Below are 463,888 nucleotides of genomic sequence, written 5' to 3'. Positions count from 1 at the left end.
CCGCTTCTTGGGGCTTCCATTTCCTGCCGCACTTGATGAACTTGCTAGCGTGCTGGACTTTCCTATCCTTGGACAAAAGTAGAGTGCTGACTGCTCTTGCCTTGGTGACCTTATATTCTTCAGCTACTGATGAAACAGGCAAACAGAGTTTGGAGGTCTTGCTGTATAGGTTTACTGAGCTGAAGGAAGGGGGAACCCCCAGCCATTTCCGCACAAACTTGCTGCACATCCTCTCCATTGCTTCCACTTGTGTCATAGGAAAGTCATAAAGCAGGAAGGGCCACTGTAGTCTGGGTATAATCCCGTACTGAAAGCACCATACCTTGAACCTCCCCAACAACTGGCTGGTGTCAATTGCCTTAAGCCAGATGTTTAGTTGGACTTTGGTGTCTTTGAGGTTGCTGGTATCCTTCAGGGAGTAGTCATAGTTTTTCCCAAGGCATCGAATTCCTTGGTCTTGGATTGCTGGGATCTCTGAGCCTTGGATTCTGAAGGTGTTTCTGGTCAACTTTCCTTTGTGGATACTAAGGCTCCTGGATTTCTCTGGTTTAAATTGCATCCGTGCCCAAGTCGCCATCTTCTCAAGTGCACTCAGGATCCACTGTGTTCCCTGAACTGCCGGGGTCATCACAGTCACATCGTCCATAAAAGCCCGACAGGCAGGATGTCTTGTGCCGTCTTCTGCTCTAGGGCCTCTACACTGCGTTTCTCCTGCATTCAGAAGAAGATTCATAGCAGCCACGAACAGGACCACTGAGATAGTGCATCCTGCCATGATTCCCTTCTCCAGCCTTTGCCATTTGGTGGTAAAGTCTCCCACTGTAAACCTCATTTTTAGTGAGCCCATGTGTGGCATCACCAGCTTAACAACCTCTGTTGGTACTTGGTAGTGTTCCAAAGCCCCTTGTATCAGCTGATGAGGTACGCTTGGGTAGGCTTTAGCCAGATCTAGCCAGACAACAGCAAGTGTGTTTTTATTTCTCTTTGCTTCTTTGATGATCTGGCTGATCACTGCTGTATGTTCCAGGCATCCAGAGTATCCTGAAACTCCTCCTTTTTGGACACTAGGGTCGATGTACTCGTTGTTGAGCAGATACGATGTAAGCCTTTTAGCAACAATGGACCAGAATATTTTCCCCTCTACGTCCAATCGGGAGATCTCTCTAAATTCTTCGAGTCCTGTAGAGTTCTGTCCTTTAGGCACGAAGCAGCCCTCAGCGAGTGTCCAGAGCTTAGGTTCCTGCCTTTTTTTCCCGAGCGTTCGTAAGAGCTTGGCTAACCTCTTCAGTAGCAGTGGACAGTTTTTATAAATCTTATACGTTGTGCCCGATGGTCCTGGAGCGGATCCTGCACGAGCTTTTTTAACAACTGACCTCACTTCGTCCATAGTGAAGTCTGCCATACTAAATGGAAAGTGTGGTATGGGCCTTGACAGCTGGAACGGGCATTCCCCCAATGGGATGTCTCTACCGGGGTCGCTGTGTGCTGCCGCCACACTCTTCTCCACCTCCTCTTTGGAACACCTTAGCTGCCCATTCTTAGGCTTTCCTAGAATGTTAGATGTAAACTGGAAGGGGTTGTTAAAAAAAGCTTTCCTCTTACAACGCTTTTCTCTCTGCTTCTTCCGGAGTGATTCTGCTTTTCGGAGAAGAATTAAGTTTTTCCGCACTTCCACCTGTATCTGGTTCAGTGCTGTTTTTTCCTCATCATTTGCCTTCTGCCATCTTTTCTTGAGTACTCTCAGTTGTTCCCGTAATTCTTTAATCTGCTGCTGTCTCGTGTTTGGACCAGTTGGTGGTCTAATACCAGTGCCTGTCTTGTCGCCAAAGGTATCCAGACATGCGTGAAAGACAGTTTTTACCATGGTTTTGATTTTATGGGTTGCATCTCCCTTGAGGGTATTCTCCAAGGTGATGTCCAGATCTCTGTCCAGCTGTGCCCATCTGCAGTCTTTAGCTGATGGTAAATTTAATCGTGGTTTCCTCTCAACCTCCTCTAGCGTTTCAGATTCACCCCCTCTTCTTGTGCTATGAGCAGATTGAGCTGAGAGGTCCGGCGCACTGTGGTGTGCCTCCTGGCTCCAGTCCTCTTCCGACTGACAAGCGATTGGGAAATACTCTGAGATAGATCTCCAGGTATTACCGGGTGCTTCGCGTTGCTGCAGCTGCTTTTTGCACTTGGTCTTGCCTTGGTGAATTTTAACGCCACACTCGTTCTTGAATACTCTGCCACAGATGTTACATCTTCTGTTATCCTCATCCTTCTGTCTTACTGCATCCATTTCCGTAGTCCTTGTGCCATTGTCCGGGTCATTAACAGTTTGGTCCGTCCTTAATGGCAGATTATCCTCCCCCCCTCTTCGGTCTGCCTGGGGGTATTCTCTTTGTTTAGTTTAAAAATACTTTGCTGCCTTAAATTTTTTTGTTAAATCAATTCAATTTCAACTGTTTTCAGGAGCTGCTCCAAATTTTTCCCTGAACAGTATAAATTTGTGTCATCAGCAAACACTACCATTTTTTATTTTTTAGACACTTTACAAATATCATCTATATACAATACAAACAATTTGGGACCTAATATAAATATATTTACCTGTTGCACCAAATTTGTAGTATGAAGACAAGCGGATATGCTGAATAAGAGTAACAAACCAAAGCACACTGGTGGAATGGTGGGGATAATTTGAAAAAGTGCAGGGGACAGAATCAACTGTATGTTCAATTTTCAGTTTTTTTAACCATATTTTAGGCAAAAAAGGAAGACTTAATATGTGCAAGAACTGCTTTGTTTTTTCAATGCTTGTAGCTCTTTGACAAGAGTCATAAGTTTGAAGAAGGTTGGAACAACACTGAGTTTTGGTTTGCACTCTCAGAAAAAAGTACAAATGTTGTCACTGGGATGATAGCTTTCATGAAGGTAATAAAATAGCTACTTTACCAGTATAAGGTACAATGTAGCCCTTTTAGTTATGTGTACTTTTTGAAAAGGCACCTCAGTGACAACCTTTGTACCTTTTTTCTGAGAGTGTACATATTTATTTACTTTTTAGGAGTTGTTAATGCACGTTAATACGTCAATACAGCAGCCTATGGGTGATCGCAGGAACATATCTTTTTTCTCCATGGTTCCCCAAGTGTATTGTATGTGTATAGTGGTCAAAGAGCACAAATTTTTGATTCGCTTATGTTTTGGCTGAAATACATCTAATCTGTTTGGGATGTCTCCACATGACACAGTCATTTTAGTTTCACTCCCCTCTTTATAAACACTCCTAAATAACACTCCACAGTGAAACAGGCTGGAGTCCAGTTGGACCTTTTGTGAGGTATTTGCCAAAAACATTGTCAGCCTTGATATAAACAGTTACTCAGAAAAATGTAGTATTTAGCTTGGGTTGCAAACTATCCACCATCTCTTCTCCAAAAAACCACACATTCACAAAATTTTGCATCAGAGTCAAAAATGAATGAGAAGAATGAGGCCTTTTCTTATTCTTTGTTTGTAAATCTCTATATTAATAAACACCATTTTATAATCTCTGTCCGAGAACTGAAAGTGTATCAAAGATCTACAGATCTACGTGTGTTTCGGGCTCACTTTTTCCAAAGCTCTGTGTTACAATGCTCTGGTTTCCTTTCGCAGTATGTATGGTTTTGGCCATTTCCGTATAGTTCAAACACTCTGTCAAAACAAGAACGAGGAAGAAGCCATTCTTCTCTTCCTCTTGAATGAGGGTGCAAGGGATGTGACTCATGCTGTTGTCATGTACAGACTGTTACTTTGTACTTTATCTAAAAAGTGAGTTAAATGGAAAGAGATGTAAAGATGCTTCAAATGCTTCAAATACTTTAACATGACGTCTATTCTTGCTTATATACTTATTTATAACACAGCATCTAGTTCCCTGCATAAACATTTCATTATTAGCCTGACTACATTTTACAGTCACATTTATATTTAGGCATTTACCAGATGCTATTATCCTACATGTATAAAGAGAGACAGAAAATTCACTTGAAATTTGTCTTATTTATTGTGAGATTTCAGTTTAATTTAAATGCATCAATAAAAATAATTTACTTGGACAAAGCAGGAAATATGTCGCTAATCTAAAAACAGCATTAGAAAAGAATAGCTCGCATATCAATTGCAACCACACTTGTATGTTGTGAGTAATATAGTGAGTATATGATAAATGCAGGGGAGTGCAGGGCGTGTTTTTCCTTTTACACTCATATCACACAGTACTGCATTCATGCGTGGGGTGGTAGACTTTTCTCAAAGTATAAAACTACCAGACGGAGGCGTTGTGTGACACAAACAAAGGGGTAAGACTTAAAAAAATCCATAGCATAACTTCTGTAATAATAATAATATGTTTAAAACACGGACTTAAACCATCATTTTCTTTAATCGACTGGAACGCTTTGCTTTGTGTTTTTGGAGTTTTATGTTACGCGAGCGACGAAAACGCGCGCGCACACACACTCGTCATAGCACGCGAAAATAAACAACAACAACAGCTATTTTAAATAATAGTTTAAACGGTACTTTTACGGCATATAATTGTTTTAATGTTTAAACTAGTAGCTTGGTAAGGACTATGTTTTGTTTAGTCGTGAAGCGACAAAGAGTTTGTTGGCTAGCTAACGTTAGTGGAATAGAGTTACCTCACATTAGCTGCTAGCTTTACGAGGTTTCGTTTTCGTACAATGTCCTCGGCGGAAGCTGTGACTGGCCGATATGATCTCCAGTAATGTTTTTAACATTTTATAAACGTAAGCTGTTATGAGAAAGTGAGATTTGTAATTATTATGTTTTTAAAAAGTAAACTGACAACTTCGCTAATCACTAGCCACTTGGCTAACTAGTAAGAGGAAGCAGTGAGCCATCTTGCCTTTTCGATTACTAATGCATTATTTCTGATACTTACTGACAGTATTTCTCAACCTACAGGCGTATGTTTTGTTGGGCCACTACGATAGTTGCAAAAATAGGTGTAATCCAAAAAAAAGATGACTTCTGAACATTAACTTAAACCTGGAGTGGGTTTTGATGCTCTTTTCGCAGTTGGTAACAGTTACTGCTTGACAGATAATGCATCTAAAATGATTCATTATTTTACTTCTTTACACTAGCACTATGTGAACTATTTACAAATGTTGTAAAACACAGTTTTACAACAAAGTAGTAACAAAAAAGTAAATTCTGCCCTACTAGCTAAGTGTAATAATAACGAAGTCCTGATAAGAATTGTGTTAAATTTCATAAGATCAGCGTTAGTTTAACACCTCTGTCCATTTACATGTATTTCAGCTGGTGTGAAAACACATTTTAGTTAAAAAAAATGTTTTCTGGTTTGTTATCATGGTAAACTGTGTTATCTTTTTTTATATGGTACAGGGGAAGATGCACTATTACAGATATGAAAACGCAGAGGTCAGCTGTTGCTATAAATATCTCATGTTCAGCTACAACATCATTTTTTGGGTAAGCTAATGTTTGATGTAAGTTGATGAGACACTGTATACATACATGTGTAAACATGCACACAATCCTGTGATGGCATGCTTGACTCTATAAATCATGATTAAGTTGCCACCTAAAAGTTTTGAGGTAAGACACAACATAACCAACCACAGACCTTCACCAGTGTGGTATACCACTATCTGCCCTTGCTGTCTCTTTTGTCACATAATTGCACACTTATTTAATCCTTTGTAGTTTTGCAATGCATTCATAGATGTTCATACTCTGTTTTTTTAATTCTGGGTGGGTTATTGGAAAGTGAGTTAACAAAAAGTCAACTTGCTGTTAATGTCAGATGTCATGAAACAGACTTTACAGTAACATAGCCTGTGGTGCCTTTACTGTGGAAACGTGTGATAACTGACTTGAACCCGTTTTCCTGTTTTCAATGTTTCTGTTCTGCCAGATGGGTGTTGCTTTTATTCCCTAGTGTCTGGTTATACAAATATTTTATTTTAATGTTTAAATGCAAATTGTAAGTTTAACTCTCTTTTGACGTGTTTCTCCATATTTATACACAAAATGCTTGAAATGATGCTTTATTGATTGGATGCTTAGTCATATGTACGTCATCATGTAACCACATGCTCGGGGGTTTTGTAAGTCGGTTTGTCAGAAAATATTGCGATACATTCTGATAAAACATTACCTAATGTCTGTTTTCAGCTGGCTGGATCAGCATTTATTGCAATTGGCTTCTGGGCCTGGAGTGAAAAGGTAAGTTGTCCCTTGTATTTTTTATTATTATCTGCCTATAAGTTGTCCTTAAAGGACAAGTTCGGTATTTTACAGTTAAAGCCCTTTTTTCAGATTTTTTTATGATGAAATAGGACGGTTTTGACTGGAATTTGGGCATATGATGCTGGCCCGAGAATTTTCGGGTGTTTTCAGTATCACTCTTCACATCTACAATGGGTGTATAGGTGCACTGGAACAATCCTTCCTAAAATACATTAAACTTTCGTTTACAAAGGCGTGGAACTCACAGAGTGGTCAGGGGTGTTCACTGATATGCTCACACAAAAATCGCCGCAAAAGACGCCCTCCAACAGGTTTTATCGTAGTTTTTGTCCAACTCCATTGACTTGTATTAGATGTGCTGTGAGGTACGGTATTACTCCGCACCGGGAACCTTGTTTGTATTCTTGCAATTGGCAAAGGTGGATTATCGCCACCACCTGGGCTGGAGTGTCTATTATTCAAGCTCTCAATGGAAGAATATACAGGTGTGAGGCGTTTGGAAAAATAGGTCCACAAGTTTACAACGAATGCTAAAACACCTGTTGGAAAGCATCTTCTGCAGCGACTTTTGTGTGAGAATATCAGTGAACACCCCTGACCACTCGGTGAGTTTCAGGTCTTTGTAAATGAAAGTTTAATGCATTTTAGGAAGGATTGTTCCAGTGCACCTATACAGCCATTGTAGAGGTGGGGGCTGATACAACAGAAACTGAAAATTCTCGGGCCAGCATCATATGTCCAAATTTCAGTCACAACCGTTCTATTTCATCATAAACAATCTGAAAACAGGGCTTTAGTGTAAAATACCGAACTTGTCCTTTAACAAGCAACAAATTTAGGGGTCTAAATTACATAATTTACTAAAAGCTCAGTGAGTCTTTTGATTACAAAATGTTTCCATTTGACTCAGAAAAAAATAAACAAATTTGTAAGGTGTTTATTTCCTGTTTTTTTCTGCAGGGTGTGCTATCAGATCTGACGCAAGTAACAAGTCTACATGGTTTTGACCCTGTCTGGGGGGTTTTAGTTGTGGGCGCAGTCACTTTTATTTTGGGCTTTGCAGGGTGTGTTGGAGCACTTAGGGAGAACATATGCCTACTTAAATTTGTAAGTACACACCGATTCATTGTGATACCCCTTTGCACTGTTTAAGTAGCTGGGCAATGACATGCCCCTTGAAGTAATTTATATTTAACTAAAATGATTTCCATGTGACAAAATGTGATACTTTTGTCTTGCAGTTCTCTGGAGTCATTGGGTTTATCTTCTTCCTGGAGCTGACAGCAGCAGTGCTGGCATTTGTTTTCCAGGGACAAGTCAGGGAATGGATGAATGATTTCTTCATGGCCAATGTGAAGGCTTATAGGGATGACATTGATTTACAGAACCTGATCGACTCAATCCAGAGATTAGTAAGTTTGATTAATTTTTCTTTGATAAAATCTATTAACTGTTTTGTATTATGAGAATTGCTTATTCAACATTACCGCATGCATACATAATAGAGGTACAGCAGCACCTATAAAAAACAGTTTGTAATACATTTCTACACTGATTCATTTTACGTCTAATGATGCCTCTAATAAAACAAAAAATGGATAGGAATTAAGTCTGTTAATAAATATATAAATACATTTTTCTATCACTTGAAATGTACGGGTAAAGAAAAATAGTCAAGCCTATCTTAAGAATGCGTATTGCTAAACTGTTGTTGTGTTAACAGTTTCCTAGTTTTTTACAATAGTATTTGACTGTGGCATCGGATTCATTTTCCAATAAATGTTGACATTTCTGTTGGTTGTTGTTGATGTCAGTTTGCATTGCATATGGCTTAGTAGTTGTACAAATTTGGTAAAAGGGACTCTTTGAAAACAATATGATATGCATTGTGGTATTCGTAAATTACGAGGACTGTGACTGTGGCAGTATTGGCAGTATTTTACCCGGTGGTGTGGTGGTTCTAGAGTGTGTGTGTGGTGCGCATGCGTGTATGCACGCACGCACGCACGCATTGATGCATATAGGTCTTATACGCTCACCTAAAGGATTATTAGTAACACCTATTTAATTTCTCATTAATGCATTTATCTAATCAACCTGTCACATGGCAGTTGCTTCAATGCATTAGGGGTGTGGTCCTGGTCAAGACAATCTCCTGAACTCCAAACTGAACGTCAGAATGTAAAAGAAAGGTGATTTAAGCAATTTTGAGCATGGCATGGTTGTTGGTGCCAGACGGGCCGGTCTGAGTATTTCACAATCTGCTCAGTTACTGGGATTTTCACGCACAACCATTTCTAGGGTTTACAAAGAATGGTGTGAAACGGGTCGACTGATTCAAGCTAATAGAAGAGCAACTTTGACTGAAATAACCACTCGTTACAACCGAGGTATGCAGCAAAGCATTTGTGAACAAACAACACACACAACCTTGAGGCGGATGGGCTACAACAGCAGAAGACCCCACCGGGTACCACTCATCTCCACTACGAATAGGAAAAAGAGGCTACAATTTGCACAAGCTCACCAAAATTGGACAGTTGAAGACTGAAAAAATTTTGCCTGGTGTGATGAGTCTCAATTTCTGTTGAGACATTCAAATGGTAGAGTCAGAATTTGCAGTAAACAGAATAAGAACATGGATCCATCATGCCTTGTTACCACTGTGCAGGCTGGTGGTGGTGGTGTAATGGTTGTGGGGGATGTTTTCTTGCCACACTTTAGGCCCCTTAGTGCCAATTGGGCTCGAATCCTCTTAAATTGGTTTCTTGAACATGACAATGAGTTCACTGTACTAAAATGGCCCCCACAGTCACCAGATCTCAACCCAATAGAGCATCTTTGGGATGTGGTGGAACGGGAGCTTCATGCCCTGGATGTGCATCCCACAAATTTCCATCAACTGCAAGATGCTATCCTATTATTATGGGCAAACATTTCTAAAGGATGCTTTCAGCACCTTGTTGAATCAATGCCACGTAGAATTAAGGCAGTTCTGAAGCTCTGGAGCACCCACACGCTTTGAAAAGGAAGAAAGTGGCGCAGTCACGTTTTCCACATGGTTTTAGATGCGAAATGTGAAGCAAATGAGCATATGTGCGTTGCCATTTTGGTGCTAGAGCCCAGCCCCGGAGCACCCACGGGATCGGCGCCTATGGGCGTGCTGTAGCACTTCCATTTGTAAAACAACACTTGGTTTAAGTGAGAAATCTTTTTGGGGTTATAATGTTTCCAGCCATGCTTAAAAAAAGGGTTCTTATGGTGTACTGGTAGTGCAGATTGATACTTTTTCCCAACCTTGAGTGACTAAGAAAGGATATCTTATCTCATTGTTCCGCCCTCAAGCAGCGGGTCATCACTGATATCAATTGCCTCCCCTTCCAAATAGCACACTAACTCTGAGTCTGCTGGCTGTTTGCGTTCACACAAACTTGAAGACATCTTGCTGTGCGAGATTGTAATTTATATTTTTTCATTTTTTTGTGACGTGCACACCACCGCGGGTCCCACTTCACCACTGATACAGATTGAAACAGCCCTACAGATTACAGTGTTTATTGGTTATTGTGTTGACCTAAAATCTGCTGTTTTGTTTACAGAATTATTGTTGTGGAGCGAAAGAGCCCAACGACTGGAATCTTAATGTATATTTTAACTGCTCAAATGATAATCTCAGCAGAGAGAGATGCGGAGTGCCATTTTCCTGTTGTGTCAGTGATCCTGCTGTAAGTTCCTCACACTAAAAAATATGTTTTCAGCGACAGCGTTAAGATTCAGTTTTAAAATAATCTGCTGTGTTCCAAGCACTGTGCAGAGTGACTCTTTTCCAAGTCATTCTACATACAAAGCAGAACATCATTTTTTTCTATTTTGATTTGTAAAATTTCCAATGAAAAAGTATTTTGTCTTTCTTCACAGGATAACGTGGTGAATACTCAGTGTGGGTATGATGTTAGAAAAACTGGCTCAGCGGTAAGTGCCTAATGCACAGTTCCTCTTGAACTTTGTATATACTGACAAACGTTCTAATTCTGTAGACTTATGGTTGAATTGTGATGGTTGTCAGGCCCGGATTAACACAGTGAAGTGCCCCCCTCCCAAAAAAAATAAACATTAAATCTATTGAATCAATTGCCTATATAAATGTGCATTCATGCCATGTTATATTCATTTAGTTGACTAGTTGTACACACTAATAAAAAATATAAACGTTAATGTCATTAATCAAAACACTTACTTTGTGATATTAATAACACGTCATTGCTGCGGTTATACATGACGTTGTTGCTTAACGTTTTTCACAGCGATCAGCTGTAAAATGTTTTGGTCCTGCTCGATTTTCGTTGACTTTGAGTGAAATTATGGAAAGTTTTTCATAAGATCCCCTGGGGTCAATGTGTTATCATGACAGAAACTTGATGCTGTCGGCCCGGGCAAACAATAAGCACCCATCTCCGAGTGCCTCTTGCGTAAATTATTAGATGTTGATGGCTTACGTTTCTTTCCCGTCACAGAAAACCATCAAAGGTTTATCAATGCTATTAAAGTGTTATTTTGCTTTTGTTTGTTTGTTGATCACAAAGTACAAAGTAGATGAGGAAAACTAGATTCTGTGTACTCAACGGCCCGCCATTGTTTGTTTACATTGCGTGAATGGTGCGCTGTAATCTGTGGTGTGGATTTATGGCATTCTGCAGAAAAGGAGGAGTGGCGTTATTGCGTTTTGGGAAAAAATATATATAATATTGAACTCTAGTCATTCAGGGCTCCAGACTAACTTTTTGTTATTAGGAGCACTGTAGCCCCTGACTGAAAATTTTAGGAGTGCCAGCAGAAAATTTAGGGCACACCTTAAATCAGCCTGCAATGCAATTATTCAAATATTTTTCCAAAATAACTGCATTACTGAAAAATACTAAATAGACTTAACTCTATGCAGTTGCTGCACATGTCATTATGCACAATTGATGAAACTTTTAGAATAGGAACTTATGAACCAAATAATCGTACACTTCACTAGGCATAAGATACATACAATAAGTATAAGTTTTATGCAGATAGCATACTGGAATGAAATGATTGGCAGGGCAATCTACATACATGTATCATTTACACGTTTCTCATCTTTTATCTGGTTTTCTTTAACTGGGCACTGATGTCTGAAACCTTTATTCTCATCTATAATGTTGTTAGTGTTAATGTAGGCTAAAAGTTCTCCCGCTCTCTTTGTCTCACATCTCTGCAGTGTTTCATTTTAAATCCGCGCCAGCGCGTCTCCTCGCGGTTCTGAGAGAGATGTGACTTTACCCGGGCTGCGTAGACCCATCGGTACAATCAACTGAGCGCATAGTGACATAAAACTATATACACGTCATGGAAATGAGCGTTTAAAACCCGATCGCGCATTCCGTAGTTTTGTCACGCGTGCCGCACATACGCGAGTACTGGTACGTTAGGGTACCAGTCTGGAGCCCTTGGTACCCCCCATTGCCTGGTGCCCCAGGGCACTCGCCCAATCCCGTCTATGGATAATCCGGCCCTGATGGTTGTCCAAAGAGTTCCTGCTTCAGAGAGTGGGATGAATTTGTCAGCTACAATATTATTGGCATATGTGTGGATAAATTAGAAATCAAAGATATTTTATAATGTTAGGACTAGTTTGTCAGAAGCAGTGAAAGTCGCAAAGTATGATTATTGTAGATCTTTCATGCTGATCTGATTGTTGTTTCAGTATCTGTTCATCTTTTTATGTGGCATATTTATGAACAGGGTATGTGTATAGTTTCAGTCTTTTGCTCTTTACTCATCATTATTTTCCTATTTGTGCCATGTTGGCAGTAGGAAAAGGATATTTAAGGTCAGAGTACCACACAGAATGAACTTGTAAATGATAACGTGTTACTTGTTGCTCTGTTGTTAACATTTACATTTTCTATTTACAGTCCCAGTGGACCAACACCATTTATACTAAAGGATGCATCAAAGCTTTAGAGGAGTGGCTTCCAAGGAATCTGTACATTGTGGCAGGAGTCTTCATAGTCATATCACTTTTACAGGTATTCAATGTACTTGCACTGCACTGAAAAATAATACAGCATGTAAAATACCCTCAACACTTAATTTCACATAGCAGTCAAACATCTCAAATAATAATGCATGCCATGCAAATTGTGATTATAAATTCTACACTAATTCCAATATAAAATACATACTTCCCATCACGTCTTTAAAGAGCAACTATGGTCTGATTCTCGATTTTTAAGTGTGTATTAGTTCATGTTAAAGATATGCAAAAGGTACAAACCCCAAAGTAAACGATGACGCAAGTTATCATTTCCAACGTAAATCTCTTTTCTTGGAATACAACAAACACATGGATTGTAGGCAAGAGTTTACTTCATGGGCCTGTTGACGTGGACACGACTGTCATTATTATTATTCTTCCCGCTTTGACTCACAGCCTGTTACTGTAACTCCTGTTAGCATTGCATTGTGAGCGAATCTTTCAAACATGGTAAGGAGCGTCACATTTCCGGCTGACATCAGAGGTCACAACGTACAGATTAGCTGGCCAATCAGGGACACAGTGCTTTTAAAATCGATGAATTTTGTACAAAATCAGAGCATTTTAAGGAAGGTAGGATATCTGGAGCTACAAAAATTTATGGTATATGGAAAATAATGTATTTTTTAAAGCTCCACTGTGTACTTCTTTTAGTTAATTCTTAGCAAAAACCCATGTTTTCTTTCAAAAGTATGTGCTCATTCATGTGTAATTACTTCCACCCCACTAATCAAAGTATTCTCGTAAGTGTAGAATCTGCTATTTAAAATTCATACCGCCGTATCGCTCTCTGGCTGAATCCATGTTGTGCCTCCATCTTTGAAATCCATTCACCGACGAGGGACATTCCTGAAATTCAAGCTCCGCCTTTCGCGCTTTCAGACAAAACTCACGCTAGTTGCACGGAGGTTGCATGTGTAGGCGGTGTACGTCATCAAGACAGACTTATTTCAGAATATTAACAATTATAAAGCTGACAATTATTCTTAGTTAATTGTAAATTGATGTAATATGCTTATGACTTGCGAATGTAATGCTCAGTTAATTTAAATAAACCAGGCTTGATGACGTATGCAGCCTGCGACCTGCGTAGACTGAATCCTTCGGCCGCACGCTGTGATAAACCTGCGATCTAATGCTTTGATTTGAAAGCCTGTTGAAGACATATTCTCGAGGACATTAAAACAAGTCGCCAAGGAAGCGAAACGGGGATTTTAAACAACAACGCGACAGGAAAAACACCAAGACCAAAGTCAATATTGGAGTTAGTTTTCCAAGATTGGGCTTAATGGACACTGAAGTTGCTAAGTTACTTTATATCTTCACCACAGGTAATTCAGCATATTCGTTTACATCTATACAGTCTATGTTGTAAACTTGAAGTTTTATAGTTCTTTGACTAACTATAGCATGGTTATGCAGTTAGTGTAAACACGCATGTGGTTTTGTGTGCTCGAACCGCCACACGCTGTCTCTCCGCCCATTTATGTAATCTGAGGTAAGTTACTGAGATAAATGTTTTTCATATTTTCTGAACTCTAGCACAAACACACGGTGACAGCGCTATTTTTAGCCTTTCATTGATAAAACGCCGCTGATCTGCGCGTCGTTCGTTTCATTTTACAGGCGTCCTCAGTAATCTGGAAAGAAGCGGTCGAAAATGGACAAAAAGAGACGGATTTAAACACCAAGTGTAAACGTAATGTGTCTCTCTCGTCCACTTGTGGTCTGATCGACGAAAACACATCTAAATACCAAGTGTAACAGCCCCTGTTATATTTTTCCTCGCGTGGATGAAAAAGGAGTGTCTAAGCTACGTTTATGGTTGTTTTTTGTATGTGATTTTAAGCGGACATATCATGACCATCAGACTTTTTCCATGTTTAACATAAATCTGTGTGCTTTGACGGATCACACGATTGCAAATTGTTCATTTTTTTCATTGCTTTAGCTTTAGCTACTGGAAGCCATGTTAACCTTGACATGACAGGGCCACCGTACTAGTTAAAACGCGTTCCGAATGGTGGGGGCTAGAGCGTAATAATCAGTTGGTTGTCATATAGATTTTTACCGCTAGATGGGAGGAGATCCTACACAGTGGGGCTTTAACCATAAACCACGCAAACACAATGTATTATACCAAATACACAAAATAGCTTTGTTTTTAGCAATGAAGTAGGTGCTCTCTAAAACTTTGAGTCTGAATTGAATTTTGTGTATTGTTATGCAGATGGTGGGAATCTTCTTGGCAAGGACGCTGATCGGAGACATTGAAAAGGTCAAATTTAATTATTAGAGGTCGCCGCATGACTGTGAAAGATGCAGATCTCATTCCTCTGCATCTCCTTTGTGGTAATCCTGAATTTGTGTGGAGAAAAGGACTCTCTGGACCACATCTTTAACATTTCTGAAGACCATATAATGAATACACAGTGGCCTAGTTTGTTTGAATACAGTCACACATGTGCCTTGTATCTTCTGCAAGTTTACCTCCAGATTTACTTTTTTGTCGTTGATAAAGCACGTTTTGGATCCTTTTATAGGACAACTATAACCCAACCCTTCTAAAACCAAACTAAAACCAAGCATTATACATATACTGCTGACAAGTGATCTCACTTCAGTAGATACAGTCAATAGATGTAATCACTTACAAAATGCATCTGTAAGATCATTGCAGTAAACTAGACTGAATACATTTTTTTCCTAAGAGATTGTTTTCATATTAATAGTTATCATTAAATGTATAGTGTCTGCAATGTATGCAAACAGAAAATGCCTTTGGGTAGATATCAAACATCAGGTAGTTCATCTAACAGATTACAGATTTTATTCTAAGCAACTAGAATGACAGTGTTGTTTTTTTTGGTAAAGCATTTTGAATGGATCCTTTTACCTTTAGTATCTTGGAGCATGTTGGAACTGTAAAGACCAACATTGCCTTTGAGATGCCAACACTTTTTTCTATTTTTATACATAAATGCAGGTTGTGCCTTTTTTCTGACGTTGAAGATTTCTGAAAATGTATTTTGTTCCACTTGTTTTTTTGAATAGATTGAAACCAAGTTTTCAAGTCTTCAGATTTTAACCCTTACAGCCAATACATCTCAAACTCTTATTTACAACTTTACATAACTTTAACATATCCTCCTCAGGGGATCATGGGTAATGTGACACAATATGCATTCTGACCAAAATACATACAACTGCCTATCACCACCTGAACAGCAACCTTTACTGTTCTCTCTAACCCAAAGACTTGTAATGTCTGCATCTAGCTGTTTTTTTTACAGTTTTGTAGTAGAATCCTTTTATAATGACTTATTAAATGATCATTCAAAAATGAAAATATAAGAGTTTAGTTACTGTTCTTAATTCAGAATGCACTATTTTGTCCCAGATTTGTTATTTTTTTTGGTGTCTGTCTGTGTCAGTGTAGTGTAAAGATGCTTGATAGTATATTTACTCAAATGCAGTACAGTTTTTGTTACCTTAAAAAACGTTCTTTTCATGAAGGGATGTTTTTTGTGTGTAGATGCCGTTTGTTGTTAAAGTCATTTGTTGTGTGTTAACTTTGTAAATATTTTCATAATTCCTTCCATTACTTTTATATTCAATAAAAAATGAGTTTAAGGTTAGTTTTAACTTCATTGCGTTTGGTATTGTAATGGAAAGATGTTGACTTGTATGTATTGGTGTACTAATGATACCGTCAGATTTAAGGTTTCAAATTAACCTCAAACATGATATACATATTTAATTACATACATAACAATCTCTTTGGACTACCCAGTCTCACGGGGTTTCGTGATATAGTCACACATTTTTTGATTCTTTTTTCGTGCTATTATCACGAAATTTCGTGTTTTTTCGTGATCGTATAACAAATTCCTGTTTTCGTGTGATTATCACGTATTGGTTGCTCGACTGTTTTGTCCTATTTTTAAACCATTGTCGCTTTGGTTTAGGGTTAGATTTGGTGCTTGCATTAGAATGTCACTTTATATATTGATCTATACTATTTTTTCTGATTTATTTTTTTATATGTCGCCTGGCGTTAGGGTTAGAGTTGGGTTTGGTTAGGGATGCCATTTTATGTAAATCTAACCCTAAACCGAAGCGACAATGGTAAGAAAATAGGACAAAACAGTCGAGTGGCCAGTGCGTGATGGTCGCACGAGGGCAGGAATTCGTTATACGATCACTTCGTGATAATAGCACGAAAAAGGAATGAAAAAAGTGTGTGACTATATAGCGAAATTTCGTGAGACTGGGCTGCTTTGGAGGTATGCTAACAATGTTATTTTGTACCACAGGTGGTATTATAGAAAGTGGTATTAAAGTGGGTCAGAGATGAGACAAATTACTTATAGTATACCATTAAAGTGCTTTGTTGTTTTGGCACAGAGCTGGGTCGGTGTTGGACGGAGCACGCTGCTGGGTTTAGGTGGCCCAACTGTTGGGTTGTTTCAACGCATAGTTAAGTGGCAATGACCCGGCAGTTGGGTTGTTTGAACTCAGCGGTGTGTTCTTCTGTCCGATGCCGACCCGGTCCTGGGTTAAAACAACCCAACCCAGCACTTTTTAGTGTGTAGTGTGTTTGATAAAGTTTTATACAATTCATCTGTGCATGCTGTTTCAAAACAAATATTTTAGAAAAACAAAAACCTTATGGTCAACAAGTGAGTTGTGGGGTAATGTTTGCCTTCACCTTCATTTGCCTGCTTGCTGGTGGAATGATTTTCCAAACTCTGTTTGGTCAGCCGTATCCATCACAATCAGAATGTATTTTTTCCATGAATACTTGATGTTGAAACTTAAAGTAAGCTGAAGGTGTTTTTGTATAGCACTTCTCATATTGCCTCTCTAATACATATCATTTTGTTGTTTTTGTCACTTTTGTAAGTCTCTTTGGATAAAAGCATCCAATTTCTAAAAAAAATGTTGGGTTGTTTTTAACCCAGGGCTGGCTAACTATTGGACAGAACCAGGGGCGTTGCTAGACATAAAGCTCTACTGGGGCACAGGCCTCTCATTTATTCAGACTTTTTTTTGAAAGCCTGCTGTGTGCAACACATATACAATTTTCTTTGCTTAATCCACTATTCCTACACTGCAAAAAGTACTGGGAAACATAAACATGTATTAAAAATATTTAAGTAGGCTATCATCTTCTTATACTTAACATTATTAACACGTTTGGTGGCATGAAATGTTTGGAAATAATGGCAACAGAAAAAATATTTTCTTTTCAAATTTGCATTTTACATTATACAATGATAACAATGATTAATAACTTTTTACAAGAACATTTTTACATTTCAAGAAACAAGTCATTTTATGACTGCTACTAAAATAATCTCAGTCATAGTTACTGCTAACTGTTTATGTGTCCTAAAGCTAGTGAACTAAATATTAATTTCATTTCTGAAAATACAGAACGGTATATCACATACATGTGATTTTTTTCAGCAACAATGAAATTTAATAGACTTGACAGAAGGGTTTCCTGAGATTTTTCCTGTTTGAGACCTGACTGGGTGAGGATGTAGTCTTACCTCCCTTAAACTCATCATCTTTCCTTTCTGCTTCCCTTTCCTTGCTTTGCACAAAACATTCATGTCCATCTACAGGAGCCAATAGTAATTGAGTCAAAATAAGATTATCATTATTATATAAACTTACTTAAAGGCTCTCTAAGCGAATCTGCGAGACGTTAGTTATTGTTGACGTTTGAAACTGTTTTCAAACAGACGGAGCTAACTCCTCCCCCTCCCCCTCCCTTCCGTGCTTTCATGAACGCGCCCAACCCCCACCCCCAAATCCTTTTTGTCGTTTATTGGCTGGAATACTTTGTTTTGTTTTGTGATGCTAGGTTTGGCCATTTGTTGATATTGCCGTTTGTGAAGCCTGGGCTGTCTACAGAGATCGCGTTTTTTTACAGTTTGATCAGCGGACAGGCAGCAAGCAGATAGTGAGGAGATGTTTCCGGTATGTAACAAAAAATGTTTTATGGTCTAAAACGCTTCAATTCGCTTAGAGCGCCTTTAAGTTTTGTCATGTTTTTATAAGCCAACTCAATCGCGTGGTGCCACCTGGACTTTTTTATGCAACGCTTTTACTAACATAACTGCATAAAAAAACTACATTGCATTGTAACAAACATAACTACATTGCATATAGATCCATTTTTGCCACGATTATCTTTGTAAATGAATACACTAACTGCTAAAATTTAAACTGAGGCAAAAAAGATTTAGCGACGCCCCTCGACAGAACACATTTCTGGGTTCAGTTTTTACCCAACTGCTGGGTTATTGTTAATCAAGCATGTTAAAACAACCCATTATTTTGGTAATTTTAACCCAGAAATGTGGTCTGTCCAATAGTTACCCAGCCCTGGGTTAAAAACAACCCAATATTTTTTTAGAGTGAATGTAAAAACAGTAACACCTTATTTTGCCTGTTAAAATCTCATACATTTTAACTCCCGCATTGTGGACGTAGCAGATGGGACAATAAGTTCGAGTAGTTGTTATTAAAGGGCTATTTCACCCAAAAATGAAAATTCTGTCTTCATTTACTCGCTCTCATGTTGTTACAAACCTGTATACATTTATTTGTTCTGATGCACACAAATATATTTTGAGGAATGTTTGTAACCAAACCATTCAGAAGCCCCATTCACATCCACAGTATTATTTTTTCCTGCTATGAAAGTAAATGGGGCTTTTGATCAGCTTCAATTTATACAGGTTTTTCACAACATGAGAGTGAATAATAGAATTTTCATTTTTGGGTGAACTATCCATTTAAAGCACATCATCTTGGAGAAACCAGGGGTGTCTTCCTCAGTGGCGATAAAACAGGACTGTGATCTCAGAGACTTGTTGTTTTATCTTCACCTATACGTTAGATTAAAACCCACTCACAATTAGACTACGTTCACACTGCCATCAAAATACCATAAAAAGGCTCATGATTGGCAGCGTAAATAAATGGCGTGGGAACATTTTGTAAGAACGGAAATCCTTGAAAGTTTGTGAATCTGGGAAAAAAAATTCAAGGCCCTGGGAAGTTTTTGAAAATATCTTAGGCAATATTTCAAATAGCGATATACTTCATGGTTCTCGCGTCACCTTATCTTTGTCGTTAAGCTTCACTATTGGTTGAATTTGATATACACATTCAGACGCACTTACCCCTAGAGGTTTCCCCAAAGTGTCACCGCAGTGATGCAGCGTGAGTTCCCTCAAAAGGGAACTGTAACAATGTAACTTAAAATTGTAACCTTGCTCTCACTTGAAATGTGTCCCCACATTTAGTCCTTGAATTTGAGGATATGGACCTGGAAAGTCCTTGAAAGGTCCTTGAATTTGAAGTTAACTAAGGTGTGGGAACCCTGAAGAAAAAAATATATATACTTTATCCCTCTGTGACATAATGTCAAGGAGGTCAGCTATTTCTATGCCATAGAAAAATCTGGCACCATCCAAGCCCTTCTGGTGGCTATCCTGAGCTATGACATGAAAAGCAGCAGTCAGGAAAAAAAACATCCATTTCATGGTTTAAAAAGCAACAGTAGTCACTACATAACGTCTGATAATGGAATCAAATTTATGTGGTCGCACATGGCTTCTTTTAAATGATTTGTTTTGCCCCAGGCTTGTGCAATTTCAACATCTACCATCAGGGGCTAACTGCAAACTAGCTAAACATGACTATTGTGGAGATTGCACCTTTTTGTAAGGTCAGAGATGTTGAAAAATTCCCTCATTTTAAAACTCCTGTGGTACGGTACTAAGAGGAAGGAAACTGTTTTCCTAGTGTTGTTTAATCAGACCTTTCCCAGTCACAGTAGGGTGCTTTTGATACATTGTTTCATGGGTCACACTGGTCTTTATTTACACAGCAATATCAATTTGCAGCACATTCGCTTCTTAAAAACAGAAAACAATCATTCTTCTTAAGGTTGCATTACCATTTTGACTTCATTTTGATGCAATTATTAAAAAAAAATAACAGTAAATGTAGCACTAATGGATTCTCAGCTACAATGGAAAGATCCATTCAAACATGCAGTATGTATTTCCTTTATGAATTTAGTTTGTCTGCTTTTTTAATTGCAAGGATAAGGCATTGTGAACCACATCAGGCAGGACATTATGACTTGCCTTATTATATATAAGACTGGTCTTTCTTGTAACCATGTTCTTTAAAATGCAGCGAATCATATGATGAGTTATGAGAAAAGTCCTCCAAAGTCTGCAGAAGGTCCAGACCGCATACAAGCCTCCAACAGCAGCTCTTTTCCTGTTGTTGTGATGACGTCCTCCTAAAAACATTCATTTGTTAAAAAAGCACCTGCATTCATATGCTAACAATACGAGGGCTGCTTTTTCTGAATACACAGTGAAAGAGAAACATGCTAAAAAGAAATTGACAAGAAATGTGTTGCATCTATTTTACATATTTAGACATTCAGTCAAATCTGACTTAGAATAGTGGGGCCCGCTTTGTTACTCGCACTGTAGCATCTAAACCCAAACTGTTATATATTTATTTATCCATTTCTATTAAATTTGTTCTATCCGAGTTAAAACAGCATCTCTACAGCGTTAAAAAAATGTTTTACCATACTGCCAAGCCGTCAAGCATGGGCGCTTGTTGGCAGTTGTACAACGTAACAGGCATTTGCATTAAAGTAAAGTCAAAGATTTCACAGCTTGTGACTTTATATTTGACAGCTTTCCAGACAGTGAAATATGTATCTATGGTTACACAGACTATCCTGTAAAGATATGTCATGTATAGATGGCAGAGCTTCTGTAAGCTACCTTAGTGGAAACAGTATAACAGTGTTTAACATGGGTATCAGTTTGTCTTGTAACCTAAATTCTTTTATTATGAATATTTTAAGCCTTTAAAAACAATTTGACAGATAAAAGTGAATGAGGACAGAAAGTGATGGGAAAAAGATGCTGCACAAGAAACCGTCTGAAATCGCCTACTTCCATACTAGATATAGTAGGTGAAAATCAGTAGGCGAGGCGAGTAGTATGTCCGAATTCATTGTATTCGAACAGTATAGGTGAAAAGTACCCGGATGATCTACTACTACTTCAGGCAATATTTTGAAGTGTGCATTCAATAGAAATTCAACTATCTAGTGGAAGAAGGAGAGGCATCTTCCTATTTAAAATGTCAGAAAGTGGTAATGCGGCATTATTCAAACATATGCACATAAGGAAAACAGTTGTTCCTTGTTTAACATCATGGAATTAGTTAATGGCTCACTTGTTATGACAACGTGATGTATCAAGATGTAGGACGTCCAAATTTCATTCACACTACCCATAATCATACTACAAAGGACATATTGTTTGAACGCCCGATGAGTAAGTACTTCATCTGATTCAGTACAGACTGTCACAGTATGTTCAGATGTAGGGAAGGAATTACGCATCACCAGCATCAGCACTATAGCTCCAAACATGTTATAACAGTTTTGCAAAGTTTTTGTATATAACACAAATACACAGGAAAGATGATTGATTATTGAAGTGCTTATGACTATACAGTTGTTGCTTATTCTTTTATTTCAGTTTTATGTCTACTGTTCTAGTCACACACTAACGGTACATTCACACGGGGCGCTTCTCTTTTACTTTCAATGGGTGACATCATGCGTTGCCGAACTGTATTGTGGATCCGTCAACGTCGCTTCACTGCCATTGGTTTAACACAGAAGTTAAACATTTCTTAAGTTAAACTTTTTAAGCGCCAATGCGTGCGTCAGCCAATCAAATTGCCTAATGCAAATGACCTAGGCAGAGCCAGCCAATTACATTTATGCAAGACCGGAGAACAGAGTAGCATTTGTTGCAGCCACTGTGATTGGCTGCCTATTGGCCAGGCTTTAAACCCGCCCTCGGTCAAGCGTTAACACTTACACCACGTGCGAATGTATCGTAAGAGCCCATCCACACAGAGATGCGTTAAGCTGTATACCTAAAAAAATTTGTATTGTATCAACGCTTCGTCCAGACGGATCCTGCGTAGCCTGAAACCGCTATTTTTTGAAACTGGGTCTCTGAGTGGATAAATTTAAAAATGACCCCCTTGCGGTTTCATGTGTACAGCCTATGTGTATATTTTGTAAAACAATGATGTCATCACCCCATATCTTGACCAGTCAGACACTGCTATGCGTAGACTTTTTTTTAAAATGAGGATAAAAGATTGGCTAGTGACACCTCTGGCTTTGTGTGGATGTGGCCTAAAACCTTGGCTGCGTCCGAAATCGCATACTGTTCAGTACTGTATAGTATGAATCCTTGTAGTATGAATGAGATTTGGACATGCTACATCCGCCATGTTGATACATCATGTGACATACGTTGTCATCACGTCATGTTATACCAGCGTGAAAACGGCTGCATCGCTGCTTTCACCTTTCTTCTTCGTTGCATAACCTGGGGCATCATGGGATAGTGAAGTGTCCATCGTATGCATGCTTCAAAATCTAACCGGAAGTAGTAAGTCATCCGGGTACTTTTCGCATACTGTTTTTGGAAACTATGAATTCGGACATACTACTCGCCTCGCCTGCTGCTTTTCGCCTACTATATAGTATGGAAGTAAGCGGTTTCGGACGCAGCACTTCTGAAGTTATTACTTTCTTACCTTGTGGAAGTCGATGAGGTCAGCAAGGGTTGCATGACGGTTTTGGTCCACACCCAGAAAGCTGTAATAGTCCCCAGAAGCATCAATAAGGAAATGTTTGAAACCACTGGCAGTGCGATAGGACAGTGTGTAACCCCATATCCTTTCACTGACCCGCACCAGAAAAGAGCCTTCGGTAGCATTCATAAGTAGACCCTCAGAATCCTCTCGAGAAATGATGCCTTCAGATTAAAATCACCATGAACTGTTAGTGAAAAACTAAACTTCAATTTATAACATTATTTATGTTTATGTTGTATGTGTAACATCAAATTTAATATTTGTCCCATAATTTTTAGTTTGTTCCTGTGATCTAATTTAAACCGAGTGAGCAGTAAGCTTTAGAGGCCGATCACACCAAAAGCGTTCTCTTTTACTGCAAGCTTACAGGTTTGTTTTCAGTAGAGACTTTTATTCAAAGCAGCTTGCATTGCCTTTATGTTTATCAGTAAATATGATCCTTCAGAACCTACATGATTAGTAGAGGATGCATTTAAGATGCACTTTGTCGTAAAACAGTGACAAAGGTAAGTTGTCGCAGGCAGGGTCACAATTGTTTTAATTACAAATTCTTTTATCTACAAGATCAGGTAGAAAGCTGTATAGTATGTTTTTCCATAGCCTATCTGTAAATGTACACCAAATGCTGTGCGTGCGTGTGCGTGTGCGTGTGTGTGTGTGTGTGTGTGTGTGTGTGTGTGTGTGTGTGTGTATGTGTGTGTGTGTGTGTGTGTGTGTGTGTGTGTGTAAGGGTATGATCATATGTTGGTGCCCTTATCAAGATGCCATTATTCAGACCTTGACGGACATGTAGCCCATGTTCAGATGAAATTTCCAACACTCACAGACCTATTAATCTGCTCTCCTGTCATTTAACCAGCAGTCACACACTGTAACCCATTTTAACATGACAAAGCTGCAGGACCCATGCCAGCAATTAGCCAAAGCCTTTGAATTATTGACGACACCCCTGAATTTCTCTGTCCCGTCTCTGTCTGTGTACAAGAAGATGCACACGCACACACTAGTGCTCTCCATCTGTTGGTTGGCCAGGTCAGGTTTTTTTAATACAGTGACATTTTCCACACTCAATTTCTCTCTGCTTGTGTATGCGGGTGACGGTGTGCAAGAGGTTAAAAGGGTAAAGACCTGCTTGAGAGCAAATGTCTAAATGCTAACCATTTATGTTTCCCAGTTTTATGCTTACAGAACCCCATCCCTGAAATGAATGTCCACATTTGCAACCGATTTAACAGGTAATAATAGATTTATTGTGTTGTATGGGAATAATGCCAGAAGTTATCAGGAAAACTCACCGTGAAACCATGGGGCGATATCATTGGCATTCCTTTCATATCCAGCTTTTTTCGGTTTTTGCTCTTCAGTAAACCAAACTACAACCGATTCCTTGGAACTGGGTCGTGGTGCTCGTACCCATGCAGGGCTGATGGGAAGTAAAAGCACTAGTTTAGTAAGTCCTTGATATGGTGTACAATAGAATTATTACTTATTACCCACACCAAACTATTTATCTGACCAGCAACCAGGTGTCTCTTTTAGCACTCTGTGATAAATTTTTAGACAGATGATGAGGTAGGTTTATTATTAAAGGCGGAGTCCATGATGTATGAAAGCCAATGTTGATATTTGAAATCACCTAAACAAACACGCCCCTACCCCAATAGAATCTGGACCTTCTGTTGATAGACCCGCCCCACACATACGCAACCCGGCATTTGATTTGATTTGATTGGCTATAAGTGTGTTTTGGTAGTCGGCCCGTCTCCTTTCCAACGCGTTTTTCAAACATCGTGGACTCCGCCTTTAAGTGACCCTGGACTATAAAACGGCAAAAATATTGTAAACTTTGTTGGAGAAGCATTAATAAACGCAGTATCTTAAGCAGCGCAAACAGTCCTGTAGGTGTCCATTGTTGTTTTGGTTATAGACCGTTTCAGCAGTAACAACATAAACAAGGGCTTTCGTGGTCAACACGTAACTTCCGGTAAACTCTACTTTTCTACTTTTAACATAGTTTATTTATATAACAAGCTAAATAAACCACACGTAGATTACCTAGGAAACCAAAATATTTGTTACTTTCGACGAGGTATTTGTTCAAGAGTTCAGTTTTGCAACTAGTCAGACAATTAAAAAAACTGAAACCGGAAGTAAAGTTCGGACAAGACGCGTATCGCGTCACCGCACGTGCGTCTGATGAAACTGTCTATACTTGTGTATGCCTATAATACTGAATTAACACATGCACTTGACATCACCAGTATTTACATTTATGTAGTTTACAAAGAGACAACAAGGTGTTGATTTTAAAAACTTTGAAACTCTATTTCGGGCCCCCAAAACGGCGTTGTTGTGTAAACAGCCAAACCTAATAAAAATGTAAACGTTTGCTAAAGGAGCATACACACCAAATGAAAATTCAATGATTTGAACGAGTAGATTACATACAAAGTCAATGCGAAGATGCAAATAGACGCGAATTCACGTGGGCTGATGCGAATGACGCGAATCGGGCAGTGCTATTGCCGAGCACACATGCACTATTTTGCAAAGGTTGAAAATATTCAACTCAAGCAAAAAATGTGCATTGAAGTTAAATCCCGCAAAGAAAAGCGATGCTTTGGTGTGTACGCAGCATAAGAGTGTTTTGACCTATACGTCTTATTCAGCCTGCCACCATGTTTATTCCAAAATGAGGCTGTGAGGGATGGATGTCCAGAGCGTGCGCTTTAAACGTATTGCTTTGTACCGGGATGCTGGTCATTCAGTCATCAAAACACAGAAAATACATCATTTGACAAATTTCCACAGGACAAAGAACCTCAGAAATCATGGATTGTTAAAATAAGAAGGATTACCTATCCATTTGTGGTTGTAATGTTGTTGTACTATGTCTGCGACTTTGTCTGCGTCTGTACAAAGGAGGTTCTGCACGTTGAAGGCCAGGCTTTGGATGGACTTCATTGTTGGACACAGGACTTGTGGTGGGTTCAGTGAAAGTACTGTGCCTCTTATGGGGGTGTGCTTTATTCAGGTGGGTCTGTTTTTGAAACTGTACGCTCAGGCCAGCCACATGGCCTTTCTCTATGGCCCGTAGTGACTGACGATTATATTCATCTCTTGCCCAGCGGGCCTTCCTTGTCATCTCTTCATCAGCTTCTTTGGAGCGACGCACTGACGAGGAAGAGATGAATAGGTGAATGCATGAAGAAAAAGTGTCAGGAAATGATAGGTGAATAGGAAGCTAGATTAGATTTCAATCTTGGCCATTTTTGTGGGCAATACCCTTGCAAAAAACAACCATGTTTTTTAGTGTATTAAATACCATTGGTTTTACTACAAATACTACAGTTAAACTATGTTTACTGTGGTATGCATCAGACAGGTGAGTGAATGTTACATGAGTTCAAAGTTTTACACAACAGGCTGACGAGAAGCTGAAGAGATTTAAAGCAACACTATGTAGTTTTTTTACATTTAAATAATATCTCTAAAATTATTTCAGTGATAGGACAACTTTTAACTGGACAAATTGTACTGTTGCTGCAACCTGAGCAGCCTCCTAGCTGCTACAAGCACACTCTGAAAGTGGCGGTGGAGGGTAGAGCACACAGCCCCGCCCCTCCCCCTGCCTGCAGAAGAGTGTCTGATACCAGGCACTGTTGCGCTTTTCAACCACATGGGGGAGCTGTAAGTCATTTTTACATGGAAACTACATAGTGTTGCTTTAAATGCTATTGTGTTAATACAGCATAATATATAAAGAGAGATAATGATTCAGTTTTTCCTCACATTGCTCCTCCCACTCTCTATCACGCTGTTCAATTTTGCTTTGCTCCTGCTCCAGAGACATGTAAAGCTCCTTTGCTCTTTCTTCCTCTGCACGTCGTATCTCCTCCTCTTCCCTCTTCCTTTCCTCTTCCTCTTGTTTCTGAGCGAGAGACATAAAGAGAGAGAGAGAGAGCGAGAGTTCACAAAGCATCACATACGCATCAGTACACACTTAACATCAGTATGTTGTTGTGACTAATGTATCAGCAGCAGTGGTTCATTAGCTGTGCTGAAATGGAAATCGTTTGGTTGAATAATTAATCCTGAAGGATATAAGCACGTGGCTATATAGTTGTTTGAGACACTTAAGCCGTGTAATTATTGTCATAAGGTAATTACCAATGAGGTGTTATGTGGAAATGAACAGTCATTGACTCGACCACTAGAGTCATCAGGAGTGGTCAAAAACATGAGTGCAGCTGCAGTTTTGGCGGTTGCGATTATTGCGTGCTTTCAGTCTTGGGAGACTGGGAGTAGTTTTGATGACTAGTGAGGGTTGATTCATGGTAAAATAAGCAATAGATATCTTACTACAGCCTCGATTTGTAGCAAAGGGAATCACATTATCAGCTTTTTAATGGTACTGACAGCTAAGGTAATAGCATTTTTTTAGGCTGAAGCAACAATCATGCTATTTACCAAGTCATTTTTTAATACTGTATGTCTTTGCATTGAATTGTAGCACTTGCAGTGGTTTGTTACATTACTAGTGGGGTAAACAGTGGAAACAATTTTGTAAACTGTCAGAAAAAAGTAAAAAAAGGTCCCTAGCTATCACTGACACAGTTCATTTCAAATAGGACACCTTTGCAAATAAAGCAGGGGTCTCAAACCTTTTTGTGAGCAAGGGTTAACACAATGGATAAAACAATCTGGAGGGCTAGTTTTTTGATAAAGTCTACTCAAAACTTTTTTATTTTACTTGTTAATTTCATTTTATTTTACTTGTTGATATGGTATATCTTTTTTATTTTAAATGAAAGAAGCCAAGGTAATATAAAAAATATGTAATAAGTAAATATTAAAATTGAGGCTATTACTAGAATGTGCTTTGGCGGGCAACTCACAGACCCGCGGGCACCATGTTGGAGACCACTGACCTAAAGAATTCATAGTACCTCAGAAGAACAATTTGGTACCAACAAGTGCATATTAGTACCACAAAGGTACATATTAGGTACTAAATCATACCTTTTTGAAGAGTATTGGCCCAGTGACAGTTTGGTACCATTTTTGACCATTTTCACAGGTAACCAACAACAATTTCTAAATGTTGTTTAAGTATTGGAATGGGGCTTACACGAAAACCCTAAAAAAGCTGGTTTGGTTCAACATGGTTGGATAAAATGTGGACAAATCCAACTGTTGGGTAAAATTAACCCATACAGCATACGACTCTGGGCCGGATCCGCACCGAAGTCGGCAACATCGGTCCGGATCTGGCCCAGAGTCTGGAAACCTATAAAATGTCAATTTTTGACCCAATCGGCATTTGGGTTTAAAGGATTAGTCCATTCTCCATGCCATCCAAAATGTTTATGTCTTTTTTTGTTCAGTCGAGAAGAAATTATGTTTTTTGAGGAAAACATTCCAGGATTTTTCTCATTTAAATGGACTTTAATGCAGTTTAAAATTGCAGTTTTAACGGAATTTCAAAGGACTCTAAACAATCCCAAAACGAGGCATAAGAGTCTTAGCAAAACGATTGTCATTTTTGACAAGAAAAATAAAAAATATGCACTTTTAATCCACAACTTCTTGTCTATCTCCGGTCCTGTGGAACGCCAGTGTGACCTCACACAATACGTCATCACGTCAAGAGATCACTTGTGCGAAACTACGCCCCAGTGTTTACAAGTGCGGAGAAAGAGGACTGTTCCGACGTTGTTGTGTGTCGAATGATACTAATTAATGTCTTTGTGTCAGTTTATTGTTTAAAATGGTCTGCAAATGTGCATTTCATATATGTAACACGTGACCTTTCCACAGCGTTACGCAATTACGTGAGGTCACGCTGACGCGTCACAGGACCGGAGATAGACGAGAAGTTGTGGTTCAAAAGTGCATATTCTTTATTTTTCCTGTCAAAAATGACAATCGCTTTGCTAGATATGACCCGTATGCCTCGTTTGGGATCGTTTAGAGTCCTTTAAAACTGCAATTTTAAACTGCATTAAAACGGTTAAGTATTGGGGTCCATTAAAAATAAAAAAATCCTGGAATGTTTTCCTCAAAAAAACATATTTTCTTCTCGACTGAACAAAGAAAAACATAAACATTTTGAATGACATGGTGGTGAGCAAATAATCTGGATTTTTTTTTTAAGAAAATTGACTAATTCTTTAAAACAACCCAGCTAAGGTCTAATTTAAACCCAGCAAATGGCTTTGTCCATATTTTCCCAATCATGGTTTAAAAAACACCCTTTCACTTTTACAGAGCGTACTGTAAAATCAGAGAGTACAGAAGTCTTGCACATTACTCCAGCAAATCCAGCTATAAATGGCTAGACAAAGTCCTCTAATGTTTGAGAAAATCCTCTTCTTTTCTCTGTTCACCATACTCTATGCTTCTATAGTCTTTAAAGACTGTTGTGAAAGAAAACACTTCAGTTTAAAGACTCAGCACTTTCCAGTAGGGAGAATAATCTGTGGGCTTTGATAAATGAGCTCTTTAATATTTGACAAGTTTCTTAAAAAGGTCTCATTATCAGGCCGCAAATCATCTCTAACCATCAAGGCCTCTTTAGGGAATCTGCAGTTTGAATATTGAAAAACGGTCTTTCTGCCGCCCTCGCCAGCCCCAGCTCCTCCCACGTTTTACTATTTCTTTCTCTTTGAAAAGAAAATGCCATCAGTGTGGCTTATGAATAACTTATTATGCAGCAATGGAGATGAATTCAAGATCTAAACTCCTTTTTAAGATTAATTGACTTCTCCTCCCTTTTACAGCTGATCTCTCATCCATACTAAGTTGATTTTATTTGCCATTTGGTATTGGTATGAATTTAGATTTCACACTGTGCCTTAATTTTTCACGTTATTTGAGGCCAAAAACCGACACCAGATATGTGACCATATCTGTGAAATCCAGGTTGAAGTGTCATGATCTAATTATGAAATTAGGAGCATGGAAGTTTGATTTCATTCATTGATTTCGCTTTTATTTCAATGTTTGACATGACCTAACTCTGTCAATATTAAACATATAAAGGTTATATTTTAACATTATGTAGGATGATTTTGTGGAAAACAATAATCACAAAATGACAGTAGCTGGGTTTTCAGACTGGGTCACATATTTTTTCCAAATTTTGAAGTACATAAGATTGTCATCACAAAACAAAAGAACCTACAGCCATATATTGTTTCAAACTAGGATCCAGATCTGTCATCTCTAGTCTTCGTTGTTGAAACAGTAAATTGGTTTCAGATTAAGTATGGATTGCTTGGTTGTTTTCATCAATGTTCTTTGTCTCTCAAAGAAAGGCACTGTGAAAGAAGTACAGAATGACCGACTACCCCACTGAACAATCCAGCATAAGCTGGTGAGCTGGTTGGTCTGCCAGCTTGGTTTTAGCTGGTATTGCTGGTGTAGCAAGCTGGTCTAGCTGTGTTTTGGTCACCTTTTAAGCTGGTCTAGCTGGACTTGGCTGGTCAGTCTGGAAGAGCAGCTGACCCACCAGCTTTGCCATGCTGAAAAACCCAGCTTAGACCCGCTACTGCCACCTTAAACCAGCTAAAACCAGCTACCAGTTTATGGTCTTTGCTGGATTTTTCAGTATGGTTGTAGGCCTACATACACTCAAGGGGGTCGCACACCGGCCGTGCAGCTCAGCGGCGCGACACTGAGCTGCGTGGCCGGTGTCCGACCCCCTTTATACTCTACCATAAATACGGCACACACACTACTTTCAAATGGGTGATTGATACAACACTCGAGAAGGTAAATGTTAAATTTGGACAAAAAAGAAGGTCTATTAAAATTTATTCATTTTTAGGATTTTTGTGTAACTTTCACTGCTTGCTTGGTCCTGTATATGTTTCACCTTGAATCATTGGTAAAACTATTTTGGTTTTGTTAAAGTTGAGAAAATGCATTTTTTCCGTGCAGTATAGTTAGAAATTAGGAAGTGTGTTTTTCCAATCACCTTTAGCTTCTCTCGTATGCGTTCCTCTTCCTGTTTAGCTGCTTTCCTGTCCTCAGCTTCTTCCTTCCATTTTCCGGCAACTAAGCGTGCTTTCTCTTTTGTGATGGCATCTCTGAACTTCTGCTTTATCTCCTCTTCTTTCTTCCGCCTTGGAAAATTACAAAAATATGACAGTGGAAGTTTTAACTTTATGTAATTACATAACTTTTTGCCAGAGCAGTCCTTGGCCTTATTTAGAAGAGCAGAATTTCTGTATGAATAAAATAAACCTCATGTGTCCATGTGACTCCTCAAGACAATATTTCATCGCTGATCCTGTAACCTTGTTAAAATGTAATTCTTGTGCATGTCACAATACTCACCACAGCTCCTGGGCTTCTAGCTGAGCCTGACGCTTGGCTCTCTCCTCCATCAGCTCTTTGACTATCAATTCATGTGGTTTGTCTCCAGGTGCCTCTCCCATTATCCAAACCCACACTTCGCCATCACGTCCCTTCAGCCACTGAACACTCTTCCTGGTTTCTGGAGAAAGTTATAAAGACAGGGGTTGTTCTTGCAAATAAAGATCCCTAAAGAGTTCTTGTCAGGCTGTTGGGTTCCATAAAGAACGTTTAACATTTAGATTTTTATTGATACTAAATATTGAATAAATATTTATTTATAATAAACATTTCTGTCTTTGATTTGCTTTCTTAGCGAAGGATACATGTGATTAAAAAAAGGAAATAAATAAATGCATCAATTGAGTCTTCAATGCATTGAAATGCTGTCTCTTTAGGCAGCTTAATAGGTTGGAATTGTCATAATTTGCATTGCTGGACCCACCATCTCTATTCTTCAGTACCCGGCTCTTTTCCCAGCTTCCCTCCTGTTGGCTGTCATGCTCTGTCCAGCGTCGCACCTGCTCCTGACGTATTTTGTAGAAAAGTATTTGCTTTTGCCCTTCATTCAATTCATCCAGAAGCTCTGGATCTACAAACATGTCTCTCAGAATCTGTTGCATCATCCTGGCTTGCCAGAATCTCCTCGCTATGAGCACACTGCAAGAACTGCCAAATAAATTTGGAGCAGAATGTTTCGCAGTCAATCAAATTGTCCAGAGTTAACTAACATTTTGAAACAGCCTGTAACAACAAATGCTTCTAGACAGTAACAAAGTCCGCACGTGATTCACATTGACATTTCTTTCATTTGTGTTAACCACAAACTGTTGGCTCTAGGTAGTGGCAAAACTAAACATGTGCCAATGACATTGTATTTTTTATATGCTCCGCCGATTGTAATTGATCGACAATATCAAAATACTACTTTTTACCTTTTTAATTTGTTATTAGTGGCGATTGGCGAATGAATAAGGAAACTATTTAAATAAATTAGTTTTAGACTAATTCACTCATAAAAGCAGATTCAGATTCATTGCAAAAAATATAAATCAACTTAAATATTTGCTAATTTCTACATACTGTCTAAGCAAATATTAGCTAATAAATATTTTATAGTACAGCATTAAAAAATTTTTTTCACTATAATTCCTCCATGACCTTTCCTTGACCCAGATAACAGCATTTTAAAATGATGTTTTCTGGACAACGGACAGCATTCATTAGAAGTCTGCTGTCTGTACTCCTACTATCTATGACTCCTACAGTAGCTTGTTTTTGTCTACATTATTTATCTTACTGACCCGCTTTGGCTGCTTCAGATCCCCGTGGGTCTCGTCACCATGGAGGTTTTCGCTGTGTCATTGAGGATATCAAAGGTGATTCGTGGTGAATATAGTGGCTCAGTATTCTGTTCCATTAAATCCATGATGTGTGTTTGTATGGTTCCCGGTATGTTGTGACTGTTCTGTTGTAATGCATACACCGAAGTTTCAAAGTGTCCCACAGGTGAGAGAGAGAGAGAGAGAGAGAGAGAGAGAGAGAGAGAGAGAGAGAGAGAGAGAGAGAGAGAGAGCAATGTAATTAGAAACCTCTGTTGAGCTATAGTGTTCATCTTGGTCCATTGCTCTATTCATTACATCTGTCATCCTGCTACACAGTGTAAATGCCTTTGGAAAGAAGTTTGAGTCATTGGGGCCGTACCTTTTCAAAAAGTACACTTTTATACCTAAAAGCAGTGTTGGGGAAAGTTACTTTTAAAAGTAATGCATTACAATATTAAGTTACTTCCAAAAAGTAACTTATTACATTACTTTTCATGGAAAGTAATTCTTACGTTTTTAGTTACTTTTGCGTTACTTTTTCTTGGCTGAGGCTTGATCTCTTTTAGGCCTTGCAGGGTTTTTTTACTGAAAAGTTCTGCATTCAGAAATTGCATATTTCATCACAAAAATTTCGACCTCTGGCCTGCAATCTTAGTTTCTGACTCAAACTGTTCCCGCAGGTGGGTATGCAAAATGTGACTATACGTTTAGTTAAACTCAGTACATATTTTTTTTTCAATCGAATTAATTAAACTGAAAAAGTAACTTGCATTACTTTTTAAAAAAAGTAACTAAAATATTAATGTGTACATTTAAAAAGTAATGTTACTTTACTCGTTACTTCAGAAAAGTAACATTATTACTTAATGCACGTTACTTGTAATGCGTTACCCCCAACACTGCCTAAAAGGGGCTTATTGGTACCTAAAATTTACACATTGGCACCTTAGAGTTACATACTATTATAGATTTTTTTAACTCTTTCCCCGCCATTGATGAGTTATCTCATCAATTAAGAAAAAACATTTGCATAAATAAACGTGTTTCTGATTAACTTTTATGTTAATCTGCAACCAATTTATGAAAAAACTGAAGCCAAAATGTTAATAAGTTTAAACTCTGTGTATGTTTTGATAAACATTCGTAATCTGATCTCTAACAAAAATTTTCTTCACAAAAATGCAATTATTTCAGTTTTTTGCTAAAAATTGTATTTTTAAAGAAAAAAACCCATATTTTAAGAGTTTATAAGCAGAGACAAAAATATATAGATAGGATTAAATGTTTTTCCCGTTTGGTTTGTTTGTTTATTGTTTGTTTGAAAGCAGAGGGTCTGGTCTTTCATTTGATATATTTGTATGTTTATACATACATTATAAACATACATTATAAATCACAAAAAATGACTGGAGGGGAATGAGTTAAAAAAGGTACCATCCCAGTGACAACGGTTGTAGCGTTTTTTCAGAGCATAGACTAGAAGGACACAAAAAATACGATTTCACATGTGAGATTATGGACGTCAGCTCTAGACCACCACAACCACCATGATCAGTTTTAAGTAATTGTTATTACTTTGTTATTAGTGTGTGTCTATGTCTGAAAATAAGTTTGAGTGTTTTGCAGTAGGTTACTCAATTTAAATATTGTCTTAGTATTCAGTTTACTTGCATCGAAAACATTATGATCTCAGCGGGGTACTTCAAACACCCACAGGGAGCTTAATTTTCTCTCTTGCATGTTATGTTATCTTCATCTGTCAAAATTGTTAAAGTTATTTCTCACAAAGTTTAGCCTTGGTGAATGTTTTAAAGATTTGTGCTGTCTTTTTAAATATCTATTCATAATTTTAGATAATATGTACGATTGAATTGTTTAAGTATATCTGTACTGCTTGTTTATCTTTATGAATGCTATAAAGTACAAAACAATAGATGCTATCAAGCAAACTGAAACTTTTGACCAACACACTCCAGCATTTCTCTTCAGTACTTAGGAGTCCATTTATCTCCCAACAAGCTTAAGCTGAAGGCATCAAGACAGATGGTTTTACTTCTTTGCTCAGCTGTAATGACACATGAGATATAGACTAGCACAATTGAACGTGTGGGTGTGTGAGTGTGTTACACCATCTGTATTTTATGTGTATGTGAGTGTGTGGGTGCGTATTACCAGATGTAAGTCTAGATCGATCAAGTGGTAGACTTGTGGCCCATCAGCACCAGAAGTTCTTAATTTAAAGAACTTAAAGTAAGACCCCTTGGTCTCAGAGATTTATATCTAAACTTCATTCCATCTCCTTTAGAGGATTTATAAAATTCCCATTATTAGCTTATCTGACTTGAGCAAAGACGGATGGGTAAGATTGTTTTTTAATAGGTGGCCTGTGTTTAGTAATATATTTCAAATACAATTATGCATTATTCCCATTGGACCTTTGCTCTATTATCTTTTATCTTTATTTTTGTTCCTTTGAATAATTCATTCTCAGCTCACTCACTACAGCTATTTGTGGTACAACAGGCAGGGGGCAGTGTTGTGCTAAAGTTTAGCAAGCCATTAGAGATTAGTTGGACTCTCAACACATCACTAATCAAGAACAAGGCTTTCAAACAGGAAGGACCAATCACAGCCAAGGCTGCCACAGACTGCTTGGCACTGCTTTACCTGTCGGTCACAGTCTGCTGTCAGGCTTCGACTAATGGTGTCTGCCAGTGCCTTATTCACACTTGCTCAGTCTGTCTGTCTGTCTGTCCATGTTTCCTTGGCTTTATTATTTCGCCCTTTATGTTTTATCAGCTTCTCCAGTGACTCGTGACCATTTCTCTCAAAAATTCGTTCTGAAGATGAGGAAAAATCAACCTGATATTCCAACGTTAAGTACATTTTTTATGTTATTATGATGACCCAAAGTAGACAGTGCATGTGACAGTTTTTTGTGTGTAGCAGAAATATATCCTGCATGTTTAGACCCAGCCCACCTACAATGCCCACACTGCCTTGGGCTATGCGCAGCAGCACATAAATTGATATAAAAAACCACCACAATAAGAATCTTCAATGCACAATAATTGCATCTGTTCCACACAAGGCAGAGAGAGATGAAGGCTGTGTGGATTAGAGATGACACGTACAGGGAATTACAGGACTGGATCAAACACACACAGTGGGAGAGGCAGAGAGTGTGGCACAAGATGGCAATCAATCTGCCTGTTTGAGACACCAAGCTTCCTTTATTGGTACAGATAGATTTGTTGGGGTTATGGCAGGCGTCCCTGCTGTGTGGTCTCTTTATCATTTTTCCACTCTTTTAACTCCGTTGTAGAAGCTTAAGTGTACGTGTGAAGACATGCAAGTGGACATTCAGATTTGTGTTCGTGTCAAAGAGATCCATTGCTTTTAGTGAGGTGCTAAAACATTTGTCTCGCTAAGAACACAAAGTGATGCATCATTAAATTTCATCCATTTGTATTTACACACACTTTTTATGTGTATTGATTTTTCAGCATTTATTTATTCATGATGTTCACAAATCGTAGCCCCAACCTATCAAGAAAATCAACAGGGATGCCTGTAATTTGAGCATAAGTAACATTGTTAGACTAAAGCTATTACTGGAGGTTTGTGTTTTTGAATTGTGCATCATATGTCATCATAAATCTTTAAAGAAGATAATTTTTCTGTAAGGCATAAATCTAAAACTGGGTGGAAAAAAAAACAAAACCGTTGACGGGGAAAGAGTTAAGCATGCTTCCACGCATATTTGATCATCACTTGTACAGTTGCATGATATAAATGTTAAACATACTAAATGTAACATATTTTGAAGAGCAGTCACCAGCCACCGGTAGTGGAAGCTTTCCCCTGAACAATATATGATTATATTTGGATGATTAATTTATTGTAGTCCATTTGAGATATTGTATTACTTTTTGCTTGATGGTTATGAGTTGAAAAAGGTATAAATGTAAAAAATGAAACCAATATGAATAAAATAATTTTTATTTCCAAGTTGTCACTTCTGTTTTAGATTTTCCCATTTATGTATATATTCCTGAGAAAAATGATGAAGGAAGATCAAACCATTACTATATGTGAAAGTCTGCACAGTAAATAGAATTGGGGATAACATGAGGGCTTTCAAAAAGTATGCTATAAGATCTCTTTGTCACTCTAACAACACACAATTTTGCTGTATCCCCAACATTTCCTCTTCAATAGCAATACAGTACACTCCAGAGATTTGATATGCTTCTAATGGTGTAAATCAGCCAATCAGACTTCGTTATTTGAAGTCTCACCTCATTCTGTACACATCACAAACTGCCAATGAAACTAGAGGGGTGCTCCAATTCTGCACATGAATGCTTTTAATACTGAACAACATTTTTTTAAACCTTCACGTGCTGCGCAAAGCCTGTTTTTTGTACTTAGGCACCAAGAAGCAGACACTTTAAGGGGAGAACCAAACCCATGTCTATCTGGAGTTCACTACGTCCAAATACAAACATTCAAATAATTATTAGTCACAGATTATTTTTAAAAAAATGGCTGGGTTATTTTTTAACCCATATCAGTTAAATATTGGAAAACGCATTGTTGGGTTGTTGTTTTGCAACCATGGGTTATAATAACCCAGCAGTTGGGTTAAAACAATCCAGCATTGGGTCAATTTTAACCCAGCGGTGTGTTCTGTCCAGTATTTACCCAACATGAGTCAAAAATAACCCAGACATTTTTAGAGTGCATAGTAAGCTGAATGCAAGCTTTTATCTTGACAATATGCTCAGTACAAACGTTATTTTTTCTTAGGAAAAGGTTGTGTCCTGCAAGTTTGATCTCTCGCTCTTAAAACTGACTTACACAGCATTTGAATAAGAGGCCATTGCTCAAACATTAAAACTGACCTCTATGTTTTCATGCAGGTTTGATGTTCCACATTCTCTTGCCTGCTAATTATTCAAACAAAATGCTTGTGGGTGGATTGTTACATCGCAGCATGTAAAAAGCATATAAGAAATTCTGATTGTGGTGTACCCTGCATTGCCAGTGGTAAAAGATCTAAAAATAATCTTGCAGATATTATACTGCCCATCACTATAAATGATTATATCGAGACTTTGAGGCTATTCCTAAAAGTGTGAATATGTGAGATTATTCAGGGGTGGATTGTAGTCCTGCAAGGCCCCTGGGCCATAGGCCCTTGAAAGTCTGAGGCTATGGGACCATGAGTTGATGATATATGTGTGGATAAATCAGACAGAGGACATGACACATCCCTGTGGTGTAGACACTGCGAAGCATGCAGATCAGGGGGTCAGTATATAGTGCCCACAAAATGCTTTTGGGCTTTTAAACCACCAAAAAAGTAAATAAATGTCATTACATTCATAACAAAATATCAGTGATATCTGCAAAACTTGTAACCAGCGTAATTGTTAGTTGATATATAAATTCATTTCCACATCACATTAAAGGAATATTCCATTTTCTTAAAAGAAAAATCCAGATAATTTACTCACCACCATGTCATCAAAAATGTTGATGTCTTTCTTTGTTCAGTCCAGAAGAAATTATGTTTTTTGAGGAAAACATTGCAGGATTTTTCTCATTTTAATGGACTTTAATAGAGCCCAACATTTAATACTTAACTCAACACTTAACAGTTTTTTTCAACGGAGTTTCAAAGGACTATAAACAATCCCAAATCAGGCATAAGTGTCTTATCTAGCGAAACGATTGTCATTTTTGACAAGAAAAATAAAAATATCCACTTTTAAACCACAACTTCTCGTCTAGATCCGTCATTACGTCAAGAGGTCACAGAGGACGAACGCGAAACTCCGCCCCAGTGTTAACAAGTGTTGAGAAAGAGGACCGTTCCTACGTTGTTGTATGTCAACTGATACTAATTAATGCCTTTGTGGCAGTTTATTGTTTACAATGGTCCGCAAATGTGCGTTTCATATATGTAACACGTGACCTCCCTCACTACGCATTTATGTTAGGTCGCGCTGGACCGGACCTAGACGAAAAGTTGTGATTTAAAAGAGCATATTTTTTATTTTTCTTGTCAAAAATGACAATCGTTTCGCTAGATAAGACCCTTATGCCTCGTTTGGGATTGTTTATAGTCCTTTGAAACTCCGTTGAAAAAAACTGTTACGTGTTAAATATTAAATGTTGGGCTCTATTAAAGTCCATTAAAATGAGAAAAATCCTGCAATGTTTTCCTCAAAAAACATAATTTCTTCTCGACTGAACAAAGAAAGACATCAACATTTTGGATGACATGGTGGTGAGTAAATTATCTGGATTTTTATTTTAAGAAAATGGACTATTCCTTTAACTATAGAAAGTGTTAACAGTGTCGATTGTTTTTATCAACCTAAAAGCTTTTGTTAAATTACTTGAACTTATTGTTAAAAATAAAAATAAATTTGGTTAAAATAATTTTTTATCTACTGGAAACAGAATTCAAACATTGCGAAGAGTGGCTTAAGTGTCTTTATTACTTCTTGAGCTCACGGTATGAACCCATTCATTAAAGTCCTTAGACAATTTCCTGATATCTCTCACTTTGACAGGCAATTGAACATAATCCTCAGGGAGTTTCTTTACCATTAAAACAGACAGAAATTATGTAGGGCAGAAAATTACAGAAAGGTGATCCTGCCTCCTACTCAAACTCAGAGACACTCAGGCCTATAACATTGATTCAGCAAAATAATGATATAAATATGATACTATCACTTGCTCATTCTTTGACTGATTTTTACAGGATGTTTTATCCTCTGATGAGTGACATGAGCAGAGGGAGTCGAAGACAGGTTTGAAAGATTGCTGCTTTAATAGGGTCACTCTCGGGGCTACTGTCCCTTTAAAGATCCAGTGTGTAAATTAAATCTCTTGACAAAAATGTAATATAATATCCATAACTATATTTTCAGTGGTGTATAAAAACCTTACATAATAAACTGCTGTGTTTAGATACCTTAGAATGAGCCATTTCTAGATACATCTACATATAATGCAGGTTCCCTTAGATGGAAGTCGCCATTTTGCACAGCCAAAACTGCTCTACAGAGCGTTTTTCATCACTACGTTATCTCAGAAGACATCTTGTTTTTTCTGTGGCAGCTACCGTAACTCTATTTGTGTTTCGAAAAGAAGGGGTGACGGGTGAACTAAGCCATTGGTTGCAATTCACAATCTCACCACTAGACGCCGCTAAAATCTACACACAGTACCTTTAAATGCACTAACTGCGCATCCTTATTCTGCCTCACTACAACAGACACTTTAATATTCTGCTCATAATGGTGCTCATTTATTCTGAATCTCACCTGCATGTACATTTTCACACTGCAGATCTCTTAAAGCTCACAACACAAGCTGTTTCTGCATTTCTGATGTTAATCTGGAGTACCTATATTACATCCTTTATATCTCTGAAGAGTCTTTAGTTTAATTAGATTTATAAAAGAAAGATTAGCTTTCCCAAATCTTTCCGATAACATACGAAAAATGAAGAAGGAGGAGTTACTACCGCGAGAGGAGTGAGTACGAGTCATGCAACACTATACAACACTGTTTAACTTATGATTCACTACAAATTCGTGTCATTTATATAATATGCACGCGACTATTTCCAACATAAGACAGAAGTCTTACTTACAGCATGCAACTCATGACCCAGTTGGGGCTTTTCAATGAAATCCAGCGTATCAAACACACGCAAAACTCCGCTGCTACCCCGGATAATAAACTATATCTATTGTTTCCATAAGACATTCTTCTTCTTACATCCAAAAACACACTTCTTCTTTCGTGCCATTGTTGAGTTTTAAAATTAAACAAAGAGGGGTCGCGTGATGTGATGTTTGTAAGTTCCAGCGTCTCCCGCTGATGACGGGTGGGCGGGGTTTTCCAGGGGACGTGCCCATAAAAAGAAGTGATACATGTACAAACCCCTGAAACGTCAGCTTGACCCGTAATAAAAAAAAACTTTCCGAAACTTGTACGAACCCTGACGAAGTGCATTCGGCACAGAAATACTCATAACATGTAACATGTCCAACTGCTTTTTTGACACTTTGCCTACGTTTAGCATGAGGAAACAATGCTACAACTGTGTTAATAAGTCAGAATGCATGAAATACCATTGAACCACCCCTTTAAAGTATTGGATTTATAGAGGGATTATAGAAATGCGTGTCTGAAGTACTGCCCTACAAAGGCAAAAGACCTTAACTCGCTAGAGTGTAAAACTGAGAAAAATGACTTTAAAGTTTAGATTTTTAGTGACTTTAGTTGTCAGTTATTTTCTTCTTGATTTTTATTTTCTCGAAAAAACAACAAAATGTATTTAAGATACTTATCCACATGGTAAAGAAGGTCTTGAATGTCCCAAAAATATCAATAACTAATTTTTGACCAAAAATGAAGTTACTGCCTTTTGCCTTTGTAGGGCAGTATATAGTGTAGTGCTGGCTTTTCCAAGGCAGCATTAACTACATAAGCGGTATGCTTATTTTGTTAACACACCAGTCTGGTCTGATATTTTACTTTTGTCATAGAAAATATTATTGTTCCTTCCCAAGCTTTTGTGTAAAGTTTGCTTTTTTTAATGTCTTGTTACCTTATTGTTGAAATCTCTACACAGGTACAAAAGCAGTCACTGGGACGGTACCCTTTAAAGCGGTCATAGAGTGAAAATCTTTTTTTTTATGTTTAATTGGGTCACCAGTGCTTCTATAAACTTAGAAAATGTGAAAAAGAACAACCCAGTAACTTAGTTTTGGTAAACAATTCTCTGCAAGCATGTGACAAAATAGGTCATTGAAATCTGGCTCCCCTTGTGATGTCAAAAGGGGATCATATTATAATAATACCACCTCTTAATTTGCACTATCCAACCATGGCACCACCATTTAGTGCAGAGAGAGTGAGAGAGAAAAAAACTAACAGCACAATTGAGTTTCAATTTTAACAAACAACCATTATGGCGATCAGTGTTTGCATTTCATCAGCTCATTTGCATTTAGAACAACACACCCAAAAATGGCACATTTTTGCTCACACCTACAAAGTGGCAATTTTAGCATGTTATAATAAATTATCTGTGAGGTATTTTGAGCTAAAACTTTACACGCCAAAGATTTATTTCACGTCTCAAAAAAGTTTAGTGAAATGTCCCCTTTAAGAAGGTCCTAATATGTATTATTTATGTATCTTTGAGGTACAAATATATACCTCTGAGCTACGAGTATATACTATTGAATTTAAGATTGATGCACCTTTTAGGTACAAAGGTGTACATTCCAATGGGTACCTCTCCAGTGACAGCTTTTGTACCTTTATTTCCGATACTGTACTAAATCTGCGATAGCACTTAAAGAGCACCTATTGTCAGATTCACGATTTTACATTTCCAATTGGTGTTTAAGTGTGTATTGGTACATGTTAATGATATGCAAAATGTACATACCACAAAGTTACCGATGACGCGATTTATTGTCTCCAACGTAAATCTCTTTTCTTGGACTACAACAAACATACAGATTGTAGGCAACAGTTTTTTTCCTGGGATTGGTGATGTAGACAACACCAACATTATCATAATACCTCCCGCATTGGACTCACAGCTTGTAAATTAACTCCTGTTAGCAACCAAATCTTTCAAACATGGTAAGGAGCGTCACATTTCCGGCTGACGTCAGAGTTATTCAGGCCAATCACAACATACAGATTAGCTGGCCAATTATGGACACAGAGCTTTTCAAATCTGGGTGTTTCAGGAAGAGAGTGAAATCTGGAGCTACAAAAATGCACGGTATGTGAAAAATAATGTGTTTTAACCCACGCAAACACATTGTATTATACCAAATACACAAAATAACATTGTTTTTTAGCAATGAAAAAGGTGCTCTTTAATTTGTTAACTTATCTGTTATTTGTGTTATTAATCTTTTATTAAACACTCTGCACTTCTCATAATCTTCTAACAACAATCTGTTTTAATAATTCCAGATAGTTTGCTATGGACAGAGAACTTCCTATGAAGAAATCACTGTGGTTACGTGGCTTCACAGACTTTGAGCTGGGAGATGTTAGTTGGGCAATTCATACCAAAATGAAGAGTGAATGACTGTTGTAACCGGAGTTCATACTGGCATAATCTTTTATGCTTTTTTGAGGTATTAAATGCATTTTGGATTTGTGCAGACTCGCACTATGTGGCAGACTGCCAGTGGGTGGACTACTTTCTGGACGAGATGTCTGGTGTGTAATTCAGCCAATAACTAAAACTGTAAGACAGAGACATAGAATATTAATTTAAATTGGCTGCCCCTTTGGTGGCTGACTAATAGGTGGGAGAAGTGAATATTGGAGAAGGGTAATAAAAGGATACATTTCTTCACATTCTGTTTAAGGCTTTTGAGCTAAAATCTTAAGTATGGGGGTGCTCGGCTTATACCAAAGTCCCGAAGCTCCCTGTGGACATCTGCCGGTGTTTGTTAATGTTTTAATTACGCATGAAATGATTTTAACACTTTATATCATTAATGAATACAATTATGTTTGTGGTTTATAGTTTTAATGACTCTTGAGTTACGCTAAATTAAATAGCCCAAATGGGCTGAATAGATTTTTAACACATCACATTTTCTTGTCTCTAGATATGTCTGTGATAAAAAGAACAGTTTTCAGATTGCTCTTTTAAAGGATAAAAGTAGTTCAGTGGTGTGTGATGAGAACACCTTTGTTTCTGTGGATTTCATTAATAAAACATCGCAAAACTTTTCAATCATGCTTTAAGGAAAACTACACTGTAATAAATTATATCAAATCAACATATATTTTTATGTTGCTTTAACTTAACAAATGAAGTTAAACGATATTAACTTGTTTTTTATAAGTTACACTAAAAAAATATTTATTCAATTTACTTACAAGGTAAGTGGTCGCAATCAATTTATTTAAGCTACATTTAAACAAAAAAATTAGAAAAACATAGCAAAACAAAAAAACTTTTGTTTAAATTTAACGTAAATAAAGTCGTTGCAACCACAAAAATTGAGTAAATTGAATGAATCATTTTTTCAGAGTATGTCAACTAATCACAAATCAAAACTTAACTTGGTTGTGCAAGTCAATTCAACCTACTGTTTTAACTTGCTGCGTTTTCTTTACAGTGCACATTGTAAAAAGTGAAAAGTTGGATTAACTTAAAAATAAACCTAAAAATTAAGTTGTTTCAGCTTAAAAATTCACTTAAACATATAAGTTGAAACAACTTAATTTTTTAGGTGTTAGCAATTGAAGTTTTTTTAACCCCTTCAGACCCTGCGTCCACTGGAATGGGCATCGCATGTTTTGTGGTTTAAACTAATAAAAATGCTGATCAACCAATCAAAATAAGGCACACCTGAAAAATCGTAAAAGGAATATTTCAGCCAAAAATAATATTAAACCTATGATTTACTCACCCCTAAGCTGTCTGAGATGCATATGTCCATCATTTTTCAGATGAAAACTAATTTTAGATATTTCAGTTTATAAAATGTAAGGGTATGGGGGCCACCTCCTTCAAGTCCAATAATGCGCATCTATTCTTCACAAAAGTAATCCAACCGGCTCCAGGAGGGTAAACAAAGGCCTTCTGAGGGTAATCCGTGCGGTTTTGTCTTTGAAATATCCATATTTAAAACTTTATAAACCAAAATAACTAGCTTCCGATAACGCCGCCATCTTAGCCACCTCCACATTCAGAAGAGAGTATCAGCGTAGTGTACGCACTTTTCTTAGCGACTTATGACAAATGTGAAGGGCAAAGGTACAGAGCAGCAGCAAGAACCCTCCACAAAGTACGTACACACTCATTTAAATGCGGAGGCGTCTAAGATGGTGGCGGGCGAGTAAATGGGTTTCATATAATTTTCGGCCAAACTATCCCTTTAAGTTGATGCAACTTTTCACTTTTTACAGTGCATACATATTTATGTTTCATTGTAATTGGCTTCATTTGACATACTAATTGTGTCAGCCTCGAATGAAATTTGAGTTGCGGCAGACAAAACAAAAACATTCACTGTTTTTTAAAGCCATGTGTTAAATAGACTTCTTCACTGGCTCTTGTTTGGTGTGTTGGTCGGCTGAAACTTTACAACACTAGAATACAACCAGCAGTTATGTTTTCAACAAGAGATGTGAAAACAAGTTCCACTTTCCCTCAGGAGAAAAAGCTTTGAGTCTTGGAACAGTGGGAGGAACATTGGCACTTCATCCCTTTATACAGGGCAGGCAGCAAGTTTTACAAACTGTTCCTCAGGCACCGGAGGTCATTTTTGATATATTGTCTCTTCTTCACAGTCACATGCTTTGTCTCACTGCTTCCTTTTGGCAGATTTTTGTATGGTAAAAACACTTGACCACTGTAAGACTTACTCATGCTGTTAGATGCATTCACAGTCTTACTTTACCAGCAAAATTTACCACCGCTGTTACTTCAGGATAAACACAAACGACAAAATGAAATGATGATTTTTGGCAATTGCTTATTTTTATATCATTTCGAGTATTTGTATGTTCACAACTAAACATAGAGGTAACAGCATAGAGATCAGCTCTGATAAAAGCCTCCTATGGTGACAGTGCCACAGAAAGAGCAGTCAGACAAGGGGATTCATCCCGAGGGTAATTGCAGTTTTCCAGTGACTAAACGGATCTTGACTACAATTACAACACAAATTGGCAGTCCTTCTCCAAGGCACGCTTTTAAAAATTGATGCAAAAAATGAAACCTCAATCATGGGCCCCATAATGGGCTTGACATATAACTTTTTGACTAAAAACCAAAGGCTTGTGTGGTAATTGTGACCTAGGGTAAGAGAGGTTCATAATACTTCAATGCCAGGGGAGTGTTAAAGGAAAAAAAGAAATTACTGATAATAATTTGAATTAAAAAAAAAAAGTTTTTGCACAATCCTTTGTCTCAAACCAAAGGTTTAAGGACTAATAGCACTATTATATTGCATGTGGTGTGATTTATAACTGTAGAAACTTTTATAATTTGGGAACAATTTAAAATCTGCAGGTATTCATTTGCTGAACTGTTCCAGATAATAAGATTAAAACCTTATCCTTGTTTTATATATCTGAAGGAGTCCAGATTTTTCCTTTTTCTCTACATTTTTCAATAATATTCTGGGTTTACAGTTTCTGTTCCTTTATTAGATGAGAGATTAGTGTCTTTGTCACTGCCTTTAATCATTTGCTGCTGTACCACTTATTATTGTTATATGAAGCCAGATTGTTCCATCTGCCGAAGTGCTAAAACTGGACACTACACTGTCAGAAACAAATTGTCAAAATAATGGTCCCTAGCTGTCTATATGTTGAGGTACTTATACTGTATACACTCTTTGGTACCAGTATGTACATCTGAGGTACTAATATGAACTCTAGATATAAAGGTTTACATGAATCCTTCATGCCTTGTTACCACTGTGCAGGCTGGTGGTGGTGGTGTAATGTTGTGGGGGATGTTTTCTTGGCACACTTTGGGCCCCTTAGTGCTAATTGGGCATTGTTTAAATGCCACGGCCTACCTGAGCACTGTTTCTGACCATGTCCATCCCTTTATGACCACCATAAACCCATCCTCTAATGGCTACTTCCAGCAGGATATTGCACTGTGTCACAAAGCTCAAATCATTTCAAATTGGTTTCTTGAACATGACAATGAGTTCACTGTACTAAAATGGCCCCCACAGTCACCAGATCTCAACCCAATAGAGCATCTTTGGGATGTGGTGGAACGGGAGCGTCGTGACCTGGATGTGCATCCCACAAAACTCCATCAACTGCAAGATGCTAACCTATCATTATGGGCCAACATTTCTAAAAAATGCTTTCAGCACCTTGTTAAATCAATGCTACGTAGAATTAAGGCAGTTCTGAAGGCAAAAGGGGGTCAATCACAGTCTTAGTATGGTGCTCCTAATAATCCTTTAGGTGAGTGTATTTCATCTTGTTATTAAGGTTTACCAAATATATATTAACATAAGAATTTTACGAAGATGGCACACTTGTAAACCAATCATGAGTTAACTGGATCATGCTACAACTAGCCAAACCAAGCCAATCTCCGTTAACACAATGCAGTGACAAAAAGATTTAGTCTCGTTTCTAACAGAGAAATGTCACATGACACATCCTTGATCATGCACTCACACATATAATACATTGGATGTAAGAAATGTTTGCAGTCATCTTCCAGGGGATGGTAGAAAGGGCCTGGGGCTCCTTTGAATAGAAAATTGAAAATCTTCCTTTTATAACATCTCAAACATTGCTTACAGCACTGTGGCAGATTGCTGAATGCTGCATTTGCCATTCCTGCAATAGCTGGCAAACATTCAGCATTGAAACTAACAGACTTCGATGTTAATAGCAGCAAGGACTTTAATTCAGCAGTATGTTTGCATCATAAAGTCCATTTGTTAGAGCCAACCAACTTCAGAACAGTGAATAGACATTTTGTGGATGTCAGGCGTTTATTAAGAGATGTAACTGATGATATGAAATGCAGCCTGTCCATGCGTTTAATGTTAACCATCAAATGTAAAGATACAACATAAACTTTAAGGTCAAGAAGTATCAGCTTCATTTACAAGGCCATTTCAATGCCTTCACTTGAGACATGCACTTGAAATGCTTTATATAAAACAAAAGTTGTATGAACTAAATTGAGTGAAATAATTGTTGGGGAAGATGGACATGAATATAACATTAACAACCAGGGATGCTTAATTTGTAAGATGCCTATAAATTTTATAGATAAAAATTTAATGTCACATTCAAAATATACCCATTCTGTAACAAATAACCTCCTGAAGTATACTGCATGGTCATAAATCAGATTTCTGTTTGGAAAGAAACAAATCCCATGATGCAAGGTGAAAATTTGATCTTATAATTGATAAAATTGGCATTTGGATAGCTTGCAGACACTGTATCTTTAGTGATTAAAGATATTATCCAATAATCACTGCAGTCTTGATGGACAAACTCAAAGAAGATGCTGTTTCACGGGTGTAATTCAAGGCATTTTTCACTAGAGGCCACTGTTTCATTGTTTTGTCTGGTTTATGTAGTGTTCCTATAGATAGTGTGTAATTCCGCCAATGCGTTTTTGCTTTAAAAAGGAGACAATTGTATATATTTATTAAAAATTGTAGCTTTCCTATTTGCCTACACAACACTGATGCATATAACTGAGCACACTGTGTCTGTGGAAGGTGTATTTCTGTCTGTCATACAGCACGGGTTGGGATGTAGAAACTCTCTCTCTCTCTCTCTCTCTCTCTCTCTCTCTCTCTCTCTCTCTCTCTCTCTCTCACTCACTCACTCCCCCACAACACTCACACACACACGCTGTTTTTCACTCACTCTGGTTTAAGTGGCAATGAATTTTCTGAGATGGTCCTCTGGGTTGAGTCCTTGGACAAGAAAGGACAGTTCTGTTAAGCAGAGCACTATCCTCTATTTTCCCCAACACAAAAACACCACCATTAATTAAACACAGAAGACTTATGGGTATATAATTCTTAAAAGACTAATGATTTCTTTACTGCCGACGTCTCTTTTTACAACCATTAGTGCCAGCTTACAGCTGTTGTTTAATTTCATCTTAACTAGCATCTCCACATAATGTGAAAAAGGATTGTTTTCAAATAGGTTTTAAAGGGGGCATATCATGTAAATATGACTTTTTCCATGATTAAGTGCTATAATTGGGTCCCCAGGGCTTGTATCAAGCTAAAAAATGTGAAAAATATCAAATTTTAGTTTTCATTTGTGTCTTTGCTGCGTCTGTGTTGCTTGAGAACTGCGCTCTGTTGCAGCCACACTTGATATAATTACAAATTTGTGTTTCATTTTATGAAATTCTGCTATGCATATGAAGTAACCGTTTTATCAAAGCAATAAGCCCCGCGAAGCAGTGGTGTTACAGTGCATTTTATAACAGCTAAGGGGTTTTTATATCCTAACAACACCCCTTAGCTGTTATAAAATGCACTGGTAACTGCTTCTTGGGGCTTATTGCTTTAATCTATATGGTATTTTAAGCTAGAACTTCACATATGTACTCTGAGGACACCAAAGATTTATCTGACATCTTAAAAAAGTCTTGTAAAATGTCCCCTTTAACCAATAGATAGCCTCACTCTCGCCTGACCAGACCTTAGACTGCATTAGTAGGATTTTTGCAGCTTTACAACAGCCCACCCCAAACACATGCCATTTGTTGAGCATGTTGTCTTGTTAGGCTGTCTGAACATATAGAATATTGTATGATAGCATCACTGAGCCTGTTTTGCACCTACAGGGAAATCAACATACAAATGCTTGCAAAGCAGTATGGCAAACAGGTTTGAATTTAAAATGTTTTATGTATTTTGATGTGTGTAAACTGCATTACCAAGCTGAACTGTGCAGTGTGACCCACATGTTAAAGCAGAATAGACCTGCTTGCTTTTGACCCACTAATAGATCCACTTCGTGCTGTCCCTATTGGTTATGCGGATAATTGGTCAGAGTTGAGTGGTACAGCTAAAAATCAGCAGGTTTCTTTGAGTTTAAGAACAGCTGAGTGAAAATTAGATCATAATTTAAATTGTAGATCATAGATGGATCATTTCAGTCATAATTTTGACTGTTTGTTACATTCCTTTTGCATCTGCGGTCTCATAATCCCAGACTTTTTAGAGTTACTATATCTTAGAGAATATTTCTATCTTTCAAATGAAGCACCATAGGAGAATTCATCTTAATTAAGTCAGCTTGACTGTTTATATTAAAGTGACACAAATGTCTGATAAAGAGTCTTTGCTAGTTTACGACTGATTGCATATTTTGTTCTACTCGACTTGCACAAGACACTTTCTTCATCCTTAACTGTCAGTAGTAATTTTATTGATGAACCCATCTGAGAGAAAAAGAGTAAAATCCATATGATGTGTTTAAAGGAGAGACATTTCAGTTAAAAGCATCAATTTTCGCTCAGCCATTCACAATACTCAAGAGTAACTTACTCTACTCCATTAAAAGCCATTATTATTTTTGTCAGAACAGTGACAAGCAAAACTCTGTTGTTACTTTCAAATGGACATGCGATCATTATTGCAAGTCCTGCTGGGCACAATTTCCGCTCAGACTTTCTTCTCATTGCTTGAGTGCTCCGAGTGCAGTTTACTTGTTTCATGTTCAGTGAGAATAACAGATTGAAATGATGACCTGGTCTGACAATATAATTGCCAATACATTCTGTTTTCTCCTTTATACCATTATCATGTAAAACCTAATACACATCCGTTTCAAAGAGGAAGACATTGCACATTGTTATTATGACCCAATGGAGTTTGCATAGTTTAAAGTTAATAGACACCTGCTGAATAATGGCTAATATTTGTATGAATTCCAAAAGTTCAATATAAGAAAAATAATCTATTTGATTATATTTTTACAGAATATCTTTAGCTGTGTTTCAGGCGGGGTCACATATTTTAAACTCTGACTGTTGAATTAGAAAAGTCATTTTGTACTGTACTTCATAAGGAATGAACATTCTTTGAAGCAAACATTGACTTTTAAAATGTACAAAATAATATTTTCAAGGTGTTTCAGATAAATATCTTTTCATTTGCAGTCTTTTAGAAATGTCCTTCCTTGACAAAGATTAAGAAAGCAGGAGATCTGGATGTATTAGAAAGAGCGAGGCTGAGTGCTCTTAGGGAATATTTAGGAGTTGTTAGTCATGGCTGAACACACAACTCCTATAGGATCATGCTTCATTAAGACAGGGTTGTCAGGTCAATATATTCTGCCTCATATTACTTGAGCACGAGCAGTACACTTGTTATCTAGAAATAAATTAAAGGATCATGCTATGTGGATATGCAGGTAATACCTAAACGAAGAAACATCATGCATAAAATAAACCACTGCAATAGTTAGAATAAATGGAAAAGTCAAAATTAAATGGCTGCACTTGTTATTTAGACGGCTTGGCCTAAAACAAATATAAAAATATTATGTTTGAAAATTACAGCTTGCCAAGTTATGGTGCAATTTAAATGTGTTTATGACCACAACCTTTTTAAATTTGTTTTGAGCTTAGATGTGAGGAAAAAATATAAAAATCTTGTGTTTGAGAATTACAGCTTGCCAAGTTATTGTGCAATTTAAATGTGTTTATATGAGCTTAGATGTGTGGAAAAATAACATATTTATAAAAATCATAGCCTTCTTTATGTCAGTATTTACTCTTGAAGCTCAATTCAATTCAATTCAATTCAATTTTATTTATATAGCGCTTTTCACAATGGTTAATTGTTTCAAAGCAGCTTTACATTAATAGAAGCAGTAAAAGCACAGAAAAACAACAGATAGCACAACATAATACACGATAGCATAAGCAGTCAAATATGCTGCGGCTATGACTCGACATTATAAGCGAGCGTATTACTAATGCAACGTCTAGAAGAGGAAGCTAAGTTAAGCCCAAGAAGGCTGCCTCCCCGGGGTAAAAAACCCCCCAGGAGAAAAAAACCCCTGGGCTGTTTAGCCGAGGAAATAAAAAAAAGTCCTAGGAGGGAAAAACCCTTGGCAGATATATATGTATATACACACATATGAACGGATAAGGAGATTAAGCGGAGATTAAGCGGGTTCTGCCGGTGATCGTTGGTCAGGCATCAGCTGGGCATCACGTTGAAGGACGACCAGTAGATCAGAGGTGTGCCGACTTTCACATCTACCGGAACTGGGTCTGTTTGTCCCATAGTCCTCGGGGTCGAGGACGAGACAGGGAGAGAAAAACAAAATCATATTAGCGTAGGGGCCGTTCACATGTAATGCAAGTGTCACACAGTGATGTGGTTTAATCAGCTTAGTTTCAGACAGACTAACTATTGGGGCGTAATTATATTATCCACAGTTGAGGATTTTGCAAATTGGGGGACCACTGCGACGGTATATATGGTAACTAAGGGTCACCTTCCGATCTTTAAGAGAAAATGAAACCTGTCGACCCGTTTGACTAAGGCCTGTAACCCCACTGTCGTCGTTAATGCAGGTTCAGTGGCAAACGGGTCTATACTGCATACTATTTACAAGACCACGAGAAAACGCCAACATCGCAACCTGACCATACGTGTCAACCCGTTTGACTAAGGTTGGAGGCCCCACTGTCGTCGTTAATGCAGGTTCAGTGGCAAACATGAAAGCGCCAAAATCGCAACCCGACCATACGTAACACTGTAATTAATATGTATACTCGATTCATTTATTTACATTAACTGCACTCCAAAAATGGCTGTGTTATTTTGGACCCATAATTGCTCAATATTGGACAGAACACACCGCTTGGTTAAAATTGACCCAATGTTGGTTGTTTTAACCCATGGCTGCATAACAACAACCCAACATTGGGTAATTTTTAACTCAGCATGTGTTCTGTCCAATATCGACCGATTATGGGTCAAAAATAACACAGCCATTTTTAGAGTTTGTAGTTTTTGGGTAGAGAGATTATAACTAATCTGCTGTATATTGCACTGGCCGAGAGTTGACCCCTTTTTTCACTTTATCTTGTGTTCAGTTTTATTGATCTTAGATCTGTGATATTGATCTTCCTGTAACATGCGTTTCTTGCAGAATAACTTATGTCTCTTTGATGTGTATATTATCAATGTTATGTGTATTGGTCATAGTGCCATTATAGACCATCTCTGAGGCTGAGGACCATTCAGGCTTCTTATAGCAGTTTGTTTCATGTTTTAGATGTTTAAATGATTTAATGTGTTTAATGTGATCTTTGATTTCCACTGGGACCTCATGCTTTATAAGAAAGCTCATATGATGAACTAGCATGTTATGAAAATAGATATTGTGAATATTGAACACAGATACAAAAAAGTAAGTGATGCTTTGTTGATAGATGCTACGTCCTGGTCTGTATTATTGATATATTAGAAATGTGCTAAGTAATTTCAGAACAAGACATAGTGTATGTGACTAAGTTAAAGGACTAGTTTACGCCCCCACCCTCATATTATTTTGCAGGTTTACTATTTTCTTTATTCTTTGCAACAAATACTACACTCTAAAAAAACAAACGGTTCTATATAGCACCAAAACTGCCGCCCCCAATCGCAACGACAGAAGAACCACCCAGTGCCACACAGCACCGGTGAAGAACCAGCGAAGCACCAGTGAAGAACCAGTGAAGCACCAGTGAAGCACCAGTGTAGAACCATAAAGGGGCCATATAGCACCACATATGGTTCTACATAGCACTATATGGTTCTACACAGGTGCTTCACTGGTGCTTCACTGGTTCTTCACTGGTGCTATATGGCACTAAAAATGGTTCTTCTATCGTTACGATCCAAAGCAACAGTTTTGGTGCTATATAGAACCTTTTTTTTTTTTAGAGTGTAGGCAGTAGTCTATACAATTTTTATATGGCAGCTTTGTGTAGGGATCACACTAAAATTTGTTTTTATTTTTCCTTTCGCTTTAGTTCCAGAAACAAATTTGCATTTGTGTAAGTCACAGTTATGAGATGCACTTAAGCCAAATTAGATTAGACCTCATGAGCCTTTAGGTGACTACCATAGATTTTACCACAACCCAGTGTAATGGCTGACTCCTTCAATACATGCTACACACCTTTAGTAGTGCAGTGCCCCAACGACTAAGGAGGACCCAATGGATCCAACCTCTCTTCATTATATTCAGCCATTACCTACCTAATGAAGCAGGGAATTAGACTCAATCATTAGTTCTCAGTCTATTATGTCATTACCATTTCTGCTGTTTGGCTAACTGTTTTAATCTACCTTCACGAGAAGTCAAAAATGACCCTACGTGCCAATTTGCTGCAAATGGACAAATGCATGATTGCATATAAAAATGAGCAACTGCGTAAAAATTGGATGGAAATATATAAAAGTAGCATTTGAGCATGTTACTGCTTGATTGCTCATAATTGTGCTAACTGCAATTATTGACAGCAAACATTTGTACTAAACTTACTTACTTTGACAAAGGATAACATTACAAGATAAAAATGTGTTGACATTAATCTGAGATAGTTAAATAAAATGAATACTAGATTGAGTTGGTAAACCTTTAAAAAATGTTATGTATCACACACACACACACACACACACACACACACACACACACACACACACACACACACACACACACACACACACACACACACACACACACACACACACACACCCGTGCACACACGCAAGTGTAAATTCAGCAAATGAAGTTTAGATAACATCAAGTATTGTAAATTGTCTTTGGTTTATAGCTAACACATTCAGAATCTCCTGTTTATTTGCATGTTTCTACAGAGAGTGCAAAAATGACTGTGTAACACATTTTCATTTAAAGGTTTGCTGAAATACTCGTGTAATTCAAATTCTGTCAACACAGGAAATGCTATGCAATAATTTTATATTGTTGTCTTTATCACTTAGCTCATTAACCATGCTAATAACATACAGTAATATATCATGCACATTACAGCACAGGTAAAACAGATTTGTAGTTTTGCTCAGGAATTATCATGCACAATATGACGAAAAAGTGAAGAATGTGAATGCCAAATAGCGAATTCTGCTTTTTGCTTACAAATTCTTCTGTACAATTTGACAAAAATGTGCAAAATTTTAATGTTTGACTGAGTTGGAAAGAATTAGTTAACATAAATAAGTGTTAAACATGAAGGTTTGTGACATGTTTGCGACTTTAACTTATTTTCACAGATCAACCAAGGGCATTTGAAATAAAAAGTCACTTTATTTTACTGAAAAAAAGCTTTGCTTTCACATGAAATGAATCAAGATATATCGGGTCAAAGAATGAAAATGCAGGAGCAGTGCAAATGGGTTTGAACACAAGAAACACATGCTGAAAATGCACTGTTAGTAACTTTGGATAAGAGCATCTGCCAAATACATATATGTACATATAGAAGGTAAAGTTAAACATGACCGAATGTATCCAGTATGATCTACAAATTACTTTTACACACAGTATATATTATGTTAGATCACATAAATGCAATATATAAATGTTATTTAAAGTAAGAAATAATTTACGACAGACCATTAAAATATTTGAAAATAATGCACACCCAAGGTGGTAATGTGGCACGACGCAAAGTCGTTACAACACCTGTGTGCATTATTTTCAATTAAAGGACAAGTTCGGTATTTTACACTTAAAGCCCTGTTTTCAGATTGTTTATGATAAAATAGAACGGTTTTGACTGAAATTTCGACATATCCGGCTGCCCCGAGAATTTTCGGGTGTTTATTGTTTCACCTCCCACCTCTACAATGGGTGTAGAGGGGCACTGGAACAATCCTTCCGAAAATGCATTAAACTTTCGTTTACAAAGACGTGAAACTCACCGAGTGGTCAGGGGTGTTCACTGATATGGTCACAAAAAAATCGCTGCAAAAGATGCTTTTAAAAGATGTTTAAGCCTTTCGTTGTAAACTTGTGGACCTATTTTTCCAAACGCCTCACACCCGTACATTCTTCCGCTGAGAGCTTGAATAATAGACACTCCAGCCCAGTTGGTGGCGATAATCCACCTTTCCCAATTGCAAAAATACAAACAACGTTCCCGGCGCGGAGTAATACCGTACCTCACAACACATCTAATACAAGACAATGGAGTTGGACAAAAACTAAGATAAAACCTGTTGGAATGTGTCTTTTGCAGCGATTTTTGTGTGAACATATCAGTGAACACCCCTGACCACTCGGTGAGTTTCACGTCTTTGTAAAAGAAAGTTTAATGCATTTTAGGAAGTTTTGTTCCAGACAGTGCACCTATAGAGCCATTGTAGAGGTCGGGGCTCATACAACAAACACCCGAAAATTCTCGGGCCAGCATCATATGTCCAAATTGCAGTCAAACCGTTCCATTTCATCATAAAGAATCCGATGAAACAGGGCTTCAAGTGTAAAATACCGAACTTGTCCTTTAAAAGGATTTGATGTAGTCAGCTACACTGAATATATAGGGGGTAGATTTTAAATATGTGTCTATCAGATATAATCTTATGGTGGCATTTTGACAAGGAGGGTCTCATGCAGTTACATGATATAAAATATAGATTTTGAACGAGCTGATTCCCATAAATAAAGCAGCCTTTCCACTAAGATATAGAGATATAGGACATCACAGCAGAGCTTGCACGGCTGTGAAGGTGCAAGTAAAATACAATGTGACAGCAAGACAGCGTTTTGTCACGCTATACCGCCACTCGCTAAAATTTGTGTCTTGTTGGTTGAAACGTGACACAATTCTGAAGTTAGAAGTGTCTGTGCATGTATGTGTAAGAGAGTCAGCATTGGGTGGGGTTTGTTGGTGCTTCTGGTTTAAAAAATGGAGCAAGCTATTTATGAAGAAACACCAGGAGGAGAATAGTGTAAAGATGTGTAAAGACACAAGCATTCATCTGTATTAAGAGTGCTTATTTAAAAGTTTGAATTTTTTTCTCGTTTTAGCTCAGAGCAGAATAGAAAAGAAAATGTACTTTAGAAAAGAATTGATTTGGTGGAATAAATGAAGCTAATGTGCTGTAATATTTATCTCTTCTTGATTAACGAGCCAGTTGGTGTGTAAACTTAATTGAATGCTACCTCAGACCTTTTTCTCTCTCTAAACCCTCTTTATCTTCAGGACACTGACTCTCTCTCTCTGTCTCTCTGCCTGTAAATGAGGGATGATGGTCCGATATAACTAACGTTGGCTTCGTGTTGGGCTAATGTGCATTTTAAGTGTCTGTTATTAACTGATCTGTCAACCATTAATCGGATCTCTCTCTCTTTCTCTCTCTCGCTCTTCTGGTTTTCACTCTATTGAGCCGTTCAATACACATGCAGTATTGAACAGCTTTCTATATAATGAATTTTTGTGTATTAAAATCTTCATTTTGTCCAGTGATCAACAACTTTTTTAATATTAGGTGTTTAACGGCCTTAATGGTAGCTTGCATTATATGGTGAATTATGAAGGCTTCATTGAACCAGTGTCAAGATGAATAGCATATATGGGATACATAACAGTTAGTCTCAATAAATGTATAATACTGTAAGTAGATACTTACTAACCACCTGCAATGCAGTTTATAGGCCTGTAAATGCTGTGCTATTTCGCTGCATGACAAGTATTTAGATTAAGATTTAGATTAAGTTATTGTTAGCAAAAAAGCGCCTCCCTTCTGTGTGAATTGGGTTTATTATAGATTGCGCTTTATTCACAAAAGTCACCACTAATTGCGCTATTACCACCCGTGGAAAGCAAGCGTAAACAGTATTTTTAGAGTTTGTGCACATTTCCTAGTAATCATGGCAGCAATAATTTATATAAAAAAAGAAATGATGATCAAATGATGGAGAGGAGCATTACAAACAGGAATATATAAAGACGCAGTGTAAATGCACATATATCTGCATAATAATGATAATCTGATTGAAGTGCTTGCACTGCTGTAGTGGGCCGATTTGTTTTTTTAAAGCATTCAGGCTATTGATTTGCATAAATATTGTAGTGAATAAGGTGCAAAACTTATTCCACTAAAACATTGCTTGCAGGCCCTTAACTTCTTTGTCATCATTAACATAAACTGGTCACATTTGTGATTTCTGCTTTTGTGTTTACAACCTCAGAGCTAATATAACCAGTGATTAACATGTCAAAAATTCCTCTTTATTTCATAGATTTTTTCAATTATTTCGGCTTTACAATAGCCTGGAGCCGAAATGGATTCAACATTGTGCTAACCAAACAGGACGTCTTTATTTATCCTGTTGTTGTGTGGAAACATATGCAGCGCTTGGAGAGAAGGCTATTATGTGCACATCAGTACAGGAAAAGCAGCGGGGTGTCTGAGCTGCATCCTATCCTACCTTCGTAATTAAAGGCAGAAAACGAGGCGACGGACGGGCTGGGAGGGCAGAGACCACCTACTTGCCACCGCAGGCGCTGTGCTTTAGCCATATCACATAATAATTCAGTTTTAGAGATCTTATAATTAGTCATCCGTGGAACCACAGAGGAAGATCACAAAATGATGGTAGTGGTTCTGCATATCAAACGTATGCTGTGACTCAAGATAATGAGCGTTATTAAATTACCTTCTGTAGAAACACAAACCAAGACACGCTTAGCAAACATTTAAGCCATGGGGAAACAGTTCACTGGAGAATATACCACTGTAGGTACATAATTAAAAATTTAGGCAATGGGAAAAATTACTATTACATATACAGTTTAGCTGTATTTCTAGGCGTCATATGCGACCTAAAGACAACCTACCTGGGAGCAGCTGTAGCAGGAGATTCATAGAAAGTGTTTAGAGTCAAACATACACAGTGTGTTGTGTATTTCACCCTGTTTTAGTATACAAACACAGTCCCTAGGTCTGAAATCACATACTGTGACAGTTGTACTGAATAAGATGAAGTACTCACCGACCGTTAAAACGTAAATATGGTTAAAATGAATATGGCAGTGTGAATGAAATTCGTACGTGCTACATCCGCCATGTTGAAACGTGATACATTTTTATGGCGACTTTTATGGCTGAATAAAAGAAGCAGAGTTATGTTGCTATAAACAATCAAATATCCAGTTCATTCAATCATTATATTTGGCTGCTTATCATATCATAATAACAATAATCAAATAATCAAAACACACACACACACACACACACACACACACACACACACACACACACACACACACACACACACACACACACACACACACACACACACACACACACACACACACACACACACACACACACACACACACACACACAAATGGCCACCTAGTAGTTCCACCATAAGTACAACAGAAACCTGAAAGATTACGAAGTGCATATACATTGACTCTGAAGAGTTGATTCATTGTCATCTTGTCTGAATATAATTTTAAGGGAAATTGATGAACATGCCTTGTTTTTTATGGTCATCAGGGTTCCAATCATAAATCTTTTGATTCCCTCAAGGTGAGATGTTGCCCAAAGGAAGTGGCTCTCATGGTTGAAAACTTTACAAATAAGGTAGGCAGACTGAAGCTTCTCCAGGTGTGAGTCACTAAGTGTCACTTTGTGATGATGATAAAAAGCTTTGGTTTATGTTTCATTCGAGTTCAGTGTTCTGAAACATCAAGGCAAATTCGTGTCCTTCATTTTTTCTCTCTGTCAAATAGCTGCTTTGGTTCTTTGAACTCAATCATACCACTCAACATTCAGTCTTTGAACTGAGTTCTGTTACCTCTGGCAGGAAGATGGAGCACCAATGATTGAAATCCTTTTGGTCAATTTTGTCAAAGTGTATTTGGCTCATCGAATGTGGTCAGAATAATTCTATATCCATTTTAGAACTTATGTAAAATGTCGGGGGTCTGTAGATCATAAAGCTCTGGGAGTCTAAATACCCTAGAACTGAAGACCTCAGAGCCCTGGGAGTTTGAGGTCCTTACGACTCTGTGAGTCTGAAGAATTTAAGGGCTCCTGGGGGTTCAGAATCCCAGAGATCTAGAGTCTGAAAACTGTGGAGCTCTAGGAGTCTGTAGACCTTACAGCGCTGGGAGTCTGAAGCCATTTGATCTCTGGGAGTCTCAAGACCTTAGACCCATGGGGTTCTAAATAACTTAAATCTCTGGGAGTCTAAAGACGTATACGCACTGGGAGTCTGAAGGGCTTTGAGCGGAGGGAGTATGTAGAGTTTAGAGCCCTGAAAGTCAAATGACATTAAAGCTCTGGGAGTCTGAACATTATGGAACCCTGGAAGTCTCAAAACCCTAGAGCCTAGGAGTCTGTAGACCGTATAGAGCTCTGTCTGAAGATTTAGATTTCTGGGAGTCTCAAGACCTTAGACCCTTGGGGTTTTAAGAATCTTAAAGTGAAGACCTGTGCACTTTGGGAATCTGAAGGGCTTAGAGCCCTGGAAGTCTTACAGCTCTAGCAGTTTGATTACCTTTAGGGCTCTGGGAGTCTGAAGACTTCAGAACTTTGTAGACAAAAGACCTTGGAGTCTGAAGAGCATAGAACACTCACGGTACATTCACACAAAGCGAAAGCGTTAACGCTTCTCATTTACTTTCAATAGGTGACTTCATGCGTTGCTGAACTGAATTGTGGATCCGTCAACGTGCGTCAATGAAGAAGTTAAACATTTGTCAACTTTTCAAGTGTCAACGCATGCGTCAGCCAATCAGATCACCATATGCAAATAACCTAGTGTGAGCAGCCAGCCAATTACGTTTATGCAAGACTGGACCATGTGTTGCGGGCATTATTGGCTGTTAGCCACGAACATTCTATCAAGCATTAACGCTTTCGCCCTGTGTGAATGTACTGTTAGACTATGTTCCCACGGTATAAGAATACGGTTATCACACCCGTATTTGAGTCCTTAAAACTATTGCGTTCACAGGTAGTTTGGTTATTTACAGGTGTGACAACTGCACTCTATAACCGACCTCACACCTGTAAATCTTCTTTTTTTTTTATTTATGGAGAAGCTGTGTGAATGGAAACGCACTGAACAACTTGTTTTCCGTTGTGTCATCTGTTGCTCTCTGTGGTTAGGTACAGTGCATGAAAATGTCTGCAAACTGCGCAGCAGGATTGCTCCATAAGGTTAATGCATTATTATATTCCCTTCATAGACGTCACAGACCATATTACAATATGTAAAGAATCGTGTAGTAAGTGAGATATATAGAGTTTTGCTTTGCAAAACCTTAAAAGTGGACAAGTAATATAATAAAAGGGATAGTTTACCCAAAAATAAAAAATGCTGTTTATATACTCACATTTTCTTTCTTCAGTAGAACAATAAAGAAGATATTTTGCAGTAACCCCCTCTTTGTTTCTTATAATGCAAGTCAACAGAGCCGCCACTTTGAGAGCTCAAAAAGCAAATTTATCCAATACAAAAGTAAACCCCATGACTCCTGGTGCTATATGGATGTTTTGTGAAGCAAATCGATACATTTTTGCAAGATATTAAACGTTATTTACAACATTATTAGCGTTATTGCAGAACCTCTGCAACGTATGAAGTGCACTTTATGCTCCCGCTCTATAGGTGGCGCTGGTTTGCCAAGAGAGGCTCTCAGTGCCACCTATAGAGCGGGAGCGTAAAGCGCACTTCCTATGTGGCAGAGGTTTTGCATCTATATTTACGTCTGTCACAGGCGCCGCGAATAGCATATGGGTCTGAGGTCAGTTGCTCATTTATTTAAACAGTGTTTTATTTGTGTCTGTAATTTGCCATGTGAACGGACCCTTAGAGTTAGAAGACCTTAAAGCTTTGGGAGTCTGAAGACTTTAGTTTTTAAAGCCCTATAAGTCTAAATTATAGTCAGTTGTACACTGTACTGTAAAATATTTCTGTAGAAATTACAGTATTTCTGGGTTTTACTGGGAACTAGCTGCCAGTAACTTACTGTAGATTTTACATTGCTGTTATTTACTTCCAAAAGTTTGTTCAAAGTTAAATGAACATGAAACATTTTCAGTCTTTATCTTCAGTAAGTAACTGGCAACCAGCTGCATAATTACAGCAAATGTTTTACAGTCTACAAATTAATTGCTTCAAGGTTATACATTTTTTAATTATCTTTCTGATTCTAATCTGGATTTAAATGTGGTGAAATGTTCTTTCATATCTTCTAACCAGAATTATCGGACCAAAAACTAAACCAAAATATACAGGTATTTTCCTGTCTTTGTTGACAGCACATTTTGGGATTTCCGTGGCTTTTTTTGGCTCTCTCTCTGTATTTTGGGTGCATTAGCCACTTTTTGGTCTCATGGGCTGAAATGCAGAAATAAGAAAAAAATGTCAAACTCTGATAAGAGCTTGTTTCTCACAAAACAGGTGACACCACAGAGCCATTGTTTGATGAGGCTGAGCTAATGGGATCCTATGATGTATAATAAGACAAATGAGTTTGCCTCTCGCTGGCTTATCTCTGCTAATTATAGATAGCCCAATATTAGCTTTAGTTTTTAATGTCCTCGTTCTACAGCAGTTACTCTCCATTAATGAATCACCATTTTGGATGGATACAGTATGACTGCTATGTTGAGTGTACACAAAATACATGTTATAGAGTTTGTTGTGGGTGGATGTTTTTGGTACAGCAGTTATATGTACTATTGTGGTGAGGCTATCTTAACTTTTCTTATATTATTGGTTCATGTAAACCCCCTTTTGCAATTTACAATGTAAAGACACATTAAGAAATATATGTGCATTCATTTAAATACAAAGAAGCAAATTCTGTTCACTCACATACTTCAGTGGTTTTCTTGGAAATGGCACAATTGCCTATTAGTGACAGCTGGAATGAAACAATTCATGCGCTCTTGTTTGCACAAATTCTGTTTGATGTCTGACAACAAACAGGGAATCTTTTTCTTTTAAACTTTTTTAGATTTATGATGAATAACATTACAGTGTGTCTGTGCTTGCTTGTTTATCTATATATACAATGCAAGGTCTGATTCACGAAGTCTAAGCCTGTTTTTCATTCATTTGATTTTTTTTGCCAACAATTCCTAGCTTTAAGCCATCTACTTGGTACTTTTTAAACATAACGTAATGTGTTTCTGATATATTTCTTGTTATTACTGCTTTAAGGCAGATTTTATGAAGAAGAAACAATTGAAGCATGAAATTAGCTCATGCCATCTACAAGAAAACGTCAATATAGACTCTAAAAATTAAAGTGGAGGATTGGTTTGGGTTGGCTGAGCAAGTGGAAGAAGCAAAATAACCCGATTCCGTTTAGGAACAATTTAAAGAGCATTGCTTTAGGAGTTAGGAGATTGCACACTTGTTTTCTTATCTTCTGCGCCAGGGCATTGGTCTTCACCAGAGCAGAGCAGAGCACAGGCAGCAAGGCACATTGAGATGCTAAGAGTCTCTTATTTGTTCTCACAAAGTTTATGAAAGTCTGAAAGTGCAATCCCTATCAGCATCACATTCAAAAATCTTTATAACTTTTAAGAAAAATTATAAGAAAAATATGTATCTTTTGAGAACCTTGAACGAATGGTTCTTTGGTCTAATCATTGAAAATAAAACTTTTTGTGAAAACTTCATTTTTAAGAGTTTGCCAGTTTCTTTATATTTTCCTTCCTAAGAAATCATCTTTATTTAACTAATTTATTTAAGTTATAAAAATGCATGAATATTAAAATATGTTCTGTTTAAAAGCAGATGCTTTTGTCCTTGACATCAGTCATGTTGTTTATTGAATATGTGAGTTTTTTTTGTAGTAGCTGTTTTTCTGTTTTGTCCTTGATTTTCAAACTTAAGTGTTTAAGTTATTTACATTCCTCTTATCTCTGTGTTAGACTGAAATAATTCAGTTTAAAGATTTTATCACATTCATAAAAAATAATTAGCTTAGTTGTATTCAAAAAAGCATTTATTAGGACATTGTTTGACCGCAGAGTGTTAGCAACTTGGCGAAATGTCAAGTAGCACTCTGCAACATTGCATGTTTAACTCAGCCAGAAAATGTGTATCGCAATTACAACTCATTGATTTTGTACTTAATTTATATACAAATGACTAAAGAGGCTTCTATAATTGCTTCTCCTACATTGTTCTGATCAATTCTAATTTCGCACTTCTCGGATATTGAAAAATAAGCATTGTAAGTCAAGAGCACTTGCCATATCTGGAGCCAAACAAAGTCCTGATAAAGGAATTATACAACAATTTTCCTTCACCAAGAAATGCTTCACAAAGCTGCCATCCCAAGCAGCCCCAAGTTATCTTCAGTAACCTTTTCTAGTAACACTTTAAAATAAATTTAATCTAAAAAAAAGTTGTATTTGTTTATGTTAGTTGTTACATGGGTCTGTTGAATGCTGTAGCCTATTCTGTTTGGCTGAGAAATGTCCCATGGTTGTTGATTATTTTTCTGTAAACCGCACACACCATAATGTCTTAAAAATAGGCACCGGAGCAATGTTTTGTGTGAGGAATAATTGACTCCGGTCCTTTGAATTATTAGAAAATAATGCACAAAATAATGAAAATAATTCGCGTCGTGCCGCATAACCAAAGTAGGTGAATTATTTTCGTATAATTCAATGGCTTGTCGTCAATTATTCCTTACTTAATGCATTGGCTAATGATTTATTGAAAAATAATTTTATAACATATACAGTAAAATGTTCAAACTTAATAATATACTCAGATGAAGACTCGTTTTAAAAAAACGAATTAATCAGAGAACTTCAAATTTTATTTTTTTATATAATTACCTAATAGCTGGCTACGGCCATGCTGATTCTATTTTTAATGAAATGTGGACCAAATACCGCCATCTGCTGTCTATGTACGTTTATAACTCTCATCTTCTGTTTCACATTATTTTATAATCTACTGGCTGAAAACATGTTTAGCACATTTACCTTGCTTTAGCGTTAATAGAACGGGTTTTATTGCAACCAGTTGACTTTATGTATAGTAATGAAAAACAAAATGTGAGACTCTGATTAAAAATATATATATTTGAAGAGTTTCGTTGCAAAACGAGATAACTCCGTTTTTTTAATTGTTCAGAAATCTTGTTTTTTGGTTGTGCATTCCAATTAATATTAGTTCAACTGCAGTTGGTTTGTTTTGATTTAAACATTCATAACTTGAAAAATACAGCTAAGTAGCACCATAAAACAAAATAATGACATGATAACATAATAATAAACATGTTTTGACAAAAATGTTAAAAAATGGATTTATCTCGTTTTGCAACGAAACTCTTAATTTTTTTAAGTTTATTAAAACTATGAGACAGTTTTTATTGTCACATTCATATTGCCAATCCCAGTGTTAATCTATTAACAATACATGTGTTTACATCCAGGGTACCATACCTAGTTGGATAACAACAACCCAGCACACGATTATTTATAACCCGACAGTTGGGTTTGTCCATATTTGCCCCAAATATGAGTTGAAACAACGTGTTGCCATTTCTACATTTGGATTTTAAGTATAATTATGAGGGTCTCAACTGATGCAGACATTGTTCATACAGTCAAAATATGGCATGCCTTAAGTTTGTGTTTGGAGAGGTACTAATTCTCACAGTGCTTAAATATTTGAGGGAACCTTGTTCTGAATACTGTTCTGATATGAACTTTGGTTTTTGGCATGAAAGGTTTGAGAACCTTTGGCTTAGAAATGGTACTTTTCAGCATAGTGGAAAGCTGGCAAACTTCAGCTACATCGATGAAGAGCAGATATTGTGGCAGGAATAAAAGCAAAAAGCCCATTCTGTGAGAATGAATCAAAGCTGAGACCCTGAGAGTGACTGTATCTCTATTACTCTGTCTACAGATCTGTCAAATGCCGTCTTGCTCTAGCTTTCTCTCTCTCTCTCTCTCTCTCTGTAGCTTGGACGGAGTATGCCAAAGTGTTTCCTGTCATTGCTTTTTCTTTCCATGTAACCCTGATCCCAGTTGACTCCTTTATTGACGTTTTATCTGAAATTCAGTTTAAAGCCCTCTGTGGGCAAACATTTTACCATGGCCCATTCAAAAATTGTTACAATTCAAGATACACGTTTCATTAATTAAATATGTCACATGTGCATCACTAACAGCACTAAACAGAACTGTATTGAACAAAAACTTAGGCGAACGCCCTAAGCCCCAAAATTTGTGTGACAGTTGAATAAAAATCTGATAAAATTTCATTGTGTGTTTGCAGAATAAAGCAACAAAAAATCTATTCGGAAAGAAACGGAAAACAGTTGGTATGCTGCTGATTCTATTTCCTGTTCAGTGTTGGAAATGAGAAATTGGTTTATTTGGATTGGAGATGAGGGGAGATTGTGCTAGCGTGAAAGTGAAACTGAAGCAGGGAGAATGAGCTCTTATTGTCAGAGACCGTCAGGCTCCTGCAGGGCTGAACACACAGTAACCTGCTGAGGGTAAATCAGCTCTGTATTTTTAGGGATAATATAGAGATCTTATAAAATATATGGGGCAAACCTTGCACATGCACTTGCTTGCGGGTCTGTTTTTTTAGAGACAATAATTCAGTTCATGTATGTAGCATGTGTATGAAATTATTGAACGGATTGCACTGGTAGCAATCAATTATTACTCCGTCCCCCAGTGACAGCAGCTGCAAAACAGTGTGTTTAAATGTAAACATATGCTAGCAAGGAAGTATGTGTATTGATTTGCATGTGTGTGTGTATGTTTGTGCACATGTATGCACTTGTGTGCACGCATGCATCAAGTATACTGATAATGGACAGAAAAATGCAAAGAGCAGCTAAACCACAGACCTCTATCGTGAATGCAGGCCAAACGCCCATTGCTATTTACATGCAAATTAGAAAACAGTTTTTATGAATATTTGCTTTTCATTTATAATACGACACACGAGCTTCAACACGCTTAATTAGCATTGCCCAGCACTTTTTCCCCTCATTTTTATTTACAACATTTATTGTGTCTGGAACCTATTCTCATTGATGCATAATGGACTCCACCAAAGTTTAATAATAAGCTTAATCATGGTTGAATTTTAAACAGCACCTTTCTATCACTGGCAACTATAACTATCAATGAAAATGCATGCAGGATTTTATTTGTAAGTTTCCATTTCATTCTTTCTTCTTTGCTGTTGTATTTTACAAGGACCTATCAAACCATTTTATTATTGTTATTTCAAATTTTTGAAAAAATATACGTAGATTTAGAAAGGACTCAAAAATATAGGGTGTATTCAGATTGATACTGTATCATGAATGACATGTATCATTTTAAACATTTAAAGCAATTTTGTTCCGACTCAATTTGCTTTGTGTGTGCTTGTTCAAGCCAATGAAATGACCCTTCATGGCTTGCACCTGAATGCCATTGGTTTGTGCCACATAAGAAATGTGAGAGTATGTTGTATGCTGTCCTTAAGAATCGGCTAAAAACTAGGGATGCACCGATAGGATTTTTTTGGGCCGATACCGATACCGATTTAAACAGACAACTTCTGGCCGATACCGATGCCGATACCGATATTAAACACTTTTATACAATACTATACAGTTGGTCTATTTGCTAGTTTATTTCTGCATCAAATTATTTTTACTGAACATGGATTGGATCTAATTAACATTCAACTGACCAACATAATAAGAGAGGCACAAATTAAGCTAAAACAAATATAATAAGACAGCATGACAACCTTCAAAGGTGGTTTTTGCTATTCAGCATTTATTTTATAAACATCATTAACCCATTTTTTTTTTTACATATAATGGATTTCTTTATGCAGTTAATTAATAAACAATCGGTATCGGCCTTTCTCATGCTATTGCCGATATGCCGATGGTTTCAAATTCATCAAAAATCGGCCGATAAACATCGGTGCATAACTACTAAAAACCCATCTCTTCCGCCATTTCCTCACTTCCTAATATAGGACTTTTTTTCTTTTTCTTTATCTCTATCTGTACATTCTTACTAACCAAAAATACTAACCAACCCGTGGCTATGTATACTGTGTTGGTCTCAATGAGACTATTTCCAGTGTATTGCTGTTCTTGTGTTGCTATAATTGCTTTTATTGTTTATTGTCGCTTTGGACAAATGCGTCTGCTAAATGAGTAAACTTAAATGTATGTGTGTATATATGTATGGTAAATGTAACACCAATATCTTTGTGCTTGCCTGTGAAATGAAGTTCAGGTTCAAGTTTGTTTTGATTGTAGTCTCACACAGGGTCTTGTTTTCCTTGGCAAAATTAATTGTGATATGCATCTGTCTGCTCTTCTTCTGTTTCTTCAAGACCTTAACTTTTCTGTACAGTTTATGAGATAAACTCCAACAAGCTGATGTCCCACCAGGTAGATTATTTTGTTACCTCTGTGTATGCATTTGACCTATGCAGAGATGCGCAGGCCGATCAGCATTTGCCATCAAAGTACCATGAAAGCAGACGACTTTGTATGCTTTCGGATTGCCCTTTAAAGTACTTTAATGTCACACACCGAAGTCAAAACACCTATTCAGTTGTGTGCATGCATCTGACCTCCTGAGTCTCCTAACAACACAGAGATTCTATTTCAGGGGTGCCCACACTCGGTCCTCGAGGGCCAGTGTCCTGCAGAGTTTACCTTCAACCCATAGACTGTAAAAAAATATGGACGTAATGTCCCTGACATCACCAATAGGTTTCTTTTTTCTTTTTTTTTTGCATTTGTCATGTTCTTTTTTTTATTTATTTTACAAACAGACAATTACAATATTTACAGATTAGAAGTGAAATGCAAAATACAAATACATAGATCCACAAAACATACATAACAACCAGTAAGATGTGTGTGTGTGTGTGTGTGTGTGTGTATAACTGTAAATGTAATTGGATTTAAGAGTGGAAAATTTTTGAATAAAGGAGCATAAGTACAACAGACATAATTAGATGTAAATAAATAAACAAAATGTATAAGAAGGGTGATTATAGCAATAATAATAATAATAATAATAGGACTATTATTAACAATAATAATAATAATAATGAATTATATTAATATGAAATGACAGATAGCAATAATAGTAATGATAAACAAATTAACAAAAATACTAATTTTATCAGGAAGAAGATTAGAAAAAATAAATCATATAAATAATAAGTAATAGTAGTAGTAATAGCAATAATAATATTAATTAAAATAATAATAATAATAATAATAGTAATACTGATAATGGTAATCTTAATATAATATCAATAAAATTAATGATAATAGTAGTTGTATAGGGATGATGAGTAGTAATAATATTAATATGATTGTATTGACAATGGTATTAATAATGGTATATTAATGATAATATTAATGCAGATATTAATAATTAGGTGTTATAAAACTGCCTCTGACCCCCTCATGGCCATGGCATAGGAAAGACCCCCGCCAATGTCATGTTCTAACAAACTATCTATGTTAGGTGCCGCGGGGCACAGGGCCCCAAAATCCATCCCCAGGCTGACCCACACACATACCCTCGCTTACCCTGTCTGTGTTGTTTTTTTCCTTTCATCATTATACTTAATCATTTGTTTGTGCCAACTAGTGCAATGCATTAAAAAAGCAGATAAAATGAATACACCAATAGGTTTCTGAAGATCGTTTTTTAAGCTTAAAGTAGGCGGTGCCTGCAGTCGCCATCTTGGCCGCGCGTCACTGTGCATCACTCGTGGATATCTGAAAATGGGTAAAAAGGAGGGACCTGGCGGGTGAAGCTGAGGTGACTGGTTTCTAAAACCACCTAGCTCGATTCTAGTGACAGCAGTGGCTGTTCAACCATCACTCAAACTTACAAACAATTTTGCCTCAGATTTTCTACAGACTACAGATTTTCACCATAGTTGTCATTATCATAAATTATTTTTTAAAATATTTGTCAGTGACACTGTTGTTGATGCAAATGATATAAATAAATTTGTCGATATAATCACTGTTTTATATATTTATACTTACATTTTCTTATGCATATAAATCCATTTGAAAGAAAAACATAATCCTAGTCTTTTCACATCCTATTAGTTATTCATCGAGTTTCAGTATATTTCAGTTAACTTTACCAAATGTTTCCCTAGTAAAAGTTTAATGTAGCACATTTAAAAAAAAAATGGTTCCAATTTTGTTCCATTTTATCCATCTCCATCCTCATTCTCCAGAAATTCAGAGTCCAACACGTCCCCTACAAGCTCACACGCAGGTAGCGCGGTGTCATGCTGCAGTCCTATCAAAATGGAAATGACATGCAGATGGGGTTCTCCCATGGCTATAGTCTCATTAATCTAAAGCAAGTTACAATGACTGAGGATCAATGACTGAGCCATACGGCCATTTTATCAATGTCTAGGCGTTTAGATACTGCAACATTTATAAAGCTTCTGACAGTCTGGTGCGTTTAAAGAAAGAGATAAAATCTCGGTATTGATGGGACTTCTCTAGCGAGTAGCTTATTCTCAGAAATACATGAATGAATAAATGATGCAAAATAAAACAGCTGGAGCCTGTGGCGTAGTGGGATAACAGATAACGGTGAAGAGCTCTGAGGTGGGGCGCATAGATTCACTTCAAAACGCTGATCAGAACAAAATGCTGTTTCAATTTATCTGGATTAATGTGGATGTTGTCTCTGTTTACATCTTTCTCTGGGGTTTAGATAAGTGAAATAGGCAGAATGTAAAGGGAAATACTTTCATTTAACTCTGAGTACACAGGACACATGTATCATTTGCTTATCTCATATGTCGTTTAATGAATAACAGCAAACTGATTCACAAAGGACACATTGTGCCGGTTGCATGAAAATGTCATAGAAACTGATATGAAACACAAAAGAATGGAAACACAGAACAAAGTTGGGTTGAATGCAAAGTGATTTTTTTAAATTATATGATTTTTGACTTACTGACTTACTAAATAGACTTAAATTTTCACTAGGGCAAGATAATCCTTAACATCATCAGATGTTTCGTAGGCCCTTTCACACCTGGTACTTAGATACGCTTTGTTTAGTCTCATCACAAGTGGACAAGAGAGACACATTCCCGTTAACACCTTGTATTTTAATCCGTCTCTTTTGTCCACTTTCGACTGATTCTGTCGTGACTTTTTGAGGGGATGTTCTATGGGCGAGTTGTTAAAGGGACCATAGCGTGAAAATCTGACTTTTTCCATGTTTAAGTGCTATAATTGGGTTCCCAGTTGTGAAAAATGTGAAAAAGATCAACCCAGTAATTTAGTTTTGGTAAACCATTCTCTGCAAGCACGTGAAAAATTAGGTCATTGAAATATGGCTCTCCTTATGATGTCATAATGAGATCTTATTAATAATACCGCCCCTTAATCTGCACTATCCAACCACAGCACAGCCATTTAGTTCAAGAGAGAGAGAAAAATAATTAACAGCACAATTGCAACAAACCACCATCATTGTGATTAGTGTTTGCATTTCATCAGCTCATTTTAAAGGACACGCCCAAAACGCCACATTTTTGCTAACACCTACAAAGTGTCAATCTATATGGTATTTTGAGCTAAAACTTCATATTTGTACTCTGGGGACACCAAAGATTTATTTTACATCTTTAAAAAGTCTTGTGACATGGCCCCTTTAAAACAAGAGCGGGAGAAATGACGGGTTAAAGTTGATATTGGTAATTGGTAAGTTGGCAATATTATTATGTCAGAGGTGTTGTTAGGAAACAAGCTGCACAAACTATAACTAAGGGCTTTCTTAGATATTTTAGAGCAATGGACGAAATAAGCTCTCACAACTTTCACACGTTTGCAAAATGAAACAAAAAACACTGAGATGAAAGGTGGGTGTAGAGAGGTGTAGAGCAGCTTATTTCATTGTAGCAAAAATTTCCCAAAGACCATGCAGAACACAATGGGTTCACGCTAAAAGCCAGGAGCAATGGAAAACATTGTCCTTGGTATATTATAAGATGGAAAAGAGCAACAAAGCATGGCATTTTATTTAAGTATATAGTCTCAGATGGAGTACTTGGTGCTACATGGAGTCATTTATTATCAAGTAATGTAATAAACAGTACTCCATTCCTGGCCATATTATGAATATGGTCTAGGATGGAGGACATGGAGGTATTAATTATTGTTAGTAGTGGAACAGTGTACTAATACTAAAATTCCAAACTATAAACTAGTATTAGCATATTTACTAAAGAAGTACTTGGGTTAAGATACTGTCACAAAAAAATCAAACAACAAGAGAAGTAACAAAATCGCTATAGAGTTAAGAATTAAACCATAGAGAAATTTTACTGTAATGTATAAATGAAAGTTCTAAATTAAACTATCAACAGCACCAGCAGTCTCCCAGGAAGGGAGCCTACAGGCAGGTGTGATCAGATTGACCAAAACATATCTTTATACCATTGAGTTTTTAGTAGAATGTGAAGGACTAATTGCAATTTATAAGTTTCACATGCAAATGCACAACACTCTGCCTTCTTGTGAGAGGGAACGCCTATTAAACGTGTGCACGAGAGAGAACATGCACAAGCCTCTTATCTTTGCTTTGTCTGTTTACAAGTTGCTGCCAGCATGGCTCATACATTGAGATGTTGTGTCTGCGCGGTTCGTGACTTGTGCCAGGGCTAGCATCGCTAATCATAGCTTAAGCCCGGTGCACACTGTGAAATTTCAGCCACGATTTAGCTGTCTGGTACAAATTTTGGAATCCTAAAAGATTTCTGGAATCCTAAGCTAAAATCTGCCGTCTTTGATCGCTAATTTGAAATGTTCACAGACAGTCGAATAATGACTGTTGCGATCAAAATTCAAGCAGCCTGGAGAGAAATCGCACTGGAAATACAAATGCCAGGTACTCGTCTCCTTTCTTTTTTCTTCTTTTTATGCTCTAGACAATTCACGATTAAAATGAACGGTAGATGTTGTTTCGGTTTGCTAGCCTTTGCTTTAGCGTGTGTTCGCCCAGCCATCGTCGATTGATGACGTTAAACTGCGGATGTGTTTGTTTGCGTGCGTCCGAAGTCTTTAAACTCGTACAGTCTGACATTGATGGAAACTGAGATTACACAGTGTGACATGGACTTAACTACGATCTTGATCGGACAGGACTATTTAAAATCACACAGTGTATACTGGGCTTTCAATTTTACTAGCAGTGATTTTAAATGGATTTCTCCAAATAGCATGACAAACTTTACATGTCGAGAAGAAACTTCATGACATCAGTGGGAAGCCCAACCTGTGCTTTTAGCGCACGCCAGCGTGTGAAATACTCTCCCAAAAACACTCTGGTCTTGTTTTTTTCAGAGGCCTTTCTGTTCTTGTCATGCAATTTGTAGACACTTTTTCTCTTGCGAACCTTTTGAAGAAACACAATGAAAACACGAGCTTCAATGAATGGCTGAAGCCGTAGCCCACCACACACCTTACGTCAACATATCATCAGATTGATAACTGGGATTACCAATAGTCTTGATGATCAACCCGGAAAAAGAAAATCTTCCGCTATATCTCACAAATTCAACTAGCCAACTTTCCTTTCAAGCATTGGTCAACTAGATTCTCAGTCTTCCTCCCAATTTGTCTTATCTTTTAAACTACTACATGTATCTCATTCTCTGTACTTTCAATGTAATATTGATCTTTTAGACCGACAGAGATTTTGGACTGTTTGGATAGGGATGAAACCCACAAGAGTAAACCTCAGTTGTTGTTTATTTTGAGTTGTGGTCTGCACTTTTAACTTCATATTATAGACTGGATGTGTATTATAGTAATAAATAATCTCTTTAGGGTATCTGAACTTGGTACTTGTCACATGTTGAGACAGTTTGACTGTGAGACTGGCATAAACCTGCTTTCATCTGACTACTATCGGTTCTAACAGGAACATATTTCTCCCCGTAGAGAAGTATTGATTTCTTTTCTAACTTCACTCTGCTTCAATATTGATTCAGTGGCTTAGCTTGAGGGTATTTCAATAGCAGTTTTATTGTGCCACCTTTGTCAAGAACATGTTTTATTTAGACCGAATTTCATACAATGCCAACAAATGCCACTTTAAATCCTAAACGCCTCTAAAAATACACCCTAGAGATGCAAATTTGAAAAGATGTTAGGCTTCTCATAGGAAACCTACTGAACAAAAACTAAACTTGTGTATGACTGTTCTGCATTGACTCTTGTCGTGTGGCGGTAAATGGGAAATACTGACTTCATTTTTAAAGTTCAATTGACGTTCCAGACAACCAAATATAGGACAGGAAACATAAAATATCTGTTATAAAACGGGCAGTTCTGGTTCTTCATTCTGATTGGTTGAAACACGTTCTAAGCCGTGATAAAATACACCGGTAACCTCACGGTTCAGACCACATTACATAAGTATCACTGCGCCACTGTTGCTGCGTACTGATTTATGAAAATACAGTCTTTGATCATATTTTTAATTTGTCTACGATTGCACAATTAATAGCGATATCCAGATAAATGTCAATAAATATTGTTGAGTCATCTCGTCGATAAAGAGAAAACGTTGTCTGAGGAGTTTATAACTCAAGTTCATACGTCCGCTATATCCACTGGGTGGCGATCTTACCCAATTTAAACACTGACGCATTTACTCAACAACACTGAAAACAGTGTGTTTTCATCAGGCTCTGAATCTGATCTCTTACAAAAGTTCTTCACAAAAATGGAATTATCTCCGCTTTTAGCTAAAAAATTTGAGAGGTGATAAGAGAACAAATGAAGGTAGGATGAAACGTTTTTTTGTTTGTTTTTGTTTGAAAGTGGATGGTCTGTTCTTTCATTTGATATTTTATGTTTATTTAAAGAAGATCATTTTTCTGTAAGGCATTAAACTAAAACTGGGTGGCAACTTAAAAAAAAAAAAACGCTGACGGGGGAAAGAGTTAAGCATGCTTCCAAGCATATTTGATCATCACTTCAACAGTTGCACAATATAAATGTTAATGTATAAATTAGATGAATGTTGATATATAAAATAAACACCACAGTCTTAAATCATATTTTCATTGTGTCTTTGCTGCATCTCTGTTGGTTGGGAACTGCGCTCTGTTTCAGTCACACTTGATTCTGAGGAACTACTTTGTTTGGCGGAAGAGTAATATTTGTACTAATATAATTACAACTTATTTGTGTTTTATTTTATAAAATCCCGCTTACGTTATGCATATGAAGTAATCGTTTTATAAATGCAATAACCCCCTCGAAGCGTTTGGTTACCAGTGCATTTTATAACAGCTAAGGGGGTTTTAGGCACTCCGCTTCGCGTTGTGCCTAACAACGCCCCTTAGCTGTTATAAAATGCACTGGTAACCCACTGTTTCTTGGGGTTTATTGCTTTATTTTCTATCATAATGGGGGAGTTTAGGTTTACTTCTGTTGTTTACTGTGTTAATGTTATTTTTATATCCTCTAAACCTCTGAACTTAACTCTCACAGAAACTTTTTTTGTGCATTTTTAAATTTTCATTAACAATTTATAAGAAAGGTCTCTCACCTACAGTACACACAGATACATTTAAATATATATGGGACAGAACCTCTAATAAACTGTCAAAATGTTGATATGATAAGATTTGCAGTAATACTATTTAACCACCATCAAAAGCCTTTCAAATAATGAGGCCACTGCAAATGCTTTGCTTATAAAATTTGTATTTATGGCAAACAAAGGAGAATTAACAGGACATTATGTTGGAAAGAAGCTGGGTTGAGGCTTATTTTACATTATGTTTAATTTAATTCATATATTTTTATATTAGCAAACAAGATTTTTTGTTGTGGTTTTTGGGCTATCAAGGGAAAATGATTCCAATTTATCCACATACAATTTATTTTAGCTTCAATTCAGTTTTGCGGCCCATTGACATTATGCATTAGTGCTTGATTTTGAATTAAACTTGATTGAAGATAGGCCGTGCCTTTCATCACCTCCTCAGGATCTGTCTCTTTATTTTATTCTCTCTGTCTCTTGTTCCCTCTCTCATTCACTTTAAAAACATGCAACCAATGGTGTGAGATTTACAGCAAGCCTCACCATCACCTCAGGCTACACTGCCTATGACATTTACCTCCACGTGAAGAGAAATAACTTTCAGATCCAAATCAAAATGCTGATCTGCACAAACATTGACAAAAAAATAAAAGAGTGGTAAAAAGACCAGAGACAGAAGCCAGTATGTTGATATAAATATATTTAGATAAATGTGTTTCCAAAATATGAATTGTGGTGTTGATAGTTATGCATACTCACTGATGTATAGTGCTATATTTATAAACTTGATGTGACTTGATAGACTTAATTGACTTTTATATTTGACATTATGAGCACTCTACATCTACAGTATGAGCACATTCTCAGACAATGAATGATCACATGGTAAGACATAAAATATATGAAAAGACATTTCTTCAAGAAAATGATAGTGCAGAAGACATCAACAGAGCTGTAAGAGGCGGTAGAGAGATACTACATTGGCCAAATTTGTTGTTGTTTTTAGTTACTTACATAGACGGATTGACCCATATTTTGACACAGTCTTTTTTGGTCCTGGAAATGACGGCATCAAGAGATATTTTTATTTACTCAGGAAACCTGCTACTGGCACACAGGAGTTGAAGGTATGACTAGACATTGATTCAAAAAGTTACATGGCACGTGGCTTTGTCACCTGGTGTCATTCACTCCAGTGGTTGTGAAAGTGCTGCCATTTTATTGTATCACGTTGTCTATTGTGCTCCTGTATAGCTCAGTGGTAGAGCATTGCATTAGCAGTGCAAAGGTTATGGGTTTGAACCCAGAAAACATACATGATGACTATAGAAATTGTTTACCTTGCACTGTAAGTCACTTTGGATTAAAGTGTCGGCCAAATGCATACATACAGTATAATGTTTAATTCAAGAGTTCTCATGTTAATAAATCGCATGGATAAAAGTGAAGGTAAATAGATGGTTTCAGCATTCAACAACACACACGTAACTTTCGGTAAACTCTGCAAAGAATCAATAACAACAAAGTCCTTTGAGAGTAGTTTATTTCTGATAACAAGCCAAAAACAACAACAAGTAGATTACTTTAGTTCAAATCATAAATAAAATGTATCAAAAACTACACTGAGCTAACGTTACTGTATAACATGAATGTATACAATGTTAACTATAAATCGGCTGCCAAACCTCCCTTTACATTGCGGTGATTCATTATCGCCGTCTCCCCTCGTCTTTAGGAAACCAAAACATTTGTTATTTTCGACAAGATATTTCTTCCATAGTTCAGTTTAGCCACCAGTGAGACTATTAAACAAACAGAGACCGAAAGTTAAGATCCTCTCAGACGTGTAACCACGACAATGCATGTGTGTCCAATGAAAGCGTCTATAGGCAAATGGCTTAATGAAGGGTAACGCTGTGTTCACACTGCCAGCAACTTTGTCGCTCTGTGTCACCCGTCTCTTTTAATAAGGTCATTAGGAGGTGTTCCTAATTCTGGTTGTCCTAGTAACAGTAATAAACAATGGATAACGTGAGTTCCACTGCTTTACTCTTATTTTAAGTCACTCCTGAAAGATGCTCATCATTTGCATCAAAGTTGCATAACTTTGTTGCGTCTCTGGAGACGCCCACTTCGTGTCACCAATAGGCTTCACTTGGACTCAACCGCAGAATGCACCGTGAGATCGCAAATCACGTCGAAGCACAATTCAACAGAAGAGACCAAAAGTTGCGGGACCATTCACCTTGCCTTTGTAAAAACCTTCTGATGCGCACAGCAGTGTTACATGAATGTCTGAGCTGCACACACGACAGATCAACTAAGCACCAAACAACCAAACAACTTAACGTTACGCTGGGTTCCAGTGTTAAAAGAGCGCTTTACTTCTTTTCTTAAAAACAATCGCATCCTAATGACGAAAGCGTGCCTGGGCTTGGATTGGTTAAAGCACAGTGTTAGTGCATGTTTCTGTGGGGGGATACGGACAATCACGCTCTGGCACGGTTCGGTTGGGTTAGGTATAATAGGAGCACGCCCTAAAACTGATAGCTTTGCATTATTCCTGAAATTGACAGCTGATTCAAACAAAACATCTCTACCTCAATTTGGCTTTGCTTGCAAGGAACCACAGACAATCAGAATAAGCCTGACATCAACTCCAAAAAAGAAATAAATAAATAAAAATCACACCTTCTTAGGTGAGACAGAGACCTGTGTTGCTATAGTAACATGTGGTCTATAGAGAGAAAGTAATAGAGGTGAGTTAAAAAACTTTCTGACTGGCATCCAAGCCAAACTGAAAACATTGGCTTGCAATTTGTTATCGGTTCAAATAAACAACACATTTAATCTCTGCCCTGCAGTGCACAGGCAAAAATGTAAAGTAATGATGGTGAAAGTGGAATATTTTTCCAATGGGTCAAACCTTTTGGGTTCTCTCATTTGCTTAGTCTTTGGTCAAGGTTGTTTTTCGGTGTATTATGCCTGAAATTGATTTTCACCCTGAAAGACTGTAGATATTTACTTTCCTAGCATTCATTATACTGTAATCTCTTTCAGACATACATTTCTCGCTTCGTCACAGATTTCTTTTCTCATAATCCCTGAGATAATCTTGATGTCTTTTCCAGATTTGTTTTAAATTAGTGACAGTTCACCCAGGGACTCAAAACCCCAAAAGAGTGAAATGAAATAATAGTGAAAGGCGGAGCTATATCTCAGAAGATGGTTACACTGAGAGAAGAGTGACTTTATGACAGGGAGAATGTGTGGAGTTTGATTGCATTGTTGACTGAGGAGCAGCTCACTGAACTCTCTGTGGATCAATGGCTCGGGCCTGTAAAAAATGAATAGGATATTTGCAGCAGTGAGAATATGTGAATGTTTTCTGCAAAGAGATCGCTCGCTCTTCCAAGATGGATGTGTTTATGAAGAATTTTTCATCAAGGATTTTTTTAATAGCTTGTTGTATGACTGACTGCCTCTCAATTCTATATGCACTTTCATACATATTAAAGTAAATTCTTGCATAGTATATAATAGTTAAATAATTTAATTGACTATATTTATTTCATATATAAATGTTTTATATCTGATTATTCAGTGTTGTTGTAGTCAGGGCCTAATTTGTGACAAAATAGGCCTATCATTGTAACAAATATATAGTATCGATTCTCCATATTTTACAGTCCTAAAAGAAGTTAGGCTTTGGCATGTGCCTACTGTATATTTAAAGCAACACTATGTAGTTTTTTTTAACCTTTAAATAATGTCTCTAAAATTATTTCAGTGATAGAACAACTTTTAACTGGACAAATTGTACTGTTGCTGCAATCTGAGCAGCCTCCTAGCTGCTACAAGCACAATCTGAAAGTGGCGGTGGAGAGTAGGAAACACAGCCCCGCCCCTCCCCCTGCCTGCAGAAGAGTGTCTGATATCAGGCACTGTTGCGCTTTTCAACCACATGGGGGAGCTGTAAGTCATTTTTACATGGAAACTACATAGTGTTGCTTTAATAAGAAATAAAATAAAATAAATGATTGCAATAATATCGTAAACATGTAAAGAGTTCAAATGCAAAAGCCTCAGGCTTTTTAATTGTTGAGCTGCAAGAGTTTTTAAGGGTTAAAGGTTTACCGAATATATTAGAATATTGACCACTTAGTGTTGTGCCGATAGATGATAGTATCATGTATGAAAGATCGTCAGACATATTGCCGATAGCAGGCTTTCATGACAATGGTTGGCAATAGTTATTATTGTTATCATCATAGTTTCACATTAATATATAGGCATTGCGTGCTTTTCCTAGCTTGAGAGGGTTTGAAACCTGTACTTTGCACGAGAGCGTTTGTAATGCTGCGTTTACACCAACCGTGGTAGAGGCGTGAAGTGATTTCAATGTTAAGTCAATGAAGACGACTTGACGCGCGTCTGGAGGTCCCGCGGCGCGGAAGAGGCGTTTGGCGTGGAAGACGCCGAATTGAGCGGTGTGCGCGGAACGCACGAATGGTGCTTTTGTGCATTTTGCGGTTCACGCGCATTTGCAGCTGACGCCCGAGTTGAAAAATGTGAACTTTGGCGGAATTTCGCACCGCGTTAACCAATCAGGAGCCTGCTTGCTGGTGCGTAATCACTCATTCAACCAACGCTTGATATTGTCTGAAAGCAGTCACCTGGAGCTATATGACACAAGTTCTTATTTCTATAGAAGAGACAGGTACGTTGTAATACACACTTCATTTTTGTGTCACGCTCCGTTTATCGACCCGCTCCGTTTATTTTCCTCCTATAGTAAGGTTACCAAATACAAACTGGTAACTCTCTCGATAAATGCACAATCAACATCAGTCATCTTGCAAACAGACAACCGCATACCACTTGCCCCTCCCACAAGAAGTGAAGTTTGCCTCTGACGCGTGTCAACTTCGCTCTACACGCGTGAATGCATTCAAACTGTTCAAGCGGCAAACTAGGCGCAGTTGACGCCTAAAACGCGGTTGGTGTAAACTCAGCATAACACGTGCAGGTTCCTCCACTGCACGCGGTCGGCGTGCGCGGACAACCATGGACCCTCCTGATGACGAAAATTCATCCATTCATGCTGGCGCCACTCAAACGTGGATGGCTTGTACCTTGGCCATTAGAAGCTTTTGCATCTAAACTCTCTGTAACACAGAGCAGCAATGCATTTTTGGTTAATCATCTGTGTACACTGTTTCAGCTTGTTGTGACACATAGGCTACACATACAAAAAAACAAGTTAGTTGTAAACAATAAATCAACGCACGTCGTACACCTGTTGAAATGCAATAAACCCAAATTGTTCCCACCATAATAAACAAAGCCTGCGGGCAGAGGAACATTAACTTTGTTGATTATAGTGGGAGCGATTAAGTTTCATTGTGTCACAACAGGTATAATATGTGCGTTGGTGTTAAACGTCCTTTTTATCTGCAACAGACAAAGCATGCAATCTTGAACTCTCATGGCAACCAAGCAGACTCATCTTTGAAAATCACTGAAAATAAGGTGACATTTTATTTTAAAGCTTTGACCTTTAGCTTTTTTACCAAAGATTTTAACCAATTCCCATTTAGTTAACAAAATGATCCAGGCAATTCAGCCTTTGATTGAATCTTTAAGCATCCATATCTCCATATAAAATTGCCACTTTTTCATCACGTTGGAACTGCAGCTGATGGGAAACAACTGCGTTTAGCCAACTTAAGTATAATCCACAGATGTCTTCACACCTATGTGGTGACCTGAGAGCATACCAAAGCTCATGGTCTGTCACACCCCATTACATCAACTACTTAGCGCTCCATATGGTTTAACAGGAGTTCTCCGTACCTTACACCCTAAGCTCAAATAGAAACAGAGGGGAGGGCAGGAAACAAGTCATGGGGGTTCTGGTCCACTGTGAGCGAGTGAACACAGTGACATTAAAGGACGTCCAAAAAAAAAAATCACATTTAGGGCACACTCACATTAGGGCTAACCCATCTAAACCCTGTCCCAGCGCAATTGCCCCCCCCTACTCCCGGCACGCTTTCCGGATGCGAATGTTTTGGAGAAAACATGAAGTTAAGCGCTCTCTTAACACTGGAGCCCATCGTATTGTGTTTTTTATTTTAAGTCGTTTGGTACAGAGTGATCACACTAGTCAAACGAACCAGGCTTTGGGGGGTTTGGTTTGGATAGTGTGAGTGCCCCCTTAAGCATTTTCCTGCATGGTGCATTTATTTGTAAATAATCATATTGTAGTCCGTATTTAGTCCACTGTTTGAAAATTGATATCCAAAGTAGGGTACATGTGTTTAATAATCTACTACAAGATTAGAATAACAAGATTCAAATCATTCTCAAATTACTTTTCTAAAACGAGGTCTTCATGTAAGTGTTGCATCACACTTGATTCTTGCTGAGGTCACCACTCCCAACAATCTCCTCTAAATGTCTATCTTGCTGTGATTTTCCCTGATTGTACTCCATTTAAACGCTTCTAGATGTTACCCAGGAAATCTTGCAAGACCTGCTGTGACTAATGCAGCAAGTGAAAGAGCTGTGCCTGTGGGAACTAATGGGGAAATAGAGGGGTTGGGTTTCTGTTCACTCCAACTTAAACTCTGTACTGGTGTGGCTCCGGTCAAAGAAATCATGATGAATGTTTACTGTGCTTAAATATGTCTGGATCTGAGCTCCCCCATGGCTGTTTCTGCTTTAGAAAGCCTAATGATATGTGAGATGTCCTGGCCTTCATGGTTTCACTCTTTCTGTTTATTTTCCGTGATCTAAAATCTCTTCTTGCAGTGTTGATGTAATTTTGCTGCAAATATAAGTATCGCAGATAAACAGTGAGCATTTTTGTAGATGTTATTCCTGACAAAGTCAACAGTGATTGCCAACCTTATAATAAGAAGAGACTCTTTTTTATTATAAAAACAATTCAATTGAAACTTAATTGTATAGCTGTTTTAAAACTTAAATGGTTGCTAAACGAACATAACCACTGACGACTTGCCAATCGAACCAGCTGCTCAGGATCTTGATATCAACACAAGCCCATTTACTATCCTAGAGATAAAGCGAGCAATTGAAGAACTGAGGAGTGGCAAATCAACTGGCTGCGATTATGCAATCACACCAGAGGCACTCAAATATGGAGGAGACTATGATGCCGATCTCAGTCCCGAGTTCAATCCCGCAATTGAACTCTTTGCCCAGGTTGAAAATATTCGAGCAAAAATTTGCATGACACAAAGTTAAATTCGGCAAATAATCTAGAGCGAGTAACGCAAACCCTCGCGTTTGGTGTGTACGTAGCATAACTGTGGGTTCACACCAGACGCAAGTTCAACGATTTGTGCGAGTAGATTACATGCAAAGTGAATGCAAAAACGCAATCAGACGCGTCCTCGCGTGGGGCGATGGAATGACGCAATATGGGCGGCGCGTTTGCAGCGAAAACATGCGCTATTCGCCTCAAACGCATCTTCGCCCAGGTTGAAAATATTCACCTCGAGCAAAAATTTGCATGACATGAAGTTAAATTCGGCAAATAATCTAGAGCGAGTAACGCGAAGCCTCGCGTTTGGTGTGTACATAGCATAATTGTGGGTTCACACCAGACGCGAGTTCAACGATTTGCGCGAGTAGATTAAATATAAAGTCAATGCAAAGATGCGATCAGACGCGTCCCCGCATGCGGCGATGCGAATGACACAGTATGGGCGGCGCATTTGCCGCGAAAACAGACGCTCTTTGCCTCAAACGCGTCTTTGCCCAAGTTGAAAATATTCAACTCCAGCAAAAAATTTGCATGACACAAAGTTAAATCCCACAAATAATCTAGAGCGAGTAACCCGAAGCCCTGCGTTTGGTGTGTACGTAGCATAACTGTGGGTTCACACCAGACGCAAGTTCAATGATTTGCGCGAGTAGATTACATACAAAGTCAATGCAAAGATGCGGTCAGATGCATCCTCGTGTGGGGCGATGCGAATGACGCCATATGGGCAGCCCGTTTGCAGCAAAAACACACGTTATTCGCCTCAAACACATCTTCGCCCAAGTTGAAAATAATCAATTTTCAAAATTAGCATGAAATGAAGTTAAATCCTGCGAGTAATATAGAGCGAGGTAACGCGATGGGGCATTTGGTGTGTACGAAGCATAAGATGTTTTAAAAATGCAGCTGCTTAATGGTGAAAGTAATGAAATGTTATAAATAACTGTAAGATTATTGCTTTTCATGAGTAGTGAACATATTTAGTAACATATGACTTAATAATTACTGAAGTAATGTGGCCCCACTGACCCGCCTATACCACTAACAGTTATAGTACAGTATGTTTTTAATGTATTGAAACATCCACCTCTCATAGAGAAACAAAGCATAGACTTAGAGATTTCATGCCACCCACGTTCTCTTTGTGCCATCTGCTTAAGGCCACCCACAGGATTTATATGTAATGAGAGCGGGCTGAGGTGGATAACTTTTGCTTGTTCTGTCACTATGGTGACAACTTGCATCACACAGCGATAGAAGGAGAGCTTAGATCCACTTCCATGGGGAATGAGGGGAAGAGGATGTTTTTAAATAAAAGACATTCTCAAGAGAGAAAGGTTTGTTCATTATAAGCAATGCCAGGGAAATAAAAGAAAAGACTTGGAACGAAGCAGAGCCAATGAAACAATGATGGTCATCATTTAAGTCCAATTAAGTTTAGCATGATTCCAGAATTTCAAAAATGTTTCAAAAATAATTGTTTCTTTTTTAGGTAAGTGTGCTTGCACCTACCTTTGATTACTTGATTTGAAAAAGCCATTAGTGTGCGTTAGGTTAATAATCGGGTGGCGGTGGTTCAGTGGTTCATGTAGGTTGTCTACAAATCGGAAGGTTGGTGGTTCAATCTCAGTCCCACCTGACCAATTGCGAGGTGTCCTTGAGCAAGACATCTAACACCAGCTGCATTCGAGGAGCTGGATGGTGCCTTGCATGGCTGATACTGCTGTCGGTGTATGAATATGTGGGTGAGTCAATATGTAAAGCACTTTGGATGGCCGTTGGTCTATGAAGGTGCTTTGTAAATGTAGTTCATTTACCATTTAATCCAGTAAGCATTCTTGTAAAAGACAGGCTGTTTTTAAACTTCTTCTGTGCGTCTTTGAATATAGATGACACGAATATATTTAAAATGTAATTATATTCCTCAATGTTATGCACGGATATGTAAGAGAATAATGACAGAGTTTTTCACAATGTATTGTTTAAAATTAAATCAGAGAGATGTTGGTTTTGCCGGTTGTTGATGGGTAACAGCTGTGAGTGATCACAACGCGCTTAAGCAGCCACGTGACAGAAAAATAAGTGAACATTGTCCCAATATCAAGTGAGCTAGGGTCCTTACCAGTGCCCGAACCTGTGTACACGATATATTGATTCACGACCTCGGGAGCTAGGGAACGAATTGAGACACAGGGATAATTTAGCATGATTTTTGAAACCGAGCCGACTTGAACCACTATAATGTGACACTTGCATTGCATGCGAACGGCCCCTACGCTAATAGAATTCTGTTTTTCTCTCCCTGTCTCGTCCTCAACCACGAGGACCATGAGACAAACAGACCCAGTTCCGGTTGCTGTGAAGATCATTGCATCACTGATCCACTGGCTGTCCTTCAACGTGATGACCAGCCGATGCCCGACCAACGACCACCGGCTAAACCAGTTTAATTCGCCTACCCGCCTCCTATCCCTACCGTTTCTATATATATATAAATATATATTAATTCCTCCCAAGGGTTTTTGTCCTTCTAGGACTTTTTCCCATTGGGTTTTTTTTCCTAGAGGGTTTTTAATCCCAGGGAGAGTCAGCCAACTTTGGCTTAACTTAGCACTTTTCAGTATACGTTACATTATTAATATGCTCGCTTGTACGGTTTAACCGCTTTCTCTACTTCTTATATTATCTATTGATTTTCTGTGTTCTCCTCTACATCTTCTCATGTAAAGCTGCTTTGCAACAATTAACACTTGTGAAAAGCGCTATATAAATAAAATTGAATTGAATTGAATTGAATTGAAATTGGCGTAATTTACCATGAAGTTAACATGATGTTAGCATGATTTACTATGACATTAACATAATGTTAACATAATTTAGCATGATATTAACATGATTCAACATGAAGGTTGTATGATTTTGCATGAAGTTAGCATGTATTAGCATGAAGCTAACATGATGTTACCATGATTTAACAAGATGTTAGCATGGCTTACTATAACGTTAATTTGATGCTAACATGATTTAGCATGAAGCTGTCAAAATTTAACATGAAAATAATGTAATGTTAGCATTATTTAACATGAATCTAACATGAAGTTTACATGATTTAACATGGAGCTTGTATAATTTTGCATGAAACTAGGATGATTAAGCATGAAGCTAACATGATTTTACATAAGGCTAGCTCCGCCCAGATTCCACCCTTGAGCCTGGCCCCGCCCTAGCTTCACCCAGGTTCTACCCTTAAACACATGCTTCGACCAGGCTCCGCCCATGGCCTGCCCAGACTGCCCCTGATTTCCATGCTCCGCCCATGCCCCGCCGTGGAATTACAGACTCCACCCAGGTTCCACCCCCTGATTTCCATGCCCCACCCATGCTCTATAGGTACATCATTTTGTGATACAGGGTTGCAGCATCACATAGGGTAATTCCCATTTTTCAAATTATGTATCCTTGTTTCCTTTCCTTGGTTCTTTTTAGGACGATCAAATGATTTTCTGGATAGGATGCTTTTTGTGTTCCCTGATCTATAGAATTTATGGCTAATACAATAAATATGATCCAATGAGTGCTCTCCATGGTCCTGAAGTCCTTTAAAGCAATACCAGATAATAATTATCAATGTTGTTGTATTACATGTTCTTTTTAAGTGGTCTTCCTAAACAGTACTTTTAGCTCTGAAATCCCTGTTTTAACATCTTGGCTATTTAGGATATATTTTCACAAGTACATCACTATTGCTGCCAGTTGGTTTCTTGCTGCTCCAAGCTAGTCATTAGCTTGTCCAAACTAAAAATCAGCTGATCCAAGCAGACCATCTTACAACAGCAAAACGTGTCCAGATGGCCAGCTGATATTTGGAACATGACCAGCTTAAGAAACTAGCTACCAGAATCCAAAACACAGATCAAACTGGATTTTGCATATACTGTCACTTATCTGTGTCATCAGACACTTAAACTGGAAGAGAGTCAACCATCACAAGTCACCACAAACAGTAAATACAACCACAAATCATTATCCTGGTCCTGATTCCCTACAATTAAAGAGCGTGTTTAGCCACAGGCATCATTATTCTGTGCTAAACAAACAGAAAGAGAGAGAGATGCAGAGCTGAGTTAATCTGAATAAATCATAGAGCAGTGCTGGAAAAATGCCTTTCATCTTTTCTTAATCCTTGTTTTTAGGTCCCTTGGGCACGGGGGCTGTAATAAGAAATGCCAATGGGTGGAAGTACAAATCACAAATGGAGAAACGTGTCTTTATGTTTGTGTGTGTGCATGAGAGAGAAAAGCACATCCTTTAATAGATCAATATTCACATTCACAGTAAAAGATCCACACTTGTTGTAGATTTAATTCTCATGAACGGAGTTATAACTGAGTAAAGCATATTTATTAAATCTTGTCAATTGCAAAATAGAATAAAATTAGGCTATATAAACATACGTATGTACTGTAAATTAGGTAAAATAGTTGCTGGAAAAGGACTTTGGATGCCTCAATGGGAGCAGGTACTTCTTTAGGAGTGCCACAGCTTGGCTGTAGATGTGGACTTACAGGGTGAGATAATCTTATACAGATTGCAGCATAAACCCTATAAAACCATAAAGTCTGGGTGGGCAATTTTGGAGGTGGAGGGTCAAAACAGCATGATTCTCTTTCTCAATTTTGTTGTGCTCTGGTGCAATAACATGTACTGGTGGAATAACATGCTGCCTGTCGGAGTGCTGAATGGTTTTATGAAGACTAAAAATTGAGTTTTAAAGAGGATTTAGATGGAAGACGATCCTTATCTTCTTACAGTATAGACTCGTGTCAGTAAAGACAGTACAAGTGTAATTGTTTTAAGCAAAGTTTACGTTTTCCTGCAATTAAAGTGTTCAGACAGTATTTAGTTTATTTATATTACAATAATGTTTAACCACTTTTATTCTGCTTTAGTAAATTTCTGCCCATGCTGATATTTAAAAGTACAGTTTATGAATCAGCTGGCTCATTTGCATCACATATGCTATGGTGGTTTGGTTTTATTTATGCCCTTAGAGCACCCACATGCATTAAGGCATCAGATAGGCAGTGGAGGGTTTAGAAGATAAGTGAAGTGTGATTATATGTTAGTTGAAATATGTTTGAACTTTGAACTATGTTTATAAATGCAGTTCTCTGCTCACTTACTGTATCAATGAAAATCTACACCGCCAGATTAAGGTCAGGGTGCATATACTCATTCGGCTGTTTTCGACATTGCAATACTATTAGTGCATCGAAACAATGAAGAGAAAAAATTAAATTAAAAAAAATATTAAAATGTGATATTTTGTGAAAGCCCTAGATTCTGTAAAGAAAATATGACACTATTGTGTAGCGCATCAAAAGAAATTTAATCACCCCCTGCCTTTCAATCCTATATAGTCACAAAAAATGATAACAAAAAATGCCTTTCACAGGCAGGGTCAGATGTAATTTTCTAGGCTCACAATTTGAATCTCAATCTTTAAAGGTGCTGTTTTTTTAAAGGTATACGGGACACAGCAAAAACTGTATTTAATAAGACCCATCAGAGCTAAATCACAACTCTCAGACACTGCAGGGTAATGTATGCATTAAGTCATAGGGAAACAAGTTGCACAAAGAGAAAATTGCAAGCACAGAAGCCAAATCCATCTTATTTTTTTCAATTATATTGTAAATATAGTGATAAACATGCTTAATAGACAGTACATTTCTTTAGCATTGTTCTGAAGAGAAAAAAGAAACACACACAAAAAAAAAACAGGAGCTGTAAGGCCTGTTCAATTTAAACATGAGAAGCTGCAGCTACACAATAAGCACAAAATATTGTGTTTGCTTGTCAAATGCAATTACATTTGTTTAAAGAGCATTATATTGTCGAGTTTGGCCCGAATCAAATTTTCAAGCTTAATTTAACAATTTTAATGATGAGACTTTAAACAGGACTAATATAATTTTATTATAAAGGGACAATCAGGCAATCCAAATGTAGGGTGCCATGTTCTTTTATTGTTCAGAATGTCTGCAGTAATAGATTACATTAAATAGCAGTAAAAAAGACAGGAAAACATTAATTTGTTCACAAGGACATTCATATCACTCTATGGGTTATTGCCACCATCCCACTATAATAAGCTGATGGATCTACATTTCAACATGTTGATAAAGTTAGCAGTTTATCCAAATCGCTAAACATATTTATAACAATTAAAGGTGCAGTGTGTAATTTTTAGAAGGATCTCTTGACAGAAATGCAAAATAATATACAAAACTATATTATCAGGGGTGTATAAAGAACCTTTTATAATGAATCGTTCTGTGTTTATAACCTTAGAATGAGATTTTTTTGTACATACACAGAGGGTCCCCTTACATGGAAGTCGCCATTTTGGGCCGCCATGTTTCTACAGAAGCCCTTAATGGACAAACTTTTTTTTACTAAGTTGTCTCCAACGATGACCTGTTTGTCCGGTGGTGGCTACAGTAGCTTTTCTATGTGTTTCAAAAGCCAGGGGTGAGCAGTGGACTGAGCCGTTGGTTGCAATTCACAACCTCACCACTAGATGCCGCTAAAATTTACACACTGCACCTTTAATATACAGATGCAAGCATTGTCACTCATGAACACAGCACATGTTCTCCTGGTGCATTTAGTCATGGTGCACATTTGTGTGATACAGGTTTGCATTTAGTCTGTTTTATTTATCACTCTGTTAGAGCATCTGTCAAAAAACAGAGAAAGGGGCAGGTAAGAAAGTTTGCCATTTAGTTACATCACATATTAAAGCTTTAGTTGTGAAAGGCAGTCGGGAAGCTTGATACTAAAGATGACCTGTATGTTTTCAGCAGGTGTGAGAAGTGCTTCTAAAGTTTTGTGACTTATTTTTAATGAGTTTTTTTTACACGCCCCCTCTTTTAATTGACAAAACACTCAGGAATTTTTTAGATATTCGACCAGGACCTTGGACAGCTCCCCAATGCCAAGCTCTTACAACAGGCATCTGAGTGTTAGTGGGAACTATTATTTACATTTAAAATTAAGGCATTTTGCAGATGCTCTTATATTCAGAGGCACAAAAATTGCTTTAGCTTCACATATGGGGCCATTTTAATGAACAGATGGCAGGCATGCAATTCAGACTGTTATCTACTTGAAAATAGGAAGATTGCTTCATGTTAAAACAGTAATGCTAACAAGCAGAGTGGTAGATTAGGTAGGAAAGCATTATCTTTTAGCATTTGCTTGGTGCATGCCTATATGGCGAAATGCAAGTTCTGGGCAGTTTTTGACCCAATCACATAAATAATGCCATGTGAGTATCTGCCAAAGGTAAAACATAAGATTTGGCTTATGGCACTACATCCTGAATTTTTAATGTGAATAAAAAAATATAAAATAAATATGTTCATTCCTTTAAGGAGTCCACCTTGATCCTTTAATTTGGATGCTGTATAGTTTCCTTGCATATAGTACACTGTTAGATGAATGCAAATGAATGACATCAAACAAATGATTGTTTACAGCATTATTTGCAGTGCTGCTTGTTGTTCCCCTTGAGTTAGGTTGATAACATAAAGTGCATCTCCTTCCTTCAATGTGTAGAGTAATTCTTGAGTCTTAAATTCATTATGTGTGGAATATTGAGGATGGGGCTGAAAAGCACATTGTTATCTTTTGCATTGCTAATTTAAAACATTGCTTATGCTGACATCTCATATATAGTGCTATTCTAAAAGCAAAAAGGACACTAAACTACTTCACTGTTGTGTGGCACAACTTGTACTGAGTGACCTACTGGATAAATGTTTTATTTATGCAACTCATCCAGATCATTGATCAATTTTGTTCAGTTGAGTAGCACATTTTTGTCCCATCTTTTAGCCCTTTACACAGAGTTTGTTACTACAGACTGCAGTGTTTTAATGTTAGAATACAAGTGTACACTACTGTTTAAATTCCCACAGGTTAAGGCTGTTCCCACAGCTCTCTCACTGACATCTGGACAATATGTTTTTAGTGAGACATACCTAACCCTTCCATCTGCAGATCATCACAGCTCTGTTAAACAGATATTTATCACCAAAATATGCATGTGAAATGTACATCATGCCAGTTACCAGCAGGTGGCGAATGAATCCAAAGTCTTTCTCTTCCCTGTTGTCTCTGGATTATGACCTCATTCGTAATGTGCTGAGATAGCAGTATGATGAGAAAGAGGAAGCAAGGGATAGATTGGTATGGTTCAGATTTTGTGTGCCCCCCCACTCAATTAAACTCATCTTACCAGAGAATGTGCCACCATGGTATAATGTGACACCATTTCTGGATCACAGTCAGGATTCATGCCAAAGGGGAGGTTGGAGACAGCAACAAGAAAAAACACCACAAATAAAAGCACTCTTTTAAAGCAGGACAGTGATTACAGGTTTCCAAAGAGCTAGAAGAAATGTATATTTTAAATAAGAGAAAATATGGGTAGCCAATATTATAATCACAGTATTTAGTTTCAATAAAACTGACAATTCTTAAAAAAAAAAACGAATTAAAATCTACAAAATAGCTCAAAACCACTTAAAGGTGCAGTGTGTAAATTTTAGCGGCATCTAGTGGTGAGGTTGTGAATTGCCACCAACGGCTTAGACCACGGCTCACCCCTCGCTTTTGAAGCTACGGTAGCCGCCACCAGACAAACATGTCATCGTCAGTGACAACTTAGTAAAAAAAGTGTCCTTTAAGGGCTTCTGTAGAAAAAATGGCGGCACAAAATGGCGACTTTCATGTAAGGGGACCCTCGGTGTATGTAAATAAAAAGGTCTCGTTCTAAGGTAATAAGCACATAACGGTTTATTATGAAAGGTCTTTATACACCCTTGATAATATAATTTTGTATATTATTTTTCATTTCTGTCAAAAGATCCTTCTAAAAATGACACACTGCACCTTTAAATGTAAGTGTAAATTTGATCTGTATTGTATCAATGGCTTTGTAGCTACATTGACATTTGGGAATAGAAAAATTCCAGACTGATCTCACGGAAAGTCGTGTTACAGTCTTATTACACGTGTTATTAATTTATTTTTTATTAAGATAACATGGCACGAAATTCAGCTTTATTTCGTGTCTTGAGCACTAACGTCTTTTTCATGTCACTCGCACGAATTTCTATAAATAGTTTTTTGCACAACTTTCTTTTTCATTTTGTTTCGTTTGATTTTATGTATTGTTTTCTAGTTTTTTCCTATTTTCTTACCACTGTCGCTTGGGGTTAGGATCATTTATGTTACATTTTTAGACATCGTAACCCAAACCCCAACTCCAATCGAGAAGAGTTTTAAAAGCGGAAGAAAAACATGCAGAAACCAATACATAAAAGTACATCCTAACCCAGACCCCAAATCAAACCCCAAGCCACAATGATTTAAAAATAGAAAAAAAATAAGGAAACAAAAGAAAAGTTGTGCAATGGACATGAAAAACTATTTATAGAAATTTGTGCGAGTGACACGATAAAGACATTTGTGCTGAATGCACAAAAAGCTGAATTTCGTGCCATGGACACGAATAAATTAATAACATTTTTTGTGATAATAACATGACTTTCCTTGAGATCATGTTGCAAAAAATAAATTGTTGTTTTTGGCTGACTACTATGTTATGATTTCATTAAAAACCCACAAAACACACAATCTTGCATTATTCAACACTGAAGATTCATCTTTATTGAAAAAATAAAAAAATGATTAAATGAAAACAATAAATCTTTGAACTGAAAGGGCAATAATGAAATTTCTCACATACAAGAATGAACAGAAATTTCATTTCTTGATTTTGTGATTGCACATTAAAGTTTATGTCAAGGGGCTGTTATGTGAAGAACCATGAAGATTCAGCTGTACTCGTGACAACTTTTTGCACAGTTGGCGATTGCGCAGCTGATGTTGCCTTCAATGCACTTGTCTTCAGTAATTATTTCATCAATTATTTAAGTCACATATACCTTACAGTCTGCAATAAGTCAAAATGACAGCATAAAGTACCATACATTGTAATTACTGTGCAAAAACATATTTCAATGCACTTAAGCACCAGTGTACAAAATATGGTCCAGCTCAAATGAAACAATTTTTTTAACATCTTTTCAATTTCAAACAAACACATTAGTAGCTGAAAAGAACAGTAGGACAATTTATATATTTGCTGCCGGTACCTGGATATAAATGAGTCTGAAGTTTATAGATCAGTTCAGTTTAATTGCTCCACCTATGAAGTTTTAATAAAAGTTAATGAACTTTAACCATATTCAAATCAATATAATTCATTATTATTTATATAGCGCTTTTCACAATTATTCATTATTCCAAAGGAGCTTTACATGAAATAAAAACAAAGAAAACTGAATAGCAAAAGAACAAATCTTCTTCGTCTTCCTTTATTTTAGCCATTCCAGCATCTACGGCTATATTTATGGCGAGAACCAGTTAATCCATACACAAGTTATTCAGACAAGTTGATCCATATTTGGGGGAGGTACAATTTGTCATCTCCAATTTGCCTAACTTGCATGTTTTTGGCCTGTGGGAGGAAACCGGAGTACCCAGAGTAAAGCAAAGAACAAATCATTGCAGTTTTTAGATACAGTTAAGAATGGAGTACATGATATTACAGAGTTATTAAAATATATTTCCTTATTTGGATAATGTAATAAGTAGTTCTCCATTCCAAACTATATTATGAACATAGTCTAGGACTGGGGTATCCAAACTTTGTGTGAGCAAGGGCTACCACAATGGATAAAACAATCTGGAGGGCTACTTTTTGATATTTATCTACTCAAAACGTTTTTGTTTACGTTTATGGTTTTGAAGTTTAAGCTCAAAATACCCCACAGATAATTAATTACAGCATGTTGGGGTGTGTCATTTAAAATGCAAATGAGCAGATGGAGTGCAAACACTGATTACAATGATGGTGGTTTGTTGCAATTGAAACTCAGTTGTGCTGTGAATAATTTTCTCTCTCTCTCTCTTTCTCTCTGCACTAAATGGCTGTGCCGTGGTTAGATAGTGCAGATAAAGGGGGCGGTATTATCCTATTCTGACATCACAATAGGAGCCAAATTACAATGACCTATTTTTTCACATGCTTGCAGAAACCAAAACTAAGTTACTGGGTTGATCTTTTTCACATTTTCTATGTTGATAGAAGCACTGGGGACACAATTATAGCACTTAAACATGGAAAAAGTCAGATTTTCATGATATGTCCCCTTTAAAAAGGTCCTAATATATATACCATTAGGTACAGATATGTTTACATTTGGTACCAATATATACCTATGAGATACTAATATGTAACTTTGAGAAACTAATAAGCTCTTTGGTACCAAAATGTACCTCTGAGGTACTAATATCAACACTTTAGGTGCAAAGCTGTACTCTTGAAAGGGTACAGTGACAGATGGGGTACATAGTTTGACATGTGTGCTGCAACCCATTCTCACCAAATGCGTTTTTTTTGGTTTCTCCTTTTTTTTTAACCATTTTCGCTTGGGTTTAGGGTTAGATTTGGGTTTTGCTTTAGGATGTAATTCAATATATAGCTTTCTCCATGTTTTGTCTATTTTTAAATCATGGTCGCTTGGAGTTGGGGTTAAAATCGGGGTTTGGATGTCATTTTATGTTACAAAAAGTTGCTCTAACCCAAAACCCAAGCGACAATGGTAAAAAACAGAAAACAAATGAAAAACCAATAAATAAAACGACACAAAAAGATGCGCCATATAAGTGAACGGGAAGGACTGGCATATCATATGCATGCAAAATCGGAATTTGGCGTGTCTATTGCATGATAATCACACTGCGTGTTATTTGTACGCATTTTGGTGAGAGTGGACTGGTTTTCTGACACTTATGACAAAAGGGATAAAAAAAATACAAATAAAACGTCAATGCAGCTCATTTTAAAGGAAAACTTCCACTCATATATTCTTCCCTGTGTTCTTTATACAAATTCAATCTTAATATTTAAATTTGTCCTGATAGATCAGGTCTCTTACCCTTTTACATGATCATTTTGTCATCACAACTCTTCATCTTTACTTTTACCCGCCTTGGGTTAGGACTGCTTGTGGACAGGAAGATGAAGGATGAATGCAAGATGCATTGGGGACAAATATAGATTTTTATGATGCCAAACTACTTAGTCTTAAAAATGTTAGATGAGGAAAAACACATAAAAAGATAGAAATGCAGGATAAACTTGACCACATCTTTGACCATACATCAAAAATTCTATTAAAACTGATCTATAAAACTTGGCAGACCATTCATTTTAAAGGTAATATACCAGGATTTGGGCTGAAATAAGCAGACACGTCAATTGTCACATCTTTTGCTCCATTTTCTCTTTTTGTGGCTTGTTTGTAGATCGTTATGGGCATACAACTGTGACAGATTCAGCAAATGTTGTTACAGTATCAAACCCGAGAATTTTCTGTCTTCATGGCTTGACTCTGCTTAGAATACCATCAACATGCACAACTGTGTTAAGTGAGGGGTCAGAAACAAAAACAAACAAACATTGGAAACAAACAAACAAACAAACAAACAATCATAGGTTCATTTGTTAATTCTTCTTTCTTAGCACATTTGGTTGTTAATTCACAGAAATAATACGTCCCGATCCGCAGGTAGAGTACTGACTCAATGTGACCGCTCCCCCACCTCCCTCCCATCCGAAAGCAGCAGTTCATTCCGTAAAAACAAAAGAAAAATCACAGAAGCTCCTTGTGTCGGTTGATCCTGACCCGACATCCGGCGCAGGACTCGCCTCTGTCCGTTCAGAGGGGCCGTTCATGATTTGTTTGTGCATCTCAGATGGTGTGTAACACGACATGCTCTGTTCACAGAGCTTATCTTTACACACATCCGAACCGAAATGAATTAAACCAGATTGAACGTCACTGAGGCACAGAACAGAAAAAGCAGATCGCTCCACAAACTGTCAGACATACCAATTTCTTCCCATGGAGGTCTCGGAGGCAGTGCTTAACTATCAGTTACCTCATGCCTGCACACAATGATTGTTTAGGAGTTTTGTCTGATTACAATCCATGATCTGCTTGCTGTGTTTTTAGGGCAGATGGAGCCATGTTCCTTGGCAGGGTAGAGGACAATGACTGGGATGGTGATAGTAAACACAGCTGCTGCAGGTGCAAAACACAAGATTGTGTGTTGGACAACATTAGCTTGGCTAAATATGTGGTGAGTGAAAAACAACTCCTTTTTGTTCGTTTTTTAAAATGCACTTTTTCTCACATAGAGTTTTTGAAACCGGAGGATCGATAAATAAAAAAAGAACCTTTCGTATTCCCATATTCCTTTTTTTTCTGAACTTGGTCACCAGTTTGAATTCATATATTTATATCCATTTATATATATTTATGTATATTTTATACAGTTAAAACACCATGGAGATGACAGACTATTTGGTTTCTTTTTCTAAGTAGAAGTTTCTCCTTAAATAAATGCATATAAATAAATTATCTTTTCACGTGTTCAAGACTGTCAGTCGCCCATACGCACAGCAGGTTCTCGGAAATCGAATGTTAGTTTTAGTGATTCATCCCGATTTGGCAGAGCACCCTGGTGCTTCGTGCCCAAGACGCAAGGGATGTTTGTGGCTAGTCCTGTCGGTCAAATGCTCTCATTGGCCAGGCTTTGTGGCATCTTTGTGCGTGTCTCTCGGGCCTACTAACTGAGTCTCTGTGGGGCCAAAAGAAGCCACTCCCCCGTGTCCCCCACCATTTGCTAAAAGGATGCACACAGTCTCTTTGGCCCCCTGAGGAATGGAGCCAACAGTGTCCTCCTGTTTCCTCTGGGCGTACGCTAGCGCTCTGAGCTGTTCCTGAGCCTCATCTAGCAGAGAGACCACTTCCTCCTGTCGACCAGCTGCTTTATTGGAAATCGTTACGGTGGGCCGCTGATTGACGGCAGAGCCATCCGCTGTGCTTTCTAGGGGAGCTGAAGTGCCATCGGTAGGTGCTGTTTGCATACAGGAGTCCTCGTCCTGGTAAGAGTGGACAGAGGGGATGATGGGTATGGAGCAGGGTCGGTAGGGAGCAGGGGTGCCTGATCTGAGGCTCCGGGTAGACCTGTAGTCTAAGTGGCTGCTCCATGATTTAGAGGACTGTGAGGCTTGCATATTGTAAAAGGAATCCTGATGTAGATCATTAGCTGGGCCCGAGGTGTTCCTGCAAAGAGAGGAAAATAAAATATGGAGTTTCTTGGCAATATGTAAGTGAAACTGAAATATAGATGCATTTTAGCCTGGCATCACAGCAAAAAGACAAAATTTGTACCTCTGTTATAATGTCTGAGCACAGTTTTTTTGTCATGTGTTGATATATTTCCAATTTAAACATATTAAAGAATAAATTTTTTGTTTTTAATAGCCAATAGGTTTAAAGGGATAGTTCGGCCAAAAATGATATTAAACCCATGATTTATTAACCCCCAAGCTGTCCGAAATGCATATGTCCATCATTTTTCAGACAAACACATTTTCATTTATTTTAGAAAATGTTTTAGATCTTTCAGTTAATCAATTGTAAAGTTACGGGGTCCACTCCTTCAAGTCCAAAAAATGTGCATCCATCCTTCACAAAATAAATCCAAATGGCTCCACGATGATAAACAAAGGCCTTCTGAGGGTAATCCACGCCGTTTTGTTGTAGAACTATTCACATTTAAAACTTTATAAACGAAAATAACTCTCTTCCGGTAACCCCGCCATCTTAGTCGCGTCCGCTTTCAAGATGAGAGCGTACGCAGTTTATGGAGGTTTCTGTGATGCTGTTCTGTGCCCCTGCCCGAATTTGTCATATGTCACTAAGAAAAGTGCGTATACTACGCTGATACTCCTCAGAAGGCCTTTGTTTATCATCGTGGAGCCGTTTGGATTTATTTTGTGGAGGATGGTTGCACAATTTTTGGACTTGAAGTAGTGGACCATGTAATTTACATTTGATTAACTGAAACATCTAAGACATGAAAAAAAAATTAGTCTGAAAAATGATGGACATGTGCATCTCGAACAGCTTGGGGGTGAGTGAATCGTGGGTTTAATATAATTTTTGGCCAAACTATCCCTTTAAGTTACATCACACCCAATGAACACACATTATTTGGTAGTAGGTAGCAGATTGACATTCTCATTTTACACTGCAAAAAATGACTTTCAAGAAAAATTTTACTTTGTATTTTTGTCTTGTTTTCAAGTAAAAATATCAAAAAATTTCTACAATTAAGATGCTTTTTCTAGATGGCCAAAATGACGCAAGAAAGTTTTTTTTCTAGTTTTTAGAGCAAAAATATCAAATATAAGTGATTTTGTGCATAAAACAAGCAAAAAATCTGCCAACGGGGTAAACGAACATTGAACCTTTGAATGAACATTTTTCTTAAACACTAAATTCAAGAAAAATGTGCTTACCCCATTGGCAGATTTTGCTTGTTTTATGCACAAAATCACTTAAATTTGATATTTTTGCTCTAAAAACTAAACTTATTTTCTTGGGTCGTTTTGCTCATCAAGAAAATCATCTTAATTTAAGAATTTTTAGATAATTTTACTAAAAACAAGTCAAAAATACTAATTTTTTTTTCTTGAAAATATTTTTTTGCAGTGCAGACAAATGTCATTGGAGATCTAATGGTTTTGGTCAGTTTAAAATAAAAAATAAATACATTTTGTCAAGAGTACATTAGGATACACGTGGCTTTACACATAACAGACTAAATAGCAACAAAACGTTTTGATTAGACAATTTGATTTTATGAATATTGCACTTCATATACATTACATTATGCAAGGTCTCTAAGTTTTTTAAGGTTTTTCCATAGTTAGGTACGTGCAGCCTTTATAATTGTCACACCAATAACGTTGTTTCCCATAAATGCACACCAGAAGAGCCGTCCCTTCTCCATTTGTTGGATATTATTGCTTGTGGTTTGTCCATTTTAATTTGCAAAATACCTACAAAACCTACATAAACTTGTCACATCCATACACTCTAAAAGGGTCAAAAGGTATGAGCCCAGCATGTAATTTAACCCATGCTGGGTTGTTTAAACCCATTGTTGGGTCAAATATAAAACAAAATTCTGGGTTAATTTCAACCCAGCTGCTGGGCCAGTCCCTTTTTGACCGAAAGTTGTGTTAAAAATAACCCAGCATTTTTTTTTGACTATCACATGTTTAGTTAGCTTATCTAAAATAGAGAACATGAGTATAGACTGATATTTTTCTGATGTCTGAACTCTATCATCAGGGGTTTAAACAGATTGTTTCATATATTAGTAATGAATACATTCTAAGAAATTAAATATTTTAATTTTGTCACATCGTTAAAGCTGTTGAAATGTTGAGGTTATTAAGTTTTAACTGAATCAATCAATTATGGTACATTATGTGTCTCATGTTATTATTGTAGATATTTATTTCTTCAGTTTATCTAAATCCCCAAAGGCTACTTTGTCTCATAATCATAATTTAGTTCAGCTGGGATTTAAATTCTACTTTTGCTACTCCTCACAGCAGTCATTCTTAAGTGAACGTTCAAAGATTTGCATGCCAAATACTTAAAAGGGATAAAAGCTGAATTTCCATCCAAACACGGCCTTTGGTAAACTAATCTCTTAATTTATGAGCAATCAGCAATGTTCCCTTGACTCATTATCTTTGTGTAATAATTCATAATCCCTGACAAAGAATGACTTTTTTCACGACATCAATATTTAACCAAGCACTGCTGTTTCTGATAATGAGAGTCAGAGTTAAGCCTCAATCATTATAAATTATGAAGGGAAATTGTCTGATTCAATTTTCTATACATCAAGACATACAACAAAAAACCTAGAGTGTTTCAGCAGGATACTGAAATATCAAGCCAAAAAGCAATATTTAAAGGTGGATAGATTTAGATTCATGTCATTTGCCTTTCAGCAATAAGACAGAGGTGATGTTATGTCATCTAATTAATATTCATGAGCCATGCTGATAAAGTTTCCAATATTTAGCCTTTCCATTTTTCCGAACTCTCAAAGAAATTTCAGCAGAAAACTGTAAACATTTTCTTGACCGCTCATGTCAGAGAACGGGGTTAGAAATGCCTTTGTTTTTAATGAACTCCCGCTGAGAATGTCTCGCTGTGACCCTTCCTTCATCTCCTCTGCTTATATAAGTGTAAGGAAGACACTCGCAATCTAAATCCCTGTAAAATAACAGAGATCAATTCCTGCCATTTAAATTGGAGTTGTGGATGCTGCAGTGAGGTCACCTGATAAGCTAAGTGATTGCTTGTTATAACGGGATGTAACAGAACATTTCATGTGTTGTGGGTTTGTCTATAGGAAGTGTCATAGTGTTATAGCAATCTGTGCAAATGATGATTTATAATGCTATTTCAATTCTCATAGTATCACATTGTGGTATCATAGATCTGCAGGGCTTTTTTTTTTTTTTAGAAATGATTAGGCTAAGAGGTGTAATGGTTAGTGCTGTGTTCAAAATATCGATACGACGATACATTGTCATGAACACCTGACGATGCGCGCATCCATACAGCACCTTCCGTATCTATTCGGATGCCCTTTTGAAAGTAGCGTGAAGAAATGCTGTTGATCTGTGATCCATATGGAAAGGACACATGTGACTCGTGGAGTACGTAGAGTGAAAAGTAGCGGGCACTTTTACCTTCCGTGTGCGTCTCGTGGGCGCACGCGTCTGCACAACTTGTGCGTGGCATTCTCTCTCTCTCACGCGTGTGCGTTTTTTTATTAGCCACTCTCTTATAAAACAGTACTAACACATCTGAGAAGAAACACGAAAAAGAGCTGCATGTGAAAAGTGTACGTCTAGAGAAGAGATAAAGAGCTGCTTCAAACTATAGCTGTCATATTAATAATCTGATTTCTATTAAATAGTATTAAGTCTGACTGAATGTTTATACTAGTGCTGGGAAAAGATTAATCGCGATTAATCGAATACAAAATAAAAGTGATTTTTAGCATAATATACAAGTGTGTGCTGTGTGTAATTATTATGTATATATAAATACACACACACGCACGCACGCGCGCACGCACACACACACACACACACACACACACACATTCATGTATGTATTTAAGAAACATTTACATATGTGTATATATATATATATATTTATATTTTTATATATTCTATATAAATTAAATATATAAATAAAAAATTTCTGAAATGTATATATGTATGTTTGTGTGTTTAAATATACACAATAATTACACACAGCACACACACATATATTATGCAAAAATAAACTTTTATTTTGTATGCGATTAATCGCGATTAATCTTTTCCCAGCACTAGATACTACATATATTCATAGATATAGAATAATTAAATGAGAGACAAATATAATGCCTAGAGTAAGGCACTAGGCTATCTTTGTAAAACTGCTTTGAAAAATCATAAGTGAAGTATTAACTTAATTTTAAATATTTCTACGAGTTACCCGAAAAACACAACTGTTACAACACTGCTTATTCAATGTACAATAAACAGATAATAATAATAATAATAATAATAATAATAATAATAATAATAATAATAATAATAATAATAATAATAATAATAATAATAATGTTACTAAATTCTGAACAAAAGTGTAATTCAAAATAGTATATCTTTATGTGCATCGTATCTTGGCCTTGTATCGGGATACGTATTGTATCAGGAAATTGTTGGCAATACACAGCCCTACTGATCTTCTTAAAACCATCTTACTGAAAACTCTTTTATAGGCAAATACTAGCTGCAAGAGAAGGATGCTGATAAGGTAAGGGTCCTGATAACCGGTAAAATAACCTTACAAATAGTCAGAAAGCAGAAAGGCTATAATCCAGACATTGGAGACGCAGTTTTTAGATGCAAATCCATTTAGTCGATCATAGTCTGAACAGCACATTTTCATGAAATCCGACATTAAACCATGCTTTAAATTCAATTAAGTTAGAATTTTGTTTGAAATGCGCCTCAGACAGTCAAATCAGATTTTAAGTAGTTTTGCGTTATTCGAGACCCGTCGTTACCGTAATGTCATACATAAAGTGCTGTAGCGTCTGCAGCTTAGTGTTAATGTTGAATGATCAAACAAGTAAGTGATTTTATATACAAGATGTGCAGTAATGTGCAAAATACAATAACGCTTCTGCGGCTTATGTGCTTTTTTCAAAAGAGTTCATGACAGATTTGATGGTTAAAACAAATTTCAAGAAATGCACATTTAAATCCTGCATTTACATGAGATTTTAAATTAGCATTTTTCCTTCAGATTTGATATCGCAAACTAAACAGACATGCGTGTGTAATATTGTGTATGTAAATACATTCAGTATGGACAGGCCTAAAGATTAGATCTGGAGAACAAATCAGACTTTAGAGCAGTGTAAACAAGCTTTAGAAAGCTCATTTTAAAAGCCCCCTTGAATGCGTTTACACAACAATGTGGCTTCAACAACCGCTATGAATATGCAATGGTGGATTTTGCCTATATAGCCTACTTTAAAAGCTCAACTAGAGGGAATGCAAAACAATCCAGAGGAGTTTGACAGGTTCCTGTGTCTAAAAATACTGGGAACTATAACAAAGTGCAAAATCTGTTCCCTGTGTAAGCCTTTTTAGTTAGATAACAGCATGCATTTCAGGTGACATACGAAATGAGAAGGCCTATATTTGTATTTTCTACTGTCATATGCAAAACAGTCTCGGTCTCTCCATCTATTTTTCTGTCATTCCTCTCCCGTCTCATCCCACTCTCTCCTTGTTCCTGTCCTGTATCCCAGTCCGTCTCTATGGTAACGGATGTTTCCCCGGCAGAGGAATATTCTTATGCAGCCTGCAAGGCTGGAAATAGGTCAGTACTGAGACCCCATTGAGGCTCTGCTAGAGATTTTAAGGCTCTTTCTGCACTATAAAGGTTTTCCTGTCTAGCAAACAAGCACTAACTGGCTCAGGATAAGCTTGTGGTTCGTGGTCTCATCCAGGACTGCCCATTCCATTGATATATCACTGGCTGTTTAATTGGCTATGACAGTATGGGTTTTATTAGCTGTGCTACTCCTGAAGAAGGCAGCACTCCCCAGTGCCATACTGTCTCTGTGAGTCATGCCTGCACACAGAACTTCAATAATAGAGCTCAGATCAGCTCGCATGTGGCTCCCACCGTCAGCATACAGACAAAGCCTACACACATAAACAGTCCACAAAAACTAGGGAGCAATTATAAAACAGGTTTTATGACATACAGAGCCATTAATTTTACCACAAGATAATCAAAGCCAACTTTGCCACTGGCACATTGCAAATCTCGGGAGTCTCCAGGGGAACAATAGGGAGATAGGGTGCCACCAAATAATAGTGTCATCCACAAGTGTTTGTATCGCGGTTGAATTAGTGTCGCTAGAGAAAGAGAGACAGTGATGTTATTTTGGGCGATTTACTGCTCTATTTTCTCTCGCTTTCCTTTGCAGGATAAAACATTTTGTTCATCTTTCCAGACTTCTCTTATTTACAAAGTGTGTACCCTTACTGTGTGCAGCTTTGTGTTGTATTGTGAAACGATTAGGAAACACCACATGACATAAATGAGTGCAAAGTATCACTGTTTTTAGTCTGCTGTGCATGCAAATCAAGTATCAATATATTTACATTTCTTTCCCACAATTGTGACTCCTGTGTAAATACTGTGCATTAAGGCCTCCTCTGTGTTTAATTAAAAACCTATGTAAACACTTGTAACGCAAGGGCACCTGCATAGGGTAAGGGTCAACCGCACACGCTGCTATTTTCCTTAAAAAAAAACAGCAGCTTAAAGGAGAAACAAAGAAATAAAGCTTTATCTATTCAAGATCGAGCTGGAAACTCTTAGGGCTCTATCATACACCCGGCGCAATGCGCGACGCAAGTGTCTTTTGCTAGTTTCAACATGGTGCAATTAACATTTTCACATTTAGCGCCACATTGTTTAGATAGCAAATGCATTTGCGCCCAATATTGCTCCCATGGGCGTTCTGGTCTGAAAACGAGGTGTTTTATTTTGAGACAATAGAGACTATTTTAAAATAGACACCATTGAACACAGAAACCTGGTCTAAAGTCTAAAGTCAATGGCGCAATAGTGTTTTTTTATTTATTTAAAGAGCGTGTTAGTAATATGCGCCTATAACGGGACGACAACGTGGGTTTGCTTATCACATACATGATTGCGCAGCAGCACAAAAACACTTTTAAGTACGAAAAATTAAAGGATTGAAATGTAAAAGATTATTATTGAGTCTCTTGGACATAAATAAGGACCAATTATGACACGTTCAAGGCGTTGCTTCACCTGTAGCCTGGTAAGTAAATAAATGCTTTGCTTTAAACAAATGCATATGTTTTTTTAAATGCTTCCTCACGATTTATTGTATATGATGACTCTGTACCTGTGGATATGATGAGATGAGAAACATTTTAAGTAACGCTTTTTAAAAATCCCATGGCGCTGCCCGAGTGCTGAAACGCTTCGGCTCTCCGCATGTTTGTAAAATCTTGATCTCTTGTTTGTATTTTTAGAGAACAAACCTTTTCTTGTATATTTGCAAATTACTTTATGAGATTACGATGATTACGTAGGATATCAATACATTTACAGCAATTAAAAGCCTGCTATTTGTACATATAAGGTTTTAATCCAAAAAAATAAAATTTTTTTTTAACATTATTCTTAAACTGGGGGTCTTCTTCCCCTGCTTAGTTTTTCAGTTTACAAAGTCCGTCATCTAAAAAGGGATTAGACATAGCGCCAGCTGTGGTATTTAACAAATTTCTTTCACTGCAAAACCCTCTAAGTGCATGCAAGCTTTTAGGTAAAAACCTCCACTTCTAAAAAATCCACTTCTTTGGAGAACAAATAGTAAAGAGTTGCCAAAATCACTAAAGATGCTAGACAAATCGCAAATGATGAGTCAAAATGTAAAAATTAAGAAACTGAACCACACATTAGAGGACGCTGTGATGCATTTGGCTGCCACATTTGGGTTGTTTTCAAGTCTGATTTGTCACAATGGACGCAAGTTTGAATGTGATCCACGGTGTTTCACTTCCATGCTTTTAGAGGACTTTGCTGATGTGGCGTTTAACGGATTCCACCAACAAACTCTTTTTTGTGAATGGCATTAGGTAGGGATAAAGCAGATTTGAAGCGAAAGTATTTAGTGAACATATAATATTTGCAGAGAGTATTTGCTTAAAATCTAATTTTTGTTTTTTAGCCGCTTTTGCATCTGAGCTCTTCAATTGTTGTTTAAAGACTGCAGGCTGACTTTTAAAGTGACAGTTCACCCAAAAATGACAATTCTGTTATAATTTACCCTCATGTTGTTCTAAACTTGTATTGTTTGTAAAAATTGCAAACTTTAAGTTTTTATTTTATTTTGATGAACACAAAAGAATATATTTTGATAAATGATGGTAAGCACACAGTTAACAGTACCCATTGGATTCCATATTACTTGTTTTTCCTACTATGGCAGTCAATGGTTACAATCAGCTGTGTGCTTACCATCATTTATCAAAATATTTTCTTTTGTGTTCATCAGAAAAAAGAAATTCATACAGGTTTACAACATTAGCATGAAAAATGATTTTTTGGGTGAACTATCCCTTTAAATCATAGGATAGAAGAACCAGACAAAGAGTTCCTGACAGAGGCAGACACCTGGTAGAACTGACTTGAATGGACACTGCTGTTCCTAAAAATAACACCTCTTTGCATATAACTGACATTATCTGAGTGCAGAAATGCATTAATGCAAAGTCGTAATCCATTACGTCCACAAAGTTTAATTCATTGAGGCAGAACATTACATTAAATTATTAGCATTTAGCTCATTGAGCCGGTGGCCTGTAATGTTTCTAACTAACCTTCTTACTGACTCTTTCTCTAAGCTGTCTACTTCCTTTAGATGTTGGTAGGCAGGACCAGAATCTCTCGATCCACCAATGGCATTCAGACATCCTCTAGTTATTGGCGGTGTTCTGCGCGGAGCAGACCGAAGAGCAGAGCGACTCTTTTGATCTGGATTGTGAGAAAGGGAACTGCTCCTATAAAAAATAAAATAAAATAATAAAAGTACCAGTCATGGTATTATTCAGTTTGTAGTTTTGTAAATACTTTTTAATTACGATTGTAAATACATGACACATGCTGTTTTAAAAGTACTAAATTATTACTAAAAATGTGCCAATAGAATTTTCACAAAAGGCAAAGTAAATGCCTAAAAATCACATTTAGTCTCTTTATAATTCCTTCAGTTAAGCCATAACAATATAATTATCATATAAAATGTTTAAAATGGCAGTTTCCAGACTCTTTGGTGTTCTTGTTCTGAAATTTGTGCAGGTACGTATATCAATATTCCATAAATGTTTTCTATGCATAGTGCTAGGAACACTGAGGTCATATATAAGAAAATATGCACTGTAGGTTGCTTTAGATACAATCTTTTATCAAATGTTTAAATGTAATGCCATTATCTTATAGCACATATGACTCTAAAAAATAATGTATTTTAGAGAGTGTTTGTTTTCAGAAGAAACTGACAAATAACAACACTCATGTTCTATGTTGTACATGCATACTCAGATAAACGTAGATATAGTTCTTCTATCATCAAGTAATAGAGCATATTATTAGCAATGAGTCACCTTGTTTCCTGATATTTATGTGATGATGCCTTGCAAACTACAGGGAAATGCTGTATATGCGTCACATTAACATAAGAGATTAATCAACCTATCAGAACACTGGCAGTTAGGAGCACATTTGACTATTTAGTAAAATAGCCCGAAGAGGAATTCACACTCGATTTTAGATGAGACTCCGACAGAGTGATAATTTGCTGCATATTTAAATGCTTCTTTATGTTGAGACAAGTGCAATCAGTTAGTCTGTGATGGTCTTTTGAAGACATGAGCAATGTGGGTGGGACATTGTTTGGAAACAAATTACAAGTCATCACAAAATAAAATGTGATTGCATGAGTGCACTGTCAAACCACAAACAAAAACAAAGGGTGGAATCAGGATTTAAGACTGATGTTTAGATTGAAGAAAGCATGAGGATTAGATAAGCTGAAAGGATTTGTGCCAACAAGGACCCCGCCCTGCGCCTAAACCCAAAACACATACAGACTCACATCCACACTCACATACTGTTGAGGATTTCTTTGTTAGTGGTCACAATTCAAAACAACAGACCAAAATTGCCTGTTAGCCAACCTTTTAGTGTATTTACGAATACAAACTTATTAAAAATAAAATAAAAAATAATGACTGCTAATATATTTGACCATTGTCTACTATACTGTCACAGTGATCTCTTTCTTCTCGCAAGATAAATCATTTCATAAATGTGCATTTATGTTCTTGTTAAGTAATAAGCACGATAATGCCCATCATCCATATTTATCTCCATTTACTGCTTCTCTGAATGTCTTTGCAATTACGAAACGCATTTTTATGTATGAGTAACTAATTGTAATTATAATAATTCTTTACAATTCAGAAAAATATTCATTGGGTGCACTGTATTGTGCCCAGTTTAATTGGTCGGATGTAATTTAATTTCTCCCATCACTGCTTTTTGACAGACTGATAAGAGGCATGTGTTCTTCATAGTGTATCATTACAATATCATTGTCATGCTATTAAATGGCTATGGAAAAAATATTATTTTAAATTAGGTAGGCTGTCCTTAGATGGACAAAAAAAATGTGTTTTGCAACTAAATTGGAAAAGACATTTTTAGCACAATTGTAGCTCATTGTTGTGGCAGTAACTAAGAGAGCACAAGACAAGATCAAGGCAAGTTTTTTTATTCCCTAGCATGCAAAAAGTGGTATACCTTAATAAATGTAATTGGTTGCATTTGCTGTGATGCTAGTCTTTATAATCTCTCCCATCCACCAAAATGATTTTTCAAATCAATGTCAATTAAACCATACCTGGGATGCTTTCCTGTTGATGTGCCCTGTGGACTGGTAGAGGCAGCGTTGCTTTGAGCAAAACGGGACTCGCATACTGCGCCCCCATGTGGTGGAGCAGACCTTGTTGATTTATAATACTGCAAAAACCAAAGACACAAAGAGAAATGTCATCAGTGACGATGCTCTAAATTTTAAGATTTTTTAAAATTTCCAGTAGGACAATGTATCTAGTTAGTAGGAAAAGCTCATTGAGGATTCTGCTATACTTTTTTTCTCGACAAAGAGTCACTTGCCGGTTGCACTGGTGTTCAGATAATCTAACAGACTTCTATGGATCCTGCAGACAAATCCAATTTAAATTTCACACCTTGAAAGACTTTCCTCATAAAACCCAATTGCCTCGGGCAGAATGCACAAAATGATCTGAATGTCAGAAAGATACTTAATCTCTCCACTATCCCACCTTCACTCCACAGTGTCGAGTGGAGCAGAATAGAGAGGCGGTGTGCAAAAAGAGACCCGATGGCTGATGGGGGATCAGTGAAGGACACTAGAGTCACCCTAATTGGATAATATAGTCATTTCAGAGCTACTGTATGTAAAACATGCACAAGTCCCAGAAGAACTCCCAGAACTGAAATTACTGTATGTAGGAACAATATGGGCAGTTCATATAAGACTTTCATAATTGGCCTTTTTAATCCAGATGAAAAGGATATGATATAGCATAGTCACAAGGAGGAACACTGACATAGAAATAGCATACACACTCAGAAAAAAAGGTACATGATTGTACAAAAGTTGTCACTGGGGCGCTACCTCTTAAAGTAAACTTTGTTCCCAAAAGGAACATATTGGTACCTCTGGTTTACAAACTGGGAGCCGGAAGATGGTACCAGGGGGGCCCCAGTTTTATGACATTTTATGAAATACATTCATTTATCATGAATTCTGTGTAATTAAACGTAAAAAAAATAAGGCAACTAACCAACAGCACTACTTTTTTGTATAATTTAATGCTTTTTTTATTAAAAAGTTTTAAAACTGTTTTTGTTACAAATTTTCTTTGGGGGGCTGCGAAGGAATGCACCGTACCCAAGGGGGGCCGCACGCTGAAAAAGTTTGGGAACCACTGCTCTCATACCTTATATCTGTAACTAAATTAGGACCTTTTAGTTACTGTCCTAGTGAAAAAAAGGTACATGAGTGTGCAGTGTATGGTATAAGCTTGATATGTGACCCTGCCTGTGAAAATCAAGCTAATGCTTTTTTCTACATAAAATCTTTAATGCAGGTTCTGTGGAAATATACAATAACACTGATATATTTAACATTGACTGAGTAGGTTCATGTAAAATCAAACTTTTTTGATCTTTATCTCATAAATAGATTATAAGCCTAGCCAGGATTTTACAAACAAGATCACGTGTTTTATGCTATGTCCAATTCTCAATGTTAATTTGGATTACATATTCACTGATTGTGATAGTAATGTGCTATTGAAAACATCAGGTGAGTAGGAGGTAGATAGAGGAACAATAAGATAGAGAAAGAATGAGTATAAAGGTGTAGGAGGAACTGGTGGCAAGACTTTCTGAGTAATAACAGATTTATTTAAATTCAGGAAGTAAAGCCAGAATTTTTAAAAAGACATCACACTCGTGATTCACTGGCCTGAATTGCAAAAATAGTCATTTTCACGCATATCTATTTAAACATAAAAATCAAATGAACATGTCGGATTACCTTTGGCGGGTAAGGGTATTTATTTAGAAACCCAAAGTCATGTTAGTACCCATCTTGGTTGACAAAAACAGAGTTATGACTCACAGTGCTATTTAATGTCTTTAAAAAAAATCATTTTCTGGAACAGGATTGAGGAAGATAGAAGCTGTCTGATTCATTCGCAGATTGAAATGGTCATTTCTGAATTTAAGGTCAACACTATTCAGCACAATGTGTCACATGGGCATTATAAAAGATGGAGGATGATCATTACTAAAGCAATCGATTTCTTTTTCAGTAAAACTGCACCTTGGCAAACTCAAACGAACCTGTTAAGACAATCAAAAAAGACTTCATACAAAATCTTTTGAAAGCGCATCTGTCTGATCTCTTCTTACTCAAAGTACAGCCACCTACAATTCCATCAAACATGTCTGAATAGACTACTAAACCTTTAACAAAGCCAAGGAAAAATTCAGATAAAATGTTTAAAAATGTGTTTTAAAACTGTACAAACAACATATTTTTTTTTGCTGTATATGTTTTCACTTAGTATGCATTGTATGCATGAATGAGACAGTTTAGAAATAAAATAATTTAAATAATATAACAACATATGACCGTGTCTGTAAAATCCAGGCTAAAGTCTCACAATCTAATAATATTAGGAGCATCAAAGTTTGATATCAATCATTGATTTCACATTTATTTCAATCTTTGACATTCCTTTACCAAATCTTTACTAAACTTAATATCTTCACATTAGGACAATTTTATGTAGCAAAACACACGCAAAAAACTATTTTAACTAGGTTTTTAAAGGCACATATTTGCCATATTTTTAATTAACCGGTTATAAGTTTCATTGTTTTTCAGGAGTATTTCCCAAAATGCACATAACACAAATAAACGTCAGTATATCTCCGAATAATTCAAGTATTTTAAACTAGCATTTTTTGGAAATGTCAGATACCATAATGGCAGATATAATAAATGTCTGATATTTACTGACATCAAAATGAAACATTTCACCTAGCATATCACACCATTTTTTTTTTTTTTGACTATAAGTCGCACTGGACTATACATCGTGTTTATTTAGAAAATGATTTCACAAAATCCAAGCCAAAGAACAGACATTTAATCTGGAAAGGCAAGTTATTCAACTAAACAATAGCACAGAACAGCAGGCTGAATAGGTGTCCGTATATGTTAAAGTAACATTAACAGTTATTTACACAATGGGCTAAATTAAAGTTCAAAAAGGTCCCGAAGTCATTCCACATCACTGAATCCATTGAATTACATAAATACAGGAGCAAAGCGGACTCTTGCGGCTATAGACGGTAATGATTTCTCTTGGTTCATATGAAATAATTTTGACGTAGAAGTCGCACCTGAACTTTAAGCAACACCAAAGAGTTTTTTTTACCTTAAAATAACGTTTCCAAAAAAGTTTCAGTCGTTCATCCACTCGAAACAGCACTAAAGAAGTACTCGGGTCGCGGTCCTGTAGTTCGACTACAAAAAGAAAACTACAAAAACTTGCTTTACGGCAGACCTAAAATCCAATCAGAGCCAGCTATGCTGCAGTATTTATGACAGTGGTAATGGACAATTACGCTTCTAACCTGTAGGGGGAGCAAAGAGCAAAAACTCTTTAGTGTTGCTTTAAGTTCCAGGACACGCCAAACTATGAAAAAAGTGTGACTTATAGTCCGGAAAATACGGTACTGTTTATTCAGCAGCTTTATGAACAAAAACAAACTCCAGCAAAATGAAAAGTAAGGATAATAGTTAGTTATAGTATTTGTTTTAAATGTGTATTACATAAAGCTTCATACTAAACATTCAGTCTGACCACAGATGCTGGTTCCTCAGAAAGAAATTAGACGGTAAAGAGGGAAACGTTAGTATAATATAAGTTTTCATTTAGCGAGAATAACAGCAGATTTAATCATCTGCATTATGTGCCTCAAGCCGTATTGTAATTGTTTTAAAAGCAACTGTGGAGTTTCTGTGGTAAATGTATTAGATGTGACAGGGTTGTGAATTGAGAGCTGTGAATGTCCTACTGACCCTCACGTTAGCTACACGTCAATGCAAAAATCTATACTGCTGTGGCCCATGCAACAGCAATGAAAGAAACAAATAATTCAAATTTACATGGACAAGTCTGAAATGTCAACCTAGACTAGACTGAATGTTACTTGTGTATTATTAAATGTTTATTTATAGGCCGTGGGCTGAACTTTCAGTGATCGCTTCACAGGAACACAAATGAAATATGCTTGGGGGTCTCCAAATATGTTTGACTTTGAAAATGTAATATTTATATAGTCATATCTTAGATCTATAACATAAAAGATTTATACAGTTTCACCGTTATTGATACTACTGGATTGTCTAATTTAGATACATGCCTTTTAACAGATTACAGTACAGTAAATTCCTAGTACTGAATGTTTGGTATGGTACACTGAAGTTTTTATTATTGTTAAAAAAAGAACTTGTCATTGAAAGGAAGACTATTGCCACCGGCATGTGTCAGAAGCTTGGCTATCCTTGTCACTGTTTTTGATTGCTTCTCTTGGCATTTGCATGTCCCCTGACAGTGTATGATTGCTGTAGTGATTAAACATCTCACTGGGTTTGAGTGACATTCAAATTACCACCTTGTTTACCATGTAAATAGCCTGTATCGGCTTATCTCTGATGGATCTGTTGACTGGAGCTATTGAGAAAGTAAGGCATATTAACAAAATCCCACAGTGGGATCAAGGATAAGTAATGCATTGTCTATGTTCTTCACTGGAACATGAGGCTCTGAGACAGAACAGCAGAGAAGCACATGCAGAAATCACAAACCCTTGATGATGGACTAGCTTGACTACCATTATTAGTGTGGCTGTCTTTAAAGATTTACACACCATGAAGAGCTTTGAAAGGTGTGTAGTGTCCACTGATCTGATCATGTGAATGCATGTCTTTAAGAACCTAAATACACTAATGCTGACATACGCTTTTCTTTGGTGACCACATTCAAAACAAAAATAGGGTTTTATGTTCAATATAAGCATTATATTATTAGTTTCCTGACTATTGGCCATTTAAAAAAGAAACATGACATTACACTGTAAAACAAGTTGGTTCAACTTAAAGTATGGGAGAGCGGGGCAGAAAGTACCAATTTTCAGAAAAACTTAATTTTTAAACATAATGTTTAGACAGAGATATATTTTTGCTGTGGTCAATAACTCACAAGTGTGGTTTATTAATAACAGGTGAAATTTTGTAAAAAATGTAAAACGACTTTAGTTTAATTTCACTTTAAACATAAGTAGTGACGAAAGTAACACACACGTGGGTCAAAAGTAACACAACACTTTTGTTTTTATTTAATATTAAATAACAAATGACTATGACCTTGTTAATATGGAACTGCAAGCATATTTTGTAATTTTCTTTGTAAAAAATAATTATATTACTTTTTTATTGTAAATTTCAGTTTTATCAAATGTTTCAAAAGCAATCAACAGTACCAACTTAAATAGTTGAGAATAAAACACATAGTTTGAACACTATGAAAATGAAATGAAATCAAATTAGAATAATATCAATTTTTAACGTTTTTAAAAGTATTAGCAGCGGGACAAAAGTAACTTTTTCCCGACAGGATCTCCTCACATTTAAACTTGATTTACTTTTATTTTGAAAAACTCAGAGTAGTCAAACTTCAGGATGTGTTAGGTCACTAAATAGTACTTTAACACATGAAATCAGAAACACAACGCGTTATATAAAAAAAAATGTCCGCTTTTGGAATTTACTTTTCATGTTTGAAAACACCTTTCTGTTTCTACAAGCTAAAAACGGTGAGTAAAGAACGCAATATTTGTCAAGGGTTTACGTGCTAAAGATGCTGTCATAGTTTGGGATGCAAATGTTATCAGGGCTCGGAGAAAATTGCTTTGTTACTTTCGTCCTGCGTTACTTTTGCCCGCATCTCCCCTTAAGATTGTGAGTTAACACAATTTTTTCATTTTGTTTTTGAGTTAATTCATATTTTTTTAAGTTGAATTAATTTACGCAGCAGGGAACTTTAAATTGAACCAACAAATCTTTTGTCACGCTCTCTAATGGAGAGATGGAACCCAGATGCAGGCTTACAGTGTACTCAAACAAGGTTTTATTCGGGGTGTAAAGAGATACAAAGCAAAGACCCATGAGGGGGTAAAACAAGGTAACCAATAAAGGACAGACTTAATAAACCAAAACACTTTACTATGAACATTTACTATGACTTACTAAACTTGAAACAGGCACAGAACAGCAAACACAAGGACATTAAATAAGGGAGCAAATCAACAGGAGAACAGGTGGCATGAATGAAACAATAATAGGAAGATTAACGAGGAAAAGATTGGGTGGGGTCAGGAGACGAGACAGAAAGCATGTGGCCTGAATAAACAAAGCAGGTGCTTTCACACAAAACACATTGGGCTGTCATGACCCTGTCACAAGGAGCTAAAAAACTGTGACATGAAGGATCATGACATCTTTTTTACAGTGCAGACATGCTTGGACTGAAAACACGGGAGATGCATTGCAGTTCAAGGTGTCAATCCAGCTTCAGTAAAGTATATTTAGGTACTATGCAGATACAAAACAAAGGTGCTTACCTTCTGCAGCTGCGGGCCTGACTGAGGCCTAAGGGTGGGCTTAGGGGCCAGGCTGGAAGAATTGAGGTTGTAGTTTTTCTGGCTGCGGCTTTCTTTCAAGTGGGCCTGAAGCTTTTCTCTTCGCCTCCTGTATAGACCATGACAATGCGATTGGTACAGTATATGATATCTGTGAGATCTTTATTTACATGCACACAAATCACGTCCCACATTTAAAAAAAATACTCTCCGATAGTCTGGACAGCCCATGAATACTTCATGGAAGAGAAAATAATTTTGGTTTCACAGACATGTCATCATTGTTTGGATTTTTTTCTATTGTCAAGCTGCTTTACAAATGTACTTTACAGTATTAGTGTTGCTTGGTCATTCTGCACAGCCTTTTCAATATGAAGCATTCTGACTTAAAGCCTGTCACAACCATAAACAGAAAGAAGAGGTCCCGGCAACTATATCGCATGTGTGTGCTGCTGTAGATAGTTAAGAGTTTGTAGCCTGTTTGACTAGATGGTGCTGTTTCATTCGAAAAGTTTTAAGTGATTATCATCTGGGTAATATCATGTAAACATGTGAATTTCTGGGGAACAATGAAAGCTGAAACTGCGGAGAGCCTCCATTAAAAAGGCAATGCAACAGACCTTGATATTAACAAGCAAGAGTTGATATTAACAGGGCATTTTAACATCTAAAGAGATTAAATACTGGTGCAGATATGGCTTTTATACTTTGAACAGGTGATGTATGTTAAAACATTTGGGTTTGTATTTAGTCAAAACAAATGTAGCAGATAAATTCCTTGTTCAGATGACTTTTTTAAATATATAACTTTTAGGAAGTACTTCTAACTGTCATGTTGATGTATAAGACATACAGAAAGTTACTCTGCAATTTTAGTTTCAAACAGAGATGGCGCTAGAGAGGCACAAATTACGAACTGCAGCTTTAATCATGCTGTAATCACTTTTCATAGCATATTGCTATCAAAACATACATTTCATCTTATATAATTGAGTCTTTGTGCAAATTTAGTTTTAATGTACATTAAAGATATGGACAATGTCAGATAGCAAGCGTGCTTGGAATATTGTGCATATGATAATTGTGAATAAACCCATTTCAATTAAATACAAGGCAGTGAAAGTTGAATAGCAGAAGCGCGAGCTGTGACACATTGAAAGTGAAGCATGCCATGGGCCAAAAATGTTTTAATTAATTTGAGAAATGTGGTCAGTGAACCTGCGCATGCTTTTATATGAAAGTACAGTATAAAGTAATTATGTCCCCTCCTCCAGTTATTACGTTTCTATGCTTCCATAGCGATAGTTTTTTCCTCTAGCTTGTTATAGTAGACCCTGTTTCAAATGATATGCCCTGGGGAAAAGCTCAAGCTTTGATTAATTCTGTGGTCCACTTACTTGTTCCGACAGTAGAGAGCCACACAAAGGGTGCCTAGAAAGCTGATCCCCATAGCAATACATGTGATAGACATCACTTGCCTTTTGTACACCTCCTTGCTCTCTGTTGGGACAAAACAAACAAACAGAAGAAAAAGAAGAATTGATGAGCAAAACATTCTCTGTTATACAAAACCAACATCGTAATGCATATCCAAATATGTTTACAGAGGCAACAAATGTGGTATATTAAATATTTCCTGTTGTAAACAGATAAGAAAACCAGGGATAAGAAAACACGTCTGTTTGCTCGAGTGAGTGCTTACTGTAAATATCAGAATTTGCTACTCTAAACAAAAACTATGAAACTGGCAGGAAGCAACTGTTTTCGCAAAAGCACTGTTGAATTGAATCGTTGAAAATAGGGGAGTAATAGATGCTTTTTCTTAGTGGGGATGGATAGCTCAGGACAAGTGTTAAGGCTTAAATGGCCGCTATTAAGAGTGAAAAATAGCAGCTGTCATTTCTCATATGAAAGAGTAAATCATGCTTGCCTTCACAAGTGTTAATAGGCAATCAATCAGATTATAGTAGTCAGACACAACAGACTTTACAAGCGGGTACCACAAACTTCACATTAGAATGATAATGAATGTGCTGTATGATGTGGCTATAGGTACAACGATGATACAAGCTTCACAAGGTCAGATTCAGAGGGATCATCATTGCAAGTATTATATGGTAAAAATCAATATATTCACATGCATAAACTAATTCTTTTTAATCACACCAAAAAATGTTATTCATCGTTTATTTATTCATTCATCATCATGATTTTTGTGTTTTACGAAGTGACTTATTATGCCATTATGTGTCCACCCTCACCATAATTAAAGTGAATAAAATCCATGCACACAAAAAAGAGAGAGAAAGATAGAGAGAGAGAGTAATACATGTAGTATAGCTCATAAGTCTCTTTACATTCTGTGCCCACTCCAGCGCATTACCTCATCCTCTTCCAGGTATCATTTCACATATCATTTCTCTTCCAGGTACTATCTCTCACAGAGAAGAGCGTGATGGGGTGCTTATGAGAGATGGTTTATGTTAATTTATTTTTTCTTTCATTCAAAGCCTGCGATTTTTCCCTGTACCATCACAGATATCATCAATCTTCTCAAAATATCTTTTTTGTGAGTGTGACAGGCTTCTGTACAGCATAAAAACAATTTATTTCTTTATAAAAGGGAGTATTCTAGTTTGTACTGTATGTATGCTGTCACAAAAACACACTCAAAGAGGCTACAGTTTTTGCTGTTAACTGATTTCTGACTTAAAGAGCAACTATGGTCCGATTCAGGTTTTTACATTTCATTTGGTGTGTAGGTGTGAATTGGTACATGTTAACGATATGCAAAAAGTACAAATCCAAAAGTAAATGATGACGTGAGTTATCGTCTCCAGCGTAAATTTCTTTTCTTGGACTACAACAAACACACGGATTGTAGGCAAGAGTTTACTTCCTGGGATTGGTGATGTAGACAAGACCGACATTATCATAATTCCTCCCGCTTTGACTCACAGCCTGGAATAACTCCTGTTAGCATTGCATTGTGACCGAATCTTTCAAACATGGTAAGGAACGTCACATTTCCATCTGACGTCAGAGGTATTCAGGCCAATCACAACGTACAGATTAGCTGGCCAATCAGGGACACAGAGCTTTTCAAATCCGTGTATTTCAGGAAGAGAGTGAAATCTGGAGCTACAAAAATGTACCGTATGTGGAAAATAATGTGGTTTTAACCAGAAACCACACTCTCAGAAATAAAGGTACAAAAGTTGTCACTGGTACTGTACCCTTTCAAAAACTACAACTTTATTCCTAAAAAAGTATATTAGTACCTCAAAGATACATATTTGTATCAAATGTATACATATCTGTACCTAAATGGTCCTCTTCAAAGGGTACCATCCAAATTACAGCTTTTGTACCTTTATTTCTGAGAGTGTATTGTTTACCTTTAAAGGTACAGTTAACTGTTTTGTACTCCTAAAATTTAACTGTACAAGATTTTTCCATAAGGTACACAATAATATTTTTCCTTTAATATTTTTGAGGTATATATTCAAATAAACCTATGAGGGTACAGCCCCAGTGACAGAAAAGGTATTATAATAGGTAAATGTGTCGTCCCTATACTAACACACCTTCTGTGTTATTATTCATTGTCAGAGGTGGAAAGTAACGAATTACATTTACTCACGTTACTGTAATTGAGTAGTTTTTTTGTGTATTTTTATTTTTTGAGTAGTTTTTAAAATCTGTACTTTTACTTTTACTTAAGTATGTTTTATTTAAAGAATTGTACTTCGCTACATTTTAAATCATATCCGTTACTGAGTAAAAAAATATTTTAAAAAGCAAGGTGATAAAGACGCGCAACGGATGTAAATGGGCGGGGCCCGGGGGAACGCGCAAAAAGAACCATGGAGACGGACGAGACAGGTGCGCGCTAATGCAGACCCGCCTCAGTTCAAATCTTATGAAAGAAACCTCTGGTCATATTTAAGCGACCACTTTCCACTGACGCAAAGCGAGTGTTTCATTTCTATGAAAGGTAGGATTCATGCTCTTAAGTAATTGCACGACGCGTTTTTAATACCATGCGCATTATCTTCCGAGGTCTAGCAGCTTCGCGTCAAGTCAAACACAACTTTAAAACGTCCTCGAGAATGCGCAGGTCATTAGACATTGCAGAGAGAGCGAGAGAGAGAGAGAGAGAGAGAGAGAGAGAGAGAGAGAGAGAGAGAGAGAGCGCGAGAGAGAGAGAGAGAGAGAGAGAAGAATAAAGGTCATCAGGTACCCAGGTCAGGGAAGTAAGAAGATAATAAACGTGTCAAATGTATATAGACATGGCACTCATCTCATTATATGCTCATTTAAACTATATATAGTTTAATAAAATAATGTATGTTACCAGCAATACATCAATTACAACCTTACTATAGTGATTGTATTTACAAGCTGCTGACCACCTTCAAAAGTGCATAACTCACATGTAAAAATCATGAAACAATTCCATAAATGTTTCTTACTTTAAAAAAGCTTTTTATTTTATTAACTTTTTGTTATTGCACTTTCATTGTAAAGATGTTCCTACAATTAAAAAAAACTAGTTTGAGATGTATATTCCCTTGTCGTTTTTTAGTCTAAGCCTCGTTATATTTTCGTTATCACACGATGACGATGACTGACATTTTGTCACATAAAACATCTCTCTCCAAACAGGCTTAATAATTTTATAAGCAACTGCTTTGCAACCATAGTAAGCTTAAGCTTACCTAAAACTAGGGAACTGTTGTTGACTTTAAGATCTTTTAAATAATAATTATTACGCTTGGTATTTCATGTTGTTGTGCAGTCATTTTATTGTAATTTTAGATTTCAGCATTTGCTTATTTACAGGGAACCATTTTCTTTTTTCTTTTTTTGATGGTATGAAATTTCCCGGTAGATTTTTGGGTCCCACTCCGCCCCTGAGTAAAACTATAAAATATTAGCCTCATGCAAAGCTTTCTGGGAAACAGAAATTCTCATCAACCCTTTTCAGTTTTTTTCCTTCAGATTTTGGTTCCCAGAATGCTTTGCATTAAGCTGTTATTTTTGTTTTATTCTGTAAAGACAAAGACTTGGTAATGTTAAATGTTCATTTAACTTAACTGTTGCCAGTAAATAAAATCAACTCAAATCTACAGTAAGTTACTGGCAAACAGCTGCTAGTAATACTGTAATTTCTACAGAAATTTTTAACAGTGTTGCAAAAGAGAGAATATTCATTCAATTCAATATGATTTAGTACTGTAAATGGACGGATAGCTTCAGAAAAGTACAATAAAGCATTCTGTACTGTACAGGTACTGTGTACAGCTTTAGGAGTGTGCACTCTAAAAAAATGCTGGGTTGAAAAAGGACAAATGCAGTCGTTGGTTAAATTAACCCAGAAGATGTTTATATTTGACCAAGCAATGGGTTAAAACAACCCAGCATAAGTTAAATTACAACCCAAGGGGTTGGGTTCATCCCTTTTTGACCCAATGCTGATCCTTTTATTTATGAATCCTCTGAGGCACTTTTGAAAATTAAATGTATGAAATTCAGATTTTATTGCATTTGAAATAAAGAAAAGATTAATTATGTTTAAATATGAAAATTAAATTAAGCTATAATAAGAGTGTAATTGACTAACTTTTATTAGCTATATATATGGATTTTATTTATTAATAAATTTGTCTTTAGTCTTTAAATGATTAATTATGATCTCTAAAGTTTTACATATACTGTATGTAAAATGGTTTATATTTCATTCTGTCTGTCATTTATAGTCTATTCATTTGTGTCAAACTAAAAATGTTTCTGGTAAATATGATCAATGAAGTATTTAATTAAGACAATTGTACCAATAGATTGGGAGCAACAGATAATTTATCTTAATAATATGGAATTTAGTGTAGGGCTACGTGAATACACCCACTGTGAATAATCGTATACTTGCATCCTATTGATTACAGTGCCCACATACAGAAAACATAACCAAAACTACAAGACTTGCAACCTACTAATACAACTGCACTCTGAACATTTGAGTTTTCATACACTTGCTCTTTACATTCTTGAAGTATGAGCCACATTTTTAGTTTCAGAATTCATACTGTACAGCTGTGAAAGCATTTGATGAAATTTAATTAAATTGTATCACTGTGAGATCAAATCACTTGTGAGAATATGTTAGAACAGAAAATTAATCCGCTTTGTTATTCATATGATAACAATGACAAAGGTCTTGTTAGTGTGATATATTAGTTAAAAGTGAGTGGCTGCTTTGACTTTTACACACTTTATTGACTTTATGTTCTGTACTGATTTTATTCTAGTACTGTACTATATTATTCAATGAGTGCATTAAGGTATAAAGATCGTTATCTTGTATCTGTTTGATAATTTTCCTATTTTAGGTTAATACTTCCTATTAATGACAACTACCTATTATTACATTAATACAACTAAAACAACTTATTTTTCTGACCCCAAAGATTTTAAGAGGAAACAGTCGTAGCAGAGATGGAGACTCGAGTTTGAGACTGGGACTCCAGTGCGACTTAAGTCGCACACACAGTGACTTCAGACTCGACTTGAGACTCGTACTCAATGACTTCAGACTTGACTCGGACTCGAGTCGCGTGACTCGTGAACAATGTTTATTTTTAGGAAACGTTTGATGAGCTCGCTGTTATTCCCCTCCCTCCGTTAGCTACAACCTGCCCACGACGTAACACGTGATGTATTTGCTTCGGGCGCGTGGCCGCGAACATACATGTCGACTGCACCAGCCGCTGCTGTGCCATTCATCTGAAGCTTTGGGTAGTGCTGTGATGGATCCGCGGATTAATATGCAATTTAAATAGGGTAAGTTTATCATTAACGTGTTTCTAAGGCTTGCAATTGTTTAAATGGTTAAACAATTTAACCACAAAAAGGCGCTCAAGTGAGCAGATTTCTGTACACACATATGGTTAAATGTGTCTGGTCCAGCTCCAGTCAGGTCCAGATATGCGCTACTGGGTCTCATATGTAGTCCATTAACATACATTTGCTGAATAGAGCAATGAAAAACAACGTAAAGTCTTCTTCCTGAAGCGCTGTTTGGAATTCGCCTCCGCCTGTGTGTGAGCATGCGTTTAAGTGCCCTCAGTAGTGCACATACAGAGAGAAGTGTTTCAAAAGTTAAGCCAACATAAAATCTTTCTTTTCTTGACACATACACACAAAATGATCTCACAGTATTCTTTTTCTAATAAAAACATTTGTTTATGTCTTAAGAAGTCAGAAACCAGTCTGGGCTTATTTGTTCTTAAAAAGACAGTAACCTTAATTAACCTGTCTGTGTCATTAATGTTAATCAAACAACCCAAGACAAACAGAAAATCACTATTGCGCTAATAATAATAATAATAATAATAATAATAATAATAATAATAATTAATTTGTACAATAAAGACAGTGTTATTATCCATTTAATTTAATTTCTGTACCTAATGCTAATTTTAGACCTAACAATGTGCAACTTTGTTCGTTTTTATAAATGTTTGTAATTTCTTTATTTGTTATTAGAGTTTTATTTGTTACAACGAGGCTTGAGACTTGACTTGGACTCGAGCTCAGAGACTTGTGAACATCTCTGAGTCATAGTTTATACAGCAAGATAGAGTTTATTAAAAACAATATTATGTCAGTTGTATTTTGAGTGTTGTTTAGTCATAAAGCAAATATTCTTACCAGAGGTGTAGCTAAACATTTCCAAATCAGTTTCCTACTCGTTTGTTTGATTTCAAATAACCCTTTTATTTCTTTATTTTCTCAGTCATTTTATCTAAAAGGAAAAGCAAGCTCAGTATGAGGTCTCACAGTAAAAGGCCTGCGGGAATCACTCAGCCCTCACTTACAGGAAGTGACACATTCTTCACAGGTTTTATTTTGAGCTCTGAATATGAACATGGCAGCTATCAAACCATCACATATAAAACAAATGTAAAAAACACAAAGGCTTAAACAAGCTGTCATGCTGTGAGCCACGGCGGTGTGAGAAGCAGGTTATGGCCATCCCTCAGCATCCACAATATTTCTTATTCAGACTCCGTCCCAAATGACACACTTAATGTGGTGTCCCATTTGTTTTTTACACTCATATAAAACAATGCAACTTCATTTACTTTTTGTGCCGAGAGCAATCAGTTAATATCATTGTTATTTTTTATGGAGGTGGTGTTTAGGGCCTCATATACTGTATACTGTATTTAGAGTTAAAACCGATCACAGCTTTTTATGATTTATAAAATTAAATCAACAGATCATTAATTTGTTTATTGTTTGTATATAAAAACATTCTTTGATGGGATTATTTGTATTGGCTTAAATGGAATAATGAAACTACTTATATTCAGTTTTACCTAATACTCTTGGGAAATGTTTACACTGATTGTGTTCATAAGCAAGCCTGTAAAATGAAACATTTGTTATATTTGTTATCTTTGTTTAAAGAGTATTTTTGAATTATTGACTCTAATAAAGTCTAATAAATTTTAAAAATATTTAAAAAAGGAAAAATGCTTCCCCTGACACTGCCATATTTTTGAAAGCTGCCTATATTTAAACAGCAATACTCTTTTGTTATCATAGTATTTATGCCTGAAGAGTGTTGCTGTTTAAAAATAGAATTCTTTAAAAGACTAATAACATTTGTCATTAATTGTGCTTTTCTTTTCGTAAAAACCAACATTTATTGCAATCCAATGCAGAACATCTTATCCATCAATTTTTGGAACCGCTTGTCCTCTTCAGGGTCGCTGTCGCAGCTTATTGGGCCACAGACGTGGGACCTCCTGGAGTGTGTTTCCTGTACAACAACATTATTCTCTGCTTAATTATCAGCGTAAAATGCATAGTTGACTCTAAAAACAAACGGTGCTAAATAGCATTAAAAGTGGTTCACTGGCTTGTTGTCATAGGAGAACTATTTTAAGTGCCATATAGCACCTGTGTAGAACCATATAGTGCTCTGTATAACAACAAGTGGTGCTAGTGATGTTAAATCACTCTGTATGGTTCCTCATAGGTGCTATATACACTCACCTAAAGGATTATTAGGAACACCGGTTCAATTTCTCATTAATGCAATTATCTTATCAACCAATTACATGGCAGTTGCTTCAATGCATTTAGGGGTGTGGTCCTGGTCAAGACAATCTCCTGAACTCCAAAGTGAATGCCAGAATGGGAAAGAAAGGTGATTTTAGCAATTTTGAGCGTGGCATGGTTGTTGATGCCAGATGGGCCGGTCTGCGTATTTCACAATCTGCTCAGTTACTGGGATTTTCATGCACAACCATTTCTAGTGTTTACAAAGAATGGTGTGAAAAGGGAAAAACATCCAGTATGCGACAGTCCTGTGGGCGAAACTTCCTTGTTGATGCTAGAGGTCAGAGGAGAATGGGCCGACTGATTCAAGCTGATAGAAGAGCAACTTTGACTGAAATAATCACTTGTTACAACTGAGGTATGCAGCAAAGCATTTGTGAAGCCACAACACGCACAACCTTGAGGCGGATGGGCTACAACAGCAAAATACCCCACCGGGTACCACTCATCTCCACTACAAATAGGATAAAGAGGTTACAATTTGCACAAGCTCACCAAAATTGGACAGTTGAAGACTGGAAAAATGTTGTCTGGTCTGATGAGTCTCGATTTCTGTTGAGACATTCAGATGGTAGAGTCAAAATATGGCATAAACAGAATGAGAACATGGATCCATCATGCCTTGTTCCCACTGTGCAGGCTGGTGGTGTAATGGTGTAGGGGATGTTTTCTTGGCACACTTTAGGCCCCTTAGTGGCAATTGGTCATCGTAGCTGAGCATTGTTTCTGACCATGTCCATCCCTTTATGACCACCATGTACCCATCCTCTGATGGCTACTTCCAGCAGGATAATGCACCATGTCACAAAGCTCAGATCATTTCAAATTGGTTTCTTGAACATGACAATGAGTTCACTGTACTAAAATGTCCCCCACAATCACCAGATCTCAACCCAATAGAGCATCTTTGGGATGTGGTGGAACGGGAGCTTCGTGCCCTGGATGTGCATCCCACAAATCTCCATCAACTGCAAGATGCTATCCTATCAATATAGGCCAACATTTCTAAAGAATGCTTTCAGCACCTTGTTGAATCAATGCCACGTAGAATTAAGGCAGTTCTGAAGGTGAAAGGGGGTCAAACACAGTATTAGTATGGTGTTCCTAATCATCCTTTAGGTGATTGTAGGTGCAATATAGCACTAAAAAGTGTTCCCTTATGATTACGAGCTTTTAGTGCTATTTCGCACCATTTTTTTCACGACTTTAACTTTGTTGCACATTCGGTGTTTGAATCACGTTTTTTCGACAACATAGTTGATGACGTCACATATATATTTGAGTAATAACGTATACTAATTAATCCGTTCAAGGTTGAATTAATGTCAGATTTCTGCTGTAAATAAGGAACATCTGAGCATCTAATGACTACTCCTATTTTTGTTCTTCGTTGTTTTGCTGATGTTTTATTCAATCGCTGTTCCTTCTTACATCACAAAATTTAAATTTGTATTTAAAATGCTACTCAAGTTTGTGATGCAGTTTGCGAATGTTTGATTGTGCAATGGTTTTGGGAAACACACAAAACACACACGGTTTTTGGGAAACACATCTCTGGATAGATGTTCATTCACAGACGCACACACTGGGCATTTTTATTTTTTATCTCCAGTTCATCTAGTCTGCATATCTTTGAAATGTGGGGAAAACAGTGTACCCAGAGGAGACCCACATTGACACAGGCAGAACTCTACAAAGAAAGCTTTGCTTGTTCGCTGAATCAAACATTTTTGCTTGTACTGTACAAATAAACTTGTGTCAAGAAGTGATGAAAAAAAAATCTAAACATTTTGTACACATTTTTGGGACTGATTCTGCTTTTTGTGCAGAAGTGTTTCTACTATCTTGGCAGAAGTGTGTGGCTGTGCATGTACACAGTGTAAAGGGGAACATTGCTGCTGTTTTAGGACTCAATTTTCTCAAAGTTCCCTTTGTCCTATTAATTGTATCCATCCACATGTGGAAGTTGTTCAGAAGGCCCATTGTTGGAAGTTGCCCCAGTTTATGCCTAACAGGCTAATGAGGTCCTAACCCTCATAATGTGCACTGTGTACAATATGACCAAGAACATGCATTACAAAAGTAAAGAGTCAATTTTAATTGGAAGTCTGTCCCAAATACATGCATTTATAACCCACACACCCACAGAGACTTGACTAGCACCACATACTGTAGGTACTGTATGTTCTGGCTTACATCACCAACGTGTGGAATTGGAGGAGAGCTATGGTACGAAGGTACGGTGGTTCATTTGAGACAAGGCTTAGTGCGGTATGCCAAAGTATTACAAAACTATTCTGACAACTGGAAATTTTCTTCTTTTCTTCAATTCCACAATTTGCACTTTGTTTTTCCATTAGTTCTGTTGTGAAGGTCCAGACTACTATAAAGATCTTCAACAAGGAATCAGATAAGTTGCTCAGGAGGGTGGCTGGTTCAAGTGCAATAAAAGTAGTGAGCCACAAGCTATCACCATTGAGCACGGTGAGATGCTTATATTAAAGACAACTTGTGCTGTCAATTGAAGACACTCATTTTGTGTGATTAATTATAAGAAAAATAAACTGAAAATTAATGCAATTAATCATGTCGCTCTCTGTAAGAGTGTGTGCTGTGAAGAGCTACCTCAGATAGATTAACAAACTGTGTTGCTGTGAGCTGTAGGCCAGTGATAACCTTATGTTTAATGATACAGAAATAAAACAACATATTGACTTCAAAAGCCAGTTTTGTAATGTCGAGTTAATGCGTTTGTCCACCAGAATAACGTCTTTAATCTCTTAAGCGTCACCGTCCCGTATACGGGACACCTAAGTTTACTTCAATATTGTTGAGGTAAATGTTAATCTATCACTACAAACTACACAGCAAAATCACTGGTGTTAAAATAACACCCACGGTGTCAAATTTAACACCGGCAAAGTGTGTATATGTGTCCACACTACACTGTGTTAATTTAGTCAAAAGTGTAGTGTTAATTTAACAGCACCCAGTATATGTTAATTTAACACTCAATATTGTTAAATTTTACACTTTGTTCAACACTATTCATTGTTGTTTCCATACTACACTGGTGTTGGCACAGAAATACAGTGTTAAAAATTAACACTCCTAATTTAAGGTCAACACCAGTGTAATGTGAATTCAACAATGTTAAGTGTTAAAATACTGAGTAATAGCCACTTTTGTTGCTAATGGGTTGTTTCTATAAAAGAAAAATGTCAAGAAATATTGCAAAACCTCTTTTTATTAAACTAAATCACATTTAATATTTACATTGATACACACAACACTTTGCATTTAACACTGCTTATTTAAATACCTCAGATACAATTAGAAACAGAATACAGTATGGAATAATGAAAGTTATCTTATACCACAGCGCAGTGACATGAAAACCACTTATTATAAAGGTCTTTAATAAATCAAATAAGAGTTAAAAAAATTAGCCACCCTACTCAAAACTTAAACATTAAAATACATGCAATTACCTTATCGGCAAGCAGAAATGCTTATCCTTCACAATACTAAAGATTTTTCCATAACAAAACAGACATTTCAATTCAAAAGACGTTTCATTTTTCTTAAACGCGTTCCAACCTGGTATTTATTTCTGTAGTTGTTTTACTCATGATGTAGTGGAAGGCTGCATCAGTGGTCTTCATCATGCAGGGAATGGCTTTTTGGTCCAGAACGATGTAAAAATTCTGGATGCAACTTTTGTTCCCAACGCAGAGCAGGCAGGGCTGTGCTGATTCATCCCCCTCAAAGCATGGATTGATGCTCATCACCTAAGTGTTTTAAAAGAGTGTATTTGATGTGTATTTATGAACTTGTATGCATTTACATGGGGTGAACAATGCAAGCAAACTAACTGCTGAATAAATAACTAGAACAAAATACAAAAAACTTACACAGCACAATCAGTAGCTTCAGTTGCACATTGACCCTCTCCAGTCTTTCCTCCTTTCACAAATGAAGGCAAGAGGTGAATGAGCCAGGGAAGAGCTGCCACATAACTGTCCCATCCTAGCAAAACACAATTTAAACACCATGAGTATACAGTTAAACTTTAAAACCGTAAAAGTAGCAAACCCATGTACACTTACCATATTTAAACTCCTGTTGACCAGACAGAGGGTCATCCATATCTTCATCAGGATATAGGCTGCAATTATCCTTTAATTGTTGTATGTTGGCTATTTTGCAATACATCACCTCAGCATATTTCTGCAGATTTTCAAAGACAAAAAGGGTCAAGAAAATACCAAAAAGGATGCAGTTTTAACCGTTATTTGAATCAAAATCATCTCAGTATAATAAATCATGTTAGAGACAGTGTACAGTACTAAAGTACTGTGTGTACTCAAATAGTTGGTAAGCTCTTATCCTCCAAACTGGGTTAAGGAATAACAGTTCCAGAATTCACGGGTATGCTGTATTCAAATATAGTCTGGTAGGGTCCTATCACAAAAAAATGACAATAAAGACTCTGAAAACTCAACATTCTTTTTATATTAAAAACAGCACTCAAGACAATATGAATCTTCAATTATACATTTTCAAAATAGTAATCAATTTGATTGCTATTTAATATGATATCAATAGCAAAACAATGTATGAGAAGATAATATATTTTTATTAAAGTTGGCAGCAGGTCATGTCACTTTCTTGCCTGATTAATAACCATAATATGTACAAAACTACATATAATAAAAAGATTGGTTAACTGTTCAGTTATGTCAAATAAAATGATTTATATGTATAAATGAAACTTACCTTCTGTAATGAATTTATATAAGTATTAGCAGTCGTTTCTCATTGGAAGTCATCCATGTCAGGTCTTCTTTAATAAACTGCCCTAAAAACAGCATCTCTTCTGAATGATTTGAAGCACTCAGTGTGTACTTTCACCAAACTAGCATCTATAATGACAGAAAAACAAATGTTCGCCATACACGTTTTACACTTTCGTATGTATTTGCTATTTGCATCTGTCTGACATCTAGCGCCACGAAAAGCTTACAACACACAATGCATCCAATCTGTGCATATTCTGAGGTAAAATGAATTGTTGGTTTGGCGATATTTTCCCTGTTTGCATACATCTAAAAAAAAAAACACACACATGACGATGCGGTTGCGGTTTTCTCCGTGTTTTTCAGTAATTTGAATAATTAACCGATATCCGTGCACTCACGTGCATGTAAACGACCTCGTTAACTCACGGTATCTAGCCTATATGATTACCTCATAACGAGCATCATATGGTGAATAAACGAGCTTTCATTTAACTTCATACCTTCAATTTGTAGTGCATGTCGCGTTTTATCATGGTTCAGTTTTTACATTCATTCATATCTCCTGTTAATATTATCCTTCTTGGTTAAAACTTTTAGCTAGCAGTTTAACTTTATACCAAACTAACAAGGGAACAACGTAACACACGGTAGCTCTGATTAAACTGAACCAAATAACGAACAAAGTGGAAATAAAATGGGAAAAATATCTTATTTAGGTTTTTTGGCAAATGGCTGCGTAGAGTCAGACAGAGAAATAACAGTTTAATTTAGCTAAACCAAGTTAATATTATGAGATTTACCTGCTCTCTTCAGTCCTCCTTTGAAAGAAAATGGCGGTAAAATCCCTGACAGGATATGTTTAGTGGAGGCGTGGCTTGATTTACACCGCTCAGTGTGAAATCTGGTAACACCCTTGTTTTACACTGACACTGTCGTGGATATAACACTGGCCTAGCAATGGCAGTGTTATTTTATTACCAGATAGTGTTAAAACAGCATCAACACTGTGTATTTAACACCATCCCTGAAAATTTAACACTGGTGATTTTGCTGTGTATATATTGTTGGAAAGGTCTAAGCCTCTAGAATACATATTTCAGCAGTGTTTTATAAAATAAATTATGTAGGGAGAGTAATTGATTCATTTATGAAGAGAGTGCGCCTCAAAACATTTATATCCTGATAAATGTCACTGTCTCGCCAGTGGGGCGCCTACGTTTATTTCAGTGTTTTCCACGTGAATTCTTATCCAATCCTGACAAACTATATATCGTTTGAAAGCTCTAAGGGTGTAGTTTCCATTTACCATCAGAATTTTGGGAAAGAAATTACATAGTGAGAGCCATTTTCTAAAATGCCACAGGTTCACAGGTGGGCCCATGTTGTTATTATATATTGGTAACACAAATACCCTATCTAAACCTAAAATATCTTGACAAACTATATATCATTGGAAAGCTCTAAGAGTGTAGTTCTCATATTTTATCACCATTTTGGAGAAATTATAACAGAGTAAGAGTCAGATTCAAAAATGTCACCGGGCCACAGGTGGACCCAGTTTGTTTTTACATATGTATAGCACTAATACCCTATTCCAAACCTAAACAATTTTGACAAACTATATATCATTGGAAAGCTCTAAGAGTGTAGTTATCATATATCTTTACCATTTTGAGAGAAAAATGACGTAGTGAAAGTCAGTTTCAAAAAGGTCACTGGCCCACATGTAGGCCCAATATGTTTTTACATTTTTTTAACACTAAACCCCCACCCTAAACCCCAAAAATCTTGATAAACTATATATCACTGGAAAGCTCTCAGAATGTAGTTTTCATATGTCAAAGTCATCTGATGATAGAAATAATTTAGTGACAGTTTTTTGTTACATGCCCCCCCTCCCATAGGAATGCATAATATTATTATTTATTCATAATGCCTATATCCTATTATAAATCTTCAAAAATGTTGACAAACTATATATCATTGGAAAGCTCTTAGAATGTAGTTTTCATATTTCAAAATGTTTTAGCAGTAATAATAATGCTGTGAAAGTAATTGATTCATTTATGACAAGAGTATGCAGCAAACCGTTGACACCTACTGGCCGTTGTTGGTAAAACCACTAAAACTGTAACACAAACTTCATTTTTTGTGATTTTAACTTGAAATTTGGATCACAACTGCTTGAGACATCTGGCTTCATGTTTACATTATTACTTTTTTTTAAAAATTACCTTTTTATAATTTTTTAAATAAAATTATAATGTCATTGGATTATTTTTATTTATTAAAATAAATGTAAACTGCTATAACAATTTTTCTGTTAAATATTTTCACCTGGTTACACTTCAGTCAAAAACTTCTTTAAAACAGGACAAAGATTAGGCTTCTAGACCAAAAAGTGTCAGAGTTATATTCATTTGAAGATGCACTTCAACTTTTCACCCCCCCACTCTAAAGGATAGGACGACGCTTAAGAGGTTAAATTAACTTCATTTGAAGGCTTTTCTCAGCAAATGCTTATATGTTTTGTTTTGTTTTTTTGGGGGGGGGGGCAGTTTCCCAGGCACGGTTTAGACTAAGCCATGACTAGGCCTTAGTCATATTAGGACATTTAAGTAAGTGTAAAAAACATTACAAAAACATTACTGGTGTGCATCTTGAGATAAAACAATGGCACTCATATATTTTAAGATATATCACTGCAAGATGTTTTCAGTTAAAAGAACAGTATGTAAGAAATTTATATAATTTAATCATAAAATGGTCCTGATATGTCACTAGACATTAAGAAATCATTTTCATTTCAAATACTTATATCACTCACAACAGTGATCTGGCCAAGATATTGTCATTTAAAAAGTGGAGTTGCAGCCCTCAACTGATGTTTATTTTGTAATTGTGTGTATTGGCCACCAGTTGTGTGATTGCAGTACCAGTTTTAGCCACAAGTTTTGTGATTGCAGTACCAGTTTTGGCCACAATCGTACATACTGTTCCTTTAAGTTAGCTCAAACAAGCATTTTAGACTAGACATAACCCCCTGTCCAGGAAACCACCATTGAGTTTAACTTGATTAATTAATCATCAGTATCATTAAGTTACCTCTATAAAATATTATATAAGCGCGGTTCAAGCGTCAGGAGCTCATTATTATTCGACTGAAGCGCGCAGCCGAATACACTCGCTGCGTAGACGTTTGTAGCACGGCAAGTGACGCAATGCTTCGTTCCCGTTATTTCAGGGAACCGGGGTTACGTGAGTAACCTAAGCGTTCCCTTTCAATACGGTTCACTTCGCATTGCGTCAGTTAGCTGACGCTATGGGGGAACGTAATCCCATCACGCCGTGCATACACAACGTACAGAAGTGGCTTACCGGAGAGACACTGCGTGTGGCCCTATACCCGGCATATTCACAGCTTTAAAGCAATGTGTAAGCACCATATAAAATGTTGACGCGCACACGGTGGGGTTTTAAACGCACCGGGGGCACATAACATAGCACAAGACGGCGAGATACCCAGATAAGTAAATTCAGAGTCACGTTGGTGAGCTCGCTGAGCGCACCGTGGTGTACACATAAAACGCATGAGCGTGCATGATTGAGCCGAGAGAACCTGCGCTCGTAGGGCAGGGACGTCTAAGCTGTACAATCTGACAACGTAGACGGCGAAGACCAGCCGGCCGTGTAGCAGATATCAAATTTAGATACCCCTGTAGACCAAGTCCATGAAAAAGCCAAACTCTCACAGAGTGGGCTCTATATAGGACATAGCTCATAGAGGGGCGTGAGCCAGTGCGATGGTTTCAACGATCCATCTAAATAACCACTGTAAGCAACAGACATACATAGTGAGTGATCTGCGAGGCTCACGAACGGCCGATCTGACTATAATATGTGGCAGAACGGTTCGTAGCGTGGGATTATACAGATACCACAATATTGTGAACCCAGGTGCGCCCTCGAGCGCATCGGGATGCATATAGGTAGTATTATAGTGCACAGATCGGTGAGCTGTCCAAGCGCGCCGTAAATGTGTATTGACTATAAATTGCACGGGCACAGGTGAACACTTGAATACATCGTGAATGCATATAGATGAATCAGAGTGTTATAATGCACAGGCCGGCAAGATTCTCAAGCGCGCCGTCATGTGTTCTGATAATAAGTTGTGCGCACACGGGTGAACCCTTCAGTGCACCGTGAATGCGTATAGATAAATCAATGCACAGAACGCGCCGTGAATGTGTACAGATATGATTGATGAACGTACGGTGGGCACTCAAAGCACCGTGAACGTACACAGATGAACAACAATGTATGTGTCACCGGGTGACTATGATAGGGCGGAACCAAAAGTGGCGGAGAAAGGTTCCGCCTGAAGACGGTTTCCGCCCGGGCCCGATTTTAAACTGCACCACTTTGCTTCCTGATCTCCCTAGCAACGCAGAGCAGGAGAAAATGAGCAACAGGTGGGGTGAATTAGGCTGGCTGTTCACGATTGGAGGAGGGAGTGAAGACAAGCACATAAAAAGGTCCAAGAAGCACAAAGGAGGGAAGTTATTTGCGGGTGAGAATCCCTTTTTGCCTTGGGCAAACTTTAACACACGCTCCGTCCCTGGAGGGGCCGAAGGGCGCCGTTGATCCGTGACTCACTTATAGTGGAAGGAAAGAGTGCGGCTGCCAAATGAGGCGAAAAGGACGGGGCTGTGGAAACAATTAAAGGGACACTACACCGGTGTGCTTGTGGTGTACTTTGTATACGCTGTGTTGCTGCTTTGCAGACGGACCACGCTGGCTGGATCGCTCTCCTGGGGAAGAGAGAAAGGGGCAGTTAGTTGACGAAGGAATATTGTGGAGTTTCATTTGAGAAAGAGCGTACACAGAGCCATCAAGAGTGCAGTTAATAGCTGTTGTTGACAACTAAGTGTGAGTAACAGCTGTGGTACTTATCTGTGAAATACTTGTACGAAGAGTTGTTTGGTGTGTTCCTTTGTGTTTTTGAGGTCCCTGGCCCCACTGGAGAGGGAAGCGTGGGCGAGCCGTGGTTTGACCGGAAGCACGGACGAAGCACTTGGTAGGAAGCATTGTTCACCAGTAAATCAGTGGCCCTGTGGGAAAAAGGAAGCGCAGGTGAGCCAGAGGAGTGATAATCTACACGCCGGGCCTGTGAACAACACACATCTCACTCTCATCAGTGGTCCAGCGATCGCCCAACCATCCTCTCGAGGTCGTCGTAGCCAGGTGGCAAGAGCAATCTAAAAACCACGTGAAGTTGTATAAGAGTGCTGTGGGTGAGTTTCACTGATTGATGGTGTTTACGCTTTACTTGCTGTGTGTATGCTGTGCTTGTAGCGTTCAAACTGCCTAGCCTCAGACGAGTCGCGAGACGACGACATCCGTTGTGGCCTGGGTCCTAAGGAGAGCGAGAAAATTGAGCCCTGTGCCCGGGGTGTGTCACCGAGAGCTTCGTTCATCCATAGAGCAGACAGTGGTGAAACCCAGTGAGTATTACCAAGAGTGTACCGTGCGGACTGTGGGTTGTAGCGGTGTGTGTACTGACCTCTCCAACAGAAGCTCGTGGTGAGCGGAGCCCCGACGAAAGTTCGCCCCAACTCGTGACCCCGGTCGTGGAAGAAGGAGGGGGAGTTTGGGAAGCGTTCGGCTCCGTGCCATCGGACCCACTAGTCCCTACGACGCCCGGACAGCCTGAGTGGATGGGCGAAGGAATGCGGTGCACCAACACTGTAGCGAAAATCCACTGTTTGCAAGTAAAGCTCTGTGTGAACGAAGATCCCCAGTGCTGTGAGTAACATAACCTGTGAAGTAAAACTGTTCTGTGCTTATAGCAATTACCTACCTGTGCAAGTGAAGCTCTGTGTGAGCGAAGATCCCCAGTGCTGTGAGTAACATAACCTGTGAAGTAAAACTGTTCTGTGCTTATAGCAATTACCTACCTGTGCAAGTGAAGCTCTGTGTGAGCGAAGATCCCCAGTGCTGCGAGCAACACAACCCGTGAAGTAAAACTGTTCTGTGCTTATAGCAATTACCTACCTGTGCAAGTGAAGCTCTGTGTGCATGAAGATCCCCAGTGCCGTGGGTAACATAACCTGTGAAGTGAAACTGTCTGTGCTTATAGCAATTACCTACCTGTGCAAGTGAAGGCTCCGTGTGAAGCGAAGGTCCCCAGTCCCTGTCCCAAGTGGCCCTGGAGGCGAGCAGAAGAACTATTAGTTTTAAATTGCCCATTCCCCTTTCCCCCTTTCCTTTTTAAATATTTAATAAAGTTTATTTTAAACGTAGTTTACTCGTCTGTCTGGTCATTGGGGTGGTCTTGGGAACCTTCTCGAGGTGGAAGAGTTGAGAGGGGCGTGACCTTTAGTCTATTCGGGTCCGCCCCCGGCCGTGACATATGTATGTGTCACAGCCGTGTATACAGATGAGCTTTTCCGAGCGCATCTTTAGTGTATACCGAAATGTTATAGCGTGCATATGTGAGCTTCTCTAAGCGCACGGTGGACGCATATAATTAAAACCCATATCGTGCATACAGGTGAGCTTACGCGGCGCACCTTTAATGCAACAAACCTCAGTAGTGCGCGAAGCAGGGATGTCGAAGCTGTAAACTGACAACGTGGACGGCGGGGACCAGCCGGCCGTGTCACAAATGTCAAATGAGAAACTTCTAAGACCATGCCCGAGGATCTAATCCATACATGGAGTAGACTTAATTGTCACGGGAGGTGATAACGTCAACGATCCATAAATAACCTGTATTGACAGGTGTGCTAGTGAGTGATCTGTGACGCCGATGAACAGCTGATCGTCTGATGTACGTCAGACGTATCTGTCATACAGGACCTTGGACAGTCCCAGAGCGCTGCGCCTCGGGCACCGTCCGCATCTGAGAAATGACAGACTTATGAATAAAGTGGATGGTCGGTCATAAAAGCGTGGTTCGCTGTTATCACCGCCACATATATATATACGCAGGGGGAGAAAGCCGCCGTGCACGAGCCTCTGTAGTGAGGAGAAAGCTGTTCCACCTACAATTCGCGGGGGGAAGACTCTCGCTGTCACTAGACAGAATAGATCAGACTTGCATAAGGACGCCTCGCGAAAGGGGTCCTAGCAGCTCGTGTCAACGTGTTATAAGGCACGTAATGTAGGTCGTGTCCCACGGATGCAATCTCTGCACGCCCATCGTAACGGGTTAATATGTCTGCATCTTGGTAGTTAAGCACGAGATGCGTATCACTCTGATTGAACATAGCTTTTTAAGCGATGCAATGAGTTTATAAAGGAGATGACTCGCCAGCTTGTACAGGGGGCGAGATCTCAGTCTGGTTCGGTAAATAATGAAACCACCGTAGTTTGCCCGACCGCATTATCACAATAACATGGTCGAGAGTGCTGCAGTGCTAAAATCATCCCCTTAATGGACCGTATTTACAGTACAAGGTGATTGATATGAGACAAACGGGCGTTCCACGCGCCGAAGGCTGATTGCCGTCGTAAAGCGTGTTCAACCCACAGCAGATGCTGGCGATCTCGTAATGGTAGCACTTCATGCAGCTGTGTGTAACTTAAGCATGAGCTTCCCGGCCGTCAGCTCGGGGCGGGACCTTTGCTTAGTCAAACTGAAGTGGACTTATGAACAGAATGCCACGATATTCAGTTTTCTGAGGCTCGTTAGAGGGGTACGTGAGCCCGTCTTAAACGAGATGCCGCGCGTCTGTCTGTGCGCGTGCTTTGAGTTTTGAAACTTATTGTGGCGGGTAGCAAGCTCACTTCAGGTTGATATTACCCTTAATATCTCCGAGTATTGGAGCAGAGCGGAGGGGTGAGCGTCTTCGGATCCGCTGATATAAACCAGCTGTATGGCCGAAAAACGTCATAAACCGCTTGGCTGTAAGCCTTTGAGTAGCCGTCCGGAGAGGGCGCGATTCAAATGCTTGGAGCCATGCAAAAGTCTGAGGCTGCCGTCTCTCTATGAAGAGAGAATGACAGCCGTAAGACCGTGCTCGTTTGCGCCGTCAGCATCGTAGCGGAGAAACTGAGGTGGGCTGCAAGCGAATTTGGCAGAAAGGTGTTAGAGACACCGTACAGCCGTGGGGTGTCAATACACAGTATATGGCCAAACCGGGTTTTTTTCGGCAAGCGTCGATAGAATTATGGACAGCGGGCCGTGTGTGCGTATTACTGATTGCTTGTCAGTAAGGCGAGAAAGTGTTTAGAGACACCGTACAACCGTGGGGTGTCAATACACAGTATAGTAAGCACGGAAATTACTCTTTTTAGAGGAATTCAATACCGTTCGCCACTATAGTGAGGTCGCATAACCAACAGTATTACACAGTATGTTTTGGATAAACAGCACACAGAAAACATTTCAGGGCAGTCCAGCCGAGGCGCGACTTAACCCCTCTTCCCCCAGACAGTTCTATGTCGACGCAGCTGTGCTGCGAAGACCAGAGCTCGGCCGTTCAGGTGCACGAGCCTCAGTAGTGACGGTGACCCGAACGGCTCACGGAGCAGAGCAGTATGTCTAGGTGGTTTAATGTCAGACTGAACCCACCGCAGAGAGGAAGTCTGCCGTGAGGCCCGCGGTTTTGCCGTTTATTAAAAAGGGCAGAAAAACCGGGTATATAAGAATGTACCAATATTCAGCGCACTGATATAGGACGGGACTGAATAAAGGGAGGTATTCGGGCCTCAGTATGTTAAACAAATTCGTTCTGCCTCTGATTCCGTCTAAACCAGAGAGAAATGACCGGGCAGACTAGTAGTGAGCTTTCCGAAGTGAGATAGACTCAGGCCGGTTAAGCTCTATAATAAGTGTTTTAGCGCTCAGATAGAGGCGTGTCCGCCTTATCGAGCAGACGAATGAGATTGCGCCGCTCCAGGGGGGAGGGGCATGAAGCTCTGTATAGACGAATAGTGAGCCGGTTAGCTCTTATAATGAGTGTTCTTGATGCTCCAATAGCGACGAATCCGCCCTATCGAGCAGACGAATGAGATCGCGCCGCTCGTTGAACACTAGACAGCTGCATTAGAGGCAGCGAGCCGTAAGACTGCGTGCTAACTACGCCGTTAAGAGACCTCACCACTGCGGGGAAAGGAGCGAGGGACTCCGCGAGCGTGGAGCACGAGTGGCTGTGCTATGACAGGGAACAGGGGCAGATCCGCCCGTGTTTGCTTGTCGTATGCATCTATCTAGTTTAACGGTTCCCCCGCTTGTTCATCTCAACAAGAGAGGAACGGCAGAGGGGAGCAGCAACACAGACAGAACAGCCATGCGTCATATAAACGGTATCACCCGATGCACTCGGGGGATTCATATATGTGTCAGAGATCTCGCCACTGAATGTGAGAGGAGCGAAGGGACTCTGTAAGCATGAACGGTTGCGATGTGACAGAACACAGGGGGGTTAGTCCGTGTGTGCAGGTCTATGCATCCATCTAGTCTCATGGCTCGCCGTGTGTTCATCCCGGGGAGAGAGGAACAGCAGGGGGAGCACGAAACATGGATAAGACAACCGAAGCATATAAGCGCGGTCCCGGCGTGGGAGGTGCCAGACCGGTGACGCGCTCGGGGAAATTCATAGCAGGGAGGCTCACTCAAGCCGCTGTGCTGGACGCTATTACAACAGCGCCTGCTCTTTTAGCTTACAGCTTTATATTAAAAATATTGATCTTACCAGGCGGCCGCAGGGGAGACCTCGTCAGGCATGTGTCCGCTGCACAGGGCTCGTACCACGGCAAGCGAAGGCTATCTTCGGTTCTCGGCCGGAAAGCGGCAGGGGAAGACGCTAGACCTGGATTCTGCTGTCTTCGGTTCTCAGCCGGTAAGGGCAGGGAAGACGCTAGGCCTGGACTCCGCTGCAGGGCTTTTGTCGACGGCGAGGTAAGGCTTCTTTTTCTTCGGAGCAGCGAGAGGTTCGCGCTGAAGGAGAAATTAATGAGCTCCTGACGCTTGAACCGCGCTTATATAAGGACGTGTACATCCCGCGCGCGGGTTCAAACGTCATTGGTCTGTACTTTGTACAGACGTTAACCAATAGGCTTCAGTCACGGAGTAAACAGGAGTTTCCCCCATAGCGTCAGCTAACTGACGCAATGCGAAGTGAACCGTATTGAAAGGGAACCACCATTTTTAAATATTTTACTATGTTCTTACCTCAACTTAGACAAATTAATACATAACTATCTATTTTCAATGCATGGAGGAAGAGCACTTAGTTTGCAGCATTTCGACCTCAGCGCACAGGAGTGATGATGTTACGGCGCATTCACACGGGGCGTCAGAATTAACGCTTCCCATTCACTTTTAATGGGTGACGTCATGCGTTGCCGAACTGAATTGTGGATCCGTCGGCGCCGCTTCAGTGCCGTTGCTCGCAGCAGAAGTTAAACATTTCTCAACTCTTCAAGCGGCAACGCGTGCGTCAGCCAATCAGATCGCCTTATGCAAATTACCTAGACAGAGCCAGCCAATTACGTTTATGGAAGAAGGGAGCATGTGTAGCGGCCACTGTGATTGGCTGTTGGCCACGCTTCAGACAAGCCTTCCGTTAAGCGTTAACGCTGACGCCCCGTGTGAATGCGCCGTTACTGTGCCAGAGGTTGAAGTGCTGCAAACTAAGTGCTCTTCCGCCATACAATATAGTTCTCATTTTTATTCACTTAAAAATTATGTTTTATTTTGTGCCACCATACTTACTCGTGTAACTACTCATGTAACAGTCTTTAAATAGGGAAAACATGGAAGTGTTGGGGAAAAATTTAGAAGCCACTAGTTTAGATCCTAAGGAATAAATGGGACTAGGCCAAATGCTAACACATTCATGACACGCTGTGCAAAGATGAAGTGCACATATTGAAAAAAGATAGGTATGTATTCATTCATCTAAGTTGAGGTAAGAACATAGTAAAATATTGAAAAACTGTGGTGTTTTCCTTTAAAGGCCTTTTCACACGTAACGCGGCAAGTGGTGGAATCAGCACACAGTTGCTGATTTCTTTTTAGCTTTGTGCAGTTGAAGTCTTGTTTACACTTTTGCAATTTGCATGGCTCTACTCTACGGCGTGAACCTGCTGAACCTGCAGGCTCTTCAGTGAACCTACAAGACTTTTATGCTTGACGTGCTCTCTGTTGTATAATTCTGTAAATGACATGCAGAGGGCGACTCGTGAGTAATTGTTCTCAAAACCATCAAAAAGCAGCGATGAGAGAAAGTAGTTTGCTGAATAATTTGTCAAACACTCGTCTCGTGAGAAGTAAATACGTGGATTTCTTCACATATAAACTGTTTAGGTTGTGGGTCGACAACACATAAAAAAGTTTTTATGATGTTTTATAAAACATCACTTTACTTAAATGGGTGTTCATAAGGCTGACATGACACATTCATTGTCATGACATGACACGTGTTATGAATATGAAGGAGATTTTATGGACAATTATGACAACTGTCATTAAGTGTCATTTGTTCAATTATGCTATTTTTATTGCAAAGATGACATTGTTTGAGATGTCTTTGTTATGGCAACTAGACATTAACCCATACATCATAACTTGTCATGACAACTTGACATTAACCAAGACAACATAACTGACCATTTTTTACCAGTGATACAAATTGAATTTGTCATTAAAATGTCATTAAGTGTTAATACTCTGTTAAATAGTTTTATAACAGCATCATGAATATTCTTCAGTTCGTAACGTTTATTTGACCGAGTATTAATAATATTTGACATAGTATTAACACTTAATGACATTTAAATCAGTTGAATGTAATGTTAACCCACAACGCTAGGTAGTTTCTTAAGTTTGCTAATTATTGTTTATGATTTATAACAAGTTGTGTTGTATTGGTTTATGTCAAGTTGTCATAAAAAGAGAAATCTCAAACAATGTCAACTTTGCATTAAAAATTACATAATTGAGTAAATGACACTTAATGGCAGTTGTCATAAATGTGCATAAAATGTTCATGACACATGTCATGTTATGATTATGAAAGTGTCATGTCAGTCTTATGCACACCCCTTCAAGTAAAGTGTTACCAAGTTTTTTTTCTAGTTTTTTATTTTTTACAGGGCAGGGGAAAGCAGGAGGTACGTAAAATAAAATGAAAGTTTCTAAGCAGTTGCACAAATCTAAATGCTTTTTGGCATTCAGAAATAGACCCAGATAGATTTCAGCCTAATAGGGATACTTGCACTGAATCACCAATTTCACATGTATTTTGTGTATTTTCAAAATACAAAATACTGTATTTGTATTTAAATACATTTTTCCTCACAGTATTTTGTATTTGTATTTAAATACATTTTTCGACACAGTATTTTGTATTTGTATTTGAAATACATTTCCATGTATTTATGCCCATCTCTGAGCTTAGCCTTATGCGCCATGGTCTTGTCATCTGTGTTTTGTTGTACAAGTTCCCAAACTCCCTTTTAGCAGTGAAAAACATCCCCCTGCTGAGATTCAAGAGCACCATTCCATCGATATGCTTCATTGCTCCTGTGTTGTGTGTTTGTCGCGTTTACGATGATGCCCTGGCAGCAAAGGTGGCATAACTACAACAATAAGTCTGCAGTCCCACCCTCTTTAACGCGGTACTAAACTGCAGTGGAAAGCAAACTGAGACAAAGTAAAGCGACTTTCTTACTTCGTATTTATTTTGTCTTGTTTTCAGTAGAAATATCTAAACATTCCTAAATCAGGATGCATTTTCTTGATGAGCAAAATGACCTAAGAAAATAAGTCTAGTTTTTAGACAAAAAAATAACTTAAGTGAATGTGTGCTTGAAACAAGCAAAAATATCTGCCAATGGGGTGAGAAACTTGAATTAAGTATTTAAGAAGAAAGATAACTTATTTCAAGATTTTTTTCTCACCCCATTGGCAGATATTTTGGCTTATTTTCTTAGGTCATTTTGCAAGAAAAAGCATCTTAATTTAAGAATTTTTAGATATTTGTACTGAAAACAAGACAAAATACTAAGAAAGTCATTTTTTTGCAGTGCATGCACTGGAAAAGCATGATGTATGCATTCTCCTTATTAGAAGTACTCACACTAAAGGGCTTTTCATACTGGAAATAGTTAACCCTGGGTTATTTTAAACACCAGGTTTTGGTGTTTCTAACCTGGCTTTTCATAATCTGACGTTTCACACTGTTCATTCCTAAACCCTAGGTCAGGTGTCTCCAACCCTGCACACCAATCCTACACACCTGTCTGTAATTATCAAGCAACCCTGAACAATTTGATTAACTGCTGCAGCTGGGTTTACTTGGGGTTATAACATTCTAAGCCTGCTTTGTTTCACACTGCATCCATTTGGCAACACCAGAGTATGGTTTCATAACCCATTTTTAAATAACAAGTGTGAAACGATCCTTATGATGTTTAAATCTACACCCTAAATAAGAAATAATCCAGTCATTGACTTGATGAAATGAGTCAAAGCAAGTGAAGAACCTGCTCTCTGGGAAAGCATGTTTCAGACCTTAGCAATGGAAATTGGAAATCAACGTGAACAAAACCCATCTTGCTGTTACCTACATTCGCCCATCGATCTACAGCCCTGGGAATCCTCCAAGTGCTATAATCAAAATACTGATAAAGGCACAAGATGATGTCACAATAATGTCAAACGCAATGCTCTATGCCTGATGATGCACTTAACAGACTACACACAAACATATTAAAGCATGAAACAACTGATGTACGCTTACCAAAATACTGTATGCACATACATCCCTATATATCTGGTTAACTCGATTTCTGTTTTACATAATTCAGGTCAAATGCACAGCGCAGTAGCTTTTATTAGACACTAATACCTGTGTTACTCACACTGAGACGGTTACATCTGAAACTGTGCCAACAATATAAATTCATCCTCACTGTCTCCTGACACTGTCCTCTCATCCCAGTGCCGTTTCCAAGGAGACCAAAGAGCATTAGAATTCTGCAACGCATTGCAGGCAAGTGATTGGAGGAGAGGGAAGTTAGAGAATAAAGGAAGAGCAATAAAATGATGCTATTTTCCCAACTGTACCGATCTACAATTTGATTTTCATTATTAAGTAATAACCAAATGAAATACTAAGTGCACAGGCAGGGTGGTTAAGTAAATTCAGGTTTACAGTGAAAGTTCACCTAAAAATTTTAATTCTGTCATCATTTACATACATTTAGATACGTTTTTGCACAGTTTGCTTTTGCCCATGTGATGCTGAGGTTAGGGCTGAAGTTTAATTTTTTTTCTAATAAACGTACAGAATGTATTTGTATGATTCACTTCAAATTCATATCAATGAGCCAACTAATATGTACAAAGATCAGGCTGAAAATATCCTGCCAGCACTGGTCCATATGAGGACTGTCAGGGTCCAAAATGACAAAAAGCCCCTTAGAAAAGGTCTATCCAAGTTAAGCACTACATTTTAACTTACAGTATCTAAATACATACAATAGCTGAATCCATACATTTTACCCACAACAATATTTTATCATATCTTTTTATTATACCATTATAATGTCATTTTGGGTCTTGACTAGGGATGCACGATATAGGCCGACATATCGTTATCAGCCGATAACTGCTTATTTTTAATATTATCGGTTATCGGTCTGATAGCAAAATTAGGCCGATAAATGAAAGCCGATAAATGATGGATTATTTTGGTTTGTTGAATCACTTCACTTGCTCATTGCTGGCCATGTGGAGTTTTGATTGGTGCTTTCTGTGACATAGCACGAAGATGACACGTGTTGCCCGCTTAAGAAGAGTATGCTAGTCTAGCGCAAAGACAAGATGTCCGCGGTCTGCGAGTTTTTCATTGTGAAAATAATATGAATATTTATCGGCCTATAGATATTGGTTATCGGCCCCCAAATATAAAGAGTTATCGCTTAACAGTATCGGCCAAAATTTCCATATCGGTGCATCCCTAGTCTTGACAACACAACTTTCCACTATTTTGAAAACAATGGCAAGCATATTCTTCAAAAAACTCCATGTTTGTGTGCCACAGAAGAAAGAAAGTCATAGAGAACTATTTTTATTCTCCGGTAGAAGGCAGAGGAACTTCAACACCAGTTAAAACTAAATAAAGCAGTCTTATCCTAAAATTATTACAAGTTTGTAAATATATGTTTGTTCTGGAAGACTCTGGGCTCTAAACATAGAAGCTATTTGTTGCGAAAAGTCAAGAAGGAAAAACATTTTAGCCCACATACAGTGCACAGTCGAAAGAGATAACAGCAATGTTCACATTCAAACACATGCAATGAAAAGACAGGCACAGCTGCACAAAGCAGATACACAGCCGCCTCGGCTCATGTAAACTCTGCAAGCGTGATTCATCGTTGTGCCAATAAGAAAAAGCTTTTTTCCTTACCCATGAACTCAATGCCCAAGTGATCCACTGCTCCAGCGAAGATAGGAGAGGGCAGCAGGATAGGAGGAAAGCAAAGGGAAAAGAGAAAAAAGATGTAAAAAAAATAACGTTCAACATTTGAATTCATTTCTCACAGCGAACACATTTATTGTGGGTTACTGTTTACGTAAGAGCTTTGTGTGCACAACTTGATCACAAACCAATGATGTGAGGCAACGTAATGGGTGCAACATAGAGTGAGTCTTTGCTTTATCGCTTCCAGATCAAACAAAGCCATAAACAGCTGCTGATTGTGGGCTGGATCTGTGGTCACTGGTCTGTGATTCATTCAATCAAATTAATGACATTCATAAAGTAATTGTTTGCTAACAGAAAACAGATCAGCAGTCCAACACTGCATTTCTAGGGCCTGATTTACTATGTACTGTATGTAGAACAAGGGTCTTCAACTTTGTTGAGGGCATTGGTGGAGGTAATACATTTAGGGCCAGATTTACAAACAGCTTGCGCCAATGCAAACTATAATTTTGGCCTTAAATAACGACTGTCGGGATTTACTAAAGACGCGCAGTGGATAATTAGCGCCGAAAAGGTGTGGTCTAGTAATTTTGCGACTGACCTTATTGCACATGCATTTCTAGGAGTTTCCTTTTCAGATGCAAAATTTATGAGAGGAGATTATTTAAATGATTCACGCAACACGATTTACAAATGTTTGTATGTGTGATGTCACTGGTATTTGCGCCATTTAACTCTGGGACCCTGTACCGGGTCCAGAATTATTTATTATTACTTAATATAAAATCTTACTTTAATTTATCATGGTCTGTCATGGACCCAGTACCACATATGAGATACTGTTTGAAAGCTTACCCCCCATTCAGACAGCCAGCGACCAGCAGTAGCAGAGAGACGCGATCTCATTCATTTCAATGGAAACTGGGCGACTTCCGGCGGTACGAGCGAAAGTGACCGTTGGCGACCGTATGGGCGTGTCCAGCGACGCGAGAAAGTTAAGAAAAGTTTAACTTTATGCAAACGTCGAGCGAATTTCGGGAGCGACTACCAATGAGAACGAAGCAGTGGAGTTCACGTCATCCTTCTCTCGTATTTGTGTATGACAAGCAGATTTAGAAATGCCTAATTGAAAGAGATGGGCGACACACAGCGATGATATCGCTGGCTGTCTGAATGCGGCGTTAGACACTCTACTTTCTGCAGATATGCATCACTTTGACATATCTTTTACTGTAAGAAAGTTATTTACAATTAATTTACACTATCACCCCCCCCCCATATTTTTTAATATAATTTAATATTCACATATTTCATATTTTTAAAGTATGACAAACATGGGCAAGCCTTATATCAAATGAAAGCTCTCACTCTCAGGAATAAGGCTATTTTTGTTCTATTTTCAACACATATCCAACAACCGTTGAATGAATAATGATGTAAAAAATTGACTTTTGTAAACGTATGTGAAAATTGAGCGTGAACTGCCTCAGATAGCACAGATAGCCACAAATGCTACACCATCTTTTCTCTTAGGTCCTACTCTAAAAAAATGAGTCCATTCACAGCATTTTCTTAGGTTGTGTGCATGAATAATCCCTTGCTATTTATTATATGTGCAAAACAAAAAAGTAATATTTATATAAAAAAAAAATATTTTCACACCCTTCAGTAAAATAAGAATAACTTTTGAATGCGACATGCTAAAGAGATCATTCTTTTTTGGGTTTTTACTGTCTGCTGCTGCTAACAACCAGAACTGTCTGCATTCTGCTAGCAGAGGTGGGTAGTAACTAATTACATTTACTTCGTTACATTTACTTGAGTACATTTTTTGGGTAACTAGTACTTTTAGAGTAAATTTAAGGATGGGTACTTTTTACTCTCACTCAAGTACATTTCTAGTGAAAAAACTGTACTTTTACTTCGCTACATTCGGCGGAGTTACTGCGCTACTGTCAAATGGTAATAATTAATGAATATATTTTTAAAAAAAAGTTTATAGGGCGTGTTCGAAAGTTTCGCGAAACAGGCTGCGTCACCCTTTAGCGCGCGACCGCGCGGTCATTAGCGTGCGCGACCGCACGTAGATGATAGGAGAAGCAGATGAGGGCGCGTGTGCATTCTGCGAGATATATCGGAGGCAGATCATGCGTGGCTTCAAGTTCGGTCTATGTTTTCACTCTAAGAGGTCAAAAAGAATAGTTTCATAATGCGATGCATGCTTTGTTCAATAAACGAGCTGACATCTCAGTGTACAGGAATTCAAGATCCAACCTGAAGTGTCACAGTATTGTCTATTTGAACACTATTAATGGTCATTTTACACACTGTCCGAGTTTTTTGCCATATGCACTCTTGTGCAAGCGATGACAAAACCTAGTGTAAGTTAAACCATACAAACAAGCACGTTCACATCTGCACATTTCCATATCATTTTCCCACAACTAAACAATCTGAACAGCATAATGTAATGACGTCTTGCATTTATACACAAATCCGGACACCTCACTAATGTGTAGAAAATACATTCAAATAAATACGGGATTGTATTTTATTTAAATCCTTCCTAAAGAATGAATAAATAAAAATAAAATAATTAAGATTGTTTTTAAAGAATCATGTATTATATATTATAATAAATGTAGAGTTGATTTGCAAAAACAGATAAGTTCCATATGAAATTCTAAAATGATCATTTTTATTAAGCTCCTGTTTATGTTCAGTAATTGCACTTTAATGGCAATGAAAATAACCTATTCATATAAAAACATGATAACAAACAGACACACACATTCTTTTTTGTTTACTGTTTGCATGTTTAATAGCAGATGCTGACAAGTTTGTGTTGTGAACATGAAAATAAATACAGAGTTAACCGTCAGAAAAACATCTGTGTGTGTGTTTGAGAATTTTTTTTAAATGACACGTTTTGTGATGTTTATGTATCCATTGCAGGACTGATATAGGCTGCTTTACTTGTATATAAGCAGAACAATGAGACTTTTAGGAAGAAGTTTGTGAAAACCCTCCAAGTAGTCTGAAATTCAGTGCTTTTGCGCTACTTCTCTATCAGATTGGAAGTAACGAGTAACTAACTACTTGAGTAATTTTTTCATCTAATACTTTTTTACTCTTACTCAAGTAAATAATTAGATTGATACTTTTACTTTTACTTGAGTACATTTTTGCATAAGTACTTGTACTTTTACTTGAGTACAGATTTTGTGTACTCTACCCACCTCTGTCTGCTAGAGCACACAGAACCAGAGTTATACACTATCATAGACAGTATTTACAACATAAAAAAAGAAAATTTGGTGTTTCATCATATGAAAAACACCCTAAATAACAATATTTGTCACAAACAGCAGCTTTTTCTGTAACTTCAAAAGGTTTTCTGCAAAATGATATAAAGATATTGCATTTATTCCACTGTATGTGGTTATGGGAGCACTTCAAATATTTTTAGGCAGAAATTAAATACAAAAAGGGTATTATTCCTCCCTTCAGTTGGAGTAAAATAACTTTTGCATAGATTATGATAGAGACAAAATTCCTTTTTCCTCTATAAGCTGACAATTGCTGGAATCAAACAAATCTGTCTGCAGGTTTCGTTACCACTCAGGGCCAGAGTTACTGTATACACTTTTAAATACAGACTTTAGAAAAAAAAACATCAAAAAGCGCCTATTTATTTTTGTGTTTATTAGAGGACTGACAACACATACAACCATGTTTAGCACTTTCAACAGTGTTTTATGAAATTTCAAAGGCTTTCCTGTAAAATTATACCAAACTTTTGTATGTACACCTCTGCATGTGGGTATGGGAAGCTTTTGAAATTGGGTAGGCCAAATCCAGGCGAAAATCCCCAAAATAGCCTCAGAGTGTAAGTCGTCAAATCAGATCATTTTTTGTGATTCATAAAATTGCCTTCCAGGAAAAATGTCTTAAAAAAAATACATAAACATACAAATATATCAAATGAAAGCACAGACACTCTGCTTTAAAAAAAAAAAAAAACTATAGACCATTTCAAAAGATGTAAACAACACTGGTCCAGAAACACTTCCTGTTACAGTTATTTCACATATATCATTATCTTTAAGATGTTTGTTTAACTTCAGTTAATTCAGTTTTATATGTTCTGTTGGTTTATTTTAACCCAACGCTTATCTAGTGTTAAAAAACTGAAACAGGAAGTTCTTCTGGACCAGTGTTGTTTACATCTTTTGAAATGGTCTATATATTATCTATATATGGGTATTTTTCTTAAAAAATAGAACATTTTTAGCAAAAAGCTGAAATAATTGCATTTTTGTTAATAAATTTTGTTAGAGATCAGATTCAGAATGATTATCAAAACATACACGGAGTGTAAAATTAGTAAATAATTTTTTCTGCTTCAGTTTTTTTATAAATTGGGTAAATCCCATCTAATGGATAATCGCAGTTTTACAGATTAACATAAAAATTTATCAGGAACACGTTTTTTTTTCATGCAAATGTTTTCTCTTAATTGACGAAATAACTCGTCAATGGCGGGGAAAGAGTTTATTTGCGCCTTTTTAGTAAATAACCCACAGATATTACCACTCCCATCTGCGCTTTTTTGGAATTATGCTCTCGCGCAAATTTGCCACGTTTAGTAAATCTGGCCCTTAAACTATTATGATGTGTATATTACAAAACCACCATTTTTATATGCTTGATGAAACATCTAGCTCAGTGTAGCTTTTGTTGAAGGTAGCATTCTATTTCTGTTAATCATATTTTAATTTACACAGAATTTTGATATCAAAAAGGGCTTTTTTGGAAATTATTTGATATACTAAGTTATAATTAAATCTAATGATTTCACGATGTTATTGCTTCCCCCAGGGCTATAAGATTTCACATATTCTAATGTCTTGAGTAAATCAGACCCTTCAAATATATTCATATTATCCGAAAATTCCCTGGAGCAGAGGAATCGGTAGCTGTGCTTCAGGTATGTGCTATGGCAGATTTAGGAATGCATGCCATTTGATTTATTTTTGCTTCTCTTTAATGCAGCGGAGTAAACAGGATGAACTGAGTAAAAGATTGTATCTCTCGAGGATCTGTAAATGCGTTGACAGCAGTCGGATATGAGCGATGCTTTTACACAAAGACAAATATAGATGCCATTTTTGCTTTCTTTAGTCAGCCTCAAAGATTTCGGTTCATTTTTCATTTATGAGAACTCTCTGTTTTCCTTGGCATGCAATCAAATTGAGGTAATTCGACTGTCTAAAAGTTTGGAAGGTTTAGGGTCAAAATGTCCCACCTACAACAAAACTCCTACAGATTTTAATCTAAATAAATTCGAAAGAAAATAAATTATATTGGGGACACTTACAGTGTACGTTTCTAAGTCACATTAATGCCCTATAGGGGGTGCCAGTGTTTGAAAATGCTAACAAGCTCTCTTTAAAAACATAAAGCATCAATGTACAACAAAACATATAAGCACAATGCATAATGTATGACTATCAATTTACATACACAAGCCTTCACCCCCCATTCAGGCAGCCAGCGACCAGCAGTAGCAGAGCGACGCAATCTCATTCATTTCAATGGAAACCGAGCGACTTCCGGCGGTACGAGCGAAAGTGACCGTTGGCGACCGTATGGGCGTGTCCAGCGACGCGAGAAATTTAAGAAAAGTTTAACCCCTCGTTCAGACAGCCAGCAACGTTATCGCTGTGTGTCGCTTGTCTCTTTCAATGAGGCGTTTCTAAATCTGCTTGTCATAAACAAATGAGTACCATCCACGCCAGTAACTGACGCCGGAAGGATGATGTGAACTCCACTGCTTTGTTCTCATTGGTAGTCGCTCCCGAAAGTCGCTCGACATTTGCATAAAGTTAAACTTTTCTTAACTTTCTGGCGTCGCTGGACACGCCCATACGGTCGCCAACGGTCACTTTCGCTCGTGTCGCCGGAAGTCGCCAGGTTTCCATTGAAATGAATAAGATTGCGTCGCTCTGCTACTGCTTGTCGTTGGCTGTCTGAATGGGGCGTAACTTTATGCAAATGTCGAGCGAATTTCGGGAGCGACTACCAATGAGAACGAAGCAGTGGAATTTACGTCATCCTTCTCTCGTCAGTTATTGGCGTGGATGGTACTCATTTGTGTATGACCCGCAGATTTAGAAACGCCTCATTGAAAGAGACGGCGACACATAGCGATAACATCGCTGGCTGTCTGAATGCGGCGTCACGTACCTCTGCCTACATCTTTGCATAACCTGAAATATGTTGCTCCTGGTACATATCGTTGCATATTTCGGTCGAAGTGTCAACTAGTTTTATTCTCCACTTTGATGTGTTCAAGGTTACAAAGCAGACAATACTGTACTGTTCCATTTAACATGTAACATTTTTGCAGTATATTCTTCATTTAACGATTGTGTGAAGGAAAACATCTGATGTGTTTATCGTCAGGGTTAATCATGTTCGGCTGAGGTATGTCAAGAACTTGTTTACAGGAATTACAGTTGTGACTTATAAAAGAGACAGTAATGAATGATCAAAATTCAACTTAATGTTTTAGATGGCTGTTTTTGATAATTAAATAAAAAAATTAAGCCACAAGGACAGCTTAAGTCACTTGGGCATGCCATGCATTTGCGTGCATATGACTATAAGCATCAAATGGCACAAATCTACTAAACAAAGTCAATCATGTTTTAATCTGTTTATGTATCTGCTTTAAAACTTTAAATAAACCAGTGTAAAAACAGAAGAAAACTTACGCCTATAGAAAAATGCAGCAACGTATTTTAGGTAATGCAGGAATGTAGGCAGAGGTACTTGGGTTGTAACATAGGAAATTATGCCTGCTGGGATGCTCTCCCATCTGTAACAAAGCAGGGCTTTCTTTGTCTCTATGCCAAGACCTCTGACCTAAGCAGGAAAAGTGAGGGAACAGTATGGCTGGTGAGGATGAAGGTGGTTGTACCTTGATGTCATAGTGCAAGGAGAGACAGAATGTGAGGCAGGTGCAGACTGTGGGGATTCAAGCCCATTCACTTCCCCTATTGAAACACCAATGCACCCATGCACAAAAACGCACGCACGCACACACACACAGCCAAAAATAATACATGATTGAGCCTTTAAGAGTATTTTTTCTTCAAAGCTGTGAGCCTTCAGGGACTTTTTCTCTTTATAAATGTTCTTTAAGCACCCAAGGACTGCACACCTTCTGTTAAAGGCTAATGTAAAGAATAAAACACACAGTCACTTTAGTAAACTCATAAGCTCATATATTACAGCTCACAATAACTGATTCTATCTGTATGAGATATATCTGTATGAGATCAGGTCTGTCCCTGAAAACATGAGAATGATGGACACTTACGCTTTTCATGTCATTCTTGAGAAAAACACTGACATTAAATTGCCTCAGTCACATGTTCACAAGGGATGTGACTCAAATTGTACTCATAGTCCCCTGAAGTGGACCCGGGATGAGGGCTAGCAATGAAACTGAGACGAAACATTAATCTACTGAATGAGGCTGTCTCAGGTATTTGTCTACTTTACCACAGAAAAGTTTACACAGACTTTCCAGACCTCGGCAGTATCTGTCACACTATCGAGAAGAAGTGGGGTGATTCTGCTCCCTTTCCTAAATGTAATTGTACCCAATGGCCTTGTAATGCTATTGTTGATTCATTGTAATTCCCGAGACTTAGTGCTATAAAACAGAAGAATAAAGACTGATATTGTATGTCTACTTCTGGTTTGTGAAATGAATATTGTCATTAATCGCTTCATGCATCAATAGCAATATTGCAACTAAACACAGTCAAGCACTTTAAATTGAAAACCGAATTGAAATTATTATGAAGAAATGCTAGACTGCATTATGACTGTTAAAAAAACTTTTCTTTTGGTTAGCAGACTGAACATTATTTTAGTTTGGCTGCTTTGTTCTAACTAAAGCTTTTTCTCCTCTCACACTTTCAACTCAGAAATGTCATAACAGATATTTAATCACGATAAAGGGTGCTCTTTCAAGGGCATGACCGTAGACTGGAAAAATCTGGACAACGCGTCTCCATAGACTTCAATTAATAAGCCAAAATATCTCAAAAATGGCCACTGACATTTTGCGCCAATGACGTCATCACATAGTGATTGTGAGGTGGAGCTGTGGTTTTAAGGCCCCGCCCATTTCCTCATTTAAAACACAAACACACAAAACAAGTCAACACACCCATTTTAATAGCATCTAACAACCAGCTTAAACAACAAACAAGAGTACATAAACATGATACGAAATAACTAAAATAATAAATAAATAAATAATAATAAAATAATGCAAATCATTGTTGGGATTTTTTTAAGTGTTTAAGCCAGCTACTAGGGGGCAATAGAAATGTTTCGGTTTCACTTTTCAGTATGTGTGTGTCATCCCTGTGTATGACAAGACATGAAGTTCCTATAATTCACTAATGCAAAAAAAAAAAAAAAAAAAAAAAAACACAAGTGCCCAATTTTTTGTTATCAACATGATATTATTAAAATAACTTTATTAAACATCAACAACAATAAAATCTGAAAAGAAATGGTTCTGCCAAGTACTATAGGTAACCACATCCCAGGTATTTATTTTAGCTCTATTAATGTAAAAATGTTTGGTCAAAGGTGCATTTTTCTCCTGTTGGCACATCCAATCAGAGATGGATCTATGTTTATCAGATGCATTTTATATCAACTGGTTAAGATCTCCAATAACAGAATCGAGTATGTCCATTAAATCTACATGAAGAGGACATGACCCACAATATTAAGGTCTGCTACAACTGATAAGAGGTTTGGTTGAAGAGGTTTGGTTAAAGAGATTGGAATAATCATGATAATATGGCTTTATCTCAGGGAGGAAAGCTTTTAAAGATGTTGGCTTTGTACCGGAGAAGTAGACATCTTATTAAAAATAAAATTAAACGTGGAGTTGGGGATGAAGGGGCATAGGGATGTTTTTCAGAGTTCTTGAACAACAGATAGTTTTGTCCTTGACCACGACCTTCTCCCATCATCACCAACCAAGCATACACACACACACACACACACACACACACACACACACACACACACACACACACACACACACACACACACACACACACACACACACACACACACACACACACACAAACTCACTATGTCTGAGTTTTGGTTTCTTTGCTGTTCATTTTTCTTCTGTCAGCAGACAGACACACCTCCACTGTCAGAAATAAGATAAATGCTATTTTACCTGTGGATTCTGTTTTGCCAGTCACAAATGCATTTTACATGCTGTCACTTTCAGATCTAAAAGACTTGACTTGAACATGTATATAAATAAATCATATTTTTCAAATGTTCTGGAGGATTCTACTGATGGCCACACCTTTAAATATGAATAATTTTTATGCAGTTATTTTTGAAGCATGGTTCAGTAAATAACACTGGGGGCCCTATTTTAACGATCTGAAACGCAAGTGCGAAGCGCAAAGCGCAAGTGACTTTGTGGGCGGATCTTGGGCGCTGTTGGTATTTTCCTGGCGGGAGAAATAACTCTTGCGCCAGGCGCAAATCAATAAGGGGTTGGTCTGAAGTAGGTTCATTATTCATAGGTGTGGTTTGGGCATAACGTCAAATAAACCAATCAGAACGCTATCCAACTTTCCCTTTAAATGCAAGGGCGCAACTTCCATGGCGGGTTGCTATTATTATGATGGATTTACCAGGCGCACTCCAGGAGCGGTTCACAGCCGAGGAGACCCACGTTCTTGTAAGAGCAGTCAAAGACAGAGAAGTTGTTTTGTATGGGGATGGGAGAAACCCGCCCAAATCAGCGTAGGTTAAACAGGCGTGAGAGGAAATAGCCACAATTGTCTCATCAGCTGGCATCCCCATCGTTGCGCCAAGCGCTACAATGATGTCAGGAGACGGGGGAATCCCAAGCTTGCCAGCATAAATCGGGCACGCCGGGCACACAGGAGGACATTGCTGCATCCACCCTCACCGATGAAAGGGTTTGGGGGCTTTGAAACAGGACCCAAGAAACGCAAACAAGGTCCAACCCCAAAGTACACTTACAAATCAAGTTCATATACATTAAGGTTTCTTATGAAAACATTTTAATTATTATTTACATAAAATAAACGTAATACAGCCACACAAAAAACGTATGAAAATATTTTAATCGTTATTTGCATGAGAATTTTTTAACGCAGCCACACAATAAATAAAAACTATCACCACAATGCTCACCACTATGATTTCCCTTATCTCATGTGTTAATATTTTTTATTGTAACAATTTATGATTTGCAAAAGAACTGTTGCATCTGTGTAGATTAGATAAGCAAAGTGTGTGCGCGTTGTGCACGCTATACATTATGGTCAAGCATGCGCCCTTAAAATAGCATAATGAACCACGCGCAACGCGTCACTGACTTTAGACTAGTTTTTTTTGTCAGTGGCGCAATTGTTTTTTGAAACTGCAAAATAGCATCAGGGATGGTTTGCGCCGGAACACGACTCCTTTTTTGTGCTGAACTGCCCAGGGAGCGCAAGTTCATTCCCTAGTTTGCCGACGTGCGTCTGTGGAGGGAAAAACCTGCTGTGCGCCGGTGCAAAATACGAATGATACATGCGTCACTGACAAAGTCAATTGCGCTGGGTGCAAGATAGGGCCCTGGGTCTCATTCACTAATAATTGCGTAAGTTTTTCATATTTATTTCGAACTTCTCCGAAAAATATCTGCCTAATTCACAACATTATGCACATTAATTTGTTTTTATACCTGTACTTGAGCGGCCACGTGCGCGAAGTTGGCAATTTGCATAAAACATGCCCAATCCTCCATATAAGGGCTTTCTTTGCGCAGGTTATTAATTCTATTTTAAAGGTCACGTTCTTTCTGATCCCTTTTTTAAACCCAAGTTAGTGTGTAATGTTGCTATATTAGCATAAATAATACCTACAAAATGATAAAGCTCAAAGTTCACTGCGAGGCGATATATTTTCTTTAACCAAATTCCCCTTTCAAAGCCTACAACGAACAGCCGGTTTGGACTACAGCCCTCTACTTCCTGCTTTAATGACATCAGTAAAACAGTTTTTTGCCTAAACTCTGCCCACAGGAATACGTCAGTCGCCAGCTACGCTAACGGCAAGCTAAGCTAACGGCAAGCTAAGCTGCTATTGAATCACAACACACTAAACAAACTACACAATCAGAACACGACACGTATTTCTGGAGGAGGGACTTCATAGAACAAGGAAGACATCAGCCTGTTTTTAGGACAGTGAAAACAGCGCTATAGAAGTAAATTTTGTGAAAAATACAGCGTTTTTTTACATGTGAAACATGAACACATGTTATATTGTGCACTGTAAACACAATCAAAGCTTCAATAACACAGAAAGAATGGGACCTTTAAAGTTTCATCGAATCAGTGCTTTGATTTGTGTGTTCTTTAAAGGATATCATTGTAAAAAAATTATGTAGAAATTACAGTATTACTGGCAGCTGTTTGCCTGTAGATTTAAATGTACGTTATTTACTGGCAACAGTTTGTTCAAAAGTTAAATGAACATTAAACATTAACAGGTCTTTATCTTTACAGAATAAAACATAATAACATAAAATAACAGCCTCATACAAAGCATTCTGAGAACCAAAATCTGAAGGAAAAAAACAGGAAAAGGTTGATGAGGATTTCTGGTTCCCGAAACTGATTAGCTGATAGCATGAGATATTTAACCAGTACTGTCACGGTAACCGCTTCACAATTTCACATTGTTTCAATCCGCCACTGGTGATTTTAGAACCATAGACTGTAAAAAAAGATGGACGACGCAAAGCCGCTTCCTTCCATTGTAATAAATTGAAGCCAAAAATGTCTGACTTATCACAAAAATTAACAATATCAAACAACGTGATAGCAACTTTCTTAAAGGACCAAAACCATCTTTCTAATAATTTTAAGTGTAACATTTTTTTTAATTAAAAGCCCCATTTGTTTGCATTGAGAGGGCGGGGCTTATGACTTGTACTGCAGATTTGAATATTATACATATATGTTCTCACATAAACTAATCTTACAACTAAGTTTTGTGATCCAAAAAACAGTAATATTGAGTAATATTTTGAAAGTAATATTGAGTTATGATGACATTCAAAACAAACAACTGAAAGAGTTAACCGTCATTCTGAGCTTCAACTCTGAGAAAGCAGTTCCTCACAAAAGAGGCTTTTAAAGACACTCCATTGTTGTTTTCTAGTTTTCTTTTTCAAAATTGTGTGGTCGAACTGTTGTATAAAAGCAATATCGCTCTCGGAGTCGTGTGGTATATCTAAACGCACACACACGCACTAAAGAACAGAACAAATTAGATCAGTCTTTTTCTGACTCTAAATCTGTTCTGGTTTAACTGGAAGGTTTATTTATTTGTAAGAGTGCAGCTGCTCAGACCGCACCAGGTGGCTACATTTGATCATGTTTTAATGTGAAAATCTACTAGAGAAAATCTACAGTACTTGCACAGATGTAACTACAAAAAAACACAATAATTCCAGTTTTAGAATTCAATATCTGTGTGGCCTGATGTTGTTGTTATTATTTTCAGCATACCCTAAGCTGGTTTTAGCTGGTCTCCCAGCTTGGCATTAGCTGGTTTTGCTGTTGTAGCAAGCTGGTCTAGCTGTGTTTTGGTCACTTTTTAAGATGGTCTAGCTGGACTGGCTTGTCAGGCTGGAAGATCAGCTGACCCACCAGCTTGACCAGGCTGGGAGGACCACCTTAAACCAGCTACCTATGGTGGTCATAGTTGGATTTATCAGTAGGGTAACCTATTCAGCACAAATGCTAACTAGCTCATTAAAACGTTTGGTGTGTCAGATAAAAACATGTTAAACACTGTTTATATGAAGATCTGAACAATGATTTAAAGTGGTCATGTGATGCGGTTTTCCTTTGTCTTTGGAGTGTTCAAAGCTATTTGTTCATATAAAAGATCTGTAAAGTTGCAAAAATTTAAGTCTCAATCCCAAAGAGATCATATTTCTAATAGGGAAGGCTCATCCACGCCTTCCTAAATTGTCTCATTCAAATATGTCCCCACATACAGTATCTACATCACTGTGTGGGAAAAATTGTATAACACCGCCTGGATGTACGTATACGCAAAGAAAGGCAGAACTTTTATTCCCGCTGTCCTATTGTTGCCCCGCCATGTTGTGGAAATGCTGTGCTTTGGGAGCTGATATTCCAAATATGGTAATGGACATAACATTTCAGAAAGGCGGAGCATATAGGAACAACAAAAATGTACTGTATGTGGATTTTTTTTTTAACTTTAAACCAGTAGTTCTCAAACTTTTTTAGCATGCGGCCCCCTTTGTGTACAGTGCATTCCTTCGCGGCCCCCCCCAAAGAAAATGTACGACAAATTTGTTCTAAAACGTAACATTTTAACTCTTTCCCCGCCATTGACGAGTTATCTCAATCTGCAATACCGCTATTATCCACCAGGTGGCGCATGGTGGCAACTTATAAAACCCGGAAGTATTGCCCTAGGGCAAACAGCTGTATGTCCGTGTATGTTTTAAAGATCGCTCTGCATCTGATCTCTATCAAAAGTCTTTCACAAAAATGGAATTATCTCAGTTTTTTGCTCAAAATTTGGTGTTTTTGATGAAACCTACACATATTTGAGAGGTGATAAAAACAGAACCCATATAGGTAGGATGAAACAGATTTTTTTGTTTGAAAGCAGAGGGTCTGTTCTTTTAAATCATATATTGTGTTTATATCTTTAAAAAGGAGCATTTTCTGGAAGGCATTAAACTTTTGTGAAAATCATGAAAAATGCTGGCGGTGAAAGAGTTAATTAAACAAAACATATTAAATTATACAAAGTAGTGCTGATGGTTATTAGCCTTATTTGTTTTAGGTTTAATTACACAGAATTCATAATAAATTAATGTATTTAAAAAATGTCATAAAACTGGGGCCCCCCGGGCACATCTCGCCCCCCACCCCCCCAGTTTGAGAACCACTGCTTTAAACAACGTAAATATATAGTATTACACCAAATACACACACACACCCACACAAATTATTTTTAGCAACATCATATGACCCTTTTAAATGGTTTAAAGCACATTTTAAGCATATCATCGCTGTCCGATGAAAACCACGTATGTCCATTTTGCCGATTTTTAGATTTTTCGACGCCAGACGTTCATTTAGGAGTGACAAAATTACAGTAGGACTGTGCAAACAATCTGTCTAGCATAGGTGTTATTTACACTGGGGACGCTGGGGACATCCCACCACTTTTTGAAAGCATTTGGTTATGTTCTGAAAAATCAAGCGATGCTTAAGACTGGTTTTGTGGTCCAGGGTCACATATGTTGCGTTGTATGCTTATGGTGTGTTTTCTTTTACATATGTAATGAAATTCATTGTAATCATTGACTAAACGCAATGCTGTTTTCTACAGTATGGTGCTTTGGGACTGTTCGGTTGAGCTGGTGTTGCAGGGACTGTTACATGTGTGCAGTCGACATTGTTGAGGGTTTTATGCTGAGTATTTTCTTTGCCCATTTTTGATGCTCCGTTATTCAATATTTTTCCTGTCCTGCAGTAATGTTTTTTATCTGATCTTTTGTCCCCACCACTTTTCAACACAAACTGCCGCCCCTGCTGTCTAGCATTACCATGTCAGTGTATTGATTCATTGTCCCTTCATAGTTTGCAAGAGACATTTAATAAATTTATAATTAATATTAAATAAACTAAGGGTATTTAATAAACTAAGACGTAGGCTATTTAATAAACTGAGCGTATTCATCTGTCAATATAAAACGCGACTTGGCCATTCTAATTAATGATCGGAAGAACGCGTATCGACCACCGTTACTGTAAAATATGCACGTATGTCCATTTAAACTTTGGTGAAATGTGGATTATATCATTACACTGGCAAGAATATGGTTACATGTAAAGATGCCATACCAAGTATGACTGAAAAGTAACCATTTTGGACATACATATGAGTTTCATCGAGCAGCGACGATATGTTATATGCCGCATTATAGAGTTAGGCCAGAATAAGCTATATTAAAATGCTTTTTGGAAAAGTAATGCGCAATGAGCAGATCACATAGCCTAAAAATGCTTCCGACCTACAGAGGCAGCTTACTAGGTTTTGGAACAGAGCCACTGCAAATGAAAAGACAACACCATTTTCTGTCTTTTCCAAATTGTCTTTCAAATGAAGAGAGGATGCTTGTCAGTAATGTTACATGAGAGCTACTGTATTGTGAGACACCTGCTATGACTGACACTGAAATTTGCCATCTCACACTCTCTCCAGCCACGTGTCATTCACAGACCTTAACAAAGTCAATATACAAAGTGGAAGAAAGATGCAAAGAACAGGGAAATGACTGAATGAATGATAAAGGGATTGCACTGTGAATGAGGAAAATGCAAAGCAGAAGAGAAAGAGGATACAGAACATTGCAGTATTTGTTTGGGTATCTGTAGATAGCGAGTTATGTTGGACGTGCTCTGTTTTGTCTCAGTTCCCTGGTGATGTGTTGTAAAATAGACGGTTTCCTCAGCCTCCCTCAGCTCTAACTACAAGGCCATGTAATACATGTGCTGCTCACTGTTATGGAAAAGGAGGAGGGTTGCTTGGATCTATGTTGAGTTTAGATCTATTTTGACATTTCCAGTTCAACTGAATGGGTTACTAATTCTGTTTTCATGGATGAACTGCACAACAGCTACTGTATATGGACTGTTTTATAACATAAAATTAGATAAAGTACAGGAGTAATGAGCTAATGACGACTGTGAACCCGTTTTTATAATCCTACATAATCGCACACATTGAAGGCAGGGTCCATGATTTCTGAAAGCCAATGTTGACATTTGAAATCACCTAAACAAACACACTCCTACCCCAATAAAATCTGGACCTTCTTTTGATAGACCCGCCCCACACATACGCAACCCAGGCAACGATGTCGTTTAGTAGACACGCACCTTACTGCTGATTGGATTTCCAAAGCGTTTTTTAGAAACCATGCACTCCGCCTTAAAGGTAGTTATATCTCTTGCACAAGCTTGTGCTGTATTTTCATTCACCAGGTAGACACTCAATTTGTGAGCTAAAAAATAGCTGAGGCATCTTCCTGTCTAGGATATCTCCCAGTGCAACATAGGTCATGAATTATAACATCGGATCTATAACAGAAAATACGAAATAATTTAAACCGTACTGATGGAAAGGTGTCCTCATTCCTAAAGTTAGAACTATGCAGCGGTTGTGGGAAAATGTAAGCTTATCTTTGAGCAATACAACTCAATGAGGTTTAATCAATCCCTATTGAATGACATTGTTGTTGTTCATTGTTTGTTCAATGTTATTGCTTTACCCCAATGCGAGGTGAGAGAGAGAGATTTTGATGTAGAACCTTTAAAACAAAACTAAACATATTTCTGCACTAGTGATCCAAAAAGAAAAATGTAAATGAACCCACAAGAGACCATAAACTCTCTAGCAGCCTTAGGCGATGAACGACCAACTGAACCCCATTTACCAACAACATCAGAGTCAACGCTTGGAAGAGTTTTGGATGCATATGTGCGCGTGAGTTTTCACATGTGAGTGGGTGGCTTTGAGATTGCCATGGTAATAGAATCAGTTTCAAAATCATTTTGCCAAGCCTCCTAAAATTGTTCTTAAAGCTGATCTTCAGTTTATACTCCAAACATACAAATGCAATATACAGTCAGATAAAAACAGTCCAAAAATGGTCCCAAGCTGTTCTTTAGAAAGTAACCTTTAGAAAGGTCCTTATATGTACCATTTAGTTATGATATGTATATATAGTCGGTACTAATATGTACATTTAAGGTACTGATATGCAATCTTTGGTATCAATATGTTCATCTGAGGCAATATTTACAAAGGTATATGAAAGGGTAATTTTTTTTTGATGGTGTCCAAAATCTTTAATTCATCTTTAATAAAATATTTTAACAAAATGCCAAGATGTCAGCTGTTGGAAATCACTTTTAACCACTACTGTATAAATGTCTGCTATATGTCTCATATACAGTGGGGCAGACAAAATCATCCCAGAAAAAACAAGAAGTATTTAAATATGACTGAGCATTGAAAGAGGCAGGATTACATTGTATAAAGGTCACAGACAAAAAGATAAATCCTGGATTTCCCTACGAAGCTGTTTGCTAAAGGAATGGCCAAGCAATGAAGTAAATCATCAGGCTTTAAAGACATTACGCTTGCTTCTCTCTCTCTCTCTGGCAAGACACACAGGTCACCCTTGATCTTTATCTGATCACTCTGTCCTACTCTCTCCTTCTTTGCGCAGTGGTGTATTAATGGAAAGTGTGATTGATATCTTCAAGGTGGTCTGTAAACTTCACAGTTCAAGTGAGCTCCAAAACAAGCAACATGCTCTTTTTTATGAGATCTGCCACTTTGGGGATGATCATAAACTACTATCACTCTGTCCAAAAGAAAATAAATAAAAACAAAGCCAAATCAAATATTGCCACTGCTTCTCTCTCATAAATGTTGGAAATCCAATATAATGTTATTTACTCATGATTCACTGTTTACCCCCCCTCCAAAATACAAACTGCTCTGTACAGCTTTCCATCACACCTTTGCCTAATACTTTTCCCAACATTAAATATCTGGAGTGCTGTGCACATTACATTTTCAAAATGACCAAGAACTTTCAGGCTGATCTTGTAAAAATTAGTTGTGTGTCTGATTGACCAGCAAGGCTTTTTTGATGATGGTTACCCAAAAATGGCTGGTCGGTAAGCAGATGGACAGCCTTGCTTTGGACACCATCACACCTGGGGCCAAAAAGGGACGAGTCCAGCCCAGGTTGTAATTTAACTTATGCTGGGTTGTTTCAACCCATTGTTGGGTCAAATATAAACATTGTATGGGTTAATTTAACCCAACGGCTGGGCTTGTCCCTTTTTGACGCAACAGTGAAATAAAAATAACCAAGCATTTTTTAGGGTGTGCATAAACAAAGCTGCTGTGTCTTAGGGTGCTTTCACACATACACTGTTTAGGTCAGCCCAAATGACGTGTCGGTCCGAGTACGGTTCATTTGGGTCAGTGTGAACACACTAAACGGCCGCTCCGAGACCACTCTCAACAGGTGGTCTCGGAGCGGCTGCCGAACTCTGGTGCGACCCATCTGTGGTGTGAACACTGCTTGACCTTGGGCTGAACCAAATAGAGGAAGTTCTCCACATGTTTGAGCCACTGGACTTCCGTCGTGGCGTGAGCCGGGTGTTATATTGTGGGTAAACAACAAATAAAGCCATCTTGGTCCATTAATACAATGTAATTTGGTGCGCTTTGAGGCCGCATCACAGTGCGCACCAACATGTGTGAAAACACCCTTAAGAACCATACTGACCAACTACCAATATATTATCTACCTTTTTAGGTAACTGACTTAAAATTTTACTTAAATTATGAGCAGTCTTGATGAAAAAAATTGTAAGAATACACTTACTGGGAAACAAACATTTGGCTGAAAATTAACTATGCTGGGTTGTTTCAACCCAAAATAAGGGACAAACCCAGCAGCTGGGTTAAATTAACCCAGACTTTTTTTATATTTGATCCAACAATAGGTTAAAATAACCCAGCATTTTGGGTTGAAACAACCCAGCATAGGTTAAATTATAACCCAATGGCTTCTTTCCCATTTGACCCAACGCCAAGCATTGTTTCAGAGTGTAGTCTCAGCAGTTTATGCAAACAGCCACAGCATTGCATTCTGGGAACAAGCTATCCAAAGTTTTTTTAGAAGATTATTCCAGCAGCACTGACTATGCTGAGAGCTCATGTAGTATCTTTCATTGCATTATTTAACCTTTTTTGCAATTTTTCAACTGTAGTCTCATGTATGAGGCATCTGGGACTGGCAATAAAATTAGCTTATTTCATCAAAAAATGTTGCTAATTAAATCACGGCTACAGTTTTACAATCAAAACCAGTTAACAAATTAAACACAGAAAAATGGTGCCTTCATATCCCCGCAACTGTAAACACTTTGTCATATATTTGCTCTATAATGTTTAAAAATTTCTTTATTGCCCTGTGATGTCTTAAATATGACAACACATCTGCATTTTACTGCCAAGCTGGTCTGACTGGTCCACAGCTGGGCAGCAAGTGTTTGTGCCACTCCAATTAAAAATCAAGTTAAACTCATATTAATATGTCACACTTGATTTGACTAAGAATGCCAAAAAATATCATATGTAGACCTTGTGCAACAAAATAATAAGCTGTGCAAGGTGAAAAAGTGGCAGAGAGAGCAAGACAGAGAAGGACTGAATGTCTATCTTAAAACATAAAAATTGACAAAGAAGGTTTCTTGCACCAGACGCACATGAATTCTGGTGAAATATTTTTAACCTCAAGGTACTGAATGCTATCACTGGTAAACTACTGCTGTGTCTAATCCTTAATAAATTTGCTGAAGCAAAAAAGTACCTGCAGTGTTAATGTCATATATAAATATGTCATTATTTTGTCTATATGGACATTCACAGCAGCGTCTAATAACTATAAAATTTGATGTTATATACTGACTATAGCGATGTCACATAACAGCCTGTTCTCTAGTATTTTCCTATTTAACTCAAAAAACGATGGACGAGTATGACAGGTGCATTATTCAACAGTGAAATCATGGTGCACATATTTCTGCCTCTTGTTTTTTAAAGAAGCTACAGTAGCGGACAAACATGTCGTCGTCTGAGACAACATAGGGACATTTAGGGCTACTGTACATGACAGCGACTTCCATGTTAGGGCACCCGGGTGTATGTAGATAAAAACTGCTCATTCTAAGGTAGTAAAAACATAACCATTCTTTATGTAAGGTCTTTATACACCACTGATAATATAGCTATACAGTATATTGCATTTCTGTTAAGAAATCCTCCCAAAAGTCCCACATTGCAAGGATTCACTGACACGCACACACACATTTTTGTGCGAAGGCTGGTTGAGGGTGACTCAACTGCCTAAGGCTAAAATCTGTCTTAAGGATATGTTCTCAACCATATGAGACAGTTTTATGACATACCAGTGGATGACAAATACAGGATAAAGGCAACGTCTAAATCGGACAACTGTATGGAATGAGAATAGACCACGAGCCATGGATTTTATTGTCATGAATTATAGCATTCATTCAGAAAAGAACAAGTGCAAAATTGTGTAGTCTCTCATGCTGTTTTTCTACTGGAACTGATGCTGGTGGCCAATCTGTGTCCAACACCATGTGTATTTCCACAAATAAAAGGGGAGGCCAATGATTTCAGGATGAAAGGCACTATTTTTTAAAAGCTTCATGAGATAGACTAAAAGGTACACATTAAAAGTTGTCATGTATGCTTGTAAAACTAATAACAGAGGTGGGACATTTGCTGTGCATGTGCCAAGTCTGTTTCCAACAAGCGATTCCAGTCACCAAGGGGTTCAGCTAGTTTCACCCTCTGGCTCCAGCACCAACCCCAGTGAAAAAGCAGGTAATGGCTCGTAGGTTATGTTATTCTAGATCTATACTAAACATGGTCAAATATAAAGGGTTTGTGGCGTTTTATCTTCAAATGGGATTATAGGAATCTAAAGAAAGTCTGTACTTTATTACTATACATGAGTATAATTTTGGGGAATTTGAATTGTACCAAACTTGTACCTTTACTTTCTTGTTACATTCCCCAGGCAAAATGAAAACATATTAAAGGGACACTCCACTTTTTTTTGAAAATATGCTCATTTTCCAGCTGCCCTAGAGGTAAACATTTGATTTTTGCTGTTTTGGGGTCCATTCGGCCGATCTCCGGGGCTGGCGCTGGCGCTTTTGGCATGGCTTGGCATGATTCATTGAATCTGATTGGACCATTAGCAACATGCTAAAAAATAACCGAAGAGTTTGGATATTTTTCCTATTTAAAACTTGACTCTTCTGTAGTTACATTGTGTACTAAAATTAAGTTGTGATTTTCTAGGCCGATATGGTTAGGAACTATACTCTCATTCTGGCATAATAATCAAGGACATTTCTGCCGTACCATGGTTGCAGGAGGCGCAATGATATTATGCAGTGACCGAAAATAGTCCCCTGCCATTGAAAGTTACTAAGGGGACTATTTTCGTGCGCTGCCTAAAAATATTGAAACTCTTTGGTTATTTTTAGCGTGATGCTAATGGTCTAATCAGATTAAATGAATTATGCTAAGCTATGCTAAAAGTGGCAGCGCCAGACCCGAAGATCAGCTACATGGATTCCAAATTGGTAAAAATCAAAATGTTTAACTCTATGGGAGCTGGAAAATGAGCATATATTTTTTTTAAAGTATTAAGAACCCAAAAGTACATATTTTATTGATAATTCTGACTCAGATTTGTCAATGTCTCAAACTTGCATTTGAAATTTTCTGATGAAATTAAGAATCAGAATCAATAAAAAAAGTTTGATAAGCCAACGTGACTATACATTTCTAAACTAAAACATTTCACCTGAAATTATAAAACGGAATTGAATTCAAAAGCAGCTGCCTGTATACGTTTAACTTTTGAGAATGGATTTTTATACTACAGACAGACAGTCTGTATTTTCATATTCAAGTTAAATTTATCCAACTTCAGCAGTGGTTATAATTAAAAGATGTTTTTCTTTAGGTCAAAGACCCTATTGTAGTGACAGAAAATACATATTTTCATGAAGAATGAAAGATGATAACTACAGTTTACACTGGAATTAACGGGATTAGAGTCTGACCAGAGTTATTTGATTGATTTGTAAGGTCAGCAAACGGAAACCAGAGAAAAGATTGATTTACTTTCACATAGTAAAACTCCCAAAAAATTTGCCATCAGAAAACAGTTACTGTATATTCAACAAACACATGCTGTCTAAGTTATACTCCAATGTGGGCAAACACAGCTAGAAACAAGTAGGCTATAGTTTGTTCAAACACAATATAATAATAGCACTGTATATCTATGAGAGAAGTGTTTCAGTGAGCATTTTAGACACACTCGGCATCCTGAAATGCGATAGAAAAGCCATTAAGTTATCCATTTTCAACACTCCACTACCATTAAAGCAATACAAGCATAACATCTCCAGCTGAATCACTACCATGACCTTTCAGCAATATCAACAGTTAAAGCAATAACAAAAATACGGTTGCCATAACACCTGCCATTACAAGTAAAATGGCCGGGTTCGTCCAGTATTTTGAGGTACAAATTATCATTCTTTTTTCTTTTTCATGTCTTTTTTATATGCCGAGACAGCAGTTAAAAGGCCCAGAAGAACCAATTACGCCTGAAACATTGGGCTAAAGTTGTATGGTCTAATTTTGAGATTCAAAGCATTAAAGTAGTAATAGTGTATGTCATTTGTGATAATTGCTGTAAATGACATATTAAAAACTAAGCCTTCAATATACTTGATACTTAAACTCTTATTTACGACATGAACTTTTACATATAAAATAGGGGAGAGCGGGGGCTAAAGTACCATTTTTCAGAAAAACTTAATTTTATACAATAGTATTAGCAGCAAGACAAAAAGTGTTACTTTCGTTCCGAAAGGATCTCCTCACATTTAAACCCGATTTACTTTCATTTGGAAAAACTCTGAGAAGTTAAACTTCAGGATGTGTTAGACACTAAATAACCTGTGGATTGATCAGCATTGTAACACATGAAACCAGAAACACAATGCGTTATAAGAAAAAAATTTTCATAGTTGAAAACACCTTTCTGGATCTACACGCAGAAAACAGTAAGTAAAGAACGCGATATTTGTCAGGTTTGTGTATCTATCTGTCATAGTCTGTAAATGTTATCAGGGTTCGGAGAAAAATCGCTTTGTTACTTTCGTCTCACGTTACTTTTGCCCTGGTTCTCCCCTACTGAAATTAAGGATTTTATTTATACTACGCTTTATTTTTATTCTGTGCAAAAACACCTGAACATGGGTTGCTAACACAGTGACTTGTCATTCAACACGCAACCTGATACAATGTTTTAATGTTTTTTTCTGCTTTTTAGAGATGTAGGTCATATAAAGACTTTTAGAATTTTCCTGAAAACGTCTGAAAACGGGAGAATCTTTCACGTATTATATTATACTTTCACGTATTATATGACACATAAAGAGTACATTATGGTTTAATTGTGACGCAGCATTAAATGTTGTTTTTAATTCGTAAATTCTCAAAAACATGATTTTCTGAGAATGAAATTCATCAAATAGTTGACATGGCCTTACCCAGTCAGTAATAAAGAAATCAAGGTGATATTTTCACCAAATGTTCTCTACTTATATAGAATGATTTTATGTAAAAATTTAAATGACCAAATAAAAACGACTTTAACAAGGTTTTTACAGACAAGGTCACAATTACATAACCAGTTCTTTTCTCGTTTACTTTCATATTCTATTCATCTTAAAAACACTTACAAAAGTCTTTATTGAACTGCCAGGCAGACACTAAGCTTCCCAATGTGAAGGATGATGTTGTACATATTCCTTGCAGGGCATTATAGGTAATAACTCTGAAGTGCTCATAAAGGTGAATAAAAGTATAGACGAATAGTGTACACAGTGGGATGACTCTGACTGACAGAATAAGGGACACTTGGGAGATAAAGAGGCTTATGGTAAATTAATAAAGGAGAACCTCATAATGTTTAGACACTAAGGAGGTCAATGAGCTGACAGCGGGCAGCACTATAAAATGAGAAGTGGTATGTTAGTGAAGACGAATATGAAAAGGTGAAAAAAGTGTCAGACACAAATAAAACTTGATTTAGCAAACTATTAAGAGCAGTACTTTGACCAAACTGTCATAAAGTGCCACAAGTGTTTCTGTAGTACAAGTTACAGTATTGCATATTGGCATTGCGTTAGCAATAGGGCCATGGCATTGATCCCAGGGTTCGCACATGGGTGACTGTATAATTGCAGGTATTTATATATATATATTTAAAGGAACATGCCCACATTTTGGGAATTTAACGTATTCACCGTATCCCCCAGTGTTAGATAAGTCCATGCATACCTTTCTCATCTCCGTGCGTGCTGTAACTCCGTGCGTGCTGTCACTTATTGGGAGCAGTATGCTAGCTGGAGCCATTCACTATCAGTCTCTGTGCTAAGCTAAGCTAGTGGGGGCTGCGTCAGACAGAGTTACAGAACGCACAGAGATGAAAAAGGTATGTATGGACTTAACCAACTCTGGGGGATAAGCTGAATAAGCAAAATTCCCAAAATGTGGGCTTGTTCCTTTAAACTTTAGTCATTCAGGCCTCCAGACTAACTGCACTGTACCCTGACTGAATATTTTAGGAAACGTTTTTCATCTTTTATTTTTGTCACGGGTGCCTGCACATGCGCGAGTACTTGTAAAAACACATTTTGGTCGCAGTCTGGAGCCCTTGGTGCCCCCCTATTGCCTGGTGCCCCAGGGAACTCGCCCAATCCCGTCTATGGATAATCCGGCCCTGACCTTTATAACAGAGTTTGACAGTAATAGAATTGACACTAATTTGTGATTTACAGCTATAAACACTAAGACACCTTTACAGACAATATTATATTGTAATGGCCTGTAACATCTTGTGATCCATGACAATGAGTACTAAATTATCAAAGTAATTAAAAATGACTTTAGACACCAAATGTACCTGCAATTATCACCCACACACTGATTAAAAGGGGTAGATTGATTTCACTGTGAGTCACGAGGATTAAAAATGTCTGACAAATGCATACATGTAAATGTAATGCAAATCTGTCTAGGATTTAATACCCGTGGTGAAAATTAGATAGACTCAATATAAAATCAGTTGCTTAGAGGAACACATACACATGGGATCTCACTATATAACCGAAACATTAAATTAACCCTTTAAATGAAAAGTTACAAGAGGCAAATTACACTGTCATCTAGGCAGAGAGCTAAAATGTGATGAGCAGCTCTTGTACCCAAAATCATTCGAATACAAGGAGCCCAAAGGCTTCGAGAGCCCACTTTAATCAGCAAGTCTGACAAATACTTTACCCCTTTCACCTGCTGCCACTTGCAAAGCTATAATCAGACAGACAGACAGCTAATAACCTCTGATTCACTTTTCACAAAACGCATCTTCAGATCAGTAGGGTACGTGGGTGACTGGAAAAGGGGAACTGCTCTTGTAACTCTTTGAAATCAGGAGGAGGTTCTCAAAATGACAATAACAAACAGATAACCATACAAATAAACAGCAGGTCCCCCCAGAGACACTCGCAATTGAGAGCTAATAGGTCACTGTCAATCAAACCGAATAGACGTGTGAGCAGCACAAAGTGGCGATGTGAATTAAACCTTGAGTGCATGAATCATGTTGTACACGATTGCTGTAAATCAGATGCATTGAGGACTCCTGACATGTGCCTGTATTGATGCCAGATGGAGGCTAAATTGAGTTATCATGTCAAAATAGATGTTAAAAAGGGAGTCGTGTCTTCTGGCAGGCATCTAATAGAGGTATACGTACACATCTAAAAATAAGTTTTGCTATAAATATTTCATTTTAAGCCATGATATGTAAATGAGAAAATAGCCTTTTTGTAACCCAGGCTACGTGGTTGCCAAGGAGACTGCAATGCAAGAAAACGCACTGACAATATGCACAAGAAATCAGCATATAATTCGCATATTCTTCATTATGAGGCAAGCTGACAAGATCTATATCACACTGTAAATGACCCATCCAAAAGCATTACCTCAAGACCTGAATAAATATTTTACAAGTGGGAACAGGCAGAATTGCGCAGGGCCTCGGCAGATGAATTGCAGCAATCAATATAAATTTCCGTTTACGCTTGTGTTATACTTTCCCACGCAGTGAAGTAAATTGACTGCAATCCATTAGGTCTGTTGCCCCAACCATGCTTCAGTTGCCTCTTGCGCAGACTGTTGTATAACAAAACTGCCACCTGAACAATGCACATGGCTTTTTGTAAAAAGGATATTGTAAATAATAAGATTTATTCCACACCTTTTTTTAAGCTGTGAGCTAACACACTAAAGCATTCATCAGAATGCCTTTTTAGTATTCACATAATTACCATGTTGTTTTATATTAGTTGTAAATCACAAAGATAGTGTTTTTTACAGCATAAGTTCAACTAATTGTTTTAAATGAGGGGTAATTACACATAAACAGAGAATCAGATTTCTTTTTTTTTAAAGGATAAAACAGAAACGTGTGTCCCCTGCACTTGTTCTCCTTTATTTCTCTTTATATCTTTAAACACACAATGAAAGCACCCACCTCCTTAATAAAGGATACAGTGCAATGTTTTCATTTGTGACAGACTGTCCATCAAAAGATTGAGGGTGGACTTAAACTGTGACTTCAATTCATCTATTTCAGAAAGAGATTTACATCTAAAAAGCTATTTTTGACCAATTATGCATTTAAGGTTCCTGTAAATCTACTTATTATTCACTTCATTATACACTTTTTACTTTACTTTTACTTTTACTTACTGTATTAAATAAGCATATACATTTTTATTGACCTAAGGTGTTCTTTCGAATATGTACGACAATTTGAGGGTTGTTATTTTCAACCCAGAGTTGGGTCAAAAATGGACGAATCCAGCAATAAGTAAAAACAACCCAGCATTTTTGGTTGAAACAACCCAACATAGGTTAAATTACAACCTAACTGGCTAGGTTCATTTCTTTTGACCCAACACTGAATTATAATTCATCTTTTTTTTTTTTTTTTGAGTGAATGCAGATGGTGAGGGTACCCTATTCCAAGTACCTATTTTATGTTGTAACATATAATTGAAGTGGTTTTGTACAAACACATCAATAAATAAATCAATGTTAGTAATACATGCATAATTTGTAAAGGTCAGTTTAGGTAGAAATAGTTCCAGTACAATTTTTCAGAAAAACGTAATTTTTAAAGATCAATAACTTACAAGTGTTGTCTATAAATACCAGGTGAAATTTTGTAAAAATGTAAAACGATTTCAGTATAATTTTACTTTAAACTTAAGTAGTGAATTGTTACTTTCAACCCCACCTCCAATGACGAAAGTAGCACAACAAAACAAGATTTTTGTGTTACATATGTTTTTATGAAATATACATGACTATGACCTTGTTAATATGTAAAACTGCAAACATATTTTGTACTTTATCTTTGTAACAAATAATGAAATTACATTTTTATTTTAAATTTCAGTTTTATCAAATGTTTTAAAAGCAACCAACAGTACAAACTTTAATTGTTGAGAATAAAAAAAATTTCAACAGTTTGGATACAATGAAAATGAAATTAAATGAAATTAGAATAATTAAAATTTTCAACATATACAACAGTATTAGCAGCGGGACAAGTAACAAGTGTTACTTTCGACCCGAAAGGATCTCCTCACATTAAAACCTGATTTACTTTTATTTTGAAAAACTCGGAGAAGGCAAACTTTAGGATGTGTTAGAGCACTAAATAACCTGTAGATTGATAAGTATTGTAACCACTGATCTATATATATGACTGGATTGCGCATAGAACGCTTATGTAACAGCGTGAGGTGAAGCCAGCGCAGAGTTCGCGCCGCCATCTTGGTATGCCCAACCGGCAGACGGCGTCATTGACTTCCATTCAAAATCATGTTTTAAATTCACCCGCTTTACAGCGTATCAGTCACGCAAGATTATTTTTAGGATATGTGTACGTAAATTAACTGTTAATTCTAGTGTTATTTGCAATGTTTATGCTTTAATCGGGCAGGAAAATGGATTTATAAAAAACCGTTAAGGTGAGTGTGTCTGCTGCGTTCTGTTAATGACACGGGTATAAATAAAGTTTTGTTTGACATTCAGCTACACGGTCAGCGTTATTTCTCTAAATAAGTTGAGGTAACTTGTAGGTTTAGATAACATAAAACCAGCAAATTATTGCATGCACATACGGTACAAAGTATGATTATTTATTTAAATTTCAGAATGAGCACATTTGTCATTAATACTAAATATGCTGCGGTCTGTCTGCTGATCTGATACTGTAATGAAGATGAATGTATAATAACTGATTAAAAACTAAAATGTACAACTTTCAGTAAATACTATGTACATGCTTAGGACGTTTGTGTTGTAATAATGTACAGGGTAACTTCAGATATAAAAACAAAGACTAGTAAAGTGATGTTTTATCATTAAAATCTGATCGCGTACATTGATTTAATAGAATGTTTGGGTATACCAACATGGCGGCGCGGTGGCTTCACAGTTGTGACGTCATGCGCAATCCAGTCATTTATATAGATCAGTGATTGTAACACATGAAACCAGAAACACAACGCGTTATAAGAACAAAATGACGCTTTAGAAATTTACTTATCATGGTTGAAAACACCTTTTTGGATCTACACGCGGAAAACGGTGAGTAAATAACGCACTGTTTGTCAGCTTGTCAGTTTGGGATGCAAATGTTATCAGGGCTCGGAGAAAATCGTTTTGTTACTTTCGTCCCACGTTACTTTTGCCCCGGTTCTCCCCTACATACCAGCCCACAGAGCAGAGCATGTTTGTGAGAAAAAGATAATCAGACATAATGGAAGAAAAGACAGAAAACAAGCGACAAAACAGACATGTGTGATGAAAGCTGTGTTCCTTAACTCAAGGACACAGTGACCCTGCGTGCCCATCTTCTCTGTGCATGTTGCTTTTAAGTACGGCAGCTCAGCTGAGACTTTGGCTATGTGTGTCTGTCCTGCCAGTGAACCCATTACTGGCATCTCAAACTTTAAACACTGAAAACCTGTCTACTTGTGTTCCTTTGCTCACGGAAAGCTTTGTAAATCTGGACAGGCAAGGGAAACATTTGAGGGCGCCTGGCCAGTGAGATTACAGGAAATAATAAGTGGAGATTCAAGAGCCACAAAACCTTCCTGCAAACGGTTAGTGACCCCACTGTACGTGAACTGTATGAATTAAATGATGTGTCGCATCGGGTTGCCTCACATAAAATATGTGCGCCGCTTTTACTTCACAATAGCCATTTGTCACAGGGCTACATTTTCCTTCAACAGAGCTATTATTGTCTGAATTGAGTGGTAAGCTCATTATTCACAATTTGCTGTTGTGACATGTCTGAAATTGGTTACTCTGCTGTGGTTAATTTCTATTTTTTCTAACCCACAATAGGTGGCCCACTGTCTCTGTGCCAAAAGAGATACAAAGTGGCTAAGACTTGGGCAAATCTGTGCCAAACTCCGTCAGGATGCCATTCGGAAGATTACAGTGTTTCTTTATTAACCTTCGAGTAAAGTAGAAGAAATAGAAATGGACTGCAAATACATTTTGAAACCAGATGCACAAATGTACTTGTATGTTTGTAATAAAGTGTGTAAATTCACATGCAACATAAAACTAGTTTAGGGGTCATTCTACAAAAAAGGTGGAAATGCTTGTCCCTTGCTTTTGCAGACCCCTTAATCGTTTAATTTGACCCAATAATGACTGTCCTTAACATGATGAGAGAGTTTATTTATGTAATTTTCTTTTTTTCCCTTTTTAAACTTTTTTGAAATGTCTGGTCCTGAAAATTGCCCTGTCCCTTTGATCATACATGGAAGTTGAACTGTGTACTTATTATTTAAAACCAGGTTTTTTATAAAACAAATCTAATTTACATTTACCTTTAACACTGTATGAATTTACTACAACACTGAAATGGTAAAAAATACACTACTAATATGAATAATATCAAATAAATATTTGTCCCCCAAATTTATGTCATTGGTGTTACCCTACCCAAAGTAGGCTTGCCGCGATAGTCGGTGAAACGGTGATAACCGGTGCTTCAGCCTCTCACCAGTTATATCACTTGCACACCGCTACACCGTCTTTCACTGTCGTTTTGATATTTTCGTGTAATTAAATCATTTAGTTTCGTTAGAGAGAGCAAACACTTACAACTGAATGTGTCTGTTGTCTGAATTCAGCGGGGCTGAACGCGAGTCACGTCACAGAGCAGCCGCAGGTGTCAGATTTCATTTATTTCTGTCAGAGTTTGCAAGGCGAGCTGACTGACCAGATGATGACAGAAGCCGCGTGCTTTGCTCGTTTTTGTTATAATATACATATATGATGTTTAATATAAGCGAGATCGTTTTGTTGTTGTGTTTTTCAACAAGAAAAATATTAAACCCATCATTCAAGCAGTGCTTTTATGGAGAAGTAGCCGGTTGCTCTGCTTGGGACTGGCGGGTTCTGTGAGAATTACCTGCGCACATTGACTCAAGCACTTAAGTAAACCAGCTGTTGCACTCACATTGCACGCAAATTCATAGGCGATTTAACGCAGCTTACGCAAGCGATGCATTTAAACAGTTGCGTAATTCAAAAGTGAAAGTAAAATGTGCACAGCCGTTTCTCAATATGCGTTCTTGTCTGTACTTGCGTTCTTGTGGACTTGTGGAACGTCATCAGTCGCGGCCCAAGTACTGTTCCAATTCAAAGTTCGCATCAAGCCCAAGTTCACATAAAATCCCCGGATGTGTTCTTGATCTGCCCATTTTATCGAGGATGCATCAGAGGAGACTTGTGTGGACTTATGACAGCGAAGTTTCCCAGAATGCATTCCGCGTCAGAAGTTCGTTCTTCCGAGTCTGAACTTGCAAGTCCGAACTAGGAAGGACACAAGTCCGAACTTGGCGTACTTGGTATTGAGAAACGGCTCACGTCTGCATGCGCATTTATAAGCCCCTCCCACTCGGTGATACCGGGATCACCGAGTTTGTGACGCGCTGATTAACCGGTGGGAAAATTACGTCACCGCGGCAACCCTAACCCAAAGCACCTTTATTTTGAAACAATGCATCAGATCTTTGAAGTTTTTCTTGGGGATAGAGGTCAGTGGAAGAAGCGCAGTGGAGGAAGGCAAAAGGTTTGTGAGATGTCTTACCTTATTTGTCTAAAATATCATGATATATTTAAAAATTTTGAGATAAGATTTTTTGGATATCATTAGTGTTATTCTTTTTTATAGCTGGGAGTGTCAAGATATTTACATAAAAATACATTATACTGAATAAGTATGTGATTGTTACATCTCTGATGAAATAGCACATGGCTAATGGCAGCCATTTTGTTAAAATGTTAGTTTTTTCTGTAAATTGTCATTAGTGTTACCATCATTGGTGTTGCCATCATTGGTGTTACCGTCTTCTCTAATGAGTACTTCCTTAGCACTATTCCTTTAACTGACCAACATAAAAGCATACAAACAAAACAAGATGGAATTTTTTTTAAGTTTATAAGTTTTATCATATCCATTATCTATTATTATATTCTCATTTTGCCAGGTATTGAAGATAAAACGTCATGGATTCTTTATTAAAATGTATTAAAAATTAAACATATATTAAGCTCCCCGTTTTGCGGATTTATAGATTTGACAAGTAAATTAATGCTATTGTAGAAGTTTTGGGTGTTTTGAAAGAAGTTCATTTAAGCAGATTTCCATCACCCGAATTCCACCTTTTCTGTAGAATGACCATTAGAGGTACTAAGAAATGACATAAAAACTGCGTTTTAGTGTTTTTGTTGACGTTGGATAACCAAAAGGATGTTCTTAGCACATCAACTCTCTACTGTACAGTACACTAGTTACCAGCTGTTCTAGTCTGTTTGGCATGACTGAAAATCTCGACTGGGTATAAAATGCTGACAGTTATCCAGTAAATAATCAGGACATGTGGTGTGTAAGTGAATGTGTGCTCAATAGAGGTCTGGCTTATGCATTTCTATTACTTAACACATATAGTACAGTATATCCTTGAGTGATTCATTTTGTTATCCTTCATGTAAACTGAGACTAATAGGTCAAAATGAGAAGGTCAACAAACAGAACCCCTTATAATAACATTCAATTTGTGACTCATCAAGTGAGCTGACTCACCTCACAACACAACACACGCTCAGTACCTGTTCATGCACAAACACATACGCAACCCCACAAACCCCACGTCTGCACCTTATTAAAAAAAATACTATACATAATTCAGGTTTGGTAACGGATGGCAAATATACTGTACAGCCATTAGTTGAGTAGGTGGTAAATCTAGAAATCTGTTCCTGTTAGGATGAAAATGTTATGACACTTTGGTAATGACACGGTTTCTATGACAACGGTATCTGTGAGGCTGCAGACTGCAAAGCTTGTTGTTATTGGCAAATGAATGCATAATGCATTATGGATCATTAGGGTTAAGCGTTCATTTGGGTTAGAAACCCAAACTTTTACTGCCATTTCTCTCTACTCACATCAGGGACCCTGTACGCTCATTTCAAACAATTGCAAAACGGTTGTATAAAACATTTACATGTGATATTTTCTATGGGTCAACAGATTTGGACCTACAGAATTGTGCAAGAGTAGAAAGTGCACGCGGTTGTATTTATTTGAATTACTGAAGCGAATAATAACATTACTCACTTGGGTCGGACAGAATGGAGTCAGTCTTGGGCAGAAACTGGTCACAGCGAATACCCTGGAAGCCCTCTTTACACCTGAATCGGAAAAAGGGAAAACATAATTAGGATGAGTTAATTTAGCCGATGCTTTTATCCAAAGTGATGTACAGTTCACTTATTACAGGAATGATCTCCCTGGAGGACCCCGGGAGGAAGGATCTAAATATTAATTAGTATTCCCAGATGATTTAAAGCTGAAAGGCAAATAAGTGGGCCTTGGTATGGTAGTATTACTGCTTGTCATTCACTGGCCTAAAGTGACCAATAAGCAAAGATTCTTCTGGGTCTTAAAATTGTCATTGTACACAATAGGCTGTAACTGTTTTAGATGATTTCTATTTACACATTTATAACCTCACAGTTGTAATGGTTCATACGACCCCAGTTAAAAGCACAAAGATGATAGCTCTTGTAGAGATCGAAGCAGCAACCTTCCAGTTATCAGCCCCCAGCTAAACCATTAAAAGCCACACACCCCCATAAACACACATTAAAGATCTCAGTAGTGTTGTGCATCTCATAGTGAACATGCATGAGCCAGTGAGAGTAAAAGACGTAAGATGGGCTTTCTGGCAATTCAGCCTTCCTGTCTCACACATCTGTGCAGATGGAAGCAGATTGATTTGAAAAACATGGCCACGGTGTATTCGCTGGTTTTCCGCCTCAGCGTGGCCCTGACTGCTCCAATAAGCCTTCCAGTCTTCACTAAATATGGAAATGAAATGCTTGTCTTTTAGATATGAAATATGTATGCCATGTCCCTCTCAGCGTAGCTTTTTGCTCTCTCGCGGTGTAGTTGCCCGTGTCTTTCTGCCTGTCTTGCTCTCTCTCCCATCATCACTTTATCCTCATTTCTCCCTCACTTCTTGACTTTTCAAAGACACTGGAGGCTAATCCTGCTTTCGGCTGGTTGAGTCAGGAGAGCAATGTGACAAAGAATAATGTCCCTGACTCTAAATGGCAGAGTACAAATAGAGCATATGCATACGCCATGCACACGAGCCTCGGCTGATAACATAAGCCGTAAGCTTCTGTGGGATATACACAACATTTTATCGCTTTTACAGAGGATCAGCACTCAATTTAATGCTGCATATTCTATTTATGGTCTGTTCGCAACAGAAATTGTACCTATTTTTAAGACAAACTCAGCACTGTTTCTGTGTTACAGATAAAACACAATACATAGGAATCTGGTTTGGCTCAGCAGCTTTTTAACAGCAGTTTTTAGTAGGCCCAGAAAGAGTTTCACAAATTTAGTGAAAGTATACGGTTTTAGTGAAAGTATATAGGTTTACATGTTGTAAAATGTGTTAAATTTAGCTCAGAATATGAAACTCTTTTGATCGTTAAGTGGAGCTTCATATTGCTCCCTGTGGATTTCTATGGACGCTGTTTCTGTGTCCGCCTGGTTATTAATAGTGACCGTATGATATCTGACTACATTTCCTCAGGTAAAAGGTTTTCTCTGCAACTGAAACAAATAGGGACAGATTTACTGAACAGGGCAAATTAGCTTGAGAGAGCAATTTCAATAAAGCACCGATTGGAGTGGAAATTTCTGCGGGTGAACTGACAAGGCGCACATAAAATACACAGGTGCAAAAATCTTATTTCCATAATGACCCACACATTGTACCAAGAGCAGCAAGCTTAGGGTTTAAGATTTGCTTTTTTAGGTGTTAACTAATGGAGCAAATACTAGTAAATTGACAAGCGAAAACGTTAGTAAATCACGTTATGTGATTTGAAATATCCTTCTACTGTAAATTTTGCGTCTGAAAGGGAAACTCCTATGCATTTCCATTAAGGTCAGTCGCCAAAAAAAAACCTTTTTAGTGCTAACTTTTCACTGCGTGTTCTTTTTTTAACAGCAAAAGAGGCGCAAGCTGTTAGTAAATCTGGCCCATAATATGTTGCAATGTTAAGGAAAGAAATTTCATAAATTGTATCACAAGAAAAACTGAGCCAAGCATATAGGGTGAGACAACCTGCTTGTGTCTTTCACAATGGAAAATCTCCAAACCCTTGCATATGAACCCTCAAAATGCCTAAATGTAAAAAAGAAAAAAATGTTTCTGTTAAAATCAACTCAGTGTCATGAAATTACGTACCTACAGTCACGTAAATTTGTGAGTCTTATGCGTGACACTGACACGGTTTTCCGCCTTTTTGCGTGAACATTTCACGTATTTCTGTTTGCGTGTCACTGTCATGTATTTGTTACTCAACTGTTTGGTCCTATTTTCTTATCAAACTGCTGCTACCCAGTCTCACGAAATGTGATTCTTTTTTAACTTTTTGATTATTTTTTTTCGTGATATTGTGACGAATTTCCAAATTTTTTTGTGATCGTATCACAATTTCTGTTTACGTGTAATTGTTACGTATTGGTTACTCAACTGCTTTTTCCTATTTTCAAACCATTGTCGCTTCGGTTTAGGGTTAGATTTGGTGTTTGCGTTAGGATGTCACTTTAAGTATTGGTTTATAAATTTTTTTCGTAATTTTTTTTTTATATTTTCAGATTTTTAAACCATTGTCGCCTGGCGTTAGGTTTAGAGTTGGGTTTGGGTAAGAAGCGACAACGGTAAGAAAGTAGGACAAAACAGTTGAGTAACCAATTCCTGACAATTACACAGAAACAGAAATTTGTGATACGATCACGAAAAATGCGGAAATTCGTGACAATATCAAAAAAAAAAAGAAAGTTACGTGACTATATCACAAATTTCGTGAGACTGGGCTGACCAATACTTAAAGTGACATCCTACATGTTTCGTCATCAGAAGGGTCCATGGACCGTCCGCGTGCAGCCCAAAATTTGAGACCGCGCGGACAGTGCGCTTACAGTGTGGGTAGAACAGTGCATGGGCGTGAAAGTATTTAGACAGGACACTCCACTACAAACAATTATACAAAGGAAATAGACAGCATTTGCACACACACTATTGTTTTTCTACTTTAATTTTTACTTCTTCCAAGAACAGAAGGCTGTGGAGCATGTTCGTTACCGTAATGTTTGATTCCTGTTCTTTGTTGTCTTGTTGTTTGATCTAAACTGTGTTTGCAGTGGTGGATCGGCTACTTTTCTTCACCTTTCCTAATGTTTTTATGTAATGTAAATGCCGCCAAATCAGTGCTGCCCTGACGGCCTGGTAAAGTAATAATTTGAATAAGAAATCATTTGTATTGCGTATATTGTCGAACGCGGCCATCCGCGTGTATCCGCGGGGAGTATACTTGGAAAGCTGCGCGGACGCGGAAAAAAGGTACAAGGACGCAGAAAAAAGGTATACCCCGGCCTTAACGCAAACACCAAATGCAAAGAAAGCTTCTGTTCCCCTCCCCGTATAGGGGGTAGAGCACTTACACATGTGCTTTAGACTACATCAAAATGTGTTTTTGTAAGGCGGAGTCTGTGAGCGGTTATGGTTGGGCCGTCATCAATGTGACATTACATTGATAGGGGATCCCCAACAGCCTGTTTTGTGTGCCTGTTGTGGTTTAAAGGAGATTACACAAAGATGAATAGATGGGTTTGTATATAATACCAGGATGTTTCTGCACACACACTGCCGACTCATAAAAGTGCATTAAAAGTGCATTTTCTAGGTTAGGGGGGCTTTAAAGACATATATACAAATACACATTATTATTATTACCCCTCAACATTTTCCCAAGATAGTAGGACTGTCATGTGTGTCTGTTACAATATTAAGACTTTATAATAATTGCACACAAGAAATTACAGATGGTTATCAAATCAGCAATTGGGTTAGCAAACGGGTGCCTGTGCTTGTCATAGCACATATTGTACGACAACTTGAGCCATAATAATCTTTGGTCAATTAATCTCCCAAATAACAAGCATGGAGCTGATAAAAATCTATGAGATAAGAAACTAGAGCAGCGCAAATTTACAGAGGAAGGACCATTAAAATAAAGATCAAGTGCTATGGCAACATTATGAGGAACACAGGCACACAGTGGCAATTAAAATGTAGAACGTGTATGAAGATATGTGGAGGTGTGTAACTTTGCCCAGGAGACAAACAGGGTTACACTATCAGCCGGCGTCTCCCCTTTTATCTCATCAATATTTTATGCATAAGCTTGATTTATGTGGAACTATGATACTGTACGTTTAATTTAATGGCCTGCTGCTTACAACAGAGATTTATCTTTCACACAGAGCCTTTCTTCTCTCTCTTTAATATCAAAGTGATTATTTCAACAAGGGATATTTGTATGCTTTTTGACCGAATGTGATGCAATCAAGGCAATGTTTGAGTGAATATATACACTTTTCATGTATCTATGTTCAATAAATACACTGTTCTTTATTCAATATTCATTAGTCTCTGGGACCTGCAAATGAAAATGTTAATATTTCTCAAGGACTCAGAATGTATTGAGTGTTGCCTGGCTTTTAATTAGAGCCACAGTCATTAATTAGCAGGAACAAATGGGGAGGGGGAGGCTGGAAGGAGGTGTGGATCATTCGAACTAACAGGCAGCTTTACAGGCACAGATAAATATAAATACCAAATCTCCAGCTGTCAGATTGTGTCAGAATGTGAGAAGAACATGCACAATTAGCTATGCATTGCTAATGATCAGATCTTAGCATGTTTATCACAAATAAAAACCCCATTATGAAGTATAGAATCACGTCATTTAAAACATAACAAACAACAGTACAGTACCAACATGCATAGTAAATACCAATTAAAGTAACCTGATAGTTTATCAAAATAATATAAAAAAAAAACCTTAAAATGAATACAACCTTGCATGCTTACGTGTGTTTTGCAATTTAGTAAACATAAGTTAAACACTGACATTATTTAAAGGGAAAGTTCACCCAAAAATGAAAATAATGTTATTAATGACTCACTCTCATGTCGTTCCAAACTCATAAGACCTCCGTTCATCTTCAGAACACAGTTTAAGATGTTTGATATTTAGTCTGAGAGCTTGTTGACCCTTCATTGATCAAATCTATGTACGGTATACCGTCCATATCCAGAAAGGTAATAAAAAACATAGTCCATGTGACATCAGTGGGTCAGTTAGAATGTGTTGAAGCATCGAAAATACATTTTGGTCCAAACATAACAAAAATTACGACTTTATTCAGCATTGTCTTCTCTTACTCGTCTGTTGTGAAGCGCATGCGCGAGACTAAAGTCACGTGACTGTAATGACGCGGATGACGTATTATTCCAGCCCAGTCTTATGAAATTTCGTTATATAGTCACGTATTTTTTATTCTTTTTTCGTGATACTATCACAAATTTCTGTTTTTGTGTAATTATCACGTATTGGTTACTCAACTGTTTTGTCCTATTTTCTTACCATTGACGCTGCGGTTTAGGGTTAGATTTACATAAAATTACATCCCTAACCAAACCGTACTCTAACCCTAACGCCAGGCGACATAATAAATATAATAAAATAAATCAGAAAACATAGTATAAACCAATATATAAAGTGACATTCTAATGCAAGCACCAAATATAACCCTAAACCGAAGTGACAATGTTTTAAAAAGAGGAAATAGCAGTAACAAATACGTGATAATCACACGAAAGCAGGAATTCGTTATGCGATCACGAAAAACGAGGACATTTGTGACAATATCACGAAAAAAGAATTTAAAAAATATGTTACTATATCACGAAACCTCGTGAGACTGGGTTGATTATCCTCAGACATGTTTGCTAAGTTTTTTTTTTCAAACTTGCAGCGTGCGTCTCCCTCAAACTGTAAACGAAGCCGGGACCCACAAAAAACAACAACAAAAAAACTGCTGGGGCGCACCAGATAACACGTCAGCCGCGTCGTACGTCATCCGCGTCACTGCAGTCACGTGACTTTAGTCTCGCACATGTGCTTCACAACAGACGTGGAAGAGAAGACAATGCTGAATAAAGTCGTAATTTTTGTTATTTTTAGACCAAAATGTATTTTCGATGCTTCAACACATTCTAACTGACCCACTGATGTCACATGGACTACTTTATGATGTTTTTATTACCTTTCTGGACATGGACTTTATACCAGTGGTTCTCAAACTGGGGTTCGGGGCCCCCAGAGGGTCCGCGAGATGGTGCCAGGGGGGCCCCAGTTTTATGACATTTTATAAAATACATTCATTTATCATGAATTCTGTGTAATTAAACCTTAAAAATTAAGGCTAATAACCAACAGCACTACTTTGTATAACTTAATATGTTTTGTTTAATTAAAATGTTAAATTTTAGAACAGTTTTTGTCATAAATTTTCTTTGGGGGGGGGGGGCGCGAAGGAATGCACCGTATACACGGAGGGCCGCACGCAGAAAAAGTTTGAGAACCACTGCTTTATACGATACTTAGATTTTCGATGAAGGGTCAACAAGCTCTCAGACTAAATCTAAAACATCTTTAACTGTGTTCTGAAGATGAACGGAGGTCTTACGAGTTTGGAACGACAGGAGGTTGAGTCAATGACATTATTTTCATTTTTATCCCTTTAATCATTTAATGCAGCATCTTTGGCTATATTCATTGTGAGAACCGGTTACTCTACACACGTATTGATCCATACACACGTTGGGGTATCTCAAATTGACCTAACCTGCATGTTTTTGGATGAAAATCGGTGTACCCAGAATAAACCCACGCTGACATAAGAACATGCAAACTCCACACAGAAAGACCTCCCGACCCAGTGTTTGTCTTGTCTTAACTGAACACTATTTGGGAGAGAAAAACTAACCCTAAATTTTACTTGAACAAACACTGAGACATTTGTTCAGAGAATGTTGCAGCTCATACACCAAAGTTTTAAAGCACTTGAAAAGCACTAATTCACACCCAACATTTGACATTTTTAGAAAGCCAATTTCCTGGCCCTCAAACAAAAGAGAAATTATGGATTTTACTCTTATAACCTCTGACCATTTTGTTCATATCTGCAGCCACTGTTAACATACAGCACAGAAAGATGCAGTGAGAATTGATTTTTTGTGAAAATGTGTTCAAAGTGCCAAGCCGTTTCCCGGGCCCCAAAATTTCATTCAAGCATAAAGAAACCCAACAGCCACCTGCTCTGTTTAAACTATCATTATCACTGATCCACACTGTATTATCCAATGAACTTGGTTGAGCACAGCTGAAGTATCTATTATTGTTAGCACAGAGGCTAGCGTTCACCTGCTATGATCTACTGAATCGTGTGAAGAGAGCTCTGAGAGGGTACAGATAGCGTGAAGTGCTCTCAAAGAGCCATTTTCTCTGCAGTATAGCACCCCTGGTCAACCTGGTAGTATGCTGGGAAATGTAGAGAAGAGTCCCACATGAGAGTTTGAAAACATCTCAGACTGGCATTGGGTTTCTGTGTATGACAATGTGTTTGACTGGGAAATTAATAGAAAGGATTTTTGTGCTTGCACAGTTTTTTTACAGTCTGTTATTTCAACAAAGAATTAAAGGGCACCTATTTGATTGCTAAAAACAATGTTGTTTTGTGTATTTGGTATAATACAATGTGTTTGCGTGGTTTATGGTTCAAAAACACATTATTATCCACATACCGTACATTTTTGTAGCTCCTGATATTCCTGTCTTCCTGAAACACACTGATTTTGTACAAATCTGAAAAGTCGACGTCCCTGATTGGCCAGCTAATCTGTACTGTATGTTGTCATATGGCGTTGGGGTTGGTTTGAAAGATTTGCTCACAATGCAATGCTGACAGGAGTAAACTTACAGGCTGTCCGAAGCGGGACGAATTATGATAATGTCGGTCTTGTTCACGTAAACAGGCCCAGGAATTAAACTGTTAGATAATGTATTCTCCAAAAGCACATAGACACCCATAATATTTCAGTCAACCTAGTTCTATAGATGCCCCCCTATTATGATACTGGTAGCACAGATTTCCTGGTTGCATCTCTAAAATATAAATTTTTTATATTTTACTGTGTGCTATCAGATTATGATTATCAGAGCAGTGAAAGAAAATTTCAGTGTAAATGGCAATAATATTTTATTGAAGAATGCAGTTATTATAATGCAATAGTAGCTCTTCAATGTCATTGTAAAATGATTATCACTCTCTGCAATATTCAGTCTTTTTCTTTCTTTTTCTTTTTGACCACATTGGTTCAGCAATAATCTTGTTTGGAACTGATCGAATAGCACTTATTATTACCGCCAAGAGAGGGTCTGATTTCACGTTGACTTTGGGAAAAAACTTCATTTCAGCAACTGTGATATGCACCAGTCTCCACTGATGAAAGTTAAGAAGATGATAAAAAGAAAATGAAAGTCCATCAAACTCATCAGTGTTTCTAGGAAATTCAGGCTACATTGTATAGTCCAGTGGGGTCTCAGAGTTCATCTAATATTCTAGACCACATTGCCAAAAGGTTACTATAAACCAACCATGTTATTCATAAAGAAAACATCATGATATCATACAGTACAGTAACATCCTCTGGTAGGACCGCATTGTATGCGTTTTTTTAAACAGAACTGACCTATTCTTATAATTCCAATAGTGTTTGATTATTTGAAGAATACATTTCCATATTTGACCGACATTTTTTTTTCAAAGCGACTTACAGTACAGTGCATTACAAGGTATACATTTTATGAGTATGCCTGCTGCCTCACTGGGATCGAACCCCCAAACTTTTCCATGGCTAATGCTCTACCAGTGTTAATTTCGTTGACGAAGACGATGACGAAAAATATTCGTCAACGAACCTTTTTCACGGACGAAAACTAAATAAAAACTAAATAAAAAGTCAGATATGATGACGAAGACTGTAATGAAATATAACTGACACTTTAGTCAACGAATTAAAATAAGACGAAAATGTTAGGGAGGGACGAATGGAGAAGAGATCCAATCAGAGCTACTCATTTTGTGGGACAAGTTGTGAAGAAATCCAATCAGAGCGAATCTTTGAGGGTAGGTTGATCCATGCAGGCAGCAGAGGCATTTTAAAAACCTGCGGCAAAGTTTGTTTTCACAACAGGTTGTTTACATTATATTTAGTTGTACAGTCTTAGTTATCTAGCTTTGGCTGATGTCAGTTGACTTCGCTCGTTAGCATCATCACGCAGCACGCTAACGTTTTGCGGTGCACCGGTCCGAAGACATGTCTCATTGACAACAAAAATGTCAGAGCTAACTTCTAATCTGGTCACACTTTACATATGACATCAAGACCGCCTGTAAAGACGACTCATTCAGAAATACATGTGAAGGTAAGCAAACACGCTGAGGTTATTTTATCAGATAAACCACCGTGTTTTCGCTAAACTTGGAATAACATAGAAACTGAAGGAATACATACACCTCTGAACTGTATTGATTGCATTGGATTGTCTGAATTAATACTGAGAATAAATGAAGAGTTTGGTTCCAAAACGCAATAAATCCATTTTGACAAATTTCGGTAAAAACGTGTTTTCTATACCAAGAAAGTGACAAGATGAAAACCAGTATTTTCTGTTACAAACTTTCACATAGCATCTTTAGGTTATAAAAACATAAAAAATTCAAATCCATAACTTGATTTTCAAAGATTTATTATAAAAACTAATTCTTTTTTCCACAAAATGCAATAAATCCATGACAGTTTTTTATTTCAAAATGCTATAAATCTATTAAATCAATGTATAAATGTGCATTCATCTTTACCATTTTATATTTATTTAGTTGACTAGTGGTATACAATGATTAAAAAATAAACATTAATGGCATTAACCAAAACACTTACTTTGTTATATTAAGAACACAATGTTTTAGCATGAGAAGCTTGATGCTGTCTGGAGAACAAGCAACCGAGTGCCTCTCGCGGAAATTATTAGCTGTTGATGGCTTACGTTTCTTTCCCGTCACAGAAAACCATCACAGGTTTGGCAATGCTATTAAAGTATTATTTTGTTTTGTTTGTTGATCACGAAGTACAAAGTAGATGAGGAAAATTAGGACTCCGTGTACTCAGCGCGCCGCCATGTTTGTTTACATTGCGTGAATGGTCCGCTGTAATATCAGAAATGGATTTATTGCATTCTGTAAAAAAGGAGCTGTGGCGTTTATCGCATTTTGGGAAAAAAGGGAGAAAAGATGACAGAATATCACGGCGGGTATTGGATTTTGCGTAAAATTAATTATTTACTTTTAACTACTGACCTGATATAATACTGACTTTGGCAGTAACTCATTTTTTTCAAAAATGGCGTTTATTGCCTTTTGGAACCAAACTCTTCAAATATTCCTCAGTGTCCTCAAATTGAATGAAATGTGTAACGTTACTATTATAGTAGATGTTGTGCTGTTACATGACTGGACAAAGTGTGTGTGTGCGTGTGTCTGTGTGTCTGTGTGTGTGTCTGTGTGTGTGTGTGTGTGTGTGTGTGTGTGTGTGTGTGTGTGTGTGTGTGTGTGTGTGTGTGTGTGTGTGTGTGTGTGTGTGTGTGTGTGTGTGCATGTCATTTAGGGAGAATCTATATCTTTTTCAGTGACCATGAATATTTTTTAGGTAGAGCAGGTTTTATGCTTATTTTATGTGAGATTATCTTTTGTGAAAAAGCCAAGGTCAGTCTTTTTGACATTAAGAATAAAATAAAATGCGTGTTTTCTATAACATCCATTAAATCTGTGTCTGTATTGCATATTCAAACCTTACCATTCCATAACAGACTGAGGATACTTCCAATGACTAAAAAACTTAAGACTAGACTAAAACTCTTATGATATTCGGCTAAAACTAGACTAAGACTAAAATATTTCAGATGACTAAAATAAGACTAAAACTAAATGGTGTGTTATTCAAAAGACTAAGACTAAATCAGAATTTGCTGCCAAAATTAACACTGTGCTCTACCAGTGAGCTACAGGAACATGAATAATCTCCTAATTGTTTTAATTAGGGCGGTGACATTAAAGTGCTTATTACAGTGTAATTACGTGTAATTACACATTCAGGCCCCTAGTAGACAGTTTCCACGCGTGTAACCCCCAATAGCAGTGCAACAGCTGAAGAAAAAGCAGCTTGGCCAGTAAACCCACAAAAGAAGAAGCAGCAGCAGCTTGTGTGAATGTTATTTGAGAAGACCAGCTGTGATAGAGGTAAATAGACAGCGACTATTGTTGCAGTTCGTTATCACTCCTCAACATCACCCCATCTTTGTTTTAACCTTCGTAAGCGGAAATTCGTATGAGAAAATGCGGCATAGACTTTTTTACTTGACGGGATGGGTTCTAGTGGACCAATCACAGCGCTTGTGGTTCGCTAAGTCAGATTTTTGCATAGGTGCATGTCAGGCTACGCAGACCTAGACATATGGTGTAGCTACACAATTGAACTTACACAGGATCATTAATTGCACATAAAGGGGACATATCATGAAAATCTTTTTCCATGTTTAAGTGCTATAATTGGGTCCTCAGTGCTTATCAACTTAGGAAATATAAAAAATAACCTAGTAACTTAGTTTTCGTAAATCATAGGTAATTACAATAGGTAATTGAAATGTGGCTCCCCTTGTGATGTCAGAAGGGGATAATATTCCACACCTCAATCTGCACTATCCAACCACTATGCCATTTAGTGCAGAGATCAACTAATTTGCATTTTAAAGGACACACCCCAGAACTACACATTTTTGCTCACACCTACAAAGTGGCAATTTTAACATGCTACTGTATAATAAATTATCTATATAGTATTGTGAGCTTAAACTTCACATTTACTTTAACTTCATACACTTAGGACACCAACTATTTATTTGACATCTTTAAAATGTCTTGTGAAATGTCCCCTTCAAGCCTCCATGGCTTCTGGAGTGTAATCTGTATACATGAATGCATGTAAACAACGGGACCTCTTTAACTCCTCCCTTTATTTTCTGACCTCCTCTCCTGCCCTTTCAAATGAAAGGGAATGTCTTAAATAATTTACGCTCTGCTGTTAGCAAACCTGAAAATTAACAATAGCTCAGCTTGTCTCATGCTACCTGTTCACCTTCGGCTGACCCTCTTGTTCTGAAACTCGTGAGGAGATGGATGGAAAACTAATTTGCTCCTTCCGTCCTGAAGGAGGGTAAAGCCTCTTCTACCAACTTGACTCAAGCTGTTCATGCACTTGTATTCATGTCAGCATCAACTTGAAGCATGCGACAGGTGTTCTTTTAAATTTTAACATGCAATTTCATCGGTTGCCAACATATGCGAGGAGAGGCGAATAAAATGAGATTATAATTTCACAACATAAATTGAAGACGCAACAGTGAAATCCAACTGAGATCATACTGTAGATTTGAAAACACACATCAGCAGCAGCTTAATCTACATTACAGCGCGAACACAAGTAAGTAAAACATTAAGACATTTTGACATAAAGTGACACATTTCCTTTTTGCTCCTCAGCTTTACCACTGTATGTGGAGGGAGTCAGCTTAAAGAAGATCAAAGTTCTCTACTGACATGAAACAGAATAGAGGCGCTACTTAGTTACATTACACCGGCCCTTAATTCCCTTCCTGTGATCCTTTCAGGATCCTCTTATTAATTTTAAGTCTTCATGGTATTGCATCACCACACCTTTGTAATAAGATCACCCAATTGCAATTTACTGGTTCTTACACATGAAAAGTGTTGAATCAGCTTTAGTTGGTAGTCCCAAGCTGTACAACCTCTTCCTAACAAACCTATGAGCTACTGACTCAATTAACACCTTTAAAAGCAGACTTGTTTACTGGGGCTTTTCTTAGGGGAAATCAATTCTTATCCCTCCTTACTTATTTTTGGTACTTTTTTCCAACCTGTAACAACTGACATGTTTTCTACCAGATCTCAGAAGCTTAAAATATCCATGTTAAACTCTCCTCTGTTTCACTTCAATGTGTTGTAGCATGTAAGTCCTGAAAGGAGAAAGCCAAGCTGCTGAAGTGTCTGAATGCGCACCCTGTTTATTTTCTTTATTTGACAAAAACACAAAGATTTGTTGTTATTGTGAATGTATACAAATTAAAGAAGACCCTTCACAGTTTCAAATGATGTCAAACACGTACTGTAAGTGTATGATTATTAATGATGGAGTATTTTAAGTTGATTCTGCTATGATAAGGAGAAAACATGTCAAAAAGCGGTGTTTGGTTCAGCTTTTAACAGAATAAAACAAAAAAGACAATGAAATCTTGATAAGGAAAGCATTAAATTTCCTGCTTATCACCCTCCCTCTTCTAAAGCATTCAAACACCCCTATAACCTAAATTCTTATCTCCTCATTTTAGTATTCCCAGCCACTGACATTATCAGATTTGATTTTTACCATTTATCTATTTTAAGTAGTACTTGCAAAATACCACTTCTATCTGTCAAGGGGAGGTCATCAATCTAGATTTAGTTTAATCTGATCTCCAGTGATGCTTTGGGAACTAATGCTTATAATCTTATGGAGTTTTGCATGGAGAGGATTTATGACACTTATCCTTGACCTGAGCGTAACCTTAATCTGCTTGTTTGATGGATTTGATTGGATCACATTTGACTTGAGCAGTCATACCAGGGAGAAAAACGAGGTTCAATGACTGGATAAGTTTCTTCCGAGGGGCAACCTTACGATTTCTCTTCTGAAGCCAATACGAAAGTGACGTAAACTGCAATTCATCGACTGGCCACTAGAGGCGGGCTCCAAAAGGGAGTCAATTTCCATAGACCCCATGTTAAAATGCTTAACTTTACAGTAGAAAATAATATGTTTACAGCCTGGAACAAAAAGTGTTTTTGATTTATATAGCTCATTTTGCCCTTCATGACAACTGTGAGGGAGGAGAACTGTTTTTGTAACTCATCCGTTTAAATTATATTAAGCCTTAAAGTTCTGCATTAATTAAGGGCGTGGCCACTTGAGTGACGGGTGAACTGCCACTGCTGTCACTAGAGTCGAGCTGGGTGGCATTGTTTCAGCTACCAGCCACCTCAGCGTCACCCACATCCCGCCTCTTTACCCATTTCTGTTTATCTGCGAGTGATGCGCGGCCAAGATTGCGACGGCAGGCACAGCCTACTAATGGCTACTATTTTTTACAGTCTGTGGTTTCATCTGATGATCCCAACAATACGGTCACATACAAGCCTCAATGATATAGCATGGATCAGCATCAGTCCATTTTCATGAAGAGTTAGCAAACTGACACATAAGAAGGATTAAATGGACTATAAACCAAAGTAAAAAAATAATCCCTTACACTGGTAAAATTTATTTAAATCCCCCCAAATATTTTTTTAAGTTACTGCAAGAAATTGAATGCTTGTCAAGAATTCCTTAAGTAACATCATGGGAACAGTTTTGAGGCAGATGAAATATATAGCCTATTGAAGCTGTATATCAATAAGACTGATCTGACACTCTTTTAGTTTGCTTAAAAGTTCTCCAGGGGTTTTTGACAAAGTGACATCTGAGGAACTGCAAATAGTGCCTTGAGAGTCTTGACATCATTAGATGAGCAACATTTAATAAACTTTGCAATGGTCTGAAAGTAAAACCACACAGGAACCTATTAGCAGAAACAGTTTCTTCTAAAACCGATGGTTGAAGGCATGGTAGGCGATTTTGTTATTATGGATGGAAATCTTTTCATATCCTAATAACAATCACTAAGTAAAGTGGTCAATATATGTTCTTTAGAAGGCACAGGACCATAAAATGTTCACCCAATCATTGATGTATTCGGTGAATGTAATGAATGTCCTACCTGCTTGTCAAACTATGTATTTGCTTACATCCTCACACGCTGCTCACACACACCTCCTTGGATCTATTTTCATTGTACTTTAATTATACATGCATACACAAATGCTATATGAGAATAAATATGTTTCAGTGAGTGCGTTTACATGCACAGTCTTACGCCGATTACGGTTAATAAACTGATAACGTTTATGAAAAATGCTTTCTTTTATCTGGGAAGCTTATAAGCGGTAAAAGTAAAATCTGATCGTCAAATTTTGTTTTTTGCTTATTAGCCTGGTTTAATGAAACATTTACTAGCTTTTTCGTAATTTTGGTTATGTGCACATTTTTGCATGTCTAACAAATAAACATGAAACGGAAGTAGCAAGTGTAAAGTAACGTATAAACGTCTGCTCTCGGCGCTTGCAGACCATCAAATTAACCATCAAATTAAAAATGTCATGTTACATTTACAGGTTCTGCAGACATGAGAAGAGGCTGTTTGAATGACTAGACATACTATAGGCGGTGACGTCACTGCCTGTAAAAATCCTGACAAATCTCCAAATCCCATGAAAACGCATTTTTTGCATAGCCGGTTTATTGATTTGAATGAAAACAGGTGTCTATAATAAATAGATTTTTGACAGTTATCCGCTTATGTTGTGCATGTAAACGCACATAGTGTCTCATGTCAACAGCTGTTAAATGAAGCCTCATCATGTTAAGTCTACTGTAGCAGTGTAGAGAGAAATGAGCTTAAAATGACATGTACAGTACATATCAAAAACGTGTGAAACATGTTTTAGTCAATGCTAATTATAGACCAAAGTGTGTGTGCTATAATTAGAAAGTTTTTAAACATGTTTAACGCAGCAGTTGCTGTAAACATCTGGAACTGTACATTAAAATCAAACATGGAATAATGCAAAACAGTTTACATAAACCAGTGTCAAAACACATCTCACAAAACATGAATCATTTATAAAAAATAAAAAAAAATGTATAAGCTACTTTTATTCATAATTTTATTCATTTAAAATATGCTGCTAAAATATAACCCTACTATACTTTTCATGAAGTGTACATGTACATTACAGTATATTGATAAATTTGACCGGTCATGCAGTGTTCCAAGAGTACTGATATTTACTATAACAGTATTTGGATGTTGTCACTGTTACTATCATTTACTGTAACTTGTATGTTTGTTATAAGTAGTGCAGAACGTGCATTGTTAAGTGATTTTATCTGGAGCAAAAATATTATTATTTTTGCAAAACGAAGTAGGACAGGGCAACTTTAGATGGTTACCTAAACTGGGTTACAAAAATATCAGGGTCGTAATGAATCCACTTTCAAAGCCACATTGTACTTACTTTATTAATTCCTGACCAGTAATAAGGTGCTTATAAAATAATAGTTTTTCAAAGTTTTAAATATGCAATTGTTTAATTATGCTTAAACAATTACTTTTAAACACATTTTGATGTGTTTAAATAATGTGGTAAAAAAAATAGTAAAACTTGTAGTAAGTAAAATAGTCAAATTAGCAGTAATATAATAAAATAGTAAAACTAGTAGTAATATAGTAAAATAGTAAAATTAGTAGTAATATAAAAAATAGTAAAACTAGTAGTAATGTAGTAAAATTAGCAGTAATATAATAAATAGTAAAATTAGTAGTAATATAGTAAAATAGTAAAATTAGTAGTAATTTAATAAAATAGTAAAACTAGTAATGTTGTAAAATTTTAAAATTGTCAGATAAGCCCGTACAGTTCTGGATTCAGCAGCTCTGGTGAAAAAGTTCATTTCCTGAACGGGCTCATTGGAATTACGTACTTCTGCCTACACCTCAAATATGTCGCTCCTGGTACACTGCATCTTTCAGTTGGAGTGTCCATTTAAGGCACTGGAAGCACTTGTTTTTTCAGAATTTTGATGAGGGTTCATTCAAGGTTACAAAGCAGATGATACTAAACATTATTGCCGTATATTTGTCAGTTCATGCTTGTGTGACTGGAGCAAATTATTTAAGGTTTTGCAAATAAGAGGAACGTACGATGAGTAAGCCTGGGTTGCTAGTTTCACATACTGTTCTTGAAAGTCTTCTTAAATTCATTTTAGCACGAGTAAAGAAACTTAGTTAGATGATAGTGCAAAGCAGAGAAGAGGAGGAAATAATTACAATATCAGGAGAAGAGAGATACAAAGCTGCTGTAGTCTTATACAGCGAAATTACACACTTCAACTCATACATACGCGTATATATAAACACACAAAATTGCATTTACTAGTCAAGAAACCCTGCAAATGGACAATGTTTAGGGTTTGAAACAAGAAAAGAAAAAAGATTCTTGAATAAAGAAACCAGCTTGAACTTAATAAGTCTCTCTGGTCCGACTAAACTGTTTATTGGTTTTAAAAAGGTTTTAGCCACTTTTTAGATTGTCAGGGGTGTGTTTCCCGAACAACGACGTAACTTGCTGCTGAACCAACATAGTACGATGTATAGTTGGAGAATTAAACTACCTTGTCACAACTGTTCCCCGAAAGCATAACTTTATTGCACATTCATCGTTTGAACCATGTTGGTTTAACAACATAGTTGATGATGTCACGTGGGAGGTGGAGTACTAATTAATCTGTTCAAATCGATTTAATGTCAGATTATTGCTGTAAATAGCATATATTGCATCAGAAGACTGATTTTGTCATTGTGATTTAGTCATCTGTTGTTTATTTTCAAAATATTCAATTCATGCGCAAGTTCCCTCTTACGTCACTCCTCCCAGGGATTCCCCAGGGTCTTAAAGCTCATATGATTGTGCACATGCGCAGTTTTCAAATGCAGCGCTTTAATTCTGTTTACAAACTTAAAGACGTAAAATAAAATGTTAATATATTTAGAATGATGGATATAGACTGTACTACATGTTTTTTGATAATTTTGTTCAAAAGCATGATCAACGCAAGTCTACATCTTACAATAACAAGGAACTATGCTTCTAACGACAGGTGAAGAGCTGTCGTTTCAACGACACAACTTTGCGATGCAGTTTGCGAATGTCCGCTGGAACAATGGTTTCGGGAAACATCAGCATCAGTGAATTATGCTGAAACGATGGAACTTGCGACCGTTATTGGCTTTCGGGAAACACACCCCAGGATGGAAGATCAAAACCAGTAAAAGAAAAACTGAAAGAAATGTCAAGGTACTTAAAGCTATCACACATCTTGTCCTTGTGCAAAGATCACCAAGGATCATTGTAGAATAAATGTAGATTTACAGAAGTGTCATCTGATTAAAGTAAATGCTGAACGGTTTAGGAAAGCTTTGCTTCATTGGACCCAAAAAAAATGAGCTAAGACAAAATCAAAAGTCCAGCTTCGCAACATGTTGGTTATCGTTACATCATGGTTGCTGGCTTAGTTCACGATTTTGCGTGATCTTGTATGATTTTCTGTGTTTGCAGGGGTCCTGGAAGTTCACACAAACCATTGAACTGTTCAGGGGTGCGGTAAAGAAACATTACAGATAAAGGAGCGGTGGGAAAAATGTGTGTGGGTGAAAAATATGTGTATGTGTGAGAAACAAAAAGAGAAAAAGAAGAGGGAGGCGAAATAAAATGCTTCAGTTCCCTGCATAGTGCCTGGTTGCCGGGTTGGCGGGTGCCAGACGAACACAGGCTCCATCTGGCCATGTTAGTACAGGGCTCTAAGGAGAGAACTCCACTGATGAGTCCCTGTTCATTCCAACACTGACAGATGCCTGTGGCTTAAAGAGAAGACAGAGATGGAGAAAGAGCGAGAAAGAAAAGGAGTATTTCTCACGACCGGGAACTTTCATAATACCTGTGCCAGGTTGTGTTTATATGTTTATAGATCTCCGAGAGAAAACTGGCGGGAAGAAGTCTTCTGTTAAAGGAAAATTGTGGATTTTATACCTGATGGCATACAGAGGCATTCACAGTGACAAGCATCTACCATAAATGCCCATCTGTTCATATATACACACGTATAGTGGAAGCCTGTCTCAGCAGTACAACACCTGTCACATGCTCGTTGGAATGCTTGATTCTGATTGGCCAGTGGCGACATTTGCAGGTTATTTCTAAATAATAACTAATAACACACGGTAACCTTGATGCTGCAAATCATTTTGACAGGAATATTTCAATACACAAAAATAAAATATAAATGTGTCTTTTAAAATACATTTTATTTACAAATGATTAAACCAAATAGTGTGTGCATGACATCTGGATGTCTTACCTCATCTTAAAACCAAAAAAGAAATGTGTTTTCCTTGTGGAAGGTCTAAGCAAATCAAATATTTCGAATCAATATTTAATGTTCTTTACCTTACTTATGCGGTAAATATCCATGTATTAAGAGGGATAATGCACAGAAATAAAATAAGCCCCTTCAGTGTCATGTTCATGCCTGTTCACACTGCCAGGGCTTATTTTTTGTGATACAACCGGCTGTCTATACATTATCCCTTATTTATCCTTATGAGTTAAATCAGGTGTTTTTTTTTTTATAAAGAAACATCTAAAACGTTAGGGGATGGGGATTTACTTCACCCTACTTTATTTTACCTTCTTTTAAAGTTTTAATCAGATATCGCTTATTTTACCTGGCCTGGGTGTCCCCTGTCGGTCGCCGTGATTTCACCAAGTAAGATGTGATCCTGGATCAACATTTTTTGATGATCCTGGATCAACGTTTTTAAAAAGATACCCCAACCTACCCTTAACTCAAACCCTAACCATATTTAAACCCTCAAATTAGTGTGAAATAATAGTTTGAGGAGTATTTCTAAAAAAACCCTAACCCAATCCTAAACCTAAATCTAACATACACACTAATCCTAATCCTGCAATCTGATTGGTTAATGAAAATGTTGATCCAGGACCGACAATGGTGTTGATCCAGGATCACATCCTACTTGGTAAAATCACGTTCACCATCCTGGTCCCTACCCACCCCACCCCTCTGCACTTCTGAGACCTTTGGCAGTGACAGAATGGCTGTAGATGATTGGCTTGGACCTCGATGTGATAAATCCAGCTGTGCGGGGGTTTGCTGCCTGGAATTGCTCCCCTTAAAATCTGCTGTGTCCTCAAGTGGGCGGTTTGCTGCTGGTAAACCACTCACGGTTTGTGCGGGCAGGAATCTCCCATTTTGGCAATACCGCGCTCATTATCTCAGCTCTAAAACAGCCGGTGAACATCTGGTACTGGTAATGCAATGAAATACATATCACACTTTTATTTACCACAGCTTGTGTTCTGACATGGAGGATGAGGACATGCTCAACGACCCATGAAAACATGAAAAGCCAGTTTATCCTTCTCTTTCATTTAACATTTCCTAAGCAGTGTACAGTGAGGACAACACTTCTGTACACACACTACATTTATTTATATAGCGTGTAGATGTGGATGCTGAAGATAAGCACTGATTATTGATAGGAGCTCTGTTATCTGGGACTAGGACGTAGTGTCTGTCTCTGGTGCTTTGAGCACCCAGTCCGTTTACCTGCTCTAAATCTGGTATGATTAAAAGGAGATCAGAGGACGTCACAGGCAAGAGAGGGAGAAAGAAAAAGTGAGGCAGACGCCAATTGATCCTGGCATCGCTCCTAGAATTGGGACGTAACAGTGGAATGGGAACCCTGCGTTTGCGTAAGGTGTCCCATTTGTTATTTTGGGTTTGCAACGTGTGCTCATGGGTGCCCCCTTTTCGGTCGATACAGTATGTAGCCTTGATGCACACTTTTAACTTGTGCGAGCTTCGCAGCAGACTTTGTAAACACTTGTAGGAAGACCCGAGGGTGCCATTTGGGACAGGGCCATCCTAAGAGGTGTGTCGTAGTGATAATGCGTGTGTTTAGCTATCGTTCAGCTATTTGACACAGGGGTTTTATAGGGGTGGCAATAAATCGGCTACGATTCTCATGCGCATCTTGCCAGTAAAGCCGGATCTGTGGTTAGTATTAAATACAGTAGCCATCACTTGCTGTCAGATTGACCGGCATTTACTACACAGAGCCGTACAGTACTTTACTGACAAGCTACGTAATATCGCCTTTATTGATTGCGATATTCCCTAGATTGTCAGTGAACTAGTGAAATCCATATTTGAGGGAAATTCTGTGCAAACTTATGAAAAAGTCTGTTATGCTTTCCAAAATATTTATACATAGCCTTGTGTATAAATATTTTGTGGAGGCAACGCAGCAAGCAAAAACCAAGACGTTGAAATGACGGCTAACTATAGACCCAATATAGACCGGCAATGAGTAACCCACTTCTACTTTAAATAGCCTTGAATTTGGTAACATGCCATTTTTGCCAAAATAACTTGAAGATGTATGATATTCCAATGTGTAGGCAAAGTCAACATGTGTTCTTTTCTTGGGGCTATGGTAGACGTCTATTAGACTTTCACTGACAGCCCAAATTTAGCCTGGTTTTAGCACAAATCGCTTTCTGGGAGAAGACTTTTTTACAAGTGCTTTCATGAAAGAGCCTGGTGCCACTTTTTGACATTAACTTACAGCCATGAGTACCACCATGTCTTTACAGGTACTCCAGATCACTAATCCAGCAACAGGCACGTAAAATACTGAATTTGAAGAGTGCATCAAATTCAGAAGTGTTTTCACCCCTTTTCCTGCACTTGCCATCAATTCCTTCACACTCAATTTCAAGATGCTAGACTTCTTTATATGTTCATATTTAAGCCGTTTAGGAGCTTTTTCAAATGTACCAAGGGTAATTTGCACTGCATGTCTGGGACTCATTGGCAATAAATATATTCCTTTTAGCGTTTTAGAAAATATTACAGCAGTAAACCTTGTTTGGAAGACGTGCCAGAAAATAAAAATAAAATGAAGTATTTAAAATAACTATTTAAAATTCTGGGGCTGCCCACTGCCACAAACATTTCTCTGTGTGTGTGTGTGTGTGTGTGTGTGTACCTGGTAATTATCATGTTGTGGGGAAATTTTTATAAAGCTTATAAATCAAACAGAACGATGTTTATTGAAAATCTGAGGTACACAAAAGTTTGCTGTGATGGTTGGGGTTAGGGTTTGGGTTAGGGGAAGGGAATAGAATATACAGTTTGTACAGTATAAAAACCATTACGTTTATTGAATGGCCCCACAAAACATTGAAACCAGAGTGTGGTTATTTACATAAGAGTAACAACTATAATTAAAGCTGAAACTGTATCAAAATAATATTTTTTCTAGAAATGTTAAAGTCTCCCTGTAATCAATCATTTTATCACTTAAAACTCAAATCTTTGAGCATCATAATATGTAAAAGTAATTTCTACATGCTTTACAACTGCTTGAATATAATTTCCTCATTTAGTGTACGCGGATCTATGAATATGTAAATTAGTAGCTGCCTCTACTCAATCGCACAGTTCGCAATATAGATATGAATATGCAAATAAGTCCACAACTTCACCATTTTGTTCGAATAAATAGATGCTAATTTCTATGGTTTCAGACACACGACTGCCAAGTCCGGTATCAAAATGCAAACGGGAACTTGCGTGTTTGCAGCACTTATTACCGCTAAACGTTTTTAGCGCTGATGTTAACAGGTTAGACAGTTACACACTGCACGTGAGTTCAGTATAAATGTGATGATGTAATTGGTTACGTGTGCATGACCAAGCAATTTCAAACTGCGGGAATTAGAGTCTTTGGAAAACTCAAATATTATGGACAAAATACTCAGCAGTGGTGTTGAATGATGAATTGGCTTGCCTTAAAGCATATAAAAAGCACCACATAGACATATAAACAACAATAAAAACTATTTTTACTACAGTAAGATCACACCAAGCTAACAACAACCCAGCATAGGTTTATGCATAGATTTATTTATAACTCAACATGTTTTCTGTCCAATGCCTGCTGAAAAAACAGAAAATTCTAATGGTTTTATTGGTTTTATTGGGAATTTTATTGGTTCTAATGGAATACGGCTCAAAACACACTACATTGTATTGTTTTTTGTTGGTCTCTAATGGTATGTATTGGTTCTATGTATTGGTTCTAATGGAATATGGCCCAAAACACACAACAGTGTAATGGTTTTTGTTGGTCTCTAATGGTATGTATTGGTTCTAATGGAATATGGCCCAAAACACACTACAGTGTAATGTTTTTTGTTGGTCTCTAATGGTATGTATTGGTTCTATGTATTGGTTCTAATGGAATATGGCCCAAAACACACTACAGTGTAATGGTTTTTGTTGGTCTCTAATGGTATGTATTGGTTCTATGTATTGGTTCTAATGGAATATGGCTCAAAACACACTACATTGTATTGTTTTTTGTTGGTCTCTAATGGTATGTATTGGTTCTATGTATTGGTTCTAATGGAATATGGCCCAAAACACACTACAGTGTATTGGTTTTTGTTGGTCACTAATGGTATGTATTGGTTCTATGTATTGGTTCTAATGAAATATGGCCCAAAACACACTACAGTGTATTGGTTTTTGTTGGTCTCTAGTGGTATGTATTGGTTCTATGTATTGGTTCTAATGGAATATGGCCCAAAACACACTACAGTGTAATGGTTTTTGTTGGTCTCTAATGGTATGTATTGGTTCTATGTATTGGTTCTAATAGAATATGGCCCAAAACACTACGGTTTAATGGTTTTTGTTGGTCTCTAATGGTATGTATTGGTTCTATGTATTGGTTCTAATGGAATATGGCCCCAAAAAACACACTACAGTGTTATGGTTTTTGTTGGTCTCTAATGGTATGTATTGGTTCTATGTATTGGTTCTAATGGAATATGGCCCCAAAACACACTACAGTGTTATAGTTTTTGTTGGTCTCTAATGGTATCTATTGGTTCTATGTATTGGTTCTAATGGAATATGCCAAAACACACTACAGTGTAATGGTTTTAATGGTTTCTATTGGTATTTTAATGGAAACCATTAGAATTTTCTGTAATGGTTTTATTGTTTTTTCAGCAAGGATATTTATCCAGCCTTGGGTTAAAAAAAACAACTTAGCATTTTTAAGAGTTTTATAGCCTATATGTAGTGAATGAAACACAATTATTCTTAATGAATTAAAATTGTGAGTTTGCAATTTTAGTTAATAATTCTTGTATTACGATTGCCACCAAACTGTCATCAACGTATGGCACAAAACCCAGCAAAATGTCAGATTAACGAAAGAACGCTGAGCATGCATACTGTACATGTACAGTAGATTTACATCAGAACAAAAAGAGATTTGATAGGAGTCTTCGGGAATTACGCTGAGATCTTTGAGAGGAAAACAAAACACTGCAATCTTCTAACAAATAAGCAAGGTTGAAAGAAATAAAAGCACATTCTTTGAAAATCGAACTGTCTAGTCAAAATACATTACTTTTAAAAGACAGATACTGCTGACTAATGTTTATCCTCCCTTTCAAGACAAAACTTCCCTTGGTAAGCAAAAGCCCCCACACAGCAACACATAAAGGCAATCTGTTGTTTTATTCACGTTCATTGCAAGTTTGCATGAAAAGAATGTAATACACTCATCTGCTGTAGTTCAGTGCTTACGTTACAGCTCTGCTCTATCCTTGGCCTTCTGCTTCCCGGCGGAGCTTCTTCTTTACTTGGTCTTTGAAACAACCTTCTGCCTAATGATCCGGCGTGACCTCAGTCAGGTATAATTAAATAATGAATGGACTGATCTCTTTCACTGGAGGCACAGAAGGATCTGTACAATCACACAAGAGCTTTGTACGCCCGTTTCTGCTTCCCAAACCAGCTGTTCAACAGACAGTGACTAACACAACATCTATAAATGCCTTTTATGAGCACAGCACAGCAGTTTTGTATTGATGTGGGTGGGTGAACTAATAAGGCTGGCCATTTTCTGCGATTGTAGATTTCAAAGCACGCGTTTATTGGTATCTGTGTCAAAATATGGTGCAAACTGTGGCGTAAAGGTTTGATGAAAAATACAATACAATGAAATTGCAATAGCAGTATCAAATGGTGGAGTAAAAGTTTTGACGAATGATACTGGCACAGCGAGCTGGGTCTCTATTTAATATTTTATGTGCGCGTTTGTGTGACCGTGAACGAGTGTTTGCGAGTGTCTTTCTGTCTGTTTATGGTGTGTTGTGAATCTTAAAATGCACATTCCGCACTTGAAGTAGCAGAAAGAGATTGGGTTTTTTTCTAAGCGGCTCAGAGTCTTATTACTGCCCCATAGCTGGTTTTCTAGCCTTTCTCAAATGTAATGGATGACTGAAGGCTTTAGACTTGCTTTCTCGTCCCTCAGACACACTCCGAAAGGCCAACAAATCCCAATTGAATGTCAGGGCAAATGTTTTAGGGCATACAGTAGTTTTAAAGACCCTCTGAGTGTTTTGTGCTCTTCAAAAATCTGAAGCTGAACTCGAAGGTTAAATATAAAATATTGTAGTACATATATCTCTAGACTAGTAACTTATAGCAAGCTTTAAATATTAGCATGTATTGATATCCAGCCATTACCTTTAGGCCAAAAACGATTTTAATACTGACACATCTATTAAATAGGAGGTTAATGTGATTTCTGAGGATAAATTGAATCTTATAAAAGCCCATTATAACAGTTGTTATCATTTTTGTTTTCCATTAACAACATTTTAAAAACAGAGTTATCGTTTACTATTTATAACCTAGTACTGTTTGTGTTCAGATTAACGGACAGAGAGAAGGTCTACTACTTGCTTAAAAGCACAAGTATTCACTTAAATGCGCATAAAATAAATAATATTTCATTCTTAATAAGCTTTAAAAACACCTAGGGTTTTGACCCTCTTAATATAAGCATTGATTCACCCCTTCCTAATTACCTTCTCAATCCATTTGGCTTTCATAAGTGGCAGACTTAATGACCTAATGTCTTTATTCTGTATGGCTTCATTAGCGTAGTGCTTTTCTGTGGTTCTAACAGGCCACTGGATTACAGCCATGCTGATTTTATCTGTGCTCTAGACACCTGGTTACCAAGGAAACAACCTCTGTACCATATGGTTGGTGCAGAATCGACAAATCAGCCTCAAGAAATGTGTCCACCATCTTGTTACTGTCTCTCTTTATCTGAAAAGTAGACGCTTCTACACAATTAATGATGTCAATGGTTTTAGAGCTCAGGGGTCACAGATCACTACACAGCCAATAATGTGCTTATCAGCATCTGCTAATCTGTCACATCAGCATATCTGTTGCTGTAAATGAAGACAACTTCTTTAAAGCAGACCAGTACATCCTAAATGAACAGTATGTACTGTAAATACATTGATTATGAGATACAAGTAAATCCATTGCACAATTAAATAAACTAAATTTTGGTTCAGATAAACATGCAGCTTCCTGTATTATACCAGACTGTTGATTTTTCTCTTTAAAAATTGGTCTCTTTTTCAAAATGCCAGTCAGTGCCTCAAAATAAGGGCAATTGAAGGATTCTGTGAAGCCTGAATTTGAAAAGCACAAAACAGCGAAATACATTAGCATCAAACTGAAATATGTTTTTTTGACCTCACTCTTATCCCTTATATATTCTAGAGATGATACAATTGTTTTGGTGGCAAAAACTTTCAAAAGCATCCTGCTTTCCTGCAACATTATGCTATGTTCCTGCAATATTAATTCTGTTTGCATAACATTCTCTGAATTTTTCTTAAAACATCTGACATCACTATCAATGTTACTGATTGCCAAAGTCTTGTGAAATACCTTTGCATCTTCAGACAGCTGTGTATATGCAGGCACAAAGCATAAATATCTATTTGCATGCAAATGGAGAGTGTAGAGATCTTCTCGGTATTTGATGTACAGAACAAAATGTCACAAAATGACAGGTTATTCAGATGACATCACTCTTCAATTTTGCTTCATTTCAAAGCAAACAGTTAAAGGAGAACCTTGAAGCCTTGAAAAACTCTGACTCGAGAAAGACGTGTAAAGAAAGGTCTATGACTGTACCTGGTTGACCTTGGCCAGGGTAAACAAACAAAAGGCTTTCGAAACTAAGGATGAAATGAAGCTGTAACCATTTACAGGTTAAAGCAGAACTAAGATTTGTTAGAACATTCCTGTAAAAGGCAAATATTGAAAAAGATAAATAGAAATTGCAGTCATTCGCTGTAAAATCTTAGAAAAAAATGGTACAAAGCTGTCATGGTCCTATTCCTGGTACAGATATGTACAGATTTGGTACCAATATGTACATTTGATGTGCTAATATGTACTTTTGGGGTACAAGGGTGTACTTTATAAAGGGGACATATCATGAAATTCTGACTTTTTCCATGTTAAAGTGCCATAATTGGGTCCCCACCCTACTGAAAAATCCAACTAAGACCAGCATAAGCTGGTCAGCTGGTTTTAGCTGGTCTCCCAGCTTGGTTTTAGCTGGTAATGCTGGTGTAGCAAGCTGGTCTAGCTGTGTTTTGGTCACTTTTTAAGCTGGTCTAGGTTTTTTAAAAGGGTACTGACCCAGTGACAATTTTTGTATCATTATTTCTGAGAGTGTATAAAGACAAGGCATGCAAAGTGTTTTGGTAGAGCGTTGCATTAGCATTGCAAAAGGTCATGAGTGTGATTCCAGGGAACAAACATACTGATAAATTGTAAAGCTTGAATGCACTTTAAAAGTAAAGATAAAATATAAAAGTGTCTGCCAAATGCGAAAATGTAAAATATAAATATTAAGCAAACAATCAGCATCCTCCAATGGCAGTTAGGTCTCTGGCTGTGGGAGGGGTTTGAAATGTTGCTTGAGTTTAGCTATTGGAGGACTTGTGATGATGTGCAGAGAGGCTCCATTGTTACAGTCGGGGCTGTTAATTACTAGGATTAATTGATGTTTTGATTTACTTGTAAATAGGGGAAGCTGTCAGTGCTCGACACCCAGGGAGAGATGGCATGAAAGTGGATTAGTGTTGTAGGAGCATCCAGGCTATCATTAAGCATGAGAATTCTGATGTATTGTAATAAGAAGGAGCTTAGGCAGGCTAATGCTCAGGCTAAAATATTAAGTCCTTTGTAGCATGCTAAAGTCATTACTGTTGCCATAGTTACAGTTGTAACCGCTACATAGTTGTAGAAGGTACAATGTGTTGTGTGCCCAAGGAGGCATACATAAAAAAATCACTGTCTGTTATTTGTTTTTGGGGCTTTTGCAGAGAGAGGGAAACAAAGAAGAGGAAGTAAGAGGGGTTGTGACATTTGTACCCTTAAGCACAACAACTCTTACGTTTTACAAGGCACGTGCACTACCCGCTACACCACGGTTCTGATGCCTCCAAGTAACGCTTTGAGATACTGTTACATTGCACAAACACTAAAAACATCTGTCTTTCAATGCCCGGCTGAACACTAACAAACAGCAGAACATAAAGGGATTGTGCTGAGAAAGGATTCTGCTTCAAGTATGCTAAAAGAGACAATGAAGTGTAATGAAGGGCAAAATTGAAAGATGATGGAATGCTTGCTGTGTTATCCCAATTGAACAAAGTAAAGACTTCAAATCAACCATAAACAATGATTTCCCCCAACAGACTTAGTTAATTGATTTGATAAATCCATAAATTTAACTATTCCAAAACGCTTAAACAGCTGTAGCTTGTTTAAAACACTGTTAAAGTGGTAACCTGCATTATTTACTTCTTAAAGGATAATTCCGGTATTTAACACTTTGAGTCTCATTTCTGGTTTGTTTTGGATGAACTACAGTGATGGACACAGAAATTTTGACAATGGGTCGTGTCTTGAGTTTTTGACTCGTTTAGAAGCGTCTCTTGACTGCTTCAGAATGGAAGTCAATGGCCATGCACAAACATGTCATTAAAACAACACTTAACGTTCATTTTCGGAGCTGTGCTGCTCACCGAGTGGTTCGTGGTGTTCGTTGATGATTAAAAACAAGTTGTGTAGCGAAATACAGTTTCTGTCGTGTTTTATTTGGCATTTTGTAAAATTACATTGACTTCAATTGGAAGACTCATTGCTTGCTGATATATCACTCCGCCGCCGGGAAACAGAAAAGGGTCGGTTTACATGTGGTTGTAGTTTTTTCGCTTGGTTTCTCTCCGAATAAATTTTTCCCATATTTGTAGGGCTGAACCAGAATATTTGAATATTCGTTCCGTGGGTTGACATTCGATTTTCAGTTTTGAGATTCGAATATATATATAAATATTTTTCAGCGTTAATGCAGAGCTTTTGCCAAGCAGGAAGTGCGCTTCACGCTCCCGCTCTATAGGTGGCGCAGAGAGACCAACATCCATAGCCAACAGCCACCAAACTTCACCAGTGCAAGAGATCGCCTCAAACGGAAAGCGCGCTTCCTGCTTTGGCATTCACACTAATAGTGTTGTAAATAACGTTCAGTTTCTTGCAAAAACTGATTGATTTGCTTCACAAGACGTTAATATGTCACACGGAGTTATGGGGGATTGCTGCTGTATTGGATATATATGCTTTAGCTCTTAAAGTGTGCGGATCTGTTGACTTGCATGACGGAGCACCGGGGTTTCTGCAAAATATCTTCTTTATTGTTCTGCCGATGAAAAAACATATTGGATGGTGTAAGTGTTACAAATAAACTTGATTTTGAAAGTATGCTACCGTTTTATTACAGTTTGTTGGACTACGTTCATTCATGCTTCAGACTCAAATATAGAGCGGAAGTATATACGCGGTTGTGAGGTATCTGAAAAAATAGTTCCACTATAGCAAATAACACGGATTGAAATCATACATTGCGCCAATATATTTGTTTTTAATCATCAACGAACACCACGAACCACTCGGTGAGTAGTACAGTTTTGAAAATGAACGTTAAGTGTTGTTTTAATGACATGTTTGTGCATGGCCATTGACTTCCATTCTGAAGCAGTCAAGAGACGCTTCTAAATGAGTCGAAAAGTCAAGACACGACCCATTGTCAACATTTCTGTGTCCATCACTGTAGTTCATCCAAAACAAACCAGAAATGAGACTCAAAGTGTTAAATACCGGAATTATCCTTTAAGTAAAAAATATAATCGAATCCTTACAATTTGTAGTGTAATCTAATCAGGTTGATTCAGTTATGTTAAATAATATTTCTAAATTAATAAATGTAACATTATTTAGTTACTTTGTGAAGCACAATTTTATAGGCCCTGGCTGCCCTCATACCCCCCACCAGGATTTTACTAGAAGTAAGACTGGGTCCTCTATTGTTTTTGGGAGGGGGCATCTCTGTATAATTCATATGTGATCATGAAACAACAAAGGATTTGTAATGACCCTTGTGCTTTATTAGAAACATGGCTGAGACGTGTGTGAAAGGTTTGCCTCACTGCTTGAGGCTTTTTGAATCCCACATGACTGGTCATATTATTATGGCAGAACAACAGCTTGCTCTTATTTTTTTTACAATACAATCAATACGAGTCACCTAGACACAATATTTTTGTCTGGTACTGATTGATCAGTATCAGCATCCGTTAACTCCGCCCCCTCCAACTGTCAGTCTGATGCCAGTTCCATTTCTGAACAAAACGCCTACTTTTCTATATCTATTCAAAACACAGCAGAAAACACAATTTTCCTCGCGTTTCATTCAGAAATAAGGAATTAGCCTTGATTGTGACTTTTGGCTCACAGGGACTTTAACTCATTCACCGCCATTGACGAGTTATCTCGTCATTTATGAGTTCATATTTAACTAATAAATATGCCTTTCTGGACGAATTTCAAAGTGAAAGTGTAATACCGCGTTTATCCACCAGATGGTGCCAAAACGAATTGATCAAAAATGGAAGTTAAAAAGATGTAATGATTTATTTTAACTGCCTTTATGTTTGATAGTCATTCTGAGTCTGATCTCTCACATACATTTCTTTACAAAAACACAATTTTTTAAGCTTTTTGCTCAAAATGTTGTATTTTTGAAGAGAAATATCCATATTTCAGTGGTTAAATTAAGTAGAAAAAGTAAATATATAATGAAACGTTTTTTCCCCATTTTGTTTGTTTGTTTGTTTGTTTATTGTTTGTTTGAAAGCAGAGGGTGTGTTCTTTAATTTGATATAATTTGTATGTTTATATATTTATAGAAAATAATTTTTCCTGCAAGGAATTTTGTGAAAATTTTGTTAAAATCACAAAAATGCAGGTGGGCAACTTTTCTCAAAAAGGCTGGTGGTGAATGAGTTAAGCATGATCCCTGACTAAAATGCATGTTTTTAACAGTCTTAACTAAAAACAACTTCCGCTAACATATCTTAAGACATATTACCAACATTGTTGATCTGTAATGTTTTTGTAAAGTTTGTTTATAAAAAACTACTTAGATGTCCTAGTCTTGGCTTAATTTTAATCTTCAGAAGAGCATTTCATTGTTTTAAAGGGCACCTATTTCATTGCTGAAAACAATGTTACCTCTGATGTCAGCAGGAAATGTGACGCTCCTTACCATGTTCGAAAGATTCGGTTGCTAACAGGAGTTAACTTATAGATTGTGAGTCCAAAGTGGGAGGAATTATGATAATGTCGGTCTTGTCTACATCACCAATCCCAGGAAGTAAACTCTTGCCTACAATCCGTGTGTTTGTTGTTGGTCCAAGAAAGAGATTTACGTTGGAGATGATAACTCGCATCATCGTTTACTTTGGGGTATGTCCCTTTTGCATATCGTTAACATGTACATGTACAAATACACACTTACACACCAAAGGAAATGTAAAAACGTGAATCGGATAATAGGTGCTCTTTAACATTTTTACAAACGGTAGTGCACATATATTTAATACTGTTAAAAACAATGCATCCTGCTTTTAAAACTACAAAAAAACATTATAAATAGCTTGAGCAGATTGAGAGATGCTGACTGGAGCTTCTGTTCCTCTCTAGAAGATTCATTTCCTGTTCTTGATGCTACCGTACTTCATCTCAAGACTTTAATTTCCAACAAACACCATCTCCAGTCGTGATAAAGTGGCAGGAGAGCTAAACAGAAGCTTTGAGCTCTCTTCACCCCGAGAGAGAAGCCAAATATGTCCTTAAAATTCGATATTGTTGGAGAGGCTCATATCAAGAAAAAATGTGATGCTCTGGTGTCAGCATATTTGTTTGTGATTGGGTGAGGAGCAGAAGGGTGCGAGAGAAGGAGGAGAAAACAATACAGGGATCTGCAGGTTTATATTTTTAAGATCTTAAGATTGATGTTAATGGCTGAGAGTGCTGTGACTTTATAGCAGGCTGCACCAAGCAAACAAGCCAGACATACTTCAGAGAGACGGAGAAATATAAAATCCCATTTCTGCGTAAAGGTATATTAGTCATGTTGTATATATTAGTGTCATATGTAGATTATTATATAACCCTATCAAACCTAATGAATTCTTAATTTCTGGATATCATGAGCTCATCTGTATCTCCGCTATATTAGTGATGTATTAGTTTGTTTACAGCCCAGTGTTTGTCTCTTTCACATTGAATAATTAAAACATTTACTGCAGTCATATTTGACTTAGCATGAAAAGTGATTTTAAATTAGGCGGTAATTGCCTCATTCAGTCTCAGCTTTTAGAAGAATCATAAAGCAAAATAAAAGTAATAATCTAAAATCTGATATGATTGCCACATTAACTCTAACTTTCATGCTGGCACTATGTTTAAGATGAAAGTTTATATTGTTTTGGTGCTGATCAAGATGGTGGACCAGCATCTTGTTCTCCAATAAAACATGCTAGCCAACCAGAATGGACTCTCTGATGAAGATAGATAAATCTGGTTGATCAAGAAAGCCCCGCAGTCTTGCAGGAAACCACCAACATCCCATGCTGGTGATTATCAATACTATTTTATAAAGGCAGTGCAGTGTGTGTTTTGGTGATTTAATAATGGTTTAGGGCGGTTTAGACTCTTGGTTTTGTCTGCTGACCCATAAACAAAGATACACAGATTGCTGTGATTGTTTATAGTTGTGATTTTACTTCATGATTTGGCCATTCAACAAATTCACCAAAGTTGTAGAGATTTTTCGTGTCTGTCACCATTTATCAACCTAAAGGTGTAGCTGTAATGATATTCAGACGCTATGAGACATTATTAACCCTAAACATGTGAATGTGGAGAGATAGTGTCACATCCTTTACTTAATAATTAACTGACTGACCTTTACTGAAGTCCAAAATAGAGAAGTCAACTTTATTTCCCTCAGTCGGCTTGAGTTTATCTTGAGGTCAGGGCTAGGTGGAGTATACAGTCCAAAAAAACATCACCAGAATAACATTACGCATTAGAAAACGTTCAAACTCTGAACGGGCAAATTTGACTTTGGCATGCTAGGGGCACTGCGGTAGATTGAGGTCATTTGATCTCTTTTATATTGTGTGTTTGTGAAGTGATCTATTATTCCACTTTGTATGGGAAACAAATCTTGCATGCCTTTTATCTGAGACTGAAGAATCCATTTGCCGCCTTAGAAAAATGTCCCACTGAGACAGCTGTTTAAAACCAAGTTGACAAACTTCTTAGATCAATAGTATAATATCTCCAGAAAGAGCCGGGATCATAAAATATTTAATACATTTTACACCCCCACATCCTGGCAAGGCCATATCTGTTTGGCTCTGATGAAAAGTGACACTACTGAACAAGTTTGTGGCATTGAAGCTTGGGTTTTCTTTCATTTGATTTTAATTGCATTTCTTTAAAAACTCATTGGCTATAACATTGGTATGTTAAATGGATGTACTGCTTGCAACAGCACAAATGAATGTGTCACAAAGAGCTTTCATTCGTTTAGAGACTCACTGATGTCATCATGTAAAAACAGCCGAAACTCCTCTCACACATGAATGCAATTTCACAGCAGTACCGCTAGCCAACAACAGGAGGAGGTGTGGAGATGGAGGAGAGCATAATGTACGTTACAGACCAGAGCTGTGAGGACCAAAGAGGAAATGAAAAGATGAAACAGTAAATGAAGGAACAAATTGCCAAAATTGAAGTCAAGATTGTACTTGTGACTACAGGAGAGGTCTGATTAAGAGCGAGAAAATGAGGAGGGCCAAAGAAGTTTCCTTGGAAATATTTCGAGAAACAGAAATAGCGTGTGAGAAGAATATAAAGCAAAAAAAAAAAAAAAACGAAAATGCAGATAAAGATAAAACGTTTTATAAAAGGTGGTGGAGATTAAATGAATATTAAATTAGCATTGCACATCGATCGTATGGCTGCTGCTAAAATGGCCACGCTGCATATCAGAGAGATTCAATTACAGTCACATAATCACCTTTAATTCCCTCTACACTCTGAGCAAGACAGACAGAGCAGCTTACCTGCACATCTCTCTCTCTCTTTTATTTTTGGCGTTGAAGAATTTATTCAGGAGCATCTGGATGTGTTGTTCACAAACATAAAAACATGTCCAGATGCTCCTGAATAAATTCTACACGGTATCAACGTGTAGAATAATGTCCTGGATGACTGAGAATCGTCATAGATATTCACTGCATAACCTCTCATCATCCCCCGTGGATCCACACCCCTCATACCTCCTTTCATTATGCCCTTCCTTTATCTCAGTTTGGTTTCACAGTGCTTTATCCACTATGATACGAAAGGCTCATGTTTATCACTGCGGCACCTGACACCATCACCTTCAGGTGTCTCTCAAGACTATCCCTCACTTTATTCCCAGGAACTGGCTACCTTTGACCACAATGAGTCGAGATGTGAACAGAATTTTCCATACCCCACATGATTAAAGAAATGTTTACTGATCTGCAATTCAGATAAGTACACCACATTAAAAAATAGTTAATTTTGACTAATTATGCTTATTTATTCACTGATATGTAGAAAATATTGTTACTAGATAATAATAATAATAATTATTATTATTATTATTTTGAAATGTTTGAACTATTTTAGGACTGTCCCTAGCAATTATTTTGCTAATTGAAAGGAAGTAATTCGATTTTTTTGTAATAAAAATAGACCCAAAATAGACCCATTATAAATTATAAAATAGACCCATAATAATAATAATAATTATTATTATTACATAATAATAATGATGCAATAATAATTGGTTCAAATAATCTATCAAAACAAGTAAACACATTACAGTAATATAGGTAGCCTTTGTAATAAAAGCATTATGTATTATAACAAATGCCTGCAGGGGGAGCTAAAGGACCCACTTCTTTTAGTTTCACTTTAGATGCTTATTTTTAGCCAAACAACGTTTAAATCATACACTGTAAAAAAAGATGGACTTAATGTCCATGACGTCACCCATAGGTTTGTGAAGATTGTTTCTGAAGCTTAAAGTCGCCATGAAACGGAAGTAGGGATTGCCTTATTTTCCTCGTGGTGACGTATATCCGAATGAAACGGCTTCTAAAATGAAATAAGGCAGGGCTGGATTTGAATTTGTCCATCGAGATCTGATTGGATCATTTGAAGTTTTGTCGTGTTGCTAATTGCTGCGATCTTCTCCCGGACCCCGCCCACCTGCCATACTATATGACCAGAAGTGAAGAGAGATCGTTTTGAGGAGGAGAGGAGATTTGCATTTTTGATGAAAGATTATGAGCACACACGAGTTTTTAAAATATAATGAAGCTCACAGATAAGTAATTTGTTAATAATACCACAATATTATTATATATATATATATATATATATATATATATATATATATATATATATATATATATATATATATATATATATATATATATATATATATATATATATATATATATATATATATATATATATATATATATATAGTTTTTCATTTCAATTTCATTGCGACTTTAAAGTATGCGTTGCCTGCCGTCGCCATCTTGGCCACGTCACCACGCATTACTTGCAGATATCCTAAAATGGAATAAAGAGGCGGAACGTGGGTAAAGCTGAGGTGTCTGGTTGCTGAAACCACGCCCACCTAGCTTGACTCTAGTGATAGCAGTGGCTGCTCAACCGTCACTCAATTGGCCACGCCCTTAATTATGCAGAAATTTAAGGCTTAATATAATTTAAACAGATGAGTTACAAAAAAATTCACCCCCCACAGTGGTCATGAACGGCAAAATTAGCTATACAGACCAAAACACTTTTTGTACCAGGCTGTAAACATATTTTTTTCTACTGTAAAGTTGGCCATATTAACATGGAGGTCTATGGGAATTGACTCCCTTTTGGAGCCTGCCTCTAGAGGCCAGTCGATGAATTGCAGTTTAAATCACTTCCGTATTGGCTTCATCAGAGAGATCGAAAGGTTGCCCCACGGCTTAAATCCATTTAAATCTTTCATATTTTTCCAATTCTTGAGCAAGAACATGCAGACATTAAATCATGTAAACGCCGAAAGAGGGTTTAATCTGCTGAGAAGCTTCACGTCTGACACTGATCAACAAACAATCGCAACGCGTCTTAGACGAACATTATTGGAAACCCGAACAAAAAAGCACACGCAGTAAAAGATATAATATAATGCATGCACATTGCAGTATAAAAGGTTTAGCCGGAAACTTAGCTCGTCACACGAGATCTCATCACAACCCTAGTAATCGTACATTTTTGTTTGATTTAGTTCGTACTAATTCATACGAATGAACTCGTAAAATACATACAAATTCCCGGAAGATCAGGCTGGTTTTACATATAATGTTAAGTTTGTTGTGTCTGTTGTGTGCGCAATAAAAAAATATTATTAAACTACTATTACAAAAGTTATATGAATTACTTTTCAAATTTCCATTCAGCTTTCTGTCTGTTGCTCTACAGGAAATAAACATTCCAAGTCATTGTTTGAAAATTGTCTTAAGAACATCTACACATCCTTGGCGGACATTTCAATGAAATAAAAAGCTCAGTTCAGATTATGTAACTGTGGAAAAGCAGAGTTGATTTTCATCTGTGGGATGTCTGTGGGTGCAATGTAAGAGATAAGAAGATTGAGATATAGTGAGATGAGAGGTATGTGTACATTTATATCAGGTACAGTATGTCAGGTAAAACTTTAATGCCTTCTTCAATAAAATCGTTATTCTTTCTTTATCAGTGACGCGATTGGGGCAATGATGTTCATTTATATGTCATCATTCATCTTGGTGGTGTGATAATAATGCATTTGTAGACGGTTTAATCCAAAGCAAATTAAATTATATTCAAGGAAGAGATTTTAATAGTTCACATATTATTTGGGCTTATTCAACACACCCATCCAGGATGTGGCACAGCGCAGAGCAGAAGAGCAAAGACAGGTAAAGCACACAGACTAGATTTGGTCTCTCCCTTAAAAAAAAAATCAAAACAAAAACAAACCGACCAATAACAAGCAATCTTTCTGAGTGTCCTTCATCATTCTCATCCAATTTCCTCTCATCATTTATTCATTAGCCATATTTATTTCGGCAGCAGCCCTCACCGGCCGATCAATGGCTTATTAACTGAGACGGGGGAATCTTGTGGACCACAGCTTCTTAAGGGCATTGCAAGCCAAAATTAACTACGCTCTAAAATGAAACCAATATCCCTAATGGATAAGGAATGAAGTTATTTGGTAGTCAGTGAGCAGATGACAGAAAAGGGCCAGAGGTGAGGAGATTGGACAGTTGTACACACAAACACACACTGTACAAAATCTTTGCTGCCTTAAATTTTTGTTGAATCTACTCAGATTTACAAGTCAAGTTACTATTATTGATCTTGACAATAGATGAGTTGCAACACTAGGGGTGTGCATTGGCACTGCCGTCACAATTCGATTCAATTACGATTCACCAGGTAACGATTCAATTAGATTCGATTCTACGATGGATTGCGATGCATCAGAATTCTACTGTACACAACAAGGCTAGTGCAACTATTCTCAACAAAAACGGAATCTTAGCAGCTTTAAGACAATGACAATTATATACCTGAGATGAGAATTTACACACAGCGTAAGTCTTGTCTAGTTTCCCATTAACTTCGTAGAATCCGAAATGTGCCCATATGTCCACTTTTTATGAAAAAGGGTGCGTTTTTATTTACCCGTCTATCACTGTCATCTCTCTCTGCCTCAGCCATCTTGATTGTTGTTGTTATGCCCCCGAAAGTAATTGAAACTTCACAACTTTATTGTCCACTCGAGGCCGAAAATAAACAGTGACATAATCGATTATGGCACTTTGCTGCATTGATGCTGAATCATGCATGCGCGCATTGCGATGCATTGCCGAATCAATTATTGTTGACATCCCTATGCAACACCTTATAAAATATAGGAAAAAAGTCAACTTCATTATATAAGTTATAACATCTCATCTGTAGTTATAACAACTCATCTCTAGCCAATTGAAATGACTTGTAAATCTGAGTTGATTCAACAAAAAAATGGGGACCGTCCTCCAAAAATAATGACCTCATAGGTCGTTTTTAAAAAGTTGTGACTGTTTTGTGTGCTGTGTTTATATCATATAATAAATGAATGGGTATGCCCTATGCAGTTTCAATTGAAAATCCTATCCCAGTGCATGTCGTCATAGCAAATTATACCCCAAAATATCATTTTATTATCTAATATATTAAGTTTCACCTGCTGTTGGTAGAGGCACTAATTTAGTAAATACATTTATTGGTCGTATTTGGTGAAACGGACAAACGACCAAAGCAGTTGTATGGGTTGGAGAATAGGTTGAAAAAATGAAGGCAGCAAATATTTTTTACAGCACACATATATTTTCTTTTCTTTTTGTTCAGTGTTTTTTGCTTAATACCATGCTTTTGACCAGCCGGGCATACACTGTAAAAAAATCCGTAGAAATTGCAGCTGGGTTGCCTGTAACTTACCGTAGATTTAAATTTATGTTATTTACTGGCAACATTTTGTTCAAAGTTAAATGAACATTTTTAACATTTACAAGTCTTTGTCTTTACAGAGTAAAACAAAAAAACAGCATCAAGCAAAACATTCTGGGAAACAAAATCTGAAGCAAAAAACAGAAAAAAGTTGATGATGATTTCTGGTTCCCAGAATGCTTTGCATGAGGATGTTATTGTATAGTTTTATTCTGTAAAGATAAAGACTTGTAAATATTTCAAATTTATTGAACTTTGAACAAACTCTTGCTAGTAAATAACACAAATTGAAATCTATGGTAAATTACCGGCAACCCAGCTGCAATAACATTGTAATTTTTTACGGAATTTTTTTACAATGTATAATGTTGTACGTTTTTGAAGCTTTGTTCTCCTATGTTCATGTGTTTGTTGAGTTGAATTACAGAGTAATTCAAAGTTGTTTTGCTAATGCACATTTGCTAATGCAAAAATAAACATTAAAATATATAAACACAGGTCTTCTCATTATATTTCCTATATATGGTACATTGTGCTAATTAACTATAAGTAAACAACTAGCCAATGTCCTGAAGAGAACTACATAAATGTTTAATAATCAAACTTCCTAACCCTGACTGTGATAACTGTATACATAATGTATACCATACTGTACTGTATCTATACTGCCCTACAAAGGCTAAGTGCATCAACTACGCAAACACTGAAACTGAGAGAAATGCCCCCTTAAAGTTTTTTACACCAGCAGGTTAAACATGTTACTGCAATTTTGGCACACATGTTTCTCTGAAATGGGACAACATTGAACCAGGAGACTTTGTCACAAGACACAACAGATCTTCAGAGAAGCCAATTTTGACCAAATGCGTAGTTACTGCGCTTTGGCTTTGTAGGGCAGTATAGGTCTTACTCTTTAATTAAGACCTATTTTTAGACATCTCCTGTATTTTATTTCTAATAAGCATTATTATTAGGGTGACCAGATGAGATTGGCTGAAATTCGGGACGGGGGGGGGGCAGACGTAACGGGGGGGGGGTTTCATCCAATAATAGTTTTATTTATTAATTTTATTTAATAATAAAAGACAATGAATTTCAAACTGAAACAATCATATTAATATAAGTACATATGCATATAAAGACATTTATATATACAGTATATATACTATATATAGTATTTTATACTTTATACAATAATAGTTCATACAATAATAGTTTTCTTTATTTTACTTAATAATAAAAATAAGGAATTTCAAACTGAAGTTACTGAACTAATCATATTTTTATTAATATAAGTACATATGCGTATAAATTTATATAATACGTATAGAAGTATTTTTAACAAAGTGCCTTGCCTGCCCTCGACCAATCTGACTCCTTCAGGAGACTGACTGTCACTGCCTGCACTTTCAACTGTCCTCGCGGCTGCTGCAACTTTTGCTCTCTTAGTCAACTCTATAAAACAAAAGGTCCTATTGTCTTTCTGCATATAGATGAATTAGATAAATTAATAGAAACAATACAACGTCAGCATATTTCGCGGAGGTTTTAACTGCTGCGAGCACAATGAGAGCCTACAGTATAAAAACAAGATGCTGCAGCCAATGAGCAGCCGGCGGCGGCTGGCTGCAGCCAATGAGCAGCCGGCGGCGGCTGGCTGCAGCCAATGAGCAGCCGGCGGCGGCAGGCTGCAGCCAATGAGCAGCCGGCGGGGGCTGGCTGCAGGATGACTTAACCTCCTCGCTCATGTTTTATCAGACAACTACTACTCAAGATTTTGCTTTAATTTTCGGGGAAATTAAAGCGGGATTCGGGATTAACATTTAGCTTCAGTATGATTTTCGGGACAATTAGAGCAGGATTTGGGATTCGGGACAGCAGCTTAGATTTCGGGACTGTCCCGAATTTTTCGGGACGTCTGGTCACCCTAATTATTATTTATAATGTCGGTCCTCTGACCATTTTAAAAAGCAGCGTTCATAAAAGTTATTACCTGAGGGTCATGAAACCCTCTGTCTTACTACTATAGGTGATAGATGATTATATGATATCCACTAAAGTTTAATTAAGAAAAAAGTACCTTCATCTTCTACTTGATGCTTGTATCGGCACAAAAGCTATGACAGCGGTTGCCAGGCAACTGACTGGAGCTGTTGTACCTTGAACAGCGGTGTCGAGAATCTCTGCAATAATTTAAAAGTTAAGACTTCAGGAACTTTATTCTGCGCATCTGGTTCAAAAGTTGTTATTCTCCTCCGGCATAGTGCTGCACTGCTCCTCATAGACCTGAAACCGAATACCATTCAGTGCACTTGAGCATGTAGTACAGCACTTACAAGCCCAATGGGCTACAGTACATGATGACGCTATACCACTATCGGCAATTTGCATTCTTATTTACATACTTTGTCATCGGGTCAAAAAGTGTTTCATTCTTACAGGTCAAAATCCTTTCGATTCCCCTTTACAACTGAAGACATTAAAATTAAAAATTAGATTATTCGCAAATTGTGGCTGATATTCGGCTTGATTGGTCCAGGGTCTTTTGACTCTTCAGAGCTTGAAAATAAAGATAGCACAAAGCAGTTCCACTCCTGTTCTGTATAGGACAGATAACAAGGTGTTTATAAGATGAATAAAGGAAATAGGGACTGAAGTAGAAAGAGAGAGTGTGCATGGAATATCAAACCCAGAGCTGAAAATCTGATCCTAGCAAACCACTGCACAATTTATCTTTTGATCAGTGCTGGAACATCAGGCAAAGTTGTAGAAAAGGAGAATATAGCAAATCTGATGTATCAAAGCAGTCAAAAGCAGAAACATGGAGTCAATCTTCTAGACTGAAATCTAGCTGTACGTTGCTACTCTATCTCACGGCCAGTCGTGTTATAGTCACAAAATATTTTATACATTTATTCGTGTTATTGACACGATTGTCCGCTGTTTTTCATGCCACTGGAGTACGAATGTCTTTTTCATGTCACAGCACGAGCAGGGCCGTTTGAAGGAATTTGGGGGCCCCAAGCAAAATGGACATGGAGGCCCCCCCACATGCACGCAAAGCCTACAGGAACCACAGCATAGCCACACAGTTTAAGGTTTACAGTTTAATGTTTATTTACACAGTTTGGTGGGAATTCAATAGTGATTTGCACTGTTTTTTTTTTTCTAACAATATGACAGCACACACTTATCAGTTTAAACTTTGGGCTGGGCATGATATCAGGTATAATTATAGAGCTTGTGGTACCTTGTGCTATAGAGGAAACATCAGCACTGAGAAGTGATGCATCTGTTGATGTTGAGGATGACGTTGATGGTGTAGCTGGGAAAATAATTGGAAAAAATTTTTGAAATTACCTGTTAAGTACATTTCACCATTTCACTGTTAGCATATTGAAAGAGGTCACTATAAACAGCTCAGCTCAGTGAGAGAAATTCACTCTACCTTCATCAGTGGATGTATCCTTAGGAGGAGCCTGCTCGCTGAGAAATTTAAGCAAAGCACCTTGAGAGAGAAAGAAAAGATGGTAACACTTTATAATAACAATCAGAAGATTGATAGTTAATTAATCTTTAATTGTCATTTAGCTGTTCTGCCCTCCAAAGGCTAAGTGCAGTATCTACGCAAACACTGAAACTGAGAAAAATGGCTTTAAAGTTTTTTACACCAGCCAGTCAAACATGTTACTGCAATTTTGGCACACACATTTCTCTGAAATGGGACAAAATTTAACCAGGAGACTTTGTCACAAGACACAACAGATCTCACAAAGCCCATTTTAACCCTTAACTCAATTTTGACCAAATGCGTAGTTACTGCGCTTTCGCTTTGTAGGGCAGTGTTAGCAAACAGTCTTTTTACTGTTAACAAACAATGAAATTATAATTAAATGACTAATTATTAGTAGTGTTGTAAATTAACAGTTTATTGTAACACACATATCTATCATATAATATATTAGGTATCGGGTAATGATTAAAAATGCTTGTAGATCTTTAAGAAACCATTTTTAAAACATCTATAAACATTACATAGATAGACGGACCAAATATTCCTAACACTTTGTTAAGGGTTACTAACTTAGTTGGTTTGTAAACTGTCTATAAACATAGACAAAGTTGCAACAAATGATGACTATAATACTTTGTTAAATAGTTAATAAACAGTACCAGTGAAACATGTGGGTTGTCCTGATACTGTACTTGTAACAGTGTAAACATTCCTACACAGAATAAAGTAACTGTTCAAAATCCATTGTAACTTATGTCATTTTCCATAAACTGTCACTACTGTATATCCTGACACTAGCACATTAAGATAAGCTATGAAAAAATAATGTTCCTTGTGGTAAATAACGTATAGATTGTTTACAAAGTATTTATTAAGTAAAACGATCGGTTTGCTAGCAGTTAAATGGCAATAACTGAAGATTAAATAACTAACAATTTACCATCTATTAATGATGGTTATTATAAAGTGTTACCGAAAAGATATGTTAGCAATAGCATTTCCAAATTTTGATATTTATAAGAGATACGTCTGCTTTCACAACCACCAATGCTTAAAAACTTCCCAAGCTATTGTTTGATGCACAGAATTTATCGTGTCGTTTTCCAAACCCCATTTGGTAGATACATTATTTTGTTAAATAGATTATCACGGTTTGGAATAGTTCGTTTCATTAGCACTTTCATTAAAACCTATTAGCTACAGCAACGTCATGGAATAAAACAGCGATTTTGAAACAGATCTGCGTCTTCCTTATCTCGTTAAAAACATATTACAGTATATGTAACCATATTCCGTTTGTTCGAAAAAAAAGTTGACTAACTGTTCGTTACAAGCAGCATTTGCCGTCAGGCAGGTATAGCTAACATAAACAGATTTTTGCTACTGCCTACCTGCTGCAAAATTACATCATTTGCACAAGACAAGTAGAGCTATTTCATCCAATGTAAATTATTACTTACCACTATCTTGTTTTTTTATACTCCTCTTCCTTTCTTTTCTTTCTTTTCTGGCTTCCAGAAGCATAAATCCGTTTCATGGTGACTGCCGAAGTTTTGTATTTTGCCGGCAGCAGAGATCACATGGTTGGCTGGCTGCCTGTTGTCAGCGACTAGTACTGAGAGGGGGCCCCCTTGAGGGGGATTCCGATAATAACAGTGTCATTGCACTTCACTGCATTGCATTGACTATCAAAGGGACACAGTTTGTCGTTGCATTTATTCTCAACTAGTCGTTGTCTTGGGGCCCCAGAAAATTCCGGGGCCCCAAGCAATTGCTTGGTTTGCTTGCCTTGTCGCGACGGGCCTGAGCACGAGTTTCTATAAATAGTTTTTGGTGTCTGTGGCATGACTTTCTTTATCGTGTCATTTTATAGTTTTTCTCATTGTTTTTTTCCTATTTTTAAATCATTGTTGCTTGGGGTTAGGGTTAGATATCGGGGTTTGCATTAAAGGTGCAGTGTGTAATTTTTAGAAGGATCTCTTGACAGAAATACAAAATAAAATACAAAACTATATTATCAGAGGTGTATAAAGACATTTCATAAAGAACTGTTATGTTTGTATTACCTTAGAATGAGACATTTTATCTACATACACAGAGGGTCCCCTTACATGGAAGTCGTAATTTTGTGCCACCATGTTTCTACAGAAGCCCTTAACGGACAAACTTTTTTACTAAGTTGTCTACGAAGATGACATGTTTGTCCAGTGGCAGCTACTGTAGCTTCTCTATGCGTTTCAAAACAGCAGTGGACTGAGCCATTGGTCGCAATTCGCAACCTCACCACTAGATACAGCTAAAATTTACACATTGCACTTTTTAAGATGTAATTTTATGCATTGGTTTCTAAATGTTTCTACAAGAATTCTCACTCAATTGTTAACCCAGCACGTGTTCTGTCCAATATTTACCCATTATGGGTCAAAAATAACCCAGCCATTTTTAGAGTGTAACCCTAAACCGAAGCGACGATGGTAAGAAAATAGGACAAAATATTTCATTAACAAATACGTGACAATGACACGTAAACAGAAATATGTGTCAGTGTCACGGAAAAGACTTACAATTTTACGTGACTATAGGTACGTAATTTCGTGATACTGTGTTGCACAGAAAGTGATTCTAACCCCAACCCCAAGCGATATGACAAAAATCTGAAAATAAAAAGAAACGACGAGAAAACAGAATATAAAATGACATGATAAAGACAGTCGTGCCACAGACACGAAAAACTATGTATAGAAATTTGTGCTGAGTGACAGCATAAAATTGTGTCAATAACATGAATAAATTAATCAAATATTTCGTGACTATAACACGAATTTCCGTGAGATTGGGTTGAACATTTTGAGTTAAAAATCTATTATTTCTACTATAGGTCAACAACATAAGAGTACTTGTGGGTAGTTTTCCTGTTTTTAATTGTACATATTGCAAAAAAACAAAAAAAACATGAATATACAGCCATGGAAAAAATAAGAGACCACTAGACCTTTGCCCTTAATCATCATTTGTAACCATTTCAGTTCAGTGTCTTTTAAATTCAAACGACAGCAAACCTCAGGAGTGACAGTCACCAAACAGCAATAAGATTGAGTGCATGCCAAGAAACTTACAAAAATGTGATTAAAAATCAGAGAATAATCCATAAAATCTGAGAATCTGAGATTTACAGCAAATAGTGATCTTAGTACACCTGGAATTTTGTTACTTTTTGAAATAAAGGTGAGTTTTGTATGCTATATCCCAATACATGTCATCATTGCAAAATTATACCCCAATATATAATTTCATAATATATTAATTTTTACCTGCTGCCATATCGCTAATATAGTTCATGCATCTTTGGATCGTCTGTATTTGGGAAGTTGACAAACAACCTAAAGAATAGTATAGGTTGGAGGATAGGTTGTGCAAATGTGTGAATTACTTATTGTCTAAACATTGTTGCAAACAAGCTTGAAATTAATGTAATATGATGCATTAGGTAAAAACTGCCTAGAGTCCTGAGGATATATCTATTACAAATGGTAGTTATATTGCCTTTGGTACAAAGACAACAGTACCTGGACCTGACAGGTACAGGAACAACACATAAGCTCACTGTTGTAGGGGCTAATACTGTTACTGTTGCTGTGAAAGCGTTCCCACAGATTGCACTTTATCATGACATTAATTCCATGCAAAATAACCCAGTGACACATACTATCAGGCTCACATAAGTCCCTGGAAAATTAGACACAAACAATAGTGCATAAATTGGTATATGAGGTCATAATTACACAGTGCTGTTTGTACAAGAATTAAATATCCTGAGAGGCGTTGAGCAAATTACATGAAGCCACACATCTTTCTAGAAGCCCGTGTTGTAGTAATTATCCCGACCGACATCTGTTGTGAAATAGGCTTTTATATTAAGCAATAAAGAATGTTTTCAACATCATGTATGTGACTATAAATACAGATACAGCATGGCAGTGCTGGACTCAAGAGCCTCACTATACAACAGAGTCATAGAAAGAGCAAGCGAGAGAAAGAGAAATAAGAAAAGTGTTTCAACTACGGTACTTTCATGTCATTTTGACTTATTGTATAATGTTCACGTTGAATTAAAAAACTTTTTACCATGTGTTCATCATTTTTGTTGACATCTTTTCAAATGCAGTATGCCAACTGTTTATTACATCAGAACCAGGAAATATAAAACATCTTAAAAATAAGAATTATATTTTCAAATCACTTAAAAAGTAAAAATTTATGCAAAAATGTAACCCAGGACCTTTGCATAGTAAAGATAGTGTTGTTGGTTAAAAGGAGACAAACGTGTCAGTAAGGGCATTATTGACATTTAATATTTGTAAATGACACGGGTAAATAATATTTGTGAATACTAAATTGCAATTGTGTGACAAATCCAAATCAAGATGTAATTGTGTCAAATTATTATGCAAAAAGTGAGGAAATGTAATTAGATTTAGGATATATGCAATTCTAGCAGTGATATTACCCATACAGCTCATACTCCCTGTACAGTACATATAATGAGTAAATCTATAGTCGGGTGATTCTCACGAAAACTTGGTTTTAAAAATGTCAAGCATGAAAATGTAAAAATTGCTTTAATTTACTTTTTTTTCCCACCAGACATTGAAAAACAAAGTCTGGAGTAAATGGGAACATTAATTTAAAAACTTTTACTTATCATTTAACACTTTTTGTAACATAATTTAAAAAATTAGTCCTAAAAAATCTCATTACCGCAACAGTCAGAAAACATCAACACTGACATATTTTCAAAATGACATGACAAACCTGAAAGAACATAATTTGGAGTTTCTGCACATGCATTTAAAATCAAAGTATTATGCTTCTATTAATTAAATTAACATTTAATAAGCATCTGTTGTGGTAATGATAATCAAAATGTCGTGTAAGCATTCTGACAAGACAATATTTCAAATTAACTGTAAAAAAATTATCTTACCTGGTAGCCATCTTGAAGTAACTGGTCCATGTGCTTGGTCACTCAAAATTAAACTTTATTAAAATTCTGTATGTGTGCTTAAACTCTTCTCAAAAAGTGTTGCGGAGGATGAGAACATCAGGCATGGACACATCATTTTCCTAATTTTTCTTTATTATTATTATACACGAATATTCAGTAAATATTTTTTCTGTCATCTAAAGTAGTCTAGCAAAACATCCATTTATTTTTTTTCTTAATATTTTTGTGTTGATCTGAATAAATTACAACATAACGCATGTTCAAATACAGCCGGACACATTGCGGTAATGAGAATTTCAGCAGAAAATGAGATAAAATTTACAATTATAAATTCTTATGTTGAAATCACACATTGTGCAAGGTAGAACACAGTATTGTGTTAATTCTGATGCTTTTTAATGTTACTATATTACACATTTTAAAGCTAAAATCATTAGTGTCGTGGTGTTTCAATGGTTTCGTGAGAATCACCCAGTCATTGGCGTTGAGACATAATTTAAGGCCTAAGGATGGTTGCAGTCCTATGTGATGTCCCTCAAAGACGTTCAGTCCACGCAGATTTATTAGGCTCACGCCAACACATTCACTTTACCTCACATTGCATTGATCTGCCTTTTACATCTCCATAAGCCTCCATGCTGTACACTAATAGGAAGTAATAAAGTTACTTTGTCACCACAGTAAAACACGTTCAGTCTTTGCTCTCCAATGTCTTAGACAATGAAAACAAACAAACCCCTCCTGACTGCTCTTTACAGCTTTCTAAGTGGACTTTTAAACTAGTAAAGCACTCAGGAAAACTTCAGAACATATAAACACTTAAAACGATGTTGTGGGTGCGCATTTTTTGTTTATCCTTAAGGGTGTTTGTTATACAAGGACACGGGCTACAAAATTGGGCAATATGTCTAGGATTTAGGCTACATTTTATTATTATTATTATTATTACAGTGACAAAAGAGTCCACACCCAAGTATCTACAGTAATATGTCCCTAGACATGGCTCTGGATCTAAGGGGCTGTTTATACCACATTCACGTTTAGACCTGGTATTAGTCTCCCATGCACTTTCGACTGCTTTTGTACTAATTACATTAAGGGGGTGGCATGTGGGCCTGTGAGTCCCTCTGCTAAAACTCATTTGGGAGAAATTGTGGGTTTAAATTGATGCAAACTAATATTAGTTCAGAATTGCTGCTTGCGTTGTTAGTAAACATACTGCACAATGTTTTATACATATATGTAAGAGCTTTCTCTGATATTTCAAGGCAATCGAGGAAATAAGTTCATGCAACTTTCACACACTCTGTGCTCAGTACGTCACATATAAATAGGTGGAGAGTAGGCGGTCTCTTGTGTCTACATCACAAAAACAATCCAGTTGAATGCGTTTTCGACCACCTTCGAATGTGTGCTCAAAACGTTTCACACCCCCTGTTTACACCTGTATTTAACATATTCCACTTGTGGACCGATCGACCAAAACGCATCTTAATACCAGGTGTTAACAGCCTCTAAGGGATTTTACATCTGTTTTATAGTCCAACCAATGTCCAGTTGTGCAGATTAGAAACAACGGACACATTTTCTCTCCACACAGTTTAAATAGTCATGTTTGTCTGTGTTCAGTACACTCTCAGAAATAAAGGTACAAAAGTTGTCACTGGGACAGTACCCTTTCAAAAAGGTAACCAAAGAGTGCATATTAGTACTTCAAAGGTACATATTGGCAGTTCAAAAATACATATTTGTACATAGATGGTACATATTAGGCCCTTTTTTTAAAGGGTACTGCCCCAGCGACAGCTTTGTACCTTTATTTTTGACAGTGTAGTCTATCTGGAACGGATTTTAATATTAAGAGGTTTGTTTAAACCCTCAACCAAAACCTCCACTCATGAGTAATAACTCAAGTCCGTTGAATGCTTAAATCTGATTGGCTAATGAATGTTCTGAGGTGTGCAATTATTTTCTGGGAAACGCATGGTAAACGTAGCTCCAGGCAGCTCTCTTGACCGTATTACAGTTCCATATCACTTCGCATAGTTAATTGGAATAACGGACTAACAAAAACAACATGACAGATGATTTTCCGAGGCAATAACAGCGCTGGTTAGAGAAGCACAGAGGTAGCCTCGTTCACACAATCTCTCTCTCTCTCACCTCGGGTGTGCATTAATTTCCTAATAATTCAACGGCCCATCGCCAATTATTCCTTACGTATATAATATGTATATACCTGGAACAAACAAAGCAGATTGAATTCATGATTAATTTATTTAGCATTTTGTTTGTTTGTTTGAATTCATGATTAATTTATTTAGCATTTTGTTTGTTTGTTTGTTTGTGTAAGAATAATTGAAATAAAATTCTGAAAAAAATGGATATGTGCAGGTGTGTTTAAGAAAATACTTAACTTAAATTTATTTACTAAAAAAAAAAATTGATCGGAACAAGAAGTTGTTACAGTGAAAGGTTTGTAAAAAATTTTGGTGCCACTTTACAATAAGATTAGTTAATATTAGACAATACATTATGGGCCCTATTTTAACAACGCAAGTTCACTTAGGGCGTGTCCAAATCCACTTTGCTAGTTTAACAACGATAAAAATGGTTTATGCACCTGGCACACAGTCTAAAAGGGTTGTTCCTATTCGCATAATGAGTAATGGGGTTGTTTTAGGTGTAACATGCAATAAACCAATGAGAGTCTCATCCCTCATCCCCTTTAAAAGCCAGTTGCGCTTGCTTACCCATATGCCCCCCCTTTTCAGCACCGGGAGTGCGCCCTGAAAAATATTACTTAAAAAAGGTTCTCAACATATCCAAAAGTCATCATATACAATAAATCCGTGGGGTAGCATTTAAAAAAATCAAAACAAATGCAATATTATATATTAGCATATTTAAAAAAAGCAAAAAAAAAAAATCTGCTTACGAGGCTACAGGTGAAGCAACTCTTCTGCCAGCTCATCTTAGCTTCACGCCTTCTAAAGTCCTATAAACTGTCCTCATTTATGTCCGTGACGCTGGACATAAAAATGATAATTGCGTGGGGCTCAAACTTGCAAAAAACACTTCCACCGTTCATTGCGCCGGTGTATTATAGGGCCCTAGGTATTAGGTGAACTTTTGTTGTTCTGATAATGACATGGTCCTTACAAGGAACCCGGTTAGAGTAAAAAATTAGGCAAGAGAAGTGTGTATTTGTGTATTACATTCAAAAATCTCACTTAAAGAAATAAACTCTGTTGAACTCTTTCAAAAGACTTTTTGAAGTGTATGAGGCCTCATGTCGTTAGAGCTGCATTCATTCAACACAGATCGTACGTCAACAGAAGCTGTGATGCAGAGATTTCATATAGCTGTTCTTTATTCTATTTAACTGATGTATTTTTAAAATCACAAACATACACTGTTTTTACTGTGACGCATTTCAGCTATTATTCTCCTTTAAGAGGAGAGTGGGTGAGAAAGAAACAGAGAGGCGTTATTAAGCACATTTTGGGATCTTAAATGTGAAGCTTATTTCAGTGGCACACCAAAAGAAAAAATTTGATGGTTTTCATTACTTTTAAAACTCACCTACAGTACCTTTAAAAGACACCACCTGTCTTTGGGGTCACACTGTAGACAAAGTTGTAACCGCATGCTTAACAGGCTGAGAAATCCATTGTGATGGGTCCATACGTGTCATGACTGAAGTGGAAAAGAATGTGATGATATGTCAAACCGAGGTGAGAAACCGTGTGTTTGTTTTTCAGCCGTGTCCGCAGGCTATCACGCCACCCTTTATGGGGTCTTCAAATCTCAGTTGATCCTTTTAGATTCGATTACGTTAGTCTGCTTGGCCTGCAGGTTTGTGGAAAATAACACAACCCAACCTGCCATGGGAACATGTGCAAGGTCACTAGTTTCAGCGGCTGTTCTTTTAAACCAAAAAGAGATTTGGCATCGAGTTTACCCTCCAGTGTTACTGGTCAAAATAATACAGTTTATTTTCTGTGCTTTCAGGAACCTTAATTGTTTTTTTGTTGCCTCTAGGAAATGTTTGAAACAATATTTTATTTGATGTTGTTTTGTGTGTATGTGTGTCCTGCAGACTGTTGTATTAAGTTATATACCTTGTATGAACATTCGGAGAAAAATGGTGGCCGTGAAGTCGATCCAAAAACATCAAGATCAACAGAAGCGCATGACCTCAAGACATAAAACATCTTGTTTTAAGTACTTGTACATTTTAAAGACATACAAAGTTTATTGCATGAAACAAACTGAAAGTTTAAAATAAACTTTTCACTCAAATTATGCTAATACATTATTTAAAGAAAAAGTTGAATGAGAAAATTCCCAGTTACAGATCTTTAGACCTATCTGTATGTGGAATCTTTGTTCTGCATTATTACTTTAACCTTACCATTGCTTAATGAAACAAATGTCTCTTTATGCGATTTTCTTTTACATTCCTTTCATTGCCATGGCAACAGGTCAATTGGATTTTAGCTGAAAAGGTTTTAAACTGCACCGCATTAGAAACAGGAGTCTAGAAGAAAGTTCGAGTTGGATGAATACAATTGGTGTTGGTTCAAACAGAGTGGTTCCTTGAATCAGAGTCATGAATAAGGTTGATGCCCTGTCGTGTTGGTGAATAGAGAGGTTTTGTGGTGTGCTTCAGTGATGGATGCCAAGGCTGGAGGCGTGACATCCTTGCCATTACTCACAAGCAATGAATTCCTGGGTTTGAGTTCAGACAGAAAGATCCTGGACTACATCAAAAGCTCTTCAGTGTGCAATAAAGCAGATGCCTCTCTAAAACAAAATGAAAAAGAATGGCACAATTGCACCCATGTCTCTATATAGAGATATTATGCTTCTGTTATGGCTTTTGCCAGCTTCAATTTTGCTGCTGTTTGATCAAGGCTCTGACTGCATTTCAGGTGAATTAAGTTTCAATAATCGCATGCAAACACTTTCAATTCACTGAGAAGTGAAAGGTGAATTCAATATACAGAACGCAGTAATGCATTCGTTTATATACCTACTGAAGCAATAGATGGGGCTATTGTGTTACAATGATTTCAGCTTTGCCAGGTGAATATGCTGGAAACGTATGCAAATTCGATCAAATTTTCGGTACAGATTTTTGGTTACAGCCATTACCTTTCTAGTCCCGCAAATTGCATGTGGTCTTTTTAATCAGCCTAGTTTTTTTTTTCACTTTGACGCTCCATTATTAGGTGAAACACGTACACAGTATCACATTTTGCAGATTTGCAAAGGGCAAGACTTTAATCATTAAAGTCATGAGGTGGAAAGCAATGAAACGTGATGTATTTCATTATAAAGGGCTTTGTACAATTAGAGTCATTTTGAATCCCTCAATGCCATACCTATTTTCTTCAAGTACAACATTTTAATTTATAAAAGCTCAATAATGCATCTTGCTGCACACTCATTGGTATAAAATGGTATTTGTTGTAGGCTGGATATAATGAGTGTAAGGTCAAGTGTCTTCATTCATTTTCCCATGCATTTATCTGTTCAAGAACTGCATGTTCCCGATTTATCTATATTAGATATATTAAGAAACATTGTTTTTGCGCCACAGCATTAATGCACATACAGCAGTGAAACCGCTGTAGGACATTACACATCAGGGCAGCAAAACAAAACTGACAACATTATTACGAACAGAAGATTTCAGGGTTGTTTTGCAAGACAACACATGAAATGTCTCGATTATCTGACAGATATCACAGAAACAGGTGTCCTGAGAAATCATGCCTGTGACAGCTCTAGGCTCTGTATACAGCGAAAAAGAGTCAGGGGAGCGACCCGTGCTTTTTATAGCCATTTAGAAAATTAGCCAATCAGAAATGCTCCCTGCCTGTCAATCACTTGTCCAATTGATTTGCTGACATGTCTTTGGAGGGTTTTGTAAGGTGGGGTGAAGATGAAGTTAGCAAAATGGCACATGTTAACAGCTGTAATCACTTTTAAAAAGCTAAAAAAAGATGCATATTGTTGATAAAATTAGCTTAGCTGGTAGAGTACTGGGTTAGTTACATAAATGTCATGGGTTTGATTCTCATGGAATACACAAAAAAATAGTTAAAGGACAAGTTCGGTATTTTACACTTAAAGCCCTGTTTTCAGATTGTTTATGATGAAATAGAACGGTTTTGACTGAAATTTCGACATATGCAGCTGCCCCGAGAATTTACGGGTGTTTGTGTTTCACCTCCCACCTCTAAAATGGGTTTAATGGTGCACTGGAACAATCCTTCGTAAAATGCATTAAACTTTCGTTTACAAAGTCGTAAAACGTAAAAAGATGCTTTCCAACAGGTGTTTTAGCATTCGTTGTTAACTTGTGGACCTATTTTTCCAAACGCCTCACACCCGTACATTCTTCCGCTGAGAGCTTGAATAATAGACACTCCAGCCCAGTTGGTGGCGCTTATCCGCCATTGCCAATTGCAGGAAATAGAAACAAAGTTCCCAGGGCGGAGTAATACCTCACAGCACATCTAATACAAGTCAATGGAGTTGGCAAAAACTAGGATAAAACCTGTTGGAATGCATAATTTGCAGCGATTTTTGTGTGAGCATACCAGTGAACACCCCTGACCACTCGGTGAGTTTCACGTCTTTGTAAACGAAAGTTTAATGCATTTTAGGAAGGATTGTTCCAGTGCACCATTAAACCCATTGTAGAGGTGGGAGGTGAAACACAAACACCCGAAAATTCTCAATTTCAGTCAAAACCGTTCTATTTCATCAAAAACAATCTGAAAACAGGGCTTTAAGTGTAAAATACCGAACTTCTACTAAATGCATAAATGCAATGTAATGTAAATGATGACTGGAGTTTTAAAAATGACTTAAGGGTACTGAAAAAGTTTTCAAAACTTATACAAAAGCATACTAGTATCACTATCAACCCCCCTTGGAGAACAAGTGTTGCTAAGTGTACCTGTACCAGCGTGAATGTCTGTGTATACTTGATCTCAACAAGCTAAATGATAGGTTCAGTGTAAAACGAGCAAATAAACAAACATCCCGGCATAAGATACCTTGATAGCAGCTCATTGAAACACTGAGAAATGTTGACACAATGAGAGGTGTTGAGGTAAAAGGCATTTTTTTAAACAATTTAATGGTTGAGCATTACTAAAGCAAAATAATTAATAATTAATTCTCCTATTAATTTTCTTGGGTCCCTACACTAACCATTAAACACATACAATGTTATTAATAAGGACATTCCTAAGAATATTCTGTGAAAGTTTAACCTTGATATATTTAATATTGACTGAGTAGGACCATGTCAAAGATTGAAATAAATATGAAATCAAAAAGTGAAATCAAAGGATGTTCCTATCTCATAATTAGATCACAAGATTTTAGCCTGGATTTCACAGGCAGGGTCACATAAAATAGTCTAAGAGCAAGATGAATACACCTTCCAGAGTAAAATGACTGGGTAGGTAGATGCTGAATGCCCTCTAGACTTTAAAAATCAATATCACTCCTGTGCTCTGAACTATAAATAGATTGACAGATAGATACAAGCAGAGACAGCCATGGCTCACTTTTCTTCACAACTCAAAATAATACATATTTGTATATTTGCTGAGAGGTTAAAATATCATGAAACCCCCCTGTTTCAGCAGTGTTTTTTCACACAAAACTGGGGCTGAAGTGGGAGGGCAGATTGTGGATAAAAGGTGGAGATTGCATAAAAGAGGGGAATGCATTTCCAATAAGCAAATAAATACTGCTAATTTGCACACAACAGTGTAAACACACCCATATATTAGTGATAGTTACTATTCAAAGTTTCTCTTGCATATCAACGATGACCCATTGTGACCCATTTATAATACTAAATTATAATACAAACTAAGCTATATGGCATCTATAAAATATGCACTCAACCCCAATTCGCTATGTCTCGGGTAAAAATGTTCATTACAAGCATATTTTCCGTGTGTTTGTAGGCCTTTCTCATGAATAATACTCAAAAACGACATTCATGCATATTTGGCAGCTAATGAATGATCAAAGAACGCGCATTACCCTCACATGTTACAGTATGACATGGCATCAACGTAACTTTTCAAACAGGAAGAAAGAAATGGCCCCAAAAAGCTCAAAAAAACCCAGCTTCCAGATTGTAATATAATTTGTGACAGCTCTTACTGTTTCAAGTCATGTGCAACATGTACTGTATAGACCAGGGGTCTTCAACTACTCTTCTTCGGGGGCCAGATTTTAAAATTGTAAATATGATGCGGGCCAAACTTTTACCCCTATTTTTACTTTTTATATATTTTTTAATTTTACAATGTATATATATATGTGTGTCTGTGTGTGTGTTGTTGTTTTTGTTACTTATGTTTAAGTATATAAAAAAACATATTAAAAACATGCATTTTAAAAAGCACACTTCTTGTATCCAGTGTGTTGCCTTATAATTACTGAAAACTCATATTTTCTTTATTAATATTTAAAAACAATTGCAGTTTAACATGTAAGAGCCAAATGTTAATAGTAAAAGATCAACACTTAAACATATTTTGTTTAACGGTTTAACTTTAATTAATTGTTAAATGTCAAGTATTCACAACATATAGCCAGTGTTCTCCTAATGACTAAAAATGCACTACATGTTTTCTTTTTTTAATATTTTATAGATATAAAGGCTAAACAGCTTTTCCATTGTACATTACATACAGATATAGCGGTCGGGAGTTCGCCCCCTAGTGGCAGTCGTAATGAAATTGCAGTTTAATAGTAAATCTGTCATGGGAGAGAAACTCAATCCAGCGCAAGAACATTTAATCTACGACTATATTTATAGTTAATAATTAACTTACCAGTAATAAATCGTTTTTAAAGTATTCAATTGTTACTGATAAAGTGAAACAAAAAATAATTTATAATTTTTACTTTTCACACCGTTTTGATTGGAACACAGTCAACACACTGAAATACATCACTTCCGGTCGGCGCGTCACATGCAGTGTAGTCGCATACGTTTATTTTCTTTAGTGCATCCAAAGCTCGAATTTGATCGGATAATTATGCACCTGCAGATGGTTGGCACCCCGTGCAGCCCCTTTCTGACTACCTTTTCGTTTTTTCGGCCGCCATTGGTCATACAGTGAAAAGGAAAAAGTAACCACGCTGAATTTAAATCAGACTATGGCCATTTCTCAATCCGAAGGCTGCAGCCTCCGGAGGTCGCATTTCCAGGATGCATACGTCTTTTAATTTTAACAATTATAAAGATGACTGTTATTCTTAGTTAATGGTAAATTGTTGTAATGTGCTTATGATTTGTGTAGTAATGCTCAGTTAACTTAAACTTGATGACATATATGCAGTCTGCATATGCGACCTCTAGAGGCTGCAGCCTTCCGATTAAGAAAGGGCCAAAGGTGACTAGCCCTGGTATAGACCATTTTGCAAGATGTAAACAAAACTGGTCCAGAAGCACTTCCTGTTTCAGTTTTTAACACTACATAAACGTTGGGATAAAATACAACCAATAAAGAACTGAATCAAAAACTTAAACAAACATCTTCAAGAAATATGTGAAATAAAGAAAACAGTTACAAGCATTTCTGGACCAGTGTTGTTTACATCTTGCAAAATGGTCTGTATATCAAAAAATGTGTTTTAGACCTTCATGACCTTCGCTTCTACAAATCGGCCATTACTTCACTTTCTCTCTTTTTTGCATTTCTGCATATCTGTAGACTGTTTTGAAATAAGTTTCGATGTGACACACATACTGTACACTTTTCTGCTAGCTTGCCCACATATATTTATAATTATCTTTTCATTTGCTCTGGTTTGGTTATTTATAGAAGAAAATCACTGTGCCTTCACATGGTTCTACATAAGCGTAATAAGAATTTTCGGCAAACCAAAGAAAGGTTCATTTGCATGCATTTGCATGGCATTAGCACATCAAACTTCTCCACTTTGCGTAGAAACTGCGGTTCTCTCTCCCGTATACACCAGCGGCTTTGAATGTATATTACTTTGCACATTAGCAGAGAGGTTTCTTGTGTTATTTGTGTGTAATACACTTTCCATCTCCTCTCATTTTGTCTCAGTTAAAGCAGACAGCGGTAAGACTGCATGTGATTAGAAGCCAACCATGCTTGTATGACGGATATGCTGAATCTTAGGTTTTAGTAAATGTCCTTGAAAGAATGTTATTATAGCTACTACTGTGTATAAATGTGAGTGTAGGTTAGCATCTCTTTTAGATTAAACCTTACACCTGTGGGGGTAAATTCGCTAGGAATGAATTGCGTTCAGTGATGGTGCTGTTGATTTGCACACACTGTCTGTGCTTATTTTTTAGAGCCAGACTCACTAAAGGAATTATGCAAATCAGGTAACGGTGTGAATGCTTCCACAAAATTAGTGCACACCGTCATTTGCACAGCACAATTACCCATCTTGGATGTTGATTTTAAGCTTTTGGTTGTGGAGGATGCAGAATACCACCCCAAACTGTCATAATATACTGCACTGTCAAAAAAGGTACCGAAGCTGTCACTGGGACGGTACCCTTTTAAAAGGTCCTAATATGTACTATTTACTTACAGATATACCTTTGAGATACAGTGTGTAGCTTTGAAGTACTAATATGCACCATTTAGTTGGTGTACACCCAATTGACAGTACCTTTTGCTGACCGTGGGTTCACACCAGCCATTTTTGAGGCGTCAAATTCGCGTCTAGTTTGCCGCTTGAACATTTTGAGTTTACTTGCTTCATTCGCACGTGAAAGCCGCAAGTGAAATTCTAGTCATCAAGAGAGATTCGCACAGAAATTTGCTTCATGGGAGGGGCTTCTGCAAGTCCGCTCGCTTTTTGTAATCACGTCACTACTAGAGCAAGCTCCTGATTGGTTACCGCAGCGCGTTTTTCCGCCAAAGTTCAAATTTTTCAACTCGCGCATTTGCTGCGGCAACGCTAAATTCGCGCCATTCACGCGCGAAAGAGACAGAATCGCGTCTGCCGAGCTAAACGCCACATTTGCGTTGCAAGACCTCCAGACATGCGTCAACGCATCTTTACATTGACTTAACATTGAAATCACTCGCGCTTGACGCCTCTACCGCGGCTGGTGTGAACGCAGCATGAGAGTGTGGGAATGTAGCACATCACTGTACTGTTGCGATCCAGGAACCTGAATAAACTCTTTAAAATGTTGAAGGTCACTCAGCTACACTGCAAAACCGGATATATGAAGTTATAATGCTCTTCTCCATAAGCATTTTACTGCTACCATGATCGATAGAAAATGTTTAACATCTCAAATAAAATGTATTTTGTGCAGTAACGCAACAATAACTGGCAAGTAAACAGCGCTATATCTACCATATCTATAATAAACCTCATTTACATGGAAAGGAGATGTGTTTGCTCTGGAAATGAATAAAATAAATGCTTCACAGAGACACAGTATTAAGGGTATTGGTAGGCTCACAAGCTTTGTGCATTTAGCATCCTATTTACAGCAAGAAAAAGCAGCCACATTCTGAACTGAAATGCATGCGTGATAATTGGAATTTTCTTGCTATTTATCAAGCACAGCAAGCTAATACAATTGCACAATTATCTTGTTGAGCCATATTAATTAGAAATAACAACGGAGTCAACACAAATCAATTGAAACTTCAAGAGGTGAGAAAATTGCATTGTGACTGAACTCTTGCCTTGGGTGAGAGTAAGGCTAGATTAACAGACTGATCTTAATCGCAACTTAATCAGAGAGAAATTATTCACTAAAGTGGGCTTCACAGAAGGACTGGTCACGATTAAAGCACCACATTGTCCATGGTTTCAGGGTAAGAGTTTAGTGAGTGCTTATAAATGTATAAAAAACTATAATAATTTCATATGATTGTGCATATGCATATACTGACATGTAAATCATTACACTGATTATTAAAAATGAGATAAATTATTGTGCAATTTTGCATGCCATTATCTCATTGGGAGGCAGTGTGCGTATGAAAGAGTCCTCAGGGCATGCTTGGATTACTGGCATGCTCTCATTTTGGGAGACAAAGTGTGCAAAGGTTCAGTACATAATGCTTTTCTCTCATTCTCTTACTCTTTATTTCTGCTTTATCTCATTTCCGTTGTCATTCGCTGTGTGGAACGCACAATCATAAGAGAAATTATGATTTATAGCTTGGCACAAAGCAGATTTTGCAGGAGATAAAAAACCTCAGATTTTTCATGATAAGTGTTTGCTATTAACTGGTTGTCCTTAAGGAAAATTAAGACCTTGAAAACAAGGCTTTATGGGACAAGGCTGTGTTCTTGCTGTTTTATTAGTTATTTTATCAGCACTGTATTGTGACTGGGGGGAAATAGAAATATTTAAACACAGATGAATAATGTTGCCTACAAAACATAAAGGGTAAAAAGACACTTGAATGGCTGATTTTTGACTAAATAAATTCATGAGGATAAAAGGATAGGAGAGAAAATTATTCAAATCAAGTTTTATGTCTGTCTGCTTTCTGGTATGCATAAATCCTAATGCATTGCCTGTTGATGCTGAAAATCAATGTTTTTTGTTTGTATGTTTTTCTGCTTGACTAAGGCTTCGGTGTGACATGTGACAAGCATTTGAAATGAATTGTGAAATTGAATTTACATTCTGATTCAACTGTGCATCCAGCCTCCTGTAAGAGTGATTGAAATTACAAGTGCCTTCAATTTCCAATAATTTCATCCGTGTTAGGATGCTCACCTGCAGGAGCGGCAAAATAAGCACTCTGCAAACAGAAGTGCTCGTTCAAGACGGCCTTATCTTTCACCCGCCTCTTTTTATCCTTTCTTTCCTTCACCTATCATTGCAAAACATCTCTTATCCACTCCTTCCTTTCAGTGCAATTTCAACACTCATGCATCTTGCTTCTTTGTCACCTCTTTATAACTTGCAGATATGCAGTTTTTCCACCAGAAATCTCAAAATATTTTTGGAAATATTTTTTATTAAATATATTTACTGTTGTTTTCAATAGGGCTGGTATTGTTAGGAATTTCACAATTCAATTAGATTGCAACTCTTGATAATTCGATTCAATTCAATATTGATTTATTTGCTTCAATATCAATTCAGTAATAAGTAAATACACAAGTAATTAAGTACCTGAGTATATTTTTACAGTGTTTCCCACAGGATTTTGAGAGACTGTGGCGGTAATGACGTCACACGCCGATTAGAATATATGTGAGGTCATTGCGTTGTGTTTTACTCTTTGATCTGTCACATTATATTGCATTTTAACACAACTGAGTGGTATTTTTACATATTATCTGGTCTGTTGTCTATAAAATAGTGACTAAACACAACCCAGTAACGACCCACGACCCAATAACTCCTTGTTTAATCCAATCAACTCTTTATTTAACTGCTGCTAAAAACATAACATCGTCTGACAAAATCACCATGCATTTACATTGAGGCTGTACTGATGTTGCTCTTCTCATCAGTGTTGTTGCATTATGCATTGTTTTTTATTTTAAATACGAGTGGTAGTTTTATTGTATATCGCGTATAGCGCAGACAATTCATAAATATGAGAGAATACTCACTTGACTGTTGCCCACAGCGCTGCCACTGGCCGGTGGGCTGAATCGATTCATAGGATTTGATGAATCGATATTGAATTGAGAAACAAATAATTGCAATGCATTGATTAATCGATATTTTTACCCAGCCCTAGTTTTCAATTCTGTTTTAGAAAGCTGACATCTTAATTTTGCTGTCTCTTTAGTAGGGTTGGGTATGGTTTTAATTTTTGCGATTCCGGTGCCATTTCCGCTTATAGAATCTGGTTCTTATCGATTCCTGGTTCTGATTTAAATATTTTTAGCGAGAGAAAAGAAGATAAAATACTTTCAAAAATTTTATTTTATTCTTGCAACATTTAGTCTATAACCTGTTGACTGTAACTGTTAACTGTGACAATTCGTCTAAAAATGACAAATAAATGAACATTTCTTAAAGCAACACCTTAAAATAAATAAATAAAAAATTTACCTTAAAATAACGTTTCCAAAAAAGTTTCAGTGGTTCATCCACTCAAAACAGGGTGAATGGCACTTTCACATTCGCTTTGCAGCCCTCTATCGGCCAACACCGCACTAAAGAAGTTTCCAACCGTCGGGTAGTGGTCCTGTAGTTCGAGTGAAAACTACAAAAACTTCCTTTACGGCAGACCTACAATCCAATCAGAGCCAGCTATGCTGCAGTATTTACGACAGTGGTAATGAACAATTACGCTTCTAACCTGTAGGGGGAGCAAAGAGCAATAAGTCTTTAGTGTCGCTTTAAGTTTTATTAAAAGTTTGGAGTGAGATTAGGAGAGGTCCAACAAGGTATCTGCAGAAGTAGCCCTTCAGCCCCCCAAATTCTTTCAAGTTTGTGCTAGCAATTCAATTTGACCTATTGTTCATAACTGACAAGCACCAACATAAATTCTAACAATTGGTAAGACCGGCAATTCATCCAAATAAAATCTTTTTATCAGTGGCGGCCAGTGATTCTTTATTCGAGGGCGCTCGATGTGAAGTTTGTCACAACATGTATGTAGTCCGTCATTTGTGTGGTTCATCATTTCAAAATATGTGTTCTGTGCGTCAAGTGATCTTATGTGCATCACGTGTCAAAATAAGTGACTGCTGCAGACGTGTCTAAGCGGTATATGATAAAAGAGCCGCTAAATAAAAGATACTTGCATAATCTCATGGGTAATCAGAGTTTACTGTTACGTGAGTGTCTTACGTGTATTTTGTGAACGTGAGCATCTCTTTTATCATAAATGGTTTTGACGCGTGTGCAGCAGGTACTTATTTTAAAATGCGTGATGCACATGGTTCACATGACACAACAAACACATATTTTGAAAACACAAGCAACACACATGACACTCCGAACACACATTTTAAATTTGCGCCCCTCGGATGAATGGTCACGAACCGCCACTGCTTTTTATATAGAAATATATATTATATATATAATTATGTATTAAATCTGTCACTAAACAAGACAACTGAACAGCACTGCTCAATGTAAATACTGTACACATACAAGCAGAACTTGTCGTGTGTGTGTGACATCAGAGTAGCGTGAAAGCAATTTTAATTTCAGACTCCGTATGATTTCTCAAATAGTTCTCTTGGTACTTTGATGTCATGTGTGTCTTGGTTCGGAGCGTTGTGTAAAGTTGAGCACATCTACAAACTCAAGACATCTATTAACTCCCAATAGAGAATTTCATGCGAATGCCTGCGCCTCATCCATTTTTTGTATATAGGAGGAAAAAAAATTGTATATAAAGTTATTTCTTACTTCTCAGCATGAGAATTACAAGGTGTGGTGTGAGCGTGTGAACTGGCTAAAATGTGTGTGTCTCACTGTGAATGCGTAACACTTGAGACCCCTGCAAATTGATATAATTTTAAATAAACTATGTTGTCTAATAGCTGCCTAATTATTATCGTCTTTGTCTTACAATGTCGGTTTATCCAGAAGTATCCGGCTTTAATTCGAAGGTGAATCTGTGTTTTGTACCCAAGTGTGAAATGCTATTGCTAATATTAGCTGTATCTGGTGCGCTGTAGGAGGACTCGGGAGATTTAAACATTCCTTCAGATTAACACAGTGTTGAAGCAAATGTTTCATCATATTAGAGGTATTGCCTCCCTTACACAAAATATCTTTGCCACGTGTATTGCATTTGGCAATACCACAGTCTTTTTTCAGAAAGTTTAACCAAACTTTTAAACATCTGCTGCGGTCAGTCATAATGCCGAGTGTTATGTACTGCGAATGTGCACACTGTCAACCCACACTGTAAATATATAAAAACTTTTATTTCAGTGGATGCAGTGCTAAGGACTTCATTTGGACAACTTCAATGAGATTTTCCCCAATAATTAGATTTTTACACCCTCCAATTCCAGATTTTTAAATAGTTTTTCTTGGCCAAATATTGTTATATCCTAAAAAAAACATACATCAATAGAAAGCTTATTTATGTATAAATCTAAAAAATGACTGGTTTGTGGTCTGCGACATATGTTAACACCGCCCCCTCCAACTGTTGTTCTGCTGCAATTGTTCCATTTCTGATTGAGATGCCTACTTTCTATATCAAATCAAGTTACAGTGGATAACACCCCCACGTCCACTATTTTCACTGTGTTTCGCACGGAAATACATCACAATATGGAAGTAAGGTGGATCGTGACATCCAGTTCACAGAGTCTTTAGGCTAAAGAACCTTTAGATTATAAAAAGGTATGAGAGAAATGCTTCTATGAACCTTTGACTGAATGGTTCTTTGAGGAACCAAAAATGGTTCTTCTATGGCATCATTGTGAAAAACCTTTTAAGCACCTTCATTTTCAAAAGTGTACGTTTTGAAAAAAAAATGTCTTGTATAATCTTGTACATGTAATGTCTTATGTCTTGTATATTCTTGTCCAACCTTACTATCTGTCCATTTTTCTCTGCTGAGTGGTCTTCAATACGTTGATGAAAGGGATTATTTACTGTCTTTCTGTCATTCTTTAAAGACTGCTTTTCATTTTCTCTTTCTGAAGCAGAATCCATTTTGTACAATCCTGTCAGATGTAAACAGAATAAAGGTTGTAATTTCAGCTTCCTTTACGCGAGCAGTTGACATGAAACACTTTTGGGAAGTCCTGCAGTGACAATCTGTACTCCATCTAAAATTATTTCAAACAGCACCAAGCAACTACTTTTTTAATCATTATAATTCATGCTGTTTTTACAAGCTTATTTTAATTGAAAGACTAAATAGGAATTTTTAAAAGTCATTTTGTACACTGCAGGACTTTGCAGGTGTAGTTTCAATCATTGAAAAAAATTACTTTTATTTTCACTGATGACTTGGATCATATTAGTAGCTTACTAAAAACTTTTTAGTTTACATGGAATAGACCATACTAAGATAACCAGCCAAATACTATTATACTATATATACTTTATTTTAGTAAGACTATGATACACTTCACACCAAATAAAATGATTGCTGAATAGTACACTTCTACATTGGCATCAGTAACTAAAAACATTTGATTTTGTGTGATCCTCTATCCATGTCGCATAGGTTAGAGAGTAATGCCTAATCACCATATCAATTCAAACAAAAGGTGTATCATTAAAATAAACTAGTAAAAACTGTCCATATATAAAGATATAAACTTTAAAGGGGTGGTTCAATGGTATTTCATGCATGCTGACTTATTAACATGGTTATAGAGTTGTTTCCTCATGCTAAACGTCAAAATGTCAAAAAAGCAGTTGGGCATGTTACATGTTATGAGTATTACTGTGCCGAATGCACTTCGCCAGGGTTCATACAAGTTTTGAAAAGTTTTTTTTCGATTACAGGTCCAGCTGATGTTTTAGGGGTTTCTATATGTATCACTTCTTTTTATGGGCACTTCCCACGGAAAACCCCGCGCACCTGTCAATCAGCGGGAGACGCTAGAACTTACAAACATCACATCACAGGACAGCTTTGTTTAATTTCAAAACTCAACAATGGCATGAAAGAAGAAGAAGTGTGTTTTTGGATGTAAGGAGAAGAAAGTGGAACAATATGGAAACAATGGATATAGTTTATTATCTGGGATAGCAGCGGAGTTTTGCTTGTGTGTTTGATACGCTGGATTTCATTGAAAAGTCCCAACCGGGTCATGAGTTGCATGCGGTAAGTAAGACTTCTGTCTTATGTTGGAAATAGGCGTGTGCATATTATATAAATGACACAAACATGTAGTGAATCATAAGTTTAACAGTGTTGTATAGTGTTGCATGACTCGTACTCGCTCCTCCCGCGGTAGTAACTCCTCCTTCTTCATTTTTTCGTACGTTATCGGAAAGATTCGGTAAAGCTGATCTGTCTTTTATAAATCTGATTATACTAAAGACTCTTCGGAGATATAAAGGATGTCATACTACTCTATAGGTACTCCAGATTAACATCAGAAATGCAGAAACAGCGTGTGTTATGTGAGCTTTAAACTAAGTCCGTAGACACTGTAGATCCAAAAGCACGTAATGCATCAAATACACAAGTTTTTTTGTTTTTTTTTTTGCAGCGCGGGACACTGCAGCCAGAGAAATGGTCACGGATCATTGCTTGACCAGATATGCCAAATGTCCTACATCCTGTTCTTGCAATGATGGAAAATTACATAGTCATAAAATCAGACAAGAAACTAATTCAGATTTATTTTGCAGTTCACAGTAAAGCTCTTCAATATATTTCCTTTCTGAACTTCTACACTCTCAGAAAAAAGGTACAAGATGGTACAAATGTTGTCACTGAGGGGGTACCTTTTCAAAAAGTACACTTTTGTAACTAAAAACTGTATACTGGTACCTCAAATGTACCAAAATCATACTTATGAGGACCTTTTAAAAGGCACCATCCCAGTGACAACTTTTGTACTTTTTTCTGTAGTCTAACCCTCCAGAGCATCGTATCAACTCTCCAGATAGCTTCTCATGGATAAAATTGTTTGAAGTGAACTGAAAGAAGCTCTTTTCTATGCACACAGCTTTTTCAGCACATATCACATCACTGCTATCTTTTTATAACATGGCAGTATGAGCATCACATGGAAACCCACTGTTGTGCTTCGTTCGACATGGGAAGGTCATGTTGGACCTGATAAGAGAGGGGCTTTTCTCTGCCTCAGATTTGGCACAGCAGTCTTGGCTCATCCACACTGGCAAAAACTTCAAAGGCAATCCTTATGTGTATCAAAGAGTGCAGAAAATTTAGTGAAAAGAAGGAAAATCAGAGCAAAGCACAGCAAAACATCTGCTGAGGCAATGAGGCTGTGAAGTCGACAAAGCCCCCTTTCTTAATAGACGGTTTAATATGAATACGCAGTCCACTTTCTGTTCTCAGGGCAACAGTGGCAGTAGTACATTAGTACTACAGTAACACAGACGAAGGGCTAATCTTTATAATGTTTGTGTCAGAGTCATGCTAAGCTACCAAAATCTGTGTCCTTTGGGGCTTTGAGTCCTAAGCGCACACAGTAACGGGATTGCAACTTTGCCAGTAAAAACCAACAAGCGTTTCTGTATTTACAGATTAGTCTTGTAGTACCACTCCAAACACATGTATAAGATGGAGTAGTGCTCAGTTTAGCACATAGATATGTACACTAGATGTCACCTTGGCTACGGCAGTTCATTGGACCGAATGCGTCAAACAGAGCCGCCATCTTGCAATCCCGCATCAGCGTCATTGTAGGCAATGGTGTAACGGAAATAAAATCACCATAAATCGTCAAGAATGCGATTTTCTTCGTTTTCTTTTGGTTCGTTTCAACAGTCAGACATGTATTTAGCATTGGGTCAAGAAAAAAATTAAAGTTAAAAAATTTTGAAAATCTACTTTTTCTATCCATAATGCATAGTGCTAGTAGCCCTAACATCCATACGCAGCACAAAAGTCCAGCATCATCCATGAATTCGAAGTACAGGCGGACATAGCAGCTTTACCTAGATACTTCCTATGACAAGACCCCTGTTCCAAGATGGCGGCGGTTTTGACGCATGCTCAGAACCCCAAGGTGACATCTAGTGTATATATCTATGAGTTTAGCAAAAAAGGATACTTTTTGGTAAACTGGACAACTGTACCAACTTGTCTGCCACTGTTCTTGATCAATGAATTACAAACTGGAAGAGAGTGACAGGAATTTAAGTTTCTCTTAAACTTCTCTTTGATTCCATTCATTTGGTTTGATATCATGAGTTGTGATGTTTAACAATAAAACCAGTATCACAAGCATTCGCAGTATAAAAAATAATTGTGAGACGATGTCTGCATACAAAAAGTCTGCTTTGCATACATTCATAATCCCTTCCTCGACAAAACCTCATATATTCTTGTACATTTGCATCTTAGCTTGAGGCCATTAACTGTTCACACCCAATTTAAATCACATAATACCACAGTCTATTGAAATTAATATTATGGTCTTACTCTCTTCCCCATGGTGTGACCACACACCTTCAGCGTTGTGTAGGTGCCCCTAAGCTGCAATGATATTGCCAGGGGTCTTTTATAAGGTCTTTCATCTCTTTATTTTTACCCAGGTGATGACACGCTGACAGGTGGCATTGGTGCAGTGCTTTTGCACTGGTGCACTAACAAGTCAAGCTCTTAAATGCTAGCCAGCAGTGAAGCTAAAATCTAATGCTGACCTTCTTTGGGCAAACCAATGTCAGATGATAGGATTTCTATGTTCCACTGCAACTTACAGTACAGACCTTGAAGCTTTAGCAACATGAAAAATATATAACTGAAAATCAGTTGCTATATCTTTAGGATTTTTTGAATGTATACCTTACACAGAACTGAGCAGGCTGTGTTTGAATTTCTTGGATATTTGAGTGATAGTTTAGGTGAGATGGGTTTTTCAGGATTTCTGAGAGGTAGTACAATGAGAAGACAGTGAATCATAAGACTATTTCCCTTGGGAAAAGAAACGGAAGCAATAGAAGTGATTCAACAGCAGATATAATGGCCTTCCACTCTCACTGATGCTGTGGAAGGAACTGCGAGTCGGATTTGATAGGAAGAGAGAAGTGGATAGTGTAATTTACAAGACAATCAATCTTGGTGAAACTTTTTTTTTTCAATCTTGATGAGGTTTTTTAAATACATGATTCAAACCGAATAGACCTATTATAATAGTTTATCTGTGACACTGGGCAGTAACTTACCTGACGTATAAATATCATACCAAACATAAAATTCTATTTTGCAATATTTTTATAAAGAAATCAATGCAGCTCAGGTCATTGTCACTCACTGAATTACAGTATAGAGTAGTCAATCTCTTTGCCCTACAAAAAAACACATCTTTATTTGCCAATGCCACTTTTTACTTGCATTTTTTTTGTCTGGCAAATGTTAATTATAGACCACGGTTGTGTGTCAGACAAGTTGCATCACAGACTTGCACATGGTGAACTACGCCATGTCTGTGACATGAATAACAATATCAGTGAGTTTTAGGTTGAACATAATGATCCCTATCGTGATAGTGCTTCAACAAACCGATGAGTGCAAACACAAGCATAAGACACTAAACTGAAGTAGGCAGTTGACTACAGACAGCTTCTGTATCAAATAAAATTACTATATATTTGTGACCCAGCCTGTGAAAATACATTTTTAGAGATTTTTTGTGACTTACGGTTTTCTACCTAAAATCATCATGCAAAATGTAAAGAACGTTGTGTTAAATAATGACCTTCATATATTTAATACTGACTGAGTAAGATTGAAATCAATGTGAAATCAATGACTGAAAACACATTTCGATGCTCCTAATCTCATAATTAAAGGAACATGCCCAGATTTTGGGAATTTTGCTTATTCACCGTATCCCCCAGAGTTGGATGGGTCCATACATACCTTTCCCATCTCCGTGCGTGCTGTAACTCTGTCTGACGCAGCCCCCGCTAGCTTAGCTTAGCACAAAGACTGGAAGTGAATAGCTTCAGCTAGCATACTGCTCCCAATAAGTGACAAAATAACGCGAACATTTTCCTATTCATGTGTTGTGATTTGTATAGTCACACAGTGTACAAATAACAAGGTGATATGAGACACAGCCATCTTTTAACAGTATACATACTGGGAACTATATTCTCAGAAGACGAAGCACTGCTACTTGGGCGGAGTGATTTGCACATCTCTCTGCCCCTCACCAGGGGCTTCTCGGGTGCTGTGAGCAAATCACACTGTTAAAAGATCGCTGTGTCTCGTGTGGCTTTGTTGTTTGTACACGGTGTGACTATACAAATCACAACACATAAATAGGAAAATGTTCGCATTATTTAGTCACTTATTGGGAGCAGTATGCTAGCTGAAGCCATTCACTTCCAGTGTTTGTGCTAAGCTAAGCTAAGCGGGGGCTGCGTCAGACAGAGTTACAGCACGCACGGAGATGAGAGAGGTATGTATAGACTTATCTAACTCTGGGGGATACGGTGAATAAGCTAAATTCCCAAAATCTGGGCGTGTTCCTTAAAATTAAGGGTGTTTTCACACCTAGTTCGTTTGAGCCCTCCAAAGCTCTCGCAGTAGTTTAGGGTGTATATGTGAACAAACCAAATGATCTCAGACCCCCCTAAAAGGACCCAAAAGTGAACCGAACCCAGACCACGTCCAGAGATGGTATGAGTACAGTTCGCTTTTGGGTTCTTTTGTGGTTTGATTTCTTTTTGACATGTGAAAGCAAAAGAGGTCCCGGTCCACTTTGCGTGTCATTTGGACATTGTATCAAAATAAACTGCTGCACAGAAAGCTGGGGTCTGAGTTCTTATGAAGTTGTGATGTGAACAAGAAAGGGTCTGAGATCACTTCAGTTTTGAAGAGGATCAAAAAAAGAACTGGCTAATCTTTTGGTCACATTCCTTTTCTGGTTTAATTTAAGTGAACTAGGTTTGGTTCTTTTAAAATATGTAAAAACACCCTAAGAGGGTTTACGCCTGGATTTCACAGGTAGGGACACGTATAATAATTATATAAATAATAAACAATTATATAAATGTTAATATATTAAATTACCTTCAGATGGCTCAGAACCCACTCACAACACACATCTTCAAAAGATACTTTTTTTTACCTATTTATTTTCACTATAAATGGTTGAATATATTTGTAACAAGTGAGTCATAAACCAAATCGCTTTGCTCTGAAATCAATCAAAACATTACAAACAAAAAAGTATTTCATACAGAGAAAAAAAGAGAAAGGATACAAGACCTTTTATAACCTTTAGACCCCCACTGTTATGCTCAATAGAGATCTTATAGCAAATCTTGCATCAAAAGTCAGTTCACAGATATCACTTTCTGTTTATCATGTTTTTCACAGCTAAAAGCCCAGTTTTGTGTAATCATTGAACTCTATCATGAATAACTTCAGTTTTACAAATAAACTCCTACATGTAATGGCATTGAAGCATGGCATTCAATGTTGTATAATATTATGTGAATGATAAGTGTTGCTCTAAAAGGCATATAGACGGTTTCAGCAGCAACAACATAAACAAATAGCTTTTGTGGACTAAATGCAATTTCCGGTAGACTTTTACATACAATCAATAACAACAGAGTCATTTTACAGTAGATTATTTCTGATAACAAGAGAAATAAATAAGTAAATTACCTTCATTCATATATCATATCTAATGCGTATAAACTCTTACATTGAGCTAATGTGAAAATCTGTGTAAAATTAGGTTCCTTGAATTCTTGCCTGGCTGCCAAACCTCTCCTCACAGTTGTGATCCATGCTTGTCGTCTCCCCTCATTTTATTTTCAACAAGGTATTGTTTCAGAGATCAGTTTAGCCACTAGCCAGACCAATAAATTATACAGACCGTAAGTTCACTTCAGTTCAACCAGGACAATGCGTGTGATATATTTCTTCATGTAAATGATTGTAGCATCTTCTTGTAGTGTTTTTATATAATCCATCAAAGACATAAGAAGCAATACTCTATGGATCTTGGTGAAATTAACTTGGTAAACCAACGCAATTTGTAACTATTTTACAAGGTGGCTAATCTGTATCAATTATAGATTTTTGTAAGAGCTGCTTTCGCCCCAGTGGTGTTGGTGTTTATGGATGGTGCTTCATTATTGTTTTTCCATCCAATAATTGCACGATTAACTTGGTACACATTCATTCAAATAAGGCACCACATAAAATATTTACAAATTCCTGTGATCAGGCTGGGTGAAGCGTGAAGTGCCATCACTGATTTGAAAAGCAGACAGATGTATGGCTGTCCCCAGCTTTAAGCCGGGAGTATTTCTTGAATTAATCAGTGCCAAAGCATTTGAACTAGCTAAGCTTCAGTCAAATAAATGGGCCACCTACAACAACATCTCCAATTACCACTGATTAAAATGAGCACACTTGGCTGCTGCTCTTCCTTGGCTCTTCACTTTAAACATGTGATTTGTGTCTGTGTTTCATTAGGCAAATGAGAAAAAGCCCGCTCATGCAAAACCTATGGCAGTGAACCCTTGGATCAAGAAAATGTTATTGGAAAATGGCTCTCGCACTTTGCACAAAAGGTGAACGCGTCAGTGTCAGAAAACCTCTGCCTCCATTTTGTAAATCCTGGTTTCAACCTTGAAAAAAGCCCACAAAGCCAAAACAAGCCTCTAATGAACTTCTGCAAAGTGCCACTTTTAATTAGCAGAGAAGGGACCTCAGACAGCTCTCTAGCTATGACAGAGCTGTCATCATTAGCATGACTAAGAGCTTCATGCATTGGTAAGAATCTCTAAGATGGGAGGGGGTGAAGAACGAGACCCGAGAGAAGCGAAAAGGAAAGGGAACGAGACAGAAAATGTTGAAAACAAGCAAGAGAGGAGAGACTGACTGGCAGATTGTTCCGAATGGATCATTCTCTCAGAAAATGGGACATGGAATTGTCATCAATCTCCATCCATAGTGATTCCATATCTTTCATGCGCAAACTTCAATCGCACCCCAGCGGAGACACAGGAAGTGAAGTCATACCTGCAGTGTTTGTGTGGGCCGCTCAGGGTCTCGATGACAAAGCACTCGCCGTCATTCAGGCAATAGGCCAGATCCTTCTCCTGACATGGCTTGAAATGCTCCGATTTCAAAGGCGGAAGGGTCGGTGATGCTGAAGGGCAAAGAAGAAAAGAAAAAAAAACCATGCTGGGTTAAATGAGTCAAACTGTTCAGACAGATAATACAATAATACAAAAGGTGTGGTGAGTGAGGCAAACAGAGAATAAAAGGCAATAAATTGACAGTGCCACATATTTTTTCTATTAATTTACATGTAACAAACATGAAGCGTAAAATACATTACATTAAATAACATTTATGTTTTTACCTTAAACTATTTTTTTTACAAATATCAACTATATAAAACATACACACTTTACAATTATATATAAAGAGTTGAGTTCCAAAATGTGATAAACGGCATTTAACAAAAATAGTTTTGTATTCAGGTCAGTATTAAAAAGTAAATTCTTAATTTTAAGCAAAATCCGATATATTTTCTCCCTTTTATCCAAATGCGATTAACGCCAGTCCTCCTTCTCTACAGAATGCAATAAATCCGCTCAACAAATCACAACGCACCATTCCCGCATTGTAAACAATAATGGCGGTGCTTCGAATACACACATAATCTTAATTTTCCTCATCTACTTTGTACTTCGTGATCAACAAACAAACAAAAACAAAATAGTAATTTTGATGGCATTGATGAACCTGTGGTGGTTTTCTGTGCCGGGGAAGAAACGTAAGCCATCAAAATCGAATAATTTACATGAGAGGCACTCGGACAAAGGAAAAATGCCGGCTGTTGCTTGTTCTCACACGACAGCATCAAGCTTCTGTCATGCTAGCACATTGACCCCAGGGGATCTTATGAAAAACTTTTCATTATTTTACTCAAAGTCAACGAAAATCAAGCAGGACCAAAACATTTTACAGCTGATCGCTGTCAAGCAAGTTCAGCAACAACATCCAAAGGATGACAGCAGCAATGACAGTGTTCTTAATATGACAAAGTAAGTGTTTTGATTAATGCCATTAATGTTTATTTTTTTAATCGGTGTATACCACTAGTCAGCTTAATGAATATACCATGGCAAAGATGAATGCACATTTATATATTGATTCAAAAGATTTATAGCATTTTGAAAAAAAAACATCATGGATTTATTGCATTTTGCGGAAAGGTTTTTATAATAAATCTTTGAAAATCAAATTATGGATCTGAATTGTTAATGTTATTATAACCTAAAGATGCTATGTGAAAGTTTGTAACAGAAAATAGTGGTTTTCATCTTGTCACTTTCTTGGTATAGAAAACACATTTTCACCGAAATTAGTGAGAATGGATTTATTGCGTTTTGGCACCAAACTCTTCATATAAAGTATTGCACTTAGTTTAATGGTAGGTTTACTGGGGTTTTAAAATGTTAATCTTTTAACCACCTTTCCTTTGGATTACAGCATTTTATTATACATTCTGACGAGAAAAAGTACACAAGGCTCCTGAGTCTTTTTTGAAGTATTTCATCACTATAAAATCATAAAATCAATACCTTTCAACATTTCCCCTTCTGCTTCACTAATAATCTAAGACATCTCCTCGGATAGCCGCCAAAAAACATTAAACTTCACTTTGAAGCAACATCAAAGAGGAAAACCACCACGTAATGCAAGATACATCATCTACACACCTCTGAAACAAGCCATCGAATGTCTTTTTTAAACTTTGGTCTGTATGCTAGTCAGGAAGTGGTCTGTTGTATAGTGTGCATGAAGCTAATGCTATAAGCAGCATATTTGGTTTCCTGCTGATCCATTACAGAGAGATGATAGATGAGAGAATTAAGCAATCATTCTCTTTCTCTGGCTTGAGAGGATTAATACAGGAGGCAGTCCACTGTTTGCCAAAAAACCTCCATCGTGATTAATGGTGCTAAGTTCCCCTTGGTGGAGTTTTTTGTGTAGTGATATGTGACATTGAGCTTATAATAGTCCTCACAATGTGTGAAAGCTCACCTGCTGGAAATCTGTAAACTGCGCTGATGATATGACCTGAAAGACTTTGACTGACGTTAGGATTTTCAACAGACCTGACATAAAGAACCTCCGCATGGTTACCATGGATACAGAGCATAAAATGAGGACGACACAGTATGGCTAGGTGAAAGAAGGTCCTCATATGACGAACAAACATGATTGATAAGAAGGTAAAGGACAGAGTCAATTAGATGAAATCACTTTCTACCTAGAACACTGAACAACTTTTCTTTGCACATACTTTCAAATTATATTCATACTTAGATTGTAGATTATAGCAATTTATTAACACCTCTGAGGTTACATGCAAAAATATCTTCAGACGTCACTGCAACAAAGTAGTCTTTCTAACTACTGAAATAAAACACTAGATCATTTTATTTAAAGACATGTTAGCCCTTAACTGTATGAAAGCATTTCTTCTTTTAATACACTATCTAAAATGCACAATTATGTTAGTTTTCATTGAAGTGCGCTATTTACATTCACATCCGAAGCAACCTACAGTACAGTGCATTCAAAAGTATACATTATTATCAGTATGTGTGTACACTAGAAACCTTAAAGGATCAGTCCATTTTCTTAAAAAAAATCCAGATAATTGACTCACCACCATGTCATCCAAAATGTTGATGTCTTTCTTTGTTCAGTCAAGAAAAAATTATGTTTTTTGAGGAAACTTTCCAGGATTTTCTAATTTAAATGGACTTTAATGGACACCAACAAGTAACAGTTTTAGTGCAGTTTAAAATTGCAGTTTCAAATGACTCTAAACGATCCCAAACGAGGCATAAGGGTCTTATCTAGTGAAACAATTGTCATTTTTAACAAGAAAAAAAATGCACTTTAAAACCAGAACTTCTCGTCTATCTCCGGTCCTGTGACGCGCCAGCGCAACCTCACGTAATTGCGTAATGCCGTAGAAAGTTCATGTGTTACATATATGATACGGACATTTGCGGACCATTTTAAACAATAAACTGACACAAAGACATTAATTGCTATCATTCCACATACAACAATGTCGGAACGGTCCTCTTTTTCCACACTTGAAAACACTGGGGTGTAGTTTCGCATACGTCATCCATAACTCTTGACGTGATGACGTATTGCGTGAGGGTGCGCTGGCGCATCACAGGACTGTGGCCGGTTGCATAAACCATTAAGACTAGTCTTAAACGTTAGTCATGATTTTTTTTCTTCGAGGCTGATCATACCCGTTTTAAGTTTGTTATATAGAAAGGTAGATTGGTTTAATTTAAATACAAATAATAAGACTGATTAGCCCTAACTAATTGCTAGTTAGTCAGACTCATTGTTAAGACGCAGTCTTAACGTCACGGCTATGTTTATGCAACCGGATCCTGGAGATAGACAAGAAGTTGTGGTTTAAAAGTGCTTATTTTCAATATTTCTTGCCAAAAATGACAATCATTTTGTTAGATACAGTAAGACCCTTATGCCTCTTTTGGGATTGTTTAGAGTCCTTTGAAACTGCAATTGTAAACTGCATTAAAAATGTTACGTGTTGGGGTCCATTATAGTCCATTAAAATTAGAAAAATCCTGAAATGTTTTCCTCCAAAAACATAATTTCTTCTCGACTGAACAAAGGAAGACATCAACATTTTGGATGACATGGTGGTGAGTAAATTATCTGGATTTTTTTGTTTTTAAGAAAATTGACTAATCCTTTAACTTTTGAGCTGCTAACGCAAAGCTCTACCAATTGAGCTACAGGTACATTTGCATTTGTATTTTTTTTGTTTGGCATGATCTGCAGTGACTAATAACACTGTAAGGGTGTCAGCTGTGGGTGATATCATATTTACTCTCATTAATTTTATAATATTCACCAGGCCTTCTGAGGCTAATCTGGCATGTGTTCAGGCAGCCAGGTGATAAAACGCCTCCAAGGAGGACCTCAGGACCTCAATAAATAAAACTAAATGTTTTTAATAAAAAAGTCAATTCATTTTCTAATAATCACATCTTTGTTCACTGCCAAACCTTCGCTGTCTAAATCAAAGCGGCAATGCGTCTGTGCTTTGTGTTCAGAGCGAAATAAAGGACGCGCAGCGAATGAAATCTTCATTAGTTATCACTCAGAGCACGATGCTATTGATAACAGCTTAGCAGCCGGTCATGCATTATTGCAAAGCTCTTCCATGGTTTCACAAGGTAGTTTCCCTATAACATGTCAGTTTCCACCATCAGGGCAAAGTGCCTAAAAGATTGGAGATCTACCCAGACCCTGACATCTCCTCGATCTTAGTTTGTTTCCGTGGGCTTAGGCAGGTGTGGGGTGTTAAGGGATGGGATTCCCCAGGGCCAAGCACTGATGCCATCTCTAAGATGTGACATTCCCCTCGAGTGCCTGGCGGCTTGACATACAGTGAAGGTCACAGAGAATCGATTAGCTCAGAAACAGCAATAGAGAAAACGCTCTGAGGGGACAGAGACACTCAGAGTTAGTTGATGATTTATGCATCTGACTGAAATGTTACCTTTAGTAAAACCAGTTTAGTTCAGAGTGGAATGGAAGCTAGAAATATCGGTTTGTTGGTCAGGCTGCATTGTTTTTAAAGCCAAGAACTGCCACAAAAAAGTATCCCATGATATGTGACCTTGACTGTGACATGCAAGCTAAAGTCTATTAAATTTTGAGATTAGGAGCATCGAAGTTTGATTTCAGCTATGATTTCACATATAGATTTCAATTTTTGACATGACTTTACTTGAAGATATATATTGTAGATATCAAGGTTATATATTTTCACAGAATGATCAGATGTAGGATGATTTTATGTAGAAAACAGTAAATCACAAAAACTGAGTTTAGTTGGGTTGTCACAGTTAGGGACATGTGCATGTCTGGAAAAATATACTTGATTTGTTTAAAAAAAACTTCAGTAAAGTTTAAACACGTCAAATGCCAGCACTGGCCTGTCCCACCATGTTTGCAATGCCATCAGGTCTTTTATATTACATGTATGCATTTGGCAGACACTTTTATTCAAAGAGACTTAGGCCCTGTCCCAAATGGCACACTCCGGACTTGTGGACTTATCAGAGTCCACACTTTGATGACATCATAGTGCAGACCTTAGAGACCCTTGACTTGAGTCTGCGAGGGCGCATTGGAGTCGTATTTTGGGACAGACTCGAGCGTCATGCCGGAAATATGAAGAGAAGTTGCCATCAGTGTGAACTCCTCCCATCCGTCGTCTGATTGGTCTAATTGCAACCCAGAAATCCTAATTTTGCAAGGACTTCTGGGTTGGTAAAATGTGTGAAGCCTGCAGCAGTGCGGGCTTCATCAAAGACTGCATCAAGAGTGCAAAGGGGGCGCTAATGAGCACACTTAGGAGCGTAAAAATGACAGATGGGACACCCTACGGACTTGTAGACTAAGCGAGCAAGCGCAATTTAAGGCCACAAGACCTTAGGTGAAGTGCGCCATTTGGGACACCTTGCATTACAAGGTATACATTTCTTTGTTATCAGTATGTGTGTTCCCCTGAGTTCGAACCTATGACCTTTTGCGCTGCAAATGCAATGCCCTACCACTGAGGAGCACAGGAAGACCTGTAAGTCCCTCCCCCAGAAGATGTCATTTTTAACTGTTTACAATTGGCTTTTTTACTAGAAGACGGGACTAGAGCAGCAATATTGATCGTTGCGACAGGTTGCAATCTCCCCCATTCATTTCAATAGCAGTGATGCATCTTGTTAATATTAAATATCTTTGTAAATTTTCAATTGAATAAAGTACAACCCACTTTTAATTATTTACATTACAACAATATCTGGACTGAAATCATTTGGTCGTTTCTGGCAACAAGACGAGTATATTTATTTTAATATTTTATATTATATTTATTGGGCATAGATTATTCCAGATTAATTTCATACAAAATAAAAATAATTTTTTGCATAATATATACGTTTGTGCTGTGTGTAAATATTATGTATATTTAAACACACACCCATACATACATACATATCTATATACATTTAAGAAATGTTTTATCTATATATCATTTTTTTATTTATATAGAATATACAATATATAAAAATATAAATAAATATATATGCACATGTAAATGTTTCTTAAATACATACATGAATGTGTGTGTATTTATATATACATAATAATTACACACAGCACAAACTCATATATTAGGCAAAAAAATTACTTATTTTGTATGAGATAAATCTAGATTAATCTATGCCCAGCACTAATTGATTTCAAATTTGAAAAGTGTCTAGTCCTAGGGTAAAAAAAACCCGCCTGCGATTCTCTAATTCTTATGCGTGTCTCATCAGTAAAGCCGGTTTGGTAATTAGTAGTAAACAATCAACTGCTTTCAGATAGAGCGGCATTTACTACACCTAGCCAAAATTCACCGAAAAGCTAGGCAAAATCGATTTCATAATCATTGGAAAATCACCTTCGATAATGTATGTGATTTTGCGATCTTGTCTGTGAATTACTAGCCTGGGTGCCAGCCGATCTTAGCCCCGCCCACAACATTTTGAAAATGGGAAGATCGGTCTGGGGTTTTTACGTTGAGGAGCTTCTATGTGAAACCCAAAGCTGGTCGACCAATCAAATTGTCAGGGTGGGCTTTATACGATGATGGACAGATGATCAACAGTAACGTAATCAACCACGTCACCAAAGAGCGCGTGTGTTGAATCTGTTTACAACAAAATGGCTGCCGCTGTAGAATTCAAATGTGTTGATTCTGACATTGAGTCTGTTCTAAAAGATATCGACAGAGCATTGATTTTAAACGAGGAACAGAAAAAAAGCGATCAAGGCATTTGTTGATCGGAAAGATGTCTTTGCCGTCCTTCCTACGGGATTCGGCAAACGTTTCATTTATCAGCTAGCTCCGATGGTCGCTATGAAGACGGGACATGAAAACGCTATTGTCATTGTTGTTTCTCCTTTGGTCGCACTTACGGAGGACCAAGTTAAAGCAGCAACTGAAATGGGTATCACAGCGATGCAACTCGGCGTGCATGAAGAGATGGATATATTTAGCGGTCGTTGCCAGCGTCTTTTCGGAAACCCGGATGCGTGGCTGCTGAATAAGTGGAGGGACATGCTAGGCTCCGATATTTTTCAAGCCAATGTAATGGGCATCATCGTGGATGAAGTTTACCTAACGTTCAAATGGTAAGAGACTCTATGACTTAGTAAATACTTAATGTTGTGTAATATAAATGAAATGTTGTAGACATAGTAGATGTTGATGTACGTTCGCTAACTCAGACTTAGTATAATCACAATGTGTCATTGTAGCGAAATAACTAGCAGTTCGGTCAGGCTGCAAAAGACGCCATTTCAACATACGTCACACACTCCGTTGCTCTGATTGGTCGTAGGTCTATCCAATTGAGTGCAGAGGCATTTTTTCGGTTGAGACACGCCCCATAATCATAGCCCAATGGAGCGGTATCAGACTCAAATTCTGACTAGAATTGAGTATGACAACGTCAGACTATGTTATTCAGTGTAAATGTGCTATTTGTTGCATCTAATATCATGACTGTTTATGGCATTGTCTGACACTTTGTAACTGTTAGATATCTATTAGAGCTCTTTGAACTGCCAGCCTGTGACATTAAAGAAAACATGCAACAAAACAGCTGATTATCATTGAATTTGGCAAAATGTCAAAGCTCTGGAGATATATCAATTCAGCAGAGCAATATACTGATATGGATCTTTTTTTCTAAAAAAAAAAAAGATAATCTTTTACAAGCAGAGGTTTTATTCATATGTTTTATCATAAAACACAGTCTACAAGCTTGATGTTGGTCGAAGATGTCAAGAAAATACTGAAAGATAAAATACCCTGACATGTTTTCTGTCCTTCTCCCTCCGCCTGTCTTGCTGTATTACCCCTTTCTTTCCCTCTATTTCTCATCTGAATGCAGAGGTCACTGGCAATTTCCTATCACAGAACTCCTATGTCGTAGTTCCTCAGGCACCTCAGAGCATGAAGTCCCACAGTTGGCTGACAGGCTCAGGGCGTTTATTCTCTGAGCGTTCATTTACAATGGCCCTGAGTTTCCCTGTAGCACAATGGTCTGGCCTACAGACAGTCACACCAATGTGCAAGTGCAGTAAGAAAAAACAAGGAGTAAGTGACAGGAATGATGGATGTGAGCAGAGGAATTAAATAAAAAAGAATACAGAAAGCAATGGAAACATGTTTCCCATAAGAAAATAATTATTATTATGAAATGATTATTTGTTTTTTAATGACTTATTCTAGATAGCAACAAGATTTACCAAGTTGGTATTCATAAAAACTATACACAATAGTAAGAGCAGAACTGTTGCATTTATCCAATTTGGAAAAAGTGCTAATTTGGAATTACACCATGGAAAAAGTGGGCCAGGGTGAAAAGTGGCCCCACTCCGGCCCTGGTTATAGCTGCTCTATAAAATGATCCTTTAGTGCTACCATACCTGTAGATAGCCATGCACAGAGCCAAGACAAATTTGATAATTTGTTTATTCTCTATTACAAGTACAGTACCTTCTCACCCCCTCCTATCCCTTCTTATGCAATGCCATTTATCTGCACAATAATGTCTGTTAAGCAGCCAGCATAAAGGCTGACCACAGCCAGCATGGTACAAATGTATCTTTTTATGTCTGTGAATGTGTGTGCGCAGGCCTGTGGTGAAGCACACTTCAGCCTGCTTTATATTCCGATCAATGGCAGTCATGCAGTGGAGTAACGGCGATCGATGGGCAGCATGCAGGCAAAGTTGATACACCAAAGGGTAAAGCTATGTATACAGACCACAGTCAACAAGACAAAAAGAGGGTTGCTCTGTTCCAAAACCACACATTGAGGTATCACCACGGGTTGCTTTTTAAACATTATTAAAGGAGCTCTCATCTATTCATGGCTTCTACGTACTGCCTTTTCTTTATTATTTCCTCCATTTCAAATACCTAAAATGTTTTTTTTTCTTCACATAATAGTTTATACTTTATTTGCACTGAACTATTTTTAGTGATGCAGTAACTAAATATGTGGTTATCTATATCAGCATGTATCTTGCTTCGTCCACCATCTTGGATATTTAGTTTCACAGAGCTCACTCCATTCACCTTCATTTCACATGAACTTGTATTCTGTTTATTGACAAATACACAAATTGAACCGAATTGCAGTGCATTGTGGGATTGTTGCTGTAGAATTTGCCTACAACGTGCAGCAGCCTTGACGTCAAGATCATGCTTTGAAATGCTGCCTCCGTAAGCACCTCACCAGGTTTCTGAGCATGTGCGTGTGTGTTTTGTGCTCTAAAATGCCTTATGAAAGCTACAATTATGTCATAATATCGGTGTATAGAAATGGCGTCTATTCCCTGTACACACACACACATATTCTCTCTCCCTCACAATGGCTGCTGTGAGTCGGGTGTGTTCAAGGCACTGCTGCATTGCAGATGTTTAGAATAGCAGTGGAAGGCTCTGCCGTGTGACACAGAGGACCTCAACGCGTACTGATTAAACTGACTAATGTTTTAGAAACAGACAAGTCATCTGGAAGATTGATAAAGAGAGAAACATTAGGTGCTGCTAATGTGATCTTCATAACACAGAGGGATTTATGGTAATTTGGCTGGCATCTCAATAGCTTTAACCATCAACTCTTTGTGGCCAAACACAGTCTTGTGTGTCCAGCTGCTGTAGGACAAGAAAATGAATCACTCTGTGTGCTATAAAACACCCTTCATTCACAGTGCATCTCAAATGTGCACATTTAGGATGCAACCCTCTCTCTCTCTCTCTTTCTCTCTCTCTCTCAAACTCAGATGTGTAAGTTGGCATATGCCCAGTCTAAACATAAGCCTCTTTTCATATATCCTCTATCTCTCTTGCTCTCTGTCCATTCATCCATCCATGCCATGCCCTTTTGGCCGTAGTCCAATTCTAACAGTGTGTTCTGTCTTGATTAGCATTTGGGTTAAATATCCCCGGCTCTGTTATTCACAGCTCTGGTCCCACAGCTAAAGAGCATTAGCCACTTTAACAAACAAACATGCTAGCTAGTCTATTTACAGCAGTCATCTGTAGGTGCCAGGATGAAAGCAAAGCTGTTGGGACCACCAACACGGAGTGCTACTAGAGTGTGCCAAGGGGACAATTATCCATTTCAGATAATAGGATACCTGTGACCCTGCCAAATTATCCCAATTAATTTATGCACTGAACCTGTTTGTATAGATCTGTTAAATCGTCCTGGAGACTCAACCTTAAAACTTTTAATCAGTATTCTTAAATTGTTCACTATTAAAAATCACCAGAAGCCTTGTGGTGTTCAGTAGTGTCCCTGTATCTTAACTGGTGGAGCATTGCATTAGCAGCACAAATTGTTGTTAGGGAACACATACATATATAAAATGTATAGCATGAATTCAGTGTGAGTAGCTTCAGATAAAGTGTCTGCCAAACACAAATGTAAAAGAATCACAACAATAAGAATAAACAAAAACCTGCTGACCACTTTTTTATAATCTTTTAGCTCGAATGCTGTTTCTTTATATTTTAGTTTAAACTAAAATGAAACTTGACAAAAAAAACAACAAAGTACAGCATTAACTTTTTCAAGTTTTACATGTTTTTCCTAAAAATTAAGGTTATGGAAAAGTTCTTCAGATGATCTATTTAGCCAGAACCCTTTTCCCTGCCAAGACCCTTCCTGTCCTACCAGTGGCGGCTCGACACTGCTCATCCGAGGGGCGCAAATTCAAAATGTGTTCGGAATGTCATGTGTGTTGCTCATGTTTTCAAAATATGTGTTTGTTGCGTCATGTGAACCATGTGCATCACATGTTTTGTCAAAATAAGTGCCTGCTGCACACGCATCAAAACCGTTTATGATAAAGAGATGCTTACGATCACAAAATACACGCAAGACACTCCCTTAACAGTAAACTTGGATTACGCATAAGATTATGCAAGTATCTGGCAAACGCGAGTGTCTTTTTTATTATAAACCCTTTAGACGCGTCTGCAGCAGGCACTTATTTTGACAAGGCACATGATGCACATAGGAAACTCGACGCACAGAACACATATTTTGAGATTACAAACCACACACATAACAGGCTACATACAAGTTGTGACCAACTTCCCATCGAGTGCCCTTGAAAAAAAGAAGTCAGTGGCCGCCACTGTGTCCTATTTCAAATCCAGACTGATCTCATGGCAAGTTGTGTTATAGTCACAAAAAATAATTGATTTGTGTCTGTGGTACAAAATTCAGCTTTTAGTACAAATGTCTTTTTCGTGTCACTAGCACGGATTTCTATAAATAGTTTTTTGTGTCTGTGGCACTACTTTATTTTTCGTGACATTTTATGTATTGTTTTCTAAACGTTTTTTCCTATTTTCTTACTATTGTCGCTTGGGGTCGGGGTTACAATCACATTCTGTTACATTTTTAGACATCCTAACCCAAACCCCAACTCTAACCCCAACTCCAGGCGAGAATAGTTTTAAAAGCAGAAGAAAAACATGTAGAAACCCAACCCATTCTCACCAAAAAGCGTACAAATGACACGCAGTGTGATTATCGTGTAATAGATACGCCAAATTCCGCTTTTGCGTGCATATGATACGCCAGTCCTTCCCATTCACTTAAATGGTGAATCGTTTCGTGTCGTTTTATTTATTGTTTTCTCATTTTTTTCTGTTTTTTTTTACCATTGTCGCTTGGGTTTAGGGTTAGAACAACTTTTTGTCATATAAAAATTACATCCTGACCCAAACCCCATCTCTAACCCCAACTCCAAGCGACCATGGCTTAAATATAGACAAAAACCTGTATTTAGAGAAACCTGTATATTAAATAACCTGCTTTAACAAATCTGAAATCAAACCCTAAACCCAAGTGAAAATGGTTTAAAAAACAGAAAACAAATGAGAAAACAATAAACAAAACGAAACGATTCGCCATATGAATGGGAAGGACTGGCGTATCATTTGCACGCAAAAGCGGAATTTGGCGTATCTATTGCATGATAATTACACTGCGTGTCATTTGTACGCATCTTGGTGAGAATGGGTAGAGAAACCAATACATAAAAGTACATCCTAACCCAAACCCAAAATCTAACCCCAACCCCAAGCAACAATGATTTAAATATAGGAAATAAATAAATAAAAAAATACATAAAATAACACGAAAAAGAAATTTGTGCCATGGACATAAAAAACTGTTTATAGAAATTCGTGCTGAGTGACACGAAAAAGACATTCGTGCTCAAGGCACAAAAAAATTGAATTTCGTGCCATGGACACAAATAAATTAATGTTTTTCGTGACTATAACATGACTCGCTGTTAGATTTGTTTTATCTGCTAGCTTAGTCACACATGGTCTTTATAAAGTCCACAATTTAAATAAATGCACTTATACTTTTTAATAGGCTGATCAAGCAATCCTGGACACAGAAACTACAGAATGCCCAGATACAGAGTTCTGTTCTGGTGGTCCTATTTTCCATGAGCGAGATGCAATTTAGACCTTAGGCCATATGCCCTTTTTTAACCTGCAAAACATAAATCTATTTCCTCTCTGACAGAGGGCTTCACCTTTCATATGAAGAGCGAGGCAAGTGTTGCTTGACTAATGCCGCCACTGTTTGTTATTATAGTCACAGTTGTAAGTGTAGAACAAACTACTGTAAACTATACACCACGAACAGAAAATGTCCCGTCTCTGAGGTATGATGTATGCTTTCTAAATGTCACACAGTATCTCTGTATGCACACAGAGACAGGTGGCACTAGAAATGACTCAATTTTGTTTAGAAATGAGGAGGGATCACTTCTGGTAATTAAACTACAGAGTGCTGGATAAAGTGCATGTTGTGACCATTAAATACGCTCTGTTAATGAGTAATGAACATTTTCTATTGTAGATGACACCAAATGGCTAATCAAGAGCAAATGTTTTAATGGTGGCATAGCAAAAGAGTTTGCCAGCTGTTATTTTCATTTTTTACTTGTCAGAGTTATTAAAATATGGCGTGTTTATTTGTTTGTGCCCTCTGGACAGCATTATGCAAAGGCCATTTTTAATGCCTGTTGCAAATTGCAATTGCCTTTAGTACTGATGTTAAAGATGTTACTGAGAGAAATCATCGCTGGCTAACATAATAATTCATGAACCACTTTCTAACACATCTGTTACAGAAACTAGTAATCAGTATTGATGGTATTAGAACTTTGAAGGGGACATGCTCCTCGAGTCATATGAGACTGGTGAAATGATAATCAAATGATTATAATATAAACATCTTGGATTACAGCTTACTGCATTACACTGATATTGCCTAGTAATGCGAGCATGTACCGAAATGCTTTTTGCTCACAAATACACTCTAAAAAAATGTGGGTTGTTTTTGATTCACTTTTGGGTAAATATTGGACACAACACACTTTGGGCCCTATTTTAAGGATCTAAGTGCATTGTCTAAAGCGCACGGTCTAAATGGGTGTGTCCGATAGCTTTTTTGCTAATTTAATGACAGGAAAAATGGTTTTGTACTTTTAAAATACAAACAAGAGATAAAGAAATGTGCGGAGAGCCGTTTCAGCACTTGGACAGCGCCATGTTTTTTTTTTAAAGCATTACTTAAAAAAGGTTTTCATCTCACCATATCCACAGGTACAATAAATCAGTGGGAAAGCATTTAAAAACATATGCATTTGTGACTCAATAATAATCCTTTAGATCTTAATTCTTAATTTTTTATATTTAAAAGCTTTTTTGTGCTGCTGCGCATCCATGTGTGTGATAAGCAAACGCGCGTTGTCGTCCCGTTTATATAGCGCATTTTCTAAAGCACTCATTAAATAATAAAAACAAATTTGCCCCATTGACTTTAGACTTAAGACCAGGTTTTAGTTGGTCAATGGCATAGTCTATTTTAGTTGCCTCAAAATAGCAACGCACCAATAATGCACCTGAACACACCTCGTTTTCAGACCCATTGGCGCAACATTGGGCACAAATGCATTTGCTATTTAACTCTTTCCCCGCCAGCGTTTTTAAAAAAAAGTTTCCAGCCAGCGCCAGCATTTTTCATGATTTTCTCAAAAGTTTAATGCCTTCCAAAAAATGTTCTTCTTTAAATATATAAACAAACAATATATCAGATGAAAGAACAGACCCTCTGCTTTCAAAAAAAACCGTTTCATCCTACCTTCATTAGTTCTCTTGTAATCACCTCTCAAACATGGGTAGGTTTCTTCAAAAACACCCAATTTTGAGCAAAAAGCTGAGATAATTCGATGTTTGCGAAGGACTTTTGATAGAGATCAGATGCAGAGCGATCTTTAAAACATACACGGAGTTCTTTCTCTTTCACGTGAGGCACTACTGTATAAGTACGGTATTGCGGAAAATATCGTCATTGGCGGGGAAGCATTTTCTCTTAATTGACGATATATCTCGTCAATGGCGGTGAAAGAGTTAAACAACGTGGAGCTAAACATGAAAATTATAAATGCCCCGGGTTTAAACTAGCAAAAGACACCTGCGTTGCGCATTGTGCCGGGTATATGATAGGGCCCTTTGGGTTACAAACAGTGGTGGCTGGTCAATATGTGGTGCCGGTGTCATGAGCAATTCGGCCCCCCCTGGCAATTCGGTCTCCCCTTAGACCCTGATTGGTACCTAGCACTAATGCCTGTTCAAAAATTTGTCATTGCGATATCTTGTCTGCGTTAGCGGACTAGCAAGCTAATTATGTTGTACAAAATAGAAGCATACAACATTTTTTAAATAAAAGTTAACAAAAAAAAAAAGAATATAATAAACTAATATTCATGTTGCAGACACGTCAGTACTTTTGTGTCATCATCTGCTTTACAAAAACAATACTTTTTTGGTAAATTATTAGAATACCTTACAAAATACATTTTTTTAATAGTAAAAGTGTAGTAATCATTATTTATAAATTATTATTTTATTGTGTGATTCAGCTATGTATTATTCGTGTTTTGTATAAGTACTTTATTAACTTTACACAGTACAAAAGTGGAAAGGGTACAGTATAATAATCTAATGACACAAGCAATGTGTAGATCTCCCACCTATAGCCTTATTTATATACTACTATATGAAACATATCATTTAAAAGACATCAATTGTCAACGTTCTAACTACATAAATCATAACGCGATTTTGTAGGAATTGTAATAAGGCGCTAAGAAAACTACCCATGAGGAGTTTTTTAGCCAATGGAATCACCCGGGGGTCCTTGGGGAGACCGAATTGCCAGGGGGGACCGAATTGCTCATGACACCGGGGCGCCACACCCTTAAAGTTACTTCAACAGTAACATTTTTAGCATTTTTGCTAAGCAGTAATGATACATCATTACTTAATAAATGGCTATTAACAGTCACTACAGTAAAAGTTTGACTGGTTACAAATAAACATATCCTGGCTTGTTGTTACCTAACCATGGGATAAAACAACCCAGAATCGGTTTACTTAGAAGGCCACATGAGTTCTGTCAAATTTTTTGCCAACCTTAAAAACAATATAGAAAAATAGCTACAGTAAAATGCAGTTCAATGTTTATTTCTGTGTTATGTAGATGTTAAAGTGACTTTGTTATTAATTTCAGTTGTGTTGCTTTATTTTCCAAATCTGCACTTGTTTTAACCTTCTGCATGACTTGTGAATGTGCTAAAAGAAATCCTGAGGTGATCAATGTCAAACTTACCAGAATCAACATTGATTAAAAAGAAAGAATAAAACAGACAGATTTCCTTCAATGTCCTGAAACATTGTAGGGAGGATGTCTACGCTATCACTTACAGTATACGCTAGATCTTTCAGAACTCACCTTAATATTATACAGCAGGTTAAAGAGTGTTTGACCACAAGATGTTCTGATACAATCATCTGAAACTGGGTCAGTGCACAAGATGTGTTATTAAGATGGTTTTGAAGATCAATATTTCTGTTTTGATTCATCTCTCTGGAGCCGTGTTCCTCCTCAGCACAGAAACACAGACCTAGTTTATTGGACCAAAATACTTTATAGTGCCAATACCTGGGTTAAAGCAGAAATGTAATGTTTCTATCTATCTATCTATCTATCTATCTATCTATCTATCTATCTATCTATCTATCTATCTATCTATCTATCTATCTATCTATCTATCTATCTATCTATCTATCTATCTATCTATCTATCTATCTATCTATCTATCTATCTATCTATCTGCACTGAGCATATACAGTACAGTAAATCTTGACAATGTTGAGCTAGGCTGAAATACTGGTGTGTGTCATCATTCATAGCATGCAACACCCTAAAGGAATCTTTCAGCACTCACAAGGGCTTCTTCACTTTCCCAAATGCATCATACAAAATGACAAAGGTATCTTTCTATCTCAGCACAAATGCTTCCAGAGGCAAAACAGGTTCTGATCTGGAGGTGTACTGTGTACTGTCACAGTCACTATTCCACTGGAACAATGTATACAGGTACATTCAAGTGCAGCTATAGTGCCAATACGAATAAGAAAAGAGCGGCCGTGGATTTGTCCAGCTGTGCAAAATGACATAAGACTGACATCTGAGGCATCTATTTATGTCATCCGGTATACATGATGAAATCATTCAAACATTTTTTTTTTGTGAAATCTGTGGTTGGTGAAATTCAATTTTATCACCCCCGTAATTCTACTGAATTCCCTTATCAATGTGCAGGCTGTCTTCACATGTGTGCAACAGCGTGAATTTCTTAATTAAGCTCAAGAGGAAGTTATTACTTTTGGGAGGACTTCAGCTCTGTGCTTATTGCTATTACCTCAGTATCTATGCATGTGATAATGGAAACAGGGAGAGAGAGAGAGAGAGAGAGAGAGAGAGAGAGAGAGAGAGAGATAATAACAGAATATGTGTTCCCTCTTCATACTGTTTTCGTTTTGCTTCTAACAGTTGTCGCTGTTTCAGACTGTAATGTGGGACAAGCATTCTGGGGCTCTGCTGATTATGGGGACACATGGAGAGCCGCTTACTGTGTTGTCAGTTCAGACAGCGTGCTGGATAATGATTTGTGCTCACAAATACAAGGATGGGGAAAAGCTCAGAGAATCTGCTACGAAAAGAAAATCTCCTGTGATTTTTCTGTGATCATTTAGTAGTAAAATAACGCATTAAAGAAATGTATGCGAAATTAAACATGCATTAGTCCTGTACGTAAACTAATACAGTATGGCAGTGGCACACATGTCCCAAGAGGCTGAAAAACAACACGCATTATTCAAAGACATTAACCTACTGTACATGTAGTGAATACATCAGTGGTAGGCTGTGCATTATACACCCAGGCCTTCAGTGGTGTCCTACCTGATTTAATCCACCTCTTAACACCATCAAGATGCCACGGCTATAGAAGCCATCAAACTTATACAGAAACACTGTATAACAGATCGTTGCATCACAGACAGGTATTTTATGGAGCAAAGAAAACAATACATTAAAACATATGTCAATAATTTTGATAGTGTTTCGGCCAGCAGAGAAATGCCTTGCAGGAACTGGCGGTCCACCACTGGAATGCACAGACCAGTGCCTGACTTCAGCATCATGGAATGAGATTTTCTTTGATGTTGGCTCAAACATGTTTGATGTCCTCTGTGTAGATGAGATCACAGTTTGAGGCTAAATAATTTGAGTCTGTACCATGATAAACAACTTGATTTACCATGAAATCTGTCAACTCAAAAATCTTAAAAAAGGCGGTTGTTAACAAGTTGCTACACGAGACTACACAAGTACATGTATATATTTATTTTGTTCTCACATTCTTTACTGTAGTTCCCTCTCACATTCCTCCCTAAAGGCTCCTTATGCAGCTCATTATGCAAGTCTTTTGTTTCCTCAGGTGTCAATCAATCCTTTTCGCGTACGGCCTCTCTAAACAAAAAAGTGTCTTACAATTTCAGTCAATCAATATATTGATTTTCACATCATTTTGAAGAAAAAACTCCTATATTCTGTTTTGAAAAGTCTTGTTTAAACATGTTTAGAGTTTGGTGGACTTATATCAGTGACTTAAAAATGTAGCTTTTTCAAAAACCACGCATAAACATTTTTTCTCTCGAAAATACAAACATGTACATACATTTTGCTCATATAATATTGAAGCCCAGTTTGTGCTGAACGCAGTGTTATGAGACTTTTGACATCAGCCCTTCCTTGGGGCCCTAAAAACTCCTTATTGTGGGTTTACACCAGATGCGAGTTTAACGATTTGCGCAAGTAGATTACATACAATGTCAATGCAAAGACGTGATCAGACACGTCCTCACATGGGGCGATGCGAATGATGCGATATGGGCGGCGTATTTGCCACGAAAACATGCGCTATTCGCCTCAAACGCTTCTTCGTCCAAGTTGAAAATATTCAAATGGAGGGAAAAATTCGCATGACACAAAGTTAAATCCTGCAAGTAATCTTGAGCGAGTAATGCGATGCCCCATGTTTGGTGTGTACATAGCATTAGACCCCAGAGGGTTAAACATCATCATGCATGAATATCTCCAAATCAATGCAACATGGGCACCAAAAAAAATCACAGATTATTTCCTTATCTGGGAACATGTTTTATAATGTTTTCAATAAAGTACAAAAAAGTTGTAGGAAGCTTGAGGGTGATCATGATGAAGTTAAGCGACCATGGTGTAGTTTGCTTATAGCCTACGGTTAGCTTTTAATTCATTTCAATTTCAAAATTCATAGAAGTTTTGTTCCTCTGTAAAGGTTTTCTTGTTGAACAAAACGTGTAAGTGTCATAAACTTTTGTTAAACACAGAGCTTATTAAATTAATGTATTCCAATTGTGCAAATATTGATATGCAAATATTATTAAAGGTAAGGTATCACATTTAAAAAAATGCTAACGGTAGCTGACTAGCAATGAAATCACGATCCCACCCTCCATTCAAATCGCCATCCAAAGTCACGCCTCTTTCAAAACACATGAACATGCACAGATCAGACAGTCACATCTCGTGTCTCTTTCACCAGTAAGAAAAGTTTGCACTACAAATTGAAAAACATTACCAAAATAACCAACATAAACAACTGGTTTACATCAGAATTAGTTATAGTACACTTCCGGTTATGTAACTATATCATTAAGCTAATACGTAAACGAACACAAATTTCATAAGCAACACAATGTTTCAGTAGAATATCTGAATCCATCTCAATAACAAACATAAATTTCGTGTGTCCATTAAAATGCAAATAAGCTGATTTCTGCACTAAATGTCAGTGCCGTGGTTGGATAGTGCAGATTAAGGGTCGGTATTATCCCCTTCTGACATCACAAGGAGAGCCAAATTTACTGGGTTGATCTTGTTCATGTTTTCTAGGTTGATAGAAGCACTGGGGACCCAATTATAGCACTTAAACATGGAAAAAGTCAGATTTTCATGATATGTCCCCTTTAATTTGATCGGCAGCCCTGCTAAAAACCTCCACATACCGCTCCAATAACAATTCTGTTACATAAGGACACTGTCTGTGTTTGTAAGAAAGTGTCCACTGATGTGCATTCTGGGACATGACCTCAAAGGAACATAAACACAAAAAATTAAGTTGCCTTAGAAAAGCAGCAATCCGATACTGGACCTGCAGTACATGATCTCATTTCTGCATCATGAGGAATTTGAGATTATTCCCCCAAAAGCGCATTTTGGCTCAGCATCCCATTTAATCACTCTCTGATTTGAAGGTAGATTGCACCAATGGCCTTCTGATCCAAATAAATCTGGCTTCACTCGAACTGAAATCCATTAGAGATGAAACGAGGCTGATGGATGAACCATGAAAACATAATTCAGTGAAATGAAGGATCAAACATTTAGAATATTTGTGTATAAACAATTATGAAGCAATATAGGTCAGTCCTCCAATCAGGCCAGAGTAAATCTGCATAAATAAATAGCACAGCCACTGAAGTGAGAACACATTAAACATAAATAAACCGAGTTTGCAGCCACAGAAAAGCGGCAGGTGGGGGGAGCGAAATGTTATTGGAACCATGTCCTGACAATCAGTGTTTTATTGTGGTGCTTGTACGGCTTATCACAACAAATGTTAATTACTTTTTATAAGTGTTCCCTTTCTATATCACCTGAGTACCAATTAGGTGACAAATTATGTCATAAGCCAAATGCATCTGACAAATCTAAACCTAAAAAGCCATTTAACAACTTCAAACAATCTCAAACATGTGCTGTTTCATTTTTGATAATGCTAAGACGAAATCAGTTTTTCTTCATTTACTGAGATTCTCTCTGTACTCATATTTCTGCTAGATGGTGACATCTCTCGCTTTCTCTCCCACGAGAACAAATTCTTGCATTAGGGAAACCGAATCTTTCGATGCAGCCTCTCTTTATTACGCAGAAACATAAATCTATTGGAAAATGTTATCAAAACCTCTTAATGAGACAGAGGATCATAAAAATGTTGCGTGATAGTACTAATACCAAGCATGTGGTGCTTGAAGATAATAAAGTATAACTAGCATTCCCAAAAGCATCTGAATAATGTAAAATAAAAACAGTTTAAAGGCAATACGACCCCGTTTACAGCCTATTGTCATTATATAACGGGACATATTTCAACATAAATCCATATATAAAAAATCAGTGAATAGGACTTCATGATATCCATCAGAAACTTGTATCATAGAATGTAAGCAGAAGAAACCATGACTTACGAAAGTCATTGTAGTTTAACTGGATTGAATGTTACAAATACATACAGTTTAGTTTGGAATAATGTGCACTGACAATTGCCTCTATTTATACATTGAGAAAATAAATAGAGGCCAATTTTGATGTCTATGTTGATTTATAGTAATGGTAAGGACTCTAGGCATCTGTTTGCTTTGGTCTACTAGTTACGACAAGAGAGCCTTACTTCAGCAAAGTACAGCAGATGTCAAACAAACATAAAAAAGAAATAAACTAAAAAGAGAAAACCTATAAGATAACATGGCTGTTGGGGAATTACGAATGACAGTTGTGTACGTCCTGCCAGCATCCCTTTAAAAGGATGTTCAGTGAGCCTGAAGTTCTTCAGGAAACAAACCGCTATTTTTGTTGTTCTTTTGTAGCCTTCCAGGTGACCCAGAGGAACGTTTAACATGGTCATTCATCATTCGCTAATCATTTGTCACTTTTCCAAAGCAACCCTTTGAACCCCTGAACCACAAGTGCAAAAGGAATGTGGGCACAGTAAAACCAATGCACCTCTGGCCCGGTCCATTCTCAACCACTGAATCAATAATGCAGAGGGATTTGCAATGCGCATGCATAGAAAAAGTCGTGCACGAACACATGGACACTCCCTGCAGTCACAAAGCACTAAAGCACAGGCTGGTCTTTGGTAACTCAGCAGTTCATATTACTTCTGTGCCTCCAGTGTAGCCACTAGTGTAGCAACTGTTACTGTACATGAAAAAGATTTCAGTGCGTGTGAGATTCATAAATAAAATAATACAGTTTTGGAACGACATTTGGGTACATAATGACAAAATTAGCATTTGTTTGGTGAACTATTCCTTTTACCTATTCCTCTTTCTATTTTCCTCTTTCTTATCATCTTTTCTCCTTTAAATTCTGTGGTTGGGAGCGATGATGGCAGGGTTGCATCAGCTCCTCCCTGCTGTATTTTTATTTATTTATTTATTTATTTTGTATTGTGGTGCTGGGCTGATTCGAGTGAAGAAGATACAGAGAGCTTTATTTCTAAAGGAAGCCCACAGGGAACTCCAGAGTGCCTTGCCTGTCTTTGTACCAGCTGCCAGTTCAGGGCTCAGAGAACAAAACAGGGCTAAAGAGACCGGAGCTGCGTTTAGAATCATAACAAGTAGTCAATAACCATTATAAGCTGATAACAGTTCCCATGTCCTCTGTGACAGATGTCTTTATCCAGCAAAGAGGCACAACAGGAGAAAAGAGTGTGGCAACAGAAATAGCGAGTCCGCGGAGAGCAAGTCCAAATGGAGCGCAGTGTTGTGGCATGACTTTGTTGTCTATAGGTCACATGGAGACCCATTTAAAAGTCATAAAGTAAAGTTTCATTGTAAATAATTAAGTGTAATTCTGTAAAAGTGTCATTTTTGAGCTGTTTAAGAGCTTTGTAATTGTTTTTTGGGGAAAAAAATGACTGCAGTTAGGTTTTATTGGACAGATGGTCGGGGAAAGGAAGGGAGACGCCAGTATTAATTTTCAGAAGATATTTAACTGCCTCATTCAAAATAGAGCTCATTATGCAATAGGTAAAGCATATACTCTCAGAAATAAAAGTACAAAAGCTGTCACTGGGACAGTACCCTTTCAAAAAGGTACTGCCCAAGTGACAGCTTTGTACCTTTATTTTTGACAGTGTACTGTTAGTCTCAGACAGAACGACTACAGTCCGAATGCTGACCATCTGATGTATGAGGCTGTTTACACTTGGCATTAACATGAGTTTTCATCAATCGGATCACAAGTGGACGACATTAATGCTAGGTGTAAACAGTGTTCAAAACGTTTTGAGCTTGTCCACTTTCGACCACTTTCAACCACATTCAAGGTAGTCAAAACCCCTTCTGATCGGATTGCTTTTGTAGTGTAAACGCACATGTGGTTGAATGTGTTCAAACAGCCACACGCGACCGCCTTTTCTTCGCCTACTTATCTAATCTGAGGTACTGAGATCAATGTTTTACATCTTTTCTGACTTCTGGCGCGAACGGTGTACAGCGTTATTTTTAGCCTTTCATTAATAAAACTAAAGCGGCCAGACAACAGATATCATTACCCCTTTGAAACAGTCAACACTTTTTATTTTTAGGTATGCAGAAATTATGATCTCAACATCTACAGACGTTTCAGAATTGACAACATAAACAAACGGCTTTTGTAGAGCAAACATAACTTCCGGTAAACTTACTTACGTAAAGAATTAATAACAATACACTCCTTTAAGCGTAGTTTAATTCTGATAACAAGCAAAATCATAAGTAGATTACCTTTAGTTCAAATTATAGCTAAAGCGTATAAAAAAACTAACTTTACTGTGTAAAATGAATGTATACAATGTTAATTACAGATCGTCTGTCAAACCTCCCTTTACATAACAATGATCCATGATCACCAAAACCAAAATATTTGTTATTTTCGACCAGGTATTTGTTCCAGAGTTTAGCCACTAGTCCAGAAGTTAAGTTCCACCCAGACGCGTAACCGCGACACTATGTAGTTTTTTTACCTTTAAATAATGTCTCTAAAATTATTTCAGTGATAGAACAACTTTTAATTGGACAAAATGTACTGTTGCTGCAACCTGAGCAGCCTCCTAGCTGCTACAAGCACACTCTGAAAGTGGCGGTGGAGGGTAGACCACACAGCCCCACCCCTCCCCCTACCTGCAGAAGAGTGTCTGATACCAGGCACTGTTGCGGTTTTCAACCACATGGGGGAGCTGTAAGTCATTTTTACATGGAAACTACATAGTGTTGCTTTAAAGGGATGGTTCAATGGTATTTCAAGCATTCTGACGTATTAACACAGTTATAGAGTGTTTCCTCATGACCTAAACGTAGGCAAAGTGTCAAAAAAGCAGTTGGACGTGTTACAGAGTATTTCTGCGCCGAATGCACTTCGCCAGGGTTCATACAAGTTTCGGAAACAAGTTTTTTTCGATTACAGGTCCAGCTGACGTTTCAGGGGTTTCTATACGTATCACTTCTTTATATGGGCACTTCCCCTGGAAAACCCCGCCCACCCGGGAATCAGCGGGAGACGCTAAAACTTGCAAACAGCTTTGTTTAATTTCAAAACTCAACAATGGCACGAAAGGAGAAGTGTGTTTTTGGATTTAAGGAGAAGAAAGACAGCCTTATGAAAACAATGAATATAGTTTATTATCTGGGGTAGCAGCAGAGTTTTGCTTGTGTGTTTGATGCGCTGGATTTTCCCAACCGGGTCATGAGTTGCATGCCGTAAATAAATCTTCTGTCTTATGTTGGAAATAGGCATGTGCATATTATATAAATGACACAACTTGTAGTGAATCATAAGTTTAACAGCATTGTATAGTGTTGCATGACTCGTACTCGCTCCTCCCACGGAAGTAACTCCTCCTTCTTCATTTTTCATACGTTATCGGAAAGATTCAATAAAGCTAATCTTTCCGAATCTTTTCGAAGATATAAAGGATGTAATACTACTCTATAGGTACTCCAGATTAACATCAGAAATGCAGAAACAGCGTGTGTTATGTGAGCTTTAACTTGGTGTAGTAGTTGATATGCTTGATATAATTTTCTATGAATTTGACTAGGGTAGGTTAATGGATTTGTTATTTATTTTTCTTGTTAGAATTAATTTATTTACTTTGTTGTTATTGATACATTGGGTAAGTCTAAGGGAGTTAAGTTTGGGCCGCAAAAGCTGTTTGTTTATGCCGTTGCCGCTCTGTTACCATATATAGCCCCTTTTTTTTTTTTACAATTAATAGTGCTATTAAACAAGCCTGTGAATCATTTTTTTTTTATAAAATGTATATGTCAGTACTAACTTTAAAAACTGTTGTCTGTTGGATTGTAATTGTAATGGAACATGTGAACTATAAACTTTGTGTCATATTCAATATTGTTCACACATCGATGATTTCAACCCCGGAGGACCAAAATGCATTCTACATTCAAACCTCTTTCTATTATAATTAAAGTGAACACTTGCTATCATTGTCTTCCATCATGTTCTGCATGTACATTACAGTAACTGTTAACACCTTGACATGCTGGTGTGTTGACTTTACAGCACCAAAATGTCTTTCTTAATCTGTGCAACAAAGCTTTCAATTAACAGTTTCTCACACAATGTAACACATGAATGGAGACGGAATCAAACTGGATGGCAGAATGAAGAAAGTGACACAAAGAGATTGCCATTAAACTCATTAACTTATTACTTCAGACATTGATCACTGCAAACGTAAACAGCCAAAAGAGAAATAGAAGGCAAGATAAGAGTTAAGAAAAACACACAGACACCCCCACACATGTGCTCGCAGCATACCCTTTAAACTCTCGTCTCCCCTGGGGATTTAAGGTATTTATTTTCCCAGCATTCCTATCATCTAATCTCTCTGTGAGCAAAGCTTGAGAAAAAAAATCACCTCTAAATAATTCCAACAGTCTGCTGTAGAAAGGTTAATGAAGCAATTAAAAATCTCTTTGGAGAATTAAAAGGAAAGAGAAATCAAGAGTGATCAAACAAAAGCCAGGTAAATGCACTTCCTGATGCCATGAGGCCACAGGTACACTTTTCTTGCCTGCTGTGTCTGGACATGTACACTTTTCTACATGGAGAGTTCTGTGACATCAGAAGTTGATCGTGTAGAGTATGACGCATTTAGTCAGGTCATCAGACAAAACGATGTTTAATTCACTTAATATTTAAGTTTTTACATGTATGCATTTTACAAACACTTCAATAAGTCTGATATTATGTGTTCGAGAGGTAAGGTTATTCTGCGATAGTCAGCTGGAAGCATAGAGTATGCAAAGTACAGCTTTTTTAATTTGATTTTCGACCTCTATATCTCTTTTTGCATGCAATACAGCAGATACAAACACCTGTGCACACAGTGAGTTATGTGACGTCACTTAAGGCCAATATAGTCAGTGATGCCCCTATTGAGAGATATAATTAATCTCTCCATATGGGGTAGCCAGGTCTTCATATACTATAGGAAGATGACGAAACCCAGCCTCATGCACCTAACACACGCTCACACATACAAAAAAGTTGTAAGAGCTTCAAAGCTTTTGCATGCAATTTTATATAACAGAAACTGACTGATGCATGCTGATTGAATTGTGCAATCTAAGTGCATGCTCTTTGTAGAGCTGAGAATTTTTTGCGAGGTGAAATCCACGCACACATACACAACAAATCCATCCGTCTTCTTTCCTGTAAGGCGAAATTACACACACACACACATCGTGCAATCCAAGACCCATTATTATCATTGATCAGATCTAATTTCCTGTCTCTCTCTCCCTCCATATGCACGTCTTCCTACATCTAGTGGAATTACTTATGGTTTTGAGTGTCCTTGTGAATCCAATGCGAACTTTTGTCTGAGAGCAGCGAGTATGACGGTACAGCTGGGAAACACAAATGTAAACAAGCACAGACTCAATAAATGATTGTATGTGAGGTGAAACAGTAATGTATTGTATAATTCTGTCTGAAAGCACATCAAAAGACTAAAAACAAACCTTACCGTAAAAGTTCAAATACAAGCTACGGTTATGTAAACATGATGGAATTATAAATGCTTGAAATTATTTTGTTAATAGGTCCATAATATAAGTGCAAACTACAAGAGGATTATTTACTCATCATTAATTCCCTATATGCACACACATAATCCAACACAACACATTATGTGCTTGTATAATCCTTCAAGCTAAACAAAATCGTATGTAGGTAGTCAAGCGCACAACTACTGTATGCTTATTCTATTACTAGGCAATACAGGGACATAACAAGCACAGACTCTATGCTTCAGATTACTTAGACCCTCTTCATGCTTTAACAAATGTATCATACAAGTTTTATATAATATATGTTCCACAAGACTGTGTCTCTTTTTGTTTTAATCTTCTTTCAACGCACCATGAATCCAGTGCAATCCACACCTCCTAAACTGTTGCTACAGTATTGTAATAAATTGATTCTACAGAGAAATAAAGTTTTATTAATTTTGATAAGACGTTTACTTTGAAAATTGCTGCCTACTTTCTCTAAAAGTTCAAAGCTTCCTGTGTTGCCATATGAACATGATGTTATTATTATTTCATACATAAGTAAATATGTGTGCTGATTAACATGCTAAAGTATGTTTTACACCATCTATTAACACATTTATACCATAGACTGTAAAAAAATAAGGAGGAAGTGTCCGTGACATCACATTGGCAGTGTCTGCTGTCGCCATCTTGCATAGATATGTACACTAGATGTTGCCTTGGCTACGGCAGTTCATTGCATAGATATGTACACTATATGTCGCCTTGGCTACGGCAGTTCATTGGACCGAATGCGTCAAACAGAGCCGCCATCTTGAAACAGGGGAATCCCACATCAGCGTCATTGTAGGCAATGGTTTAACAGAAATAAAATCACCATAAATCATCATGAACACGATTTTCTTGGTTTTCTTTTGGTTCGTTTCAACAGTCAGACATGTATTTAGCATTTAGTACAGGAAAAAATAAAAGTTTTGATTTTATGAAAATGTACTTTTTATAACTGTAATGCATAGTGCTAGTAGCCCTTTCATCCATGCGCAGCACAAAAGTCCGGCATCGTTCATGAATTCGAAGTACAGGCGGAGATAGCAGCTTTACCTAGATACTTCCTATGACAAGACCCCTGTTCTAAGATGGCGGCGGTTTTGACGCATGCTCAGAGCCCCAAGGCGACATCTAGTGTATATATCTATGAGTTCATTGGACTGAATGCGTCAAATAGAGCCGCCATCTTGAAACAGGGGAGCCCTGCATCAGCGTCATTCTTAGCAATGGTGTAACGGAAATAAAATTACTATAAATCGCCATGTATGCGATTTTCAAGGTTTTGTTTTGGTTCGATCCAACAGTCAGACATGTATTTAGCATTGAGTCCAGAAAAAATTTAATGTTTTGATATTATGAAAATCTACTTTTTTCTAATTATAATGCATAGTACTAGTAGGCCTAACATCCATGCGCAGCACTAAAGTCCGGCATTGTCCATGAATTCGAAGTACAGGCAGAGATAGCAGCGTTACCTAGCTACTTCCTATGACAAGAACCCTGTTCCAAGATGGCGGCGGTTTTGACACATGCTTAGAACCCCAAGGCAACATCTAGTAAAGAGGCGGGACGTGGGTGAAGCTGAGGTGGCTGGTTGCTGCAACAATGCCAGCCTTGCTCGATTCTAGCGACAGCAGTGGCAGTTCAACCATCACTAAGGTGGCCACGCCCTTAATTATGCAGAACTTTAAGGCTTAATATAATTTAAACGGATGAGTAACAAAAACAATTCTCCCCCTCACAGTTGTCATGAAGGGCAAAATGAGCTATATAAACCAAAAAGGCTTTTTGTACCAGGCTATAAACATTTTTTTTCTGCTCTAAAGATGGACATTTTAAGATAGGGGTCTATGGGAATTGACTCCCTTTTGGAGCCAGCCTTTATTAGCCAGTCAATGAATTCCAGTTTAAGTCACTTCCGTATAGACCCCTTCACGGTTCACGTCACAGACGGTTCCCACTGCGCATGTCGGGGTCAGAAAAGTCATTACAGCAGATTGAGTTGCGTATTATTCGGTATCGTTAAAAATGCCTACTTACGTCGTGGGCTGTGAAAATTGCACCAGGTCTTCCGTTAAGTTTTCACGATTCATGCGCGCGCACCCGATAGTCATTCAATGTTTACAAACCTTGAAGGGGTCTATATAGGCTTCATCAGAGAGATCGGAACGTTGCCCTCTAATACACATACCATATGTGACATAACAGCTCTTCATTCTTTTCTACTTTTAAAGACTCAAGCATAGCTGTATAATTTCAATATACTACCGTATAGCCTGTAGAAAAACAATGGCCTAATCTGTTTATAAAGTTTATTAAAGTCACCATGTAACGGACGTAGTGATTGTCTTATATCAGAGTGAAAAAATGTAGGGTGGGAATTTGTCCATCGAGAATTGATTGGATCATTGGAAGTTGGGCTAATTGCTAGTCGCTGCAATCTTTTCCCAGGCCCCACCCTTGTGCCATTTCCTCGAGTCGTGAACGTAAAGAGAGATCATTTCGAGGAGGGGGGGAGATTTTTTCCTTTTGATTAAAAATTATGAGGGCACATGAATGAAAAAAATTATTTCAATTTCATTGCAAATCCTTATGATTTTTTTGTCTTTAGTAATTGCAAACTATGTATTGAATGGCTGACTGCAGTCTAAAATGTCAAAAACACACATATTTTAGATTACTGGCATGATATTTGTCATTTGAATCTATTGACAGGCCTAAATATGCTACAGTGACAAACACAAAATGTTATTAAATGTAGCATGCGTGCTGCATCTTTATACTGATGTTGTTAACCAAACAGTAATAGCTATATGCTGATGGAGTATACAGCGCAAGTGCGGTGTGATGTGATGTACTAACATGAGTCAACATCGCAGTCCTATTTGTAAACATGTTAGTGCAAGGAAAGGCATTTGTAGCAATTTGTACGTTGAATACCATAATCATAATTACCAACTCAAGCTTGTCAAACACTTCAATCCAGTAAATGTGCTACAGTCTAGTCCTAGAAAAACAAGCAGTGAAACCCAAAAAATGCTACCATTTTGGCCCAGATTTAAATAGTATAGTTTGTTAGATGATGGAAAACTCCTCAAACATTATTATGTTCTCAATCAAACATATTACAATTTGGATCTACTGTAATTATATATAATTAAAAAGTAACTTTTAAAACACACACTCCCAGGTAGAAATAAAGTATTGAATGTACTAAATATATAAAACATACTAAAAATTAAAACATTTTGGTTCTGTCATTCGGCTGTCATAAACTATTGGCTTTGTTATTCTATGAAAATATACCTTGATGGTAAGCAGCCAGGTGAGGAAGAGAAGGTCAGAAACATACTATATGTGCAGAGTGAATATAAAAGTATTGTCTACTGTGAATATGCATTTGATTAAGTGCTGCACAAAACATCAAAGACTGACGGCCTCTCACGGTTCTCTGCCCCAGCCTTAGAAGTGACCAAACACATTCTGCTTCTCTCTTCCTTTTTATCTCTCTTTCTTTCCTTCACATTGTCCAAACACATTTCACAGACTGTCATCGTCTAAAGAACTAATATTATCACTTCAAATATTAACACATTTGTGTCTATGCAACCAACGCTTCAGTTCAGGGAACCATGCTCAAAAAAGAGTATCTTTCAGCACGGGCATGACTCTGAAAACAGGCTTCACGAACACACTGCTCTTTAACCTCTGTCCTCTTTTTCTTTCACACCACCTCATCTGACTCGCACATTATTCTTTCAGCACGAACAATGAAATGCACAGATGTCGTGCACTTGGGTCTATAATTGGACCACTGATTTTTCTCACATCATCTCTGCTATCATTAATTAATGCTTCAGTCATGTTCATCTTCCCTTTCCATCAGCAGAAGAGAGAAAAAACTGATGCCAGGCATGACAGATTGAGGTCAGAAAGCGAAGGAGACTGTTGAATGAGAAGAGATATCTGAGTAGTTGAGGGAGATCAGAGTTGATTAAGTTGGTCTGGAGGGGGTCAAAGATGGCACTAGAGGAGAGCTACCGGGGTTTAAGACTGAACATGTTTTAGTAAAGCTCTGGATGTTTTTTTAATCAACTTGTTTTCACCACTAACAACAAGTTTTAAGGCCAGGTAATTTTTCGCCAATAAATCCATTTAGCATGCAATTATGTCCTATAATTAATGTGATATCATAAGAAAGACTTTTGACTATTAATATAAATAGCTTTTTTAAGACACAAGCCAAGACATTAGTGTTTCTTGCAAAACTCTGTTATTAGGAAATAAAGTTATGAACCTTGCAAAGTTTTCAAATTCACCAACTCTTGTTATCTAAAAGCACTTACAGTACCTTCCAAACAAAACATTTGGTAAATCAAGGACATACAATAGAAAACATTTGATAAATCAGACTTTATATTACTTTTTATAAAAAACAAACAGGAATAAAAATATGATTTTGTCTACGGAGCGAGTCACGAACAAGCATGACACACATTAACATTATCCCCACTATCTTAAGGATTAAGGATGTGTCGTTTACAATATATAGACTTTGCAGCAATTGCCAACAAAACACAGATATTTGAAGCAGTTTTACAGCAGGTTGGGACCTCCCCATTTTAACAACATCCGATGTTAAACAACCACACACACACAACTCCGCTGATACCCCAGATAAACAAACTATATATATTGTTTCCATAAGGAGTTCTTTGGAAAGCTGAACAAGTTTAAATTTCCCTCACGAACAAAAACACACTTATTTGATTTCGTGTCAGCTCTTGGTTGGTGTGTGCGTCTGCAATTTCAGTTAAAGTGCCCATATAAGTACGTCCACTGTACTTCCTGCACTGAAATTGCTCATAAAAGCAATATTGTTACATATGAATCTTTTATGATCTTTTAATTAAAAAAAAAAACTTTCCGCAATTTGTACAAACCCAGGCAAAGTGCATTCGGCACAGAAATACTCCGCCGTATGTCCAACTGCCTGTGTTTAGCATGAGGAATCAAACTCTTAACTCTTTCCCCGCCAGCATTTTTTTTAAAGTTGCCAACCAGTGCCAGCATTTTTATGCATTAAGTTTAACGCCTTCCAGAAAATGTTCTTCTTTAAATATATTAACATACTATATATTAAATGAAAGAACAGACCCTCTGCTTTCAAAAAAAAAATCTTTCATTCAAAAAAGCTGAGATAATTGAGTTTCTTTGAAGAACTTTTGATAGAGATCAGATTCGGAGTGATGATCAAAACTTAAACTATTTGGCCTAAGGCAGTGCTTCTCAATTATTTTCTGTCACGCCCCCCCTAGGAAGAAGTAAACATTTCGCGCCCCCCCCAACTCTCTGCCGCGACTGTAAATAGTATAATTTGTCTATAAAATTACACATCTGCAAAACATTGTATCCTTATTAACATTAAAGAAAACACAAAAAAGGAAATATCAATCAACTTACAACAAAGAATAACTTTATTAACATTGTTTTTTAGTCTGTAACAATAAAGACTTAAAGTGCATCAATTTGCCTGAAATAAAAAATCAATCCTTATTTACAGTATATTTCTTGACCATTTGATACTGAAAAATTAAATAAAATATAATCAATAAATAATAATAAAAAACTCAAGCGGCTTATCAGCGTGTTTGGGGCGTAATGTCTTTAAGTGACAGTGCAAAAAAAATCACTTCCTGATAAAGTATTTTCCCCGGGGTCTCGCGCGCCCCCCCTGGTGTCGCTTCGAGCCCCCCCTGGGGGTCCCGCCCCACTATTTGAGAAGCACTGGGCTAAGGGGATACTTTCCACTTTTATAAGTTGGGTAAGAGAGCCAACTGGTGGATAATAGCAAAATACGGATTGCCGGAAAAACTCGTCATTGGCAGGGAAGCCTTTTCTCTTAATTGACGAGTTAGCTTATCCACGGCGGTGAAAGAGTTAAACAGTGTTAATAAGTCAGAATGCATGAAATAGCCTTAGACCCCACCCCCTTTACGATATCAAGTTTATTTTTTCACAAAATGTTCTTTACATCATGCAGGATGACTTTATGTAAAAACTTTAGATCACAAACAAATGACCTCAGCCTGGTTTTCACAGACCGGGTTACATATTTCAAATGATGGGCTCATGTATTCACAGACGTTTGACCTAGAGTAGACCCTGTATGTCTACTGACCACAGAAGATACCCTGCAGCAGGCTATTATTGGCTTTTAGAGACATGAGGGGGTATGGAAGTCATCTAAATCTGGTTGGCAGGTAGAGACATTTTCTTGTGGCAACCTGTAATATTCACATTGGATAATGCTGCAATTTTCTTCATACCCTCTTCATCTTAATACCTGCACGTGCGCGCACACACTAACACACACACACACACACACACACACACACACACACACACACACACACACACACACACACACACAGCTGAAATGATCCCTCCCTTTCTGTTTATTCCTCTGAAGAAAATCAATAGCTATACTATTAACTAGGGGCCTCAGGGTTGAAAATCTGCTGTGCTTATGTGGATCTGACAGTAGCAGATTTGCCTTGATTCAATTTGCCGATCCCTCCTGTGGTGCCTGTGGAACAGAGAGGCTCATCTCTCATAGGAAGCATTCATCCATAACCAACACCCAGAGAAGAATGGAAAGCGTGCACCTTGCGTTCAAAGCCTTTCTTATGTCAGTCCGGCATCAAAACGGTTTGGAAGTGTGAAAGTGGGTTTAGACCGTCATTTTAAGCTTGTGAAAGAAGATAAGGAAGTGTGTAAAAACATGGTATAGTAGGTTTATTCTCAGATGTATTCACTTATCAAGCTGCCCAGGGGTAAGAAAATACATTAAGAAACAAAGATGAATAATGGATATATATTTATGAAACGTGGACCCTGTAAAAAGTGACCCGCCTCAAAACAGCTTTTTAATACTTTATAATTATATTTTGTACAGTTATGCTGTATCTGTATTCTTTGAATCTGGAAAAATCACATGACCAGATCAAACTCCAGTCTTTCTCACTAGGCATGTTTGTTTTGTGCATGCAATGTTGCAGATAATCTTGCTGTGTTTGCACTCTCTGGATTATCAGGTGTCCCCTGGCAGCCATCATGCCTGCGACTGAATATTGAGTTATATATGCAAAGTGTATATCTTTTCCATAAACATGAGTAGACATAATCCCTGTATGCTAGTTTAGAAGCTAGTGGGTTTCAGACATGTTGGCATGAGTGCAATGCCAACTGATAAATAGCTATGCTTGCTAGCTACAGTCCAATGTACTCAATGTACATTGTGTACAATGTACAATGTACTTTTTGTTCAAAGTCTTATCTAAGATGTATAACTTGATTTTCACATTAAACAAAAACTGTACTACTAGACAAAACCATACGTTTTTTTTCAGCAAACATCACCTAGATCTTATCTCACTTATTTTAAAACATAAAACCTGTCAAAATGATGGTATAGATCAGTGGCTCCCAAACTTTTTCAGCGTGTGGCCCCCCTTGTGTACAGTGCATTCCTTTGCGGCCCCCCAAAGAAATTTTGTGACAAAAACTGTTCTAAAACTCAACATTTAAAAAAAAAATTACATTACATTATACAAAAAAGTTGTGCTTTTGGTTAGTAGCCTTATTTTTTTTAGGTTTAATTACACAGAATTCATGATAAATTAATGTTTTTAATAAAATGGGGCCATAAAACTGGGCCCCCCTGGCACCATCTCGCGGCCCCCAGTTTGAAAACCACTAGTATAGACCGTTTCATCGGACATACATGCAGTGACGTTGGACGCATCTGGTCCGAACTTTACTTCCAGTTTCTGTTTGTTAATGGTCTGACTAGTTACTGAAACTGAACTTTTACACAAATACCTCATAAAAAAAAAATCTAATATTTTGGTTTCCTATGTAATCTACGTGTTGTTTATTTTGCTTGTTATATAAATAAACTACTTTAAACAGATTTTGTTGTTATTTCGTCTTAGCGGAGTTTACCAGAAGTTACGTGTTTTCAACAAAAGCCGCTTGTTTATGTTGTTACTGCTGAAACCGTCTTTAACACAAATGTAACTGTGAAGTATGTGCCTAAAAGGGTGATTCTCACGAAACCATTGAAACACCACGACACTAATGATTTTAGCTTTAAAATGTGTAATATAGTAACATTAAAAAGCATCAGAATTAACACAATACTGTGTTTTACCTTGCACAATGTGTGATTTCAACATAAGAATTTATAATTGTAAATTTTATCTCATATTCTGCTGAAATTCTCATTACCGCAATGTGTCTGGCTGTGTTTGAACATGCGTCATGTTGTAATTTAATCAAATTAACACAAAAATATTAAGAAAAAAAATAAATGGATGTTTTGCTAGACTACTTTAGATGACAGAAAAAATATTTACTGAATATTCATGTATAATAATAATGGAGAAAAATTAGGAAAATGATGTGTCCATGCTTGATGTTCTCATCCTCCGCAACACTTTTTGAGAACAGTTTAAGCACACATACAGAATTTTAATAAAGTTTGATTTTGAGTGACCAAGCACATGGACCAGTTACTTCAAGATGGCTACCAGGTAAGATCATTTTTTACAGTTAATTTGAAATATTGTCTTGTCAGAATGCTTACACGACATTTTGATTATCATTACCGCAACAGATGCTTATTAAATGTTAATTTAATTAATAGAAGCATAATACTTTCATTTTAAATGCATGTGCAGAATCTCCAAATTATGTTCTTTCAGGTTTGTCATGTCATTTTGAAAATATGTCAGTGTTGATGTTTTCTGACTGTTGCGGTAATGAGATTTATTAGGACTAATTTCTTAATTATGTTACAAAAAGTGTTAAATGAAAAGTAAACATTTTTAAATTAATGTTCCCATTTACTCCAGACTTTGTTTTTCAATGTCTGGTGGGAAAAAAGTAAATGTAAGCAATTTTTCCATTTTCATGCTTGACATTTTTAAAACCAAGTTTTCGTGAGAATCACCCAAAAAGTCTGAAATTAAAATATTTTAGCATCTTCAAGCCATAATTATCCCAGCATTTGCAGAAGTGTACTCATGGCATTTTATCAACCGACTTCAAAGCTTTTAAACAGTGTTGAATGAGATCCCATCTATTCTGGAGTCTTACTGCCTGCTTGTCTTCGTTATTTGGTCCAAGTCATCCATTTCAAAACCATTTTTCTACATAAAATGTCTGCTTGGAATCAAAACAATAAATTGCAAATATTTTCCTCCACACATCTAATTTCAAACATTCAGACGTATCACTTCAGATCAAAAGGTTAAGATCACGAGAAACATTTAAGTTAAGTGACTTTTTGAAGCTTTTGAACGGAAATGTAACTCAGAATTTAACCTGCGGTGCACATTTTTGATGCCATTTAGTTTGGACGGCACTACAAGGAGAACTGCAATCAGGTTCCTAAGAGGTTCCTGCCAAAGGTTGTTAGCCAGACCTAAAGTAAATATGCAATCACTGCATGTTACTCAGCCTGAGAGTCTGGGGAGTTAAAATGTCAATAAGAAGCTTGCCTCATATCACAAAATGATGTTAATTGCCAGATATACAGAACTCCAGTCTTATTGAGTACTTGTACATACAAATCAAAACATCAATTAAACATTTTTCCAACATCACGGGCGGTCTGCCAATTTATCACAAGTGGAAATAACACCTCACAATCAAAGAAGTGTGTGTGTGTGTGTGTGTGTGTGTGTGTGTGTGTGTGTGTGTGTGTGTGTGACAGGGAGGGAAAGCATCTGCATGTGTGTTGACAGTGTGATTTTGCATCTAATCATATGCTATAATTAACAACCACAATACTGTACAACATTAAACCCATGATCACTGCTAAACAACATCCAAAGTTAATTGTGAAGTTAAAATACCATTTGCTATAACTACTTACACAGAGAAAGTAAATATTAAGCTATATTTTTCCTGAATTCATGTATCATCCTGAAGGGATTTATTTGTGATAACAACCGCCTGGCAGTACAGTACATTATCCCCATTACACGAATACTTGCCACACAATATTATTGATATATTTTATTAGCTCATTTGTAAGAAATGCAAACATTCTGCAAGGAAAGAAATGTTCAAACAAGATAAACATGCAATTTGATTTAATCCTTTGTAAATATATGCTCATACATATTATAAGACATACTTGTACTGAATTTATAAGCATTAAACTGCATAAGATGATTGTCAAGTACTGCACCTGTCAAGTCCTTGGATGAGGCAGTGTCATTAGTTTCAGGCGGCTGTTATCTAGAACAAACTAATCTTGGATTGTTGGCATTGTCCAATCAGAATCATGAATTCCAGGGCACTGGAGGTAATTTTAATCTATAGAGACAGAGCGCAGCGCGTCATAACCTGAAAACCACGCCCACCGGGGGGGAAAGCAATCCAACCATCTCCACTGACTCTGCACTGCGAGAGGCCACCCCCCCCGCCATTTCTGGCCCACAACAAAAAACTGAACAATGCCCAAAAGCTGCTGTGTGACAATATATACAGCTAACAAGCCAAAGAACCCAGAAATAAGTTTTTATAAGCTGTCGAGCCGTAAAACCCAGCCTTTAAGGAGAATAAAGTGGATCGCCGACTACGTTTCCCCCTAGTGGACGCAGTTTTACTAATAGTAGTACTATAAAAAGTTGCCTGTTTCCATTTCTGTGTCTTTAAACGCTCGTTTTTTAAAGTCGACAGCTTATAAAAACGTATTTGTTTTTTTGGCTTATTAGATGTACACCTTGTCACACAGCAGCTTTTAGGTATTATTCTGTTTTTAAGTTTAATCTTTAAATAAGTTTTTATAAGCTGTCGACCACAAAAAACGAGCGTTTAAAGACACAAAAATGGATACCATTGTAAAGAAAGTTCGTAGGCACAATGTGAAGGCAATATCAATGCCATGGCAACAGGATAAGAGACACTGATGTTCAAATAACTTAATATTAGTAATCTAAATTAGCTATTTCTTAATGTTCTAATTGTTTACGTTTACCAAACAATATAGCATCTTAAAAGGTTATGGAATGTAAGGTCACATGAGTTCATGGGCATTTTGCAATGGCTTGCAAAGCGGCTGATCCAATATGAAATGTTATTTTGAAATATTCAATTTTAAAAGCATAATTTTGCTCTGGATCCACTGATGTAATGTGAGTGGCAGTAAGTTATGTCAAAATCTTGTTTGTTCAGTCTGGATGAATCTCAACCTCTCTCCCACATACACACACATATCCACAGATGGCAATAACAGCAGTTGGTCGGCGAGTTCAGGTCTGTTCTTCTATAGGCACTATATATAGATGAGTACTCGATAACCTCAAGCTGAATTTCCAATAAAGCTACAATTAGTCCAGTCTAAAGAAAATTGTATAATTATTATTTATTTTTGACCATTCTTTTCATTTTCATAATTAGAGATTAACACAATTCTGCATTCGCAATCGTGTCATTACGTGACCAAATCAAAGCTATAGTTTAGCCCAGAAACAATACATGCTGACAACATGTAAAGCTTGAATGTACTGCAAAATGCTTTGGATAAAAATGTAAGCCAAATGCGTAAATGTAAACGCTAGTGGATCAGAACTTGTATTGTTAGCTCTGATGATGTAAAACAAAAGTTTCTTGTTATAACGCATAACCTGGTGAGTCAGAGCTATTTAACACTGCAATATGGCAAACTGTCATTTTGTAAAAATTAATTCAGTGTACAGTAATTGCATTAACAGTGCAGAGGTCAAAATCAAACACACGTGATAGAGCTATAAACGCATTAACAACACAATTACATGGTTAAGATAAAAAGGTAATACCTCTAATACACAAACAACCATTAATGCAGAATAAAACATCTTCCAAACATCTGCACTATAGATTTGAACACAGTTAAAGGTAGGGTAACACATTTTGAAAAATGCTAACGGTAGCCGCCTAGCAATGAAATCCCGATCCCACCCTCAAGTCAAATCGCCATCCAAAGTCACGCCTCTTCCAAAACACATGAACACGCACAGATCAGACGGTCACATCTCATGTCTCATTCAGCAGTGAGAAAACTTTTTTGCAGTACAAAGTGAATAACACTTCCAAAATAACCAACATAAACAACGTGTTTACATCAGAATTAGTTTAAGCACATGTTTGTTTGTGTAGACGTAGTAACTGTTACGCTAATCCGCAAACGAACACAAATTTCATAAGCAACACAATGTTTCATCAAAGTAGAATATCTGAATCCATCTCAATACAAACATATCGCGTACCTACCATACCAAAATAAATAGTGCAACGACCCTTTCAGACCCTTTGCCTCCTGTAGCTGTTTGCATCTCATGGTAAAGCAGAAAATTAACCGATGTTCATTTGGGTTTTTGCTCTTGCTGATCCAGGCAGTTTTTGCTGTTGTTGTTATAAAAGATGCCTTCAGTTTTGTTGCTCCTGTGCAGGTTGTCAATTCAGCAGAAAAGTTTGCTGTTCTCGCTGTTTACAGACAGGAGTTGAGCGCACGTGAACGCGCCGATGACGTATGGTGTCTGCGTGGACTGGCTGCGCGGTGTGCATTCAAATTACGCTTACGTATGAGGGACAAAAAAGGAAACGTCCGTTCGAACCGAAATCTATGATTGGTTAAACATTTTTTGGTCCTACGCCTTTCACAGATGACATAAATTTCTACAAATACATTTAAACAACTTAACACAATGATTGCTATCAGGATGTGAGGAGACTTTTGACCAGCATAACTAAAAATGTTTCAGGATCAAATCTGTTACCCTACCTTTAAGCTTCACATTCAGACTTTTAAACAAAATGTTTTAAACATGCCCGCACAAAATCTGGATTTATTCACCTTATTCTACAATACTGCACTGAATTTAAATGAAGTAATTGTCATTCACAATTGTAAACAAAATATGCTTCCCTTTAAATGAGGACTATAGTGTGTCTTTTTCACCAAGCTAAACTCATTTCACCTGTCAACCCTGGAATTGTGCTAAAACACCCACGGAAAGCAGGCAGTAAACAAAAAATTTATTTAAAAGGCAAAATTTAATGATGGTAAATACTATTATAATTGTCATAAACATACAGTATGTGTAATGTAGTTAAAAGAACCACCACTTAGAAGCAACCTTTGGAAAACTGTGTGTATATTGCATTCAGCACTTTTAAGCACGTTTGTGTTCTTCCCTGATTTAAATAATTACTTTGGTGATTCAGGCACTACAACGACGCATGCAAATAAATGATAGTATCAGTGGGTGAGATTCATTCTTAGTGAATTCCCTCTAACAGATCTTTTCATGCATAACACCCATATTTGCTTTCTTATAGCAGCGATATGAAATGTATAAATTTGTATGCTGATGCTTCCATTGATAATGCAAGACTGAAAGATGTCTGGGTATTTATGCATCTTCATAACTCACAGAAAGACAACAAATCCCTAAACAAAACTTCAATTTTGGATGTTCTCAAACTGGAAACGGTTCCAAGAGACTTTCTAGGCGACAAAGCTCTCAAATGCCTCCGTTACCCAGCATGATATTTTCTGAACAATATGGCCGCTGTTTATACAATCTGCATCAATAAGAGTCAAGCCAATGTTGAAGCTCAAAACACTAAAACTGCATCAATATTCGACTAAAAAATTCCCAACGGAACAGTAAAAAGCTTTTATAGTTTTACCATAAGTTCAATAGTTTGCTTGCGCATTCAGGTCTTAATGATTAATGGTATACGAACTTCAGAGAAAGGGAACCTCGAGCCTCAAGTTCAATCCCCCCACAACAGAACGGCACAGAGAAAGAAAGGGAGCAGTGAAGGAGGAGATGGGGAGAAGGAGGGATGCCGGAAAAGATAGTCAGATTCTCAGGTAAACAGCAGCCCAGTCATTTTTAAGGAAACTGAGATGCTTGTGTCAGATTCGTCTTAGCCGGATGACATCACACAAATATAAAGAAGAGGATGTCAGGTTAGTGGTGAGCGTTCCTATCACTCACAGTGTCTGTGAAATGCTGTGACCCATTTTTTCCGAACAATTCCTCTCCACGTTGTCAGCTGTCTATCCGCACATCTGAGTCAATCTTTAAACATTCTTGCCTGGAAATGTTATATAAACCATAAAGAGCTGAAACTGAACATGGTTGCTCTCAAAGAGAGTCACGTTAGACACAAGCTTGCTTAAACAATCGTGGTACGGTGTGAGCATACATAAATGTTCTCTATACGGCCGATAGTCTGCAAGTGCATTGGTCTCAAGACATATCTCGTGTATGCATTATAGATGGCTCGTGTCGTTAGACTTTATTTTCAGAGCAACGTGATGTGGAATCAAAATGACTGAGCTGTCCTTGAGAAATAGACAGCAGTCATGAGGTCATACATTATTGAAAAGCCATTGCTGGAGGGTTAAGGGCGGGCTGGAAGCTGGGAATCTTAAATGGCAACGTGCAAAAACACTCATAAATCGGTTTTGTTGGATCTTGTACATCATATGCACGCATGAGGGACTGGGGAAAAGTGTACATAGCTGTCTAGATTAATCGATATTACATACATGCCTAATTATGCAACTTGTGTCTATGAATCTAACATCAAATTTGGTCAATTAACTCATAGTCTGAACTGAGAATTATCACGTCAAATTACATGTAAGACATTGAGGAAATAGAAACGGAAACTAAATGCTGTATAAACTGATAAGAAACATTACCGTCAAAAAATCAACCTCTATTTTTCTAAAATGAACAGTATGGCAGCATCCCATCAGATTGGGCACATGGCCCACTCACGCACGGGTACACACACACACACACACACACACACACACACACACACCTTTAACACTTATTCCGTACATTCCCACTGAGATTTTTAATGCATCACCTGACAGCTTCTCACCGCCCCATGTTTTAATCAGCAAAGAATCCCGCTACATTACCGCTAGCTGATAGGCAGTCCAGGTAATTGCCTGAAAAAAAAACCCATTCCGGGTTTCTGAAGAGAGAGAGTGTGTGTGTGTGTGTGTGTGTGTGTGTGTGTGTGTGTGTGTGTGAGAGAGAGAGAGAGAGAGAGAGAGAGCGTGGAAAATGGCTTAAGTGAGGCTATTTTTCCAGAACAAAGCCAGGCTGAGTGGCTTGTTAAATGCAAAGTCTGGCCTCTTCTGTGGGCTCCTGTAGTTCTGTGTTGGAGAAGTGGGACAGGGGTCGGAAAATCTAACGGCGGCACAAGGACAATATGAAAACCGTCTCTGTGGGCTGAGTGTCTTCTCGGAGCATGAGGACAGAATGTGGATCAATGCACTGTAGGGTAGAAGCCAGGCACTTAGACTCTTTCCGTCTGGCGGTATAATTGTAAGTGGCTCTCTTACACAAGCATGAGTTTGCATACTACCATGCGCTACTTTAAGACACATGCAAAGATCAATGAAAGGTAACTTGGTTCACAATGCTTTACAAAACATTTTCTTATAGGGATAGGTATTTAACATAAATTATTATTTACTCATGTTGTTCCAAATCTGACTTTCATTTTTCTTTGGAACACAAAAAGCAAATTTTTGAAGAACACAGCTAAAACTTAAAAAAGTTAAGGGCTTGGGCTGTTAAGCTTTTATTTAAAAGGACATTTCACTTTTTTTGAAAATATGCTCATTTTCCAGCTCCCCTAGATTTAAACATTTATTTAATTCTTAATGTTTTGAAATCCATTCAGCCGTTCTCAGGGTCTGGCGCTAGCACTTTTAGCATAGCTTAGCATAATTTATTAAAGGGATAGTTCGTCCAAAAATGATATTAAACCCATGATTTACTCACCCCCAAGCTGTCCGAGTTGTATATGTCCATTGTTTTTCAGACAAACACATTTTCGGATATTTTAGAAAATGTTTTAGATCTTTCAGTTGATTAAATGTGAAGTTACGGGGTCCACGACCTTCAAGTCCAAAAAACGTGCGTCCATCCTTCACAAAATAAATCCAAACGGCTACAGGATGATAAACAAAGGTCTTCTGAGGGTAATCCGTGCCGTTTTAGTTGTAGAAATATCCATATTTAAAACTTTATTAACGTAAATAACTACCTTCCGGTAGCGCCGCCATCTTAGTTGCGTCCGCATTCAGGATGAGTGCTTACGCAGAGGTTACTCTGCTGCTGCTATGTGCCCCGCCCTCCGAATTTGTCATACGTCACTAAGAAAAGTGCGTACACTACGCTAATACTCTCCCCTGAATACAGAGGAGTCTAAGATGGCGGCGCTACCGGAAGGTAGCTATTTTCATTAATAAAGTTCCAAATATGGATATTTCCACAACAACACCGCGCGGACCACCCCCAGAAGACCGTTTTTTATCATCCTGTAGCCGTTTGGATTTATTTTGTGAATGATGGACGCACTTTTTTTGGACTTGAAGGTCGTGGACCCTGTAACTTCACATTTAATCAACTGAAAGATCTAAAACATTTTCTAAAATATCCGAAAATGTGTTTGTCTGAAAAACGATGGACATATGCAACTCGGACAGCTTGGGGGTGAGTAAATCATGGGGTTAATATCATTTTAGGCCGAACTATCCCTTTAAATCTGATTAGACCATTAGCATCGCACTAAAAAATAACCAAAGAGCTTGGATATTTTTCCTATTTAAAACTTGACTCTTGTTCCCTTGGGTACTTTTAATGGCAGGGGACTATTTTCAGGCAGTGCGTAATATCAATATGCGGGAGCTGGAAAATTTTAAAAAGTGGAGTGTCCCTTTAAAATCTATGAAAGAACACACAAACATTCAAAATGTATGAATGGACTGCAAGTCGTTTTGGATAACAGCGTATACTAAATGCATAAATGTAAATTAACTTACATTTTGGCCTGTTTCTCACATAAAGCTATCATATGACTCTGAAGAACATGGAAGTCATTTGAACCCCTTTTATGGTGCAGTCCATGTCCTCATTCACTTTTGAATACTTTAAAACCTCTTGTTTTTGTGTCCCACAGAAGAACATTATACTGTTTAAAATATTATTTGTATAAAATATGATAAAAGTGAAAACATTATACATTTGTATTTTTGTGTGCACTTCATCTTCAACTGCAACATATTTCGGTGTCTCTTTAATGTCATTGCTGGCTCTGTGATCTTCTTTTGAGTAATGATAGTCAGGGCTTAAGTGTTGTCTTGTTTACTGCGTGTTTTAAATGCATTGAATGTGTGGTATCATTTTAAAAGCCCTTTCCAGAAATCCTCATGTTCAGCGTTATCTAACGAATACTCAAATTGAAAAACCTTCATCCTGCAGTGAACTCACTTCAGCAGCTGTAATTTAAGCCTTTAAACACGTCTGTCAGCAGTGTATCTAAAGAACACACAGAGGCGCAACAAAATTAAACCCCTGACACCCACCCACATACACACTGTACAATCACCAAAAAGCAGGGAGCAGAGCTTTAAACCAGCATCATAAAATGTCTGAAATTAAATGACATTTTGGGGCACTTTTTTATTTGTAAAACTTTTATAATGGAGTGGGCACAAATGTCGAGGAGAGAGAGGCAGTAAAAAAACTGCTTTGGGAAATCCTGATGGTAAGCCAGATTCACACTTACTAATACTTACTAAAGAGAGCTACAAGATCTGTGCAGGTGCATATGCTGCCTGATGACTAATTACGTATTGACTCACTTAAAGGAATATTTCAATGAAAAAAAATATATATATATATTTACCTTGCCTCAGGCTGTTTTTGCCTCTTTGCTGATTTTTTATGGATCACACAAAATAAAAAATGTTACCCTGCCTGTAAAAATCCAAGCTTAAGTCTCATAATCTAATTATGAGATCAGGAGTATCAATGTTTGATTTACCAATTGATTTTACATTAATTTCTATCTTTGACATGACCTTACTCAGTCAATATTAAATATATTTTTACAGAATGTTGTTTACACCATGTATGATGAGTTTGTGGAAAGAGTAAATCGCACAAAAAAAGGTTTTTACAGGCAGGGTCACAAATAATAAAGAATCCTATGTTTTTTGGAAGGGGCTACCTTCCGGTCTCTCACATAATGCCAACACGTGACTTAACGTAAAGATGCCCAATTATAACAGCATGTTTACAGCCTGGTACAAAAAGTGTTTTTGGTTTATAGCTAATTATGCCCTTCATGACAACTTTTGGGGGGTGTATTTTTGTGTAACTCATTCATTTTAATTATATTAAGCCTTAAGGTTTTGCAGAATTAAGGGCGTGGCCACTTGAGTGACAGGTGAATTGCCACTGCAGTCAATACTGTGGAGTTAGGGGGCGTGGTTTCAGCAACCAGGCACCTCAGCGCCACCCGCGTCTCACCTCTTTGCCCATTTTCGGTTATCCGCAAGTGACGCGCGGTGATGTGTTGTCAAGATTAGGGCATCAAAAATGCTCTTCATGAAGCTATGTGTGACATCACGGGCAATACGTCCATATTTTTGAAGTCTATGTTTTTTTGCCCATGCAGCAATAGTTTATATTAACCAAATCAAAAAAGCATCATAAATGTAAAGGCACTATATAGACCAGGGGTCTCCAACCTTTTTGTGAGCATTGGCTACCACAATAAATAAAACAATCTGGAGGGATGCTTTTTTGATATAGTCTACTCAAAAGGTTTATTGTTTTACTTGATTTTATTTTAATTTACTTGTTGAAATGTTTTATCATTGTTTAAAATGTTAACATGCATAAAAGAAGGAGAGTAAAATATGTAATAAATAATTTAAATTAAAATTGAGGTTAATAATAGAATGTGCTTTGGTGGGCAACTCACAGACTCTGTGCGGGCAATCATGTTGAAGACCACCGATATAGACACATGCACTTTATATGAAATCTTTCAACCTTGTGTGTTTAAAAAAATTAATAACACCATTAATCACTGATGATGCCACCTACCTATATATGCTATATTAACATAATATGTTATTGGCTATTGAGTCTCTCCAAACCAAACAACAAATCACCAAACTTGCCTTACTATGACAGCAGCCCATTAAAAATTCCTGGCAGTTGGCTGAATGAAGGCTTAATGAACACCCAGCTACATTTGATGAGCATCACATTAACATCTGTATTCAGTAACAAAGGACCTAACTTACTCTCATTGACTGATAATTTTGTGTCAGTGCTTAAACACTCTTTTAAAATCTACGTTTTCAATTTCAGCTTGCACACAGCAGAGCTCATTTGGACACTGTCACTTAGAGATGAAGTTAATTACATGCTCTATTAACATCATCACAGCCTCCATCACCAGAATCATCTCATTTCAGATCATGCTTCTTACCTTTAGGGTGGGAACGGGATGGACGAGTCTAATTTCCCTCATTTGGGACTTCTTGCTCTTAGGAATAGTTCAGAACACTTCTCTATTAACTGTCTTCATGACTATTTAATGATATAACAATGATAGAATAAAAGAGGCTGGGGTGCTGCAGTCAAACTCAACATTCTGTCTCAATGGGAATACTATTTAAATAAACCAGATGTAGGGGTGGGCGATAAACCGCCTGCGATTCTTATGCGTATCTCATCAGTAAAGCCGTTTTTTAATTAGTAGTAAATCGCTATTAGCTGCTTTCAGATGGAGTGGCATTTACTACACAGAGACGTATTTCACCGAAAAGTTCTGCAAAATCGAATACATTATTGGAGGCGTAGCTTCTAGGTGAAATACGTCTTTGTGTAGGAAATGCCGCTCAATTTGAAAGCAGGTGATGGCAATTTGATACTAATCATGAAACCTTTACTGATGAGATACACATGAGAATCGCAGGCGATTTATCGCCCTCCCCTAACCATATGTATGCAATATTCTCTGGTTGTATGGTATAGAGGCCATAGCTGAATAAATTCAGGGGTGGTGGCTCTCTTTTGAGAAATCCTGGCTTTTTGGAGGTAAACAGATCAATAAAAATGTTTTATTGTAATGTATTTGGCAACCAAAGGAACCCAGGTACAGGACAGGAAGTATGGGTTTGTTTTTGTGAGGTAAGGGAAGATGATATTAAGTCTTCAATTTCATAGACAAACTAAATGTCTTTGCTAGCTAAAGAAGTTTTAAAGCTTACGCTATATACAGTATAGCATATGTGTTATTGCACAGTATTTAAGACTCATGCAAAGCTAAAAAAAATATATTTTAATGTTTGCTTTTTGTTTCTGCTTTCCATTGGTTGACGCCCCGAGCTGCACAGCTGACATTGAGTAGTTTGTACAATTGGTTATGCACCGGATCCGTCGTGGCATATTTTTTATTGATAATTGCGACACGGCAGGAGAGATTCACTTTGTTTTAGGTGCTGCCCGAGTATTTTTAGCTGTGCCATAATAAGCTGTCAGAACATCAGGATGCAAGTACCCAGCTGTGAAATGCACAAATTCACCAACTACTCACGACCGCACGTTTAGATACGGACACCGACTAGCGTAAACGTGCCGCCGTGGATGCTTACCTATTGTAGCGTGAAGGTAAAGCATGAGCTCTTTATAACCCCCGGTGAGAGTTAGATATGCAGCCTGCTCATCCTATCAGTTTCAATGACAGCCGTTTCTTCAACAAACAAATGCAGTCGTCCACATGTCGCACCCGCCCAGATAAAGCAGATTGAGCGAAACAAGATGGAGACACGGTTCACCAGTTAGATGGCTTTTATGGCCGACAAACATCAACGCGGTTTAATCGATTCAAATTGCCAGAGCGCGTTTGTCATTATTACAGCACCGTCCCTTGGCACTGCGGCAGAAGCTAGTCAGGGCATTGTTTGTTTAAATAAAGGGGTCACTGGGCACAACAAAGGCCAAAGTGGCCATTGTTAGCACTGTCTGCTTGTTTTGCGGCCAGTCATTAAGAATGAGAATAGCTGGGAGATCTATATGCATGAAGGATAATTAGCAATAACAACACCCGCATTCTTTTCAGTTAACGTAACCTGACTGAACACAGCACATCATTGAAATGCTTGTATTTATGCTTCGCAAACTGTAACATTGCTTGCGTGTAGAGCGTGGTCATGGGATTACAGAACAGATCCAATGCACAGGCAACAAAGCAAGACTGTGACATCATTTCTACCTTCTGGTCATGAGATTGTGCTACTGTTAGTTTGTATTTCTGTGAATAGAGGTAAAAAAGAAACATCTTTTCTAAAGCAAAGACTTTAGTCATGGAATATTATATTGTCTTGTGGCTTGTTTTGAGCAGAAACTGGATACATAAGTCATTAATTTTGCTATTTAAATTGAAGTTAATGACACATTTAGCCTACGGTTGTGCATTCAACTATTGAAACAAAATAAACATAATTCATAATGACATTATTCCTTTTATGTAACTACACACCATATACACTCATCTAAAGGATTATTAGGAACACCTGTTCAATTTCCCATTAATGCAATTATCTAATCAACTAATCACATGGCAGTTGCTTCAATGCATTTAGGGGTGTGGTCCTGGTCAAGACAATCTCCTGAACTCCAAATTGAATGTCAAAATGGGAAAGAAATGTGATTCAAGCAATTTTGAGCGTGGCATGGTTGTTGGTGCCAGACAGCCCGGTTTGAGTATTTCACAATCTGAATTGTCACGCACAACCATTTCTAGGGTTTACAAAGAATGGTGTGAAAAGGGAAAGCATCCAGTATGTGGCAGTCCTGTGGGCAAAAAATGCCTTGTTGATGCTAGAGGTCAGAGGAGAATGGACGACTGATTCAAGCTGATAGAAGAGCAACTTTGACTGAAATATCCACTCGTTACAACTGAGGTATGCAGCAAAGCATTTGTGAAGCCACAACATGCACAACCTTGAGGCAGATGGGCTACAACAGCAGAAGTCCTTACCTGGTACCACTCATTTCCACTACAAATAGGAAGTAGAGGCTACAATTTGCACAAGCTCATAAATTGGACAGTTGAAGACTGAAAAATGTTGCCTGGTTTGATAAGTCTCGATTTCTGTTGAGACATTCAGATGGTAGAGTCAGAATTTGACGTAAACAGAATGAGAACATGGATCCATCATGCCTTGTTACCACTGTGCAGGCTGGTAGTGTAATAGTGTGGGCGATGTTTTCTTGGCACACTTTTGGCCCATTAGTCCCAACTGGGCATCGTTTAAATGGCCTACCTGAGCATTGTTTCTGACCATGTCCATCCCTTTATGACCACCATGTACCCATCCTCTGATTGCTACTTTCAGCAGGATAATGCACCATGTCACAAAGCTCGAATCATTTCAAATTGGTTTCTTGAACGTGATACTAAGTTGACTGTACTAAAATGGCCCCCACAGTCACCAGATCTCAACCCAATAGAGCATCTTTGGGATGTGGTGGAACGGGAGCTTTGTGCCCTGGATGTGCATTCCACAAATCTCCAACAACTGCGAGATGCTATGCTATCATTATGGGCCAACATTTCTAAAGAATGCTTTCAGCACCTTGTTGAATCAATGGCACATAGAATAAAGGCAGTTCTGAAGGCGAAAGGGGGTCAAACATAGTATTAGTATACTGTTCCTAATAATCCTTTAGGTGAGTGTACATACTATAAGAACAATCACTATTAACTGGTGTTCATGTAGCTCAATTAGTAGAGCATTGTGCAAAAGTTCGACTCCCTTAACACATATATACTGATATAACAATGGATATATTAAATGGATAAAAGTATTTGCCAAATGTGTAAATGTAAAATGATGTAACATGGCATAAGAGATATTGGAAAAGCAATGATCTGGCAAAAAGCTGACAAATCTGCGCAGTACATACCTGTCAACCTCCAGTTTTTCCCGGGATTCTTACATTTTACTATTCTATCCCGCTCTCAGCCCGTTTAAATATTTTCTTGTATTTTTCCTGTATTTTTTATCTCTCTATAAAAAATCCCACTGGGTATATTTGATATGTTTGCTACATAAGTTTCTGGTAAAGCAGGCAGCAGTATTAGCTGTAACATCTCACTCAAATGACACCCGGCAATAAAATAATAATAATAAGAAAAGCGTCCCGAGGAAGGAGGATGCCGAACCGCACGCAAATTATACAAAATGCAGTGCCAACGACACACGCACTCAGTGAACACGTCCACCCACTCCATACATACACAAACTCACATATTTGGACATGCACGCAACGGTTTTCAGTGCATTCTTTGTAACTTTCCGTGTTGGGAAATCACATTGGTCAAGCTTACAAATACACTCCTTAGAAGGTGTTAAGGATTTCAACGTCTCCGACATACGTCCTTTACGAATTTAGGAGAGCCACATAACAAACAAAAAACGTTATCCCCCATTCATTCTCTTAGTGGTTAGACCAGGGATTTTCAAACTAGGGGTCGGGACCATCTATTGGATTGTGCAAAGCCACTTGGTGGTTGTAGTGAATGACTCAAAAACAGTTTTGTCCTATTAAAAACAATTAATGGCAATAGTCTTGATGTATTTTTTCTGCATATTTCTATACAAAATATTTTGGTGATTCCTGAGATAGATTATACCTTTATAAATGGGCCACGGAATTGGGATGGTGGTAATGTTGGGGTTTGGAAAAATCCCAATGTTGACAGGTATGGTACAGTATGTGTTTCTACCCTTCAAAACATGAATCACAGTCTTCATCCTCGCCAGAAAAAAAGACCTGGAAACATTTAACAAAGAGACCTGCATTTTCAATTTGCTTGTTAGGAAAAACTGGACACCTACCAAAATAACCACAGTTCCAATTTGCAGTTCAGTTACATCTTCCTGTACTTTTGAGGCCACAGGGATCTAACAAGCACTGCTTCTGTCCAACAACAGTAAACACACAACTGTGAAGCAGGTGAAGGGGCAGCCAACATTCACTTTTAGTATGTGTGACTAGAACCTCAACTGTGTCAGGAAGTTCATAATGACAGCTTTTAGAAGCACTCAAACAAAACAAACGCATACACACGCAGCAGGTGGGAAGGGCATGTGACTCTAGTAATGTATAGGAATGACTGCTCTACCCACAGGATGGAGGATGTAACAGAGAAAGGGAAAAACTGTGTAAACAAGTGGGAGTTTGAATATGCTCTCTACAGAAAGCATATAAAGGTACATTACTTTCTGTACCTGCAACTCCATTTTCAGATCATATCGGAGGCTGTACTTAAAACATCTATATCTGTAAGGACTGTTTATTCGATCTGCAACTGCAAATACAGTTACACAAGCATAAGGAGTGGTAAACGGACAGAAAAGACCATGGAGAAACTATACTGTATATTGTTTTGCATTTGTCATTTTTTTGTAAAAGTGCCATTCTGGGCAATGATTCAATGCTGACTAAACGGCTGAAAGGTTTTGGTGTAAAACCTGTTTACAGTGTGTTCAGCTTTTCATATTTATGTGGGACTCACTGAATGTTAAAATCCAAATATCACTGTTGTAAATGTAAATACAGATGCAGTTTTAAAGAATACAATATTTAGGTGTGAAACGAATAGTTTCAAAACTTTTTGTTTGTGTTTTACCAATGAATTAAATAGCTTTAAAAAGCGTTAAATAGATATCAATGATTGTTTTTCAGCACACAGGCTTAAAATACTTGTCATAAAAATTCAAAAGAAATAATATAATAAATAAATTATCTAAGTTTTATATAAAATGAAAAATAAATAAATAAATTATATAATTTTATATAATAATATTATATAATTAATTTATTTTTCATTTTTATGTCATCTGTATTTAATGTCACTATTCATGCAACATTCTTGTGGTGCCAGTGCTGCCAGGGAATAATTTTTAGAGCGATGAACAAGTCACATGACATTTACAGCTCAGGTTATTGGCTCAAAAACGTATATGCTCAGATCTCAGATCATTAGCAAGTTGGCTGCATGCAGGTTAGTTAGCCTACTTCTGGGAGGAGGGGATCTGGGTAAGTCAGTTAAACAAATTAATGCTTTCTCCAGGTAGCATATAGACCTGCTTGAGTGTTATGAGTGAGTGTATCGTATTTAGTTCCCATAAACATCCTAATAGCAGAAGATTTAGCAGCATATTGATAGTTTCATAAGATGCAAATGCATTGTTGCGGTTACGTGTCTGGCCCAAAGTTAACTTCTGGTCTGTGTTTGTTCAATGGTCTGGCTAGTGGCTTAACTGACCTCTGGAACAAATATCTTTGACAAGAATGAATCAATAAGGCAGCTGATCTGTAGCTAACATTGTATACATGAATTTTACAAAATGAATTGTCCATGTTGTTGTTGCTGAAACCGTCTGTAGACTATGACTAAAACTAAAACATGCATGCATAGAAATAAGCACCTCCATTATAGGTAATCACAAAGTTGTCTACTGTACATTATAAGCACCCCTATAGGTTTGCGAGGGTTTGCCGTAGGTTTTCAGCTGTTGCAGTATGATTATAATTAGTGGTGCTATTGCCAGCATACTTATTGCTTATGCATAGGATTAGGGATTTAAACCTATAAATATCATTTATCCATCACTTTTTGTGCTATAGGCATGAATCATTTAAATTGTGTGACTTGTTGAGGAGAGATATGCTGTATATTTTTCTAGGCATTCCGACTCACAATTTTTATCTTGCGGATGACACATTATTCCTTACATTGTGTCTCACCCACATTCTCAAATAAATACAAATCTTTTATTTATCCTACATATTTGTCTGGAGTCCTAGATGCTTAACACCAGTGAGTCTCTCACTCTGCATGGTACACCACTTAAAATAAGCAGACGTCAATTTATTTATACCGGTGGAAGGAAGACAGTGCAGGTGTGAAGGTGTGTGTGTGAGAGAGAGAGGGAGAAAGAGAGAGAGAGAGAGAGAGAGAGAGAGAGAGAGAGAGAGAGGGGGGGGGGAAGAGATGAGTAAACTTAACATTTCTTAGAAAATTATCATACCTCTCCTCAACAACCAGTATGATTCGATTAAAAATAGCAAAGTCTTTTCTTTCATGGGTTTCAGACTTTTTTGTTTAGAATCTTTGCATGCCAACTCTACACTCACAATGTTTAAGGTGCATAAGAACTGGATAGTTTATTGATAAAATTGCACTGACATAAACATTAAAGCATGTTTTAACATTTGCAACTTTAAAATCTGCATGCAACCATACAGTAAAAAGTTTATGTACAGAATATAGAATTGCATATATTTTATAATCAATGCATAATTCATTTGATAAGAATACATTTTTCCTTATACTATAATGTCTTTTCTTATGTCTCTACTTTTAGTTGGTATACTTCATATTCAATAGTTTTAACTCACATTAAATTTTATTATTTTGACGACCCTTTGTTTTTTTGTGGAAATTTTACAATGGTAATCCAATCTCAGCACTTGATGGCCATATTTACCACACCTCCAAGCAGCTATTTCAGTCATACAAGAACAAGTCCTATCTAGCACACATAAACCCCATTCACACAGACCTTTTGTCCCAGAAAATACCCGTAAAATTGCCAGACAAACGTCTGTGTGAACACAAACTCGTCCCGTTAATCTTCTGGGATCGTTGCCGGAAAGAGGACCTAGTCAGATACACGGATAACCCTCTGTGTGAACAAGAAGCCGAAAGAATGCCGAAATGGGCGTATCGTACAACAAAAGTTATGGTTCAGCTCTTTAAAACGAGAGATAACATGCATATAAACATTCACCACGAGAAATGTTGCAAACTATATTGACGCAGTTATCAGGAAATGATAAATGAGACGCATAAACAATGACACACATGCCGTACTGAGGACGCGCGTGTCATGGCAACATAAAGTTGGTTCAACTCTTTAAAATGAGGGATTTACAACATTCACGACGAGAAATGTCAGCAAACTGGACTGAAGCAGATATCAGGTAAGTTAGCTCATTACTTACTGCGTTGAAACGGAGATCATTCAGCAGCATAAAAGAATATCGCGTCACATGCTCATTGAGCTATAATAAAGGGAAATTCCTACGCGTCATCCCAACAAGATATATCATTCAGCTCCTCAAAATGCGGGTTTTAAATGCATATAAACAATCACGATGAGAAATGTCTGAAAACTGTATTAAAGCAGAGATCAGGGAGCTCGTCAAATATCCACTCTAAAGCTGAGATCATTCACCAGCATTAGAACGGCCCGTCACGCACTCCTTTATAATCTTATCATAAACAAAAATGCACGCGAGTGGTTCTTAGAGAGAGAAATAATGTATAATATGCAAACTTCAGACGCTGCGTAGAAGAGAGGGCGGGACTTTCAATAGGTCACGTGTCTTTCCGGGACCATCAGAAGCCGGGTAATCATGGCAGTGTGAATGAATAAAAAATATAAGGATCCCGAAAAAATCCCGGATGCCTTTCCTGTGTATTTTACGGAATGTCTGTGTGAAAAGGGCTATATAGAAACACATTTCTATAATTGCTTGCTAAGTACATAATGAAACAACATTCTGACCAGCTATTAAACCTGACATCATCTATTTCATATGTTACTTAAGCAGAAATTCAGTACAAAGCCCCTCCCTCAGAGAATCATCAATCTTTAATTATTAATGAATGGCTTTTTTTAATGGATGGCAGGACTTTCTTCCCCAGAGCAGCTGTATTGGCCGTTGCACTTTTATCCATTCATAGTAATACCGCACTGAGTCAATTAGCACATATATGTATTAGATATACCAGCTTTTGTAATGACATGGTATTGAATCTTGTCAAAATCCCTGTAATGTAACACATTCCCATTTTATATCCGCATAAAGTAAAATGGCTCAAAACCCCAAAATTAAACTAATGGAGAAATAATTGACTTAATTTCTTTGTTATAAGAGCTTCTTTAACTTTAATGTGTCCAAGCGGAAAAAAGTGAACTTACAAAAACAGTATTAACGTTCTTAGTTCAGAAAGTAAAATGAGATTGTAACAAATAAGCGATAACAGTTTGGATCAAAGAGGAATCAAAGTCATTTGAATTTCCCTTTGACTTTATTGCACCTGCAGTGTGTTGATTCACTTAATCAGTTCACGCTCAATTCAATTTATTAAGTGCTGTGCATATAAAGCCCACCTGTAGCCAACCAGAATGCAGTATCATGATAGCATAGGCAAACACAGTGACCACAGTGCTGAGATAGACAGGTTAAATTCTGTTTGAATATACTGCAGGATAAAGATGCTCTGTGCTCTGACTGCACCGTGCTGCCTGCATGTCAATCATTTCTGAAGTTCTTCAGATCTTTATCAAAGAATCCTTGCACCACGAGCTAAATATTTTGCACGCCTACATAAAATGTGCTTTATTAAGTGTCGCTATTAGCTTGTTGGTCAAAGCACAGATTTAGCATATTGCCTCTGGCTCACATTTTGTATATTCGACATAAATTCAATTTTTAGTGCCAGTACTCAATCATCAGTTAACTATGCCCAAAAGGATGTTGTGTTCCCCCCAAATGCACCTTATTTACATGGTCCCTTTTAAAATGCAATTAAGGAATAGAGTTTAAGCAGCTTTGCTGCAAATATTTCAATGAACAGACAACCAGAGTCACTCCACTTGAACGTGTAATTGATGAACTGTATTTTGTAATATTTTAATAAGCAACTTGATTTTCCCTTTAAAACACATTTAAGCTTTTTGTTTAATGTCAAAATGTTTTCACCTCAATGCATTATAATACATATCCAGGGGTGCACATAACTTTTTTGTCCTGGTTCTCAAAGGAGCACCTGGAGATGCTGCCTGGTGCTCACACTATTCATAGCGCCGACATCCTACATGCTGTCAACATCATTAATCTCCTGACTACTCTCTTCGCCATATCACTTTGGTTTAAACGTGGTAGACGTATATAAAATAAAATATGCCTGGTTATTGTTTTAACACATGTAACCTTTATAAATGTCTGCTAACTCATACATTTTAAATATTGTTAAAGACAAGTAAATGGTCAGAAATAAAAAAAGAGTACAGAAACTAAATAAAGCATTTAGATAATACTACATAGTCTTTACTGTGTATATTGGATTAATTCTTATTAAAAGTAACAAAAGTTAGTTAGTCAGGACAAAAAAATTATGATTTTCTTTGTCTGTGGTTTGATTAATATTCAATTCAATTCAATTTTATTTATATAGCGCTTTGCACAATTTGGTAATTGTATTAAAGCAGCTTTACATAATAGATGCAGTGAAAAGCACAGAAAATCGACAGATAGCACAACATAATACACGATAGCACAAGCAGCTAAATTTGCTGCGGCTTTAAATCAACATTATAAGCGAACGTATTACTAATGTGACGTTATAGAAGTAATATTAAAAACAGCATCAGGTTTATACTCTAAAAATGGGTGTACTGTCACTTTAAATGCATGGATCCAATACAATATTACACACGCATTTTTTTCTTAACTGCTTGTATTTATTTAATGTGTAAAAGACTTTTACTACTATAATCATGGCATTTTAAGATTATTTAGTTTTAAAATGTCCGCTCAAGTGCAAGAACAAACTCAGTTGGCAAAAATTTGCGCGCTGCCTGTCAGTTACTAGCAAGCTGTCTGAAACCTTGAGATGTGGATCGTGCTTGCGCTTGAGGTGCGCGCAAACAACACGTGAGTAAAGAGAGATCTCTTGTAATTATCTTACCAATGATGCACGGAGCAATCCCTAAAATTCCAGCAGTATGCAAAAGCGCCTTTTAGAGCAGTGTCTGGTGTGCATTTTTTATTTTAATCGCGCATGTACACCACTGATCTATATAAATGACTGGATTGCACATAGAACGCTTAAGGTAACAGCGTGAGGTGAAGCCAGCGCAGAGTTCGAGCCGCCATCTTGGTATACCCAACCGGCAGACGGCATCATTGACTTCCATTCAAAATCGTGTTTTAAATTCACTCGCTTTGCAGCGTATCAGTCACATATTATTTTTAGGATATATGTACGTAAATTAACTGTTAATTCTGGTGTTATTTTCAATGTTTATGTTTTAATCGGGCAGGAAAATGGATTTATAAAAAAACGTTAAGGTGAGTGTGTCTGTTGCGTTCTGTTAATGACACGGGTATAAATAAAGTTTTTTTTTGACATTCAGCTACACGGTCAGCGTTATTTCTCTAAATAAGTTTAGGTAACTTGTAAGTTTAGATAACATAAAACCAGCAAATTATTGCATACATATACGATACAAAGTATGATCATTTATTTAGATTTCAGAATGAGCCATTTGTCATTAATACTAAATATGCTGCGGTCTGTCTGCTGATCTGATACTGTAATTAAGATGAATCTATTAAAAACTAAAAATAAATGATAAAAAACTAAAATTTACAACTTTCAGTAAATAACTATGTACATGCTTAGGACGTTTGTGTTGTAATAATGTACAGGGTAACTTTAGATATAAAAACGAAGACTTGTAAAGTGATGTTTTATCATTAAAATCTGATCGCGTCAATTGATTTAATAGAATGTTTGGGTATACCAAGATGGCGGCGCGGTGGCTTCACAGTTGTGATGTCATGCGCAATCCAGTCATTTATATAGATCAGTGATGCACACCAGTTACAGTGGGGCAAAAAAGTACCTAGTCAGCCACCAATTGTTCAAGCCCTCACACCCAAAAAGACGAGAGAGGCCTGCAACCTTTGTCAAAGGTACACGTCAACCATGAGAGACAAAATGAGAAAAAAAAATCCAGAAAATCACATCGTCCGACCCCCCCAGAATTCATTTGCAAACCATGGTGAAAAATAAGTATTTGGTCAATAACAAAAGTTTATGTCAATACTTTGTTATATACCCTTTGTTGGCAATGACAGAGATCAAACGTTTTCTGTAAGTCTCCACAAGGTTTTTACATATTGTTGCTGGTAGTTTGGCCCATTCCTCCATGCAGATCTCCTCTAGAGCAGTGATGTTTTGGGGCTGTCGCTGGGCAACACGGAATTTCAACTCCCTCCAAAGATTTTCTATGGGGTTGAGATCTGGAGACTGGCTAGGCCACTCCAGGACCTTGAAATTATTCTTACGAAACCACTCCTTCTTTGCCCGGGCGGTATGTTTGGGATCACTGCCATACTGAAAGATCCAGCCACGTTTCATCTTCAATGCCCTTGCTGACGAAAGGAGGTTTTGAGTCAAAATCTCACGATACATGGCCCCATTCATTCTTTCCTTCACACGGGTCAGTTGTCCTGGTCCCTTCGCAGAAAAACAGACCCAAAGCATGAGGTTTCCACCCCCATGCTTCACAGTAGGTATGGTGTTCTTTGAATGCAACTCAGCATCTTTCTCCTCCAAACACAAGAAGTTGAGTTTCTACCTAAAAGTTATGTTTTGGTTTCATCTGACCATATGACATTCTCCCACTCTTCTTCTGGATCATCCAAATGCTCTCTAGCAAACTTCAGACGGGTCGGGACATGTACTGGCTTAAGCAGGTGGACACATCTGGCACTGCAGGAATTGAGTCCCTGGCTGCATAGTGTGTTACTGATGGTAGCCTTTGTTACTTTGGTCCCAGCTCTCTGCAGGTCATTCACTAGGTCCCCCCGTGTGGTTCTGGGATTTTTGCTCACCATTCTGGTGATAATTTTTACCCTACGGGATGAGATCTTGCGTGGAGCCCCAGATCGAGGGACATTATCAGTGTTCTTGTATGTCTTTCATTTTCTAATAATTGCTCTCACAGTTGATTTCTTCACACCAAGCTGCTTACCTATTGCAGATTCAGTCTTCCCAGACTGGTGCAGGTCTACAATTTTGTTTCTGGTGTCCTTTGACAGCTCTTTGGTCTTGGCCATAGTTGAGTTTGCATTCTGACTGTTTTAGGTTGTGGACAGGTGTCTTTTATACTGCTAACAAGTTCAAAAAGGTGCCATTAATACAGGTAACAAGTGGAGGACAGAGGATCCTCTTAAAGAAGAAGTTACAGGTCTGTGAGAGAAAGAAATCTTGCTTTTTTGTTATTGACCAAATACTTATTTTCCACCATAAATTGCAAATAAATTCTTAAAAAATCAGACAATGTGATTTTCTGGATTTTTTCCTCATTTTGTCTCTCATAGTTGAAGTGTACCTATGATGAAAATTACAGGCCTCTCTCATCTTTTTAAGTGGGAGAACTTGCACAATTGGTGGTTGACTAAATACTTTTTTGCCCCACTGTATGTGCACCCCTGTACATATCAGTACATAAGTAAACACACAGTAAAATGCAAACCCAACTGTGCACTTTTTGTCATACAAGAAACATATAGAGAGGAAGTACATAAAAACACAAACAGACATACATTTAATTCCACATACATTACAATTAAATGGAGAATCACCTAATAATAGAAAGGTGCCAACACCCTGTGATTGGAAACTTTTCAAACCAATAGAACTTAAATAAAATTTTAATAGGTTTTAATAGTAAAATGTATCCACAGATTACAAATAAAACCTGATTACATTTTGATATGGAATTCTGAGGAAAGTTCCTACCTATAACAACATTAATCCTTAGACCAACCCAGAGCTTAGTGTCAAACGGCCCGAAACCAATAAAAAACATGGGACGTTCTAGCATTTCACAAGATGGATGGAGACAAAATGCAAACAGGGGAGGGGTGAAAGTGATGAAAGGAGGGTTATAAAGGTGATCTAAACAGCAAAGATGTCAGCCAGTCGTGTTTACAAAAAACATGATCACAATTCACCAAAAGCTATGCAGAAAAAGCAGTGCAGAAATAAATCACAGAGTTTAGAGGATACTTGTAAATCTCATTTATATCATCTCTCTTCCAGATGGCGAATGTGTGAAATATAAGAAACTCTGGAACTAGTTAGTGTATAACTACTTATTATTGTAAAACTCACACCCACACTCAATTAACAAATATACAATCTGTGATCAAATATATTCAAAAAGAGCTGTAATAATATAGACTATAATAATATAACTTTAATTCAGGGATATGCTGAAAGATTTACTGAACCTCTAAGCAAATACATTACACATTCAGGCATTTTTGCTCTTTACTAGGAAAGTAATAAAGTATCATTACCTGGTTAACACTTGATTGCTACACTCTAAAAAATTGTGCTTAACAGCACTAAAAGCTCGTAATCATAGGGGAACCATTTTTTGTGCTATATAGCACCTATAAAGCACGTATGAAGAACCATCCGGGGGTGATATAGCACCACTATAGTACCAGATATGAATCTATATAGCACAATATGGTGCTACACATGTACTACATATGTGCTATATGGCACTTTAAATGGTTCCCCTATGATTACAAACCAGTGAACCACTTTCAGTACTATTTAGCAACATTTATGAGCTACAAATGGCAAGTGTCATTTTACCATCCTACCACTAGAGGACACAATCACTGGTTACTGAGCAAAACAGTTTATATTATTTTATATTGTCTATAGAGAGACAGACAAACAGTCAAACATATATACAGATACTTTTCTTCTGACTGTTAACATGCATATTCGTAAACCACTAGACCAAAGGCTGTATTACTGAAGAATGTGTATGTTTATAAGAGCTTGATTTCCACTGAACATTTAAACATTCAGTTTAAAGCATGGCTGGTTTAAAGTTCACAGGGTCACACAACACAAGCCTTTAATCTGGATAGACTGAGAACCTTCTCATTGATAGAATGTGAGTGCCAAGGGTAAATGTGGGAGTAGAGATACAGACAGGGTGCGATTTGCCGGGGGGGATGCGTGGGATTTCCCCCTTTCTGGTCAATGTATCCCTGCCTCTGCTTAATTATTTTTATCCCCGGTGGGGATAAATTTATCCCCCTCTCAAAGTGATCAGTGCTAGTGGCGAGACGGATCACAAAACTTATCACGGATCCGTGGTTTGATTAAAGTCAATTTTGTTTTAAAATGCGCTACTTTGGCTGGCTCTGATACAGCTGCCGCGCAGCATCTCTGTATTAACCACTCTGAAGACTTGATCAATGTCCCGCCCACGGCGCTATCTGATTGGTTACAGACCAGGTTACGTCTCACGAGTAATAGCCTATCAACACTTGCGAGATGGTTATGGAGCTGTGTGTCGAAAAGATGAAATGCAGCATATTCAGCCGCATATTAATAATCACAATCTGATTATCTGTTTATGATGACAAGCAGAGTTAGTGTCCCAGTCACACCACTGAGAATGGCAGAAGTTACACACATGATAAATGCCGATGAGGCGTTTAGCGAGGCGCGGGCGCGTCCAGTTTGCGCAAATGAGGCTAAGTGACTAACACATAATGCATCTGAGTTTTCTATAATTTCACTGTAAATCACTGTAAAGCATCGCGGTGTAAAGTTAATGTTATTACTTTAAAAGCAGCATTAAAACGGTTTCTACTGTAATGGTTTAACTTTGCAATCAATACATTGTTCATATTTATGTTTAAGTTGACACTACATTGTGCCATATAGTTTTGCCATTCAAGATTTAATTATTGCGTGTTTTTTCGTTGTGCATGATCACAGTTCATATGTGTGGGGGAAAAAAGCTATTACAGTAAAAATATTGCGTTAGGCTGCTTCATGAGTTAATAAGAAAAAAGATTTTACAATTCCTGCAAATGCAGTGATGAGTTCATGTTCTCATGATTTATTTTATGAATTAAAATGTTTTGAAATGTGCTGTGGACAGAGACGCATTATGTCAAGAATTATAAAAAATCGTCAATAAGCTCATAATTTGTGCTAAAATAGTATAAATCTTTAGTTTTAAAATGTTAAAAGGTTATATTTTTATGTTTCTGCGCAAGTTCAGCAGACAGTGAGGTTCGGGTTTGTTCCGATCAGAGCTCGTGAGCGGAGAGCGCATTTCTGAATATTAGAAATATTCAAATTAGAAAAATATTTTAAAAAATAATAATATTATAATGGATTTTTGTTTAGGTCGGACAATAATTACCAAATTTCTCTCTCATATTGCTCTTCATAACCACTGAAAACAATCAAAAAAGTTAAAACTAGTGGTGGGTACAAAATGACTCATGACGAAATATGGTGGGTACCCACCGTCGCCGAAATCGACGCCTATGAAAACATCCCCCCCTCTGTTTTTTTCACAAATCGCACCCTGGATACAGAGATAAAGAGAATATGCAGAAGTGAGAGATGTGGAAATGAGTAAGAGGCAGAAAGATAGAATTAAAGAAACGAGAGGGGGTGTGAGATTTTATTCTGGGAGAGTAAAGATTCATTCTACCTTCAGAGAGAGAAGAGACTGTTGGTAAAATGCTTCAATCCATCACTATGTGAAGACAGATCTACTAGGAGCCAAGTGAAATGGCACTGTGGATGGCGGAAGAGCAAAAAAAATGAAGAAGACAGCCCTTTAAAACCCTCTCTCAGGTCCTCTAATAAAATCTCAAGTCCCTATGGCTCTGGCCTGCAGCTCACCTAGGCCCCAGGGGCCCTTGATGGCCTCTACCTAGATTATAGGTATCTATATCGCCTTATTTTCTCTTTACCTCCATCTATTTTCATATTCCCCCGTGAAGCGCCTCATTTTCTTTAATAGCTGATTATATAATATGATTTCTGTCTTTCATCTTCCGATTATTTTCTTCTATTTTTGTGCATCTGCTTTATGTCATCTCCTCAAACTTCTCGCGCTTCCTAGCTCAGTAAGATTTCACTATTTTTCACTCTGTTATTCTTTTTTGGTGTAAATCTTTTTTTTTTCTAAATAATCTTCCAGCTCCCTTGTTAAATATTCATAAGTATTAGTGTGTGGTCGCCCGGAAACAGACTTTCATTAACGTGTCATGCGCATGCTAATGAGCTAGCTTAGCAGAACCACAGCGCCGGTGGGCAGAGGAGATTGTGAATATCTCACATGCTGCATGCGATTGGCCTGTGCAAACCCAAGCAATATGACACTGCATCATTTCAAACCCAATTTGAAAACACCTGACAGATCTAAAAACGAATCAAATTTTTTTGCCTCCAAAACATGATTTGATTTCATAATGATGTTCAAGTGCAGTTTATTTTCCAACTCACCCCAAATGTGCTCAATTGGGTGAAAGTAGGGAAAATGACCTAAACACCATAGTTTACAATAAAATATGATTTATCAACTTTTTTCTGTTGTTCATCAAGTAAACTCTATGGAGTGGTTTCCCGGACAGAGATTAGACTAGTTCTAGCCTTAAATAAATGTAAGAGCTGTCCAAATTGAAAACAACTTGCACTCTCTACTGACAAATCCAGCAAAGACCAGAATAAGCTGGTTGCTGGTTTTAGCTGGTTTAAGGTGGCGATAGCTGGTCTAAGCTGGTCCTTCCAGCCTGGCAAAGCTGGTCAAGCTGGTGGGTCAGCAGGTCTTCCAGCATGACCAGCTAAGTCCAACTAGACCAGCTTGAAAAGTGACTAAAACACAGCTGGACCAGCTTGCTACACCAGCAATACCAGCTAAAACCAAGCTGGGAGACCAGCTAAAACTGCTTATGCTGGTTTTATCTGGATTTTTCAGTAGGACTGACATATCTTAAAATACATAAGTGCCCTTTGTTTTGCATCAAAATGCACACAAGTAATGTTTTTAGTAAGGCATGTTTGTTAAAACTAGTTATATTTCATAATTAAACTAAGGCCTAGCCTTACGTTAATCCCTGTCCGGGAAACCACTTCATAGACTTTCTTTTTTTTGTTAAAATTACTAACATTTTTCAGTTGATCTCTAAATGCCTCTGTAGTCGTAATATGCTGAAAACAAAGATAAAATACACTCTTGGTAATAAAGAAAGTTTGCAGTGGTAAAGATCAATGGATTATACCCTGTGGCTTCTGTTGATTTGCTACTTTTGTAACAAAACAACTTACAATGTAAAGGACAACATCAATATTTGTATCTATGATTATTTGGCCATTATTGATCATGAATAATCAGCAAGGTTAGGTTTTACATGAATAAGTTATCAGCTTGTTAACCTTGGCTGGTCTCATTTAGATTTCTGGACTGAGTGTGCATGGCTCACTAACCCAGCACTGTTTTAGATTAATTAGAGGGCGACTGGTAATTCCCTGATGTGAACCATAAGAATGCTTCAATTTAATTTTGCAACCTAAACATCTCCCCGGTGACGGTGGGAAAAATGAATTTTATAAGTATGTGACATCTGCAGTTTTGGAAGAGCAATCTTAGAGCACAGCAACATATCTTTGGAGATGCAATAAGCAATGCCTGGCTGGGAAACACTTGAGTGGTCAGAATGTCACCACGCAGTTCATTTCCATCTTTATCTCCTTTATGTTATCACACTGTCCCTTGCCCACTCATTCCTGCACTCTCTTTAGTCTCTCAATCTCTTCCTAGTAAAAGGGGCAGAGTTGCCATTTAAGGCCAAATAGAGTCCATCAATAAGTTGTCACGGGGGAAAGTCTTTGTGATAAGCCATTAAGTTGGGTTTCTACCCCATTTCCATTTATACCGCTAGCTGTCCGCCCTCGAAGCAGCTCAGAGCCTACAACTCGATCACAGAGGAATAGTCTGTCTTTACATTGTGCCACCTAAATGCCATCTGTATGTTTTCATACACTATGCTGTTATTAAATCATTCTTACTGAAACGACTGCCTGACTGACATTTCAAGTCACCAAGCACTAGTCATGAAGTTTTCAGAGTACATTAAAAAAAATACAACCTCACCTTGTGTCAATCATGTTTACACACTGTCTCCAAAACTTTCATTCGTCAAAAAAAATTTGGATCGGGTTACATGTTTTTCACCTCTGTAGCAAGCATTTGGAGAGGTGTTTGAACAATTCAGAGACGTACAAGCAAACTTCAAAATCTAGAATGACGTCTGAGAAGTTGATTCACAACACAAAGCACTGTATGACAAACAAAATGCGTAATTTAAAGAGTGGATAGAGAATATAAAGACAGATGGTCTTTATTCGTAGTGAGCAGTGGCTTCTTTCTTGAAAAGAGGGCGCACGATGTGAAGTTCGTCACAACATGTATGTAGCCCGTCATGTGTGTGGTTCGTAATTTCAAAATATGTGTTCTGCGCGTCGAGTGATCCTGTGTGCATCACGGATCTTGTCAAAATAAGTGCCTGCTGCAGACGCGTCTAAAGGGTTTATGATAAAAGATACGCTCGCGTTTGCCGTAATCAGAGTTTAGTGTTAAGGGAGTGTCTTGCGTGTATTTTGTGAACGTGAGCGTCACTTTTATCACAAACAGTTTTGACGCGTGTGCAGCAGGCACTTATTTTGACAAAACACGTGATGCACATGGTTCACATGATGCAATAAACACATTTTAAAAACACAAGCAACACACATGACACTCCGAACACATGAATTTGCGCCCCTCAAAAGAGCAGTCACAAGCCGCCACTGGTTTGGGGTAATGCTTTCACTATTAGTGTTTTGTTTTTTCATTTTATTCATTTGATTTTAGCATGAAAGTTAAAAGCTGTATATTCGATTGCTTGTTTTAGACTAGAGGTGGCCTGTTATTTCTAACTTGTGGGGATTTTATTGTGATTGGTTTTATTTGTACTCTGGAAATGTGTTTTAAATAAAGTATTTATTTATAATGCCAATGCTCCCTTTGCACTAGAAGTGAAGTTGTGCTTTACTTCAAGGACCACCATGGAAATAAGTTATTTTTTAGCTTCATTGTGTCATCCTTGACAATGTGTTAATTTCACTTTTTGTCCAATAAATCAAATCAAAATCAAGGTTTCTGTGTATGACAAATGTTTGATGACGAATGTAAAAGCGCATACCAAAATCTTCAATGTGCAAGGATCTTTAGGCTTATATAAAACAGGTACCACAAAACGAAACCTTACTGAAAAATGAATTTGTACGGTAGACTTGCTACCAGGTGCTTCAAAATGACAACTAACTTTGCAAAGTTTGTCAAATGTCTGTCCTTAAAAAGCCCTTATTGTGTCAATCCAGTAGATTTTTTCGAGCCATTTAGCCTGTGCTTGTCATTTATGTGCCCAATATGCACCAGACCGTCAGTGAATGGACGGTTGGTGGTCTGAGGGGGTGCAGTCTGAGGTTGAGACTAATGTTACATGGTGTTTTATAGACTGCACACTAAGAAACCCTGAGTCTTTTACAGACAGACAAGGAAGAGATGAAGAGAGAGAGCAGGACAGCGGCGTGAAGAGGAGATTAGTGGTTGTCAGAGATCCAGACAGATGGCACTGATAGTAAGAGCAAACTGTAACATTGGCTGTTGTAATGTTATGCAATAACACATCATGTTACAGCACAGTGAACACTAATGCTTACCAGTACATCAAAGACGACATTGCAGAATTTGTGTATTGAGGAAACGAAAAAAAAAAAAGAGTATATCATATAATCTGACTTATTGCAATATGTTGTTGATAATGCGGTAATAAGAGAGAAACGAATTTTATGATATTTAGAGTACTATTTATTCTAGAAGAGATGCTGTAAAATATTTTGCAGCCTATAGACGCCCATCATGTGCAGCTGCTAAAAACAAAGACTTTGTTTATCTCATCTGATCGAGGAGACAAGGCAAGCCAATTTGAGTTTAGCAGGCAGAAAGGTCAGTCCAATACATCAGGGTGAAGCCTGGTTGAAAATCAAGTCTTGGAAATATCAGACTTGCCTCTGAAGTGTCAAACATCGCTGTGTGCTGCTATAAAACAGGGCCGTTGTTGCATCAGTACTACACGGTAGATGTGTTTGATAGCCACAGCACCAAATCATAGCAAAAGTTTCAGTGACGTGTTAGTGTGTTTTCACACCTGCCTCGTTTAGTTCAGTTGAATTTGATTCTCTGGTGCGCACCAAAAAAGCCGACCGAGACCTCCTTGAAGAGGTGGTCTCGGTACGCTTTCAAACGAACTCTAGAGCGGTTCGTTTGTGGTGAGAACCCGATCCGAGATCGAACCGACCTATCTGCAAAAGTACTGCGCATTTTGGACTAAACCAGCTGCTGTAGTCAGCTTCGCAGTGCATTATCGGATGAGGAAGTGTTTGTTGACAGTTTTTATTACCAATATTAGCACACTGACAGATCACGGACATTCCTGGAGGTGCGGACGGAGCCTCAGAAATTTGGTGTCTTCGCCGTTTGTAGTGCATTGTTTTCAAGCCGCATCCGCAATTAATTCTGGAAATGAACGGTTTGAGTGCTGTATACAAACTATGTACATAATTACAGCATGCAGTTGTATGTCCACAGTGTCTGCTGTACAGGTATTTTCCTCCTTTTTGTTACTTTCGGGGTTCCGTTGAAATTTTGCACACGTTGATTCTGACCAATTGAGAAGTAGTTTAGAAAATACGTTCAAATACACGTGGCCAATGAGTGATGTGGATCTTATCACATGGCTGAATTTTGGTTTCTTTTAACTGGTGCGGACCAGAGCAATCAGTGTGGTGTATAAGGAACCAAAACTGCTAAAAAAGCTACAATGTATCATTTTTTGCTTTTGGTCCAGATCAAATGAACCGAACTACAGATGTGAAAACACCCTTATATGTAAATATAATTTAAAATACTCTCATTAAACATCTAAATGACAGTCAAACGCATTGTATCTAGAACTAAAAAAACATCTTGGCGTTGTGTGTTTTACGCATTTGTAAGGCTGCACAAAGCGCTGTCTTGCAGTGTTGTCATGTCCACGTCCAATTTGGGCTTACTGTTGTGTTGCTTAACTGTTTATGGCTCATGGAGTAAACAAGTTTTTGATTTTATTAAAGTGGGAAGGTTCCCAGTCCCAATATTAAAGCATTTGGGTTTATTTTGGTTTATCGTGGGATTTTTCCTGAAAGCAGTGCCAGAAGCAGTGACTGTGACATCTGTAGTCAGTTTTGAGAAAATTTGTGAAATTGGACCATTGGATCACCCTCATGGAAGAGTTTCAGGATATACTTCAAACATATCAAGAAGCATGCGCTGTGTATCCAACAGCGATCCTGGATCTGGAAGTTATTGAGCTGTGCTCTCCTCCCAGACTTTCCATGGCACCATGCTGGGCAGCTATCCAAACGCTGATCAATGACTTACTATTGCCAGCCCACTTGCTATAGAAAAATACAGACTAATTGAGAACTTGGATGGAAGCCAAGCAAAGAAATTTGCACAGTGATGAGATATTCCCCGCCATAATTCATAAAGTGCTATTGGCGTGGCACAGAGAGAGATTGACTGGTTTTCAGCAGTAAACATGAATCTGGAGCAATTCGATGTGGCTGCGTGATTTAGAGATATTTTTCACTCGTTCGCTTTTATAATCATTAATCAACGCAAATGCTCCGCTGATGGCATCGCCATTATGTATAATTTAATCTTGTCTTTTCTCTCGATTTCAATAGCAAGCGCAATTCGGAGCGAGAGGTAGAAAGACGGAGATGATTCAGTCATAATCCCCGGTCTGCAGTATAAACGACCCACGGTATAAACAGACTGTATTGCTGGTGACAACAACTAGCAGATTTATATTCATCCTCAATGAGGGACAGAACGTCCTGCATCACGGGAGATGCATGAGCCCTCTGTTCGCTCATGCACATTTGAATTACAAGTACACCAGAAAATCTGTTGGGATGCCAACAGGAAAAAGAAATTAATTCAGGCGTTGAATCCGGATGAAACAACAAAAATGTTAAATCTCAGAGGTGAGAAAGAAGAGAGATGATGAGATAGAGAGCACATGAGACGTGAATTGAAAAGAGTGAGACGGGAGGAGATAGCGAGGGAAACGAGTGATAGAGACATGCGAGGAGATGAGCGGTAGAGCGAGAAAGATAAGCAAGGGAGGAGCAGGTTGATGCGATTTTCTTCGCCGAACTGCCTGCTCTGTTTTTCATTCTCACTAATGTAATTGCCCATAAATCATTAATATTATTCCAAGTCATAGCCAGGAGCCACACATCCATGAGCGTGTAAAGTTCTACTGATCTTGACGCAACAGGCGTGCATATTTTCTCTTTCTCCGTCTCGTGCACACAGCCTAAAGTCTGTCCTTGGGCTGCTTCACCAAACTCATAGAGAAAGCACTATTACCTTATCTAATTTAGCAGCCATTCCCATTATTCAACCAATCAAGACGTCTTCCTATGAAAACATCCGAAAAATCAGTCTGTGGTATTACGGTTGCAGCTGGTTTCTTTTCCTCTGGTTGTCCTCTTCATTTCTCTGAAGAGCCCGGCGTAATTTTAGGGTAAACACAATCGTTTTGGTTCTCATAGCAACGTGAAGCATTCGATAAAGACAAAATGAAAACCAAGCTATTCTTCAGAACCTCAGCAGGACCCACCGCGCCTGCAGTTGCATACGGAGTATGACGCCTCTGTGTGTGGTGAATAGGACACACTCGAATGCAGATGTGCAGAGCATCTACATACACACAGCAGGGAGTCCTGCTGTGGAAAACTAATTAGACTTATTTAAGAGCTCAAAGCTGGGAGATGCCCCAATCTGCTCTGTGCAACTTATATAAGGAATGTTTGTCTATAAAAACAATTCCAGTTGGGAATGATGTGCTTGACGGATATACGTTTGCACAAACATTTGGAGGTTATTGCATGGACAGATTGATAGGTGTTATATTGGCTGTGACCTTCTGATCTTTATTCCCCTTCAAAACTTTCCTCCACTACTGTATATTGCATTTAATGCATTTATTCTGTATATATATATGTAACTATGACCTTGGAGACCACTCACCATATCGTAAATAAGAAAAAAGATCTGATGTTTTTTAAAGAAGGTAAATTGTACAAAACTAAAAAAGAGTTGTCTAACCTAACTCACCATTTCCGTCTGATAGAATGTTCCTGTCAAAATGCTCTTATAAAAGCATCTATATGGCTTTATATCCAGTTCACCTGTAGGGCGATCGGTTCCAGGTGGACCGACTGCACCGGGACACAAATCTAATAATGTGCACAATCTCAGAGATGGCATGTCTTGGCTTCATGCAGTGAGAGCTCTTATACGTCTCCTGTCATTCTCTTCTCCAAAGATACAGGAATCTCACAGAAGCAGTGCAGCAAGATCAATAAAAGGGTCCACGAAAGAAACAGACATCTTCCCTCTCAACCATACAAACAGCATCATATCATTACATTCTTCATACCTTCCTTTCACCACATGCTGTTGCTTAATTTCCAAGACTGATGTCTTTTTGGTCCGTTTACAACTGGAATTAAGATGCGTTTTGGTTGATCAGACAAGTGGACAAGAGACACATTCCGGTTTATTCAATTTCTTTTGTCCACTTTGGATTGCTTCATTCCTGATTATGTTGAGGAGACGGACATAATGTTAGAGTACCATTAGTTGTGTTGTTAGTAAACATGCTGCATTAAGTTTTGTACATGTACATGTATATGTAAGCGCATGCAACTTTCACACCTTTATTAATTTAAAAAAATGAAAAATAATGAAAGAGGCGGAGAGCAGCAGCTTTCATTTTATTAATGAAAACCTAACGTGCCAAACACTGTGGAAAACAGACAGGACCAATGGAAGAACATTGTGCTCGGTACACCACACACTGGATCAGATGATGTTCGAACACATTCGACCACATGAGCATCTATACCACAAAAGCTATCCAGTCAAATGTGACTTTGACTACCTCTGAATGTGCTGAAAATGTTTTAGACCCCATTTACTTGTGATCTGCTCGACCAAGATGCATTTTAATACCAGGTATAATCCGGGCCTTTGTTTATAGCGCTTTACATTCAGCATGTATTGTATTCTCTGAAAATGTATAAATCAATATAAAATTCAAATAAGTAGGTAAGGGATGACATTGTGGGGTGTGTCATTGCCATGTACTGCCTAATAAGTAATAAAGATATGCAAAAGGTACATACCCCAAAGTAAACTTTAATGCCAGTTATCGTCTCCAACGTAAATCTATTTTCTTGGAGTACAACAAACACACGGATTGTGGATTCTGGAGCTACAAAAATTTACAGTATGTGGAAAATAATGTGTTTTTTAACCCTAAACCACCTGAACACATTGTATTATACCAAATACACAAAATAATGTTTTTTAGCAATGAAATATGTGCCCTTTAATTTTTGTTTCTATTTATAACTGAATTTTAGTACAGTTGTTGATTCTTTTTTATGAAACCTGAATAAAAACACTGCATTTTTATAACATTACATGTCTAACCTTCTCCTCCATCATGGATATATATTTTTTACTAAGTTTGCCGCAGTGCATCCTGGGATTCATGTCAAGAAAGCGCCTGCAATGTCTTTAAATGATGGCTCCTTAGGGCACCTCACTAGGTTTTGAGAACAGGTTTTGCTGCTTTATCTATTCAGCGTGGAGCTCAGAAGTCAGTGTAGTGAATCATGACCGATTCTTTGGAGGATGTGGTTCAGTAGGCTGGCTGAAGCCTACTTATTTTCATCAAGTTCATGGGCCTCTGCTCCTAACCTGCACTCCAGTATTACTACTGGAACACCTCTACTGTGTTAAGTGCAGTGTAAAGAGATCTCATCTTCATAACGCATCTATGCTAAAATAGTTCTCATTTACAACATTCAGCAATGCACGGCATAGAATAACATCTCTCTGACTTAGCGCCATTTTTTAAGTCTAGTTGTTTTGTATGTATGATAAATAAACAAGAATTTTTTAAGAAACTATAAATAAATGATTATTTACAAACCCGGTTTGACATTTTGATGTTTAGCGGCTTTTGCATCTGAGTTCTTTATATGTTTTTGTTAAAGAGAGAAACACAGCATACATTTTCTCATACAATTGCAGACATACTGTATGGCTCAGTCAGTCCATCTCATACCTATTTCTTGTTACCTGTTGTTATCTGTCATTCAGCACCAGTTCAGTCTTGATTAAACTGGAGACAGGTGAGATGGTGTAGAGGTCATCAAACTGACTGTTCTTGCAGGCTTGACAGAATTGTTGTGAGTGTCAGAGATAGAGCGGAGTCATTTACTCTGTGAGATTTGGGGGTGGGGGGTCGGGTGAGTGGTCACAGACAAATGAGATGAGATCTATGTGAAGGAATAGATGGATCAGGGTCAAGGTAAAGGTGTTGGTTAGATTTTTAAATAGACTAAGAGGCGGCAGGGGATTTGTTGAGAACCAGGTAGACAATACATTATTTAAGTGAATATCCCTATAGATTATTCATGAGGGGCATACAGGTTATTTTTGAGACCATTTTGACTAGACGTGGATACTTGTATTACTATACACAATGCGTTGTTGACATTGTCTGGCTGTATGGTTTCATAAAAAAGCCATCCAAATACATTCACATAATCCTTCTGTTGCAACAACAACAACAAAATAATAATAATTGTCATTGACCCCCAAATTGCCATTGACCCGAAGTTTTTGGGCTGGCTGAATGGTTTCTTTATTTTTTTAGAGTGTAGTCTGACAGTACGGTAAATGTTTGGCACAATCATCCCAGCACATGGTACATGATGTTATTCAATGCTTAACTTAATCATTTTTAAACATTATTAAAAGTATAATCTCATGACACTCTGACAAATTAAATCATTTTGTACTTAACTGTGTTTGTCATTATTTATTCAGTCTGTTGTTCAGGCACCTAAGAAGCCCAACATATGTAAAACAAGAGACATCTAATAAATGAATGAATAAATGAGGGGAATGAAGGTTAGGGCCCTTAGCTCATTGACATGCTTAATTACATGGCTATTGTCACTGATGCCATTGTGACCCAAGGCAGTGCTGACTGTAATAGTACCCCGACCCTCTCTCTAACCATTCAAGTTAAGTTTCTTCACGTTAATTTAATTAATTTTTGGTGTATGAGTGTGTGAATGCGAGTTAGGGGGTGTGCACACCAAAGCTTTTTAACACGGCTGAAAATACCAACTGCCAGCCATTTTTTTCCTTCCGAATGCTAGCCTTTTCTCGGCTCAGCCCTTTGGTTGCATTGACATTTCTGTTTGTTTATCAGTTGTTGAACGATGCACCAGTTGGTTGTTTTGATATTTATCCCACCCCTCATTCACTGTGATTGGACGGCCGTGTGAGAACTGACATTGATGAGCTGAACTTTTCACCCAAAGTTGAATATTTTTTAACTCTAGGAGCTCAGCGCTGAGCGTGGAAAAACCGCCAGCTGCTGGCTTTTTTGAAAAGCACACTGCTTTCTTTGGAAACAATTGAAAACATACACACTGAAAAAAAACTATTTTTTTAAGCTAAGTGGTTGCAATCAATTTATTTAAGCTACCTTTAAACAAAAGTTTTTTTGTTTAAATGTAGCTTAAATAAATTAATTGCTATGGAGGCTGTGTAGGTTACTTTTTTACCCCCTTTTCAACTTTTACTTCTGCCTCTAGTAGACACGTCTTCTCTTAAAGGGGTTTCATTCAACCCCTCTCTCATCTGTGATTGGCTCACGTCCCTCAAGTGTCCAGTTTCTCATCAACAGGTAACATAACCTTTGTGAGATTAGAGTGTCTTTCTCTAGACTCGCCCTCTTATCTGAATCAGACTTGTCCTCAAACACACACTGAGTGGACTGTCGGAGCAGCAGATGCTGGTACAAGGACTTCGACAGCGAGTTATTTCGATCATTCAAAGATTAAAACTAACAATAAGCATCCATTCCATGTTCTTGGTACCAACAGAAATGTAGTTTGTGGAATCCCTTCTGTTGTTTACCCAAAAGTTGATTTTCATGTCATTCCAAACCCATCTGGCTTCTTAAAGGTGCTGTTGGTAAAGTTTTAACTATTTTAAGTTTTATTTATGAAAAATGGGGGAGGAAATCGTATAAAATAAAATGTTTTTCTCAAATACACATTGTCCACCATCACTGGCCCCCTTTCATTTAATCCTCTTTGCTACCTTCATTTGAAAGGATAATAGCTCTGATTCTTCGTTATAATATCTGATGAGGAAGAATTCCTGGCAGGTGATCTTAGATAATTCTTCCATACAGAATTTCTCCAGATCCTTCATATGTTGCCGCTGGTTTAGGTCAGGGAACTTGTATAGTCACAGAATATTTTGCTCATTTCGCCATGGCGTTGTCACGGATCTTCGGGTACCACTGACTTTCTTTTCCGTGTCATTGTCACGGCTTGGTTACTCAACTGCTTTTTCCACTTTTCAAACCATTGTCACTTTGGTTTAGGGTTAGATTTGGTGTTTGCGTTAGGATGTCACTTTAAGTATTGGTTTATATTTTTTTTCTGATTTATTCTTTTATATTTTCTGATTTTTAAACCATTGTCGCCTGTCGTTAGGGTTGGGTTTGGGAAAGGATGTAATTTTATGTAAATCTAACCCTAAACTGAAGCGACAATGGTAAGAAAATAGGACAAAGCAGTTGAGTAACCAATTGGTGACGATAACACGAAAAAGAAAGTCTGTGGTACGGTCACGGAAAAATGCGGAAATCCGTGAAAATGCCACGGAAAAATGAGCAAAATATTCTGTGACTATACCACGGCAATTTGTGAGATCATGTTGGGCAGAGCCTTGATTTTGTGCTAAGTGACCAATTTTTCAGAAAATGTTCATATCAATGGAAATATATACTTCAAATATATTTTACTCATAAAAATGTATAGGGGGCAAATAATTGTGCCCCCTGTTTTATTTATTTTTTTATTTCTAATATTTAACAAGGGAGGCTAGTATTTTTGTCCAAAACTATATATATATATATATATATATATATATATATATATATATATATATATATATATATATATATATATATATATATATATATATATATTAGGGGTGGCACGGTACACACAAGTCCCGGGTCGGTTCGTACCTCGGTTCAGGCTTCACGGTTCGATTCACTTTCGGTACAATGGAGGAAAAAAGCAAAACAAAAATGAAGAAGGCATTTTTTTAAGCTAATCTTAAAAACATAGGTGTCCTTATCAGTGTTATTTTCAGATGTCATGAATATGAACTGAAATGCATTTAACATACTATCTCGTATTTCAAAAATATATACCACTTTAAGTAATCTTGTACTCATCTTTCATACAAATAGGGGTTCAAATGTATTACAAGTGTTACTTAAATACATTTTTAAATTACATTTTGGCCTTATTTCATATTAATGTACTAAAGAACAAAAATAGGCTTGCGGGATGAATTAATAGGTGTGTACGACTTCACGAGGCGCTGCAAGAAACGACAAGTGGATGACGTCAGAGTAACGCGAGAGCGATTTGAAATCAGCCTCCTCCGCAAGATTTCTCGCGGTACTCTGACGCTGATGGCGCTGCGTAAAGTTGAGCACGCTTAAAAAACTGAAAGCAGCTGAACTCGACAGAACTGCCCTGCGTATGCCTGTTGTATATAGCAGGACAATTTATCTCCTACTTCTCAGCGTGAGAAATACAAAGTGTGGCGTTTGAACTGACTGAAATGCGTGTTTGTCAAGGTGAATGCGTGAGACTTGAGAGCCCTGATTAGATGTATTTCCACTCACATACCTAACAACTGCTGAACAACGCCGATGCAAAGTCCTCGTCTTTTCCACCACTCTCTCGCCTGTACTATTGTAACTGACTGGAAAACTGAAGCTTTGCCAAACTTGCGATCTTAAAGGGGCCGGCGGATCCTCACCACCATTTGCCATACTCGCTGTCGCTGCTATTTCACTCACTGGACCGTGAACCTGACAAAAAACTGCAGAGTGCCAGAATGTAGACGGTCTCTGATAGAGCGCATACATAGGCGGAGCTCGGCTGCATCACCGCCAATCAGAGCTTCAGAGCTAAAGCGGGGCAACAGATTAGCTGTCCATAAAGAACCCGCCTATCTAACAGTAGTTCCGCATTACATTAATTATTTTGCACGCAAGTTTTTTTTATTTTCATACCGTGTATTCTCCGTTTAAATTCATGCACCGAACCGTGACCCCCGTACCGATTCGGTTAGAAACGAATACATGTATTGTTCCACCCCTAATATATATATATATATATATATATATATATATATATATATATATATATATATATATATATATATATATATATATAATTCTCATTAATAATGTCATATTGTTTTGTGCACATAACCATCCAGAAAAAATCCTGCTGTGTCCCCTCTGTCATTAACTCCTGTAATCTTCTCACATTTACTATTTTCAGATTTCCCCTCACACTCGACCTCTTTTTCATCTCTCTGACAGGCGATAGGAGACTTACGATCCTGGCATTTACCAGCACCGTTCCTTTATGCTTTATAAACACCAACGAGAAGGGAGATAAAGAGCAAGAATGCAAGAGAGAGAAAGAGAGAGCGTGTAACAACAGTTGTGTGATGTTTAAAATACACTCTTACACACCGAGTTGTTAAAACTCAGACATGTCAACACAAAGCATTTGTTCTGCCAAATCGCAACAACTAAGCTGATGCCAGACTGCCCCTTGCAGGTACGTGTACGTGTGGTCACAGGGCATGGTGAGCTTTTGTTAAGGACAAAAAAGAGGCACCAGGGGGCCATTTATCTCACACCAGCTCATGTTCTGGAGACCAACAAGTCAGTAGCAATGTCTCTCAAGACACTCCCCTGTTTCCCCGGGCTATCCGCAAGACACCGTGACTCACTGGAAACAAATGAGGCAGTCGGACTTTTTCAGTATTATGTCTGCTTTTATGTCTCTGTTTATACTGGTGCTGCTAATGAGAATTCACCACACACACGGTGGACCAGAAAGACTAGACGCAACAGGGAAGCAAACTCGTTGTGTTTTTGCATTACGCACTGAAATGACATTATCATGCCACTCATGCACGCACACACTTCCACATGCACGACTAGACCTACATGTGAAATCCACAGATTACACGGTCACACGCGCAGTGTTTTCTGATGGATGAGTATAGGCTGGAATAAACACGTTGTAAATATTCAGATGTCGGTCTCGTGGCAGTTTTGCATTTCGGAGGCTTCATACATCCCTCACCTTTCTCCTTTAGCTCTACCCTGCTGAGGCGTAATTCCTGCAGGTATCACTATGTTGTTTGTCTTGCAAATAGAGGCAACCGAGTGAAAAGCATGACTCAATGATTTGGATTAAAGGCAAACATTGCAGAGTGACCGTGGCAATGAAGCAATTAGTAGATATTAGTATCAATTAATTATCTTGTGGCTTGAAGGCTAAATCATTAATGGCATTTGGTTGGAGACGTTTTTATTGAAAACAAATTGCTGAAACAACACTTTTCAAATGTTTCAATTTGCATTCTTGCTGCTTATATGGGTTCCACCTCCAGCGCTAAACTTTTACATACTGTGGGTCGTGGTCATGTGCTTTGGATCTTTTAAAATAAACAAGACTTATGTAATATGACAATTTTGAGAGTGGCATGGTTGTTGGTGCCACACAGGCCAATCTAAGTATTTCACAATCTGCTCAGTTATTGGGATTTTCACGCACAACCATTTCTAGGGTTTACAAAGAATGGTGTGAAAAGAGAAAAACATCCAGTATGCGGCATTCCTGTGGTCAAAAATGCCTTGTTCATGCAAGAGGTCAGAGGAGAATGGGCCGACTGATTTAAGCTTATAGAAGAGCAACTTTGATGGAAATAACCACTCGCTACAACCGAGGTATACAGCAAAGCATTTGTGAAGTCATAACACGCACAACCTTGAGGCAGATCGGCTACAACAGCAGAAGACCCCACCGGGTACAACGCATCTCCACTACAAATAGAAAAAAAGGCTCCAATTTGGACAAGCTCGACAAAATTGGACAGTTGAAGACTGGAAAAATGTTGCCTGGTCTGATGAGTCTCGATTTCTGTTGAGACATTCAGATAGTAGAGTCAGAATTTGGCGTAAACAGAATGAGTACATGGATCCATCACGCCTTGTTACCACTGTGCAGGCTGGTGGTGGGGGTGTAATGGTGTGGGGGATGTTTTCTTGGCACACTTTAGGCCCCTTAGTGCCAATTGGGCATCGTTTAAATGCCACGTCCTTCCTGAGCATTGTTTCTGACCATGTCCATCCCTTTATGACCACCACGTACCCATCCTCTGATGGCTACTTCCAGCAGGATAATGCACCATGTCACAAAGCTTGAATAACTTCAAATTGGTTTCTTGAACATGACAATGAGTTCACTGTACTAAAATGGCCCCCACAGTCACCAGATCTCAACCCAACAGAGCATCTTTGGGATGTGGTGGAACAGTAGCTTCGTGCCCTGGATGTGCATCCCACAAATCTCCATCAACTGCAAGTATATGACAGGACAGTTTTCTATGTTTGTTTTTTGGACAGTTTCTAGCAGAGGCCATGGGTTAAATTCATTGAAGACACCATAAGGTGCTAAAGTGTCCCAAATGCATTTATGTAAATATATTTGTACAGCTTTGTTGTTACATAATGATCTGTCACGTATGGTAATGGTACAGGTGAGTACAGGTTACAAAAATTTGCATTCTGATTGTAAATGGAGACTGCAAGATGCGGAGAATGTCAAAATAAGGGTGACTCAATAGTGCCCTCCATAAGTATTCAGACAGTAAAGACAAAATTTATGTGTTTGTTGTGAAACAAGAAATGTGTAAGATGAATAGAAGCCAAAAGTACAGAATGTTACATTTTATTAACATTGGATTATGCTTCCAACTAAGAACAACAACTTTTCATGCTGACTTATGTGTGTTGTCACCACATGCAAGACTCAGAATGCAGAAGCAATGGATCAAACTGATATTACCCAATTTCTGCTTTTCATGTGTGTACAATTAATGCATCAGGATTCAGCTCATTACCTAACACTTGTTAGACAATAGTCTCAATATGGATTAAAATCCAAATACAGGCTGTATTTCAGAAGCGTCCTGTCCACGTCAACCGGCCCAGGAAGTAAACTGTTGCCTACAATCCGTGTGTTTGTCCAAGTTCAAGAAAAGAGAATTGCGTTAAAAACAATAACTCACGTCATCGTTTACTTTGGGATTTGTACCATTTGCATATCGTTAATATGTACTAATGCACAATTACACACAAAAGGAAATGTAAAATCGTGATTTGGACCATTGGTGCTCTTTAATACAATATCAGTATTTATTTTTTTGTCATAACTGTGCAGCCCCTTCAAAATATCAAACTGTTACAATTGATACCACATGTGAGGTAAGTTGTAACCCTTGCACCCTTCTGTCACTTTCGTTGAATTGTAGGAGAATGGCACGTTCTAAAAACAAACTTTAAGGGTTTATCTTAGTCCCCGACTAAAATGTATGTTTGAGCTTTCCTAAATTAAAAAAATCTAAACCCTGTATGGGAAACCACCCCTAAGGGTTCACATATCAGATATGTGTATGTTGCTTGTGTAAAAGAATGATTAATCTTATTTTTTTTTTTTTGTGAATGATTGAAACAAAACCAAAATGTGTCAGGTTGTGCGCTGCTCTAACCTGCATATCTGTGCATAAATAAACATTCCCTACACTTAAAAAAATGTGTGCTAAAAAGCACTAAAAGCTTAACATGGGAAAATTTAGATTTGCTCTGCAAGTAGTCTGCCAAAGAGGTCGTTCAAGCCCATTTCTATTGCCGAGAAATCGCGGCACCAATCAGAAACGTTGGGGCGGGCTTTACACAATGACGAAAGTGCAGTGATGGTGAAGCAGATTTTGTACAATACAAAGATGGATGCCACCGTGGAACATCACTCGTTCGAATCAGCTATCGTGTCTGTTTCAAGCGATTTAAACTTTTCCTTTTCGTTAAAACCCCTAACAAAGAACTCAAAGCCTTCTTATCTAAAAAAATATGTTATCGCTGTTACTGACTGGATCCGGCAAAAGTCTGATATAGCTCTGCATACATCATCTCCTTCATCCCTGTGATTGGTTTTAGGTCTATCCAATTGGACACAGAGGCATTTGAGAGACTTCCGTTGGTGACGCCCCTTTGGAAATTATTTGACTGAAGCTTTGCCAGACCATAACTCAGTTACTACTGAGAATGGTCTGGTTTTAACCAGGCTACTAAAAGCTCATAATCATATGGCAACCATTTTTAGTGCTATATAGCACCTTTAAAGCACCCATGAAGAACCATCCAGGGGTGATATAGCACCATTATAGCACCAGATATGGTTCTATATAGCACAATATGGTTCTACACAGGTACTACATAAGTGCCTAAAATGGTTCCCCTGTGATTATGAGCCAGTGAACCACTTTTATTGCTATGTAGCACAGTTTGTTTTGAGAGTGTATAGACAAATGTATACGAACAGGAAAACTGGGTTTTAACCAAACTCTGGGTGAGTGAGCAAAAACGAGTGACATTTAAAAAGAAAGTAAGACGTGGTCAGGTGTAAGAAAGTAAATTTTCTTTAGGTCTACAGTGTCAAACTCAAAAGTGTGATGGGCATCATTACTTTACTCGATTAATAGGGCGTGAGATGTGCTCACGTCTTTGTTTCTTTACAAGATATTACAGTTGTCAACCACTCCCCATCTGTAATGCACAGAAAAGCCTGTCAGTTTCTGCCAGCGCGTATGAACCTCTAAAGCTTACACAGAGCAAAGACTCCATTTTAACTTCTGAACAGCATCAAAACGCTAAGATTAATGACAGGATAAATTTGCTGGAGCAGAGCCATCATCACATACAGAATACTGCAAGCATAAAGCCAGCTAAAAATATGCTTGCGGGCACTGTTGTGTTTTATCAGCTTGTGCAGGCTGTCTGGGGAAGTGCTAGTTATTGCTAAGCCGAGGTCTATGGATGTGTTTGTGCGCGAGCGTGTGATGCATATTTTCTCGTTGCTGTCTGGGTGGCACTGTGGATTTTTAATCCCTCACATTTCATACATCTACATTCCACAAAGCTGCAATAGAAGGGCACTGCTCATTACAATTTAACTAGACAGATGCACATCCTCATCAAACCACAGGTACACAGGCGTGCCTGAATATAATGTATAGTATAACTGTCTCTCTTTTTTTGTTGAGCTTTTGGGAATAAAACAAGTTATTTTTACAAAGCAATAACTAGGCACAGCGCTGCAGGCAATCATGGCAGTGCTGATTTAACGCACAATTGCAAGTGATAGTTGACAGTTCAACAAACAACAAAAGGATGTGAATAAGTAAACCAAATCATTTTTATAGCATTGTATTTACAAAACTGACGATATAGATTATTGTCGTTCTTGGCGAATCACATGTGCCTTATTTCGATTACATTTGCAATTAGCAGGCACTTCTGTCCAAAGCGACTTAAAGTGAATTTAATGCATGCAGACTTATTAGTATGTGTGTTTCCTCCACCTCTGTGCTGCTAAAGTAATGCTCTACAGAAGCTACAGAAACTGGAACAAATACAACAGCCATTTTGATTTGCTAGTGTTGCTGGTTACCAGTAGGGCCTATGTAAAATGTATGCTTGCAAGGCTATCTGCTCATCCATCAGTAAATTCACCTCAATATCCTTAAACATCATTGATCTACCGATACTGTTTCATCCACTTATCTCTCTCTCTCTCTGTGTAGTTACAGCAGTATTCGGGGCAGGTGTGAGGGATAAAAGACACACTCTCAACTTCATCCCTAAGACTGTTCTAATTTTAGCTCACCCTGCAATGCAGGTGATGCACAGTTTAAGTATCAGACTGAACCACACACACAAATGACAGCTCTCTTCTTAACTCAGTCTTATATATAGCTTGGTGGGATGCACTATTCATTATTTACCAAGAACTGTATGTTACTGGCCTGCATGTTCAGTGATGTCAGTACAATTCCAATGCAATTTCTAGTACAATTTGTGGGACGGACATACGGATTTTTTATAACAAAATACAACACTGTTGGGTTATAAATACAGCTATGCTAGGTTGTTGTTACCAAACTATGGATTTAGGCAATTCATATTTCAGGTTTCATTTTTAAAAAATGACCAAAAAATATCTTTGCTGAAATATATTTTGGAATATGTTTACAAAAAATATTTTTCACGATATATTTTTTGGCCAGTTTTTGTATAATTTGTATATATGTTAAAGGTAAATACATTTTAAAGCATTAAAAATATATTTAGCCCACCATATATTTCAATCCAAGGTATATATTTACGTCACATTGGAAGAAAAAAAAATCATGTAACAAACCTGGAATCATAACAGCTAAAAATGTTAAGATGAAATATATTTTCAACTTCAAAAATATACTTTATAAATGTACTTGTATTTAGCATATATTTAGGCAAAAAAAAAATCATATGGGATGTGAAATTAGAAATATATTTGCTTGCCCTTGAAATACATTTTGAAATGTTGATATAAGAATGTAACAACTAAATATATTTCCAAATTAAAAAAATATTTTCAATTGAGCATAACGTTCTACAAAATGTATTTAGCATTATATTTAAAATATATTTTTGGCCAGATAAATTTATTTTTTTGCCATATGGTATGGGTTAGGACAAACTGTACTGTGTACTGTATAACTACTGTTAGCCAGGGCCGGAGTGGGACCCATTTTCAGCCAGGGAGTTTGATGCCTTAGACCAGCCCACTTTAGTTCATGACAGACTAAAGTAATATAATTAAATCATCAGTAGTATATAAGTAGCAATAGTCCACTGATCTCTGAAGCATTACAATTCAATGCAAATACAGTATAGCCTAAACAATTATGATTTGGGCCATGCAGCCCTATCATAAGGTATTTTAATATTATTTATTTAAAAAAAGCTTGAAAATGCTTGGAAACCACTAATATACAATACACAAGCAAGATTTATCAAGTATGCAGGGAAAACGGATAATAAAATAAAATCTTTATCTTAATTTTTTAATACTTAGATCATGTATATTTTCAAATAACGTAAGGTAGACTTAACTTGTGTCAATAAATAAATAAATAAATAAATAAATAAATATATTCAAAAGACTGAGATGAGTTTAGATTTTTGTTTCTTGCAGTAGAGGATGAATTAGGCAAATGATTATTAGATGATTCGTTGTTACACCAATGACACGTATGAAGTCGCGTTCAAGTTCATTCTTTAAATGCAAACGCACTCAAAAAAAAAGTGTCTGAAACAAAACTCATGTTCACAGGCTTTTGCTTTAGACGCGGTGCGTCCTGCGCTTTCCATGCAGATGTTAATGAACCCTAATGCAAGAATTCTTCCAATAAGTAGTTGGGACACAATCAACTTTGGCATAAAGTGGTAAACATCTTTCACCCGCAAATTACGCGAATGGGGCTGCTGTGAGTACTGGCAGCATAGGTACAGCAGCAACCTTCAACCCGTGGCATGACAACACCGGCCCTTGTGGCAAAAAAACAAAAAAAAACAGACCGGCCCACTGGGAAGTCTCCCGGTCCTCCCTATGGCCAATCCGGGTTTGCTATTAGCATTCATATCATCCAACCATATAACATTCTAAGATGCATTTAAAATGCATGAGCCATTTAAAGTCTGATAGATGTTTTATGCTTTTATGGTTCATCAGCAGTAATTTGCTGTTCTGTAAAGAATGATTTTTTTCAACTTTATGGTAGTTATCATTATAGTTATTGATCTTGGTGTAAACGGGCATTAATACTTTGTGTTCATAAACTCTATGTGCACCAAACAGTGTTGCATAACATGTTGCAAAACATCAGGTGAATCATTCCGGTCTCATCTTTCTTGAAGAGCCCGCAGACAGCAACACGGTACCTATTATAGGAAAAAAATTAAACAAGCTGGTAATTTTCCCTGTGGTGTTTAATACTGTTTTTTATTAGAAACAGCTCTCTCTGGATCTACAACATAATAGCGTGCTGTCAGTCCTTTTGATTACTCTGAAAATGCACCATTTTTGTGGTCACAGAGATTTGATTTCTGTCCCTTCCTTTATATATTCATGACCATTCCAAGTTCCATTAGAAATGAATGATTTATTCTTGTGTGTCTGGGAGTGAAAATTTGTCCCTATCATCTGATTTTCTCATTTGAATACCCCTTTGGTTCAGAACGACAGTGCACATATTACACAAAGACTTTTCCTTAATAAAGTTTTCTCTCTGAAGGGAGAGGTGGAGGCCTCATTCTCCATCAATGATGACTGGGGACGATGAGATGTCTTATCTCAGCTTCTTTTGAAGGCTCACATATGAGGTGGAGGACAGATGTACTGTAAACTTTCACCCTGCCCCAGCACTGGTAGCTTGGACAGCGTTTTTTTTTTTTGGTACTTGGGATGAAGATAATGTCTATAGTCACTGATGTTGTAAACTAAATGTATAATTTGTCTTAATGTCTGAATTTAAATACATAGCAGTGCTATTTCTTCAACGCACTTAGCATCTGGTTAAACAGGATTACAGATGGGTAGTGATTAACGTTTTTGCTAAACTGCTTAGTAAATTGACTCAATAGCTATATGCTTGAGTAGGGAGATAAACAATAAACGAAAGTGAAAAACACAAAAAGCCAGTTTACGGTCAATAAAAGAATCACCTCATTGAAACATAATTCTTTTCTAGGTTAAGTAAACAGAAACCATCAACTCCCTGAATGAAGAAAGAGAGAGTTGGATAAAGTAAGGACAGTGCCCACCAAATGACCGGCACCTGGGAATACACCATCACCATGACAAGGAACATCAATATTCTGAAAATAAATGCGTGCCACTTCGAATTACCCATCCACTAGTCTGTGCAACTCAAGGGAGCCTCACCGAATCGTGCTGGGAAGAGAGGGGATAAGCAGCATCCGTGATATCTGTTTACGGTCTAGGCAGATGGCTCTCTAATGCATGGATGGACTCAAAGCCCTAGAGTTGTGAATCTTGAGCCCGGTGGTTTGTTTTACCAGTAGACCTGTGGCACCAGTATTCAACTTTTATTAAGCTTCAGTGCTGTATTCATCTGCCGAAAATAAAGATGATGAAGCAAATACTGACTAAAGGGCATTACATGGTATGCTATAGGTGGAAGGATTTGCTTGTGATCTCTCTCATTTTTGTGTTATCTTTTATGCACGCTAAAAGTGTTGGGGACTCTTACGAAAATTAAAGGTATTGCGGAGGATTTTCGATTTCCGGGTGGATCATTAAGACTATTGGTCCTCCTAGTTATCAATCAAGAGTGTTGCGCAATTGCATTTTTATTAAAAAGTGGAGAAGAAAATCCTCCGCTATACTTTTAACCATGGTTTTACTACAGTAAAAAAACATGATTAGTGTAATAAAACCATGGTTTTGCTGATAGTAATCAACACACAAAAATGCGTGGTGGTGCTGTGCATATAGGCTTACTGTATATATAATGCATACATGTCACCACTGGAGGCTGCTAAAACACGTTACACCTTTAATGGACATATGTTAAATAAGGACAAAGGCGAATCACTTTCTCTTATAGTGTCATTACAGAAATGTGATTCACATCAAATCTGGTGTCTGTTGAGCACGTCTGAACATGAACAGGGGTCAAATGAAGTGATGCTGCACGAGGACTGATGGGATTAGAAAACGAGACTCTAAAATTGACAAAAAAACCTGGTTGTCCGAAAAGGGCACAGAAATTATGTTTTGCATTAGATACTAAGAAGATTAGTGAGCAACATTATTTATATATTTTTGCACAACAGTCACAGTTAAAATGAAAGATTAAAGAGTGCAGTTTGTGTTTAACATATATAGCTACCACGTGGGGAAATGCAAGCAGAATCCCTGTCTCTCTTATTCAGAGGTCAAGCTGATCAAAATAGAGAAAGTTTTTTTAAGCATGATAGTTTCATCCTCTCTCATCATTCTATCACAGTACTGTTCATTTTAGCTTTTTGGACATAATTTTAAAAGACATAAAAAAAAGTTTACCCAAAGTTGTTCTTTGTTATTTAATTTTTAGTCCTTTCCAAAAGTTGGGATGTCTTTGCGATAACTAGGGATGTAACGGTATTGTAAATTTCATGGTATTACGGTATCAAATTTTCCTGGTAGCACCGTGGTCACATGATTCGGTATAATGTTAGGTCTTCCGGGCAACACGTGTAGTTTTTTTCCGGCCAAGTGGAGCAAGTGCGTGCCACTCTGATGCCTCTCTACAAGTGGAGGGACAAGGGCGGAAGCAAAAGAAACGCAAATTTAAATTTTGATGTGTGGCAAAATTTTGCATTTGCTGTGACAAGAAACGAGAAAGGATAAAATGTAATGGACATACAAAAACCGAGTGCGAGTAAATCAGTGAATGAGGAGAGTGTGTATGCCGTTTCTCAATTAGAAGGCAGCCTCCTTAGGTCACATATGCAGGCTGCATCCGTCATTACACGCCTGGTGTATTTAAGTTAACATTCGCAAGTCATACGCGTGTTACAACAATATACGATTAAATAAGAATAATAGTCAACTTGAAAAATGTTAATATTCTAAAAATAAGACGGTCTTCATGACGTATGCAGCTTACAAATGCGACCTATGGAGGGTGCAGACTTTCGAATAGGAAACGCACCCCTGTATTGAATGAGCTGACCTCAGCTGCAGGTCCAGCTACAATAAGTAAGCTGCTATTTTCATTTTTACTGGGTTTGTTTTTGTTTTCAGGAATTGACCCATCTTAAAACCGATCATCTTTTCTTGATTCTACAATCACAACTGTTGCTTTCATAGCAGTACCAAACATTAGCATTAATAATAATAATAATAAAAAACTAGGTCAATTAAGGGAGTGACTAAATTCTTAAAACCTGACTTATTGGGAGTTGCTTAAAGTTGACAAACTAAACTGAAACTTATTTTTTTTTATTAATTTTATTACATGGTCTAATTATTTTTGTCCTTTTTATGAAAATTGTAAACACTACACTTCACTACGTACATTGTATTGTTCAGTCTTGTTTAATAAACACTTATGGCAGTTTTCCCAACTCTTCATTTGTTTTTTCCTTCATGCAAATGTTTCAATAATTACCGTACCTTGAGCATCATACCGAAATAACACTGTACCGGTTTTTTTTTTTTGATACCGTTACATCCCTAGAGATAACTAATGATTTTTTTATTTTAATGATTTTAGATTGAATAATATCATAGGGCTTTATCATAACTGCTATATAATGCACAGGTCGTATGAATTACTTTTTGTGATTTTTATGCATATTTATTAGCTTTACCAGCCTGATCTCACGAGAATTTGTGCATATTTTACGAATTTGTATGAATTTGTACAAAGTTATGCAAAAAAAAGTACAGGGGTCAAGGCAAATCATACAAAATGTATGAATGTGGTGGTACCAATTAATATAAATTAGCTACCTCGTGAAATACGTCCAAATTGCCATAAGATAGCATTGAGTTTACAATGAGTAATCACTATTACTGTAGCTAACTGTAGTTGTAGGGATAAGCAGGGCATAAAGTTAAACTACCTGTAACACAGGGTTAATTGTAACACGGGTACTTTTCATATTATACAGGGCCGAGCAAATCTGTGCTTTTGGTCTTACCGTCAAAGTTTTGATGTGTTTTGGTTAAGATATTAAACAAAGAGTGTTTTGATAGCAAAAAAGTACTTTTTTTTTCATTTTATGTTTTTTTTCCGATTTCTGAGTTGGGTGTGCAAATCACCAAATCCAACCTTATATTATTTTACTCACTGTCTTGTTACCTAAAACATAACATCATTTCAAAACATGTCAGCAACTCCAAGTAAATGATAGCTGGGTAAAAACAATGTGGCTACTTTTTTTAAATAGTCTTTAATCGTTTAAAATGTTAATATACATAAAAGAAGCCAAGCTAATATAAAAAATATGTAATAAATAAAATTGATGCTATTAATAGAATGTGCTTTGGTGGACAATTCACAGACTCCGCCCGGGCACCATGTTGGAGACCACTGCTCTACAGTATTTACTATCCACCATGGAGTGGAGTTCTGTAAAAACTGAACCCAAATCAGTGTTGTCTAAACTTGACGCTAAGAAAGATAGCTAGGACCTGTCTATGTGTACCACAGAAGGTTCAAAACCATGGTTTATTGTATTCACTATATACGCCTAGAAGTGTAAAGGGCCGAAGTGGCTGTCCGACCACCACACAGGTGCTCCCCTTCTACTTTCCAACCAGCTGGGGCTCCAAGGAAAGTTAATGCCACAGACAGGAGACTTTCATATGCAAATGAGATGCAGCAGGAGACCTTTTGTGTCTCCTAACACATACCTTCGCCTTTCATTTTTTTCTTCTTATGCTAGAATCTACCCAGACAGCGGAGTTCATAAAATCCCACACAGGCGGCCACATGGGGTGCAAAATTTACCGCATTACAGGAAAGCGCACAGTATCAGTGGTACCATTTGAAATTCATTTGCTTCCTGTTATAGGGTGAATCACATAACAGTTCTACGATAAAAGTCCTTATCTTATGCTTGTTTCAGCGTGGCTGTGACATCCTACGAGTTATTTCAAAGCTGTTATGTTGCGGTTTTAAACTTTAAAGTGACAGAATGCAAACCTATAAATTGCAGACAAAAACACAGTTTGCGTTCAGCCCCTTTGTGAGTTTCATGGGACAGAAGGGTGAACAGGAGGATATATCAGCACATGACGTGCATATTTCACCTTGTCGTCTATTTTGTCACTGCTCTTCCTCGATTTCACACATGCACATAACATAGCAGGTGCAAATACACACCTGTGAGAAACATTGTGTCTTGTACTCTGGTAAGAAGCCTCTACTGTTCCCATAAAAGGCAATACTGATCTTCACACCCAAAACAACATTCAACCTCTCGTTCATCAGCGTGCCATCACAGGACTATTCAGGGGAAACGGTATCCTCAGAGCAATATTCGGTCTTTGCTAGAACTTAAACTGTGAAACAACTTTGCTATATTCAATCAAAAGAGCCTTTATATGAAAAGAAACAGATGTGAGTTAATGTGCATGACTGAAATGCATTTGGTAATGATCAATTTTATAATATAAGAGAAATTGGCATGTAAAGGTTAGAAGGAAAATTGATGTGAAACAGCTAATAGCTATATCCACCTGATAGCGCTATCAAGTGGACATAAAACTGTAAATAAAACTATAAATGGGGCCAAAAATGTTAAGTCATTAAGTGGAGATTTTCTATGTTTATTTAAACCACTAGATGGGTTTGTCCTTATTTTACAGGAAATTGTTGAATGGTTAATACAGTTAATACAGAAGATCTAGAAATAATACAGTATATATACACACTCACCTAAAGGATTATTTGGAACACCTGTTCAATTTCTCATTAATGCAATTATCTAATCAACCAATCAAATGGCAGTTGCTTCAATGCATTAAGGGGTGTGGTCCTGGTCAAGTCAATCTCCTGAACTCCAAACTAAATGTCAGAATTGAAAAAAAGGTGATTTAAGCAATATTGAGCGTGGCATGGTTGTTGGTGCCAGACGGGCCGGTCTGAGTATTTCACAATCTGCTCAGTTACTGGGATTTTCACACACAACCATTTCTAGGGTTTACAAAGAATTGTGTGAAAAGGGAAAAACATCCAGTATGCGGCAGTCCTGTGGGCGAAAATGCCTTGTTGATGCTAGAGGTCAGAGGAGAATGGGCCGACTGATTCAAGCTGATAGAAGAGCAACTTTTACTGAAATAACCACTCTTTACAACCGAGGTATGCAGCAAAGCATTTGTGAAGCCACAACACGCAAAACCTTGAGGCGGATGGGCTACAACAGCAGAAGACCCCACAGGGTACCACTCATCTCCACTACAAATAGAAAAAGACTGGAAAAATGTTGCCTGGTCTGATGAGTCTCAATTTCTGTTGGTAGAGTCAGAATTTGGTGTAAATAGAATAAGAACATGGATCCATCATGCCTTGTTATCACTGTGCAGGCTGGTGGTGGTGTAGTAATGGTGTGAGGGATGTTTTCTTGGCACACTTTAGGCCCCTTAGTGCAAAATGGGCATTGTTTAAATGCCACGGCCTACCTGAGCATTGTTTCTGACCATGTCATCCCTTTATGACCACCATGTTCCATCCTCTGATGGTTACTTCCAGCAGGATAATGCATGTTAAAAAAATGGAATCATTTCAAATTGGTTTCTTGAACATGACAATGAGTTCACTGTACTAAAATGGCCCCCACAGTCACCAGATCTTAACCCAATAGAGCATCTTTGTGATGTGGTGGAATGGGAGCTTCCTGCCCTGGATGTACATCCCACAAATCTCAATCAATTGCAAGATGCTATCCTTTCAATATGGGCCAATATTTCTAAAAAATGCTTTCAGCACCTTGTTAAATCAATCCCACGTAGAATTAAGGCAGTTCTGATGGCGAAAGGGGGTCAAACACAGTATTAGTATGGTGTTCCTAATAATCCTTTAGGGGAGTGTATATATACAGAATATATTAAATAAAATATAGAGTTATTTTAAATCAAATATTTTTCTTAACGTTTTATTAACTTTAATAACTTTGTGTTTTTTAATAATTTAATATGTCTGAACATTTTTATTAATTTTGTTGTACTGATAAAGTGATTTATGTCTTATGTCTTTCTGTCCTCAAAATATAAAGATAAATGGAAAAGAAAAAGACGCATTTCAAATGTTCCTACCAGGTGTAAACAGTGAAGTCTCAGTTGACTGCCTGTAAGCGAATCACATAAGATGGATATTAATTCCAGGCCCTAGTCTCATTCGCAGCAAAGCATTTCCTCTGCTTTAGCCACTAAGGTATCGCCATTCAATAAAGCTCAACGGTGCCCTTGGCAGCATGAGAAGTAACACTCTAAATTCATCACATTTTAATTTTCATTACAGCTTTAATATGTTTATAGCCACCTGGTCGACACAATCATCACTCTCATGTTATGAACCTCTAACAAATACTCTACTCCACCTGCACCCCACACCAATGTCAGCTCATAAATGAACAAATCTTACTTCACAACATTCACATCTGAATAAAAAAAATATTAAAAACATTAGCATGTGAATGGAAGCTTCTGCTACCACCAGCATCATCAAAACAGTGTTGAAATACATATTAATGCAACGGAAGATATGAAAAAAGACTTGCAACCAAAAAAGGCAGGTATTAAAAAGGCAATAAACGTCTAGAAGAGGAACAAGAAAATGTTTTGATATATGTCATGTACACAAAAAGGTCCCACTACATGCCTAATAACACAACATAACGAAACATTAATACTCAAAGCTTTTTTATGAAAGTACTTTATTGCTATACACTTCTGCTTCAATGTTACTATGCCACTCAACAAAGTTGTTCAAAATGGTTTCTAGATGCATTCATACAGGTAAATATTGTCCCTGAAAGCATTTAGATCTCTATGGTATTCATTGACATACAAGGACTTGCTCAGCACAGTTCATTTGATTATGATTCAGTACCTCAACTAATTATAAAGTTCACTGGAGGTTTCATTGCTAATTGTGTTTAGGATAATAAGAGTTTGTAAAGACAAGGCAATTTATCTTAAAGGGTGCAGAGCTTTGGAAAGGGCTACTAGATCCTTAGAAATCATGTATTAGCTAAGAGTCTACATTTATTCATTTATGAGTATTTAATGTTTCTGAGAACAAACCTTATAATAAATAACACTCTTAAAAAATAAAGGTGCTTAAAAGGTTCTTCACAGCGATAGCAGAATCATTTCTGGTAAGAACCATCAAAAGAACCTTTTTTTTTCTCTATGGAACCATTTAGCCAGAAATGGTTCTTCTGTGGCATTGTGAAGCACCTTTATTTTTAAGAGTAAAGCATTGTAAAGTTATGAACCATACAATACATAAAATCAGTAAATTTTAATTGTAGTTTTTACATGTCTACAAAATGAGTCAAAAATAAATGTTTAAATCCTTTTGGTTTAGTACCCATTGTGTAGTTCATTATGACACCATGTTTTTGACTGAGCTATCTAATCAATTCATTTTACCTTTATTCAAAACAGCCAACAAAATCCATTTTACTCTAAAATGTAATTTGCCACAATTATGGTCATTTGTCCTTGTGAACAGACATCTCATCAGTCACCACAACATGGAGTCTTTGACCGAAAGTAATGGCTTTAATTAGGGCATTAATGCATTTACTGTACATTATAGCCATCATTAATGATGGGCTCACTCGCATCTGCTGTCGAATTTAAAGTTTAACCATTTCACAATAGGTTTTAGAATTTTAATTTGATACATTTGGTATGCCTTCAAGCCTTACAAAATCCGTACACTTGGAAACTTGTGATCAAATACGATATTTACTTTCAATGTACCAGGTTAGTTCACCATATGGTTTACACTGTGGCAGAACTAGAGTTTTATAAATGGGGATGGCAGGAGGTGTCCAAGGCTACTTTAGGGGGTCCATAATCTATATAAGAAAATGATTTGTAACCCTAACATAGTATTAAAAAGCATGAATGAATATCTTGATTGCTGATTACTTCACATTACCCGACATTAGATAAATATTTCCAAACTGCACTGCATGCATTACTAGCACAGATGTAAGCATAATATAAGGCTGAATTTTAAACATTTTTTCCTCAATCTGATTAACTGTCTGTTAATAAAGCAAACAATATAATGTTAACTGCAGTATTGTGACTTTGTAAAAATTGTTTAAATGGACAAATACTGGTATAAAGCTAAATAAAGCCTAACAAACTTCATTCCTTCATTCACACAGCACTTTGGTCCCAGAAAAATTCCGTAAAATTGGCAGACAGGCTTCTGTGTGAACACAAACATTGCTCCCAGAAAGAGGACCTAGTAACATTGCCATGACATGCACAAAAAGTATTATATATATATATATATATATATATATATATATATATATATATATATATATATATATATATATATATATATATATATATATATATATATATATATATATATATAGATAGATAGATAGATAGATATATATATATATAGATATAGATATATATATATTTATATATATATTTATACAACAGTTCTTTCTGGTTCTCGAATCTGATTGGCTAAGAGCTATGCGATATTGTGCTGATAACGGCACTGTAACCGCTTCACCTTTCGTATCATTCCGCCACCTAGTGAATGGAGGTCCTAAACAGGCTCATCTCTGAATGGAAAAACACAGACGCCCTGTTTTTAAACACTCTCCGTGTGTCTCATTAGTTTACTAGCTCATAAATCAGTCTGTGAATCCCCAATCGGAAGTTATTATTCCGTCAAAGATCAGCGCTCTTGGATGTTACGTTAAACTTAATGGGAGAAATGTCTTGTCACATCGTGTGGACGATTAACACTTGGAAAGAGGAATATAAACACTCGTTTTTTTCTGGAGCTATATCTCTTATCAGAACGCGAAAACACAGTGGAACTGCAGGTAAGCACCGCAGCTTTTAAATGTGGACATTGATCATTTACTTTATCGTGACGTGACTATTATATTATAACATGTTATGAGATATCGCCAGTGATATATTTATAAGCAGCATGCAAAAACATCTCTCTGACACTTATAAAAAACGTTTTATATAGTACTGACAAGAACAAAGTTTAATAATAATCGAGTGCTCGTATCGCGTTAAGAATAAATGAGAAAGCAATAGTAACGTTATACAAGTATAGTTTTATTAACTTTTACCTCGCGCCAAAACAATAACAACACAAAAGACACTAAATATGAATAAAAAAACAAGTAATAGTTTGATCATGACACCAAATACTGCTGATTTGATCTCATTTTGACAATCACAAACAAACATGAGAGCCAGGGAATCCCTTTCAGAGATGTAGCCCAGAGAGGGCGGTGGTCAGCGGGGCGAGTGAACACTGACGTCCGCTCATGCTTTGGTTCTCATTCGTACCGAATCTCACTAAGCAAACGTTCAAACAGGCGCTATCTTTACTAATCGACTGCAGATTTAAATATAATACATATACATTCTCGACTGAACTAATCTTAAAACTACACTTTGTGACCAAGAAACGGTAATATAAAGTAACGGCTTTTCCGTTCATTGAGTTGTTATGAGCTTCAAAGCAACCGAAAGTGTTTCCTGTCATTCTGGCCGCCCTCAAATCCGTGGCGGAAGAAGTAGTTCTCAAACAAAGAGGCTTTTAAAATAACTCCGTTGTTGTTTTCTAGTTTTCGTTTTTCAAACGTGTGCCGTCGAACTGTTGTATAAAAGCAATATCGCTCTCCAGCACTCGGCCTACGGCCTCGTGCCTCTGGCCTAATCACAGCCGTGATGATATAGAGCTATATCACACTCCTACTCGAGCGATATTGCTTATATATATCTATTAGGGATGCACCGAATCCAGATTTTTTAGGTTCGGCCGAATCCCGAATCCACCGTTTAAGATTCGGCCGAATCCGAAACCGAATACCGAATCCTACTCGCATCCTTATTCCAACACAGTAAAACACATTAATGAAGTAAAAAACGTCCACAGCAGTGTATTTTTCATTTTATTTAATTTTAACTGTACATTATGCCAGGATGACAAGTTGGAAAAACTATTTTGCCAATTACCATAAGCCTATGCATAATGAAAGCGAAGCGTTGCGACACGCTCGTTTTTCCAATAAGCAAGCAGCTCCGCGCTGAAAACTATATTTAACTTTGAGTGAGAAGCTCCGCTCGTCAATGTCAGTCTTCACACGGCCGTCCAATTACAGTGGAGGAGGGGCAGGACATTACCACAGCAACCAACCGGCTCACAGCTGAAGCATCACAGCTACCAAGCGCTCGGCTGAAAAACAGCTGGCATTTGGGGTCCTCAAGGCGCTTTCAGCTGTGTTTAAAAGCTTTGGTGTGTCCAGCTGACCGAAAGAAAAAGCTCATCTCCACGTCAGCACCCGATGTGTGTAATCAACGGCTGCGTGACGTCGACCAGCGTAGCGCAAGCCTAGGGTTCGGTTCGGTGGAAAAAAAATCCTGGATTCGGTGCATCCCTAATATCTATACATATATACATATATATACATATACATATACATATCTATATATATATATATAGCATAGACTTTATTCAAACCACAGAAAAAGAAATAGTATAGCTACTCAGTCTCACTCAGATCGTTTTACGAATTTCTGTTTTAGGGGCATTGTCACGTATTGGTTACTTAACCATTTTCACTTTGGTTTAGGATTAGATTTGGTGTTTGCATTAGGATGTCACTCGCAGTATTGGTTTATACTATTATTTTTAATATTTTTTTTATATTTCTAAATTTCTTAAATAGTGTCGCCTGGCATTAGTGCTGCGCTGCTGCAGGTTGTAATAAATACTGGTAATTTTATATTTAGAAAAAGAAGATTTAGCATCTCAGAGAGGTAAAATTCCCCAAGAATCAATTACAGTAAGTAACTGTAATCCATGCAATCCTGCAATCCTGCCCATGCAATCCTGTTAATGACATCACCCATTTTACAAACCTCACATTAGCACACGATGAAGTCAGGACATGGACACCCCGAGCTACAGGAGAATGTCCCTGGTAGTCAGTGAGCTGGCTGATTATAACTGAGAAGGTCATACTCACTGCAAGGCAGAGAGAGCATTACCACCCCTGAGCCAAAAGCCTGAGGGTTTGGCCAGATTCTTCATGCAGTCAACCCACTTTCACGCTTTAGAACCAGCAAGCCAGGCAAAATTGGATTCGTCAGCAATAGCAGTGTGACGAATGAGAGGGTGTTGGTGTGGTGCTAAGGTCCAACAGCCCAGGAAACCACAACAGCCCATAGATATTTACAGGCATTCAGCCATAAAAGAAATCATAAAGGTGTGTGAATGAAGCTTGACGATATACGCTTAAGATATAGTGCTGTTGGGTTGCTCTTTAGGTCCGATTAAGCATCAGATTTGTTTCAGATATTTCACCAACAGATATTCCTTAGGGGGGAAAAAGACAAATAAGACAATGTTTGACTAACAGTAACAAAGTCTTCAGTTTTAAAAGTGTTTGATGATACATACTGACGAGAGTTAATATTAAAATGTCTGCAAATTAAACTTTGTTATCTTGGTAAATCTCAGCACAGTTTAAGGCATTGTTGATATCTGCTGTATACTGAATCAAGCAAGAGATTACTGATTCTTTTATAAGACAAACATCTGGAGAAGCAGGAGCCTTAAGCAAACCACTTCACTTGCTTTTTATTTATTCCCACTGTTGTCTATACTTTAAAAATGTTCAAAAAGGTTCATGAAAGGATCTTTGTCGGGCTTGGTTTCATGAAGAATAATTAACATTCACAAAACCATTTTATTACACAAAAGGGGTCTTTGTAGTACAAAAAGGTTAATCTGGCTATAAAAATGTTTTTTTAAGAACCGTAAAACCAAAAACGGATATCAGAGATTATAAAGCGTTCTGTTTTAGTATGTATGTTTCCCGGGCATGGCTTGCTTTAGGAAAGGGTCAATATCTTTCCCCAGTCTGCAGGCTGATCTCTCTTGCTACATTGAGGAATACATAGCTTTATACACGCTTTAAAATCCGCTTAAATCTATAACCTAATACGGGATCACATGGATGGCCTCACTCACGTGCTAGCTGTTTGGTGACAGGACATGATCAATAGGATGACAAGATTTTCCTCTCGTCTGACACTCATATCCACCCTTCCCCTACCAACGAAAATATATATAAAAGCTTTTCTAGATTTTGACAGGTGGAGTTGAGCTTTCTGGAAAGTCACTGTAAAATGACACACACTCATCTTGTATATCTTTATCACTCCTTTTCCTGCCCAAAAATACCCTAAAATGTTACAGTCACGTGGACGGTGAAGAAAGCAAGGGGAAGAGTGAGAGGAAGACAGTGAGTAGGTTTTTTTTGAAAGCATGTCACTTCTTGCCAACACGTTTTTTTTTAGATCATTTTCTTTTTCTCCATCTGCCACTGATGACAAATCTTTAAAGGCATATGACGTTATTTGAGGACAGAAACATGAAGAAATATAAAGCGAAAGCAAAAAAGAGGAGCGAGTGGGAAGAAAATGTGCTTTATTTATACTACCATCCTACCACTTAGTCAGAGGCGTCATGTCCATTTAATCTAAGGCGCAATTTTTAATGCTACCCCAAATAAAATATTTCCCTTTTGATGATTAAGTCGCACCCTTATTGCATGTAAGTGTTTCTAAAGTGGATATAAATTTTAAGTTCAATTAAATCACACCCGCTGTGTATTATACTATGCTCATGTAGCTCAATTGGTAAAGCATTGCGTTAGCAGCGCAAAGGTCTTGGGTTTAAACCACATACATGTAACACACATACTGATAAAATGTGCATTGAATGAATTGTAAATCGCTTTGGATGAAAATGTGTGTGGCAAATAAGGGGCTGTTTACACTAGGTATTAAGATGTTTCATCGATCAGATCACAAGTGGATGAGAGAGACACATTACGTTTACACCTGGTATTTAAATCTGTCTCTTTTGTCCACTTTTGATCGCTTCTGTCCTGAATACTGTGAGGGGACGGTCCGTGAGACTGTGGGCGAGTCTTTCTGCTGTCATTTAAACGCGAGCAGGAGTTTTGCTAAATTCCATGATGATCGTCTTATGAAAGTAAAATTTTGCCTGGTTTAACAATAAAAAGTTGGGATTTCAACCCCGGTCCTCTTTAAATTAGCTAGCATTGATTGTCTTTCTCCAGTGTTTTTTTTTTTGTATGTGGTGTATGTGTCTCATTTTGCCCCGGGGCAAACCAATGTTGCCACCTCAGAAGGTTCTATTCTGCTCCATTTGATACAATATAGCATCTTAACACACCAAATGATAATCTTCCCCCTTTCCTTTGAAGCCCTCAACGGTGAACATTCAGTGCTAACAAGTTCGCAAGTGGATTCCAGTCACGATATGGCACCTCAACAAACACCTCTTTCATCACTTCTTATTTTAAATCCAGACACATTCTCAGTCTCCTTCAACAGATAACTTCATGCATACAGTCTCCGGTCTCATCAGCACCAATCACTCACTGCACAAACTGCCTCCTTACCCCCAGCTTCACCTCTTACCATAACATGGCATTCACCCCATACCATGACAAGGTAAGCCCTGATATTCTTTGAAAAGCCATTTAGCCCCGCCACCTAGGAGAGAGATTACCCTAGCCAGAGACTCACATTTATAAGGCAGACAGAACGAGGAGTTTTGACCTAGTTGAGGATTAGAGTCTTTGTAATACACTTTTATCAAAGCACACTTAAAACCATCCCCCAGCTCCTGCCTTTGATTACATCATCACACACACATGAAAGGTGACCCTGTTGATTTGTGAGTTCACCCTTAAAGAGAGATTCTCATTTATCTGTCCGATTTCACATCCAAAGCCCCTGTCTGTATAGATCTGCTAAATTTCGCGCTAATTTGATCTTCACGTGTATTGTAATAAAATGTGTTTTCAAAGTTTGGTCAGATGTGCAACACAACCAAAATCCTTATTATTTAATATAGCTTTAACCCCCAGGGGTCCAAAAACGCGGTGTCGCGTTTTGACGTGTTTTCTCCTTATCATAGCAGAATCAACTTAAAATACTCCATCATTAATAATCATACACTTGCGTGTTTGACATCATTTGAAACTGTGAACGGTCTTCTTTCATTTGTGTACATTCAAAATAACAACAGATCTTTGTGTTTTTGTCAAATAAAGAAAATAAACAGGGTGCGCATCCAGACATTTCTGTCTCCGCCAGCTGTCTCTCAAAACACGTTACAAAAATCAATTAAAACTTTGCGAATACTCGTCACACAAACATGATACACATATCCAAAAAAAACCTAAAATGTCTACTTTTTAATAAAAAGCTAGTTATAATTAAAAACAAATATTGCCTGTTAATTTCTATATACATTATTCAAAAATGATCTACCTTTCCTGAAAAAAATTAAGAGTTTGGTTTCAAAACGCGATAAAATGCCGGTTTGTTTGTTCGCCCGACAGCATCAAGCTTTTGTCATGCTAACACATTGACCCCAGGAGGATTATGAAAAACGTTTCATTATTTTACGCGGAGCCAACAAATCGAGCAGAACCAAAACATTTTACAGCTGATCGCTGTCAAAAAAGTTCAGCGACGACGTCCCTAGTATAACCGCAGCAATGACAGTGCTCTTAATATGACAAAGTAAGTGTTTTTATTAATGCCATTAATGTTTATTTTTTTAATTAGTGTATACCACTAGTCAACTAAATGAATATAACATGGCAAAGATAAATGCACATTTATATATTGATTCAATAGACTTATAGCATTTTGAAAAAAAATTGTCATGGATTAATTGCATTTTGTGGAAAAATAATCTGTTTTTATATATACATTTTTGAAAATCAAATTATGGATTTGAATTTTTTTATGTTATTATAACCTAAAGATGCTATATGAAAGTTTGTAATAGAAAATAGTGGTTTTCATCTTGTCACTTTCTTGGTATAGAAAACACATTTTTACCCAAATTATACACAAATGTTGCAGCATAAAACAATAGATTATATAACAGTAGCTATTACAAATATTTATTCATGGTAAACCTTGTTTTAGAAAAGTTTTTTTAGAACACACTGTTCTGGTTTCGCACAATGCAACATGCAAGACAGCAGGAGATCAATTTATACAAAGGTTTTTTGTGAATTTATAAACCTTGTTTTGAAAACAATCCCAGAAAGATTAATGGTGCTGAACTTGATAGACCACATGAGCGCATACAGCCCCAAGCAAACTTCACACATCAAACCATCAAACACCACAGCATGTTATTCATGTCTTGAATTTTCAATACATAGGCATACATCTAGAACATAAAAGGCATCCGTGTGCTCAAGATAGTAGCAGCCAAAGTCTCTGATTTACGACAAGGGGTGAAGAACTCATTTTATAGCTTTGAACGTCTGAATCAAACTATCTCGAACCGCTTATCATACAAGTTCACGCACTTTTTCATTCCGAGTCGGAATGTAGATGAGGACAAGCTAACATTTAAAGAGAAGTTAATGTTGAACAGAAGATAATTCCAAAGACTTGACAAACTTTCTCTGACTGCAGTCTATCTCAAGTCAGACAAAGACAGAGAAGAAGAGATGAAAGACAGGCGTGTGCGTGTGTGTGACTCTATACACGTTGGAGAGAAAGAAACAAAGACAGAGAGAAAATTGCAACAGAACTGAAAATATCACAAGCTATCCGAAGTTTACAACCATTGTGCAGTGCTTGTCATAATAACCCTATCTCGGTATATCTGTCTGTCCTAATCTATAGTAATTCTCATGAAAGCTGAGGAATACCTGCCAAAGTAGTTTGTTGTCACAGAGGTAGATAAGAAACGACAGACTCTTTTTCAAAATATGCTTTTAAGTACAGCTTTAAGTCTTTTCCTCTTAATGCACATCATATAAAAAACAAGTCAAAGAATATTTAAAGAGCTCAGATGCAAAACCCGCTAAACACCACCTCCATCAAAAATGATATAAAGATATTGACAAAATGAACTTTGCATATATTATATGTTCATCAAATACCTTAAATCCGCTTATGGGTGCAGTGTGTACATTTTAGCGGCATCTAGTGGTGAGGTTGCGAATTGCAACCAACACCTCAGTCGACTGCTCACCTCTCGCTTTTGAAACACAGAGAAGCTATGATAGCCGCCATCGGACAAACATGTCATCGTCAGAGACAACTAAGTAAAAAAATTGTCCGTTAAGGGCTTCTGTAAAAACATGGTGGCCCAAAATGGCGACTTTCATCTAAGGGGACCCTCTGTGTATGTAGAAAACGCCTCATTCTAAGGTAATAAACACATAACGGTTCATTATGAAAGGTCTTTATACACCCCTGATAATATAGTTTTGAATACTATTTAGCATTTTTGTCAAGAGATCCTTTTAAAAATTACACACTGCACCTTTAATCCATGCCTCATGCCATTTAGAAATACCAATTAATTTGCAGAATCCACATAGATTTTCACATAGAAGTCCTATAAGCGCACGAAATAACAGTGGATCACATTCAAACGTGCATCTCTTTTGAGTATACTGAAAAAAATATTAATTCAATTTATCACAATCAAGTTATTTAGCTACATTTAAAAAAAATTGCAAAACAAAACAAAAAAAAATTTGTTTAAATGTAGCTTAAATAAATTGATTGCATCCACTTAAAAAATAAAAAATGAGTAAATTGAATGAATGTTTTTTTCAGTGCACTTGCATCTGAATACAACCCGAATGTGGCAGTGACATGGATTCCAGTGCCCTCCATTGTGGGGTTCAGTTCTTTTATTTTTCATTTGCAATGTTTACTATTGCATCTTTAGTGATTTTGCAACTGTTTACTATCTTCTGTCCAAGTTTTTATAGAAAAATTGCTTTTTGCCAAAAAGCCTGCATGCACTTAAAGGGTTTTGCAGAGAAAGACAGTCAAATTTATTAAATACCAATGAAATTACTAATGTGACATCTGTTAAAAAAAAGAAAATAAGGCATTTTAAATACTGACTAGTAACAATTTCATTGCCATTAAAGTAAAAATTACTAAACCTAAACATAAAACCCTGATATGGGTTTTGCATCCGAGCTCCTCATTTGTTTGTGTAGCAACTCTTCACTATCTTCTAACCCTTCTCATCTCTGTCAGCTACGAGGAAAATAATGAGAAACTGTACCTCATTATAGATACATCATAAGTATATTGTAGTGCCATTAAAGTTACAGAATGTAAATGTGTTGTTCAGAATAATCCTTTCTGATGTCTTTGGTAAACATTGATTCGCCTACGATCGTTTGAATTTCTGTCACAAACTTAAATTGGTAATAAAAATCACAAATTGACTTGGAATGAGAAATAAACACAAAGATAACTTACTGATATACTTACAGAAATCTTTTTTTTTCTAGGTTTTTCTCAGACTTTCAGTTATGCATACGAATTGCAGCCATGCTGATAATAGCAAACTCATACAGCGTCCAAAGCCTAAATATAGCTGAAGTGCACACTTGTCCAACTCTATGCTATAGTTTAGCCAATCTGTCAGGTTCTACAGATAGAAAATGAGACTAAATGGCACTATGACTAAATAAGGATTGACAATGAATCGATAAGTACCATATCAGTAACTTTCTCTATGGACGTGTCATACGACATACCCTTAGGCTAAAAGTTAGTGGAGAGATAGAGAGGACCAAGCTGTCAGAGAGCACAGAGACAACGACAGTGTCTATAAACAAATGGACAGAGCAATAATATGGCTGCTCTTCTTAAGAGACACGTGTGCACACACCAGCTTACATCTGAAATGCTTTCTCCATACCATCCCAAATATACTTTATTAATACTGGCCCTGCTCAAACCATCCACACTAACAACATTTGGGGCATTCCTTGCAGTAGCATTTTTCAGGCTGCCTTTGTGAGCCTGAAAAACCTAATTTGCCGAATTAGGTGATACAAAGGCCTTTATGGGTAAAACAGCCTTTCAACATCTCTGAGCTGTGTACATTTTCAGAAAAAAATTCAACATTTCAACTGTCTGTGCTGACAGAAGAAAATAATGCTTTTAACGCCTTCAAATAGGTTATTGTGAAACCACATTTCCCACAAACCACCTGGAGCTACTAATCTGAATGCAAAGACTGTATCTCAACCAGCTGCTCTGTGCTCAGACTGCACACACAAGAATCAAAATTAGATCAAATGTTTAGTCTTATAAAACAAAGGCTTAATATGTGGCACTGCGGTGTACAGTAAACAGATATCTGAGAGACTTACCTATATTTATGAAGAGCAGCAGTGGTGGTCATTGAGGAGACATTGTAAAACAAGAGAAAGAGAAAGATATAACAATTAGAAACAGATACTTTGAAAAGTTTGTATTTAAAAAGTAACATTCTGACAATAGATACAGTATATATGGTGGGAAGTTTATATTAGCTCTAATGTTTATATACCAACGTGATAAAATATAATTATTACATAAATCCTTTTTGTATTTTTCACATTTACACCAAGACATGATTCAAACGTAACTGTAAAGGACGTAAAGGATTATTAGAAACACCTGTTCAATTTCTCATTAATGCAATTATCTAATCAACCAATCACATGGCAGTTGCTTCAATGCATTTAGGGGTGTGGTCCTGGTCAAGACAACCTCCTAAACTACAAACTGAATGTCAGAATGGGAAAGAAAGGTGATTTAAGCAATTTTGAGCATGGCATGGTTGTTGGTGCCAGACAGGCCGGTTTGAGTATTTCACAATCTGCTCAGTTACTGGGATTGTCACGCACAACCATTTCTAGGGTTTACAAAGAATGGTGTGAAAAGGGAAAAACATTCAGTATGCGGCAGTCCTGTGGGCGAAAATGCCTTGTTGATGCTAGAGGTCAGAGGAGAATAAGCCGACTGATTCGAGCTGATAGAAGAGCAACTTTGACTGAAATAACCACTCGTTACAACCGAGGTATGCAGCAAAGCATTTGTGAAGACACAACACACACACAACATTGAGGCGGATGGGCTACAACAGCAGAAGACCCCACCAGGTGCCACTCATCTCAATCACAAATAGGAAAAGAGGCTAAAATTTGCACGAGCTCAAGACTGGAAAAATGTTGCCTCGATTTCTGTTGAGACATTCAGATGGTAGAGTCAGAATTTGGCGTTAGCAGAATGAGAACATGGATCCATCATACCTTGTTACCACTGTGCAAGCTGCTGGTGGTGGTGTAATGGTGTGGGGGATGTTTTCTTGGCACACTTTAGGCCCCTTACTACCAATTGGGCATTGTTTAAATACCACGCCTACCTGAGCATTGTTTCTGACCATGTCCATCCCTTTATGACCACCATGTACCCATCCTCTGATGGCTACTTACAGCAGGATAATGCACCATGTCACAAAGCTCAAATAATTTCAAATTGGTTTCTTGAACATGACAATGAGTTCACTGTACTAAAATGGCCCCCACAGCACCAGATCTCAACCCAATAGAGCATCTTTGGGATGTGGTGGAACGAGAGCTTCGTGCCCTGGATGTGCATCCCACAAATCTTTATCAACTGCAAGATGCTATCCTCTCAATATGGGCCAACATTTCTAAAGAATGCTTTCAGCACCTTGTTGAATCAATGCCACGTAGAATTAAGGCAGTTCTGAAGGTGAAAGGGGGTCAAACACAGTATTTGTATGGTGTTCCTAATAATCATTTTGGTGAGTGTATATAAGTGCTATTGTTTTATGCACACCAGTATTGTTTTTTTTTTTGTAAGGTGTGTTTGTAAAAACTACTTAAATATCCTGATATAACTATTCCTAGTCCCAGATTAACTTAAACCCTGTCCAGGAAACTCTCCCAATATGTTTATTAAGATATTTTCCTCATGCAAAGTGTCTATTACATTTGTTAATAGACAAAGCCAACACTTCAAATAAAAATCTATCAACAAAAGAGACAAGTGTACAACAAAAGCTGAATCATCATCCACTTGTGGTCTAAAATCATACATCTTGTTAGTTGCGACTAAAACTCCTCCACTCAAGTCTATGACTAGTCAGTGACTAAGAACACCCTCACTTCTTTACCACAGGCCAAAAAACCTCATTACAAACATCATCATGGGTTTTCTGCAGAAAGATCTGTTAGCGTTTCTGCTGTGACAGCTCTTCATAACTGCTTATTCTCCCTGCCCACATTACACACACAACAAATAGGACTGGGAAAACCATCACTCACTTCATTACTTTCACTTTTAGTTTCATCAGGAAAGGCATTTGATCCATAGCATAAATATTACCTTTCATTACTTTTTGACAACTCTGACCATTGTTCATCATCTCTCATGCAGTTATCAGTATATTAAGACAAACCGTCCAACTCTTCTCCTGAGCCGTCTATTACTGTGTGTTCATCCGTCTGAATCACTTTCTCAATATTATCCATACAGTATACTGCATCCATATTGCTCACTACTCATTGTATTAGCATCACTTTCACTCATCTTGTCCATTTACCTCATCTAAAGGTTTTTCTGCTTGCTTCTCCTTATTATTCCTTCAATGCTATAACCTTGTAATAATAAAAATGTGTTGTTCACTGTCCAAATTTGTAAGCTAACACAAGAATCCTACTGTATGTATCCCATTATAAAGCTATTCTAAAGGGTTCCCACACCTTAGTTAACTTCAAATTCAAGCACCTTTCATGGACTTTCCAGGTCCAATACCCTCAAATTCAAGGACTAAATGTGGGGACACATTTCAAGTGAGAGCAAGGTTACATCGTGTTACCTTTTAATATGCATTGTTACAGTTCCCTTTCGAGGGAACTTGCGCTGCGGCACTGCTGTGACACTTTGGGGACGCCTCCAGGGTTAAGTGCGTCTGAATGTGTATATCAAATTCAAACAATGGTGAGGCTTAACGACAAAGACAGTGTGACGCAGGAGCCAGGAAGTATATCGCTATCTGAAATATTGCCAAAGACGGCGTTACAGGGACACATGAAATATGGCAAGGGAGGCTCGTTCCCATCTCAGGGAACAACAGTTACATGTGTAACCTGAGACGTTTTCATGTGTCAAACACAACCATGCAAAAAACATTTTGGTATGAATCAACATTCGCATTTAAAGCGAACAGTTTGGCACGTGTAACTACACAGGGAATAATATGGATTTTTCCCAGAAAACTTCTTGCATAAAATAGATTCAAGCACTTTCAACCTGTATCTATGTATGTATATTTTCAAAAACTTCCCAGAGCCTTGAATTTTTCCCCAGATTCACAAACTTTCAAGGATTTCAAGGACCCGTGGAAACTCTGAATATAACATGCCATATTTCCAAATTGTGGTTATTCCACAAATACAGCATTATTTAAAATGAATAGTAGAACATTGCAGATTTTTGCAGCAGGAGCTGCTATAGGACTCGCAGGCCCATTTTCCCCATATGCCACTCTCAACGAGGTGATTAACTACTGTAGCTGTTGAGATAATATGAAATCCAGCTGTTTTTCTTGCCACTACAAGCAATTCCTCATGCCCATGCCAGGCTCTATCACACACCTGCAACCATGATGAAGGGACAGCTGTGGTATACCTATTGCATAAAAGATCAGCCAACATACTGTACCTGCTTGAGACAAAAACCATGCAGACTGTGGACAAAACACTTCCTTACAAATCCAAGACAGCAGTTGACTCCAGGGTTCCTTGGAGAACCAAAAACGTTTCAGATTGTTTATGATTAAATAGAACGGTTTTGACTGAAATTTCGACATATGCGGCTGCCCCGAGAATTTTCGGGTGTTTGTTGTTTCACCTCCCACCTCCACAATGGGTGCACAGGTGCACCGGAACAATCCCTCCCAAAATGCACCAAACCTTCATCCACAAAGACGCGAAACTCACCGAGCGGTCAGGGGTGCCCACCGACACGCTCACACAAAAATCGCTGCAAAAGACGCCTTCCAACAGGTGTTTTAGCATTCATTGTTAAGTTGTGGACCTATTTTTCCAAACGCCTCACACTCGTACATTCTTCCACTGAGAGCTTGAATAATAGACACTTCAGCCCAGTTGGTTCCGCCTTTGCCAATTGCAAGAATACAAACAAAGTTCCCGGCGCGGAGTAATACCGTATCTCATCGCACATCTAATACAAGTCAATGGAGTTGGACAAAACTACGATAAAACCTGTTGGAATGCGTCTTTTGCAGCGATTCTTGAGTGAGCATATCAGTGAACACCCCTGACCACTCGGGGAGTTTCACGTCTCTGTAAATGAAAGTTTAATGCATTTTAGGAAGGATTGTTCCTGTGCACCTATAGAGCCATTATAGAAGTGGGAGGTGATACAAGAAACAGCCGAAAATTCTCGGGCCAGCATCATATGTCCAAATTTCAGTCAAAACCGTTCTATTTCATCATAAACAATCGGAAAACAGGGCTTTAAGTGAAAAATACCAAACTTGTCCTTTAAGAAAAGGAAGTGATCAGACTTATTTATTTACTGAAGAGGAGAAATATTCCCTATCACTCTACTAGCTAGTGGATGATCCTATAGATGCAGTCAGAATGAACTTTCACAGACTTAGTTTTATTTTTTCATTTTCTGTGTCCTTGGTCAGCTAATGAACATATGACAAAATATTCCCCCTAGACTCTGAATTTAGAGCGAGATGAGCCATTCAGCTTTACAGAATGGCTGCTACAATGGTATCTTCAGTCTGTTACAGCTTATTTCCCCCCTGCACTCCAAATGTAAATATGGAATTGGTGAGTGTGGCAGTTAGAGGGTTTAACCCCGCTATAGTGCTTTGAATGCTAATTAGGAAATTTATCCTAGTGAAGCTATAAACACACACCCATTCAACAGCGGGAGATGGGTTATGGGGGTTAAGACTTTCACGATGAACTGACAGTTACAGGCTTCATCTGTCCAATCCGATGACTTTTTAATCTGTCTGTAATCACTGTGACATAAATGTGATGGCATGAGAGAACATGGCAGCGGATTAGAGAGGTGGAGAGGACTGATAACCATCGTCTGCAGTGGTAATGTTTTAACGATGATTGTGCCATGGCGTGTTGTGTTTCCCCATGAGACCAGAACCCCGCGACCCACAAGTGTCTTGGGCAGGTGCTGCAATCGTATGAAAACACCCTCAGGGATGAACAAGACGAGGGAAGGAGAAGAAGAGGGCGAACAGGCCTTCATGAATAGATAATATAAATATGAATTCAGTTCTGAGTTTAAAGGTGTTATCACATATCGATGAACATGCTAACGTAATAATATTTGGTTACTAACGCTTCCATCTCATATTTTTAGTCAGACCATTTGGCTTTGCATCGACTCTTGGACACTGCTGTTTCGAATCAGAAACTGCTGTCTCATCCTTTCATTTGTTAGCTTTGTATACTTCGTTAAACTTTCAATGGTTGCATCAAATGCAATCTGCGCTTTCTAGATGCTATATATCACTTTTGATGGTTAAATATGTTTCACATTCTTAGATTAAGACAGCAATGTTTATTTTTGGGTAACAAAGTCAGTTTGCCTCTCAGGTCAACCGGTGGAGCATCACCTCCAGCACCGAATCCACTGAAAAAGGATATTAACGAGAGTTTCGGAGACCCCCCTTGAACACAGCTCAGTTCTGTTAATCTATCAAATACATGAAGAATATCCCTTTTAATATATTCGCAGAGGCAAGCACAAGACGTCTCAAGCTCCTGGGCAGCTTAGTGGAGAGGATGTGTCAACAGCAGCTGAGTAGCTATCGCTCACTCACTTCAAAAGGGCTCCATATCTCTCTCTTTTCTCGCAGGAGCAAATAGAGCACGGGCAGGCCGGTCCCCTTTGATGTGAGGCACTGGCCTGAGATCCAACTGTGGCAGATACTCGTACAGATAGTGTCGAACCAGCCACTCAAATCCTTGCCAGCAACTGGCAACCGAGTCAAACACGGCTGGGCCTGTAGAGGTCGGGCCTGGGAGCTAATATGACTGCTGAATTTACTACAATTTCCAGCTCTTATTCAGGGGAAAGATAAACTTAAACATTAAAAAGAGTCTAATTATTTCAAACTAATAGAAAATGAGTTCTCCACAGGGATGCCATAAAAATAAAGATTCCAAAGAATCCTTTAAGAAAGAGGTTCTTAAAAAAACCACGTCTTTGCTTCATTTTTTTAACCTTTTCCACTACAAAAAACCTTTGTGCAGAAAACAGGTTCGGTCAATGTTAAAGTTACAATGAAACATAAGTAGAGATTGTTTCATTTTTTTTGCTTCTGAAATGAGAAAAAAAGGTAGGACGGGACTTGAATTCGTCCATCGAGAATTGATTGGATTGTAATTTTGCTATTTGCTGCAATCTTTTTTCGTAACTTACTGTCGTAAGTTACTGACGAAGGTCAAGGATTTGGTGTTTCCCGAAACCATAGTTCAAACGAACATTCGCAAGCTGCATCGCAAACTTGTATGGTTTGAACGACAGCTCTTCACCTGTCGTCAGAAGCATAGTTTCTTGTTATTATAATATGTAAACGTACGTTGTGCTTTTGAACAAAATAAGCAAAAAACATGTAGTACATTCTATACCCATCATTCTAAATACATAAAAAGTTTATTTTACGTTTTTAGGTTGGAAAACAGAATCAAAGTGCTGCATTTAAAAACTGCGCATGTGATAGCCCTACGAGCTTTAAGACCCTGGGGAATCCCTGGGAGGAGTGACGTAAGAGGGAACTTACGCATGAATTAAATATCTTAAAAAAACAACATATAAACTATATCACGATAACAAAATCAGTCGTCCGGTGCAATATACATTATATACAACAGTAATCTGACATTCAATCGATTTGAACAGATTAATTAGTACTCCACCTCCCACATGACATCATCAACTATGTTGTTAAACCAACATGGTTCAAACGACAAATGTGTGACAAAGTTACTATTCTTTCAGGAAACAGTCTTGACAAGGTACTTAATTTCTCCAACTATGCATCGTACTATGGTGGTTCAGCAGCGAGTTACGTCATCGTTCCGGAAACGCACCTCAGGATAAATAGCATGCCAACTACAATAGAATATTAATATTGGTCTTTTCATCAGGGATATACACTCTAACAATGGATTTGTGGGTTATTTTAAACTCATGCTGGGTAAATATTGGACAGAACACATCGCTAGGTGTGTAAGATTGACCCAATGGTGGGTTGTTTTAACACAACTGCTGGGATATTATAACCCATGATTGCATAACAACAACTCAACATTGGGTCATTTTTAATCCAGCATGTGTTATTTATATTCTTACATACATATACAACCAGAAAATATTGGAAACTTGTATGTAGTATTAAAAACAGTATAAAAGTATAAGCTGAAGTGTCAAGTATGGGGGTCGCACACCGAACACGCAGCTCAGCGCTGGGCCGTTCAAAAAAAACGAACACATTGTTTTCTATGATACGCACACCGGCCAGCTACGACTCAGGAAGTTGCTCAAATCCCTGTCGCGCCACAAAGCCACTCACATAGTTCAACATTAAATAACATTATATTTGTCCCAAATCATTAATGATTAACATTGGCTGCTAACGTATATTTAGCATTTTGAAGGAGACGCTATCTGACAAAGCTCGCGCTATTTAATGTGCACTTCTGGTTTATGATACCTCCAAGTTGTCCTAGTCGCGACTCGACGCGGCGCTGAGCTGCGCGTCTGGTGTGCGAACCCCTTAAGACTTTTATCTATAAACTATATAACTATTACATCAAAAGCATCAAAGCAGTCAAATTACAAATATTACAGTTGAAAAAATATTAAAATGGCATGTCATTATTGGAAAACATTCCTGTAGGCGAAAAGCAATATGCGATAGTGCTTTGTTTGTGGGTCCGTATCCAAGCTCTGTTTTTGCAAGGTTAAGAGGGTGAGTATATCTGCTTTGTGATCAGAAGTGTGGCAGTTGCCCGTGAGGTCTCAACTCTTGCTGTAATTGGGAAAAGAGTTTGTTGGAGAATTAGTACCGCACACCGGGGGATCAAACAACCTCCAGTGATAAACAAACCACAAAACCAGTGCACTGAAAACAAGCTGGGAATACAAAGCAGGGATTTGAGAAAACACAAATTCAGTGTGTGTGCATGTTCATAAGAAAAAATAACTGAGTATCAACAGTATATAAGCATATTTGCAGTTATATTGTGAACCTGTGGTTGTGTTATGCACATCTCTAAGTCTGTGTGTACAGGTGTGGTGTGCCTGTGTTTAAGTTTGTCTCAGCCTGTTTATGCTGAGCAGTGGCTGTGCTCAGGTGTCCCAAGGCACTTAATCTTTTCATGGATCAGCAGCTGTGTAAGAACTCGACCAGCATACGCTATGTGTCCCCAATGCACATCCAACACACGCTCACTCACTGAGGTCACACTTGGATGAACTTCACACAGGTAAATAAGGGCAACCATTCCACACCATGTGCTTTTGTCTAAAGATGGTCATATTTAGCTTAAAGCTGCAGGGTTTTTTAACAAAACTGTGTTGTTTGCTGAAAACATGTCTATGCTTAATAATATTGGGCAATATCCCGTTGATATAACATTTAGTGCCCTTTTCACATGGATATTAAGGAGAATACATGGAAAATACATCCAGGATTTGTTCGGGGATCATTTGATTTTGGTTCATTCACACTGCCAATGATATTCCTAAATGTCTGTACATTCACACACATGCCGTAAAGATCCTTTAAAGACACATGATGTATTTAAAGTCCTGCACTTGGTAGATCTTATCCACAGCTTCAGAAGTTTGCTTATTATCCGTGATTCTTGAGAAACCACATGCGTTCATCTATGTTTATAAGAAGATCACAAGTTGCGTGTGACACGCTGTTCTACTAGTGATGGGCAGTCCGGCTCTTTCCATAGATTCTGCTCTTTCGGCTCAAGCTCCGGCTCTACATTTTAGTGAAGGCAGTCTGGCTCTTTTCATAGATTCGGTTCTTCTGGCTCGGCTTCCTTAGAAGAGCCGGCTCTTACGGTCCCATCCCTGCCTGCGTCTGAAGATTTGGCTCTGCTCGTTCGCTACATAGAATCAGCTCTTAGAGCTGGCTCGTTCGCGAACGACCCATCACTATGTTCTACTATGCTGCTAAATGATCTCAACTTCAGAGTGGATTGTGAGGAGCTCCCTGATCTTTGCTTCAGTCAAGTTTGCAGACATTTCTCATTGTAAATATTTAAATTCGTAAATACATTTAAATCCCCGATGTCAAAGAGCTGAACGATATATGCATGCCCTTTTAGGCATTGTTTTTGCCTTTTGTTCACACAGGCCGCGTGCCGTCAATGTTACGGCAATGTTACTAGGTCCTCTTTACAAGAGCTATCCCAGAACATTTATGGGGCGTAAATGAAGGAGCTCTGCCAATTTCATTGAAATTTTCTCGGATCAAAGTGCTGTGTGAGTGGGGTTTGAAATAGCTCTTCATCCTCGTGTTTTGGATGTTGGCACCCAGCATGCTGTTGTGTTCGTGTCACCACCAGGCATCATTATTAGCATAACAAACCAAAATTCCTTTCTTAACCACAATCACTGCTGTATTTCATTAGCTTTACCAATCAGGCCAAACCAACCAGGACCATTATCAAAAAACATGCTCGTCTAACCTCGTCTTGTCAGTGGAAATACATCTACGCTTCCATTGTTTTAAACACACACATACAGTGAGGAAAATAAGTATTTGAAAACCCTGCTATTTTGCAAGTTCTCCCACTTAGAAATCATGGAGGGGAAATGTATGATTTTTATCATACATTTGCCATGCGTGATTTTAAGCCATGACGTCTTAGTGTATTACCAACAGTAACCTTGGAAACGGTGGTCCCAGCTCATTTCAGGTCATTGACCAGCTCCTCCTGTGTAGTTCTGGGCTGAAATCTCACCTTTCTTAGGATCATTGAGACCCCACAATGTGAGATCTTGCATGGAGCCCCAGTCGAAGGGAGATTGACAGTCATGTTTAGCTTCTTCCATTTTCTAATGATTGCTCCAACAGTGGACCTTTTTTCATCAAGATGCTTGGCAATTGCCTAATAGCTCTTTCCAGCCTTGTGGAGGTGTATAATTTTGTCGCTAGTGTCTTTGGACAGCTCTTTGGTCTTGGCCATGTTAGTAGTTGGATTCTTACCGATTGTATAGGGTGGACAGGTGTCTTTATGCAGCTAACAACCTCAAACAGTTGCATCTAATTTAGGATAATAAATGGAGTGGAGGTGGACATTTTAAAGGCAGACTAACAGGTCTTAGAGGGTCAGAATTCTAGCTGATAGACAGGTGTCTTAATTGCAGCTGTATAATACAAATAAATAGTTAAAAAATCATACATTGTGATTTCTGGATTTCTGATTATGTCTCTCACAGTGGACATGCACCTACGAAGACAATTTCAGACCCCTCCATGATTTCTAAGTGGGAGAACTTGCAAAATAGCACATCTTTCCCATATTATGAATTAGCAAGTGTGCGCATTTTTGTTTTTTAGATGTGGTCATTGTTTTCCTTGATCTCTTTTCCAAGTCCAGTAGGCAGGTGGGCCTTGGACTCCTGGGGCTTCCATTCAGTCAGAGGAGAGAACAGCAAGAAAAGGCTTTGATCAGACATCAGAGACAGAGACTAGCTAGCGTGAATGCATGTACATTTACACACACGCAGAGTCACACTGGTCTGGGTGCTTTCTATAACCTGTATGCCAGTGAACAGACATTTATGAAGTCTGGCAGAGACGATGATTTTTTCATAGCATCAAATTTGTTCCAGTACAAAAGGCTGCTAACTAATAAGGAATTTTAAATTAAAGTTAAATAGATGACATCCAAATTGATCTCGCTTTACATACCAGCTACAAACGTTTTGGAAAGCTAAAGCCACACGTCTTTCACTCCAGATGTTTCTTTGGAGAAGAAAGAACATAGAAATAGCATTTGGTTACAACTTCTGAACAGATGGAGAAAGTCAAAACCAAAAGAATCGAGATGGAGTGACTAGCAACGCCGCAGCTCAGGAGAATCAAACTAGACTAGACAAACCAGACTCTCTGATCTTTTCCCCTCTCTTCTTTAAACTTCAGATGTGTTAATTTTTCAAAGCAGACTCGCATTTGAGTGAAAGAAGCAGGGTGCCTGGTCCTTCTGTCTGCTAAGTCTTCATTAAACTTACAAACCCCAAGAACACCAAAGGACTGAACCATGTACTGCCTCAATATTAAAAATCACAAGAGAAACAACTAATAAACTTTATTGTTCTGAGTTTTAGTTACGGCATATCCATGGACCGCCAATAATCTATTAATATTTTTTCCCATTATAATTGGCAAACACTTTCAAAAAGCAAGCAGTTTTAATCTAAATGTTTGTCCTCTTTGCAATTTCTGGTGATCAGGATCTCTTTCTGTCCAGGCAGGATGATCTTGATCACAACTGGCTGAATTATGAATCACATATGATGACGAAGGTCAAGAGGCTATGTAAAAATAGTATGCAAAGAAAATAGCTTTGTACATGGATACAAAACATTACTTTTCAAAACCAACTAGAGCTCAATTAACCTGGAGACAAGCAACGCATATGTATAAATGTCTTACATGAAAGGCAAATGCATCAGCAAGCATCTCACATAATTTGACCCCACTATGCATGCTAGAACTGGCAAATGTGCATGCATATACGTCCGTGCATATATCAGAGAGACCAAGAATGCGTGTATGGGCGTGCCAATAAGCATGCACGTCACACCAGCAAGCACCATTTCCTATTACGTTTGCTCGGCAGAGAATTTATAAACTCTTATCAGCATGTAAGGAGATAGCCGGTAGGATGGTTCCTGCTCAGCTATTTAAGACAATTCCTTTACCCCAACAGCACACAATCCATGTGATTTATGACCCTGACACCCCGGCACAGCTCACATCAGCCAGAACTCTGAACACATTGGACAGGGCCAACAAGATGGCGACCCGCCTCTCTTACAATATGACATATCACCCAAATGCTTTCCTAAATGTAACATTCCTGCAGTCAGCAGTACAATAAATCAAACCACACTGCTTAAGCAATGGAGCCGACACATGACCAAGAAAAGCCACTAAAAACAGAGAGCACCATCTGCTTCCTGTAGTTTGGACAGGTTGAAAGGATTTGTGCGAGAAAGCAGATAATGCAAGCTGTTGGGTGAGGAAGGTGATAGTACGAATTGAAGTACGATTCATTCTTAGACATGTTGAACAGGCATGGTAAAATATTATCTTTAGGTCCATTTTTATAATGCAGCACATTTAAATGTATGTAGAATGTAAAATGAATAAATGCTTGCACATCTCTAAAGAAAAAGTTTTCTTTTGGTATAGCAGGCAAAAAGTTAAAAATGTCCTCAGTGCATAAACAGACAGTATATATTCAAACGTCAGCTCTGTTATGTTTTCCGTATAGTATTTACCCTCTTTTCCTAGCCAAAATTGTAAAGACTGCCTTACTGGAAGGGGAATGAGCATATGGGTGCCCCACATAAAAGTGCACTTCATGTTTATGCAACAAACGCTTAAAGCTATTTTATTTTCAGCTCATCATATCCAAATAACGTTTACACATTTCATCAGAAAGCAATGCGGTAATCCAACAAAGTAGGCATTTTAATGCAAACACAGTGTCTAAATAGCAAATGGAAACGCACCCACAAACAATCTTTCTCTGAAACGTGCAAGAATGACTATTTTTGACTCCAATACATATTAGCATTCGAATTGAGGTTTTTCTGTATATACGGTGCTCTTTGAACAAGCCGATGCTCGCATTAAACCAGCGTACAGTCTGAAATATTCCTATATTTAACAAGTTCCTACTGCATAGAAGGCAAAAGTCTTATCTCTTTGACAGACACACTGGAAGTAAGATTTATTGTAGTTGGCAGGCACAGCATACAGTATACAGGAGCAGTGCTGTCTTTCTGCTCCAAATTAAAATTCTCATTCTGTGGGAAATTTCATTATCAGCCTTTGAAGTTGAAATCAAGGACGTCTATGTACATCAGCGGCTGTGTTGGCTGAATTGATTTAATCCGGATGAGATTCTCCTATTTAAATGTCTATCTCTACATGTATCTACATTTTTTTAATGCATCAGAAAGAAAAGTAATAGATGAGAATTCTTTAATATCCCAAGTGCTCATCCTAAACATGGCAAATTAAATGGAACGCAAATGGAAACGTTTGTGTTTTTGTGAAAGTGTTTTAAATATTTCTCCTCAGAAATACATAATGAGAACTCTTTAAAATCTCCTGAAGTGTAACAGAGCCACCTCTGGGTTATTTTGTTTATTTGTGTGCAGTACTGTGCAGGTTTGGAAAGCTCTGCTGGCTCTCTCATAGTTATATTATTTCAATGACTTTCTTAAAGGGGTCATATTATGAGATTTTTTTAAGATGTAAAATAAATATTTGGTGTGCCTAAAGTGTGTATGTAAAGTTTTAGCTCAAACTACTCCACAGATTAATTAATTAATTACAGCATGTTAAAATTGCCACTTTGTAGGCCTGAGCAAAAGTGTGCCGTTTTTGGGTGTGTCCTTTAAAATGCAAATGAGCGGATGAAAGGCAAACACAGACCACAATGATTGTGGTTTGTTGCAATTAAAACTCAATTGTGGTGTCAAATATTTTTCTCTCTCTTTCTTTCTGCCCTAAATGGCAGTGCCGTGGTTGGATAGTGCAGAATAAGGGGCGGTATTATTGTAATTTGCCTTGCTACCTACCTCACAAAACAGGCAAAATCTGAACGACGTCATTTTTCACATGCTTGCAGAGAATGAGTTACCAAAACAAAGATACTGGGTTGTTCTTTTTCATGTTTTCTAGGTTAATAGAAGCACTAGGGGCACAATTATAACACTTAAACATGGAAAAAGTGAGATTCGTGCTATGACCCTTTTAAAGGTGCAGTGTGTTCATTTTAGGAGTATTTACTGACAGAAATGCAATATACATAACTATGTTTTCAGTGGTTACATAATGAACTCTTATGTTTTTGTTACCTAAGAATGAGCCATTTCTATGTACACTGCGGGGGCCCTAACATGGAAGTCACAATTTTGTTTAAACATGTTTCTACAGTAGCCCTAAACAGACAATTTGCTCATACCAGAAGACGTCATGTTTGTCCTGTGGAGAGCGGTGTACTGAGCCAATGGTTGCACATTAGCAGCACCTTTAAGATATAACCCATCAACCAGTTCCCTTAACCTCATTTACATCTCATAAAACTTTTACTTGAGTGAATGAAGGCCATCAGGAGATATGCATCTAATTACTTATAACCTAATTACTGAAGATAAAAAGGAGTTTCAGTCTTTGAAGTAATCAGTGTCGCCATTTATGTAAATGCTAATATTTAAAGGAAATATAGTATTTGACGCACACACGTTATGCTGTTACAAATTTGAATCTAGAATTATACAGAGTACAGATTTGCCATTGTGACTGCTTAATTTCCATAATAGCTGCTTGAAGAAGCCAAAGAAGAAACATGAAACCTTGTCAATCTGCCGGCTTCTCAAGGCTTCCTTGCCGTTTTAAAAGCCAATTAAAGAATCTAAAATGCAGAAATGTTTGCTTACTGAAAAACAGATAATCAAAACACAGAGGCAATGCACTAAGACAAAGATAATGGATATAACAAAACTCCTATTAGTATAAAGAGGGGGAAATGCAACTCTCAATATGGTCACTCTGGCGATCACCAATCGATAATAACAATGCTACTCTGGATACACTGGTGGGCTCTGTACAGAATTATTACCTAAAGAATTATTAGGAACACCATACTAATACTGTTAGACCCTCTTTCGCCTTCAGAACTGCCTTAATTCTACATGGCATTGATTCAACAAGGTGCTGAAAGCATTCTTTAGAAATGTTGGCCCATATTGATAGGATAGCATCTTGCAGTTGATGGAGATTTGTGGGATACACATCCAGAGCACAAAGCTCCCGTTCCACCACATCCCAAAGATACTCTATTGGGTTGAGATCTGGTGACTGTGGGGGCCATTTTAGTACAGTGAACTCATTGTCATGTTCAAGAAACCAATTTGAAATGATTTCAACTTTGTGACATGGTGCATTATCCTGCTGGAAGTAGCCATCAGAGGATGGGTACATGGTGGTCATAAAGGGATGGACATGGTCAGAAACAATGCTCAGGTAGGCCGTGGCATTTAAACAATGCCAAATTGGAACTAAGGGGCCTAAAGTGTGCCAAGTAAAGTGTGCACAGTGGTAACAAGGCATAATGGAGCCATGTTCTCATTCTGTTTAGGCCAAATTCTGACTCTACCATCTGAATGTTTCAAAAGAAATTAAGACCAGGCAACATTTTTCCAGTCTTCAACTGTCCAATTTTGGTGAGCTTGTGCAAATTGTAGCCTCTTTTTCCTATTTGTAGTGAAGATGAGTGGTACCCGGTGTGGTCTTCTGCTGTTTTAACCCATCCGCCTTAAGGTTGTGCGTGTTGTGGCTTCACAAATGCTTTGCTTGCATACCTCGGTTGTAACAAATGGTAATTTCAGTCAAAGTTGCTCTTCTATCAGCTTGAATCAGTCGGCCCATTCTCCTCTGACCTCTAGCATCAACAAGGCATTTTCGGCCACAGGATTGCCGCATTCTGGATGTTTTCACACCATTTTTTGTAAACCCTAGAAATGGTTGTGCATGAAAATCCCAGTAACTGAGCAGATTGTGAAATACTCAGACCGTCTCGTCTGGCACCAACAACAATGCAACGCTCAAAATCGCTTAAATCACCTTTCTTTCCCATTCTGACATTCAGTTTGGAGTTCAGGAGATTGTCTTGACCAGGACTACACACACATTCCATTGAAGCAACTGCCATGTGATTGGTTGATTAGATTGCATTAATGAGAAATTGAACAGAAACAATCCTTTAGGTGAGTGTACACAGTAGCTGAAATGAACAAACGTTATGGTAAGTTGATGTCAGGTTTAATTGCTGGTCAGAAATTGCAAACATTGCAAACATGGCCGCCAATTAGCGCAACTTTAACTTTGACTGAGAATAAAGCAATGTCATACTCGCAATCTTGCTGTCAGCCATTTCTGCTGAGGACATTGGTAACTAATGTAGTATTATTGTAATGGCCACTGTGGTGTGATACAAACAGTAAAACATTTCCCAGTGTTCTGATTCTGTACCAACATGTCTCTCACCCAGATTAGAGGACCAGAACCATTTATTCATCAACATTTCCTATAACTCTGTGGAGAAAGACACAGCGTTATCAGTCAATACACTTGATACATAATGCAATAATGCAAGACAAGAACACACAGAAGAACGTCAATAAAGTCAGTTTTTACCTTGCGGAAATATTTCTGATCTAACCCTCTAAAGCCTTTTTCCACTGCATAAGCAGTAATAAAATCCAATGCACTCTATTATCTGACTATCAGCTGTGGCACACTGACACATATTCAGTTTCATACCGTTCCAGCTCCATGATAAGCCGCAAATGGAAACAAGCCTCCACCCTTTAAAGGAAAACACTTGTATGTCCCCACTGCCCAAAGCCAATGATTTTAAAATCAGCAACAACAAGAAAAAGGACATGCAAAAGTATATTGAACTTGTAACAGAGGTTTGTTAGTTACAGATCAGCTACTGACAAGAGTCTGATAACCGGCATAATTGAATCCTCCGAATGGCCTTATCAGCCAATGAACAACCAATTAGAGCTTGTGACTTAGTTAAACCACTGATGCTTTCTGTCTTTCTTTTGTTTATTTGTCATTCTACTTTCCACCATTGAATGTGTGACGTCAAACACCTTTGTTAATGTGGCTGCTGAAAAATTTCAAATCTCATCGCATGGCGTTTCTTTTCACCCAGCCCGTTTTCCATCATGTGCTCTTTCATTTATTTCAGCTTTTCATTTCTCCGGCACTCTTTTATACGAGTGGCCTTATTGAAGTGCAGTAGCAGAGCACAGGCTGGTTTCTGCTGAGTCGGTTACCTTGCGTGTTTATTTGTGAGTTTATGCGTGTGAAGACAGGCAGGCCCGGGCAAGATGCAATGGCTCACTTTAAATGAGGAAACTATTACTGCGCTATTTTTAGCCTTCACATAGATGCTTTATCATTCCCCCACCTCAATCCCATTCATTTGCCTAAATATTGTTGCAAGCTCAGTGTGTTTTGCAAGCGCTGCAGTGTGGCTGCCAAGACGTTAATCAATCGCAAAAGGCAGTGCTGCGCGGCAAGATTCAATCTGGAATGTGTCAAATGAAGTGTCAAGAAGACCAGGTAGACCTGTCATAGATTGCACATCTGAGCAATCTCGCTGCTGAACAACAGGTGACGAACAGTGAGGTTAGCGAGGAAATGAATAAGAAATCCTCCATCCATCCAAATACTCAGCATCCCCACGTTTCACCACAGGTACCTCACAGGTACATCGAGTGACTGGGTAAAAGCAGCATTACAGTGAGCTTCCTGGATGGTGTTTTACTGCTAGTTTATATTAGCGCCAAATGAATCGTGAAGAAGTGGCCTTTTAGACATAAATAGTGAGGGCATCGGCAGATAAACAAGCTCCTCTGTCACTTCATGAGGTAAAAGCTGCAACCATAAACCCTGTATGCTAAATGAGCCGCCAAAGAATGTATTACAAGCAAACCAAGGCACTACAAGACTCACAGCGAGGGAAAAATCTTTGATGGTAGGTTTGTGGTGGTGATGATTATAAATGCATAGTCTTACGCACATGCTTACATAATCTGCTAGTGCTTGCATAAAAAACAAAAATGGCTGGGATTTAAAAAAAAAGGAATGGATTGGAAATATTTTCATATTTGTTCGATCATAGCCTGAAGAAGGCTATCTGTGCCGCTACGCGTGTGTTGCTTCCAATTTTTTTGTTGTTGTAATAAAGCCATGTTTAAATAAAAGCTTTATATAACACTTTTTTCGAATATGAAGAGATCCTTTTTTTGTATACCCTATACCAAAGAACAGATTTTTTTTCTAAAATTTCTCCTGCCATTTCTGAGCACTTTGGATTTTTTCTTATTTCATTGTTTGATTATTGACTTAGCCCCTAAGCTCTGGAATGATTTACCAAATAATGTTCGAGCATCAGACACAGTCGATCAATTTAAATCTAAACTTAAGACATTCTTCTTTAACAAAGCATTCACATAAAATGTCCAGTAAATGTACTTATCCTGCAATAGTTAGTTTGTCTAAAACAAAGCATTCACATAACTCAACTGGGTAATATACTTATGCCGCAATAGTTAGCCTGTCTGGAACCGAGCTGATTTAAACCACAATACTGTATGACATTTGCATTACATGTGAACGACCCCTACGCTAATAGGATTCTGTTTCTCCCTCCTTGTCTCGTCCTCGACCCCGAGGACAATGAGACAAACAGACCCAGTACCTGCTGCTGTGAAGGTCATCCCACCACTGATCTGCTGAACGTCCTTCGACGTGATGACCAGCCGATGCCTGACCAATGACCACTGGCGGAACCAGTTTAATTCGCTTACCCATTCACATACCCTGATAGTATTTATATATATAAATATATATGTATCTATCTCATGGGTTTTTCTCCTCCTATGAGTTTTCCCCCTGGACTAGCCAGGAGGGGTTTTTCTCCTAGGGGTTTTTTTCATCCCCTGGAGAGTCCGCCATCTTTGGCTTAACTTACTAGTTTACTGTATACGTTATATTACTACTACGCTCGCTTGTCTATGCTTTTCCTACATCTATTCATGTAAAGCTGCTTTGAAACAATTAACAATTGTGAAAAGCGCTATATAAATAAAATTGAATTGATTTAAATTTTAAGGGACCGTTCACATGCCGTATTTAAAAACACGGGTCAAGCAGCTTCCTCCCTCTTTCCAAAGCGCTCGTAAGGTCTCTCTGTGATGGCAGAATTTTATTGCTCATCTGCATCTCACGTCAATCATATCATTGTCACCATGTGATCCAATTCATCTGGTCGAGACTTTGGAGTGTTCATCCAAAGAAGTCGTCCAGTTTCCAGCGGGAAATGTAATGCAACACATATTGAACTACGGATGAGAAAAAGAGACGTAAGACATTAGGTGCCAAGATTAGGAAAGATGAGGATAAACGTGCAACAGTAAATGTATGGAGCTGTATACAAAAGATAAATGCATGCAGTATGTCACTTATCTCATTATTTAATATGCATATAATCAATTTTATCATTATGTACCTTGCTTTGCAATTACACGTAGATAAGTAATATTACTTTTTTCTGTTCAATGCTTCTGTAACATTAAATATTACCATTTAAATGTTTTAGTGTCAGTTCACTTTTCAATATTTTTCCCCATAAAATTATTTTTGAAGGAGTTACACTACACTCACTATCACCAAGGTGTCAGACAAACAAGATTGTCTTATTTAATTTAATCACCAAACACCAAATTTAATCACTAGTTTGTTTACTTTAAAACAGAGTTCTCAAATGGGCAATTTTTTAGATTGACATCTCATATGAGGGCTCCAGACCTATTTTAAGATAAAAAAAAATTTTGTTTAAATAATATTATTTAACAGCCCTATTATTTAACAGACCATGCCCTGAAGATAGTCTTTTGACCGAAAGCTCTGTGATTAAATTTGATTAAATTTGCTTCAAGGATTTAAGTGTGCAGACAGTTTATTTATTTTCTGAGATCTCCATAAAATTATAGCATATGTATAAAATCATAACACAGATGTAACTACAGTATATGCAAGTCTCAATACTGTGACTGAAACATGTATAATAGTTAATAAATGTATTCAGGAATTGAAATTTTTTGTTTAGTGCAGTTCCCTTTCAGATGGTCACTACGATGTCACGTTGTGACCGATGAATTGGGACGTGACGTCTCCGTTCCCTTCCTTCAGGGAACGAGGGTTACATACGTAACCGAGACGTTCCCTTTTAGGTCACTACGATGTCACATTGTGACCAACGAATTGGGAAGACCAATCTACTTCGAGAAGCTACTAAAGCGCCAATAAAGTTGGCATGCAGGTATTTGCATCTGCTGGCGCTGCCCAATGAACAAGTATTTCACGAGAGGCTGAGAAAGCAAAGCATCAGTGCCTGGCCGGTATCAGCAGTGGAACAGCAATCTGTGGCGACGGGACGTGAAGTCACGTCCCAATTCGTTGGTCATGATGTGACGACTCCGTTCCCTTCCTTTAGGGAACAAGGGTAACACAAGTAACCAAAATGTTATTTAATATAAGGCTAAGAAAAGATTCACTTACTGTTATAACATAATCAAAAAGATATAAACCACTCTTAAATAATATAATTTAAACTTTTTTTAATCTTAAAATAGGTCTGCAGCCCTCCTATGAGATGTCAATCTAAAAAATGGCCCATTTGAGAACCCTGTTTTAAATTCAACAAACTAATGCATTTAGGGAACGGCGTAGTCCAAACTGGGCAACGATGACATCATCCACAGTGTTAAATACTGAGCTCACTGCAATAAGTGCCATACTTCCAGCTGAGAGGGCATCTGCTCACTGGCTCCATTCTCAACACAGCACGTAAGAGTGTTTGTGCTCATGGATTCAAAAAGATTGACAGTAGGGGTGGGCCGTGTGGCATTCAGCGGATTATAAGACTTAAACTGCAGCATTTAACAGCTCTCATTTACAGCTCAGTACATACATTTTAGATGATATATGCATGAAAGAGAACAAAGACATTTACACCACTCTGCGCATTTAGCAGATGCTTTTATCTAAAGTGTTTTACAATGCATTACAAGGTATACATTTAGGTATACTAACATACATTTATTAATTTGGGTGTTCCCTTGGTTCTAACCAATGACCTTTTGGACTGCTGATACAAAACAGGAGCACAAATCTCGGATACTAAAGGTGTTTAAGTGATTTAAGTCGATTTCAAGTTTCTCTTCAAAGCTGATTTACAGGCTAAGAGCATGCAAGTCTAACTAACATAAGGTGGCCTCTAGCCTATTTTTTTTAGCTGCAAGTGAATTATATTACTGATGCCTGCATTGGCCTTAAGCAGTTAACCACCTGTGACATCACATCACTATAGCTTGTTACTTAAATAAGGGTCATGCCTTACAAAAAAACAACACTTTGAAAATGACCAGTCGCCTGGTAGCACACTGTGAAAGCAGCAGCTAATGATTACATTGTTGTAGTTGCTATGGAGACAAAGGTGTCAGGACTGACCTCCCTGGATCAAAGTACCTTTTCTAAGATTAAAGTCCCTGTGAACAGGAAGTCACGATTGACTTAATTTCCATATTGTGATGTATTTCCCAGTGAAACGGAATTACACAAGGAAAATAGTGGACGTGGCTTCTGTTCTCCAATGTGAATTGATAGAAAAATAGCCTGACAGTTGGAGGGGCGGCGTTAACAAATGCTCCCGCCCAAGCCTTCTAGCTGATGTCATCAGATGAGCACAGAAGAAATTTTCCGATTTATAATGGGCAAATGATTAAAAAAGGCCCACATGGATAAATTGTTTATGATGAACGCTGCAGTAAGATTAGAATTGTCAGTATTGATTTCATGGGGAGTTTAAGCTTTTGCCATATTTCACTTTATTTAATTACACTTAGTAAATGTACCACATTATCTATAATTTTATACATAATATACAAACAATAAGTGTTTAGTACTTCTTAAGATAAACTTAAGAACATCTAAGTGTACTTAACTGTGCTATTTTGATACACCATTTATTTCAATACATCAAACATAAATTACTGGTATTTATACTTATTTCAATCTCGCTAAAGAACTATTAAAGCAGTACTACCTGTACACTTTTAATTAGTATATCTGTAGTGTAAAACTTTAACACAAAAATAATATTGTATTATAAATATACTTGGTGGGTTTAAATATATTTTTAGTACATTAAGTACTTTATTCCTACTTGTGAAAATTCATTAAATGTGTTCCTATAGGTAATACATATAATGTCCGTTCTAACTGCAATAACAGTACAGAGAAACCTTATTAAAAACTACTGTATGTTACAAAACAGAAACCCAAGATTGGATTTTAAAGCTGTGGGATGCACATCCAGGGCACAAAGCTCCTGTTCCACCACATCCCAAAGATGCTCTATTGAGTTGAGATTTGGTGAATGTAGGGGTCATTTTAGTACATTGAATGTACTCATTGTCATGTTCAAGACATCAATTTGAAATGATTCGAGCTTTGTGACATGGTGCATTATCCTGCTGGAAGTAGCCATCAGAGGATGGGTACATGGTGGTCATAAAAGGATGGCCATGGTGAGAAACAATGCTCAGGTAGGCATGGCATTTAAACGATGCCCAATTGGCACTAAGGGGCCTAAAGTGTGCCAAGAAATCATCCCCCACACCATTACACCACCACCAATAACCTGCACAGTGGTAACAAGGCATGATGGATCCATGTTCTCATTCTGTTTACGCCAAATTCTGACTCTGCCATCTGAATGTCTCAGAAATCAAGACTCATCAGACCAGGCAACATTTTTCCAGTCTTCAACTGTCTAATTTTGGTGAGCTCGTGCAAATTGTAGCCTCTTTTTCCAATTTGTAATGGAAATGAGTGGTACCTGGTGCGGTCTTCTGCTGTTGTAGCCCATCCGACTCAAGTTTGTGCGTGTTGTGGCTTCACAAATGCTTTGCTGCATACCTCGGTTTTAACAAGTGTTTTTTTCAGTCAAAGTTGCTCTTCTATCAGCTTGAATCAGTCTGCCCATTCTCCTCTGACTTCTAGCATCAACAAGGCATTTTCACCCACAGGACTGCTGCATACTGGATGTTTTTCCCTTTTCACACCATTCTTTGTAAACACTAGAAATGGTTGTGCGTGAAAATCCCAGTAACTGAGCAGATTGTGAAATACTCAGACCGGCCCGTCTGGCACCAACAACCATGCCACACTCAATATTTCTTAAATCACCTTTCTTTCCCATTCGGACATTCAGTTTGGAGTTCAGGAGATTGTCTTGACCAGGACCACACCCCTAAATGCATTGAAGCAACTGCCATGTGATTGGTTGATTAGATAATTGCATTAATGATAAATTGAACAGGTGTTCCTAATAATACTTTAGGTAAGTGTATATTGAACACTGATTTGTAATGTACTCGCTCAATAACTGATTTTTTTCAAAAGTTATGCATTGCAGCTTTATATGATAATTAATATTTTAACAAAATAATTATATATTACATAATATACCATGTTCTTTTATATACCCAAACATTAACATATATATAAACTTATATAATGCATTTTTCATTCAGAGCTTTAGGAAAACAGACAGAAATATTGGAACTAAAACAAATGAACAAACACACAGAGAAAAAGCCCCATAAAAACCCAATAATGCGAGGAAGCGTCTTAGACACAGTTTAGATTGCTTCCCTAACCAGCCCACCATGGCATCAACAGCTAAAGATCAATTTGGATCGAGTCCAAAATGTCCATTAGTTGGATTAACTTGAAATGTGAATGTGAACAACTAAGAAAAAACATTAGAAGGTTTTTATATCAAATATATCACAGTTATCCAAATTCAGAATCGATAAAGGCATCATTATTGTATTGCTGTGCGCTCTTAAATTAGCATATTTGGCAGTTTAACAGATGTAATTTTTCTTCTCAAATTATTTACTATCAAGCCTGAAAATCATTTCAGGAAAATTACTCCTAATAACTGACATGAAAATCATGACCAGTTTAGGAGGAAATGGGTGACTATTTATCATTGTTTACTGATAATGACACAGTTTCTTACTGCAGCTGAGCTGCTGATATATGTGGTCACGTTGAGGGCATCAATTTACAACAGAGCGACACAGAAAACTGTGCTGTGATATCTGTAGGTGAAGACAGAATCATATAAGTAATGCTCTACCAGCATATTTATATAAATATGAAACACAATGACATTTTCACATTCTGGATGCATTACAGCTATTATAATAAATCCTTGTAAAAGTCCAAAAAAAGCAAAAACTACAGAGCAATCAATATTTCACAACACAAACATTTCAGCGCTGCTAAAAGATGCCAAAGTGGAGGCGAGTTGTAGAAGATGAACAAAGTAAATAAGCATGAAAGATCAAAGCATCTAAAGCACATGAACTTCAAAGGGTTTTCTGAAGGTACTTTATTTATTCTCTCTAATAGAATAAACCAATTGTGTTTATGGGTAATTTATCTATTCCTCCTTTTGTAAGCCTAAACTTGTTTGTACCCCCAACTCACTTAAGAGGTTATAAAAACAGTAAGAAGGTTTTCATTTTTTAGCTGATTAATTTTACTGTGTATCAAAATATCATAGTAACTTGAATTAAAACATCCTTACTGTAATCTGTGCCAAATACCCAACAAAATTAGCTTGTGCACAAGACATGTATTTAACCCACAACATCTCAGGTAGTGATGAAAGTAAGGTGAAGATGAGTCCTCGTGCTGTTAAACAGGATAGCAGCACCAAGCAAATTTTGTGGTCAGATACAGAACTGCAACTGGAGATGATGTCAGACACAGCACAGAGACAGAAAGAGAAATCACATTGATAGATATTTAACTAAAAACAGAGAAAATCAATGCATTCCTTATCTATAGGCATACAACTTCCCTGTAGCATGTAGTATATGTGCTGAATATAACAGATATCTTAGATAAGAGTTTCTATGTCAGTCTCGCAAGAAATGGAAAACCTGCAATGAACCTGCCATCTTGTAACTTTCTCCTCAGGCAAACAATGAGAAAGATATCACCTGCAGATAGTGCAGTGCACATCCCACAGAAAATCTGATATAAATGACTTTATTGCAATACAAAAAAAAAGAAGAAAGATTGATAATGAACATGTTTCAACTGATGTCCACTCTGAAAATAAACTAGCTCCCTCCAGCTGGGAGGAAACCTATTCGATTGTATTTACTAAGAGAAAACATAGCTTGACAGTTGACAATTCATGTTGCTTTCAAACCATCACAGTTTGATGGGTGTTGAGACAAAATTGACTCCTTTAACAGTGCAAAACACAATTGGGTAACACTTTACTGTGGGCGTTCATAATCATGACATGACACATTCATAATCATGACATGACACGTGTTATGAACATGAAGGAGATTTTATGTACATTTATGACATCTGTCATTAAGTGTCATTTGTTCAATTATTTCATTTTTAATGCAAAGATGACATTGTTTGAGATGTTTTTGTTATGACAACTTAAAATTAACCAATACATCATAACTTTTCATGACAACTTGACATTACAAAGACAACATAACTGACCACTTTTTACCAGTGATACAAATGTAATTATTCATTAAAAGGTCATTAAGTGTTAATACTCTGTCATATAGTTTTATAACAGCGTCACGAATATTTTTCTTGACCTCAACTACAATACAAATATAATTTGTCATTAAAATGTCATTAAGTGTTAATACGCTGTCAAATATTTTTTATAACAACATCAGTTCATGATGGGTTCTTTTTAAATTTCCTCCATGTGTTAATCTTAATAATAAAAAAATAATACTAATAATAATAATATTTAAAATTGATAAAATTATTCACCTAAAATTAAATGAACTCAGTACAATAATGGGTTAAGCCATGCAGTGTTGGGTTCATATCGCGGCAAAGTTAATTACATTAATTTAAATTTATGAAATGTTTTGGTATAATTTTTTTGACGTGTCTGTTGCATTTCGTTAAGTTATTTAAAATCATTTGACAGAGTATTAACACTTAATGACATTTAAATGACAATTTAATGTAATGTTAACCCATAAAGCTAGGTAGTTTCTTAAGTTTGATAATTATTCTGCTATGTCATGTTTATGAAAGATTTATGACAAGTTAGGATGTATTGTTTATGTCAAGTTGCCATAACTAAAACAATTCAAACAATGTCATCTTTGCATTAAAAATTACATTATTTATCAAATGACACTTGTCATGATTACGAAGGTGTCATGTCAGTCCTATGAACACCCATTCAAGAAAAGTGTTACCCACAATTGTATATAGCCACACAAAACCTGCATGCTTTAGAGAATATCATATTCTACAGTGTTGTGTATGAGTCAAGCAATGGTGCATTAGAGTTTATTATGACATCACGTGCAACATGCTTCAGCATAGAGCAATAAGGCAAGTGAAGGCCACTGAGATGATACTGATAAATCAAGGCAACAACAATAACTCACAGTTAAGTAATACTGGACAGCTCCTTATGTGCTATCGAAATTTAAAGGTTACAATTACAGCCAAGGTCAAAGGTTCAATAGGAGACATGCTTTTGCTTTGCTTTTACCGCTCCTGAAATAAAATAATGATACTTTTATAACTTCACTATAAAGATGCTGGATACTGGTGCAATGTAAACCCATAGGTCAGCATTTTTCTTGAGTCAGCAGATCTGTGGGGATCACTTAACTGTACTGTAGTTTCTTGCACTGAACATTACCTATACTTTAAATATTGCAGCTCAAACAGTGGATCATTACATCCAACTACACTGAATTTTTTTCTCAATTTTATCATACACATAAGCAATGGAGTTACATATCAATATGTGTTTGTGTGCACATTCGCATCAAGCAGTTTTGGGTTAAAAAGAAATCTAGTAGCAATCAAACATAGCTCAGGGGCCAGTTGCATAAAGATAGCCAGCAAGTTAAGACTGTGTCTTAAGAACTACTCCGACCAACTAGCAAATTTAAGGTTATTTAGAAGTGGGTTACTCATTGCTAGACTATATCGGGTCTAGTAAAAATATTACTTTGTCTATTGGTTGCTGGGCTTGTGAATGTGGTTTAACATTGATAAAAGCTTTGTGATTTAAGAAAGTGTATCCAAACATTAGCCTGTAATTAAAAAGAAAAGAAAAAAGCAGGCAAACACTAAATGTGAATTAATACAATGAAAAGATGGCCTAAAGGTAAACCTTGAATGAATACCCCTTTACTTAACCGGTAATGGGCATTTATTGTTTTTACTCGCACAAGGTGTACAGCTGAGAGTACAAACATGTGATTCAAGCCAACTAATTTAATTTAAAACGCTAATCACTTAAACCATCTCCAACCATCTATGTTAAAGGTTCCACGGGCGACAAGACGCAAACACAAAATGAAACAAAAAGCAATCACAAGACACTTTCATTTCCAAACCCTCCCTAATGTTCCCTCTCAGTTTCAGCTCCTCTCCCCACCCCTCCAAAAACCCCAACATGTCTCCAAAGCCTCAGGCGGTTTCAGAACTAGTCACTTTTCACGATTAGCACTTGAGATTCAATTAAAATGAAGAAGAGACGAACCCGGCAGCAATGATGTGGAGGCAAGAGCTGAATCCTTTGCTGGGTAATTACACAAGGTTGTGTCAGGAGGGGGAGAGCTTCAGAGAAGCAAGGACAGGTGCAGGGAAAGCCAGCATGGCGTACTGACAGTAATTGCTCCTCTGAAGGGGAAGGAACACTGGAGAACATATGTATCTATGAGAGGAACATGAGTAGTACATGTAAAATAGAGGGATTAGGCTTTGTCTTACGTTCTTGAGAAGTTCTGTTACAGGACCCAGCTCAACTCAGCTCAAAGGGGTTTGTAGCGTAAGTGTATTATTGTGTGGGATACGCTTTTCGGTGTGGAAGTATTAGTAGTTGATGGCATGATCTCATTCAAGAAGTTCTTTATCAGGTGCTTAAAAACCAACATTTTACCCATAGGCACCTTCAACAGGGATGCAAGAGAGTGTGAGCTGAGCACAGTGTGGGTGTCTTCTGGTCCACGGGATAGGATGAGACATTCACGCTAAAGATACTCCGTGTGTCTGTTTGTTTGGATCACGTCCACCATTCAATATTTCGCCTAGAATCTCTCTGTAAAAGAACGCCCCCTTCAGAATAGTGTCCTGTCAGCTGAATGTGAGAGAGCAATGGGAGATGCATTATACCGGCATAGATTAGAACGGCAGAGCCATACACAAACAATGAGCCAAAACGCACAACAAGCAAAGAGCTATCTTAATCTCATTTTAATGACATATGCTCTGCTGTTACGGTAAACCACAGGAGTCACAAACGCTGTGAATTTTAAAAGACAAGAGGAAGTCATGAAAATAATTCAGTGGCGTACAGGACACCCCCACATCCCCTGTGGTGTTATGAGAAAATTAATTTCAGGTTAGATTTGGCTATTATTACATTGCAAAGAAAGATGGCACCAAAAATGGCATTTTTATTACGCTTTATGCTGCATAACTGTATTGTAATGTAATCACAATTGCAGGAAAAATTTATTACATGCAGGCACTGTATCACAACCTGAATATTCTCACTTACATATAGAGGACAGGACACACTGATTGCCAGATAAAACTTTTAAATGCTAGGTAAAATCCAGGAAGTTTTAAAGGGCCAATATTATTTTATTAAAGGGCCATTTTTACAAGATGGAATATATGTCTCAGGTGTGCCTAGAATGTGTCTGTGAAGTTTCATCTCAAAATACCCCAAAGATCATTTGTTATAGTGCTGTTTTGAAAAGTGCTGTTTTTACAGAATGTGTTCCCTTTAAATGCAACTGAGCTACTGCACTTTTAGAACAGATGTGTTAAAAACTAAATGCGTTGTCCCAGAATCCATCCGTCCATCTCTGTGTTTTTATTGAAACAACACATTTTGTGTTACTTTAACACAACTTGTGTTTTATTTGAAGACAAAATCAACAAAAAATTACACATAATGTGTTAAAAGCTTAACACAAAAAGATGTGTAAAAAATTAACACATCCATTCTAAGAGTGTAGTGTGACATCACATTAACAAGAAAATCAAAACAGCATGTCTAATGAGACTGCACGTTTAATCAAGTTTAAACAAACATATTGTAAAAGTATATTTCGCACAATATGGGCCCTTTAAAAGACAACAAAATAAAGTGCTAGATTAGCACAACTAATGCTACGTACACACCAAACGTGGGGAATCGCGTTACTCGCTCTAGATTACTCACGGGATTTAACTTCGTGTCATGCGAATTTATCGCTCGAGTTGAATATTTTCAACTTGGGCAAAGACACATTTGAGGTGAATAGCACATGTTTTCGCAGCAAACGCGCCGCCCATATCGCGTCATTCGCTTCGGCCCAGGCGAGGACACATCTGATTGCGTCTTTGCATTGACTTTGTATGTAATCTACTCGCGCAAATCGTTGAACTCGCGTCTGGTGTGAACCCACAGTAATGTTAATGTATGATGTCACTGTTATGGGTGGGGCCTGTTGCACATTTTGAAGAGAAACTAGGACACAGTTTTATGTAATGTTTTAGCCAGTATGGTTTTATACATTATATTTGAATCATGTTTTGCGAATTTTTTGCTCGAGTTAAATACTTTCAACTTCGGCAAAGACGCGTTTGAGGCGAATAGCGCATGTTTTCGCAGCAAATGCACAGCCCATATCACGTCATTCGCATCGCCCCACGCAAGGACGCGTCTGATTGCGTCTTCGCATTGACTTTGTATGTAATCTACTTGCGCAAATAGTTGAACTCACGTCTGGTGTGAACCCACAGTATGTTAATGTATGATGTCACTGTTATGGGTGGGGCTGTTGCACATTTTGAAGAGAAACTAGGACACAGTGTTTTGTAATGTTTCAGCCAGTATGGTTTTATACATTATATTTGAATCATGTTTTGCGAATTTTTCCCTCAAGTTGAATACTTTCAACTTCGGCAAAGATGCGTTTGAGGCGAATAGCACATGTTTTCGCAGCAAACGCGCAGCCCATATTACGTCATTCGCATCGCCCCACGCGAGGACGCGTCTGATTGCGTCTTTGCATTGACTTTGTATGTAATCTACTTGCGCAAATTGCTGAACTCATGTCTGGTGTGAACCCGCAGTAATGTCACTGTTATGGGTGGGGCCTGTTGCACAGTTTGCAGAGAAACTAGGACACAGTGTTTTGTAATGTTTCAGCCAGTATGGTTTTATACATTATATTTGAATCATGTTTTAAAATAACAAACATATTTTTATTTCCACACAATAAATACAAATAAAACGTGGCGATATTTTAAACAGATAAAAATGAGAATTGTATTGTATGGCGGAAGAGCACTTAGTTTGCAGCACTTTGACCAAAGGCGCAGTAATATTGACGAAGTTTGAGCGTGAGGGGGAATGGTCAGGAGTGATAATGTTACTGCGCACCGAGGTCGAAGTGCTGCAAACTTAGTGCTCTTCCCCCATACAATATAGTTCTCATTTTTATTTGATAAAAAAATCGCCATTTTTATTTTGTGTCACCATATTTACTTGTGTAACTTCCCATGTAACAGACTTGAAATAGGGAAAACATGGAAGTGTTTGGTGGCTTCTAAATTCATCCCTGTTTGGATCTTATTGAATGAATGGGGCTAGGCTAAATGCTAACACATTCAAGACGCGCTGTACAAAGATTAAGTGAAAAAAATAGGTATGTATTAATTCATCCAAGTTGAGGTTAGAACATAGTAAAATATTGGGAAAAAAACTGTGGTGTTTTCCTTTAAGCAGTCGGCGTGATTTTTTTTGTTTTTGCTAAAAATGTACAATATTCATTTTGCAGATGTTTTTAGCAAAAGTGATAAATAATAATGTTTCTATGTACTGTATGTTTTGAATGAGAAGTGCTGGAGCGGTTCAAGAGCCAGTGTGTTAGCTGTCAGTCAAGTCTCACAGAAGAACTCTGTCTTCAGGCATTTCTTGAAGATAATACAGTGCTTTTTTAATAGAGTTAGAAAGATCATTTTCACCATTAAAGTGATTTTGTGCTACTTTGTACTTCAACCACAGCATCCACTCCCTGAAAACAGACTTTTAGAGGGAATATAGATTAGCAAAAGTGAGTGTAGATAAGATAGATTGAGTGGCTGTTCTATATGCAAGCACATCTTTGCTTTGAACTTGATACATATAGCACCTGGCAGCTAGTGGAGACAAAAAAAGATGTGTAATGTGGACTCTCTTGGGTTCAATGAAGTCCAAACGTGGCACGGCAGTCTGGATCATTTCCATTCTAGATCAAGTTACAGTACCTAAGAGTTCTTCAAATGTCCTTGCCGTGATTATGTATTCTTTGCGTGTTGTGTATTCTCTGAAGAATGGTGCTTGCTGCCATACTAATTACCTAACACGCCGTTTTAATGGCTTACTAAAAGTCGGAAATGTAGTTTTGTCCCATATGAAAACATTGTGTGTTTTATACACAAATATAACACAAAAATATCAGTCACACTTAAGTGTCAACATTCAGTTTTGTATGTTACAATAATGAATAACAATGTGTAATAGCAAGAACTGCCACAAAACTATTATGCATTAAATTCATTGTTTCTCAGTCTATTACTATGAATACTGTAATGTAAAACTACAAAGAAAAAAAAACTTTATTGCTTGAAAAAAACATACACCCTCAAAAACACGGAACAAAAGTTGTCAATGGGAGGGTACCTTTCAAAAATATTTACCATTTTGGTACAGATATGCTAAGATACTGTACCAATATGCACCTTTTAGGTACAAAAGTGTACTTTTTGAAAAGGTACCCCCTAGTGACAACTCTTACCTTCTTGTACCTTTTTTAGAGAGTGTACTAAAATACTTTCTAAAGTATATTTACTGTAGGCTTCTTACCTTTAAAGAGACAAACTTGTACAATAACTGCATTCTGCTTTTTATGGCAATAAAATTACTTTTATAATCATGTGATCTGAAGAATTTGACCTTTACCCTGTTTGTGCAGGTAATGAGATGATATATGGGAAGTGGCACTGATTGCGGGAAAGACGTGATAAGCTTTGACATGAAAAAGCGGGAATATCTTAATGAGTGAAATATGATGTGCTCTGGTGCCAGTAGCACAGGGTGAGACAGACAGAAATATAAACTAATGAATGATGGAGAGATGAAAAGGAAGCCTGTGGCTGTTGAAAGAAGAACATCACAACAGGCGAGATCTTTCTCGAAAGACCTGACTTTTCTCTCCATTTCATATTTGTCAAATAGCAGGAGTGTATAAAGCAAAAAAGTAACCTGTCCTAATAGGCATGGCTATTCTGACAGTTGACATCATGGGCCCTATCTTGCACCCAGCGCAATTGACTTTGTCAGTGACGCATGTATCATTTCGTATTTTGCACTGGCGCACAGCGGGTTTTTCCCTCCACAGACGCACGTCGGCAAACTAGGGAATGAACTTGCGCTCCCTGGGCGGTTCAGCGCAAAAAAGGAGGCGTGCTCCGGCGCAAACCATCTCTTATGCTATTTTGCAGTTTCAAAAAACAACTGCGCTACTAACCAAAAAACTGGTCTAAAGTCAGTGGCGCGTTGCGCGTGGTTCATTATGCTATTTTAAGGGCGCATGCTTGACCATAATGTATAGCGTGCACAACGCGCACTGCTTATCTAATCTACACAGATGCAACAGTTATTTTTGCAAATCATAAATTGTTACAATACAAAATATAAGATAAGTGAAATCATTAAATCATAAATTGTTACAATAAAAAATATTAATACATGAGATAAGGGAAATCATTGTGGTGAGCATTGTGGTGATAGTTTTTATTTATTTTGTGTGGCAGCGTTAAACAATTATCATGCAAATAACGATTAAAATATTTTCATAAGTTTGTTGTGTGGCTGTATTACGTTTATTTTATCTAAATAATAATTTAAATGTTTTCATAAGAAACCTTCATGTATGTGAACTTGATTTGTAAGTGTACTTTGGGGTTGGACCTTGCTTGCGTTTCTTGTGTCCGATTTCAAAGCCCCCCAAACCCTTTCAGCGGTGAGGGTGGACGCAGCGATATCCTCCTGTGTGCCCGGCGTGCCCGATTTATGCTGGCAAGCTTGGGATCCCCCCCGTCTCCTGACATCATTGTAGTGCTTGGCGCAGCTGATGAGACAATTGCGTCTATTTCCTCTCACGCCTGTTTAACCGACGCTGATTTGGGCGGATTTCTCCCATCCTCATACAAAACAACTTCTCTGTCTTTGACTGCTCTTACAAGAACGTGGGTCTCCTCGGCTGTGAACCGCTCCTGGCGTGCGCCTGTCAAATCCGTCATAATAATAGCAACCCGCCATGGAACTTGCGTCCTTGCGTTTAAAGGGAATGTTGGATAGCGTTCTGATTGGTTTATTTGACGTTACGCCCAAACCACACCTATGAATAATGAACCTACTTCAGACCAACCCCTTATTGATTTGCGCCCGGCGCAAGACTTATTTCTCCCGCCGGGAAAATAGCAACAGCGCCCAAGATCCGCCCACAAAGTCACTTGCGCTTTGCGCTTCGGACTTGCGTTTCAGATTGTTAAAATAGGGCCCCATAACTTTTAATTGTAAACTACATTTATGAATATCAGCTGACGTCACTCACATCTCAAAGTTATCTTCTGCCATTTTGAGTACCTGAAGTGGTTGCAAACGTATGTTGTGAGCATTAAAATTGCTATTTTTACAACACTAAGAGGGCTCGACACAACATGGTGCTTTGCTCGGGGTGTCACCTGTGTCTCTGCATGTGGACTTGAGCGTTGGGAGCATTGTTTGTGAGCACAGAGTTTGCTAGAAAGAGGGTTTTGAACAACTGACTTTGGTTGATTTGGCGTCCGCTCGCTGCCATCTTACCAGTCAAAATGTAGCGATCTCCGAATGCAACGTAAGGAGGGAGGAGAGTAAAGATGTATAGCTCCTAAAGCATAGTTCCATATAAATGCTCAGATAATTCATTGTTTTGTAGCAAGTGAAAAACAATATTGACCTTCTAGTTGAAAAAAGAGCCTTATATGAGATTCATTCATTCGCATTCGGAAATCAATTTTTTATGTCTGACAAAGATGTTTATCTTTTTGGTAAACTCTGTTTACACAATGTTCTCAATGCTTGCGTTCATGTGTAGAGATCCAGGTGATACTTCAAGCAAAGTTTCATGTTGTGTCGCGCCTTCTTAGTGGTGTTAAAATAGTAGTAGTTCGGTAGCAGCGGACAGCGGCTGGAAGGACGCATCAGGGATCGAGTAGGCATCACACCCTAACCAAGATATATTTTTTTTTAAGTAGTGTTTCTTTTCATGACATTAGAGAGGTGCGAAATGTTGTCTTTCGTAGCCATTTCCCTGTAAAAATCATAGACAGTGAAAGATAAGAAATCCGTAAATCGTAACAAGCTAGCCAATGCTTGTCAGTAGCCTACTGGTACTCAGTAGGTACTCAAGATGGCGGCAGGAATGACGTAAGAGGTCACATGACTAGTATTCATGAATATACAGTTACTACAGTTGCAGTGTGTTCAGATAAGTCAAACATTTGAATTAGTGTATTGAAAAGCCATTTAAAGCTATGAATTTCACACAGCAGTGTCAAAGCTGTGTTTGTGTGTGTATAGAGCAAACACAGGGAAACGGAGCATCTTTCTTCAAAAGAGCTTATTTTCCCCTCCACATTGACAGTGAAGCCTCTTAGTATAAATGGCAGATTCCAGGCTCACTCTTCAAGAGTGAAGTAACAACAAACACTTAGCTGCCCACTTCCCAATAAGACAGGTCTTATATGACCAAATCAATATGTCAGTGCTGGGGGCTGGTGAAGCACTTGGGTTCGCTTTTGCTTGTCTGTCCAGGCTCTGTTTAATATCGACCTTGCATACCCTGGTCAATGTTCCTATGGACATACTGTGTTCACCACTGTACTTCAATTACACACCTGTGAAAACAGCTTTTTCAAACATGATGGGACTTTTCATTGACTTATATAGTGTAGTTCTTGTATTGAGCTAATGATATTTTCCATCACCTGCATGTGCCCAACTTTCAAACAAGCCTTTTCTGCATTTTTACAGCACTATTGTTTTAATTAAATATATGATGATACCAAAGTAAGACAGAATTTTTATCTTTTGAGTTAATCATTCCTTTTAGATGTTGTTTGCATTTTGCAGACGGTTTAGAAGACCTTAACCAAGTGTCAAAGTATGCGAAGAAGTCTGCACATCCAAAAATTTGGGTACAGGTGCTGGGCAATGAATAATAAAACATGGAAAAAACAGCAAAGAAGCCTGCACACTGATAAAATGCCCCAATATTTATTACATAGTGCACATTGCACTATTAAATGAATATCGGCGCATATATTACAAGAGTATCATTATGTGCGTTCCTTAGGATCGAACACACAACCTTTTGAGCTGCTAACACAAAGCTTCACCACTGAACTACAGGAACACATATGTTTATATTATATATTTTTATAGTGAGGTCTTATGCTTGGCCTCCATAATAGAATCAAAACTTGTATCATACACTCTCACCCCCATACCACTGGCTGGCATTTGACCTTTGTTTTAATCCAAAAGATTTACAGTTCATTTAATGCATACATTATATCATCATGTGTTTTCAAGTTATTGATCCCATGACCTTGCTTAAGCACACAAGAACACTGCGTAATAAACAATAGCATTGTTACTTGTGTATTGTGCGTGTTGATACTGTAGTTTATTTGCTGTCCTCATTTTTTATCACCTGATTCACAAAAGGAATTATGCAAATCAGATAATGGCACGGACAGGGCCAAAAAAAATTTGTGGTTGAACACAATTTGGATGTCACAATTCCCAGTCATGTGGGTTGGTTGCACAGTCCGACATAATTTACTAAGACGGTACAGTATCACTAACACTTTAATACAAGCAACGGTTTAAAAGTATGTTAGTCTACACCTGCCATATGCCCAAAATAATGCTCTTCTCCATACTGTGATCATTATTTGATAATCTGCTACTATATTAAACCGAAAATGTACACATACATAAATATTTATTTGCTTCCTGATTACCAATTTTAATCATTGCATGCAACTAGCTTTAAGTTTTCTTTATCTACATCTATAATAAACCTACATGTAATGAATACTGACAGAAGTTTGCACTAAAAGTGATTAAAAAATGAAATGCTGCATTTCCAAACTGAATAACCCACAGGTGGTTAGTAAAGATTCAGTTTTTTTAATAAATTACTATGCGTAAAAGTAGCGAATCTGTTTTGTGTTCTGTGTTTTCTTCACCTGTGTTACCTACTGCAGAGACAAGGGCATAAGGAGACAGCGAATCTAATCTGGTTGCAATTTGGTAACTATAGTGAGGTGACAGATGGGCCCATGCGACCTTGCTAGGCTGGGTTTCGGTTCACGACAGCATGTATCCAATGGCAACACATGCACTGGCAGGTATTTTCTGGAAGTCTTTTGATAGACTTGTTAAGATCTTAACGTCAATGAACATTATTGAATCTTGATGGCAAATATAGGACCCAGAGGGTCAAGAATGAAACTTATATTTTGAATCACTTTGTTTCTCTTGCACTCACTCACAGCATAGGTGTGTGTGATGGCCAACAAGTAACAGCAGACAGCAGAATCCTTATTGATCTGGGCTACGGTGGTGAAATAGCCTCTGTCAGCACTAAATCCTTCTGACTGTCACTCTTTACCTTGGACAAGCAGTCCCTCTCCTCCTACGAGTATCCCGGGAATATTCATGAGTGAGAGCAAGTCCACCTGAATGTCTAAACCTCCAGCCTCAGTTATTATTGGCTCAGGTAGAGCCAAACATTTTTACAGAGGGGCAGAAAACGGGACTAACATATTTGCACACTTTAAAATTTATGAATACTATGACGTCATTTTGAAAAAGTGCATTTTTACTATAATAAATGCATGCACAAAATTAAAACGCAGCAATGCATCATGCAGCACTTATTTATATTAATATCAGTAAAACATAAAATATTGCAACAGCCCTTCTTTCTGAAGGTTTAAAGATTTATTTATACTATTAACCCCCCTCCCCATGCCCATCCATGACATCTAGTAACATACTGTACCCTAGCACAGCTGGCTAGAGCCGGGGCTTGTCTCCTGACTATTTCTCTTTCAAGCCCTTTCCATCTCATTAAGTGGTGTAAAAGCTTAAGCAGCAGTTGTGCTACAGACTTGTGAATCTCAGGGGATGAGAATGTGGGGAGGCGAGTCTCCTCTGTTGGATATGAACAGTCATCAAAGTTTATGGACAAGAGCAGCTCCAGAGCAGAGATTTATAATGTACTCAATTATATTATAACCATTAACAAATGGGAAATGTGATATTGACATTGGACCTTTAAGTCCGTAACAACTAACATGTGATTAAACCCCAAAATGTATTCCTTATTCTTTGGCAATCGGCAGTGCTACAGTATAAATAAATAAATAAATAAATAAAAATTGTCTATTTTTATTGTGAAGTGTAGGCAGTTAACTTGATTAGCTCCTTAATTGGAAATAATCATGCAATTCCACCTGGTACCACTAGTGGTGCAAACACACATTTCACAAGACTATTTCTATAAAGAGATTCTTCAAGATCATTCTAGCTGAAGGTTTTGAGAGGAGATAAATAGGTATGCTGGAAGCTGTCAAAGAAAGTGAGAATTCGTTGAGTTTGCCACCGTGTTTAACAGACAGTAAGTCTTGCACATTTGTGACAGGTGTTGCATGATATGGTCGGTGAACTGTCATTACAAATAAGTGCACTGTCATGGGTTAAAGTGATGACGGTTATTAAAAAGGCCTTATGAAGAATGGAATAACTGACCAGTATGATAAATTACTGTTGAAAGATAATTGGACAAAGACAGTATGCTCAGAAAAAATGAAATAATTAATGAACCTCATGAAAAATGTATTTCACTTTACTTTATCTGAAAGGTTCTGTAAATCATAGCCAGTAAAATGAAACTTCATTATTATTCATACAGTACATTTACTATATACTATAATACATACATGCATTACTTTTTCGCATTTTCTGCCGTTTTTTTGTATGCTTGAAACATAAAAAAGCATTTATATAACAAAAATATGTGTAATAACATAAGCTACAAAGGCTCTTTCAGGTGGCATTATTTTGGTGCTTTATTGCAAATCCATAATCAGGGTACCTGTGTTGTCAGTGTAAACAATATGCAAAGTAAATACAGTCTCCAGACATTTGGAGGCATTCTTATCTTTGACTGGTATCTTTTTCCTCAACTAAACCATCTCACGCACAGCTGCTTCCACTCACTGCGCTGATATCTGATTCTTTTTTATTCTGTGTATTTGACAACATTAAGATCCTATCTGACAGCAACTCCCATTAGAATGCTCCATTATTCAATACCCGAAGCAAACATTTCACTCTCAAAGCTAAACAAACTCAGGATTCTCGAAATCATTTCTGTAAGTAAACATGCAGAGCAGTGACAGATGTCCACCTAGCCAACGCTATCTAACAGCAATTCGTACTTATTGTACGAGGTGGCTAATTTGTATGAACACATTCATACATTTATGCATAATCTACTTTTGCCCCAGTGACATTGGGATTAGGGGCGGGTTGGGTTTTGTTATTGTATTTTTTGATGTTATTGAAATGTATGAAATAACGATTCACTTAATACAAATTAGCCAACTCGTAAAATACTTACTGTATGAATTCTCGTGACCTATCTCACGATGACCTATCTTTCACACTTTCTGCTTTAAAATAAGTTTATTTAGACAGTTATGGTTAGAGAAAGTCTCAGCGAAGCATTGGTTCGATATGCAAGGTCTAACATTTTTAAATAGACTTCTTCAAATCAAAGAGAAAGGAAGAGAAACTATGATATGAAAGATTAGGGAATGGCCCATATGTACAATCACTGAAGTTTAAACTGAAATGCTCATCTACAGTAACACAGCAGTTACCTGCCACCTAACCAGGAAAATGTCACCATATTTTGAAAAAGCTGACAGTTATGTGTCCCTGGCATTTTAGAGACTCTTCAAAAGGTCAAAGTAATGCCTGAAAAGTACGAGTTAAAGAAATAAGAGTCAGGATGTGAGGTCAGTGGGTTTTAGAAAGGCAAGCACAGAATGACACAAAGTGACAAATGATAACAAGACAAAAGCTTCTACACACCATTTAGACTACGCAATGTTTTAGACAGTAGAGTAGAAGCACTGGCTTAATAGACACTGTTTGAGGAAGCCTGCATAGTTTAGATTAGGTTACTTTAGGTTTACAATTATGTCACAATCCATTGCCACAGTCATAATTAGAAAAGGTTAGGGTAGGGTAGGGTATGGTATGGTAGGATAGGATAGCCTAAACAATTATAGAATAGGATAGGGTAGGTAAGGGTAGGCATAGGCTAGACTAGACTATTATAGAATATGATAGGGTAGGGTGGGGTAGGGAGTAGAGTAGAGTAGAGTAGAGTAGAGTAGGATATGGTAGGGATGAGTAGGGCAGGGAAGGATAGGATAGACTAGACTAGACTATTATAAAATAGGATAGGATATGGTAGGGATGGGTAGGGCAGGGCAGGGCAGGGAAGGATAGGATAGACTAGACAATTATAGAATATGGCGGGGTAGGGTAGGGTATTATAGAATAGGATAGGATAGGATGGGGTAGGATAGACTAGACTAGACTAGACTATTATATAGAATAGAATAGGATATGGTAGGGATGGGTAGGGCAGGGCAGGGAAGGATAGGATAGACTAGACTAGACTATTATAGAATAGGATAGGATATGGTAGGGATGTGTAGGGCAGGGCAGGGAAGGATAGGATAGACTAGATTATTATAGGATAGGATAGGATAGGATAGGATAGGATAGGATAGGGTAGGGTAGGGTAGGGCAGGGAAGGATAGGATAGGATAGACTAGACTAGACAATTATAGAATAGGATAGGGTAAGGTAGGGTATGGAATGGAAGGATAGGATAGACTAGACTATTGTAGAATAGGATAGGACAGAATAGGGTAGGGTAGGATATGATAGGATAGACTATTATAGAATAGAATAGACTATTATAGAATATAATAGAATAGAATAGGGTAGACTCTTATAGAATATGATAGGGTAGGACAGAGGAGAGGAGGGAAGAGAATGGAAGGGTAGGATAGAATAGACTAGAATAGACTATTATAGAATAGAAAAGAATATGATAGGATATGCTAGGCTCTTATAAAATATGATAGGGTAGGGTAGGGTAGGGTAGGGCAGGGTAGGGCAGGGAATGGATGGGAATAGAAGGGTAGGATAGAATAGACTAGACTATTATAGAATAGAAAAGAATATGATAGGATAGGCTAGGCTCTTATAGAATATGATAGGGTAGGGTAGGGCAGAGAAGGGAATGGATGGGAATAGAAGGGTAGGATATGATAGACTAGACAATTATAGAATAGGATAGGGTAAGGTAGGGTATGGAATGGAAGGATAGGATAGACTAGACTATTGTAGAATAGGATAGGACAGAATAGGGTAGGGTAGGATATGATATGACAATGTAGGGCATATGGGATAGGGATATGATAGAATAGAATAGAATAGAATAGAATAGAATAGAATAGAATAGAATAGAATAGAATAGAATAGAACAGGATAGAACAGTATAGACTAGATTATTATAGAATAGGATAGGATATGATAGACTAGAATATGATATGATAGGATAGAACAAGATAAGATGTAATAAAGGAAATAAATGTTTACATGCAAGTTAAGTATTATGTGAGTTGCCACAAACACCTTTGATTAAAATAGCATATGATGAAAATAAAATTCAAAGACAGGGTTTACTTTCTGTTGGAAAATATAGCTTATGTCTCACCTCAGTGTCTATTTCTGACAGAGCTTTTTTTGCAAAGAAGTAGGGTCATATTAGACCATACCAATATAGAAGGTATTGTCTCATCCTTTATTCCAATGGGAAAAATAAAATGTTACCAAAACTTATACTGCCCAGTCCTAGACTCTTAGAATCACAATCCTGTGTCATAATCGCAATTATGTCCCAAACACAGTTATGTCACAGTTACAATTAGGTCACAGCCATAGTCCTCTGTCACAATCACAATACCTCACAATGCATTAGTTACCCTTCAATGGACCATCAACACCACTTTGCATTACTTTGCAGCTTTTTACAAGCTTTATTAATATTTTTCCGACCTTTCCAGTACTTTCAAGTGGCTGTTTCTGTTTGTAGGTTTAACAAAGCCAGAAACCCTCAGCTACTCTATGTGCTGTACTAGGATCAACTTGATGATCACTGACCTGTAGTAGCACAATGTGAATTTAAAGGTCTGTATTTGCTCTCTTAAGTGACCACTTGGCAACTGATCAAACACACCTGCAGTTGGCACTCCATTCTGTAGATGCATTTAATCACATTAGATGGAAAATGAACATAGCCCTGCGCAGCTCATAATGTGTAGGTCACTCAAAGGTCTGTGTGTGGTAGTTCTAGGCTGAGCATCCTGATCTAATTGGATTGGAGGCTTTGGGTCAAACCACTGGCACCGTAAGCTCAAGGTAAATGACTTCCATAATGTCCTGCTGGTAAACGGCCCTCGTGTCGGTCAGTGACCGGAACCCAGTCTGTAAGCGACAACATCGCGCATCAAGCTTTCTTGCGCTCCTCGTATGTGATTACCGGTTATTGGACCATTGGCCTAAACACAACCATACAGTACAGCTTCCATGATCTGTCACGGCTGTGTGGTTCACACACACAAAACAACTGCTATGTCCCTGAATCAGTCACCATAGATGTATAAACATATATCTACAAAGCCTATCCACCTAGAAGTACACACCTCTCCAAAAACATTTACAATAATAGACAAACATGCACATACACGCTCAGACTTCCTCATTTCTCGCACAGCACATTAAAGCTGATGGCTGGCAGTTTCAAGCGCATTATCAGATGCAGTGAATGGGCTATAATGCGCATCAAGCTGATCTGCAGGAGACAAGTCATTTGTCTGAATGACAGGTACAAGCATCCCCAACAAACCAATCAGGACTTCAATATAAAGTCCATTATTTCAATATAAAACAAAACCCCAAGGATGTACTCAAAACATCTTTTCAGATCATTTTCAAATCATTTTTAACAAAAGTTCTGTAAAATGAGATGCTTTTTTAAAGCGGGCACAGGAAGCATCGCTGTTACTATTTCCGAAGATTATAAAAATTGATTCAGGATAAAGGGAAAATAAGCAACATATACATCAAAATATAGACACAACTGTCACATCTGGCCATAATATTTGGAGCAGAAGATCAGGCATGTGGGCTACACTAATGTAAGCAGACAAAGAAGCAAAAGTGACCACAAGACTGTAGACAGATGAGTCGTAAAAGCAATATGATATATTTGACAGAAATCCTTCCACCTCTATATTTGACTAAACTTCACTCAAGTTTTTGTTGAACATTGGCATGAGAGAGACAGATTGGGATAGCAATTAGCTACAGACGTAGCCAATTATTTTTTTTCCCCAATATCATTTTCATGAACGTATGAACTTAGTATTGAAATCCATTAGTGGGAATGTAATAGTGGGAACAAACATTGCTAGGAAAACAATTTCATGCTAATTACTGCATTTAGTTATTTCAATACGCAAAGCATCCACTGGAGAAAATAAAATGGCTTGGAGGTTTCGTTTGCATAAAGATTTTTCATGTGTTGGACTGTATGAAGAAAGATTAAATACCTGGGTTATGAAATAAACATGAGACATTTCTTTTAATCAGGGAGACTTCGAAGTTCTCATAGTAAACATTTCAAGCCGAGAAAATAATATACAATATAAAAACAGTTGAACTCTGAAAAATCCCAACAGTATAATGTGTTGAGGAAGAAAACAATGCACATCAGCAATGGGTAAGCATTTCCTCGTCTATATGTTCAGCAACTCCCTGGTGATCTGGAAAGCTCATACGATAAATCATTATAAATAAAAATGATAAATAATCCATTTCATAACCCTTTTGTTTGTCGTCTTTGTGCAATAAATAGACATAGTCACTGTCTCATACATAAACACATAAATTAAAAAAACTAAACATAAATAATAGATAGTAATACACCACAAACCAACACCATTTTCTTTCACAACAAAAGTTGTGTCTTAAGCTAATATTTAATTCACAGTTTCCTGAAAGGGTCCCCGCTCTGTTCTCTGCAGAATTTCTTTCTGGAATAAAGTAACAATCTTTTATCCATTTGGTTTAGTAATAGTCTCTATGATGCTGATATTGTTTAAACAGACACAATACCAGACACACTTTATTCCTTAAACAGCCCATTTCTTAAATAGATTGCACTGCCGTCAGGACATTAAGCAAAAACCGGCATGCTTCCAAACACACCTCTTTCTCAGATGGTCTATCCAACTCTCACTGGTCTAAAACTAATAAAAGAGAGAGAGAGAGAGAGAGAGAGAGAGAGAGAGAGAGAGAGAGAGAGACTAATATCTTAGTCAATGAGAGGACTTTTTAATTAAAATTTTTATCCAGACAAATTTCCTTGGCTTGATTTATCCCTACCTAAATAACTTTGTGCTTTAAGTATGATTTATGCCGGTCAATTGATTAGCTAGTATAGCCATGCTGTTCCACCAATTAAACTTGTGAAACTGTGCAACCAACATTGACTTTCTGTGCTAGTTAATAAACAAAAACGTGTTTGGGGTCACCAGTACATCAGGATCTCAACACCCAAAATATAGTAAATGCCGCTGAGCTATAGGATTTCTGAGACTGGACTCCAAAACTATTTATAGACAGCACCTTAATTCATTATGGGCCCAATGGAGTTAATATCACAATCACTGCTTGATATACATCATTTTTTAATACGTTGTCTTGACTCTGGCTTTGTTTGGGTTTAGACTATTTTTAGACCTGTGATATGTAAATCAATTCCAATTATTAGATAGACCAAATCTGATATAAATTCTCTAAAACATCGGTCTCTATAATACAACCCGTGTAATGCAGCGCAATGCGTGACGCAAATGTCTTTTGCTAGTTTCAACCCGCCGCAATTATCATTTTCACGTTTAGCGCCACGTTGTTTAAATAGCAAATGCATTTGTGCCCAATTTTGCGCCCATGGGCATTCTGGTTTGAGGTGTGTTTAGGTGCACTGTTGGTGCGTTGCTATTTTGAGGCAACTAATATTGTTTTCGTTATTTAATGAGCGCGTTAGAAATATGCGCCTATAAACGGGACAACAACGCGGGTTTGCTTACCACACACATGAATATGCAGCAGCACAAAAACGCTTATAAATAAGAGAAATTAAAGGATTAAAACGTAAAAGATTATTTTTGAGTCTCTTGGACATAAATGCAGACTAATTATGAGACGTTAGAAGGCGTAAAGAGCTGCTTCACCTTTAGCCTGGTAAGTAAATAAATGCTTTGCTTTAAACAAATGCATCTATTTAAAAAAAAATTAAATGCTACCCTACGGATTTATTGCATATGAAGACTCTGTACCTGTGGATATGGTGAGATGAGAAACATTTTAAGTAATACTTTTTTAAAAGTCATGAAATGCTTTAGCTCTCCGCATGTTTGTAAATTCTTTATCTCTTGTTTGTATTTTTAGAGTACAAACCTTTTCTTACAAATTTGCTAATTATGAGATTTGAGATTACATTGATTATGTAGGATATCAATTCATTTACCAGGAATTAAAGCCTGGTATTTGTACTTCTATGACTGAAAGAAAAAGGCTTTTAAAGGTTTTAATTTTTATTTTAAAAAATCAATAAAAATGAAGACACATTTTTTAACATTCTTAAACTGGTGGTCTTCTTTCTTCACTTAGTTTTTCTGTTTACAAAGTCTGTCATCTAACCCCGGATTTCCACCGACTGCGGAACGGCTGCGGAGTTAATCGTTTTCCGTTCAAGTCAATGTGTGTATTTCCACTGACCGCGTTCCAAATCCGTCACAGCTCCGGCCATCCGCAGCCCTCCGGAACAAATACGCAGAGCTTCTATTTTTGCCGGATGCCAGACTGTTCCGCAGGGTGGAGCCATGACTATATCGTGTGATCATACTTAAATTTGCAAGATCCCATGTCATGATCTGGGCTGGTCCCGCAAAACGGCATAATTTAACGGCATAATGGGCGGAGACAGAACTAGATATCACGTGAATTTACGAGACCTCATGAGTCCTCGTCACTTCAGCACACAGCCAGTCTGCAACAAATACGGAACTGGTGGGTATTGACGGACGGCGGAGTGCGGAGACGTAACGCAGCGGAGCCGATCTGCAGCCGCTCTGCAGTCGGTGGAAATCCGGCGTAAATAGGGATTAGACATAGCACCAGCGCAACTGGCTTTTAAAGGGGATGAGACCTAAAACTCTCAATGGTTTATTGCATGTAACGCCCAAAACACACCCATTACTCATCAGGAGAATATGAACAACCCTTTTCGACCATGCGCTCGGTGCACAAACCATTTTTCCCGTCGTTAAATAAGCAAAAGTGGTTTTGGACACGCCCATTTAGACCGTGCGCCATGCGCTTTAGACAATGCGTTTAGATCATTAAAATAGTGCCCTTCATGTTAATAAATGGAATGATTGTAAAGAAAGCAATGTTGTGAAAATTCCAGCACAATTCCCCACTCATACTTTTGCAGCGTAAGTATGTGTGTTTGCAGTGCAGCCCTGGGGTCTACACTAAGATTAAAAAAGCGTGATTGTGTATGCATGCATGTGTGTGATGTGTCTCTCTTCCTCACTGACACTGCATGGTGACCTATATTAAAGCACAATTTGAGATTTGACTACTATATGAGTACTGCCTGTCGAGGTAAATTCAGAATTTTCTAGAACACAAGGAATTTATAAGACAAGGTGGCACGACTCAGAGACTTTAACAATCACCCGACAGAAACATACCAAAAAAGAATCTGAGAAAAGCCTGTTAAAACTCATCTCGGACGACTTTCAAAGACATCGGCTCAATCTGTTGGAATCCTCTAAGAAAAGGATCTACTGCTGATAAGGGAATACAATAAGCTTCTCCAGTTATACACCGGCTTTAGATTGTCCAATGCTATGAGTGTTGAAATGAAAAACAGTGTTCTTAAAGTTATCCATTGAAGAGATCTAATGGTACTTAAGGGACCCGATGCACAATATGAGGACATGTTTTGTTGCGTTTCTGTCATGGTTTAATAAAAAATTCAAGAGCAGAAAATAAGAAAACAGCAGATTTGTATGTCTCGTGTTATCAATAACACTTCAAGTGTATTGTGAAATGATCACAGGGAATGTGTGAAAGTAATAATGCAAAACAAGTTGTGTGGTTCGTTTGTTTCATATCAAAATCACAACATTATATGTTTGAACATCCACTTAATTTCAGTCTTTAAGAAGTTGCAGTTTTAATAGACAGCTAATGACTGAGATGTTTAAACAATAGTCTATGCATTGCCTCATTAAATATAATATTTTTTCATCACACTAGCAAACACAAATTTGTTCAATGTACTTTATGCATCAGAGTGTTTTTATATGGCTGATATATTACTGAAATTATGTTAGGATACATTCATATACAAAGCAAGATCCTAAATCCCAAACTGACTCAATGTGTAAATAATGGATTTGATTCATTCCTGTTCCAAAAGTGTAGCCTGGGTGCCAGCCGAACTTGTCTCCGCCCACAACATTTGAGGACGGGAAATACGCTCTGGAGTTTTCCCATTATGGCGCTACTATGCTTGAACTAAATCTGTTCGGACCAATTAAATTGTCAGGACGGGCTTTATACGATGAAGGACAGATAATCAAAAGTAATGTAATCAACCATGTTACCAAAAAGCGCGTATGTTGAATCTGTTTTCTCATGGAGGACCAAATGAAAGAAGCTACTGAAATGGGTATCACGGCAATGCAACCCATTGTGCACGACGAGGTGGATATAATTAGCGGTCGTTGCATTTTCAAAAGCCCAGAATCCTGGCTGTTGGATATAAAGGGACATGCTAGGCTCTCGACGCGCAGAACATATAATTACGAACCACACACATGACGGGCTACATACATGTTGTGACGAACTTCGTATCGAGTGCCCTCGAAAAAAGAAGTCACCGACCGCCACTGATCAGAACTCATACTGTGTTATTATTTTGAATTAGGTGACAAATGACAAGAGAATTGCAGTTTGTACACTCTGCACTTTTAGGATTTCACGACGTAAGGTGTTAAAAGCAAAATGATCTGTATAAGTTAGCGAATATCGATATCGCTACAGACATTTTGTATCGGTGCATCCCTAGTGTTAGCCAAAAGCAATAAATCAAGATATAATATCATTACTGCAATAAAGCAAACATGGTACAAGATACAGCACATAGTGAGACAATTTGCTCAGATGTCATTATCTATACAGAAAAAAGGAGGTGAAAGCAAATTTAGTTATTTTTCATCAGCACATAATGAATCTTAAGAGTTTGCTTCTTTATTTTCCTACTCTGATGATTCAAATAATGTTGCATCAATAAACATGAGATGCTGAAAGTTGTTTAAAAATTGAATGTGAATTAATAAGTAAAGGCGAGAGAATTGAATTAGAAGCTTCTGCTGCTTCCCAGCAGGAAGGTGATTTGAATTGCAGAGTAAGTTATCTCCTAATCAAACCGCTCGGCGCCAAATCTCTGTCCGTCAGCCATCCAGAGAAACATATGTCCACCTGAAGGGGGACGTGAATGATGTTTCTGATGATCATTAAATTGTTAAAGATTTATGCACATGAATGTACAACTTTAATGAGGGCAGGACAATGATTTATACAGTATGCAAACAGCAGATATTTGGGTATTGATTTGTAACACCTTTAACCATTTAATGCAATGCATAACAATTACATTCACCACTTTCACTATAAAGATATTCATTACTCTATTTGACTTTGAAGAACACCAAATGTTAAATACAGACCTAACAAGCTTTCGAAAATACAGATGAGAGGAAGCGTATAACAGGACCAAACTATTAGTCGGAGCACAATATTAACTATGCATCGCTTACTCTTTTAGACCCCAGTTATTCTCATTTAGAAATACCACAATGCCTGTTAAATACTCTTGGTGGTACTTCAGTTTTTCTGCTGTGCATGAGCAATGCGCTGAGTTGTGAAACATACAAATGGAAGGCAATTGAAATGTAAATTGTAAGCTGGGGTGCAATTGCGCTGCTAAGAACATAAAAGAAAAGAAAACCCAGACAGTCCTTCTCGAACACAAGGACTGTTTAGAGGCATTGTGTTGCGTCTCAGGTATTTATCACTATAAAAAGGTGCATTAGGCTCAAATTTGTCGTAACTTCATTTCGGAGTCCAACACGAACCAAATCTGGCAACACCATAGAGAAAACAGGGGGAGAGATTGCTTTTGGAGCAGCTTGCTAATCTATTTTTTGGCCTTTGGGCTGTCCCTTGAGGACTGTTGGATAAGATAAGGATGTAGACACCAGCATTCTGCTGATTTACGGGCAGCCAGCAGATGAATCCCTGCGGTAATGTCTGGGCTGGGGTCACCGGTGATAAACTGAAATTAACACCATTGAAGGACATAACATTTTTTTATGGAGGGGGTGAGTTTGGGCCATCGTGACTGAAAAACAAAAAAAATAAAACATGATAAAGTTCCCTTTTGGAAGAGACTGTGAACATTTTAGTATATGGAAATAAAATGGAATGCTTTGAATATTTTACCTCTCTTATGCTGCGTTTACAAGGCATCAAGCGCGAGTGATTTCAATGTTAAGTCAATGTGAAGACGCGTTGACGCACGTTTGAAGGTCTTGCGGCGCGGATGAGCCGTTTGGCGTGAATGGCGTGAATTGAGCGAATGCCGCGGTATGCGCGATACACGAGAATGGTGCTTTTTGTGCATTTTGCGTTTGACGCGAATTTGCGGGTGACGCCCGAGTTGAAAAGTTTGAACTTTGGCGGTTTTTCGCATCGCATTAACCAATCAGGAACCTGCTGTGGCGGCTGTGGCAAACAGTCAACCGCGTAGCACTTGCCTCTCCCACAAGAATCGGATTTGGCCTCTGACGCGCGTCAAATGCTTGCTTTTTCCGCACGTCTACTTCACTCTAGACGTGCGAATGCATTCAAATTGTTTAAGCCGCAAACTAGGCACGGTAGATGCGATTTTGACACCTGAAACACGGTTGGTGTAAACGCAGCATTAGGGGCAGTTTCGTGGACAGGGCTTAAAAGCTAGTCCCAGACTAAAATGCATGTTTGAGCGGCCTTAACTGAAAACATATCTTAAAATATATCAATGCCATTGTTTTGTCTCAAGATGCACATCAGTAATGTTATTTGTAAGGTATGTTTGTAAAAATTACTTGTATATCTAAGGCCTAGTCATGTCTTCATCTTAACACTGTCTGGTAAACTGCCTCTTGTTGTTTTCTGTTTTTTATTATTATTATTGCACAGTGTGTTATTATAATATATTATCTTTAAGTTACATAATCACCAAAGCTTGATGCCTTACCCCCTAATCAGACCACCAGGGACTAGCAGTAGTGACGCTATCTCATTCATTTCAATAGATGCTTGGCGACTTACAATGACACAAGCAAAAGTGACTGTTGGCGACCGGATGGGCGTGTCCAGCGATGCAAGAAAGCTAAAAAAAAATTGCAACACACAGCGAGAAAGTCGCTAGTTGTCCGAAGCTTTAGCATGTTTTGAAACTATTTCCACAGATAAAAGTAGCATAACTTGACAATTTTGTCTTAAACATTTGTTACTCAAAATTCAATTCTTCTTTCAAGCTGTATAGTACTAAATACCCTGATCACCTGTGGCCTTGTGCCTTGGCTGAACCACACAGTCTCACTTATCACTTACATAAGACTTCCTTTCTGTTGTTTTTCCTTTAAGACAGTAAAAAAGCAAACAGCGAAACAGATTGCATTTCTTTTACTATCAAGGCTTTGGCCAGACATCTAAGGTCACTCCAGCCAGATCAGATAAAAATCTCAGCCAGTCTCAGTTCATTGGTTTATCACAGCTGACCACGGATCTCACCGGTGGTCGCGACCTTGTGTAAAACACAGGGAAGCAACAACGCAGGTGTGCATTATTTACAATTCAGCCACAGCAAACAATGAGAAAGTAATGGTCTGTCTCGGGAAGAAAAGTATGGCTCTATTTTTCCTCCCACAAGGGTGAACGCGCCAATGTTTATCGGGCATAAAAATGGCCTTTCAGCCTGACGCTCAAGGAGTGTCCGTCACCCCAACTCAGGAGCAATAAGCACCATTCAATAAAACGTTAGCGGAGACCTGCTAAACTGCTTTCCACAGAGATATTTTCTCCTGATGTTTGTCTCAAGGTCTAATTTCGTTTAACTGCCCTAATCCAAAGGAATGATTGTCTGCTTGCGGGTTACCCAACATTGATTACAATTTTCTCATTTCCTCACTAGAGAAGTTTGTTTACGAGGAGCGACATGTTGACAGTGTAGAAATGAATACAATTCACTTTAAATCAATCTACATGGGCTCAGCTGCACCCAGATCTCAACTCCCAGCTGTTTTTTATGTCAGCTGAGCGATCCCAGCATAAAAAAATTAAAAGAGAGGAAGGGAGGGAGGGAGAGCGAGAGAGAGAGGGAGGAGAGAGAGGGACGCCAAGTGTTTTCTGGCTTAATATATCTTCCCAATGTGGGCCAACATTGCAATTAACTCGTGTGAGGAGATTTTTAACCAAGACTTAACTTAGAAAGAAGTTTGTATTTTGTGGAATGTTGATGACAAACACTTACTCTGAATTCCAGACACTCCTCTTCAAAGAGTGTTCAGAAAATCAATGCGTTTCTCTTGCAAATGTAATGGGACTACAGCTGCAGATGTCAGAAGGCCCTTCAGAGTTTAATGAAACCAAACGTCTGTGAAAATGATGTGCTAAGAAATTGTATTTCTTGTGATGTGTCAATGAACGTGTGTGGTGTAAAGGAAGCCGCCAGGAATAAAGAAGGAATCTACTTTGAAGTTTAAGAGGATTTCTTTCATTTATTCATTAACAATGACTAAGAGCGCACTCACATTATCCAAACCAAACTGCGCTCGGTGCGTTTGACCCCCGAAGCCTGGTTCGTTTGACTAGTGTGAGTGCTCTGTACCACGCCCTGGCCGGATTGCAAAGGTGGGCTGGAGCGCGGTTCACTTGGGCTAAGGTGCGGAAGGCTATAGTGTGATCTAGAGGTCTTCTTGTGTCCAAAGAAATTTACCCGACCTGAAATGACCCGAATCACTTTACACCCGAACCTGACGAGCATAATTTTTTTTTTAAAGAATGACCTGACTCGAGACAAACTCGAGAAAATTAGACCCGAGTTGGACCAGAACCAGTGGCATTTTTTTTAACCTGACTGGACCCGAATGTAAACAGCACTGATGTGTGTGCATTCTGCAGACCCACAAGTAGCAGTCAGACAGAAAGAAACTCCGGTGGCCTCGCAACCAATTTGGCGAGCTGCTCCATTTGGTTTACTTTGTTATCTGACGACGACACCAAGGTAACCGCTAAAATGTATAACATTTATAATTGACTGACATGTCTGTCTCAAAGAAAATTAACCTACCACCAGCCACACAATGTCGCAAGCATTCTTGGCAAAGAGATGAGAGGTTTGAAATGTACATTGACGCACACAAGCAAAGAGTTTGGGTCTTCTCGGGTCTGTTCAGCAAAAACACATTCATTTTCAATTACCCGAGACCCGATGATGCTATTATTGTACCCGACCCGTGTCCGAGGCACGTGAAACTTTTAGACCCAAACCCGATCGGGTCTCGGGTCAGACCTCCGGTTTTCGGCTCTAAGCGGACCCGTGCAGACCTCTAGTATGACCACAATCGCCCCTGGGCATGATTCAAAAGGAGAGACGTCAATGTGTGAGTGCATGCTTCTCACGGTACATTCACACGGGGCGTAAGCGTTGACGCTTCCCATTAACTTTTAATGGGTGATGTTATGCATTGCCGAACTGAATTGTGGATCCATCAGTGCCGCGTCAGTGCTGTTGCTTGCAGCATACGCTGAACACTTCTCAAGTTTTCAAGCGGCATTGCGTGCATCGGCCAATCAGATCATCTTATGCAAATAACCTAGGCAGAACCAGCCAATTATGTTTATGGAAGACTGGAGCATGTGTTGGGGCCACTGTGATTGGCTGTTGAACACGCTTCAGACAAGCCTTCCGTCAATCGTTAACACTTGTGTGAATGCACCATTAGGTAGTAGGGACCTACCGCTCTGGGGCATGGTTTAATTTGGATAATGTGAGTGCACCCTAACAGTGTATGTATTGTACATGGATTAAAATTGTATAGATCAACAAATTGCGAGGATCACAACATATGTAATATTTAAAACAAAAGTCATGTTTTTTACTGTACTTATTTTATCCACAGTCCCTTTGGTTTGCAATGCCTTGGGCAGTTATTTCAGTCATGCAGACTGTTTCATCAGACGCACGTGTGGTGACATTATACGCGTCTGGTCCGAACTTTACTTCTGGTACTACACCATAACTTTTGTTTCTTTAGCTCAAATAGGTTTATAAAAACACATTTTTCCAAGTTGTTTCAGGTTCTGCGCATACACAAGCTGTAGTTGCTTACGCAATTGTACAGAGCCCCCCCCCAGATAATCGGCAGTCTTTCTTGATTGATGATTGGTTCTTTTAACTGGAAGGAGGGACTACATTCGCCAAAGCGGACAAATTGAGTGCCGCATTGTCCCCTATTCATAGAAATAGGAGTGCTCAATCTTGTTATATCCAATATCTTTGTTTCGTCTCATTTTTCATCCCGGGAGTGCACTAATGCTTTTGTCTCCTTGGTAACAAAGTACACTAACTTCTGATAAAACTATTAAAGACGAAAATTGTTTGTTATGAAAGAAAGTCACAGTGTAACTGATTGATATAAACCACTTTCACATAACAAATATTAAAATGGTTTATGATTATAGTGATTACAGAGCATTTACAAGACTCACCAAGCACTTGTTATATTCTTAGACCTCTTATTTTTGCTTCTCAGTGATCACTGTTACATATGTCCTGCCATTTTCTCACTGGTGTCATTCATTTGTCAACCACACACTGCTTACAGACTGGATCTAGCCGACACAAGCAGATCAAGATAAACTGAAAATGTGTTTTATCGCACACTACCTGCTCCTTAGGTGGAGAGAGTTGGAAATAACAAAAGCATGCTTTCATTTATTCAGATTAATCAACTCTAAAAATAGCGACACCCTGTTACAGCTGTGGGTTCCCGCAGTTACCATAGATACCATCTTTAAGAAGGATGGAGGCGTTTTTGTCTCCAGAATCACCGTAGCGACCACAGATATTCATCAGTGATCGGAGCCATGAAATACCTGGCAGACCGAGCGTGGATTTCAGAAACAAGATGTTGTTACATGGATAAGCTTGTGCCTCTCTTCACCACCCACCCGATCGGCTAAATCTGAGTCCTGCACTTCAGTGTCTCTAATCACTTAAGACCAGACAACACGTCTGATGTGGCAGCATGACTCAAAGCGAGAATAAAGAGCCTTAAAAATGTCTCTGTTGGACATTAGGATGCACAGCAATATACGTATGAAAGACAAAACATGTTTCAAACAAATATACTGGGACTCATAAGTTATTTTTTTCACCTGACAGGTATTATGTGTGCTTTAACTTTCACACTTCTCTGACAACCCCAACCCTGTAGACTTTAGTAGCTTTATTTTTCCTGATAATATATCTCCATTTTGCCTTCAAAACTAATATTAACAGAAAAAAAATCACCTTCCAAAAATACCAAGGTCTCCTTAAATCTGAAAGATGTGTACTTTTCAACCATTCTTTACAGCAGGGGATCCCATTTGGCACAGATTCATGATTCATGATTAATGACGCGTGTTATTTATGGCATACTTCAAAAGCTTTAAATCATACTTTTATAGCTGTAGTCTGGACCTATAATACAATATTAAAATATTATGTCAAATATGATTATGAAATATAAGCTGGGCGGTAATGCAAGTAATGAGATTTTAACAATATGGATTTTGACAAGTTGCAGCAGATCGGTTTTATTACATACTTAATCACTATAAAATTGACAAAACAATTGCTGTGTCCTAAACCGCCTACTTAAAAACTATATACAGTAGTAAGAGAAAAGCAGTGGGCGAGGTGAGTAGTATGTCCAAATTCGTAGTATTAAAAAAACAGTATGTGAAAAGTACCCGGATGACCTACTTATTCCGACAAGATCACAAAGTGTTCATTCAGTGGACACTTTCTAGCCCGTGAGCCTCCGGGAGAGGAGTTATCCAACAAAGAAGGGGATGCGTTATTTAATTAAACATATCCGAAAGCATTCTCTATTCAAATGCAAAAACATATATTAAACAGCTGTCCCTTGTGGTTAAAATGTGCTTGTTCAACGTCATTGCAGTTAACACTAACTACTTGTTATGATGACATATGTCACGTAATGTATCAAAACGGCAGATGTAGTATGTCAGAATTCCTTCATACTATCCAAATTTATACTACAAAGTACATACAGTTTTAATGGTCGATGAGTAGGTACTTCATCTAATTCAGTCTCGTTACAGTATGCGATTTCACAGTATGCAGGGCAAATAAATATAAGTTATTATGCTTCAGTATGGTTTTCTCAGTACTGTAATGTAAGCTTCCAGTTTTGTATTTATGCCTGTGAGATCCAAAAGTGTATAATTGTTATACTTGTATCTCTGTGACATGAATGGGGTTAGAGATTTGAAACATTTCCTTGTCATCTTATTCCATTTGTAAAAAAATTCATGGAAATAGAGAACGAATCTAATGGAAAGGGTCAACTTGCTGATGGGCTACCTCTTGACTGATGGGTCAATGTTCAGCTGCCATTCCTTCATTGATCATGCAGACAGGTAGTGTTTAGAGCATGGCGAATGTGAAAGTCAGCAAGCGATGTATAAACATGTTACTGATTTAATCTTTAACAGAAGGAGATCTGTTCCGGCCACTTTTGTGGTGAGAGAGTTAGCCTTTTTATCTATTTTTAGTAGAAATAGCCCATAATGGTCCATATCTTCTGAAATCAGGGTGTCCTTTACTACAGTAGATGACTCTGAACAACTTCCTTTTGTTCTCTTGTACCTTCGCACAGTTTTTCTTTTATCTAAGCTTTCTTTCTCTCTTTTTGCAATTGCCAAACTCGCTCATCCTTCTTAAGTGTTTCAATGTGGGCTAAAGTCAGGCACGGTCACCAATTCGAATGGTGTCTGTCAGGATCCACAGAAACAAGAATATAAGAACAGCAATCTAAGAAGATTGTGCCAGGAAACTTAAGCAGCCTAGCATCCATTGTGAGGGACAAACAAAATGGTGCCTCCTGCCTCTCTGTCAAAACCCGATGGGTGTTGCTTAGAAAAAGGGTTTAGGATCAACAGCTGTTCTAAAAAACGTGGCACTAAATGTGTTCAAAGGCATATGCAAGGATAAATTATATGGTTTTGGATTTTTTTAAGTATTTTGCAAAACTTCAAGCTTTTCAGTGAAATGTATGAACCTGAGAACTGTACTACAATGTAGTGTACTACAGTGCAAACATTCATCACTACTTAATGTGAACATATATGTACACAATCTCAAAATGATCTCATGATATTAAATCAATGCTAAGAAAAGTATATGTGTATGTAAATGTAGTACTTGAGACCATTTTTTATGGTCTTGGTCTTGTCTCTGTCTCTACTGTCTTTGTCTAAGTTTTGTCTTAGTCTCAGACTTAGTGGTCTCTGGATTTAATTTCAAGACCGGCCAAGACCACAACTGCGGTAATTACACTAAATCACTGGTGTATTACCTGATTTATGTCTAAACATCAATAACGTGATTGGATGTAAGCTTTAAATGCAACCATTGACTTGATTTCTTTTGTTATTGTTGTGCCCCTCAAAGTCTTGGTCTTGTCTTGGTCTTGACTGAGGGGCAACCTTCCGATGTCTCTGATGAAGCCAATACAGAAGTGATTTAAACTGTAATTAATCGACTGGTCGCTAGAAGCTGGCTCCAAAAGGGAGTCAATCCCCACAGACCTCCATGTTAAAATGGGCAACTTTAGAGTAGAAAATAATGTTTTACAGCCTGGTACATTTTTTTTTTTTTTTTGGTCTGTATAGCTAATTTTGCCCTTTGTGACAAAGGGGTGAATTGTTTCCTAAAAAAAATGGTGGTAATTCTTCATCTGCATAATTAAGGGCGTGGCCACATGAGTGACAGTTGAACAGCCACTGCTGTCACTAGAGTCAAGCTAGGCGGGCATGGTTTCAGCAACCAGTCACCTCAGCTTTAACCATGTCCCACCTCTTTACAGATATCTGCAAGTGATGCACGGTGACGCGCGGCCAAGATGGCGACGACAGGCTCGCCTCTCGCACCGCATACTTTAAGCTTTATAAACAATCTTCAGAAACCAATGGGTGACGTCATGGACACTACGTCCATCTTTTTTTACAGTCTATGGTCTTGACCCTTTCTGGTCTTTGTCTTATCTTGGTCTGAGTTTAGGTGGTCTCGACTGCAACACTGGTAAATGTATATGTATAGATAATGTATGCTTTAAAATGTATACAATATAAAAATCACTTTCTGCAGTTGATACTACTAATGTACTTGTATTTTGGAATAATACTATATATCCTATATATTTAATTCCATATATTTCAGATTTTTGTATGTACTAGACTTTATTTACAGCTGCTTTGCTATTATGCAAATTGTTATAAAAAGTCCTATAGAAATACATTTGAATTAAACTGAATGCAAAGTTATTAGTACACCTAATATAAAGTGTTACTCATATTTTTAATATTGAATATAACATGTAATCAAATCTAAATATTAATTTTGTTAAATCGTGGGTAAACCAAAGTTTTCTTGCCATAGAACATATAAACTCATACTTACTGTATAAAGGAAAGAGCTGTATACTGTACAACAAACAAAGAAGCTAAAATATTTCTTAGCAATATGAGGATAAATTCATATACAAGTAGATAATAAATTCTCTGCAATATTTATTCTCAAGCATCTCCATAGCACCATGTCACATTCTCTTTGTTTTCCGTAAGCCGGGAAGAGCTAGGACAGAGTGATTGATACATCCTCTTGTTAATATTAAAGTAACGTTATGAGGCTGATGGAAGACTGATGAGCTTTGCTTTCCTTGATAATGCCGTGATTATGCAGAGTCATGAGCAGGCACTCAGTGCCCCACACACATACATCAGCCAGTAAATAAAAAACAAGTTGCCATGTACCTGGGTAACAAAGACAGGATAAAATCGCACAGCAATGTCACAAAGAAAGTTACGTTTTCATGCAGAGCTACAGCACGCCCGTCTCTTTATTTTCATACTACTCTAATCTGGAGCTCAGCCAAAAAGTTTTTGATTGGCCCTGCTCTCGACCCGCCATCTGCCATCTGCTCTCCCCTACAACAAAATACCTTGAGGATGCTGGAAAAAATTGGATTGTAAGTGAGTGTCAACCATGTAAAGGACATTATGAGTAATTATTTGATAGTAGAGATGCAGTGTTGCTTATCCAAGCCTGGAGACCAATAGCAAGGAAATATGCACTAGAAGTAAGTAATAATTGACAACGAGCTGTTGAATTATTCGAAAATAATGCACGCCCAGGGTGGTAATCCCTTTACACTGCATGTGTACATTATTTTCAAATAATTCAACAGCCTGTCGTCAATAACTCCATACAATATATCATAAACATTGCTTTGGTGGTTATTTATTTGACAGGACAGCAGGTGTGCGTTTATCGAAAAATCATGCAAATGAAATTTTTCGTAGAACATACGTATACGTGTATATATGCATATGTGTGTGTATATGTGTGAGATACGAAATCAGCCAAACATGCACAGAGAATCAACTCAATAAGACACACTAGAAGAGATACAGTACAGTATCTGATGGATGCTGCATACTTGACTGCCACAAACATTCATGCATCCTCTTACATCTGTGTATATGCAAATACTTACTCAAGCAAACAACTCACCATACGTAAAACAGATGCTTATCATCTCATAAATCCGTAACAGGCTAGAGAACTGGAAAAAATTGGTTTTGTGGGTAAATTGAGGAATTTTCCCAAGGGATAGTGAAAAACACACAAACCCATCTACACATATGCATGCAAAAATCACGGTGCATTCATGAAGGAACCCATTTTTTTACCTGACAGGAAATTAATTACTGTCAAGTGAAGCGCGCAGCACAGCTAAAAGACATGCTAAGGTTAAGCATGCTTATATGCTAAGCTAAATGAATTATAATGAGGTTATAAAACGATGTTCTGTCAGGTACACACTTCATGCACTATGGATATTTTTAAGCAGTATGTCTATGCTTCTAAAATACACACACACACACCAGTGCATACACATGTATAAATGCTGGTTAAGTTAATTAGCAACCCCACCCTACTACTGAGTCTAATTTCTCAGACCTCTGCACACAAAAATGTTCCTCATTCTGATCTTAACTGGAGCTCCTGACCCATATCTGCATGTCTTGATGCATTGCTCTGCTGCCACACGATAAATTAGATCAACAGTAATTGCATGGAAAAGTAGGTGTACAGGTGTTCTAGACAGTGAGTATCCTATCATCTGATATATGTATGGGACATATACTGTATATATGCCACAGATGTATATACTATACAGCATGCAAGTATATGGTGCTCGTGTTAAAGGCTCTGCATCCCTCTAGACATTGCCTCTAAGCAGCTTAACATGCTCACTGCAGCTTAGTAGTGCATTAATGCATGAAACAGCAGCAGCACAAAAAAAAGAAGACAGGCATTGTGTGTGAGAGAGAGAAAAAAATGGTTTACCCATGCATGTGTGCCACATGTCGGCCAGATATTCTAAGTATTGTCTTTCTTTGTTTGTATTTCATGCAGGTGAATGAAAGCTTTGCTATCCCTGCCCTTACTCATCAGGCCACTCACACAGCCACTTGAACAAGACTGAATTGCTCCCTCTTTAAGCATATATAAACAGGCAGGCATGCGGCAACACCTTAGTTTGTCATTATGTCTAGATAGACAGAAGATCTTTAACAGTGAAGGAACATTGAAAGCATAGCGTGTTCACATCCGTAATGTGGTTATAAAATGAATCACGACCAGCACTTCCCCTCTAATGGAGCTTATAGTCTTGCTGATGATTTGCGGATAAGATTTCCTACCACAGGCTTCCACATTTCACATAAGCGCTCTGGATATATCCTTGCGAGCGGTGCTGGGTGATTTAAAAACAGCAAAGCCATGAAGGTAAAGATATAGGAGGCCAATCTTTTAGGTAGCACTATTGAAGATCACCTTTCCTGTCACGAAGATCAACAGGTCAAAGCCATACAATTCTGGACTTATATTGGATGTTTGGATGAGCCAATCACGGTTCACTGTCTCTGGGTCACTGCAGTGGTTTCCATGGCAATGACCAATGTGGGTGGCATGTGCATTTGAAGAATATTGTATAGGTCTGAACTTCCACTATATTATTTTGGAGACACCGGTGACCCATACGGCTTTAAAAGAAGGCACGGGCATTTTGAACTACAAAAATAATTGGCTACACACAAATAATTGGCTACTTGTGTACTGAAATAGAGTAAATAGCAGGGATTTTCTTATACTGGGGTAAAACTCATGGTGGTGAGTTTTACCCCACTACATGGTAATATAATGCTATTATGGTGGCTGTTTATGAGTCAATGACGTGACGTTAATTATTTTGTGTCCGTATGGTTCAATTAAATGTAAAAGGGTTCAAATTTCAAAATAAATTTGCAGATTACTTGCATATGCATTCTCTTTTTTGAGGACCAAGTCTAAAACTTATTTTTTTATTTCATTTTGAAAGAATATTTGGGGGAAAATTGCAAAAATGTCAATGTGGTGTTGCTGGTCTGTGTCAATTGGTATAACTAGTATTTTTTAAAATTAAAATATATTCATAAAAATGTGGAATAAAATATAATCATCTAGTTTAGTGTAATATGATTATTTTACATATTTTTTTTACATCATTTGTCAAAGATTATTTAGAAAACAGAGCTGTTTTCAGCATATGTCAGGACAAATATTACAAAAACGTATTAGAAATTACATTTAGAAATAACTCAATTATTATTATTATTATTTTGATGATTACACTTACATGCCATCATTTCTCATTCTTTGGTGCAATTGGCGGTTACACCATTTGACATTTTTAGGTCCATTTAGTATTTACTTTCATAAAAATGGTGCAAATGTACAGAGCCACTAAGAGGGACATGGAGAAAATTAAATAAAGTTTAGTTTCGCTTCGTGAAACTATTGCGTTTAGTTTCGCGTGCGCACTTGAACTATCGCGTGCGTGCATGTGAAACTATCACGTGCGCACACGAAAGTTTCACGTGCGCACGCGGAACTAAACTTTAAAAAAAAAATCTGCACATAGAGGTTTCATGTGAGCACATGAAAGTTTCACGTAAGCATGCGAAAGTTTCACGTGAGCACACTATATGCGTTAAAATAAACCTAATGCATGCTTTTAAAACAAGTTTTTTTAAAGATTTTAGAATTTCTCATCTTTCCAAACGTTTTTGTCCATGACCCTTATACCTGAAATTAAGATGCGTTTTGATCAATCGGATCACAAGTGGATGAGAGAGACACATTCACATTTACACTTTGTATTTTAATTTGTCTATTTTGTTCACTTTTGACCGCTTCTGTACTTATTACCGAAGGGGTGGTTTGTGGGCGAGTCTGGTTTCGTTTAAAGAAATGGCAGATTTAAACTGACACGCACTTATATTAGGTCAGAGTCCGCTGCTTGCATTGTTAGTAAAATTGCTGCACAACATTTTGTAAATAGAAATGCTTTATCTTATATTTCAGAGCAATTGATAAAATAAGATTGCGCAATTTTCAAATGCTTGCAAAATAAAAACACAAATAAAATAGCAGAGAGCAGACGCTTCAGTTTTATCGCTGAAAGATCGACCTGTACATTGTGTGTTCGCGCTAGAAGTCAGGTCTCAAGTAAAAACATTGCGCTCAGTCAGTACATTACATTAGATCAGTAGTGCAGTCTTATGTGGCTGCACATTCGACCACATAAGCGTCTGCACCACAAAGCAATCCGGTCTAATGTGTTTTTGACTACCTCCGAATGTGGTCGAAAGTGGACGAGCTCAACACGCTTCACACCATGTTTAAACTTGTCTCTAACATCGTCCATTTGGGATCCGATCGACTAAAACGCACCTTAATACCAATGGTAAACAAGCTAATGGTGGTGATTTTTCAATTGACTACTGTTGTTTTAATGCTAAGTTTATGCCATCCCCAACCTGAACACAAACCTTTCTGCATCTTACATTTAAATTAAGCTATTATTTAGTATCTTTATTAAGCTGTTTCTAGTGGGAACGCTTCACTGGTCTCATTGTAGGTGATTTTAAGTTTTACTATCCTAGTGGGGACATTGGTCTTAAGGTATGAAAACTCTGACCCACACAGGCACACCGTGTCTCCCAAGCCTGGCTGGTTTGACAGTATTCCAACTGTGAATAATGTTCTCAAGAGCAAAAAGCATTAATCAAACATACCCAAACGTACCATAAATACCCTCACATACACACCAGCACACTGCTTAAATACAGTACGAGTTAAAGTTCATGGATCACACACACACACACACACACAAAGAGGGTAGACGAAGAATTAATTCTACATAATAACTTTCAAGTCTACATTAAAGACCGTCTCACAATTAAACATGAAGCTTACACTAAGCTGATTGTTAATTAGCAGCATTAATTTTGTCTCTTTAAGATGTCTGGCTATCAGTACTTTGATATGCGAGAGTTCAAAGCATCCATAGTCATGGTGAATAAAAGCAGAACTAATGGCAGGAAATTCTATACATTCAATGTACCTTTAAGCAGTCACACACCTGAGGTGATGCCGTCCTGTTTAAAAGCTCATAATGGTTGACACTAGAGCGAGGATTTGGAGGGCTGCCATACAGAAGAGACATACGCATTCTCCCCAGGCAAATGAACACACACTTATGCTGTTTGTAAGGTACTTTAAACCCTTCCAATGATGCTTAACATCCACTGTCTAATTAGATCGACGTCAGATGGGCCCCACTCCTTAAGTTTAGCAATAGGGAGGAGATTAATCTATAAAGCTCTCTCACATTTGGTCCGCGCCCAGTATAAAACATGCAACGCGGTCAAAATCGTAGACATGCTGTACTGTAAACACCCCTCAGTGTTTCCATTGTAATACCAATGCATCTCAATAATCCATTTGTTTTACAGCCATGTACTTTATTTGATAGTGCTTTCTTAAAAGTTGACCAAATTGACTTTTAGAAGATATGTTCCTATAAAAATGTACACTCCCAAAACAATGCTGAGTTATTTTCAAAAAGGGACGAACCTTAACTCATTCCATGCCAGCCATTTTTTGAAAAGTTGCCTGTCAGCATTTTTTGTGTGTTTTTCACAAAAGTTTCACAAAATGCCTTTCAGGAAATTTTTCTTTTAAAAATATATAAACATACAAATATATCAAATGAAAGAACAGACCTATGGGTATTTCTCATATTTAGCAAAAAGCTGAAATAATTGCATTTTTGTAAAGGAATTTTGTTAGAGATCAGATTCAGAACGATTATCAAAACCTACAGAGAGTTTAAAATGAGTAAATAACGTTTTGGCTTCGGTTTTTCCATGAATTGGTTAAGTCTGGTGGATAATCCCGGTATTGCAGATTAACATAAAAATTAATCAGGAACATGTTTTTTATGCAAATGTTTTCTCTTAATTGACGAGATAACTCGTCAATTGCGGCGGAAAAGTTAAGCTATGCTGGGTTGTTTCAACCCAAAATGCTGGGTAGATTAACCATTTGTTTGGTCAAATATAAATATTGGGTTCATCCCTTTTTGACCCAAGCGTGTAAAATGTTTCTTCATAGATCAAAATGTTGAGGACTAAACTTGCACTACACAAATGTTTGTCCTGTCAGATGCTTTCTAGACTATAAATGGCCCTAAAGTTGCATGACAAGCAACCAGCATACTAGCAATCATACTGTAGCTATGCATAACAGTAAAAAACTACTCTGGTCCGTATGTAATACTGAATCCCCCACAGCATAACCCGTGTGTGAGCCAAAACAAATACAGCACACTTGCATTAATGCATGTGTATTTGAATGTCTCTTTCTGAAAGTCTGACCTTGCCTAACTGCATACTTCCAATGTCCCTGTACTGTTACCTTTTTTCTGCACTAAATCCTGTAAACGTGCATTAATGCACATACTCCCATATGAGCCCCCATCTGTCTGCTCTAACACATTCCTTACACCATGATCCTGTGCATGTTTCTCACTCTGTATTTACAGCGTTCATTCGGCAGCCAGTGCCAGCATCATTTATTACCACTCACCGTGTCAATCAAATTGCGGGCCTCCGTTTCCTCATCCAGCGACAGACTCTCAAATCTGCAGTGCTGTATGTTTAGCATACCAATCAGCAGCTCTACTCAACACAAGAAGCTAACATGGAGATGAAGAGAGGGATGGAGGAAAAGGCATAAAGAGAGGAAGCGAGGGAGGCAACAGGGAATGAGATGAAAAAGGCTACAAAACAAGAAAGACTATGAAATTCTTAACACTTGGAACTATGATGTTAAGTGTACAGTCCCATATATGGGTTTAAAACTTTTGTGAGATATAGTCGGGAGATTTTTATTCATAATTGCTTTTTTTACATACATTCTATAAACATACATGCAAAGTGAGAGAATATGCAGTCACAAAACAAGATATTCACAAAGCCAGCACAAAACACAGATAAATATGATGGGTTAAGATAAGAAGGCATTCAAATGCAAGGTCAAAAGCAAAAGAAAAAATACTTGAATATGCAAAAAAAAAGGTGAAGCTGCTCTTTTCAAAACAGAGCTGAAGATAAAAGCAGCGTTTGCCTACAGAAGCTCATGCAGAGTAGAAAAGTGAAGCAGAGCTACGGGTGATAGTACAACCAGACAAAATCAATGCCACTAAACCTGAGTCTCCTTTCAGCTTGATTCCATCAATACTGACGCCCGCTGAAGTAGCACACCTCAGAAAAGACAGTTATTTTCACAGATGGGTCAGACAGTACACAATGTTTGATTTCTAAGCTGTCGTCTTTCAGAGAAATCAGCTTTTTATATACTTTTTTATAAGAACAGGCATGGACTGAAACAATTACAGGGAGAGATAACTTTATATATATATATACCTAAAAAGTAATCTCTCCCTGTAATTGTTTCAGTCAATGCCTGTTCTTAGTATGACAGATAGTATGAAAGGAGATGACAGGAAGGTACCGGATGGAAGACCTTGAGCCAGGAATCAACTTCGGGTCACCAAATGCGCATTTACGCCACATGACGGAGCACTGCCCACTACACCATCACCTCCAACAGATGTCTTACTGACAGGACTGCAGTCCAGAGAAATATCTTTTGTCTTTAGCATGAGATCATGAGTTTGAATTTCACTCAAATGATCAAAATAAACAAAATGACATATTTTTGTCAGTTTTATTACGGAAGCCGAAAAAAATCATCCATATTTTGAAGTGGACTGCTGATGCACATGAGTTGGCTGCGTCCGAAAACTCTAACTTGCTGCCTTCTGCGGCAGCTTTCCAAGGCAGGAAGGCATCAAGGCATGTCTGAATCCGATGTTAGGTTTACTTCCTGACTCCTGAGATCTTGTCCCAGAATTCTATGTGTGCGCCAAATGGGGAATGTGATTGGTCGAGCCTGGTCAAAAAAATAAAATGGCTGCCAAGAAAGTGGCTGGAGCACAAATTTAGTGTAAATAAATGTATATTTTCACTTTTTACACCTTTTAATTGCATTTCTAGCGAGAAATTAGTATTGTAATTGAAATCTCATTTGTTCATCCATGCTAATGTATCAAAATATGCTTTTGCTGTCTACAAACAAAACAACACATTCTTTCGAGTACACATAAGGTTTTATCACATCACAAGAATACAACTTTTGTTACATCGAGATCACGAGAAAACAACTTTTGTTATCTCGAGATCACGAGAAAACAACTTTTGTTGCCTCGAGATAACAAGAAATTAAGTCGTGATCACAAGAAAACAAATATAGTACACGACCTCTTTCTGCTTCCGTAATTTTTACAAACAGATTACACATTTTGTAAACATACAGTATCAAAATCACAGGCACGTGTGTTTGTAGTTCTTGTAATGGACTGATAGGAAGTGAAGAATGAGTGACAAAGAAGTAAAGTGTGTGTCTGAGATCAGTATGTGGTGGCAGTGCTCCACGCTGGTTTCTATTACATAGCCGCTTCTGCTCTGCCTGTGGCCGCCACTGACTAGAGATAAAGACAATACTTACTGTATCAGACTTTCAATGACTGTAAAGGATTCAGGGTAAAATAACTTCAGATCACTTACTGCAACTGCTGTTTTCACCCATTCAACATTAAGAGCGATGACATCATTACAGATTTGCCGGGTGCTGCCGGTTAAATTGGGTTTTTAGGGTTTTAGGGAAGGCTGAGATGAAAGAGTTCAGAAAGTCTGCTGTACTGCATTTCCATTTGATAGAAGTTGAATACTTTTTATCTGGGAACCAGCAGGAGACAGAGCAGGTAGCTCAGGCTCACACATCATTAATTAAAAGCAGTGCCTGCAGGCCGTTCATCCCGGTGGAAAGAGGGAAGACTGGACCACAACCATCTGCTGAATGGAGAGTACACTGACAGATGAGAAGAAGGGAGGGCTCGCATGACACAATCCACCCACACTAACACATGTACATGCATGTGCTCATAAAGCAGGACACTAAACCGCTTAAAAAGCATTGTGAGTACATGCACTTGTCAAATGAGATCATATATCAATGTATGGGATAAGAAGTTACAATGGAAACGAATAAGATGCAGTTGCGAGATTGGATTACTATCCCGCTGCTACACTTGAATGAACAAACAAATAAATAAATAACTGAACAAACAAATAAAATAAAAAGTAAAATTAAGGAAAATCTTTGGATAATACTGAAAGTCCATTGCCTTCTTAAAAAGTGCTGTGAATTTAAACAAGTGAAGTTAAGTGAAACGGACTGGCGTTAAGTCTGACACCTGCTGCCCGTTATTAAAGATCTTGATCAACAGGGGATTGTGTTCTAACCAAAAGCCCCTCGTTCTCAACTTTTCTCTCTATTTAATGATTTCTTAATGCATTAGAAAGACATTAACACTGTAAAGTGTTCACAGCAGCTGCATAAAAACAGTCACAGCATGTTTAAAGCAACTTTTCTTCCCCGAAATGTCCTACTTCATCAGCATTAACTACTTAAGCATTGTAGAGACCCTGTCCAAATGGACACTCTTTCTCCTCACCTCCGGAATGAGAAAACAAATGGGCCGTGCGTAGGAGGCATCTGCCGAGGGATCATTATTAAATTATTGAATCAGTCAAGGGTATTTAAAGTTTCATGGCCACCCATTAGCATCCTCGAGAGCAGAAGATAAAGCATACCATCACATTCACACAAACACGCGTAAGATTTAGCTGGGGAGAACAAAGATTATAACACGTGGAGACAACGCTTAGCCTGACCTACATAGAAACACAATGAGTGCAACATTCAAAGTACATGGAAGAGATGCACGGGGGCCGCCTCATGATCCCAGGGGAATGAAGTCATACAATGGAGCAACACACGTTGTATTGCCGACTCTAACTGCGTTTCAGATTAAAACAGACACGGGGGTGCAAAGCACAGCGTACACACCGACATTTGGGTTAATAAAAGTGAGTGGGTGACGGTAGGAAAAATGAAAAGGCATAAAGAAGAAAGATTAACATCAAAACGTAATTACATTAATGGCCACGGCCATTTTAATTAATTTTAATGGATGGACCCCGGTTAAAGGATAGTTTAGTGATTTTCTCTGTGGTGGGGAAGTTTTACTGGATAATAAGTAGGAAGGCATGCCAGGCAGTAGATTTCATTTCTGAATACATACAGAAACCTGACCACAACACCTTTCCACTCCAATGACCCTTAAAGTGTTTTATAATCAGGATAATTATAACTGCACATTATACCACTCAATATATGGCTACTTGCTGTATGAATAAATATATGTACATATATGAAATATAGAATTGAGTGGAAATTATTTAATTAGCTTACTTATTGAGGCCGCAGTGAGACAGAACAAGAGCAAGGCGAGGCAGGATACAGACAGCCAGAATGAATGGCCAGTTTTATATATTGTTGCTTTATACCACGGGCTGTTGAAAGCTTTTATTGAGAATGTATGCGTCATTTTTTCAAGAAGTTTCTTAAATTTATATTTAGGATGAATTTTAAAGAGTATAGGAGGAGTTCATATTTAATTTGGGCTCTTATTGGCTGCATTTTCTTCAATATTCAGTGTAAGTCATCTATTTAAAAAATAATATTTTAAAATTAAATTTTTGTTTCCTAGTAACAGAAATTAATCTGTTTGGCACAGATATATTTTTGTCTACAAAAGTAATTTCAAGCATTTAACCATACACCTACAGATTAAATGATTTAGAGTTCATAGTTAACATTTTTTCATACATTTTTCTTTGTCCTTTGAATAACTTGAAAATACTGCATCTACGGTGTGACGGCTCTCCGCGATTACCACCTTGGGTGTGCATTTTTTTTATTCAATGTCCCGTTGTCAATTATTCCTTGCATAATTTAAATTCTGTAAATTAGAAAAAAATGACTTTTTGGCAAAAAAAAAAAACATGGTCAAAAATGGTCCCTAGTTGAGGCAGTTACATTCAAAAAGTACACCTTTGCACCTACAGAGTCCATAGTACCTCAGAAGTACAGGTACATACGAGTAATAAAGAGTGCAAATGAGTATCTCAAATGTACATATTGGTAACTCAAGGTGACAGCTTTTAAAACATTTTGGCCATTTTTCAGGCAGTGTAGACAGCAATGCATAGCACACACAGATACACACACACTCACAGAACTGGGTAGTAACGGATTACATGTAATCTGGATTATGTAATCAGATTCCAAAAATCAAGTACTTGTAATTAGATTAAACTACATTTTAAAATACTCGTAATCAGACTACTGTTACTTTTCATGTATTACATGATTACATATTATTTACACTATGTCAGTATGATCTTCACAATTTTGTAAATCTCCTATTTTTTTACATTTTCATAATAAATGTACCTACCGCTTATATACAATATTTGTGATTGAGTTTTTTGGGGGAGAGTGGGAGGAGTGTGGAAACGCACAGGAGCAACGATAAAGATGCAAAATGCAAAATCAGCGTTGTTTGATCACTGAATGCAAATGCATTGATTGGGTAGTGACACTATAGGGGCATGTCCCTGCCAGTATCCAGGGAACACTGAATTGTCCCTAGCAATAAATGCAACCAAACAATGAATCTATGTGTACATATAACCACTGATGTCCGTCTATGACTGGTGTTTTTTATTTAACATTTATTTACCCATAAATCAGTTAAATGAAATTCAATCTTTTACAACTGCGTTCTGTAAAAATAGCTGTATAGGTGGTACACAAACGGTTAACAAATCTAAATTAACAAAGTAAATAAGTGATAGTATTTTGTATTAACTGTCTGTACATTGCACTTTAAAAATTTGTTTTTAAGGCTCTTGTTGGTGAAATAGATTTGAATATATTTTTCCTACGGAGCCACTAAGGGGCCATAGAGCAAAAATCAAATAAAGTTTAGTTTCGCGTGCGCACGTAAAACTATCGCGTGCTCACGTGAAACTATCGCGTATGCACGTGAAACTTTCGCTTTCATGTGCGCGTGAAAGTTTCACGTGAGCATGTGAAACTAAACTTTAGATTTTAGAAAAATTCTGCACATGAAGGTTTCGGGTGAGCACATGAAACTAAACTTTAGATTTTTTTACTCCAATGTCACCTTAGGGACTCGGTATTTTCCCCTCTCTATATATTTGAAATCAAATAAGATTTGTCAAAAATCTAAATGTAATCCAAAAGTAGTCAGATTACATTACCAACAGTGTGTAATCTAAGAGATTATATTACTGAATACAAATCTTGTCATGTAATTCGTAATCAGTAACAGATTCCAATTCATAAGTAATCTGCCCAGCTCTGCACGCACGCACACACACACACACACACACACACACACACACACACACACACACACACACACACACACACACACACACACACACACACAGCTATCTCTGGTGAAGTGCATGTTGATAAAGAAATCAAACAACATGGACATATGTGTGCCTAGTTTCTATACAAGAGCTGAACTAGTCTCTCCTGCTCTTCACTTGCGGCCATGTGGTTTCCCCACAGAGCATTTTTTTTGACACTCTTGTTTTTTTCTCGCTTTCTATGCCTCCAGTTTTTTCTTTCTCTCTCTCTTTCTTTCTATGCCTCCGGTTTTCCCTATCCTCCCTCCAGTTCTGACTAATGGGCTGAATAACGACAGACCCTCTACCCAACATGCTTTATACTCAGCAGAGAAGAAACTTCTCAGAACTCAGAGTTATGGGCCATTACACCAGCCCTATGTGTGGTGAGGGAGACCTCCCGCCCCTTCCAATCACTACTTCAAATGCCAATGCTCTCTCTATTCATATCTATCTGTCCTCTGGAAGAATGTTACAGAGTGTCTGTCTCATTCTGTTTGAGGCACACCACAGTTTAAGGTCAGATTTAAACCCAAATTGCAACTTTTAAACTTAAATACTAAATTATTTGGGTTTTTACAAAGAAATCTGCTCAGATATACAAAGATGTTCCAAAACCATTTTGGTCACACATTCCAATAGGTTGTATTTGTTAACATTAGTAAATGTATTAGCTAACATGAAATAACAATGAACAATATGGGGCAGTTTCCCAGACAGAGCGTATCCTAAACCCAGACTAGAGGCATGTTTGAGCTGCCTTAAATTTAAAACACCTTGTACTGACATATAAGTGCTACTGTTTTGTCTCAAGATGCACACCAGAAGTGTTTTTGTAAGGCTGGTTTATAAAAACTAATGCCCTAATAAAACTAAGGCCTGGTCCTGGATTAATCTAACCCTGACTGGGCAACCGCCCTTTACTGTAGGTTTTCAGCATGTATTAATCTTGCTTAAAGGGGACATACCTTGAAAATCTGACTTTTTCCATGTTTATTTGCTATAATTGTGTCCCCAGTGCTTTTATCAACTTAGAAAATGTGAATAAGATCAATCCAGTAACTTCGTTTTGGTAAATCATTATCTGCAAGCATGTGAAAAAATAGGTCATTGAAATGGCTCCCCTGGTGATGTCAGTTCATTGTGCATTAACATAATATTACAACTTTTGATTTAAAAAATGTATTAGTAAATGCTAAAGTTAACATAAACTAATAGCAATAAATGCTGCAGATGTATTGTTCATTGTTAGCTAATGTACGAACTAATGTTAACAAATACAACATTATTGTAAAGTGTTACCAACATACATACAATCCCTCATAATTTCTATCTGATCGAAACATTTCACAATGAATTGTTTCTAAACCTTTGACAATGTAACGCAGGCTTTGCATAGAGGTTTTATTGAAAGATGGGACAGTTAAAATTATATTGGACTGAACAGCAAACCCAGAGCTCACAGTTAAGTGCACCAGAGCGCTGTAGTAAAGAGGGCATTTAAGTAGGAGTCTAACAGTAACTAACTATACCCTAATGAAATTTGACTTAAGGTAAACAATGTATGCTATGGCCCCTTTAAAAGCCCTGTATACGATAGGGATTTAAGCCACTGATGGTTAAGAAATAGAAAGCACTGTAGTACAAGGAGTGCCATGCCACAATTCTGTAGGGATTGACTGATGGGCTAGAAAAGGGATGTGACTGCATGAGCTTAGCTCTTGAGATGTCACCTGGGGCTATTAACCCATTTAAAGCCCCTATAATAACTACAAAAACTGAGAAGAGAGTTGCTATAATGGTCCCAGAAATTGTAAAGTACAGAACTTTAGTCTGCACTGCCAAATATTCCCAGCCTGCTCGTCCCCAATGTTAATGTTGCTGAGTCTTATTTTATTCATATTCTCAATCAATATGCCTGCAGCCTTCTCCAAACAGGGCAGCCCAAGGAAAGAAAAACTACATGTGACAGTGGGAAAATTAAACAGTAATTGCCTTTTAGAGCCCAGCTCAGCCCACTGAGCAGGCAAATGCTATTTTTAAATCATGCCAATAGAAGCATACCTACATACCGAATGTATACAGCAGCATGTGCATGCACAAACTGCACATGCACGCATGTTGCAATTTGAGTACAAAGACATGAAGTAGCTCGAGTCTTCAGGATTTCTCTTTTTAGGAATATAAAATGTGTCAAAATACCTCAAGTCAATGCTGCCACAAAAAAAGAAAAGTGCTTACTGCAACACTTTGTCATTAAGACAAACAACACAGTGATTACAGTCAAGAAAGCCATCAAAATATGGCTTCAAGAGTGAAACTAATTGTTTTCTTAACCTTAACTGTTCCCACTTTACACTACACAGATCGCAATTATAGTCATTTTCAAATAATACAGACTAATCAAAAGTAATTGTTATGGAGAGATAATATATACACTGCCTGTACACAGATATACATGTCATTCTTTTGTGATCCAGAGCAGTTCACAGTTTTTCAGCACCAGAGGGTGTGGACAGCTCTACACAGCCTTTCAGCACCACAAAAGACGACAGCTCCCCATTGCTTTCAGCACTGTGACAGCTCCAAGCATCCCTGCTGTTTCAGCACCACATCCTGCAGACAGATCCTGACATTGTGAGCTCTTACTGTATCAGGCAGCTCCCACAAAATATCTCTGAAGATGGGTCATTATTTTTCCCATGGAAGATGCGTCCTCATAACCGTATAAAAACAATATAAAAGTACATCATTTACTTTAACTGTATAGTTTGAGAATGATTATAATTCTTTGAATTAGTTTGGTCTGCTTTTTAAGAAGTGTTCTTCAAATAAATGGAATAGCTCAGATTGTCAGACGAATTAGAGTCATTACTCTTCCCATAATGCGGGTCTGGAGCCTGATGTTTGCATAAAAAAACGACTGTTAAGAGAAGAAACAATTAGAGTTTTGAAAATGCATCAGGAAAATAATGATTTCAGTGTGTCTGCAAATAAATGAGCTAAAATAATGTAGTATTTCCTGTCAAATTCATCAAGAAAAATCCAGAATTTTGAGTTTCCACAAAATAACAACACTGTGGTGGCGTTTATGTTTTTACCTCATAAATACAACCATTTCAACATGACTTGAAGGCAGAAAGGGACACACAGTCAATCCTCAAGTAACGGTAGTAGCATTTTAAACATTGGAGAGCTGGAGGTCAAAATTTCCACTGGTGGAAATCACTAAGAGGATGGATGGATAGGAGTTCAGTATGGTAAAGCAGCTTACCTATAGTCACGTAATTTTATTCTTTTTCGTGATACTGTCACAAATTTCCAAATTTTTTCGTGATCGTATCACGAATTTCTGTTTGTGTGTCATTGTCACGTATTGGTTACTCAACTGTTTTGTCCTATTTTCTTACCATTGTCGCTCCGGTTTGGGGTTAGAGTAACATAAAATGACATCCTTACCCAAACCCAACTCTAACCTTAACGCCAGGTGACAATGTTTTAAAATGTAGAAAATATTGTCGCTGTCCGATGAAAACCACGTATGTCCATTTTGCCGATTTCGAGATTTTTCGACGGACTGAATGTCCAGGTTCATTTCCGTATACAGTATGCTTCACATACCTAAATGGCCAATGAAAAGTTGTGAAATCATGTCATCTGATTTTCACGTATATCCATTTGGTGTCAAAGCTGTCAATCACGCCACGTATCTCCCGCCTGTGAAGCATCTCGCCGGTCTCGTAAAGTTTCATCGAAGCTCAGCAATGGATTTAGCAGGATAAAAATAGCCTGGTGAGACAATGACTTTCCTTCATCGAGGTAAACATTTCCCCTGATGCCAGACATACGTCAAGGAGTGACAAAATTACGGCAGGACTGTGCCAACAAAGTATTTCTAGCATAGGTGTTATTTACACTGAGGAGATCCCACCACTTTTTGAAAGCATTTGGTTAAAATGTTCTGAAAAATCAAGCGATGCTTAAGACTGGTTTTGTGGTCCAGGGTCACATATGTTGCGTTGAATGCTCATGGTGTGTTTTCTTTTACATATGTAATGAAATTCATTGTAATCATTGACTAAACGCGCTGCTGTTTTCTACAGTATGGTGCTTTGGCATTGTTCGGTTGAGCTGGTGTTGCAGGGACTGTTACATGTGTGCAGTCGATATTGTTGAGGGTTTTATGCCGAGTATTTTCTTTGCCCATTTTTGATGCGCCGTTATTCAATATTTTTCCCGTCCTGCAGTAATGTTTTTTATCTGATCTTTTGTCCCCACCACTTTTCAACACAAACTGACGCTCCTGCTGTCTAGCATTACCATGTCAGTGTATTGATTCATAGTCCCTTCATAGTTTGCAAGAGACATTTAATAAATTTATAATTAATATTAAATAAACTAAGCATATTTAACTCAGACGTAGGCTATTTAATAAACTGAGCGTATTAATCTGTCAATATGAAACGCGACTTGGCCATTCTAATTAATGATCGGAAGAACGCGTATAGACCACCGTTACTGTAAAATATGCATGTATGTCCATTTAAACTCAATTTTGGTCAAATGTGGATTATATCATTACACTGGCAAGAATATGGTTACATGTAAAGATGCCGTACCAAGTATGACAATGCTACATTCAACTGCTTTTGATATACAGTGTTTTTCATTTCCTGAAAAGTTACCGTTTTGGACATACGTGAGTTTCATCGGGCAGCGACGATATAAATAAAATAATTAAGAAAAAATAGTATAAACTAATACTTAAAGTGACATCCTAACCCAAACACCAAATCTATCCCTACATCGAAGCGAAAATGATTTGAAAATCGGAGAAAGCAGTTGAGTGACCAATATGTGGCAATGACAAATAAACAGAAATTCGTGATAAGAAAAAATGCGGAAATTCATGACAGTATTACGAAAAAGAATCAAAAAATTACGTGACTATAGGTACATAATTTTGTGAGACTGGGTATGGTAAAAGAGGGGTATAAAGAAAAAAGAAAAGGAGAAAAATAAACAAATAGAGACAATGAGGATAACATGAGAAGATAAAAAGCTTGAGAAATTGCAGCAGTAAAGTGAGAGGTGTGAAGAGATGAAAGCCGTTTAATCTTTTATTAACATTTGCGTCTGTCACAGTCTTGGCAGTTTAAAGCAACAGAAGGTCTTTCTCTCTGTCATCTGACCTCCTCCCACCCTTCTTTTTCGGTCCACCTTCTCTGTCCAAAACCTCAAAGAACATCTGCGTATGAAAGGCTCTCCCACACCTCCATCTGAAGATCTCTTTTTCCTCCCCAGACTGTTCTCAGCTAAACCGGAGCAGAGGCTTTGGCTATTTCTCAGCTCAATCTGTCATTTTCAATCTATTGTTCAATCAGTCTCAACATATCTCAATTTGTTCTCTCAACAGTTCTCGTGTATTTCAAATGTCCTCCTAAAACACCACACCAGTTGCATGACACAAACAGCCCCTCTGTGTCATGTTTAACGACAGAATCGTTATATCAACCAATATGTAATACTCAACCAATAAAGTAAAATGAGAGAGACAGAGAGAGAGAAAACAAAATCAGGACATGATCCGGGTAGAATTCAATGCAAGTGCTGAGATCTCATACTGCACACGGGTGATTCTCACAAAATCCAGACTTAGAAAGTGTCCAGCATCAGGTTTTTTAAAAAGCCCTTAAAGCCATTTTTTTGCACATATAAGATTAAGGTCTGAACTTACTATAACCATTATTTGTAGATGATTTAAAACATGTTTCTTATAGAATTATTAACATTGTTTAGATTATCATTATCAAAAAATATCATTATCGCAACATGATATTACATTAAATATATGCATTTACAAACGCATGTTTCGGTAATGAGAACTAACAAGTTGTCTAGGTACTATGACAAACAAAATTTCAACTTTTATCTGGAGAGAAAAAATAAGAACGGCTTACCTGGTAGCCATCTTGAGTGTCACAGTCAATTATGTCCCTTACAACAATTTTTTTTGTAAATGTTAGTTCATTGAGGGCTTAAACAATGATTGAAAATTGTTGCGGAGGATGAGAATTTCACATTTATATTCTCTAGAGTCTCTACATTTACCAGTGATCACCAAATACCACATGTTTCTTCACTGTAAATGTTTATAGTATAACATGCACTGAAGCTTTTTATTTTTAGATTTTTTAATTATAAATATTTCCATGTCAAAGAACCCAAATCCAGTCGTGGACACGTTACGGTAATGAAAATTTTCCCCTTAAATGTGAAAAAATTTGGTTTGTATGTCATTTGATATCATGTGCAAAAGAGTACATGAAGAGATGTTTGTAACTGTATGCTTCTTATTTTGATACTCTTACTTTGCATTTACTTTTTTATAAAAATGTCTAATTTTGCGAGAATCACCCACATGTGAATATGTGCTTCCTCCTGCAGCTCCCACACCAACTTCAACCTCATTATGGTAAATTTAAACAAAGGGACTTTGCTTAGGCAGGAATATGGACTTCATAAAACAGTTCATAAAACACTATTATGGATGGTGGAATTTTTATTCTAGACATTATTCAGCCACAGCTATAAAGTATATTACTAAATGACATTAATTTTCTTCAAAAGGGGGAACCGAGGTTACTTTCCTATCTGTGAGCAGAAAAAAAACTGATCAACCAGACTAAAAGCAGGATTAGTGTACCCTTCACTCAACAACTGCCACCTTCTCAAACTAACACAACTTGTATGAATCATCCAACAAATCTAACAGTGTATGTGGTGTAAAAAAGAAACACTGATTGAAATACTTTTCCCAATGAGAAAAATCAATCAAGGTCAGTACCATTTCATACTGACCATCATCTGATTCAGAGCAAAGGATGTTCACTTTATTGCTTTTTTTCACAATCAAAGAAGGGCAAACACTATGCAGAATGTAAAATCATTCTTGTTAAAAGTTCAATAAAAAGTCTATAATACTAAGATTAGACTCCCTGCAAGAGGGATATCTTGCTCTTTTAGTTTAATAGCTCATTTTGGTACTGACCCAAAATGTGTAAATATTGGACAGAACACATGCTGGGTTAAAATCACCCCATGCTGTGTTAAAAATGGGTTGTTGTTATGCAACAATGGGGTATAATAATCCAGCAGTTGGGTTTAAACAACTCAGCATTGGGTCAATTTTAATCCAGCAGTGTGTTCTGTCCAAATATTTACACATCATGGGTCAATAAGTTTAAATTGCATTGAAAACAAGGTAAGAGTAAACTTACAACCTCACTGACCTCTATTTTATCCGTTAATCAATTTCACTTCTATTTTAATCATTGGAGCTTTTAAAGGGCACCTATGGTCCGATTCACTATTTTACATTTCCTTTGGTGTGTAAGTGTGTATAAGTACATGTTAACGATATGCAAAAGGTACAAACCCCAAAGTAAACAATGACGCAAGTTATCGTCTCCAACGTAAATCTCTTTTCTTGGGCTACAACAAACACGTGGATTGTAGGCTTCCTTCCTGTGATTGGTGATGCAGACAAGACCTACATTATCATAATTCCTTCCGCTTGGATTCACAACCAGTAAATTAACTCCTGTTAGCATTGCATTGTAAGCGAATCTTTCAAACATGGTAAGGAGTGTCACATTTCCAGCTGATGTCAGAGGTATTCAGGCCAATCACAACGCACAGTAGCTCAAATCGAGTTTTGTACAAAATCTGTGCGTTTCAGGAATAGAGTGAAATCTGGAGCTACGAAAATGTACAGTACGTGAAAAATAATGTGTTTTTAACCATAAACAACACAAACACATTGTATTATACCAAATTACACAAAATAACATTGTTTTTAGCAATGAAATAGGTACACTTTAATGCTACTCATCCGAAATTACCAAACTTCATAAACTTCAAACTTCTGAGCTCTTATGAAACACATATTATAATTTATTATCTTGTTTCTCAAATCTCTTATAACAGTTCCAGAACATTTTAGCACATTCAGACTATTCATGAAAATCAGCAGCAGGGATGCACCTCAGTCACTGTCTGACACATTATTAACATAATCACAGCTGAGTCTCGCTGTGCATCACACTTACTACATCACGCACTTAAAAATATTGTGATAAAAGGCAAAGCTAAACTAAAATGTGGACCATATGTCAGCAGAAGTATGAAAACAAATCTGATTACCATCTTCTATATTCATAAAACCCCAGCACAGTCTCACGAAATTACGTACCTATAGTCACGTAACTTCTTGATTCTTTTTCCTGATACTGTCACAAATTTCCACGTTTTTTCTTGATCGAATCACGAATTTCTGTTTGTGTGTCATTGTCACGTATTGGTTACTCAACTGTTTTTCCTATTTTCTTACCATTGTCATTTTGGTTTAGGGTTAGATTTACATAAAAAGACATCCTTACCCAAACCCAACTCTAACTCCAACGCCAGGCGACAATGGTTTAAATTTAGAAAATATAAAAAAATTAATAATAAAAAATTATATAAACCAATACTTAAAGTGACATCCTAACGCAAACACCAAATCTAACCCTAAACCGAAGCGAAAATGGTTTGAACATAGGAAAAAGCAGTTGAGTAACCAATACATGACAATGACACATAAACAGAAATTTGTGATACGATCATGATAAAATGCAAAAATTCATGACAGTTTCACGAAAAATAATACATTTTCGCTAAAGTCTCATAGCGTAGTGACATCAAAGATTGATTTCACTCATTGATTGCACTTCAATTTTAATATTTGATATGACCTTACTCAGTCCATTCAATAAATATATCAAGGTTATGGGTAGGATGATTTTCTGCAGGTTAATACTTATGTTACTATCTTTCGCTAAGTTATCACAGACTGTGACTATATAGTTGTTTTTGAATGAATCTTTACCTTATTGAAAAATGAACAAGTATGACATCTCATAGTGTGCTGCATGCTTTGCAGAAAACAGGTCAGGCAGAGAATGAACACAAGAGATCATAAACAGCCCTCTACCATCTTGATTTAAGTCAATTCATTGTAATTTCTAGTGCCTCTCACTGAGGTCTTGCTCTTTGAGGATAAAAGTGGCTGTGACTATAGTAGACAGCAGCTGGGAGTTAAGTGTCAGTATGTCACATTGTCATACGGTGAATAAATAAGTAAATAATATATGAGATAAAGTAAATGTCACGCAACCACTTAGTTCCATAGAAATGCAGAAGACAGCAGAACACTGAACTCCGTCTATTTCGAGCCTCGTAAGGTGTATTTTTGTCTAGCGTAATATTATCAACACGATTCATTATTCATTGGTTATTTAGCTGTTGGATCAGTATTTAGATGCTGATCAGCATCATACAGTAGTTACAGTCAGTGGCAAAGCGCCATACATATTGGTTTATTGTGGGGAAACAATCCTAGACTAAATTAGTTTAGTTATTATTTCATTGTAATGAGGTCTGCTGCAGAACACACTTCTTCAGAGATCTTCTTGTGGCTGGATTGCTTGTATTCACAACAGCCTTCTTTTACGTACAGTAATATGCTAAAAATACAGTCTTTTATTTAACATGCAAAGAAAGAAAAAAGTGTGGTATTAAATAATTGCTTAACACTTTAAACTAAGACTGACTAACAATGTTAAATCACACTACTATTACAAAGATAATTTTAATAATACTGCTCTTAAAAGAATAGTTGATGTTCAGCTGCTGGAAATGAAAGGGTGCTGACGTTTGATCTCTCACAGAAAAGACAAAATAGACAATGAAACAGACTGATTTTGGTGGATACTGCTGTGAAATGACTCATGTTGGAGACGGGGTTCAAAAGAATGGACATCTTGAAGCTGCAATTTCGAGTCAGTGGGGAATTTGTACAAAATAAAATAAAACTTGCACGATATGGGTCTTTGATTATAATAGTGGCCATCATTATTTCACTTTTACTTTGATCAAGATGTGATTTTCAGGAGTAATTTTCTACAATGTAATCATGGTGCGGCTCCAGCGAGCTTCTTTTCAACAAACTGTATTGCGTGCACACTAAAGAAAATCAATAAATACCAGAGCAGCTTCATAGAAAACATCACAGCAGTCAGATGCTACACTGCACCTTTAAGCTGTCATTGGTGATTAAAGGACAGCTGAAGAGATATGAAAACAAACAAACCGAGAGACACAGGAAGTAAACTAAGGAGCAGTCTAATAAGGCAGTGGTTCCCAACCTTTTTAGCCCCAAGTACCCCCACAGCCCTATCAGTAAGGCTCAAGTACCCCTTCATCGAAACTAAACAAAGTTGTTTTTAAAGACAAATAATTAGTAATATTAATTAATTAATTGATTTTAAACATTAAAGTAAAAAGCACTGACTGATGAAGCATGTTTATTTCAACAAACCACTATCATTGCGATCAGTGTTTGCATTTTATCAGCTCATTTGCATTTTAAAAGACACACCCAAAAAATGGCACATTTTGCTCAAGCCTACAAAATGAATTTTGAGATGCTATAATTAATTATCTGTAGGGTGTTTAGATGTAAAACTTCACATATGGACTCTGGGAACACCAAAGACTTATTTTACAAATTAAAAAAATTCATCATATGACCCCTTTAAGGGCCAGATACTAACAGCTTGCGCAAGCCATCATTTTGGCGTTAAATAACGACTGAACTTACTAAAGACACGCAGTAGATATTTAGCTCTGAAAATGTGTTATTTTTGCGACCTTATTGCATATGCACTTGTGGAAGTTTTCCTACATTAACATTAATGCGAGGAGAGTATTAAATTTTGCCAGAGGAACATTACATACTTTAAAAATATATATATATATAGTTTGCCAAGCCATGCTATGTTTAATTTGCTGGAGAAAAGAGGAGAAGTCACGAGGAGAAGTCAAATCAGGTGTTTCAAAACTTTTACCCTTCATCTTTCGTCCTCCGGTTCTTCATACATTTACTTAGCAGGAATTTCACACTCCGCAGTCCGCATTTTCATTGCGATGTCCTGCCGAGGTCTCTTATTTGCGACCCTGTACTAATTTGCGCTGCTCTTATAGATTGCAATGGTCATTATGGAAATGTGCTTATGTCATTATTGTGCCCGTGTTATTTTATTTACGCCTTCGTAGTAAATCACAAGTAAATTTTCCACTCCGCCGCTTGTTTGGAATTGAGCTCTCATGTACTTTTTAGTAAATGCCCTAAATTTACTAAAATCTCAATTTAAGTTGCTGATAATTAAAGTGTGCAAATAATTTAAATTATTCTGTTAAAATATAAAGAGAAACAAAATGTGTTAAGACATTCTCTATTAATACAAAAGACATCATACGGGACAAAATATGTTAGCCAAAAACAATGCAAAAGTTATTTTGCATAATATGAAAATGCAATGGCAGCGGGAATGAATATTATAACATTATTTGAACATTATTTATAGTTAATAAACTTTGTGTCTTTAGAAACTATTCAAGTTCACTGAAAATAGTCAGATCGTTCTTGAGCTGGACATTGCTATTGCGTTTGGGATCATGCAGCGCATTTACTCTTGAGTCTTGACAACAAATTATATTAATGATAAGATTAAAACTACAAAGTTGTCCTTTTTACAATGCTTTCCTCACAAAAATCAATCTTAGGTAAATGACTGGACAAATGAAAGACATTTTTATTAAAAGTAAATGATCAAAGCAAAATGTAAATCTTTTCGCGTACCCCCTGGAAACTCTTCACGTACCCCCTGGGGTACGCGTACCCCCGGTTGGGAATCACTGTAATAAGGGAACAAGGAAAAATATGAGTACAGGACAAAAACAACATGCTTGCTCCAGAGTCTAATTAAAAAGCTTAATCAATGATAGATGTGTACTGCTGTGTTGGTGGTGTGGTACAATAATGTGGCTCTGTGTGGAGATCAATTCTTGTGTCATCATATGGGCCCTGCAATAACTCAGCAAGGTCAAGAGATCTATCACAAACACACGCAATCACCGTTTATTGGTGATATAACTACAGGTAAGAGATGTTGTTAGGCAGAATCTCAGGTTGGCTCATCCATTGAGATTTTCCAAAATTATTTATTTAATAACATAATAGCAACACTTTCAGAACAGTCTGAACCAATTCAATGCGTATTAAACATGCAATTAATTTCAAACAAAAGCAAAAACGTCTCTTCATCTTGATTTCCTTTGCTGTCAAATGCTTTCTATTTAAACCCCTGAGGGGAAAGTCACCTGATGAAAAATACATAGTTCTCAAGCTAAGGGCTCATTAAAACATCATGTCGGATTTCATCATTTATACCAACATCATTTTGTGTCACAGGATTACAAGCGTGAGTGCTAATGGTTGGTGCCGCCCAAAAGAAAATGAGCACTCATTTATTTTTCAATTATAAATATTTATAGCTATATTTTATCACATTTTATCATAATAATAATAATGTATCGTGCTAAAGTGCTCAATAAAGATAAACTAAATAAATGGTTTACATTTAATCAAAAAATGACATCTCAATCTTCTACAATAAACCAGCATTTATGTCTGAAACATTTATAAGAAACAAACTAAGCTTTACAGTTATAAATGTTTCATGCATGTTCACACACTGCATGTTGGCCGCCCACCTCTCTCTTTTTCTGCTGCCTGTCATTGGCATATCCCTCATATGACATCTCCTGCACTCACGGCTGACTGGCATATGGATCCCATGGTTACCGCATGCATTACATAGACAAAATGATTTGCTGTCATGCTAAGCAGACACCTCTGATTGGTTGCAGTGAAAAAGAGCCAGCTCATTGGCTAAAGGGAAGAGGAATGTAAGCACTAATTGGTAACTGTGGATTTGTGCGAATGGTTGGAGCCGTGTTCTGCAGAATGGTGCTGCTGTACATTGGATGGTGTGAATACTCTAATAGATGTTGGACACTAACAGGCCAAGAGCCATGCAGGCCTCATCTTTCTCTCTTGGACCGAGAGATGTATACAAACAGACAGACAGACAGAGAGAGAGAAATAAAGAGAGAGAGAGAGAAATAAAGAGAGAGAGAGAGATACTTGGGTAAGAAGGAAGGGGTGGATGCTTGGAGTGATGCATTGCAACATTGATGAATGGTTCAGTGTGGATCTAATGGGAAGGGAAGGGCCTCTGTCAATCATTTAAGTACATTTGTAGAAAAAAACTGTATGTTCTACAGATTCACACAAGCACATATATAATATACACTACAGCTACCTCTCTTCAAGACGGTCTGGCCTGGAAATGAATACACATTTACTGTGTCCTATTTTCCACTTTCCGGTCTACTTTAAAAGTATTTTTGTCTTCAACTTCCTAAGTGTAAAGTCTCAAGCACTAGCAAAATACAGGTTTGTTAAATTTTTTTGATGAATGATACTATTTTTAATGAAGAGTCTTATACCATAAATTGGTACATTTGGAAAGTTAATTTCCAAAATACAAAGCACTGTGCAGAATTTATTACTGCTCACAATTCTGAAAAGTTGGTGTGATGTGGTGCAGCAAAGAAACTTGCTGCATGGCCATCTAAGACTCGATCTTTGACTTCTTGCCTTTTTTCAGTATTTCCACTTATAAATGTAAAAGAGAAAAAGGTATTACTGTCAGCAGAGGTAATAATTACTGAGTGAAGAGTGAGAAAGTAGTAATATGGTGAAAATCAACCAGCCTCTCTCTGAGAGCATTCAACTTTAATAACTAGCTAGGAATGTATCAGATGTAAAAAAATCACTATTGCTGATAGGTGAGGTTAAATGCAGAATGCAAAGAATGTAACGGAATGAAAACTTGAAATTTAAGAAAAAAGCATGTCTAATTTTGCGCTTGTAATGGCTGCAATTGGTGCTAATAGGAGAGACATTGTATAGATCAGAAAGGGTGTAGTAAACGGCAGAGGATTTTTTTAACACATAACAGTTCATTTGAAAAGCCAGAACATCATATTATTCAAATACATTGTTTGCCGAGCCATGTTGTTTTTTATTTGCTGAAAGAAATAAAAGAGGGGTCACTAGGAGACGTCACACAATACAGCTTCAAAGCTTCTTGTAAACCTTAATTTTTTGTCCCCCAGTTCTTTTTAGTGTACTATGGCTTCGTTAGCTGGGATTTCATACCCTGAATTTGTCCGTGGTGCTGAACTCAAGCTCATCAGGCGTAAGTAGCTCGCACCTCATCAGCTCTGCTTATTTGCGACCCTGAACTAATTTGCGCTGCCCTTAATAGATTGCGTTGGTCATTGTGTAAATCAGATGTTGCTCCCGTGTTATTTAATTTGGGTCTTTTTAGTAAATAACCCACAGATATTACCACTCACATCAGCGCTTTTTTGGAATGGCCCTATATAGGTTACATTATTGAACTATTGGGTAAATAATCATTTATATTTTAACTTATTCATTCACTATCACTTATTCACTTAGTAACTTTGGTAATAACCAAAAATGTTTATTTCCAATTTTAAAATATACATTTCTGCTTAAAAGAATAAAAAGTCACTTGATGTTTGGCCTTATATGTCTAGGGTTATGTTTGGGTGCACATTTATAACGTCCAGATAGTGGAGTATGTGTAAAGAGGATCAGTATGCTGATATGAACATAAAGTGTCATGCACACTGCTCCAGCACGCTCACCTGACCAGTCCAAACTTGACACGAGTGTGTTTTACGCCCCATAAATCTTCACATTTGGGCATAGGCCCTGTTCCCCCTGGCTTCCTGCTGTGAATGCTGGGAGATTTGTGTGTTGTGGTTCCCAGCAGAGATCAGGACAGGAAGTGATGAATCTTAGCAAAAACCGCATAGGGCCTTAACATTCATCACAACACTGCAGTGCCCATAAGCATGCACAAATACACTTCACATATACACACACAGCTCCAATCCAAAATGTGTTTGAATCACATACAGTTTGTGTGTCTACTAAACATGTGACATCTTATAAATATGAACTGTAATTCCAAATATGTCCTGTAAAAAAAAGCAGTTTTAGGTTGGACTACTTGACACAGGAAATGGCAGAAAATACGGTTATTAACGAAACAAACAGATCCTTCTAAAACATTAAAAAACAATGAACATAAATCAAAAGGAAGAAATGCAATGTAGCAGTCTCATGACCTACATTTTACAATTTATTATGCTTGTGTGTGCTTTTTTCAAGGGCATGCATGAGAATTAATGAGTTCATTATATTGCAAAATAAATTCCCCAAAATAAATTGAAATAAATGGCATGAACAAGCATCTTCAGTATTTCCACAAAAGAATATTGGAGAAAGAATATGCACAGTTTTGTTCATTTTTTGTTCATTCTAAACATCCTGAAAACAATGTACACTCACCTAAAGGATTATTAGGAACAATTCAGTTCAGCAGATTGTTTTGACCAGGACCACACCCCTAAAAGCATTAAAGGAATAGTCTACCCTTTTGCCATATTGTCTACCCTTTTGCTATGTTATTACCTCAACCTAGACGAATTAATACATACTTATCTTTTTTCAATGCGTGCACTGTACAGTGGTTGTGAAGGCGGAAGGACAGCAAAATGTTTTGCCCAAACTGCGGAAAAGAACTGGTTGAGCCATCCGCAAACTTTTGCAACGGCTGTGGCAAAAGGCTTAAAGAAACATCTAACGTTACCATCGGAGACACCCAACAACCTTCGAGTAAGTTCTAATCAGTTTGGTGCCCCATTAGCATTGCACAAGACAGACCTGTGCTATATTGGGTGGATGACACTACTGTATGCAGATAAGGAGGAAGGGATTAAAGAATAATATAAAAGAAGTGAGGCTAGAAGACATGAAGAGGATGCTTGTGAGTTGGCCACCTATCGGTGGGAGAGCCCTATGGTAACAGAGAAAACAGACGTTAAGCCTCTTAAGCTTAGATTTACATGACGTTCTTCTAGGCCCTGTTCACACCGGATCATATCATCGCTACACTGATGTGCTCCGCTGAGAAAGATAAGGCCGGAATTAGATAACAATGATACCTATGATAAGTGTGAAACAGGACAGAGAGATATCAGTAGCTAAGAAAAAAACAAGCCAATGTAGCTTTCCTTTGTGTCAAAAGAAAGGATGCTTAGACTAAAGGCCCGGGTATACTTTTTTTCCGCGTCCGCGTCCGGCTCGCGCGCGCACGCGTCCGCGCAGCTTTCCGAGTATAGTCCCCGCGGCTACACGCGGACGGCCGCGTTCGACACTATACGCAATACAAATGATTTCTTATTCAAATTATTAGTCTAACAGGCTGTCAGGGCAGCACTCATTTGGAGACATTAGTACATTAAAACATTAGGATAGGTGAAGAAAAGTAACTGATCCACCATTGCAAACACAGTTTAGAACAAACAACAAGACAACAAAGAACAGAAATCAAACAAACATGCTCCACAGCTTTCTGTTCTTGGAAGAAGTAAAAGTTAAAGAAGAAAAACAATAGTGTGTGTGCAAATGCTGTCTATTTCCTTTGTATAATTGTTTATTGTGGAGTGTCCTGTCTAAATATTTTCACGCGCATGCGCTGTCGTACGCGGACTGTACGCGCACTGTCCGCGCGGTCTCAAATTTTGGGCTGCACGCGGACGGTCCGCGCGGCCGGCTGCGAACCCTCCTGATGACGAAAATGACGTCATGCGGACGGCGCGCATACGCGGACGTCCCTAGTATACTTTCGGCTTTATCGGACTAGCTGCTTGCGCCGACCCCTTTCCGCAACATTTGTCAAGTCACATTTCAGGCACCAGGCATTGTAAATAACACACATTCATTCTAATACAAGAGGGTACTGATAACAGATTTGTAATTTGTTTAAAGGGCAGCAGAAACTGGCAGACCCTGCCATTTTCAAAATGTGCATTGTAGAGGTTTTCTGCAGAGAGCTGTGAGTGACATTTTACCAGAATGCTACATATGCTAATAACCATCAGCTCCTGACCTATGACCTTTTTCCAGGAACTCATAATAGAACAGCACAGAGTGAGGTCAAAGGTGAAATGATGCAAATCGTATATAGCATGCAAAAGAAAGACAGAGAATAACAATGAAACAGAGGAAACTATTCGGTTTTGGTGGCCCATATCTATCTCACAGATAAAGTAAGTCTGCTTGTTATTGTTGCTATAGTATTAATTTAATGTTCTCTGTGCGTGTTGAAATGATAAACGATGCACTACAATCTAGAAATGAAATGATGCAAGCATACCCGTGAGAATACAAATGCCGTATACACATTTAACAGTTGAAAGAAACTTATTGTGGGTGCCATGTAATGGCAAAGCAGAAGCTAGAAATGTTGTGTAGGTGTGTGCCCCGTCGATTCTCTCACACTACTGGGAAGACTGCAGTGAAGAGAATAGACACTGTCAAAAATGTTTGTTTTACTTATTCTCTCTTGTCTTTTTTTCTATTGTTTGTAAGTCAAGCACCACTTGTACATGGCAATGATTAACAATAATGACCATTAGAGAGTTGCGCTACCTGTACAGTGCATGAGTGTTTCTACCATTTCAGCCAGGCTATGAGAGGTTGCATGTCGGCTGTTTTAACATTTACACAGGGCTGCAACAACGAATGGATAAATCGTTAATAATCGATTATAAAAATAGTGTTCAACAAATGTCATTATCGATTAGTTTGGTGTTTGATAGTGCCCCATTTTGAGATCGTCTAATTATCAGCCCTTGAGATCGCCGATACACAACAGTATTGGGGGGCAGGGCAATACTTTACTCATTTATTTATTTTTACTTATTTATGACAGATCACTTGATTGGTAGACAAAAAAGAAACTGATTTACTATGGGCAACACTGTCATGGCCACAAACTTCTCAAAACTTAAATTTCTTGTGTGCCAGGTAACGGGAAAAATACACTCGCTGGTTTTTAACCCCTGCATGCCTAAAAAAACTCTCTAGTGCAAGGAAATTTCAGAGCCATACAAGCTCATGTGCAAGGAAGAGTCTAAGTCATGCGCATTACAAGTTTGGTGCTAGAAGGAGTCCACATTCAAGTCCGAAAAAGAGTCCAAGACGCAAACATTACAAGTCCAGGTGCATGCGACAAGAAAAAACTCTCACAAAGCTCACAAACCCTTTCGTGCGAGGAAGAGCACGAAATGCGCATGTTAATGTGAAACTATAATGATATAATAACTATCGTCAACTATCATCACGAAAGCCTGCTATCAAATTTTGTCAACATTTCACACACACACACACAAAATGTACTGGCATTTAGTTTTATGTAAGGGATAATGTACAGGCAGCCTGTTGTTATGTCAGAAATAAGCCCTGATGGTATGATCAGTCTTTTATTACACTGAATGAGCTTATTTCACGATAACACCAACCGCCTGTACATTATCCCACTTATTACATGACTATTTACCTCACAAGTAAGGTAAGGAACATTAAATATTGATTTGAAATATTTTATGTGCTCATTTTTAACAAATGCAGACCTTTCACAAGAAAATCCAGTTTATTTTCTATATCTTGAGATAAGACAAGATGTCACACTATTTGGTTTAATCATTTGTAATTATAATGTCATATATATTTATATTAAATTTTTGTGTAATATTAAACTGTACCTGTCAAAAAGATTTGCAGCATCCGAGTTATCATGTGTTACTTACAACATGATCTCACAAAGTTAATTCCGTGGGATAGTGACAGAATTTTTTGCTAATTTTTCCATGGCATTCTTAAGGATCTGCACATTTTTCCATGGCTCACGGATTGATTACTCAACTGCTTTTTCCAATTTTCAAACCATTGTCGCTTCGGTTTAGGGTTAGATTTGGTGTTTGCGTTAGGATGTCACTTTAAGTATTGGTTTATAGACGGTTTCAGCAGTAACAACATAAACAAGCGGCTGTCGCGGTCTGCAGTAACTTCTGGTAAACTCCGCTAATAATAAATAACAATAAAGTACTTTAAACGTAGTTTATTTATTTAACAATTAAAACAACAACACATAGATTACCTAGGAAACCAAAACATTTGTTATTTTTGACGAGGCATTTGTTCAAGAGATCAGTTTAGCAACTAGTTAGACCATAAAAAACGAAACCGGAAGTAAGGTTCGGATCCAGACGTGTATCACGTGCGTCCGATGAAACCGTCTATACTATTTTTTCTGATTTATTCTTTTATATTTTCTAAACTTTATACCATTGTCGCCTGGCGTTGGGGTTACAGTTGGGTTTGGTTAAAGATGTCATTTTATGTAAATCTAACCCTAAACCGATGCAACAATGGTAAGAAAATAGGACAAAACAGTTGAGTAACAAATCCGTGACAATGCCACAGAAAAATTAGCAAAAAATTCCGTGACTATCCCACGGAAATTTGTGAGATCAGGTTGGTTACTAGTTTTGAGCTGTTGTTATCTGGGAATAACAAACCTGCAAATGTTGCTACTGCACTCTAAAAATAGCTGGGTTATTTTCAACCCATAATGGGTAAATATTGGACAGAACACATGCTGGGTTAAAATTATCCCATGCTGGGTTAAAAATGACCCAATGTTTGGTTGTTGTTATGAAACAGTGGGTTATAATAACCAAGCATTGGGTCAATTTTACCCAGCAGTGTGTTCTGTCCAATATTTACACAACATGGCTTAAAAATAACCCAGACATTGTTTTAGACTGTGGCCAATCAGAATCAAGCACTCCACCGAATTGTGTAATACATTATTTAATGCAATTTCATATCATTTCAATTCTGATATATGTTGTATTACACAGATGTAGATGTTTACATAAGAAACTCAAACTTCACGCACATGACCGTGAACTGGCACCTGCTATATCAATTATTAATGGATCTTGACTGTTGATTTTTCCCAGTGCTTGTCATCTTGTGGCTGACTAATCTATGCTAATGTGTTTTGACGCACGGCAACATGGGATGTTACAGGCGTCTGTGTATACATGCATATGTAATAACATACAGAATCTACGCCTTTTAGCGCTTATGTGCTCACCGCAAAATCCTCCTACTACAAGCAGCAAACTTCCTGTCTAATTTTACTACAAGCTAAACCAAAAGCCAGAACCATTTTTACTCTAGAATTGAGTCATAATGGGTAGATTAAAGATGTGAACTGTTTTATCTGACTGAAAGAGCCGCTGTGAAAGGGTATGGCATCATGAAATAGTGAGACTACACTGTCACTCCAGAGGAACAATTACAGAGATGCAGTAAAATCAGCTTGTTTATGTATACATGCCTGAAAATGGCACTGTTTGTCCTGCCACAGTTTATAATTTAACTATAAAAATGCAGAAAGAGATGAAACAGAGCTCTGCTTTGAACAGTGAAAGCATGATTTATGACTATGAGAGTCACCCATTCACAGTTTTTTCATGGAATTTACCAGACCCCTGCTTCATGAGTGATGTGAAAATGAGAATGCTTTGTGTAAATTCAAAAGCAGTTGTTTGTAAGATTATGTGCAAGAAAACACAACTGAACAGTTGTTTTACAGTTTATTAAATACATTATTCCACAAACCTTTTTTATTTTATTGAATTCTTTGGCGGTTAACAGCAACATACTATTTTCCCCCGAGGTCCACTTTTAGTATGGAAAAACAACACTGGTTGTCCAAAAGAGTATTAATTTCCTTTTCATGATGATTTTTTCTTGTTTTTATTTACGTAGCTGTGCCTAAATGCCCTTTTTGTGTATGAATTGACATGAGTCACAGCCTCTTAGATAAATATTATTAAATCGAAGTTATGGGCTGGCAAGGAACTTTGTCATAGTACAAAAAACTTTTCAAAACATCAAGGACGTTTAACTCTTCATTATATAACCTTTATTAAATGGTTTGTACAGTATAGTTCACTGCCCTGGTCTTTTGTAAAGATGATTTAAGCAAACCAAATTTTGGTATGCGTAACAAAATATGCAATTAAGATTGATTCTGTCATTTTCTCAATAAAGGCTCCAATAAACCCAACTAAATCATATGTTTCATTTCAACACATTCTCACCCCATGGCGTCAACACTTGACGCACTTGACCATGCGCCAACATGTGACGCGGAGGGCACACCCCTCGCGTCATCCCTTGACGAACTGGGGACTTCAACACCACCACGTCCGCTGCATTCTCCCTCCCCTTCTCCCAACATTTTCGCGTCGGTTCAGGGTTAGATTACGCGAAATTAAACAGTTGTCACCTGGCGTTGGGGTTAGAGTTAGGTATGACAGTTGTCACCTGGCGTTGGGGTTAGAGTTAGGTTTGGGTAGGGATGTCATTATGTAAATCTAACCCTAAACCGACGCGAAAATGGTAAGAAAATAGGAAAGAGAATGCAACGGACGTAATAGTATTGAAGTCCCCAGTTCGTCAAAAAATGATGCGAAAGGTATACCCTCCGCGTCACATATTGACGCATGGTCAAGTGCGTCAAATATTGACGCAATGGGGTGAGAATGGGTTGTTCATTTATCTTGCTTGTATTCAAGCAAGGTATTTAAATCAATTATCTCATGAGCTCCCATTTTGTGTGGTTTCATGAAATTCAACTTTACACTCCAAACATACACACAGCCATTTTAAACATGTGGTGTCTGTCTGGCAGAGCGAGATAGTCTAATGCATTCATTAATCCTTTATGAGTGTTGCTTACTGCACATGAACAACATTTATAAAATCACCAGTAGTGTCTCTTGTATTCACTAACACACTACAACCATTAGTATGAAAACTATTATCAACCATTCACATAGACAAACTTTTAAATCTATCCCACCACTCGACATTTCCACCTGCCACTCCAGTGATGCCACCTGTGACAAGAGACAAACAGATATCGTCCTTTAAACCCATTCACACGGATGTGCCCACCGCTAACCACATTTAGATTTATTACCTCCAAACAGCATGCGTTTTCTCTCTTGCATTCATTTATTGATTATGTAACACTGCAAAATGTCAGGCTGATATGCTATTATGCCCATCCATAGTGATCTTGGCCTCATACATATTCATAACATCTCCATTGCTTCGGCTAATCACAAACTTGGATAAAGGTCAGACGAAGAGGTCACTTAACAGCTGGTGTTTGGGACAGCCAAGCAAAACAAATACAGATACGCACACACAGCCGAAGCAGTTAAAGGCAGGCGGTCGTGCCGCCAGCTAAAACGTATAGATTACACAACAGGTAGCGCTAGACTATTCAGTGGGAACCCTGCAGAAAAAGCCTTCAGAGAAGTTCAGAGAAACCGGCGCACATTTGATTCTGTCAGCATTAGGTCTGGAGCCCTACTTATTCCCCATTTCCTGCTCTGCCTCGGTATCGCATTTCAGACCATTACCGGCAAAGACGGCCACGTGAGGGATGTGTAGTCCTCTACCACCATCCATCACTTTGTGGCCCCTGGTCTTACACTCCATCATGAGAAAAACAAACACACACATAGACACACGTATTGAACAAACCGCAGAGGCAAGGCCAGTCAAGACAGGCCGAAATATCTGACACACACAACTTTATACACATGCTTAAAGCTGTCTATTTATGACTGTCTAGTATGGGTTGATAGATGGGTTTATCTCTCTGATTGAGGGCATCATTAGGCCGTTTACAGTGTCTCCAGAGCGGGGATACGCTCAGCTGCATTAACCAACTATCTCGGTGCATCCTAAAAGGAAGATGCAGTCATCATTTAACCATTACATCATTCCTAATGACTTTTTTTTCTTTAGTGGAACACAACAAATGAATGAAGGAACAATGAATTTTACATCTATCAGTACCTTGTAGGGATCTACGGTGCAAATTTTAAAATATCTATAAACAGAAAAAAAGACCAAAGCTTCAAGTGTCACTACAAACAGAGCATATTAAAGGAAACATACAGACCAAAGGATGTCACGTCTGATATACTACAGACGCAAAGATGCTTTTATCATTTAACACTGTGTGAGCACAGTACCCGAATCTACCGCTGACATCAAAGGTACATATGCATGTGATGGACACATCACGCACACAAAGCATAATATGTACTGCGATAAGAGCTTTTTGTTATAAAAAGACATCCTGAAGACCCACGGTTATTGTGTCTTGTCTATAAATATCTTCAGATGGTGAGAGAAATCTTTAATGTGTTTTGGTGTACTCTACTTGTTGTGTCAAAACCACACTGGTTCACACACACACACACACACACACACACACACACACACACACACACACACACACACCTTTCTCACTCCTGTCATGGGGGACCAGTAACAGCCAGTGTGTTGGCTGCATACTGGGTCATATATCACCCTCTCAATAAGCATCAAAGTAATTTCATTCAGGCATCTGAGCACTGAACCCCTGCATGAGTGCCTGACTTTCCCCCTAAAGGTTAATAATTGTTTGGAATGGGACGCCTGAGGATTTGGGAACACTAATGAGGGTGAGAAAGGTTCAGGCGGCACTGGGAAGTTACTCGAAGTTAAACAAAAGATATAGATAGAAAATAATACATTTAGAATAATACATTTACAAAAAGAAAGCATATGCTGTTTTACACACTGTGATTACAAGTATCTTGGGATTATTTTCTTTAATAACTAATATTAAAGGGATATTTCAGCCAAAAATAAAAATTCGGTCATCATTTACTCACCCTCATGTTGTTCTAAACCTGTATGAGTTTTTTATTCTGTTTTCAATGTACCCAGTTGATGGTACCCATTGACTTCCTGTAGTATTTTTTCTACACTGCAAAAAAATGACCTGCAAAAAATGACTCTCTTACTTAGTATTTTGGTATTTTTTTAGTAGAAATAAACATTCTTAAATCAAGATCTTTTTTCTTGAAAAGCAGAATGACCTAAAAAAATAAGTGTAGTATTTAGACAAACAATATACAATTTAAGTGAATTTGTGCCAAAAACAAGCAAAATTATCTGCCAATGGGGTGAGAAAAGTTTGCTTCAATTAAGTGTTTTTAAATGGCACAGCCCTTTTTGAGTGGGGGGTTGGTGAAAAGGTGATATACACCTTTAAATTAATATAACTCTGGCTTTTTTTTGGTCTAGAAGTCTAATTTTGGTTTTAATTTTGGTAATTTTTGGTTTTAAAGAAGACACTTCAACGTTTTTTAGGGAAGTGTCTAGAGGTGAAAATATAATTTTTTTTAAGCAGTTTACATTTATTTGTAATAAATAAAAATGCAATATAGTATAATTTTTAATACATTAAATTTGGTGAGGTTTGTGTTGGTTTGCTTTGAGGTTTGCTGCATACTTGTGTCACAAATGAATAAATTACAGTTACTGCATTATTTTTACTGCTAAAAGGTTTTGAAATATGAAAACTACATTCTTAGACCTTTCCAACAATATATAGTTTGTCGTGATAGATTAACATTTACATAGAAAATATTGAAATAAACGTATGTGTCCCGCTCACGGGACAGCGCCAATTAACGGCTTAAGAAAAAAGCAAACTTATTTCAAGATTTTTTGTCACCCCATTGGAAGATAGGGAGATAGCATCTTAATTTAAGAATTTTTAGATATTTTTACTAAAAACAAAAAAACGTCATTTTTGCAGTGTACTGTACTATGGAAGTCAATTGGTACCAGCACCTGTGTGCTTACTCTCATTATCAAAATATCTTCTTTTGTGCCCAAAAGAATAAAGAAATGCACACAGCTTTAGAACAATACGAGGGTGAGTAAATGATGAACTTTTTTTGTCAACTACCCCTTTAAGGTGACACCTGACACAGTGACACCAGCCACCATACTAATAGTGACATAAAACCCAAGGTCATGAGTTTTCCAGCAAAGGCACATAAAATGTATCCTGAATGTCCTGTAAATCACTTGGAATAAAAACATAGGCCTATGTCAAATGTATAACATAGGAAATGTCAGAGATGTAATGTTTCTATTTTTAAAGGGGCATACATCCTTTCTGATTTTTAGATTAGTGAATCAACATGAGTTAAAAAATAAAGTTTTCTTTTGTCCCTGCCAGTATTGAGTATTTAGTTTCATCCTAAATACTCAATACTAAGTCCTAATTAAATAACAGTGACAAGTTTGCGGAGGTGTTTAATATTGTTAGTGATAAAAACAATAATAAGAGCTCTACACTGTAAAAAAAATCAGTAGAAATTACAATGTTATTGCAGCCGGGTTGCCGGTAATCCACCGCAGATCCAAATGCATGTCATCCACTGGCAAGAGTTTGTTCAAAGTTAAATTCATTCTAAACATTAACAAGTCTCTATCTTTACAGAACAAAACCACAAAATAACAGCCTCATGCAAAGCATTCTGGGAACCAAAAATCATCATCAACCTTTTTCTGTTTTTTGCTTCAGATTTTGTTTCCCAGAATGTTTTACTTGATGCTGTTTTTTAGTTTTACTCTGCAAAGACAAAGACCCGCAAATGTTTAATGTTCATCTAACCCCGAACAAAATGTCGCCAGCAAAAACACAAATCCAAATCTATGGCAAATTACCGGCAACCCAGCCGCAATTTCCACGGAACTTTTTTACAGTGTAGAGAGTTAAAAGTCTTAATCTCCATCATGTCGTTCAAAACTCAAATCACATTCTTCTGAGGCACAAAAACGGGATGTTGGGCAAGATGTCCAAGCTGATTGTTTTCATCTAATGAATGTGAAAAGTGACCAGGATATTCAAGCTTAAAAAATGCAAAAAAGCATTTAAGCCCTTCAATTATATTGTATGATAAAGAGCAGAGTAAGCATCTTGCCAGCATTCCCTAATCTTGAACTCTTAATGGGGTTCAAACTAAATATAAAGTGGGATGTAAATGATGACAATTTTATCAGATAACATACAGCTGAGCTTAAGGGGAAGGGGGGTTCAACAGTATTTCATGCATTCTGACTTATTAAGAAAGTTTAAGAGTTGGATAACTCATGCCAAACATAGGCAAAGTGTCAAAAAAGCAGTTGGAAGTGTTACAGAGTATTTCTGTGCCGAATGCACTTTTTTTGTATACGTTTTTTGAATACGGGTCCAGTTGGCGTTTCAGGGTTAAGCTATACGTATCACTTCTTTTTATGGGCCCTTCCCACAGAAAACCACACCCACACGTCAATCAGTGGGAGAGCAAAAACCGGGAAGCTATAAGTCACAGACATTACTTCACACTTTGTTTATATCAAGACTCAACAATAGCACGAAAGAAGAAGTGTGCTTTTGGATGTAAGGAGAAGTAAGCCAACCTTATGGAAACAATGGATATAGTAAGTTTTGTGTGCGTGTTTGTTTAACACTGGATTTCATTGAAAAGTCTCAACCGGGTCATAAGTTGCATGCGGTAAGTAAGACTTCTGTGTTATGTTGGAAATCAGTGCGTAATGGCATTTTATATAAACACGAACATGTAGTGAATCATAAGGTAAACAGTGTTGTATAAAGTGTTGCGTGATTTGTGACTCGCTCCTCCTGTTTTTCGTACAATATCGGAAAGAATCTGTAAAGCTGACTTGTCTTTTATAAATCTGATAAAACTAAAGACTCTTCGAAGATATTAAAGATGTAATACTACTCTATAGGTACTCAAGATACGCAGAAACAGCCTGTGTCATGGGAGATTTAAGTTTGCATATCCCTTGCAGAATCTGCAAAAAATAATAATAAAACAATCACTTTTCCAAAGAGGTCTAGATGCTGAAAAAGCAAAGACTGTGCCAGATCTGGAGGATGTTTCTTAAGACCAGTAGACAGTTCAATGCTCAGGACAAACAAGTGACTCGTGAACTACAAAACCTAAAATTCATCAGAACATCAAAACTCGATGTTGCGTTGGTGAGATCTCACAAGGGGTTCGCCCTAAAGAGACCAATTACTCTGCTTCTCTCTAAAAATGGCCAATGAGAATTGGCAAATGGAATTTGCATGTTGAAGCCGTGTCTTGGATTTCCAGGTATAAAAGGGGGACGGCATTAAGTTTAAGTTATGTTAAATAACTTGTTTATGACAGCACTAAGAAAAAGAAAAATACACTACAATTTGTACATTTCCTCTACATTTTAAAATAATGTTTTTTTTCTATAAGAAAGGCAGTTAGACAGCATCCATCCCCAGCACTGTGCACTGGTCCTTAGACTCCTGCATGTTGGCATGAGCCGAAAGATCTCACTACACAGCTTGCTGGAATTTGTCTCCATAAATAAAAGATTTCATCTCTAATCTGTAGTAACTCTCTTTTCATATTTATTTCGCTCTTTCATTTTTTTCTGAAATGTCCCAGGGCTTCCTTGCTGTCACAGAGATAGATACCAGACAACATAATGGTATTTTTTACAAGGGAGCCACCATTTTTAGATTTTGTGTATTCAGTCAGTGAATATACTCGTGATCCAACTGCCAAAGATAGTGAACAGCTTTCCTGTGGATGATAAGAGAGCAATGCAACGCTTACAAAACTTTGAAATGACAGGACTCAAAGCATGAATGCCGAGCTTTAAAATACAGCCTTTTCTCTCTTACATACTTACTTCCTTACTGAGGCACCCCAATGTTTAAAACATATCCGGATTCCAGTTATCCTGACCGATGAATTTCTAAATCAATAGTCTTATCTAAACCGTTATTTAAAACTTGAACTTTCACACGAATCGTCTGCACTGCTCTTTGGTCACCGTCACAGCTTCGACTCACCATCTCAATAACTCATTTACCGCGAAGACGGTCACACTCGCTCCGATCTATTGCCATCTCACGCACTGTCAGTCAGGAAATGACAGCTAGTCAGACGCAAATGAACTTTATTCACAATCAGCGTCTCTCTCAGGGTCCCTGGACTGCTGTCAATCATGCCCTCCACACTCTCTCGATTTTGTGTCAGATCCGAGAAGTGTGGGCACAACCTAACCATGAGATAAGATTCACTAAAGTCTATTTCCCGGCAACAATGTGACTCTCTGATAGAACTAAATGGAGCAGAAATTGAGCAGAAGGTGCGGTTCATCCCTAACGTGACATGTTACCATTACTTCTTTCTGTTGGCCTCTTCAATACTTACTGGCAAGTGTTTCACAAATGTTATGGTTGGCAACAAAGGTATGAGCAACAGAGAATAATGCTGTATTATTAATTATTTACACTGGATATAGAAAAGAATGTGTTTCTGGGCCAAGCTATAGAACATAAGATGTATAATTTAACACAGTGTCCTACATAGAGGGAAGGGGGGTGTGGGCGAGGAGCAAGAAGATTGCACAAGGCTCGCTGTTGGCGAACCATCCAAGCAAAAAGTCAGCTGGTAGTAATATAGTGAGACAGTGGGATAGTTATATGGTTTTATACACTGCTATTACTGCTAGATTGAACAACTCTATAGAAATCAGACATGGTTAGTTAGAGAGAGCTCATCTCACGATTACCATTTAGGCCAAACGCTGCCTAAATGCTTATTTTCATATCCTTTTCACAAAAAGAGCACACAATAAGGCCTGTTTCAACAGGAGAGATTTGTAAAATGTTGATCGTCGAACAATGAAAATAAAAATATTATATTAGCAGTTTTATTTCCAGTTCATTTTTGCAATTGCTTTTCATGATCATTTCAATGAAATTACAAGTCATAGGAAACCAGTGTATTTGTAGACAGACTCTTTACCATGTTCAAAACATTTCGCAGATATCTGGATTTAGTCATACAAAATCCCAGCAAAAACGGCACAAATTCCACCTGGGCTTCCTTATTTCTTTCCTGTCACTCAGTATGCAGCTACGCACAGTCCAGAGTAAACAACTGTGGTTTCAAAGCAAACCATTTGAAATCCTATCTGACATATCTGAAATGTTGTACTTAAATTGTACATCATGCATATTAGACCCCATTACCACACCATTCATTTATGATCAGAGCTGTGAGGCTCGGCATGGCTCCATCAGTAACGCTTGACAGGTGGCTGAAACGATTGAGTGACAACGCATGAGCTGACGCGTTCCCCCCTCTGGACGCCAGCCGCATGTGAGCTGGAAAACAACACATATGGCCTCTAACAGTCAGCATCCGTACTGGCCGTGCACTCATACGAGCTCAGATGCTCGCTGTGGGAGTGCTGACCACACAGAAGCGTAAAACGCTTGAGGGCCCGCCCCGTCTCCACCATTCAGTAACCTTAGTAAGACATCAAAATGTGTTTGTGGGTGTGTGCAAGGACCCTCTTTACTCTTCCATCTGAGCAGTGTCCTGAGGTGTTCTGTGCCTGTGCCTTGATGACCATGAGCAAGAAAATGAGAGAGGAATAGAAACATAAATGGAAAGGAAAACATTAGGCGTCAACCAACATTTCAGAGGATAGAGAAAAAGAAAGGGGGTTAAGCAAAACAGTGATAATAACAGTGATTTTTCCAACTGATTTGTCTTATCAAACTTTATATTTCCACAAAATTTGGAATGTTATAACTTTATTTTTAGAGTTTCAGCTATTGTGCAAAGAAGAAAAATTGTCAAAACAACAACCTTAAGACCAAGCACAAGCCCTTGACGAATAGCCATTTTGCCAACATTCAACAAGGTAAATGTTATAATTAATTCAGGTCTCTCAATTCAGACCCTAAATACAGCCATATAAGTATCCCTTAATCAACACTAAACCATAAACATGTTCCATATTCATATTATACTGGAATTATTTTGCATTACCACATTATATTGTAATATTACACTATACTAAACATTACTGTAGACTACTTCACTAATTCCATTCAAAAATGAAACTTGTAAATTATTTTCATTCATTACACACAGACTAATACATTTCATATGTCAGTTCTTTTAATTTAGATGGTTAGAACTGACAATTAAGGATTATCCTAAATTTAGTATCTCAGAAAATTAGAATTTTGTGAAAAGGTTCAATATTGAAGACACCTGGTACAACACTCTAATCAGGTAATTAACTCAAAACACCTGCAATGCCATTTAAATTGTCTCTCAGTCTAGTAGGCTACACAATCATGGGAAGACTGCCGAGTTGACAGTTGTCCAAAAGACGACCACTGATACCTTGCACAAGGAGGGCAAGACACGAAATGTCATTGCAAAAGATGCTGGCTGTTCACAGATCTCTGTGTCCGAGCACATTAATAGACAGGCGAAGGGAAGGAAAAGATGTGGTAGAAAAAAGTGTACAAGCAATAGGGATAACTACACCCTGGAAATGTGGGGGAGATTCACAAAGAGTGGACTGCAGCTTGAGTCAGTGCTTCAAGAACCACTACGCACAGAGCTATGCAAGACCTGGGTTTCAGCTGTCACATTCCTTGTGTTAAGCTACTCTTGAACAACAAACAGCGTCAGAAGCGTCTCGCTTCTGGACTGCTGCTGAGTGGTCCAAAGTTATGTTTTGCATTTTATTTGGAATCAGGGTCCCAGAGTCTGGATGAAGAGAGGAGAGGCACACAATCCACGTTGCTTGAGGTCCAGTGTAAAGTTTCCACAGTCAGTTATGGTTTGGGGGTGCCATGTCATCTGCTGGTGTTGGTCCACTGTGTTTTCTGAGGTGCAAGGTCAACGCAGCCATATACCAGGAAGTTTAAGAGCACTTCATGCTCCCTTTCTGCTGACCAACTTTATGGAGATGCAGATTTCATTTTCCAACATGACTTGGCACCTGCACACAGTGCCAAAGCTACCAGTACCTGGTTTAAGAACCATGGAATCCCTGTTCTTAATTGGCCAGCAACTTTGCCTGACCTTAACCCCATAGAAAATCTATGGGGCATTGTAAAGAGGAAGATGTGTTATGCCAGACCCAACAATACAGAAGAGCTGAAGGCCACTATCAGAGCAACCTGGGCTCTCATAACACCTGAGCAGTGCCACAGACTGATCGATACCGTGCCACGACGCATTGCTGCAATAATTCAGGCAAAAGGAGCCTTAACTAAGTATTGAGTGCTGTACATGCTCATACTTTTCAGGTGCATACTTATCAGTTGGCCCAGATTTCTAAAAATCCTTTCTTTGTATTGGTCTTAATTTTCTGAGAGACTGAATTTGGGATTTTCCTTAGTTGTCAGTTCTAATAATCAAAATTAAAGAAATAAATATTTGAAATATATCAGTCTGTGTGTAATGAATGAATATAATACACAAGTGTCACATTTTGAATGGAATAAGTAAAATAAATCAACTTTTTGATGATATTCTAATTGTATGACCAGCACCTGTATTCTGCCATGAGTGCCATCTAGATAAAACTTAATAAAAGCAAAACTTAATAAGATTTTCCATAGAACTTGCTTAGGTAATACTGCCGGGGAAGGTCACAGCTCTACGCAGTTTAAATAAATTGAGGCATAAGGGATCACATTATAATGGCTGCAGGATGGTTCCCACATGGCTTTGGGAAAGACATCCTCTACTTCAGCTGTACTTTTCAGACAGCTTAGCACCGAGACTAATAGAGTCTCTATTTTTGTAAAGTCAAACTAGAGTAAATCTGTAGTTTGATAGATTTAGTCAAAGTACACCTGTCAAGTGCTGAAGGGTGAATCAATGGCAGCATGTGACAGACCACTACTTTTGAACTAAAATATAAAGAAAACTAGAAGTACAGGGTTTGGAAAAAAATCAGTGGTTCCTGTAAATAGAGCTGGCTGGAAAAACCTCTTAAGTAAAGCCTAGCCAATTTCATGGTGCTACACTTCCAAATTCAGGGATGAAATTGAATTATAAAATTGTTTGTAATATAAATGCGACCAGGTAACTAGCAGGTAAGAAGAGCCCTATAGGTACGACAGAGTTTGGTGGACTATCTAACTGAGCTCAGGAAGAGAAAGAAATGCTGTGCGTGAGCAATCAGACCTTTCACCCTAAAAGTGATCCTAGTCAAACTGCTGAGTGGCAAAGTCTTACAGAAAATCAAAATGAATCAATAGCTCATAACAGATGCCAGGAGTGGGATGCACTCTTGGATCCCTTAGGTAGAACTGAAAGAAAGACAATGACAATTTGGAAAGGTATTGCACTCACAAATAGCAATTATTAGAAATAAATTATATAAACGTATATGGTCAATATGTAAGTTTTGATTATGAGCAGAATTTTATTTATTTCCATGAAAATATCAGAGCTGGAAATCACAATAAAAAATGTACTGGTAGTTGCGGGTTTCCCAAAACCTGGTGATATAAATGTATATAAAATGCAGTACTGAATATTGTGACTGTAATGCTGCGTTTACACCAACCGCTGTAGAAACGTGAAGCGTGAGTGATTTCAATGTTAAGTCAATGTGAAGACGCGTTGACGCGCATTTGGAGGTCCCGCGGCGCGGATGAGGCATTTGGCGCGGGAGACGCATTTCCGCCTCATTCATGCGTCTAAGCTCACGCGAAAACCTCGAATTGAGCGTTGTGCGCGATAAGCGCGAATGGTGCTTTTTATGCATTTTGTGTTTGATGCGAATTGGCGCCTGATCCCCGATTTGAAAAATTTGAACATTGGCGGAAATGTCTCGCTGCGTTAACCAATCAGGAGCCTGTTTGCTGCTGTGGATGCAGCCCCGCCCATTCATTCAACCTGAAAGAACGCTTGATATTGTCCGAAGCAGTCACCCGGAGCTTTACGACACAAGTTCTTATTTCTATAGAAGAGACAGGAATAAAAAGGACCTCGCTTGGAAGAGTGTCAGTGAGGACTTTGGGCAACCTGGTAAGTTGTAATACACATTTCACTTTTGAGTCATGTGACGTTTATCGACCGTGCCATTTATTTTTCCCAAATAGTAAGGTTACCAAATACAAACCGGTAACTCTCTCGATAAATGTACAATCAACATCAGTCATCTTGCAAACAGACAACCGCATAGCACTTGCCCCTCCCACAAGAAGGCGATTTTGCCTCTGACGCGCGTCAAATGCTTGTTTTTTCTGCGCGTCTACTTCGCTCTACACGCGCGAATGCATTCAAACTTTTCAAGCGGCAAACAAGACGCGGTAGACGTGACTTTGACGCCTGAAACGCGGTTGGTGTAAACGCACCGTTAGTTAAAAATCCTCCAGCATTATAATGACCATATATCTTGGATATTCAATAATCTTTAAGATGCATCAGTAATAAGCATGATTCACAATAGAGATTCACAGCCTTTATTTTTTGGACTGATGAAAACATTTTCCCTGAGCTCTGATTGGCTGAGCTTCAGAAGAATGGCTCGTTGTGGGTTATGGTCCTTATTTGTCATGCTGGTCAGCATCTTTTGAAGTCACAGTGTGGAATTCGTCTGTAAAGGCTAAATGCCATCAAGTGACCAAGGCAACAACCAAAACCACTTATTTGTTTGTCCACAAATGTTAAAGGGTTTGAAAAAAGCCAGCAAAACCGTACCACAGTGAGACTATAGAGATGAAATGAGTGGAATGGCAAAGATTAAAGCAAATGTAAATAATACTAAAAGTAAACAGGTCCGGGCTGCATGCAGGCAACATTTATTTCAGTCAAATGCAATAAGATTACAACTTCCATCTGACTATAGCTGCACTGTGAAACATGGCCACAAAAATTAGCATTGGCTCAGGAAGCATCATGACATTTATGACACTGACATTCACAATCACATACGATATGAGTACCTCTGTCTATCGAATCAAAGAAATATGCATTTCTAAACAACGCTTGTAATATTCCTCTACAGCATATGACTGATATAGACTCCCAATCCCCGTGATGGAAACTAAACCTGTGGTAATGAAGACAAAACTACCTCCTTTAATATCTGCCTCCAGCATATTTGATGAACAGCTCATTGCTTTCTTATAAACACCCCATGCATCTTTTATCCCCAACGATTTAAGCAGTCCTCTTGTGGGGCATATCTGTTACCCCCAGAAACCAAAAAGTTTCATTTATCAAAATTGCTGCTAAAGAAAGTACTGATCGGCCCACGATTCATGAATATTGCACTCCTTGTGTGGCGTGAAACTTAATGGAAAATGCAAAAATGATTTGCATTTGAACCCGAGTTCAATACCACCAAATATCCGTCCGGGCTTTCGAGAGTTTATAATTGTGAATGTTACTACTGCATCTAAAATCCGTTCCTTCATTCAAAAATGTCAGCTGCCATTTTAATGCTACATTTGAGTCAAAGTTGTAAACGTCATTTTGAATACGAAGTGGTAAAATGGTTGATAATGGCCTTCATTTAAATAGTATCCGACACACTAAGAATAACAATCAGTGAAAGAAATAAGGTTGCTGGAAAAATATGAAAATGATTAAATGGGTGAGGACATTTGAAAGAAGGTACGTCACTGTGACCACACATATCATTTCTATGAAGGTACTGTATATTGGTAGATCATACAGATTAATACATTAAGACTCCATTCCATAATTCCTTACCCAAAGGCTCTTTAATATGCAATGATATCATACAAAACTATACATTTCAAAGGATTTTGACTAGGCAAAGTAAGGATTTGGTTCTGGCAGGTCCAACCCAATGACATGCTGGGTCCTGTCTCTATGTCCCACTCTCATCTCCCTCTCCTTCACCTCTATTTATAAAACCCTGCACATGTCTTATCCCTTTCCCTGATAATTTTTCAGCATAGCCTTGTCAATTATTCACATACTCTTCTACATATTGAACATGTTTCCCTTTCTAAGCATTAATATTTAAGGCTTCATCCCTCCGTTAGGACACCTTAAAAGGATAAATCAAAGTGACATTAAAATTTTTCAGCATTGGTCTCATAGTAAAATTAATCTGTAATGGAGCTGGATAGCAGCACTTTCATGGCTTTCTATTAAAAGAAAAAAACAGATGAGATAAACAAAGCCCTGATCGGTTCTGAATTCTGAATGAGTTTAGGTCAATTAGCACTGCCAATGATTTTTATGTCAGAATCATGGTCTTATTCGTACTTTTAGTCAAAATAGTGGGACAGTGTGGTACATGGTCAATGCAATGTGCTAGGTGACATGAACTAATCTACACAATCGGCCTGGTGCGACAAAACAAAGAAAGAATCAATGGTCATTAAATAGCATTCAGCTGGAACCAGAAATCATGTCAGCCAGATTCAGCTAAAGCTGTTTTTACTTAATGCTACTGTTGATTCTGCAACTTCATAATCGATCAAATTGAGAAATTACTTTTTATAGTCAGTATCTACACTTTATACACAAATATATGAGCATATATCACAACCTGCACCTCCTCAAGTACAGGACGTATAATCAAAAGTACCAATATTAGAGGCCACTCAATTCAACATGACCAATCTTGTGCAAACCAAATTGTTTTTATCCCAAAAGAGTGTGCAAAAAGATGTGTTTCTCAAATCCTCCTAGAGGTGAGAAGTAATAAATTTTAACATGAGCCGCAGCTGTGAGCTCTCAAACACATTAGGGACACAAATGGTTCAGTTATCTTTTCACTGTGATATTGATAAAGGCAGGCAATTGTTGCTGGGAGTTATAGGATTAAGTTATCCTCTGTCAGACAATTGCAATAGTAATGAATTACAACCGCAGTATACAGAATGATAAGACTTTGCTCAAACACCCATGACATCTCATAAAGTCTATGATTTCTTTTTGTATTACTACGGCAAAAGAGGGGTCCATCTTACCGTGCACAGGGAAAATAATAAGATAAATTTAGCAAAAATTGTACTAGGGTAAAAAGAAAGCAGAGAAAACAATACTTGGAATTGTTATGTTCTTGTACTGTAACCACACACACTTTAGAAAAGCAATTTTTCCCTACCAACTAGAAGAAACTAACGTATATTTCGATTAACAAAAGAGTCATTATTTGTGAATGAATGCAAATTGATTTGGATTAAAACACAAGAGCGTAATATCATAAAGTGATGAGGCACAACATCCTCATACTGTCTGACTCTGATATTACAGGGCTTATCATATTATATTAGGGCATTCATAGGTCTACAGGATTGTATTACAGAGGAATGCTAAAATAATCCTTACTACGTAGTTAAATATCTAGAATTATGTATCTAGAAGTACAGCCAAACAACCTTGATGTTTGTGCCCATGAGCTGATGCAATGATTAGTGTTTTAGTCAAGACCACCTAAACCGAGACCAATTCATGACCAAGACCAAGACAGGTCGAGACCGAGACAAGACCAAGACTTTAAAGGGTTGAGACCAAGTCAAGACCAAGACAGGCCGAGACCAAGTCAAAACCAAGATCAGTGCAAGTCACTGCATTAAAACACTTATGATAAAATGTGGAATATGCATATGATTAGGCACTTCTTGTCTGTGTGTGTGTGTGCGTGCCTGTGTCGTGCCATCAGAGAAGTTGATAAAATAATCAAAGGCATTGCAGATATGTGGGAATTTATCTTTGTTTATAAGCAAATAAAAGTGAACAAACACTTAAGAGCTGAAATCAACTTAACCATTTAGTCTTTCCATGGCTTGTCATCCACTTAACACAATGCAGGGGTTTATAGTAATAAAATTAGAAAATTTGTCATTTGGAGAAACTTAAACAATGCTTAAACAATGCCAACATCATATGCCAAACCTGAATAAACTGCATAAAATTAATGATAAAAAATAAATTTGTGATGTGCCATCAGCTGTGGTCTTGACCAGCCTTGAAATAAAATTCCGAGTCCTCTTTATTTGAGACCGAGACAAGACCGAGTAAAAATGCGGTCGATTCCCAGACAAGACCAAGACCTTTAAAAAGTGGTCTCGAGAACTACAACACTAGCAATGATTTATTGTGAAGGTATCCGGTCGGTTTGAAGACAGAAAGCAATAGCATTACAATCACATCAGCATCACACCTTAGAGTTGCGTAATGCCCCCAAGCACGTGTGCAAGATAAGGCACGACGACGCATTCATGAATTTAAGCACGTTTATCAATGACAGTGATATTTTACGCGTCATGACCCGAATACACTATTGTAGAGAGTGCTCGTTTTACATTTGCACATGAGACAATTTTCAAAGACTAGTTTGCAAAAGTGATGTTTAATACGCGAGGTACCTCATAATTTCACAATACAATAGTGAAGTAGTGAATAAATAACCAAATTATAATTCTGAGGGGAAGAACTGCTTTTATTTAACATGAGCAGTTATTTAATCTGCCGAAATAAAAATGACACATCATCGCCCTCAACCCTGTCTTCAGAAAGGGCAGGACAGTCCTAAATCTACCTTTACACGACATGGGGATATTAAAGCATTACACAGGCTTTATTTATGTTATAGTCCTCGTCGTTAGACACTGTCATCCAGAGCCCTTCTAATAATGCAATACTGAGGAGAAAATCGACAAATGCGATGCCAAAGAAACAATTTCAGTCAGTGACATTCCCTTGCAGACATCACAATATATACAAGCCCTTTAATGTGCCTCAGACTTTGAAAAAAATCAATGTAAATAAAACTAGAAAACAAGAAACCTTTGTGCTATTACCAAACCCACATCAATTTAGACTTCGAATAACAACAAGATAAAGCAACTCATTGTGTTTCACGATAAGTTGTACTGAATAGTTTTAAGATATGCATGATAAAAACACTTGTTTTTTCTCTCAATGTGACTTGTGTTTAATCTATTCAAAGTGCAACAGCAGAGGAAACATAGAGAAACGATACATAGATGGTATATGCAGGAGTCTATTCACTATATCAATAAACAGTAAATATGATTTTGTACCTTGATATCTCCAGATATTCTTAATTTTACAGTTGCATATTCACAATGACGGGAGTGGTCTACATGTTTGTCATATCTGCCGCTCCCTGGCGACATAATAGACGAGACTGCACGCTCGCACACACAAGTCCTTTATGCTTTGCCTTTGCCTCAGCTAAGTAAGCGACTGCCAGATAGATAGATAGATAGATAGATAGATAGATAGATAGATAGATAGATAGATAGATAGATAGATAGATAGATAGATAGATAGATAGATAGATAGATAGATAGATAGATAGATAGATAGATAGATAGATAGATACCTAACCCTAGACATATGTACAGTATATATCTAAGGATATATTTTAAACACATTGTAAAATAAAAATCTAACTGTGCCACATAGTAATTACTATTCATCTTTATGTATCTTTAAGTATAGAAAGGGCAATTAAAATAAAAACACTGTAATTACACAATATAATATTAAAAAGTAAATGTCAGAGGAACTGGTTCACCTCACTAACACTTCCCACCAAGAATACAACATCTATTGTTGGCAAAAGCAAAACCAGCAAGAACCAATTAGAAAGTATCAAACTCACGTGTCTTGCGGCTGACATGGGTTCGACCAGGTGTGGTCATTTGCCTCTCGGTGGATGACTGCTCTTTCGTCCACATTTGGGTGGAGTCATTTAGAACAGCAGGGTTGGAGGGAGAAGGGCTAGAGGTGGATGTTTGGACAGTAGATGTTGTGGAGGCCGCTGTGATAGTTAGGGGCGGATGACGCGTGACAAAGCGCGTAGAAGGACTCTTTTGTGTCACCTGGCTGCCGGATGCCCCGCCACCTCTAGGGGGGACGTTTGGCTGAGTTACTATACGAGTCCTGCCCCTCACCACCGTGGTGACAGTGGGGCTGACAGAGCTAAGCACTCCAATAGTAGTAGTGGTAGTGGTCTCAGGTCCTTTAGGAAAAGTGCTTGGTTTGGACAGAAAGATGGGGTCTTGGCCAATACCCTTGGCATCCACCAAGTCTGTAGGCACGTAGTCTCTCACAGTACCCACTACGATCCATTTCAGCAGCATGAGGCTCAGCCCCAGACCTATAAATCCGATGAAAAGTGGAACTACGCAGAGCCAGGTCTGTTGGCGAGGCCAGAGGGCACAGCTCCCACACCTAAAAGGACCACCACGCGCAGGAGCCTGGGCTTGGTCGCGTCCACCAGAACCTCCCCTTACGTCGGGCTCCTCCAGCACCATGGCGCCCGAGTTGTTCATTGTTCCAGAGCTGTCACTCATCTTGCCCGTGGCACAAAAAGGGTTAACCCCAAGGCCGGGAGCTCAACAAACATAGGAAACCCGAGGCAAATTGCCGGGCAGGCATTGAAAAGTGAAATGAGGACAGAATAATACCAAAATCTTCACAAATACAGTCGGGCAGACATTCCCTGGATCACATCCCACACTGCCAAAAACTAACACACATACTCACAATCAGACATGCGCATATATCCAATAGAATTCCAGAGGTAGAAAACTCAAAATCCAGTAAGAGACAGTCCAGTAATATGTCCATACGACTTCCAGATCAAAACGATCAAATTTTAAATAAAGGTGCAGAGCAAAAGAAAAGGGAGGAGTGAAGCCATCTGCATGTTGACTCCGTTGCAGTAGCACTTTCTCCTGTGTCAGATAATCAAATCCCTCTCGTGCAGATAGAATGATTTTTCTATATCATTTCCTTGAGATTAGTATTATACGTTAACAAGGAGTTCAGTAAAAGTTACCCCATTAGTATTTTCCTCTCTGCCCCTTTTGATCTTGTTAATTCCTTTTCCAGATCTCGATCGGATTAGCGGTTCTGTATTTGTAACGCTGACTCAGCTATACACATCCCAAAAAAGCAGATCCCTTCAGAGAAAACCAGTCTGCACTGACCGAGATGCAATATGTCCCCTTCAACGACAGAAGCTTCTGCAGATTTATAGCATCCTTACGGGAGCAGGGATCTGCGGAACGAACCAAGTGCACATGAGCTCCGGCTAAGACGATCCAGCCAAGACCTAGAAGAGGAAACAGTGGCAGTATCAGAGTTTTCCACAGCATGCAGGCTGCAAAAGAATGGCGATGGATGGTATTGTTGTCAGACTCGTTACTGTTGTAAATCCCTTCTTGCTGCTGAGAAACCCGTCGTCGTACAGCAAGTCGTTAATATCGTGCCGAGCAGCGAGCGCACACTCAGCCCCATCTACATTCCACCACTGCGAGAGCGCGAGAGAGAAAGAGAGAGAGAAAGAGAGAGAGGAGCAGAGAGATGAAGGGAGGAGTGAGCTTGTAAAAGACAGACAGAGAGAGAAAAGGAGACGGTAAAAAATTACAGCATGCAGTTTTTCCACGAGACAAAATTCATCCGTTCCTTATTCTGGTTCCGTCTGTTTTCTGTTTGTTCTGCCTGTCCGATGCTCTCTCCTAGGGCTGCCATTTGTAAAGAGTCCGGACGAGCGTGTGCTCCAGCTCTAATCTCCTGTGGGATTTTGCAACGGCTCCAGCCTTCCTGTGCCTACGACACTGCAGCCAGACACATACACGCACACATACATAGACAGCTTTCTGCTCTTCCCTACTGCTGATGCCAGGAAAGGGAGAGAGACAGAGCGATAGAGGCACTGCACCTGCTCTCCTCACAAGAATATTCCCCACCCCTTTTGAGAGAGAGGGAGAGAGAGAGAGAGAGAGAGAGAGAGAGAGAGACGTCCATCAGACATAAAAGAGGGAGGGGAGAAATGAGAAGAGATAAGTATAAGAGTTTACAGCAGGATGAGATAGAAAAAGAGAGCAGCAAAGGGCAAGAGAGAGAGAGAGAGAGAGAGAGAAAGAGAAAGACAAGATACGAGAGAGAAATGAAGAGATCCATGTCAGTGCTCTGCGGTATTAGCAGAAAAAGAGATTACTGACTGCTGTAAACAAAGTGAGTCTCCAGCATCTCGCCTTCAAGATGTCAGTCACACAACCAGCCCCTGCTCAAGGCAAGAAAGAGAGGGAGGAAAATTAAAGAGCAATTATTAGAAAGCAAGTATTAGGAGATGTGTACGATCACTAAGAGTTGATATTTTCCGAAATGTGTGTCATCAACAGTAAAATATTAATGAGTGATAATGGAAATATATTCAAAATACATTTATTACTGGTTCAAACAAATACATTATTTCTAAGAAATCATACATATATTAAACCCTTTCAACCACCCCTAATGATGTCCTATCAACCACCGAAAACAACCTAGTGATGCTCTATCAACCACACAGTAAACCCTAATGATGCCCTGTCAGACCACTCACAACAGTCTAGTGATGCTCTATCATCCATCCAGTTAACCCTAATGATGCCATATGAACCATTCAGAAGACTCTAGTGATGCTAGTGATATCATTCATAACATAAACTGCCTATCAACTGCCTACTAATAGGGGGGCACAAAAAAATGAAGCAAAGAAATTCCATTTTGATCTCACAGGAATTTGTACATATTTTACAAGGTAACTAATTCATGACTTCACACGAAGTAAATTGTACAAAACCGTACGATTATTTTGAAAACAAAACTGAACCCCCACCCCTAACCCCTTACGGGGCAAAAGCAAATCATACAAAATGAACGCGGATGCAGCCACCTTGTAAACTACATACAAACTGCTTTGACAATTGCCTTTTTTTAACAGCAATAAAAACTTAAAATATAATTCAATGTACAGAAGATTCATGCACAGATCTGTGGTTTTGTGATTTACATAACAGTTTTTTTCTTTTTGCTTGCGTCACCAGTGTGTAAAAGGTGATTCTCTAGGTGCTTTTTTGCTTAAATGTGTGATATGAATAAATAGTGGCTGTTTAAATAATATCCTCTATTGAAATGAGTGAAGGTTTGGACCTGAAAACAGTTTTTCCTTACGTCATCACTTGACATGAAGAATAAAAGATAAGCCATGTGTCAGAAATCACTTAGCATAATAGTATGCACTGAATTAGCAAAATCTATTCTTGAGCACTAAAACACTGCTACAGTATAAAGTCTGTGCTATATAGTATGTGTGGGGACAATGTGCATACTACATCTGCTATGTTTAACTGTTAAGTGACCTGTATGTTTGCTCATACTAACAACAATACAAAAATGTGGTGGCAGAAAAACAGTAGAAATGAATTAGACACGAGTGAAACGAACAATATAACTCACTAGAAAATGTCGTCTTGTGCTGTTGAGTGTCAGAATAGCAATGCCAAAAATAGATGACCTTCATTTTTATAGTTTACTGTCATCGAAGACACCATTTGAAGATAAACATAGGTGTTTATTGTTGCAATAAGCCCTCAACCGGACAGACTGGAGGGATGAAATCATTTGGAAATCTTTTAATAATTAGAATAGAAAATAATTAGAGAAGATGTCCAAGTGTTCTGTCGAAGTCTCATCCCTCTGTGTCTCATAGCGTTTTTATCACGTTACGTTTATCATTTATTTAAAAGGATAAATGAACGAGTTCATAATATCAATAATATCACCATTTATTAATTATTTCATAATTTTTTCGCTTTCTCCTTTTTACCTTATATCTTAGCCCATGTCTTCTTCCTGTTTGTTCTTAAATTATGATGTTACATACTTAATAAATATATAAATATAGCACACACACACGATGTAAAGTGTTAATAATTTATAAACAAGCATATACAAATTAAATTGTATGTAAACATAATAGTTTTATAGTAGTTTTAGAACAAACACGTAGGCTATAAATATAAGAAATAAATAATTGAAAACATGAAAATAATGAATATTTAATAAATGATATTATATAGAATACATGATAGTATTGCTCTTATATGTACTTGAGCGATTCATACTGTAAAAATTATTGATTTATCAATAAAGAACAATACATATACATTACATACATACATACATACATACATACATACATACATACATACATACATACATACATACATACATGCACACATATCAGTAGCCAAGCCATTAAAACTTTTAATTTATTTAAAAAATAAACGTAACTTGGTGAAAACGTTATAAGAAACATTACACTAAAGAGAAACATAGGGGAAACAGACTTGGATAGAACACCAGATCCATAAAAATCACAGTTTAAAGCTAAAACACTTCACACCGCTATTGCAGAGCTGTCACTTTTTGCCACCAGTTGGGCTCCACCCACAAAAAAAGTAATCTCTGTTTGCAAACACGCAAAAGATCTATAGACCAACCGGGTATTTCTCTTATACTTTTTTCTATTGAAGATGTTTTGTACATACTAAACACGTTGACCCCAAAAAATGTACATTTGTCATCATTTGCTTACCCAGTCCCTGTATTATTTATTTATTTACTTATTTACACAACATATTTCATTTGCATTTGCGGCCTCCATTTGTTCCAATCCCAAATGACTTGGGAAATGTCTTCAAATAAATATTTTCTCAAAAATCACTAACACAGGAATGATATATTTGAATACTCATTTGTGTTTATCCTTTGTTTCAGCATACTATATTTCATTAGGGTTATTCTTCTAATGCCTGTTTCTGCTCAATGATGAGATACTTGGTTTGCTAGACCATGGTTGAGTTGTAAGCTGAATGTTTTCTCATTAGTCATGTATCTAAACTAATGCTGTTTCTAAACTGCCAGAGCTGTGTGTTTCTACCTGTTTGACTTGGGATGCATCAATCTGCCAGTTTGTATCAACTTAATAATTAGACCATTCCGGCCTAGAGCCTCATGCATCCTAATGCAAAGGGCCAATAGGTATATACAGTGGCAAGAAAAAGTATGTGAACAGCTCAGAATAAACTGGTTTTCTACTGTGATTTGCCACAAAATGTGATTTGATCCTTATGTACAGTAGGTCACACTCACAACAATTGACAAACACAATCTGCATAGGCTGACAACACACAAATAAGTCTAGTTTCTTGTGTTTTCTTTGAAAACATCCATTAAACATTCACAGCGCTAAAGGAAAAATGTAAGCGAACCCATAGACTAATTACTTTAATGAAAGCTAATTTGTGTCAGAAGCTGGCACACTGAAATCCAATTAATAACATGAGTTTAAAGGTGTGGTTAGTGCTACTTTGATTGATATAAAGACACTCAAACATTTTGAACTCTTATGAACCATGCCTCTCTAAAGATATCCCTTATCAAGAGTTGTTGCACTCTATAATGCAGAGTTCAGACTGCACGATTTTAGCCCTGATTTTGACTCGTGGACAGGTTTTGAGAAATCGCTGACAAATGCCCGAAATCACAGGCAAATCGATGCTTGTGCACGCGAGTGACAATTACACAATGTGAATTATAAAAGATGCGTTCTGAGAGAATCGCAGATGAGTCGTCGACACCCGTAAGATATTTGGCATGCTAAATATCTGGACCTGTCGGCGATTCAAAATCATGCCGTGTGAAATGTGTTTTGACTGACAATAACATCGGCAATGACCTACAGCCAATGAGAGAACAACATACAGGGCAGCTGGAAGTTCGGGGAGGAGTCTCTCCAAACATTTCCTCCTTCATAATCTTTATTTCTTCTTCTTTCTGTTGCAAATGGCCGCACATGCAATTTGTATGGTAAGTTTCTAGCAAGCTACCATTTTTAATAATAATTCAAGTATCACGTGAGAACTCCGGTCTTGCACGGATGACCTTGCGTTGTTTCCTTCGCGTCATTTCTTGCACGTGTTTCGTTATGAGACGAAGTTTCCCGACCGGGACAAAGTTATCGGCGATTCTTTTTA

General features: G+C 37.6%; 3 protein-coding genes and 2 long non-coding RNA genes across 8 annotated transcripts; 1 reads left to right on the top strand and 4 right to left on the bottom strand.

The window, feature by feature from the left end:
- The first annotated feature begins 4,195 nt into the window (after positions 1-4,195).
- On the top strand, positions 4,196-15,972 carry tspan14 (tetraspanin 14). 2 transcript variants are annotated; one of them, XM_055170272.2, is made up of 9 exons: positions 4,196-4,328; positions 5,404-5,490; positions 6,196-6,246; positions 7,231-7,377; positions 7,512-7,682; positions 9,870-9,995; positions 10,189-10,242; positions 12,213-12,326; positions 14,565-15,972. In XM_055170272.2, exons 2-9 carry the CDS (start codon positions 5,410-5,412, stop codon positions 14,628-14,630), a joined length of 810 nt encoding a protein of 269 aa, XP_055026247.1. In that variant the 5' UTR covers positions 4,196-4,328; positions 5,404-5,409; the 3' UTR covers positions 14,631-15,972. The 2 variants fall into 2 exon arrangements, with proteins under 2 accessions (XP_055026247.1, XP_055026248.1); XM_055170273.2 differs by lacking the exon at positions 4,196-4,328 and adding an exon at positions 4,628-4,778.
- Positions 15,973-20,200: 4,228 nt separating this feature from the next.
- sh2d4ba (SH2 domain containing 4Ba) lies at positions 20,201-32,913 on the bottom strand. The gene is made up of 9 exons (XM_073873151.1): positions 32,746-32,913; positions 31,887-32,110; positions 31,424-31,583; positions 31,062-31,209; positions 26,873-27,011; positions 25,939-26,254; positions 24,376-24,503; positions 23,021-23,241; positions 20,201-20,669 (listed from the first exon to the last, which is right to left on the bottom strand). Exons 2-9 carry the CDS (start codon positions 32,065-32,067, stop codon positions 20,577-20,579), a joined length of 1,386 nt encoding a protein of 461 aa, XP_073729252.1. The 5' UTR covers positions 32,068-32,110; positions 32,746-32,913; the 3' UTR covers positions 20,201-20,576.
- Positions 32,914-93,191: 60,278 nt separating this feature from the next.
- On the bottom strand, positions 93,192-459,749 carry nrg3a (neuregulin 3a). Of its 3 annotated transcripts, XM_055170877.2 has the most exons (9): positions 457,678-459,749; positions 247,672-247,801; positions 175,799-175,872; positions 143,134-143,160; positions 115,169-115,271; positions 113,754-113,880; positions 107,365-107,483; positions 105,284-105,463; positions 93,192-96,530 (listed from the first exon to the last, which is right to left on the bottom strand). In XM_055170877.2, the coding sequence occupies exons 1-9, from the start codon at positions 458,369-458,371 to the stop codon at positions 95,984-95,986; spliced, it is 2,001 nt and encodes a 666-aa protein (XP_055026852.2). In that variant the 5' UTR covers positions 458,372-459,749; the 3' UTR covers positions 93,192-95,983. The 3 variants fall into 3 exon arrangements, with proteins under 3 accessions (XP_055026852.2, XP_055026854.2, XP_055026853.2); XM_055170879.2 differs by lacking the exon at positions 105,284-105,463; XM_055170878.2 differs by lacking the exon at positions 143,134-143,160.
- Positions 126,166-128,271, bottom strand: LOC129442485 (uncharacterized). Its single transcript, XR_012372148.1, has 4 exons — positions 127,683-128,271; positions 127,013-127,133; positions 126,818-126,932; positions 126,166-126,694 (listed from the first exon to the last, which is right to left on the bottom strand). It is a non-coding gene; the product is annotated as an uncharacterized lncRNA (long non-coding RNA).
- Positions 217,489-219,805, bottom strand: LOC141368803 (uncharacterized). The gene is made up of 3 exons (XR_012372149.1): positions 219,465-219,805; positions 217,939-217,998; positions 217,489-217,815 (listed from the first exon to the last, which is right to left on the bottom strand). It is a non-coding gene; the product is annotated as an uncharacterized lncRNA (long non-coding RNA).
- Positions 459,750-463,888: the final 4,139 nt, after the last annotated feature.

This window comes from Misgurnus anguillicaudatus, chromosome 11, assembly GCF_027580225.2.
Source record: "Misgurnus anguillicaudatus chromosome 11, ASM2758022v2, whole genome shotgun sequence".
Classification (NCBI taxonomy): domain Eukaryota; kingdom Metazoa; phylum Chordata; class Actinopteri; order Cypriniformes; family Cobitidae; genus Misgurnus; species Misgurnus anguillicaudatus.
This window is presented reverse-complemented; position numbering and strand designations above follow the sequence as displayed.

Coding starts and splice junctions, on each gene's coding strand:
- tspan14 (XM_055170272.2), top strand. CDS start 5,410: ATGCACTATTACAGATATGAAAACGCAGAGGTCAGCTGTTGCTATAAA. Junction 6,247..7,230: donor TCTGGGCCTGGAGTGAAAAG/GTAAGTTGTCCC, acceptor TTTTTTCTGCAG/GGTGTGCTATCAGATCTGAC. Junction 9,996..10,188: donor GTTGTGTCAGTGATCCTGCT/GTAAGTTCCTCA, acceptor CTTTCTTCACAG/GATAACGTGGTGAATACTCA.
- sh2d4ba (XM_073873151.1), bottom strand. CDS start 32,067: ATGATGCAACAGATTCTGAGAGACATGTTTGTAGATCCAGAGCTTCTG. Junction 27,012..31,061: donor GCATACGAGAGAAGCTAAAG/GTGATTGGAAAA, acceptor TCTCTCGCTCAG/AAACAAGAGGAAGAGGAAAG. Junction 24,504..25,938: donor TTACAACCACAAATGGATAG/GTAATCCTTCTT, acceptor ACTTCCCATCAG/CCCTGCATGGGTACGAGCAC.
- nrg3a (XM_055170877.2), bottom strand. CDS start 458,371: ATGAGTGACAGCTCTGGAACAATGAACAACTCGGGCGCCATGGTGCTG. Junction 175,873..247,671: donor GGCCCACACAAACACTGCAG/GTATGACTTCAC, acceptor TTTCCGATTCAG/GTGTAAAGAGGGCTTCCAGG. Junction 143,161..175,798: donor CTCCATTCTGTCCGACCCAA/GTGAGTAATGTT, acceptor TCGCTGGAGCAG/TGGATCACTTGGGCATTGAG.